This window comes from Antennarius striatus, chromosome 22 (assembly GCF_040054535.1).
Source record: "Antennarius striatus isolate MH-2024 chromosome 22, ASM4005453v1, whole genome shotgun sequence".
NCBI lineage: Eukaryota > Metazoa > Chordata > Actinopteri > Lophiiformes > Antennariidae > Antennarius > Antennarius striatus.
The window spans coordinates 3,081,438-3,658,153 of NC_090797.1; the positions used below are offsets into that span (position 1 = coordinate 3,081,438).

The window sequence follows — 576,716 nt, forward strand, 5'->3', positions numbered from 1 at the left end:
ACAGTCTAAGATGTCAAAAATAGTTGAAATGATCCCATAAACAGTACATTTAACATCTGTCAGTCTCTGGCTCCGTCCTTCCCTCACTCATGAACAAGACCAACACATTTAACTCCTCTGCAAAGACTCCCCACTGAACTGGAGAGGGCAGACCACCTTTTTCGGCCTCAGATTTAGAGGTTCTGATGCCCATCCCACTCGCTTCACACTCAGCTGCAAACCATACCAATAAATGCTGAAGGTCCAGGTGAGTTTGATGAGGCTAATAGGACAACATCAGCTGCAAAAAGGAGAGACGAAATCCCCTGCTCCCCAAACTGGACTCCTTCCGGCCCCTGGCTGTGCCTAGATATTCTGTCCATAAAGATTATGAACAAAATCAGTGATAAAGAGCAGCCCTGAAGAAGTCCAACATGCACCTTTGCCGGTAGTAGTTCTGACCTACTACCGGCAAAGCAAACCAAGCTTTGGTTTTCCTCATACAGGGATCGGACACTCCCCACAAGATACCATGAAGGATGCCTTTTCCGTCCGAATCCCAAGGTTTGACTATTGGTCTCATCCTCCTCTTCAGGATCGTTTTACTCCAACTCGAATGTAGAATAAAGAATGTATGACGCTGTACAAGAACGTTGTAGCGTACGAAGGACATCAATGCCATCCTTACAGGTCATACTTAACAAGTCGATAGCGTTCACGGCTCACCTGCCACCAGAGGTTCACCTTCCCCAATAGTAATTAGTGATTAGCAAGGTAGCAAGGAGCTTTGTCTAATGTTAAAGTGTGTCAGTGATGTAACGCTACACCCGCCGGTGCTCTCCCGGGGCCGCCTTCAGGTGTAGAGTAACAGACTCACAGGTGAGCTCAGGTGTAAGAACTTGGGAGGGCGATGATGTTGACTGCTGTTTTTCATTCCCCCGCGGTCGCACAGTGCGTCTCCTGATCTCTGAAGTAGAGATGCTACCTCCGGGAGCTCGTCTGCTGTTTACAGCACGCAGCAGAAGGAACAGAACGTCATAAAGACGCTCGTTGAATTATGCTGTATCGTTCTATTTACATAGAGATGCTCAGCAAACACTTTCATTGCAGTGTTTTACAGCGGAGGAGTAAACAGCTCAAGCCGAGTGAATACACGGCTTTCAATGGTCACCAATGGCTTCTATGCGAGAGACTTTCCTTGAACCGTTCCCCATCCCATCTGCTTGTTAAATTTATCTATTGTAACTTATCATTTGCTATTTGGGGTCAGTCTGGTTTATATTTATGAATGTCGAGCAGGGTTTATCTTTGCCTGAACCCAAACGGGTCCACTCCTTCTACGTGATCTATGTCCCTGCACACTAAGCTACATTAGAGTCCAATGAGGCGTAAAGCCAAGAGAGCAGCGCCACGCTGGGCTGTACTAACTAGCCGTGCTCAGCTGATATTTGCAGTTTAGAGACTGTCGCCATCTAATCTGGTCTCTAAATCATTAATAGGAGCTTTAAATGGAGCAGCTGGACATGAATGCTGATCATCCAGACTGATATCGATTTAGACTTCCCAGCTATGCGACGGAAGCGATCACCAGGAGGCTGTTTGTTTGATTGTCGTCTTGAGTTCTCTGCAAAATTTTGTGCTGGAAATTCTTCAAAATGGAGTAGATACACAAACCTTACATAACTTATTCAAAGATGCTGCACCTGTAGTGTGTGTGTCAGTGTGCATGTGGTGTAATCACTTGGTGCCATGGCTCCTCGCTGTGTTCTTGCTAGCTATGACTCACCATCACTGCCACACCAGGCTGCCGCCTTGGAATCGCTAACACTCAGCCGCCATGGCAGCCAACTCCTGCAGTCTCTCCCTCTCTCTGGCTTAGAAAAAGGGAATTTACACTGAGAGAAAGGACACAAAAATAAGTCCTCTCCTCTAAAGGTGCCTTTTAAGTAACCTTTAACGACGTTTGAGGGAGCGTAGCCATCTGTGCGCCGCGGCAGGGAAGACAGGAATTGAGATAAAACCTGGTCCGGAGATCAATGAGTCCCGAGGGACTGGAAGTATTAGAAGATACCCCTGTGGATCCGTGCTTAATTTTATCCTAAATGCATCTCCTTTGGTTCAGGTCTAATTTTGGTTCACTGCCTGAGAGGCGTTCAAATGTTGTTTGACTCCCAGCGAATGAAACAATATGCTAAAATTAGCTTGCATCTTGATCAGAGAAGTATTTTGTTGGAACGTTAGTTGCAGGGAAAATGGAGAAAAATATACTGGATTTAGTATTATGTAAAAGAACAGCTTGAGGCACAGCTTGACAAAAGAGGAGGCCAGAGATGGTTGAGTGCAGCAGCAGGACTTAATGATTAATTTACCAACAGATGACAAGCCTACAGGATATGCAAGGATTACATAAGGTTAGAGTTCCCGGTCTGCAGACAGAGGCTCAGGGTGTTAATGGTGGAATCGTCTTTCCTGGATGTTAACTGGTTGCTTAGCAGTAGTGACGATTGTCGAGTTTTATCATGCATGGGCTGATTCGCTGTCGTTTCTTCCAACCTGACCCCAACCGAACCTCACGATCACACGTGTGGACAGACGGCGTTGCTCATGTCATCAACACTTCAGTTTGACTGGAAATTTACATTTTGCAGAAAGAGGCGAGACGATTTTTGTCTCATGAGGAAGATTCCCTGTGAAAATATGAGAATATTACCCCAAACACTGATTTCATTGGATAACCTTGTTGTTTCCAGTTGTTATTGTTGTTGTAATGGTGTTTTAATGACTCTATAGAATCAATTAAAAAAGTTAAGGGCCTGAACTTGGATTTTAAGCCTTTTTTGGTAGTAATTTTTTCACTTCTCTTTATTTAGTTCCTTTCCATGTGTACCGATGGTTTGGACACGGATAGCGCTCCGTATTCTCTTGTTTGCAAATCACTTTAATTTTGCAGATGTGCAAAACATTTTTAAAAGTCTAATAATTTGTTGAATAATTTCCCTTTGGTGTTATTTAGGTACCGGTATTCTTCATTCATTTAAATCTTGACTGCTGGTTGGTTCTTCTGGTACAGTCTTGCTGGTTTAGCTTCATCTCAACTTTGCATTGCCCCCCTGAAGAGGTCCTGGGTTTGAATCCAGAACCCATATCTAGAATTAAGACGTTTGCTGAAAATGGAAGCTCTTCCTTTGCATCTAACAATTATCAAATCTGTTGCTTTTGAATCAATCTTGTAAATAAATGTGTTTCTTAAACCTTAGAGACTTTTTCACCAGTTTGCACATTCTACTCCATGTCTACTTGGGTTCCCTTTGGGTTCTCTGGTTTCCTCCCACAGGTGTAAATTTGATCACAAGTGCTTGTTTGCCTCTATGCATGCATCATTGGAGCTGCCAACTTTGGCCAAAGGCTCTGACCCCCTGCGACCCTTTGGGGTAGATTGGAGATTCTAGAAACTGGATGGATGGACGAACGTGTCTGACATCTCCGGTCTCGCTGTCTGGAAGAGACACAAAGGTTTCACATTGACAATGAGGTCAGGTAACCTCCATGGAGTTGGAGGTTTAGGGTTTGAAGGTGCCAAAGGGATAAATGAGGAACCAAGGAAAAGAAATTTCCGCGTAGGATAACACTTGTCTGGTTGAAACCGGCTGCAATCACCCTGGTGAGAAACGGAGCCAAACACAACCAAATAAACCTGAAAATGCATGCACACACCCACGCTGCCACAACACAGACACACACACATTCACCTTGTACAAGCAATCCTCACAGATCCCTAATGAAAGCTTTCATTATGTGCATGTGGCCACTTCTTACAGCGTCTCTCAGACTAATGATACCTGTTTTCACCTCTAAACTCTGACACCAAAGACTTCGACAGTAAATCACTCACTGCTCATTACACTAATTAATAAAGTCGTGCCAGACTTTGTGACTCTGTGGATAATAATATTCACACACACACACACAAAAGTCCTTAAAAGTCAAATTCGATTATCAAACTGAGGAGTTTATTTTTGCTCACTCGGCTTTTAATTGGGGAGACTGATGGGTAAGTTGAATGTGTTTATGCACCAGAGTCTGAGTGTGAATACATTTGTTTGTGTGAATGTGGCCTTGAGGTTCCAGGCCTTCAGCCCTGATAGTAGGAATGCACCCCTGTAACTACTGAGGTCAAAGCGCGGCGACCCCTAGGCTACCGATCGGGTCAAAAGTCGTCCATTCTCAAGGGAATCAGTGGCGACACCCCAGACCCACAGGCTTCACTTAACAGACTGAAAACTACAACCAAACAATGTCAAAGGTTGGAAAATACTAATCTAATTTATTCTTGAAGAAATATCAATTTCCTAAATGGACATTTTTTTTGATGCTTTTGCTGAATAAACAGCTTCCGAGACCTTTCGGACAGACTCTCGCCCAACCTGCCAGATTCATTTGACGGATGATCAGCTTGATGACACAACACAGAGACAACTACACGCAGACTTCACAAGGTCACGCAGTTCAGATCAAATTCACAAGAAACACAGACATTCCCATTAGTATCAGCTGCACAATGCATATGGCTAGTTAGAAAATGCTAACAGGCTTGCTGGTGTTAGCATTTAGTAGAAAGCAACTCCGTGAGAAGCACAGCTGACAAAACTGCTACCTAGACTCTTATCTATCCATTAGCTTTTATTTTGAATTACCTTTAAGTCAAATGTAGAAATACATAAAAAGGCTACAGGAGAGGCTTTGTGTTCAAATTCAGTTTTGAAACGTCCTTTGACGAAAGTCAATTGAATTAAGCGACATTTCAAGTGTTTAGACCGAGACTAAACAGATTGGCTGTTGGTTTGATGGATGTGCATTTCCTGCCTGCCACTACCCAGGGCTAACGCGAAACCATACATCATGTCTGATTACGTCCCACTTTGTGCGCCCTATTATGACTGCGACACCTCCCCTAAAAGAATTGCTACCGAGGAGCATCACAATCATAAGTCTGCAGCTTTTAAAAACCACATTTATGCGACGACCAAAAGTCTGGTAATCACATCACGGCCTCCTAATGTCGTTACTCAGCTCCTCCCAAATCAGATCCAGTTTGCAAGGCGGCGTGAAACATGTTTCCTGTTTTATGCATAGTTAATCATGTCACGCTGAATAGAAAGACAAGATTCTGGTCCGCAACTCCCTCCTAAAGTCTGCACTTGAGCTGAGACCACCTACATATTTTCAGGATCCGTGTTGCAGCTATCCATGCGAAATAAAGACACCATTCATTGACTTACTGGCAAGATTGCTGTTGACTTAAGCAAAACGGGAAGAAAACATGAAAACATGTGCTGATTTAGGCTGCAGAAGAACCTCCAGCGCTGCCTGGGTAAATTTAAATACACGTTCCGAGAAAGCTGTCCGATCTCTAAATAACATTTGTGAACACTATCCGTTTCACGTGGATTGGGAAAACTTACCTACACATCACCTACACAAAGGGATGGTTTCAAGTTGACCCAAGATAATCCTGACTTGTTTAAACCCTCTACTGTACAGTCTGATCTCCAAGAGTGTCTGAACCTCACCAGTCCCGCACAGATTGCCCCTCACACCCTCCATCCCATTGTTTACTGGTGAAAGCCCATGCATGTTATTCACACCCAATTGACTCACAATGACACACAACTTGGGTCAAACACAAGGCCCATATATTATTCTGTTTGTCCCCAGAGGGGGTTAGTTTTGAAAAGGAGGGAGGAAAATGGCCACTGTGGATAAATGATGTAAATAAATACGTCCTTTTTTAAACGATGCACGTTCAACGCCCGTGTGCATATTTTAAGTTGGCTTTCATGCATCCGTAAAATAGCAATGAAGAGACAAACGATTGGATTTTAATGTAAATATAAATGCAATAAAAGGTAAAATAAATAAATAAAGTAGAAGCAGTGATGTATGAAAATAATGGGGGGGGGGTTTAAATTTCTTTTCTTGCGTGAACACTGCAAGAATCTGATGTTTTCTTTTCTTGTTAAATTCTAGCGTTCATGACCACAACAGAAATAATATAGCATTACCATTACAACATTATTTCATTGGGGGGGGGGGTGACCCATTCATATCTAGGACATCTATTGTGTAGTGCTATGAAAGCTGTCCTGAATGCAACGTCAGCGTGCAAGCTAACGCCAATTACCCTGACCCAGCAACCTCAGCCATTGCGAGACAATCTAACGCATCACATAACACATCCTCACTCTTAATGCATAGTTTCTTTGAAATAAAACAATACAAAGTAAGGATCATGCATTTCTTCCCTATCATACTTACTATTTATACATCCCAGCACTGAATTGCAGTTTATTTTTGCATCTTCAGCCTTTTTCATCATCAACATGCCACTAATTTGACCCCTTTCAGGTTTCTCAATTTCAAAACAAGTTTCAAATACAAAAGCCACAAATCTAAACTGCATTTTTTCGGTCGTCACAGTACAAAAAAAATCCTCTGCTTGAAAACAAATAAAGTGATAAAGAAACCTCAACAATGAATGGGACGGCACCAAGACAAATCAAGCCTGTTTGGTTAACCTGGTTCGCTTGAGTGACCACAAGTGTGTGCATGCACATGGACACGCACATGGACACGCTAAATGTATATAAAGGCCACCCAAACCTCTCCAGAAGTCAGCTGATGTTAACCACACATCCATCACATCAAGAGATGTCAAATTTATTTAGTGTTTTTAAATTTACAGGTTAATTACAAGGTAGTACGCAGAAGCAATAGGCGACATCAATCCGCACCCCCGGGGGTCTACGCTAGCTGACACCAACCACGTTAGCAGAGTCGCTGTAAGTGATGTGGTTAAAGTTTGGCATCATTTATGAGAAAGCAGTGAGAGTGTTGTGCAGTAGAATCTTTAAGACAAAGAGCTGCTGTACATTAGCAGAAGATTTTCCGATTTCTGAAGAGTTGTGGGATTAGCCCTTTTTGTTTGGTAATCTGTGCATTCGGGATTAAGAGCGCCATATGTTCATTACGTGGATTTGCATCAGAGGTTGATGTCTGTTAAAGACCAGAAGTAGTGCGTTATTGTGGTGCAAAACCTCCCACGACCTTCATCAATCAACCTTCTTTATCTTCTGAAGATGTTCAGCAGAAAACAATGACAAACACTGCCTTCCTGCCAATAGAGGATATGCCAGAGTGTCATATTCCCACCCCAACGGGCTGCAGCATGGTTACATTTAGGATGGGAAACTGCAAAAAATGGGAGTAAACTAAACCATTATCTTCTTAAATTAAAGGCAGTTGTGCTCCACAGTAATCCCTACGACATACCAGAGAACCGGCAATCCATGATCACTAACATGTTGTTTGGCCCCACTTCAAATAGAGCCTAAAGGATGCAGGTATGACAAAATATTAATTAGGACCAGGAGAAGCTGGTCGCTTGCAGCAGCGCCAATGATTGAAGTCCAAAGGGAAGATAAACAGTCACGCAACACGTATGTCCTCCACCGCTAGTGCCGCTTTATCAAGCCGAGAACACTTCTTTAACCTACGATGAACTTCCTGACAAATGTGATCAATTCATCGAGGACGAATGGTTGATCACAGATGCTCGACATTCCAGCGCATGGATTCCAGTTGCTTCTGTGATCAATTTGTTTCTTTTCTCTGCGGATTGTTGAATCCATTTGTTGCCCGCAGACAGTTTCGCAACCCCCCCCCCCAAGTTTCAGGAGTGTTTTCGTGGCATTTAAGGCACTCAGTGGGCGCAACCACAATGAAGTTTGTGTACTGTGACTTCACATGCAAAGCCTCTATAAACGCACCAGCCCAAAAAAACTAATAATGGAAAGAACTTTCTACTGTTTCCAGTAGGGTTCAGCTAGCATGCTAAGCCGTTTCTTGTCAGATTCAATCATCGACTGTGTAGAACACGGCATTGACGAGTTCCATGTGGGCTGTGCACCATCAGATGGATCCATCCAATCACCAATCGATCACACAACTACCCCCCAACCAATTATTAGTCATCTGTTATCTGCATATTTGTGCTCAAAGCGTCTTCATCGCTAAAACCAGTTCCTCCAATGCACCCAGTACATATAGTCTTGCTGTTCCCAGTTGCTTCTGTTATATTTCATCTTAAGTTAGTATGAATATCGCGCCAAGATGTTTAAAACCCCGGATTACCATCTTCAACTCTTTCTGGGGCATGTTGACGTTCATTCACTTCCTGTAGCAGATGTCTAGACAGGAGTAGGGGGAGCTGAACGGGTGTCCTGAAATAATGCGTGTCAGCCTTTATCTGAGGTTCATCGCTCAATATTTGCTCTCTGTTTTGGAAACACCTCACCTTCCTGGCATTCCCAACAAATCAAAGCTGCAGACCAAAGCCGAACGCGAGTGGAAAAGAGCTTTTGATGGTTTTGTAAGTCATCAGATGATTAGTCGATCGAGACAGACTGACTCTGCTTTATGTTCCACAGAGTTTTCCTCTAAGCCTCAACTTTGATCAACTTAATGGCAGTTAAATGCTGAAAATTGCCCCCCCCCCCTCTACTGATTTCAAATAGGTCGCACTGGGTTGGCGGTGCCTGATATCCAGGATCTCGCATTAAACCAGATGACACCTTGATCGTCTGCTGAAAGACGGACAGACGGACGAGCAGCTGCGTCTGAACTCTGGTTGACTTTTCATTTCTCCTCGAGCGGCAAACCCATCAGTCTCAGCTTGTAACTGTCAAACTGCAGCTTCCCTCCACCCGTCAGACACAGGAACACACTCACCTGGGGCTACGCTAGTTTATTTTAACATACTTTAAACCGTGGCACAGTTTAACCCCGCTAAACTTCAGGCCATTTCACAGCTTACAGCAGAATTATAATAAAGATTAACAGATGCGACGTTCACAGACACACCTGCCGTTCCACAAAGAGGACGATTTGAGCGGTTTATTGTGCACGCTGCTACAAATGAAGCCACTGTTCTTGCAAAATGCGTAAATAACTGAGCCCCAGGATTGACAGAAATGTATTCATAGTGGCATAAAAAATTTTGAGTATGGTCTGTTTTCTGCAAATAGACATCCTGCATGAGGATAATACAATGACTTGCCTGACCACAGTGGCCTTCACGCATCTCTTATGGGATTAGCTCGCCAGCTGCAGTAAATGTCATTACCAGGTCAAAATTGACTGGATTTTATTCATTAGAATGAACAAATGGTACCCAATCCGTGTAAAGAGTAAAACTCTTAATCAGGTTTATCAGTTGTAGTAACTCTAAAAAAAAGTTTTAGGGAATAACCATAAAAATTATGAGATTTTTAAATAAAGATGTGCATCTAATCACGGTGTCAACTTAAAGACTCATTTATGCATGGCAGGCGTGTTTTGACATGCTATTGACACTGCAGCAGCGTGACGCTGGAGGAACAGACTCACTCAGGGGATGAAAAAGATGTGAAAGCAATTATAGGTTTATGGAAACCACATTTAAACAAACCCAGTCCAACCAGAGAACCTAAAGATCCCACGACTCAGAGACACAAAGTAAAACACAAGACTAAAAAGATAAGTAGTGCGTCATAATTCAAGGGTTGTTAGAAAAGGTCATGCAGAACAAAAACAAGCAACAATAAAATATTTTTAGAATGTTTTTATGGGCGGCATCTCCTAATATTTTGTGGATTTAATGAATTTAAATCATTTCCATTCTAAAAAAAATAACCAATGTCCCAAAGTTTCATTCACATCAGTGCACATTCAGCCATTTGTTGATGCAAAACCAAATTGTTTTGCTAAATTATCAGTTCTTCTCTGTTGGTTGACACATTATTTCCTGCTGGCTGCAAGTAATAAAATAAAATTCTTTTAGCTCACCCCCTTGAAGCCATTATACAAGAAAAAGATGTTAAAGAGAATTACATGTCATTACAGGGTTCAAAGACCTAAAACCGTCTCATTATTTGTGACAACTGGATCTATTTGAACGGGATAAACGAACACAGTGGAACATTTCCTGAACGGAATACGTGCTTCCTTTTTTACGATATTCCCTGAAGGCTCGATGTCCGACAGCTGCAGACCCACTGGGTCAAAGCCCCTCTGCAGACCAGGGTCTGCTGGGACGCGTTAAATAGAGATCCACCATCTCTGGGTGTAGGGTTGTCCTGCTAATATCCTCAAATAGAACCAACATCCTCTGGTTCCATCAGGTCTTTCTGTTTTGAAGATAAATGACTAATAATCCTGCTTTGTGTACTTTATTCTACATCTTTATTACACGTGATGCCCAAAACCCCAACTGCACTAGTCCCATTCTCCTGCCCCCAAGCTGGAATTCTGGATCCGACTGTAAAGTATTCTTTAAAACACATTCTGGAGACACTTATTCTCTCTTAAATGCCCAAATCCCTCTAAGAGACTCATTTTCAGGATATATATTAAGCCAGTCTATCTAATAGCTTTGCACTCCCTGCTCATCCCTCCATTATTATCTCTGTTCGTCCCAATAATATACAGACTGAGCCGTAGCCTCGATTTGACCTCTTGTCTGGCCCGACCCCCATCCCCGGTCTGGTTTGTTGATGCAGGACAGCTTGAGAAACAAAGGTTCCCGACAACTCTGTCTCTGTGTTTATACGCTCATAATGATGATCTGACAGAGATAAAAGTGGAAAAGCAAACTAACGAAGCATGCTGTCAGCGTTTCGACGAGTTTCACGCTGACACTGTAAGTCTCAAGTCAAGTCTTCGCTTGAGTTGAAAACGTCATGAAGCAAGACTTCAAGTCCTGAGACTATGACAACCTTGTCGTAGGTGTGTACGTGTTCAGATAATGAGGACACTCTTCTTCATCCTCATCTGTTTGTTGCTGTCGTTTCTGGACTGGAAAATGTACATTTATGGGTTTGCATTGCGTGGCAGTCTAAAGATTGTCCTGCCTCAACTTGCATTAAGTTAAAATGGCAATTGGCACAGTAAAAGTTTGAGATTTCAAAGTTGAATAGTTTGTTTGACTCTCTGCAGACTCTGTAAGGACAGCTGGAGATAAAGGAGGTACGAGTCTGAGTCGGAGAGAGTCTAACGACAGGGCTCTCCATCTCTTTGTCTCTCCACTCGACCTCCTGGAGTCTCAAAAAAATCCAAGGGAGTCAGCATGATCTGTGCTTGAAGCTATTCTGTGGACATGACACACACTCCTTTCCTCCGTTACAACCACACTCCACATGAGACGAGTGTATAAAACATTTAATTGCCAGCCTTTCCACGCAGGGGATAGTCCTCAGGCATATATCTGCCCGGCAAGGGCATATTTTGTGGACAGCTAGAGGTTGAATCACAGAGAAAGAAAGAGAAATAATTATAGCAGAGAATAAGAAGAAAGAGATCCAGCAGCGCAGAGATGCTGAGCGTTATAGATCGCAGAGAGCTGTATGGTTTCTTCATGCCGGGTATTACTTGGCAACGGAGCGCATGAAGATATGCATGTTTCATTCGGTTCCACGTGAGGCTACTTTGCTCGAGAAATCAAAGACATGTGTGCATCGTTTGTGTTGTCATGTGTGGAGTTAGGAGAACACCAGTGGAGAATCTCTCATTCATAATTTAACCAGAGCAGAAAAAAAAAATCCAGGAAACACAAGAAACCTCGAAAAGTCTACCCAACATGAAGCGTGGGCAGAAAACAGAACTAGAGCAGAAGCCGGCTTAAAAAGCCTCAGGATGATCAGCCTGATGAGGCACAGGTGAGGGTGAAGCACAGGTGTGGAGACGAGGCTCCGCCCATGAGTTTGGCCCCGCCTCCTGCCACACTCCAGCACAGCAGAGCATTACAGATATGGGATTTATGGTTTTTAGAGATCACAAGACAACCAGTGTTATACGAGGGAATGATATGAACTCCAAATCGTCTTTCTATACTGGGTTAAGTAAATAAATAGTTTCCTGGAACTATCTAGCTAGTTTTTCCTCATGTTGACCTTTGCTTTGAGTTCAATACCTGCACATATGGCTCATAATATCATTGCTTTAGTTCTGATTGAAATAGCTCATGGTGGAATTCATGGAATTCATTTTCTCCAGAGGTTGAACCCCAAATTCATGCATGCCTAACTTCATCTGGACAAAATAACAAAACAGTTCATCCTCAGCGTTAGCTATCGTTGCTATGCCAACATTTTCAGTCATCTAAACAGTTTACCTGCTAAACCAAACTGATTTGTATAACACGTGCAGTTGAACACGCTCACAAGTGAATGCATTTCAGTTTCGCCTTTGCTCCAGCGGTTCTATAATGTGCAAACCAACGGGGTTTTCCGGAGCACGAACGAGAGAGAGGCTGTTCTCAGGACCCCGTCCCTCCCCATTCCTCTACAAGTCCACATGTGTTTTATTAGCAGGCAGGCCCATCGGACTGTAAATTCCAACAGCGGGCTGGCCTGGGGAGACGAACGGCCTGGGGTTGAGAAGGATCACAGAAAAAAAGTAGTGATAAGAGTCACCTATCTCTACCCTCCCCTCGGTTTTCTTGTGTGTTTGTTCCCCATCTTCTCTGACTTTCCCTTCTTTTATCCTCTTTATTTGTTTTCCTTTTTCCTCTTTCTGTATCTGTTTCTCATTGTGTATTTCTCCTTCATTTCGCGCTCCAGTTTGCACGGAAAATCTCTTTGTGTCTCATTTTTGCAGACCCCTTTCTCACTCCCTTCTTCCCTCCATCTCTTCTTTCTCTCGTCCTCCTCCTCCTCCTCCTCCTCCTCCTCCTCCTCCTCCTCCTCCTCCTCCTCCTCCTCCTCCTCCTCCTCGCTTTGTTTCTGTTAACGTAACACAAAGTTCTTGTTCTTTGACTCCAAAACCACAGCAGTTCCAAACCAGCAAACACTTATGAGACAAGAGTTGTGGCTTAAACAATAGTTTCCGTTTGCCCCGGGACAGAATAACTCACCCCTCCCTCCCTCTTGTTCACACAAACTCTCCCACTCTATCATCCTCTCACACACACACACACACACACGTACACACACACACAGAGAACACAGTACCTATCATTAAAATTTATGTTATCTCGCTAATTTTCCAGTCTCTTTCCTCTCCATCAACATGACAATCACAATTAGAGCGTGACACGCCGGGTCATGACCCGCACCTCTCTGATACCCCTTGAACTCTGACACCCCCCCCCCCCTCGGGGTGTATTCTCACTTCAACTGTACCAGAGCGAGTGGGAAGAAAAGTAAAAGTGATAAGTTTTAAGCACAAGCTACCTTTATTTCACACTGGCGGCGACGCCTCGTCGGAGACGTCCGATTTATCAACAGGACACATTTATAGAGCCGAGAATTTCAATGTCAATACAGATATGACACCTCAGATCGATCGGACCGCTCCCAATGAACACACATTAACTTCCGCTGAAGATATGTGTATTTACAATAAAACTTTTATTGTCATTTTCCGCGCCTGGACTGTAAGTCACCAAACTCAAGTAACTTTGGATATAAAAAGCTGCATTAAATATAACTCAGTATATTACAGTGATTTCTGGCGCAGCAGGAATCTTCATGTATTTTATGAGTAATTTTACACAGTAGGCCTTGAAAAGAAGGATTACAGCACAAAGCTTTACTAGAAATCCAATAATTGATGCATTTGAGCCTTTTACCATTTGCTAGTTTAAAAGTTAAAGTTCTATTTTGCTTGTGTGTCATTCAAGGAATGCTTGTTAAAAAAAATACGACAATGAAAAACAAACAGAATTTCATACAACACATGCAATCGATGCTATCGAGCTGAATCCTCTCACCCAACTTTAATTAATCCCTCTTTGCAGATGACATTCAGGTGTCCGATTGTGAATAGACGGGTAGAGTCGGGAGGTAAAAGCCTCTCATGGAGATTTCACGAGCGGTGACGCCATTGTGCTGCGTGGTTTAATTACCTCTCTAACGGCGGGTCTGGTTCTCATTATGTCAGCTAACGGCCAGCTCTCCTCACCATTGCTCTCCCCCCCTCCCCTACCGCGGCCTTGTCCTCAGTTGGCATCTCTTTCACCACAACAAATGCTCATCTCGAAAAGTATTTCACTCCGACATTCAAACTTACACTTTTTTTTTTTCAACAGGTGAAATATTTGCAAGTGTAATCACACCGCCGTGTTGCTTTCAGTCAAACGAGTTGGCAGGAAAGGTCTTTTCTGCCGCTACATGTGGTCTGCTTCGGGGGAAATGTAAGTCACGATGGGATACCTGCACCATTAATCAAGACGCCGATGTTTGCTCATCATGCTTGTTTTTCCATATGACAAACTTGGCACAGGAAATGCCGTTGCATATTGGAGGCTTTAAGTTTTTACAGTTCGCTGGCGTTCAACCAGAGCGTCAATACGGAGAGTTTGCAGCTGTAGCGTGTGAGCGGATGAACTGCAAGAGCAAAATGTGGACGATGTTACGCCGCTAAAGTGAAGAATAAACCGCAATCAGGAGCGAAATCAAACGGTGGATTAAAGAGAGGTTTACAGAAGATGCTGTTCCAACAAACTAGTTTTGCTCGAGTCATGATTCTGAGAGGTCAGTCTGCACGGACCCATGTTGCTTCCAAACAAGTTAGCTTGTGTTAGCTTTGTCCACTCTTCATTTGATAATCACTGTATTGATTTCAAATGAAACTTGTCCAAACACGGGGCCCAAGACGATGAATCCTGTCGACTTTGCTTCCAGAGGTGCCATGAAGTTGACATTTAGTAGAATGTCTTGACAACCGTCGGACAGATGGCTGTGAAAGTAAGCACACAGTGTAATCACGGTCCTCAAACTTGATGGATCTCTTGACTCTTTATTTAACATTACTCAGCAGGTCAAAGTTTCATTTTATCCCAGTAAAATGCATAAGCTTTCATGTTCTCCAGACTTGATGACTAATGGCTTCCCCTTCAGTGCGAACATGAGGTTAACATTCGTGGTTTTGGATGGAAGTTCTCAACAACTACTAGATGGATTGCAATAAAATTTACTGCAGACATTCTTGTTCCCCTCAAGATGACTCGTTGCCACTTTGGTGATCCCTGAACTTTACATGCGAGGTCATCACCATCAAGATGTTTAGATAGATAGATAGATAGATAGATAGATAGATAGATAGATAGATAGATAGATAGATAGATAGATAGATAGATAGATAGATAGATAGATAGATAGATAGATAGATAGATAGATAGATAGATAGATAGATAGATAGATAGATACTACTCAGCGGCACATAGCATTTTTACAACATGCATATATGTATGATGACATTAGCGTTTAGCTCAGATCAGACTATAATAGCTTTTAACTTTGTTTCTTATTAATAAAGTTTCCATTCAACAATTGTAAAAGTTTAAAAACAATAAAATAACACATTTTGTCATCAAAACATGGTTAAAGTAGCATAGCTTAAGTAGCATTGCATCATGAAGTTGCTGTGTAGTTTAAAATCTTTTCTTAACTAAACAAAAAATATTGCAAAATCGATCTGTTGCTAACTAATTATTATCATTTTACTTTCACATTTCCATAGCAACAATTTGGCATGGGATAAAAGCATATCTTGTAAAGGACTCCTTTTTGAAGCCATTTTTTTGAGCTTTTTATCATCATGAAATTCCCAAACTGAAAGACCTCATGTCTTTCTTGTGACGTATCACCTGATCCTTTTCTTTTTTTTTAAATGTCTTTGATAGCCCATATCATTAAATGCCTGCTGAATACTTGGGACCCTGAATGATTCAATAATCCTGATCTTCCCATCCTATCAATTCATGGAAAAAAAATCATGAGTTTTGCCTTGCATCCTCCCATTACCGACACTGAAGTCGTAAACTTCTCGTGACGCTAACCAGATGCTCTCCGTGTTTTGTTCTAATCATGTGCTTGCAAGCGCGTTACAGTTCGGAATGCAGATTAGCGTCATCATGCGGGATATTCCGGCATTTGTCAGGTTGCATGATCAAAAACTATGATTGTAATGGCATCCATTACGACTGTTATTTCGGTAGCGGAACGCGTTTCGAGCAGAAGGACGAGAATGAAACCAGCATTCAGTTTGATGACGGTAGAAATGATTACACATGGCTCTGTTTCTCATCACATCCTCTCAGCGGGGGGGATTCTCATGAAGCAAACAGTAAAATTGTGTAATTACAAAACTCTTTCACAGGTTAATACACAGGTTAATTAACTGGAAGATAAACACAAGTTATTTAAGCAGGAACACACCCCCCCTTGACTCGTTACTTTAGGGTGATGAGGATGTGGTCTGCTTAACCACTGTGTTTGCCCTCCCAAAAAAATGGTGCAACCTCCAGCTGTGACTGCATACGCAAGTTCCATGAGCAAACGCACAAATGCGTTATTAGTCCAAGATGCTCTGTTGGGCCGCGCATGCCCAACGCTACGCTGACATCACAGTTCCATGTGGAGACAGAAAAAACAGATATTGACCCAAGATTAGAGGTAGACATGCCACCCTATCCCGAAATGCAGATTACTTGGGCAGCAAAGGGGATAAAAATGAGATGATGACCTTGACCCTGAGAAAACTAGGTCAGGGTACGACCACAGATCAAAGCTAGTGCTTTGATCTACCTATGCACTAGCTTTGATCTATGGTCTTCATCTCACCGGCCTTCGCCATATGCACTAGTCTATGCACTACTACTGCTTTCAGGGTACCCTGACCTACCCTGAAAGTACGTCAGGGTAGGTCGTGGGACGTTGCAGTCTCTGACTGCCTTGCTTCTCAACTACAACTGTGTGTTTACACGTGTGAGTGGGCGTTTAGCCAATAGCCGTCGTACCTTAGTGATATGGCGTGGTCACACCGGGGTCAGCCAACGCTGTGTGGGCAGCCGTAAGGATATAACTCACATGCCCACATGCGGGGTTTGCTGCCTGCAGCCGGAGAGGCTGGATTTACAATGAGAATCGGGATGTCACAGAGCATTTCCTGGATCCTTCTGAGACGAGCCGACAGCAGGAGGAAAGACACAAGGCAACATGAAGGAGGTAAAAAAAAAATTAAAAAGAGCAGGGCAGGAGAAAAGAGAAGCAGAAACGGATGTGAAAAATGGGATGGAGAAATGAGGAGTGCAGTGTGGGAACGAATAAAAGGTTGGGGGGGGGGTGCAGATATGATTAGTGCTTAGCCTTCGTTCTCTTTGTAGATCGTCCAGGCCTTATCTAGGTCGTTGCTGCATACCAGACAAATGCAGAGCTATGTCTCCTCGCTCCGTCTCTCCGATGTTGCTAATGTAGCCATTATCTCTAAGATTTGATGATAGGGGATGTCCGGCAACACTTTTTCAAGTTAATTATGGGCTAGCTGGCTTGAGCCAGGTCGGCGTGACAGTGCTGTCTAGTCTGAAAGGAGAAAGTTAGCCACAAATGTGAAAAAGTTCATTGCTTGAAAAGTCGCGAACTACCCCGAAATGCTTAAACATTGAATGAATGTTGGAAAAGCAACCTTAGTACTCAAAGTTTTAGTGAAATCTTCCCAAAAAAATCATCAAATGCACCTCATTTAAAATTTTGAAGCAACAGTTGTCTAAATCGTTTCGCTTCCTTTGCAGGAGGTGAGATGCATCCGTGGGCGGAAGGATCGGCGTGACCCCCGCAGCCATCCGAGTAAATGCCAAGAGAGAGAAACGCGTTCATTGATATTTACGATGGAAAAAACAGAAACGGAGCGAGGTGAGACGAGTCAAACCAATTATCTATCGCATAAAACAAACCTGATTCATGTCAGGAGAAACTGGGAGAAAGAGGAGACGGAGAGATAATGGACTAATGGACTGGAATGGGCCATAAGTCTGCAGGTAGGTTTGATAGCATCTCTCTGGCAGGCGTTTTCCTCACCACAATAGATAGTTAATCACTCGAGCAACTAAAACATGCCTGAGGAAATGGTCTTTCACTTAATCTTCTAACTTTTCTCTGTGCAAACTGTAGGAAATGCTTTTAGAAACCAGGCCTCAAAAGAACTGGACGTACTTCACCTGAAAAATACAAGAAATGAATCAAACGGTTGGTTTTTTTCCGCATGGATGCATTTAAAATGGTTCCATATCAGTAAAAATATTTGTCTCGAGTAGAAGAAGAGAAATAAATCTGTGCAGTATCGGTAAAATCGCAGCAAAAAGCTTTTGTAACTCAAAACTGGCTCAAGAAGTTCATCTTTTTTTTCTCAATCGCATTTGTTAAAACTCCCCCCGTTGGTGAGCAGGAAGTGACTTTCTGATGGTGTTGCTTGCAGTGTGAACTTGGAGATCATTCTTGCGCACGCCAGGCGCTACATTATTTTAGATTGCGGCGCTAAATGTGCTTCCAAGACGTGTAAGAAAAGGAAAGAAAGACAGACATAGCTGGACCGCTTTCATGTTTGTGTTTTTTTCGGGAGTCACGACTTGCAGGAAATAGTTGTGAAAGTGTTTTTCACATAGGCCTGGACCGCATGCTGGTTCTCAGAGTACGTGTGGAAAGGCTTATTTCGGAACACTCTGTTGTTTCTTCCTTTCCGCTGGCTGACGAATTAAACTTATACCCAGAAATGTTGAAGCTCTGCATGCAAAATTAGCAAAACCAAGAGTAACTGGACGAAAACGATGATTTAAAAGGAGAGAGGCATTAAAAAAAATGATGATGTTGAACATACTGTATATAAAAGAAGACCGTGAACTTTTTTATTGCATTGATTTATGAGATGGCGGTTTGTCCGATGGGAGGATGTGGTTTTTAATAAGACAGGGCAGTAAAAAGCGAGATGGATACCTGAGAGGGCTTTAAATCAATAAAGATGTTTTGTTGTAGAGCGTGGAGATTAAGGACGACTCCGCTGACTTTGCGGACAAACAGAGACTGTTTTCCACACGATGGCTCACTTGGTTTGGGTTTACCTTGTGTCTATACCTCATCAAATACATCAACAAACCCTATGCAATGGCAAACCCGTGGAGAAATGAGCCGTTAAATTCAAACATAAACATTATAGAATGATACTGGCACAACAGAAAAACAGCATTGGATTCACGGCTCGCGGCGGACGGCTGGGTAAGACATACAATGTCAGCTGCCGCCTTTCCCGATGTGTTGCTTTACAGCCTCGCCATTCATCTTCGCGTTCACACAACTATGCGCGACCATTCGTCTCTGTTATGTTGGAGGATGTTGTAAATCTGACCACTGAAGAGTGTGTGTGTGTTTCCTCTCGTGTGTGTGTGTGTGTGTGTTCGTATGTCCGGTTTAAGCTCGAAAAAACAGGCACGGTATGACAAAAAATGTCATTCCAGTTGCATTATCTTTGCCTGTAAGTTGCCTAGCAACAACGTCACTAATAAAATTAAAAAAAACAGCATTATGCTCATTTGTCCTTTCAAGCACAGTTTTGTTTTAATGGAGCTGAAGCCCATAATTGTTTCAAGATGCTCTTGCACTTTCTGGCCATCTTGAGAGGCTTAATAATGAATATCCTGCGAGCCTTAAGGAGCACAGGGGGGATTTGGGGGGGGGGGCATGAGAGCAGGAATTTTTGTTGAAAATTAGAAAGCGAGCTAATTAAGTGCTACGGAAAGGATTGATTGTCGGCGCACAGCGGAGGAGATTCGCGGGGCGTCGCTACCAAAAGTCTCGCAAAACAGCAGCAGCTAACGCTAGCCTACATCCGCAGTTGGCTGAGTTTCATTGGATGGAGTTGCATTTATAGCAGCTATACATAACGTTTCTATGGCAACGATTACCGGCACAGAGTTTTCACCTGACAGTGATTCAAGTACAGTATTTTCTGCACTATAAGGCGCACTGGACTATAAGACGCACATTCAATCAAAGTTGAATTTAATTTTTTTCATATATAATGTCAGTTTTTGACAAAATTAAAGGCTTTTAGGTGCGCCTTATAGTGCAGAAAATAATGTACAGGCAAACCTCGGTTTCCGACCACAATTTGATTATAGCGATTTGTTCGAATTCCAAACACATTTTTCCCATTAAAAATAATGTAAGTGGGTCTTAATCCGTTCCAAGACGCTAGAAAACTCCATTTATTCAACATAATATGTTGTTTCATAATGTCATTTATGTGTCAAATTGTACAGTAATGAAACATATAAATATTTTCTCGCGCTTGGCGGCGAGACAAAGGCGTTTGTTTCGCATTCGACTTCCAAATTTTGTTTGACTTCAAATACAAAAAAATTCCAAATTTTTTGGTCGAATTCCGATTTGTTCGATGTCTAAAGCGTTCGAAAACCAAGGTTTGCTTGTAATTCCACTGATTTGTGCCCAAAACGCCAAATAACCCGCGGACAAAGTTAGCGGTTAGCTGTTGAACCCAATGGGGGTGTGTTTGCTGATGTTGTACATGTGATTAGGGTGTTTAGGGGTGTCACTGGTGCATATTTAACAACAGGCAACCCTGAATACCAACAGGAAGTAATGAAGTGGTCAAGTTTTGTGTGTTAAACCAGTTAACTTTCACATTTTGGGATCCAAAATCGAGCATCATGGAAGCAAAATGCTAATTGTTCAGTTTCCATGCACCAAGTTTGGGTCAGTCTGTATCTTATCAATGCTCAGATCTCTCATTTTCCCCTCTTGCCTTCCCCACTGTTGCCTGCACCCACCACCACCCCCACCGCGCCGTCTCTCTCGCCTGACTCTGCGTGATCGTCTGGTATGGCAGGAATGTCACACATCACACACGCGGAGGCAGCAGCCGTGGCAGCGACCACACACTTGAGTTTGAGGTCAGTTGACAAATGGATTATGGGACCTTGAGGTGCGGGGGACGCCGGGCGGCGGATACCGGCTCGCGCTTCCTCTCGCACGCTACTCTCAAATGTCTGCCAGCGTAAAAATAAACGGTCGTCACCACCTAGAAACAAAAAGGAAAGGCGACCGATCCGTCCTGGAGACGCTTCCGATGCTGCGTATCTCAATCGAAGTGCGCTTGGTGGGCTCGCCGTTACACCCAGGTCAGGAGACGGGGGTCAAAGGTCGGCTGGCAGAGAGATCATGTGATATAGAAGAAATAGATTCGACTCAAGGTGTCACTAAACTAAATTTGAACTGAAGTAAAGGTGGAGCAGCTTTAACCAAACAGGAACAGACAGAAGAGCCTCGTCTGCTTTACAGAACCAAAGAGAGAGGCGAGAAAGACAGAATGAACGAGGGAAGGACGGAAAACAAAGAACAAAGGAGGTGGGAAAAGACTTATGTGGCACGAAACGAATTCAGAAGGACAGAAGAATGAAAAACTGAGGCGGAAACCACAGCGACATTCAGATGAGACCATCGAAAATGGTTTCCTCATGCATCGCTGCCTTTACGGCTTTGCGTTGCATATTTCCCTCATTGGCCCGCTCTTGTCCTTCTTCTTCTTCTTCTTCTTCTTCTTCTTCTGCTGCAGATATAATGACGATGTTTTTTAAATCAGTCATCATTTCAAAGTTTTCTCAGCCATTTATGTAACTTACACTGGGCTGTAAATACGCGTCACGCAACTGCCAGTATTAATATTGAGATTACCCTCAGTGAGATGCGGGGGGGGGGGGTGCGCTCGTGGGAAACAGTGAGCTCAAATGATGATGTCATGTGACCCTATTGACATCGGCTAACACAGAATAGCATCCACTGATATCTATATCGATTAATATAGTATTTTATAAGGTCTAATCTGATGAAACACAGTCCATAGATAACTTTTCAGAAGCTGGTAATCCTAATCCAAACAAATGGACATAAAATGCATCAATAGGATTGTGAGTCGTCTTTGTGTTGTATTTCTTTTTAAACTTTATTAATCACAAATAAATAAATTTAATATCCTTGTGAAGGCCTTTCCATCCATCCATCTTCTTAAAGACAATCGGAATCATCTAATTTTTTAGCCGCTTGTCCGCATTGCGTGTCTTAGGTTACGCTGGAGCCTATCCCAGCTAACTACTGAGGAGAAGCAGGGTACACCCCAGATGTGTCGCCATGGTGCGAATTTGTGAACTCCTTGAAATTCACTACATGTGTGAATAAAAGTTCTTGAAACGCAACGCAGAGACTCACAATCCTGCTGATGCGAGATTATTCCCTGATTTATTGCCAGGAATGTTTTAATATCGTAAAACTGAGATATTAAAAAAATTCTAATTCATCACAAAAACCATAAATAACATTGGCGATAATATCAGTCATCTATTAAAAGGCCGTCCTGCTGATGTGAAGTTAATGTGGCCGCCGCTGGAATAACATCAGCGCTTCATTGTGGATTTATGACAGCAGGAAGAAACTTCCCCGGTTCACCCTAAGTGGTCGTTTCACACAAATATGAACACACCTTTATTTTCTCAGTGTGTCACAGTGGAATGAGATTAGATGGATGAAGGAGGAGCAGACAGAAGGTTTGTCATTGAATCGCAACAGGATTCAAAAAGAGACGAGGAGTGAGAAGGGGAGACTGAAATAGCCTCGGGACACTCCTCAAACATTTATCAAGGCAGAAATATATGATTCACAGCATCACCGAGAGTGTCCTCTACTTTAAACAACACCCCCCCCCCCCAACTTCCCCGCTAGCAGCTGCCCGGGTCAGACGCTGACAGACGAGGCGAGCCAAAAGCAATCGCACGCCGGCGTAATGAGTGGAAGGTTTCGTCACGTGGGCTCGCAGACGTAAAAAAGATGAGTGACAGCGGTTAACAACTGTACCGACAAGCCGCCTCGCAGAGAGAGGGAGAGGTCAGACAAATATTAATGTTTACGGCAAAACGGTGACTGACGAGACGGCGGTAAGATATATGAACAGGGGGCAAGGGTCGATGAATTACGCTCTTTATAATCATTGTGATGTCAAACACGCAAAATGCTGCTTTATTAGACTTTCCCTGAAGGCAGCGATGCAAAGGAAGGATGTTTTTTAAAGGACGAGGGTGGTTTTTCAAACTTATTTTCAGGAAGTTGTTGCAGTCCTTGGTTTATTTTATTGGATCACGCGGGATTTTCTTTCTTCGTTTATGGTTAAGAGATTTTTTTTATTTATTTTTAAATATGATGTTGCAGTTTCTAGAAAAAATCATCCTGAAACTTTTTTGATGCTACCTGTAGGGGGCGGCAAAGAGGGATACCTCTATGAGAAGTTTCTGTACAACAATTTCTTCAAATTAATGATCCTATGCAAAAAACAATAATAAATAAACACTTGAAAATATTTTGTCTTCGACTTAATACACGGCCATGTCGCTGTCTGCTCTGACTTTGTACGGAATCTAGCTGCTATTTAAATTCCCTTTGCTGTCTCTCTGTACAAAGAAAGAGTCTTATGAACTCTTGCCAGCTTTTTCATTAGGCCCGACATCTCACACAATTCACAGCAACATTGTTCTTAGTATAAACATCTACATCTTCGGCATTTCGGTCTCTCTGACGCTCCTTGTCCAAAGTGACACGCAGCGAGAACAACGCTGGAATGGGCTTTATTACGCAGATAACTTATGTTGCAGTGAAATAATAATCACTGGAATGGCAGTGGAATTAAGGGAAATTGTAAATCAACAGTACAGTATTATTTTAAATTGATGATCGATAAGGAACAAATCGAACATGAGTTACATTTTGGCGTTTAAAATCAAAAAAAAGTTATTCAACATGCTGTAGTGTGAATGCCACACCAGTAGAGGGCGATGTGAGTTTTCTAAATCAGTACACACCTGCATATCAAGGCTTTCTTGAATGACATGGTAAGTAAGCAAAGAAATGGTGGCCAATATTAATAATTAGGTCCACAAAATACAACAAAACAAAAAAAAACTTTATGTAAACAAATGTTTCGAGAGTGAAAGTAGAGCAGAAGACGAAGAAGAAGAAGAAAAGAGGTCAAAGCCCCAGTCAACACAATGACGCAGAAATGATCAGATAGACCCAAGCAGACATCTTATCAATCAGGACAGGAGACCACAGTGTGTGTGTGTGTGTGTGTGTATGTGTGTGTGTGTGTGTGTGTGTGTGTGTGTGTGTGTGTGTGTGTGTGTGTGTGTGTGTGTGTGTGTATGTGTGTGTGTGTGTGTGTGTGTGTTTTATTGCGGGAGAAAGCATGTAATGTGATATATCCTGAGATGTTTGTCTTAAGGCCGGGTACAAAGAAATGCTAACAAATGCTGTTGCAGAGGTAAAATCAGCGTGCACACAAAAACACACACACACACACACACACACACACACACACACACACACACACACACGCACACACGCACACAGATACATAGACACACACTAAAAACACACACATTCACACATGTCTGACAATTTGATCAAGATCTTGCAGATTTGGAGCACATTGCCTTGGCAGCTGAACAGACACTGTGATTGCATCTGTGTGTGCACATGTGTGTGCATGTGTGTGTGTGTGTGTATGTGTGTGTGTGTGTGTGTGTGTGTGTGCGTCTCAGTGAGGACGTTCTTCAGAAACAGGAAGAGATGACGAAGAAGAAGAAAGATAGACACTAACACCGATCGAACAGCTGGAAACATGCAGGAAGCCAAGGACAGACCTCCTCTAAAAAATAACTCAGCTCTTTTTTTTTTTAACATGGCCTCCTTCTACATCTTGGAAAGTTTAACTTCCCCCTCAATGTGTCATCTGCCCTCGCATCTCTTGCACACATTACTTGGAGGTGAACACAGATATGCTCATCCTGCCAAATGCTCTCCTACCACTTCGGGAATCAATCACTCAGACACGGCAAAAACAGAGATATTCAATCACGGGATTCGGGCCTTAACTCAAAGTTCATGGTTTCAGTTTGTGGAGCTTTTCTCTCCAACAAGAGCCTCCATCCTTCATTTAAGAATGAATGTCTAAAGTACAATGAAAGAAAAGATTGGAGACATTCCGACATTTGCTTTCATGCTGCCAGATTAAAGTTGATATCCTTTAATCCAATTATTTGTATTATTTGTAATTTCTCTAATCAGAATTACAGGTCTTATAGAAAGGATTTCAAATCTGGATGATGGTGTCGGTGCCTAACATCCAGGCTAACTCTAGCTGGCATACAACAGCTGGCAGAAACTGAACCAGACTTTATTCCCAGCCAAGGAGTAATGGTCCTGGATAACCGTGTCACCCGGACGCCGACTCCTTCAGCCTTCTGCTTTTGGTTTCTCTCACTGAAAGACGTTATTACATCAAGCTGTTGCACAACGTCTATCTCCGTTCGGCTTACATCTGCTTCCCCATGAGGTCATGCGAGAGAATGCAATATGTCAGTCCCGCTGACACCATGATCTTAATCATATCCTGCGAAATTACTGTCAAATCTAGTAACGTCAGATTCGGAGAGTTTTCTGAATTCAGCTAAGATTAGAGTCAGGCTTACGTTAACTTTTCCACCTCGCCTTGTCCTCGTTTTCTAACTTTTAATTTGCATAATCTCAGATTTCAAGCATTGCAACGTCGTCAAAAACGACTCTAATTTTCCGTTAAGTTCGGTCACCTGGGTTTGATTCGTTCCACATTAAGCAAATTCATTTTTTTCCTCAGGATTTTCTGTCTGCATGTCCGACCACGTCTTACCAGCTGTTGCCGCTGCTGCTCGGATTGATTTTTTTTTTTTTTTTGCGACACGGCCTGTCACCATGGCATCCATACTAAGTGGACCGAATGTATTCAATGTGGTTCATTATGGAGACAAGAACTTATTCACGGGAGGGGACGGTACAGAAAGAGCAAGTTGCCTGCAGTTAATTTCAAGAACAGCTGGGGAGTTTTATTTTTATTTTACAAGGATGAATAATTACGCAATGCCAAGTTGAAAATGTGTGCAGAATATTGGAAGCCTCCAGTCGGGATGCCACGGCGTATTGAAGCCCGAACCGTTGACACGATACAGGACCGCCATTCGTCCATCTGCACATCAGACATTTTTTATTTTCCTCCGCTCACGTGGATCTTTGCGATTCTCCACACAGCTAAATGCACCCTCATGCCCCCCCCCCAAAAAAAACAGAACCCCCACCACCACCACCACCACCAACACCACGTTGTCCAGCTCTCCTCCCCCTGTGTTGCTCGTTCCCCCCCCTATACTTTAGAAATTGCAGCCACATGTCTGAAAAGACCCCAAGTTCAAAAAATGCACCTTCAGAAACGACGCCACTTTTTAGAATTGACTTTAAACTTCAAGTGCATGAGGAGACGGGGCGATCCTTCAAGGGGGGGGGGGGTGAAGGATGTAAGGAGAGGTACGGAAAAAACATAGAGACAGACAAGGTTAAGAGGGGTGATCTCTCAATGTATTTGTGTGCCCCCCTCCCTCCCTGCAGTCGTCTAAATCCCAGGAAAGATTGATTGCCTTCCAAGGATAATCTGTCCCAGATACTTAAAAGTATCCCCTCCTCCTCTCCGTCTCCCCTTTCTCACCCTTGTCTACCTCCCCCTGCCCTTTGCTCTCCCAGTTGCCATAACCTCACCATCCTGTCTGAACACACCCCCGAAAAACCTCCTTTGGCACCTCTCCCATCTCCCTCGTGGTTTGTTTTCTTCTGTCCGACACTCACCTGTAGATGGAGAACAGGAAGTGCTCCAGATTTGCCGTTTCACCTAAATCTTTGAGATTTATACGAGGGTTTGCATGTCTGAAGGAAATGTATCACACTCTCTGTCTTTTCCTTAAAGTGTCTCTGAATCCTACGTTGTCTCAGGAGAAAAATATCACTCTTTCCATGCCTTTAAGAACTCTTGATTTCCTTCTGTCCATGCCCAACCCCAACCAGCGTCTCCAGAATTTATACGACATGCTGCGGAACAAACCTCCTCCATCTGGCTTTAAGATACAAAATGAATAAAACATCTGACAGACAGGATGGCACCTTTACCCCTCCCTTTGTTTTTGGCCTTTTCACCGTCCCGCCAATAAAGGGGTATAAACACGAAAGCCCCTCTGGGAGTCGACGGAGCAAATGATTTTCTGGGGTTAAATCAGAGACTTAGAAGTTACCTGAAATTTCCCTTTTCGGAAAAAAATGGTTGTTTTCATCAAATTTGTGGTAACAGACAAAAACCACAAAGGTCATTCTCATGATTGCACCCAATTAAAGGTAGAGGATCGCCATAGTGTGCAGGATTCTGGGAACCATGACCAATACGCCAAATTCTGGACCAAATCATCCAGCAGATGTTGACATATTTCTCTGGGTAAGTGAAATCTCTTACCACCCAGAGGGGGTGGGAAGGCATGTCAGACGCTTTACTGAATTTCACAAGGGTTCATCCTCTGGGGACCATGGCCGCCCATTCAGATGTTCTGGACCACATTGCCAATCTTCGTCTTTCAGTCCAGGACAGAGGGAAAAGACAGGCGCTAGTCAACAAGAAGTTCAGTTGTCCCAAAAAGCCCAATAGTGGAAACGATGCGCCTTGAACTTCTTCTGAACCTGCTCCTGGTATTCCAATGATGCCCCAGTGTTGGAGTCTGACTCTCGTGTTGAAATATCCTCCCTGGAAAATTGCAGGTTAGACGTTAGCGCACCTAGCTATCAGCGGCTGAGGTGTCTGCGGCGAGAGATAACACATTGTTGTCATTAGCTTGGGACGCTGCCTTTAACAAATGGCCGATGTGTTGTGACACGCTCTTCCTCGTCCCGTCCCCCACCCCCCCACCCCCCAGGTGGGTATGAGACAGGTTGCTTTTGGCTCGGCTCAGCCGGCAGCAAATTGTTCCTGATGAGATTTGTTGAGGAGGAATTTAAACTTGCTTCATTATCTGTAAGGTCTTGTTGGTTTTTCTTTCCCCCCTAAAAGGTCTGTGCCTCTTCGTTTTTTGGGGGGTGTTTTTTTTTTTTTTTTTAGCCCCAGCTGAATTTTTGGGCTCACATATTTTTTATATTGCGATAAACAATGGAACAGGTTAAACAGAGGTCACAAAACTACATTAGGCGTGTCATAATATTTGATTTAAAGCGCTGAATGCATAGTGAGGTTACAAAATGCGCTTGAAGACATATCAAGTTTCACTTTGCTCCTCTCATCCGTCTTCATTCATCACGAAATTCGGATTGTTTGCAGGACGAAACACACGGAATGCATCTACTGCTGACTGTGCTCCAAAAAAAAAGAAAAAAACCCCAAACATAAATGGAAATAAGTGATAACTGCTTGTACAAGATGAATCAGCCTGAAGCGTAACGTGAAAACACACTGAGGTCACTTCAGTTGACAAAGTCCCAGGAGTTTTTATGGGATGACGCTGAACGTCTTAACAAAAATTTCCATGTTTTAATAAATGTGTGTTTCTAAAAGGACAATAAGTTGGAATTAGAAGAAAAAACTGACGGATGGTTTCATCCTTATCTTATTTGTCAAGTCTTCTCCGGCTACACCGGAGCTAATTCTGTTACGACAAGTGCTTAAATGCCGCAAAGCATTTTAAAAATGGAAGGTGTCAGATGGAAGATATCTCATATTGGCATGAACCTGCGTTTTGTCTAAAGCAGACAGGCTCCGAGGCTTTGAGACGAGGGTCGGATCACCAGATAAAGTTTTGTTTTGGTCTGTAGCCGGGATACACTGTAAAAATGGTGCTTTTCAGAAGATGTAGTTGTTGAACCGAGCTACAAGAAGTGTGACTACCATATTCACTCGTGTTAGGAGTGAATGTTTGTGCTCCACTCGCAGTTTGGCTACAGCAAATATAGTGACAGGTGGAGGTTGTTATAGTTTAGCTAGCAGAGCGGCAAAAAGCAGGGGTAACGGCGTTCTCGGAAGTGGTTTTTGAGGCATTTGGCACATTGAGATTTGTGGATCGATTTTTTTTTGTCTTCTCTGTTGTATCTGTACACATTTGTCATTCCTTGCTTGAATTGTAGCTACGCCGCCCCCGACTGGTGTCCACTGGTATTGCTTCATTTCCTCATTCACGTCCGTATCGTTAAGCAGGGCTGGCCCTTATCAAAGAGCAACATCATGCTAAAAACATTCTCCAAATGGATGTGTTTTTTTTGCGGTGTAAAGCAGATGTACATCAATAAGTTTTTACCCTTCTTAATCCTCTAACACATGACAGTGAATTCTTCTATTACTCAACAACATCCTTTGGTGTCAGAACTGCTAACTGGATCCAGTTCGTATATTGGCTGGCTGCACCTTTCACATGGCTGGGAAGAGAGAAAAATGGCAAAGGAAGAAAAGAGGTATTAAAGCGCTATCACATGCTAATTTAGACGCATTTCACTAAATCCTGTCGTACAGAGTTTAGTCTGGGACATTACTCAGGGTCTTTTAAGGAGACTTAATCCAGGCTGAAGGTGATGGCCAGTGACACTAATAACCAGCCACCCAAGGACAAGGATCACCCCTTTAAAGAAAGGTTCTCGCTATCCAAGTCTAATATGTTTGCCATATTAGATCATTTAATGTGTTTTACAGGGTAATTCTGAGTTTGAAATCATCATTCTCCTCCTTTGAGGAATTAAAGTCACCTCAACAGTATCGCTAACATACAGTCTCCTCGCTCCTTTACACCATTCCTAACAAAAACAAGGTGTTTGTACTATTTAACTATGGTTCACTCATTTTTTTCTCCCAGGGCTCTTTCTATTGTTACAAGAAGATCTGTTCCCAATCAGCACTGCGCTCTGATGGATGTTTCTACAGTACTTTTCATGAAGAAACTTTGCTCAATGGTAAAACATGCCCGAAACAATAAACATCACAAACACATGTTTGTTTACTCACCATCCAGCGACGAACGCGTAGATGTGGCGTCGTAAACCGGCGATGTTGAAACGGAGGGAGAAAGATGCTTGTGGGAAATGGATTGGTTCCAGATTTGCTCTCTTTTCTCCACCTCAAAGACTTCGCTCTCAGGGTGACCGAAGACATTATAGTGTTCCCTGAAAGGCATGCGTGAAGCCGTTGTTTCCGACTGTAAAACGGCTGTTGTCTATCCGTTCACGTGACGCCTCCAAACTCGGACTCGGGTTTCTCACCCTCTTGTCGACCTGTGGAACAGGAATCCTGCCTCAAGGACCTGTAAAAGCACAAGGAGAGGTTACGACCAAAGGTCATTGTGGGCGCATGGACGTCACAGGCACTTCACTAAAGTCAAGGAATGCACAGCGGTGTTATGAGGCGTTTTTGCCATCGAAGAAACTCCATCGTCCGGGTTAAAAGTCAAGGACTGTTCACACTTTTTGAATGTCCAACTTTCCCACCACAAGTTGGGATCTGTCTGCTCCAGACTTTACACTAAGCTAAGCTAAACAGATCATGGAAATTGCTCTTTAAGTATGTGTATACTTTTCTATTTTAGACCTATGTTGCTTCAGGCAGGCAAACCTTTTATTCCTTATGTCTTATTGGTTTACATCCTGTCATCCCCTTTTTATTCTTTTCATTCCTTCATTTCCCCCTGCCCAGAAACCTTTTAGCCGTTTACTCTCAGGTATCTGATCATCTCGATCTGCTCAACAGCCTGAGATTGTCTCCGTTCTTATCTCGGAGTACCTGCAGGTATGTGCTCTTGAGTTTCTTGAGTGTTCGACATGCTGTTTTTGTTTGCGCGTCCACAGGAACATCTGGTTGTGGATCATCTACGTAAGTGCATCCCTATCTACCTCTAGCAGAGGCAATGAAGCACGTGTGAAGACAGATTCTGCCGTCTTGCCAACCCAACCAGTGCTCCCATCCCGACTGGGAATGTGGGAATGTGTCATCCGATATCAAACTTCCAGCAGGACTTGTGAGGACAGGGAAGACAGTCCAAACTCAAAGCAGGAGAAGGGTGTGTTTTGGTCTCAACAAGGCAATGCAGATGGAAGCCAAAGCACTGATATTTTTTTATGTGTTCCAGAATGATGAAGTTCCCGACTTGAAAGTGGAGGAAGGTCTTGTTTTAGCAAGCAAAAAGTAAAGATGCGGCAGATGTGGGAGCTCGGACTATCAATTTAAATTCTTGAGAAAGGGGTAACAGCTGCTCAGGTGCTGCAACCTGCCTATTCCGCTGCAATGGAAACACCCTCAACCCAAATGAACACCGCTGGGATAAGTGAAATCAGTGTCACACACTTTGGACTGAATTTAGGCCAAAGTATAAGAAGGCGGGTTTGGCAGTTTGGCCAGGCACTCTCCTAAGACATATATGTAGGTGTTTACTTTAATTTAGGGATTTCCTTTAGTCCAGATTAGCAGGTCACACCATGATAAATGTTTCCAATATGTAAGTGTTGCATGATTTTGTATTATGTCTGTCACTGTTAGCGACTGGCACCCATATCCTGTGTAATGAAGGGGTTTTTTTTCTTTTATTTTCATAAAAATATTCCTTCTCTTTGAGTCCTTTCACATGAGAGACACGTTGGCACATAGGCTCCTATACATCGTGCTGTTGATTTCATTAGAATTCCTTTGAACTTGAATGTATGGACACCAGGAGAAAACTCAATTTTTTCCTCTGTTTTGGTCTCCACCCTTTCCATTTGCACTGGGAAGTTGGAATTTGTGAATTCCCACTTGAACATTGCAACCAAATTATTCCTTAAGTGGGATTACTGCAATGAAATATGGGAAAGTACCTCATCAACCTCGTCCTCAAGATCCAGAATGCCTCATCTGTGCATCGGCAGGAAGTTCAAGCTGTTGAATAGCTTCTTGTCTGGCATGGAAAATTAGTTACTTCTGCACAAAATAACAAAGAAGTTGATGTCCAACTAACCAGTTCTCGTGATTATGAAGTCATTTTTCTGTATTCCTGTAAAAAATTAAGCAAACATGCTATCAACTGACTACCTAACTGACAGACAAATCAATGCTAGCGAATAAAACTTAATTGGTGATGAAACCAAGAATGAATTATAGTGGATCCACATTTCAGGAAGCTGATTTCATCCATTAAAATAAAAATGTATTGTTGTTATCATATTATTAAGAAAAGTGTAAGCAAACATGATGGAAAAACTGTGAGAAAAATATGAACTCATTTCCACATGAAGTTGCCCCTTTGGGTATTGTAAATGAAATCATACATTTTATCTCGGATGTCATGGAGGTAAGAATAATTTCCACTTTGTGATTTCATAAAGCAGATGTGCGGAAGGACCTCCAGCCTTGCCTGCCTGACCGTTACGCGCTCCGGTCCATCGATCATTCGAAGTCGATTAAGTCCCTCGCTTAGCTGAGGACAGGATGAGGACCGGAGGGGAAGAAAAGAATCATGAGGTGAAACTACAGCCACAAAACTGTGAGATATATCTATGTTATAGCATCGGTGATGCTAAAGAAGTCACAGTCAGAAGGACTTGGGTGGGAACGATCTCTATCCACCTTTTTTCTTGACCCTTCCATCCCCGTGAGGCGGCCGATGCCGCTAATCCCAGTTGAGCTTTTCACATGAGAGCTGATTTAAAGAGCCGTGTTGCGTATTTCCTCGTGAGTGCTGTATTTGCTTTTGCTACCCCTTATCAGCCACATCGTTTAGATAATGTTTCTTTAACCATCAAGTCCAAATATTCCCAAGTAGGGTAATTTCCCCTCCTTTACTCCTCTGCCATTCCTCCCGGTGTAGCTACAAGAAAATAAAATAAAAGGTTGATGCAAGAACCCAGATGTGACAAGAGTGAGGAAACCTGGAATTATACGGCGTGTTCACCAGCAGATGTTCGGATGTTAGAATCTGCTTTGAATGTTTCTCAAACGTTGGGTATTCCCACACAAGAATGTTTCTAAGATCTGCTCTGACAGATTTTGTGCTTTATGGGGAAATAATTCCAGAGGCATAGGAGGCAACTTCAACTATTAAAGGTCAGCAACTATTTACCCCTTATCTTGATAAATCACGTAGACTTCACAACAACTCCGACTGAGGGTGTTGATCTGATAGTGAGGCAGACATGCCCGTTCAGTTAACAACACCTAGGCAGTCAGATTTTAAAAGTTCTGGCTCGCACATAACGACATTCCAGCGCTTATAATCCAACTTTACACTCCGCATTGGACGAGATTGTTTCCAAAATGGTAATCTCCATTTTTAGCCTACAAAATGATTTTCTTGGCGCGCGGGCGAATCATTACTTCATCAGTCTGGTGCAGTATATTAACAAATCACTTAGTCACCGTCATGGACTATATCTGCCCACTCTCTGCCAACTGTCCCTGCCAGGCACCCTCATCCCCTCCCTTCTTGCTAATCAGTCGCTGGATCTTCATCATCCGTCAGTTTAAAGATTCTAAAGTGACTATTGGGGAATTTTTTTGCATTACGTTTTTTTTTGTGGCTCTACTGGTTGCCTTTCTAGCTACACCAAAAAACACTTTCAGAACTCCGTCGAGCGGCTCATCCAGATCGTGAGTCATTCTCTTACTTTGTTATTTATATTTTACAAGTGGTTTGAGACTCATTTTCTGAGGTCTGCTATTAGAAATATTTCTCCGGCTGGAAAAACGAGAAATTACTAAAAGCACTTTGATGTGCACAAACCCAACTCGGTCCAATTCGGCGTCTTGACTTCCAGCAAGGCCTTGTTTGACACATTCACATCTCAGATTGATCACTCCAGATAAACCATTCTAATGTCACTACCTGAACGTGTTGAGGAGATTGGACTATGTGTTTCCCTAGAGAACCATGTCAGCAAATAAATTAGAGGGCATTGCGGCCCATCGAGTCGGTGTATTTACTCGAGTCATAGCGAGGAACTGATAAGACTTTTCAGCAATAGAGGGAGAATGACTGATTTGCTTTGGGTCGGCCACGGTACGATTGTGTATCATTCATCTACAGAGCGGTTATGTTTTGTCGTTTCATGCATCTACGAAAAGCAATATTTGTGATTCTCGCTGTGTGGCCTAAATGGTTTAATCACCGATCCGACCATCGTGCCATCTGCTGTGCTCACTTGTCTCTGTTTAACACAACGCCACCATTTCATTTGTGATGGATGATTCTTCTCTTGCTCCGTTTTTCTTCTCCTAAGTGAACCAAATCCATTTCCTCTGCAGAACCTTCTATTTTAAAGAACCACATGCACAGATGCATGTCAGGTTTTTTCCAGATGCCCCCCAAAACAATGGCTCCATTCTTGGTAAATCCCCCCCCCCATGCTAAATTAAATTAGACATTGAATTGTTGTATATGCCGTACTTTGTGTTCTTGGTTCCCAGCCCCTTTGTTTCTAATCTTCTCTCCTTCTGTCTCAACCCTGTTCCGGCAGTTAGTGCAATTTGGGTTTGCAGACCAGTGGAGTGATACTGGAGAGTGAGCGCACATGTACCCATAAGACAAAGGCTATTTGTGAGTTTCCTCTGCATGTGGAGACAGCCTGTAGAGGAGAGCAAAGAGGTTTGAATTGCCTCTTTGGAGCATCTCGCTGGGAAAAAATACTATTAGTCACATCAGTTTTATAAATCTGGACAGGAATTCAGTCTATTTTGCTAAATCTTAGATTGAAAATGTGATGTTATGCTTCTGAGTCATGCGTATGATTGTTCCAACCTCAAATGAAATAAAATAAGAAAACATGGCTCGCCCAAACGGCCTAAAGGCACTTTGCTAAATGATGTAATTTCTCTCTGATGGACAGAAATCATTGTAAATTACTCCCAGATCATTATTTGTTGGGGTCGCTATGGTGAACGCTTGGATCCATAGGTCTTTCTGCATTGGTGTTATGTGATGCTTCTTTCTCCAGTTGCAGGTCTTTCTGGTATGGCTCATCCTCACCTCTGGTTTGGTTGTCCTTGTGCTGTCATACCCTTGCAGCCTAGGCCCTGGATGAGTCTTTGGAGACCTGGATATTTATTGTTTTGGCCTCTACTTCTCCGTGAAACTCCTGAAGACAGAGCTGTGAGTCTGTCTCTAGAGTCCAACGTATGGACATTAAGGGGTAAGATGTCTTTCCTGACACTCTTCTACACCCCTGGGAAGCACCTAATACCCCACAGGGCTGTCTTGATCTTGGCCTTCAACCCAAGTATCCCAAAGATTTCTGTTGTAGTTGCACGCATGAGTAGGACAGTCTACCTGGGGTAGTTCTCAGATGACTCTTCCATGGCGTCACAGATAAGGGGCAGGAATACAGATAATTGATAGAAAATTTCGTGGAATGTTGCGACAGGAACTATATCCAGCTCAACAACGGGAGAACCAATTAGTTGGTGGAAGACTCTCCCAATTTAGGGGAACTAGTAAATAAAGACCCACTCTGGAGAAGAGAATGAGAGGAAAGCCTGTTGCTAGGTAAAACAATGTTATTGTCCTGATTGCACCAAAAGAGACAACGACTGTTACATACACTTTGAAATCTGAGAGAGGAAGTATAAAAAAAAAGTGGTGGAAAGAAAAACGACAAACACATGCAAGATATACACACTATCGGCTCAACGCTTGACTGTTTGTGTACATGAAGAGAGAATAACAGCTGCAAGTATGTGCCAAAGCCAATTTTAGCAGGCTATAATGTGTCTGTGCCTCACATCGCTGATAAATTATGCTTTTACTTTCCTCAACATATTATCTAATGGTTCAAGCATGGCTGGATGTGAGATACCACATAGATAAATCGGCCTATGGAGATATCAGCAGGCCATATGTAAACAATATCTGCCGTCCCGTTGTAAAACAAGACGGCGGGTGAGGGGGAAAGGGGTGAGGGGGGAAGGGGCGAAGACTTAGAAAGCAAAAAAAAAAAAGATGAAGAGGGGGGCAGGGCAGATGGGAGAAAGATATTTAAGAGCATCAGGAAATAACTATGGTCCCTTGGAGCTCCTCAATAACCTCGACCAGGACAGGAAGCTGCTCCATCAATCAGCACGAGGCCAGATCCCTCTCTCTCCTCCTCGGGCACTGAACCCATGCTGAAGCGCTGGTGCAGCTGGTCTGAAGTGGCCCGCCTCCCATTTTCATTCCTATCTGTCCATGAACACACACTTACATATTTTGCAAATGCATGCACACACACACACACACACACACACACACAGCCGGGATGTAGTCAACAGGGTAATTACAGGACTGCAGTCGGCGGTGGAGCTGGTTTGGAGCCCGAGACACTGATTGATGTAAAAGAGAAAGGTTGATGGCAATGAAAGGATACAGGACGCTCGATTTCAGCATGGACCTGTGTGTGTGTGTGTGTGTGTGTGTGTGTGTGTGTGTGTGTGTGTGTGTGTGTGTGTGTGTGTGTGTGTGTGTGTGTGTGTGTGTGTGTGTGTGTGTGTGTGTGTGTGTGTGTGTGTGTGTGTGTTATTATAGGAATAGTTCAGAATTTACGATACACCCCTATTTCTTTCTGGTTTCTCCCACTTTAATCACCGTTTGCCTGTCTTGACGATGAAAATTTGAAAGAGGATATCGCTCGAGTTGCTCTGGCCGAATTTATTGGAAAACAAAGATGTTATCATCTAGAACTTCAGAATATTTAAAAGGTCAGGGTCAATTGAAAGATGCAAATTGGCATGATTAGGGGCGTGTTTCTCCAGGGGCAGCGCAAACCGAGGCGAAGAAACAAAAGTTGGGAAAAAAAACTTGAATTGACTTGAATAAAACATTTTGTCTTTTCCCAGGAAAAATGAGACTGGTGGAAAACGAGAGACGTAGAGATCGGGGTTGAAGCCGAGATGTTTCACAAACACACAAGCACACAACAAACACGCACACTAGCTAGCTAACAGCAAACATCTGTTTGGGACACACACACACACACACACACATTGCATAAATGCTCCAACCAACGACATGCAACGAAAATTCGCTTTGCATTCTTGTGCTGATTCTTACCATTCTGGGCCGTCTGCATCCTCGTCGTCACCGCGAGGCTACCTGGCAAACGGCGCAAACTCCAGGAACTGAGCGCTCCAAGGAGTAATCGTTGCTCGTAAAACCACAACTCTTTCTTTTTCTGTTTTAAATAATCACACGAACAGGAATGTAAAATAAGCGCACATTAAATTTAAGGGATGCAAATAGGAGCATTGTTTTAAACTTAAGTCAGAGTCGGGCTAGCTGCTTCCCATTTGCAGTCTTTAAACGGAGCTAAGTTAATTGCTTCCTGGCTGCTAAATAAAGTTTTCCCATCTCGGTGTGGTAAATCCATAAGAATAAAAGGGAATTCTCTTTTCTGGGAAAAATTAGATGGCAATAGAAGATATTTTGTCTAGTTTTTTGGGGTCAGTTTTCTTGCTGAGACAGTGTTATAGTTCATTTCTCTTTCTGGCTACTTCGCTGCCTCAACCTGTGGAGAGGGACCGTTAAAGATAATGAGCTTTATTCCTTCACCTTCCTGTGCCGTGCAGCCAGCGGATTCTTCCACTCTGGCACAGTGCGCTCTCTGTATGCCGAGTTTAACGTTTTTTTTTTTCCCCCCTTTTAACTTTTACAGTGTGAGAAAAAGTCCCGGTTGGAGAAAGTAACCCATTTAAGGCTCGGAGAGGGCAGTTTACCGGGAATCTGTCGTCCCCGAGTGGGTTATCGGTCGGATTCTTCTTTGGGTCACAAACAGGGTAGGAAATTACATTTTCCCAGTGTCTGGTTCACAATCACACCGGTTGGCTTTCAACTGAAAATCCCGCTTCTGGATATCGTTTTGATGCGTGGGAACGTCTCAACCGATGGACCCAACTGCTCTACATGTGCGGAATTCGATGACGTTTCCACACCGCCCAAACGGCGTGATGCTGACCGGTAATCAATCCATTTTGATGTGCATTTTATTTTTTTTTCTTTCCACTTGTCGATAGTGCCGCGGTTATTGGGTCAGCGCTGTTTCCACATGCGGGCCTCTCACATGTGGGACAGCGACTGGACATCAGCCTCAGGGCAAAGCAGAGGGGTCGGGTGGGTTCTGCTGCTGATTGCCAGTGTCCCAAGATGACAAGGTCAAAGGTCAACTCATGGCTTCTTGTTTTTATGTTATTGCATTACAATTAACTTGAAAACCAGTTAAGACCAACAAAAAAATGTTTTCTCCAGAGAGAATCCATGTCTAAATGAATTTTAAAGTTTGCTTTGAAATCTTGCGTTCATGTCACTGAAGAACAACTGTTAGATAAATCACTGACAAAACTCGTATTTGCCTTAGTATAAAGAAAACGTCGCAAATAAAGATTGAAGATGTTCACATTTCCACCTTTCCTTAATCTGTTCTTTACTTTATTTTTCCTATCATCATCATCCTTCTTCCTGTCTCCGTCTCAGGTGTCACCAAAGATCATGAAAAGCTAAATCTGGCTAAAGACGAAGAGTTGGAAAGTGTCATACGCCCCGCCCCTTTCCACTTCCACACAGTTCCCTTGTGATTCAATGCTAATAAGTTATTTCCCTGTGCCTTGGAGTCCTGAGCCAGCTTTCAATTCAGCCGTCACCACCTACGCTCGGACCCACCCGCCCTCGAGTTCCCTCCACCCTCCTCTTCCTCGATGCTACTGCAAATGATGAGAAACTCATTCTGGAGTCTAATATCTGCGTCTGCATCCGGGTTTTAAACTAGAAGGCCACCGTAGCCCCACCAGCAAAAGTAACCAAAAAGGAGAGGCAAGACACCGATGGTGGTGGTGGTGGTGGCGGATGAATCTGCAGAAGCAAGAATGAACTAATATACTGATAAAGGTTCAAGATTTAAATTAGGATAGTGATTAACGTGTAGTTTGTGTCGTGGGCAAGGGTACAAACTAATCTGGCCCAGAACCGAAGGAGAATCCGTCTTAAAAAGCCTCGGGTTCATCAGCCAAATGAGGCACAGGTGTGGAGATGAGGCACTGGTGTGGAGATGAGGCACAGGTGTGGAGACAAGGCTCTGCCCAAAAGTTGGGCCCCGCCTCTTGCCACGCCCCAGCACCACATAGCAACACGACACAAACACCGAACCGTGACACTAGTAGCAGCTAGCTACCCTTTATGCGCCCTTATATGGCTAGAAGCTCAAATCAAATCTTACGTTTTTTTCTTAACCATCCAAATATCCACGATTGATTAAACTGCCATTAAAGTTAAAAGATTGCAGATGCTAAAATTTGCTAATTGCTATCAGCGAATCTGTGGGTGTGGTTTGATCACCATTAACAATGTGTCAAAACAAACAAGTCACCAGCGTAACTATTAATAGAGCCTAGCAGTATGTCACACCAGCGTTTTCCAACCGAGCCCTATACCCACATCAAACCAATGAGGAAAAAAAACACCATCAGGATCCAGAAATCCCTCAACTGCAAGAACCCAAACTGTTCTATCCTTGGCAGAAAACTGTTTTCATGAAGGGCCCATTTCTCCCAGTAAGACGATGATTGAGAAAATGTGTTTTCAGGGCTTTTAAAGTGCTGAAAACCGAAGGGCGCTAGGCCAGAAAAAAAAGCCGCAACGCTCCACACTCCATTGCACGTCTTTCACGAGCCTCGAGCGTTCCTCTTCCTCCATCTTTGTCCACGAGGAGAAATATTTCACTTTGCATCGCTATGGAAATCTCTTCCATAACCATCAGGTCCCGGAACCTCAACCCTGCTTTCAAACCGGGTCTGAAAGGCATCATACAACATTTATCTGCAGCCGCCTAGAGCAGGATTTAATCTGAGGATCTGGTTCTGTCTGCCAGCTGAGCAAAGATCCGGTCCTGTTCACGCCATAAAACATGTTTTTATTGTGCTTGTGTAGATAATTACAGAGTTGTTAACTGTATATTTAGCAATGGATCATATTAATCGAAAGGGAGGGGTGTCTTAGTGGAATTCAAAAACCGAGAAACCAGAACTGGCTCCATTCATATTCTTATGTCCATTTTTTCACTCAGAAAATGAAAATATGAGATTTTTTTACTCGTTTCATGAAGCACATGATCGAATAATGTTTAAATTACAGATGTGGAATTACAAAAAAACATGCCAGTGGTATGTTAAACAAACATTCACATGCAAAAATACATTTTAAAAGATTTTGTAAATTGTTCGACCAACCAAAGAATAATAGCAGCTGGTTCTGTACCATAAAGAATGGAAACCATCATGAAACAGCTGAATTAACTCTCTGCAAGAAGGAAGTTTAAAAAAAAAAATACTGAAAACTAGTTTTGATATATTTTGGAATTGGTTTGCGTCATTCCAGACATTTCCAGGCACGTTTTGCGTGAAATTGTGACAAGAATTGTCCATCAGTATGTAAGTCTAATTTCTAATATGTCATTAAAAAAAACAACAACAACAACTCTTGAAGCGGTGAAGAAACTAATTACTGTTAATGTGTCTCTTTGGCAGACAGCTTTGCTGGCAGGCAGACACTTTATCATCCGACGCGGTGGATCCGTGACGGGCTGCGTGTTGGAGCGCATCTCCGCGTCCGGACGGTCGATCCCTCCTCACGCTGCCGACGGATATGTAACGGATATGAGAAGCAGCCCAGAGGTCGATCTGGCGTCGGTTATTGATGAGGGAGATTTTTATGCTGCTGTCTGGAAAAACTCTCATCAAATTAGTCACAACTGGCTGATTGAACGCTGCACATAAGCAGCATTATTTTGGGTTTTTTATGCCTCATTATGTTTTATATTGGTTCTGAAATGCCTCTGCTGCTCGTGTGCAGCAGCATAAAAGGGGATCATATTAATGTGGATTTAGTCCCAGATTAGGACTAAGTATAAATCCGACATAGTGAAGGTCATCTCGTCGAAATTAAATCTTTAAAATGAGTTCTATTATTGTTATCTGTCTCCATCTAGTGGTGATTTGTGGTCAGTACAAAAATATTCATCTGAGTTTAAGAATACCAATTAAATATTACAAAATATCTTATACTCCTAAAAAGAAAAAGAAATCGACTCGGACTAGAGGTTAAATATTTCCTTTTTAAATGCAGAACATTGTTGGAAGGAGTTTCTCTTTTTTTATTCATGGCACCAAACATTAATACTGTTTACACGGTTTTACGAGTTGATTTGTTGTCTTGTTCTTTCAGTTGCTTCTCGTGTTCTTGCTATATTCTAACATTTAATAGTTACAAACTAAAAAAAAGCTACTGATAATGATGGGATACAAAAAAAGCTTTTCTCCCACCACATATAATGGAAAAGTATGTAGAAATACAACAAGAATAATGTCCTCTGACCACTAGAGATCGCACTTCATGATCTCTCTGAGGCAGATGGTGGCATAGCATGAGGAGTCCAAGTCAAAGTTTAAGACAAGCACAAGTGAGCCCTGCTTTCCTTCCCCCGTTTGGCCGTTCAGCTGCCTGTCGCTCCTGCTGCTACCCCCCATCACCTCCCCTCTCCCGTCCTCTGCTGCCTGCAGACGGTAGCGGAAGTTGCACGGACAGGCCAGCAGGGGGCGGTAGCACCCGGGCAGATTCAGCTTCAAGCTGCTGACCCTGAAGCGACACTTGTCCAGTCCGTCTCTGGCCAGTCTCTCCTGGAACCAAGTCCCCATGGAGTTTTCTGGATATTTCACCGTGTTTCCTGGCATCGGTAGCAGCACCTAAAAAATATATACAATAAAACCCAAATAGTAAGGAAAGTAGAAACGGTGGCGTTTAAAGTAGAAGTATCTGAAACGACTTACTTGTCCCAGTTTATACGCTCCCTGTTGCTCCTCTTCTTCTGTCACAACGTGGATCTGGAAGAACACAAAAGGAAGAGGTCAACACCTCTGATGTTCAAAAATAACATGTAACGTGTCTTAATACCGAATGTTTCCTGCAATCAAGAGGTAAAAACGTTCAAGGTGGAACATTTGCCCAAGCAATTTTTAGTTCATAAGCTTCCTCTGGTATGTAGTAAGAAGAGAAGTACATGAAATAAAAGTTCAAGTTTGCTTACCTGAGGTAAACTGGTCTCTCCAGCATCCTCCAGTTTGTTCTGCCCTTCTTGCCTCCACACCAGGTCTCCTCGTCTGGCTCTGTGGCCCAAAGTTGTCAACCTGTGCGCCGCTGCCTCGTTCCACACTCTGACAAAAACACAGTTGTTGTTTATTTTTTTAACAAAAGCATTGTCAACTGCTTATACAGTATATACATCGTTATATCCTAGCGTCTGACCTGCTACAGTAGGCATGTGGGTAGAAGACTCTCATACTGTGGGGAAGACTTAACCAAGCTTGAGCACAACCGTCCGGGCCGGTCCCGTAGCGGTTGAGGGCGCGGAGCATCAGCCGCTCCTTGGCCTTCGACAGCGGCATCATCGCCAGAGACTCCTTGGCGTTATCTGATGCAAAGAAGGAGAAAACGACGAGCGGTACAGAGGCGACGCGCTGCAAAAAACAGTCAGTTCAAGATTCTTGCCTTTGCTCTCACCTGTTTGGAGGAAGTGTCTCTTGGCGTGGCTGTGAGGATCATCCCCTTCCTCCGGAGTGAAGAAGAGACGCACGGCGCCCACCTGACCCAGACAACACGCGACCTGTTACAGCCTCACATCACATTAAAGACAACCTCTGGTTAATCATCTGAGACTCTCACCATGTCTTCTTTGAGCAGGGCCAGGCCCACGTGGTCAGACTGAACGCTCTGGCTGCTCCCGAACCTCTGGGGTCCATAGTAGTTGACGAAACCTCTGGCCTGGAAAGATCAGAACATGAACCAGTGAGACGGGTCCGTTTCATTGGAGGAAGACAGAGGTTACTTCCTTTTTTCTCTTGTTAATTGCATAAAAAAGAAAATAAATACTTAAAAACCAAATTCATGTACATTTCTACATCAAAAAACCTCAAATCCCACTGAGAATGAGCATAACATCAACTTGTCGCCGTAGAAACGGAAACAATACACACAATTAAAGCCGTAAAATCAGTCGGGGACTAAATTTAAAAAAAACAACACCTCCACATTCTCCACTGCTTCCTTCACCAGCTCTTCCAAGCAAGTGTGTGCGTTCGCAGCGGAGAAGTGTGTATCGCTGGTTCCGTGTCGTCTCAGGTCTCGGACCACGATGTCGAAGTGGTTCCCCTGCAGACGACCGAGCCTGAGGGGCTCGCCGACGGAGCGGATCTGAGACAGGTGCATCCCTCTCTTCTGGAACTCTGCCGCTTTCTCTTCCAGTCTGGTGAGAAATAAGAGAAATAAAAGAAATAAATCAGCCGAAAGGAAAAGTTTCACCATAATTCTGTTGAATCCTGAGGCATTAAGAATTTAAACAATAGCAAATCAAGTTCCTGCAACGTTTTAAGTTGCTGACAAACCCAATCCATGACAGATACACAAAGCTACCGTTGGGCTGAGACCTTCTTGACCACCATGGACTGGTAGGTGACGGCTCTCTTGTCCTTGATCCCGGCGTAGGTGAAATCTGACGGCAGGACGCCGAGGGCGGCTGCCATGTAGCTGATGGCCTCCAGCGTCTCCAGGTTCTCCTTCCGCAGAGTAAAACCTGAAAGGAAGGTGAAACAAAAACGACACGGGTGTTATTTTATCCGGATGGCCTTTTTGGAATCCTGATTTAATGGAGACGCACCGGTGTAAACCTCCTCCTCTTTACGCTCTTCTCCGCTCCTCTTCTTCGGCCTCCCTTGCTCTCTCAGCCTGACGGTGATGGCCGTGGTCCCCTGATCGCTGAAGCTTTTTGTCTCCACCAGTTTGCCAAACCTCCGGCTCATGAAGTGATGGACCGCCGTCCGGTGCTCCTTGCTGTCGTCAGGTCCGAACGTGTAGGACGAGCCTCGCACTTTGGCGTCTATGAACCTGAAGAAGTCCTCGGCTTCGTCCTCCGTCACCAGCTGGGAGAGCTCCCTGTAGTCCGGGTCCTCCCTCACCCGGATCTCGGGCTGGATGGTGATGGTCATGAGGAAGGGGAAGCGGTGTCGGACCACCCGGTGGACGTTGGCTCGGTGGTGTTTGTCGGGGAAGCATCCCAGCGACAGCTCCTGCTTGGCTGTGGTCTCATCCTTGAGTGTCAACACGAACTGCTCGAGCTCCTCGCTCACCGATTGGCCCAGAATCACACTTAAATCAAAGCTGGGCGGGGTCGCGTCGACGTCACAATCCGTCGACGCGTCACTCTCCTGCTTAAACTGGGCGCTGCTTTGACTGTTTGCGTCAGAGGATGCGCAGGGTGACGTGTGATTGGCTGATGCTGCGGTGACGCGCCGGCCACCGACGTCGATCTCTGTCACCACAAAGTCTCTGATCAAGTTTTTGATGCTTCCGCGGAAACCTTCGTGGTTCGATATGAAGCAGGGGGGGACGTTCACAGCAGCATCACCGTCCTGCTTCATGGTCGCTTCATCCGGACACTTCAATTAGACCTGGAAATGACAGAAACACAACAAAAAAGACTTTATATGAGCCTCCAAACGCGACTGGAGGAGGTTTAGACGGACGACGGGTGCTTTACGTGTTCTTTTTTGCGCCACATACAAACTAACGCGCCTTTAAAATCGATATTTTTCACATTTGTCTTACCTTTATTTTACCGCTTTACCCGGTGGATTAAAGCGCGTTTTTACCTTTAAATAAAATCACCGTTTCATTATCAATAACCCATAAATAGCTGACTCTTCCCTTTCCCTCGTTTACTCCGTGAACGCAGCGTGCGGACGGTATGTAAACACAACAACGCTGAAACAAACCCGTTTACTTCCGCGTCATGTGACCTCCGTGTGATTTTCTTAAAGGGACCGACCAGATTTATTTGCGCACGAAGCAGACACGCCCACTGGTGCTATACTTAGCAGCAAAATGAGTTTATGAAGTTAACTGGTTTATTATTATTATTTAATTCATGATAATTATGTCATTCATTTTTCAATTAAAGACATACAGAAGTCCCACATAAAAACCTCTGGAGGGATTTGAAGGAGGAGGCAACATGGAAAACTATACAACTGGATTGTTTTTGTATAAGAAATAGGCTCAGATTCCTCAAGAACTCGTTCAGCGGCTGGTATCCAGATATTCGCTTTTTCTGCAGGTGGTAGCACGGAAAGAACACACAAAAAATTACAAGAGGTGTTCAAAATACAACTCTGTATCTTTGTTTTTGTACAATTGTTTCAAGCAGCTCTGATATGTCATGAGAAATAACATGGAGAGACGATATAATTGCGACAGTGAAGGTCGTCACCCTGTGTGGGTGTCTTTCTGGCAGCGGGCTGTACATTGACTATTTTTTTTTTCCACTTTCCTCCCTCCGGTTAAATTCCCATGCTTTGTGTGAAGACACCACTCACAATGAAACATTGTTTTGGTCTCACAGCATTTGTCCTTTGAGCATTTCTCAGAAAATATTCTACTCTTTGCTGCTGGGAAAGAAAAGATATGGCCGCAGAGCAATTGTTCGACTTAACTGCAGAAACATTAAACTGTCCATAAAATAGAATCGCCACCATTTCTTGATCCGTGCTCAAGAAATTGTTCTCTGTATTGGCACATAAATTGATAAGTGCTTGATTAAATCATGCTTTTGCTATACGGATCATCTGCAAGGAGTTGCAACTGGAGTTGCTCACATTCTCTTTTTTCATTCCAGAGAGACTGTCCCTTCCTCGGGTGCTGCTGCTTCTGCTCAAAAATCTCGGCTTCATTTCAAGATCCAGATCCGGCATAAATATTGTTTTGACTGCAAGAAAAAAAAAAATCCCACCGTGATTTAGAGTAATAACACAGCTGGAGCATCAGGAGAGTGCTCAGTCTCCCTACAGGAAGTATTCTAAAGAAGTCGTAGAAGGTAGTTGTAGTGTAACGTGTCTGTCCCTGGTTCAATCCACTGTTGTTAAGATTGAAATGCACATTGTATTTGGACATTAATACAAAAAAGAAAACATGTGATACTTACATTCTGCCCATTTAATAATAATTCATTCATTGATGTTTTAATTTAAAGACATGCAAAAAACACAAGCTGGAAAATGCATGAAAGTTTCAGGAAAATTCCAAATAATAATAATAAAAAAAATTAGCAGAGCATGGTTTCGATGCATCGACCTCTGGGTTATGGACCCAGCACGCTTCCGCAGCGCCACTCTGCTCAAAGGCTCCTGTGCCCAATGTGGGGCTCGAACCCACAACCCTGGGATTAAGCGTCTCGTGCTCCACAGACGCTAGCTGGAATGCTTTTTGTGAAAAATCCTAGTTGTTTCCGCCAAATAATTTCCTCCAGATGGTTTCATGATGAACAGATGTTTGATCAAAGAACTAGATAGATAGATAGATAGATAGATAGATAGATAGATAGATAGATAGATAGATAGATAGATAGATAGATAGATAGATAGATAGATAGATAGATAGATAGATAGATAGATAGATAGATAGATAGAATAAAGTGCTGTTCCATGGGAGTGTATTTCCACATGGGGGGGTGCTTCTCATCAGAGACTCCCCATCTGGGGCTTCCTCCCCCACTCATTCCAGTTGAGCTGTGACGTCAGCACCAAGAGGAGAGGTGTGGTCTCTGGTCTTCAGGATTTCTCTTCTTCCACTGAATGTTTTTATAAAGTTTCACTTCTGGGACAGTTTTGGTTCCAGTTCAGGCGACAGAAGAATGGGGAAAGTCAACGTTTGTTTGAAGAGGAGTTTTTATGTCGTGGCAAGTTTGATCGGGGTGAGTGGGTTGTTGTTTTTTTTCCCCCTAACAGCTGCCATCAACAACAACAAGAGACTGTAGGGCAGCGGTTATAACGCGTCTCCTGTCGGTCATAATTACATATATGTCTTTGTTTTAGGTGTTGTGTCATCTTAAACCTGCGTCAAGTCGAGAAACTTCTTGTTTTAACTTGTTTTGTTTTTTTTCCTACCAAAGGAATTTTAACCCCTGAAATATCACGTCTTTGTTTTACATCCTAAAGTTTGTCGATGAGCAAAAGAACATTCCCTGGATTTAAACGGGAACAAACGGGATTATTAAAGCGGGAGCAGACGCATTGAAATTACGCGTCATTAATCCCAAAACATGTAACAATGAAGGGATGCATTTCGGAATTATTTCCCCAAGTAATTATGATTACTATGGTAATAAATTAATAATCGCTTCCCTTTCATTTCGTATCACATTAGATCTGATCATTACTGAACTGTGTGTGTGTGTGTGTGTGTGTGTGTGTGTGTGTGTGTGTGTGTGTGTGTGTGTGTGTGTGTGTGTGTGTGTGTGTGTGTGTGTGTGTGTGTGTGTGTGTGTGTGTGTGTGTGTGTGTGCAGCAGTGGGATTCTTCCACATTAACAGCTCTTGAATTGGACTTTTAGATGAGCTGATGGAATAAAACCACAACATTCAATGCATTAGATTGACCGAATAAAAAAAGTGATTGATTAAAGGTCACTAATAATCAATTGTGTTGCTGCTGTTGCAGATCGTAACCATCCTGATGCTGGCATTCACTCTTTTCAGCCATGGATACCTCCTCCAAGAGGAAGAGGTAAGACACAGACGTGGTGAGGAAAGGTGAATACGGCTTTACTGATTGATTAGAATAGATAAACTTTATTGAGAATACCACTTTTTTCTTCTTTACATCACATTTAACCCACAGAAACTTAATTTGTAAAACATCTTATCATCTAATGAAGTAATTTATTCCATTCGATGTCTTTATTAGCAGCGGAACTTTCAAAAGGACGACCGTGAATTTAAATAAATCCTGAAACTGCTTTTAAAATTCACTAAACTCGGAATCTGAGCAGCCTGCATTTGGAAAGAGTGGCAGAACACTAACTCTTTGTTTTGAGTTGAAACAATTAAACTTCCTGAAACTCAAGTAGCAAGTAACCAATAATTACCGCTGTGTATTCTGGGAAAACGTTGAAGCTTTATGTTGTTTGATTACGTTTTCTGGTGAAAAGCTTGAAAAAAAACCAAAAAACAAACTCCTCACACAAACTCAAACCACAGTTTAAAAGAAGAGGGTTAAAGTCCACAATAAGAAAAACATTGATGAAATCAAGTCTGTTGAAATTTTGTCTGTTGACACAAAACCTGCCTCCCTTTATTTTCTTTTGCAGATGGACGAGCTGCACCCGTACTTTCTCGTCATGTATACTTTCTCCGTCCTAACTTTGGTCCTGGTCATCATTGGCTTGTATGGCGCCTGCAAAGAGAAGAAATGGGCGCTAATATTGGTGGGTAAATGACGATGTCATTGTTTTGAATCATGTGACACATGACATGGATGAATGTTGTGTCTGTGTGGCTAATATTCTATTATTATTATAATTATTTTAACTATTGTTTAGAGTTCCCCCGCAATCGCTGCCCTTATTTATCATCTGCCATCGTTGGCTTTTGCCTGCCGCTACGTCACTGCTGCAAACTCACAATATTTTGTGTCACAGTTCGGAGTTGGGATGATCTTCAGCAGTGTGTACATGATCGTCAGTGAAATTCAAGGACGGACTCTGGAGCCAAAGGTGACTTTTCCTCTTCCTTTATAATTCTTCTAAAACCTTTAGTTGGTTTCAACCTCTTAAAATCACTTGTTATCGAATTACAAAACAATTTTATTTTGTTGCAAAGGTTGGTGGAGAGTTAAAGAAGCACTACCTAAACATGCTGCCGCTGGCTAACGCGAGCGAGAGTTTCCTGAGTGAACTCGACAAACATCAGGCCATCGTAGGTGACTGGATTGGAGTGTTTGTGCAGTCGTCTTCACCCTTTTCACCCTCGTCTTCCTCCCTTCTCTGCTCAGTGGGACTGCTGTGGGGTGGATCAGGGGTACCAGGACTGGGGCTACAACATCCCGGAATCCTGTGTGTGCTCTGGGTTAAATGACTCCAGTAATCCCTGTGTGAGTTTGGGGGTGAAGCTACTCCACTTGTTTGCCTAAAAATCTCCACTCGTTTGCCTAAAAATCTCTCTTGTCTTGCTTATTTTCCACTGCAGGTGCCATAACAGCGGAGATCAATCATTAATCACTCATCAACTGATTGATTTCTGTGCTTTCTAGGTGGTGGCTCCCAGAAACAGCAGCCTGTATGAACACATAACCGGCAGCGGTGTCGTCTTGGTTTATAGTGAGGTAATAAAAACATCAAGTCAAATTCTGCTTTTTTCATGAACTTAAAATGAAGAACCTGTTAAAAATTATGATTAAAATGATAATTGTTTTCATATCTAGTGTGGGTTTTTTTAACCAAATCATCCAATCAACGTTGTCCTTCTCTCTGCCTGAACTCTTCTTACTGGTTCTTATGATTTCTGTGAAGACATATGGAATTCAATATTAACTGACTCACTTTTCTGTTCCAGCCCTGCCTTCCTTTCTTGGTCTCCACTGAGATAATGGCAATAAATATCGCATTGGGCATATATCTGGGAATTTTGTTACTCTGGGTAAGAACCTTTAATCTCTGTGTGTCACACCTACCATCTGCTGTTTAACTGTATAATCATTTATTTATTCTCAGTCTTTCTCTATTTCTCATTCAAGCAGCCGTTATGGACTTTTTGATGCCAAACTTCTCAGGCCTTTAAAGCCTAAAAGTAGAACTTCCAACTTGATTTTCTACATCTAAAACAGCAAAATACAGAGCAAACCAAAGTGGGAATGCACCATTTGGTTCAATACTCGTCAGAAGCTTGTTGGCCTGTGTTTGCAAATAAGATTTAAATAAAGGTAGTTGTTCCAAACATTGGTATTCCTGCTGAATTTCAGACATTCCTAAATTTGAGGCACAGGAAATTAAAAAAAGAATCTGGAATGTTTGATGCTGTGTCTTTACTGCCCCCTGGTGTCTGTTTGTAAAACTGCATCTCAGTCCTAGTTGAAATAATTGTTAGGATGAACCAAAAGGCCCGACAGGAGTGTAAGAAGCATCTCTGTCTCCCTGTCTTTCAGATTTCGTCAGCCGCTTTGTGTATCGCCATGTTGTGTCAGCTGAATCGAAAGGTGGACACGCCCACCGTCGTCTACAGCCAAGAGGCCAAAGCAGGAAACTATACCGTTCTCTCGGACGCAGCAGAAAACACCTGATTCTTACTCGTTTTCCTGCTCTTCCTAATGAGGGATGCCATCATGATGGCTTGTTTTGCGAAAAACAATCAAAAAACAACCCACTCGGATTGGTTAAGTTGATAGCTTATCTTTTTGCAAAGTGCCAAATAAAAGGGCTCCTACTGTGAACTGCGGTCACAAAACAAATTTCATAAGCAATAAGCCAGATTGTGATCAATCATCAGTCATAACTGATTTCCTTCCACTTTTTCTTCAAGACATGTTATCAGTTTATCAAACACATCTTCGCTTTATTGCATCGTTTTTTTAAAAAGTTGAGCACTTTTGATCCAAGATGTGAAACAATCCGTTTAAACGAGATGATTATGGAAATGTAGTTTTTACACAAGCACTGAGGACGTGACTTAATATTTACATGTTTGCATCACGGAATTATTTGCGATTTGATCCAAATGTTTGTACAGTATTTAGTGTGAATGTGAATTTTTTTTTTGTTCAGCGCCCCCTAGAGGACGATCCTTGCCCGTGATGCAGAAAAGGATAAGAAGCCATAAAAAAAACTGTTTTCTGCCAAATGAGTTTGTATAAAAGATCACTGACATTACATTCAATGCAACCACCGATTTATATGTGCAGTTTTTACACTCATTGCATGTTTAGCCTATATTTGTGTGGTTTTTTACAACATAGTTATTGCATGGAAAGATGGTTTCAGAGATAACGAGAAAGAAATATTGTTCTTCCTTTAAAATGGACAAGAAAGAAGAATAAAAATGCAATGTTGAAACAATGAAGTTAATATATGTTTTTTAAGGTTTTAAGACCAGAAATTTTTTTTTCGTTCATAGATTAATTAGACAAACAAAACACAGCAAATCTCAAAAAAAAGAAAAATCCAACAGACATGAAGAGTAGGAAACAATGTGGCAGTGAACAAAAGGAGAAGCAGGTGTGGAGATGAGGCACAGGTGTGGAGATGAGGCACAGGTGTGGAGATGAGGCACAGGTGTGGAGATGAGTTTGACTCCGCCTCCTGCCACACTCCATTACTGTAAATCAACATTACACAAATACAGAACCGTGACACAAAGAACCTCAAGAAGAACAAGAATGACATTTTTTATTCTTGCTATTTACAAAATATCCAAGAAACTCATTCCAAAAAAAAAACAAAAAAAATGACAAATAAAATGTAAAAAAACAACATACATTGCATGAACGTGTTTGTTAGGCATTAATGGTTAAAGTGCACAGGTAGACATTGAATCTGCTGCGTCATCAGTTCTACAGTAGTGATGTGGAGCTCGAAAGGCTTCTGCGGTGAGAGCGGCGCCAGGATAGTTCCAGAATACTGATGACTGAAACTTCGTTTCATTTTGAAATCCAGTTTCAGAGGCGACATTCTTGTGGATTTACCGCGTGTCTACTGAATGTGCAACCGGGTGGATACAGACGACTTAGGATGAAATCAACAAACGTGGTTAAAGGAGAAACTGAACGATGCTCTGTGTGCTTCATAACAAGACATCAACACATTACAGCGTCTCAGAACGAGAGCTGCGCTCCTTCCTGAGAAACGACCATCGCTTGACATTAAATAAATGATTACAGTTCAACAAAATCACTTTGTAAACACTGTTTAGGAAAAGTGCTACATAAGGGGTTATAAATATTAGTATTTGTTCGGTTACTGGTTTCTCTAATGATGACATTTCTAGGAGTAAATAAGTCATGTATTGGTATTAAATATGCAAGTTTAAAAGGTTGAAATTGTTGAATTAAAGCTCTCAGTTCCAGTGATCATATAATAAAATTTATAATAGATCCTCAGAATAAAGGTTCAGCCCCAAACGAAGAGAAACAAACTAAATGTCTTATATAAAATCTAGATGAGATTACACTTAGAAATGTACACCAGGATGAGTTATAGCTACTAAATAAAAGAGGAAATGAGAGGATAGATTATCAAATATGGTAATTGCACCGTTTTTACAGCAGTAAGGCAAAAAATAAATCATTTAAAATTGATATACGCATGTAGATTACTTCCAATACCGCTGACATGCAATAATAGGAAACGATAATGTCGGCATTCGTTGCTATAGCGCAAAGCCAGGTATATGGTTTACAGCATAATTGTGTTTAAATGTGCAAATTCCAACCAGGGACTCTTCGTAACGACTCGTTTGTGTGTGGGGGGGGTCATCCAAACGTCTGTGGTGACTAGAAGGCACCGGGAACGTATCTGTTGGACTGGAGAAGAGCCATGAACTCCTGTTTCCTCTTTATCTGACCCATCAACTTGATGCTCATGACCAGTAAAATCACCTGGGGAGGAGAAACAGAAGGTGACACTGTGTCGTCTTCCCGACAGGAAGCGTTTGTGTCTTTCTGATATAATGAAAATTGATTATCTAGAACAGATAATGACAAGAAGAGTTACCCAAAACACTCCGCTGCCAAACTGGATCCCCATCGCCAGTGAGAACGCGAGCTTCAGCTCAGAAACGTAAATCGGGAGGCAAGGCTGAAGCAAAAAAGGACGTGGGTTTAAGATCAACAGGAAGTACAGCAGTCAGACAGAACAGAAGAGTTCTGAAAAAAGTCTGTCACCTCTTTATAAATATACTGGTTCTTTGGCGCTCCGAGCGTGGCGCTGCCCCGGAGTCGGATCTGAGGAGGGATGCAGAGGCATTAGGCTTTGTAATCTGGACCACCAAACTTGTTTAGATTATATACTTTATTGTCACCTTTACCAACTTACATGAATTTAAACTTTATAAAAATGTTTTTTACTTTCCATTTACTGCTTCTATTCCGACATTAAAGATACTCACACATCTTCCAGGGTAGTGACAGTTACAGGAGGCGGGAATGGAGGAACCCCAATCCTTGTATCCTTCGATTAGACCGCAGCACTCAAACTGACAAAGACAGAAACACACGAAAACTTTTTTTAACGTCGCCTCTTCTAATTTAGCAACCCAAGTTAATCTTATCTCGATTCTGAGGCCCTGGGGTTACTTCTTGCTGGATGCTGTACAGCAGCGTCCTGTTGGCTTTGCTGGTTCCGGTTAGCGGCATCATGGACAGCAGCTTGGACTCCTCTCGGACCACACGCTTCTGAAGAGGAAAGAAACCATAAATAAATAAAAAAGATTATGTTCGAATTAAATACTGCAATAAAAATGGTGCGTTCGGGTGCCGTACCTCGTATATATCTTGGTAACTCAACGCCGTTCTGATAATAATTGTTTGACTGGCTGCCGCCATTCCTGTTGCGTACTGCACACATATAAAAAACAAAACACAACAGAAAGCCGTGAATAAACATGATTTTTTTTTTGCTGTTTTTGACCCCTTAAGAGTTTTAATTTACCAGAATCAGACACCATCTCTTTCCTTTACAGGCTCCGAACACCCCGAGCACCGACAGCAGCAGGCAGCCGATCTCCATGATGTACATGATCACCACAGACGTACTGGACACCAGCTGAGGAGGAGAATAACAGCTGCAGCTGAGAGAGGGTCAAAGGTCAGGGTCGACTGTGGCGCCTGAAGATAATTCACCGTCTTGCCCCAAGGACGTTTCAATGAACAGATGTTAGCAAACGCAACGGCTTGAGATCACGTCGTCCAGACACGAAAATTAATACAAAACAAGGAAATAGAGACAATAACATTTCCGAGCATAATTAAATAAATTAATTTAATGTAGTGAATAACATCTGGACTGAAGATTATTTCCATTCTTCAGAAGAACCTCTGGATTAACTTACTTTGCCGGTTTCCATGAGGTCTCTGTGCCAGGCGACTGTCATGGTCAGCATGAAGAAGCACAGCGCCTGTGGAGGAAAATAAAAACGTCAAAATTAAGTTCGCAAACTGCAGCAAGAAGAAATAAATGTCAGATTATGGGATGTAAGTATTTAAAAATGTGTCTAAATGAGTGCAAAACCTGTGAACATGTTCACAATTAATCCTCTGACGTTTTAAAGCCGTGCTGCCTTCAGGTGCCACCCCTCCCGGGAGGAGAATAGAGCATCACAGGAGCCTAATAATAATGATGAAATAATAGCCTTCACGGGACAATGATATCCCGGACGAATCGAGGCCTAGGTGCATATGACCCCCCCCCACACACACACACACACACACCGTCTGGAAACACTGGCAGTGCATGTGAAGGCATCACAGATGTATCAGATGGGTGGGGGTGGGGGGGGGGAGTCGGTGTGAGGAGGGATGGAAATGACACATCTTCTCTCTACATGCGTGTTATTATCAATACTGTGACGTCACGGTGGTGTCGGTGAGCCTTTCTGATCACTTTGTTGACGCACACCCTCCAGATACTTTGCTATAAGATGCACCGCAGGCGTCGTGATGATGGAGGCGGCGCGCTGCAGCACGCAGACCCGAATGACCCCCCCACCACCACCACCACCACCAAATAACGGCAAAACAGATATTTAACCAATTACATCATCTCTAGTATTAAATTATTTTCAAAAGCTTTTGGGGGTGTTTACCTACCATATGCACAGCATTGGCGAATATAAACGGCCTTTTCAGGCTGGTTTTCTCCGCCACCACGACCACCGCGCTCCGGTGCATCCTGCCGCGTCTCTCCCGGGGGGGGGGGGGCCTCCAGTCGGTCTTTTACATAAAACAGTCTATTAACGCTGTAGATGCGGCTTCAACTGTAAGTAAGGGCTTCTGTTTATCCGCACAGGACGTCACCGTGACGTCACGGCCGGAGATATGGATGGATGTTTGGTGTCGCGTTCAGGTGCAGTCCGGAATGTTTGGTTTCAATCGGATGAGCGCGCCTTTCGGTTGTTTTTTTTTTGTTTTTGTTTTTGTCGCGATTAAAAGCGTTTATTTTTGTTGTTTAATGAATGTCTTGATGTGATAATTAAGATAAATAAATAAACACGACACTCAAGAATGTTCCACAGCTGCAGTAATTATATAAAGTAATTATAACGTGACAAGAGCAGTAATCCTCCTCTGCATGAACTGGCATGACCTCTGATGATCCCGATGCACCTGAATCCAGCACGTAAATTCAGTTTTACTTGATTAAATGATGTCGTTCAGGTCACAGAAGTTGTAATTCAATTGTTTAACGTTGAATCTTTTGATAGTTGACCATAACTTAAAATTATCCTCTATGTTTAGGACGATTCTGCCGAGTTCCTCTTCTGAATCCTTTCAAACTGACTGCATTTCCCATGATTCCTCTGCAGCGCCGGGGCTGGGCTGGCAGTAGAACAGGTAGGGCCGGTTTCTATTGTTTCTGCAGGTGCAATGACGAGAGCGGGGGAAAGGAATCGACGCAGGATGTCAAGTAAGAACAGAAAGAAAACTGATGACAGAAGCAGACGGAGATAAAGAGAGAGGGAAGGAACAACAGGGGAGGAAAGGGGGGAGGAAAAACGTCCCTACGACAGGTGAGTCGGACAGGAACCCGGATTGAGCATCTCTTCCTTTTATTCTAAGCAGAGTTCCTCTTTTCTTTCTACGCTAAACCTGAGCTGGAGGGAGGATAAATAGGATGGAACGTATTCATTACGTCTTTTGACGAAACGCCAAACCTCAGAAGGAGCTGAGAGGAGCGGCAAGGGGTGTGGGGGGGGGTGTGGAGGGGCGGGACGCGACATAGAAAGGATATACCTGCGGGGTTTAACAGCTGATACAAACACAGGTGATTCTTCCACGCTGTTGGTTTTGAACCGACAACTTCTGGGTCGTCTGAATTTGATTCTGGAGGTTGATTTTCAGGCGCTTTGAGACAGAAAACATTTCACAGCTTCAAAAATTCTCTCAAAAAGCCCTAAACTGGTTTTACAGGTTGCACGTGGACCAGTTTCATCAAATGTAACCTACCTGGTGGAAATCTACTCTGGTGGTCAGCTGGAGTTTGGGCTGGAAGGAGGAACACCCAACGCAGGAGCAACTTTCCTTCCTAACCCATCATCTCTCGCTGAGTCTTCTACAGCTTGAGGTCATCCTCAAGTATCCCATTTTGGAATCAGACTCTGCTGTGACTCCACTATGCAGGCCCCGGGTCCAGAACACGACGACTCCTTTGACTTCCTGTTTAAGATCGTTTTGATCGGGGACTCAAACGTAGGGAAGACCTGCGTGGTTCAGAACTTCAGGTCGAAAACTTTCTCGGAGAAACAGCAGAACACCATCGGGGTCGATTTCAGCGTCCGAACGTTGGACATCGAGGGGAAGAAAGTGAAGGTTAGTGCTGTGTGTGTGTGTGTGTGTGTGTGTGTGTGTGTGTGTGTGGTGGGGCCACATGGGGACATTTTGGGCTCCCCCCCAATATTCACACCTTTCTCTATGGACGGTTATAATCAGGTTATAACCGTCCATAAGAAACAAACAAACTTCTCCCTGCATTTTGTTGTTAATCCAAAACAGGTTTATAAACCTGTAAATAATGCAAATAATCCTTCCTGGAGGATTAAAACGGATTAAATTCCACTTCCTTAAATGCCCTGGAATGTATTCTGGAGTCTTAAATGACAAAATGTCCGGATTTGATCTCAGAGCTATTTTTAGGAGTGTTTATTTCCTATTTTTGGGTTTCAGTTCAGCTACGGTGGCCTGGAAGCTCCTCATCTGCTTTCTTCTCACTGTATTTTCCTAAAAGTCTAGATTAATTTGGGCTCTAAACGTCCCAATCCTTATCGCGGGTTGTCTCAGAGTCGGCCGGGCCTGGCGGCGACAAGCTGCGCAGCATTCTTACACATCTTTAGTTTTCAAAGCTTTTAATGAAGCGCTGCTCAGATGGGATGTTTTACAGATTAGGGGATAAACCACAGGTGTCGGTTAAACCGAGGCCTACAAACTGGTCAAACCAGCAGCTCACGTGAAGGACCCGTCCGTCAAGTCTCTCTGCTCCAGGATGAGTGAGACGAGCGTAAACCTGCAGGGTTCTCAAGGGGGAACAGAAAGACGTCAGAAGTCACTTCCTGCATTGATATGTCATATTTTTGAACCCTTTTTTGACGATTGTATGCAGGATTTTGATGTTTTAAAGATGCATTTTCACACATTTTTAGTGCTCAAACCAACACAATCAAACAGAGGGAGCTGGTTCCGCACTGGTTGCCATGTTAGCAGTTGCCATGTTAACTCATCTCAAGCTCAGGGAGGCTATATTCTGCAGAGGGATGGCAAGGAACATGAAACACTCTTTCCAATGCGTGTTTGTGCGTGTTTGTGTGTATTAGTGTCTTGCTATTGTGTTTTTATTGCTCGCATCCGGTCAGCCGTTGGTATTCGTTGCTGTAATTCCTTGTTTGTGTGCGACAGATGCAGGTGTGGGACACGGCGGGGCAGGAGAGGTTTCGCACCATCACCCAGAGCTACTACCGCAGCGCTCACGGCGCCGTCATCGCCTACGACATCACCAGGCAACCCACCTTCGACTCAGTGAGCCACTGGATCAAGGAGGTGGAGCTCTACGGGGCAGCTAATGTGGTGCTAATGCTAATAGGTGAGTGAGGGCGACACCAGGGGTGTCAAACTCCTTTCCACTGAGGGCCACATCCGTATAATGGCTGTAATCTAAGGGTCAGATGTAACTCGAGTTAGACACATGTGTATTACATGACACACTTCAAATAAAAACAACTTTATAGATATACTACATGCATTTATGTCACTTTTAACTCTTTCAGGGCGTTGAAGGCGACCTGCATGTGTTGTGTTGACATGTCTCAGCTCTGTTTGTCTACAAAACAGGTAACAAATGCGACCTGGAGCAGCAACGGGAGGTGTCTTTCCGGAAAGCCTGCAACCTGGCAAAAGAGAGAGGCCTTCTGGCTGCTCTGGAAACGTCAGCCAAGGTAATGAATGCATATAAAAGGCAAAGATGTAGGTTAAATTAGGATCTAAAGGTTCTTCTTTGCTGCATGTAGGAGAGTCAGAACGTGGAGGAGGCCTTCATGATGATGGCCAGAGAGCTGATGGCGCGCAACGGCCTCCACGTCCAGCAGGGCGATGCGGAAAGCGACGCCAATCCTCGGATTCTCCTGCGGGCCAACTCTCGGCCGGTTAACGACATCGCCGGCGCCTACGCGCCGCCACCAGAGAAGAAGACGTGTTGCTGATTTCACAGAGGAAGGAACACTAAGATGAGGAGCGGGATGAAGGACAAAGGAGGAACGGAAGACGATCCAATGATTCACGTGGAATACAGCTGGAAAAACCTCGAAGACCTTGAAAGTTTATGAACTTTCACCAATGTTTGAGAAAGGACTCGAATCATTTCTTAATCTTTTCTGTGATTTATCTGAAGCATGAGAGATGAACAACAAGGAAGTGAAACCAGGTATGTGAAGTCATGCTGCCTGCAATCAGTGTTGGAAAAAAAGACAAAATTAATTCACATCAAATACATTTAGTCTGATTTTTATCCCCTTACAGCTGATTTAATATCATTTACATTTGTGATTGTTACTGTTTCAAAGGTTTGCACTCCAAAAAGTGCAGGGATGCACGATATATGTTGGGCGGACAAATGATTCTACTGATTATGGGACATATACCTGATCAATATCGATCATATCTGTGAAATTACAGCCAATAACTAGAGTAACACCTATAACATGAAGCTCAGTGTGTGATGTGTCTATGATGAGCCATATGGTTCAAAAATATCCCGGAGAACCTGTTACGAGCCAGAAGACTGACAATTATTCATCTTAGTTTGACTTTATCTTTCACGTCTTGACATCCTTATTAATTTCCCGTCGGTTGATGCGATGAAACAGAACAAAGTTGGATTTCCATGAATGTGTTCTGTGGATTTTAAGACTGCCAGGATTTTAAAAAAAATACACGAAATGAAAGAAGTATTTTAGAAACTTGCTGGGCCTTCGACGGATCACTTCGCTGTGGAACCGCAGGTTGGTTGCTCATCACCTCAGGCAATAAATGGAATTTAAAACATGTGGAACTACATCAAGAAAAAATAATGACGTATTTGCACGCAACCTTGTAAACAGGAAAACACCTTTAAGGCTCAAATTGGTGAAGGTTACTTCCTGCTGAAGTGATAGTGATAGTGATAGTGAACAGTGAAGTGATACCAATGACAAGGCCGAGCTGGCAGTCACGGCTCTGGATTTGCACTGATTATGTTCTTGGTACTGTGGTACTTTTAACCTCCCTGAATATTTATTGATTTATCAATCGTGGGGAAAAAAAATTGATGTCCAAGATGAAATTTTTGCACCATCTGATTGATTTTTGATTATATCTCATCTTTTTTTATACATATATTGAGCAAAAAGATAAAAATGATTTCCAATATTAAACAATCTGATCTCTGTTTTTGTTCGTCCCAGAGAAGAAATTAGTTCATCGTGAGAAAAATGTGGCGCCATACGTCTGCTGCTGTGTGTTGGTCTTTCATACACTAGGGGGCGCTGGTAGATAGCTTGTCCCACTTTTGGCTTTTAGAAAAAAAAAAAATCAAATAATGACCCCCATATATATTTGCCCCCCACCCCCCACACCAGTCATGTTTGATGCCACTGTGGGGTAAATAAATCCATATATTTTTTCAAACATTAAATTGGCTTCTGTCAAAAATAAAACATAATAAAACAATTTTTCAGAAAAAATAGACATATTTATTTCCAGAACACAGGCTGAAAATGTCATACATTAATTAATACATACTTTCTTTTTTTTTCAAAAACTACTTTTTTTTTTAGAAGAAGAAAAATTAGATCCTGGACTCAAAATAACTAACAGAAATATGAGAGCAATTGTTTTTTTTTTAGATCTGATACAGACTGGATTGAAAATGCAAAAAGATGAAATTTAAAAAAAAACGGCATTTCCTAAATTTATAATCTACGGGTAAACGTAATGATATTGGCACTAATAATCTTTTCTTTTGTCCATTCACACAACTAAAAAGACAACTTCGTACTTTAACGTCTACCTTTGGGACTCCATGTTTCAGCGTCTCCAATCCAGCGCCGCTCTAACTCAACCTGATGATCTCAAACTTGTTGAGCTTCTTCTTTTTCAGGGGTCGAGGCAGACGCTCTGCCTCCCCTTCGCCCGTCTCCCCTGCCACCTCCTGTGCCTCATTATTTGTTCCCTCTTGTCCCCCTGGTCCCGTATCCACCCTGCCAGTCTGTCTATCCTTTGGACATTCCCCGTTGTAGGTCTTGACATAATCCTCGACCCTCCAGCCCCTGAACTCCTGCGGCTCGGAGCAGAGCAGGCCGGTGTAGAAGATGCCCGGGTGGTGCTTGAGCCAGTAGATCAGGTAGTGGATGTTGTAGTCGCAGATCCAGGGGTTGTTATCCAGGGAGAGCTTCCGTAGGAAGTAGAGATCCTCCAGCACGCCGTACTGGAAGTACTGGAGGCTGTTGTTGGACAAGTCGAGCTCACGGAGGTACAGCAGGCCTGCAAATGCAGCTGGGATGGGAGGAAAGAGTGGGAGAAAATTAGATCACCATTCCATCCTTACCTTTGGTTCACCTGAGAAATCAGAAATCACAGAGAATATTGAATAAATCTAAACCAGATGTTTGAAATAAAGGGAGAAAACGCTGAGAATAATAAGGAAATATCAGTTTCAGGTTTTTCAGAGGATTGGACCATCAAAAAAGTCAATAAAAGTTACCATTAAAAAGTTATCACTGTTTTGAAACTTGTTGTGGCTGAAATAAGTAGCCACAAATTCTTAACCTGGAGTTAAAAAGGGGGACTGTTGTAGAAACTTAAAAGCTTCCAGACATTGTTTGCAGTCTGGATAATGGGGCAGTAGAGACTGGTGTATGTTGTCTGAAAGCCTCAGGCCTAGCTTTACTCTTCACAGCACTGAGGAGGAGGAGCAGGAGGAGGAGGAATGGAGTATGTGGAGCAGAAACAAGTAGAACGATATTGTGAGAATAAAGATGGACTGAGACCAGGAATTGAAAAATCATTTGAAAGCCATTTCTTAAATAATAATATTCTGATATTTTTACGTTAAAATATGTTGACTGGCTGTGTCAATGCAAACTAACTGCAGTATTCAAGTCTAACCACCAGAGGCAGCGGCGTTCAGAATGCTTCTAATCAAAAGAAGACAAATTGTTTGATATCGATGCAGGGGTCAAGTAGGGGTCCATTTCAAAGGAGGAGGAGAGCGAAAAACTGGTCGATATCAAAAAATATAAAGTTTAAATCTGACATGACTGATGGTGTTCTGTGCAGAACTGGTTCTTTTTCTTGGCAGGAACTTCCCTGGAATTTCTGCAGATCACCTGACAACTTACACAATGCATTGATTACAACACAACATCCACGTTTTATACCATATGACAAAACAACCGACATCAGAACGCAACAGATGTGATCAATATAACTCTGAACACAACTGCCAAGTGTCTGGTCACCATAACTACAGATAACACTATTACACAAGTTCATGCTAATGTTACAGTATTCTAAAGAGGACCTGGGGATGTATCCAGCCTATACAGACATTTTTCTGACAGATGGGGTTTCCACATGGTCACAATTTCTAAAATTTCATAGCCACTGGAACTTCAGAGCCAGATTTACCTTCAAATATACTTTCCTGTAACTAAATTATCATTTGAACCACAACAGTCTGGCTCAGAACTGGCTAAACCAATAATGACTGACAGAGAATCACCCAACCATGCCAGAGCCTTTGTCTTCCCTGTTTATTCTTGTTTCCTTCTTGTTCTGGTTTTCCTCCACATGAAAAAATCAGAACCGAGCAACCTCTCGGAAATGACAGTAAACATGTTGGGGTTTTTTAAACTCCAAACTGGAACATGATTAGAGGAAAAGTCAGAATGGAGACCATATGTCACTGGAAATCACAAGCTCTCCTGTTTATACACAATTTACCCTTCGGTGTCCAAATGTTCTCCATCACGACGGAGCAAGATTCAGAGATAAGAGCGTGAGTTTTTTTGGGTAATGAATAAAACGACATGGCTATTTAAAGAACTTCCCTTCTGGACTAAACATTATTAGCCTTGAGTAATGAGTCCTCAGAAGCGGAGGCAGAACCGGCATTTGGAGCAGATGTTCCGCTTCGGTGAAACACGTGTGTCTGATGAAATACTCATTTTTAATCATTTCCTTCGTCTCTATCGATATTGGGAATCGGATGTCTGGATAATCAGAATATATTTGAGGTTTCTACCTGTGTCTATATGGTGTAGGCTGTTGCCGCTAAGGTTGAGCTGCTTGAGGTCCTTGGACAGCAGGAACTGTTTGGGCCTGAGGTGTTTGATGCTGTTCCTGGACAGATCCATCTTCACTATGTCGGACGGCAGGTCGGATGGGATGTGATTCAAATCTGCAAAAGAAGGAAAAACAAATATGCATCATTCTTTTTGGAGGCTGATGTGCACAAGCTGGAGAACTGGAAATCCAATCTGTCCTCATATGTTTTCAAGATAGTGTGTGGGTTGTACAAGAGTGTGTGTCACGTCTGAACCAGGTAGGAGTCTTTTCGATCTCTTCTAGTGTTTCCAACCTGTGGAAGAGCATCTTTGAATGTTCCATATATTCCAAGTCCAACAACAGATCATTCCCTTTTAAGTTCCACATGTTTTCCTCCAACAACTAAAAGCTAAAAAGTTGAATTTTGAACTGAAAGCCAGACGATAAACAGGATCAGACAAGGTAGACGACTTGGTTCATGAAATGAAACAAAAATACTTTCACCTGTCAGTATCTGCAAAACACAAAAACGGTCAAACACATCTGCTGCTCCGATCACATTGCACCTCCGTAAAACATGTGTGGGTGGCCCCGGCAAAGCGTATCACCAAAACGAGCACGGGTGATTGTTTCTGAAGGAATTGTCGGATGGTTGCAGAGGAGAGGAAACGAGAGTGTGTCTAGGCAGCGAACAACGACCGAAATCCAATCAGAAGAGGTTTATTCTGACATAAAGAGCCTGCTGGGGTTTGTGTGTCTTTGTGCAGTCATGCATACACGAACACCGCCAGGTTTCTGCACAATTATTTACACGGAAGGTATAATTTGCTCAGTGAGAAGTCCTTTTGCAGTACAGATGTTGAACTCGTGCCTTATTAGCAACAGTAGTCATCATGGAGGAGGTACGGTACCATTAATCTTCAGTCACAGGTGTGGCAGAGATGTGACCTACTGTTCAACGATGGCAGCTGGTGGAGACGTGTCAAAAGACTTGGGAGTCTCTTAAGTTGCACAAGCCGCCAGTCTTCTGCAGTGAAGACTTTGAGATCTAAAGGAAATCCCACCTTGCCTCAGGTGTATAAGCGTCTACAACTCTGTCCAAGAAGACGGCAGCCCTGTCAGATGTCAAGAGACGAACACCCAGGTTTTCAAATGTTCAGATCCCCCCAAAAAATATCCTCAACACAAGACGGATTGATCAGCGTTTTACAGCAAAATGACTTTCAGCATTACGTCTTGGAGCTGGATGTGTTTTCAGGAGATCAAACATTTTAGCAGGAGACCTTGGGGTCTCTTCTGAGATCTCATTTTCTTACTTTAACAGCTGCGTCTCTCTGGAGGAAACGCTTGAATGGAGAAACACACGGAGCGAAGGAGGAATTTTAGCAAACATGTCAGGAAAGTCGCTGTTTTTTCGATGACTTTGGTGCAAATCTGAACATATGTCCTTCAACTTTTCCATCCCAATAACAGAATCGCTTTGCTGCTACAGGGACTTTGTCCAATTGCTTCTTTTATAAATCAAAGTCAAACCAATGGCTGTTATTGTTTAGTATGATTCAGACTAGACGTTTAAAATACAGTACTTAGGGAGCAGGATTAAATGAGACAAGATTCCAGAGTGATGAGTCTCCATTATTGGTTCATGAAAACTATTCAGTAGTATAGCATGGCTTTACCGTATAGCAGTAACTGTGCAGCAGTCTTTGCACACTTTGGATGATTTAGTAGGTGTGTAGAACATTAATGTGGACGCTTATCGGAGGTTAGAAAAAATCTGCAGTCGGATTTTTTTTTCAGGTTATGTAACGTCTTGCAAAGGTGCTCTCATTGGGAGCTATTTGGAGCGGGTATAGCAACATGTTTCCCCTTTAGACAGCAGCAATGAAAGCAGCTCATTTTTTACAGTGTTGACGTGACTACTCGGGGCAGTAAAGGAGATTTTTACGGTCTGTAGTCTTTTCCTTCTACAATTTAGTGTGCTGAATTGGGGAAAATGTTAAATATTAGCTAAACATTTAATGTGAGGTCACCTCAGCCGCTTAACTCCACATTAAATGACACCCGACCAGAAGGAGAAGAGGATTTATAATGTATAGAAGTTGTTTGTCAAACAGGATGGTTCATGAAGTGGCCTCCATGTCTTAGGATAAATATATTCTGTTTATTACAGCTACACTATCGATCATCCTGAAGCCCCTGCTTGATCCGGGTTGCGGTCTTTCCCATCAGGTTAGACAATGTCGATTCAATTACCACCGATTCTACGTCTTACGTCATCCTATCCATGCATTCAGTCTAAAGATACAGAGGCAGATGAGAGGTCTTATTCTAAACATGCTGATGGTTGTGTTTATAGGATATCACTATTACAGCCACCCGACTAGGGCTATGGTCTCAAGGGGTCTTGAGGTTTATTACCCTGATGCTGTATCTCATGATGACAACAGACTAAAACAGTGTGGTTTTCTGTGGCTATACTTATCCTCCACATCATAGACTTCCAACAAGATGCAATTGCCTTTTTTGCCCATGTCACCACAACAGGAGTGGCTTAGGGTAAGAAAACATCCAACAAACACACATAGATAACTTTGACAGATGTAACTCTTGGCTATTCTCATGTTTTTAGTTTGTTGTCATACTGTTTCAACAAAGTTTCACCTCATCATGAAATATTTCTTTGGTAAAGTCAGAACCTCAGAAGCCATTTCGTAACAGATTCATCATCGACTATCTCAGTCTTGCTAAAGTCACGTCAGATAATCTCTATTTTTCCTGCTGACAAAAGGGCGACCAAGGCGATCCACATATCGCCATGTTTGAAGACATGAGTGTGACTGGACAGCATCCAACCAGCCATGTGCTTGAACCACCTTTCCAAAACACTTGAAGTTTATATGAAGGATTTATGTTATGTTAACTTCTTGACATCATCGTTCTTTAAGTCAGAGGCCAGACACAGTCCGAAACAATCAAGTCCACCCTATCGACGGGTCTCTGAGCAGCGCCGTGAGATATGTGTGTGACAAAAAAAAAGGAAAATAAGCAGATTTCAGTCGTGTTATCATTAACTGGGACGTCTGGAGTTTCAGGACACGGTTTCTCATTTCTACGTCGGTCCAGATCAGTTTGATTTGCTGCACAAGACAATAATAACAAACCAGCAACTCAAGGTCATTTTTCCGTCTGGGTTCAAGCCAGCGGGACATGTGTGAGGAAGCAACAACACCAGATGTATCCGAGTAAAAAATAGCCTCCATGTGATTACCACTAGCTGGGGTTCAACAATGCGTCCACTGATTAGAACGGTCAGAGTCTGACGAATTTTGAAGGCAAATCTAGATATTTCCAGAGAGAATCAATCCCAGATCTCATCTTTGAGAAATATAACCCAAAGATGTCCCATATTAACTCTGACCGCTCGTGGATCTCCAGTGGGACTGACATGGAGCCTGAAATCTGCTGTGGTTCACCTCACACAAATATTGGACTCCAGAACATGTTTCTACTCAGGTTTTATTCTCCGTCCTCCATACCTCCACCTCCACACATTCATGTTCAACTGCTTCGTTTGTTTTCACTCCACTTTCACTTAAACGCACCGCTTTTTATGTCAATTTGGAAAGTCTAACCGCAGCTAATTCAACTTAATTCAGTTCTGTTAATGCCAAGTCAGCAAAACAGGCCAACATTATAAATTAACTTCGTGGTGAAATTTCTGGTGTAATGAATATCCCTAAGATTAAAAACGACGTATTTAATTAAATGACCACAAACCTAACACAAAAAAGGTACCATGTGGAGCTTTTTGACCGCAAATCTCACTGAGAACCAATGTATGGGTTTATAAAATTAGAAATTAAAAGTGAAACGCAGTTCAAAATGTTTCTGTGTATCATTTTGTATCAGAAAAATTAAGAATTTCTAGGTTATACAACACCAAATGTGCAGCAAACACATGTTATATACTGCAGCTCAATGGTATGGACATACTTGCAAATCATCTGCATTGCGTTAAGCAACATTTGCACATCGCATATCAATTTCATTGTGGGGGCATGGTTTGAAGAGAGACAGGAAGTTGAAATTTATTACTGGCAAAAAAAGAAAAAGTGGTGAAACATCTGGTAGAGGTAGAAGAGAGAGTTAGCCTGTGAGCAAACGGAGTGCTACAGTAGGTCAAAATCCAAAAATCAAGTCCTTCAGTCAAAAAAAAAAAAAAAGTCGGAAAATATGCTAAAAAGTGTCCTCAAGCAATTGCACAACACAGATGCTGCATTGTGTGGGTTTGGCTTGTCAGTGGTGTATGAAAGATTTCTTTCTGTGGAGGGCATAAGCTCCCCATTTACAGATGCATTTAACTGCTCATTTAATTCTGGGAGCTCACTCTGTCTGAAGTGTGGACAGAGACCATCTTTCAATTTGGTGCACTGACGGCGGATGCTACTGAGGCGATGGCGGAACCTTGTTTAAGTGCTTCGAAGACAAGGGAAATAGATGGGGTTAGCGGGAAAGACAGAAGAAGAAGATGATGACGAAACTGTCAAAAATACTTGTAAATTCCTGTATTCAGTTTGTCCTTGAAAATCAACACCAAAATAAACTTTTTATGGTCCGCTGGAGGAGTTACAGTCTGATAGCAATGCTCATGGTGGCATTTTTAACTGACAGGAAACCAGATGTGGAAACTGGAAGAGGAAAGAAGCCCGGAAAAGCACTTCCTCTCTCTTCTCTAATCCATTTATTTTCATCTACACCTGCCAGGTTCTATCTTTTCTGCAGCTTTCTACCTTAACTGACTCAGTGTGAACACCACAAACACAAACAGACCACAAGCAAAGATGCCAGGACTATTATCTGCTTCCAAAACTTCTTGTACAACAAAGGTCTGCAGAAAATTTTGCAAATGCATGATTCAACATAGGATATAATAGATGGGAGATGATGCTGGAGCAATGCAGTTGCATAAAATAACCTTAAATACCATAAAAATAGGGTAAAATATTCTCAAGTAACAGTTTGGAGAACAGCAGCCTGCTCTTTGCCCTCATAAAAAGTTGAGACGCCCCATGTGGCAGACTCAATAAGACAAACACGCTCTGCTTGCTCAGCCCAGATGAAATCAAAATGTTAGACGACAAACCTGTGCCCAATTTCATTGGACAGGCGTGAATGACTCCACACCGCAGAGCGCCAAGTAATCCCAACAAAAGTACCTTTCATATAAAGTACTCCTACGCCAAGGCAGTCGTTTTGTTGTTGATATATTTGCCAGGAAAATACATTTTTGGTTGCACATGAAAACCCATCAGATAAGTAGAAAAGCGAGAGTGGCTGATTCAATTTAAGTCTGGCAAATAAAAAGTGAACACAGACAAATTTGAGTATTTAGTTTGATTCAAGTCGGCCCTTTGGTATTACTATTGAGCTGGTGGAAGAGCAGTTCTTTGAGCTAAATGCTAAGATTAGCAGAAACACACACTTGCAATATTGAATGCTTAACAAGTTCAGACTATTACTTTAGCATGTACACATGTTTTGGTGCAAATTAGCACAGAAAACAAACTGCAGCCGATGCTGACGATGATGTCAGAGTACAGGAGAGTACGTTTGCGATGTCAAGAAATGTTAAAATGAAGAACTTGACAGCCGTCTCACCTTTGCTGTTGCAGTCCAGCAGAGGTTTGGGGAACATGTAAGTGTGGCACATGGACGTGGCCTCTGGTTTTAGTTTGATTGACGGAGGTTTTGGTTGTTGACCTCCGCCACCTGGTCTGCTGTCCACCTGGTTGTCCCCAGCGCACAACAACTCCACCCTCAGCTTCTTCAGCTTCTGGCCCCTGAGCGACAGCGGCTCCGCACACTTAGCGTAGTTGCCCAGATTGCGGTTGCTCGGCACCTGCAGGGTCCTGACCAGACTGTCCAGTGGGCAGCGGCAGCTCCAGGGGTTGTCATAGACACGGAGGTAGGTAAGGCGGGGCAGGGGGAGCAGCACCTCCTCAGAAGCCGTTCTCAGCCCGTTGTGCTGGAGGAGGAGGGTGGTCAGCTGGGAGAGGCCGCTGAACGCACCGTGCTCCACCATGGAGATGTCGTTCTGCTGGAGGTCCAGGCTCTTCAGCTGGGTGAACTGGGAGAACATGTTGTCCCTCAAAACCTGAAGGAGGAGATGTCCATTATTGGTTTGTGATTGCAAGTTCCATATCTCGTTTTAGATATGCAGCAAATCTACAATTATGTAGATTTTGGAGCCAAAAATGGATATTGTGAACTAGAATCTTAAGATGAAATGTGATTTTATCCAAACCCTAGCCTGGCTGGGGCACAGGTTTGTCACAAAAGTGCTTAACTTCAGCATAATATTTCAAAATATCTGTGGTTTGCAGAAAAAGTAATGGAAATGGCCACATATACGTTTTTCCAATGCACATCTGCATTAACAAGTAAACGCAGATTGAGTCCAAACAAACTGTTAGCATTAGCATGTGTTAAAGTTTGCTGGGTGAAGCCAGAAGGAAGATGCTAACTTGTAATTAAAGTCACACGGTGTCCGAAGGGACCAATCAGGGAACTGCAGGAAGTAAATGAATAAATAGTGAAAAGCTCCAAAGCAAGTCTCAGAATCTGTGATTCCTGATCTTGGAAAGGAAAACTATGAGTCATGCCAGCTCTAAAGGATACCGCTGTGTCCTTTAAACAATGAGAACCAGATTTAATCCACATAATCCTGGGAAAAATAATCACCTCTCAAGTTCTTAAATGTTGCAGGACGTTCACCAGATGGTTGATCACTTTCTTGTGATGGACAGGTGTAAAGTGGGTTGTTAGAGCCTTGTGGAAGCAATGCTACTTAGCCAGAATGGGTTTTTTTTTAAAACTGACTTGAATCCACTCATGTATTTTCACTGGTTCAAATTCTAGTTTTATATCTTCCTAAATTTATGCTGAAATATAGATCATTCTGTTGTCGTCTCATTGTTCTTTCAACAAGCCGACACGGTAAATTTTATAGGTGAAAGAAAGGAATAATTATACTTGTAATTCAAGAGTTTAGTTTATGACCCTTCGTATTTTATTAGCAAACCTTTTTGTTGCCTTCTCAACACCTGCGACACACACGTGCCGTCTGCTCACATTCGTACACACAAACACACAGAAAATAATGTGTGTTTGATCCTGGACTCAAATAAATGGTGCACAGATGCTGTAGATAACAACACGCTAGCTGGGTTTGGGGTCGAAGTGAGACTCATGACAGTCTCAGAAAATTGATGCATTATTCCGCATCGGTTCATCCTTGATTTTCTACAACTGGACTGCAGCAGGTTGTCTCCAGCTTTCTGCTTCATATTCATGAGAGGAAATCGTCCGTCCGTACCTGAATCTTATTTCTCGCCAGCAGCAGGTGATGAATATCCGTGGGCCAGTCCTGCATCACGGTGGTCAGCTGCCTGTCCTGGCAGTCCAGGTATTTTTCTCCCGCCTCCATGTATTCCTTACACTCCTGAGAGTGACGTCTGGTCACTGAGGCCCTGTCCCGACCCCGAACGTGACCCCCGGCCCCTCTGTCCACATCCCCAGACCAGGGGCCTCTTCGGGGCTCCGCTGACCGAAGGAGCAGCAAGAAGAGGAGAGTGGCGAGGAGGCGCATGATGGCAGAAGAAGGGAGGAAGGGAGGTCTCTTTTGATTAAGTCAGCTTTGGAACAGGGGTAATTGGTGTGGCGGGACACAGGAAGCCGGTCACAGCTGTTTGAATGAAGAAGAGAACACAAGAAATCACTTTAAAGGTCAATCCAATCACACATTGGTTTGTAATTTAGCCTTTTAGCTAGCTAGGTTTATGTTCCGTGAGACATTTTTCAGGATGTGGAAATAAAAGAGATGAACTTTCCATTTGCAATCAGTTAGACTCTCTGAATGTTTATTAGAAAGACATAAGGATGCTTCAAAAGTGTGTTTCGCATAAGTTGCTGGATCCAAAGACCGCCAGGGGTTTGACTGAGTTGCATGCTGATAAGTCAAATAGTGGGACGGCACATGTTGAAAGAATTAGTGGGGAGGTAGGGTGACGGGAAAACAGAGGTAGAGGATTGGGGGTGGGGGTGGGGGGGCAGGAAACTGAGTTTGAAGGAGCAGAATGAGACATTTGTTAAGTGCTAACATGTCGCAGGTTAAAATGTGGTTGCAATAAAAAAGATCTGTCCAGGAAACCAAGCGAGGTTTTTGACTTATTGGATCAAACCTGGATGTTTTGTCTTTTTTTTGCACCTGCTAAAAACAATAATGTTCTTTCATTTGATGCTCCTACCTTCACGGTTTTCATCTCAATTTTGATTAATCTCAGTCATCCTTTGGCGTGCAGGACATCTATTCATGCGAATCTGAATTCCTTCTGTTCACACCTGAGGTGTTGGGTTTTACTTGTCTCAACATGTGTCTTGTCCAAATTCAAACCGGCCTAGCCAAGACTCCAACCTGCTAGAGTTGAGTTTGCTTAGTTAAAGCAGTAGTTTGACTTTACGTCAGTCTTATTGTCACCATGAGGGTGCCAGGAAACAAGGAGTTACAGCAATGAGCCAAGAAATATTCCTCTGCAGCCAGACTGTTTCACTTTTTCTAGTCTATGTTTGGAGTCTAACCAATCCTTCTTCTTCAGTGGTTTGGTTGTCAGCGAATAAGTTTACACAGCTTCCACATTTGCTACTGATAAAGAGCAATTATTCAAATGAATCAAATATATCTAAAATGCCTCATCTTTTCAAAGGCTAGGGATGCTGAAAGGATGCTTAGTTACCAGCACCAGCTTTTGATAGTAGCTTTGGAAATACCAATGTTTATGACGCCAAAATGTTGTTATTTACTCCAAAGCAACTTGCTTTTTGACTCCCGAGCCACTTACTGTGTTTTTGGTGGATGTGCATATCTTAAAACCCCAAAGGGGGAGTCTTAGGACCCTTGTCTGATCGGAGGGAAAGGCCCATCGGTCTGCCAGTACATCATACCCACACATACACAAACGCTGACTCAGACCAACTGTACCTCACCGCAGCCCCCTCACTGTTCCAGTGGAACAAGCCTGTCAATGCAGATGGTGTCGTTCCATTGTGAATAACAGACCGGGCATGTCAGCTCCAGACAGAAACAGCTGAGAATGTATGTGAAGACACGCTTTTCCAGCCCACTGAGTTCTCTTCAACTGTCCGACTATCAATCGTCTCAAATGAAGCAAACATGAAAGTTCATTTCCTTTCGCTGCAGCCGTTGGCGTCATTAGTACAGTTAGGGAACAGTTAGCTGAACCCAATACAAGCAGAATGGATTGTTTCTCCTCGGTAAGTGTGCATATAAGTGTGTGTCTGTCTCATTTCCCAACATTTATATATATTCACGTTCTTTCATGTGTGTTGTTGCTGCTCGAGAAAAAGCTTTTATGTCCATGCTGCACGAATCTGCAGCTGATGAGCGACATGTTTCAACAGGAGACTCCGTCCAGTCCAAACAGCACACCAGACGTAAGTGAAGTGGAAGGCCTGGAGAGACCTACTTGAGTAGACACAGACAAATCCTCCGTATTTACGTCTAATTGCTTTCAGATTAAGTCACTTGATGCATGTGGTTTCATGTTCAACACTCTACTGTAATATGTGAACTATAACAGGGGTCCTATGTGGTCTAGTGTGAAAAGCGTTGCAAGAAATATATCTTTGAGTAAGAACAGATGCAAAACGGTGTGACCATATCCTCCAAAATGCACCCAATAAAGAAAATAATGAGGAGGTATGGATGACAAAATAAAGAAAAACCTAACCCACCATGTGGCCCTTGAAGACCTCCAGAGCAGCTCTGGTACAATTGCCATAGTTTCTGGAACTCTTCAGGAACCTTAACACCATTTTTCCATCCATTATGTCTGCTAGTGAATAATTTCTCTCAAATCCCAATGTGTGTAAGTGTAGAACAAACATATCTGGTCGATGCAAGCACAAACTCTGGTTTCCAGCTATAATGGAGGTATTCCATGTCTTTAGCGCAAATCTAAAAGGCGGCTTTGTACACAAACATGTCATGTTTACATTAGTGTTTTGTATAAAACACATGTTTTATACGTGTATCACCGAAGCCTGACGAACATACCATTCCTTCCTCATAAAATGTTTGCAAAGCTGATTTTTAGATTCACTTTCTTCAGCATATTCCAGCTGCAGCCTTCTTTTGGACTTTTTGGTATATTTAGCAGAATAGCATTAAGCCAGGCGAGCAACCTGCGTCAGCATCAAGGTATACAGTATGTGCATAATACAGGCTGATAGACTGTCCCGTAGCAAAATGATTGTTTCTGCAACTTTTCCCACGCAGAATATTAGAAAGTTGTGTTTCTTATTGGAGGTAGAAGTCATACAAGGTCATGAAACTCTTATTTGACTGCGACAGAAAAAGATTCTGTCTCAACTTCCCTTTATAGTCAATGAAAAGTCTCCAAACCAGTGCGACCAGTGCTGTAACAGCTCAGATCTCTCCCTGTGGTTCACCCCATGCTTCATACCAGCCCAAATAGCTTTTCCAGTCTGGCGTTACGTCCCACCCAGCTCCCGTTGGTCGGTCCATGCTAGTCTCTGTAAACAAGGACCTCGTTATTTTAGTCAGCGACTTCCTCAGGAGTGTTGCTCTAAATACCATGTAGACTATATTTTTTACCGCCAATGTCATCTACGCTGAACCGCATTGAAGTTTGGTCTGGATGTGAAATGTGGTAACCACATGTCCCATCTGTGAGAGGACTCTGAGGCCTTTTGGAGGAAAATATGGACATTTGTTTATGCTGCATGTGCCTTGGCATTAGCAATACAGGCTACACTGCATTTCAGGTCGTTTATGAGAAGTATTCATGATGCATACATAACATGGCTTGCATAACACATTGCTCTCTTCCTCAGTGTTTTTAGTCATGCTAAAGCCATGAGAGGCTAGAGAATGATTGCATGCTAACAATTATTATATCACTGTCACTGTCAATGTGAGCATCTTAGCATGCAGACAATAGATGTTCTGCATTGTGTCCAAGTTCCCATTGGCATAGACTTTTGTTCTTTCACTGGAGTATCTTAAAAATACCTGATCATTATCTAGTTTTCCTATTTCACGAGAATAAAGAAGAAAAAAATTAGATGAGACAAACTCCCAGCACAAAAAAACAACATAAAACAGAACCAACAGGAAGAACTCATCCTTACAGCTGATCCTGAGTGCTGGCTTGAAAGACTATTTATAATCTGTACAAAAACAGATAGTCTCCTCTCATTGACTAATTACAATACAAATAGCAGCCGACACACTTTACTATGAGGATCATCACTAATGCACATGAAGGCCCATGTCAGTTTGGGAGCCAGAGAGAAGAGGAACAACAGCTGGCATCTACAGGCGCCATCAGTCTCCATATCCAGGCCCTGCCTGGAGGATGTAAAAATAACAGCAACCGCTGCAAATGAAATGTTAGGGTCACAACGGCGACAATCGGGACAAAAGCGATGAAGAAGATGATCTTATTAGTCTTTGTTTTCAACATTCGATGCTACATTTGACTTTTTATCGGCGTTCTTGGCTCTGTTTTTGATGCCTTCATAACACAGGGAGGCTGTGACTCTGCAACTCTGCCAATAAACCCCTGTGAGAGTTTGATTATGTCTTCACTTGTGATGGAGATTGAGTTACCAGCGTGGGTTGAAAGCTGAAACGTTACCACGCGATTGAGTCTCCAACTGCCAAACAATGTAAAAATCGTTATCTCGTCATTTCCATTCCAACTTTTTCAAGTGGCTTTTCAAACTAAAACAGTTTACCAAGTCAGTCATCCTGTTGGGTGAAGGACAGCCAGCGTTGAACACAAACAAACCACAAAATAAACGCTGAAATCGGTGCTAGTCCTTTGTGAGGAATTTTGTTTTGGTGAAGGCTGTGCAGGGAGTGAAGACTCAAAAATCCCAAATGATTGCAATGCCTTTAAAATACCTTCATCTGGAACAGAACCCAACTCTTTCATTCTTCTTGTTCTCAAACTCCCTACTTAGAGTAAAAGATTTATAAGGGCTATACCAGCTACTGCTTGTGCAACAGTAAATATGCCACTGCACTGAATAATAAAATGGAAGGCATAATTCATCACGGTTGGCAGGAATTCACTTTGTTAAGAGAGGAGGTAACACCTCAAGACCAAAGAGCTGAATGCCTGAGTGCAAACATCTATGAATGAATTATGAAATGAATGTTTCGCAGGGAAAAGAAACCCGAGGGTAAGAGGGTACGATGTGTGGGGGAGAGAAAGTCGTCAGGATAAGATTAATGATAGAAGCTGAACAGCCATGGGACGGAAAATATCATGATGTCAGCAAAAAGGAAATTCCCCCAAGGCGACAGGAGACAGGTGATGCTGTTGTGCTTCTGTTCACCCGGGAACACACAAGAAGAACTTAAAATTCCAACCAACCAAAGGTATAGATGAGATTATTAACAATACAATAGATTTTCTAAGATTAACATTATATCTCACAATGACAGTTTCATTCTGACGACTCTGAGGCTTAATCCTGAGAGGAGAAACGGATTCTAAATCACCGATGACATCCCCTCTGCTTCCCCCACTCAGGGTTTGCTGCAGAAGCCAAAACATATGGACAATGTATTAAATGATGTCACGGTGGAATCAGTCTCTTTGTAAATTTAGGGATTAAACCAACAACGAATCATCATCAAAGAATCAACTTCCTCTTAACTTTAAAGATGGTTTTAGCGTGTTTCAGATTACAGCTTCACTCTAGTCCCTTATAAGATCTTATTTTCAACAAATGTCAGGCAGGTATTTAAGTGAAAATATCTAATTAAATGACATTTAACCCGAAGAGCAACAGCAAAGAAGTGCTGCTGCAAACCAATAAAGACATCAGGCTCCTTTGGAAATGAGCTCCATTACAAAACTGTTTAGAAAATTGCATGAAGAAGTAAACTTTTTGGGGAAACGTGACTGCTTGGGTGGTGTTGGTGGACTTTCTAAGTGTTTAGCTGTTTCTTTTACTAGCCTGTGTTTCATGTTTGTGTTCCGTTCATCCCTGTTTTCTGTTTTCCTGCAGGTGTTTCAGTTTTCAGGTGATAAAGCAGGCAGCTGATGAGACACACCTGAATTCTATCTCATCCTCCTCCCTATATCTCACCCTTACCGCTCATTCCTCTGCTCCTCTGCCAGAGAATTCAATCACGTTCATCTATCTGGTTGTCTCTCAGAAAAACCAACAGTTGCATCATTTAAGGCTGTTTTTTTTAGCCGTGACTCATTGCTATCAGCGTTTCATCGCTGAATGCAGAACTTCCCGCGCGCAAACCCTCAATCCTGCACAGCTTCTACCTGCCTATGGAGGCACGTCTGTCTCCAATAATGCTGAACGGGCTGTTGGGGATGGAAAAGTTCAGACCTCAAGAGGAAACGGTTTAGAGACACAAGGGCCACTGTGTTACCGAGAGAGAAGCAGGGGAGGCTGTGAAAACAAACGGGCGTCTTTATTCTGTAGCTGCCAATAAAAAAATGTAGAAAATCAAGTTTGCGTTGGCGCTGCACGTCGTGGGCATGACAGGAAGTCAGGCAGGCGGGTAATTATAGATCGGAGTTAAAGTTCAGGAATGAGGGGCAAGTGTGAAGGTGAGGGTTTCTGACCACCAAGTGTGACCTTAGTTTGTTTCCTTTGGCGAGGAACTCTGAAGCAAAGATGAGGAAACTTATGGGGGATATAAAGATATGAAGAAAAAAAACAAGTTTAACCTAAAGACCTGATTCCTGATATAGAGTGAAGTGAGACAGAAAACCCTCACACATCCATGCAAGCGTAATTGGAACCAGACAAGTTCATTTCTCCAGGAGAGACTTTCAGATAGAGGTTAAAGATGATGAACCCCCCCCCATGACAAAGAGAAACAGGCAGTGGAAAGAAGATGAGGTTTTCTCCTGAGTCCGAGCATTCAAAGTTGTCTCTATCTCAGCTTAGCAACCGTTGCTAACCATTAGGCGTTATCTCCATCAGGATCTTTGGCTAATGAGGTTTCCCGCCGACACACACCCACAGCTGACATTACTCAGGCATCAGTGGGGTCTCCCCCCTACTTGTGTCTTGGCTGGATTTAATGGTGTTACGACACCACCAACCCTAAAACACCACTACGTCGTGAAACACAGGTTCACTGATGATAGTTTTTTTGTGTGCAAACGGCTTCATTAAGACGAGAGAGAGAGAGTTGGGCTTGTTATCTCTGATGCACACCAACTATGCTGAGTCTAGACACATCTGCACAAACACAACAAACACAACACTCACTCTGTGCGTAACTCTTCCCGCTTCTCACTCCCCTTCCTACAAACCAGTCGGATAAAACTCAACCGCTACGAGCTGAAACAGCAGAACAACGCATAAGAGACGGAGTAATTCAAGAAAACTTGCAAGTCAAACTTTTTAAACCCCCCCCCCCTTTTTTTTTTCTTTGTTGGTGCAGAATTCCAGAGTTAAAACAGCCGTCCGTCCGCTCTGCACCCCATGAGTTTGGAATTTAATGAAACCCACGCAAAGGCATGCACCTCAGATGGATATATAGCTGCACTCACGTTCACATAATGCTTAAAAGCATCCTTTGTAGATGACTATTCTACGCTTTTGTTTCCAACAAGAGTTGGCTCTATATTCAATGAACGTGAGTCAGCCCATTGGCATCAATTACCCACAATTCTTCACTGTACAAAGAAGGTCCAAGTTGTATTATTATCCCTTCACTCCGGCAGGAGGAGCGTTCAGCTCTATCTGTTGGACTGCACCATCATCATGCACGTTTTTCAGTTACACAACACAAGAAAGTCGGTAAGAAAAAAATCATGTAAAATTAGCGTTTGAGTGTTTTTCTTTACTGCATGCCGCTGAGACGAACTCGTGGTCAACGGCGAGCTGCAGTGACCTTTTGTAAACTTGGCGCAACTTCAAAAAAGTTACCAACTGGAGTTGGAAACAGAGGAGCTTGATTGTCACTGTAAACTTTGAGCCAAATAAACACAATTCATTTCTTGTATACATTTTAAAATAAATGTCAAAAAGTGAAATGTAATTCTGCAGCGAAATCTAATGGGTAAATTTAATGTATCATGTTATGCAATCACGCTAGCTCAGCTCTTTCCATTCATATCTTCATGTTAGTGCTTCTATGACTGTGCAGCAAGTTCTCGACATGTCAGTGTTTCATTTATGAAGAATGGAGGAGAAAGGAAGAACTGCACAAAAGAGGTTAGATTTTATTACATATACTTAAACCTAGCAACCACTTCAACTAAAAAGAATATGTTGTAACACTAAGACCTCAGGGAATCAGATTTCATCATGAAAAACTGAACTATTGGAGCAAAAGCAAACTTGTAAAATGAATATTTCATTGGGAAAGTTTGGGGTATTGCTGCTGCTTTCATCTAAGTTGGTTGTGGTAGAGAGAAACACATCTGATTGGGTCAATAAGAAGGTTTCAGTCCTACCTGTGCAGGCAGAGACTCGGACTCGGGCTCGTCCACTAGGACCTGCAGATCTCCGGTTGGTCCCGCGTCCCAGGCTCCTAATCCTGTCATGAGCGCTCCGTCCCAGCCAAGAAAATCTTCCTGGTTGTCTAAACGTAGAGCCTGGAGTGAGGGACGAACGACTGACTGCTCCTTCAATCTCTCTCTCTCTCTCTCTCTCTCTCTCTCTCTCTCTCTCTCTCTCTCTCTCTCTCTCTCTCTCTCTCTCTCTCTCTCTCTCTCTCCCTCACTGTCTGGACTTTTGCTTTTCACCCACTCAGCTGGATCGTGCTGAGAAATTGAAGAGACTGCAAAGAAAAGTTGATTCTCAAAGGAGCCACAAGGCTGTGTCTGGTTTAGTATTACAATCACACACACACATGCACACACATGCACACACACACACACACACACACACACACACACACACACACACACACACACACACACACACACACACACACACACACACACACTCGTAAGGAGGGTGCAACCCCCAAACTGGTCCCCTCTATTTAAACCAATGAACTTCCTCCAGAGTTTGCAGCTCGCTGCTCTGACTGACTGGGTGCAGGAGAGAGATGGACTCCTGAGTGGGAGAGGCGGTGTTGTGTGTGTGTGTGTGTGTGTGTGTGTGTGTGTGTGTGTGTGTGTGTGTGTGTGTGTGCGTGTGTGTGTCACGCTGCCAGTAAGAGGCAGAGGTGTAAATCTTTACATGTTCGTCCCAGAATAGTCTTGATGATCTTCCAGAATCCACATTTAGACTCTTTGACAAAGCCTGTTGGGTCTTTATTACACTTCTGAAGGAAGCTGTTTTATTTGGACGGAGCAGTGATGTAGGGTAGCTTCTGTAATCTAACACAAAATAGAAGAAACTTTGACCAAAGATGTCTTGAAATCTGGGGAGGCAATGTGAGGCCCCTTAGAGTTCATCCTGGACGCCAACGCTGCTTTGCTAGACTTTGCTAAACTTTGCTAAACGCCAAAGTGTTGAGGAAGATCTTCGTTTCGATGCTATTGTGTAATCTCTGTTTTTTAAAAAGTGATTTTGTTGAAGAATGTCTTCTTTCTTATCAGCTCTTGAACCACTGCTACCACTGTTGTAGAGACAATTTGTCGTTCCACCCATCATCTGGACTGCATCACTTTTACATCAGTCCAAAAGATCGGTCTAACGTCAGCGTTTTAGTGTGTCCTTCTACTTCTGACCCATTCTTAATGTGTGGCTTTAAAGATAGAATATCATAGAATGAAATATCTCAATACGAGATGTTTAATCCTACACGTATTCCTCTCATCAGTGCCAGTCGCTCCTATTTTTGTGCTTGAATCTACCACAAATCTTCCAGTTCGCCCTTTGAAAGCCATTATGTGCTGCAGCCATCCGTTAGTGGGGAGAGCAGTAGAGCTGATGAAGCAACGCTGCAGCACAGGACGGATTTAGATTTATGTAAATGTGCTTCACCCTAGTAGAGCTCTTCTTTGAACCCCCCTGATGTCTCTTTGGTTCAGTCTGATTGTTTAGCATTGCAGTTTGTGTGTATATACACTCAGCCCACTTATGATGTGTTAGTTAGGGTTAGGAAAACCTCTACTACTTGTTGCTTACATCAATCATTTGCTCTCTTTGACGCAAAACAGCAGTTTCTTCTTCAAGCCAATGGACTTTTTTTCCAAATGTAGGTGCCAGAGGAGAGTAATCCCTGCTAACTAAAATAGTAGTGCCTTCGCTTTTGCTTCTCTGGATCAACACTGAATGCAACAGCTCCATATTAGGATCACTATGCTGTGCTGGCTTAAATGGACTGTTTACTGCCAAACACTTAGAATGGCTTGAGGGCACTTAGACCAGAGCAACTGTTTTAAGTAAGAAGGAGGAGCTGGGATGGAGACAGAGCTTTTGTGCAACGGCTATTAAACAGTCGTGCTGTCTAGCAGGATGACAGGCCGCTATTTAGCAAGGGACGATGAGCACAGAGTGGTTCTCAAACATGCACCCACCTGTATGTGTGTGTGTGTGTGTGTGTGTGTGTGTGCGCGTGTGTCCATGCCCAGAGATTGTTTCTGTGCCAACCCAGCTGTAGTGCCACCGGGGAGATGAAGCATGAGTGCCTTGTTAAAACACTTCAAACACATTCTTTAAATAGCCGGGTCAACTTTTGACTCCAGTGCACCCCTTTAAGACATTTTATAGCCTTCGTTTGTAATATAAATGTCTAAAGTGACCTTTAAAGACATCGAACATATATAATTTTGTCAAATTAGCCACTTTCATGGCACTTCAGCCCTTTTTATATAGGCTTAAAAACTGTAAAGTGTTACAAGAGGTCCTCTCAAATGCACAGAAATGTTTACATTGATGAAAAGGCACTGATGGCTTCCTGGAGGGGGGCCTCTAAATGCCGCTATAATTATGCGTTGCTCATGTAAACACAAACTTGCCCTTCAATTAAGTTGCATTTCCTCTTTTTCTTCCAACCAAGAGGAAAAAATATTGTAAGTTGTGGTAGGAGGGCATCCCTGGTTCAAATAGACTCCAGATAACAATAACGTGTGATGAAAACTTGTGTGAAACGGTTTTACAGCATGAAGTGATGAGTCAGCACTCTACCAGCTTTTGAAATATGTGAACAATAATATAGGGAGAGGTTTAAGCAGCCTGGGAGGCAAAACCCAGGGCGCTGGGATGCCAAGATGCAAAGCTGTAGTCTCAGAGGAAGTATCCAACCCCAGAACTCCTGGCGTCCAAACTGATTTGTTCTGGGTGGAGATGACACGTTTGCCTTTATTGCATTAGCAACAGGAGAATATTTGATCCGGGACGTACCTGTTTGGTCTGTCAACTCTGTCTCTGTGTTTCCTGCCTCTCTCTGTTGAGTCTCAGCCAGCATCCCAAGTGTCTCTGGCCTCAATCCATCGCAGACTGGAAACACATTGGATCAACACACAGACGCCGCCGTATGGATGCAGCTATTCTGATACACCAGATGACCTTGTGTCTGCATGTGGCGAGGCTATAACTATAAATCCTATGTAATCAAACCAACGTATTGAAGTCTATTAGTTTTTTTCCTTGAATCGGAACTCACCTATAGGTAAACAGTTGAAAACTAAACCTTAATCACATTTAACCTGTGCTTATTTCCCTCCTTCTGTCTTGTGTCTTCCCTTTCTCGCTCTTTCCTCTCATTGTGGTTTGTTTGAATAGTTTCTGTCTATCCATCACTTCCACTTTCTTCACGAGTTCCTGCCTCCATTGCCAGAAGTACAACAATAAAGATACTGGAGGTCTGGAATATACAGTAACTGTCAAATCTGTCAACCTTAGTGTCATATCAAAACGAATAATCGGTGTGCTTTACTATTACAAGTCATCTTGACGTTGTACCCTTTGGGATAAATGTCAGGATTGCTTCTGCAGATACAGAAATGAAGGAATGAATCACCTTTGCCGCTGCGGGATCAATTATCTCGGTACCCCTGGTAGTCCTTTACTGTCCACTATCTCTGTCTCCAGGTGTCGTGTTGGATTAAGGGATTAACACGTTCCACAACAGGAAACTGCAAAGACAAATGAAAGTTGGATGGAGGGAATATAAATAGGAGACATTGAATATGTCTAAACAGATGTCGAAAAGAGAATAAGTCATCTCCCCTGAGGTCCAAACGGGCTGTAATGGCTTTAAAAATGGTTTAATTGTAACTCTGTGTTCGGAGTAACAACCGCCATTAATCCACGGTAGCAGGAGTTTGGAGACCGTTTGAATGCGTTCTCTACCATTTGTGAGAGCCACAGCTGATGAATGACTCCCATTATACTGCCCTGTAAATCATCTTTAAGGGAATTTATTTCATTCAGTTTTGTCAGGCCATCACAGGAAACGATTAAAAGCGGATAAAATAGGTCTTGTCATAACAAGATATGATGATTTAAACAACAATTACCAATAATTATTAGAGATGCACTTGAAACCACAACAGAAGTGGTGCTAAAAGTCTAGCTCTAGGAACCAGGTACCCTTTACCTAATGGAGAACCCAAAAAAAAGAGTACATTTGAGCTGGTAGGAATGGGGGTTTTGCCTGAAATCTCACGTCAACTATTTTATCATCGCCCCCAAAACGGCTGCGTCCCATTTTATGGTTAACATGATTTCTCCTCTTCAAGACGGTGAGAGGATCCCTTTATCTTTCTTGCCCGGCAGAGAGATTCCTCTCTCTCGGGACACAAACTGATAAAACTACGTCATGCAACCTTGACAAGATAATATTAATTGGTGCAGCCTCTGGGAGTCTCTGGTACAAAGAGGATTTATTCTCTCAAATTCTCCCCCAGGGAGCAACAGGCCACTAATCAGCTTCCCTGTATAGTTGAATATTTCATTTCACTCAATCCAATTTCTAAGTTGACCTCCAGACTTCGAATAACAACCTACTGTTCAAGACCCTGCATATAGATGACAAAGAGACATTCATGGAGAGTTCTCAGGCTGTCGTCGAGTCTTTATGGAGTTTAAGTTTAAAGCTTAGATCCTTTTTACAGTCTTAAGCTTCACCCCTTGGGCTAAAGGAGGCCTCACAGGAGGAGGGAGGGAAGACCAAACAGAAAAAAAGTCAAAGCAGCCAGAAGCTGCATAGCTTTCCTCCCCCCCTGGGGGAGTGCAAAGTAAGGCCGCAAAGACAATATCCAGCCCCGGAAATTTGTATTGCCAAGCAAACATTATTCTGAGGAAGCATCGTGTTTTCAGTGGTTGGAAGAAGAAGATGTATTCATGTAAAAAACATTGCAAGAAATGGTTTTGGAGCTTCTGGGACTTGATAAGATCATCCATTCTTAGAGGGTTTGCGTTTCATTTCAAATGTAAAGTGAACAGTTTCATTTTTAAGCACATCAGGAATAAAATAAGGCCAAAAACTTTACAGTATAAATTTTCATTTTTAGTTTTTCTGGCTTGGAAGTTGATTTTGTAGGACAGACATCAGATTTAAATGCATTTTCGTTTAAAAAAATGCCTCTTCTGAAAGCACATAATGTGCATTTATTGCCCCCTATATAATATAAAACTGTGGTTTTTAAGTGAAGATGAGGAGGAAATGCTCTGAATTGGCTGCGCTTGTGTGATTTAATATTCCACATGAAAGGGAGTTTTTAAGAAAACCATAAAAAAAGAAATGCTTCAGCTTTTTAAAATTAAGGCCAATTTCTTAATCACTTAAAGATGCCGAGAGATTTTTAGTGTTTAATGGAGCTACAGCGCATTAGTGCTCAAAGGGTGGCTTGAGTGGATTTAAATGGTCTTTATTGTGTTTCTCTATAATGTTTACTTTCTTTCGCTCTGCAGTTTTCTCAAAGCCTTCCAGTTAATGTTCCTCCAGTTTTATCCAATGACATTAGAGCACAGTTAAACACCTTTATTGGCTGTTTATCATCTTGCTGCTGCTTAAATACAAATCTCCATTACCAAAGTTATTTAATCTTGCTGTACTGCACATCATTCATCACCCTGTCACAGTTGGGTCTTCAAAGATTCACCAATTTCTTCACTTGTCATCTTCATCAGGTTCATAGGCCGCCACCACCAGTGTCTGGACTCTAAAAGGGGATATATATCTTGCTGCTGCTCTAACCACCAAAGACTATCCGACTAATTATAACATATCGACGATGTGATAAATATTCCTGTTTACTTCAACAACTTGTCTTTCCTGATCGAAATAAATGAAGTAAAAAGTAAAGATGAGGAAAAACTTCAATTTGAATCCAACCAAAACATATTTGTACATAATTTTCTGTTCATTCTTTGTTTCCCTGCCCCTTCACCCCCTCACATATATCTTGCTAAAACAACATCTTTCCCTGTAATTAATATCACCAACAACACAGATTAATTCATTTTGACGCAAAGTTCTTCAACCTTTTGTTCATTTCCTTTTCACAAAAATGTTTTTGTGAGCTTGTTTACTTAGAGATATCAAATTGTCACAGCGGTGCATTTCACAAGTTACTGCAAGAACAGCTAGCGTGACGCATTCATCAAATACATGAGAGGAAATAATCATCTGTTAGAGATGGAAGATGTCAGATGTAAATATATAAACAGTTGCTGCTACTTTCTAAAATTAAAAAAAAACCCACACCCACCTCATGAGAAAGTATGGAAGATGTGAACTTACCTGTGCACGTCTGCTTCTACCTGATGTGTACATCTTAGAATATCATTTCAGAAGCCCAGAAACTGTCACGTTTGTGCTGTTATTCCCATTTGTGCAATTTACAACTTTCGTTTCCAGCTTATCTTTCTTCTTTTTTTGTGTGTGGACTGATTCATCTAATAACTGATTTCATGTCTGCACATCTCTGCCCCATAGACAGTGTACATCCTATCCAATAAGTCCATATTATTTTATTACTTGTATGGAGAGTTAAACTAAATGGAAAGAGTGAAAAAAAAAAAAACTATCTTGACAGTTTCTTCCAAGTACAGTATAACTTATTCAACTTGGGAATCTTTACTCCCTCTGTTCAATCTCCGCAAACATTGACGCATTCAGTGTCTGCGTGGAAATGTCAGGGGTGGATTGGATTAAATTTGATCTGAAAAAAGACTTTCCAATACCTCAAGCTGCTCAGCCCACGAAACTAGAGAAAAACCAGAGTTAGTTTTCTCCAGAGTGCATCTAAAACTAGTTTTATTTGTGCAGACGGACGATATTTGTCACCCACTGGCTTAAGCTGGACTTGGCTATCGCTAACCATATCAGTATCCAACACATACATGCTGAATGCGTCCTCTGGCTCTCTGTTGGTTTATGTTTAAGTTCCTTTCAGTCATCTTAAGGATCTTTAACTCTCAGCTCAAGGCCCAAAATAAATACTCCAGTCTGCTAAATATCTAGTCTAAGTGCTTCCATCCTTTTTCTGATGTAATGGTGCAGACTATGATATTAATCAGACATGAAATGGATGAATCACATCAACCCCTGCAGGGATAAGTCCAATGGAGAGAGTCTGTGAGCTAGGACCAACAAAGCCTTATCTTTCCATACAAACCAGTCACTGTGCTTGTTTTGCCCCATTTTCCAACAGGAATCTCTTCACCAGACAAGTTTGGATGCACTGGTCATGATTCATGACTTCTGCAGGGCCTGAATTAAAGAACATAGAAGGCAGAACAACCAGGTGTTCCTATAATCATTGAAGAATTAGTCTGCTAATAACAGAGCAGTGATCGAGTGTGTGATGCCATGTAATTACAAGAACTTTCCATGTACAGTATTGTGTTTGCAGCGCGCACCACATGCACAAAACCACTAAGCTAATATAATGATTTGCATATGTAGCTCCAGTAGCTTCTCTATAATACTTCAGTTCTTGCTAATGCTGCAGTTTTTGGAATAAAAACTGCATTTGATATCAAGCAAATGTGGAAATATCCTTTATTGACTGTTTTTTGGGAATCCAAAATAAGTGAAAGCATTCAATATTGTCTCCTTTTTCTTATAAATGTAAGATTTTTTTTGATAAAAATTGATTAATCTATTATCTTTCACTTTACACTGCAGTTATTGTGGTATATAACGTTCATACTGGTTTGTAAATAACAAATAATATTATTTTTAATTTATTGGTCAAAAGCATTGAAGTTGTCCCAAGTTAAGGTCACTGATAGCAACAATATTCAGTTTTAAATCATTCTAAATTAATCTACACTTGCTCAAAGGATAGAGTGTGTTTACGTAGTATTATCACATGTAATAATATATTACTTATAGATTTTTAAACAATGTGCACAGTCGCAATATAAAATTTTGTGAATAGAGACACTTTAGGGCTTTGCAGAACATTTTTTGCAGGATCCTCAAATTGAATCTACGCAAACACAAGATTTTTTTGTGCTTGATTATACTTAAAAGTCTTCAATTCATACATTTAACATGAAAAAAAAGGGGGGTTTTCCAATTTAAATAGACGTCAATTTTAAACTACATCAACATGGGATGCTAACCTGAGCAGCACATTAGAATGGTAGCAGTAGCATTCTCACAGAAGTGCTGTCAGTGTCTGGTGGTTTCTCTTGCAGCATCATGTGCCAAATTTTTACATCTGTTTAAATGCGTGTTCCTTTAATTGGATCTTTTATGTATATTCTATGACCTATTAATTTCAAACGCCGCAGTCTGGGATTTTAATAGGATGACCATAAACCTCAAGCGCGTCTCAACGCTCTGATGCCATTTGTGACCATCGTCAGCTGTTTATAGCAGATGTCATCACAGACACACATGCTGATGCCGTCTGTGGCACGAGGCAAACGTCCCATTTCCATTTTAGTTGGTGACACCTCAACACAACCTTAGTTGACACGTGTTGGAATTATTATTTAAAAACTCTCTGTGATGGTTAAGAATATTTTCCATCGAATGTCAAAGTGTGCCAAATTGCCATTTGCGTTAGCTCAGCTTTATTGGATAAAAACTTTTGTGTCACAGTGAATTCCATGATTTTCTCTTCCCATTATGTTATCAATGAATGATTACTTTACTTAATTAATTTCTATCATTGTAATATATTAAACGCCATGGCGTGATTTTTCTTGTTTTGTTGGCAGAGGCGCACATTCATACCTCTCAAAACGGATTTTCAGAATCACTTTCATGCTATGTTTTTTTTCTTCAAGCTGTAGGAAAATACAAAATGATTCATTTTCTCCTGTTTTGGCGAGTCAGAGAATTAATATTTGGATTTTTGGATTTTTTTCGTACAATTTCAAGAGAAATATCAGGCTTGAAACAAGTTATCAGAGATTTGACAGTTTCCGAAAAACCAGTGACTAGCTGAATCTGCTTTGTGTTTTGTCTGTGTTTTTGTGTCTTCCTCCTTCACGCTTGTGTTTCCCATCAAACTTCATCTGGATCCAAAAACGGCTAAAAAGCCTGACGAGCCAATCACACGGCTTGAAACCAGGGGGCTGCTTTTCAGATTTACTTCCATCTGAATGTTCCCCTTGACATGTTTAGTAGAGTTTTGTGTGTTGTTAGGCAGGCGTGGACTCAAGAATAAAAAAACATCCCCTCCATAATAAATGGTTCTCTCTCTTTCACTGTTTCATTTTGGTTTAAAGTTTAATTTTCTTTTTGCTTTGATTGAATGAAACACTAAAAATGAACCTGAGACAAACAAAATCACATAATTAAAAAGTGTCTTTGGAGTTTGTGAGATTTAAATCTAATATATCTGATCATAAGACGCCCGTGATTAGAAAGTGGAAGCCGCAATAAGAATTTGTTATTCCAGACTCATACCCTCTGAAGTGTTTCAATCAAAAACCAATTATCTGTGAACTTAGAAAAATATGCAAACGTCCATGTGGGATAAATTTATCTACCATCTAAAAACAGCAGTAGAAACTACTGCATCAGGAAAGCAGTAAAGGAAGGATATTCATGGATATGAACTCCAATTTTTTTACATTTAAGAGTCAAATTATAGTCGTGAGATTTACATTCTTCTCCTAAAGAGGCCTTTTGAGTTGGCGTTGGAAATGTAAAAGTATAAACCAGCTTCAACTGGATGCTTTTGGTTTAAGCTGATGTGATCTTAAGCAAAGCAAAGCAAAAAAATAAAAGGAATGGAAGGTGTATTTCTAAAAATAAATGCAGACAAAAGTATTAGAATAGCCTAAAGACAGCAGAATTATTACTTATTATTACACTTTTAGACGTAATTGAGATACAAACGTGCCACGCTGTCCATTATGCTAAATCCAGACGCTCTATATTAACTTCCTGCACGCATGACTACATTTAACAGCCGCTACACGCACAAACAAGGGCCAAAATCCCAGATGTTTAAATCACAGTTCAAAGGTCACAGAGGGAGCCTGAGGCTGACCCTACAGATGCATGTCTTCACCATGATATCAGCCACCGTCATTCACCATCACTCACCGACTCGACACATGCGCCGACTCGTCGACCGGGTCATGAGACGGACGTGTCATCAGCAGCTTTTAGAAACCTTTAATCTAAATGTTCGAATCGGATCCGAACAGCGGCGACTCTTTGTTCGCTCTCGAACTTTTCATCGCTTCGGTTTCTCAGTGGACAGACCTCCCAGACAAGTCGCTACGGAGTGGACCCTGGAGGATTAGGGGGGGTTATGTTGAACCTTGAAGGGGGAGGGGGTTGAGCTGGAGGTCTGGGATGTGTTTGTCTGACCGGCAGACGGCGTGAATGATGACGTCTCTTTTCTGATTTGGTCTCATGGCAGAAATAATAGGCAAATAAAAAATGTGTCTCATTCTTTACGTTGATGACGACTCTTTTCCAGAAATCGGGATGCAGTTATGTTTTTTCCTTGTTTGAATTTGAGAAGTTTTGGAGGAAGTTTTCCAGGCATAGGTCACAGAACTTCCGTACTCTTCAGATTGAGCTCCCTGCTCTGTAATTTTGGTTTTGCGGTGCGAGCTACACCCGAGGACCAAACAGAAATCTCGCCGCTGTCCACGGAAACCGCATGAACGTTCTTTCTCTTGACCACAGGGGGACAAAAACACTCAAAATAAGTCATATATGTAGGAAATCACACAATAAAACTGGGTTTTGCCTTTGTTTCAATGTACAGTAGTGTATTTACATATATAAAGAGTATTCCGTTCTAGCCTCTTTTAGCTCATAGTTTTGTGTTTCGGTTCCCTCTATTTAGTTGTCTTTGGCTGGAATGGGCAGCTGTTCTCATCAGTTCGGACCACATTATAAAAAAAAAACCACCCACCCACCGCCGGCTGCTTTTCCCGGACCCAACGACAGACAGACGAAGCCGGTAGTGCGAACATAGCGGAGCATTTAGCTCCAAATGAACTTTAATGTTCACTAACAAGATCCATAAATGACCCCAACAGGTCGCAGCTCGTTGATCAGTAATCCCAGGTTCATTCAGTCGATCCTGCCCCCCTTTAAAAGTCTTATTTTCTCTATTTAATTTCATTCTACCCACAAACCTCACGATGTAACATATGATTTTATTTAATAATAGGTATTACTCTTTCAGTGTGTGGTCGCTGAATGGGCACAGATATATTTCCGTGGTACCGACGACTATTTTTCCATCGTGGGTTTGTAATATTCTCATGTAGCCAGGCTATAAATAAAAGTCTGAAGGGGGGAGAGATAGACTGGAACAACAACAAAAGATAGGGGGTTAAAACACAGATCTTATGCTAGAAAAGCAACCAGGATGAAGGAACAGACAGAGATCATTCTTCTTGTTCCACAGATTCCGAACCATCTTAACCAGAGAGGGCAGCGCTGACGAGGACGGGGCCGCCTGTGGATGAAAGGGAAGGAAGCCAGCCGGCCCTGGAGGATTTTTCCGCCGATCTGTGGGGAGCAAACACACACACACACACACACATACACACACACAAACACAAAGTGGATAAAGTATGTAAATGAGAGGTTACCCTCTAGATCTGGTGAGCAGATGACGTTAATTGCTTTCATCCTTCTAAACAGGCAACGTGCAACTCCACTTACAATAAACAGACACACGAAGCTTTTAACTTTTCTTTCACTCTCTCTTTCTGTCTTTATGTTCTTTCTCAGACATTCCATCTTTACCTTTTTAAGAGGTCAACACCCTCAAGGATGGGTCAGCTGCAGATGGTCTCATCTGATTGGCTCTCCTGTGACATGAAGCGACATGATTGCATGTGTTTTCTATTTGTCTTTTAATTTTTACATCACAGCGATGGATTTCTGTCCTGGGATGCTACACAAATATTAAGACTGTGTCAAACTAGAATGGAACTATTTGGACATCCCTCTATATTCCAGTTTAATGGTTAGCCTATGGCTTAAAAAAATCTGTTCCAGAGTAATTTCCTTTAAATAATTCACGGCGCTTTTTTATGCAGAGCTCAAAGTCGTTCGGCGTTGGCTTTCGGCCTCGCCCCTGAGGCGTGCAGATCTAACCGGATCTTCTTAATTTTCTCTTCCCTTGAAGATGTGATTCTGTCCTTTCCACTTATTTGGTGTGGAGGAGTGGACATCCAACGTCATGCATTCGTCATGCGAGCGTGACTGGTCTAAATATAGAGGCTACTGCTAACCTTAAAGACTAGTTCTAGGTCTGAAACCAGCTCAAACCTGCACCTTGGGCGTAAATCATCTCTGAATGGACGGAGGAATAAAAGATAAACATTCTTGGCACATTTGCAGAAACAGCCGCGGCCCCACCTGGATTAACGTTAATGCTAAACCAAACAGAAAGATGTTTATTTAACCTGAGTTTGTTTCTGCGAGGAGTCCAAGTGAATCATGTGACAGATTGATTTCCCTCAATGCTAGCACGGTAAGACAACCTGACCACCACCCCCACCCCCTCCAGTCTGTTTATTTCAATTCAACATTACAGCTGTCCACTGAGGTGTTGTGACTTGTGTGGATTCCGTGGTCAAGAATTTGTACGAGAGGTCACGACGGTTTGTGGAGAGCAGTAAAATGTTCTAACCTGTACTCAAGGGAAAGAGGAAAGTGTTGGTAATTTAACTCTAATCCCTCTAGACATTTGTAGGGTGTCCCTGGATGAATTCCCCCGCAAAGGGCACGAGGGGTCACGTATGCGGAATCAATTACGAAGAAGTGCGAAGCATTCACTTGAACAACACAGTTACGCCCAGTTTTTATGGATTACCAAGATAACTGGGTAATTATTTTAGTATAAAGTGTTTGGTTTTTTTAATTTAATGAGATTAAATTTCATTGATTTAGAAAGATATAGTAGAATTTAATTTTGTGGAAAAATTTTCATGGAATTTGGGGATAATTACCTTATTTGGCGAATTTCATTTCTTGACATTTAATTACCCATTAAAAAATACTTTCTTAAACATACCCTGATGTAAAAAAGATATAACAATTTAACATGCTTGTTAACGGTACTCATTTCTACTGGTTCTGCTTTGTTTTACTGGTCAAAGTTTAAAATGCATGCTGTGATTCACCAGTTTCCAGTAAAGTTAGCATCCACTTCCTCTCAGGTTTTACTTCAGCAGTAGTTGGCGAGTTGTTTCGATTTATTGGACATCGGTGTCGTGCACAGGCGAGCCACAGATGACGAGTTGCTACCACCACATGTACTCCCCTCGGAAAAGAGGATGGCCTTGTGGGAAACGGGGTCGGCCTTGAAATGAGACAAACCACATCAAGGTTTTGAAAGAACTGGGGCAAATATATGTATAAATGGAGGGGATAAATCTGTAAGCGTTTACTGCAAGGACAAATTGAATCAGCAGCACTGTTTAGCGGCTAAAACTGCATGACTAACGTCAACTTTTATCTGTTTTCTCTCATTTAGATTCCAGGAATGCCATCTAAAGCCTGGGATCTGATCTTTGTATTTAACAGTCACGTTTCCAAATCCTTACATGCTCCTCTGTGGAGACTTCCTGGATGAGGAATGGTATGAAAACATGAAGTCATCTCCGAAGCTCGCTCCGAAACATTCAAAGGCTTCAAAAACGCCAGCCAAAGAATTTGCTCCTACATGCAGATGCACAACTGAAACGGCGAAGCAACCTTGCATGTATTTAAAACCTGAACAAATGCATGGATCATGCATGATACTTTATGTGATTAATTAATTTTTTAGAGTATTTTTGAAAGTGTTTCCGTTTGATGCGATGCAAAAAATGCATCCACAAGTTGCACTGAAATGCTGTACATTCCAATAAATGACCCAATGTTCCTGTTTCCCTGAAAGTTTCATAAGTTAAATAGAGAACTTATTTCTTATATTCTGTAAAATACTAAATTAAACTTTTTGATCAGGTTATTGACGATTGAGACGATCAGGTCCATCTGCGTCGATATATATTCAGCCGACGCTGCTCACACACATGGTTTCGGTCACTGAAAATGCAGACACAGCTGTGCGGCGCATAGGATTTGTTTTCATGTGCAGAAGTGAGTCAGAGGAGTTCTAGCTGGAGGCTGTGTGTGTGTGTGTGTGTGTGTGTGTGTGTGTGTGTGTGTGTGTGTGTGTGTGTGTGTGTGTGTGTGTGTGTGTGTGTGTGTGTGTGTGTGTGTGTGTGTGTGTGTATGTGTGTGTGTGCTGCACACCATGCTGAAAAGTTTTCCTTGGTGCCTCTGGTCTGCCCGCTACCACGGGGAAGAATGTCCTGGAATCTCTTCAGAAATCCCTGCAGAGAAGAAAACATCAGGCCAAAAAGGATTTTTCAATTTCAAGTGATTGATGCTTTAGGTAGTCCATCAAACGTGGATTCGATGGAGCGAAACATCGACGCATAACTTCAGCTCAGCTGTAAAGCATTTGCCTCGACAGTGAGGTGCGAGGCCTCTGGTGAAATGACTTTACTGCAATCATCTCCTCTCTCTTGTTATGTCCTGCCCTGTCTTTTGAATGCAAGAAAATATTTCACGGGATACTACTTTAGAAGTGCGTAAACGATCCAAGTTTCAATAAAAAATCTAGTTTGGAGGTTTTAAGAGACTTTAAAACATCTGCTTATAAACTGTCTCCAGACGCTAGGTCTGAAAGAGCAAAGTCTTCTACATGAGGAATTGTGGCAGAGGATATTCTGTATGGAAAAAGAGTTTGTGTGTGTGTGTGTGTGTGTGTGTGTGTGTGTGTGTGTGTGTGTGTGTGTGTGTGTGTGTGTGTGTGTGTGTGTGTGTGTGTGTGTGTGTGTGTGTGTGTGTGTGTGTGTGTGTGTTTGCACGTGTGTTTTTTATACGGACATTAAAACGGAATCCCATCATCCAGCTGCAAATGAATGAGAGGAACCTCGAGGTGATGGCGCCGTAAAACTACCCCGGATTCCCAAGTTGCATTTGTTGTGACTACAATGCAGCAGTAAAACAGAGATCCGGACTCCCTGAGAGTAACAGTAACTTTTTCCAAAGGCCTGCTTTGTGCGTGGGCTTGTGAAAAGCATGCACACCCACCGAGACAGCCACCATCGCTCTCGACCAGTTCCTACAGGGTTCACGAAATGAGCTGCAGAGGCTAAATCTACACTAACAGTCTGGGCCGACGGTCCAGATTAGCATGTGTGATTGAACGGTAGCGTGACGTGAGTCGTCATCCCGCCCTTATACCCTGTTTCCTTTGTGTCCTTGTCTATTTTATCTTTTTTTATGTACTTCCTTTTGATCTGTCTCTTATCTGTTCTTTTTTAATGTGTCTGCACCCAATGAGAGCACCCAATTTTGCTGTTCGATTTAACAATGACAATTAAGGTGATCCTTTATTCTTCATTTACAATGGAGTAACAAGTTTCCACATTAAGAAAAAGGTACAAAGACCAACGGAAACAATTATTTAATCATAAACCAACACAGCTGACAGGTTGTTCTACCCTGTACTGTAGGAGTTATCATTGCTAATGCCATTTCTAAGAAGTACAAGAATAAAATGATATAAACAATATCATTAAAACAGCACTTCGTGCAAACCGCGTCGACCCAAACTCTCGAACCTCAAGTCAGTAATTTTGGTTTAGTTGACGGGAAGAGCGAGAAACAGAAAGTTTAATGACACATGGAGTCTGGTCATTAGTTTGACTGAGCTGTGAGGGAGAAACAAACAGGCAGCAAAAGGAGAAAGTCTACGCTAGAGACTACCATCAACCCTAAGGGGGCTTCTGTAATTTGAACATATGTTTTTGGTTCTTTAGGGTTATGATTAATGTAGATAAAAATAGTAATGAGCACATAAGGGATATGATTTAATTAAAAAATGGGCTTCCAGAATTCAAATGTCTGCAGGATGCAGACGGTTGGAAAGGACTCGAGGTTAATTTGGAGACATGGGACGAGGAAACCAAATAATCAATCCACGGCGTCGGGTGATTTCACATTTAATGAGGGCTTGTAAAATTAGAGCGTGTTGTTGTTGGACTCTTTTTTAGGGGTTTCTCATGAAAGAAGCTAGCACCCACTTTCCACTTCCTCCTTTCATATCCCTCCTGATTAAAAAAAAAAAAAAGCAGAAATGTTATCTTTCGTTCGTAATGGCTAAACAGGAAATGCAAAGCTTCGATGTTTTTCCTGTTATACGAGGAATTTGGGTCCATAAAGTTCACCGTTTAAACTGAGAGCTCATGCTGTCTTCTCAGCGTCATCATTTCCAACATTTAAAACAGAAGCCAAATGCTTTTGTCAAACAAAATTGGATTCATTGGAAAAATAAAATCATATGTCATTTAATATATTGGCTTTGGGCAGAAAAATGTATTAAATAGTGGCCAAATATAACCAAAATTCAAGGGACTGTGCAGTCGGATAGACCCAGTCATTACTGACACCAGTGGAGGGTTCTTCCAAAATACATGTGTTGTTATTTAGCTGCTTGTTCTAGAGGAGCTTTTGCATATGAATTTACTTGCCTTACTTCCTGGTGAACATGATGTACTCACCCTCAAACTGTGATTAATGCACATTCTGGTATTTTTGAGAATATTCCTGTAACACTGAATGTTTGGAGAGAGGGTTATTTGTGTGACAGCCAGCAAACCCGGAGTAAATCAGGACCACGGTGGACAGGAACATGATTATATATGAAAATTCTGGGTTCAAAGCCAGATCTATCTTTCTGTCCATACGTCTCATGTTCTTCCCATGTCGGCGAGGCTTCCCCACAAGGGGGTCTGTCCTCTTTCTGCAGTCCAAGTCATGCAGTATACAGTTGAAAGCAAAACTGTTTCAGCCCCCTTTGGTTTATTGGCAAGAAAACCTATCCCTTATAAGACCACACATTTGCAAATCAGATGTTGACAAAACATATTTCCAACTTTGACATATTTACTTTAGCAGCAAATTTTGTTTTATTAATACCTTAAATTATGCAAGGGATTTGTGCCTGTACAACAGTACTGCCCCATAAACATAACAGAAGTCACCTCCAGTGGCTCAGAACCATCCAGATAAACTACAGTTGACCATTTCAATGATCCTAGTGCAAAACTAGAAGGACAAGTCAACAAAGAATGGGTTAAGATTTGTTAGAAATGATGCCAGAAGCCTTGGACTTTGCATAATGTTTAAAGCAGGTCAGGGTGCTCTACAAAGCACTAGAGATGCTGGTCTAAAGGTTTGCATGATTTTTAGATTGCGGTAGTCAGTAAAAGTGCATTTTGTGTAATGTCTTAGAAAAGCATGAATAATATCTGACATATTGAGCTCTTTAAGTAATTTTAAATGTGATTAATGTATTGAAAATATGTATTTTTGGCCAATAAACCAAAGGAATAACGAAGGTTGAAAAATTTTCTTTGCAACTCTATGAGATTAATAACTAAATATCCCATAGGTGTCAAAATTACTTATGGGATTATGAATAGCTGTTTGTCTGTCAATGTGTTGGCCCTGTGATGAAGGGTGTGCACCTCCTCATACTGAGACAGGCTCCAACAGTGGGTGGAAAGATATCACATCCATCTCTGGAAAACCTGAAGTGATGGCTATCTCTTTCATGCATATTGTATGCAGATACCCCTTATGGCATGAGTTCAGACGCATAGCTGAGATAACACAACCCTGCAGCTGCTTTAGGGAGGGAGTGGTAGTTTCTTCAGTGAACTATAAGAAAGAAACTAGCAGAGAATAGCAGTATTACATCATCGATAAGACTCTCGCCTTTAACTTGGGTCAGCTGCATCACTGCTTTGGCCTTGCCTTTTGTTGCAGTGCACATGCAGACGTGCGCTCCAAACCTGCAATAAATGACTATTTTGCGCCACCTGCTGGTCATCCACTGCAAATGGAAGTTAAGCTTTTTATATTATGTATGAGAAGCTTTGGTTAAACGTTAAACTGTAAGTATCATCAGCTTGAAGGAGCAGGATGTAATTGCTTGCATCTACATGTTCAGACACACATCTATAGTAACAGCATCACGGCAGGGGCGGAGTCAGCGACGTGCGACGTCGTTTCCATGGTAACTACAAACAGGCCAATTATGAAGAGACGACTGTGATTTGGTTTAGCTAACGTTAGCAGTGTTTAAACTACTCAGGCCATGTATATTTAATAGTTTTATAACGTTAAAACTGATTGGAAGAAGTCTTGAAGATGACGAAAAGGCGTTCAAAAGTAAGAGTTTTGCGTTAATATTTAAATAATAGACAAGCACCGCCACAAATTTGACGTAGTTTCCTCCAAGCATAGCTAGCTCTTTAGCTTCCGTGTGTGACGTAGATACTTTATATTTATAATGTTTCCTGAAAAACTTGCTCTCAACTTTATAAATTATGGTCCTAAAGTTAAAATGACAAGCTTTCATGAAAGTAAATTATATGTAGTGACTAGACATTTATGTTAATTACAGGAGAGTAATATGACTCAGCAGCTTGACAACATCGTCTGTTTAATCACTTTTGTTGAAAATGAAAGATTTAATTGATTTAAAAATGTGTAAATCTAGAAATATATCAAATATTGAGATCAAATGATGACGATTACATAAAAAATATAGTTTTTATGGATGCATGTTTCCATTATTACAACGCTGTACGTCCTGTTTTGGACCGCTAACTTTAAGATCTGTCGCTTTTATTTTGTAGTAAGATAATAACATCCGGTCTCAAAACAAAAACATCAACAAAAGCATCAAAACAAAAACAAAAAAACAGACCATTTTTAAAAAAAAAAAAACGGTCTGTTATTCAAAGATTTTGCTTGCGCTTGTACAAATAGGAAGAAAAAAATAAAATAAGTTTACAAAATTTTTGTTGGTTGTTTTTTTCAGAATTAATGTCAGAATGAAAGTGCCATATATACAGTATATTTAGGGAGAGAGAGAGACATGGATATAAGTTATAATTTCTGCATATGTATTTCACCTTAGTGAGTCTACCTAAGAGGTGAAGCAGAGCTGGAGGAGGACATGATGGAGGAGGACGTCCCTCTAGTGGCTCTCGCTCCTGATGCTTCCCTCCCAGTAGTGCAGGTCTCTGCAAATCCTGATATCTGTGCTAGTCCTGCTTTCCAATGCCTCGATGAGGTAAGACTCCTGCATGTTAAGTCATATCTCACGAGGACAGACATTGTTTTGAATGTCATTGTGTGATTTAACACTTGCGGTAAACAGACATTCAAACCGCAGGACCACAGTTTGAATCATCTTCACAGTTAGTCAGTATGATTCAGTATGATTTTAAAATGCAGTATGCACAGACATGTAGTTAGAACTTTCTTTATTTTTCAATATAAAAAGTGCATATCTTTTGGCATGACAGTTGAATATGAATGATAGAAAAGTTCAATACTTTACACACAAAGCTCCAAATACAACCATAGTTACTATGCATGGTAACAACAATGCACAATGTTAGCTTTGCCCAAATATCAACAATCGTTAAACTTTATATAAAAGCTGTCACACCTCACAAAACAAAATAAATACTGTACACGTCCTTAAAGTGAAACATTTCTTTCCCCGTCATTCCCATTCACAGTGTATAGAAAGGATTAGAAGTTGCAATACAGTTTTCTAACATTGGGTAGCAGTATGGTACAAGTGATGAGTCAGGGAGGACATTTTTTTTGGCATCCAGACATGTGAAGTAGTTTTGTTTTTCTCTTGCAGCAGTTTCCTGCTCTGCGGCTGCTGTCAAGAAGAATTTACTCGACCATTAATAATTCACAATGTACTTGTGAGTGGTCTAAAATTTATCTCAGGCTGCATATTTATACTTGAATGTTTTATATTATAAAGAATGATGATAAATTAGAACAGAGCCCAAGCTCAATTAAATAAACTGCACAAAAGCTTTAAGTGTTGTATATCACTTGCTGTTTTTTTTTTTTAAACAGTTCGTCTCTGAACCCAGCATGAAATCTGTGACAATGAATTTCCAATGTGCTCGAAGCTCCATCATTAGCTCTCGTGTACCTCACTTGAGCGGCTTGCTGTTAATTTTCATTTAGAGTGGAGAAAACGATAGCTCATTAGGTTTTACTACTATTGTGTGCTGGGGTGTGTCTCATCTGGCTTGAGGCAGCAGGACAGAAAGTGGAGAAATGTCAGAGAAACCCGGAAAAATCTCTCATGGTAACCGTCCATATAATGTTATGGCCTCTGTTGAAGACTGGCCTTTACACTGCATGTTTTTTTTATTAGTCCATCATAGTTTATAGTCCTTTGTTCTTTATTATCAACATTTTAATCCATCATTTTGAAGGCCACACTTACTCCACTGGAAAAAAAAAAGCAATAGCACAGTTATTTTTTCACCATTATGCTTGTGATTACTGCATTCAAACTGTCTACAAGACTTCTTTTTTTGATGTACGCATGTGTAAATGTGTGCAAATACTTGACTATGCGCATGTGTGAGAGTCTGAATCTACTTGTTCTTCCATTTTTTTGACTGTCTTTGTTTTTGTCCATCGATCTGTCCATCTGACTATGCGTATGACTGCACCTGTCTTTTTTTTAAGGAGCGTAGTTCTTGGGCCGAATCATCATCTTGACCGTTTTGAAGGCCTGCCTGTAGTTGGTTGGGTAGTACTCTGTGGACATGTTATGCCATGTCCCCCAGAAGATCCCATTCCTGACTCCCTTGTACCTCTTGTGGTAGTACTTCCCGTTGAGGTTGGCTGACATGCAGGCGTCAAACCACCAGCCGGAGCTGTAGTAGGCGCCGCAGTTTCCAGAAGGGTACATGTCGTTGTCGCGATCAGGCGTTGAAAAGAACTTCTGGTCATGATTGAAGTGCTTGTTGAAACTGATGGCGTTCCCAGCTGTCCCACTACAGTGACAAATGCAGGTCGATTTAACGATGATATAGCCCTACTTTGTCAAGCAAGTCTAGTGAATCCAATACGGTACCTGTATCCACTGATGGACAGCCGGTAGCGGATAAATTCATTAGCCACGTAGAACTGGTCATACTTGGCGTACTCCCGAACGCCCTCAAAGTCTTCAAGCTCGATGCGCATTGTCATGTCTTTCGCTTTCGTCAGCAGGTGGATGTGGTCGTTGCCCAACCAGAACTCACCTCTACAGTAAAGGAGACACAGAGAGGAGGGCATAGAAAAGAGTAAATGACAACCAGTAAACATGTTTACAATCTTGTTTCTTCGATTATTCATCCCCACAGGGGAGGAGAGGAAAGGTGGTAAGGTGAGAGTGGTGTGGCATTAAAAGAAAGATGAGAAGTTATACAAAATCTGTAGGTATGTTTATTGAGAGGTAGCCTTGGTTGTTTGCCTTTTAAAACTTCCTCCTTGCATGAAAGTTGAGAAAATGACTTGAATTTTGAATCCAGTTTGAGGCTAGAAGTGGTTGTGTGTTAAAAATCGATGCCAGTGTGAAAAAGTTGTTCACAGGGAACTGTTTTCCAACTTAAACACTTTATTTTTCCAAGTTTATTACCTGTCAAAATTGGTCAAACCTACAATGTTTATGCATGCAGAGAGAATTATTAGGTTCTCAAGTAGTGGGTAGAAGGGCAGAACTATTCTGACTAATGACATTTGGTAAAAATTTATGGACTAATGGGTGTGCCTGTGTGGTCATAAATAAATTTTGATTGTCATGAGCAACAGAGGAATTTTGAATTCATTGTCTTTTATTATAACTCTTGCTGGCTAAATAGAATGTTCCAATTAGGTGAGGCTGAGAGAGCTAAAAAGCCAGTTTATTCCCCACTGCTAACTGTGATGTTTAGATGCGCTGATTCTATCATCATTACTTTATTTTTCAGTCTTAGCTTGAATTTTTCTGGGGTTTTATTATTCCTCTATGTGATATCATTAGAGTTAGAGGGTGATTTAGGATCGCACATCCATAAATTGGGTGTACTTAACTGAAGTGACAGAAAAAACACCGCTATCAAGCTCTTTCTTTCTAAGACTTGTTGATGATTTCCAAGTGTCCTTCATTCAGGGTTGTGGCTTCACAAAAAACTATAGGACTGTGGCTGAGGACGTAGAACTCTTATCCACTTATCGGAAGGTCGTTCAACCTCTGGTTCTTGCAAACTGTATGTTGAAGTGTCCTTGAGCAAGATACTGAACTACAAAAGGCTCCCAATGGCTGTTTCATTGGTACGAGAGTGGCGGCGTGAATGGTTATTGCTCCTGATGAGCAGGTGGTGCCGTGCATGGTAGGTAGCCTTTGCCAACACTGTGTTTGAGTGCTGGCTTTGAATGGTCGGTCAGACAAGAAAGACGAAATTTAAGTACACTCCATTTTCCATTTAGGGTCCATATAATCTCTTTATGGTGATGTTTAAACACCACATATACTAAGAAGATTGTGTCAATTACACTGTAGTCCATTACCTGAGGTTCCCGAAGCCTTTCTTGTACTCAGCCCAGGTACGGTTGAAGCTGACAGACCCATCGAGCCGTTGCTGAATTACAGTCCATCCCCCTCCAAAGGACTCCATGTCACAGAAGACTTCGAATGTTCCATTGCGGGGGTCGGGGGTAACGCGATACACCCCATTCTTCCTCACCTCGAACATATTGAAGTCTGAGCAATCCCGAGGCGCTATGATGACTATTGGGAGAAAGGCAGGGAGAAAGAGGGGGAAAGAAGATAAGGCAGTTTGTCAGGGGATACGTCCTGATGACGTTCAATGATCTTTTCACTTTTCTCTTCATCTGTCTCTGCCCAACCACGAGACAGTAATAGAAACGGCCCCTCAGGCTGAGGAGAGGGATAGAAACGTGATAAGTTAGCAGATAATCCATTGTGGAAGTTCCCATTCTTGCGTTAATTTCCGGGATAGGCCTATTCAAACAGCTCAACTTTGTTGGAGCAGTTTTCCAGACTATTCCCCAGATGCTTGTTCTAATCAGACTTAAGTTCAGTGATCTTCAGGCATAAACCAGAGTATCTCTCTCCAGGCTTTTGGGAACACTTTTGGGTTATCTTGTACTTCTCAGTGTGATCCCTGGAAATCACAGAAGTATTAGGACTCCAACATTAAAGCAAAAACACACAGGCCACTATCCAAAACTAAAACGTTGTGCCCTTCTTCTATGCAACACCACAGTCCATTTCATACCACTCTTCTACTTTTTAATACCCTTCGTTTTTTTTGCCAGCAGACTTATTTCTCAAGCTCTTGCTCATGTCCCCTGTGTTGCACTGCAGGCTGCTGACCCCATCTAAAACCAAGGTCCAATGGTCCTTGTCAGTTAGAATTTGGGAATTGAAAGGAACAGACTTGTCAAAACGTGGGAAAGTGTAAAAGTGGATTAGAGAAGTGTACCCCCTCCATGCACGTTAGCCACCTGGTCCCTAAATCATTCTGACATTGGGCAGGCAGCATGCAGACACCTCCTGAGTTTGTTTGTCGCACTCCATTGCCGATACACTCTTGACACGCTTTTAAATCTCTTTAGAGGTTTGGCAGATTTTAATGGATCAAGCGGAGACGGGAGCATACCGATAGATTAGTCGAACAACGAGCAGGTATTGTACTTCCATATCTTTCAGTCTTGTATTTGTTTTCCTTCTCCACGATTTAACAAGAAGGTACATGTCATGTCTATGTGTCACACAAAATGAAAGCCTTGTTCATTTCTGTCTGTGTTTTCCTTTCTCGGTACAGAGAATGATTGCGCTGTGAAATGGCTCTAGATGTCAGACCATTCAGTACGGAAGACTCTCCCAAGTCTACTCCGACGCTATAAATTTCATCCTTGTAACATTAACAGCTCTGTCTGTACTTGGTATTCCAAATGTTGTCTTGTAAATGCCTTCACCATCTCCTTAACTTTACATGTCTAGCTATATCTCTCATAACTTGTCCCCATCTGTACGACTGGGCACCTAGCATCCCCAGACAGACAACAGCCACCCCATCTAACTGCATTTGGCGCTGCACCCTGCCTGAATAACTTCTATCAGTCAGTCAGTGATGACTGCTGTCTGATTGAGTGTTGAATTGTTAGGTCTGGCTGTTGAGTTTAAATGGCTGGTTAATTGTGTGGCTGATTGCTTTGTCTTCTTTCATGCTTGCTAGCAATTCCTCAAGTTGAGGCCTTGCTCTCTTTAAAGGCTCATAACCGACACGCTTTTATGGGCAACTTCTTGATGGGTTATTTTAACACTGCTGACTCACAAATGATTGGCATTAAAGGAAGACAATACTCTTATCAGCGTGACATTCGCTGCGACGACCAGAAGTCAATGTCGATTAGCGCCTGTAATGGAAAGAAATGTGTATCCAAAGCGATAGTATAATCTTTCCCCACAAAAGCAGATTAAAAAGACAGCCGCTGTCTGTTTTGACAGAAAGAAGCTTCAACACCCTTCCTCTAGGAAGTCTTGTATCACCAAGTTACAGAAAAGGAGTTCCTGGTGGTGCAGCAGACTGGACATCTATCGCCTTTGTTTATAATTGAGTTAATGTGGCACAACGGTAACACAAATTGCTTTCCGTTCACCTCGAGGTCCTAATATATCTATGTAGGACTAAAAATGAAGATTACCGCTTGCAGCAAAGATGGGAAAATGGCAAATAGGGTGAAATAAATGCTGACAGCACCATGTTCCATGAGTGATAAAAGCCTAACGAACTATTAGTCCTGCTCGGTGCTGAAAAGACATTTCTGCATGGCCTAAAATGTCTGGGTGATGCATGTCAGTGTTTTCTTATCTCATTCATCAGCTGTTAAGAGGATGCGTGCATTCTGATGCGTTATTTAAACCCATTGAGCGTATATGCTAATCAAACTTTTGTTGGCTTGTAATCCATCGCTGCAACTTTCACATTTGGTAACTTTAGGTCTGCAATGTTTCGTTGGTTTGAATTGAAAAGAGAATTTAAATTGTATTTGTACAATCCTCAATTCCTGATTTAATTTAGCTATAGTTTGGCAGGTGGAAGGGTTTATGGAGGTGTCAGAGGAATCATTAAAACTGCTTCAGAAAAACCCCTTTTCAAACTGTGACAAACAAAACATCCCTCACTGGAAGAGGGACATTAATTAAGCATCTGGTATTGAGAGAGCTGCCAATGGGAATAACCTGGGATAGATAAGAAGCAAGGAAAAGAACAGTTACCACATTGTTTATATCATGTTGTGAAACTGCAGAAGAATCATTTAATCTGGGTCTATTTCCATGGTAACAACAGCTGTCTCTTGTCTACTACTTGGGATTCACTTCAGATGCCGTCAGGCATGATTTCCTCACTCGCGTCAAAATAATTTGCCGGTTCTTAGGTTTAAACATGACAGACTGATGTGCAAACGTACGTGTCACCGACCCTGCGTGCTACCCATGACTAATGTTTGGGAAAGCCGCCACATTTCTCCTTGTGATGCTGTCGGGAGATAATGAAAGCTAGTTGTTTTATGCAGGAATGATTACTCAAGTGCATGACCTCCAGAGGAAGCGAGAGGTAAGATGGAGAGGCAGGAGCAAGGCACCGGGAAAGGGGATTAAAGAGAGAGGGAGACGGGGAATGTCAACGTGAGGGGAGGAGTGGAGAGGGATGGTGTTATGTAGGGAAACGTAAAAATGAAGAGAAGACTAGGGATGAAGCTGGAAGAGAGTTTGAAGGAGAAAGAGGAAAGTTTAGGATGGGGAAAAAAACGGAAAGGAAGAGAAAGAAATGGGATTCCCAGTTAATCCACTTAGAAATAAGCTCACATCTGTTTTCTGCATTGAAGTTCCAATAATGTGTCACATTCACATTAACCAATGCAACACTAGTAAATTATCTGAAAGCTGAGCTGCATTTTAAACGTGACCTCATCCAAATAAGATCTCTGTAAAGACCAATGTGTGATACGGTTTGCTATGGTTCTTTTTTCTTTTATTTTGCACAGTCACCCAGCTTCCTCTTCTCTCCAGAATGAAACGGGACTCTCGAGACATTTTAAAGCTTATCTTTTAAGAGACACAAATTTTCGATACTGCCTGATATTAAAAACACAGTAATATAAATGAACAACGTTGAATTTACTGCATGTACCCAGAACTCCCCACTAATACCCTTAAAGAGCTCATCCCGAAACTGTGTTTTGACGAGTCAAAAAAACTCAACTCAAAGCAGAGACCAGAAAACTTCAAATCGAATTCTAATGCATACTTATCAAAAACCAATTAAGACTATACTGCATCATCTATTGAAATGTTTGAGCAACAGGTTTTGATGTACTGCCTGTTGGAATGGGAGCTCATTCGTCACCAGCTGGCCCTCATATTGTTCCCAGTTTCCAATTAGAGAAGCCAAAAAACAAAGCACCGCCTAGCTCACAATAAGTCACACGTTTATTGCCGGGCGTGGTGAAGCACATTCTGGATGTAGCCAGACGTCTGCGTTTCAACCAGAAGAGAACGCTACAACAACGTTTAGTTAGGATAGGAATAATATATCCATCTAGAGACGTCTCAGTTTCATGGAAATACCATCACTCCAGCTGTGAGATACTACTTTAAATGTCGATAGCGGTTCATGTGCCAAGTATGTGTGTCTTATTCTCCAGCTCCCCTTTTTTGATTCCCTCCATATGGACACTAATGGGATGTTGGAACACTTGACTTCGTTATATAAGTATTCATTTGGATTCCTCCAGTTGTGATATTATGTCCATCCTGTTCAGTATGATCTCAATCTCAAGCTATTTCTATGTGGTCAATTTTAATGACTGCAATTATTGTGATGAAGTGTAAGGTGACGGAAAACCACAGGTGTTATTATTTGAATCTCCCCAACATAAAGCTCAAACTGATACTAGTGAAGATATGTTGCAACGACTTTTCGTCGTACAATGTCAGCCTCAAAGATTTCATTCCCCATTTCCCGGAAAGGCCACACTGGGTGAAGGTGAATTGTTTGTAGTGATTAGACGTCGTCATGTTCACTTAGACAAGATTGGATACGTCCCATGCCAGAAAAAATTCGCCCCACAACAGCCCGATGGATTCCCAGTCTGCTGCAAGCTGGAGTTTCATTACCATAACATCAGCTATGATGAATTACGCCGATAGAAAAGAAGAAAAGATAATAGAGAATAGAGAAAGGGCCTCTTGATCATTCTCAGAAGGGCTGCGATAAATGAAATGCATAAAAAAGGGGGGGGGGGTTGTCTTACGAAATAGCAAAGATAGAACAGAATGAAATATAACACAACATGAAGGGGTTTGCAGTAGAAAGAGAATACATATACAGTAAATAGCTGCAAAGATGGAGGGGGCTTTCAAACAGTGGTGTGAGATAAGAGTGAAAAAATGACTGGAGCTGTGCTACTGAGCTAATCTTAGTAAAAGCAGGCTTACACTGAGGGGTGTTTTGAGCTGGACAGGCGTTGGTGCAGGTGGAGCTGAGCTTGTTGACCACCCCAGTGATGTTCTCCACATGCCTGTCCACCAAAGCCTGCACGTTGTCCATGTTGAGCAGGTTGAGCCCCTCCAGACGACCCTGCAGAGCAGAGATCTGGCTCCTGGCATTGCGCAGGCTGGCCGACATCCTATTGAGCTTCACCTGGGAAGGGCCAGAGCGGAGGAAGAGGAGGAAGAGGAGGGGGGGAGGAAATTATCTCTGTGCACAGAATACAAAGCAGGTGGATTACTGAAGTCACCGGCCTCTTTCGCTGTCGGATCAGCCACTTAGAGTTTTGGTTTGGAAGCGAGTCTGGGTTTTGGTTGGTCGTCTGCCAGATTGGATGTGAGGGTCAACAAACTTACTGGATGGAGACACCATTTACCAGCATTTGGCTGGTGTCTAAACACTGAATCCCAAGCCTGTTTACAGTACCAGGAATTTTCCCTGGCCATCCAGTGCCAGGTAGGGCTTATACAAGTCTTTAAACATCTGGTCAGTTTACATTCCAGCCGGGTGCGTTCGACTGGGCAAAATGAGACGACTTTATTCCTACAGTGTTTATGGAGCGCATTTTTAGTTAAGTTTGTTTAGGTCAGTGTAAGTGAAACGGTCACAAAGCTGATAATGATCCTGGCTCCCTGGAAATTTGAATGGTGTAGATGGAAGTGCTGAAATTGGTGCAGTGCTTTCTTCTTCGACACGCCAAATGATGCTTTGTAGATTTACACGGTTTGAACAATATTAAATTGGGCGTCCGTCCTAATTATTATTAAAAACTCATAAACAGACTTTTTTTCTTACATCTATCATGTTTTGAAGTACGGTACATGGATGGATATGTCATCAAAAATGTACCCACATAAATAATTGAGCCGCATCTCTTACCTGCATATCCTGCATCGTGCTGGGGATTGGGATATTTTTCCCAAAATTAGAACTTTGTCCTGTTCCAGCCATTTCCGCAGGAGCTCCAGGCACTATCCCATCTCCTCTCTCCTCTTGGCTAGATCCATCTTGCACCTCCTGTGCTGTCAGGTCCAGTCTCACTTCCTCCCCGCCATTCCTCTGTCCCTGGTCGGCTTGCTGGTGTCCAAAAGCTCCGTTGCCCCTGGCTCCACGGCATTCCTGGCAGCCGCTCTTAAGCTTGTTAACCACCTCTTTCAAGCTCTGCAGCTCCTTCACCGTCTTCTCCAACAGCCTGAACTGCTTGGGCATCTGGATGGTGAGGGGAGGCAGGGTGAGCTGGTAAGGGCAATCCTCCCCATCCTCTGCCCCGGAACCTGATCCTCCACACTGACCTGAAGGTCTCAGTTTTATGGGACAGAAGTTCTGGCTACCGGCTTCAGATCCAAAAGAGTAGGTTCCTTTAGAGTCCCATCTCTGATGCAAGTTGACGGGCAAGTCGGCCGCCCATCCGGTGCGTGGCACCAAGGTGGATGTCAGCAGGAGACCAGCACAAACGCAAAACACAACTGTCTTCATTTTTTTTCTCTGTGAGATCCGCGAATAAGTGTGTGAGAAGTGCGGACGTCCCAATCCACTCAAGAACCTGCCTAGATGTGAAAGTGGGTGACTGTGTGTCTGCAGAGTGTGCGAGAATGTGTGCCCAGTATATCCTATTGGTTCAGGAGTGAGGGTGTCTGTGTGTGTGAGTGTGTGTGAGTATGAACGCAGCCTGCAGGAGGGAGATCGCGCAAGAGAACTGCTGCTGCCTCGGATAGCTGTGTCATTAATATCAGGACGAGGGAGGAAGAGACAGAGGGAGAGAGAGAGAGATGGGGGTGAGTTAGAGAGCATGGGAGGGGCGGCACTATTGCGTAATGCAAAATACTGTATGAACAGCACTGGTGAAGGAAAAAAACACCAGAGATGGAGACAGAAAAAGAGAGAGAGAGAGGGTTGGAGAGAGGCAGAACCAAATGGGATGAGAGAGCAGGTATTTTGCCTGCAGTCGGTGGCAGGCTGCCGTCCTGCTCATTCAAGTCGGCTCATTTCCCTGAAGAGCCAAAATGACTCACTAGAACTATCCACTCAGCTGACGCGAAGGCCTTTTTTTTTTGGGTTCCACGCTCCCTTGTTTTTGCATTATAGCCTATTTTGTCTGCAACACGGAATTGAAAAACAGCCTCATTCCCTGACCCAATTCATACCCCAGAAACCCTAAAACACCGGTTTTGCTTTGCCACTCACTCTGCAGTTCCAAAATTACACTCAAGCAGACAAGATTAAAATGCAAAGCTTGCCGACAGCAACCCCCCCCCCAAAAAAAAAAGTGGATTTGTTTCAATTAGCAGCAGGATTTACGTGATCTGCTGTTGCAAAATGGAGCACAAGAATCATCATCAGACACCTGCTGGTTCTGAGTCTTGATTTCATAATTACATTTGTGCCACATGAAATGGCTCCGATTACATGGAAATGAGAATTGAATTGAGGTACGTACTTATCTCTTCACAGCGCTTCAAACAGGAAACATCACATTTTTATATCCCACGGTGATTTGCTGTGTTTTGTTTGTCGTACAATTGAACCACACTTTTCCTCGCAAGAACAAAATACGGCAATTAAATGTGAACCCAGATACACCTGCAACATGTCATTTTTTCCTTCTTTATGTCTTTTTTTCTTGCCTTAATTTGATTGGTTCATTAGCTGCCAGAGTGGATATAAATATTAATCTAAAACTGCTTTGATTTCATTTGTGGCTTTTTAAGAATTCCCTTTGCATTTAGGAATCTTTTAATTAAGGAAAATGAGACATTCTTCCAGCACAAATCAGAGATTTTTCATTTTGTGTGTAGGTTTGCCTTTCTGGTAAACTTCCCTCTCAAAAAAAGAAATGGAAACTTGTTTTTCCTCAGAATTGGATTTGATAATGTCCTATTCGGGAAGGATTTGAAGTCATTTTTTGAATAATAATTCACTTTTCGAACAGTAATTCTTGATCAATGTAAGTATTTATTGTCTTGACAAGCTTTGGTATAAATTTCCTGTCACATCATTAACTTAGAGCTGATAATGTGTTTGTGTGACACGGTTATTTTGGTCTGGTCGGCATTCAGAACCTCGAGTCAAATGGATTTCTCTTTCAGGGAAATCTGACGTGTCGTGCGCCTGTCATTTTTCTAGAAAAAGTTTTGGATAATTAATGTCAGCCATGCAAGTGGCTCTCAGCCCTGGTGGAGGAATGCTCCGGAAAGGAAAATATGACTGAGCAAAGCTTATCCAAACAAAGTGATCTGGCTGTGCTCCCAACTCCAAGCCAAACAGCCAATATCCGGACATGACGACACACAGTCCGAGATCTGATGGTCATTGGTGGATTCTTTTTACCACACGGCGCGCTCATGTTAACCACAAGGGGTGCTGATTGGTCGGGTAGTGGAAAGAATGGACAGGTGTTGTGCATCCCCTCAGCTGGCAGCCATCGTTTTTATCTCGCTTCTTAGATGTCCCGACACATGTGGGCCTCATGCAAGCCGTCCCATAAAAGGACGATAAGTCCTGGCAGCAGAAGAAGAGAGGCAACCCGAAAACTACTTCAGGCTGCTGTTCTCCGGTAAATGTCCAGTGTATGGCTGGAACGTCTTTAAAGTGGATGGAAACACACCTTTGGTTAAATTTGGTCTTTTAACTTCTCAAATCTTTATTTTTTTAAGTTCGTATTCCATGAGATACAGTAATGAACCTTTATTGGTTTTTCAAGTTTGAGTTCAAGAGATCGATTGGGACACACTCACCACTTCGGCGTCATTTAATAATAACCAGGTGTTTTCTCTTGTAGCGATGTGACCTTGGGCGACTGATAATGCAAATTAACTGAGAAGCATCTGAATAAATCATATTAACGAGAACGGCCTTATCTGCATCGTTCACAACATTCATATCTGTCCTCTCAGACCTTGGGACGTGGTCGGTGGCGCCGCGAGGCACATCCGACATCAGCCAGATAAACTATATATAATGGGCTAAATCTCCAGACATAATCGGCCATCCCCTAATGTTTAAAGTTGGGAGTTATCGGTCTGTTTGTGCGCGCGTAATCGTAGCGTTTGTGTGTGTTCACCGCCGTTACACAGTCAGACCGGAGATATCCCGAGTTCTGCAGCTCTTTGATATAGACGAGGCTATCCATCATTACTCTCCTCTATACCAACCTGGCTCTGAAGATAAGAGGAAAAACAACACCTGTCTCCTGTTTCTATCACTGTTACGCACATAGACCTTTCCAGAGAGAGAAATTTATCATCTCTTTGTGCAATTTTCCCTTTTCGCAACGCCTGTTGACCCCCGTACCTTTTGCTTTGCTGTTTTTTGTTTTTTACCTAGGTTTCACAGCTGCGGATCTTTCATCGACTCTTTTGTAAATCATTCACACCTAACGGTACCCACCTAATCTCAAGAACCGCGGTTATTAACCTACCATATGGGGACATTCTTGATCATTTTTCTCGTCTAATTGAGATTGCAAATGAAGTGCGATCCGCTGTGATGAAACATTCAGTCCAGCTCGGGTCAAATCCGCTTCACAGACATCAGGGAATTGGGCTTTGTTTCCATTGATCACACTTTGTGTCAGCGAGTCCAAACAGGTATAAAGAAGCCTTTTCTTACAACAGTAACTAAAGTTTAACCGTATTATTGCACCAACAAAGCAATATTTGTCAAAAACAGAGTCTCCGTTGATTTTGTTTTCTTCTTACTCTATTTCTGGAACTTAATTTCGTCGCTAAACTATGTTACAAAACTGCCTACTAGTCAGAATTGTATTTGGTTCTGAGCAATATTGCCCTATCGAATGTTTCCTTTGGGGAAAATGACAAGTTGAGATTTCCACCTAATGTGATTTCCCATCCATGTCTTAACTTTTACAGGCAGGTCTGCAAAAGATTTTGAAAGAGTGCAAGCTGAGCTGGCAAACACATGCACGCACGCACACACACACACACACACACACACGCACACACACACACACACACACACACACACACACACAAACCACACAAGATGATTTGTAGCCCACTTAAGCGAATAAAGGAGCGCCATAATGGCCAACTGCTCAGACGTAGATGATTGACACGAGGGAAATTTGTAAATCTCAGCCACTCATTTCACGCCGATCGGAATTTTTCAAGATTACACACTTGAGAGTTACTATAGCCTATAAATAATCAATCACTGCCGGCTTCATTGCTCTCATTTGACTGGTATTGTTTCTCTTTTCGAACACAGTTGCTGTCGTCAGATAGAATCAGTCACACCAAAGTGGCCAAACTGAAATCCAACTACCGGCTTCTCCTGGACACTCTGAAGAGGTGCGTTTCCTCATCGAGCCCAAATCTCATTTGGAACCCTCGTGTGCGCATCGTGATGTGTTTTGGAGATGCGTTGCACCTACAAATACGCCGGCCTGAGCAGAGAACCTAAATTCTTGTGACAGCCAGACTCCATCCAACCCGAAGTGTCCCTGCAAAAGACTTTAAGTCCTTATCGGATCTAGCAGTGCTGCTCTTATATACCTTTGAAATGATGTGAAATCTGTGACATTCTGGGTTTTACATCCCGAGTCACAATTTGAGCAAAGAACGGGCAGCGTGGATGTAGCTGAAGCATTATTAAAACTACAGCTTACTGTAAGGGGCTTAAATATCTATTCGCAAAAAAAAAATATATTTTGAGCTTCATTCAAACTTTAATTGGGTGCTGATTCTCAAAAACAGCCTCTAGGCACACATTGGAGTAGTGAAACAAACCCAGCTTCCTGTCGCAGGAACAGCCCTCTGTGTAATTTCTTGCAAAAACAAGATTTGGATGTGTGTGAAATTATCTTTAAATGAAAACCTGCAGCGACTGTATATTCAAGCAAATGTTTCAAGGGTTAGAACCATTTTTGGGTTATTTTATGTCAACTTTTAAATATTAAATATTAAATATATTTCCAGCTTCTTTAATGTGAGAACAGATTTGTTTTTTCCCAAGAATCCTTGGCAAAAATGATTTTTTTTCATCTTTTTGATGTTTTATTACTAAATCCTCGCTTAATCATAAAAATAACGAGCGGCCTCTTCAAAAATGAACGCGATAGCTTCGTTGCGAGCCTGACACGCTTATCGCATACCGCCTAATTAAATCATTGCTTTATCCAACAGTAGCCAGGATTGTGAGATCCGGCTTTTGGATGAGGCGAAGAAGAGTCGCGCTGAGCTGGAGAGGCTTCAGGCTGAGGCGGAGGGAGCTGAGGAGCAGAGCACCTCTGAGGAGCCCGAAAGTGAGGTCAATGAACTGAGGCGGCAGCTCCTGCAGGCGTACAACCAACTGAAGGCTGCTGAGGATAGAGAGTACAAGACACAACACACACTCAAATGGTGAGCTGTGGATATATGGATATATAGTTAGAGATATATACGCACACACACGTACAGTATTTTCCACACTATAAGGCGCACCTAAAAGCCTTTAATTTTCTCATAAACCAACAGTGCACCTTATCGTCTAGTGCACCTTATAGTGCAGAAAATACCATAATCATACGCTTCTACATTGAAGCGACATTCCAGACGGTGTATCTGTTACCAGCTTCAGGCGTTTGGGGTCTGACAGCTTTGTTTAAGTTGGAAACACACACATGTATGGGGATGAACTCGACACACACCACTGACAGGAACCCAGGAGACAAAGGAAGTGAAACCAGAGTAGTGAAGGGAAACGTACAGTAGAGACACACACACACACACACACACACAGAGCTGAGTATCTACAGATGAGGTGAAGGTGAAGGAGACACAAACACAAACAGTGCTGGTACCACATGTGTGTGTCTCGCCTGCAGCCTTTTTCTTCTATAGCGTTTACAACTACCCCGCTGTAACAGGAAGAAAATGTTCTATTGCTGTCAGGGCTGAATTTTAAATTCCTCTCTGCCTTAAATATTTCATTCATGCGTCACGGGACGAACGTGATGCAAACAAATTCCGTACATAAACATCACAGTTAAGTGGATCTCAGCGTGTTTACTCTCCAACCGGTCGGTTCTGACGTGTTTCTGTTCCCCTCCTCTAAATGTTTCCTCTGACTCCCATGAGTATTTCCTCACTTAGCAACCTCTCTGGTGCAGGTTTCTCTTTTCCTCCCCCCCAAACTGAGTCAACGGCACTATCAGTGTGTCCAAAAAGATGAAAACACACCCACAGAAATGGAAAATCACGTGCTCGCTCCAGTATCTCCCTCTCCCCTGTACACACACACATACACACACAGACTCTCTCTTTTTTCAAAGGCCAAAGGGAGGTTACCGGAGCATCGCCTAGCAACGTGATAACACACACCAGCAGCGCTGAAACATTTTGTCATATGAACTTTTTGTTTTTGGGAACTTTCCTCACAGTTTCCGTTTGTTCTGGTTTGACAGAAAAGCAGAATCGGAAACATTTTCATGGCCTTCGCACCTTTAGTGCACATAGAAGAATTTACAATTTAACCTCATGATTTGGAGCAAGGATACAAAAATAGAAGCTAAACCACTTCTAGATAATCAATCAATCAATCCAACCGCAGAGTCTGATATGAACGAAGGAGACGTGGGAGATAGTTTTGGGAAACCAATACAACAGCAAGCTGGGGTGGTGATAACTATAAAAACTTTTGAAGCAAGAAACACATTATTGATCCATTTGGATATTTTTTATATATAAAAATAAAAGCTGTCAAAATACAAAAGCGGATAACGCAACTTATTGTGTTGGGTGATAAACTAGCTTAAATTCTTCATTCTCGGCCTGACTGAAAATCAATACAGGGAGATCACCATATATTTTATGCGTACTAGTTTTGACAGGGTTCATGATGCTTGAATGCTGATTATTGAGCTGGAATAAAATTTTTACAAAAGAAAGAACCAATGCGATGATGACATATCCCACGTGTGATCGAGGTCTTCCAGCAAAAATATGAAACAGCGAGAAGGAAGAGAAGCTGTTGAGGTCCAAATTAGAGGGAAAACAGAAAAAAATGGAGCAAAGCATGCAAACCGGTTCCAGCGGACGTCTTCCAGCTGCGCTCCTTCGCTTCACACGTGACGTCCTGCATTCTCATCAAACTCACCTCCCAGTTTGGAGGGGAGGGTGAGTTTCTCGTCGATACCTCTGCAGCTCATCCATATCGCATACCGGCCCTTCCTCTCATTCAAATGATCCACAGATGATTCTAATTCTCATTCCGATATACTCATTTTTCCAGCCTCTCCCAGAATGCACCGGTGGGCTCTGGTTAACGGGGTCCAAGGTGTTTGCTCATCATTCCCCCCAGTATCTCTATGCAAACATCCCTGCAGGGAGCGATGAGGACCTGCTCCCTGTGATTAACATTTTATAACCAGGAGTTTGGGGTAGAAGAAATGTGGATTCAAGAACCTTCTCCTCCTTTCTTCTAAGCTCATCTCTTTTTTTTTTACCTTCCCTGCAATACATTCGCCTCTGGATTGCCTCGGCAATATTAAATGATTCACAGTACATAAACTCACCGCCGTGTTGCAGAGACACGACACGTCGAATCTGCAGAGCACACGTAGCCAGACAGCGGCAGCAGTAATTGAAATATTGGATGAAAACCATTTAGAGAACATTCTCAGAGGGTGCGGTAATAGGAGATATCAGACACAGAGTGTACACGTTGTGTGTGACAGTTTTCGTTTAGTCGGTTTCTGCCCTTTCTTTCATCCCTTCTGGCCTAATCGAATTTCTTCTTCCTTAACCCCCCCCCTCCCCCAACACCCGACCCTTCCACCCATCCACCCCTCTTCTCATCCAAATGCTTAGCATATGACAAACAGATGCTCGCGCTGCAAATATGCCTTTCAAAAAAAAAATATATAGGGGCGTCCTTTTATCTCCTTTTATCTCCAGCCAAACGGATCCACAGGAATTCACCACTTTCTCGAGTCACACATTCATGCAAACTTCTGTGTGCATGTGTGTGTGTGTGTGTGTGTGTGTGTGTGTGTGTGTGTGTGTGTGTGTGTCAGTGTGTCCAGGATGTGATAAAGAACTGAAGGCAGTTGAAAGAGAACTAAAAATCAAAGGAGAATTCATAAAACTCTTGTTTCACACGCAGGTGTTTGTGATGTTTCTGCACGTTTGTATTTATATGCATGTGAATGGTCGCCCCCCACCCCCCCGCCGCCGCCGCCCATCCCACCCTCCTTCCTCTTGAATCAGGAATTGAAACTTGTGTTTTATTCCTCTAAAATAACCCATTTATTCTGTTTTCTTTTCCAAATCCTCTCCTCTCATGACCTCGCCTCACCTCACGCTTTTCTTGCAGTCTCTGGGAAGAGAAACAGTGTCTGGAGAAAGAGATTGAAAGTCAGCCAAAACCTGCTGTAAGTTCATCACGGCACCATCTCAGGTTTATGTTATACATCACGACCTCCCGCTCAGACAAAAGAGGGACTTTTTATCATTCAGGATATTTATTTTTTTTATTCACAGCCACATAAAAAGAGCAAAACACATTATTTAAAAGCGAAAAAGAAACGTACCATAGGGGAACATGGCTTACTTCCTGTATAAATCTCTGCTTGTGTAATTGCCTCGCACCCCAATAATGTTCACACTATATTATGATGTACATAATCCCTGCATGATGTAAGGAAAGGAAATCATTATGTATTTAATTAGCATATCTTGCAGCATCAGTATGTACTACATCACGCTGCAGGGCATATTAATACCATTTTATTTTTGTCATTTAGTCTATTAGATTTAATGACTATGCAGGAGAATTCCCACTTTTTTTTAATAAGGAGCAGAAGGTACAGCATTATTGACAAAGACATGATGAAAATGAGGTTGTCTGTGTCATTGTTGAAGACTTTTTTCGTAAAACTTGTCCAATAGATGCTCCAGTTTTTCGGATCTCTGATACTTTTGGGGGTTCGGTTTAATTACTGATTGCAATCACGAAACCTTTTACCTCCGTTCCACTGTCACGCCTCTAGGCTGCTGTCGTTTTCATCACGCACGCGACGATTCAGCGCCCGTGGGTGATGTTCTAACCCATTTATCCTGGCAGTGCTTGTGCGTCCTTCTTAAAAGTGAACCTGAGAGTTGAATTTACGATAAAAGAATCCTCAGATTCCGTGATGCATTCCAGTTTTTTGCAGAACACTACAGGTCTGCAGCCTTAACCCAGTTGGACAAAAAAAAAAGTGTTTTTGCTGCCACTGTGGAGAGATAGATCACCAGGATTCATGGGTAAATCCAGAGCTGTCAGCAGCGTGAGCTCCTCGGTTCAGAATCATTCAATAAAGACTGATTCATAATCTATACTCTCAGGAGGCAGATGTTTGACTGTCTCCTGTAACGCTTTGGCCATCTGCCCGGGAACTGTAGAAAATGGATGTATTGATAAAACGTGTGTGTGGTCAGTCGATTCTCGTGCAATCAGTGCCTTTCGTCTGTTTGATGGCTAAATGATAGAGGCTGCTGCCAGGCAGTTTATTCTGTTGATGCATCATGGGTGTGTGTAAAAGGGCCTTTAATGAGTCCTCTCCCTTTTGGCCCCGCAATATGAAGTGTGTTATTAACTAAATACTCTAAGGTGCCATTCCTCTCTCTGTCGCACATAAACACACTCGTCAGGCATGATTAATAAGCCGGGTTTCATCGCAGTCCTCGGATATATTCGTAATAAATTTTGTCGTATGAGCTGTAGATTGATACGGTAGGAAGAAAAAACAACTAGCCTGAAAATACGTGACATCATCAAGTTGAATTAATTACTGATGAAGTCATCTGACACTTGATTGTTGGATTATATGTGTGTCCGTCTTTGTCGTGCAGAAAATGACGCCCGAAAGCAATTATAGTTTAACAAATGCTTTATTTAAGGCCGTCGGCGCCGACTCTGGAGAAAGGATCAAACTATAGCCTCGGTGCAAATTAGATTCTCATCATAGATTTGATATTTTTGATTCACGATCAATACCTTTACCTGCTTGTGCATCCTCCAGGAGTTGGAAAGCAACTCAAAGGACATGCAAGACAAATATGAGGATTTGAGTAAAGAGATAACCCAGAGACAACTAGAAATCAGGTATTTATTCAATGTTTTCTCTGCAGCTCGAATCAATTTAAAGTCCTCTGAACACTCTGAGTGTTGTTAATCTACATGTTATAGATGATCAGCATTAATTTTGTGTGTTTTCACACACACAGAAGCCTGATGGAGGAGGTGGAGGCCCACAAGAAGCAGCTAGTGAAGGAACAGAAAGAGTTGGAAGACAAGAAGGAGATGATAGAGTGCAAAGAGGTGTGTGTCGGGGAGGATGGAGCTCACAGACATCAAATGGCCTTCTATCTCACGTGTGTGCGTCTTCATGTGTTTTGCACAAGGCTGAGAAAGCCGAGCTCATCAGCGTCCTGGACCAGATTTTAAAGAAGATTGAAAGGAAACGCTCAAAAAGGGAGTAAGTAGATTTTTTTTTTAAAACCCTTAATATTCTTCATTTTGGAAGAGCGGGAGAGTTGATGTTTCAGACACCAGGAATACAAATGAGTTCAGAACGGGCGCTTCAGCAAGACTCCGTGGAGGAAGGCGAAGATGGTAGAAAAACATCTTATTAAAAAGTCCTTTTACAATCCTGTCGGCTGGCTGAAATCCTTGTATAATCTATCTCCATTCCTTCATCTTTGTCTCTTGTACTATATTCTGTATTCTCTCTGTAACACCTTTCAGCCTCGCTCCTTTTCAATGCGCGGTGGACTTTGTGCAGACTTTTTAATGTAATAAGAGAAAGACAACAAAAAAAACAAAAATGAAGCAAGCCTGATGCATTTAAGTGCAGACGCACTCAAAAAGCTCCTTCATTACTGGAGAACGGTTCCAGTTTGCTGCAGCCTTTTTATGTTTGTTTCAAATTAATTCCTGGCATCGCGAGCGAAGCAGCGAAGCCACGACTTGTGATTTGAAATGCATAAAGACTAGGCGTGACAGGGAAGGCGTATGTTTAAAAAAATGGATACACATGCTGTTATTTGATAACATATGCAGTGAGAGAAGAGTGATGAGCAATGAACTGATGCTTGGTGTCTTTTTGCATGATTTTAAACTGCACGCTTTCAAATCACGTTAGAGCTGCGACGAAGAAGGTAGAAGCAGTGAACTCAGAGTTTCTGGAAGTGGAGCAGCGAGTGAAGGAGGTGGAGGAGAGGAACCGCTCCATCAGGTTGAAGAGAAAGGAGTTTAATGAGGAGCTGGAGGGTCTCCGGGCCCAAGTAGAGGCCGGACAGAGGGAGTCTGGACAGCTGCTGAAAGAGCTGGAGGTCAGCAGGGAGGAGGAGGCTGAATTAATAGGGAACAGGTATCCGCTCTTCATACAGTCAAAAAGGCAAAAAGTGATTTAATCAGACTGATATTAAAACAGAAAATCTGTCTCTTCTTTTCTTTTTCTCGGTTCATCACCAGAGGAATCTTGGAAATGAAGCTGCAGAACGTCACATGTGACAGGAAGTACCTTTATGAGAATCAGTCTGTGCAGCTCAGAGAGAAGAATAGGTAAGAGATGAGTTATAAACGCACACTTCACATTCTTATAAACCATTAAAACGTCTCAAACCTCAAATACTTGGGAGGAAGAAGAAGAACACATCCGTGTCCTTCCTCCCGCCACTGAAAACCTGCATATTTGGTAGGAATCCGTTTATAATGAGCCCGATGGAAGCACAGCCTCAATAATGATGATGATGATGATGATGATGATGATGATGTTGATGCATATTTTAAAGGGACCTTATTCGTCTCCTCAGGCAGAACCAATCCCTCAAGAGGATGGAGCATGGCCTGACCTCCGCCAGCGAGCAGCTAGCGCACGCACAGTCCGTGTACCAGGAGCTAAACTCCCAGGTGATCGTAGGTGTTTTTAAGCAGCCTTAACATTCATGAACGATCTAGTTTTATTTACACTGCAATAACACATTCAGATAAAGTTCAATTTTAGGGTGTTTTGTATGTGGGACCCTGATTTAAGGATTTGAAACAAGCAGATTTCATACTTTTCAAACTTCATTTGTAGCATCACACCTAGAAAATGTTCCTCGTATCAGTTTCAAAAACACGACCACAGGTGTGGGAACATTCTGATCTTTGACGTCATGGCAACAACAATCAGTTCACAGTGTCGTTACACCAGAGGCTTCTTCTTTTTTTTTCTGTTGTCGTCGAGAGCTTCCTGAGATTTTTACTGATTGTGACAGTTTTTGAAAGATGATGTGGAGAGTTATGGGAAACGTGTCAGCACATCTCACCAGCGCACGACAACACGAGAGGAAATCACTGTCGCACATCGGGGATTTCACACACACACACACGCACGCACACACGCACGCACACACACACGACAAAAGCAGACCTGCCGATCAGCAACGACCGGCTCAACGATGAATCTGTTGAAATATGAAAGGAGTGATGGAACGCAGCGTGAGGCCTGATGGGAGAAGTGAAATATCTGCTTCATGTTTGTGGCAGATCTTGAACTTTAGTCTCATTCAGATTTCTGGGGATGAACACATTTTAAATATGGAGCAGCTTCTCTTATGTTCCACAAACACAAGCCCCTCAGAGATGAACATTCCCTGTGCCCGAAGGCGTTCATTTTTTATGAGTTTCTGTGAACATTTCCAATGCCACTGGATCCAAAAGACTCTCCAAGAGACTTCAGGGAAGCTCTGATATATAGTATTAATTATTTTACAGTCAATGTTTAATGTGGGAATACGTGCTGACAGTTTGATCTGGAGTTTAATCATTTTCTGTATAATGATGTTCTCTCCCTCTAACGGACTGCAACTGAGGATGCAAATGCTAATAGGTTGTTTTTTGTTTTGTTTTTTGGAATCCATTCACTGAAGTTCAGGGCCCCCGTGCAGCGGCCACGTTATTCTGATTCTGCGTTCTGTCTCGACTTTCCAGTTAGATGCTGTTTCTAAAAGAGAAGCCAGCTTACAGCGGAGGATGGAGCTTCAGAAGGAGGTGGACGCGCTCAAAGTCGGCTTTGAAAAGCAGGTGAGGAAAAACGGCGAGTGGGTGGACACAACATCATTAGCGACTGTTAGATTTGACGCCGTTTACCGCGTCGACCCTCTGACGCACACACACACACACACACACACAAATGTACCCTCCGCAGAGCCTACAATTTTATTTTCCTCCTTGTTAAAACCGTCACAGCAAAGTGTTGTTTGTGCCGTTTTCCTTTACTTTTGCTTTATTACAACTTTTTTTAATCTTTGGAAATCGGAAACAATAAAAAACCCGCATCTTATCGCTTTCTAGTCAGACATCCTTCTTGTATTTTAGGCTTTTGTCACCCTTCGGTTGCAGTGAAATGCTTGCTGGGAGATTTCTTTTTTTTATAACCGTATTAAATGTGTTCCCAACCAGTTATCAGTAGCTGTGGAGGAGAGCCAGAAAAAGCAGCAGTACGGGATGATTCAGGGGCTTCTGGGGGAGTCCAACAGCCTCAGAGAAGAACTCCATAACCTCAGATGTCTGACACAGATCAAAGCTGAAGAGAGAGGCCAGAAGCACCGAGAACTGCTCAGGGCAGAGGTTCAATACACACACACACACACACACACACACACACACACACGGGTAGATGTTGGTTTTCATGTCGTTATTAGATATAGACATGCATGTTTCACACCCGGACATCAAACAGGAAGTAAACTACAATCACATTTTAGGCCTCCTTGAAGTCGGCGTGACGGGACGAAAACAAGGAAAATGACAAAACCGCAATTTGAAAGAATGCAAAAATGATTCAAAACATATGTATACAGCTGGAGGTGGGGGCATGATGTTCAAAAACACTTCTGGGCTTCTTTTTTTTCCACGTTGGTTCAAATAAGCATCACCCTTGGTTCCAGTAAATAATGACAACCCAAATCTGCAGCGACTGCCTCCAAAATGAGTCGGAGGATTCAGAAAAAGCTGTTCCCCAAAACGACGAGTCTGAGATGGGCTATTTTATTTATTGTTTCCTTTTTACGTTTTCAGGGAGTCGAGGGAAAAGAAGCAGCTAAAAATAAATAAATAAAGGAAATCTACAGCCGCAAATCTGATTCAGTGTTTTGCAAATGCGTGCACACACACACGCGCACACACACTCACACACACACATGCATGAATGCACTTGCACAGAAGTGATGACGCTGTCGTTTTGGTTTTTTTTACCTGTGAAACTCCGTCCACAGCAGCTGAACCAGCACATCCAGCGGGAGTTGCTGCAAAAAGACCTGATCATCATGGACCAGAACAAGCTGAATACGATGTTACGGCGCAGGTGTCACTGCTGATTTTTCCTTTCTTATTTCCTCGTCAGCCATCTTTCATTAAAACAGAATGAAGCTGTCAGGGAGAAGCCGCCAAACCAGTAGTAGCTAACAGTTCGGGGGGTCTAGAGTTCAGTCGGAATCTGATCCTGCGTCCGGGGGTCAGGATGCAGCAACTGGTTTAGCCAACAAATGAAGGTTTATTGATGTGATTACGGATTTTGTTTTGTTTATCTGATCCATGGAACAGCAGGGAGTACAATTAATGGAGACATCTGCACATGTTGTCAGGGTAGAAATCCATAATTTACTAATTGGTCACACTTCAGCGCTCAGTTCTCGACTAATGCATCTGGCTCCCCACAGCAATGCTTTATTTTATGTCACCACCAAATATTATAAGCTGATGTGGAATCTGCTCCAAAACCTGCAGCAAAACCAGCTTGATAGTCAAATTTGATGCATCTTCTGTCTATTACTGCACTTTGAACACTATAGAGATCACTATAGGAGTCACCGTGACCCAGATCAACGCTGGTGCTCCTTCTCTTCTCCTCATTTAGATTGTCCCAGCATTCTAAGCTGTGCCACATGATCGTGGAAGAAAAGAACAAGTACGTCAAGCTGAAGCAGGTCGCCTCGCAGACGATCACGGAGCTGACGGAGCAGGTCAAGGTGCAGGAAAACGAGACAGAGATCCAGCGCGCCGTCATCACCAACAAGGACAGGTGGATGAAATATTAGTGCGGTAACAAGCGCCGACTTTCCTGAGGTTAAGTGAGGATGAATTTAAGACCTCATTATAATTACCCCTTTGTGTTTTCTGATATTCTCCGTCCTAGACTCCTCACAAAGGCTCGCATGAAGCTCTCCAATTGCTCCAAAACCAGGGACAAACTGCGTAATGACATCTCCAAGGTTCAGACGCACACACTCGCGGATTAAAGCAGTCAAAAACACACAGAACCATAAGCCTGCGTCGCTCAGCAGCTCGAACAAACAGATTAAATACATTAGGAAGAATAATGGGATTCCAGAAGCCCAGAGCTGAACAGTTGTCAGCCGCTGCTGTAGTCGATCTGAATGAGGTCAGAATTTTCAGAAGGGCCCTTGAACTGCGTTTGAGACGTCTGTAGTGGGTTTCAGTTTACATCTGTTTAAGTTTCCTGTTAACTTCTTTGCTGATTTAAAGAATTTACTGGCATCACTTTGAGTAAGTAAAAACGGACGCCAACGGATGTATAATTTGTTCCAAAGCTTATTTTGTTTCCGAAGAAGCTCAGCAAATGTAAGATTCTTCTTTTGTGTATCTGTATGTACATCAGTTGAAGGTCAGACATTTAGACCGACGTTAAAAAAACAGTGTGTCTCAATCAACACTTACCGCCTCCCATCGAGTCTAAGATTATATTGCTTTTATTTTCTAGGTTGCCTGGAAACACAGTCAGATCAGTCAGGAGTGTGAAGACAACAAATTGGAGTTGATGAAACTAACTCAAATGATCAACCTGCAGCAGGAGGCCCTTCTGGAAATGAACAAGAATCACGAAAAGGCCGTTCAGCGCCGCCATTTCCTGTATGTTCCTACTTTTGGATCTTCTTTAATGCGCCCTGATTTCAAATTAAAGCTATTATTTACCAGATAATACCCGTGTTCATCCTCCGCAGTGATACTCAGCTCCTGGAGCACGAGGACGTGTTATTAAACTACTGTGGGAAGGTGAAGGTGCAGGAGACCGCCCTCACTCAGAACAACGTGGCGCTGGAGAGCCTGGAAAAGGAGATGGGAGACCTGCAACTGGCGATTAATGAGGAGAAGAGACGGATAGATCTGAAGAAGAAGGAGGTGCCCCTGAGGAAGAGGATGGAAGGAGAGATCACCACACTGCAGATAGAGGTGGGGAAAGAGCATCCACATCCTCCTAAACAAACAAACCTCGTATTCTGTAAAAAAAATAGAGCAAAAAACAAACTTGCAAACCTGCAAACTAATTATCAAGCGCTTGTTTGCTTTAACGTTGCTGGATACCAGACGTGTCTGGTGGAAATCAATCATTAAAATCTTTTTCTGATGTGTGAACGGCATCCCTCTTCTTCTTCATTCACACCTCGAAATATTTCTTCTGAAAAAAACGAACAGAAACAGCATGAAAATAGCCTGAATGGTGGTTCAGCAGTTGCGCCAAGCTTGTTATTGATTTCCACCATAGTTTCTCTTAAGCTTCTTTGCTCACATAACCACTAATCTGCACAGATTTCACCCTCATTATACTGCTTTCTATACTTCCTGAGTGTGGAGTCACATTGTGACCCAGACTACGCCGGGATGAGGCCGGGTTTATTGATTCCCAATCCCACCGAGATGCAATTCGGCTCGTCAGGCAGGCCTTTCCTGTTTGATTGAGATTTAAACGTTAAAAAAAAGATTTTGTGGTTGTCTGCAAGAGTTCCCTTTTGAAAATCTCAAATCCGTGAGAACATACTCTGCCGCCATTCATCCACATCCTATTATTACTCATCATAAGCTTCGAATCCTCGGCCTTTTATCTGCAGACGCTTTGTTTTTATCGAAAGCGAACCGGCTCCGACCCAAAACTCCACCGAAAGGCGAGCAGAAAAGCGATGATCTAAACCGGGGTGGGACGAACCCAAACAGCCTCACACTTGGCAACACACACGGTGACAGGCCCGAGCAAAAGAAGCAGAAAAAATCTGACTGGAGCGTCACAAACGCTCAAACACACACACGCCCCGGGTTTCTCTGCCAGTAGCTGCGTCGTGGGACCGGGCGTGTTGCTGCTCCGGATCACAGTGACTCGGTTCTGACTTGTTGTTGGATTAGACTCGTCTCTGCTGAGGCTTTTTTGGATGAAGGCATTGTTGGAACAGACATCACCACCATTTTTATTTTTTTTAATTTATTTTCAAAAAAAGCCCCGTCTTCCCATTCTTCTCCATCTGTTTACTCCTTCTGCTAATTATCCTTGTCGGAGTCGTATTTCATCTGCGTTATTTTCGATGGCTTCCCTCATCATTTGCTCTGTGAATCTTTTCCTCCGCTCACGTTATGGGCCGACCATCCTTCTTCTTTTTCAGCCCTCGAGGCGTCCTGAAAGGTTTATGTTTCATTGCGAGTATCTATTTCACTACAAAGAGAACTCCATCCTCCCTCGCTCCACTCATATTTTTTCTCTTCTCCCCCTTTTCGACTACAGGATGGATCACCTCAAAATTTTAAACTAGACATTCGAAATCCCCCCGGAGGTTGATTCCAACTCTTCTACAGCGCCACCACAAAATTTGACATTTTGTGTTTCTTAGCGGGATTTTTCAACAACCAAACGATGGGTTGGTGTGAAATTGGACACAGGCGTTCATTCCCTCCTCTGGGTGACGAGGAATTACTCTGGCGGTCCCTCACGTTTTCATTAGGCACCCCCTTCTAGGTCAATCGATCGGTTTATAACCTTGAAAACAGTTTGATCGTCAATTCGAACATTAAAATGCTAACACACTAAATAAGCACGAGGTTAAACATCAAAGTTAATACGACCGTTGTTGGCATGGCAACAGCTCAGCTGCATCTAACGATGGGTAGTTATAACACTGATGAGTTTGTCCGTTTATCCGTCCATCCATCCATCTGTCGCTCAAAAATCCTCAATGTGTAAACAGCAAATCATTTTGTAAATAGCTGTTTTCCGTCGTAGAGCCGTCTGTCTCCTCTGGCTAAAACAGAATAAATGACAGGGTCTCTCTTACTGCAGGAGGCTCGCCAACTCTCTTCATTCTCCCGCGTTCGTTTTCTACGCAAATTCAATTTCCACGCAGCTGCCTCGCCACCGATTTATTATATGTATTGTACATTTGTATTCATCTGTGACCAGTTTTTCTGTTCATTGCAGAAGACCCCCCCCCCCCCACCCGCCTCCCTTTGATGGGAAATTTTGACAAAGATAGATTGGGCCATCTGTGAGACTATTGAAGTTCAATATACTCGGAGGCTTTCATTTGCTCAGAAGAATCTTAATTGCGACAAAATAAACCGAGGTTGGTGTCGAATTCTGATTTTTACAGCTTTGTTTACAAGATTCCGACACGGGAAGCACACACAGGCGTTTAGCCGGGGTGTTAGCGTCGCAGCTAACATCCAACATTACGTGATAAAGGTGTATTTATAGAACACACACTCACAAGTGTCGGTAATGGAGAAGAATTTACGGCCGGGCGGGGCACAGTCCCCGTGGTGGTGACTCATGTCGTCAGGGCGACCCGCTCTTAAATCTCTGTCCAAATTGTCTGGAGTGTGTTACCGTGGGGAAATCCACTTCTTGCGGTTTATTACTGTATTATTACTGTACAGCACTGTGGTGCATTTGACTCCGCTCTGTGACCCCACTGAAGGTCACGCTGTGACTCACCTTTGGGGTTCACAAACTAAATGTCAGCTCAGATGGAAAACACAAAAAACGAAGCACGTTCGCATCCCGAATTTCACCACGATAATCTTATATCAGCCCTGTGATGATTTGTAGTTTGATTTTACTCTTCGATAGACTCTTTGGTTTCTCTTATGCAGACTTTGGGTGATGAATCCTTAAGATATGCAGCCGCTGATTACTTTTAATGTCACATATGAGCTGCACTTCATTTAGCCTGAGGTCCTGAGCAGACAGGATCTTCACTTCATGACTATTTCTGTATCCCAGAGATGAAATTGTGGGCTTTTGGTTGTCAGGAGCTTCAAGACAGTGGAGTAATTTGCCTGAATAATTCAGGCTGAGTGCGTCGGTATCGCCTCTCAAATCATTTCTTACATTCTTATTCCTCCTTGAGTATTTTTCACGTCAGTTCCCATTTCTTTGGACTTTTTTGTTGTTGTTTTTATAATCACGGCTGCTGTTTATTTGTCTTCCATCATTTAAATCCCAAATTTGACTTTGTCTCGGCAGAGCCACATTATTTCAGTTTGACATTTCACTAACAGTGTGTGACCTGCTGTAAAACACAATCATAATTCATTCCTCATTGGGGATTTATGGAAAATTCACTTAAGCCCTTCTGCTTACATGTTCTGGTAATTAACCTTTCATAACCTTCTGATAGTTATGATTTTACTGCTATTTTTTACTTAGCTGACCTTTCCGCTTCGCCACTCCGTCTCGCCTTTCATCCCTTTTAATTCTGCAGGACTTTGTAACCTAATTTGCAAAAGTGGTAAATAAATCAGGTCGTTATTCGTCTTTATTGTTATATTGTTAAGCCGGCGTTGTGCCGTGGTAACTGCCAACTAAGCAGAAATTATGTAAATGATATGCTAATGATACTCGACGTAGATGTCACATATACAGTACGAGTTTGTGAGCCGAAAAATAGCAGTTTTTTTTATGATACAAGGAGAAATCGACAACAGAGGGAGGAAAACAAGGATGAAAAGTTAAAGGGGCAGAAAGAGAGAAGAAGTGATTGATGGAGGAGACGAGTGACAAGAGGGACGGCGACAGAGACATCCCATCTTTTATGTCGCATTGAAATCAATTAGCCTTTTAGGTTGAGCATACTGTACACTTGTCACAGATTGACGTGTGCGCCGTCTGATGATGAAGATAATCCTTTCAGACGGTCTGAAAAGTTAATCTTCATCGGAAAGCTTCGACGGTTTCATGCAGCAGTCAGCCAAAGGATTTAAATCTGATTATATTGAAGCTACGTCCACCCTAAAGATGAGATTTCAGATGCATTTTCTGGCCGACATTCACGGGATACTAATTTAGAGATGCTGTAGATTTCTGGCGCTGACTGACAGGAAAAGACAATTCAAGGAGAAATCATCATGGATGTTGACTGGAAACTTTGAATACTAACTCATATAACTCAATATTAACGCAAATAATTGGCTGAACAGAAGATCGTGACAAATTCTGATTGGATAAGAGGAATTAAACAATGTGCATAAAACATCATTACATCCTTACACCAACTAAATGGGATTTAAATGAAAAAAAATATATATATACACATACATACATACATATATATATATATGTGTGTGTGTATATATATATATATATACATATATATATATATATATATATACACACACACATATATATAATAAATTAATTAAATAAATAAAATAAAATAAATATTTTTTAAATTAAAAAATAAGTATTTCAGTTGAATTTTAAAAAATTGTTGTGTTTTTGGGATTATTTATAGTTCTTTTGCGCTTATAAAGGATTATTTTATCATTTTGGGTGGTTAATGCCTCCTTGCACCAGATTCTCTGAACACCACGATGACCCCGCTCCCTGCTGATCAGGCCCAATTCCTCTTTCTCTACATCTCTCGCCTCCTTCTAATTCCGTCTTTCTTGTCTGCTCTCACATCCTATCTCTCCCTCTCTTCTTCATCTGGGGCCTTCATGCTGTCTTCACTTTGCTCTTCCTCGCTTTATCTTCCTCGCTCTTCAGACTTTTATCAGCCTCTCTGTACATCGACTGCGCTTCTCATCTCCGTCTCCGCTTTTCAGCCGGCGATTTGCTCGCTGTCGGTTGTGTCAGCCTCTCAATTTTTCAAAACGACCCGTTTAATCACATGACAGCCGCGCTATAAAGATGAATCAGGAGTCACGTGACGTTGAAGGGAGAGAGGCGGGGTTTTAAAGAGGCTGAACGTCCAAGTGGGTTTTAATTAGACTGTCTGTTTGCATGAGAGAGCTCCTCATTAATCTCCTCAATGAAGGGATTAAAAACGGGAAACATCACTTTGTTCCTCGCTGTCTCTCCAGTCAGACACATATAAACACACACACACACACACACACAGGAGATTCCGGCACACAAACACACACTTGTTTTGTGTGGTTGAGTGGAGAGAAGCGGTGGTTTCCTAAGCCGGGTCATGCCTGGTCAGACCGCCCGTGTACAACATTTTTCCACACCTTGTTATCCTCCTCAGCTTCCACTCCTTCTTTTTACTCTCTGCTGTCTGTCCAATGGCCATTTCTGCTCATATTTGTTTTCCTCGCTTCTCTCTCCAACAAATTTCTTCATATTACTTTTTTTCATGCATCAGTTTCCAGGAGTAGCACCGGCCAAAACTGAAGCTGTTCGCAATTTGTAGCTGAATTTTTAGCCTATGTCAGTCGCAGTGTACTGTCCATCACACGGATTTGGACAGACATTGATGTCGACACCGGTTCTCATTCCATCTGTCTGTGTTACCATTTTATCTGACTTGTTTTTTACCCTCTCTTTGTTTTTCATCTGTGTCCCTGTTGTGGTCTCTGTCATGGTCCCTTGATCAGCTTGGCTTCCTGCATTTTTATTTCTGTAGAAAAGGAGCCTTTGTGCATTTGCATTCACTCCACTGCGATACAGGAGCTACTTTAATTGCCCGTTTCCATTTACATTTCCTTCACAGGTTAACAGGCCAGTTGTCTTCTGATTTGCCTTTGCTGTTAAAAAATCAAACATTTTAAGGGGAACAAGGAAAAGAAAAGGTTCACTGCTGAGGATATGTGATGCGACAGGATGGGATTAATCTGTCAGAAAGTATTTAGACCCTTCAGAAGAGCAGCGATAAATCTGTCATGGTGGTGGCGGTGGCTGATGACTCTGCTGAGCCTGATGAATTGACAAATTTGACAAAACTGTCCATGTTAGAACAAACTGTTTAATGAAAAACAGATGTAAAAAAGACTGTTTTCTTCCAATAGATTGATTCATTTTTCAGTTTCTAGAATGAAGCAAAATTTAACGGCGATACTTAGAAAGAAACGGACAAAATAACATTATTTCACATGCATCATATATATGTATATATTCTGTATATAAGGGTTCAAACGAGAGTTTGTCCTCTCAAGTTGACAGAAATATCAAAGAGAAGAAGTCAGGACATCCTGACATTTGACAAGATGGAACCACTTAGTGGGATCATTTTTATCTGACGGTTTAATTAAAAGGTGCCCTGGAGAGTTCTGTTGTAAATGCAAAGCGGTGCAGAGGGTGAGGGTCAATGCGTTTGAATTCAGTTCAGCCTCTGACTGAACTGAAATCCACTTATCTCTCCTCTTTTTCTTTTTTTTTGTGCTCATAAAGTAAAACACATTTCCCCCTCCAGCCGGTACATAAACGTCCGACGGGGGAGGTTGACGCCTCCTCGCCTCGCTGCCGCTGACAGGTCGATAAGCGTGAATGAAGCCTAATACACCTAATTCAAAATTTCTTTTAAAATAACCTCAGATCTGTCCTCCTGCTCGTAAATGTCTCTGGATCAGAGACCCCCGGGCCGAATGTGGCCCGCCACATCATTTTATGTGGCCCTCGAGAGCATACAGGTGTCTAAAAATAAATAGGAAAAAAGTTTGCTTTGACCAAAACCACATTTCCCACAATGCAGTATAATAAAGCCCGTTTTGACCCTGACAAAACCGTTTTGAACAAAGTTAATTTTCTAACTTATGTTTGATGTTATTTTTCTTTATTCACTTGGATAGTTCGATCCTTGACTGATGGAGTTCTAACTTGAAAAATTAAAAGGATTTATGTTATAACAGAGCAACAAACATATTTTTTTCTATGTAACTGTAATGTTTGTAACATGAATAAGTAAGAAATTGAGTTATTTAACATCAAAGAGTAGTTACATTGATTTTACATTACATTGAATTACATTTATTTACCTTTATTAGTTACATCTGGCCCTTTGAGGACAGCCGTTATGTTGATGTGGCCCTCAGTGGAAATGAGTTTGACACCCCCGATCTAATGGGACCTTTAGTGTTTCTCCCTCCTGAAGACGAGGCTCTACACCTGCTTTCTCCTCAGCAGCTCCTTCTCCTCTATTCGGCCTCCTTTGCGTCATTTGCGCTGACTTTTCCCTTCATCACCCCGTGCAGAACAGCCGCTTCTTGTTTTTTGCGTTGCATTGACTACATTTCTTTCCTCATGAAACACACATGCACAAAACTGTTCCAGATCCTGCATTCTGGTGGCTGCTGGCTCGCTAGTCTTCCTCCCTTCCCGCCTTTGTTGGCATTCTTTGCTGCATTTCAATTTTTTATTTTTTATTTTGGGGGGGGGGGTGCGCTCCTGCCAAAAACCCTCATCACCGATTGCAGCTCGGGTCTTGGCCAAAGGCCTGAATCTAAAATGCCGATGCTGTCGCCTCGCTTAATTTTAATGTCTTCTCTTGGCCTTTTGCCCGCCCTCACTCTCTCTCCACTCTTTAAACTTCCTGTCTTCATGCTTTCTTGTGTATCCTTCCCTTTCCCTTTCTATTTCTGTTTCAAAGGATTAGAAGATTTTCTAAAAAAAAAAAAAAAAAAAATCTGTTCCTTCGAGAGATGCTGAGGTGTCTTAAATCTTGATTTCTTTTATCACACTTTTCCAGAGACTTCTCACCTAGTGGGAAGCAGCTCCTCTACAGTCGCTGAGAAATATCATCAGTGTGTTTTTAAAACTCCCCAGTGGATTAAGCATCTGAAAAAAAAAAAGATGCTCCAAACAGACAGCAGCTGAAATCTGTTTTCCTGTGGGAAATAACTTTTTTTTTTCATTACCAAACCTCAATAACAGTAATAGGAGGATAATAATTCCCTTTTTTCTACCTACTATAGAATTTTACTGAGTTTGTGTGTGTGTAACAGTATCAGTTGCCTCCTCGCCTTGTTTTTCTCTTTAAATCTCTCTCGTTTCTCAGTTGGCAGAAGCCAGAGACAAAACCCTCGAAAGTCTGAATCGAATTGTTGATTATAAAGAGCTGAAAGGCAAAGACCCCTCCGATGTGGACCTGGTGAAGAAGATTGAGAAGCTGGAGGTGAATCTATCCGACAGAGAGATGCAGGTTCTGGAGAGAGAGCTGCTGGTGGACCAGGTGACCCGCCTCACCGAGCCTCTCAGCCAGCAGATGGAAACCTGCCAGCAGGACAGACTCTCAATGGCAAAGCAGGTAGACAACCAGACCCACACAGGAGGCTCGGGCTCAACTCGTAGGCATTCAAAACACACACACACACACACACACACACACACACACACACACATGCTGCTTGAGGAGCATGTGCAGTTCATGTGAGGAGCATTAAGGAGTTCACCGAGCATTACAATTTCCTCTTCCTCCCACAGCCTCCGTCTGCGTCTCCCTCCTGCTCTGCTGTCTGTTTTCCTCCCACACAGTTTTTACAAAAGAACCTGATTGATTGATTTCATTGGTATCGCGTACGATACCAATGAAATCAATCGAGACGCATGAAACTGATTAAAAAGTAAAATTAAACAGCCTCTTTAATGAGATTCTCAAACCTCTGTCTGATGTGTGTTTGTTTCCAGTATGTGGTTAATCTAATCTGTATGTGTGCGTTTGTGTGTGTGTGTGTGTGCGTGTGTGTGTGTGTGTGTGTGTGTGTGTGTGTGTGTGTTATCGGGCTTCCAGTTAAACGAGCTGCGAACTCGAGTCATCGACACCAACCACCGTTTAATGGCCGTTTCTGCAGAACTTTCCATGAAGCAAGCCTCCGCGTTGTCTCTGCGACAAGCGATCAAAGAGAAAGAGCAGCAGGTCAGACCCCCCAGAACCCCCCCCCCCATCCCCACAGCCTCCCACTGTCTTTCCCATTATGCCTGTCACTCTCCACTGGCCTCGATCGAAGAGAGCAAAGGTTTCTCGCTGCGTCCCATCTCTCACCCCGAACTCATTTGTTTAGCTTATTTGAACAGCGAAACAAATCAAAACCTAAAAAAAGCTCAAGGAGGGGAGAAAAATCTCATTTGTTCCTAAAAATAAAATGATGTCAGCCAAGGGAAAAAGAAACAGCGGCGTTAACACACAATCTGTGATATTGCTTGACAAAATGGTCCCACACACAGTTCTGGAGGCGTCGTTTTACAACTTTTTGTTCATGTCGGCCAAAAAGATGACATAATGTGACCCCAAACATTTAGGCTGTGGTCCAGAATCAAGAATTAATTACCAATACGTTGTTGTTAGTTAGTAGAACGTTAGAAACTTAGCATTGAGTTAAGATTCAAGCAAAAAGCCAACATTTAGGTCAAAATATCACGTTACATTAATTGTTACCTGGTTTATAATATTCTGTTTTTGTTCAAAGCTAATAGCTTTATTATTATATACTTCTGACAGTTTATAGTCTGTATCTGTGTCGTCATGCTATTATAATATCATGCTTTTTTTATGCTTTCCATGAAACACTCCCTGCATCGCTTTCCTGGAAGTCAAGCTTCCGTTTCAGTTTCATCGAGATGCGAAATCTGGAAGTTTCCCGCCTGCTTGATCTCAATAAGAACGAAACCAGTCCAAATGATCGGATTTCCCACACGCCTAGTAAATGTTTCAAGAGACGAGCTTTAATAACTCAAAGAACTCCTGCGAGTGCTTCAGACGCGAACGCGAAAAAATACAGACGAATCATTTTGCCTTAATTATAACAGTAATACGAGCGTCTGTTTCCAGGCGCAGTTCGAATTGATTCGAGCCTGGAGAGTGAAGAGCAGGCGGAGTGAGAGGAATACAAAGTGAACGCTTTCTGGCTCCGCTCCTTGTGTTTTCCAGATGGACAGATGCCAGCAGCAGCTGGAGCAGGGCCTGCCACCGTGCCCCGAGGTAGAGGAGGAGTGGAGGAGGATGCTCCGAGACAAGAAGAGGAGACACAGGGACAAAGAGGAGAGGGTGAATAAACACACAGGCGCACATAAAGAGCACCGGTCAGAAATTGATTAAAACCACTGCGAGGCAAGAGAAGAAGATAGAGCGGTGTGGTGTGGAGCGAGAATCCATTAAGATTCTGGAGGAAAAAGGGTCGCACAGTCACACCCTCAGACGGACACACTCAGGAACCAGACAGGAAGTTGAATTATTTTCAGAAAAGAAAAGACAGTCTGGGAGAAAAGAGTACATTCTGTCTGCAAAAGAAAGGCAAACACGCAGCAATCAGCTTCAGCTGAATCCAGTCTGTCTGCATTCTGATCTGTGTTTCCTCACCCACTCTCGTCCAGCTTTGTAGCCGCCGGCCCCCACAAACACAAGCCAAACACAAATATATGTAGACTCCTGCAGAACCCACAATGTTTGCACGTGTAGATAGAGTTTCTGCTTTTGGACTCAGTGTTAATCAAATGTTCTTTCCATTTTATGTGTTTGGAGTTCCTTCTATTTTTGCATTGGAATGCCATTACTGTACTTGCTTTGTGTGCAGTCCTTGGATCGCACGCCAGCGGATAAACTCTTCATATGCATGAGAAAACCGGCATCTCTTTGAAGTCTCAGGGAGATTTAGGCGCGCTTCATTTGCATGCTGTTGTGTGGCGAAAGTCGAAGAGGACTGTAGCGTCATGAGGATGTGAGCAAAGACATGGACGGTCCAAATCTGTCCAGTCAGTGTTCTGTGAGACGTATTTTATAATTAAAGGATTACTTTTGTCTTTTCCTTTAGCAATGAAAATGTGTCTTTGTGACGTTTTCCAAGGATTTACATCTTCAGTTCATATCAAACGAATGGATTTGGTATTGAGATGACAAGATAGTGTCACAGATTACAGATTATGGACTGAGAGGATTGGACAAAAGCAGTTTTCAAGTGATTCCTAGATGAACTGAATATCCTGTCGGTGCATCAGAGGGATGAGCAAACGTCTGGTGTTCTTATGTTTTAAAAAGGCGACGCCCGGTTCGACAACCCTCGTGCGTGAGTGTCACCAATCTCATGTGTCGTGTCAGTCGAAGAAGTTAGCACAAAGAAAGGTCACGCTAATGTAGTTAGCCTCGTGAGCTCACCCACTCAACTCTTCAGTGGTAGCTTTCACCAACATCACTAGTGTTATATCCTAACATCACAAGTGTTCTGCTCCAGTGTTCACCAACATCACTATAGTTTTACCATATTGTTCATTTACATCACCAGTGTTCTGCTATAGTGTTCACCAACATCACTAGTGTTTTACTATAACATCAGTAGAGTTATACTATAACAACACTGGTGTTTTACTATAACATCACCAGTGTTTTACTATAACATCACCAGTGTTTTACTATAACATCACCAGTGTTTTACTATAACATCACCAGTGTTTTACTATAACATCACTAGTGTTTTACTATAACATCACTGGTGTTTTACTATAACTGTGTTGATCTGTGTCGGTCTTGCTTTTGTCTTTTATTGGTTTTCATTCTGTGTTTATCTCTGGTTTAATGTTTCTGTTGTTTTCTGGATTTGTTTCACCTGCTCTTGTTTCCCTGATTGACTCGTTTAATGTTCAGCCTATCACTGTTTACTCCTTCCCACTGTTCACTCACACGCAACGTGCTGATGATTACGCTCACCTGTACCTAATTTACCTGCTCTGTCTACTTAAGGCCCTTCACTTCAGTTCACAACTGTCGAAGTGTAGACGAGTGTTTGTTTGAGCAGAGAATTGTGTACGCCAAACTGTTGTTACTCCTTGACAGCTTCTGTTTGACCACGATTTTTGTCTTTTGATGCTCCGTGAATGACCTTTGGCCTGTTTGCTGGGTTACTAGTGGTGTTCTACTATAACATCACTAGCGTTCTACTTCAGTAGAACATCACTAGTGTTCTATAATGTTTATCATTTCACCTTAATACCTACCAGAAACAGTCAGTAAAGTTCGTGTGTGTGTGTGTGTGTCTGCAGTTGGCTGAGGAAGAGGAGTGGAAGCAGCTTCCTAATGGGGAATACACCACAGCTGAACCCCGGCCCACAGCGTACATCCCCCAGTCGGACCCGCTGCCTCTGCCCAGACCCTACGGGGCCCTGGCCCCCTTCAAACCCGCCCTACCAGGAGCAAACATGAGACACATCCGCAAACCAACACTCAAACCCTTAGAGCTGTAGATGAAACAAGCAGAATCAAAGAAAAAACAAATGAACGTTTGAATGTTTTTTAAATATTTCCCGTCTGGCTGTCGGTGACTGAACTCGTCACTGTCACACTAATGAATCTATCTGCACCGCTCAGATCGACACTCGTCCTCTGCTGTTTGTGTTCTTATAACACTTCTGGTTTTTGTCTTGTGAGAGCTTGTGGCTGCATCTGGTTGTAATTCCGTCTCTATTTTTCTTTTTTCTTTTTACTGACTGCTTGTTCACATCATTTGCTTGCAGTAAACACTACAGTCTGTGCTGGATGGTGAAAGGCAAGAAGAAAACACTAGGGGTTTAAAATATGTTTGTGTCTGTAGTGTTACATCATGTCCACCAATAAAAAAAGTTTTGTATTTATTCCTCTACTTAGCAACACTCTGTAACCATCTCTCTGACATTAAATAAATTCTTCTCTCAAGGACACTGGAATGTTTCAGCACATTTTTCTCTCTGGTTCCCCTTTTCGTCCTTCCCACCAGTAATCTTACAGCCGATAAATAAATTGCGATGGGTTTAAGCTCAAAAGCCAGGCTAGGAGCGCCGGTGTAACGTCTGAATTGATAAATGTAAAAATAGAGTGGGAGATAAGGCAACGGGAGAGCAAAAAGAATTGAAATGAGAAGACACTTTAGAGACTTCACAGGTGATTGTCAGATCCAAAGTAGAGTCGGTTCAGACGGGTGATATCATGACTCGGCGTGTGAGGAAGACTGAGTCATTCAAAGAAGAGTTTAACAACAGGATCTGAAAGTAGTTCAGCAAAAGAGATTCCAGAGTTCCATCTGCAGGGAAAGCAGCACGGGAATACCCACAATCCCTCAGGCGGAGCCGGCTAAAACACGGATACAATTCCAGAAAAGATCAACAACACAAAAGCACAAACAAATGTAATCCTGTGTTATAAATAATCTGGTTCAGTTCAAATGTGAATTAATTGTATCCCATAATCCCTCTGGTGCTCTTAATGTGTTGATGTAACACAACAATAAACACAAACCCACCCCAACTTTATAGAAACATCAAATTTGAACTGCTTGAGTATAAAAAATTAAATCTTTATTGTATTTCATTGCATTTCCATAAAAAAAATTAACACTTGCCAATCGTTACACTTTACTGCATCCATATTTTATCACACTTCCCGACTGTTTTCCAGACTTGCTCTCATCTAAAAGCACAAAACTTGTCTGAAAGTAGTTGTGAGCTGATTGATGAGAGGCTTCTCCTTCAGATCATCTGATAGGAATGCGGAGTCGTGTCAGACTGAAGACTCCGAAAAAAAACCCCGTCGTGGCGAGTTTGGTTTGCCGCGCACGCTGGCGGCTGAGGTTGAGTTTATCTGATTTTGAAGCAGCCCTCGTCAACCTAGGGGTGTGATATGTGTGTGTGTGTGTGTGTGTGTGTGTGTGTGTGTGTGTGTGTGTGTGTGTGTGTGTGTGTGTGATCATCTGCTGCAAGCTGATGGTGAGAGCTGTCAGATAAACTTAGCCCCTCACTGATGGTGCTTGTTAGCCCAGCTCCATAACACCGGCTGCATAACAGAGTGTGGAGGAAGCAATCAAGTGGGAAATGAGGGATTTATTCTGAAGGAACAGGAACTCCAAAGAAGGGAAATTAACCTATTGGAGGCCGAGGAGGTAAAAAACCTCAAGGTTAGAAGTGATTGTGCAATTTAATGTCAATGCAGGCGTTTCGAAACACTGCCTGATGTATAATGGATGTGTTCTCGAGTAACGTGACTCACATGTGACTCGTATTGTAATCCTGAATCCGGGATCCAATCTATGTTCCTCGCAAGTTGAGATCATTTCCTAATTTACCTCAAGGCCCCTCCGTGAAACTGGCTTTAAATTTTTTAGAGTTAGCAAGAGAAAATTCTTTGGCAAGCGAAGGTCTGTTGCCCGAAAGCATTTCTCAAAAGTATCCCAGTAAGAGAAAAAAACAACACGAGAAAAACAAGAGAACAGAACAAGAGAGTTAACTTAAAATAAATCTCTTTATTTACAATTTAGACTTCCAGAACTTTTCTTGTGTAAACATAAGAAGCGATTACATCATCCCTTTTTCCAGAGAGATCTTTTGTCATTTACTCAAATCAGAACACGAAGAACAGAAACATGCCCGTACCAAAAGAACTTCGCCTCTTACAGGAAGACATCAGTCACAATGGCGGTGCAACCGGGCGCCTGATTCACGCCAGGAAAGAATGAGTCACGGCGGCCTTTCCCTTTTTCACTACCTTCAGGTATTAGTGCCTTGATTATAATCAAAGTTTAAAGTGTATGAATAAAGTAAGATCAGAAAAATCAAACGTCTAACATTAGCATGGCTCAGAGCGATCCAGAGAGACCCCTGGGTATGGAAACACGATCCATACCCAGACAGCATTCCTAAGGAATCTTAGGCCATTCCTTGAGGTCAAAGGTCTCCGCGTTTGTAATATTCCCGGGTTTATGTGAGATTTTCTACCAGATTGAAGTTGGGCGACTGTGACGGCCGCTATAGGACGATCCAGATCTTCTTCTGAGACGAAGACTTTGATGTCTGTTTGGGGATCGCCGTCCTTTTTGGAGTTCCGGGCCTCCTCAAAGATGACGAGACACTTTAACCCGGGATTTCCTGACACTTGATGGAATCCATCCAAACCTCTTCACGCTGAAGGTTTTTCGTGGATGCGATGTAAACATTTGCGTATATCCTACATTTATTTCCCAGTGCATCACTCTGTTACAAAGAAAGCTATTTCCTGTCACTTTAAAAACCAAATCTGGTCAACAATCCGCTAAAGATCCTATTTCGGAGCTGCCGATTGGACAAACGGAGCTCTTTTGTTCCGGACGCAAAGGAAGCCGATGCGTTTGATCCGCCAGTCCAGATTTCATCATCTGACATCGGCGCTCATAAATCGTCTGACAGCCGACGATCGTTTGCTGCTGCAGAAAAAACGGGTCCCGATAAACAGCTGCTAACAGCCATTGATTCCCATTCAAGTTGGAAATCCTCTCTTTCCAAATTGAATTAAATAATCCAACCGTGTCGCCTGTTGTGATGTAATTCTCTTTTAACGGTGTTTGTTAGCTTCTGCTGTCCCTCTTGCATCACTTTCTTCCTGCCTTTCTCACATCTATTCTTTTATTTTTTTTCCCACCCCCCCCCCGTTTCCATCCATCTCGCTTTCAGCCCTCGTTTGTCGTCAAGCGGTTGTTTACGAGCGCTCCGCCTCTCAATCTCGCAATTCATCTTTCATTTCTCTCCGTCCAAGCCATCAGTCCTCGCGGCCCAGTCGATGATGACTGTTCTTTCAAACCCATTCCCACCCCCCACCCCACCCCAACGCCTTTATCCATCAATCCCCCCCACCCACCCGCTCCCATCCCTCATTTCTCCTCGTAGCCCAGCAGAATCCTCGTCTGCTTCAGCGCCGACTCCTCCACGAACCTGGCGTCTACGTTCTCCTGCTCCTCGAAAGGGTTCGGGGCTGCGAGACAGGAAGTGAAATGAAACGGAAGACGTTTCCTTCCTCACTCCATTGTGTTGTTCTGAACACATATTTTGATTTAAAAACACAAAAAAAACACACACACACACACACACACTACCTCGTTCCTCTATATCAGAGAGTTTCTTTGCCAGGTAGCTGAGAGGCAGAAAGTCGGATCTGAAGCCTGGCTTCTCTCCGTCGGTGGACGTAAATCCCTGAGGGAGGAAGGAAAGGCAGAAACGTGATTGTACGATTTTTTTTATTTTTTTTTCTTCCGGAAAACACAGTCAAAACAAATCTGCAGCTAATCCCGATCCGGCACGTTTCCATTTATGGATAAAGTTGGCTGCGGAATAACTTTTTCTTAAGGAAGCTGTGTACCAGGGGCGTCAAATTCATTTTCACTGAGGGCTACATCAGCATAATGTCTGTCCTCAAAGGGCCAGATGTAACTAATGAATGTAACTAATGTGATAATGTAAAATAGATGTAACTACTGCTTAATGTTAAATAATTTATTGCTTAAATGTATTTTTTTCTATGTAACTGCAACGTTTGTAACTTGAATGTTTGTTTCTCTGTTCTAACATAAATCATTTTAATTTGTCAGGTTATTAAACCCACAGAACTCCCATCAATCAAGGATCAAACTATCCAAGAGAATAAAGAAAAATAACATCAAACACAAGTTAGGACATTAACTTTGTTCAAAACGTTTTTATCAGTGTTGAAATGGGCTGAATTAGTGCATTGTGGGAAATGAGTTTGACGCTTACTCTTACCGAGCGTCACACGAACGTCTCTGGCTCAATAACGCACGATAAAGCTTGCAAACAGGAAGTGGATCATTGCCGGCGCCGCTCAGACTCTGCTCACCTTGTTTCTGTTGCGTTTCTCCAGCAGAGTCTTGACGTAATCTCTGGAGATGGAGGCCGAACTGACAGGATGGTCCCACATGTGGTAGATCCTCCGCTCCATCGGCTGCACGAGGAGAGGAAGGAGAGTTCACACGTCAGGCGTGTCGCTGACGTCACGCGTCAAAACTCGTCCTGGAACATCTGTTCCTTCCCGCTTCGCCCACTGGAACTGGAAACCAGCTCCGAGGAGCGGAGTCCCGATGGGGGGATGAAGGAGGAATCTAGTTTATCAGTTTGACGAAAGAAACGGGGACGAATAGATTCTCACATTTTATAATCAGTAAATCTATTTCGATTCCTCCCCCCCCCCCGTTTGGTGGCTTCGTCTCAATTCTTCGGGGGAAACTAAAGGACGTCGTGATTAGGATGAGTAATTTTACGGTCCAAACGATTATGAAAAACGGTTGGGAACTGATTTTCAGCTCAAAAAAGTTTACAAAGAATTCAACCTTCTATTTGTGACCTTAAAAACTTGCAAGACTTTTATTTTGAATCTCTTTATTTATTGAATTTAAATTAAATTCAAACATTCTCCATCACCAGATCTGGAATCTAACTTGAATTCAAACCCAAACTGGGACGTAGGGTTGATCTTAGGGGATGCTTTTGTGTCATTTCATAGATTTAAAAATGTGCATTTACAAAAAAAAAAAAAAAGTGACTTCAGCATCAGGTGTGTGTCGCTCTGACCAATCAGAAACACTTTTACTTCCCATCGTTTTTAATTCATTCCCTTTATAACCGCTCTGACCAAAGTGACAGTGAAGTTTAACATGAAGGTTTTCTGGGATGTATCACAGACAGATGCGTGTTCATTGTCCGTGTTTAGGCCTCCTACTTCATTCCTCTCTGGAAGTGTGTGTGTGTGTGTGTGTGTGTGCGCGCGCGTGTGTGTGTTTGTGTTCACTGTACCTGCTAAATCTCTCCTGCCTGCCAAATTTATCCGACGAAAAGTCTGACGGGCAGGAAACGGAACAGGAACACTAAACACTCGACATTCCTCTGATCACAGTGTGGTGAAAACACACACACACACACACACACACACACACACACACACACAAACAGAGAAATATGCCCACACTGGAACACGTGGAAGTTACACGAGAGTTAGGGACGCTCACACGGACACACTAAGAGTCGGTACCTGATTGGCTGGAGGGGGCCTTGAGGGAGATGAGACCCAAAATAACTTCAAACTCTTTAATTGGAGCAGAATGGGAAGTTTGGGGAGAGAACCATTGGAGAAAAGATCAAAACACCCCCCCTGACTAATAGATGGGATTATAATAGCCTCATGCATCGTCTTACTTCCTATGCTGAGGTGTTCACCCGGGCGTGGACTCGTCTTTCGGCTCCTCGGATGCTCACCACGCCGTCGTTTGGACGGCGGATAGCGGCGAGGGTTTATTTATGGAGCGATTAAAGCGGGAATGGGTTCCTTTATGTTTCAAACTAATTTAAACGACTGCGTAAAAAAAACCTTTCTCTTTGACCGCACACACACACACACACACACACACCGAAACGTGCTACACAAGTACCTCAGGGAGTCTCTTGAGTATGCAGAACTTCAGTCTCTCGTTGGCGCCGCTATTGTCCAAATCTGGGAAAAAGAAGAGGGAAGATAACGACTCTTCTGAAGAACGGATCTCACATCGTGTCGCGTATTAACGTTAATTGCTCAGAATCCCTTCCGCAAACGACATAAATTCATTTGAACTAGCGTTCCGATTCCTTTCCATTAGCACCCCCCCCCTATTAGCATCCATTCAAATCTAAAATGCTTCATCAGTTCAAAAAAAAAAAAAAAAAAAGGGAACACAGCTGACAGCCTGTGAGATACTTTGACCCGGCAGCTCCCAGATGCTCAAATATAAAAAAAAAATAAAAAATTCTCGAAGATGTAATTCATCAAGAGTGTCCCAGGAAATCCAGCCTGTCTCCGGGTGCATTGTTAGACGGAGCATAAAAACCACCTACGCTGAATTTTTATCCAAATGTGGGTGAGCAGATGATGAGCTCTTCCCCGGATTATTAAACTCCTTTCATAAACTTTCTCTCGCTTTTTACATCCCAAAACTGTTTGGCACCATTACTGCGGTTGTTGCACCCTCGTTAGGACGACCGGAAAAAGTTCCTCAGCTCCTAGCAGAAGTTAGCGTCCGTGCTAACTAGAGGTGTGTTTCGTAAAGCATCTGGTCGGGGTTTTAATGTCGTACGCTGATGACGATCCGCTGTTTGTGACAGGCTAACAAAAACGCTAAACTTCTCTCCAACATATCCTCAGCGGGAGAGTAGCTAGAAGTCGCTATTATAGGTGACAAGACTAAGCAGTTGCATCAGCCGTCACCGCCAGAAGACGTCATCGGCCACCTCTTCCAGGCTTGGGGTCAAGCAGGTAGAGATGAGATGTGACCCCGACTAAAAACGGACTCAGAGGACGGCCGTCCAATCAGTGATCCCCCCAGGATGAGTCCATACCGTATATGTACGTTTTTTTACTCGCGTGACGTCGCCGCGAGTCTTCCCACCTGTCATGACTCTCGCCACGAAGGGTTCGGTGAGCGGCAGGACTCCGTGGTCGACGTACTGCAGGAACGTGTGATGGGGGAGACAGCGGAGAGCCAGCACCGCCGTCAGCGTGTGATAACCTGGGAAAGGAAGACAGGAGAGGAAGAGACGAACTCCATTTTTGCATCTGTGTTCTTGTGACGACTGTATTTCTGTGTTAGCACTGGAAGCGCTCTGAGCGACCCACCCTAACCCCAGCTTGTCAGGTAGTTTATGCCTAATGGACGGGCATATCCATCCTCCCCAGGATCCGATTCGACTCCTAAATTTAATGATTCCTTTCCCGCTACGTGTTTCACCGTCCCAACAAGTTTCGTGAAGATTCATCACGTCGTTTTCCTGTGATCAGTCAAACAGACGCCGGCGAAAACAACCCCAGGCATCATTTCCAACTGGAGCTCCTGTTGTTTTACAGCTTCACACACACATTAACACCCGCAGCCTCCGTGACGAAGGTGAGCAGCCGCTCTTATGTCGTCAACCCCCCCCCCCCATCCCGAAGTTTAGACCTCAACCCTTTGCCTGTCAGTCGACACGGAGGGAAACGAGGGACTACACCTTGTTATTCTGAGTTAGACGTTTGAATCATAACAACTAAAACTGTGTGTGTGTGTGTGTGTGTGTGTGTGTGTGTGTGTGTGTGTGTGTGTGTGTGTGTGTGTGTGTGTGTGGTACCAGGAGGGAGGGGCAGACAGAGACCCTTCATGGCCTCCAGGATCCGAAACATGAAGTGAAGCACGGACCACTCGGCTGGACTGGCCTGCTGCGTGCTGTAGCACACACACACACACACACACACACACACACACACACACACACACACACACACACACACACACACACACAAACAGAAATATTTGGATGGAAATGTTGCGCAACTGGTGTGCACACGTGCAGAGAGGTCATCCACAATTTGCACATGTGGACACATGCACACACACATGCATACAGACACACACACACACATATGCAAACACACACCGGGGAACATGGCGCCCGAGCACAGATGCGTAAAGAGAAACACACACATTCTGTCTGTCAGCAGTTTTGATTTTGCATTGCACGACTTTAGACTTACACACACACAGTGTGTGTGTGTGTGTGTGTGTGTGTGTGTGTGTGTGTGTGTACTCACAAGCAGAACACACACGGGTCCAGTTGATGCTTCAGCCAGACTGACTCCAGCATGTGTCTGATGAGCTCCAGCTTAAACACAAACAAGCAGAGACACGCGAGCGTTAGCGCTCTGGAGGGGGGAGACGCTCCATTAGACCCAAATGAGCGTGAGTCACAAACCCCCCTTTCACCCCCCCAACCCCATCTCTGTTAGATACACCTGAGAAATGTGAGATTTAGACATTTCTGTTTCCATGACGTTCTCTTCTTGGAAATTTTTCTTTTTTTTTTTTTTTGGTCCGATCACTTCCTTGTTTTTTCACCCCACTTCCCATTTTCATTTCCACGAGAACACGGCCCCCGCCCGGCCGCGTCGTTACACCACGCATGTGTCAGCATCCGGGATCATTCCGATTCACCTGACGCATGCAACGCTTTTCCTGCCACACGCTGGGACGCACACACACACACACACACACACATCAACACTCACTCCTCTCCTGTAGAATAACAGGAAGAAGATCGGCCGCGTTCACATCCTGAACACCAGTGGGATGCCCTCGGCAAAACACCGGCAGCGGCGTCCTCCGGTGACCCCAGGGTGGGAATCTCAATTAGCCTTTGCTTACGTAACGGACAGGAATAAAAGCAGGGATAAACGGGATAACAACTTTTTCCCTGCAGGTTCACTTTTATACTTTCATGACAGTTGTCACAAAAAAAAGTAAAAAAAAATAAAAATAAAAATCAACAAAAAATGGTTGGACTGGAAATTTGCTTATTTTTATTTTAAATTATCCGTTCATGACTCCTAAAAAACCTCATCTGGAATTTTATTTCATTTTCAACTTTTATATGCTAATTAATTTTGAGGTTGTTGTTTTTTTTCCCCCCACTTCTGGTAAAATTGTGAATTTGTCCTTTAAAGTTTTAAGTTACTGGCTTTTTTCTTCAAAATGTATAATTCTGTGTCCTTATTTAAGCATTATTTCATTTCAAATCCAAATTCAAAATTAAAAAAAAAAACTTTATTAGTCCCCAAGGGGCAATTGAACGCACATAAAAGCAGGAGAGCTGTAAAAGTGCAAACATACAGTGTAAACATAAATAATAAATAAATAATAACAAATATAAATAATATTAATGTGTTAAATAATAAATCAAAACCTAGTTAGTTCAGAACCTAGTCTATTCCTTTTTGAAACTCTAACCTGAACCTATTTGGTCATAATTTAATTTATCCCTCATATAAATATGGTTCTTATTGTATATTATTATTTTTTATAGTCACTGTGATTCAATCTCTAAATGCTTTCATTTATTTCATTTCATTCTAACCTAAATGTGACTTTAATTCCAACATCTGTCAACAGATCAAGCCTCCACAAGTCCAAATCTGTTGTTGATCAGCAAACAATTCTTCTGCTGGTCTGCTAACAGTTTAAATTAACTGCTTGATGCATTCTTCAAAACTTACCCTTCAAACTGAACAAAAAAAGAGTATATTATTCAAACTTAATTGCCTTCATATCTCAACGACACGTGTTGTGCTTGTTGCTGATGTAATCTAAGTCTCTGAGGATCTGTGAAAAATAACAAAATATAAAAAAGAGGAAAAAAACGTCGGGATGCTTTTAAGGCAGAAAAGAAATCCGTGATTTAAAAGCCAGGAACTCATACACAGTATTCCCCGTGTGACTTACTATTAGAGCAAAATCTGGAGTCAGCGATTCGTCTTAATGAGCCTCGGCATGACAAAGAGACAGAATTTACTCAGTGAGGGTCCCCTGTTGAGTCAAAGTTTTAATAACCTTGGGTATGGAATAACTTTTTCTGCATAATTAAAAATATTTCAACCTATTTCACTCCGTTGCATTAGTTTTTAAACGTATTTGTGCCTTGAATGATTCATATTCCAACTATTAGCGGGTTCCCTTCCTCGCCCTGACATTGTTAGAAGAAGGAATTTTCCTCGTTTGTCTGTAGCAACAGAGGGAGGAAATAAATAACCGTGACAATAATGTGCTGTGGAAATGCGATGTGTCATAGCAGAAGTTCTCTGGCTCTTAAGCGCCGTAATCTATTTCACCCCTAACTTCTCCCCCCTGTCTCAACGCGGCCATTAGTCTCAATAAGCTCTGACACCGGGGGCGAGATGTTCTTTATGTGAAGGGAAGTCGGCCCCGGTGGTAACAGCACCGCCCTGAGATTTTACAGCGTGACTCAGTTTGATGCGTAAGCACATCGCCCCGCCGGCGAGAGGGTCGACGGTTCCTGTAGTTTAAAAAAAGAAGAAAAAAAAGGCCCCTGAAGGGTTCTAAATAGGTCTTTTAGTGAGTTTGTTTTAATAACTCCGGCTTCAGGGGAACTTCTTTTTTTCCCCACACGTCAGGAATCACAGCAGCATTTTTTATGACTTTGATTTTTGAATCTAAAAAGTCGCAGGTTGACCAGATCTCGCCGCCGCCGCCGCCGCTCATCCGTCGAGAACCAGCAGGATTTTCTTTGCATTTGCAAAAGACATCGAGTCTGTCCTGCTTTTACCCTTGGTCTGATTTAATGCGGCTGGATGTCTCCTTTCAGCGGGGGGGCTCCTAGCTGTGAAGATATTTTACCTCCCAGGAATATTAAAGACGGACTTTACCGAACCGAGCGACTCGAGAGCGTCTGTCAAACTCAAGGATCTAGCTTCGTTTTGCGCGACACGCCGAGAGCTTAAGCAGAAAGGAAATGCAAATCTAGGAGTTGGAGATTTCGTTAACCTGACTTTTGTTATCCGTGCAGTGAAGAGCAAATTATTCATGATTAACTCCTTAGAAAGCAATTATTGTGTAGTAGAGATACATTTATGAAGTTCTTGAGCAAAATCCTGAACCCCCTGCTCATCCTAGTCACCAAGGAGTGCACAAACAAGTGCGGCCTGGATGTTGGTCCCACGCCTGGGTAAGAAGGGCGTCGGGGCCTCTGGTGTAAAACCTGAACCAGATGGGGACCCCTAATCCGGAACAGCCGATAGAAAAAGAAGAATTTATTGTCTCATATTTACAACCAGCCTCCTGGGAGCATCAAAAATGGTGGTCTGGGATGGTAGGGAGTTTGACATCCTTGATCTATTGGGTTGCAGTGGTCACACACACACACACACACACACACACACACACACACACACACACACGCACGCACACACACACACACACACACACTCATGGCACTAACCAGTTTGGCGACATAGTTGACAACCAGCAGGTCAATCTTCTTTTTCCCCAGTCGAGGCAGGTGCCTGTTGAGATGCTCGCGAAGTTTGTCAACCGTCTGCGAACGCAAGGAGAATGAAACTCAGACTGATTATATTCCCAGAATGCACGGGGAGTGTGCGAGTCAAACTTTGTGTTTGTGTGTTTTTAGCATTCTTTGCCTGCGCTTTGCTGGGGGGGGGGGGGGGGTCAAATTGAGTTCACCTCGACATTTCCCCCGACTAATGTCTCCGAAAATTGATTTAACCGCGGAGACGAGATGAGAGAAGGACAGGACAGGAGAGCCATGACTCTGAAGGCTGGAAAAGAGTTACGGACTAAAGGGGGGGGTAAATTTGACAGAATGACCTTACATGTTTTGTGGAGAAGAGGAGCGCGAAATGGAAGATGGGGCGAAACAAAAGAGACAAAAACGTACGGGATGGGAATAAAGAGAGAGAGAGAGATGGTCACAGCCGCCAAGTGACTGTTAGCGTTTAGCCCGGATGCTACCGCATGAACGGGACAAGGGGAAGCTGGGAAATATGAAATTGTCACTCAAACACAGGGCAGACAAAGAGTGCCGACTCAGCTGAAGCATAAAGGGAGAATGACGGCGGAGGGGAGCGATCAGCTGCCAGGAGTTCACGAGGGATCTATACATCAACCGGCGTTGAGTTGTACATCAACAATCTGTCTTGTTCAATACGACTAAGGGGGGGGGGGGGGTTACAACAAACGCCGCCTCTTTTTCACTTCCTTTAGTTTATAGACATCAAAGCTGGAACTTTTATCTCGAACGCCAACGATAAAGGATGTGTTTGGTTCTTTCAGCTTCGGTTCCCCGGCTCCTTGATTTGGAGCAGCAGGATGTAAAACGTTGGGTTTTTAGGGACGACAGACGGATTTTTACGCTGTTTGAATCGGGTGTTGTCATGGCAATTCATCACCTGATCGCACTGCGAGGGAACTTACAAGCTCAAAATACTATTTTAAGAGGTGATTGTGATGCTGCGTTACGCAAAATGTGCAGAAAAGACTTTGTGGTGTTGATGTGCTGAAGTCAGACCACCATCGTGTTAGCGTACGTTAGCCTAGCGTGATCAAACGTCGTCTATTTGAATGTGAGGTGTCAAAATAAGCAGCAGCAGTGCTGATGATGACTGTGATAAAAAAATATTGAACACGATCCAAGTGTTTTGATTGATCGGTCACAGCTTCCTGTTCTCTCTCTCTCTCTCTCTCACCAGACCAATGAGCGCCCTCTGTTGGTAGTCCTCCTCCTGGAAAAGCGGCACCAGCTTCTTATCTAGAGGAGACAAAATAGTGAGAACCCAAACATAAAAAAGGAGACCCCTGATGCTGCGTCTAGCCCAGAACGAACACAGCGGGACGCCTCAGGTGTGTCCGCGCCGTAACATCATTAAAGGGGCCGTCGGCAGGAACTGAAAAAGCTCAAACGATTCTTTTGTGGTGTCTTCTTTTTTTTTTTTTTCCCTTTAAAAATCCATGAAAAGCTTTGGGTTTGTGAGCCTGGCATCCTGCTGCGTGTGTGCGTGTGTGTGCGTGTGTGTGTGTGTGTCTCCATGCATGTTATGGGGTTGGTTTTTTTTCTTCTCAGCTCCTCAAAAGGTGAATCCTGCCCCGACTCCGTAAACTGGAGATGAATTATTGCCCACCTGCATGTGAAAGCGCCCGCCGTACTTTTTTTAAACACGTGCACGCGAAAAGACCGTCCCCTTTGAAGTTACAGTAAAATACGTTACCGTTATAAATAGTGCTGGCAGGGCACGGCTAGCAGACGGGCGTTGCCAGATTCACTGCAGGCCTGTCAGCAGTTCAAAGTTATCTACGGTTTTAAATTTACACGTTTGAGACAAGTGGCTGATTCTCAGCAAGAAGGTATGAAGTCAGGAGTTTTATAGCCTCGTCCTCTGGACCAGCAGAGAAACTGACTCCGTGCTTTTTTTTTTTTTTTTTGCTTTTTTTTTTTTGATTGATTTTGGAGTGAATTTTTATCGAGTTCGGTGCAGAACTTCGTTATTTTCTGACTTTGAATTCTAATGATTCTGGTAAAGCATCGCTTGATCCTCCATCTGTTCTGCCATCGGGAAGTAAGATGTGTTCATCAGTCTGAAAAAATTATCTCTACATCTACTAAAACCGAAAAAATTGGCACAGCCATTTCTGATGCCCTCGGGGGGCAAATGGAATCACTTTTATGAAACCCTGACTTTCTGATTAGCTCCAGCAAAAGCTTGAATTCTAATTTGTGCTGCCATGAAACTGAATTCAGCCTCGGCTGCTAACTTTTTGCTAAATGCTAACACATTTTATGTCCCCACAGGGGTCCGTGTGATGCAACACAACATCCAAATATTTAATACATATATAAATACTACCATCTGTGTGTACATGTTAAAACAGTAAAAAACAAAAAGAAAAAAAAAGAATTGCGTATGAGATCATACGTGTGAATTAAAGCGAGGTGAGGGAGGGTCCCGTGTTTTGAATGATGCAGCCCAAACAGCTGCGCCGAGAGAAAAAGATGGATGGAAGCAGGAAGCACCCAACTCCCAGCTTATTATATAATCATAGAATTCTTCAAACTTTTTCAACTTTGCTTTTTTTTTTTTTTTTTTTGCGTTTTTCACTCCAGGATAAATCCACACAGCAGTTCTGTTTCGCCAAATTCTCCAGTGGGCTTAAAAAATGCAACCTCACAAACACACAAAGCAGCAAACCTGCATTTTTAGCTGCACATAGGCTTCGCTCTTAGACTCCCCGTGTGTGTGTGTGCGTGCGTGCGTGTGTGTGTGTGTTGGATCTATGGGGGGATTTATGAATGCGTGCGTGAAGTGGGCTCGCGTTGTCTTACCCAGACACCAGGTGTCCACCATTGATAGAACTCTGCAAAAAAAAAGAAAAAGAAAAAGAAAAGCTTTGTGTGAAATAACAATCCCTGAAGCCTGCATTAGAATAAGAGCCTTACTTTCATGCGGTAAGCACTATTATCGCCGTGCCACTGCAGAAATGTTATATATAACCAATAAAAGCAAGCAGGTGCCGGGGTTCATCCTGTGGAACAGCTGATTATGAACTAGAGGCTGTTGGTTTGATCTCCGGCACAAAAAAAAAAGAAAGAAAGAAAGAAGTAGTTCTGTTTAATTCAGTGACATATTACATCAGCGGCGCGTATGAATAGATTTGACTTTGTTTCATTCATAGTCGATATTTCCATGCTGCAGCCTGGTAACAGGTGATTCATACATATCATCAGAGAAAGCAGCAGTTTGAAGCCAAAAAGTGAAAGACGATTCATTTCAAAAAGAGAGTCGGCGGTGAACGTTCTAATCAAAACCAGACATTTCTGCTCTTTTTTTTTTTTTTCTTCACTCCGGTAATCGAATCTGAACGTCTGCCTTCCACAAACTCAGCTGCACATTTGTATTCATAATGCCTTGTATAGAAGCATATTTATCAAGGCTCCCAACGGGTCAGGAAAATGAAGGAATGAGTTGTATTTGGCTGCCAGACAGAACCCACAAAACAATCTGATGACATTTTAGTGATATCAGACTTTTACTTCACGTCTTTTGTTGCGTTACGCTTCATTTTTCAAATAATTCTACCTCAGAGTGAGTCTGAGCTTGACAGCCTAATCACATAAACATATTTGCAAATGCAAATGCAATCCCACCCCTTCCTATAGCTTAAGGGGTAAGCTGTCGATTTTCTATATCTTTGTTATTAAAACAAATGTCACAAAATGCCAAAAAAATAAATAAATAAATAATCCCGCTGAGAAGCCTGTGTAACCAAACCCCCCAGTTCATTCCTGTGTGCCTAAGAGCTCCATTAGTATTAATCCGCAGTTGAAAATAGTCCACAACAAACGCGCCATTACCTCTAACGTATTTTCAAAGATTTAAATCCTCACAGGATTTTTTTTATTTTTTTTAGGGGAAATCAATAGAACTTGCAGGGTTAGCTGAACTCCAATAGCATTTTCTTTCCTCTCCACGGTTGGATTTAAAGTGTGAAAATTAGTGAGCTTTTCCAAACTCCAATGTTGAGAACTTGAAGGAGTTTTAGTTCCTCAATCGTACAACTAACAACAATCAGGTCTTTCTGGTTGAACTGCTTCTAAGTTCAAGAATGAATTGTTAGCCTGATGGATAGCAGTAGTGAAAGAATGTGGAGGTACGTCGAGGCCTTCCCAAACCAGAAAAGAGGTATAACCTTAGTCGATCCTCTGGTTCCATCCCAGTGGGACATTCCCAGGATTCCTCATTTTCATCCTCTTGTAATCCCGGTCTTTTATTCATTGCCCAACCACAGATAGAGTTAAAGAAAGTCTTTAAAAGTTAAAGAAATTTAAATCACAACCCAAAGCACCATAAAAGCTACAAACTTCCATCTAGCGGTTGAACCGTTATCTGGAATTAGCCGAGCATCTTCGACGGGGATCCTGCAGCGCGAGGTAAAAGTGATGAAATTCTGACTCGGCTTTTGCCTCGGCGCAGCAAATGGTGTAATTTTTCAAACGCTGGTGTAGTCATGCTTTCTCTGCCCCGTTAGGACTGTGTGTCTGAACTAATGTACTCCTCCGCACAAAGCTCCGGTGGAGGGCAGACCTACTTCTTAGTGTTCTCCTCCACGTGTTTCAAGCGGCTGGATGTTGTCTTCTCGGACCTCTGGGGAGGAAAAAAAAAAGAAAAAAGCAAGAATCGTCCAGGGAGGGACAGTAACAGAAAAAGCAGGTATACCGACAAATATAGATGGGAAACCAGCAAACGTCATCAATCAGTTTAATCCGCGCTCACCAGTTTATCCCAGTCGCCTTGGATGAGTGAGGGCCGGTATCTGGGGTTGGGAACGGCGTTCAGGTATCTCGTCCTCTCCGTGTTCCACTGCAGCTCAGACCAGAAAGCCTGAGGACCTCTGGCCTTCACACACACACACACACACACACATACACACAATCAACACCACAGTTGGCACCACAAGGACACTGCCTCAAAAGAATTGAGGTTAGTCGCATCTAAATTGTGCACGGGTAGACAAAAACATAAAGCTGCTTCCTGCAATAAAACCTACCTTCCCTTTGAACACGGGTTCAATATGCGGCTCAGTGGTGCACAACACACCAGGGACCTCCAGAAGACACCCCGACACCTCCTGCAACACAAAAGATGCATGAAAACCTGTGTGTGTGCGTGTGTGTGTCTGTGCATGCAAGAAAGAAATAGAAACTGTGTGTCCTCTTTGCATTCATATCCATATACAGTACGCTGCTGCCTGTTTATTGCCTATGGCTGAACGCAGGTGGAAATGTGTGTGTGTGCGTGTGTGTGCGTGTGTGTGTGTGTGTGTGTGTGTGTGTGTGTGTGCGTGTGTGTGTGTGTGTTTACGTGACACCTTCTTGTCAAACACAGCCGAGTGAGGCAGGACTTTATCCAGACTGAGAGACTTCTCGTAGCTTATTCTGTACAGCGAGGCTGAAAGAAAGAGAAAGACTTTTATTTTGTAAATCCCAGAGTCGCAGGAGTCTCGTCTTAAAATAACTCCAAGACAAATGAGACATTTCATACCGAAGTGCGGCTCTATACATCTTAAATTTTTACGTAAATGCATCACTTGAATTATCTCTGCAAAACATATTCAGAAGCTAAAGGCGTAAAAAGCCTTAGACTGTTACTCAATGAGGTATTTTTCAAAATAAAACCCTTATTATCGATGAGTTCAGATCTCGTGCATGTTCCTCTGGGTTTAAGTGACGGCCATGTTTGAAGTTTATTCACATTATTGAGTTTTTTGGTAGTAAACGAGAAGTTAAGGCCAACAAATAATAGCCTGGTTGCTGCAGTTTATGAATATTCTGCCCATCATTTTATTGGCTGCTGTAGCAACACCTGCGACTGGCAGAAAAAAACCTCTCACTACTGGGACAGATTGGAAAAATGACTCACAGTCACTATAATGTGAAATCACGCTGCTATTTTATGAGAAAGATATCAAACTGGCTGTTGAGTGGCAACAAAATAATGAGTTCTTACATGATAAATGGATTCTCAGATAGGGTCGGGCATATGGCAGCAGGCAATATCGTAAATTATTGTATGAATATTTTAAAGTGATCAGAAAAGACCCGCTACAATGTGCCACTTTTTAAGTCACCAAACTAGTCGACATATGTTTTAAATGACCAGAAATTTTATTATAGGAGTATTAGAATAATATAAAGCTGTGCTGAAATGATAAACCATATGATGTGGATGCATTACTTTGTAATAAAATCGACAAGTCTGTGTTTATGAATATTATTACTGCTTATATTATGTAATGAAGACGGAAGAATTATACAATATACCAATGTGGGATTTACTGGTGTTAGAAAGTATTATTATTGATTTATCTGCAGATTATTCTCATGAATAATTGTGTTGTAAAACAAATAAAAAACAATAATTTCACAGGCATTAGATATTTAATGCTTTTAAATGTCCAAGCAGGAGTCTAACACCCAAAGACTCTATTTTTTTATCATAAGATGACAAAAGAAAAGCATCAATATTCAATTTTCATACCGATGCACTAAGGCTGAACCTCAGCACAAATTTGTTCTGCTGAATCTCAAACGTCTCAGAATAACTAATTCCATCCTCTGATCCACAAATCTAACAACCTGACGTCCTCAAGGACATAAATTCAGTTTAGTTTGGACAAAATGTAAGCAGTCGACAGGATGGGAGGGCGCGAGAGGAGGTGATACCCGGGAGATTATGTGCCGCTGACCTAGAATAAACTCCTGGATCTGATCAAAAGATTCAAAGGCGTTCACGTTGTCGCACAGCCAGTCGATAACCTGGACAGGAAATACAAACACACAGGAGACGGAAGTCAAAGGAGTGTGAGCGCAACGTGACAGCTGTATGTTATCAGTGGAGTTATAGCGAGTTTATAACAAGTTTACTTGATCTACTATTCTATAAAAGCATAATGTCACATTGTGGGGAAATTAGCTTACGGCTAACGCTAATGCTCCCTTATGAAGACATCTATTTTTAATTTCAATGAGACTTTATGGTAGTTAAAAACAAACAAACACGATAACATCACTATTTTATTTTTTTATGTACAGTGCGCCCTCATTCATCGCGGTTAATGCTTTCCAGGAAATTCAAATACAGATGCATCTTTTTCCCAATAATCTATTTCTGCGCAAAACTTATTCAACACTGGTCTAATCAACACCAGACTAGAATGAGTATGGAAGTATGTTTAAACCCTTTTCCGCTGATTATTTCATCTGGTAGCACAATTAGCTTCATAATTCTAGAGAATCTTTGTCAGAGATGTTCACATTGCCAAATCTTGCTGCTTTGCAAAGTTAATTTTCCCCCGATTTGTCAGTCTGAAAAATTCTATTTTTGTGCCAGAATGCTTTGCAGCTTGTGAAAAATGGGCATAATAATTACTTCAGTCACAATCCAAGCCTCATTTTCACTTCTCCCATTTGAATGACTAGACTAGGATGAGCTGGAAGTGTCTTCAAAGAGCAAAACCTACATGAAGTAGATACAGAAAATGACTCTTTTGTGAAGTGTTTCCAATACGGTCAACATTTGCATGGCAGAACAGTCATTGTGTGAAACACGGCTAAGGACTCTTGTCTTCAGACATTTACATTAAAGAAACATGAAAAATTAATGTCCCCCCCCAAACACAGTTCCTGCAAATCTAACAGCCACAGCGCAACGGAGTGAAAACTCATTTTCTCTCCTGTTTGAAGAACTATTTCTTTTTTTTTCCAAAGTCAGTTTGAGTCCAAGAAAAGCTGCATAATATTTGTGTGAATAGGAGGAGGGAAAAAAAAAAGACACATAAGCAGGACTAGAAGAACGTCAGTTCCACAGTTTTTATATTAAAAGTTCAAACTCGCTTTGAAAAACAGAAGAAAAAAAAAAAAGCAAAAAGAAAATGTATAAAAGAAATCACCCTTATTAAAACCACAACTTTTTGTGTTGCCCAGCCCCATTACAGAGTCTACAAAGAGCAAAAAAAAACCTCATGCGAGGTGTCCGTTTTTCCAGTCCTATCTGCACTAATGAAGCTGGTGAATCACATAACCTCTCAAGAAGAAAGAATTTAATGCAGAATATCAGCACAGTTGGAGCGTCTTTATTTAAGCGTACTACTAATAGAATGTGAGTCACCGTCGGCGCTTTGCCCAATCAAAAACAATCTGTCCCTTCCTTTTGGTCTATTTTTCTTTTTTACACCGTTTGATCTCTACCCAGTTGTCTTCTTTTCCTGGCACACTTTCTTGCGACATCCAGTTGTTTATTTCATTCCGCTGAACACCTACCGAATACACAAAGACGTGCGGAAACGTCTTCAGATGTAGATTTATTTTTACTTTCTTCCTTTAGGGATAACTTCTCTAAATGATGTTATGTCGTACTAAAGTTGCTTTAGAGCTCCAACTTTTTCTTCTCCTTTCCTCCCTTCATCAAGATTTAAGTTAATCTTTGCTAAAATATTTCACTTTTTTTTTTTTTATTTTGTTGATTTTCTACAACAGTAACGAAATGGAACTTCTTTTACTTAACTGTACTAAAGTGTTAAAAACACTAAACATGTTCAACCTTTTTTTTCATTTTTTCAAAGCAGCCATGCTTTACATCCATGACAGCTTTTCACACACTTGGTATTCTCTTAACCAGCTTCACAAACGTGTGTCCTGGCAGGATTTTGAATTAACAGGGCTCCATGTCAAAAGTTAATTGGATGAATTTCTTCTCCTCAAAGTGTCAGAGACCATTAGTCGTGTGCAGTAAACAGTCCTACAGTTCAACAACTGCAGTATCATGACTTAAAATCAATCAATCCAAAATAAATTGGTGCTCAAAAAAAACCAAACATCAAACGCTTGGAAGGGAAAACCGAGACTCACCTCTGCTGCAGAAATTCTTAAGATTTATTAAGAGTTACGAGCCTCAAAAGTCGCCAATTAGCAGCAGCTCCAATTAGAGCCTCGAGAACACGAAAGCTTCACAGAGTTCGAGTCAACATCTTCTACCCAGATTGTGCGAATCAGGACTTTCCGGCCGAATGGCAAGAAAGAAAACACGACTGAAGGAACCAATAAGAAGAATTGAATTGTTGGACCAGGAAACGCAGGAACAGAAATTAAATTAGTTTCCCGATGAGTCCAAATTTGAAATTTTTTTGGTTCCGACTATTGTGTAATTGTGAGAGAGAGAGGAGGAGGAGCGATGGGTGATGCTTAGACATAGTGCGCCATGGAGCAGGACAATGACCTCAAAGACACCTTCATTCATCATCATTTTATTGTTTCGATGACGTCAGCTTTGTTTCCTAATTTGGAAAACATTAAAAGTGAAGAAAAGACATTCAATTATAGGGGCGACCAAAACGTTTGACTGTTTAAAAATGCAGTTTTGGGGGACGTTTTTCATACTTTCGGGCCCAGATGTTGTGTTTTAGTTTCCTTTTGTGAAAGAAATAAACTCGCATTGTGTCACCAACTCAGTAAACACGCTATAAATAACAATCCTGCCCTTCCGGCTGTTTTCATTCGTACCTTAAGCTCCAGGTTTGGGTCATTTCCCATATAGACCAGGAGGCAGTGGAGGGCGGCCAGGCGTTGAGCGTCAGTCGAGCTTCTGGGACACCTTGGATGGAGGTGACATATGACAAATGTACTTTTATACAACATAAGCATTTACAAACAGAGGGGCACCAGAGTAAATGTGCAGGCAGACAGCCAGGAGTCAGGTACAGTCCTGTGATATATGTGCTATTTAGAAAGGAACACAATGAATGAATAAATGAATAAATAAGCAGCATTAAAAAAACAAACTGTCCAATGAGAGAACGAGCCAAGAGGCCGCTGAGGCGTCTTCGCCGCTTAGAGGGGCTGAATCCAAAGCATCCATTGGCCGGCATTCAAGTTAAAGCTGTTATTTATTTTTGAAAAAAGGAATCTGCGAGTGTATGCAAACAAAAATAACTTCAAATTACTCTTCCCTTTCCGCCATCTTCTTCTCTGGCCCCCGTGCATATAAGCACCGCCTGAATCATTACCTCAGCACAAAGAAATCCTTCATTCCCACTGCGTTATGAATCACGCGCACCTATAGGGAGCGCTTGATCGCAGCATCTGCAGCAGGAAGTCGGGGTTCAGTTCGACCGTGAAGATCCTCCCTGTGGTCAGGTCCAACAATCTGCTGCTGGATTCCTCCTCGGTGTGAAACACCGTCACGTCGGCAGACTGACACCGCAGGTCCGAGTCCACTTCGCCACCTCCAAAGGTGGAGAAAGAGGAACGGAGCGTGAGTTAATGCTCGAAGAAAGAGGTAAACATTCTTTTAATGTCTCACCTGAGAGAAACAGGGAGTGGCAGAGCATCTCCTGCTGTCTGGTGTTGACGCAATGGAGGAAATAACCTTGCAGGTACACCAGGATGTAGTAACCTACATGCAGGAACACCACAGAATCTGTGTCAGGGCAAGACGTCTGCATTCATTATCCTACAAGAGGATACAAGCTCTCATTTGCATTTGTGTTTTTCTATTGTGCACGCAAAGGTCAGTCAGGCTCGCACGCTGGTGGGGGTTTATTCTGTGTGCAATGACCTATGGGGATGAAGACGGGATGGAGCTGAGCGGCTTTCTGCAGCGGCAGCTCGTCGCCCAGACGGACTCTGAACGTCTTGCTGCAGTCTGCAGGAACAGAGATTCAAAAAATTATGACTTCCTGGTGCGAAAAGAAATGAAAAAGGGAAGGAATTTGCCGCCGTCACGCACCTTTATGAATCAAAACGAGAGTGTAGATGAGCTCTTGTTTGTCCAGAAGCGGTTGGCTGTGGCACAGACACATGCTTCCTGGAGACCGATCACATTGCAGGACATGAAAATATTCATGATAATCAAGAAAAGAAAGAAAATCTACACAAATATGAAACAATAATGCAGCAATGAGAATTTATTTGAGGCAGGAAAAGAAGATTCATCATGCAGATTGAAAGGATAATCCCAACACGACCCTATCACGTGAGATTACAGCGTAAGGCGTCATCACAGAGAGACTTTGAATCAAAAAAAAAAAAAAGGGTCTTGATTTTCTGATCCCACCCCAGGGGCGGGGAGGGGGGTGGGGGGGGTGGCGAAAAAACTTCAAAAATGAACTTACTTTCTTATTTTTGGCACAAAGAGGAAAGCAGAACACACACAGAACACACAGAATTAGTCATGGCCTGTGGAATCCTGACGTTGTGTGTGTGTGTGTGTGTGTGTGTGTGTGTGTGTGTGTGTGTGTGTGTGTGTGAGAGAGAGAACACACGTTAAAGCGCGTTACCTATTCTGTCTGTGAACACTTGCATCCTGACGATCTCCTCCTCTTCCTCCGACGTTTTCTGGAGATAATGGTCGAAGCCCAGATTCACGAACCTGGAAGAATACGTTAATAATTGAAGATGCAGGATGTAAAGAACAAATCACCTGCCGAGGGAACATATTTCTGCGTTTATTCTGAGCTTGTAATTGTCGCCTTACTTGACAGTTCGGAACGGATTAGCGGGAAATTCTAGCGGGAGTTCCAGCTGTGGGGCGGTAATACAAAGCAGCAGAGTCCTGCGTTATTATCAAGTCACATTGTAATTATGACAGCCTGTGCAGAAGGCTGATCATTTATTGAATTACACGATGACTCACCACCGTTTCGTAGTTGTGATTGAGGTAAAACTGAACACATCGAAACAGGACTTTATCCTGCGATGGGAGAAATTGTTATTTTTTATTTTTTTTGGGGGGGGGGGTGATTCTGTAGAGAAAAAAAACGTGTCGCGCTCGTCGACGTCTTACGTTAACGGTGAGATAGTAGAGTCTCTGCGTCGCTCCGTCCCATTGGATCCAACAGAAATCCTCCGCCACCCTCTCCGCTGTTCTGCACAAACGCTCGGGGTTGGCTATCACCTGGTTCCCCACAGACATTCACATCTTTAACGCTTCATGCAAAGCTCCACAAGGGGATGCAGTAAATTTCACGGCCTGAGAATGAGGTCGAAAACTACAGATTCTTTGCTCCAGGTGGTGCAAAAAAAACCCCACACTGAACTTTTTTTTTTTTTGGTGCTTATTAATTATTTGATATGTGAAAGTAATTTATAACTCTGCAGAGAACCTAAAGCCTGGGATGTTTCCTCTATTCAGAAACTGAAGCCACTTTGCACAGAAGCTGCACTCAATAAGAGAAGGAGCTGGGCTGAAGGGAACAATTTTCCGGATGGAGAGTCGAACTCACCACTCTGTAGCCCTCCTGCTTCGTCAGCAGAACGTGATAGAGATCGACGTCTGAAACGCACAGGAGAAGGAAGATTAGGGACAAACCCCAACAGCAGCTTCTTATGAAATTAATCCAACGTGTTTTTTGGCACGCAAAAGACGCGATCTTACATCCGTCGTCCGTCAGTAGCAGCAGATGGCTCTCCAGCGCCGCCCTCCCGTCAGCCTCTGAGTGGAGGAACTAGAACCGACAGCCAAAGACGATGATTCAGCACATGCGTAACCAATTTTACATTTTTACTGGTTTCATATTTGAACGCGGGTCACAAACATTCCTGTCATCTTTAAAATGTTTGGCGTTGGAAATAAGATCCAGCTCCACGCTAATGGTTTTTCTCTGTCGATAAGACAAACATCACGAAACGAAAGACGGAGGGGGAAAAAAAAAATCTGCAAACATCCAGAAATCCAACGGTGAAATCTGTGCGACAGACCACACGTGAATTCTACCTGCACTTTGACCCTGCAGTCCACAGCCTTGAGGACTTTAGTGTTGTTTATGGGATGGATCTCGATCAGGAGAGTTAGGCATTTGGATACTGCAGAAACGGAAGGGAAATTAAATGAAGGATGTGACGGCAAAACCTAGAAATGCTGCATTCTGATTAGTTCAGGAAGCTGAAACGGCTGATATTGATATTCGTCTACAAACGAATCAGAGAGGAGCGGACGCTGGACTTTACGTGGTTTGAGGCGCTCCATTCCTCGGGTGTTTTGCGTCAGGCTGACAGCTGGAAGACAAAATCGCACAAGCGTTTCATTTGGACAAACTTCCATCTCTAAATGAGGCTTTAATTACGCGTTGGCACCAATAACCTGCACCAAACTGTGTCTGCAGCCTCGTCCCGATTTGTAACAACAAACCATTACAGAGGTGAAACTGATTTAACTGATCAGGGGTCAGTATTGGGAACGATGTATAATCAATACATCACAGAAACTCACCTAACAGAGTTTCTTCCGCGTTGACGGAGCAGCTACTGACGCACACTTCCTTATCGAACGTGTACAAGATCTGTTGGTGAGAAGACATATGGGAGCATACGTGTGCACAAACGCACAAGCATACACAACGAGGAATGTCTGTAGCACAAAAATGAAGGAGACACACACACCATACCTTGTTCTGATTGGTATTGGGGTCGTATTTTCCAATTCTGGTGGTGTCTGTGGCTCCCTATCAGAAGAGAATAAAATAATTATGGCATATGTCATAAAATCAATCCAATTACAAACGTGTATGATCTCAGTCCAGTTCCTGACCTACTGATCAACCCGACGGGAGCCGCTTCATGTCGGAGAATTTAAAATAAAAACTATACTCTGAAATCTTGGCACACTAAAGAATGCATTAAATGACAAAAACCTGCATTAAAACAGAGATTAGATCATCTTCTCAGGCTGCACGCTCTCTTTAACCTCCTAAGCCCAGAGACTTTGTGCAGGTCTGTTATTAAAAATTTATGTTGTGCAGAGAGGCATGCTTCAACACACAGAAATATATTTTCAAGTCTCACAAGGGTTTCAGGGTTTGCATAGATACTAAATATGCAGAACTGCAAAAGAAATCTCTGCAAAAGAATATATCAGGGTTCAGGGATTTGAATATTATCTTTACTTTAAATTCAGTGATGGGAATATAACATTATATCTAACATAATGTACAAGATACTGGTGGAAATATAAAGACAAACATTATTTGTTGTGAAACATATGCCAAAGTTTAAAAAACATACAACACAATGCACATGGCAATGAGAATAAGTGAAGTGAGTGCAGGTAGCAACACATCTAAAACCAGACAGTAAGCTGAGCTAAAAAGGATTAGAATAATTACACTCTCTTGATGAGCATAATCTACATAAGAAACATTTAGTATGCAGTGCTGTCACTGCGGATTTACCTTCCAGGAGAAAAGGATGCCCCCATCTCTCTCAATGTTGAGGATACGAGTGTCCACTGCTCCAGAATACTCTGCAGACACAGCACTGCTGTTATGAATCCATGCACCCAAGCATGAAATGCAAATGTAGCGCATTTATAACGTACGATAAGTTATTTAAAGTACTCAAATGTGTCAGCGGATTATTTGGAAGGAATCTGGAAATGAAATATCTGCATTGAGTCTCTATATTTAAGGAAAATAATACTTTCAGTGATCAAATATTGGATATTTATGGTATTTATTCATTAGATAAAACAGATTTAGTTGATATTTTTAGTTTTATACATTCTAAAACCCTCTCCATCTTTAAAAAGCTTTTGCTTTGACAGGTAGAATGAATAATAACAGTACATAGAGCGCCATCTACTGGACATCTATCCGCATTTCACGACAGTAGATTTGAAGGTTTCAATCTTGCAAAACCAAAGTTACAAAAACTGTCTTTGCCTGACTGACAACTGGCTCACTGTGTAAATATTATTTCACACCTACAGTACAGATATGTAAAAAAGTTAAATTTACATAATTGATCTTTCTTGCTCGTATGGCTAGCCAAAGATTTATCAAAGTTGCGTACAGGAATAGCAAAAAAACTAACAGAACCAAAAAAAACCAGCACACCGTGTGGCCTTGAACGCCTCACCTGATGCTCCGCACACCGACGCCTCCTTTCTAATGATGTCCGAAACCACATCTCTGTGCAGGTCAAACTGTGGCTTTAACTTAAGCATGTGGACTCTTTAACCTCGAATAACCTTTTCAGAATCTTCGCAGTTGGAATTCTTCGGCTTCGTTTGTGTTTTCCCGGCAGGAGGCATCACCTGCTGTCCGGCGGAACATCATGTGACGTTCACGTGTGACTTTGGAAACTTAAGAGACTCACATTAACAACCCACATGAGCATCCACTTCCTCTTCTGCCCTCCGAAACATGTTTGAGAATGTCACGTGTCTCACACTGGCTCCTCCCATCCGCACCTGGAGATCTTTCTGCTATTGGTCGAGACACGCGTCACTCCAAACGGGTGGAATTCGTCACCGCCCCGCTGAATGCCTGACCCGGCGGTCTCCAGGCGCCCGGGAGCGTCACCCGGGTGTTGTTGTCTTTGCAAGTCGTTCAAGAAGTTATTCAGGAGCTGCTATAGCTATTTTAAAAAACCTATTCAAAAAAATGTGTATTCATGCATTCATTTCTCACTCGTCACAAACTTATTTATCGTTATAAAGCATTAATTCCTCAGTTATTGGAAGTAATAACTGCAGGTAAATGCAAATTAACTACTGTATGACTATTCCACTAATATCATTAATCAAAGAAGAATAATCAAAGAAGAATGGAGTAACATGACCCATTTTTTTTACATTTAGTGATGTCATTGCAAATTAAAAGTAGATTTCTTTTAGATAGTAACTACTACACGCACCTCAGGTTGTTGTGTGCCCGTGAAAATAAAACTAGTGATATAATTATGGGTTTAGAACGATTCTTCCGACTTTCAATAACGAAATTAAGTTAACCAACTGCTTCACGGTGTCTCATTTTTCAAGAATTCCTGGACAGACATACAGTTCAACCTCACAAATGCGAGATTATTCCTGTACCCACACAGAAATAATTGGATAACTGTAGACTATTAACATCAGGGGTAAAAAAAAACACAAAAAAAACAAAACAACCTAAGTGTACTCAAGATAAACAAGTCAGGGATTTTGTAAAGACAGAATGTCTTGGAGCCCATTAAGTTTGTTGTTTAATGGTTTTACATCAGCTTCATTCCAGATGCAGCTCATTAAAAAACCGTGTGTCATGACACTTACGTTCCTTCCATCAAGGAAATGATAATGAAGTTTTATCCTCTGCTTCTTTTTATTGCACTTGTACCAAATGTTTCCGTGTCTCTTGTCATGCTGATCCTGACTCTTCTATCGGTAATATCATTGCATGGGACAAGGCAACACAAATATTGAAACCCATATTCAGTAATTAGACTGGTACGTTAGTACATTAATTAATACTGTCTCGTTTTAGGAGTGCCAAGTAGAAAAGGTTATATGTAGGTTGTAATAACGCTAGAATAGAGAATATAGGCATCTCATATTCTCATTTAAGCTTCTTTTTAAAAAAAAACACATTTAATGAGATGCATCTATCCTCCAGCGTTTTGGTATAAAAACCAGCTGTACACATGTGAACCAACTGCACCTCTTTCTCTCTGCATCAGTGCCCTCTAGTGTTCATCTGTAGAACTGCATTAATACTACAGTACTGTATTCCATAATTCATAATTCTGTTCTATAATTTGGATTAATAAAGCATCATCTATCTATCTATCTATCTATCTATCTATCTATCTATCTATCTATCTATCTATCTATCTATCTATCTATCTATCTATCTATCTATCTATCTATCTATCTATCTATCTATCTATCTATCTTCTTCATCTAACTTCTGTATAAATAAAGCCTTGATAATATTTACTAATACACAAGTTATAGCGTGTATTAGTTATCCTAATGTGGTTATTTCGATAACTAAATGGAATTTAGTGATCAACACTACCTCCCATTGCTAACTTTGAGAACTACATATACTTGTTTCATTCGTATAATTATAATCCACGTTGGTCTTACTCTGTCTTTGACTGTTTATACATTGCAAATAGTCTTAAAGCTGTTTAATCTGTTGTAAGGAATATCATACTACAGTTAGGTAAAATTACGACATTCGCATTATGCGCTCTTATTTTTAATTTTTTTTAAATTTAATTTTATATACTGGTTTGATCCCCGAAGGGAAATTAAGAAACCATAGAGGAAACAAATAGTGTAATGCTTTTAAAAGATGTGTTGAAACTTGGATTGTCCCATAATGAAGAGCTCTTGTCTTTTTATTTAAATATACAGCTTCTTTATTTACAGGGACTGAACTTTTATTTTCGCGTCGTGTCTTGCCTTCGCTTATGAGTGCCTCATCTTCTCACGTCTAGTCAATCTTTGGTTAAACCGGATTGGCCAGCCGAATCAAAACGAATACTGACGAGTGAGGCCGATGTTTTTGTGACGACAGTTCGTACGCCCCTTCTCCCGCCTGATTAGCGACACTCGTCCTTCCCCCCTGCCCAGTTACACATACACGGCGGGTAACACAACACTGACAGTCGTGTCTGACTCACAACCAACAGGGGAAAGATGGAACACAGAGACAGCGACTTCAATGTAATGCTGGCAACGGATTCATACAAGGTACCGTATAAATGGTGGTTTCATTCGGGGAGACTAGGTGGGTTGGGGGGGTGGGGGGCTGATGGATGAAAATTGATAAAGTCAAGGTGGCTTCATCAGCCCCCAAGGCCATCACGCTGCTCTGTGTAGCCAGTCACAGCGGACTGAAGGGGCAGGGAGATGGGGAGGAGAGGGCAGATACAGCTGTACCATTCGTGGAAAGCGTGCATCCCTCGTTGGGCTAGCTAGTCGTGAACGTGGGTTATGGAGGAGGGGGGGGACCAGTACCTCACCGGCTCGGCGAGTCACAATGGTATCCAGCTAGCCGGAGTAGCTAGCCAGCTAGCTCACGGTGAAACGGTATTCATATGAAACGCTAATGTTAGCATCTAGCTAGGTAGTGCTTTGTGGATAGAGCGGTGAGCCGCACATGACCAAAGTCGTGTTTAGGAGACCTTGAAGGCCTCTTTACCCGTGTGGGGTTATCTAATGCCGCTGGCAGCGGTTCAGTGTTGTCACACTGAAAGTGAAAGTTAAGAAGGATATAAAATAGTCGTGTTCTATCACGGTGCGAGTTCGAATCCGGACTGAGGCGCAGTTTAACACGCGCGAGACCTTTTTAAACGAAATTTAAACTTTCATTCATACGCGAAATAACAAAATTAAGACATTTTTGTTCTATTGAAGCACAATTAGTTATTAATATACTATATAGAACTATAGCACTAGAAGGAATGTGGTACCACAAGTAGGCATTGGCTGCTGTAGCGGTTGCCAGGCCAGGTTGCCATGTACGATGGTCACGTGACGACACTTCGCCGCTGGCGGTGATTTGACGGAGAGGCGGAAAATTATGACGTCATTACGGATTAGATGTTCCGATGAAGATAGATAGATAGATATACTTTATTAATCCCGGAGGAAATTGCATATGGCATAAACGACTAATAATTACTAGAATGTCGTCTGGGGCCAAGTAAATAAAACAGTTTTTCAAGTAAATGTGAATTAAAGCTAGAATAATAGCAATAAATCGTTAGCATTTTCTGCCCCAAATTCTAATTATGGGTAGAAATGGAAGCTCAAATCAAGTTTTAGTTCTTTTTATATTTTACTGTGTCTAAATAATTACATTTTATTGAGCTTTTATTTGTAATAAATAAGTAATAAATAACACCATTACTAATGGAATGTAATTTGGTTGAGTTCAGTGTTTCTCTCTGCTTTGTACATCCACTCTACTACATTTTCAATGCTTGCATAATTCACCTTTTTGTATTTATTTCATAATTCAAGTCACTAGAGACTGTGAGTATTCATATTTATGTTGATGTTTCATTTTCCATGAGGTGTTGTTGCAGCAGGTTGTTGTACTTTGTGTGTATTTGATTTAAACTGTCACAGCAGGTGTTAGAACGACACACACACACACACACAACAGTAAACTCTCCCCACAGGATTAAGATGTTTTACTTAATCTACTTGGCACATACATTAACTCTGGAAGTGTCTGGTGTTATTTACTGTCATACAATACCGTTATGTGTTTTATTATTTTCACTTTGATTCCCAAGAAAAATACTTTCGGTTTCATTTCCAGGAAATGATGGGTTGCAACACCCTGGTCTCCCCCCTCCCCCCTCATTTCTTGGAAATGACAAACTCCAGATGGATTTCGGACTGTAGATCAGGAGAAAACAAAATTTAAAAAAAAAGAGAAACTACATTTTTTTCTTGCCAGGTCAAGCTAGTTGTTGACTCAAGACAAGCAACGTCAAACATTTTTGTTGATTCAAATAAGATTTCATGTTTCTTCTTCACCAGGAATGGTGTCCTCCTGCTTCCAGACCTCTAAAGTAATAATTTTTGTGTCTTTAAACATCAATCATCCAACATCTGAGCGTCAGAAGTCTTTCCTGTGTGCTCTGTTATCCATTGTCTCATTAAAAGAGGTTTTGTAGGAACAGGGTAGACATGGTGAAGCATTCTCTGTATGACTTTGTGTTAGTACCTAATATAGGGAGAGGGGCTGTTGTGCATCAAACATTTAACTGACTTTAAATTAAAACAAGTTTCACTTGAATCACCTGAGTTTGGTATGCAGACTTGTTGTGTGGAATCGCAATCATGCAGCAAATTTGAGCTTGTGTCCTGCTGTGAGGTTCACAGAACGACTGCAATGCCACGACACTAGTTTACATAATTTCCACCAATTAAATCCAGAGAGAATTACAATGGTTACAGCGACGGTGTGTGGAATTTACGTAATGAAATGTCCCCATTAAGTATTACGACACGCTAACAGCTGCTCCGTGCTTCAGTTGCTGTGGTGTTTGGAAAGAGACACATCACAGGAGCAAATATGATTTCTGATGGCTGAATGAGTAATTTTAACGTCCATCACTATCTCTTATTAAAAATGTAAAAGCTGACCATAAAACTACAGCAGAGAAATTTAATTGAGAGGGAATGACAGATTCTAGCAAGACTTTCTTTCAGTTCAGTCTAAAAAAATGTACATTTTTCTTTTGTTGCAACAGTAATGATTTTATATCATTTGTTAAAATTCAGTTAATTTTAACCATATTCTGTCAGAAAAGTGTGGCAATATACACTTTCCTCCTCTCCAACCTGGAATACCATCAAAGAATTTAAAAATGAAAAAACACGAGTCAACTCGGTGTTATCGCTGAGATAACACGGATAAAGATGAAGGTTGCTCTCATTAAAAGTAACGGGTTTTTTCAGGCACTTTGGTACAAAAAATAAACTGCCACCAGGGGAATGTAAATCAAATATTGACTCTCCTTTTAGAGCTTGTTTGGTTTCCACCAATACAATCCTGGTTCTTGAACGCACCATAGCCAACACGACATGTCGTTGCTGGGCAGCTACCCGACAGAGCATCCATCGGAGCCCTTGAATGGAAATATACTAGGGCTTTGAACCAGAATTTTTTTGCGATTTGGTTCATACCGAACAGAAGCAGTGTTATAACATTGCCGGTTTTATGATCCACACAAGAATTGACGTTCATGAACCGGTTAGAACAAAAAATATAGTTCCCGAACCGGTTAATAAAGTTCCTTGTAAATATAAATAAGTAACGAAGTTTCAGAGCTTCAAAGTTTCAGAGCAGAGTCCAGGGAACTCTGCTTTGAAAATGTCTGCAACCAATGAGTTAATGTCTAAATCAAACATTTTTTAAGATTGACAGACTGCACTGTTTACCTGTTAGGAATATAATCTAGATTGGGAGACTGCCATTTCCTTGACCTCTAGTGATATGCCTCAACTTCTCTCTGCTCTCAACATGCATTGAGAAGCATGAGGTCAGATATTTTTGTCACAAACAAAAAAAAGGGGGATTAACCAGTTACTTTTATTTTGAATAACCGATTCCGTTCCAGAACATTAAAATTTATAAAGTTTCGGTTTCATTCCCGGCAAACTATTAAAAGTTTCTGGTTTTCCTTTTTCATTCCATGAACCAGTTCAAAGCTCCGAAACGTACTATTTAAAATTAAAAAAAAAACTACACAAATAAATTATCAGTATCTTTTATTTGTCTTGACATTTTGGATCCAGTTCTAATCACAAACACTAAATGCAGGATTTAAGATGATTTTTGTGGTTGTCTTGGTTTAAAGATGCTTGCTTGTGTGTTTGCACTCTAGTGTTAGTCTGCACACACACAGACACACACGGCGTGCTAAGGCCCTAGTGTCATGTTGTGTGTCTTGACTCTATTTTGAGTCATTGAATGCCCGGCGGAGAGGAAAGAGCCCGGTCAGAGAAACTGAGTCGTTCACTGACATTTACTCCTCTTCAGTCCCTCACACATCACCTGTTTTTTTCACTGTTGTCACGGGTGACCGAGTCTGTGTTACCACCGTAACCCTCCTGTACTCAAGGGCGTGTCGCAGTTGTTTATCAAATCTTATTTGAAGGTCAAACCCGTGACCATGACCTGAATATTTCATTACAAATACAGAAACATACCTCGGTATTTTACCGTTTATTTACAGCGGGCGCAGTTTATTGCTCTGCTCAGTCTTGATACCTCTGGACTCTGGAAGTAGATAAGCCTGAAAGTAAATGTCAGGTTACAAAATGACTGAGTCATCGTGGTTTTGCGATGCCCTTGGAGGAAATTACCACTCAAAGGCCTGGGTGCAGTTCCCTTATTGTGTGTATTATATCTGTTTGTGGGATAGCGCTCAGCGATGTGTGTGTAACGTGTCTGGACGTGTGTGGGTCCGTGGATTTAAATGCCTCCTTGGCATCAGCTGCGACTGTTTTGTTCAGCCAATAGCAGTTAGTGTTTTATGTTATGAGAAGTGGAATTTTTATGATATAATAAAGAGTGTGTGTGTGTTGGGAAATGCAATACAGTATGATTTGATTTGACTCTTTATGATTGATTGACGTGTCTGTTGTTGAGCGCTCACGCTTGCTGAGAGCATCCTTAAATGTGATGTTGTGACTCATCAAAAGATTTTAACATGAGATTTTCACGCTTTATTAAAAATGACTCAAATTCGATTTCTTCATTCTTTTCTTGTCGTGTCGGCAGGTCACACATTACAAACAGTACCCCCCCAACACGAGTAAGGTGTACTCCTACTTCGAGTGCCGTGAGAAGAAGTTGGATCCCACCAAGAGCAGAAGAGTCAGCTATGACCAAACCGTCTTCTACGGCCTGCAGTACATCCTTCACAAATACCTTAAAGGTGAGTCCAGACTCAAACCCGCCAACGTTCTGCGTCGTGGAGACGGGTTTTTTTTCCGCCATTGTGCTGCGGGGGCTGCACGCCACAATATTCCTCCCCATTTTGCAATCAGGGCACAAACCCTCCGCCTCTTGTGATGCATTATTTGTGCCCCCCATGGCATTTTTTTTCTCCCCTCTTCTCCACAACAAGGTCAAAGCAGAGCAGGGGGAGCTGCAGCACGCCTGCAGCAACTCTAGATTCAATGTGTTGCCCAAGGACACTTCAGCAGGGCAGTTGCGCCAGTGAGGCCACTCAATGACAGGACAAGGTTATGGTTTGTTCATTTTCAAAGAGGCGTAACACAAAGCCAGCAGGTTGAAAGATTCATCGATGTTAAAGTTAGTTTATGCGGTCCAGACAGAGAGCTGGGAAGAGAAGGAACTGAAAGAAAGGGTAAATTTCCCGCCTGTTCCTTAAGAGGATTTCATGGTGCGATAGCGGAGGTGCAAAGAACAGAGAGTGAGAAAACAAAAGCACAGCTGCTCTTTCACCGGCTGCAAGAGAAAGACCAGCTGTCTACAAAGCATCCCTCAGAGCTCCACCGATCTATTAGAGACGCATCCGCGAGCCTCCAACTCAACAAAACCACAAGTGTGCGTCACGAGTCATCAGTTTAGAGCTCGCTTTAAGAATATGGGAAGAGTCATAGTGAAACAGAAAGCAGATGCTGCTAAGCACATGTGAAACCTGCTAACGTGAGATTTAACTTGACATTAAAGGGAAACACTCTTCGATTGCTATCATTGAAGACAGCAACCTGGTTTGCCCCTGAGGTGACTGCCATCTAGTGGGGGTGTCAAATACATGGAATTGTGTGTGTGTATGTGTGTGTGTGTTGATTGATGCAGCGTTGATACACTTGTTTTCTACATGAATTAAAATTTAGAAGCACAAGTCGCCGGATTTCTTTGGAAATTAGTGCTAAGTTAACTAGCCGCTTGACGTTTACTGTACAAACACTAGCGTGGCTTCGAGTTCAATATTTTCTTATTACTATCCCCAATCAAGTTGAGTAATGTCAAACCATCCTCTGTGCCTGCTGTCGCATACAACCTTTTGTATGGTCTAAAAGCTGACCTGCTACAGATGAATAGTGAGTCTGTGTTCACACAAAGACCTCTTGTCAGCATGCCTGAGATGCTTCTAATTGAATTACAACTGGAAATTAAGCAGCATTCCTGCGCCTTCTGTAAAACAGTGGGTGTTTCTCCAGCAGCTCCTCCTGCAACCTTAATGTGCTTCTGCTCTTCCCTCTCCTCCTCCCTTTTCTTCCTCTCTTCTTCCTCCTCTTCCTCCCTCCCTTCCTCCTCCGCAGGGAAGGTAGTGACTCCAGAGAAGATTCAGGAGGCGAAGGAGGTGTACAGAGAACACTTCCAGGATGATGTTTTTAACGAGAAAGGCTGGACCTATATTTTGGAGGTGAGGTTTTTAGCTTAATAAAAAGTGTGCAGTGTTAGTTTGTGTCTCTGGTTGCACAGTGAAACAACCAGGAAGTCACTCAAGCCCGGGTTTAAGTCACTTCCTTCAAGGCGGTGTCACGCCCCAAACTGTTTTGACTCCAAACTTCATCTCCTCTTTCAGGTCATGTCGTCTAAAATGAAAGAAGTCACAGTGACTGTAAACAAAGATATCCGTGTGTGTCTTTGTGTCGACAGAAATACAATGGACACCTGCCTATTGAAATCAAGGCCGTGCCGGAGGGGAGTGTCATCCCGCGGGGCAACGTTTTGTTCACGGTGGAGAGCACGGACCCCGGATGCTACTGGCTCACCAACTGGATTGAGGTGCATTGTTCAAATTTACAGATAACATTGAGATTCTGTGTTGATTTGATTCTTGAGTAAAGACAAAGCTTCTGTCCCCGGAGTTCAGAGTTTGAGAAAATCCATAAATTATTAATCTCGGTGCGTGCCCGACGGCAACTCCTATCTCTGTTTGAGCTCGCAGTGTCACGCCTGATTGCTTCATCATCGCTCAGATATCAGACGCAATCCCTCACAGCTCGGCCGATCGGTGCTCGAAATCCCAAATTATCCACTCGTCCTGATCGGTGGCCCCGCAGCCCGAACCCTCACATCTTTGAAACAATTCTGAACTGCGTGATCATGTTTGCTTTGTGTTTTAATTGAAGACTCCCAGAGAGTAAAAGCCGGTGGATAAAACTATAAAAGGTTTTGCTCAATCCTTTTCTTCTTATCATTAAATAACACCCACTGCTTTCTTTTAGCTGCTAACAAAACAAGAAACGGGCAGTTATCACCCTCAGCCTGGAATTTGTCCTTACATGAATTGTTGGATGTCTGGAGGAAGTGTGCTGTTACAACAGGAACAGTTTGGGTAACGTGAGAAATAGATGCTAGAATAGCATCTGAGGAGTTTTAGCATAAAGGCTAAAAATCTGAAGGAGCAGCCGTTGGAGGTAGCAAAGTCGTCTTTGTTAAATCCGTAATGAATCTAATTGCAAACATTTGAATTACATCATTTTTATTCTTTATTCTTTGTTTTTTTACATTATGCACAACTCTCATTGTGTAATAATCTAATCCTAACATGTATTTGTTACATGTTTTGATGCATTTTTATGCTTTATAAAACATTTGTGTCTGAATTTTGGGGGGCTTGGAACGGATTAGGGCATTTGCGTGGAAAACTTACGAAAAAAACTCTTACGAAATTTTCTACTTTCGAAATTTCTTCCAGATCCAATTAATTTCGTAAGTAGAGGTACCACTGTACTTCTAATCTTCTGGTTGCCTAGCGATTTGTCCTGGATAAGCTGTTGTTTTTAACTTTCTCTTCCAGACCTCACAAAGGATCTGTCGGGCTTATTTCCCAAACTGCCGAATCGTTCCTTCAGCCATTATTTCCACTCGTTGGTTTTAGCTGACAGGCACATAAACACTCCATCACAACTTCCTCTGTTTTTCAGCGGCGGGAGTTAAACCCCAGTTTTGTGGCGTGAGACAGAACTTTGGCGTGTTTATGGCGCTTAGCTGGAGCACGATGGGTGTCGTCCCCCGAGATGAAGAAGATCTCATGAACTTAATGTCGCGTGAAAAGAGTTTCTGCAATGACGCAGCAGAAATAAAGTCTCTACTTTCCCTACTACTTTCCCTAAATGCTTTAATACGTTCAGACATCTCTGTCGTTCTTCCTCCACCTGAACCCGGCTGACAGTCGACCTTGTGGGGTCCGGCGTTCGCGCATGCATCATTTAAAATACAGGTCACACGATGACAACACACACACACAAACGCTGCCCTGGTAAATTTGGATACACAACACCCGCATACACATTCTACTGAGGATATAAATGCTCTACTGAGGATATAAATGCATGCATACAAAAACACACACAGCTGATGTAAAATTAGCCTTAGCGTTCACACCCGGTGTCCTTAGGTTCCCCCTCCGCTCTGGCCGTCCTGCCTTCTTTCCTTTACCGTCAATCATTCCGTTGTCTTTGTCGCATCACGCTCTCCTTGACACACTTTTTCTCATTCCAACTGTTCCGTATCTCCTTCCAGTCTCTCCTTGGACATTGGCCGGTCAGTCATGTTTGTGTTTGAGAAAAGGTTTCTCCTGAATGTCGGAACTCCTGATGTTGAACCACGATAGAAATTACAGCTGTTGTGATCAATCTGGAGAAGACGCCACAAAATATAAGCGTAATAAAGTCAGGTGATACATGTGAGATTTTATCCGGAAGTTGCAGGTGTTGTTTACATCCGCTCGCGCACACTCACGGTGATGTTTCGTGTGTTTTCACGTTTCCTCGGTGGTGGCTAGTGCAGTTAAGCCTCTTGTTTTGATGGTGAAACGTGTGACTCTGGCCTCAGAGGCGACACAAAGGATCCAGGAATGTATTTTTCCCAGAGTTTGTTTTGTGTGAATGTCTCCCTCTGATCCCCCCTGAGCCTGTTGCTCTGAGGGTTTAACCCCAGTGGCATTCTGGGAAAGCAGGATCATTCGTTTCCCGAATGGAAGGGGAAAATAACAAAGTGCCCTTTAACTTTATTTTGAAAATTATGATTTTATTGGTATCATGAAATCCTAACGACTACCCCCCCCCCTCCTTTTAGACCATCCTGGTTCAGGTCTGGTACCCCATCACTGTGGCAACCAACTCCAGAGAGCAGAAGAAGATCCTCGCCAAGTACCTCCTGGAGACTTCTGGGAACTTGGCGGGACTGGATTACAAACTGCATGACTTTGGCTACAGAGGCGTTTCCTCACAAGAGGTACCACACACACACACACACACACGTGATGGAACGCCACTGCTCTGATTAAGTGGAGCGGAATCAGTTGATGACTGTTTCTCTCCCGTTTGCAGACCGCCGGCATCGGCGCCTCCGCCCATCTCGTCAACTTTAAGGGCACGGACACAGTCGCTGGCATCGGCGTGGTGAAGAAGTACTACGGCACCAAGGACCCAGTGCCGGGCTTCTCAGTGCCGGCCGCAGAGCATAGGTAGACGCATTTCATTTCATGCATTCAGCGTTGCTTATAAAATATTTACCCCACTTCCTGCGTTCGTGCGAGCGACTCTAATTATCGCTGCGATCCGCGCATTCCCAGAAAGCATAGCGGCACAGCACGCGCATCACGATTCATCTGCGGTTCCTCCTCAGGTGAGACAGTCTTGGCTCACGACCGAGTCTGCAAGAAAAATATTAGAGCGCTCATTCGCGCTCTAATATTGCGAAACGGGCTGTGATTGGCTCACAGGGAAAGGCTGTGATTGGCTGCTGTCGTGTCGCACACACGTCCCTCTCTCCTTCCACGCCACCCAGGCTGTTGCTGCCGCTCAAACTGCAACTCCTTACCCCATTGCCAGTGCGCTACGGGATGGTGAAAGTTGTTGTCATAGTAACCGTTATGTAACCTCAGTGGGAGGAGTCAAACTGGAATTCCACTTTGAGTTTAAGCTCAAGTAAAATCATTATAATTGCCTCTTTTCATTTTAAGATTGTCTGAACTTCTGCCATTCCAGATTCTTTGTGAGACATGGCTCTCCTCATTGGCTGGCCTCACACACCAGTCTCCTCCCCCATCTTACTCAGAACCAATCGGCGAGCTACACAACAGAAAGGCGTAGTTGAAAACAGCAGGTTGTTTTTGTTCTGTTGTTTATCTGGATGTACCTGCAATATAAAGAGGGTGAAAGGTCTTTGGTTGCTTCACTGAAGACTAAAATCTGGAGCGTAGTGCCCTCCTGTGGGCGACCAGCAGTACTGACATTTCACTCACGTCTCCCGACCGTCACTGTGCTTCTGTCGGTTCCATTTCTCAGGTTCGCTTCAGCCCAGAAAGCTGTATCGAAATTCTTTCTGCTTACTTCAAGACGCTTTTCTTTGAACTCCTTCCTCCGCAGCACCATCACAGCGTGGGGGAAGGACCACGAGAAAGACGCCTTCGAGCACATCATCAAGCAGTTCCCCAACGTGCCCGTGTCCATCGTCAGCGACAGCTACGACATCTTCAACGCCTGCGAGAAGATCTGGGGAGTCGATCTCCGGACGCTGGTGGAGACGCGCAGCGCCGACGCGCCGCTGGTTGTGCGGCCAGACTCTGGAAACCCTCTGGACACTGTTTTGAAGGTGTGTGTGTGTGTGTGTGTGTGTGTGTGTGTGTGTGTGTGTGTGTGTGTCAACGTGGAGCGCTCCTCTTTGTGAACCGCTACAAAACCCTGACTCCTTCCTTCCAGGTTTTGGACATTCTGGGTAAGAACTTCAATCCGGTGGAGAACACTAAAGGTTTTAAGGTCCTGCCTCCTTACATCAGAGTCATACAAGGAGACGGAGTCGATATCAACACGCTGCAGGAGGTACGGACGCGTGTGATTCGCTGGTTGTGTGAAGTGGGCGGGATCTTGCTAGCAGCTTGTGCTTTTGAAACATTTTGACCGTGTGTCTTTTTCCCACAGATAGTGGAGGGGATGAAAGCTCACAAGTGGTCCATTGAGAACATCGCCTTCGGTTCCGGGGGGGCTCTGCTGCAGAAACTGAACAGGGATCTGCTCAACTGCTCCTTTAAATGCAGTTACGTGGTCACCAACGGACTGGGGATTAACGTGTTCAAGGACCCGGTGGCCGACCCCAACAAGAGGTCAAAGAAAGGTCGCCTGTCGCTGCACCGGACGCAGGACGGAGACTTCGTCACGCTAGAGGAGGGCAAGGGCGAGCTGGAGGAGTACGGCGTGGTGAGTTCACGGCCCGCCACGACACACCGACATGTTTCTCCCCCGAACGATTTTACCCCCCCAACGATTTTACCCCCCCAACAGCCATCCTGTTTCTCTCTCCACCTTCCTCTCTCCAGGACCTGCTGCACACCGTCTTCCAGAACGGGAAGATCGTGAAGACGTACACGTTTGACGAAGTCCGAGAAAACGCCAAGCTAAAAGAGAGTGAGCTGAAGTGAATGCAGCCATTAACACCCCCCCAACCCCCTTTAAACCCCCCCCCCCCAAAAAAAGCAGCCTCCCCACTCTTTCACACTTTCCAGCCTCCGACTTCACCTCAGAAAATTCCGGTAGCTTCTTCCTCCCTAAAACTCTCCTTAAACCCGCAGAAAGCCCCCCTCCGTTCCAAAGTGCTGTTGTCGGTGGACAATTTGGAAGCCCCCCCACATCTCAGTTACCCCATACGCACCCTGTGAATGTGAAAGGGGGGGGTTCGAAAGAGAAGAAAGGGCCAGTAAGCGAGAACGATGAAGACAAACCGAGTGTTCGCTCCCGCGTGTCGCCGCCCTAAATTCAAAACGGATAAATTGCACTGATAGGCCGGACGCGTGGCGGCGTGAGGACGTGATTGGCTGCCGATAGAGCCGCACGTCGGCCGACTTTTCCATTCCAACAACAGCAAATCAGACGATCGCATTTTGTATTATTAATATTATTTTGTGTGTGAGGGGTTATTTCTTTTGAGATGCTGGCGGCGGCACACAGAGCAAACGCCACGGCGAGTCAGACCGTGAGAGAAATATGAAGCCACACCGATGACCACGCCCCCGTGTATGTTGTAGAGAACTGTTTAGAATAAAATACACGTCTGAATCTACTTAGCTTTGTCTATCATGTGAAGGAAAGAACACGATTTGTACCGGTGCACCAGTAGCGTTGACTGATCGGCTTTTTTCTTTTTTCCGTTTCTTCCGAGAGGATCGGGATTCATTCGATCTCCCAAATCAGTCGTTACCTCCCAAATCATTCACAGACAACGTATATCCAGTATTACCTGAATGTCCTGCGCACTTAAGATGTTATTGGTGCATCCCTGAACGTGTAGACGCCACCATCTACTCGCCACTCGTCATTTTTCTCACAGAGCATTTCGCGTCATGACGGATCAATCCACAGACTGATGCAGGAAATCGTCTGCACACGATGAAATGTTCCCAAAAAAATAAAAATTTGAAGAATCTTTCGCGGACAGAGATCGCAATTTAAGGTCGATTTGTGTGAAATCTTTCGGATTGGATCGTCACGATCGTGAATTCTCTTGGAATCAGTCGTCGCTGCATTCGAACAGGAGCTGCGTTCTGCGCTCGGATGAGGAGGATCCGGATCACGTACGTGGCTCCTGGGCAGAAATGTGTGTTAAATGTTGGTTCTGATGTGTGTGTTTGGATCTGTGTGTGTGTGTGTGTGTGTGTGTGTGTGTGTGTGCACTGGCATTTCCTTTATGCAAAGGCACTCATCGATCGGGGTGTGAGAGAGAACACTTCCTTTTTTTTTTGCTTCACTTGGTTTTTACTTCTGAAAGGAGACGTAGCGCGGATGAAGACGCGTGGTTTCTGGCAGTACTCAGGCGCGGATCAGTAAATCGTTGCTCTTTGCGTCGCCGCCTTAACTCGTAAAAAAACAAAACAGTTAAATCACCTACGAAAACGTCTCACTGTCGAATCCGTTGTAACTTCCTGACCACCCGCTCCAGCCGAGTCGCTCTTTTTTTGCAGGTGTGTTTAGTCAGACTGCTTAGTCACCTTTTTCTGTTGCATCCAAGAGGCCGGAGGCACAACATACCAACAGAAACACTAAATGTGATCTCAAGATGCAGACACTGATTTGAATGATTTGATTCTAGTTTTGTTAAAACTTTATTTTTCCATCTGCGCTTGTTCTTTTCTCTGCGTCCCTCCGTCTTCTGTTTTCAAATCACCGTCTGCATTTTAGTAAAACTTTGATTTTTACAGTTTTGATACAGTCTATTCTTACCTCCAGAGGAATTTTATTTTGTAAAACTAAGGGTAAATTTTGCCAGTAAGGACAGATCAGACGATGCGGCCATAAACTGCCTTCTCTCTTGTAAATACACAACCAGACTGAACGCAGCGAGGGCAAGAACCAGAAAGCCATCACACTAAATGTTCTCATTTTTGTCCGAACTATTTTGTACCAACAGACGAATATCCAAAAACTGCTTGACTGAATTGGCAAAGTGACTGATTTTAGTTTTTTTAAAACTGATTTTTTTTTTTTTTGCAACAAGCTTTTTGCATGTGTGTGCGCGTGTGTGCGTGTGTGTGTGTGTGTGTGTGTGTGCCTCCCGTGTGACTGCCTCGTGTGTGATGGATGAATACATATTTGTGAATAATTTTCCCTCCCCCTCTTGTTGACGTTGTTGTTGTGTTACACATGTAAATGTTGGTTGTTCCAAATTCTCTTCCAAAAACAACTGATATTTTGATTTTAACAACTGACTATATTGTCAACACGAATTAAAGATGCCACCCGGTCAGTTTGAAATGGTTTCTTTTTTGCATTTATTGAGTTACGTTTTTATTGACTCTGGACAAAAAAAATGTCTAAATGCTGTTTATTTTATGGATACATTTTAAATTTACCTAAAATGTTTACTGGAAATAGCTATGTTACTAACTCAATATTAGCATCCCTTAAAAACTGCTTCATTAAAATAGTATTAATAGTTCATTTGTAGTTTTTTCTTACAAAATGAATTGAACTGAAGTTTGGTTTTTCACGGCTAATGGATCTACTGTAATCAGATTACAGTTACAGCGGTCTTCCATGAAACTACAACAGAGGCAAATCCCAAATAGATGAAGAAAACAATTATTTCACCCATAAGTGGTTTGTTTGCCTCCCCTGGAAAATTCTGGAGGGGCGGGGGGTGTTCTGTTTCCAACAAAGAGCAAAAGGACAGGTGCCAACATTGTCATCCTGACTGGAGCTGAGGGGACACTCCACTTCAAGGATTGGGGGGGGGGGTCATTGAAGGGCCAGTGAAGTAGAAGGAAGAGATTTATAAAGTCGCAGAATGTTAATTTTATTCTCTAGATGAGGTTATAATTCTGAGATTTAAGTGTAAGAATTATGAGAAAAATATTTTCTTTGAGTTTTTGCGGACAGTTGAACAGCCGGTGTTTGTCCACCAGGGGGCGCTACGGGTCCAAATAATCCCGTGACGAGCATGTGGCGTGATTGATAATTACGGGCTTTAGGTTAAAAGTGACTTCAGAATTTTTATTTTTATTTTTTACACATGATGTTTCTGAATCTCGTTTTCTCTAAGTCACATGACATCCGTCCGCACCAAAGAGGCCTTTTTGCGGTCCCTGAAGTTCGGACTCGGCAGGAGGAGGCGGACCGAGACCCAAAGCTGATGAAGCCAAAAAAAAATCAAATGAATGGAAAACAAATGTTTTGTACTCCCGTGGTCGTCAGTATGAACGGATTTCACTTATTTCTGCTCTGCGCCTTAAATTTTATTTGCGGGAGTTTATCATCTGATCGTTTAGTTGGATTTCTATGAAGGAGAACTTTTTCTTTTCTTTTTTTTTTTTTTGCATCAGTTTGGAAATCATCACATACAAATTTTCATTGAACATCTAAACCCCGGAAGCTTTCCAATTTGAAGCAGCGCGTAATTTGGCACGCTTCTGCTCCTCTTCATCCAGTGCGTCCTTGCGTATTTTACGCATCACCAAACCGAGCGCCAGGAACTCGTGTTTCAAACTACACTGTAAAAAATATCCACTTTGAGAAGTGATTTTTCTTTTGGGGTTTGATGCCAAAAAGCTCTTCGTTAGCTTCAAGTGGTTTTTCTAGTTGGGAAAAATGACGTCACGTCCCTGAAATCAATGACAATCTGTTGCTTCGGCCCAAAGTTGGCACCGTTAAACCCACTCGAAATGACTTTGGAGCATTTTTTACAGCGGGGGAAGTAATTCCACGTCATTCTGTCCAACAACTCCCCCTTTTTTCCTCCCTGTTGGACCAACATCCTCCCTTCAGGAACGACCGGGTAAAGATTTTGGATCAGAAACACAACCATGATGACTGGATTCCGGCTGAACTTGTCGCCGCTGAAGGAGCCTCTGGGCTTCGTCAAACTGGTGGAGTGGGTAAGTTCCGTGTGTGTGTGTGTGTGTGTGTGTGTGTGTGTGTGTGTGTGTGTGTGTGTGTGTGTGTGTGTGTACCCAGAGGACTGGGAGGTCCAGTCCTTCTCCTTCTCTTTGGGTTTTCCCTTTTTCCCGGCGATTTAAACTCTTTAGATAAATTTTTCATCTATTTAATTCTTTATAAAAGTTCCAGTTGTTATAAAGTACACACACACACACACACACACACACACACACACACACACATCATTTTGTCAACTTTTCAATCTTTCTGTCATTTGCACTTTTGAAGTTTTCCGCTGGAGAATGAATAAAGATGTATGGATTTAGGGTTAGGATTGGTTTTATTTCTTTACTTAGTTACTTAAAATCCGTTTATATGGAAATATAAATGTAAATATTTGTCATTGACTGAATTGTAAAGTCTTCTTTTCTGTTAAGGGCTTCAGGGTTCACTTTTATTGTGTGTTTGTCACCAAAAAAAAATCCCCATTGGATATATCCTTCTGCCCTTCAGACGACCCTGTTAGAAATTAATACACTTGACCAATAATTTACCTTCATGCAGATAGTTCACACACACATACACACACACTGGCTGACTGACACAGTGTGTGTGTCACAGGAGAACATGCAACAGCTACTTAAAGGAATGTCCAGTCATCAGAAGTGGGTCAGAGGAATCAGAGCAGCGATGGTTTCTCCCCGAGCTGCAGAGAAACACTCAGTCATCTGACTGTGTGTGTGTGTGTGTTTGTGTGTGTGTCTGTGTTTCATTGTGTTAACCTTATGTAACACTTATTTAACCCAACATATTTGTCATTCACATTGTGTTGATAATCATTCATTTTGTGCTGCAAACAGCCTCTGTGGTGATGTAAGTGTCCCAGCGCCATATGAAAAAATACGTAATATGTTATAATTATTTCATGATTGAACATTATTCTAAAACTAATCTTCATTATTGCCAAATCGGGAGCTTTAATGCAGGATGAATAGAATTTAGGTTAAGTCCAGTTAATTCTGCTAATGCTTTTAGACAAAATTAAAATAAATCAAATATATCTTTTGTTGGTTTACAGAAAGATTTTCCGTGAATAACCTGATGATGAATTAAATATTTTAAGATTTAAGTTCAAAGAATCACTCAGCTCATCAGGAGCATGCTATTAATTTGAAAGAAAAATTGCATGCTTCATGCTTTTATTCTTGTAACCAAACACTTCCACGACTCCAAAAACAAACAACATCACCAAATCCGCTGCTGGTGGGTCTAACAGGAAGCTGGTTTGTTCATTCTGAGCCAACCGCCCGTTAATAAATGAACGGTTAAAACAACAGGTGGTGAATATTCTGCGTTTTCCGCTCAGACAGGGAATCTGTCCGCTTCAGGGACTCTGAATGGAAACGGAAGATCACATCTGAGTGGAAACGGGCCAGATGATGACATCATCATCGTGGTACTGGATCGGATCAAGCAGGATTTTCTTGCAGGAAATTCAACATTTTTCTGGTTGGTGCATTCAGTGGGTTTGACCCAAACACTCCAACCTCGCTCGATCTAATCTGTCACTCAGTCGTAAACAGGAAGCAGCGTTCAGAGCAGCGATTCTGGATATTCTGGTGAAGTCTTCCTGGTGTTTCCAGGTCTGTCTGATAAGTAAGAGGCCGGGGGGAGGGGGGCCAGGTTACTTTGGCCTCTGAAGAACCTCAGCAGCAAAATTGGCACACACTCCTCCTCCAGGTTTGCTGTTTTTAGTCAGACTGACATGAACCTTTCACATCTACGAGGTCATTTACAGGATTACAGGAACTTCAGTCGATTACAGGAACCAGAAACTTAAATTGAGTGCTTTCTGTTTGCCCGTAGTCTTTGGCGGTTGCCATGTTTGCAGGAGTTCACCTGCACCTTAGCTGGAACTATGAGGAGATAAAGTAGAAGATTGCTGTGGTGTGTAGCCAGAAAAACAGGAAGTAGCAGTCAGTGACATCTGGAGAGACATCTGGAGGGAGGCCTTGAGGTGTTTATGTGTGTGTGTGTGTGTGTGTGTGTGTGTGTGTGTGTGTGTGTGTGTGTGTGTGTGTGTGTGCGTGAATGTAGATCAAGCCTGGGAGTTGAGGTGGCCTGTTGTGAGCGTTTTCAAACTACTGGGTGCGTTTGATGTGTTTATTCTGGTGAAAAAAAGAACTTAAGAGATCAAATAAAAGTCCGGCTGTTCGTTGCATAAATCAAAACTGTCGGTTTTATTGTCACTTCCTGTCTGCGGCAGGCGGTCTGCTGCAACAGAAACACCTGGAAAGGTCCTCTATAAAGGTCAAAAGGGGTGCTTCAGTTGTCGCCCGCCTTCACAGATAACCTCAGCTTTTTTTCTTCTTCGCATTTTGGCATCTTTCAGCTCATTGTTTTGGTTTCAATCCTGGTTGTAGCTGCTTACAAAACCCTCTGTAGCAGACGGACAAAGTTGGTGCCTGGATGACAAACAAATCTGCGTTTTATCAACTGAGGAAGAGGAGGAGACCAAAATCAAGCTAAATTAAAAAAAAAAAAAAGTTTATCATATTAAATTTATACACTGATTTCAGATCAGTGTTTTGTTTAGAGGTTATTGTGATGCCCCCAGGTGGCCACGCTGGTGAGAAAATGAATGAGTGCAATCCACCAAAAAAGATTATATATATATACGTATATATCAGTATATGTATACAGTATGTATGTGTGAGGATTGTGTCTCTCCTGCTGTCTGGACGGCCATGCTTCCAGCTGCATCCACCCCGACTAAAAGAATTTGTGTGGTGTTGGTTATAAGGAGAGTATTAGAGTCACATGGCTTCCACGCTGAGTCAGATGCTCTCTGCCTCAGCGAGGAAGAATTTCAGAGCCGAGTGGCGGCATTAGTGCAGCCGTGTAAGCCACGCTTTATCGCATGTTGCATGTATTTTAACGTAGAGAGTCTTATGAATAAGTAAAGGTCAAACAAAGAACCTTTTATTTCCGTCAAATTCAAACCATCTGTCGGACGTTACGTATCACCCCCCTCGGCGTTCTCTTCCCTTAAATAAACCTCCAGCGTCTCGACTTCTGATATCCTTTCCCCAAAGTCGAGCGAGGCTCTCCTCATCATCGTTCCCATCCGACCCTTTTTTTAAATCTCTCCTCTTTCCAAACAGCTCACCGCCATATTTGCTTTCGGAAGCTGCGGCGGATTCTCCGGCAGCAACGTGGTGTCCGTCTTCTGCGGCGACGGCAGGAATGAAACGCTGGATGCCAACTTCCACTACCCGTTCAGGTGGGAATCACGTGGCTCTCGCCGTCAGGCGCTGGTTTGAGGTGAGAGGTCGACACACTTGGACGTAACCTTTGACCTTGTGTTGTGGACAGGCTGAGCCAGGTTCCGCTCGTGGACGGAAACGCCACGATTTGTAACCGCTCCGTCACGACGACGTACCTGGTGGGAGACTCGTCCTCGTCGGCTGAGTTCTTCGTCGGCATCGCCATCGTCTGCTTCCTGTACAGCATGGCGGCGCTGCTGGTGTATCTGGGCTACATGCACGTCTACAAAGACTCCGACTTCGGACCCATTTTCGTCAGTATTGATCACTTTTTCCCCAAAGAGGTCCAAATGAAAGACTTCTACTTAAAAATCTGTTCTTCTCATCGATTCCAGGACTTCCTGATCACAGCCATCCTGGTCTTCCTGTGGCTGGTGTGTTCGTCCGCCTGGGCCAAAGGCCTCCAGAACGTGAAGGACGCCACGAACACCGAGGGCATCGGCACCACGCTGGCGCTCTGCCAGGGCTCCAACGTCACCTGCGAGGTCACAGAGTTCGCCAACCTGCGGACTCTCAACATCTCCGTGGTGAGAAGGAACGCAGGACCACCAATCCTGTGTTAACCTCATTCGCTCGCGTGGTTAAAGTATTAAATTTAGCCGTTTGTGTTAGCGTTGGCGCTAACAGATGGTAGCATACGAATGAGCAGCCTGGCTTGGAGTCACGAGAGTCCAAACAATGATATTTGATTGTCCTCAGACAATGGGATCCGCTGGGTTCTATTCATTGTTGGAATGACTAACTTATTTCAGCATCTTCTGGTATTTCTAATTTCTCTTCTTCTTGTCTGCAATCCCTCAGGTGTTCGGTTTCCTCAACATGTTTGTGTGGGCAGGAAACGCCTGGTTCGTGTATAAGGAAACACGTTGGCATTCCAAAAAATTCTCCTCTCAACCCGGACCTGGAAGACAGCAGGTCCCTGCAGCCATCTAGAGGTCAAAGCCACGTGGAACCCCATCAAAATAAGATCCTATGCAAACACAGAACGTCACATTTACACTTCACACGTAGAAAGCACAATTTTCTAGCAATCACAGCCAAGCGGTTTAAAGTTAAACCTCCGTGAAGATGATGAGGAAACATAAAATGTTAAAGCAGTGAAGGTACATTTTGGATATTTTTCATTGTAAATGCAGGTTGTAGGTAGTTCCCGGAGATGAATTAGCTTTTTGTAACCCAACATGATGTCAGGTTGTAGCATTCCTCGCATATTCATGAAGTATTTGAGAAAACAGTTCTGAAAAAATATGCACAATTTCAACAGATATCCTCTAAAGGTCTTAGAGACCTCGCAGCATCAAAAGCAGCGTGGGAGAGGAGAGAGTGTCACATGTTTGTTAGATGATGTTGTTTTTCAAATTTTTTTTTTACTTGTTTCATATTATAAAGCAACACCAATGCACGCAGTGTGTCAAATCCTTTGAAATGCTCCTTCTTTGTGCCTTAGTAAGCAGATATGTGCACACAGTCACCAAAATACTTTTTAAACTTGAGCTTCAGTTGCAGCATTAAGGCCTCTGACCGATCATTGGCCGATCATATTTGTTATATTATTTCGTATATTGATGAATGGAATAGACATTGAAGTCTTCTCTTTGTGTGTGAACGTTGTCGACCAAATCCAAGATAGAGCAACGGTGATGATTTGTGCAGTTTATTATTGCCAGATTTGACACTCATCTTTACCTTGAAGTATTATTTAGATGGAATTAAAAATTATATTAGATTAAAACCACATTTTGCACCCACAGAAACAGTGATTTACTCAAATATTCACTTCTAGATTGAGTCACTCACATTTAGCCCATTTGCCCTCTAGTGGTGACCAGTAGGTATTGCAATAAAAATACAAAAGTTAACTATTATTACAAATGTTGTCACTATGTTGATGAAGCAAGCCATATAAGGTCCTGATCCTGCAGGGACTTCCGCCAGTGAAGTGAATCTCTATGTATGCATGCACTATATTGTTAAATCTTGTGTTAAGAGGCCTCCAACTGTGTCCGTTCATAGCGTTGATCACATACGGAGCTCATGATGCTGTTCCTTAAAGCACTGTGAGAATTCAATTCCATTTGGAATTCTTGATTGAGAGTTATTCAGGAAAATCTTGCATTTTTCAGTTTGATTTATTTAGTCTCCACTAAGGTACCAATTCAAATCTATTAAAAGGTTCTAATTATGAATGTAGTTGCAGCTTTTTGTTTTCATTCTCTTTTGCATCACCATTCTGCCAAAGCGCTACTTTTCATTTTCTGTTTTTATGCGTGTTTTAAATTTCAACGTGCGGCTCAATCAGTTATTTTTCAAACATCATCATTATCATCATCTTTGATTGATGCTTTTTATAAACTTTGTCATTTCATGTCTCGTTTTTCAAATGTATGCAGATGATGATTTTAATGGCTTTCTTATCTTTTGGTCTGTTTTCTTTTCATGTATGAAAAATGTAAATGAGATGATGTACACTAAACAATGTAAGGAAACAAATGTGTTCGGTATACTGGTTATGCCACTGAACCTGAGTAATCATCATCCAGCCTAGCTGCAGCCTCGTCAGTGATTCTTGTCGATGCCATGCTGTCTGAAGACAGACACAAGCAATCTGTAAAAAGCACAATTTTAATGTACATTTGTCTTTTTTTTTTTCCAATAAACAAAACTCAATTTGTCTTCAGCGAATGTGTCTGTGTGAGTGAAAGAGAATAAGAAGTCGCACAAGGAAGAGAAAAAAGAAGTAGCATCCTTGGGGTTTTTTTTAATTGAATCATATGATAATGACGTCACGTTGCATCATGCGACCGCAGGTGTTGATGTCTGTGTAGGTTTTATGACGCGTATTGTGATCTATTGAACTCCAAGTTACAGTACTTCAAAAAAGGTGTCGTTTGATTTTTGCGCCGGCAGTGCAGTTTCTAATTGTGGCCACTAGAGGTCGGTGTAGCGCCATGAATTTGAGTCAGTTTCAGGATCATGAGATGTGGGGACGCCTGTTGTTACAACATCCAATCAAGTTATGTCCAATTGAATAATTATATCTGCATGATGGAGATGAAACTTCCGCTAGACTACTATTCAACTAGAGAATATTGCTTATAATTTAATATATAGGGGGGAAAACCCCCCCCCCCCGATTACTACAGAAATGTCTTCCAAAGAACTGCTATAGTCACTCCCAATTTTTGATTTTTATTTCTTAAAATTTTCCTCTATTTTTTTAAAAATTTTTTTACATGATTCAAACACAGGTCAGACATCAAGAAACCACTAATTAATCTACCTGTTGAATAGCCGCCGCCATTTAAATAAAACACACTCAGATCATTAAATAGGCTTTGGCCCGTCTGCCTCCCATGGTGAACTTTTGAACCCCGCCTATCTCTCAACCCTCAACCCGCCGATGAATCCCGAACGGGGACGAAGCTGCTCGACGGTGACGTCAGCATATCTCGTTCTTTTAGCCTGCTGCGTGCGAAGGAGAGAGAGAGAGAGAGTGAGAGAGAGAGAGAGAGAGAGAGAGAGAGGGAGGAAAAAACGGCTCTCAGCTAAGCAACAAGACGGAAGAGCAATGGCGACACTGGATCGCCATATACCAAGTCTGGATAGCTTCCTTTGCGAGCCTTGGTCTTCCTTCGTCAGTGCGGCTAAATTCCGTGTTGTTGACAGTAAGTTCGCACGTCGCTAGCGTTGTTGTTTAATGCGGACAAAGTGTCGGGAAGTGCGCGGTCCAAACTGTCTGTGATTGAGTTGAACCAGCCCCATCCACCGTGCAGGCTCTGCCTGTCAAAGCGCAGCAAAGTAACTGTCACAAATGTTACTACGGATGCCATGTTAATAGCTTGTTTGAAACTGTCGCGCGCAGCGAAGGCGCGCGCGAGTAGCCATTGCCGCGCGGGGTGGGGGGTGGGTGGGCTCGCGCCGCTGGCGCGTGCCGTCGCCATATCCTCCTCAACTGTCCAGCTGTAAGTTTGCTAGCTGTGACAGCTTCAACTCGCTCCGCTGAGCTAATGCTAATGCTAACCCACGATAGCCGAGCGTGCCCCCCCCCCCCCCACACACACACACAAAGTTTGTTGTTGGTAAAAGTGGTGTTTTGTTTTTTCTTCTTCTCGTGTTTATTTTAGACGTAAACTCGTCCGTGGATAAAAGCGACAAACAGCCTCCCTGCCTCGGTGAAGCCGCGAAGCGCAGCCGCAAACAAGGTGAGTAAAGTCGGGGAAACTTGACGCCGTTACGTAGCGGATGATGGTTTGTTATGGTTCCTGTTGGGCGCACCGGGGATGCCAGGGTCGCTCTATTTTTACTGTCACATCACCGAAAGCACCTTTATTGGGCATCGTTGCTGATAACGGATCACTTTTTGTTTTACATCCATGAAGCTTAAACACCCATTAAACGTCTGTTAGCATCCTGAGTCTGGGACGGCAAGTAAATAATGACTGATCGATTGTTTTTTGCCGATGAATCCTCGATCGACTGGTCTTTTAAACTCCATTTGAGTCATTATAAAGATTACAACAGTAGAAGTACACCACTAGCTATCTTAAGGCAAAATCTACTTCATATTTGATTAGTTTTATTGGGAATATCTACTATTTATCAGAGTTTTACAATATCCAATTCAATCACAAATTCGAGGTCCTCTTGGGATCACAGTCCTCCCAGACTTGAAGATGTTTTATCCTCAGATCTCTTGATTCTGGATGGAGTCCGTCTCATCTCATCTTTTCCACACATGTTTCATCCATCTTCCTCCCGACGTCATGCTGATCCATAACCCCCTCCTTGGAAGTGTTTGTTTTGTTTCATCCCTCCAAACGTCTGTGGCGTGTCTGGATGGTTTTGAGTCTTGTTGACACAAACACCTGAGACGTAGCGAGGGCTGCCCTTTGAACTGGATGTAACCTTGGGATGACATTGCTCCCTCCCATGCACGCATAATCAACCCGGGGCTGTTTCACACTCCACTTCCACCAGTCATTGGTTGAAATGCCCATAGGCACATACAGATAGTGTTTACGTCCTCTACGGCGGGCATAGAGTTGTGGATGTGGTGAAATCCTGTTGTTTTTTCCATCCTGTTTTCCATCCTGTTTTATTTTATCATTTATTTGGCAGGATCTCCCTCCAGAAATATTTTAATCAGATGTGGGCAAGAGTAACGACAAATTGAAAGCCTGAAATGACCTCAGATGAGCTTCACATGACTGAAAGTCTCTTATTGAATATTTCAAATTTGGGCTTTTGTGCAAGAATGGCGTTAATATAATTGTATATTGTATATGTGTGGAGACGGGTAGGATGGTGTCCTGAAGCCGTGGCAACCCCCTGGGGTGTGTGTGTGTGTGTGTGGGGGTGGCAGCAGGAGGAGTCCCTCCATACCTCCCCCTGCATGCTTCACACGAACACACTTGAGTCATCCCTGAAATTTGGAACGTGCTTCAGCCCTCGTTCGAACACGCTGACGCACGACGACGCAGCCGGGGAAACTCTCTCCTCCGACTCACTGGCCTCGCACCAGACCACTTCTTCTCCACTCACCCACACACACACACACACACGCTCTTTCACATGCCTCATCTTCCTCTCTACCAGCCAAACTGGAGCAGTGTTTCCAGAACCGCTGATCCGTCGGTAACGCGACACCAAGGCCGACCGAGAGTGAAATGTATATACACACACACATGCAGACGCCCCCGAGCTGCGCAAACGCACAGGGAATTACATCTCAAACTCGTTTCTTATTTTGCGTCTTGCAGAAAGTTGTGTGACTCATCGATGGTGAGCATGTTTGCTCACTTTGCACCCTAGTGCACACACACACACACACACACACACACACACACACACACACACACACACACACACACACACACACACACACACACACACACACACACACACACACATTTGTAAATGATGAGACCAGGTTGGCAGTAATTAGTGTGTGGTGTTTGGTGTGAGACATGGTTGGTGTCTTACACACACACACACACACACACACACACACACACACACTCAATAGAGATGATGACAGCCATTATCGACCAGTTGGGCTAGATTGGCAGCCGCTGTCATTACACCCCTTTAAATAGGCAGGAGTGTTATGCTACTATTTGTACGTTAGCCAGCATCTTCAGAAGGGATGGAATCACCAACATATCATTGACCTTAAGCGCACCAAACTGTGCATGCATAAACACAGTTTGCATCACCTGGCCTCTCTGGAAATTTAACATTTCTCTCTTATCAAGCAAATGTTTCTGAATGAGTTTAAATTATCGTCCTCATTCAAATGATTTCAGCTCAAAATTATTCTTTTTTTTTTTCCCCTGTCGGCTCTCCAATGCAATCAAAGAAAATGATGCCAAGCGTGTCTGCTGCTAAGCGCTTACATAAGACTTAATATCTGACTTAATATCGATCGTTGATGGGGAAATACATTTAAGCAAAAAATTAAATCAACTCCTGGAAGCGCTGTGTAACATAAAAAATAAAGCTTAAAAAAGGAGCAAAGTAAGAACCAATAAATCCAAAATCTACTGCCTTCTGTATTACAGTGAAGTTAAATACGCGAGATATTGATGTGTTTCAGCTCAGAACTCGTTCATTAAGGCGGTAATTTTCCAGACTAGATGGTTCTGACCTTGGGAGCAAATATTTTGAGGCTTTGGCTGAATCTTCATTATAACACGTTTGTTTAGTGTGTCCCAGCGACATTCTGTCTTTACAGCCTTACTGTGATCATAAAATGGGTTTACTTACAAGAAAAGAAAAATGCCTGATTCCAATGTTTTCTCATCACACGGTCTGCTCTTGTACAGAAACCAAAATAGGACTTGGGACATCTCCCTCCGAGACCCTTGGATTGACTCTATCTCCAACATTTTAACCCCAAATTTGTGTCAGCGAAAGAATAAGAGGGGGGGGGGGTTGTCTTGGGTCTGCACCATCAGCTTCCAGCCAACTCCCAGCCAGCTTGTTTACTTCGTCAGCTTTTTTTTTTTTTGGTGCAGAACCAAAAGTTATTGGTGTTCCAAATTTTAAAAAACCCCAAACAAACTGTATTAGAAGTTGCCTGTGCCCTTCTGTGTGGCTGCTATGACTCAAAAGTAGCTCTTAATTCCAAGACTCGGCTGAAAAAGCCTTTTTGTTTATCAGTGAGGTCATGTGAGTCCCCCGTCGACCAATGAGAGGTCGATGTCGTTACTCCAAATGTAATCGGTGCCCAAATGAGACGTTATTTTAGTAGCACCAGGCGAGTTTGTCCTCCACTGACTGATGTTTTTGTAGTTCATTTCTCCGCCTGTCATTAATTCGTCAGCCTGAGGCTGTTGGCCGGAGAAGCTAACTCCGGCTGCAGAAAATAGGCTTTACACTTGGTTTGTATTTGACTTGGCAGATGTGGAGGAAATTGCGTTTTTATTTCTTTCTTTCTCAATACTCCAACTCAATTTTCCCTCACTCACTGCAAACTTTGAAATTTCTGATATCTGCCAGATTTTTTTCATTTAATTTTTTTTTTTGTTGTTATCGTCAGCTGACTCTGCTGGCAGGTTTATCCAGAATCAAACGTGCTAACGTCTCTGGAAACGACAAAACGCAAACCACGGCGGCGCTGCTGTAAGTTTCTGAGCGGGATCCACCTGGCAGGGCCGAGCTGGTTGTGCATCAGTGTTTCCAGTTGCTCTATTTAACCGCTTTCTTCACAGAACGCCTAATCCACAATGCCAGGCGACCTGTTGACAAGACCAACCAGATTTTAAAAGTCATATCGCTTGTGCCGCTACGTTTTGTTTGTCATCGGGCTGCTTCCAATCGAGGCGTCACAAGGCTGCGGTTGGATTTCCTGGCCGTTTCTTGGATTCTGGTTCAAATCACAGAATGAACTGAGAAGATCAGGAAATAATTTCCATCCATGTTGATGGGATGAACTTGTAAAAATCAGTTCCTGTTAATGTTATCGATGTCTGTGCGTGTTTGTGTGTGTCACACACACACACACACACACACACACACACACACACACACACACACACACACACACACACACACACACACACACACACACTCTTACATCATGCGTACATGTGTTGTCTTATATTGCTGTGACCTTGAGTAACCCTACAAACCCATTTTCCACCGCTCACACATTTCTTGATGACACATCGTGACAATGTCACGATGACATCACACCCACACCAATGTCAGACACCCACATATATCCTTTTGTGAGCTTTTGCAAATGCATCCATACTCTCTCCCCACCCCCCTCACCCCCACACCACTGAGTGTGGTCTAAGCTCTATGCTAATAAATGCTACGCTATAATTTCTGTTAGCAGAGCCTGTTTCAGTGCAGATTATTCTCTGCCTCTCCTTCCTCAGTAATTCTGTGAATCATTTTTAGGCGAGTGGGTGGAGTTTGTCTAGAAATGGCAGGTGCAGCATGATTTTTAGTGTTTTAAATAAACTGTATATTTTGTATTTGTCCCCTGTTTTTTTCTTTCTGTCTGATACTTTAATTCGGATTAAATGTCATTCTTCTCACCATCAGTCGTCCCTTTTCTCTTCCAGATATGCCCGTCGACACTCAGTTTCCCGCACCGGAGGATTTGTGTCTTGTTGTCTGCCATGTCTGCAATCAGGTGGTCACCCCTCAAGGCATCCTTGCACACTACGGTAAGTCGCCTCGGGGGGGGGGACGTGACAGGACCCACCTTTTTAATGTGCAGCTGTAACACAGAGGCGCAGCACAAACACGGCTGAACGCTCGTGCAGAACCTTTCAGATCAATGCAGTCATCTGTGTGTTTCCCTGCGGGGCTGTTTAGCACGCTGATACAAAATAAAAACCGTTAAATAATTTACAGAATAAATGACTAGATGCAGCTTTGTCTGGGAGCTTTTTCTGGTTGTGATTACACTTGTAGAAGAAGGCAGATTGAAGTCGTAGTGATGGATCAAATCTAATTATTTTTAAATAATGTTTGTTGGATTCATTCTACTGTTAGGGTTGGGTTGTTTGTCCGTCGTACGAGCTTAAACTTGTTTTATTTCCTACAAAACCGACCACGCCAGAATGTGTCGGGTCTAGCTGGGAATGCTAGCTCTGGAGCCCCCGGGACACTTCCCACCCGGAAGCTTGCTTTATTTTGATGTATGAGAGTATGTTGTCATGCACACACACTCTCACACACACACACACACACACACACACACTCCGACTGACGTCAACGGGACGGCGGCTCTCGTCAGCGACAAGTATCTACAGATCAGGATGGTTACTGTCGTCATCCAAACTAGTACACGGATCCTCGATTTGATCCACCTCCCTTAGCGATCACATGAAAAAAATCATCACTTCCTGTGTCTGTTTCAAATTAAGAGTCCTCTGTTGGTTATTTTTAACAAGGCTTTTATTGGAAAACTTTTGCTGTAAAATGTTGGAATGCTCATGAAATGTAGCTGCTGTCAACTTTTGTCAAGACTTGGCCAAAGAACTTTAATGTTTAGATTTTAAACTGATTGAAGTACACTTGAATGGAAAGACAGCTGAGTCATGTTTAACACCTAAAGATTTCTATGTACTTCAGAGATAAAGAATTCCAGAAGTAAGCGTGTTGTTGTTGTTGATCCCTGCTCTCATTGGCAGTCCTCGCTGTCTGTTTACCTGTGTTGTTGTTGTGTTTTTTTTTTTGGTCTTGGCTTTGCTGAGCTCGCTCGCATCTGCCCGCGAGCTGCTGCTTCCTTCTGTTGGCGGCACGTGTGCCAGCCTGAGCTGCCTGTTTGAGGACACGTGGTCACGCTTAATGAACACGCGCATGCAAACTCAGGCGCGCGCACACACACACACACACACACACACACACCAAACACACTTTTCTCCCCTGGAGGAGAGAAGCCAGTGGACTCACATGCACTCACATTCTCACTTTCTGTTTCTCTGTAGAAAGAGGTCAGTGGTATTGTGAGAAACATGCACACACACACACACACACACACACACACACACACACACACACACACACACAGACTCCTGGCATGTGCTGTTGTTTTGTTCCTGCTCATGCCCCCCAGCAGCATTCCCTCCCACCCCCCACCACTGTTGGCAGCGACGCTACTTGCTGACACGCACTCAAAGTGGGGTAACAACAGGTCTGAAACGCAGTCATATACACACACACACACACATACACACACGTAGTTAAAAGTGTGAATCTCCTGAGAGCCCCCCCCCCCACACACACACACAGAACAAAACGATCTCTGTGCCACAGTAAGCTAACAAGCCGAAGCTGCAGCCGACCGGTGGGTCCGGTCACATGCAGGCGAGGCTGATGGCGTCACTCTCCAGTTGTTTTCATCTTGTTCTGTCGCGTAGATTAATGCTCCGCACACACGCACACACACACACACACACACACACACACACACACACACACACACACACACACACGACAACTCCGAATCAAGATCTCCTCCTGACCTCTGCTGAGTGGATCGACTTTGTGTCATGACCCTTTCAGGAAGTTTAAAAAAAAAAAAAAAGCATTTCCTGTCATTGTTAAATGGTCCAATCACGTCATTCTAATGTCCAAACAAGCAACACAGATTCTCATTTTGCTTTAAATGTCATGGTTCCGATTTCATGCTTGATCTGTGCATCGAATCAGTGCTGAGGCCTTTCACGTATAGACATTTCTACATGCACACACACTCACACAGAGGAGGAGGGGGTCGGCTGCCTAAAGGGTCAGCGGCTTCCAGTTATGCATGCCCAGTTTGCTGCTCCAGCTTTGCTTTGGTGCAAAGGAAGAGAGAGCGGTCACAACTAAAGCCATAGCCTGTCCTGGAATTTAGTTTTTTTTTTTTTTTTAAGAACTTGTGTTGAAAATCTTCATGTAAATCTAGACTTTCTCCATCAGATCCTCCGTATAAGGGATTTGTTTATTTAAGTCTCCTTAGAGTAAGGCAAAGCTTGTATATTCTTAGCGTGAGTGGCCCCAGTGGGATATCGAAATAAATCCCTCACACTGGCAGCATTCATGCTATGATCTATATAATGAGTTTGCAAAAAAAAAAAAAAAGTGTAAAAAGTTGTTTTAAATACTTGCCAGTTAACGCCAGAGTTGATTAAGGACGTTGGAAAGACGGTTACCCTGCTTTAAAAAAAAAAAAAAAAAAAAGCCTTTGGGGTTATTTCAAAGATTATTTGTAATATATTTGGCTCCTCCTGCGTGAATGTGAAATTCAAGTCACCACTGTGATGATTTTGCGTGTGATGCGAGTCTGTGGGTCATATTTTTTTTGTGTATCCTGTGGTGGGAGGAATCAGGATTCCGTGTCGCGTTCAGATTTCTTCAGATAAGTTTCCTTCTGCTTCTCCCACCTCCTTATGATTTATTCTCTCTCCACTCAGTCAGTCTGTCTCCCCTGCCGGCGGCCCGCTGCGCCCCGAAAAGGCCACGTTGTGTTGTTGTCGGTGGGAGTGTGTTTATCTGTTTATCTCCTCTCACCTTTAACGTTGTTTTGTTGTCGATCCCCGAGACGCTTGAAAAGAAGCACGCTGTTTTTCTTTCAGTTTCATTTCATTCCTGACTGAAACGTTTGGGGATTGCTCTGTGTTTTTGTGTGTGCTGCGTTGTGTAACAGTGCGTGTGCATGTGAGTGTGTTTCTTTGGCTTTGCTGCAGCCGTTCATTTCACACAATGGTTGTCTGTTGTTAGGAAGTTTTTTTAGCCCTTAACCACGGAAGCTCTGCTCGGGATTTTTTTACTGGGGGGTGTCGCTCGCTCCACTGTTACCCCATTTTCATTATTAGGAGTCGGTAGTGTGTGAACCGGGAGCTTAAGGTTGCCTCTGATCTCCCTCAGAGGTCATTTCTTTAATCTTCTTCTTGCTCTTCACTTTGAATGACATCGTTTGTTGTTCTATTTCAGTAACGGACTGCAGTTGTGAGCATATCTGTGTCATAACTGTGTGTTTTGGGCATTTTATGCCCTGATTTTACTATTTATTGTTCATTTCTTTAGATTTGCATATACTTTTATTCTATTAAATGGAATATATATCAGCACAGGCAATATTAACTCCTACTCCTCACCTTGGATTAATTTCATCTGATTTATTTATAATATTCATCTATGACCATCTTATTTACCTCATATCTTTCCGCTGCCTCCCTGCTCCTCCCTAAACCTCCACAGACCGGGCTGACCTTTCCACTTCCACATCCAGTGGCTCCGCCCACAGAATGAGTAGGCAGCCAATCGGCAGTCAGCTGGGCTCTACACATTGCCGTGATGACAGGCAGGCAGGAGAGTTGAGTAGTGAGTAGTGGCTTAGTGACCTTGTCAGGGTAGATACACACAGAATGTAAATCAGTACAGTTAGCTCGGGTTAGCTGATGGCTAACAGGATGACCTGAAAGAAATCTGTCATCATTTTCCTTGCCAGGTTTTTGAAATACCTGTAATTATGTGGTTTTTCATTTATTCTAAAAAAAAAAAAGTTTCCAGGTTTTTTTTATTTACCAAATTGTATTCTTGCTTTTGCAGAAATTTCAATATAAATTTTCCATTTTATATTATTTAATATCTGCTTTGCATTGTGCCCGGAAAAACGAAAAAAAGCGGACCAAACATGCAGCAGAGCTTGACTAGCAGGTTAAGTTGAACTCGCATAGTCACAATTACAGCCTGTGTTTGGTTTGGATAAACAGCTGCAGGGGCGCATGTGTTATTATACCGCTTCAGATTCATTATTTCTCTTATTCCTGCATGGAAAAATAAGTTTGTGAGAGCACATTCAGAATAAAAACTCATGTGCACAAGTCTAACCGGACAGTTGTGTTCATTAAAAGTGTTAAACGTGTGAAACTGTTGTAGCTGCATACCTGCAAACGTGACTCTGAACTTTGCCCCTGCTTCTCTGCAGCTGCCTCTGCTTCTACTGGCCTATTTACACACCTGCCGCGCACACACACACACACACACACACACACACACACACACACACACACACACACACACACCAGCATATGCACATGTCCTCACCTGTAAAAATTATACTCAAAGTGCTCGAATATATAAATATATACACATGTCCTGCATGCTGAGATGTACATGTTCTCCTGTGCATACTTATGCTAATGCTACTAACATACACCGTGCAAAAAAAGTAGTGAAGTATGTGTTGACACACACACACACACATTTTTCAGACACTCTATGCAAGCATACTCTCCATCAGTCACCTGTCACACACACTTTCATGTGTGCTGGCACCGCCTGAGCAAACAGACAGGGTCGGCTAGTTTGTCGTCGGACGCCTTTTATCCCAAAGAGCTGCTGTTAGATGACGATTACTACACTCATTAAGTGGGCGGGGATAACAATGGGACTCACACTCAGACACACACTCACACACACCTCGAATATCTTATCATTTTGGGACTGAAGCGACTGTTTGACTCTACTGTTGGTCCGAGGTCAGCTCTTGGATTTTGCGGTGTGTTTCAGGGAGGTCACAGTGGATGTGTGATATTTTTATTTTCCACTTCGAAGGTTTCATTTTGCTGGTTGCCCCCTTTCAATGGTGATCAAGAGAATAAAGCAGTGACTGAGGAGAGGGAGCAGATTAATCCCCCAACGAAGTACCGAATCTGAAACATTTAAAATGCAAATGCTCCCACCTGACCCCGCGGGGAGGCGCCACGCCCCCTGCGTTCTGCCGAAGTGTGAGCATCAGACGCGCTCGTCTGCAGCTCCTCTTATTCACCCGTGACACACAGACAGAGCAGAGACGAAGAGGCTGAGACAGCGAAGAAAGCCTCGCGCTACATTTTTAGCCACGGATCCAAACGCTGTGCCGCCGGCTGCTACCCAGAATCCAATGGGCAGACACATCCCAAGTGCAGCAAAAGCGTTCACAGCAAGGGAATGCAGGCGTAGAAGGCATCTCTGTAAACACTGACACTCTGTTATTTATTTATTTACTTATTTACTTACTTAGTCCGGGTCCATACAGTGAAATGGGTTCAAGTTCAGCAGCAGAGAAGCCCTGAGCTTCATCAGAACAGTCTAAATGTATGTATAGACGATAAAAGAATTGTGTGATATCATTTCTTGATCGGTGGACTATTGATGGTGACCTTAACTGATGTGACAACGCCATTGGCTCAGACATGAGTGCACCTCAATGGCGGAGGCACTTCCAGATTTGCATAGTCGCGCCTGATAGACGTTTGTGTTCACAGAACGCGGCCGATCGGCACGGGGCAGCACCTTTTTTCAGATGATGGCAATGATTAACGTTTCCGCCATCTGTTGACGGCCATGTCGGAATCTAAGCCACAGATGTTTCAGTGACATTTTTTGTTCACTTCCTGTCAACATTCGCTTCGAGGGATCAAACGAGTTCACTTCCAGAGCGTCGGCGTAACGAACTGTGAAGCTGAATCTAGACGTCGTCGCGATTCTTCAACCGTTTCTCGTCATCGATAGGAGTTGATGTTGCTGTGTGTGAAGTGGGATTTCCCTCCTTCCTCTCTATATGTCTTTATATGTGCCCCCCCCCCTCCCCTCCTCTGTTTTCATTCAGGTAGCTGGGGTATAGTTTCCCTGTGAGACAGTCAGAGAGAGACAGACAGTCCTGGACCACACCCCCACATTCCCTACCCACCCCTCCCACAAGACATGCATAGCAAAAATCGTAAGTCTGAGCTCCTCTGCTTTTTTTTGTTTGTTTGTTTTTTTGCGCAACCTCCCCAGCTAGGAAACGTATTCCTCTCTCTTTCTATCTGTGTCTCGGTATCTTTTCGCTCGTGTCCTGACAGATCTGGGTCTGAAGGTTATTTTAATTGTTATTTTGACATCTTAATGGGGTTTATCACGTTGCTAACAAGTGAGAAATGCATTGATTTTGTTTTGTGAAGATGTTTTCGAGCTTCTCCTGTGTTAAAATGTGACTGTTTGACACCTTTTCAAAATAATTGGTGTAAATTCCACATCACACTACGCTCACTATTAGACTGAGGTGCAAGCCAGATGCAAATTGGATCTTAAAAAGACCCAGATCCAGAAAATACCCTCGACCAAAAAACGCTGTAGGAGTGCTTCTTTTCTCGTGTTACATGTCAGATCTCTTTGTTTCTGCTTCTTTTCCTGACCCATTTCAGAGAAGCGTCACATCTCCCCCATCCCCTCGAGGAACCCTTTAGTTCCCGTGAAGCCCAAAGTGCCCGCGGCGGTGCCCCCCCCGGCCGTCGCTCCCAATCCCGGGGACACGCTGGCCTTCAGGGTCCCTAAAGATTACCCTCACTCCCGCTTCAGCAAGGCGCCGCTGGCCGTCTACCCGCCGAAGGGGGCCCGGAACAAGACGTGGTGGGGTCGACTAATTTATCTCCATTATATAGTTAATAAATGCCTCCATTAAGTTAACTGTGTTCTCCCCACCCCACCCCCCCTCAGCGTGTCCCTCCCGATCGTGAGCCTGGAGAAAATGCCATGCCTCAACCGGACCGACTCAGCGTCACACGTTCGCCTCACCCCCCCATCCTCCTCCTCCTCCCCCTCACCCTTTCCACTCAAACCTCCATCCGTCACCCCCCCACCCTCCCAACGGTCCGGCGAGAAGCTCACCAACGGCCGCGGCACCAGCGGACCATCCACGCCTCGCTCCACCACGTCTCCATCCTCTCTGGACGGGCGACCGAGTCCGGGGCGCTCGCCGCTGGACAGACGGCCGGTATCGACACCGTCCCCCTCCCAGCCAGAGCGGAAACCCCCCCCTTCGCCCTCCCCGTCGCACCGATCCAGTGCTCTAACATCGTCGTCGTCGGAGAAGAAACACCAAAATGGAACGAAGGCTTCCTCCAGGTCACAGAAAAGACTCTCAGGTCAGTCGAGAGTTGTTTTTTTTCTCTCTGTGTGTGTGTGTGTGTGTGTGTGTGTGTGTGTGTGTGTGTGTGTTTAAAAAAATTTCTGGCATCTCTCTGAAGCTTTCACATGAATTCCTCCCTAAACACACGTGTCATCCTCTTCCTCCTGACGTCTTCCTCTCATCCCAACCTCCAAACTCTCAACTCTTTATTCCAAATAATTCCAAACGGCACACTTAGAAAATAAGGTGAACAAGATTTGTGATGGACGCTCCAGGGTTTGGTTTGTTTGTCTCGACCCGGCCTCCTTCCTCCTCCTCCTTCTTGCTATTCTTCCTCCTCCTCCTCCTCCTCCTCCTCCTCCCTCTTCGTTTACGCCGTCCTCTCACTCCGCTCTAAGCCTCTGATTTACACCCTCTTAATCACGAGCTCCCGCTGCCAAAATGCTGCTTGTCTCCTTGAGAGACCCCCCCCCCCGTCTTCTGCTCCTGTGTGCCCCCCCCCCTCCATTCTACACTCTCAACCTCCTCCTTCGACCTCCCTGTTTAGTTTCCCTCATTCGCCCACTCCAGTTGCTTCTCTTCTGTCTCCTTGTTTTTTTAAATTTTATTTCTGATCATCTTTGTTTATCACTCATCTTGTTCTGTTTTCTGGGTTGTTGGATTTCCTTTCACATCGGTGCCTCCCCCCCCCCTTTCACTCTGTCTCCACTTCCTGTTTAAGTTTGTCTCTGTGAGTCCACTCCTGTCCAACAAGGCTGTGTCATACTGCAAACCCAAATAGATTACAGGGATTACAGGACAGGCTGGCGCGAGATTACAGCCCCCCCCTTGAAAATAACCTGCTGACCGGAGGCTGTCGTCGACACAGGGAGCTCAGTTTAACCTAACTTCAACATTTAACAAAAAATTATCATTTGCAAGTGGTTGAATTTGCAGATTTCAATGTATTTCAAGACAAAATTGAGTTTCAGAGTCGGTGAACATTTTGTTCGCCACCTTCACTGCTGACATTAAAGTTCTAGTCGACATGAGACGGCGCTCTTTCGCTCCAGCTGACAGTAAATTATGGTCTCATTCAACCCAAATGATCTCCAACACATGAAAGAGAAAATGATGGTGGGTGTTAGAAGTAATTGCGTGTTTTTTATCATCTGTGTGGCAGAGTTGAATAAAAGAGTGGCTGAATTGCTTTCAGATGATTTGGTCAAACTGAGGATTTGTTTAGGATTCTGTGTTGACATCATGATGGCGGCGCCGCCCTGGGGTGCAGGGTTTTTTTCAAAGGCGGGGGTGGGGGGTGAAGGACGAGAACACGCATAAAAACACATTTAATAGCTCTTAACGGTTTGTTTTCAGAAGCAGGAGCCTCTTTCCTGGGCTCCTCGTCGAGCTGCCAGACCATCTCATAGGGTGATTTATCACAGCTTGCAGAATTTTGTACTTTTTATGTATTTTAAGCTGAAAGCATCGTTATTAGTGTCGCGTCACTCGACGCCAGTAGGAATGTGTGAATAGACAAATGTCAGCGCCTGAGCAGAGAAGAATAATGCGGCACTCGTTTGTGTGAAATGTGATTTAATAACTGAACAACAACCTGGAGTCCCGGTCTAATTTATGTGTGTGTGTGTGTGTGTGTGTGTGTGTGTGTGTGTGTGTGTGTGTGTGTGTGTGTTCTCCAGGGAGAGTATTCGATCCCAACAAGCACTGCGGCGTCCAGGACCCCGAGACGAAACGACCGTGCACGCGTTCGCTCACTTGCAAGGTAACGCAAATCCGCACTCCAACGTGAGCCGCCTTTACATCTGAGGTCATCCCACCAGGAAGGCAGCTTTGTTTAGTGGATGAGCATTATGACATTGAATCGGGGGGGAGGGTCCAACACACAGCTTTGACCTTGTCTGCTACCCTTACGTGTCTCCTGATGCGTCCGCCCTCTCTTAGCTGACGCTCACGCAGCGGCTCTGAAGCGTCACAGGGCCGTTCTTCCCTTGACGAGGTAATTATAGTTGTTGGATGAGGCTGCAACATGTTTGAGCAGTAAAACTCTATTTTACTGTGCTTTAATTACCTCTAGGAAGCCCCGCTAATCACCTCAGACTGGTTATAAAGCAATTAAACATTTAAAGGGAGAAGCATCTTAAAGTTTATAAGCGGTTGTAGATAAAAATCATGCCAAAATTATAAGGATAGCCTTTTGTAATGAGAACCCTGATATGTAAAAGAGTGACCTCGGCTTTATTTTCCCACAGCACCAGTAAAAACTGTTTTGTGCGGCTTCTCAAGCTCAGGAGTTGCTTTGTTTCCTGTCATTGCTTCACAATTAATAGTAAAGCTCTCAGATGTTACAGAAATAAGTCATGAGACGGCATCGGTGCAGTGATTATCGAAACTTTCCCGAAACCAGACAGAGCCGTGATTTAAAAACCCGGCGAGTGAAGCGCGTTTCAGCTACGCTGTGAATTCTTCACAGATCGATGCTTTCATTAAGTGTCCTTGGAAAGAAAACGTCAAAATCTCCCATCATTCTTTTTTATTTCTCTTTTTTTTTTTTTTTTGCCGCTGCAGACCCACTCGTTAACGCACCGCAGAGCCGTCCCGGGCCGAAGGAAACACTTTGACGTCCTCTTGGCCGAACACAAAGGACGACCGAAAGAAGGTGTGAAGGAGAAGGAGAAAGACAGGGATGGAGGGAAGGAGGGCGGCGGCGGTGGCCTGAGTGTCACATCCTCCCTAGAGACCACAAGTCCCAGCAAGCCTCAGTGCCCGAATGGACGACCCCTGTCCACGCTCAAGCTCCGGCTGGCAAACGCACACATACCCAGGTAGGGTCAGAACAGAGGCCACTTGAACAACTTCTTTCTGTCATTCTGATATGAGATCATCCGTAGCATTTTCAAGATATTTTTGCATCACAGGCTCCAAAACTGTATTTGTTTCCTCCACTAGGGGGTGCTGTAAAGTAGAGCAGGGGAAAGGAGTACCATCGGGAAAGTTTCTCCTTTAAAACTGAAAGAACCACATTTTCCTCAGTTTTTTCACCCCAACAAACATACTGGGGAAAATATAAGATGAGAAATTACCCCCCCCCCCATTCCCACTGTCATTTGCTTTTCTGTTCTGTTGTATCACTCCCTTTTATTCACCATCCCAGGGTTCCCGGCACCACCGCCACCACAACTCCTTTGCCCCCAGCGCCAGCTCCTGCTCCGGTCCCCAATTCAGAGCCACTCCTCCACGGCTGGACGACGACGACGACGACGACGACGGCGGCGGCGGCGGGAGGAGACGGCGGTCGACTTTCCAGCGACGAGGGAGACGCAGAAACTCCACTAGACGCGGACAGACTGGCCTTCCCCTGCTCCAGCCACCATCCTCAGCCTTTAGGGGTAAAGACGCGGCTCACGCTGCAGGAACACACGTTTAGTCTGGTCCTTAACCTTGAGACGATGCTCATCCCTTTCAGTCTGCAGCATCTCTTTATGAGCCTTTCACAGGATCGACTCTCAGATATTTAGCCTCAGGTGTTGCCTTCATGAAGTGTTTTCAAGATGGCATTCAGTTTCTTAATATAGTTGAAGAATATGTCACTAGAAATAGAAAAATTGTGCTTCTTTTTTGACATAAAGAGCTGAAAATGGTTGATCCGGTTAGAGAAGTAAAAAGAAAACAGACCCATCTCCACAGATTCACATGTGAATTACAGGAAGGATGCGTGACTCATTTCCTGTCTTAATAAGAATGAACATGATACTCTGCATTGATGTGAAAGAAATCTTCATAGTTTAAAGCCTTTGGTTTATTCCTTTTTCTTGAAGCTCTGGGTTTTATTTTCTGTTTCTGTTTGATCTTTTTTCATACCAGTCAGTGTTTATTAGGTAAATACCCATCTCCCCTGCGCTCTCTTTTCTTCTTCTTTCCATACGTCTCATGTTCCTGTCGTTTATTGACTCTTTCCTTTGACATCCTGCTCTTTCTGTCCCCTCCTTCGCTCTCGCTGTCGTTTTTTCCGCCTCCCCTCATTTGTTGTCTCATTTATTTCTGTCTCGTGCTCGTTCTCACCGATGTCTCTCTCTCTCTCTCTTCCTCCCTCCTCCGTCTCCCCGCAGTGTTGCGTATTCAGCAGCAGGCTCATGGGACGGGGCTACTACGTGTTCGACAGGCGATGGGACGGAATGAGGCTGGCGCTCCAGAACATGGTGGAGAAGCATCTCAACGCGCAGATGTGGAGGTGAGCGTTAAATTTGATGAGTCGATGTAAATTAAAGGTTAGAGTCTAGCAGAGAGAGTAGAATAAGATGTTTAATGCTCTGAACTTCTATTTTATTAGTGCGTTTCTCATTTTAATTCCCGTTCCAGGAAGTTGCCTCCAGCCTCTGAGAGCCTCCTCTCCCTCTCCTCCTCTGGAATCCCCCCCGTTGCTTCACAACAGACTCCTTCTCCCTCCTCAGTCGCTTCCTCTCTGCTCTCTTCCCCTTCCAACCCCGTCTTCAACGCTGCCGCCTTTCCACAGCCCACATCCTCGGCGGCGCCCTTCGGCGTCCGAGACGTCTCGCGGGCCGTCTCTCCAGTCTCCCTGGTCCCCGCCCCGGGAAAAGCCCGGAATGGCGCTCACAGAGTTGGCCGCTCTTCCAAAGACGTGGAGGACTCTGACGCGGGTTCGAAGAAAAGAAAAAACTCTTCCTACTCCGCGTTCTTTTCGTCGTCTTCCTTGTTTCCCAGAACCCTGGATAACTACAAGAGGAACGGCAGCAGTTACAACCTGCCAGCACAAGGTACAGGGGAGGCGGCGGCAGCATCCCCAGCCAGGAAAAAGGGACTCGGGCGTGGGGGGAGTGGGCTTTGGAGCGGCAGGGAGGACTGGACGTCCAAGACCGAAGGGTCTCAAAGCCACAACTCACAGAACAGGTGGGTTTGAAAAGATTCTAGATGTGGTTTTATCTTAACATCTCACATTAAAAAAAAAATCCCCTTTGTGTCGCTAACAAGTGTTGGGATTACTGGTTAGATAAACGGTGCTTTAAATCTGATTTGTTGACATAAAATTATTCCAAATACATTTTATTGTACGGTAAAAAGTCATCTTGAACTCAATCTTTATAATGAATCGCAAATTTTTTCTCTTTTTATTCTTCCCGTCCAGCCGCGAACTCGGCACGACCGGCCTGACCTACTCGCCCGGCAGGGAGCCTCCTCTCGGCCCCCATCAGCCCCTGGCGCCCCCCTCCGGACTTTTGTCTTACGGCGGAGGAGGAGTGGATGGGAGGAAGAGGAGGAGTCCGAGCTCCTACAGAGGAAAGGCCAGCAAGCTGAGCAGGCCAGGGGGGTTGGATAGACTTTTCGGTAACGGGAGCGACAGCGGGGGGATCCTGGCTTCAGGGCCCGAGTCCCCGAAGCAGGTAGGTGTTAGCCAAGGGTGTCTCTTTATTATCCACAACAAGCAGGACGGAGTTTCATGCATGCATTCAGGAGATCCGATCGTTGCTCCTCTACTGCCACCAGCAGGTCAAACATGAAACTGTCTGAAAATAAGAAGTAAATTCTTTCACATCGCCTCTAGATGTGATTTCCTTTCCTTTTTTTAGTTTTTATTTTTTCCCCATTCTGGATTAGACCCATCCGTCTTTACAGCGCTGATGACAGAAGTAGCTTATGAGTGAACCCTCCTGTTTCTATCCCATCTCTGCGTGTGACACCAAACGTCACTATGACCCTCCATTAGTGCTCTATATTCACGCTTTTACCTCACGCTCAATGCAGGATGATTGATATTCGGATCCGTCCAGTTTGTTATTTTTCTTTCAGGAATCGATAAAATATCGATCACAATCATGACTTATTTGTTGATTATAGTTTGTATCTTTATTCTTTGCACACAGATAAACAAAATTTGAAGAAACGTTCCGTCTTCCTGTCCCTGCAGGTCAAGTTGCATCACTAACAGGACCCGGTTCCACGGCAGCTGCGCAGACCACCACCGTCTTCGACCTTTGACCCCGACCACTCTTCCGCTGACTCCGCCAATCGGACTGCTTTGCCTCTGCGATGTCACCCCCACACCCCCCTTTTTGTTTTCTTTTTTTACCCGACGACAGTACAGTACACCTGTACGGCTGGTCGCCACGACGATAAGCCTTTTCAGAACAACGCAGTGGAATTCAAAAACTCGTCCTCTGAAAAGGGAATTAACCTCAAAAAGGTTTCAAGACATTGTAATTGATGCCACCACTGTACAATTTTTTTTTTGGGGGGGGGGCATTTTTTTGAAACACTCTTAGAGTTTATTTTCTGCCTGTCCCCACCCGGATGCTGTTTCTGGTCAGCTGACTGGGGGGGGGACAAAAGATCTGTGATTGTACTGGGGAGTCAGATGGCTGAACCACCGTAGGACTCTTCATCGCCCTCCCCATCCATTACCCTTCGTTATTTTTATCCCGATTCAGCTTTTCTTCTTCCCCGGGGTGGGGGGGGGGGTTAGCTGGGTTTTCTCCAGCTTCTTCATCCTCCTTCTCTTCCACTATTCCTCTCCATCTTCCTCTATATTAAACAAGTTTGTCAACATCTCTGCTATTCTCTTTATTCCTTCCCCATCCTGATCCATCCCAGCATGCCCGTGTTCAAAGTGCACTTACTGCCCCCTCGCCGCCCCGCCAGCTCTGTGCTTCACTGACTCCAGAGCAGCAGTGTTTCACAAGGACACGAGGGAAGAAAAAAAAAACTTTGTGTTACCAACGACGCCGCGTCAATGCATCGGATTTCAAAGTAGGAAGAAAACTGAGTTTGAAGATTTTATTTTACTCTTTTTTTTTTTTTTTTAATGTTGCAGGAAACACAAAACTCCTGTCTGTGCATCAGGACTTGTATCTAAAAAGGAATTTTGTGTGTGTAATTTATCATTCTTAAATGATTTTTTTCTAACTGACCCACAGCGACAGAGACTTTTTCAGCAAAAAAACCCCCTAATTTCTATGGCATTTTAGAAGAAATGAAAGTATTATGATGGGTTCATGAAAATGTGTACATATCTGTTGTTATTTTTTTGTTGTTGTTATTTATTAATAATTCCCCTCACCTTTTACTTCATCTGTGCAAAAGAGAGTATTTCTACCCTCCTTCCTGGGTCTGTGTTTGACAATGACTATGAAATTATCCCTGTTTCTCAAGAAGCTTACTATTTTGTTCACTAGCATCTTTTCAAACTTAACCTAATAATAATTCACACTCAAACTCAGCAGCCAAAGTTCATGCTAGCTGTGAACGTCATTTCCATTTCAGCACCAACCTGTGGTCGATTCTAAAACAGTTCAGGCTAGCTAATATTTGTCGTGTAACTCTTGTAGTGAGATAGGAATCATAGCACAGAACTAGTTGTTATATTGTGCTTTTTTTTCAGTTTACAAGAAATGATTGTATTGAATAGTTTTATACTAACAGGAAGTGATGCTACACGTACTCCGACAGGCGTCTGAAAGGTTTTGGGAAAAGAAAGCAAAAAAGACTTTCCCAGATATTTAAAGGAGCACATAAATTATGTATTTTTTATCTGATCACCCAGCATTAGAATTTAAGTCAGACTTAAACTTAAAAGTTGAAGTCAGACTTAAACTTATGTTTAAACTTAAGTCTAAGTAAGATTCTGGACCATCTTTCGGTTAAGAAACGTATTCAAACGCTGAAGGCGAACGGCTCTGACCTGAATCTACAGAATATTCGGATTCAGATTTGGAGTTAACGCTGAGTTCACACTGGAGAAGTGACAAAGTAAATGAAAGTCAGACTTAAGTGTAAGTCTGATTTCAGTTTAAGTCTGACTCTCAGTTGCGTTTAACTACGTTTTTTAAACCGAAGAGATGATGGTCCAGAATCTTGCTGTCACTTCTGTAAAGCAGTATTCTTTCACTTCTACTAATGACCGAGGGGTCGGCTTTTGTGAAACCAGTCCATGGCGAGTATTTTCATATGAAGAGGCCCCGTATTCCTGTTTCCTTGTTCCACCTCTTGTTTTTCCTCCAGTGGTCAAAGTCAGAGCTCTATTTTTTTTAATTGTCTTCATCTTCCAGGACGAATCGGTCCAATCTCAGTGCGATTATTCTTGGTGGGTTTGCGTATAAAGTCAAAGTTGGGTCAAGATGCCTTCATTTACTTCCCAGTCACGCCCCGAAGTTTTAAAAGCAAAAAGAACACCAGATTGAACCATTCCTCTGGTAAAAAGGTGAAATTGACACAATATAGGAATGATTTGTTAGTAAACAATGACATCATTGCTGTTCGGTTTACCCACAGCACCATGGGAAGTCTGATCATTAAAGCTGCTGCTTCAACATACCCAAGGATGTCATAACATGTAGTTTTCATCTAAATTCAGTTTTTTTTATGCACAAAAGCATCGCTGCAGAAGCTGTAATGTGTCAGGAAAAAAAAAGGTAAAAGCTTGAAAAAAAAATGAAAAGTGCCCCCATTTATTCATCCCAGGCTGATGAAGGCGACGTAACTGAAAGCATTTTGATTTGCTGGATGGCGGCGTGGAGCCGAGTCCCACTTATAACTATTTTTTTGTTTTGGTTTTTAATTCTTTTGTCTCAGAAGCATCCAAGCACTGATGATGAATGAATTGTACATAATTGTTATTTGTGTTATTTTCTCAAGTGCTTCCCATGATGACATGATGACACTTTATTCATCAGCGAGTGAGATCTTTTTTTTTTTTTTAAGTATTGGTTTTTATTTCGCCGTAGATACAGATGGCGGCTAATTTTTAGAGTGTCATTTTTTTAGAGCTTGCTAGCTGAAAATCATGGTTTAGACAGGGTTTCTTCTTCACTCGTGTGTCAACCGATCAAAGATGATGGTTTTTAAGAAAAAATGCCACCCTGTCTTTTTTGTTTATAGTCATAGAAATGGGAATTCACATTCTGTTGCAGCTAAAAAAAAGAAGACAAAAGTTCATGAATGTTGATTGTAGAGCAGTTGTATATTGCATTATTTGCTGTTGAATTTTATGGAGGTATTACCTTTTTTTTTTTTGTACCCTCCCCCTTTTTTGCACTTTGTCATAATGCCCAAATCTTTAATCAACTTCTATTTATATATAAAATTCTATATATATTTGTAAATGTGTTTCTGGCAACTACAGTAAAAGAAGATGAAGAGTATATTTGTGGTGTGTTGGCCCCTAAACCAGCGCACTGTTTGTCGTTTGTCATACCCTGATCCGAACTGTGTTGAATGTTGAATCACTGAAAAATGCCTTGGAGTTTTTGGGGTGGGAGGTGGGGATGGGGGGGATCTCTTCAGTTTCATTACAGTCGGATCAGGAAAATGGATTTCCCATCGAAACACCTGAACACTTGCTGTAAAAACATGGTCTTTGTATCCCTGCTTTTATTAAACGATTGAAAGTGGAGGTTGTGTTCTGAGTACGTCGAAATGCGACTTTTGGATTCGAAGGAAACTCCTGCCAAGATCGATTGTTTTGTAAATTTGGCTCTGAATTCTTGAAATTTGTGGGATATTTTTTCACATAATGTTTGTGTTACCGGAGACGAGCAAAATATGTTTCCTATAGCTGTCAGTGTTTCTTAAAGGAGCTTCAATTATTTATTTTGTGCTATTTATTTGTTCTATTTTTATTTGTAAATGTCATTTTTATTATTGAAAATTTGATGATTTTTGATTTCAGGATTTGTTCCTAGCATCCTTCCCTAGTCTGAACTGATGAAGAGGAGCAATTTATTCATTTTAAGTTTGTGTGGCTTTGACATAACAATCAGTAACAACTATCCCTGGTCCCCAGAGGATCGACCTCGTGATTATCTCTAGTCCTATTCGGATATCTATTTTTTGGGGGGATATTTTGTCTCAGAAATACTAAAATTATCACTTTAGAACAGTTTTAATTCTGCTTTATGATCTAAAAAAATTTAATATTGACAGGGAACTTTTAAAAAAGGAAGGAAGACTGAATTATTGATGATATGCACACATAATAATTTATGGAACAAAAACACACAATTGGAGAGATTTCACAAAAATGACAAGTTTTTTTTTTTTTAAATAAAAGTTTCTCTTAAATGTTATATTTTTATTCGATCCTTAACAAGCGGTACATTACATCCAGTTTCCTGTATGGGTTTCATCCATATTGAATCATCAGGTTAAAACTTCAATTGATCCATCCAAATCCCCTCATCACACGTGGTGAAACATGGCGACATTCACAACTCTCCATTTCGGCGCCACAGAGTCAAAAAAAGAGTCTTACATGGAGGCTTTTCCTCTGCATCAGGATGAGTCTCCAGGTTAAGGTCCAGCTCTAAAAGCTGATCAGACAAAATCACTATCTGTTCTCCTGACACAAACTCGGCAGACGGCAAATTGCCTGTGTTGGCAAGGAAATGAAACGGAAAACCGGATTTGGTGGGGCACATAATTAAGTGATCTTTGGCTTGCCGCCTCTTGATACTCTGTAGTAGTGGGAGGTAATTCTTTACTCCGCCCTGTAGCAAATATAAAACACTGCTTTTTAATAATAAAACATAGACTGGGGTCCAGCTTGACCTTTGCCCTCCAATGCAGGTGAATGGACCCGATGCGTTTGATGACATCCATCTGATCTGTGTGTGTGTTTTTTTTACCTGCGAGGCTTTGATAAGTCCAAAACATTTTTCGTCCATTCCAACCACACATTAGTTTTCTTCATTTTCATTTTACAGCCTGCTGTCATGTGGCAAACTCAAGAAAACGTCTTCTTCCTTCTTATGCGCGCCATCGGTTTGGTGACCGTTTAACTGTTTTAACAGTTTTGCTGAATTTTTGTCAAGATCAAAATATCAAGACGGTGTTTGGATCATTCAGAACTAATTGTCCTGAGGAGAAAATCAATTTTAGCTAAATATGGACCCTGAAACATGGTTGTGTTGAAAATTTTACTTATTAATCAGATGTTCTTGAGTCTTGTTAATGGGCTTCATGCCTGTCAACTACATTTAACGCGAGCTTGTCTTGAAAATTGAGCGCAGTCTTTGCCTCCATCATAATCACTGGATGGGTAGTGATCAGTTATTCCACATGCAATCATAGAAATGTCCAGTGAATATAAAAAGTTGATTTTATAACTATTATATTTGCATTTTTGAAACAAATGTGTAAACGAATTATCTTCTCCGCTAATGTGGACATAGCAGCTAAAATGTTCAATCTGTGTTAAATGTGATTGTAGATTTAAAAGAAAATATAGATTAACCAAGAACTGAAGAAAACCGTCAGTCGCTAACATTAGCAACCATAAGCTATTAATCTATCAAACCAAGTAAATAAAAAAAAGTTTTTTTTAATCATTTTATTAAAAAATGTTTTCTTTAATTTTACGTATATACTCGTCTGATCCCCGGAGGGAAATTAAGGGCACACTCTAGTTAGTAATATTTTAAATGCATGCATAGATGTTAGTGTGTTAGTGGTAGAGTGGCGGGCAGCTCCTTTGTGGACCGCCTCAAATGAGCCACTTGTAAAGGGGGTCAGAGCCTTGCTCAAAGGCGCCTCGGCAGTGCTCCGGAGGTGAGCTGACACCTCTCACTGTCAGCTCACACTCATTCAATTTACTTTTTTAGATAACACTTTTATTTATTTTCAATGTTAGTCTTACTTTTAACACATTTGAACCACTTTTCCGATTGTAATTGGAATCCAGTTTTAGCGAACACCGCCTGATCGATTTTCTACTTTGTTGGATTTGTTGGTCTGTTTGTTATTATGATCTATAGTGAACATATTGTTCATAAAACATCAATTTGGACTTTTTCTTTTTTACAGGAATTCTCTCATCTGAAGAAAGATGACTTGTGACAAAAATCAGGGAGGAACTATGTCTCGTTTTTCATACGAGACTTTGAAAGTGAAAGACATTACAAACCGACTATAATGGCTCTCAGGACAAATCTGATGTCTGCATTTAGTTGTATCTGAACACACTTCATTTTTACAGGAGTGGACCGAAGTGACAGGTTAACACATCCCCAACACCTGGTGGTCGGTCTCCTCCAAATACAATCCCCCTGAGTTTCATCAGCCACACATGAGGGATTAGAAGAAATGCAAAGCAGGACGAGTGCTTCTGAAGTCAAAGTGAAGAAGTTCTCTTCTGCAATCCTCATTTATTCTGATATTCCTGCTGGGGTGAAGAAATGCTGCACAGTTCATCTGCAGGATTCTTAATCATAGCAACATCCAAAGAACGGCAAATGCCGAGAGATTTAAGTCCAAGAAATATTCAATGGAAATAAAAATGGGCCTGAAGTTTCAGCGGGGAAGAAAAGTTGAATAAAAATGAGATTATGCCGAATATTTTAGGATTTTCATAAGCAGAAAACAATGAGAATTCATAAAACTTCTCATTGTGCCATTTATTGTTTTTTTAAATAATGGAAGCCCAAAATTTGCTCTAATCTGCAGCATCTCAGGATCAAGAATCATTCCCCAGTTCTTGCAAACTGGACTCACTTGTAGCCCATGCTATAATTACCAACAGGCATTTTAACTGAACAGCTTAAATAGATTTTAAATGCACAAAAAAAGTGTCCAAACATATCACTAGGTGGTGTGATAAATGCAGCCTGCATGTAATTGAAAAGATAAAAGCTCTCAGCTCCATTCGGAGATGTCCATGAATGCAGAGGAGGTCCCCCCACCCCGCCACCCCCACCCCCGACCCTCCCATTGCAAACAGCATTCTTATGATAATAGAATAATGCTGGTGCTTTAGTTAATTGTGTACAGGCAATAGCGGTGGCCACCTTTTGTTGAGCTCTCTCATGGACCTAAAGGAAAGAACTGGCAGGGATTATAACTCTCATAGAACTTCTCAAGTTCCCCCAAACGACCATCGTCTCCCACCAATTTGCATTCAAGTGTTTTTATTTCTGTGATTTGTGATTTTTTTCATTCAGGATATCCAGCGCATTTTTGTTCTTTTACACATGATGTCTAACAAACGCTCTCTAAAAGTGTATATCTCTCCTGGAGGTGCTGCCAGAATAAGATATTTTCCTACAGGAAAAACACATCAATCTTTTAGCAATGTGTCAAAATCAAAATGTGATAAAAAACAAAGAAGGTAACTGCTTAAAACAAATGGGATCCTTCTTTAAACTCCAATTCCATCCGAAGCTGTGGGGTCAAAAACACACTTTTATTCCTGGTTTACTAGGATTAGCTACAGTTTTCTTATTTAAATAAGCTTTTCGGTAAGTGATGGACCTGACAACTGCTGAGGACACCCTGCTGTCATCAATTGCATGCGATGAGGAAAAATAAAAGTTAAACAAAGCACAAATAGACTAAGATGCTATGGAAGGATAACAAAAAGAAAATAGCATGTGGTATAGGGGATGGAAAAGGCATTAATATGTTATTACTATGCTTGCTTTTCCTCTATCATGCTACACTTACTATATATTCAAATTCTACTATAATACCTTGTTGCATCATTTCCAGATTAGAAATAGACTCATCCTCTATATATTAATATAACAACCACATAATAAATCTTTTCCAATCAAGTTTATATCCGTAGATGAAGGCTCCCAGGAACAGGGAAATAGCCCGGCCATAATTGTTAATTATGATCCAAAGTTATGGGGCAAACTACCTGTAGCTATCAGGGAAGCCCACAAACTAAATATGAGTAAAATAAATTATAAAACTTATCTCTTCGCTCCAGCATTTAACAAGCTATTACTTTCTTGAGGAACTCATTTAGTTTGCCTTGATCTTCTGACCCGCTCTTCTATTTTAAACTGTATTTTTTATGCTTTATGTATACTACTCTTAGCCTAATTTTAATAGTTATTTTCCTTTTTATTTTCATCCTCATTTCGGTTTGTTTTATTCATTCATCCGCGGCTCACTGGCGTCGTGCCCGGAGTATCCCCTGCCTCATGCCCTATGCCAGCTGGGATAGGCTCCAGCTCCCTGTGACCTGCTGCAGCGGAAAAAGCGGAAGAAAATGAATGAATGAATGAATTCTTGGTTCTTTTGTCCTCTAAGATAATTATTGTCCACTTGTATCTCCATCCAACATCCTGACACAGAAGTAAATCTGTAGTTCTTGTGTGACATCATCTTTCACTTTGGGATGGTTTCAGCAGTTCCAAGAAAATGAACAGCGATTAAATGTTGCACTAATGAACAGAACTGATGCATTAATAAAAATTTAAGTGTTAAATTACCAACCACAACTTTTGCCTTCTAACCTGTGTGTGAAAAATCAAACAATCCCCTCAGTGTTTATTTATCACACCAGCGTCCCTCCTCCTCTCCATCACTCCATCCTCACCTGCAACCAGGGCCTCACATCAGCACCATCACTATGGGACACGCATGAGCTAGCATCATCAGCATAGGTGATACATTTAGATACATTAGCATTCACTTTGATGTGTCGGCGGCTCTGGAGTCTCACTCTTTACACTGACTCACAGGTGTTTGTCATCATTTCAATTTTCTGAACAGAAGTTATGTTTTGAGCAACTTTATCTCCAGCTACCCAGAAACAGGTAAGCACCTGCTATCTGAGGATGAAGTTACATTTCCTTTTAAACCGTTTTCAATCAGCAGCTGGTTTAATTATTAGTTTCTGTAAATGTTTTTACGTCTTAAAAGTTGAGCTGCAGCAGCCCTCAAGCTAACCTAGCTTAATCCTAGTAGCTCATGCTAACGGCTATTAGCGGTTAAGCTAGTTGTCATTATAGTGATGAATGGCACAAAAAAAAACGTCTTTTCATTTTATAAAAATAAATTTGAACGAAATATGCGCATGTGTATAGTTTATTTTCACAAGTAATCTTTAAATGTGTCAAATAAAATAAAAATTTTCTTTGGCAAACTGGAAATTAAGCTAGCAACTCGAAGCTAGCTAACACTGTGATAAGCTAACTGCTAAAGTTAACTTGTTATTGGTCATTTTTTAAAATTTAAAATTATATTTCGTTGAAAAAAAAACAATTAAAAATAGTTGAACAAAACTTTGGATTCATTTATATGTATTTGGGAGTAGTTATTATATCTTAAACCCATAGTCAATAATGAAGTACAGTACATATATATGTTATATATAAGTTCATATATATTATACATCTGAACTTATGTATATAGATATGATCTTATATATGTATATGTTTATATGTAAGTTCATATATACATAAGTTCATATACATGAATATATATATGTACTGTATTTCATTACTATTTGTTTATGGGTTTAAGATATAATAACTACTCACAAATATATATATATATATGTATTTATATATATAAAAGTTCAGATATATTATACATATATTAGAATTAGAATTCATACTTTCATCTATTTGCGTCTTAAAATTGTTTTTCTGTCAAATCAGAAAAGGCTTTGTAAATTTTTTTTATTAAATAGATTTTTAATTTTAAGCGTTAACTTCCAGGAGGGTGTCTCCACGCTGCTTTTATTTCTCGTTTGCGTCACGGACTCTCGTGGAGACCTAGATGCACTCAAAAGGTTGCGCGTTTTGGGAGATAAATCGTCGCCACAAACCGTGGCCTTTTGGTTAAAACCTGAAAAACCACCGAACGCATCCGAATCCGGGAGGTCGTTCCTTATCATTTCTCTCAATGTCACCCCAAACGTGCGGGTATTTCCACCTGAAATTGGACATAGAGGGTGCACCTTTGCGCAGAGACGAGTTGAACGCCGAGAGGCTCCTCTGGGTGCACAAAGACAGCGGTTCGCAGAGGAACTTGTTCAGAGTGAGCCGGGGACGCTGGGAGGCGAAATAAACAATCTGTGGACACCAAGTAGCCGCGAACCGCGCAGTTTTCTCCCACCGAACACGCAATCCAACCACCAATCCAACAAATACAAGGTAAGAACTTGTATTCCGACGCGTTTCGGGTGGATTGGATGGCTGCGGAGCGGCACAAACCCTTCCTCGCTCTGGCTTCCCCGAGCGTGGTTGTTTTTGCAGAAAATGGCGTCATCGCCCTCTTGTTTCTGCCTGGCCGCGGCGGGGAGAGGAGTAGTTTCAGAGAGTTCTAGCAGCCCGTACGTGTGGCGTTTACCGCCCGAAATGGCAAAATCACCTACAGCGATGTGTTTTATTCAATAACGACTCGTAAAAAAACCTGATAGTTGGCGATTTCGCTCGGTAGAAGGACGCGCAAAGATGGAAGGGTCACCGGTCCTGTGCGCCAAGTTGCTTCTTGGAAAAGGTGGCACGGAGCCGCAAAACGCAGCGTTTTACCTCCGTGATAATTCAATCCGCAACGACTCTAATCTCATCCAGCTGACTGGGGATGATTCGGTGTTTACCGGGGTTGTGATGGAGGGATTCGTGGGTGTACTGCACCTTGTCTTTGTGTGTGTTTTATTCGGGTTAGCTCGGTTTTACGCCGCACTCCCCTGCCATGCTGCAATCGCGATGAGGGGGCCCTCTTTATACGGCTTGAAAGGTGCATTTTGTACTTGGCTTCTCCTTAAATCGAGTCAAGCTGCCTTCCCCCCTTCCTTTGTGGCACAAAATAGTGGCGTTTCCAAACCGACATTATAACCGTGTAAAAAGATTTTCGTGGATAATAGGAGGCGATGCAAATCGTGCCATGAGAACGGCGGCTGCCCCTTGCGCCCTGGTTCCCTGTTCGGCAGACAGGAGGCAAGCCTGAATGAGATAGAAAATTTAAAAAAAGTCACATAGTTTGCACAAAACTGGGAAGTCCGGGCGCTGCGCAATGATTGTGTTCGCTCGCTTTTGCGCAGAGCTCAGTGGCAGCTGCTGTAACGGCCGCCCGACACCATTTCACCGCGATATTTTTTTTTTGTTTTGCGTGTGTGTGCGTGCGTCGGCCAACCTTTTGTAAATAGTTTGGGGACTCTTGGATGAAAGGACACAATGGTATCCACGCGGGGCCCTTTATGGCCTGTGAATGCGGTCCCAAGTCCCACTCCGGCTGTCCTGTCGTTCCCCCGTCAGCTACGTGCATGCGTCCTAGCCCTGACCACCACCACCACGCATCCACCATAGCGAGGGCCAAGCGCTCCGTTCCCCCCTCACCCCACACCTCGGTTCCTCCTGTGACCAAAAAAGTCGTGGATCGATCCGCGTATCCACGACCACGGTGATGTCCGTTTCCCCACTCCGCGCACATTTTTCTATCAAGTTTCCCCCGAGTTATGCAACCGCATCCCCGGTAGAGAGAACTGCTTGTCCGCCGTTATTTACTCGCCACCAACCGTCATGGGAAGGGGGGGGGGTGATGATGATGATGATGATGATGATGATGTGTGGGGTATTTATGTGTAATATGTGACGGATCGGACCGGAACCTGTGGCGGCGACACTGATTGAGGGGAGATGTGTCATTTCATTCGCGGATCACCCGGTGCCATTTGCGTCACGGCCCCGCGGCCTCAGCACGCCCATGGGGGGCGATGGAGTTGCAAATGGAGACCGTGTGTGCTGACGCTGCCCCAGTCGAAAGGGAAGCAAGAATCACGGACCCCCCCCCCCCCCCACTACCCCACACCCACCCACCCCTCCTGGGCGGCAACGACCGGCCGTGCGCTTCCACCTTTCCATCCAGCGGCGCACCGACTCGTAATCCCGGAACAACGCGGAAGATCGCGCGGTTTGTTCGGCTCCGGTTCGCCCTGACAGGGGATGCGTAAGTGGATGCGCGCCACACCGCGGCGTGTGGGGCTCCACAGGCCAGCCCTGGAGACTTCTATCCCGTCCGCGTCCTTCCCCTTATGGTGCTCGGTGCATGTGGTTTATTGTGGATGAACGTTTCTCCAACCCGGATTGCGTGGATACGATCGCGAAACCTTTCAATCCCGGAGGATACGGATTGGATTAAGATTTTCTCACCGGATATACAATTGCGTCGAGTTTTTTGTGTGTGTTTTTTTGTGTGTGTTACATCCACAACTCGCCACGCGTTTCTGTTGTGGAGATGAACTGGGCATTTTTATTTCTCAATCCAGGAACGTTGCATTTGTTGCTGCTGCGCGTTTTGGGCACTGCGCATTGGTTTCATCCACAGGAACTTGTTCACGAAGGCAGAAAAAAGTCCCAAAATTCTCACAAAGTGCGAATCCAGTCATCGCGGAAAGAGTTAATAATCTTCTGCTGGTGGGGGGATGCATTATTTAAATGTAATCAGTTATACCAGTTAATAGGTAACGCGCTGTATCGGTACCACAGCACATCTTCATGTTTTATATATTTTAATTTGCACCGCTCTACATGGGAAGGATGTGAATAGAATAATATACATATGAGGAATTATTACAGCCGTAAAACCTGTTAGTTTGTATGATGTCGTAAAATCAGAGTCAGACATTCTCTGTGGACAGAAGTTGTGTGTTTACACCGCTTTCACTTTTTTAATTTAGCGTCCACTTTTTGTTTAGTTTAAAAGAAAGATAGTGTATTAAGAGTTGTTCCATGTGCGTGTTGTTCCAGGTACAAACTAAGGAATAGAAGTTTCTACCCGGCGCACCGGACAGACATTCCCTAAGGTAGAGTTTCTCCTCAGAATCTGTTGAATATGTCTTTTTATTTTCATTTAGAAGTTCTTTAATGCAGCTATTTTTTTGTTTTAATGAAGTTGAAAACTTCTTTTTCTTGTTCTCAGTCTAGATTTATGCGTAGATCTTGTTTTTTTCTGTATTCTAACACAAGTTCATTCTGATCGGACCGATTTCCATCATCCAGTCGCCCCGTTTAACTTTGAGAAGTATGAATCGGTAACTAGAGCATCACTGTAAATAAAGTGGGCTCTTTAAGGGAATATATTCACTATACTTTTATAAAATACTCTTTGCCTCTCAGTGTCCCGGGACACTTCGGGCACCAGAACCCGATCACTGTCATCTCTGTTTAATAAACGTGTGGTGATGAGATGCTGCGTTCAGGCACCGTGTCAATTCAGTTTGTAAGTTCAGTCATTAACATGTAAGTTAATTAGTCAGCCCCCGTCCGGTTGGTTAGTCATTCCTCCAATCAGCATGCCAGGAAGCCGCTGTCAGACGTTTGACAGCCGTGGCGGAGGTGAAGTGTAGCGCAGCTCCAGCTGTCAACAAACTCCGATGTTCTGCCCGGTGCGATGAAAGGCTCAGATTCCTCCACTGCTCTTTTGTGTTTTGAGTCATGGAAACTTTAAGTGGAATCTGCGTGATAACGTGTGTGTGACTGATGTGTCCTCATAAGACCCGCGTGATGTTTCTGCACCAAGTACCGGTGCGTGTTAGCGGTTCCGGTCGACCAGCATTAGCCGGTAAGCGAGGAGACAGTTGGAATTCAGTCTGTGTGCCGGTGTCACATCCCACGGCCACTTAATGTAGGAAATATTTAACTTAATCCTTGTAATGACACTCCGAAGTACCTTGTTTCGTGGTGGTAATTTCAGGATTTGCTGTACCTGTGGAGGAATATCCCCAGAGTAATCCGCTGGAAAATTTACCCTACTTCCAAATCCCAGCGTTGACAGCGTTTTGGTGCCTTTAAATGCCTTCGGCACGGCGGTCCCCAGCACTGAAGGTTCTTATACATCGTGAGTGGCTATTTCCCGTGAGGTGTGACCAATCAGATTGTCTCGGAGGCGGGGCAGTTGGAATCGGGAGCAGCTGAGTCAGGTGCGACGGTCGTGGCGTATTCAGGCCACGGTGCAGCTTTAGTCTCCTGGTTCCCGTCCCATCGCGGTCAGGTGGCATCGCTGTGGCGTGTTCGCTAGCAGTCAGCATCACGTCACTTAGCGTGAAGCCCCCTCCATTAGGAGTAAGTCCTGCCAGACCTTTTCCACACAGCCATCGGAGGCAACCGCTGATGGAAGGCCCGTATCTCTGATGAGGATTTACTTCAGTGGTCGCTGCCTGAAAAGGACAAATGAGGATTTCGTCGGCTAAAATAAGAGACGTTCCCAAAAGGGAAACGCTTTGACAAATTGTTTTCTAGTGGGTGTAAACAATTCACTCTGGATTATCACTGGAGACGGAGCTCAGATGTGTTTGCTTATTAAATCTGTGACATCGTCAGGTGTGCCAGCGTGTCTGCAAAATTTAATTTTTAAATATGTCATTGCCGTCATAGTCATGGAAATTATAGTTTAGTTGGACGTCCACAGATAGCGTGAGTCACGGTCAATCGGTCAACCGTGAAACTTCTACGTCCCTGGTCGTTCACGTCGCTCTCATCATCCTCAGAATCCTCCGTTTGGAGCTTCAGCTCTCATTACCTGAGTCAGAACAGGAGTCACCACTTCACAAACCACGTCAGGTCTGTTGCCAAGGAAACGGGAGAGTCCCCCCCTCTGCGCCGGTGTGTGTGTGTGTGTGTGATTGTATTACGGCCCGCGTGCGTGCGGTCGGATGTGTTTGTTTTAAACATTTGCATTGAAGATGCGATTGAAGTGAGCGCCGTGTCCGTCCGCACTGGGGTGTTGTTGTTTTTTTGTTTTTTTTCTCGTCTTCTTGCGCTGGCAGACGGCGGCTTGGCAGCTTTTTATGAAACACTTCTCAACAAAGTAATTAAGCAGCTGTTCTTTGGTTGGGATTCGCTTCAGTCTCGCTGCCGCGGAGCACGCTGAAGGGAATATCAATCCCAAGACAAGCGTGGCCGTGGATTACCGCGCAAAATTGCACTTGATGTAAACGAAGGCGGCAAAAGTAACATTTGTCGCTGCAACGGTGACGGATTTTGTCGTCCTGCTCGTACATCGTCGTAGCAACTGGTGTAAATAACAAGAATGTCCACCTGAGGACTTTTCCACATGAGGTCGTCTGCACATTCCTTCCGCATTCTGTTTGGGTTCCCTCCACTGTTCTCCTGCTTCCTGCAACTAGAAACATGCATCGTCAGGAAACTAATGATGTTAAATGAATAAAAATATAATAATAAATAAACTTAACACCTGATGATGCAAATCATCTGTTGAAGGCGAGGACATTCTCTCATCTCGTATCTCTGTTTTTCTTAATTTTTCTGCTTTGCTGACACAGTTTTGGCACTGAGAATCTGTAAAGCACACACTTTTTTTTAAGTATATATATAAAAAAAGTGTTAAATTAGGTCTGTTTCGGTCGAACGATTCGGATCCACACACGTTCTCAGTACCAGCTCACTCCACTTCAGGATGACAGGATTCATCCCAGTGAAAGCAGCCTCAGCGGGTCATGGGTGGGGGGGGGTGCGGAGCTAACAAGCTAACGCATTAGAGTCAATTTCACTGGAGTTCACACAGCTAAGACCAATTTAGATGGATGCGAGAGAAGGAGATAATTTGCCATCGCCTTTTTTTTTAGCACATAAGGCCAAAACCAGTCCGCAGAAAGAGAACAAGCAGAATTCGTCAGTCCCCAAATCACCTGATTTAGACTGATTGTAAAGCTTTGCAGGTAAATCTTTCTCTTCTTTGTGAAGATGTGTGCTGTGTCCTTTTAAACTCACCCTCATGCCACCAGACCCCAAAAACTTTTCATCTCCAAAGTTCCTTTTAAATCCGAGCTTCGCCGCCCTCTGCTGGACGTTCACTGGTACTACAAGTCCACACAACCTGGGGATGAGAGAGTGACATTGCGTGATGGAGGCATTTGAGGTCGCCACCACACATTTCACGGGCATGTGACGTCACCATGGGCGTGGTCATAACCTCCACTTGTTATTCCGTCATTGTGTTTATCACCCAATGATAATTCACCCTAAAATCACTGTTTAACAAACGGATGCTGCTGCCAGAGACAGGATGTGGTTTTACTACGATTAAAAAAATAACAAGACAGTTTATATTGATGAGCTTCTGATGGATTATAAGTAGTGAGTACCTACGTGTGAACCAGTGCTGTGCACTAGTGTGTCTGGTACTTGTGGCCGAGTTGGACCAGTCCATTACCTTATCCCGCCACTAGAGGGCAGCAACAAACACGATTCATGCACAGAAACATGTGGAGAGACTTTGGAAACAAACGTTTTGTTGTTGTCAATACATTTTCCAGGTCTGTGACAACTTAAAATAAGAGAGTAAAGTCAAAACATGGCTCTGGTAAGCTTTGCATTTCCTTTGCTTGTGTTGTGAGCGATGTGTAAAGCATCTGTGGCTACGTTGCAGGTCGCGGGTGAATGCTGGTAGCCATCGTGCCGTGCCGCGGGCCAGTGTTGGCATCATGGTGAAGGTCCAGAAGTCATCCGGGAGGAAGAGCGCCCACTGCCACCGCAGACAGGTACGATGCCTGGTCGACTCGACTTCCTGTCGGCCAATGACCTGTCACATGTTTGTTTCTCCTCCCGGTTATTTACGTCAAACACCAGGCGAAGTGATTAAAGCTGAAAATAAAATCCATTAAAGGTCTCCATTAAAATTTCTCCTGACAGATTAAAAAAATTCTGCTGTTATTCTCAAGAAAATGAAGAGGATGATCATGTTTAACAAAAAATAATAATAGTAATAATAATTACACACACACACACACACCTGTGATCGACTTTTCATCCTGCTCTTCTTTATTTTTTATGCCCGTATTTTTTTTCTTATCCTACCACAACGATCCAATAAGACCACGCCCACAGCGGCTCGTGTTAAACGTGTTTTTATCCCCCCCCCCACAGAGCAGCGATCGGACGGAGACGGAGGAGGACCAGCCCCGGTCAGACACCCACCCCCCGCAGGAGGAGCGGGCGCTCCCAGAAGTCGACCGTCCCACCGATCAGACCCCCCTCCAGGTCTCCGGTTCGACTGAGGCGCCGTCGCAGCAAAACGCGGAGCTGGAAGAACCTGAAGCAAACGGCAAGGAGAAGAGCAGCTCGGCCCCCCAGGCTCAAATCAAGCCCCTGTGGAAGCCCATTCCCCCACTTCTGCCGGAATCCCACATGGAGACCCGGGACCAGAGCGTCCAGACGGATGAGCGGCTTCAGGAGGACGTTGTTGGAAGCCAAGGTCACATAGCAGGTGGGGGCCGTTGACCCTTTTCACAGCAGGTGGGGGGTGTGGGGGTGTTTGCTAGAATAACAGCAATGCTACGCTGATCGCAGCAGCCTCGATTCCGATGTGAATCCTCTTCCTGTGTGAACGTGAAGACGAGCGTTCCACCGCAGCGCCAGGAGAAACTGTTTACTCCCAACCGACGCTTCTGATTGGTCGATCTTTGACCCCGTTGCTGAGGGGCGGGCGGGCGATAGGTCAACAGGTCGCTGACATGCCCCCACTGGGATTAGAGCAGTTTGTTTCAAAGAGGCGTGTTGGTGGGGGGAGGGGAGGGGGGATGAGGATGAGAAAAACCCTCAGTCACACGTTAATGCATGATCTCCATCTTCATCACTCCGTTCCTGTCCTTCTCTCCGTCAATCCGAGCCCCCGTTAAGGATTTCCTCTCTGCAACCTCATGTCTCACCTTCGTCGGACTCGTTATTCCAGGTTCGGTGCCCCCCATCACCACCACCCACACATCCCACCCCCCCCATCTTTGGCTGTCTATTTCCAGGAAAAAAAATTTAAATCAAGGAAATGAAGTTGTTGAACTTTTAAATCCGTGAAAGCAGACATTTAACCTCCCCCCACCCCCATGATCCATCTCCGTCAGCCTGCATCAATAATGCAGGAGCTGAAGTCCAGCTATTTTATAATTAATGGTTATACAACAGAAAAACAAAGTAGTTTGAGATCAAGAAGTAGAACCAACATCATAATTATTAAATATCATTAAATATCATAAATATGAACATTTATACTTTAAAATTCCTACATTTTAAAGCTTTGAAGGTGGTCCGGAATATGAATTTGCTCTTACAGTAACATTATGGCGATAAAAGAAATCAGTTATACCCCCCCACGCACGCACGCATGCACGCACGCACGCACGCACACACACACACACACACACACACACACACACACACAAAATCCACTCCACTGTTGGCCTACATCCCCCCCTTAACGACAGCCCTCTGTACAAATATAACACTACACGATCATCTTTTAACAGCCGAGCCCCGAATCTCCCGTCTCATTACATCGCCTGCTAAAGCACAGGATTGTGGGATACGTTTGATACTGAAAGGAGGAGAAGATGATGGATGGATGGCCTGCTTCTCCTAGTCGTGTGTGTGTGTGTGTGTGTGTGGGTGAGAGTGACCTCCTCGTCTGCTTGTGTGCACCCTTAAAGCTCATACGGTATATTTTGTCTCATAGCAGGGCTGCTGAGTTTCTAGGTGAGGATGTAAAGAATGTCACTTGATTATTTATCCCCCCCCCCCAGGTGTGTGTGTGGAGCCCGGAGATCCTCCTCTCCTCCAGCAGCCTTTGCAGACCTCCAAGTCCGGGATTCAGCAGATCATCGAATGCTTCCGCTCAGGTGTGTGTCACCTGCGACGCCTGCCTTCGACGCGTGTTTTTCCCCGATGTCCCCCGAACTCATCGCTGACAATGCTCCCCCCTCCCTTCTTTCGTTGCAGGCACCACCCAGCTGAAGCACATGCTGCTGAGGGAGGTGGACACCATCTTCGAATGTAAAATATGCCGGAGTCTTTTCCGAGGCCTGCCCAACCTCATCACGCACAAAGAGTACTACTGCCTGTCGCGGCTGCCCGAACTCGACGGTGAGCGTTAGCATGAGCCATTAGCATGCAGACGTGCGCCGGCGCAAACGCATCTGGAATGCTTTACGCGTTTATATTCCCAGCTGCATCTCCAAGGACTCAAATCAATGGACATAAAGTCAAACTTTAAAATGAAAGATTCTTCTTATAGAGTCTGGACCTGATTTGTCACCACCTCAGCTCCTGTTACTCTGGTCACTCTCCTCCTCCTCCGATGTTTCCATTTCAAAAAGATCTCCTCATTATTCTTCTCTTAGCGCCGTTGTCATCCACACACGGCGCCTTTTCTTTCCCGACACGCACGCCGTCACAGACTCGCACAACGCACGACGCAACACCATCAAATCATTCATCGCTGGAAGTGGAGTTTCTCTCCTCTCACATCAGGAAGGAAATTGACTTTAATCTCACAGCCTTGGTATTTTTTGCCTGCTTCTCATTAGGAGCAGCGTATACCCATAATTCCATTCTATGCTCCTGTAGAGGCAGTAGGAGTCTCGGGGAGGCCGGCGTCTTGGAGGCTGTTCTCTCTCGCCGAGCTCTACTCCCGTCTCCTGCAAGGGAAAAATCAATCTCAGCCTCACAAGCGGTCAATTATATTCTTTTCTGGGTTTTATCCGCCGTAATGATCGCCTTTGTAAAAAAAAAAGAAAGAAGAAGAAGAACGCTTTTCTTTTTGTCTGTTTGTGCTCTTAATGAAATTGTTCTCTGCACCGGTGACAATATTTCTGAATTGGGAGTTTATTAACTGAAAGTCAGACGCATTTTTACCTTGATAAATTATCTCATTGGTGTGTGTTTGCCCCCCTGTCGCTGTAATAAAAGCGTGGAAATGCTCTTCGTCATCTCCTCCTCTTCTCTGAGCACCTGAGGGAAGGGAATCTCTTCAAATGTGGCACAAACGTCCGTCGAGACTCCACCATGAACCTGCGATAATTTGATAGACCAGAGGTCAAGGTCACTGAGCATCGATATTCTTAACGCACTCATTCGAACGTAATTTCACCCCAAAATGTCAAATAGAATGAAAATGTGACGGGTTGACATCTTATTTCCAAAAGGCCAACATCATTTTGACGCAATAACATTCTCCAAAAAAAAATCACATCTCCGGCTCGGGAACAGAAGAGGAGGTCAGAAACGTGTGTCTTTCAGTCTTTTCATTCAAGTGTTGGTTCCCCCCCCAGGTTCGTGCGGTGACGACCGACAGAGCGTCGCCATTAAGGATCTGCTGGACTCCATTTATCCCAAATCCGACCGGCCGGACTATGTGGTGAGACTGGAGCCCATCCAGACCACCACCAAGGCCGTGTTCCAGTACCTCACCACCGAGGAGGACCTGGCCAGATTCCCATCACATACAACCAGGTGGGTGGGCTGGAAGCACATCAGAACCTTTCAGTTAAAACCCTCGCCATACGACTGTCGTCCTGTCTCGATGTCCCCCGCAGCGCCAGGGAGAGTCCGGTGGCGTGGGAGGGAGAACCAATGGAAAGCGGCGCCGACAACAGCCAGCCAAGCCAGCCGGAAAACCACAGCAGCAGCCCAGGACACAACCCTGCTCCGAAAAGATGGGAGGCTGAGGAGGCGGTGAAAGACGAACAACCTCCGCACGAAGACGAGGGCTCCACCAGCGGGGTAGGTGACCGGGGCTGGGGGAGCAGAAATGGGTGGACAACCGGGTGTGATTCCGTTCCTCTCCTCCCTCCCGTCCAGGTGGAGGATGTGACGATCTCCTGCTGCCTGTGCGGTCAGGACTTCAAGTCGCGTCGCAGCATCCGGCGCCACTGTCGCAAGATGCACCAGACCAAACTAGAAGAGCTCCGCAAGTTCACCGAAACACGGACAGTTCCCACCAGCCTGCTGTCCATGGTGAAAGGTAGGAGAGCAGGAGATACGGACAGTTAGATCATCCATGGAGGAAAGGATGACAAAACTAACTAGGTTTGAAACTAACTAGGTTTTAAACCAACTAAATAACTAACTAGCTAACTAACGAGGTTTTAAACAAACAAACAAACTAGGTTTTACATGAACTAGATTTTGAACAACTAAGTTTTGATTTAACAAAGTTTTGAACTAACTAGGTTTTGAATTATTATTTACCAGGTGTAAACAGTGTATTTATGTTATTGTTTAATTATTATTTACCGGTATGTTTATTGTTTGTTTCCACTGATAAACATACAAATATTCAGGATTCAGTTGAATGAAGTGTGAAACCTGTTTTCCTGTTCCTGGAGGTCGTCCGAGGACTCTCAGCACCCTCAGCGGGAAGTCGTGTCCGGTGTGCCTGAAAACCTTCGCCACTAAAGCCAACCTGCGGCGCCACTTCGACGAGGTGCACCAGGGTCTGCGGCGGGACAGCAGCACGCCCAGCGGCGCCTCGCGGCCCAGCCAGCCCTTGCCTCCGGAGGCCACGCCGCCCAGGAAGAGCAACAGCTCGTCTCCAACGCGAGCTCAGAACGCCAAGTCCGCCCCGGTGAACGCCAAAACGACGCCGTCGAACCAGAACCCGCCCAAACCGCAGCTCCCATTGCCCCCCCCACTGGCGAACTCGGCATCGTGCCGCTGCACCATCTGCAAGAGGAACTACATTTCACAGGTTTGCTTCCTCTTTGCCCCAGCTTGTGGGTGGGATTTGTAGTTTTTTGGAGTAATCGTTGTTTTTTTTCCCCGTGTGTTTCAGCTCATGTTGAAGAGACACATGCGCATCGTCCACAAAATCTACAGCATCAAAGGGAACAACAGGCCCGCCGCCACGCCCACACCTGCGCCGACCCCCGCCGCCTCCGCCGCCGTCGTTCCCAACAATGACAACGCAAACTCAGGTCCGAGCAACAACGTCCGAGGCAAAGAGGAAGCGGCAGTCTCGTCCGATGAGGAAGAGGAAGACGCGGACGTGGAGAGCAGTCCGGCCCCGTCTCCTAGCGACAGCACCGGAACAGCTAAAAGCGTCCCCGTGGCGCAGAACGCCGTGAAGGTGAAGGAAGAGGAGGCGCCCCCGAGTCCGAAGGTAACGCCGTCGCCACCTTCTACGGCGGCGACGGCGTCGCGTGGCGCTTGCGGCCCGGGGGTGTCGGTCAAAATGACCAAACTGTCGGTGGGTTTCGACTTCAAGCAGCTCTTCTGCAAACTCTGCAAACGGCAGTTCAGCTCGCGGCAGAACCTGACCAAACACATCGAGCTGCACACGGACGGCAACGACATCTTCATCAAGTTCTACCGCTGCCCGCTCTGCCGCTACGAGTCGCGGCGCAAGCGTGACGTGCTGCGTCACGTGACCGTGGTGCACAAGAAGTCGTCGGCGTACCTTGCCAAGATCATGCCCAAGCTGGAGAGCCGGGCAGTGAAGCGTCTGGCGGAGGTCGTCCTCAACAGCACCAACCCCACCAAGAGGACGGGCGGCGGCGTCAAAGAGGAAGTCAATGGGCGCCAGGCGTCTTCTTCCTCTTCCTCCTCGTCATCGTCGTCGTCCTCCGTTTCTCCGCCGGTCACGCGTAAGCAAGAGTGCTCCTCCGCTCCCCCGTCCGCCGCCACCGCCGCCGCCTTCTCCTCGCCGTCTCCCGCCCCGCTGACGCGGAAGCAGCAGGATCTGTCGTCGCCGCCGGCGTTCACGCCGTCCCCTCCCTTCACCCGCAAGCAGGAGAGGCAGCAGACACACCAGCCCCGCCCCGTCAGCCCGCCGCTGACCCGCCGCAGCGAGAAACACGCCCATCAGCGCAACTCCTCCTCTTCCTCCGCCGCCGCCATGTCGCCCGTCAACCAGATGCCGCACACGAGACGCCACGACGCCCAATCGGAGGGCAGTGGCGGCGGCGGCACAGGGTCATCCTCCGAAGTCAGGGTGACCAAGAACTTCTCCCTCCACGCCTGCGACCAGTGTGGGCGGGCCTTCGCTAAGAAGGTACGGGAGAAAAATGTTTGTCAAATCCTACTGTCAATCAAAAAACTGACCAATCGTATCGTCTCTGCGTTCTCAGCTCTACCTGGAGTCTCACAAGCGGAGTCATCGCAACGCAGCGACCACGGCGGCCAATAGGAGGAAAGGAGTCAGCACTCGCTCCAAATCGATGGCGTGGTGAAGAACACTCCGTAAGAACGTCCTCCTCCTCCTCCTCCATCGCTTCTGCTCCGGGTTTCCTCCCTTGTCATTTTGTCCCTCCCCCTCCTCCTTTTCCTCTCCCATCAGCGGCATGTGGTGTGTGTGTGTTCCGAGCAGTTGTGTGTGTGTTTTCATTGACCGCCTGGAACATTTACCGCCTGTTTGCTCCTCGTTTGTTTCTCCATCTCTGCTCATTAGAAAGTGTCCTCTCGGTCCAAATGTCGCCCATCTCCCTACCTCTTTCTAGATCGATTTAACTTTTATTGCTCTTCCTTCATCTCTTCATTTTTCCTCTCCTTCTGCAGGAACAACAGCAGAACGACCCCCCCACCCCACCCTCATTCTCTCCCCCAACAATGAAGAATCAAATCAAAACTGTCATGGGGGAGGACGAAGAGTCGAACAAAAGCAACAACAGAGCCTGAGGATCGGAGTCAAAAGGATTTCTACCTTTTTTTTAATTTAAGAACCGAACACGGCGTCTGAATCTCACGTTGGAGCCGAACGGCGGCGGCGGCGCTGCTACGGCAGAGAACGGATGTAAATATCTGCGTATGTAAATATGGAGCTGGAAGCCGGCGACGCTCCGGGTGAACCTCTGCGAAAGAGAGGCGGGACTGAAACAGAACTGGATCGGGGACGCCGCAGAAAAACACACTGGAAACGACCTTTTCTTTATTTATTTTTCTTGTATTTTTCGGAGACCACAGATCCCGACCGAACCCAAGATGCACAAAAATACCCATCAGGCTGTACGTTCTCGCCGCGCGGCGCATCCACGAACCGCTAAACACGATAATGCCGACAGAGAAGACTTTAAAAGTCTTATTCTCACCCCTGAGCCGAACAGGACGTTTAACTTTAAATATTGCTTCTGAGAAGTAAAAACAATTCCAGGTGTGGTGTTTGTCACGCAGGAAGTCCACAGGAAGTCCACAGGAAGTCCACAGGAAGTCCACAGTCGCCCTTCGCCGCTGCTAGGCAGCAGCCGGCGGCGCGAAAATCAAATTTCCCATCAGTCCCTTCCACAAACAATGAAAGTGAGCGGAAACCCAAAGTTGTTGTTTGCAGCTTTTTTGTGTGTGTTCATTCATTTTTTAAAATTCTTCTATGGACGTATGAAGTTTTTCCATCTCAGTTTGTTTTTGTTTACGAGGGAAGCGCGCTTCCTCCCTCCAATGAAGTTTGTCACCAGAACATGTGAAGCCAATTATCAGCGAAAGCCAACATTCGTAGAAAAATATTTGCAACATCACAGAAAACTACCATTAATTAATATTATATATCAAATTTAGCTTTAGCTACATGCTAACCCCTCCTCCCTGCACATATTTCCACCAATAAGGACTCAAATCTTAATGTTGCAGACAAATAAAAGACTGCTTGGAAAGTAGAAACCATCAACTGGAACGCTTCGTTTTCTACATCCTGTTTACAATGAAATATTTCCGACCACCGCCGTCGGACGTGCAGCAATCCGACCCGTTGTCACGCACGTCGCGATGAAACACGAAGCACACGTACGTCAAACTGAAGTGCCTGAGCTGCAGAGTGCGATCGACAGTTTGTGGTGCTAAACCCGATTGACGATGGGGTGGAAAGAAAAAAGTGAGACAACGGGAAAAAAAACAAAAAAAACCCAACGGAACATTAAATCCCCCCCCCCCTCATTTGGAAGTTAAAAAAGAAGTGCAGGGCTCCCTTCAAGTGAAGTTTTGGAGCTTTCCTTTTTTCTACATAATCTCCTCGTCGAGAGGACGGAGAGCTTTCTTACAGTCCGGTTTGTTTTAACGAAGCGACGCCGGTAAAACCCAGAGGTAGTCTTTGAAAACACTGGCGCGAACGAGGAAGAGGACCGAGGAAGACCAAAAAATAACGTAGACACGTCTTAATGTTCGAACGGAAAGCCATGAAATGGAGCAAAAGCAGAGAGAAAAAAAAAGACCAAAACTTATTTTTTATAACTGAACAAAGGCTGCAGGAAGAAGACGTGGAGATGTACATATGGATTCATCCTACAGGGATGCTGGGTAACGTAGTTCTAATAGTCATCCTAGTTACTGACTCGTACTTAACCGTCTGCTTCGAACACGTTTGACGAGCTGCTCACTGTTTTCCAGTTCCAGATTAGTTTCTGATTCCTACTGAAGGTTTTTTTTTTTTTTTATCATTGTGACAAGAAGAGAACCGAACCCAAACCTCAAGAGATTTTCTTGTTTTTTGTTTGTTTTGTTGTGTTGTTTTCTAATCTCGTGGTCTCTTTCGTCGCTGGTTGTAACCTGCTAAACTCCCCTCGCCGAGAGAAGAGTTAGCGAACTACTTCAGACGTGACAAGAATGTTAAAACCAACCACTTAATAAAAATGTACCGCTTCAAACCTCTGCTGGCTGTCAGCCGCTTTATGTGTGTGTGTGTGTGATGAGTCGCATAACCTCCATCAATCATGTTTGTTTAATGAAATTTTCATTCGCCTCCGCTGGGATGGATTCTATGGACGTTCGCGTTTTTCTCCTTCTCATTTCCCCCCACGCGTTATTCAATACGTCATTTCGACTTCCGGAAGCGTCGGTAAGAGACGGTGAAAGTCTTGGAGAGTGATGTCATCAGGGTTCCTTCCTGTTTGAGAAGACAACTGATAGAAAAACAGTTGATGTTTACACTTCAGGCAGGGATGAGAGTGTGGAATCATGGGAAATCGAGGAGTGATGGGATTAGGAGTTAAAAGTTTTGGCTTTTGAAAGAGGAGATCAATTATTTAGATCTTTATTGATTGTGGACTCTGGACACTGAAAGTTAAAGCATCATGTTTAAATGATATTTTCTTTACATTCTGGATAAACAAATGCTTCCTTCTTTGTTTATCTTGTATGTAAATGAAATAAAAGTAGTGACAAAATCGAGGATCTTCCACCTGCGTATTCCTTTCTCCTGCAGTTCCGCCGTTCTGCCACTAGATGGCGCCACCGTACCGCGTGGATCCGTCCGTGGCGCGCAGGGAACTTGTGCGTAATTACGCACATCTACTTTGTCACACCGGAGGACAACCCGGGTGTGCACCGATTCCCTTCTGCCTTCTTCCACGCAGCTTATCAAATTGTTATTTCACATCAGATGGGGCTCGCTTCGTTTGTCTAATTTATTTAAACCCCCTCCCCACCAAAAGCCGCCGAGCAATGAGGGGGGGGGATCAATGCGCGCAGTAAAAATGGATTGAAGTTCAGTCAATTAAGAGTGCGACGCAACGCGGGTGTGAGCATATTTTGATGACTTATTAATAACCAATACCTCTTTTTATGGGGGTAGTGAGAGGGAGGGGGCGGGCGAGTATCGATCCGATCGATCGGTAATAAACTTGATCGAATGGGACTGGGATTGGGGGGGGGGAGTAGACGGTGATTCAATTAGACGATGATTTGGTGCAGAGTCGACGCTCCAAATACATGTGTTTCATGTAGAGTTGCGCGCCGCGCGTGAAAAAAAGGGAAGGGGTGGGGGGGTGGGGGGGTTGCGTGCGTGAGTGCGTGCGTGATTGCGTGCGTGAGTGAGTGAGTGCGCGCGCGGCTCATTTGGCAGCGGAGTCTCGCGCTGTCCCTTTCAACACCGACGACCGGAGGAGCTCGGAGACCGGAGGAGTGGAGAGGAGCACCGCGCGTCCGAGCGGACCGAAAGGAGGGATTTAATGCGCAAAAGCGCACAGATCCTGGAGAGAAGTATGGATACAAATCAGGTATGTATTCGATAATATTATTGATCATGATTGCCAGATTGAGTGTATAAATTCCTCTGCTCTTTCCCGCTCTCAACCCCTTCCACTTTAAACAACTGGGGGGGGGGGGGGGTTAATAATTGCATTTTTTTTCGCAACGGATCTTCTGCGCCTTTCGGATTCTATTATCTTTTAAAATCCTTTTAGAAAAAAAAGGAAGACGAGATCTCACTCCAGGAGGGCTGGTATTTTTTATGGGGGGGTGGGCAAAAACTGCTGAGCTCCGCAAGGAAGTTGCCCAAGGCGGGCAGGGACCCCACGGAGTCCACGGTGGAGTCTGGAGACCCCCCCCCCTCTCACCCATCCACTCCTCTCTATCGGATCAATTCGGTTTCCTGCAGGTATCCGTGCCGCTCTGTGCCGTTGCGTTTCTCATTCTTTTCCGTGGGTGTATTCTCTCTCTGACATTCCTCTCGTAAAGGATTTCTTTTTTTTTTTTTTTTTTTTGAGGGGGGGTCAGTCAGCCTGGTTTATATTTATTACCTCACTTTGTCGCGCTGCCTTTCCCCCCCCCCCTCCCTCCACCACCACCACCATTGATTTTTCATTTGGAGTGGATTCAGGAGCAATCGCGGTTAGGTGAGTGGATGTCATCATCAGCACATGGAAGTGGGGGTACATGTCACTCTTGGGGGGGTGGCAATTTCGCGTGGGGATGCAGTTAAATAAGATCCATCATTTAATCCTGTCCTGGTGATGGTGTTCCTCTCTGCTTTTACTGCTGATGGCACTGTCTTAATTAGGGGGGGGGGGGTCAGAATACCATCACTGGGTGGGTGGGGGGTGGGGGGGCATTGAGATGCACCAGCTGGCTTCCATTTCAGGTTTTCTCTTCATCCTCAAACTTGTGGGATGTGTTGAAATCTTTTTTTTTTGAGACATCTGGTCTCCTAGCGATAAGAGATGCAGATTTTTTTTTTTAAATCTTCATATGGAAACAATCAGAACGTGACGTATGACAGGTAAAAAAAAAAAACAGAAAGAAAGAAAGAAATGTATTCATACTGTTGGTGCTCAGAAGCATCGATTTTCAATGCGTTGCATGTATTTAATCATCCACACCGGTGGCGTCTGTCATGCCTTCAGTACGTATTTCAATAAATGCAATTCAATTCGGGGAGAGCCCATTGTGCAAAGAGGTTGGAGTGGGTGGAAGGGTGTGTGTGTGTCGGTGTGTGTGTGTGTGTGTGTGTGTGTGTGTGTGTGGAGGGGGTTTGAATCCACTGAGGTGTTGCCATCTGAACGCCTGCTGTTGAAATCAAACGCAAGACGGTTACCGTCGGAAAGGGAGCAGGGACCCCAAAAAAAAAAAAAATGAAGTGAGAGGAGATCAAGAGGGAGGTGAGGGAGGCATGGATGTGGTTGTGGAGCAGAAGACTCCGAAGAACACCTCCTCTTCCTCCTCCTCCTTCTCCTCAGAGAGAGAGGATTGGAGGGAGGGAGGACAGGGTGGCAGGAAAGCTATCACTTTCTGAAAAGAGCAGCGCGCTCCCCTGAGAAGTGAGGAGGCCTGAGGAAGGCGATTCAATAGAGGACAGAGAGGGAGAGTGAGGAGGAGGAGGAGGAAGAGGAGGAGGAGGAGGAGGAGGAAGAAGACGACATGGTGGGTGAAGGAAGAAAAGGGATTGACTGGAGGAGGAGGAGAAGGGGAAAAGGAGGCACAGGTGAAGGGAAGGAATGGGAAAAGTAGAGTAGAAGAAGGAGAAGGTGACCCCCCCCCACACCTCATTCTATGCCACATGATGGGGGGGGGGGCTCTTAAGGGACAGAAGGGAAAACGAGTAGATCTTGTGTCGTACGTGGAATCATAAAGTCGAGGAAGACGCCCCCCCCCCCCCCCTCAGTAATTTGATAGCTGTGATTGAGACGTGAAACTTTTTTAATAACCTCAAGGGCTCGGTCCGGAGCCCTGATCAGACTCTTTTCAGTGGGGGTGGGGGGCCGCGGCGTCTCCCCGTTCACTAAAATCAATCTGTTGCCAATTTTGCGTCTCATTAGAGTTCATAAGCGAGACATTCTTAAATGTCGTCCAGCCGGTCGTCGTTGGGTCGAATCCGATCGGAGTCTGACGTCGGGGGGCAGGGGGTGGGGGGGGGGTGTTGAGTAAACAGTATTAAGTAGAATGTTGGCTAACCTATATAAGAAAAAGGGCTTTTCATCATGGCGGGGGCTCGTCTGTGTTTGAGTGGCTTTGACCTGGTTCCATTTGGAAGTGGAGAGAAACCCGGCGAAGTAATTGGAAAAAGAATTGGAATTATTGAGAGAGCAGCTCATCGTAACGGGAAGAGATCTGAGCCCTGGAACCTGTTTGTGGTGGTGGTGGTGGGGGGGGGTCCTCATCCTGGGGGAGGGGGGAGGTCAGAGCCTCAACATCAACTAGTCATTTAAATGTATGATCTGTAGTCACAAAAACAGTGACGTGACGACAAACTGACGTATTTTTCCCAGAATTTGTCTTTCGACAGCAGGTTGTCGGTTCGATTCCCGACCTCAGCAGCCCACATCAAGCATCCAGATAGCGGCCCCCCACTTAGCTTCCAAAGGCTGTCCCGTCAGCGGGCGTGAGGAGCAGGTGCGCGGCGGCGTCTGCCAGCTGCCGGCGGTCGGGTGAATGCTGGCTTTGTTTGGAAAGCGCCACAAGTACAGTCCAGTTTGTCTCCAGTTTGTCGCTTCAAAATGAAGTTTGAGTCCCTTTTTCTTTTTCTTTTTTTTTTGTCTGACGCTTCTCTAAAGGGAAGACGAACAATGGAACGAACGCGGCGCTAATTAGCGAGCTAAAGAAGGCCACCTCCATCCCAGATTTGTGTGTGAAGGAAAGCAGGACGCCCATAATAATAGAGACTCTTGTGTCACACCGGCGGCCTGAAGGATTCTGGGAAAGAAAGTTTGATCAGTTAGCTTTGGATAGTGCTAACCGCTAACAGCCACACCTGTGTCTGCATTATGATGAATGAAACAACTTAAATAAGGTGAATGAGACAAGGGTGCAAGCTAACCACAGTTCAACATCACAGCTACCTGTTGTGATGTCATAATAGTGTGTGTGTGTGTGTGTGTGTGTGTGTCTGTGTGTGTGTGTGTGTGTGTGTGTGTGTCGGAGCAGAAACAGTAGGTGTTTGAATGACGCGACACACTCGCTCTGGACCGCTGCTCTTTGTCCTCTTCTTTGCCCCCCCCCCTGTCCTCCCCATCTTCATCTTCCATGCCCCCACCCCCACCCCCTCACCTTCTCTCCCTCCTCTTCCTCACCCTCCCTCTTCCTCCCCTCCCTCTTCCTCCCCTCCGCCGCGGCGGGTCGACCGACCCCCAGAGGAGCCTGCCGAGGTTCTCCGAAGTCGTTTGAACAGCTGCTCGCGGAGACGTGTGTGTGTGTGTGTGCGTGTGTGTGTGTGTGTGTGTGTGTGTGATGACAAAAAAAAAAAGTATGTTTTCAATTAATGAATGCTGATGCAAATTCTGACGGGCGCGCGTCAAGGGAAATCTGCACCCGTGTGTATCGGCGGCTTTCGTTTTTTCGGGGTATGCTCTGCTGCGCCTGTGCCTCGCCTGTGAGCGCGTCACTTGTGTGTGCCAGGTGGACCGCACATCCCCGCAGCAGCTTGATGTTGGCGCTCACGCACACACACACACACACACCCTCTCTCTGTGTCTCAACAGGCTTCGCTGAAGATGTGAAGATTAGCAGCTCCCATAATCCCAACGTAGATTTGCATCTTCTGGAATACGCTTCCCTCATGGGGGTCGGTTTGCCTCGCCGCCGGGGTCCCCAACCCCTCCATTTTTGACCAATAGGAAAGGAGCTACTTTTGATTTCCCCCTTGCAAAACCTTCCGATTCGGAATACTTCTGAAAAACCTCGGCTTTCCTTCTCGACCAATCATGGATCCATCGTGGAAACCGACTTTTTCCCCGCCGTCGCCCGCCGCCGTCGTCTTCTTCGTCTCCTGCGTTTGGTTCATCCCCGTCATTTCCCCCCAACGGGTCCCGATGGACGCCCAAGTAGCGCCCGAATACGCCCACTCCATCCGCCTGGATGGCGACATCATCCTGGGAGGATTATTTCCCGTGCATTCCCGGGGCGACCGCGGCACGCCTTGCGGGGAGCTGAAAAAGGAAAAGGGGATCCATCGATTGGAAGCCATGATGTTCGCCATCGACCTGATCAACAAGGACCCTGAGCTGCTGCCCAACATCACACTGGGGGCCAGGATCTTGGATACCTGCTCCAGGGACACGTACGCCTTGGAGCAGTCGCTGACGTTCGTTCAGGCCTTGATAGAGCGGGACGGTTCGGACGTCCGCTGCGCCAACGGAGACCCCCCCATCTTCACCAAGCCGGATAAGATCGTCGGGGTGATCGGGGCGGCGGCCAGCTCCGTGTCCATCATGGTGGCCAACATCCTGCGCTTGTTCAAGGTAAGATTTGACTTCTGTTTTTTCACACGCTCCAACCGGAAGGAGATAAAGTTCAGTGATGACAACCAATTGAAGTTAAGCTCCTCCCCCTGGAGTGTCAGGGACCACCTCTTTCGGCATCGATGGGGAAGGAGATCTAGTTCGCTTTGGAAGCTTAAATAAAGTGTCATTGTGCTCAGATGAATGTGTATGAGTAGATGCATCTATGTGTATGTGCATGTGTGTGTGTGTGTGTGTGTGTGTGCGTGCGTGCGTGTGTGTGTGTGTGTGTGCTGCACAGCTTAGATCATTCCTGGCTTGTGGTTGAGCCAAATAAAAATGGCTGCCAAACACTGATATCAATTACTGCTGAAATCTGTCAACACCACTTCATTCACTGCCTGTGTGTGTGTGTGTGTGTGTGTGTGTTTGCGTGTGGATAGGATTCCTCTTTAAGTCGGTGTGTCCTCCAAGTGTGTGTGGGCCTAATTGAGCACCCTTCAGAGCGCTCATCAGTATGCGTGCGACAGTATGTCCTCTCTTTGCGTCGCCTCCGTGACGGAGGTGCGCTTTTTGCGCACACGTGTATGCGCCGCCAGCGGCGGCCGCGTCATCATTAGTCCAACAGGGCTGATGGATAGGGAGGCAATTATGAAATATCAGCTCAGTAATTACACCCGTGGCATTTTACATCTGTGTGTGTATATGTGTGTGTGTGTGTGTGTGTGTGCGCGCGTGCTCCTGTGTGTGTGTGTGTGTCCAAGCATTTTCAATCCCTTTTTGAGAATATCCATACATACAGTACCTTTGTGTCTGTGTGTGTGTGTGTGTGTGCGTGTGTGTGTGTGAGTGTGTGTGTGTGTGTGAGTGTGTTTGGACAAACTTGTTAACACCCAGCTCATGCTTTGGGTGGCGTATTTTCACATTTAAACAACAACAAATTAAACATGATTTATGTCAGGATCTGTCACACACACTCACACACACCGAGTGCCTCTGTAATGCGATTTAAAGCATTGTGTGTGTGTCTGTTTGCAGGTGTGTGTGTGTGTGTCAGTGTGGGAGTGAATCTTGAGTATGGTCACTAATATATAACAAAAGTACGTTAACAGGAGTGTTGCACCCTCTTATCAAAACTGCACCAGTGAATGTCTGTGTCGGTTGTGTGTGTGTGTGTGTGTGTGTGTGTGTTTGTATGTGTGTGTGTGTGTCAGAGGATATCAACCAGAGGCCTGTGGCATGAAGCATTGTATGACACAAGACTGCGTTTTTCTTTGCATGGTTTAACATGAATTATGCAGCATGCACAACAGTCTGGAAATAGCATTGAGGACAAGCACACACACACACACACACACACACACACACACACACACACACACACATACACACACATGCATGCATACATACATGCATGCACACACCAAACACAATGCAATAAACATATGTCTTTTTTTTAAATGGGCTAATCTGACAGGCCGGTCTCAGCCAGTCGCCCACTCAACAGAAGGGGCTCAGAAAGCGAACGCCACACCGAGAGCGAGTGCGTGTCTTTTAATCTAGCGGCAGACAAAAGAGATTCAAACAACAGATTGTGCGAGAAACTCCGCGTCGAATCCTTCGGAAAAAACAAGCGCCTGTTTTGTTTTTTTTTCCCCCCCTCGTGTTTGTTTTTTTTTCGTCACGCTCAGCCACCGAGGGAAACACTCACTCTGACAATCACAAAGAAATCGTACCCCCCTGAAAAAAAAAAAAAGTTGTTTCGCGTTTGAAGATTATCTCCAGCCGCTTCTGTTTTGTTAGACGACGCGGTTACGGAGAGAGGAGACCGACATGAGATGTACAGTATGTCATTGAGATGAATCTTTGCTAATCCTCGTTTGGGGAAAAGCAGGTGAAAGATTTCACACGAGATCCCGAAAGGATTTAACGTACAAAAAAGAATGACGCAAACGGGGGTCAACAGCACAACGAGGCATCAAAAATGAATACAGTATTTTCCGCACTATAGGGCGCACCTAAAAGCCTTTAATTTTCCCAAAAAAGGAACAGTGCGCCTTATAATCCAGTGCGCCTTATATATGAGAAAAAGTTTAAAATGTGCCATTTGTTGAAGGTGCGCCTTATAGTCCAGTGCGCCTTATAGTCCAGTGCGTCTTATAGTGCGGAAAATTCTGTAGCTACATCATATTGCATCTTGAGTCTTGCGGCCGCGGCGGCTAACTCTCTGGGAAAGACCTCAGGTCTGCAAATATTTGCTAGATTGCAGATATTTGAATAATAAAAGGGCAAATAAAGAGGGGATGAGTTTATTTTCACAGGTCTCAGGAAGAGAGACCGAGAGTGCCTTTTTGAAATGTCAAGAGAACCAGGAAGTTAGCGTGAAAACGCTCATTTATGTCAAGGATGTTTATTTCTTTTCGACTTAAATCTCCAAACCGAGACCCAAACTGTACAAAAAACCTAGAAATCCATGAAATAGAGCAGCAGCTGGACCGGATTGTTTGTGCATCTTCAAGGCTTTTGTTTTCAGGTCGCATTGTTCTTTGGCGTCCGTGGGGGAATCAAATTAATGAGGGCGGTATTGACGACCTGAAGAGGGCGCCGCTCTGGGGAGTTTCGCCAATGGTGACTTTATCAAGAAGAGCGTGTACCAGGAGCGCCAAACGTCCTCATCATCACCAGCCATCGCTTCATAAAACATTATTTTGTTTTAGGGGGGGTGTCTTTTCTCTCATGTTGTGCATTTCTTTTTTTTTCTGTGACCATTCATCATCAGGAAGTAATTGTTCCATCCTTGGGTATTGATTGTGTTTGTGAATGCCTGGTAATTACAGCGGCGTTATGGATTGAGAGGGAATCTCTTTTGGGGGGGGGGAGGCAGCTGCAGATGGAGATTCTACCTGGAATAGAAACACCTAAACGCACAATACGACAGTCGCCTTCGCATCAATGCTATCGCCGATGTGAGGAGTCCCTCACTCGTGGTACAATGAAGAGAAAGGCGCCTTTCGCTCGGTGACACCCGCCCGCTGTGTGCTGAATGGCGAAAATGAAATTCAATTCGTAAATTGATAGATGGTGAGAGCAAAATGGAATGAGTTTGCCTCAGGGAATTCAGGAAACACTGCTATTAGGCACACAACACACACACTGGAACCTCTACTCTTCATTCAATCAGCATCACACACACACACACACACACTGGTTTCCTGTGAGGAGGAACTTATTATCCGTGTCTCTGCTGGTGCGTCTTCTTCCAGGCCAAGGTTGCGCGGGAAAGCGTTTTCCCACGCTCCCCCTGTTTCCTGCTTCTCGTTCGTGCGTCTCATCGGCGCCTCTTCGCTCCATTTGCATCCGAGTGACGTCTTCTGCATACGTGTCTTTATCCACACGTCTGCGAGGAAGAATAGCACAATTACAGAATAATTCAGCGGGAGTTCACGCCGTGCACGTCTGGGGAATTCGTTGTGTGATATCTGCTGATATATTCATCTGCTTGTAAGTTAGCACCGCTGTGATTGCTTTCCAGCGTAGCTCTCGCTCCCTTTGTGTGATTTTTTTTATTTTTTTTTGCATTACATGACAAGAGAATCCCGACTCCCGAGAGAACGAGAAATTTTCTGCATACGTGAAACGCCCTATTTCTTCGTGCAAAGCTGCACCAAGTGCGATCTCCTTTTATAAGGCGCGGCAACACCCGCTCAATTACTAATCAATTTGGCATTCGGCAGCACGAGGGTGACAACAGCGGCATTAAAATGCAATTAACTAGGAAGTCTGCTAATTTCATTCAGATGCCAGTTCAGACAGAACTCCTAACAGATTGGCCTTTTTATCCTGAAGGTCAGGCAGACTTTGTTCCAGAGTTTTCTAATCTTCTAACCCTGAAAAAAAAGAAAAAAAAAAGTTTCCTTAAATGATGATGGGCGAGCCGGAAGAGAGGGGAAATGAGTGTGAAGGAGACGTTTAGGGAAAAAGAGGCAAGAAAGAATTAAAAAAAGAAACATCAGAAGGTGTTAATAAAGACAAATGGGTAGAAGGAATAAAGAGAGGGATGAAGAAGAAAGGTATAAAGAGGCAAAAACAAAAAAAAAGACAAAGTGAAAGAGAGGGAGAGACGGCGTCCTCCAGAGCGTAATGATGTAGGGTTGATTTCTCTCGTGGAGGCATTCCGCATTAAGAGGGCGAAGATAATGAAGCCGATGAGTTTCCGCTGAGCGGCGAGCGGGGAACCTCATTAGGGCACGAGAAGGTCTTGGGTTTCATACCGACTTTGGCGGCCCATTTTTTCTGTGTGTGTGTGTGTGTGTGTTTTTGCGTGTCCACGTTGCCGTCAACGCAAATGGAGCAGGTCGAGATCGGCCAACCTCTGCTAACGAAGGCGGCCGTAATGAGCGAGTAGTTAATGAACGGAGACTTAATTGTCCTTCTAAAATTATTTATTGCTTCCATTTGCCGAGCGCTGCCTGGAGATGTTTCCACACCGACAGCCAAACGCACACGTGAACACGGGACTATATTGGATGATTTTAATTTCTTCGCAATCAGAAAAGGTGGATGATCTGATCTTTTTAAATTTTTTTTTATAGATAATAAAGTGCGGCGGTGCAATATCCTGTTCTTAGGTCCAAACAGGAAATGGTTAAAAACACCCTCTTCTGCTACAGTCAGACACACATACATGTTATATACGTAGCAGTAACACCAAATAAGAAATATTAATATCGATATAGGATGACAATATGAGGTAAATCAGGTTTAAACACACTTCCTTGTTCTGCTCAAGGTTTCTACCCATTAATGGGCAGTTTTCCTTTTCAGTGTTTCCAAGCGATGCTTTGCAGAGTAAGTTCATCCTCTTCCAAATTGCCTTGTTATAACTTTGTTTTTGACACTAAGTGATGAACACTACGATACACAGTGTTGCTATGACAACCAGCTGTACTATCGTCTCTAACTCAAACCCTAACCCTAAAAAAAGAACTTGAACACGTTCACGCGTTGCTGCTCCTCTTCCTCACAACCTTTACTTGAACAAACACCAGCAAACACATATGTCCGTTTGATTAAACGCTGTAGCGAAGCCATTTAAACTTTAATCGAGTTCTGTGATGAGAAGCAAGAGGTCATTAGACGAGCTCTTCATGAAAAGTGCTGAGTGTGCGCCTTTTAACGTGTGGATTTATTTGTGTCCACTTGACCATGAATGTGTGTGGAGAGCGCATTAATTAAATTTTTTTTTTTTTTTGGGTGAGAGAGACAGAAAGAGGACTGTCTGTGGGAATTATCAGCATTTGTGTACATATGGAGGGGGAGGCGTAGGGAGCGTTAAAGTGGAATGAGATTGTCCTCGTCTTTTCTCCGGGTCTGTGACTGAATAGGAGCTCAGATAAGGGATGCTATCACACGCCGGCGACGCTTTTCGCACATCCCCGCTGTGCGCATACGCACCTTATCGCGTCAGAATGAGTGAAATTGACACATCTGGTTTGAGGAAGGCCCTCCCGTATTTGTCAGGAAATACTTCCTCAATTTCGATCCATCATATCGGTGAAGGAGTAGTTCGGAGCAACAAATCAACTTCTTAGTTGATTGTTAGTGCGAGGGAAAAACCACGTAGAGATGGAAAACTCGCAAACGCCATTACATACTGTTGATATTCGGGGGTTCTATGAGATGCCGATGCTCGGCATTGACCCAACACCATTGGGAATTGAGGTATGAAGCTGTGCCAAGGAGCCAATGTGACACAACGGTAGGAGTTTGACACCCTTAATTAGAATTCAGATGTTATTAGTGGTATTAGACTCGCCCCATTTCAGAAAGCAGGCCCCCTTTGAAGGAAGAATCTTCAATTACTTTTGCCATTTATTTGTTTGCGCGAGGGGTCTCACGGTTCCAACAAACTTAAGTTGTCACAACAACACAAACGTACCTCGTAACTGCCGCTCCCCTGATGAAATGTCATCAGCGTATGCGACTTTGCAGCTTTCTTCCGTAGACGGTGCGTGAGCGTCGGGATGACGCGGCGGTAATGGATTCCCTCATTTGAAATAAATGAAGTCGACAAGGAGAGAAAATGAGATGGAGCTCAGGGCGCAGAGGAGAAACCGGTTCTAGCCGCCCAAAATTTAGACATTTAGCAACTTAAGAAATTGCAAGTCATTATTTGAGTGTGAGTTTCCGCTCTTCTTAGCCCTTCAAATCCTATTGGATCGGTTCTGGGGGGGAAAATACGCACCAAATCTGTCGAAGTCAACCGGCTGCTGTCGATGTTGGCTGGTTGGTCACGGGGCCCGCAGGACTTTGAATAATTTAGATGCGCCTTTTTTTTTTCTCCCCTTTATCGGTCGTTCAGTCGCTCCACGATCTCTGATTAAACGCCATCGTGGACAGACGTCTAATTTATCTCGAGAAAAACTTCAGCCCGGTTCTGCTTTGCTGCAATTTGCAAAGACTAATTAGTTTATTCAAATATGAAAGAAGACGCATCGCAAAGTGGTGATCACGTGACAACCGGCTAGGAAATGTGGTATTTCCTGGGCGAGAGTGTCTCATGCTACACTGTAAAATAAAATATGTTGACTTAGCTAAAAAAAATGCAAACTCATTGCCTTTAATGAATTAAGCTAAGTCAATTTAATATAGTTGAGCAACCTTAACTTGATCATTTTAAATGGCCAATACTTAAAACCTTTAAGCTATGCAACTTAACAAATTTTAAGCTCTGTTGACTTAAAATAATCAGATTCAGGTAACTCACTTATATTTATGAGTTTGCATACATTTTTTAAGTTATCCCAGCCCATGTTCAACACTTTACCTATAAGTGTGGGTGTGGTTCATTACAGTCGCAACATCTTACGCAAAAATCTGGGTCATCATTCCATCCGGTAACACACAAACACACCCACACACACAGGATATTGCCGCCACGTAGGTGTAGAATTTGCTGTCAAGGTGAAAATTGCTGCGAAAGGTGTTTAAAAACAGGTAAACATCGACGTTCTGTTGTGTCTGCTGGATGTTGTGAGAGACACAAACGCTCCTGTCGGCTGTTAACACTATTTTATTACGGGAATAACAAACGAGTCGTCGGTGGAGCTCGCTTCTGGATTGGCGTTCCGTTATCGCAAAATTATCTGATGTGCTCGCCCCGCGGCCGTTGCTGTAATCAATTTGCGGGGATGCTAAATCTTAATATCGCAGCTAGGCGCTAACGCGTGGGGGGCTAGATAAACAGTTGGGTGAGATGTTCGGCGCCCTGCTGCAAACCTGTGGGGCATCAATGATTCCTCATTAAGTTCAAACTGTTCCTCACCTCTTGAGTCCATTTTTTTTTCCCACCTGAGATGGAAAATGAAACAAGATTAAATGATGATTTTTTTTGGCACAAAATTTCCCCTTCACTGTTTTTTAGAGCGATCTCACACAACGAAGTGACAAACATAACTTTTTGAAACAAAAGCTTCTCATTAAGTCTTCATTATCCCCCAAACTGAGCTTCCAATCGTGGCGGTAGCTGCAAAGCACTCTGGGAAGTTAAAGCGAGAACAGCCCAAATAGTTCAAAGATTTTTTTGTCTTCTTTTAAACACAGTCTAATATAGTATCTTTAATAAATGTGAGTGAAAGTAGGACGGATAAGAAATGAAAAATGAAACTTGGGAGGGCAGCTCATGGGAGGACTTCAAGAAGAGGAAGGGATTCTCTCTGAAATGAGATTTTTTAAAGGGAGGCGGGAAGCGCCTGACTGGTGCAGAGCTTAAGCTAAATATCACCTTTAGGTTTGATATGAAGCCGAGCAGGTCGGCTAAAATGGTTCATGAAGTTTGGCAACTTATAAAATCAAGAGAAAACCTCGATTTTCTGTCATTTTTTGCTGCACCTTTATTAAACAGATTCAAGTCTCCAGCTGTTTTCTCTCAGTAGTAGAGTTATTATCTTGTTATCTCTCATCCACCTTTATTTTTTTGGTTCTTTTCCGTTTCCTGCAAGAAGAGAATGAAGCTAGTAAGAAAAAAAAAAGGTGATGAAACAGGAAAAAAACTGGGCTTTAAAAGTGATAGATAAGGAGAGGAACGGCGATAAAAGCGGTAATCGTAAAAAGAGTTGTGTATAATAGAAGATGAGGGGTCCGAGCAGCGAGATGGGTTTAGGGAGGTGTTGTTACGTCTTGTGCTGGATTAGATCGGAGAGAAGAGGCGGGAGGAAGGAGTGAAGAAGAGGTTAAGTGTTTGTCATCCTCACCTTCCTGCAGTTGGTGTGCATCAATCCGTTCCTCTGACCGCGTTAATAACAACGGCACATTATTCATGAAAGAAAGAAAGACATGGAAATGACATTAACGGGGAGTGTGTGTGTGTGCGTGTGTGTGTGTGCGTGTGTGTGTGTGTGTGTGTGTGTGTGGAGTGGCATCGACAGGGTGTTAGTGTGTGTTTAAAATAGATGTCCTCCTTCTGCGATTTATATAGAACATGACATATGCTGGCTATGACACGCTTTCACACACACACACACACACACACACACACACACACACACACACACACACAGACACACACACACATATGTACACACATATACTGTAAATACACACACAGACACACACACACATATGTACACACATATACTGTAAATACACACACACAGATAAAACACACCCGTCTTTTCACGTCAGTGAAAATGAATCGACCAGTTATAATTGATTTATTGATTTTCTTTGTTTGCAGATTAAAATGAGACGTGGGCGTTGGTGTCGTAATGGCGTGTTTTCACGCTGAGTTGGCATTTCTGCTAGAGATTGCGAAATAACCGGGGAAGGAAGAAGATGAAGAGGAGGAAGAGGAGGAGAAGGACGGAAAGAGAGTGTATTCACTTTTTTTGCCTATTACCTCCCCATAAGCTGGAGGTCAAGAAGGGGGAGAGAAAGTATTTCTCCTTCTTCTCCCCTTAATCCAAATTCAATGCCTGGCAGAAATAATCCTCTTCTTCCTCTTCCTCTTCCTCTCCTCTCCTCTCCTTCATTGGCATACGGTGCACATCTGCACAGAGATGAAGAAGCTCTGACCTCAGAGGTCGTTGAGCCGAGTGGCGACGGCGCCGAGATAAAAAAAAAAAAGACCTCCATGCTTCATCCTGATGTGAACGGAAGATGATAAAAGCATGTGACTGCACCTTTACTCTCCCCCCTTCTTCATCTCCCCCGTCTTCAACTCTCCCTCCGGCCGTCCTCACTTCCCTCCCTCGCTCTTCGCTGGCCAGTGGCGCTCTTCCTCTTCCTCCTCCTCCTCCTCCTCCTTGGCGGTAAGGCGGCACTAAACGGCCCCAACGCGGTGTCCCCATGTATTTTTAATGGCCACGCCCGTCATCCTGGAATCTCAGTTTGAATTATGCATCGGGGATGAGCGGGAGAAAGAGAAAGATGGATCGGAATGAGAGACAAGAAAGAAAAGATGGGGATAAAAGATGAGCGCCAGGTGTGGAGAAAGAGAGCTGGAGATCCTGTATGCGTTTGGGATCGCAGAGGAGAGTTCAACCTCTCACCTCCCTCCATCAAGCCCTCATTTCATGTCTCTCCATCCCTGGTTCTAATTTCACCTCCACACCCTTCATCTCTCTCTCTGTCTCTCTCTTCCCCTCCAGGGTTTCCCTTTCTTCTCTGTCTCGCTATTTCATCACCTCTTCCCTTCCTCTGCCGCTATCTCTCCTTCACATCCCTTCCTACGTCTCCTTCTTGCCAAACTTATTACTCCTCTTCAATTTCCTTTACTTTTTTTCACCCTCGGCGCTCCTCTGTCTCCTTCTGCCGCCTCCCCCCAAAATTATTGGCATTTCCTTTTGCGTGCATAGCTGTGATAATGTAGCACCAGAGGGAAGGAGGGATGAAGAGAAAGGAGGGGGTAAAAAGGCAAGATGAGACAGGAGGAAGATGGGGATGATGTGTGGCTATTGATTAACATCATGGACTCTCTTTCCTGCAAAAAACTCTCACATCCTTCTTGTTAATGCACCGACGAAGCTTTTTCTCACTTTCTATGTAAAGCTAGTCGACGTTTTTAATGAAATGTTTGTGCCGTCGTGTTTTATAGCGCAGCCAAGCACCGGTTTCCTCATGGGCGAAAACCAACAGAAGCCATTAAAGTCGAAATCGTTGTTCTGAGCGCCGGCAGTCGGAGGGAAGGTCAGATATCGCGTTTAACTGTCCGGCGCCGCCTCTTAAAACAGCGCTATTATTTTATGTGCATGCATATTAGTTTTATTACGACGATAATTATTGATTAGGTTCCAGTTTTGGCTGATGGGTCTGAAGGAATAGATTAATCCGGAATGAGATAAAGCAGTCATTACTGTACTATTGTACATCACATTAAGATCTGAGTTATAAATAAAAGTTTGCTCTGGAGTTGTGACACCGTTAGAAATGGAAAAAAAAAAGAGCACATAACTCATTAATGGAGACTTTGCTGAATTAAGATGTGAAGGGTTGTCAAAGTTCACAGGAGGTGTTGGAAAAGGTCTCCTGGTGGGCGAAAGCCTCAGTGACCATCAACTGTACAGAATTATTATAATTATACTACTATTAATACTGTCAGACCCTTATATAGGGAAAGAATGAATGAAAAGAACACTATTGTATTTTCAGTTACTTTTTCTTTAGTTTTTTATTTGTGTACAAACTTTTGAAACAATTTCTCTGCACGTAAAATACGTTACGAATACATTCAGCATTCACAACCGGGACTTTTTGTGTCGTTTTTATTTTTTAATCGGAGGCAAACGGAGGACTTTGCATCTCTTGGGGTAAGAGGAGCGCTTAGTCAAAAATGTTAACCTTCCACTTTCAATGTAAATGACGAGGAATAAAAGCTCCATTATGATCATTAAAAAGCAACCGCAGCAACCTGAGAGGAATAACGATACACAGAAACACATCCAGGATAATTAATCATTAAAAAATGTTCATATTTTAAAGATGTGATCAAGTGACACCAGCTAGAATCAAATTAGATATGTCACCAGGGTTAATTAGTTATATTCTGTATTCTATCACCACTGAACCCGCTCTGCTTTAATAAAGGCTTCACGCTATTGGTAGTTGCATTTGAGCTATTTTAAATCTAGTCGGCCTGAACATTTCTTTCAGACAGTTTACCTTTGCTTCAACACTGTCTTGGTTCGACCAATCACGTGCGCTCATCCCGACTGGCTGTCAACTCCATTCCATTCCTGACGCGTCTTGTGAGTGCTGGAGAGACATTTGAGGGGTCAAGACGAAAAGAAAAACCTCAAGGCTTTGGCATTTTGGTACATTTTGATATTTCAGCATGACGTCTGTGATAATTAGGATGGCATTTAGGAAAGCTTTGATGTGTTTCCTCTTGTCGGTCGGGGGGCACCAAGGGAGTAACAGACAGATAAAAGAAGTTGTTGTTTTTTTTTTAGCTTGCTTTGGCTAATCCAAAATGTTTTGTTAGTATTTCATTGGGGCTATTTTTATAGACCTGATTGCTGAATGATGGGCTGGTGATTAATCAGCACTTCTCCTTATTGATCATAGAGTGTTTTGACCATACGAAATATGAAATGCTCCTAAATCAGCCTTCTGTTGACTGAGATCTGATCCAACCAGTGTAGCTGTCCGTTGGGACCCATTAGCAAACGTAACAAAGAAAACCCACCGCTGGTTCTTTTGATTGCTTTCAAATTTGGACTGAATGAGTTATAAGATCTTAATATCCGAAGCAAAGATCCATAAAGCGCAGACCGCTGTCCCTAGCGTTGATTATCAATGTGGAAAATCTCACGGCAGTGATCGAGAATCCATTACAAAAAAAAAAATTGATAGCGCCAGGAGAGCATTCAGCTGCTTCATATGACCTCATGCAATTAATTACGATTATAATTTTATTTCACAGCGGGCTGTGAGGAGAGAGGATTAATTCTATTGAAAGAGGAGGTGGAGAGATATGAAGTAGAGAAAGGAAACTGGAAAATAATCTCACCTGTTGGCGTTTACCTCTAACACAGTAACTTGTACATGCCCATTATGGTTCCAGTCTTATTCACGTACGCAGATGACACAATGCTATGAACAAAACAACAACAGAAACATACTGGAGTGATTAAGTGCCCCTGGGAGTCTCCCCCCAGGGAGAGTTGTGTGTTCACACACTTTTTTAGGAGCTTTTACTTTACAGCTTCGAGGATCACCACGTCATCAACTTAGTCATAAATAACAAGATAGACCCTGTAAGCTTCTCTGATTACATGGCTTTTTGGCAGCTTTTTGCTAACTTTTTTTTGAGAGGAAAGAAAGTGCCTTCAAGGTGCAGCAGCAGAATGAAGGAAATGGTATTTCTTGCAGTGTTGATATTTTCTACTTCAAGCCACCTTTACTCTTAAGTTCATGTGGAACTTTTAAGGCGGTAAGTTAAAGTTGGTGCCAAATATTCGGATTATGTTGGACAAACTCTTGGCCAGCGTTTAAATGTCATATAGATACCCATCTGAGCCTGACCACCAGGGACATGAATCTAGAGATGGACCGCCAAGGACATGAAGCTAGAGGTGGACCACCAGGGATAGGAAGCTAGAGATGGACCACCAGGGGCATGAAGCTAGAGATGGACCACCAGGGGCATGAAGCTAGAGATGAACCACCAGGGGCATGAAGCTAGAGATGGACCACCAGGAACATGAAGCTAGAGATGGACCACCAGGAACAGGAAGCTAGAGATGGACCACCAGGGACAGTAAGCTAGAGATAGACCACTAGGGGCACAAAACTACAGATGGACCACCAGGGGCATGAGGCCTGCACATTTCTGAAAATGACAGATCCTGTGTGTCTAAAATTATATAAAATTTGGCTTTCAAAGATAGTGTTTGCCAAACTGAAGGAGTTTTAGCATTTGGTGTATTTGATCAGGTGCCTATCCTCATATCCGGCCTCGGAAAAAAATCCTGTTTTGTTCCATTTTACAAGTAGTTCTTTTTGCTATTGCTTCTACAATGAAAACAAAATTACACAAAGACCCTATAATGCTGAATGATACTATGACCAGTCGCGACACAGTAATGTGTGTAGCGTAGTGTAGTGATCCCCGTCTGTTGGCCTGTCGGCGGACCTCATCCCACGTATCATAATACCTGTTGGCGAGGCCATTGAGAAAACCTTTGGGGGGTGCTTACCACTGCTTAGCTCCATAAAAAAGCAGCTTTTCTACAATACATAAACTCTGTGAGTGTGTTTGACTCGCTGTCTCTGAGGGGATTTAACCACTAAGACAAGACAAGTCTTTTCTTTCCTTCACTGAGCTCCGTCCAAGTGGATCTGGACACCTGCCAGGGTTTATGCATGGAAAAATGAGTTCTGAGCAGACCGGGCCTCACGCACTCATCGTGATGCACGCTTGGGCGAGTAGGCGCACACTGTTGCTATGTTGTTGCGGTTAGATGGGCTTTTTTTTTAGAGAGAAGTGTCAAACCTCGCAGTCACGGTCCAGAATCTTTGGCAGACTTGTTTAATGACTCTCCCTGTAATCTAAACAAAAAAAGAGAAAAGTTCCCACGCATTTTCAGTGTCATATAATTGAGAAAGAAATGCGCCGCTGTGATATAATCACATCTCATGCCCGAATTCCTCAAGCAGTTATTATAAAAATGCAAATCAGGGCTGAAGGAAGTATTTATCTCTTGTTATGTTATGTTGTCTTATAAGGACTCTTTTACACCTATTTTCAAGCACTTAAAATAAAAAAATTTCCACAAAGGTTAAAAACAATTGTGAAATTGTGAAACCGATTTATTCTGAGGATGAAGGCAGACTTATTTATTTTAGTAGCATGGCTGAATTAAAAACAGGTCATAAAACTACAAAAAAAATGCAGGTAAATCTCTCAAAAAATTAGAATACATGGGGTTTGGTGGATTTCAAGGCACAGCTTAATGTCAGATTAAGAAACCTATTTAAACTTCTAAGAGGGTGAAGCAGAAGTAACACACGCATTCTTTTGACTTGTGTCGCCATGTTATGGCTCGGAAAGTGGAACTTGTATTTTAAAAAAGTGATGAGAAAGATACCAACATTGAAAAAATTGGACAAATGCCCACCCCCAGTCTCCTCGTCATGACGAATGAACCTCTTGGCCCATGTAGCCTCACTCAGGCACAGTTGATCCAGGCTGCAGTGTGAGGAGAACATCTGATGCTAATGGAGTCCATTATGTTACCTGATCAATGAGAGAACCGTAGGTTTTAATAGTTTTAAACCACATGGTCGTTTTGAGTGTTGCCGAGAAGAGTCCCGTGGGTAACGGTCGACATCAGCGCGGCTGGAAACAGGAAGTAGACAGGAAGTAGCGGCGGACTCTCAGTTAGCACGAATGATTAGCATCAAACTAATGAAAGTTAAATCAGCGAGCTAATTTTCCCTCCAGTGGATGGAGAGTGGACTTTGTATATAGATGTAAAAATATCCCATAATCGTCACAGTGTCATGGCAACTTTATATCCGTCAGCTGAATTTCAAACGTTCCTCAGTTGGAAGTGGGAATTAGATTTTTCACAACGGCAACTTCCTCGCTGTGCGCACGCACACGTGCGCGCACACACGTACACACACACACACACACACACACACACACACACACACACACACACACACACACACACACACACACACACAGTACAGTCCGGGTGTTGTATTTTCTCTCCGTCTTTTGCCAAACAATTTAATGCCAAATAAAACCATACATCGTGCATTTCTGTTTGTTTGTGCACTTATGTATGTGTTGACTTGTGTGTTTGTCTACACATACTCATACTGTACATCTCACCTGGTCTCAGTATGTCACCGTGGGGTGCAGTTGAGTCTGTTTGACAAAATGAAGGATATCTCTGCAATATTGCAAAACACATGACCTGTATATATATGTGTGTGTGTGTGTGTGTGTGTGTGTGTGTGTGTGTGTGTGTGTGTGTGTGTGTGTGTGTGTGTGTGTGTGTGTGTGTGTGTGTGTGTGTGTGTGTGTGTGTGTGTGTGTGTGTCTGGGGTCTGGTCAAAATGCCTGAGGGGGGTACTTATTAATTTAGCAGGCTATTGGAGCTAACATTCTGCCTGGAGGTATGACTCTCGAGGTGCAACAAACACACATGATCTGACACCAAACAGATATAACAACACACGTGCTCCTATCCACACGTTAAAGCTGTGTGAACCGTTGAGAAGACACACACATACCACTGGTGGACAGTGCACTGTATGTGTGTGTGTGTGTGTTCTGTTGAGGAAGACGAGGTGAACAACGGGAAACCAGAGGAAACGGAGAGGAAGACTTGTCAAGTTGAGCCCCTGTCGGGGTTTTTCTGCTGTCACAGCAGATATTTGGCAGCCGGAGACAGCCAGGGTTCAGTGTGTGTTTGGAAATCTTGTGCATGTGAAGATGTTATGTAGCAGCGGGTGCAGCGAGTTGCCATAACCGACACATTTCATTGCACCGACAGTTTCACATTACCTGCCAACTCAGCCCGACTTCTATCTGGGAGGTGCATATTTTAAAAAAAAGAGATAAAGCAAGTTCAGTATCTCTGAGTATAATCAAGGATTGGTTCAATCTGAGGTCAATTAAACCCATGACCACATATGGAATATAAATAATATATAGCAATATAATCATATAGCAACTGAAGTGGCCGGATTTGCCTCCTCAAATCATCAGGAACTCGGATGACATGGAACAGAAATACTGTCACAGCATCAAACATTGAAGGCGACAGGGCAACTCGGACTTCTTATACCTCAGGGCTAAAATGCTAACTTGCTAATTGCCTGACTTTGACATATTGATGGACACCTTGACCAGAGCTGTAGTTAATTTATAACCTTCCACTTCCAGGGTTGTGACTGTGTTTCCTTAAGCAGCCTTAAGTTGTCCAGCGAATTATTCCTTTACTGTTTGTTGTCTTTTTGGAATGGAGCGTTGGTAGGAGCAACAGTTGCACATGGTAGTCACCAACTTGATTGAGGCAACTTTGTCGATATCCTTCATTTTTCTGCAACAAAAGCGTAAATTAAGATTTAATAAAAAAGTACCGCCCTCTTCGTCCTTGCATCCCTACTGTTCCTCACTCCTCTGCTCCTCCTCCTCTTCCTCTACGCTCGCCGTCATGTTCTGAGGACACGAGCGTCGAGTTCGGGCCACAAAAAAAAAAAAAAAAAAAGGATGCTGTTTGCTATTCAATCCTCTCGTTCCTGTCTGGCAGTAATTATGGCTGTTTGGCCTTTGGAGACTCAGAGAGACAATTGCAACACAATGCATGTGCGTTCGAGAAGACGGCCAAAGACATGAGTGTGTGTGTGTGTCTGTGTGTGTGTGTGCATGCACTTGTATGTGCACGGGAGGTTGCAAGTCGCCGGAGCTGAATGCAAAGCGAAGCCGCTGCAAAACCACATCGTTTAAACTCGAGAAGAATCTTATCGACACGAATGCGAGCAGAAAATAAGTAGTGGATTATCGTGGAAACCCTCTTCAATTGTCTATAAATATAGAATATCTGGCACAGCCTGAATCCCAGCATCACGCTAAATCAAATGTTTTGTACCTGACGACTATTTATAGTCGGTCGGTCGGATGAATGGATGGACTGAAATGGCGTACGTGGGAAAGGAACGACTACACATCCCTTTAAAAATTCATCACTCCTTCCGAAGTACGGCTAACTTCACGAAAAGGCAAAGGCACATACCATCCTTCTCCGGGCTTTTACATGCTACATGCACTCTCCATCACCCGGTCGTTCATTCTCTGGAGTCCACACATGTTCTCGGTCCAATGATTGTTTTGTTCGCTTTTAGACGTCACCACCGATGCAGCTGAGTCGACAGGAAATAAAGGGTTACGTCGCATGCTGTCAAAGAATTTCGTTCTGATCCATCCTGTGGTCGAGATGAAGAGATTTCAAAGTAGAACATCGTCTAAGGGAGATGATATAACACAGAGCACGCAGCTGCAGGACAGAGAGCAGAAATAGATATTCATCTAAGTTATTAAAGCACATCTTAACGCTGGGATCCTGCGTTAAAATGAGAATCCGTCTCAATGCTGCCTTCGTTTCTTTAGGGTGTTCGAACTAACGGACTGACGCCTCGACTTTGTGTAGATTTTGTGATCCAAATGTGTCGAGCAGAACTTTTTAATCAAGGAAATTACCAAAATAATAACATCTTCCCCTCCTCGGAGGCTAGGGAGGACCTTGATGTGACGGCGTCTCCCAAATTATGCCGTCCTTCGGTTTTGCCTGTCGCCCTTTTCTGTGTTGTTGACACGCAAACGAACTTACAAGTGTGGCATTTTTCTATTCATTCATCAAATGGACTACAGCGTGATAAGGAAAGACCTTGTTGTAATAGAGTCAGCATGCATACACACCAACACAATCCCTCACACACACACACACACACACACACACACACACACACACACACACACACACACACACACACACACACACACACACACACACACACACACATACACACATACACACACTCTCCTAACATTTAAACTCCTCCAGACAGGAGTGTACAGATTGTGCACTGGCCTCTATAAAGCCAAGGGGCTTGTACCAAAACCAACCGTCTATGGCGCTAGTCTGGAGAGAAGGTCACTGTCACACATACATACACATACACACACACACACACACGCACCTCACATTGGTATGTGAGAAGGTCTCTGTCGACGCCTTTGGGTTTTAATTCTCTCCTCCTGTCATGCCTGACTGACACCACTGAAGCAAACACACCAAAAAAAACCCAGGAGCATTAGTATCCAGGACCAACAAACACACACGCACACACACACAGACACACACACTCACACGCACACTCACACACACACACTCAAACACACTTTCATACACACCATTCAGCAATAAATTAGGTGATAATTATATGGTCCAATCCAGGAACAGGCTTTATTATCGCTTTACACACACGTAATTTGACATTGGCTCACAATGAGACCATTATCTGTCAAACACATGTGAACACACACACACATGCCCCCACAGACAAGCATGGCATTGAGCCTTCAACGACAACTGAGTTGTATTGGTTGCCTGAAGGTTCTGTCTTGAGCTTTACCTCATACTGCCCCAAAGATATATGATGTGGTGCAAAGATGGGGCACTTGGATAGATTTACCCGAAGAGAACTCGGATAGCAATCCGGCTACTGAGGTGAACTACAGGGTTTCCTGGGGTAATTCAGGTATTCCATGCACCAGAGACCCGTGTTGCTTTGCCAAAAAGACACAACCCTACCATCGGGGCAATTGTGCGTATCAGAAAGGAACTTAGTTACAAGAACCCAGAGGGGAAGAGAGTTTTACCACATGCTAGACGAGTGCTTGGGTGTAATGGAGGGTCAATTCAATCATGGTAGAGGGGCACTTGGGTGTGTCAGATGACTGCTTGAGAGTACCCGGAGTGTACTTGGCTCACATCAGTGGGGGGGGTGGCGGTTGGGTTGACCCAAGTCTCCTCTGAGATATTCAATGCATCACTGGCAATTGGGCAAATCTATGTGCAAAAGGTTTAAAATAGAAAGTGCACGGACGGATAAACGGAAGCGCCGCACTCACCACTGCAAGGTTTATGTGTGCGGATTCGACGAGAGCATCTGTGCGTGACAGTTTGTGTATCTGAGTGTGTTTTACATTCAGAAGTGGTGACTTGAGAGCTGCTTACACCCAATCTACACTCTCTATTTATGCAACAACACAGCCTAGAGGTGAGGGTTGGCATACACTAATGCTCTTGTTTCTGTGTCATCCTGTCAGAGAGAGGCATAAAAATATGCATGAACACACCAGCTTCTTTCTTTCTTTTGTTATGCATCTACAATAACACATGCCTGTACATATGTACTGTACGGTTTCCTTTACGTAAGCCCGTGCGGTCGAGAGAATGGAAGACATGTCGATGTGGGAGAGGCTGGGCAACTGAGAAATGGACAGAGTAACAACCTCATCAATTATGCATGATGGAGTTGAGTATAGTTTATTCTCTGAGAGAGACGAGACCGAGCACCATGCACAGTGAGCGAGTCTTTTAACAAATCTCTCGTAAAGCATATATTTTAAAGACGCAAACCTGCCCACGAAGATAAATCAAATAAATAGATGAAGTTGTTGAGCGCCGCTCTGAGAGGCAACTGATGAAGATCAATTTGTCTCTCAAAAGATGAAAACAGTCTTCCAGTCACCAGATTTGACGTTCCATGTAAACGCATATATCAAGAGAAAACCCACAAAATAAATAAGTAGCTCAAACTAATATATACGACAGTTGGATCAGTTTTAGATAAATTTCAGTCAATGCTTTATATGTCGGAAGTTGATTTTATTTATATACAAGAAATCAACAAAAGTTATATCAAGGCACTTTTCGAGAAGATTAGAGCAGGTCTAGACCCAACGATCACCCGTGAGCCACCACTTGTAGACGGTAGCAAAGAAACCCTGCCTTTGAACAGGCAGAAACCCCAAGCAGATCCATGACCCAAACAGAATGGTTTAAAATGGATGGAGTGAAGGAGAGAGAGAGGAAGATGAGGAGATGGGTTGGTGGAGAGGATTGAAGAAGATAAATGGGGAGAGGACACGATATGTAACAACAATAACGACTATTGAAATAGATTTTTGTTGTGTGTTTCAATAACTACAATGACAGCAATAATGATAACAAAGGAAATGATAATAATTAGAATAACAATGATGATGATGATGATGATGATAACAATAAAGTTGATATTGATGATGATGATACCTATGATAGAGATGATGATGATGATGGTGATGCCTATGAAGGTAACAATGATGATGATAATAACGATAACTGTGACAATGATAATGACGATTATGATAACAACATTGATAACGATGATGGTGATGATAATGGTGATGATGGTAATAATCACACTGATGATGATGATGATGATGATAATGGTGATAATGGTGATGATAATGTTGATGATAATAACTATGATGATAATGATGGTGATGTCAGTGGGCTTAACCCATGATCACAGCAGTACATCCAATCACAGTCCACGGTCGCTGGCGGGACGTCAAAAGGAATCAAGTCAAGTAAATAAATAGCTTAAAGAAACTCCCCACTGACAACAACACTGTTCTGAATCTTGAGCGTGACAGAATATGAAACACAACTCAAACACATAAAAGACTAGAACAATGCTGATACCGATCAATACGTCACCGAATCGCCAGGAATGAGGCGATCACGCTCTAGTGCTTTGAACTCGCATTCTGCTCCCAGGCTGTGTGAATTTATCGCCACCTTAAACATGACCTTTTTAAAATGTCACATCAGACACCATAATGGATTCGTATATCTCTGATTATGTCGGCTCTGACATCTCCGCATACGTCGTGGTGCGTTCGAGTTCCGTGGGAGCTTCTGTTTTCGATATGAAGGACTTGATTGTGTTCTGCTGTTTCTTTTCCCGTCCATGTGCTTGTTCTTTAATAAATGTGTCTGTTTGTGGGCTTCTGCATACCGCTGGGTAAATAAAGCTGTTCATTTCACCGGGTTCTCATCCTTTGACCTCAACACTGCTAATCACCTGCAGAGAGGGAAATGAGATGGAAAGGAGAGGAAAGCGGCGGTGCTGGTATTAGGGCAAAGGGAAGGATGGAGAGAAACAGACCGGAGTGACCGAAATGTAGAGACCCGCAGAGAGGGATAACAATTAAGGTCGGGAAGTAATGAGGGAGTCGGATCAGGAAGCAGTGGGGAGAGGGGGAATTGAGAGAAAGACATGCAGAGGAATAAAATGTAGCTGCCAAGATCCCATCAGAGGAGAGTCGAGCCTCAGGGCTTCACCACCTCCTACTAGTTACATTGGATTAATCACAAACACACACGTACAACCACAAGTCATGGGAAGTGGAAAAGGTTTATCTGCTGGCACATTAAATGGGATCTGTGGGCTTATTGGGTGGATAGTGCTGATATGTGTGTGTGTGTGTGTGTGTGTGTGTGTGTGTGTGTGTGTGTGTGTGTGTGTATGTGTGTGTGTGTGTGCACGCATCGATTGGCTGACAGACAGAGCAGATCTTGTTTCTTGAAGGCTGGAGATCCAACACTCGTCTCTGTCAGCACATTTGTCCGCAGCAGCCTAAGCTAACCAGACTAACGCGTTAAACTGCCAGGTCAGGTTCATCTGGAGATATTCAGGCTCCCGTCAAACTTTTGACAGTCTCCAGATCAGAATAGAATTTTTTTATTTTAGTTTTTTTTTTTTTTTTGGATGTTGTTTTTGCACAGCTTGTTGGGTTTGTGCAAGAAGACTCGTACAGATTTAAGCCGAGCTCACGCCACGGTAGTTTTAGATGTTCTGCAATTATAAAATTGAGTTTTATCACAAATGTAATGAGAATCTTGGCTGATGATCTTCTTTTGAATCTCAATCATTCACATGATACAAGACTTGAAAATAAATTATGGATGCAAAAAGTCGTATTTTACCTCCCAAGAATTGTTTCCTTTGTTTTTCTGGTCAAGCTATACTTGGATCTTTCTCTTTCTCCCATCTCCCATCTTCCTATTCTATTTTCTGATCCATTTTGTACCTTATTACCAATCCATGCTGAGTTTTACCCCAACATCCCTTCCCCTTTCATTGCCTTCCTGCACACCTTCCATCATGTTTGTCTTTTTGCAGGTCAAAACTTTCCCTCAAGCAGCTGTACTCCTCTCACGAGTCAAACTGTCATGAAATTCTTTGAAGTTATAAATAATGTCTCCAGCCTGTGATTCTCTTCTCTTCTAATTGGCTTGGCTACACCCGTATTATTTTTCACGGCCCGAAAATGAAAGTGAAGGTTTCTAGGAGGCCCGTCTGGGTGCGTTTTTGGCCCTCTGAGGAGATGGAGGTACGTTACATGATAGCTCCGTTTGTAAAAAATGATCTGTCACTGTCAGCCTGTGATTTCTGCCTGGGACTTAATGGACTTTCTCTGATTAATGACGTCTGCTTTCATGCAAATCCCTCCTGTCTGGCCAACGCCTTAAAATATATATGTTTCCCCAAGATGAAATAATTTTACTATATTTCTGCAAGACACAATCTGCTCTGCAGGTTATTTGTTCTATGAATTAATCTCTTTATTTGCTTTTCTGACTTCTTCTCTTCCTTTAGAGTTTGTTGTCTGTCAAAGACACCTTCGCCAACTTTTCGCCAAGTTGCTGAGTGTTCAGAAGCGATAGAGCTTTTGTCTGACAGCTTCTTGTGTTTATTTCTGATCTCTATCCACCTGGATTGCCTTTATGTGCTGAGGTCCCAAACGTATTTTTTAATTTTTGGCGCTTGCTTTGCTCGTCATAAACCGGCAGTAGCTTAAACTGAAATTGGCTTATCCTCACAGGAAATACAGCATTTTTTTTTTTTTTTTGTGATTTGAAAAAAGAAACCCTGATATTGGGTTTCAATCAGACAATAAACAGGATCCAAGAAAGTTTTAGCAACACATATAGTTTTTATATCCTAAACTTATCTGTGTGCCGTCCTGCTTCCTCACATCTGTGCATTTGTAGCGCAAATTAGCCGAAAGATGCTAATTAGTTGTGGTTCGTTTACCGTAAAGTGGAGGTTCTCAAATCGAACGCCCCCCATTTGATTTGATTCACACCACCCCACCTGTTTTGATATGTGTGTTTTAAATGTGTGTGTTTTACCTCTCAAGTGTGTTTGTGCTCCCAAAGAAGTTCCCAAATTCTGGATGTGTGTGTGTGTTTGAGGAAGAAGCTCAATTACCTGGAGCCTCCATCAGATACGAGGCTGGAGCTCTTCCTTTAGAGCAGCTATCATATGACACACACACACACACACACACACACACACACACACACACACCTGGCAGCAGAGCCACCAGGGGTGCTGTGGTTTGGCTAATTGAGCACAACGCATTGATTGGTTGGCCATCCAAGATGGGGGAGAACTTGGAAATCCATAGTCACCCACCACAGGGAGATGACAATCTGTGTGTGTGTGTGCGTGGGGGGGGGGGCAGACTTGTGGGATTTTGGACATTGACAGTGAGACGTGTTTGTGGAGTGTGTGTGTGTGTGTGTGTGTGTGTGTGCAGGAGTGTGTGGGTTTCTCAGTGACTTCAGATTGATTTCAGACGGTTCTTGGTGAGGTACACAGAAGGTTCTTCTCTGATACAGGATACCTGCACCCACTATAGAGGGTCTCTCTCTGTCTTTCCCCCCTACCAATCCTGAATCACCTTCATATCGATCACGGCGTCAAAGACTCATTCGATCCTCATAGAAGTCCGAGGGTTTTCTCAACCCATTTTGTCAGTTGACCTTTCAGAATAAAACTGCTGCCCCTCAACTAAGTGGCTGCAGCTCCAATCAGGAATATGTTGCCATGGAAATCTAGACTGCTCAATAGATATTGGAGCTCAATGCAAAGATAGGAAACACAATTATAACCAACCTACAGTCGGATTTCCATCCCCGAATCTTTGGCATAGCCACAAACCGAACCCTTGTACCTGTCTCAAGGACACCACAGCCTTCCGCCCTCATTGCAGCTTGACTCCACCTTAACATGTTACAGCTTTTAGATAATGGAGACGCTCCTGCTTTTATCCCCAAGGTAACAGGAAGTTAGCTTGCCGTCCTGGGACCGAGTCTCAGCTGGATCTACTCTTGTGGGAACCCGCCAGAAGTAGGTCTGTGCTCCACTTTGAGAGAGTTTTGCCACATTTGCAAAAAAAAAAAAAAATCCTTAGCATCTCCAAAATAGCTTGTTAGCATCATCTACTTTCTCTGGCTGCGTTATTTTTCCATGCTGCTGTTTTTGTGTTGTTTGACATGAAATCTAAATGGCTGGTAGGAACTTCCTCCTTCCTGTTTAGCGACACAGAGAAAACATTGAAAACAGGACAGCAGGAACACACACACACACACACACACACACACACACACACACACACACACACACACACACACACACACACACACACACACACACACACACACACATGGGGGCATGTTTGGGTACTTAGACAGAGATGCTCTTTTCTTTGTGTGTGTGTGTGTGTGTGTGTGTGTGTGTGTGTGTGTGTGTGTGTCTGTGTCTGTGTCTGTGTGTGTGTGTCTATATGGGCGAGTGGGTGGTGAGCTCTGAATAGAGGGGTTGATGTGAAGCATCTCTCTGTAGATTAGAACCGATTGTCTCCCCAATAAAAAGAGCGTTCTCTCCTTTCTCTGCGATTCTCTTCGGGAGACGGAAGAAGCGTTTGAGTGTCAGCTGTGGGAGTGTGCGTTTGTGTTTGTGTGTGTGTGTGTGTGTGTGTGTAGCTTTCTTTTTTAGTTCAAGCTCATGTCAAACACCCCCCCCTCCCAGGTTTTTATCGCAATTATTTTGTCAAATCACATCGTCGAGTTTTCTTAGACTCGTTTCATTAAAATAGTTCAGTTTAGTTTTAGTTAATCTGATACTGATTTTAGGAATAGCAGGCAGGAATGCAACATTTTCTTATTTACACATTTATTTCCAAACATGCCCGTTTCGTTTCGGGGAAAAAAACCCCCCAAAAAAACTCAATTTCCGTACAGATTGAGATCGTTTCGGCTCTGAGACCTCTTATCATTTGCTTCAGCAGATAAAATTGCGAGCGCCAGCTGTCCTGAGGGAACGTCTGAAGGGAAACTGCCGCTAAGTGGTCCGATTAGTCTTTGGCCTCCGGACGACCAATTTGCACGTCAAGACGGCTGCAGGCCTCCCCTGCGCCAGAATATCCAGACCGAATGAGTCGATGATGATCCTGATTGCCGAGCAAACACACACATGTCTGCAGTCATGTTCACCCTCCATCTGGAGAACAATCTGTACTGATCTGTGATGATCGAGCTGATCCATATCTCCATCAGATGATGCTGTGGGACGTTTCTCTGGGTTACTGAAGGTTATACAAGTATGTGTGAGTGTTTCCCCCCCCCAGGGTTAACATGTTCAGTATTCAGGGTGTAACCCTCAGCTTTAATCCATGCTGAGCTCTCTGTAGAGTTAGATTATTCTTTCAATTACACACAAACACGTGTGTGTGTGCGCACACACGGACAAACATATGAAGTGCACACACGGCGGTCTCTGCGGCCTTGATTACTTTCTCCTCTCTGTTCCTTTTCCTGAATGCTGAGGGTCAAACTACATGATCCATTCCTCCTTAACGGATTGTTAATCAATGGACCAATGGCTGTGTGGGTGTCCGAGGAAACGAGGAAGCGATACGACAACACAAAGACCCAATAACGGCTTCCAAGAAGCAGGGGATTGTTCACACACGCTGGCAAGAAGATGGGCACGCTCGCGCGTATCCAAACAGATCGATGTCGGGCTCTTATTTTGAAATTCACCTTGTCGGTGGCGGTAGAGGTAGAGGGTGCACCGCACATGCATGGAGGCAGCGTGCGATTAAGGTGGAATCGATTATCTGCACTATCAACGGGTCACATCGGTTCCTTTCATCCCATTTAGAAGCAGCACTCTCCCCACGACGCGCTGACAGTTGGGTAATGGAGAACAGGAAAGAGCTCCTCCTGAGAGGAATTCATCCCCTAATAGGACGCCGACGCTCGCAGCTGCGAGCACGCAGCGGGGGCCGAACCCTCCGTCAAGGGGCGGATGATATCTGTTTTTCGCCATGAATTCGCTTTTAAATCGTGCAGACCGAGAATTTCAAACGAAGATCGAGCGTTGAGATGGGTTCGTAAACGGGCCGGACGCGTTTTAAAGAGCGATCGAGGACAGGAAGGGGTGTTTCGAGGACACAAGGGGAGCTATGTCTCTGGATTATAGCGGCCAAACGAGGTGGAGATTGGCGGGGGGGGGGGGTTCTTTTGATAGACTCTTCTAAGTTCTCACTTTTGCCGTTTGATCTTTCAAAAACTCAGAGTGGAGCTAACAGCAGCACCTGGTGGTCCTGGTGGTCCAATGCACACGGACGGAATGTGTGTTTGATGATAATTAATGGATTTAAAGAATCGTTTTTGTCACCTCTTTCAGAAAGAACCTCTTCTCTATCCGTCGTGTCTAAAACACAATCTGAAACTGAATCCCACATTCTTATCATGGCTACCAGAAACAACCGACGTGAAGCAAACACTCTACTGAAATATTCAACGTTCTTGTCAATCGCGGAATAATCTTTCCAACCGGGCAACCTCTCCTCTTTTGTGCTCCGACGAGACAGACAGCGTGCATGTCTCTTGGCAAAGACATGCAAACGCGTTTGATCGGCGGTAAACATCTCCTCTTTCAGTGCCGTTGAGCAAAGTGTTGGAGGCACCCGGCGGAGCTGACAGGGGAAGACCTCAATCTTCCAAAACATCACTACTTCTCTTGCTAAAGATGTAAGGTTAACTCAAGGGTTGTTTTTCTTTTTTTTGGTATCCCTGCCCACTTCCAGCTTTCGAGGATGTGGCGCTCTCACTTTCTTACTTTCATATTTCATTACCCTCCATCAAATATGAATGTGGTTTTTGAAACATCGCTACACGGCCTTCGAGCAGAACCCCGTCGCCACTTTAGGGCCGAATCAGTGCCACCCTCTCGGCCCGTCTTCCCACTTCTAGCTCTCAGTTTAGACATCTGCTTTTTAAATTTTATATCCCAGTGACAGAAAGTGCACCTTTAGGGCCATGGCTATTTGAAGACTGGTTTGAAAGACATCTTAAACACAAACCAAATAAATAAATTGAGGATTTATCACCCAGTGGACCAGCTGGAAACTTTCCAACCGTCGTCTTTTCATACCCTCAACCCTAGAAGACTAAATAAATAAAATACGTCCATGCTTTGCTTTAATTAAACACTTTTATTGGAGGCCCCGCAGACAACTTTGTGAACTGTTTATCATTTGGCATGCAATTTCTTTCAATGCACTTCGAGACACTTCAGAAGGGGATCATTTATTATCATTATTACCTCTGCCAAAGAGGCCATGTTTTTGCCGGTGTTTATTTGCCTCTTAGCGGGATTAATCAAAAACTTATGAACAGATTTCGATGAAACATTTTTTTGGGAGTGGTTACGGTACAGCCCGAGGAACCATCCATTTGATTTTGGCTACACAATGACGTTCTCGTCGTTGGATCTACCACACAACAACATCTGAATCCAGGTGATATTAAAATTTGTCGCCTTCTTCTCCTTTCTTTAATGCTGGAAAAAAAAAAGTCAAACCCATGTTTGGGTTCTCAAATCTTCATTTTGCCTTCAAGTGGATTTGAAATTTAGGCAGATGATTTTTCAAATGAATACATCTATATTTTGCCTTTATTTGCTATTACAAAGTTAAGACACAACATCGATCGCTAATTGATGCTGCTTCCATCAGTTATCGATCCACCCCTCCCAAAACCCACCACCATTTATCCTGCAGTAGCATCTTTCTCCCGTCTCCTTATACTCTTCCATCTGTGTAGCGTTTGAGTTCCGACATGCTGCTGGACTTTTTCCAGTTCACAATCACACCCTCATTAATTTTCCTCCTTCTCTCCTTCATCTCATGGGATCCCAGCTCCGTTTGCGCTCCTATTTTCTCCCCGGTAGGTGATTAGAACTCAGTGTGGTGAGGTTCTGGTGCTCTGCTCCTGAGAACTCCACGGATCTGCACAACGTGATCCATCTGTGGAAACGTCCTCCCCTGCTGGGGGGTGGGTGAATCCACATTACGGCTTTTAGGATTGCGACACTTGCCTAAACGTGAATATTTATCGCGTAATTAGTTTGCACCATTGCATCTTGAGAACAAATACCCATTTTATTGATGCCAACATGGTGTTCCCCTTATACTTGCATTGCATTTCCTGTTTCACGCGTGCCAAAGGGAAATCCAGCCTTTGCCAACTCGGTGCCCAGGCAGTTATTGGTCAACACCATGGGGTTGTCCATGTGTTTGTAGGACACACACACAAACACAGACACACACGCATGCACAAACCAACTGCAGAGTTGTGCAAAAGCTGCAGGAAGTCCATACACACACGTCGAAATTCTCAGCGTGGCCGGATGCCGGTCACGAAAAAACATTTTCTTGCTTTTGGGAGTGGCGTGTTAGTTGTTGTTGTGTTGTTGTTGCGTGCAAAAAAAAAAGAAAAATCTTACCCTTCTGTGCTGTAATTGTGTTTTCAATAACTGCACAATCCATCTGCACGTCCGTGCGCGGCGTACGCGCGGCGTGTTCCACACATGTGCAACCTCGACACGGCAATTTCAAATAAGATGAAAATCCAATCCGAACATCGTCTACAATAAACCTCTCCTCCGATGTAGGAGGCGTAAACAAAAGCAAAGCACGAGCCGATGAATCCGGATGCCTGAGACGTGAACACCCACACACACACACATGCTCTCACGTAAACACACACTCACGTACACACACTAGCTTGCTCTCTCATTCTCTTTTGTCTGCCAGGCTGTCGGCAGAAGTGTTTGTCTGCAAAGGAAATGGAATTTGATGATGAAAGTACCCTTGAAACGGACAGACACACACACACACACAAACACACACACACACGCACGCCGCCTAAATTTCACTGACATGGCAATACGACAGAAAATATGTTTTCCCCCTGCGTGGCGGCAGGCATCACTGGCTGTGAGAGATGAATGATGGAAAGATACAAGCGCTGGTGGAAGGAAGAGAAGCCGCTAGCAGGGGATATCGAAAACGATGGAGAGGGTGAGAGAAAAAAGAGGGAGAGAGAAGTGGAATAAATGGAGTGGTCCTACAGCAAAAAAGACTTGAAAGGGAAATTTAATTTTTGGGAGGTCAAGAGCATTGGGTAAATGTTTAAATAAAGAAGGGAGTCATCTTGAAAGTGAGTAATGGAAGGAGGAAGAGGAGGTAATGGGAGATGAAGGGTGGGAGATAAAAGAGGCGGTTAGACAGGAAAAGCTAAAGAGAGGAGGGAACGCTTTACAATGGCCTTACTCGAGTGTGGCGAATGAAAAGAAGTGCTGCGTGTGCACTCAATGCAAACGTCGCCATTATATTTTAAGTACAGGCATCTAACACAATGAAAGCAGACAGCACAAACACACACACACATGCGTGCACGCTAATGTTACATAACCGTTTGGAGCGGGGGGGGGGCTTGTGGTGCAAATACCTGGGCGACATCTCTTTATGTACCTACAATAGTGGATATATACTGTAGGTTTAATAGCGACGTAGTTGGTTTCTCATGTCGGGGTCATGGTCTGAACTTGTGTCCATGGTTTAGTATCCACAAGTCTAGTTTTTTCCTCCAATGTAAATCTTGCTCAAGTTCAAACTTTTGGTCTGACAAAAACAAAGAAGTTTGCTGATTTCCACCTACGGCTCTGAGAAATTATGAGAGACAGTTTTTAAAAAAAAAATTTTTTTTGCTAATTTCTGGTGTTTTATAAATCCAACCTTAATTAATATGACATTAACCACAACCTGCAGCTGTAATTAGAGATTCTATGACTCGTTCAATCAAAGCCAGGCGTGTTATCCTGGTTTCACTTTAATAAATTCTATTTATAGATGTCCTTAAAAGTGAGGATACACAACAGTTGTTTAGCATCCGCTACTGTCTCTCTTAAATTTAAACATTCATAGGTTGCAGGGTTTATGAAAAGGTCTGCAGCTCCTGTCTCTCTACAGTTTGAGATAAAACAACAGAATAAGGAGGGGGATAATCCAAAGATAGCGAAGCCCTGGGAGGATCCAGGTTCCATTAGTGCTCAGTTCACCCAGCGGTAATAACATGTTGTGCCACTGGCGGACTTCTTTTTCCTTCAGCGGAGAGATTATACCTCGCATGTCAAGATCAAACTGTAAACCAGGGAAGGTGATGTCTCAGAGATGAGTGAGACCTCAAGGCGGAGTGGATTATTCAGACTTGGAGTAATGTGTCGTCCTTATCGTCGAGCGCTAAACCCCAACCCCTCGATTCGTTTCATTTCTGTTTGTCATCATTTTTAGCTCTTCCCCGAAAAAAAAAAGAAAGAAAGCGCCTAACGTGAACTTTCCCGTGCCAATCAATAATTCACCGCTGCCGTTCCCTCTGTTAAGGTCGAGGCAATTAAAAGAGGGGCTATTAAAAGATGTAGTAAGATGCCAGTTTCACCGGAGGGAGAGTAAAAAAACAACAACAAAAAAAAAGCTCTTTGGGCAAGTTAAAGTGGAAAAGAAGAAGAGATGTACCCAAAGAAAAAAAAGATAAATGACAAAAGAGAGCAACACACACACAGACAAGCATGCAGGGGACAGGAGGTGTTATTTCATACTCGATCATAGCGCTGTGCTCTAGCCGCCGGCTTAGCCTATCCCTCAACAGACGCATCTGTTCATCATCTGTCTCCTCCCCTTTATCCTTCCTTCCATCTCTTCGCCACCATATGCATCTCTTTTATCTACCCTTTTCTGTCTCGGCTCGCCTGGATCCATCCTTACTCAGTGTTCTTCCCTCCGTCTTCGACAGCCTTTACAGCCATATCATTTCGGCGATCAATAACGGCATCCGAATTCACAAAAATGCTTGTTTTGAAACAAGTAATCGAAAAAAACAAACCCCCGAACACGATATCGGTGAATCCTTGAACTGAAATAATCCTGTGAGTCATCGGAGACGCCTCCTCTGAATCCCCTAATTGGTGACTAATATAGATTTACCATAATAAAAGCAATCGATAAGAGATAATGGCATTCACCTGGATTGACCTCGTCATACAAAACCTCTTATTGCTATAACCGTTGTATCAAAGCGAGTATGTGACGTCGCTGTTGACCTTTACATCAATAATAGTATCAGCAGGCATGTTACTATTGGCTCTCCCAATTATTAGTGTCAGCTTCAATTAGCGGAGACAACACACTTATTGATCGGAGTCCGCTGGCTGTTTATACATCCTGACAGCCTCAGAGGTCATTCGACAAGTGTCACAGCAGCCTGAATTAGACACTCCTGAACAACTCCGTATTTTGATTGATTAATGTCACTCTCACTCAACATTTGATTGACTATTAATTTGGGCAAACATATTGTAAAGAAATGCAGATTGGCCCATTGGTTAGTGGGACAAGAATTGTCCCACTAACCAAAAATGGTCAAGCAATGCATCTGTGAGTGTCTTAGACTCTTGGCGTTGGCCTGTTGACGTTAGCCTCTAGGTAGAGCCTTCCAGTGCCCCTAATTTGTGAGACCATAATAACTATTCAATGAAAGTCTGGTTTAAAGATAATATCACCAGTTTTCCCATCTCCTACCTGTCTCTTAGCAACAGTGACAACTTGAGTTGATTAATTTATGAGTCATTGTAACATAAAATCTGTTGTGCGGTAAAAATAAAACTTGGTTTGGTGTAATTGCGTTACTGGTGGTGGTAGCACTAATAAAATAGAAGTCTACTGGAATTAAAACATTAGGTAATGGTATTTCAAAGATGTCTATGTATAGTAGTGTGGAGACAATGCCTGAAATTAGCATGCCAGCTAGCCAATTCTGGTTGTGTCCTTTAATACCAATTGTACCTGAAGGGGGCGATAGTCAAGTAGTATAACTGAAGTCCAACTTAGAGCAGGGCAATGTGTGAGAGGGTTCAATATGTCACACAAGGTCTCTTATTGTTTTTAGTCTTATAAAATATCAGCATGTCATATTCTGACACGGCTTTTCCCGATTTTAGTATTTTATATTAAGTCAACTCACTTCAGAAAACCTTCGTTCAAACTCAACAGAAACAAATTGAGCCATAATTGGTTAGTCTTTCTACTGTCTGCTGAGACTATCACCAACTATTAGACATTAAAATCGTCCTGCTCTACATGCAGCTCTTTCATGGGGATCCCTCACACTTTCCAACAACGTCGACACACAAAGTATCTGCGGTGAGTATTCTGACTGAGAGGATAACTATTGTCGAAAGCTCCAAGAATAGTCACAAGTTAAAATATTTATACCTGCCTATATGTCCCACTGTTACCGTGACAAATACACACGTGTGCACGGTCACCATGATGAAGTTTAAAACCTCTTCCTCCGCCGGCTAACTCACTTCTGAGGTCAGTAACATCCTGCAGGTCTCTGCAGATCAATAGGCCACGTCATTATGCTGCCAGTGGAATTTCAACCACGACCCAGCAGAACCTCTCCGGACCATCCATCTTCTCTAATGACCATAAACACACACACGCACACACATATGCACACGCACACGCACACACACACACTTCTAGATGAAAAGAGTGGATGCCCATCAAATCCAAGGCGTGACATCGAGTGCGTTTCTAGGAATTACCACTCTGGTTTGCTTGTAATTTTTGAAGCCTTTCCTTCACACGTTCCAGATTGTGGTAAAGGTCTATTGTATGGACAGAGGAGTGTGCGGTGCTGCACTGCTGTATTTTAAACAGAGTCTCAGTCTCCTCCCTGGAGCATCGGGAGGTTAGAAGGGTTTTTACTGAGGGGAAATCAGCAGCCGGGCTGGACTAATATCTCCTGACAGCGAGGAAAGCGGCCGAGAGGAGCCGATGAAGGTTGAAAGGGTCTTGGACGGGGGTGAGGTGCGAGACAGAAACGGGATGGAGGGGGCGGTCAGGTGGGAGATGACGGACGGATGGATGGATGGATGGTAAGTGTGAAGGTTGAGAAACTGAGCAGGAAGGACGGCAGAAACGATCTGGTCGGGAGAGGAGAATCGGGCATTAGCGGGTTTTCGCGGGAGACGCCAAGGGAAGCACAAGCGGTTAGATTGACAGTTTGTTAGCAGAGATGGGTTAAGAGGATTTGCGTGGGAGGGGCACTTAGAGAAATTTGCAGCCATTGAAATTCCAAGAAGGATTTAGCATCTTGCAGTGTCAGTGTGTGCGTTCTTCAGGTTATACGACTACATCTCGTGTTTCTTATCTTCACCGAGCAGTCTTATCGTCTCGTTTTTCTGATTCCAGTCATTAAATAAAGCTAACACCTTATCATGAGATGATGCTGAACAACTTATCTCTCATTCCTCTGTCTTCTCCCTCTGTCTTTTTCTTCGTGCTGCTTTGTGCGGATTCGCCTTTGGCCGTGTTTGACAGTCAGCTGTGACAAAACGCTGACCTCCAATCTGCCCTCTGACCCGAGGCGAGACGGGATGCGTGTTTGTGTTTGCGTGTGTATGTTCTGTTAAGATAAGAGTGCCGAAACATGTGTGTTTCTGCGTGGCTGTCACATGACAACAGTCTGTCTCTTGTCACATCAATCACCGTACTGCTGTGTCAGCCTCCTCTGGAAACGCCACTCTTGATATTCACTATTTCTGACTCCCAGGGGCCGTAACGGTTGTTGCCACCATTCATCAACGTTGTACTCTGGATGAACTCCTCATGCAGATCTTGACCAGATCAACCAGATGCTAATCACCAAAGCTTATCATAAGTGTTTGTTTATCGTGAAAGGTGTAGCCATAGCAACAGTAAATCTTGGTATTTCTCGGATCAGGAAGGAACTATTATCGTAGATCTTCCCCTAAACTGCACAAGTGACCAGAGTTGGTTCTAAATGAAGCAGACATTGATATTTAGTTTGTTCATGGGAATCTAAATAAATGCCACTTCATTTTCACTCAACAACAAGTCTGTTTGTTGGTTTATTGTTTATTGCACGACACAAATACATAAATACCTGTTGTAATACACATGGTGCGTTCATCCTGTGTGTGTTTGTGTGCTTGATTACGTTAATGCACCAGTGCGCACTCTGTCCATCAGTCATCCTTGAAGCGTTTATGTTCTGTATCTTGTACTTCATCCCTCCTGTCATCATCTTTTCTTTTCTCAGAAGCGGATAGAGTTGCAGAGAGCTGAGAGAAGGATTGCCATCTGTACGTCTGCAGGCACAGATCTTTGTCACTCGGTCCCCCGTCGCCGTCTCTTCATGTCTCGCTCGGTCTCTGTCTTTTCCTCTCAACTCCCTCCCTGTCAGTCTGTTCTTACTGTTGTCGAAGTGATAAATAGAAAATATCCAAAAGTAGGACATAGTCATCGCTTATCAGAAATGGGCAGATGTCTCCAGCCCACGAATCCCAATCGCCCCCTCATCGTGGTATGATTGTTGTCACAAGAGAATTTATTGACCAGAAGGTTGATAAAAAGGTCAGTATTCCTGATCAATTAAGGCTGAATACCAACTTACCAACTTAAAAAGAGAGACAATGACAAAATTGGGATAGGATAAAATCATGCTTTTTATTATAATAAGTATGTAAATTTAAAAAATGTCACATTTTCCTCTCATTATTCTTCAATTTTTTAAATAAACATTGAAAATAAGAGACATGTCATGTGTGCATATGTGTGACTCAATCTAATAACAAGCTACACAAAAAGGCAAACTGACCAAAAATGATTCCTCTGGGGTTGCAGCCATAGTTGCCGACGGGGACGAGATTTGCTGTTTTGGGTTTGTCACCGAACTTATGAACATGGACTGCTTCTAAATACAGGCAACATTTATATCCAAGCTGTGACACCGCCGCCTGGAGAAGCTGATAATTAATTTGTAGACAGCTTCCTCATCTTGAGCAGGGAAGTCGGTGCCTTCCTCGGCAAGAACACCTGGCGAACCGGGAGCTAGATTTGGAAATGAGACAGAAGCATCGTGAGTAACAGGCAGGGTGTCATCTGTAAACTGATGATAAATCTATAAATGTGCTACCAAGGACTGCTTGTCACTTTATTTCACTTCTTTTCTCACTCTATGTGTGATATTCTACTTTTCTTTATCCAGCATATCCCTGTGACTTTTCTCTTTTTCAAGCATAAGTCCTAAGTATACGACAAAATGTCTGTGCGGCGCCTCATGTCGTGTCATTTTAAAAAAATCTTTTGTACACACTTTTCAGAGTTAATATTCTCAATGTTTTTTTTTCTTCCACATTGCGGATTCATAAACAACTTTGGGCTTCCGTTCCTTTTTTGATCTGTCTTCCCTCGGTCTAGTTTTTGCATTCTCACCATCTGTCTCTCAGATGTACATCACACGGCGTTCCCGCAAGCCCATGTTCCCGCTTCCTTTGTGAAGGACTTTTACTTCAACGGAATATTCACGACTGTGGGGAATAGATGTGGCAAAGCCCTGTTGCATTTTCTAAAAATAACCCCGTCGTGTCGATGAGCTGGGAGATGTAGAGAATTTCGACTTTGTGCGTTCGCCCCGTACACGAATGCACCTTATCGATGTACCTGCAGAAACAGAGTGAAGGAGTGGGAAGTATCTCGGCCCTGGCAAGGCCTTGTAAGTAGTTTTGTTGCCTCCCTTTGGCATTCTGAGCATCTGCTGTACACGACATTCTGTTTCAACCTGTTAAAGGGAACGATGCTTTTCATATAACATTGTTTTTTACGACATTCCCTCCTCAATGAAAAACACCCATATGCAGGTTTTATTAATTTTAGACATTTAAGATCTGAATACGAATGTTCAAAGACTTGAGGTTTTGTTGTTCACTATTTTGACAAACTCCAAGAGTATAAAAAACTACTTCAAGTGAGTTGCCAAACAATCCAACTGTATGCATTTGCCTTTGAGTGTCTGTCATGTGTTGAATCAGACAGTTAGCTGAAAGCTGTGTTCAGCAATCCTGCACATTGTGAATAAACTAGCCACCTCTGAAAGCGCAGATGACTTCATCACAAAAGGTTGGTGTACATTTAATTGGAAGGTTTGTTCATCTTTAGGATTAAGACATCTGCTTTAAAAGGTTATCCCAGGAGAACACATCGCACGTCGGCTAAGGCTAGCTGCCAGAGTCTCCGATGATTTTGTATGTCAAGTTGGGAGCTACCGTATAACCGAGGTGCCAAGTAATAGTCTGCACACGATTATAATAAATAGTCACCTTGGTCTGTTGACTAACTAGTTCATAAATATTGATGGGGAGGAAGAGAAGGATGCTTGGTGGAAATATTTAAGGTTCACGATGGCAGGTGCATCCTGAATGGGGTTTGCTGATTCGGCGCAATATGATAATTAGTATCTATGGTTTGCTGATGTGTTCCAATAAATATTTATGACTGGAGGCAGGTGCACTGGTGGAGACATCAGGAAGTTTCTCAGGGCCCACAGGAGCCAAGCTGCCCCGCTTCATTGGGTGTAAACACGTTTGATGGGTGCTGGTGCCGGGTCTGCACCTGTGTGCTTCCACAGACACACACACACTCTTCATAGGTGAAGCAATGAGTGGGCAACACACAGATAGTGAACTTCTCTGTGCGACTGTGGGAATGTTACAAGGTCACTATGATGAGTGACTCATCCCCGTTTATCACTGTGCTACGCCTCTCTGTCTTCGCAAACACACAAATTTAGATGTACTTTTGAATAACCAGACAAACATGGTTTGTGCACCCACGTACCCACCCAACCATGCAAATACCTACAGCAATGGGGACCAGGAGAGAACGCTGTGTACCTTCGAAGCTGAGGTAATCTCCATCAAACAGAAGCATCAAGAGGTGACCTTGCATGAATGTGAGTGCTGTGTACATGATGCGCTTGTTTACATGCATGGATTACTTCCTTGAACCTACAATCATGAGGTGAATGTCAGGAGAAGCAAACCAGAAAAATGCTGGGCCCCTCAAAATCCTTGGAATCACAGTGCTGTATTGTTCTTGCTTAGTTTACTTAGTTTAATTATTTGTATGTTGTAAGCTCCGGCTCAAGAATTTTACCTTACCTTGTTTTACCTTACCTTACCTTACCTTATTTAACTCCCCTTACTTTATCCTATCTTCTCGCCCCAACTTGTCTTGTTTTGTCTTGTCTTATCGTACCCTACCCTACCTTACCTTACCTTACCTTACCTTATTTTAACCTCCCCTACCTTGTCCCACCATCCCGCCTTAACTTATCTGATCTTACCTTTCCTTACCTTACCTTACCTTACCTTACCTTACCTTACCTTACCCTACCCTACCCTACCCTACCCTACCCTACCCTACCCTACCCTACCCTACCCTACCCCACCTTACCTTACCTTTTCCTACCTTACCTTACATTATCTTACCCTGTCCTGTCTTTTTCCATCCTGTCCCGTCTCGTCTCGTCTCGTCTCGTCTCACCTTATCTCTCATCATTTAATCATATAACCCCCTTAAATCCCCATGGGACTCGAATCCCCCCTTCAGTAGGGCCTTTCTGTCTACCTTATGATGGATGAATATCATTAGTTTGGACAACTCTACAAGGGAAATTGCATCAAGGCCAAATATTGACATGAAGGTTCCTTGAGAGAAAGAGAAGGCGATCTTTGTATGAAAGTAGAGAATAAACTTTATCTCCACCAGTTGACTTCTTCAATCTCGAGTTTCTTCTTCCAACTGATGGACAGCGCTGTCAGAAGTATCACCGCCAGCTTCTTAGTGATGGAGGATATTTATGACCAGTATGGTTTCATTTTCTCCAAAGAGGAAATGACAAAGGAAATTAAGCCTGGAAGACAAAAAAAAAAGATATGGCTGACATTGATGGAGAAGAGACGGCGATGGGCTCTTTGAACAGGGGGCCTCCTGGGTCCACGATTAGATTCAGAAAAGGTCGCACATGAGGTTTACAGCAAGAAATTGATTGAATAAGGTGTCTCAATCCCACCAAATGAGTCTCTATTCATCACTAAGCAAGAAATTGCCAACAAGTGGAAGACTAATCTTCCAGAACGATCCTTTTCAGATGAAATCAATCGTGTGAAACTAAGTCAGTGTATACAGTTCAGCACAAAGCACCAAGGGTTAATCTTGTATGCACATATGGAATTGATCAGTTCATATATAATAAATATGCAGATTATCGTTTTATGGGTGCAGTTAAGCACAGCCGATAAAGTACATGCCTTGAAAACCTTTCCCTAGGAATTAATTAGTCGAACATATTTTTATTTCTTGAGACGTAGTTTTCAAGGCGTTTTTAAAACAGGAAGTAGCATTGGCCTCATCTGCTGACTAGTTTTCATTTAATTAAAAAATAAATGTACAAGCAAAAAGTCTTTCGGCTTAAGTATTCTGATGAAGGCCAGAGAAACAAGCAAAGAAAATTTTTTTTGCAGCATAAAAACTGAATAAATGCTCAGAGCTGCCCTGCATTTTTCTATAAATATATACTGTAAATTAAAGGGGTTGCATATAATTTAATTACTGTATCTGCAAATCTCTTGATTAAAGCGAATCACATCGAGAGCCATGTGCTTGTCTCACTTGGTTTTTCACGAATACACACACACACACACACACACACACACACACACACACACACATACATACACACACACACACACACACACACCGACAAATCCTTGACAACCAAACAGATTTCCTTTGCCTTCAAGTGAACATTTGTGGTGTTTTGCTGGGAGATGTTATCGCTGGGGAAATACAAAAGCACACAAAGCATTTGTCTCTCTGACGTGTTGAAGTCACTCGTCCGACTCGGATCGCGCTGGCCCAAGGCCTTCTCCGTCTAGATGCCGTGTTGTTGCGACCTCTGGGTATTGTGATGTTGGTGCGTGTCAGTGTGCTGGAGATACAAGCCTTCCAGCTCTCTTGGAATAAAAAAAAAAGACCCCCAAACTGTCATGTATGTTTTGTTTGCAGCTTTCAGGGCACCTATACCCACCATCCATCATACACATTAAACCGTGCACTGGTCTGCAAGGCAGGGAATATTGGTCTTTAAGTAAAATTTCCAGTTTGAGGAATGCTTTGGAAAGATTTATCACTTATCTCTTTATATTTGCTCACTTTTCCTTTTGCCGTGAGCGTTTCTAGCGTGAATTTGTCTTCTTGTGAGTTGGGTTTTCGCTGCCAATCTGCATTACATACGCTCAATTAAATATTCATTTGAAGAGATTTTTCATAGAGTGCTATAAGAAGTACATGAGCTCCTTAATAATAATGTTAAAACAGAAAAAAAAAACTCTTGCCAGAGTTGGAAATATAGCCTCCATCTCAGAGGTAATTAATGCGTGTCATGTTTAGCAGGGTTTGCACAACAGACGTTTCCTGCGGCCTTCCAGAAAAGTAGTCGTGAAGCATGTTCAGTGAAACGTTGTAGAGCTGATGGAAGAGGAGAAAGCTATCTTTTCACACACTGCTTTTGCTTAACCATTGTGTGCTAGCGTCAGACACAACTTGGGACAGAGCGCCTGGCCTCCATGTCCCGGATCATGATACATTGATTAGTTGCAGATGGCCTCGGGGCTTGTGGTGTTCGGTCAGGGATGACTGCATCTTCACCCCTTGCCTTACTGTTCTGTATGTGAGAGAACATCTCCAATGTGTGCAGCACCGGTGAAAAGTTTTGACGCATCGAAACTTTCACAAGTACATATCGAGTGGAAACGCTGAAACAGATGCGAGGTGTCTTTGCCGTACGTTTGCATCGAGGATCATTGGTTTTTGGGGTGACAAAGACTGGGAATGTTTTGGAATTGTCAAAAACACCAAGTAAAGTAAGGAACATTTTTGCTTTAGATCAATAAGTGCAGCTTGGATCAATATGAGTATTTATGGTGGAATTTAAATCGGTGAAACCGTTCACCTCCAGATCAGCACAGCCAACAATCGAAGAAGTCGACTTTTGAAAATCTCCTCTCCCTTGCGGCAGCTATAAACTTAATATGATACCTTTAAATCGCTGCTTCCTGCGTACATTAAAAAAAAAATCACTTTTTTTTTTTTTGCTACCTTCTCCTCCAACAATTTAATACAGACGACAAACTTTATAACTCTCCCACTCAGCGAGGAATCGAAGCTGTCACTACTGGCGAACACTTTTAATTGTCGATGTCACATGTAAGGATGTATCTGAATACACTCCCCCCTGGAGGCAGACGTCAGCACACACCAAAGCCGTCAATCCTCAATATCGCACACACACACACACACCCACACACACACACATACACACACACACACACACACACACACACACACACACACACACACACACACACACACACACACACACACGTGTGGCTGTCACATTTGAGGTATGTACCTTTGAACATCAGACACACACACACACACACACACACACACTTTCTCTCTCTTGCTCTCGGGCACGCAAATACACACCAATCAGTCACTTACATTGATGCGGCGCCCTGCCACTTGCTCCACAATGGTATTACAGTGGCTCTCAGCCTGTTATGATCTCATTCCAAAAGCATTCAGCAGTGCCACAAAGCAATTCCAAACACATTTCCAAAACACATTTTGCAGAGCCACAATGTGTTACATCCATCACTGGGGGAATGAGGTGTAATGACCGACAGACACTGTAATAGTTGATTCCCCTGCCAGGAAAATGTGTGTGTGTGCACTTGTGTGTGTGTGTGTGTGTGTGTGTGTGTTTGTGTGTGTGTGTGTGTGTGTGTGTGTGTGTGTGTGTGTGTGTGTCAGAGGGGAGGATCTCTCCCCTTTGCACTAAAGTCAGGTCTGCTTTAATACCATATATATATTTAATGACATAAATTATACATTTCAACCTCACTTCCTGTCTTCTGATTCCCCCCTTCACAATTTTCCTCCATTTATCCTTCTATCTCTTCTTCTTCTCCCCTTATCACCTTATCATCACTTTCTCCCTCCATCCACATCATGTGATCTGATCGCATCCCATATATGACGGCGCATAGCTAGATCGTGATTTTTTAAAAAAATCTAAGCTTCAGATTTTTGCATGTTTTGCAGCCCGAATATCCGCTTTGTAATAAGGGATGGAAGAGAAGGCGAGAGACATGGAGTCAGAGAGAGAGAGAGAGAGAGAGAGGTGGCAGGGAAGATGAAACAGACAAACTGATCAAAGAATCTGGGGAGACAGAAATATATAACAAGTGTGGGGGGGGAAAAAAAGGAAAAGCGCTGATGTTCACATGGAGGGAAAGAGAGATAGCAAAAGGAAAGAAGTGGTGTTTAAATATTTGCATGTGACGGCGGGGGGAGAGATGAACTAGCAAAAGCAACAGACAAGAAGATGAGAAGAGATGTGGGCCGCCAGTCAAACTGCACATCCCGAATTGTAGGGGACAACTCCAAAACGTGGTTGACCTCCTCCTGACCCTACTTCTCCAACCGTAAGTGTGTCTAAATCGTGAGCGGCGCGCAAAAACGCGCTGCATTTGTAACCCCAGTGCAAGAGAATAACGCGTTTGTACCATAATTGTACCTGGATTTTGTAATATTTGCACACATGCTGCCAACGGGGAACTCGGAGGCTCTCAGAGAGACAATTACACAAACACAGATGCTCCCATTCCTCTGATGTTTTCATACATCCTGTAAGAGGAAGAGGAAGTGAACGGATAGACGTGTAATTAGTGCAGTCGGTGGAATCTCAGCATCCACGCCAGTCTTTCCTTGATCGTGCAAAATTCGAATGACGTCTATTCCTGACCAGTTTTTGCACCAATCCTTATTATTAGACTCACCCCCCACCCCCCCACACACAATTGATGATAGAAGGTTGTTGATGCAAAAGCGACACAAAAGGATGGAGTTCAGAGCAGAGTGGGCAGAAACTTGACATGAACTACAAGATATAAGAGGAAAATAAGACGCCAGGAGTGCCAGGAGAAGACAGAACACAGAGAATTGATGTGAAGTGAAGAAGGGGTGTCATTCCGCATATCGTCTTTTTTTTTTTCTTTTTCTGTTGTGTCTTTAGTTTTTCTTTCTTCCTGTTTCGGTGTCAGAGGGTCTTTTTTTTTCAACCACTTGGGTGTTTTTCCAGCGGTGACATTTGATAGAAGCAGCTTTCCTTTTTTTCTGACGGACAGATGAGCCTGAAGGATGGAGAGAGGATTGGCAGACGTGGAGTCACTGTTTCCCATGTGAGTCACTTCGTCTGATCCGTCGTCTCGTCTTCAAACCTTACGTAGACAATATGAGACACAATGATTTGCAAGTACAAAAAAGCGTCACCATGAAAAAGACACAGGTTTTAGTGGATCCCATAACTATTAGAGCGAAAGAAAGACTTCCTTTGTAGGTACAAAGGCTTTCATGTCCTGGGGCGATGTTGTACGACTACACTCACAAAAAGAGACAGTTTGACAGATAGGCTAAAGCCACCGCCGGTTAAAAGGGCGGTGTCCTATGATAGAAATCATATCACTGTCCCTCTCAGAAAGAGATTGACAGTCGGACAGAGACAGACAGCTTTGAAATAAAAGAGAGGGAATAAAGTCATCCGTCCCGGGGCGAGATGAGAGTGAAGAGGGGGAGTTGTAGGACACTGTAGGAGATGCTTTCTTCTGCTAAAAAAAGGTGGATATTTCCTCTCTCCTTGTGGCTAAAACAATCTCAGTGTCGAGAAAACAATAACGTATACGATATAGTGACAGGAATTGTTGTTGTGTTGCATGACCACACGACCTTTCTCTCTATACAATCCTGTAACTCAACTCTACCAGTGTGTGAGTCCACACTTTACTGGGAAGTGTGTCCAACCAGTTCTCCGCTTTTCTTAAGGAAGGTATGTGCAAGTCTGTGACGGCAGCGCCGTCAAGTTTCATCAACGTCATCATTACGAGAGAGAGATGTGAATCTATGTCGGAATTTCAGCATTAGGAACACACTGGAGGAAGTCCCCTCTATGTCACTAGTTTCTCTGCATTTTGGTTCCGTTAGCCATCGTGTTTTTGGCTGATTTTCTCCCGTTTCAATCATTTACCAACGTACGTTTCTGCTCTGTCTGATGTTTGCATGTGTTCTTTGGATTTGGTCTCGCCCACTGGTTTTGTGGATTACTTGTTTTGCTCATATTTGTCCCCTTTATTCTGTGGACTTTGACTCGATAATCATCTTTGTGAAACTATTTGCCTGTTTTGTCTGGAATATTATTAAATCCTCGAATTTGCAATCCCTCATCTCCGGCTGGTGTCTGCAGACAAATCTTCTCAGACTGTCTAAAAATGCATCTTGAATATTGAGGATGTTTCCAGCTACACGTTTGATTGTTATTGCTTCTAGTCGCTGATCTAAAACCTGCAGGGAAGTTGATTCAATCACAGGTGAGACGCTTTGTTACCTCAACAATCCGCGTCGGCCTTCACCGTCTGCTCCTTTGGCGCTGGTTGTCCAGTAATTTTAAAGACGGCGGCGAGTAATGGGACACGGGTATGATATACTGAGGGGAAGGGGCTAGGACAGCTAGTACACTTCACACTCAAGGTAACAAGTCGCCACTTTGGAATCTGAGCTAAAAGACGAAAAAAACACGAGGTCCACAAAGTAGACTTAGAAGAGCGGCGAGGTAAATATAGACGGGTGTCGTCTGGAACAGCAAGAAAATGTGCGAAACATCAGGGGAGGCTTTTGATGGAGCGGGTGAGAATGGGTGAGAATGACTTGGGGGAAAATGGGACATAAGGAAAGATTGCGGGAGATCGAAGAGACGGTGACGTGGAAGCGTGACGGCAATCACATCCAAGGCTCATCACACTGTCTCTGTTACTTTTTTTTTTTTTTTTTTTTTGCACAATGCAAACGTTGCTTTCAGAGATGATGTGAATAAAAGATGGCGATGTTGCAGATGTGTTACGTGAGAAACAATCTAATGTCAGTATGTTTGTGTAGTTTTGTCGGTCATACAGGTCATGGCAATCCTTGAAGGTTTGAGTTTGAAGCAGCTGGAGTTCAGGAATCACGATGAAGGGAAACGACGATGTGAAATGAAAATGTTGGTGATTATAAAGGGGACTGATTGGCGTCGAAACAAGTGAGATGATCTTCACTGAACTAAACATTTGTGAAATGATGAGAACAGAACTTGGAGAGAAACAGCAGATAAATGAAAGAAAAGTAGAGCAAACTGAAAGGTAATCGTCTTTTGTGTCTCCTGTTATAGGTGGATAAGATGTGAAGGAATGAAAGAGGAATGGAAGAAAAGAGAGAAGTTAGTTTTGATTTTAGAGAGCAGAATAAGGTAAAAGTCAAAGACAGAGACGAGGGAGAAGCGTTGTCTAGCCCAAAAAGATAGAAAACGTAAAAGCAGAGATGATGGACAAAAGGAAATATTAAGCTGAATACAAAGATGGTCGGATGAACCGAACTGATTTCTGATGACAGAGCTTTCATGGAGTGGAAAAAGAAGCGGCGCTGAGGAGCTCGGCTCTTTGAAAAAGAATCCAAAATAAAGAATTCCTTAAAGTCTGTGGCTTCAAAACTATCTTTTCTGTCGCCTTTTAATCAGATTATTCCCCCAAGGGTTGCCTGAGGAGAAGCTGCCATCGACGTCAAACCTGATCTCGTTCTTTTACCGCGTGTTTTAATTCGTAGCGTTGAAGGTGTGATTGATTGAACTCATCTGTCTATCTGTATCCACGCATAATTTTTTCTCTACTTCAGGAACAACGTATGCACCAAACAGTCAGAACTTTTCCCTTTTTTGAAAGGAAACTTTGCTTCCTTTCTTTCATCGGACCATTCATCACATGCAGACATTGTGATATTAGTCTCCTTTCATCCTTTAATTTATCTTCCTCTTTCTACCATCGCTTCCTTTGCTTCTCTGCAGATATTTTATATTGATCTCTTTCTACTTCCTTGCCCCAGTCTACCCCACACCCACAGATTATATTAATCTAATCAATCCTTCCACCTGTCTCCTCCTTTTTTCATTTCCTTCCTCCTTGCATCCTGTCTCCCACCCATGTATTACCTGTGGAGAGCAGCAGCTCTTTCTATCAGCATTAATGCATTAAATCTGTGTGCGCGCCGCCGCCTGTTCCTCAGGTGGACGCATTAACAGCATGATGGCTGCCTCTTAACCTTAATCACATGCTCTAGTGTACAGGTATGTAGATGCACAGACACGCACAGCGTGAATTGATATTCTAACAGGTCCGCGCAACTTAATCCCAGTGTCTGTAATTCATCTATCTTCCACGTATGCATGCAGATCTCGGGGAACGCACAAAAGGGGAGGAAGAGGAGGAGGGGTGTAAAGATTGATATCCACCGAGTCGAGGGCGCTGCATGCATGCTAATAAAGCGAGCAATGAGTCATAGGAGGAGTTGTTAAAGTGACAACGCTGCACCAAACATCCCATGTGGAGCCGGAGACGTTGGATGTGTGGGTGAAGCTGGAGCGTTACGCACCAACGCGTGCGTCCGCGCAAAGAAATGCGAGTCAGTCTCTGCAAAAAAAAAAAAAAAAAGGGGGTGCAAGGAGGGGTGGTGGTGGATTCGAACACACTGGGGGGGGGGGGGGGCGACGACGTGGAGATGTTTTTTTTGTGTGTGCTTTTTCTCAAGGGGTGCGTGCACGTACGAGAACGAGCATCCCCCTGAGACCAGACGCTACATATAATAAGCTGCTTCTGAGCCGCTCCGTTGTGCGCTTTGCACCAACCCCCCCCCCCCCACCTCCCTCCGTCGACGGGCGCAAATGGAGAGAAGTTAGTGTTGGGGAAACTTTAAAGTGGGGAGAAGGTTGTATCTGTTTCCATTTACTTAGTCTTTAGAGGCGATTTCCTTAACTACAACGCTTCAGGGTTTTTTTTATTTTTTATTTTTTGCGCAATTGTGCTCCGTCTGACGTTTTAGTGCAATTATCATCCTCTAATTGTGCTGGAGTGAAGTACCATTGACCAGCTTGCAGAATAATTGCATCGCTTACGTATATGAGTATAATGAGTTCCTCATTTACTATATTTGTTTTTGATTGTGAGCACCTGCTAAGTAGATTCTACATTCAAGATCTTAATTCTCCTGATTTTGCGGACCACAGACACTTTCGCTGCGGTTCCTCTCCTTGCAGATGCGTCATTTCAAGCTCTTACATCAACCTCAGGGGAACTATTATAACTTGTCCCTGTTTGATTCCGTTAACCTGTTGGTGTGACTGTCTGCATGGCAACCAGAGCGCAAGACAGATGAGTGTCATATCACAGCATCTGTTAGGCTGTCATATCAGGATGCAAGCGGCGTGACTCCCTAATTTAGAATCACTCCAATCAGCAGTGAAATAAGGGGTTTCTGTCTTAAAAATCAAACTTTTTAAAAGCATTTTGTTGCTATAAGCAAATTTTATTCAAATTTCACTGATGAAGTTTACAAACTATGTAAATCTTTATATAAATGCAAGTCTGTGTCATCATTCTTGTGTCAAACAACACAACAGAAGTTTATTACAAAAAAAATAAAAAAAATCACAATTTACTTGCAGGTCCACGCCTGTTAACAAAAGTTGGCTCAGTTGTAGTTAGATTTAACCAGCTATTATTAAATGTGGAAACTTTTTATTCGAGTTTTTCAAAGTAAGATCACAGTGAAAAGATCATGAGTATAAATATCATTATTTAAATTCATGAAAATACTAAAAGACGGTGGCTAAAAGTGGCGTGTTGACTTGGGTTGTGAACTGAACGGATAGGATCGATAACGACATATTCCAGACAACCAAACAAAACAACGTAGATGAATTAATTTAGGAATAAAGCTTTTAATACAAGCAGACAAACTTACCATCTCCGCTCCCAAAATATACGGTGTCACCCCCGCATTGCCCCACGCTCCCCTGGAGGCTACGCTGTCATTGGATGATTGCTGCTCAGCGGAATGAAATGTCAACTTAAAATAGCGCTGTGATACATGCAATTTGATCATGATGTTCCTTATCTTTATCTTTATCCTTATCCAGTCTCTGGGTCTGTGGATAAAGCATCCGGCAGCATGAACTCACTTACACTTTGAAGTACATTTTCTTTGACCCTGGATTCTGTTATTTTATCAGCAGCTTATTTTGAAACAGACCATAAACCCACCTGCAGTGGAAGAATACTGTGTTAGCCACATGTTTTTTGTGCTTTTGCTGATTCCTTCTTATTTATCATTGTTTGGGAACATTATTAGCAGAATCTAGAACAGCACATCTTTGTTAGTAGTATAATAATACAATATATACACCATAAGTCCCATTTCTGCTAATAATGAGTCTGTTTGTGAGTAATCTGGGCAGCAATCCACTCAAACATGTCTCCGAACTCCCTTGCAAGCCCGTAGCCGTCCCTGAATCATTGAAATTCTGAGACGCTCACATTAAATAAAAATCAAGAAAATGCCTCGTCAGCATAAACATCCCTCCAAGCTCTTCGGCGCTGCAATCTGCCCGACCTGCAGCGACGCCAACAAGAACAGCCCGGCTGTGTAGTCATTAAAAGAATCCGAATCAGACGATTAATAATAACTACGTTTCTATCGGAATTGTGTCTGAGAGGTATTGATTCAACTCCACGGCGATTTTGAAAACACATTTTATGATGTTGTTGTATAATTTAATCCAGTCTTGCACAAATGTGTACATTATTACCAGGTTTTAATGTGTTTTCTTGTAGGTATTGGCATGTTAACGTGGGAAACACCAACAACACATCAGTCATATCCTGATCCAAAGAAATCACAGATGATCTTTTTGTTCATTGTAGAGTTTACAAACCGTCACTTCCCATAAACGCACAATGGTGAACATCAACCAGTCAGTTACTTCTCTTTACTTTTCTTTTTTTAGTTTTTTTTGTCATGGTGTGCTGATTTGGGATTAGTTGGATGAAGACGTTCTGGCTAATTTGCCAAAAAAAAAGTTCAACTCCTCCAAAAAGTGACCGAAACTTCTACTACTCATAGAAGTCCAACCACTTTTAAGATATATATAAAAAAGTTTTCTCATATTGGGCCAAAAATGCTGAGTGGTTCCTTTCTAAACCCCCGTCCGTCAAGAAATACATGAACATTTAATCAATTAGAGATTTTATCAGTTGATTGCCTTGCGCTGCATTTATTGTTTGCAAGAAAGCATTGATGGACAGATTGGAAACCTGAGAGTTTTCCTAAAACATCTTCTGAATTCATTTCCAGACCCAGCTTTAGGAAAACAAACTCCCTCCTATGTATATCCAAGAAATAAATAAAGGAGGTCTAAATATTGTGATTCCCCTAATTTGTACCAAGATCCTCATTAAACTGATTTAGAATGTTTTCCATGCAGGTCTTCTGCCACGTTGCATGATGTATGAGGCTCATTTGCCGGTGTAACAATGGGAGTATGTGCTTAATGGGTTTGATGCGAGGGAATAATTGTCTGAGATTTGCCCCGTCTCCTAATTTTCTTATACCAGCAGGTGTGTATGCTACATTTTCCCGTGGCTGCCTATATTTGCAAATATTAAAAGAATGAGCCTAGAATAAAACTCTAAAGGAAGAGACTTACATGTTCAGGAACACATAGTATGAAAACGGCTATAAAAATTATTATTTTATCAATCAATGAAATTAGTCCTGCTGTAGAAGTTGAGTAGGTGAGTTATCGAATCGCTCTCACAGAAATTTGCTTGAAACAATCAGTTTATTTATTCATAAGGAGGCAGAAACTTATGACTACCCCATACTGATATCAGTGTCTGCAGTGATAACAAATACCAGATAATGAGCCAAAAAGGAAGAGCTTTTTCTTCATGACTGTCAAAAAAATAATAAAACCAGCATTAATCTGCATGCTTGTGGTGTTTGTTCTTTCTCTTTACGTCTATTTGCAGGACTAAATCTTCTCACGCGACGTAAAGCTCTGCAGAAAGTTTAGGCGTTTCATTCACTTACGTAACTTTAAAAAAAAAAAAAACGCATCCGCCTTTCATTGTCAGTTCCGGCTGATTCCAAAAAAGAGTCATTAAAAATCCGTTGTGGGAAGCATCGTTTTGTTTTTTTTTGTTTTTTTACCTGTCGAAACGTCCGCACGGAAGCTGCTTTATACCTGTCAAAATGTCCGCGCCGTAGGCTGGTCATTTTAAGTGATAATTAAATATGAGATAAATACGTGAGTCTGCTCTTGTGTTTCAGTATTTATTGTGCATCATTAGCAGATTTGCGTTTGGGACATTCAAAGGCAGGTGAAGGACAGATGGCGGCTCGTGTTGTCGCGTCGACAGAGATATATGAAAGGCCACAGCCAGAGGTCTCTGGCGTGACGGCCGTCCTCACCTCTCTCATATTGGCGTTTCATGGATGTGTGTCCAAGTCTGTGCGTGCCTCAGACATCAATTCACCAAAAATTGGCGCGGTGTGAGTGTGTCCTTTTTGCCAACGCATCTCCTCGCTCATCTGTCAAACTCTGTCCTGCTGCCAAACTTCTGGCCTTTTGTGCGATTCGATGAAATTTGAATTTCTGTCGGTCGGTGTTACCCCTGGCAGAGCTTTCGGGGTCTATGTGCGAGAAAAGAACTGTAGCATAAAAACCTCGACCTAAGGCGCGTTTAAAGTATTATCTAGTATCTATAGGCTTTAAGGCAGGCCTGTGATAATTGGTTGTAATCTGCTGGGGCCTTGAACCGGGGCTTTTGTTCAGAGTAAATCAGTTTTCCGCTCGCTGCGTTCATGTATTGACACGTATCGAGCTCTTCCCAGCCATGCGTGTTGTGTCGGGGTTAATGAAAGGCAAAGTCAATTTGTGCGTTGATCCTCTGCTTTCGTGAAAACTGGATGGAGGATGGATTTCCATGACATCTTCATGATCCCGAGGCTACCTGACATCGTGCTAATGCTGCCGTTAGCGTTTAGCAGATCCGATCCGGCCCAACGTGTGTGACTTAAGGGCATCAATCTTGCTAAACGCTATGTGTTGCATTCCCGGATGGTGTTGCGGCAAAGCTAAAGGCTAAAGGCGAGAAATTATTACCCCATGGACAAAGACCTTTGGCAGACACCTGCTGGAAACCCCCCCCCCCCACACACACACAGAGAATAAACTATTCAGTGGGTTTTAATTCTTTTCACCCTTATAAATCCTAGAAAAAGTCGATGTCTATGGAAAGATAATCCATCTGCTGATTTAATTCTCTTCCTTTGGAAGTTACCGTCTTTGTGACGGTGACGCGTCCGGATGGATGGATCTGTCCGACTGATGGACCACCTAAAGATCTTGGTGGACGATCCGAGTACAGGATTGGTCATTTGGACATGAAAAAGGTTCATTTTAGAACAGATCCATGTCTGCTTCTCTTCACCTGTCGCTTTATCTCCGTGTCGTCTTTGTAAATCTTCTTTTTCTCTGACTTTTGTCTGATGAGGTTCATCTTCATCACTTCTATCCTGGTCATTTGCATTCTTCCCCGCGCTTCCGTCCCTAATGGTTTTGATCTCTATCTTAACATATTTGAGTTTTAAAGACTCTTTTTATTCCTCTTTTCCTGGATCTCGATCCGGCTCAGATGTTTCCTGTGGAGGACGACTGGACTGTAAAAGAGTCCTCCTTCTTTCTACCTTCGTCTCGACCCTGTTTTTTTTTCCACTTTCACTCTTTAATTACTCTTTTGTTTCTGGTCCTTTCTTTTCATGCTTGTGATAAACATTCCCTCTGATCAGTCTCGTCTCATCCTTCCCTCTCATTGTCTGTTACTTCTCCTCTTTTCCTTCATTTTCTTTGCTCCCATTAAATGTTCCTGTCATCCTTTCTCTCTTTCTGCCTCTTGCTCCTTTCAACCCCCCCCTCCATCTTTTTCCCCCCCGGCTTTTTCTCTTGAGCCTCCTTTCTCATCCTACCTTGTTCTGAAGTGTCTTCCTTTCATCAACTTTTCTTCACCGTCTGTCTCTCATCTCGTCTACCTCTTTTTGTTTACTTGTCAACAAACAAATTACAGGCTGTTCTATTCTGGATTGATGCGGGGCTCACGCTTGGGGTAAAACCAAGGCTGTGAAAAGAAGATCAATGAAGTTTAGTGGCAATTAGACTTGGACCTCTGTTGTGGTGGTGGTGGTGGTGGTGGTGGGGGGGTCCAGAGCAAATCCAAAGAATTTTTCAATTTGAAAATTCAGTTTTCTGAAAGAAACACACAATTTATTTCTTGGGGTAATGCTCATAAAGTTAGTCACAAAAATTCTGGACTTATCAACAATATTTACAAGTTGCAAATGTATTTATTTATTCCTTTATTTATTTATTTATTTATGCAGAGAATCCAAATTTACACCTAACTTTTATTACTTTTTTTATTTATCTATCTTTTAAAACAGTGTTAAGCATTAACTAAGTGAGCCCATTGTTACTAGGATTTCATTGCCAGCAACTGCACATGACAAAGCCTCGATTGATTGATTTATTGATTGATTGCGTGATTGATATTTCCTTTTGATGATCCAGTAAAGATTTTGAAAAGAATATATAATGAAGACATGAAACAAAATATCTTTTCGAGTGATACTTGTAGGAGTTATTTGAGTATTTACTATAAAAAATGTGACTTTACACTTAGTTTAGTTTCAGCAAATAGGAGTGAATGCAAAAGTTTGAAAGAATGACAAAAAGGAGGACAGATGGAGGCGGATGAAGATGACGGGGGGTTAGACGGAGTGAGGACACACAACCCTTCAACAGTCTCCATCCTGACGCATCAACTTGGCGAGTTCCCGCTGCGCCAGTCCTCTCCTCATTAGACACACCACAGCGGGCGCCTTACAGGGCCGACTCAAATTTCCACCAAGTAAACAACTTTCCAGGCCGACGCCAAACCGGGGCTCCACACGTCCGCTTCGATTTACAGTTTGTTTGCTTTCCCTTTTCTGTCGGTGTCGGATATTTCTGTCAGAACTTCGTGTTCCGTCTGCTGAAAATGTTTCGGGTCGGACTTTGATTCCGTCTGAAAAGCATCGCCGGATTTGTGTATTCCAACTTTTGTTGCTGCACAAAAGTCCAAGGTTGACCATTCCCAAACAGGTCAGCTGATTTCAATGCTCATACAGACTGCGTACAGATGTGTGTGTGTGTGTGTGTGTGTGTGTGTGTGTGTAAACATCTTCGTGTTTGATAGAATCGATCCTGCCTCAGCCTCTGTCTCCTAGTGACAGTTATCGTCTTACTGCATCTGCAAGTGTGTGTGTGTGTGTTGGTGCACAACATCTGCAGCATATCCAATCATTAACCGACACCATCTTCAGTGTGTGTGTGTGTGTGTGTGTTTGGGTGTAACAGGAAGTCTGTGCATGTGTGTAATGCAGTGGGATTAATTAGCTTCAGACCACGGCCATCTATCAACATAATGCTCAGTCTCTGGCCCCGACAGCTCCATTACTGCCAGGCACACACACACACACACACACACACACACACACACACACACACACACACACACACACACACACACACACACACACACACACACACACACACACACACACACACACACACACACACACACACACAAACGCACACATGTCATGATGTGTAAAGTCATCTTGTTCATGCATGCTATTAGATATCAATACGCCAAGATGCACAGCAGCAACGTAAAAAGGTTTTAGGTTGTAAATTAGCGAAGCGTTGTTCAGGCCACGCGACGCAAAACAGTAATTTCATTAATGAAGGCGAGACGACGCGTCGAGCTAAGCCCCAACTGTGACCAAATCAACATGCTGTCGCGGAGATGAGGCGAAAAAAAAAAAAGTAGATTTAATAATAAACTGTCAACTAAATTGGATTTAAATCGAAAGCAGCCGATAAAAAGCGAGTTCCGTTTAACCGTTTCGAGTCAGAGATGCGGTTCTTTGAGGTCCAGACGTGAGAAAAGGAATAGAAAAGTACAGAATAGTGTTTGTGACGGTTTATGACACCACAACTATCTTCGATTCGTCTTTCCGGTTGACATTCTCAAAAGGTCACTTTATATTTTAAATCACATCCTTCCATTTCGGAGCAGTTTCTTTTAGTCTTGTGTCCCACGCCGTTCAGATTAACGCGTTTAACATGGTTTCTACGTTTTCTTAGTTTTTTTAAACACCGAATGTTGAACCGCTTCAGTTTTTAGCGATTGGCAGGAAACACAATTTCCAAACACCGCCGTCCCACACCACTGAGTCTGTTAAGTCCCCCAAATCCAGCTGTTTGCTGTTCGGCTCCCCGCTGGGATTCGACCTGATCTATAGTGAGGGATGGAACTGTTCTTCACTATTGGCAAAGTCATTAAATAAAGTAGGTGGACCTGAGTGTCGATAGGCTGCAGGAGTTCTAGGATATTGCTTTATATTGGTTTCACTCTCCCCTAGATATAGATTGGAAGTGATGGCGTGAGAGCACCATTAAAGAAAAGTTTCAGCTAAAAATAATTCCTAGAGCTCAGAAATAAAATGCACCATCATTGGTTTCCTGGTGTGCATTGATTGTTGTAGAGGGGGGGAAATTCTATCTGATGCTTTTCTCAACTGTGAATTTTAGCTTCTTAGAATTTGTGCAGGGCAATAAAATCAAAGTTAGGTGCAGGTCAGCCTGTCGTCTTGCTGCAGTCTTTAAAAAAAAAAGGTTTTCTTTATTCCTCCACATCAACACCCAGTCTTCACCACCTTCATCATTCATCAGGATCATCAGCCGCCACCACCACCAGTGTTTGGATCCCAAGGAGGGGATATACTGTATATCTTGCTGCCGCTCAGAACGACCCATCTTGGATCTAAATCGCTAAAGTCCGACATCAAAGACTTTCTGACGCCAAGACTTCCCGACATTATAATTATATTTAATTTAAAAAAAAAAATTACTTACTTGTTCGGATTAAAACTTCTGATTGAGTTTTGTTTCATGTTAGTTGGTACAACATGCAAAATCGACTGACAACTGAATATAATGGGAATATATGGGAACTACGGGTGTTTAACAGCGCTTAAATGTTTCTGGGGCTAATTGAAATGGTCGATTGAACTGCTCATGCCTACACACACACACACACACACACATACACACACGCACATTCATTAGAGCAAATGGAATTAAGGGGATTGGAAGTATAATCTTCTCCCGGAGTGATGTGGAGGAACCAAGCTGTTAATTTCCCGCCTCTAACTCTTGACTTCTTTTTGGAAAAAAAAAAAAAAAGGATAGGTCGAAACTTGCGGAGCCGTGAACGGACGTTTTCACATGTCGTAAGACATGCTCAGTCCAGGCGTGTTTTCATGCCACATATATATACTGTATATGTGAAATGCATGCATATTTCTTTTTGAAAGAAATATTTCTGGAGAAATCACCAAGTCTGCAGCTCTTCTTCTCTCTCTCTTTTGCTGTTTTCATTTCTCTCTACTTTCCCTTCTTACTCAATGATGACTCGCTGAAAAAGACAGGAAGATGACTCTCAAGTGTGCACAAGTGTGTGTGTTTTTTTTTTCAAATACATCTCAGTTTCCCAGCTTCCCGACTGAGGAACGAAATAACAAAAGATCAAAGTAGCAGGTTGGGTCTGGGTTGCGGGGGCTACTCTCGCCCCATCGCTGCTGCAAACAGAAAAATATCTCATATTCCCGCAGTCATGCTTTCATTTTCTTTGAAGTGGATATTTTCTTATTTAAATTCACACAGAGAGCAAAAGGACAAGCGAAACAGAGACGTCTCACATACGATGCACACGGATAAGCGCACAAGATGTTTAACAATTGTTTCCATCAGTGGGTTTTTTTTGTTTGTTTTTTTTTTGCTTATATATGAATTATACATACAGATTGTAAAGTTTCTGAGAACAGAAAACAAACAAAAAAAACGAAACATAACCAAGAATTTTCATCCCATCCATCTATGGATAGATTGATGGATTGTCATCGCAAATTTGATATCTCCCCCCCCCCACCTTCTAAGGGAAGCACCTTTCGGTCTGTGGCGGGCAACGATCGCCGTCGCCGAGCTAGAACGCATCAGCTGTTGGAACCATTTACCACCTGAGGGGGTAAAAGAATAATGCTCTCAGGTTAAAACTCATTCCTGTTGCTGCTGCAGCCCAAGAAAGTCAATCTTCTTTGCAAACAAGCTTCTCTACAGCCAGAAAAACCAAGTCTGGGGATTCACCAACGAAGAAGAGCAATTTTGCTGAAACGATCGCTGACCTTTATTGAACGGGCTTAGCCAATCACAATGCGCCTGTTCGTTCATAAAGTTTGAACCAATAAGGGTTAGAAATCTAAATAGCGGCGCCGATGGATTCGTCTTAATGAGTTCACATTTCTCGTTTATTTCTTTCTCCCTGCAAAGAAGCAAAAGCTTCTATTTTTAATTGCTAGAAAGATTGTGAAATGGTAGAAGCTTGCTTTTTTTATTTTTTTTTTATCTTGGCTATAGCTTTTAGTAGAATATTAAAATCTACAAAACAAATCTGTCTAAACACTACAGGGGCAGCGGGGTTGGAATGAAGAAGACACTGAGTGATGGATGGGCTGCAGAAACATTCCAGTCACACACACACACACACACACACACACACACACACACACACACACACAAACACACACACACACACACACACACACACACACACACACACACACACACACACTCTCACCTGGAATCCCATTAACCAACACCAACGAATTTTTGCTGATTTTAGCAGTTGTAGATGTGTGTGTGTGTGTGTGTGTGTGTGTGTGTGTGTGTGTGTGCGTGTGTGCGTGTGTGTGTGTGTGTGACCCGGTGTCGCAGACGACTGACAGACATGGTGTTTGGCTTCAGACGTTTAGCATCTCTCTTCCAATGAATGCCAATGAGACGTCTGTCCGTCGGGGTACGCGTTGGCGAATGAAGGGCGTGTATCGCTCACTATACCTTTGTGTGTGTGTGTGTGTGTGTGTGTGTGTGTGTGTGTGTGTGTGTGTGTGTGTGTGTGACTCCTGTCATTCTGTCAACCTCTGCCTCTTCATCCTCTCATCTCTTTGTTTCCCGTCTGTCTCTTTTTATTCCCATCTCTACGCGTCATATCCTCTTGTTTTCTCCTAATGTGTTGCTATGACACCAACTTAAATTCCACATTTAGAATTGTCAAATATTTGTCACTTCTGCCCCCCCCCACCAACCTCACCCTTCTCTCTCACCGTACTTATCACTCGCAAAAAAGCACTTATTTGCTTCCTTCTCATCTGCGGGCCTACGGTACGTTTTACAGTCCTCAGCTGAATTTTAACATTCGGGATGACAACTTCTCATCACATCCCAGAGAATTATTAATCACAGCGTTCCCGCGGGGGGAGTGTGAGGCGTTTATGACTCTTTCCTACATATACGTCTCATAAAAACATGCATGAAGGCATAGAGTTCATGAGAATTATCAACGCCTGATTCATCTTTTTTTTAAATTTCCACTTTATTCCGCTCAAGGGATTCTGACGATAACTAACGAAATGAAATTGAATGGGTTCTTTTGGAACAAGAAAAAAAGTGGAAATGTTTGGTTCTACGTCACACAGGCAGGTGCTGACCTTCATCCTCGCCTCTTTCCTCCCCAGATCCCTCAGATCAGCTACGCCTCCACGGCTCCGGAACTGAGCGACAACAGCCGCTACGACTTCTTCTCCCGCGTGGTGCCGCCCGACTCCTACCAGGCCCAGGCCATGATGGACATCGTCACGGCGATGGAGTGGAACTACGTGTCCACGCTAGCCTCGGAGGGGAACTACGGAGAAAGCGGGGTGGAGGCCTTCATCCAGATCTCCAGAGACACCGGTAGGAAAACTGACTTTTGATGACGTTTTGTTGGGCGTGGGGTTTTCCAATCCCCTCTGTCGGGATGTGATGCACAGATGTTGGATAGCGGAATCACGGAAAAGTTGCTCCAATGATGTCTATGAGTGTAAAGATGCTATCAATATGATAATATACCTAAACCATGAGTTATTAAACAAGAAAGTACATCCTTGAAAGGATCTAAATTTATTTTTTTCCAATTTTTTGTATTATAACGGCATCAAGAGTGTGTTCACTGTTGCATTACTTTCATACCTGTTAAACTGATCAGCGACCCCCCCCAGGTGCCTTGTCAGAAAAGATTTGTATTTGTTATGTTTTTATCATTCATTTATTCTGGGTTGTCCTGCCGTTTGTCACCTCCAATCTGAGTAAAAAAACAAACAAAAAAGTTGTGTTTAAAAGCAGTTTAGCTGCGAACGGATCGGAATCAGGGAACATATTGCCGCTAATACGCAAATACTTAAGAGCAAATTTCACATCCTGGCTCCTTTGTTAGGTAGCGACGAGGGAGATGAGGGTAAATTAGAGTAAATGAGCGTCACGCAGGAACAGAAAGGGATTGAAATACAGAGAGACAGGATCGGCTTGTCGGCTTTTGATGTCGGGCTCAGAAGCCGGCGGTCCCGGTGGTCCTGCGAGCATCAAGTTTTTTGGGTGAAGGCTGCCTCGCATTACTTCACAAAAAAAAAAAAAACAACCCTCCAAATTGATTTTGACAGATCAAAATGCTGTCAGTCTGATGTGTTTATGTCTGGAATGTGTATTGGAAAATGCGTCACGTTGGATGTTGACAAATATTTACCGACTGACAGGACTAAAGACGCGTTGGAGAAAGCGTTTGAGGGTGTACAGTGGAGACCGTTCTATTTTTACCCACTCTCTGATGATGCGTCGTTTTTCCCTCTGCTGCTTTTTCTGCATTGTCTGTGATTGCCGTGGAGATGACAGCTTCATGTATGCCTGGGTTTGCTGCCTATCCATCCATCCATCCCTCTCTCTCTCTCTCTCTGTGTGTGTGTGTGTGTGTGTGTGTGTGTGTGTGTGAAGCCAACTCGCCCCAAGGCTGTATGTTGTGGCAGTCAGCGCAAGATGTTTGCTTTGGTGTCAGATCAGTGTGTGTGTGCATGTGTGCCAATGTAAAGGGTAGAGCAGTCCTTGGCGATGTGTGTATTCCCGCTCTGGGAGTCAGTCCCTTGTCCTCTATGTGTGTGTGTGTGTGTGTGTGTGTGGAAGGGCTTCATGCTGCGACAGCAGTCAGTCAGTTGTTTACCACGCGACTCTGCAAAGAGAAGCATGAAGACGGAGGGATGATGGGGCTGAATGAAACGAAGTGGTCAAGAAGACACACACATACACACACACACACACACACACACACACACACACACATATATATGTAGTGACACCATTGGCGTCTTCAGCCCACACTCTGAATCTCTAGGTGATTATTGTGTGATTGCAGCGTAATGATTGCTGCTTACGCGGCACTCTGCATGCTGATCACAAACATCCGTATTAATCCGTGTTTAATTGTTCGCTGATGATTCATTGGTGCCTTTGCACGAATGCATATTAACCACACCAAACTTCTTGGGATAGTAGCTCAAGTGTCGTTAGAGTCTGTCAGAGGCTTAGCGTGTCTGTTGGGGTGTGCTTCCACGCTCCCACTGTGCCTTTCCTTATTTAATGTATAGAGGAAGTCATACATTTACCTCACCGATACGGCCTTTTGAAGCGAGTATGTCCTACTTATATTCGCCCCCTACACAGCTGCCGCTTCGCTCCGTTCCCAAGAGGAGCAGAAAGTAGGAGCGGAAAATTGCACTCGACAAATTTTTTTTCCAGCCAAGTCCACGAGGAAGTCAGCAAATTCTATTTGTTTCTAAAGGACTGCTTTGGGGAAAGTTGAGCCAAGTTTAAGGATGCAGCAAAAAAGCTGGATGATGTCACACTTCTTCTTTCCGATCGTTATCTAGTAAAGGCCAACCCGATGGAAACTCACAGCAAGACGGAGTCACGGAATTCTATAGATCTAGAAGATGGAAGATGGGAGCTTGTTTTGAAAAGGGAACAAGAGGTGAGGTCACGCACACCTAGCTGGGATTATCTTGAACCTGTAATCTCTGCATTCTTTGGTGTTAATCTGTAGACATTAAAGTTGTTTCACACACAAACCAAGAGACCTCTGCTGAAGTCGGAACCAGATTACCCACCAATGGGGTCGTCAGGTCGACCCGTGTCCATTGGTACCTGGGTCGTGGTCCCTCTGCATCCCCCCAATGGATACCACTAATCCCTTGTTTAAGATATAAAATGGTTCAATATCAGTATGGGGAGGGTTCACAAACTTTTAAATTACCATAAATAATATACAGTGGTACCTCTACTTACGAACGTGTCTTCATACGAAATTTCCAAGTTACGAAATGCCTCAACAGGAAAATACTACTCGCAGCTCCCACAGGTTCCTGAGCGCAACATTCTTATAGCTGTTCCGCCATTGGCTATTACCTGGCATCTTCTTGGCATCCCATTGGCTAAGAGGGACCTCTGTGTGTAGCTAGATAGGTGTCTATGTAGCGTCCTCGTCATTTGGCCCTCGACCCATGAGATTTTCTGATAGTTTTACGTAAATATATTAACTTTTAGAGTATTCACTATGGACCCCAAGAAACTGACGGAGAAAAGAGGAAAAGAAAAGACAAAGAAAAGAGTTTTTTTGTCCGTACAAACAAAGCAAGAGATAATAGTAGAGCATGAGAAAGGGATGCGTTTGGTTGATCTCACCAAAGAATATGGCCGTAATGCATCTACAATCACCACGTTATTAAAACAAAAGGAAGTTTAAGGAGTTTAAGGCATCGCATGGGTGGTTGGAGAAGTTCAGAAGGAGGACTGGAATTCACTCTGTTGTTCAGCATCGTGAGATAGGAGCGCATGAACCAAAGAGGGCAAAAAACTATGAGGACAGCAGTTAAAAGGTAAATGACCGTCATTATTATTCCTTACTTTATTCTTTGTTTTTTACGTTATGCACAACTCTCATTTATTGTGTAATAATCTAATCCTAACATGTATTTGTTACATGTTTTGATGCATTTTTATGCTTTCTAAAACATTTATGTCGGAACTTTGGGGGGCTTGGAACCGATTAGGGCATTTGCATGGAAAACGCGTCTCTACTTAAAAAATTTTCTACTTACGAAATTTCTTCCAGAACCAATTAATTTCGTAAGTAGAGGTACCACTGTAATAAGTAGTTTGCACTAGATCACAGAATTTCTTTTTTTGCAGGTGGTCTTGGAACGCACGAATTGCGAGTCGTCGAATTAAAACACTCACATTCCCTTCAGACTCAACTGCACTCTGTCGTTAATTAACACGTGTTGAGAGTGACGACATAATCAACTCAAGACGACGCCGGTAAGCGTTGCGTTTGCTAAAACATTCGCACTCTTGTACATTGTTTGAACGCTTCTTCAACCGTGCAAAGATCCAGAAATAAAATCACCGTGAATTTTTTTTACCGTGTCTCTCTTGTCACCCCTCCATTCCCTCCCCCCCTCCAGCCATGGCTTTTTAGTCATGCAGAACTAGTAAGGGACACAGTTCACTGAGCATGGGCTGAACATGTTTACTCATCATTAGCAACTGTATGCACAATGCGGTGTTTTAGCTTGGGTACACAGTGGGGACGATGTAACCCGGCTTTGGGTTAATGAACAAATAATTGCATAAAGGTTGGAGGGATTTGTCAGGCGGTGCAAGAAGACGGTGTGTTGTGTGTCACGCCACACATCGGCGATAGGAGATCTGTCTCTGGTTGGCTGGAGAGGAAGTGCGTTTGCAAGTTTGAAGTCGGCGTGTTCCGTTTCCTCGTGGAACCTCAGAACTTGTGCTGCAAGGGCGGTCGTCCCCATCATTATGCAACCCCGCTTTTGACCCTCAGTGTCCAGCATAGGGCGCTGGACACTGACATCCTGCGCCGAGCTGACTTCGGACTACCAGGACCCCGATCCAAGGATCTTTGAAATCAAGTCACAGCCCGTTTCTTCCTCAACTCCTCAGCAAATCCACATGGGATTAGACTGCGACAACCTACATTCAGATGTGGTGTAGACGGAGGGATTCATCAGTGTCGAACAGTCACCCCCACCCCCACCCCCCCCTCCGTGACACCGACCGCCCCGCAGAAGCTTCGGAAGCCGCTAATGAAGAAGGGAAGAAAATGAGCAGGAGGAAAAAAAGGGCCAAGAGAAAATAATTAAACTTTTATCTCCCAGATTCATTTAATTAGTTCTCTGGCTCTAAACTAATCTTCGGTCTTTTTGCTTAGCTTTGCCCCCTTTAGTTTGCTTTCAGTCCACTCTTGCCACCCGACAATGGAGTCGGCCTCTTGTCGTTACACAAGCCTCGCTAACGGCTCATGTCGTTTAATTCCAGCTAGAGGAATCGTGCTTTAATTGAAACACATCGTGATGTATGTTACGCGTAGTGTAAATCTATTTATAGGAATGTGTGAACTATTCCTAGACTTTGATTTATTTCTTGAAATTATATTAAATGTTAATATTCATAAGGATGCTGAAATAATTTAGTAATATGTAACGGTCTTAGGAAAAGAGTACGATTGAATTCAGTCCCAACATGCAATGTAAATTAGCCAATTGTAAGTGAACAATGTAATGCGGTAATAGACAGTGATACACCCCCCCCCCCCAAAACACTGATGGACGCTGAAGAAGAAGCATAACAATAAACCCACACACGCCGCCTCGTTCTCATCTCCCTCAAGTCGACTTGGCTCCGCTTCTCGTCCTTGACTACACTCCCCTCGCTGCTTAAGACACGACACTATTCTTGTGCGTTCGCAGACGCACGAGGGGAGTGCGAACATCAATGCATCCATTTGTTACTAATTGCACCAGCCTTGCTTTTCATCTCGATGCGAAGCCGTCTTTGTTTTTTTCCTCGTGACGACATCCAAAGCCTCCGTTGTTTTCTTTCTTTTTTTTTTTTTTTGTGCTTATACCATCGTTGTGTTTGCTTGTTTGCTTGACGTCTTGGTATTTATGAAACCTCTCTCTCTTGCCATGCCTCCATCTGAATTCTCCAGCAAGCATCGACTGCATTGCCGGAATTGCTTTTGTGATGTTTTTCATCACTGAAGTCATCAACTCTCTTCATTTGAACAGCGAAGGGCCACTGAGAGCGATCTGTCTCTTTCAAGGTGGCTCTAATTGAAATATATGAACATCATACGAATATAATAACCCAATAAAGTGTCCATATACAAATGAACACGTCATATACTATAACAAGAAATGCGATCACATGACTCCAGTTGAAGAGTTCCTAAAGAATGCCAAACCAACTGGCCCTTACGTGCTTTCCCATGTTTCCCATTTCTGTTCAGCACCACAGTTTCTCCTCCAGATATCTGCTGATTATCAAGGCCATGAAGTGCAAATTTAATCTCATTAAAACAAAGGCAAATCATTGAACATCAAGGCGTCTCTTGACCTGGTTTTCTATTTATAGAACGTCATCAAAAACGTGTAAAATCAAGATGTTTTTACCTCTTATAGTTTGTATAAACCGGAGAGGTTACGTATCGCGTCCACCGAGGAAAAATCTGACTATTACCGACTGGTCGACCAGTACATTCGATCACCTGACAATCATTTATGTCCATCGCAGAAGTCCTGGTAGCTCCAAACCTGTAACTCATGTATATTTATATTTTCAGTTTAAATTTTTTCCCCCTTTCCACCTCAATTTATAAATCAGGGTTATTTGTACCTGTTTTTTTTTTTATTCGTAGACGTTTCAACCTGTAAACATGTGATCCATATTTATAGAGGTATACGAATGTCTGGCTGCAAGCAGCTTTAATTGACTGACCAGTCTTTGAGGTGAAGACAGGAAGTTCACTTCACTGTCTAATGATCCAGTTGCATCCCCGACTGTGAAGCATTTAAAAAAAATACATAAGACCTTGATCAGATCTGTAGTTCAGGAGTCATACTAGCTGCACACACAAGTGCTCTGCAGGTAAATCAAACGCATTGGTGCAGTGTAAAATATAAATATTCCTGAAAAGGTCCTTCACATCTCTTTAATTCTCCAGACTCTATAATGATGAGGCTGATGTTAGCCTTATGGAGCCAATCTCTCACCTGGGTGAAATTGACAAAATCTATTAGGAGCTAACAGCCCTCTGCAGATGGTTTAAGTGTTGCCAGCAGACGTGTTGAGATAGTAATTATTACCCAAGCAGCTTTGTGAATTTCATCCCGTCCAGGTGAAACAGTCATTTTTTTTTTCCCCCTGCAATTTTCTCCGGCTCCCGTGTTATGAAGTCCAAATTACCCGCTGATAAAAGACAACTCTGACGTTGTCTACGATGCTTTTCCAACCAGCGAATCGACCGCCGCGTTTTTTTCCGGCTACATCTCAGTGATTGCTTCTGGTGGGGAATTGATGGAATAATTAGATTTGAGTCGTTATTCGACAGATTCCACAGAGTTTTTCCACCAGTGGGTTCCACCAATGTGTGAGTGTTGAATATTTTTTGCACAAAGTCGAGCATTAGTGCAACATCTGTGCTACCGGTATTACACGTCGTGTCCATTTCAAGTCCTTTTATTACTTGACTGAGTGAAAATGACAACACAACAGAGGAGAAAGTCATCCAGATAGGGTATTGATGTGTGTGTGTGTGTCGGTGTGTGTCGGTGTGTGTGTGCGCCAACTATTTCCTTGTCCCTGTTTGGCTTCTTTGAGTCAACAAAAAGACCAGGAAGCAAAAAAAAAAAAAAAAGCTTAGCCAGTCGCTGCTAAGCCCCAAAAGTAATTTCAGCAATATTACCGAACTATTTGGTGCACAAAGGTGTGTGTTTGCTTGTGTGTGTGTATGTGTGTATGTGTGTGTGCTCTCATGTGTGCGTGTCTTGGACTGTGTGTTTGCAGAGCTCATATCAGCAAGACGTTTGTGTCTTAGCTCTGATTTTATTAATGCATGTTTGTTTATGTGAGAGGCTGTGTGTGTGTGTGTGTGTGTGTGTGTGTGTGTGTGTGTGTGTGTGTGTGTGTGTGTGTGTGTGTGTGTGTGTGTGTGTGTGTGTGTGTGTGTGTGTGTGTGTGTGTGTGATTTTGGGGGTTGGGGGGTTGGTGTTATGAGAATCTGCCTGCACAACATAAAAGCACTTTTAAGCTCCTCACCGTTCTACTCCAGTGACTTTTTTTTCTTTACTCCATACCTTTCCCATCTTGCTTTTTTTTTTTTAAAACTTCAATTTTTCATTTCTGCAGGGAGGCTCTGGGGTCACGGTTAAAATACGTGACAAGAACCAAGTCTGGCTGGCATACTTCAAGAAATAATCGTTGTTTCAGTATAAAACCTCGAGGTGCGGTGAGAGTTCCGTCCCAGAGGTGCGACTGAAAACCAACCAACCAGCTTCACCTCAGACATGTGACCCTAGACCTGAACCAGACAGACGCCGCCTCGCGTCTTCCTGTCTCTCTCCAGCTTTCCTCATCCCTAGGACGTTTTATATAGCCAAAAAAACCACAAAAAACAATGTCTCACAATTCCATTTTTCATAATGGAGAGTGTGTCTGCGACGCAGCTGAGGGAACTTCGAACCTTTAGTGTGTGTGCAAGCAAAAAGATGTGCACGCAATCACAAGAAATAGAAAGACACGAAAACCTTCCACTTTCATTACGTTTGTCATAAAACCAGTTTTACTGTAATAAAAGAAATGTCATTTGGATGATTTTAAGAAAATGAGTCATCGTAGCTTAGCCTCTTTAAGCCGTGTAGGAAATTAGATTTACTGTGAACGATCGAAACAGAATTCAACTTTTGATATCGTCAAACTTTCACAATCTCATTCGGGGTTGTGTTCGTGCTAAATAAATTACACTCCTTATTTCTAATGAGCGAATTATTGGAAAAAGACATGATTGAACGCTACAAACAGAAAAATGTGACAGTTGACTGATTGTAAGGCTCACCGTTGAGAAGCCAAGGGACGCCCTATAATTATTAATAAACGTTAATAAATTAGAACTGTTAAGAAACGCCTCGGATCGAAGTTGCGTCACGTCGAAACTCAACATCTGGGAGCTCATCTGAAAGCTGCAGAAATTAATCTGCAAAGATGTGCGACACAGTGAGACGTTGAGCGAAATAATTTGACTCTGCTAGATCGATAAGTTTCATTTCATCTCATACCCAAAGTCACCGATGTCATTCGATTCAAGTCTAACTAAGCAAGAAGGTCCTGGGTACCAGTCCACCTGAGGACCTGGGCAGGTTCAGCTACAGGAAATGAAAGAATGAATGAAAACAGATTAATTAAATCACGCGTTAGCTTCTCCACAACCCCCAGGCTTAGGGACGTAAAGCCACCTTCGTTTTAATCAACACAAAACTCAAGGGCGGACCTGAGGGAGCTTCAGCGACCCGTTTTACTGCATTGTAATTACGAGGATCATCAGCATTAACTAGCCTTCGAACCGAGCTGCAGTCCTCTGAGGACTTCCCTCCTGTCGGGCCGAATGCTGCTGAGGTATCGCCTCGTGTTGCTTGAGCCCGACCCGATCACGACTCTCAGGCTGTCAAGCGAACGCCGAGACAAACGAGCCTCCCCCGTCTTCCATTTGGCAAGACCGGGCGAGGAGAAGGCCCGTGAACTTACTATGGATGTCTTCCGCTGTTCTAATAAATCAAACTTAGCCCGCAAAAGGCGCGCGGATGGACGACTAAAGCATCCGTCTTACACACACAAACACACAACAACCAGCCCAACAGGCTGATGGATGGTCGACTGGCAGACACTGATTAGCTGGGAGTGGATGGGGCAGAATTACAGCTCCATCGGCGCCGCGATTGCATTGTTGCTTCGACAATGATCCGTGTCGGACTTGTGGAATTCCAGGATGTGGGACGAGTAATCGATGCGCTTAATCCCTGTCTTTGTCTGTTTATTTCTCTCAAAGCCTCTCCTCTCTCTGTATGATTTTTCTTTGCTGTGCTATCATGTTTCTCCTCTTCCCTTACAGCCTTTCTATCTATCTGCTCCTCTGTTGTATTCCCACGATGGAAGTACTTGATTATCAGGTTACGAGTTTGCTTTATCACGGCAGGTTTAGAGTGGCGTCCCCTCAATGAGTGGCGACCAGCCAGGAGATACCTTAAATCCAAAATGGACTGACACAGCTCCCTTCCTGGAGGTGATTCCAGCTGGTTCGTATGAGCAGTAGAAAATTCCTGTGGTCAGAGGTCGTCCCGATAAATTAGCTGCTCGCAATCCGAGTCCTGTGCTTTTGTCTCCGGCGACCAAGTTTAAAATAAAACCAGGTCAAAAAAAAAAGTATAGCAAGTTTGAAAGAGTTTTCCTTGTTGGCGCGAGCCATACATTATTAATTCAAATTGAATGGTATCCTCATCATATCATCTATGTTTCTTCACTTTTATACAACACATACAAAGAAGAAATGTAAAAACATAAGGCGATAAAACAATAAGCTGACATCACATCTCTGCACAGATGTGATACATTTCCCACGTGGGCCTCAAGCGTCTGTTTGCACTTTGAAAAACCTTATTTCCACCTCTAGAACTTCAACTTCTGCTTCTTGTTGGACAGTTTCCTGGATTCCGATGTGATGATGTCAGCTCTGATCGGAAATAATTACGTGTGATGTAAACCCACATTGATTGTACGGCTTGAAAAAACTAAACAAACCCAACTTATAATGGAAAACCAGGAGTGAAATAACGACTCAGTGAACGCTATTCCCACCCCTCTTGTTTACATTTAAATGAGCAGCGATGGCGTTAGAGTTAGCGCCGACCCAATTACGTGATGGAATGCCGGGTGAAGGCAGAGGTTGGAGGTATTTTTGACTCTCTCCATCCTGACAAACATAGCTGTGACTAGTTTGAGTCAGACGCAGTAATTTATTCCCATTTTGCCGGCACGAAAACCACAAATTTAAAAGTTTCACTACTTACCCAAGCCTGCCTATTTTTCAGTCTGGAATGAAACTATTATTATTCAGTGCAGAAATTGGAATTTATGCAAGCTTAGCCATGGTATTATATACTCGTTTTTCTCTCCATTGTATTCCCACTTTTTCCTCCTGTTTGTTGCTTTTGTGTTTTTCATTACGCTCCGGCAATGCATTGTGTGTTTTAATTCATGTTCACTATCTATCTATTCTGCATCCCTCTCCTCCTTCCTTTTTTAAATTTTTTTATTTTTTTTATTTCGGCTGTCCATTTCACTCCACTGAGAGCTCGGATGCTGTGAACGTGGCATAAATCAGTCGGTATTGATCTGTTGGCTCAAGTGATAGGCGCTGACATTGGGGTTCTTGCAAATTTAATTTAGTCTTTTAAACTCGACACAGGTGATTCACAAGGGAGTCGGTTCAATGCGTGGCATACAAGATTCAAAATAACTGCATAAATATGCGATAAATATTCGGCATGTAATTTAGTCTTAAATTGAAAAGGTAAGGTGCTTTAAAAAGAGACAAGCACTTCAACAGTTTGAGCTTGATTTTTTTTTTTTTGCTTTTTAACATATTTCTAAAGTAATGTTTTCTCTTTGATGGTAACAATGTGTTTTTAGATCTTTGACGTGTGAATATCGCTGTCAAATAACTATCCGCCTTGTTATCCTCGCATCTTCAGATTGTTCGTAACGTGCAGACGCATGGTCTCGGTTTGAGTAGGAGTTTCAAACTTTGAATAATGTTGTTGTTTTTTTTCAGGTGTATTAAAAGGGAAAGGAGAAACCATGATAAGGTTTTCTTTTCCTTATCTGGTTTATATGGATAAGTAAGAAGAGAAGAAGGAAAAAGGAGAAGCAATGGGGTAAATGGAACAAGAGTGGGGTGCCTTATCGACCAATTAGGTGACATTATATCAGACTGGTTAATTTTTAATTAAGTGATGCACAGATGTTGATTGTTGGCACTTTGGACTCCCAACCGTCTTGCGATCGTAACATAGCAACAAGAGATCACATTTCCTGAAAATACAGAGGTGTTGACCAATAAGAAAGCGGAATAATAGTAATAAGAAAATGCACCTGCTTTCACAAACCAGCTTACCGAAACCACAAATAAGCAGTACAAATTACACAAAGTGCGCAGTTCACCTCGCTCCATATACATATTAACTATTTAAATACTTAAAAATTCTAACATAGGTGAAACAGAGGTGAACATAAATATTACAAACATATGCTGAAACCATCCTTCGTCTCTCCTTAGCATAATAAATCTTCAAACTATTCAACTCATGCAATATGTATGTGCAAAAGTGTCTGCGCAGAAGGCATGTTACCCTTCACCTTTTGCTCGACGGAAACAGCGAAAAGTCATTACGAATTCTACACCGGCTTAGTTTACTCCATGACCGAGGCTGAATGCAACTCATCCAATATCGCTCATTAACATTCTCAGTGGGCCCAGGTTGCAGCATTCGCTAACTGCTCACGGGGAAGTAAAATTTGGACCCTTTGACAAACTCCCAATTAAAGTAGTCCATTCAGGTACTCTTATTGTGTTCACAAGCCGGTGGGATGCTCCAGACATCTGGAACATCCGTGTTGGATGCCAAACCTGGGAGATAAATGGTAAACAAACACCGACGTCCCGCAGCTTCAAGTAATTCAAAGTGGGTGTTTGCCTCTAAATCGTTCGACACACCTTCTGGAGCTTTAAGAAAGTAAGAGATACTTTACCTCACTCCTCCTGGTTTGGATTTTAGCTTTGGAGCTCTCTTGCTTTACTTTGAAAGTCCGTTTGTGTCTCTTCAGGTTGGATCTACTTCCTGTTTTGTTTTGTTTTTTGGTGTATTTCTTTATATTGTGCTTATCATTTTGCTTTCCTGACGTTCCTCTTTTATCCTCCCCTGTCTTGGATCAGTCTTCTGTGTCATCACTTCCTGTTCTCACTCTGTCTCTTTCCTTATTTTAATATTTAGCGTTTAAATCAGATTCTGGGTTTTTTTTTTCAATCTAATAACTAACTTTAGCCGTTTAATGCTAATATCTGAATATCTATGTGTATTGAGATCAGTAATACTAACTCACTCTGAAAAAGATTCAGGGTCGCTCGTGTACCGCTTTTTTAGCTTGGCGTGGCTAAGGAAGTACTAGTAGCACCTAGTATAAATGAGGGAATGAATAAGTCAAGTAGAAAAAGCTCTAAAATGTGATCAACACTAACACCTACTTTAACAAACATTTCATGGGATTAATAATGTACAGAACAAACACAAAGAACACAATACAAAAAAAAATGCTATTCATGTGAATTTCTGATTACGCACAAATAAGTCACGGTTACTGGGGTCTGCTATAGAAGCCATTTAGTCCACTTGGTGGGAGGTCCATCATATCGACAGCGAACTGCTGGGTTGTTGCTACGGTGATTTTGATGAAAAAATAAATGAGTTGAGACCCCTTTTTGAAAGTCAAACAAAAGAAGCACCGCTGCAGGTCTCCGCTGTCGTCGTCACAACCAATAAATTGTTGTTAACAGTGTGTCACAGTTTGAAAAGGAAGTGGGATTCGTCAAGCGGATTTAATTCTCTTGTTTATCTCTCATTATATTCTGTATTTGACTTCCTATATAGAATAATGTGTGCAACTTAGTTCTTATTTTTGTGTGAAACTCTCTTTGAAAATGTTAATTTATGCTCAGATTTAACGAAGGGAATGTATGGTTCACAGCTTTGTTCTTCTTTCATGTAATTCCTATGCGCTGAATCTAATACGGGTGGGGTGGGTACAGTTTTCTCTAGTATATATCAGGTTTTATTCATTGAGTAATCCCACATTACCTTTTGAACACGAGACAAAAATCTTGTTAAAATTAAAGAAGTGAGCGTTACACGTGCATTGATCTTTAAATCCATCCCTCTGAAATTATTTATTTATTCATCTTTATTACTTGCATGTGTTTTGTTTTTTTTTTTGGATCCGACTGCCGTGTTGCCATGGCAGCAAGAGATGGGGAGGTGAAGGAATGCAGGCAGGCAATCGGGGACGTAGCGGCAGAGTTTCTTTTTGTGGAGGAGAAAGTTTATGATGTCAGATTTTTGACTCTGACAGTGTTTCTTGTCACTTCTAGAGAGACTTATTCTTCTTCTTCTTCTGCTCCTCCTTCTTTTTCTTCTCCATCTTTTTCTTCTTGCCTTCATTTTTCTTCCCACACACGGAGGCACGCCGGCGGTGTCTGCGTACATCAGCGTATGCCGAGTTTAGACCTTGCTCAAGCGCGACTAAGTTTAAGGTTAAGACAGGATGTCAGTCTAATATTTGTGGGTTTTAAATGAAAAGCTTTCCACTCAGGTTATTGTCATAGTGGGAGGCCAAGTAATAAATATGTTTCCTGACTGTTTCTCCAGGAGATGCTGAGACTATTCTTAATTCATGAAGTAAAAAAAAAAAATACAAGGAAATTCGCTGCTCAACCAGTAGTGTTTTGCTACTTGTGTTACCTCCAGGTGTGTGTATGTGTGTGTGTGTGTGTGTGTGTATACACTCATGCCTCCAGCTGTTCATTCAGCATAGCAGAATACAGGAAGCCTTAAATAAAAGAGAAAAATATATGGCTTTGTCTCTCTTGGCAAGTCCTGCGTTTTTATTTATTTCCTGTTCTCTCCTTGCAGTCGGCCTCCTTCATGCATCCTTCCTTATCTGCTCACACACACATCAACACACACACTCCTCTTCATCTAATGCCGTATTAGCATCCCAGCATGAGCGATGATGAGCTCTCACCTCAGTGGTTGACTTTATTAACTCGGCTCCGAGGATTACCTCCAGCGCTTCGCAAGCGATTCTGTTTCCGAACTGTGGATTGAAAGATGTGACGTTTGCCCGTACGACGTTTTTAATAAAAAACTAACAAAAAATTAATATCAACCAACCCGGGGCAGGGGATGAACCAAAATCTAACGAACTGTCGCTGTCAATTCCCACTTAGAATTTTAATGTGTGAACCGTTTGTATATCTACTTCACTCCTATGGTTTCTATTATATTGATCCACTCCTTTACTGCATCTGGAAGCAGCGACAGAAGTATGAGGAGTTCAGTTCATTTTTAATCTCGCGGTTGCAGATTTTTCTGTTTGAAATTTGGATATTTTTTTTTTTTTTGCACATCGGGTTAAAAATCTCTTCTTTTACTCTTCTTTTTTTGCCGATTCGAGGGTCATTAGATCACAAGCGCAAACTTCTGATAACTTCTAACAGCTCTATATCTGCTGACTGGTGTACTGCGGGAACATTTCTTTTTTTTTTTTTTTTACTTCTATAATTGAAAGGTAAGGCCACAGATGAAGGTACCGCCGTCTCCAGGAAATGAGTGACATTTAAATTTCAGTGAACTTTAATGGATTTTTTATTGAGCAAATGCAAGACTGGAAACACTGGAGTGCAGCAGATAACTGGAGATGGCTGCGTCTCCTGATATTTATCTGCGTGTGCGTCGGTCGGTGTGTGTCATCGCTTTGCGTGTATCCATTGTAGGCAGGTGTGTGTGTGTTGCATGTCTGTGACAAATCCCTGTAGTGTGATGGCCATAAACCCTCTGCTCCCTTGTAATCACTCTGAAGAGACAAATCCAGAGGCTTAGGCAAATTACATACTAACACCTGCAACACACACACACACACACACACGCACACACGCACACACGCACACACACACACACACACACACACACACACACTTTCATACTCTCACATCTTCACTGTCAACTTCCAGATTTGCTTATTCATACACAACCTTCTCTTCTCTTCTCTTCTCTTCTCTTCTCTTCTCTTCTCTTCTCTTCTCTTCTCTTCTCTTCTCTTCTCTTCTCTTCTCTTCTCTTCTCTTCTCTTCTCTTCTCTTCTCTTCTCCTTCCCTCATCTCCTCCTCTCCTCTCCTCCTTTCTCTCCTCCTTCCTCCCTGCTGTCTGTTTCACTGGTTTTGCAGTCATACATTCAGTGAGGCGCAAAGGCAAATTGGCCTCCTTGTGGACTGGAGGGGTCGATGATTTCGGAAAAGCCATGCTGAGTGCTAGTACACACACGCACACACACACACACACACACACACACACACACACACACACACTCACACACACACACACACACACACACACACATGCAAACGACACGTCGACCCTGCCAAAAAGCCTTCCCGGGTTATTGTGTTGTACTTCCTCCGCTATGCTGGGGATGACCATATGTCTTCATGTAGCTGCGGCCGTGGGTGTGTACCCTTTATGTGTGTGTGTGTGTGTACGCACACAGTGTTGTTGTGCTGTTTCCTCAGCGTGTGCGTGTGTCCATTCAAGCGGGGGAGAGTGGCTGCCGGTAGGTTTTTCGGATTGCGAGCCGAGGACGGATAAGTTAAATGCATCCTCGCCCCCGGAGGATCGGGCGAGACATTGTCCAACTGATTTCAAAATAAAACATCCAATGCTCAAAAATACGTGGCAGCTGTTCCTTCAGAATAAAAGCCTAGTTTGATCTTGACCCTATAGAAGAGGGCGATAATCAATTATTCCAGTGACACAGATGATTATAAATGTGGATACTCTGCTGACTAATTTGGGCTTACAAAATAGCACAATGTCACAGGACGTAACTGGAAAAATATTGAGCAGTTATAACTGTAGGTAATTGTTTTTCACAATGAATGCTTCAGAATGAGCCCCTTCAACAACTATTTCTTCAACTAATTGAACTGCCTGCCTTTGAATGAGCGTAATTGGTGGTGCAGCTGTCTGTCCAACTGGCAGCGCAGACACACTCGATTATGACTCTAACTGGAAGCCATAGGGATGTGAAGCGGGGGGGGTAGAATCATTATCCCGCTCCAGTATGAAACAGTTTGCCAGGCTCACGCAGAAGGCTCCCAGTGTTCCATTTTTTTTTTTTTTTTTTAAACTCGGTCTTTTAATCATAAACAAGGCAGCAAATTCTCCTGTGAAGTCAAAAACTTTTCCAAATCTGCTTCATTAGCAGCTGCTATAGTCCCCCCCCCCCAAAAAAAAATTAAAGAAAAAAAGAAAAATAATGGTACTTTGGGAGAGTTGTTCCACTTGTGAGACTTTAACATCCAATGACCGACTTCTTGCATGAATAATTTTAAAACAAAATATCACAAAGTGCCTGATATATAAGATGCAACATATTTTCGATTTAACAGCGATCCACTCCTTCAATTCCTTTTGCGTCCTTCCAATCATACATATTTTATTGTCATTCTTGCAGCTGGGTGCGGAAATTGCAAACCAAAATACAATATCGCCATTTAAAAAAAGCAGACTCCTCCATAGATGTTGCTGTATTTGCAGCTGCTGCAATGACCCACTTCCTTTAGAAAGAGTTTCATCATTATAAGTACCAGCAAAAACCAAAACCACGGGCTGAAATGCATTCACTGCACGGTCCCTAATCCTGGCCCAATTAATAACTACAGACGGCATTGCGAACAAATGGAGCTGGTGTGATCTGCTAACGGTGGGATGAGGTAGGCATTTAGTTCCAACCACCTGTGGTGCGCCTTCTGCTGCTGCTGCTGATGCTGCAGCTGCATTCCATCTCTAAACCCAACCGCTGCAAATCTGAGAAGAAAAAAAGAATTGGAAGACAAGTGGATGACAGAGTAGCCGAGAGATAAATCAGTGGGAGATGGACAGATGTGGAGTGAGAAAGATGAGCAATCAGCACCTCCACTTGTCTTCTTCCACCTCTTGTTCCCTCTCTCTCTTTCTCTCTCTGACTGGTGGAGATAGACGAGCCCTGCAGTCAATCGCAGGTGCTAGTCGGATTATAAATGGAGCAGAGATGTAAAGCCCCCACTTCCAAGAGAATACCAATGGAATTCAATTCAGTGCAACACAGAACAAACAACAAAGCAGGTGTCTACAGTTTACTCATGTCCGATTTAAAACCAGGCTCGTTTTAATAGCCTTTCACAAAGCTAAAGGCTAATAAAGCTTATCCTTTTCCCGCTGATTCAACTACTACTCAGAATTTTTGAATGATCCAATTGATCAGAAACTGTTCTTACGTTCATTTGCAGCTGGCTAAAGCGGGTAATTCCTTCACTTTGACTGATGCTCTTTTTAAAAACGACAACCCTCACGAGAAGCGACACAAACCGATGTTTTCACACTAGCGATACGAGTCCCCGGCAAGCTATCTGAATTTTAAGGTGTCATTCTCATTTCATTCAGACATAACCTTGTCGAAATACTTGGCTTACTAACTAAGGTCTGCTTTCCCTTTTAATAAAAAGAATATGCTTTCATGGTGCTTACTGATGAAGCCAGAGGTTGTATAAGAAAAAGAACCTCTCCAAAGCTGATAAAAAAAAATCTCACTACATTGGATTTTTACCCAACCTGAAACCTCAACAAAGTCCTGTGCTACGAAAGTGAAAAACTTTTTCTCATTTCCATGAAATTTCTGCTGAGATCCGGACTTCTAACCACATGGGAGAGTTCTCTCTTGTCTTCCAGTGAAATTAAGCATTCACCGTTGACTGTAAGTTGAATTAACTTTGCCCTTGACTGACAGCATGATTAGCTGCGTCCTATTGATCTACAGCACAGCGAGCCTTTCCTCGCAGATTTATGTTTTAGCTGCCCACGACACGACATGACCCGTGACACGCCGAATCTCCTAAATGCCGCGGACACTTTAAGGGTACCCAAGAGAATGGATCTAGGCAGAAAAGCAATTATCCCTGATTGATAGCACTTATTGAATTGACATCGACCAGAGAAGAGGAGACAGATGAAGAAAAGCTTAAGACGGATTCATAGTTTTGAGACCGCTGGGATGTGAGTTTTAGAAAGGTAGTTCCGGCTCAATGCAAGGAAAACATCCTGAGGTTTATTAACGTCTGATGAGTTTAAAATCTCTTGTAAAAACCCCAGAGGAATGGAGTGACTCATCATCACCGTCTTATCTGCGTCTGGTGCAAACTGGGCCATACGTGGTCCTGCAACAGACCGGCTGTTCCCACAAGCGGCGGCACTAAAAAGATATCACATAATGACGACAGCACCCACCCAACTGTTTTCACTTCTTTTCTGCTTGCGTCACAGTTTTCACAGCTCATTTTGTTCCATACGACCCACTCCCATGCCTCGTTTTTCTTCTCGCCGTCACATTTGGTCTTTAAACCACCCCGTGTCTTGTTCTATCAACCTCAGTGACCCTCGTAAATTGAGATAGCCCTACCTCACGCAAGAACAGCCATGTTCCAGGCCAGAGCGATAGACTTACGTTAGAGTTGAGTACCGTGGTCGTACACTTTGGTGAAATGCCAGCATGTCTTCAACGGGTCAGCAGGCTAAGTGAAGTTGTAACATGGACACTTGAGAAAATCTATAGATTGTCTCACGGGTCAAAAGAGAAGGTTGAGCAGAGTTGTTGTCAGTCGTAGACGCATTAATTTCCTTGGAAAGACTGTGATTTTTGAAAGACTTGACTTTTGATTGAGCAAACAGGGACACTTTTTTACTCTGGTGCTTTCAAGGTTTGTTTTTCCCTATGTTTCATTGTGAAGTCTGAAGAAGTAGGACGTTGCAACAACACAACAAATGTACCACAGGTGCAGACGCACACACAGCGCCACCTGATACGATACTTGACACCCAATGGGAGACATAATGACTGAAGAAACACTATATTTACAACTCTGTGGTCACACTCAATTGGTAATACAGAGTTGCACTCTGGTGCGAAGGTGCAGTTATAGTGACAACAGCAGAGGTATCCAAAGGGGGTGGGCAACTCCAAGACCCTGATGGACTACGTGCCCTGAAGCTGGGATTGCAAACCTCAGCGAAGCTGTCATGTTAGCATGTCTAGCATGTCTTGTTTGTCATATATAAGTCTAGTCATCTGTGGGTCACTTCTGTCCAATGACATATTGGCGTGTGTCAATGTTGACCAATCATCTTGCAGCTTTTGAGTCTATTTGAACCTGTAGTTCAGTCCAGCAGCCGTTACACTAACCCTTCACCTCTCCATCTTTGCCCAGGCCTTGCTTTTCATTTCAACCTCATTTCATCAGCCCCAGTCACAGCAGAATCATCAGCCCCCACCACCACCACCACCACTACCACCACGTATCTGGACTCAATGGGAGCATCCATTTAGAGCTCCAAAGACCATTTGATTGAGTAATCATTACATGTCTGCTGCTATTAACATTTATCTCTACCTCAATTACTTGGGGTAAATACTCCTGATGGAAGTAGAAGTACTTCAGAAGTAGCGTAATTGATCCTGTCGGTATTGGTGCTTCAGTGCAACACACACACACACACATTCCAAGATAATGAACATTAAATACCAGAATTTAGCATGGAAGACGTATTTTACAGAGACGGGTATGTACATCATTTGTTCTCTGATTCTGAAAATTGTAGCACTGTGATACTTCAGAACAGGTGGGCTATCTGAAGTCAATGAATATAGCTTCAGGCTCCTCAGTCATCATCTAAGTTTATATTATCCTTTGTAGAGCAGACGTTAACAGGATGCTTCACACTAAACGACGAAAGCAAGACATAAAGTACAGACGGGATCGCAAACGGAGATAAGATACAAGAGTAATGAATAAAATAGCGACTTTACGATTGCGAACTAAAACCGAAATAAACACAGCGATTGCATTTGTTTAACCATAGTTTATGAATAATGAAGGAAATATCCCGTTGCTTACGAAGTGCATTGAAATTCTTTCATAGATTCCCAGGAGTGGTAGATGTCACTGAATGTCTCAACACAGCAGCCACAGGGGAGAACGATGAACACTTGGTGAATAGAAAACAATTTCCCAGTCTCCATGGGATGACATTAATGCGTCAGAGAGAAGTATACCCAGTGTGGTTTCGTGATGGGATGGTGATAAACAGTTAACTTATGTTTTTACACAGCACTGATTGCAGAATTTCTCTCCAGCATTTCTCTGCAGCCTCGATAATGTCGACGATGTCGGCTCAGTGTCTCTGTTGTGTTGCTCATATTTCTAGTGTAATTGTGTTTCGAGGTAAAAGTTGTAAAAAATGGGTATTCTCATGATTGGAGTGATTGTCACAAAAAAATGTCGCCCTGTTGGTGGGACTGTTGCTTTCCCCACGTCGGTATCCTTGTTACCTACACTTAAATTCAGGTCGACGCTAAACTGGAAAGATGGGCAAAACTCATCCGATAAGGAAAAAATCTGTACAGCAGACAGATTTTGGCCTCCGCCTGGAATGTCATTCTATGGGTCCCAAAACAATTATGCTCCCATGGGACATTTAATTCGACTTGAACGTGACAGCGGTCCTGTAACTGCAGGTTGGGTTTTGTTGCACAAGCCCGACTACTGCGCACACACACACACACACACACACACACACACACACACACACACACACACACACACACACACACACACACACACACACACACACACACACACACACACACACACACACACACACACACACTAAAAAGGCCAGTAGGCCCCAGTCGGTTTTTGACATTTCTATTACTCAAAACTTGCCTCAGTTGTGTTTTCCTCCAACAGGCTCTTAGATATTTGTTGGCATGTCGGACTTCGAGTGTTGTAGTGCTTTGAATTGTTCAGAATGAGGCATGGGGGGGGGGGGTTCTAAAGAGGTTGTGAGGTCGTCACCATGATGTGATGTACCCAGATGATCTATTAGAGTGCCTGGTGTCATTGGACGATCATTTGGCACACATCTGTGCCTGTTACGTAACTGACTACCCTTTTCTTCAAACACTCAGTGCTCCGGCTTCTATTATTAATGAAAGCATTGTCTTATTAACAATATGCCTCTCCCCAATCCACACAACCGGCTGCTTAATCCACTCCAGGCTACGTAATCAATAAAAGAAGCATTAACTCACGAAGTAGATCACATGACTTTTCAAAAAGCCCAAATGTTGAAGTGATTTTTTTTTCTGCTTTCAAGCTGAAACAACTGTGTGACTTCGGTGGGGTAACACAGGCAGCTAAATCCTTGGAAGCGCCATAACCCCATCAAAAACCTCTCACACATGGGCAATCCGGTCAGCGGCTCAGTGACAGGGAGAGAAGAGGGTGAGCATTACTCGCTCTGCTTGGGGAAGGCTTTCCTCTTGTACTTCACGGCGGCTAAGTGGTCAGAAAGAAGTCAGGGCTTTGCTCATAGCCGCTGAGGTTTAGCACTACCAGCTAGCCACTGTGTGTCGGTACTAAATAGAAAAAAACAAGCTGTTTCCCTTTGGTGTTGTCCTCATAAATCACTAGAACCTCACATGACAACGACATTATGGCGACGGTGATTGATGGATTACACAAAGGGGTGCCAAGTTGAACTTGTTTCCGTGTGGCCATCGTATTTAGAGGTCCGCTGTTCTACTCATTGTAAAGTAATTAATGAGGAATGATGGCAGCAACACAAAAACCATTAACAACACTGTTAGTGTCTTTTACTGAAACGACAACTGAGTATCAAAGACTTGCTTCCCTTCGCTTCTGGGAAAAAAATGGCACTTCCTGTATGCATAGTTATTTTACTGTACCAACTTTGTGCAACAGCAAGAGAGGAAACGTCAACGTGAGTTTTTCTGAATGAGACGACACTTCTACTGACCTTACGTTAAGCAAAGAACTTGTGTTGCATGTGGATTAATTCCAAGACTACCTAGACTATCCCTCAAGGAAGGGATAGTCTAGGTAGTCTAGTCTAGGTAGTATATAGTCTATTCCACCTAGACTATCCCTCTTTCCAGGTGACAGTCTAGGTAGAATATTTTCAAGTACCAACGTTAGATCCTGAGAGGTTGCCATATAAAAAGTCATACTTGACCAACTATCGGATGCAGAGAATGTCAGCCTTTGTCTGCATGTATTTACATCAGTTACAGCGGATTCCTGCGGTGTGAGAGATTAAAGCGTGGGTCGACCCACATCCTCTGAAGATGACTATTAGATGAGTTTTTTCTTTTAAAAACATTCCATTAGATCTCATCACCCAGCTTCTATCTATCTATCTGTCTGTCTGTCTGTCTGTCTGTCTGTCTGTCTGTCTGTCTGTCTGTCTGTCTGTCTGTCTGTCTGTCTGTCTGTCTGTCTGTCTGTCTGTCTGTCTGTCTGTCTGTCTGTCTGTCTGTCTGTCTGTCTGTCTGTCTGTCTGTCTGTCTGTCTGTCTGTCTAATCTACAGTATCTACAGTATATATATACACACGCAGTATATATCTGTGTGTGTGTGTGTGTGTGTGTGTGTGTTTGTTTTATCCCATGAGACCCAGGTATTTGCCTCTTTATATGTATCTAATTGCCTCAAGACTTTGCCAGCAGTGCCATGTCTGCTTCTGTAATTGGCTTGCAAGCCTGAAAAACAGCTGCATGTGTGTGTTCATAGGTGTGTATGTGTGTGTGTGTGTGTGTGTGTGTGTGTGTAAGAGAGAGAGACAATGGCAGAATGAGCTAATGAAGACCCACAGGAAAGTCATTGATGCAATTATTACTTAAAGTGTTTTTAGGCATTCCTGTCTCATACAAGGAGGCCTTCATCTGTTCCCCTATACATGCAAGTCGTGTACCAGCGCTTTGGGGTTAAGGTGTTTTATGCATTTGCCTGCATGCATGTTTTATGTGTGTGTGTGTGTGTGTTTGTTTGTTCGCCCGGCAGGAACCGATTGTCATCGAAAACCCATTGTAAGCAAAGCCTGGCTCTGTCGGAGCCGCTCACAGCTTATATGGTCTTTTCATTGTAGTCATTAATGACCAAATAAAGTGTGTGTCAGTGTGTTTATGGAGAGGGAGAGATTGTAAACACACTTGTGAGAAAGCGCACACGCACACGCACACGCACACACACACACACACACACACACACACACACACACACACACACACACACACACACACACAACAAATAGCTCACCTCTGAAACGTCTGTGTGTGTCTTACTCATTGTGCTCTGTTTTCGTTATCCAGTGACGCTAAACATCGATTCTCACTCATTTTGTCCTTGACGGCTGCATAAACCTACAATGAATGGCTGAATTGCATAAAAGAAGAAGACAAGAAAAATAAACACAGCACATGTGTCGACATGTCCACGTGTTTATGGCTACGCTAGCTGATTAGCTCTCTTTCTATTGAGATAAAGTCAGTATTAACAGCCAGAGAAGATCACATTTCATACAGCTTAGTAAATAAAGAGGACAACTGGACTGAATTATAGAATGATTATTATACCGTTGTTGCTGCCGGCAACCCAGCAGTTCTACTGAAATTAAGATGATTTCTTTTTTAAAACGTGTAAACAAGGAGAAGCTGCTTTTTATGATTAGATTATTGTTAGAAAAAGAATAGGTATATCTAGGTAGATGTTTCCTGGAGACAAAGGATTTTTAAAAAATGTTGTGCACACTGTATTCTAATTTGCTTCAGACAAGGAAATCTGAAATACAGCAGAGATAATCACACGTAATGATGCGTTCTCGCATTTAAAATGATTCCAGACTCAGAGAAAACGAAACATAGCAAACCACAAATGACTAAACATCCTCAGTGGTGTCTCTATCCATCAGCAACGGTGCTTTCTTTATACTCAGATTGCATATGGCTGTCATGATCTGGGATTTTATGTCTTTTGTTGTCACTGTTCACAGTATTTTCCACACTATAAGGCGCACCTAAAAGCCTATAACTTTCTCATAAACCTACAGTGCGCCTTATAATCCGATGTGCCTTATATAAGAAACAAATTAGAAAATTAACAATTCATTAAAGGTGCGCCTTATAGTGCGGAAAATTCTGTAGTTGTGTTGGACTCCTCTTCCGATTAGTCCTGACACGCAGTTAATAATGGGCATTTACAGGTTGACTTGATGGAGTGATGCTAGTCACCGCCAAAAGCCACCAATCAGTGAGCAGAATACAACAAATTCCCAGTAGAGAGGGAGTCGAGGAGTTTTCCAATCAGTCTTGATTTGGCCAGAGTGAAATTACCCGTGTGAACGAGGCCTTTAATCCACATTCACTTCTCAATTCAAACTTTCGCCTGACCTTTTTTTCGTCCTTGCTCTCTCAAAGCCACCGTATTATATATGCGCTTTAGTTCGATTTGAGAAAAAGGTTGGATTCAAAAGGAAGCGGATTGAAATGCTAAACAGGAAACATTTCCACAGCTCATGTTTGCTTACAGGAATGAAGCCTTTTTTTTTTTTTTGAAAGGGATGCTGTTTCATTCATTGACATTTTCATCTCTCCTCATTCTGGACCGAGAGCATTGTGTCCCTCCACATCCGATACGAAATGATCACAGCTCGGTATTTTTCCCGCTGCTTTATCACCACCATGGGTATATTGTAGAAGGACAAACATAAAATGCTAGGTCAAAGCTCATCTCTGTTTTCTTTGATTCGGTGAAATGTAAAACTAGAATGAGAAATCTGGCGAAGAGAAGGCGAGAGAGTTTGACGGCCTGTGAAAACAGAAGGGGGGAGATGTGAGGGATGGAGTCTCTGATCAGAGCGGGGGTTAGAAATGTCTTTTGAGGTCGGAGAGTTGGGAAGCTTGATGAGCTTTGGAAAGAAAAAAAAGGGAGTAGAGACAGACAAGGAAAAATTGAGATGCTAAATGAGGCCAAGTGCGGGTTTTGGATGGTGGATGATGGCCTTTGGGAACGATTCAGTGACAAAGAAAGGTGATGAAGATGAGAGAGAACAACTAATTTATCCGGCCGCTGCGGAGGAGAACGAACTAGACGGCTCAAGGAATCGATGTGGCATAAAGAAAAAAAAAAAGGAGAAATGAAAATGTGATTAATTCGATGCTCAGACAGCTAACTAGACTTCATAAAAGAGGGACAGGAAGAGATGGAATTAATTTGAATCCAGGTATGGCCACTTTGGCTAATTTGAAGCTCTTGACGAGATGCGAGCTTCATTCGGTGTCCTCATCGCAAAGGTCAGAGGACACTTGTTCACACACTCGTGTCGGGTAAGTGACTCAAACACGTGACATTCAAACATACTTTTTTAATCATTTTCCATCATTTTTTTATTGTTATTGAGCAGTAAATTCAGAATTTTCTTTCTACTTTCGTCTGTCTGATAGTGGGATGTTCTCATCTTGTACAGTTTCCCCAGCAAGAAGGTTTTACACACTCTATAATATATTATTAATGCCTTTTCCGTGGGCTTTACCCTTGGGAGGAGGAATATGATTGGTCCTGTCCATTGCATTACCCCAGGAGTATCTCTGTTAACCAGAATATTTCAGTGCACTACAATGATACCATGAATTTGACAAAACATTGTTTTATTAAACATGTTTATCCATCCTTGTTTTCTCCCGATAGACAGTCTTTTGCTCATAAGGGATTGAACTTTTTTTTGTGTGGTTTTTTTGAGGACAGTTAGATGCAAAGACTTCAGAAACATGTGATTGTCAATCAGGAGCGACATATTCCAATTGATGAAGAGCTGGAGACACTGATTACTGATCAATATCAACTGCATGACCTGAATTTAAATGTCCTGGTGTATTGTAGGATGTACTGATTAACGCTCCATAAGGTAAGCTGAGCACTAGTGCACGATGAAACAGGAAAGACGTGCAGCTCCAAAGTTGTCTTTGTGGTTGAGAAAATTAATTGCATAAGAAATTTTTTGTCCTCATGCCTTCCAGAACAGTTTGTGTCTTAGAAATAGAAGCAGCTGCTGACTAATTTACTGACTCGTGACTGAGGAGGCACAAATTCCTCGAGTCCACATGAGTAAAACAGCTCTGAGCTGCGAAGTCCACTGTGATTGGTCGACAAAATCGCGCGGGGGGGCCACGCCGCAGGCCAATGAGATGGTAATTTCTGGGACGCAGACTGTGAATTGGGGAATAAGTTTAAAAAAAACAAACAAACTTATTTGTGGATGACTCTGAATTGAGGAATGTAAATTACCTTCTTTTTTGCCAGGGAGGGCCGGCTGGGGGCCACTTGGGGCGTACAAAACCGCACACCTGTTGCTTTCGCGCGCGAATCTGATTCACTGACTTGGAAGCACATTGAGATTGAAAAGTGAAAAACTGGAAGAGACAGAGAGTACAGAACACGCCTGAGAGATTTCACTCTGAGAGAGGTAAAAAAAAAAAAAAGGAGGAGAAACTTCCTGCGGAAACTGTAGAGACAAAAAACTGAGAGAAAAAGACCAATTAATTTAATACCGCAAAAAAGAAAAAGAAAACGCAAAGTGGATGATAATCAGAAGAGAGAGAGAGAGAGAAGAGCATTGAAAAATAGAGGTATATAAGGGGAGAAAAGACCTGTGATGATCCACCGAATGTGATAGATATTGAAATTCAAAATGAAAAAGGATGGCGGGAGAGAGATCACAGCATCCCAGGCGAGGGAAATTCCTGGCAGGTGAGAGTTGAGAGTCTGTCTCTCTCTTTTCCGCAGCAAAGGAGAGACATTGAGGAGGATGGAGAGACTGAATTGCTAAAAGAGAGAGAGAGAAATGGGGAGGGTGAGAAGTGGATGTCATGTGAGGGAAATTATTTCAAGCACTTTTCCTCCAGTATATTCCCCTGTCACTAGAACTCCTCTTAGTTGCCGAAGCAGCCGTGCTTTTCCCCATTCACACGAATCCCTCCTTCCCCCGCATTCATCTTAATGTGTTAAATCGTCTGCTTTCTCTCTCGTCTCTCTCCTCCTTCTGTTGTGTCTTTGACATTGCGGCGGCAATTTATTTTTCTTTTCTTTCGGTCACATGCGAGACGGGAGAGAAAATGTGATGCAGCAGAACGGAGCACAACAAAAAAACTCAAAAGGTTCACCGAGATCAGAGATACGATGGAGGAGATGGTGAAGGGAAGGAGAGGAGGAGGCGGAGGGACGCCTTCTCTCTTTCTCTCTCACTCCTCCAGCTTCATTTTCTCCAAGTAAAACTAACAATGCATTCCTGCATGTCTTTGGTTCACGTTCCAATTCGTTGACCAGGATGGAATCCAGCTGATTTAGGCTAAGCTAACTAGCAGATGAGTCTTGGAATTGGTTAACGGCTCTGGGATGACAAACTGCTGCGTGTCCCATCCGACATGATGGATGCTGACACTTCAGATGATGCGATATTAATTCAAAGAGGAGGCCGTCGACAGGATGCATTCAGCTTGGATGGGTGGGATTATGTGTGTGTGTGTGTGTGTGTGAGTGTGTGTTTAATCCATTATCACCCCTCCCTCCTCATGAGCTTCAATAGCTGTTATGGATTTGCCTCATAATGTTTTACTAGTGTTGGTTTTTTTTTTACATCTCTGGACTCGCCGTGAAGCGATTTGGGTGAACCAATCACAATTCACTTCCCCCATGGAGAGGAAAAGAGGAAAAAAGAGGAAGAATCAGGGAAATTAAAGGGGCTATTGGGATGGAAGGATAAAGAGAGATAAAGGATGTATCAAAGACGATGACACAGATGATGGGGGAGGAAAGAGAGGATGAATGGTAAAGGGGGGGATACACCTGTAAATGAAGTAGAGCAGGAATTAGGTGGTGATGGGATGTGTAGGAAAAAGAAGCGGAATGATGATAGTAATTGATCGACAAAGAGGAAAGGAAGAATCGGCAGGGCTTTAAATTTATTAGACGGGCTGGCGGAATTTTTGTTCCTCCAGAGAGAAAGGATGGAGACAAATAGAACGAGACACTTCTCCTCATGACCGTCTCTCGTTAAATGTAATTAGGATTTAAACCGAGCGCGCCGCTCCATCATCACTCTTCAGCCAGAAAAACATCCCCCCGAAAGCACTCAAAACAAGTCCGAACCGTTCCTTCGTAAATCGAAGAGTAATCCAAAATGAAATCTAAACGAAGGAATTAAAGGATATTCCTTTAGATTCTCCCGACGGTGAAAGGAATAGTCGGTGATAACAAATCAATTCACTGACGGAAACCTGTACCGAGACATAAAAATCAAACATCCCTCACATGAGGAGGAGGATCGGCCATTTAGAATTCATAAACTCTGCAGATACGTTCATAAAGTACCTTTAACCACTGATGGCATTAAACACATTAAGTCGACACACCATTAATTACTTTTTATCTTCCGGCTGTCGTTCCCATGAATCCATTCTCCGCCGGTCGAGCCCAAAGAGTCCTTGACACGAGTGAAGTCGTGACTCACTCTTGTAAAATTCTCAACCTTAAGTTTGACGTGGGTGGCGAGAGTGAACGAGGGAGAAGAGGAGGAGGAGGCCGAAAAACGAAAAAGCCACCTTAGAGACGAGACGTGACGGGGAGAAAACGCTCGTACGCCCACCGTGAAAACACACGTGTGCGAGGGAGGATAAGGAATGCGCGTGTCATTTTGAATTACCGGTGAAGCATGGTTCCGCCACATGAGAGTTAGGAACCAATGTTATTATGATAAAAGAATGAGGCGGGCCTTAAGCCTATATGGGAACCGCCGATAAGAACCGATGTTGTGTGTTTCTGCTGGCGCACCAATCGACTTCCTGCTCCGCACTCAGCAGAAACGGAAACGTTGATTAGCGGCTAAGTGGGCGCAGGCCTTCCCTTGCGAGGTTCCTCATTAGCCTACTGGTTTCCAGCTCATGTGTGTACTGATATATACTCCATATATATATATATATATATATACACTTCACCTTAATATAAATTGTAAATAGTTTATATTTTATATATAATTTTTTTTAAAATTTATTTTATTTTTTTATTAATGTAATTGTAAATAGTTTATTTTCATATATTTTTAATTTTTATTTATTTATTATTTATTTATTAATGAAAATTGTAAATGGTTTATTTTTTATATATATTTTTACTTTTATTTATTTATTTTTTATTTATGTTTTTTTTATACCTTATTCCTTATTATTCCTTATTGCTTCTCTTCCACCTTTCAATGCACAGACAGCGCGCCAAGTTCCTCGTGTGGTAAACTTGACTGTACCTGGCATTAAACTAATTCTGATTCTGATTAGGATGCGTGTTTCTTATATCCTATGGCGTTAATTATCACGATCCGATTGGTGGGGAAGTCGTAGCTTCTCCTTTGAGCTAAATTCTACCACATTCACACCTGAGCTGTCCAGCGTTTTGAGGATGTCATAAACGTTTGAGACACAAGAAACTCCCTTTTTTTTAAAAAGTAAATGAACTAGAAACAATAAGAGGCTGAAAGGACAGTGGCTTAAAAGCTATTAAATTGTCATCCGGTGTGAACTCTCCTGGGCGCAGCCCGACAAGGATGTCCGTAGTGGTGAGAGGTAATAATAGGCTGCCGGAGAGCGTCGTCAGGAGAGGGATTTAAACATGAATATTTTGGAAAAAGGACAAAGTTAATTCAACTATTTCACGGATTAAAAGTTCTATTTTTCAGCATCGGTTTTGCGAATGTCGGTTTGTCCCCACGAACGCATCAGCCCCCTCCGGATTGATTGTTTAAGAATGTTTCTCAGACAACAAAAAATAAAGACAATGAGCCGTTACCGAGTGATGGATCGATTCTCACAGGCAGGATTTAATTTGATTTCTCTTTCCAGAAAAAAAAAAAAAAAATTCACTCCGGAGGAGATGGTCAACATTAATTATGTATATGTTTTATTTCCACAATATGTTCCTTGAATTCTTAAAGCTCTTTATGGACGATGCTGTTTACTCCAGGACCTTTTCTTGCTTTTCATTTCCAACATAACGGAGCTTTATTCTCTTACCTTGACCTTTGCTGCGTCCGTCCAGGTGCGATAGAGAACGTGCGTTTTTTTCTCTCTCTACCTATTCAGACGGGACGTTTTATAAGTCGAAATGGGAAAAATTCACAGAAACGACTTTACGGTGAGTCTGGAAGCACTGTTTAATATGCACACACACACACACCCACGCACACACACACACACACACACACACAAACACACACACATGCACAAGTGACGGTAAATGCTGGAAGCCACCGGGCTCATAAATGCCTGGTGAAGAGATCCGAATAATCAGCAGACACGGCGTAAACTGGACGACGTGTGTGTGTGTGTGTGTGTGTGTGTGTGTGTGTGTGTGTGTGTGTGTGTGTGTGTGTGTGTGTGTGTGTGTGTGTGTGTGTAACAGACACAGTGATAACTCAAACAGGGCCGTGATGAGACACTGCAGTGGTGTACAGCTGGCGTTTTATGGCGCCGCGACACTCCTCCTGGCTGCCGGCGTCCCTCTTATTTTTACAGTCTCCCTCTATTACCCCCCTACCTAACCCCCCTTCATCGCAGCATTCACCTGCCCCCCCCTCCATCCTCTTCTTCTTCTTCTTCACATCTTCTCTCTTTCCACCAGTTCCATGTCATCCACACCATCCCTTTTCTTCTTAGTTTTGTTTTTGACTCTCCCCCCTCACTTTCCTCCGCCATCCTTTTCTATTTTGCTCCGCCACTTTCCCTCCATGTGATTTCCTATTCCTCCCCCTCATTATTTGCCTCTTCCCGCCTCCTCCTCTTCTCCGCCTGCTCCATCTCTAATCCAGCTCTCCTCTCTCTTTCCCTCCCCACTGCACCGTGTGAATACCAAATGAATCCTGTGCATTTTATAAGTCTCTGTCACCCACCTTCTTATTTCCTTCTTGCTTTCCTCCTTACCTCCTCTACCTGCCCCCCCCCCCCTGTATTTTGTATCTAGGAGCCATCCAGCTGGTTACATGGAATAAGAGCTGCCCAGAGGACACTGAGAAAAGCAGGGGAATGATTCCCCTCCTTTTTATGACTATCCAGGAAACACTGTGTGTGTGTGTGTGTGTGTGTGTGTGTGTGTGTGTGTGTGTGTGTGTGTGTGTGTGTGTGTGTGTGCCTGTGTGTGTGTGTGTGCGTGTGTGTCTGTGTGTTGGCGCACTGTTAAAAATGTGCAGCGCTTTAGATGTCAAACTTTAAGGTGAAATGCGGTGGAATTTTACTTGAAATTTTTATATTTCTTTGCAGATGAGCCTCTGCTTAGTCATTGTTTAAGTGTTAACTCGGCAGAACGTGTGTGTGTGTGTGTGTGTGTGTGTGTGTGTGTGTGTGTGTGTGTGTGTGTGTGTGTCTGCCAGTCTGTTTGTGGCCCCTGGCTGTAGCCGAGATAGATTGCCCATCAATTGTTTTGCACCGAGGAGAGTATTGCTCATCCTGCTCTCATGTTGCCAATATCTTCCCCGATCATTCTCCCATTGATTGGCGGCGGATTGCAGAAATTGTCAGCTGGTGTGCCCCCCCCCCACCCCACCCCCCCGATAAACAACCTTTACCCAGACCGCCAATAAGCCCTCAAAATTACTTTCTGATCAAGTTATTGATTTGATTTGCACCAGAATCACTTGATAGTGGGAATCCACTTCATGTAATGGGACTACAGGGTTTCGGCGTCACAACCCCCCCGACACCGGGGGTCTCAGCCCTCGCCTCCATTAGCGATGCTGATTACAGGCGCTGCATAATATTCCTTTAATCATCTCAAAAAAGGAGCACAGTCACAATCTGTCCAGATGCACCAAAGATGAAACTTATAAAGAACTATCTAGGATCTTATTATTACCTGCAGGTTGACTTAAGGGGTTATAATGCATTATGACTACTTATAATGATCTGTACACACCTGAAAATCAGCTGTAGTAAAGAGTTGAACCACTTCATAATGCACTTTATTAAAACAACATAATAACTTCTATTGATCTTAAGTGACTTATTGAGATGTCAAAATCAAGAGATGCGGTAAAAATGAGCACAGGTGATTATAATGCATTATAAGCATCCGTTACATCCCTTTGGTCACATCTGTCCTTTAATAGTGTTTAATAGACGTTTGACATTTTTACAGACTACTTTTGTTTTTTACTGATTAACATCGTCTGATAATGAAAATAATTGATTCCTGTAACACAAGAGGGAAAAGAACAAGTTGGACTAATGATGAATTCACTTTTCTTCACTTTCCAAAATTGAGTCTCTTTTGAAATAATGACATTTTTGAAAAGAAAGAAAGGACCTGAGTCGTGTCTGTTCTTCTTTTTGTTTTTTTTTGTTGGTTTTTTGTTGTTCTTTTTTCATCAGAGCCACCCCTATAATTTCAAACCAAATCAATGCCTGTTGTTTAGAGGAGCTGGAGGGTGTTCAACGTGTGCTCCTGGCAGAAATATTAAACTCTACTTTAGACCACTTCATTGTATTGCTCTTGAATTACCGCAATTGATAGAACCGAGCCCGTCTGGCGGATCGGGTCACTCAGTCTGCGGATAAGACACCAGAACAGGCGTCCGGATAACTTTTGTCATTCTTTAAGCTGAAGCTTGCACTACTGTTGTTCTTTTTCTGTGAATGTCAATGAGAGGGAAATGGAACGGCGTTGTAGAGCATTGACTTCTCCTGTCAATTTATATCAGTTTCATTGGAAACAATGATGATGATGCACTTTGTTGAAGATTTGTAATCAGCGCTCACTGCCTATCCATCCATTATTGTGGGCTGGCGCATATCACTATATTTCTTTTATGCTAAAATTAACCTCGTCTTGAAGTGTCAGGGGTGGCTTGATTTCTGGCGCCTTATAATGAAACGTTCATCAGGATTATTGCCTATTAACGCTTCTGATTTATTACGCTTTTCATCGACGAATCTCAACTTTTCAAGCACCGACTAACAAAAGCCACAGAATCGGTTTTAATGTCCTCATCAAAGGACCTGGCGGCGTTCAAAACGCTTTATTTTCGCACCCAGCTTTACGGGATCCGCTCTTTCTGATGCTTCCGAGGCCCCTCCTCGCGGACGTCCTGTTAGATTGCCTGCGGTTTCTCTGTCATCTTGGTAATTGAAAGAGAAAGCGTTGATATGCCTCCATGTTGAGCTGTCATAGACCCGTCCTTCTCTGTAATGTTAGTAGAAGGTTAGCCTCTGGAGGAAATGGTTCCTGGGCCTGCATGCTGGTGAATCCTTTGTCTGCGCTGGTAGTTAGTGGTTAAACATTAACCTTACCTTTATGAACACACCTGTCAGACGTGTGTGTGTGTGTGTGTGTGTGTGTGTACAGTGGTACCTCTACTTACGAATGTCTATACATACAAAATTTTCGTACGGAACGCCTCAGCAGGAAAATATTGCCACTAGTTACAAAAGAAATTTCGAGTTACGAAAGGTAAAACTACAGTATGGGCTGATACTCGCAGCTCCCACAGGTTCCTGAACGCAACATTCTTATAGATGCTCTGCCATTGGCTATTACCTAGCATCCTGGCATCCCATTGGCTAAGAGGGACCTCTGTGTGGAGCTAGATTGATGTCTATGCAGCGTCCTCATCATTCGGCCCTCGACCCATGAGGTGTTCTGATAGTTTTACATAAATATGTTAACTTTTAGAGTATTCACTATGGACCCCAAGAAAGTGACGGAGAAAAGAGGGGAAAAAAAGACAAAGAAAAGAGTTTTTTTTATCCGTACAAACAAAGCAAGAGATCATGGAAAAGCATGAGAAAGGGATGCGTTTGGTTGATCTCGCCAAAGAATATGTCCGTAATGCATCTACAATCACCACGTTATTAAAACAAAAGGAAGTTTTTAGGAGTTTAAGGCATCGCATGGGTGGTTGGAGAAGTTCAGAAGGAGGACTGGAATTCACTCTGTTGTTCATGGTGAGATAGAAGCGCATGAACCAAAGAGGGCAAAAAACAATGAGGACAGCAGTTAAAAGGTAAATGACCATCATTTTTATTCTTTACTCTAGTCTTTGTTTTTTACATTATGCACAACTCTCATTTATTGTGTAATAATCTAATCGTAACATGTATTTGTTACATGTTTTGATGCATTTTTATGCTTTCTAAAACATTTATATCGGAACTTGGGGGGCTTGGAACGGATTGGGGCATTTACGTGGAAAACGCGTCTCTACTGACGAAATTTTCTACTTATTAAATTTCTTCCAGAACTAATTAATTTCATAAGTAGAGGCACCATTGTATATGTGTGTGTTGTATGGAGTTTGCATCTACAAGTAACAAGTTCCACACAGCAGTTCTGTTGTGGCGCACGTCTCTAATTTGTTAACGATTCCTCGTGTCAGAGCTCCTCGGCGCATTGTGTGCACAAATCCAATATATCAGACCCGAGGTTCTGAAACGGAGCCGCGTTCGTTAGCAATATTCATTTGAAACTGCATCGCCGAGGGAGGGGGTGGGGTGGGGGGATACAGGTGTCCTCTTTATCCTCTGAATTGCTTTCTTGTCTCTCTCCTAACTGTCTACCTCTGAGGTCCCGTTATCTCCAGGCTTGGAAATGAAATTCTATACGTCCTTGCTGTAGTTTTCGTTTTTATCTCTTCCAATGAGGTTTTCTTTTTTGGATCGTGATAATTGCGAGAGAGCATGTTAACAAACCCCCCCCCCCAAAAAAAAACCCTGTATCGGGGGGAAAAAAGTTTTCTCTTTTTTTTTACACAAAAAATGCAAAAATACTGGGTTGCTTATCTTGAATTCTGTCTCCGTCTTCAAGCTCATGAGGGTTGTTTTTCTTTACAGAGATTAATTACCGTATAGTAAATGCGGAATACGATCGCTCTATTGATCAAACAGATCCTGGGGCAGCTTTTCTGACTATTGATATCTGCAGCTATAGCTTTACTCATTAGATGCAAGCTTAATAAGACCATTTCATTTCATAAAAATGTCAAAATCTCATTTGATATTCGTGGAGGGACTTTTAATTTAATGCAAGACCTTAAACACAGGAATCCCTGCTACTGTTAGCTTCCACAAGCATAAGGGCACAAGCCATCAGCTGCTTAACTAAATATACTACCTCCTATTTGCCTTACAAGAACAAGGAATCTGTCGTTTCTCTGTTTGTTCACACCAAATGAACCATACTGTGAGTGTGGATGTGTTGCCGGCTAATGCTAAAGCGATCTCCCGTGGAGAGGTGTGGGAGAACCGGTGCAAAGAAAAGTGTCTTGCGAAGCAGATCCGCGTTGACAGAATTACATTAAAGTTAAGGTCAAGGGGTTTTTGAACAAACCTTGGGGTGAAGGCAGGAAAATAAAGGGAGGGAGAACCAGAAGAGTCAGAGACCGATAGAGAAGTGTGAAGGAAAAAAGATGGTGACGGAGGAAACAAACAAAAAGTAACTGAAACAAGGGCACCGGCTACGCTCTGTTGAACCCTTGTTTTCCCGGGATGCCGGCTGTATTTTTCTTCTCTTACTTCCTCTCTGACAGTTTTAATCAACACAATAAGGCTCGCTGAGATTTCATTACGAAGCCTCGGGCCGCCGGGGCCTTCGATAGGAAGGGATAGATGGATCGAGAGTTTGGAAAGAGATGAGGGGTGGCGATGGAAAAGATGGAGGGAGGTCAGGGGAGAGATATTTGGCAGACGGAGGCGGGTGGGATGAGCGAAGTCGATAAGCAAAGAGAAAGTTAAAAAGAGTGAAGCCGATCGGGAGGGGGGGAGAGCCAATGAAAAGGCGATGAGAAAGAAAAGATGACTAGACGGAGAGGGATTAAAGAAGGAAGGGGATCAATGGATGGGTACCAACACCTCCACACAGAGGAAAGGTGATATAACGGTGCGATGCGGCCACTTGATCGGCCCCCCGAACAGAATCGAGGGGACCAACAGAGGCCCTGATCAGTTCCATATCTGATAAATTGTAGGGTCAAAATGTGCATGGATCACTTTTTATGGAAACTGTGCCTTTGTGCATACCTCTCATATGCACAAAGGTACAGGAAGTGCACAAAATATAAGTTTGAAAGCATGCATCAGCGGCTGAATGACGTGACTGACATTTGGAATAGAAATAAGGTCAACTTTAAGTTCCCATATGAAGTAATCAGAGTAGAAAATGCACATCGGTTAATATTAGAAGATTTAAAGGCTAGTCCAACCTTGAACGCCGCTGCTGTTCTAGAATGAGCAACGTATTATCACCAAATGTCTCATATATTAGCAATAAACTAATGCATCAAGTAACAGATACAGAGTGAAGCTGTTTAAATCACCTAAATGTAGTGACCCTATCGACTGGTTTCTATAGTGAGCTTCCACGAAAGGCAGATTCCCGGCGGCGACGTCGCGTCAATGAATCAATCGTTGAAAACAAAAGACTGTTTCCTTCCTCGCAGCGTCTTTTGGAAACCTTTCACAGGTTTCAGCTGCCAGTCAGCCCGGTTTAAGCCTGCCGGTTCTGAAGGACGCATTTGAACATGTAGGTGAGAGATGGGAGTCGGTCTCGAGAACGGGAAGCAAAGTTTCCGTGGCGACATGTGCAGCATCAGCTCCATCTGGAGTGATGCAGATAGATAGATGGATAGATAATATATAAGACAATGCTTCGGATTTTAGGAACAGAGATCTAGTGTGTGTGTGTGTGTGTGTGTGTGTGTGAGTGATGTGCAGGTACAGCTACGTTTTGGGAGGTTTTAATGGTCTCCAAGGGAACAACTACCAGCTGGTGAAACCTTTTCTAAATGTTTTCTCAATATTCTCAGATATGTGTGTTTTTACAACTGCATAATTTGAATGTTCATTTCCATGACAACAATAATGAAATGATGAAAAAGGGCTCCTGAAACACTGAAAGTGATTTTTTTTTTTTAAATGGTGCCGATGTCTTCTTCTCTTCTCTTCTCTTCTCTTCTCTTCTCTTCTCTTCTCTTCTCTTCTCTTCTCTTCTCTTCTCTTCTCTTCTCTTCTCTTCTCTTCTCTTCTGTTTGTAGGTGACACATTCACCTTGTTAAGTACATAATGAAAGCCAATGACTTCTCTATTCCCTTTCTTTCTAGGGCTTGCTGCCCTTCTCCACAATTCATTACATCCCATCCAAAACAAATGGCTTCATATCACGGAGAAAAAGAAGTGTTGAGAATCCTATTTTGTCGGGTTAACTGCTGTTTTCAGATAAACGCTAATGGACAGTGTGCGTTCTGTTCCACGCTCTGCTTCCACTCTCAAATAAATAAAGCAAAAGTAAAGAGTTTGCATTTGTAGCAGAAGGTGTAATTGAGATAGAAGGACAGATATGACACAGATTGCTCAGGAAGGGGTAGAGTGAAGATGGAGGATACTGATACATGCCCCCCCAGGAGGTGAGGAGCAGAAGCAAGAAACAATGAGGGACTGGGAAAAGCCAGAGGAAGAAATAATGATACAGACAGAAGCAATCAAGAGCCCGAGGTAAAAAGGAGGACATGTTTCACCGTTAACCACCTTCACTTTGGCAAAACCGAAAAAGGGCAAAGGAGAGAGAAAAGAAAGAGTCAAAATGACGGAGGAGAAGAGGTTAAAGGGTTGATTTGGAAACAGGAGGAAGTGCATGGAGGGTGGGCGGATGGGTGTTGGAGGAGGAAAATAGAAAGTGAAGAAACAGGAAGTGTCAGACCTCAATGGAATACTTAGCAGAAGATGGACGGAACCTTAGAAGGACGGGATCGTTACAGTAGTGCAGTGTTGATAATGCCATCCATCCATCCATCCATCCATTCATCCATCCAGTGCGATAGTGACAGTGACAGTGGTACCCATTTATAAAATTTTGCTATACTTGTACTGATCTAGTTATACTTTACTTTATGGTCTTACCCTGCGAAAAAAAAGAAGAAGTATAAAAATAAGAATAGCAATCCCTTTAACCCTCGAGGCAGGTTCTATTTTTTGCATAGGAATTGCCCGATGTGTGAGCGTTCACAAATTGGCCCCTATTATACAACATATAGTATCATAAAATAAAATACATGAGCGAGGAAACTGGAACATCGTATTTCTTCACCTCTGCTGCGCACACAGATTAAGCTCACATCACGACAATCCCCGTCTCAGTTGCGTTATCGCCGCCCCTCTTTGAGCCCTTCCACCGACTTAAACGCTGCAAAAGTTCAGGACAAGTCACTGAAATATGAAATTCTTGCAGAGAAGAGGAGAAACCTTTGTGTTTCTGTCACAAATGTCACTCGAGCAGCAGCGCAAAGCCGCTCCGTGCTCTGTCAGGAAAATAGAACCCCCTGACTGGAGTACATCTATAGAGCCTATCTTTTTAACCCTCAAGCCTTGTCATCTAAGGTTTTTTTTCTTTTCTGCATCCATTGATGCTGCAAGAAGCAGAACCCTCGGCCAATAGAGAACGCCTTTGTCGATACCTGAAGAATAGTTCATGTGCAAGACGTATCGATCTGGTGAAATCTATGCATAGGGGGCAGAGATGGCCAAAGCAATAATGCCTTCACAGCACCTGGCTGGAGAGTAAGGCACTCTTTTGTATTCACTGTGAAGAAACCAGCAGGTTTTAAAAAAAAATTTTTTTATTTAACTGGATGTTTTGGGTCATAATCAGAAAATGCTGAGAAAGCGGATATGTTAAAAAGTTCTCGATGACTTTAAAAAAGTGGATCAAAGTGACGGCTGAAGGTACGTCCTGTGAAAAAAAGGGCGACAATTCTTTCACTTTTGTTGAACCTCCAGATTTCCCTCCGGGGGAGGATATTTTCAGTTACTCTTGGATGATAAACGCCTGGAAACAAAACATTTAAAGTATGTTTCTTGTTAAAAAATTTGAAAGATGCAGCTACATAAACTTTTAAAAATATGCCACAATGAGAGCTAGAACAAAAACCTCATCATGGTGCATGAATTTGACCCCCTTTATTGCAAAGATTTCCACAAAAATCTCCAAATAGATAAATGTAATGGGCATAAAGAGCCGCAACGAACACACACGTTCACCGTCATCACATCCACACACTCCTCTGTGTTAGAAAAGAGGTGAGCGATGCAGACAGAGCCGGTTTACAGACCTGTTCATGCTGTCGCTGTAACTGCAGACACACATTAGCATAGCACACAATAGCCTCTGCTGATGTGGTGTGTGTGTGAGCATCCACAAACACACATACACACACACATACACACACACAGACACACACACACACACACACACACACACACACACACACAGGCCATTATGCATTCACAGGCAGCCAAGCTTTTCCTTTTCATTGCCGTTCAGGTGTCGTGTTTCCCCAACACAGATGCTATCAGCGGCTAAAAGCCTGTGTGGCCGTCCCCATTCAAACACCATAACGTCGCCCATATATTGGCTTCATCTACAGATTATATCGGGGACAAACTGCCGGCGGATTGAGTGCTGTTTTGAATTTTTCGTGTATTTCTGAGTGTGTTTTCTATTTTAGACTTTAATTGTCTCTTAGGAATGACTGCATTGACTCTCAGTTGCACTGATGTCACTTCAAACATGTTTTTTTCCTCTTTTCTGATTCTGGGCGACAGATTAATTTTGTCACAAGTGCTATGTGTGCATTACATGTCTGACTTCTTAATGCTATGCTATGCTGTATCTGTTTTCTCTGGCATTAGATTGTCTGTTTGCAGGATTATTCAAGAAATGCATCAATATGGTGGGAAAGAACCCATTAAATCCTGGAGAGCATCGGGACCAAAGGGGATCATACAGGAAATTTTTTTTTTTTTTACTCACTGTATGATGGATTAGTGTGAATCTGGATGTAAAGGAGGGCTGTGTACCCAGGAAGAAACCATCAAACACAGATTTCTTATTTTCCACACGTGCACACATTATTTTTCTTTGCTTATAATCCAATCACAGTCTCAATCCACAGCAGCTACGGCAAGCCAGTTAGGACATGTTTAGTTTTGTGACATTATCTAATTTAATTGGAATTGGGATTAGGATTTAATTTAATTATGGACGACTGGTTTGACCTCATTGGAGGCGTTCACTCTTATATCTTTCTTCACCGACGCCTGGATACTCGTTTGTGATTGATGACACCTCTGTATCTCCTGTTACCTCTATTTTTCTATCTACATTTTCTGTTCAATGACATATAACTGGTATTTTTTTAATGTTTTCTGCGTCTTTCTACCTGTGTGTGTGTGCGGCGTGTTTCCACCTGTGACATCATTCATGTCTAGATAAGACGTGGGCTGGAGGACAGCAGGGCAACCCGTCGTGGGGAGTAACAAGCATCAGCGGGGATCTGATGGTCTGTGTGTGTGTGCGTGTGTGTGTGCATGAACAGAAATGAAACAGTAGCTGTATCACACACTAACACACACACACACACACATGGATACACACACACACATGCACCAGCATTGCTCTGGTCTGAGGGCAGTGCTGTAATTGGATGTCTGATTACTGTCAGATAGTGTGTGTGTGTGTGTGTGTGTGTGTGTGTGTGTGTGTGTGTGTGTGTGTGTGTGTGTGTGTGTGTGTGTGTGTGTGTGTACGAGAAAGAGAGGAGAGAAAAGAATTCTAGACAAAAAAAAAAAAGAAAGAAAAAAGTCTTCTCTCGGCGAAAGAGACTTCTAGCAAGACTGGAGTGGAAGAAAGAGAGATCAAGGCTCAGAAGAGAAGGAGAGAGAGAAGGAGACGGGGGGAGTGGACATGTTCTCTGTTTGTGATCTCTGGGCTTAACATTGACCTTGCGCTTTTTATCTGTGGCCTGACATCCAATCATACGTTGCTTATCTCGCTCCTCTGTCGCCTTATATCCTACATCTCCTCATCTCGCCACCCTTGCCTCATTTCTCCCTCCGCAACTTTCTCCTTTTCCCATTTTCCGAACTCTTTCCATCCAACCCTGCCTTCATTTCCTCCTTTCCTTCCCTGAATCCATTTCCTTTCTCTCTCCTCCTCAATTCCTCCAGGCTCCCACCGACCGGCCCCCATTGCTGGCGGGATTAATCTGATTGATTGGTGGTTGTTTGTGCTGCGTGACAAGTGCCAGAAGGTCAGATGAGTCAATGGAGACCTTAACGGACTTGTCTCCTGCGTGAAGACTCACAGAATGAGTCTCCAGTTGCTCTTGTCAACTCTGGCCGCGGGACTGATAGTAAAGCAGTCCATTTGAAAAGGCTGCAGGGCGGCTTGTGTGGTTGATGAGATTATGGAGATGAGTCTGGAACGCTTATCTATGAGTGCGACAAAAGGCGCACGACTTGCACGTATCGGAAGAGTGTGGACACTTTTACGATACAGATTGTGATTTGAAGAAATTTCGAAAATTTAGTCGGTTAAGTGCGGTGGCTTCTGGCCTTCTGCCACCCTTCAGCTGTCACCGTTACGTATTGATTCTGACAAATGAGAAGTGGTTGTTGTTAATTACACATTTTCTATTGCTAATTTCTTGCTAAGTCTACAAAGTGTTGAAGAGATTGACTAATAATAAAGAATAAATAAATATTCAACAAACTGTTTCAAAAGTATACATATTGTATATGATTGTCGTTTTCCCCAACGGTGGTAATATGCATTACTGCGAGAAGGTGGCGGTAATACAGGCTGTTAGCAACTGCCATAAACAAGAGAAGAAGAAAACATTAAATATTGGGTTGATCGGGCTATACCCTAATCGATAACTGGTTGATCAGACCTGAGTGATAATTGAATAGTAGTTTCTACTTCATACGACCGTCTCTATGATCGAAAATTAGAACTTTATAAGTTTAAGAGCAGCAAAAAAGTTGCTTATGATGTGTCCAATGAAAAGAAGTTTTACTGAAATATAAAGCAAGTTTCCGTCTTTCCTCGGTCACAGATCTTCTAGTGGATTAGTGACTTCTCCACAATTTACACTTTAATATATGTATTTACTGAGACTTTCTTTTAATGGTTGGACAATTTACAAGCTCCATAACATTCACTTTTGCTTCATCTGTTTTCCCAGCACACAATCATTAAGATTTAAAGGGATTTGGGGGATTTTAAAATAGATTTTTTTTTTTTCTTCCAGACTCGAGCACCGTCTGCAAAATGATGCTAATTGCATGCTAGATATCGTGGAATGCTTTGACCGCAGAAGAGACTCAAACACAACAAGCGTGAATGTCCGTCAGTCTCCTCTCAACTGAAAAACCAGTTCATCCGTCAGATACTGCAAAAACACACATTGTAATGTGTTTTTTTTTTTTTTGTTTTTTTTTTCAGAACTTCTATAAATAGTCCGTCAGTCTTTAAATAATGCAGACAGACACACAGCGGAGGGGTGGAGCTGGTGCTACAATCAATGGCTGACATGGCCATCGCTATCAATTATGCAAGTGCATTGTACCCCATATATATGATTAACAATTGCACGCTATGCTACTTCTGTATTATTAATGCAACGTAGGGTTGGGATGCTATTTCTACATGTTTTAATTTTTTATAACGATATTTATCTTTTTATGTCCTCTTAAGATATTGTTCTCTTTTTTTTAATCCCTGTATCTTATTAGTGCTACTTTTAACATACGGTCAAGTTAGTGCCCTTAGTAATCTTGCAGAATTCACAGAAGGAGGATTTTTTTTATGTCTAGAAGAATAATAATAATAGCACATAGAAGCTAACAGAAGGCTAGCCCCTGCAGCCATTGCTATGCCATTAAATTCTGCAGGTGCTATAGAGACTCGGGTCTAAATCTGCTCTCTTTTTTTTTATTAGATCAAGCCCACATATTATTGCATTATGTCCTTGCACCGATTTTTATTATGTGCACATGCAGTTAATTTCACCACACAGTTGCCTCGATTTACCAAGTGGTAGCTCAGAGCGAATCAGGAGATATTGCTCACAATTTTATCTCAGTGTGCAGCCACACCGCGATAACACAAACGTAGACCAAAAGTACATTCATTTTCTGTCTTGTTTTTGTTGCCCTTATCAGCATTGCATTATCAGCCAATTACAAGCCTTGTGTTAAGAGTTCCGCTTTTTCGGATTCGGTTTGGGACTGTCTTAAGTATCCAAAGCCCGTTTTGTGGCTCTGAGGCCGGTGTCCTTTAAGGCACGTTTTAATGGGAGGATGTAAATTTCCTGGGACAGCGGTTCCGTGGGTGTTGTCAATGATTCATTAGAAAGCCCGCGGAGGAGTCTCAAGTTGGAGCGAAAAAAAATTGCACAACACAATATTTACCGCACCGCTTCATCCACACCCGAGCAAAGTGTGTCGAGCACATAGCAGCCAGAGTGCAGAAAGACACATGGAAAGGCAAGCATTGGTTTATGAGTACAAATTCACACACGCACACACACACACACGCACACACACACGCACACACATAAATCAGTGACTTCAAAAGCCCACGCTGCTGTGCCCCGAGCCATGAACAAAGCATAGAGAAGCAGAGGGCAACTTTTAATTTTAAAGAAGTGCTAATGAGGTTTAGAGAGAAAATGTGTGTGTGTGTGTGTGTGTGTGTGTGTGTGTGTGTGTGTGTGTGTGTGTGTGTGTGTGTGTGTGTGTTTGCTGTGAGTGTGAGAACCCTTTCAACAGTTCGCATTTTTTTGTGGCGATGAATGCGGTGGGAGGTGGAGAAGGAAATTAACGTGGAGTTGTTTGGCACATAATATGTTATGGCTGCAAATTGATGATGCGTGCCTGTGTTTGTGTGTGTGTGTGTGTGTGTGTCTGTGTCTGTGTGTGTGTGTGTGTTGAGCATGTGCATGCACGTGTGTGCTGCAGAAATTTTGAAAAACAGTGAGCTGTATCCTCAATGGAGGAATGGTTTCTTTCGTTCATCCCCTCACACACTTCTAACCCAACAATCCTTGTAGAATATGGACAGGGTCCTAACCCGAAACCTGACCCTAAATCTGACCCTAACTCTAACCTTAATCCCCGACCCTACGACCCTCCTGTGTGCAGAGGAGCAGCTAGCTTACAGCTACTCTCTGCACTCATCTTACTTTGCAGGAAAACCACACCACTCTGAGCTGAAGCCTTAATTCTGGAATAAACACGACAAAGGATGAAGCGGCGCATCGACGAGCGCCTGGGGTTCCTCCTGCAGTGCTGAATCGAGTTTTCATGCAGTGTGTGTGTGGTGAACTGTACGGGGCGCAAATGACTACATTTGGAACAATCTTTTCAAAATAATGCTGAGAATAGCAGGGAGATGCAACGAGAGGAGATGAGTGTGTGTTACCTGGAGAAGATGGAAAATAAAGAGGAAGAGGAGGAATCAAAGAGTAAAGTAAATAAACAGATGGATTTATGGCTACTCAAAGCGTAGTTCCAGTCATGACATGCTCCGATCATATTTGAATTGTGAAAAGGAGCTCCTCCTTATATGTTAAAATACTTTGGAGATCCAGAAACACTGAGAAAATGACAGGAGTGAAGGACAGGCAGCGTAAAAGACACCTCCCTCGGCCAAAAGGTGTAGGGGAGAGCGAGGGAGGTGTGCAGATCGTTAATTAAATATTGAGATACCCTCGCTTCCCGTCCAAAATTGGAATTAATTTAATCTTCAAACACAAAGGAGTTAATTACAGCTGGGAGGATCTCATCTGGAGATGAGCTGGATAGTATTTACACCAAATTCATCAGTGCAACTCCCACCTTTTGTCCTCTTTTAACAGCTGCGTTGAAAGGGGGCCACCGGGGGGCGCGAATGCAAATCGAAAGAATGAGTCCGATCTTCTATGCTTGGATTTTGCACGGGTTGCATCTCATTGGCTGATACCTGCAAATACTTGGGATCTCAAAAAATAAGCTTGACACAGAGGTAAACAACTCAAGGTATTAGCATTCGGTGGCATTCTGTTCCACGCTGAAGCCTCGGTAATCAGGTGATTAGAAATAGAGCTCGACACCACCGCTCATTGGGTGAAGAGCCGACGATTCAATTTGCTTTCTGTAGATGAGCGCGCTACAATTGCCGAATTATCTAATAAACTGGCTGTTACTGTGATCCAATGCAGCTGAGAGGGTTCTTTTATCCGAGGTGAATAAAGACAATTTGTGACTGGTCTCGCATTAGCGTGCCCGTCCTTTAGCGTCGCTAAACAATTAATTATCCAGTTTTTCACACAATCAGCCCAAATTCTGACATTGCAGATTGAGCTTTTTCCGGCTTCGCGTGGAGAGTGAAACAGTTTTCTACTCGACAAATAATGCTGGGGTCGAAAAGGTGGTTTTTAAAAAAAAATCTAGCAACTAATTGAGACTTTTTTTAAACTCTTTGACCCAAAAACTGATCAAATCAGTCAAAAAATTATTTTATTGTTATTGTTCTGCAAGATTTTCGTGTTTTCCTAGTATTTATTACATATTTTGCAGCTTAAAGCAGTTCCGGTCTGATGTCTTTAACACGATTTTCCTCTTTTGTTCCTAAACTCCTGCTTTCAACTGGATGCGTGTGATAATCCGATGATCTTCCTGCCGACCTAGCCTCGAGGCGTTCGTTTAACGGGAGCTGTGATGTTGTGCTCTAATAACTGATGTCACTTTGAACAAGCGGTTCTTCTAATCAACTGTTTGTCTTATCAAGAAAGAAAAAAAAAGCAAGAACAGGAGTGCTTGATAATTAAAAAATCCCTTGAAATGCAAAGTCTTGTTACCGTATTGCTCTCTAGGCCACGAACCTGCGTGTGTATGGAAGATTCTCATTGGTTATCGCCGCCATTAAAGGTCTTTTGACCCTCTAATGAAGGCGCCCATTCGAAAAAATGAACATGAAGTGGTTGTAAATGCGTTTAAATTGTTTTAGGAAACTGGAGTGACTGGAAGAGTCCAGACAACCCTAGGAACCTAAACAGGCTTCGAACCCAACTCTTCCTGGGAGGCTACCCCCTACCCGTCTGACTTTATATTCCATCATGTGGGAAAATGCATTCTCCGTGAGGACAGATATTGATGATGATGGGTCGTAAAACAACGATTTAATCACTTTTATACCGCTCCAAGGACGGTGGAAAGACAATGCAAGCAGTGTTTGTGCGCTAAGTGTATACCTCGTTCCCTGGTAATGCGCTATCTGTGTGTATTTATGCAAACGTATATATCAAGCCGGTGATTATCCTTGAGAAAACACCCTGAACTTCCCCGTATTCGTCTTTACTGTGAAGGGTGTGCATCGGGGTAGAGCGGAGGTGCCTGGGCAGATTTTTATCACTGTAGCTATTATCCTTGAGGGGCTTTTAATTTCAGGCTAATTAGTATTTGTTTTAACAGTTCAAGCTCACTGGTGCGACCGAGCGTGGATACGAACACCGGCGTGGGTGTGTGTGTGTGTGTGTGTGTTGTGTCTGATTAAAGCACGTGATGTAGTGAAAGTGGCAGACTGTGCAGATGTTAGATAAACGGGCTGGAACAGACAAGTGTGTGTGTGTCAGTGTGTGTGTGTGTGTGTGTGTGTGTGTGTGTATAAGTGTGTGTGAGAGAGAGTGTGTGTCTGTGCTTCTTGGGCGTTCCTTCGCAAATCATTTTCTATGTAGCTGGAAGTAAAATCATTCAACCTCCATTGTACGTTTGGTTTATCGGCAAAGTATGTTGTTTATCAGCTGTTTTTAAAAACCAAATAATCAACAACAACAACTACTTATGTTTTTTCTTTTTTGCATAGAATCCCTCGTAGGATCACACATCTCCAAATGAGATTCTGTTACAACGATGCGCCAAACTTCATGGTAGAGTCCCAACTGAGGACCTAAAACTATAAGAAAGTTTATCCGTGTAAAACCAGGAATATTCCAGATCCCATCAGGAATCATTCTTTATTCCATGAGGAATGATCTGAGACTCTTCAAGCTATACATCACATGACATGAAGTCATGGCAGGAAAGGGATTCTAACCAAGTACCAGAGACATAAAAAGTAAAAAACTTCTGTATTGGACTTGTGCTCTTGTTGTCCTGGTCCATGCGGATCACTGCTGTAAAGCGGGGGCTGATAATTTCACATCCATATTGGCTCTGCTGTGAAAACACCTTATTGAGGCTTTACTTTCTTTTTATTCTTCACATCATGTCTCACCCCCCCCCCACCCCACCCCCAGCTCTATGGTTTTTCGGTTTCTCAACCTGTCTGTTTTGGCATGAATATTTAATAGCGGGGGGCAGCAGGCGTGCTCCTCATTCATTTTAAATAATCCTTGGTCAGTAACACTCTGATAATTCTACAACCTGTGGGTTCGGATCGTTGTTGGGTTTCATTAATTGAACTTTCCTGTCAGTCTTGCTGAATTTAAGTGTATAATCTCACAACTTCTCTGCTCAGTGATGAGTGATGAGCACAAACCGAAATAATGCAAATAAAACCGACTAAAAAACATGCAGTAATGTATTCCTGTGTCTGTTTGCATTGCAGGCGGTGTTTGCATCGCCCAGTCCTTGAAAATCCCGAGGGAGCCCAGGCCAGGAGAGTTTGACAAGATCATCAGACGCCTGCTGGAGACCTCCAATGCCAGGGCAATCATCATGTTCGCTAATGAGGACGACATACGGTGTGTGCTTCACACTTTAGTGAACCCCCTGCTGCTGCTGCTACTGCCTTTTTTCTGCTTACTGCACGCTGTATTTTTAGCTTATTTGATAATCTGCACTTCAATTTTATTGTTAATAATATTATATTCATTTCTCGTTGTCTAGCGTTTTATTTTTTAATTATTTTATTCCTCAAACAGACGAGTGCTGGACGCAGCCAAGAGAAACAACCAGACGGGTCACTTCCTGTGGGTGGGCTCAGACAGCTGGGGGTCAAAGATCTCTCCCGTGATTGGCCAGGAGAGAGTTGCAGAGGGCGCCATCACCATTCTTCCCAAGCGAGCGTCCGTGGATGGTAAGTACACACGAATAAAAAGAGAGTAAGAGAGTGGAATGACATCACGCCCTCATTCCACGACGCGCACACTCGATAACTAACAATAAAGTGTGATCTTTAAAAATGTCAAAAGCTTCCTGCACTGCAAGTCTTTTAACACACCAAGCTGTGTGACAAATGGAAGGAAGCTGAAGCTGTTGTGTGTGTGTGTGTGTGTGTGTGTGTGTGTGTGTGTGTGTGTGTGTGTGTGTGTGTGTGTGTGTGATAGATCAAATTAAAGAGACAAGGGGCAGACCAGAAACAGAAAGTGCAATACTCTCATGTTTCCTCCCTCTTGATCCCAGCAGGCAACAAGTTTTTGCCATTAGCCCAGGCAAGATGTCGTCATTTTGCTCGCTGTCAGAGCTTCCTGTCAGATAATTGACTCCTGGAGCGACACAATAATCACAAAGTATAAACCTGAAGCCATCTATTTTGAATTTGTCTTGTTTTCTCTTTAAGTGAAGTGTGGTTTAGTCTGGTTAAAGTGTGGTTTTTGTTGTGCAGTTTTCTACATGTAGGTTGTGTTTTATCTTGTATTGTATTAGATCAGTTTGGGAGAACCGATCAACAACTTACCCAGAGTTTGCTCATAGATCACTTTATTAAATAAAACAGGGTGTGTTATCATCTTGCCCGTTTGTCTTTAAAGTTTTTGACTTGGTCCCAAACGTCCACTTGGATTATTTTGACAGTCAAGGTAACTCCAATCTGATTTTACTCCCATTCTCTTGATGCTACGCTCCACAAGTTTGCTGTCGGGACGCGAGTAAACCATCCTTTTCTAGTTTTAACTTTGCTGAGAATCTGGCTCGCTGTGTTTCCTTAGAGTCTTTGTTGCCTAAGTAAACTCAGCCAAGCGTCTCCCCGGTTCTGGCTTCATATTTATTGTACAGCGTACCACAAGAGAACCGCATGGACCTCTCAACAAGAAAGCAAATAAGGACGCTTCCTAAAATGTCAGACTTTAATCAAACAACTATATATATAACCTATAACTTTGGTGCCCAAGTGGCTCCAGTGTCCCCAAACAACTGCCTCCACTTGATGGAGGTAATATCTTCTTGCTGTTATTAAGGAACTTCAACTTGCTGTTGTTTGACAACTCTCACACACACACACACACACACCGCTGCTATTTTTTACAGGCGTCACATCTTTCCATCGCCGTGACAGGCGTGTAATCCTCATTAACACTTGAACCCCGGCCAGTTTACCTGACAGCTGAGATCACCCAGCTTTTACAGCAAGTCAGGAAACGCTCAAGCCTGAAGTCTCCAGTGATTTCCCTTCCTCTGTGGGGTTCATTTTATTACCTGACACTGCTGTCCCGGCAGTGTTGGAAATTACCCCTTATTTTCGTTAGAGCAGTTTAATGCCTCTTTGCAGTCTTCTTGAGGCAGACCTGATGTCCACAGTTATAATTAGCAACTTTATCCCAGCCGCCCCAACACACTCTTGATAATGTTAAAGAGGCTATTAAGCAATATGACCGCAGAGTATGTCTCTCTAAAAATCCATTTTTGACATTGTTTTTTCCAAACGGTGAGCAAAAAAAATTTGTTCGCCCAATTTATTTTGTGGACGAACTAAAGATCTCTTTTCTCGTTGGTCCATCTCTTCATCTTGGCCTGACGGTGTCTGACAAGTATTTATATTCCAGTGAGTGGAGAAACGTGTACTTCCCATTTATCTCAGCTCTTCCTCCCCTTATTAAATTGGACAACTTGCTCTGTGAAGGTGCACACTGAGATGCTTTCCCTGCCCGTGGCTTTAGCGGTTGATAGGAGCTCCTGCTTACGCAGGATAGCCTTCTAGGTCTCACCTCAGATTCATAGGTCAAACTTATTAAACCCATACAGGCTTGGTGGAAATTAATCCCTTATAATCTGACTGATAACTCCTTCTTTTTATGTAAAGCTTTAAACTTTTTTTTTTTTGCAGCGTTTGATCGGTATTTCCGTAGCCGTTCGCTGTCCAACAACAGAAGAAACGTTTGGTTTGCCGAGTTCTGGGAGGAAAACTTCAACTGCAAGCTGGGAATGCACGGCAAACGGCCCGGTAGCCTGAAGAAATGCACAGGTAAGGTTCAACGCATTTTATTTTATACAACCTGCTGGTTTGGTACTAAAAACAGAGAAATGTTTGAAACTCCCAGTAGCCACAGCAGGCGGGTTCTTCTCTTTCCACATTAAGTGGGTTATACTTACTTTGGATGTTGCTCCAGACCCCTGACACGAGAAGATAAAAATGTTCCCGTGTGTCTACACAAATGAAGGGGATGTGAGTGAGGGTTGTAACCTATGAAACCCCCCCAAAGCCAAAACTATAAAGGATGCAGAGGCCATGAGGATCGATGTGGGCTACTTGGCGAGAGATCGCAGCGTGAGAGAGGAGCTTCTTTTGTGTCTCTTCATCCAGCTCTCAGATCCGTCAGGTTGCTGTTATGACCCATCCAGGCTCCCGTACATCACAGCAGGAAGCTGGATGGACGGACAATCACAAGGCCCTCTAGCAAACTTTGGAAGTTGGTCTGATTGTTCCTTTTTTTTGCTCTGTGGCACACTTTTTGTTTTGTCTGATGGAAAGTAAGGACTCAAGCCTTGCAGCCTTTCCCAATTAGGCCGCCCCTGCAAAAAAAATCCGTGCAGAATCTTCAAGGCTTCAACTGAGCATCCGAGGCTCGCCTCCTTCTTTTTGTCAGCAACCATAAACATCAGGATTTAATTAGTATATATATATTTTTTTTTATATTGCAGAGAGTAGTGCAGCCTCTAAGTACCCTTAAAGCACAGATCACACTCACAGTTAGGCTTCCGGGAGTAATACAGCTCAACAAGAACAATCGTTTGTGTTCTCAAGGCTTAAATGGAAATTAAATAATTGCGAGAGCCGGTTTAGTATAAATATAGCCTCTTCTGCGTGTTGTTGCGTGTCTATCCGTGCCCTGGTAAACACTTATACTTGTCACTTTTTTTTCTTGTGAAATGTGTGGTTTGACCTGCATTTTACACCGTACCTGCAGCTGCCGCTGTCTGCGCTACAAAAATGAAAAATAAAAAAATAGCACAGTTACAGCAGAATTGGTTATGGTCATCAACATAAAACCATTGGAGTGTGTTCTTTATGACCTCGCAGCATTGTAATTGAGTGTGTGTGTTTATGTGTGACACAAGTGGGTATTCCCCCGGCTAATGTCCTCCATTACTTCCCATAATTAGGTCCGTGAGGGTCTCCACTCTCATTGACCGTCTATTACGGGTGATGGCATCTGTGCGCGTGGGCGTGGACGAGTCTGGGGGGGGGGTGCCGCAGTCGCGAGACAGAGTGCATTAATTACAAAACATCGGGGTTGGCGACCTCCAGATCGTCAGCGCGGAAGCCAATCAGGAGCTCGAGGTGTCTCCATGGTGACGTGGCTGGGATGGGAGGAAGGTGTGAACGTTCCTACGAGGCAGGAAGAGGGAAGGGAAAAAAGGATATGACTATAAACTGGAGATGTTTGTTGTGTCAAGAGCATTTCTGAATCCTACTATGGTGACGCCATGGCGCCACCCTGCGCTGCCTCTGATTGGTTCATCCTGACTATGACATGCCCACTTGGTAGGTTACATGCTCATTCTACTGAAGTTGTCAAATATCTGCCTTGGGGGTAAAAAAATGGCAACATTACTCATGAATTGAGAAAAAGTAGTAAATAGAGAGACGTGTAAAAAAGAATTTTGATCTTTTGTTTGATTAAACTGACTTGTTTGTACTCCATAGCTGTCACGCAACTCTCAGACATCTCTGTTATGGTTTGATGGTTTTTATTAATTCATTTATTTCTTTATTTACTTACCTTTCTCTTTTCCTTTGTGCCTTTCTTGGTATCTTAAGTTACCCTTTTTTTATTTTGATTTGCATGCTGATGTCACATCACACCTTACGACTCCTGTCTTGCGTTTTCCACCTGTTGCCTGCTTTCGTCTTGGCCGTGCGTCAGCGTTTCATCAGTCTTCAGAGTATCTGTTCAAGCCTCATGCAACTCATTTGCTTGTTTTTCAGCCCACCTTGAAGGCATTTTTCAAAACTTAATATTTGCGTCACGCGAAACCCGTTGCGTCAATATAGCGCACGAAAAGTCAAAATGTGTTCTTTATGTGTGCCCTTTGAACACGACTGTGCCAGACATCCAATCTCCAATAAAAAAAAAAAAAAAAAAAAATCATTTCAGTAATTTATTTGCAATAAATTACATCTACTTTCATCTTCCATCTTTTCACGAAAGGCAGAGTAAGCACAAAGGAGAGGGGAAATCTGAGGCACTTAGACTTCAGAGCGAACTGAAAAGCCTTTTTCTTCCCCTCAAGCGCGGTCAGCTCGGATGCCGAAATAAAACCTTCTTTTGCAACCAGGTAAAAAAACCGACACCCTGGGGGGGTTAGGGAGGTGTGTGAGGAGGGGGGGGGGGACTCACTGAAGCAAATACCAGATCATAGATAAGCCTGGATGCTCGCAAACACTGACACGGCCAGTGTGCAAAGGATACCGTCACAGATGAGCGCACAATCTCGTGTTAATTAATGCGACGCGTTCACCCCGATCCGTCAAATCTCCACCGCGGCTTCGCTTTGAGAAATGCAGGTGTGAATGTTTTCCAAGCTCTGGTCGATTCTTCTTGCTCAAAGTCAAAGTCCGATAAAAGGATGGAGGCCGGGATTGCGATCGTGATTGGTTAACACGTCAGCTGTGTCATCGGTAATCCCAGATTTGATGCTTCTCATTGGAAAAAAAGAACTTCATCCCAAATCGGTGACTCTGATCCTGGATCTGTCAGCCTGACGTCCCCCCAGCTCGGAACTGGAACACACCACGACACAGAGTATGAAAGACATGAAAGCTCATTCATGCACACACATATTCCATCCACACACACACACACACACACACACACACTCACATGTAGGGCCCTTGGGTGGATCCGTCCCACTGGCTAGCATCATCGATTGTGACAGGAGCCGTAAACCTCAGATACACAAAGTGTGTGTTCTTTTCTCCCAGGTGTGTTGCGTCACCCCTCGAGGGAAGCGCACCAATATCTTACCTTTCTTTTTCCCTCCGCCATTCCCCGATTATCCTTTAAAACGTTGATTCCCTCCATCCCTCCATGTTTCTGTCATTTCTTCTTGCTCATGTCAACTTCAATTTTTTAAAATAACTATTGACAGAAGAGATTAAACAAGTAAAGGACAAGATTGAGGGGTCTTTATTGTCTGTCTGGACCAGGAATTGCACCATAAAGTGGGATTTGGGTTAGAGGAAAATATTTTACAACATAAAGAAGAAACACAAATAATATTTCTAAATTATATAAGCTTTTATTTCTCCCTTTCATGCTTTTTTACCCTCAGTCCAATTTTAGATCGCTCCTGTTTTCACATAAACTGCGTCGTTCATTTTAAACGTTGCCAAATAAAAGTTGGATGTGTCGATGAAGCGGCTGCTTACATTTATGGTCATATGCGAAAAAGCTATTAGTAATAATGTATACTTTATGCAGCTATTAGTTCCTACTTTCTCCCCCTCTTATGAATCAATCCAGTGTTACATGCATGGTTTAATGGGCCCAATAACATTCAGAGGTCTTTTAACCCCGCTTAATGGGGGGAGCCACGCAGTGGAGACTCGGGCATATTGATGAGTGAAACCAAACGACACACAATCGCTGTGAATTAAACACCAAATGTAATCAATTCTGAGGAATGTTAATCCTTACATTAAATCACAGCTGACTGTGATTTAATGTGTGAAACATATTCGGCGTTTAAGATTCTTTTTCCATGCCGAGTAAAAAAAAATAATTGTGAGGGAAAATCTTGATGAAATTATAGTTTAAGCTCTCTGGTTTACTTTTCCCTGATTAGCAAAGATTATCAAGAGACTGGAATTTTCTTTGCAGCTGCTTAATGAAAGGTTGTGCAACTTCCTGTCTACTTATCAGCAAATGCAGAAGCTTATCAGAAACGGGTAAGAGACCACACAAGAGCGTGCGTGAAAAGCAGTTTAGCATAATGTATTCATGTTATTAGTGAGAAGATCATCTGAATGCAAGGGCGCTTCTCTTGTCTCAGGATAAGCCGCATGTGAAGATACGTAATCTAATCCAGCGCAAATGACAAATGAGAATGGATCGATGCGGGATCAAATTATAATGTCAGGAAGTCTGAGTCGAGTTTAAATAAGTACGTAAAGAAGAAAAAGATAAGTGAGAAGTAGAAAGAGAAGGAGATGACAGTGAATGAGGAGATGAAGAAGATGCAGAGCGAGATGTCAAGGACTGAAGAGGATGAAGAAGACTAAAGAGAAAGAAGACGAAGAGAAAAGACGAAGAAGACAAAGAAGAAGACTTAAATTCGATGGGGAGGGCAGTGAAGTCATCAGGTGGCGATCCCAAGATCGCCCAGTCTTGCACACATTCCCCCCGGCGCACAAACACACCTACACCAGCCACAAATAGACCATATCCTAACGAGGTGGATGGGGGATGGGGGGGTAGCGGAGGCCTGGCTGGATAAACGACTCCCTTTTCCTTGTGAAATGGCCTCGGGGGTGGAACAGACTGAAGGATGGAGACAGACACAGATGGAGAGCCTGATTGACAATTAGAGACAGACAGACACAGACAGACAGATTGCAGAACTTAAGAGTTCTGGGATGGCGCCGGCGCAGGTGAAACGAGGTGTCGTTTTCGCCGCGGCGAAGCAATCCTTTTCCCCGCTTTCAGACGCGACTTTACGTGCACGTGTGAGACAGATGCAATCTGAGACTCCATCTGAGCGGTCGGACGACTGAAGACTTACTGCCGGCGTAGAGACAAGGTGTGCTTGAAAGCAGCTTGTGCTGAAGTGAACATCTATCACTGTGAAGTCACGGGCTAATCCATCTGGACCCGGACTGAGGAACCCTCTGGTGGTGGTCAAAGTGACGCACCGCTTAGTCACAGACACACAAACGCATGAATACAGACACACTAGGGCGCAAACTAAACGAACATGTGCTCGCGGGGAAGCAAAGTCGCTCCTGTTGTTGCTCATTTCTCATACCTTAAATGTTTTACGTCGTCAAAAAATCCTTCTCCATCGGATTTAAGTGTGAACTTTGACTTGGCTTTCTTCTAAATTTACCAGTCAGAGGTAGACTCTCAGCTGCGTTTTGGATTATTCTCCTGTTACATAACCCAAGTACGCTTGCGCTTGAGGTCACGAGCTGATTGCCAGATATTCTCCCCCGAGATCTTTTCTGGTAAGAGAGCAGATTTCATGATTCCCATCAATTATGGCAAGTTGTCGAGGTCTCAAGGCAGCAAGGCATCCCCCAGACCATCACACCACTGCTGTGTTTCACTGTTGGAACGATGGTGTATTTACAGAATACTGTGTTAACCTTACTCCAGATTTAATGGGATACAGACTTGGAGTTTATTGCCACATGACATCTACATCAGAAGAAAAAATCTTGATATTTGTGCTCCTTTTGGCCGAGCTTTGGTCTCCACCAACTCCTGGGGGAAATATGTCTGTTTCTAAATGCTCTGCTGCGTTCAGCTACCGTTTAGATGCTATCTAGAGAAATGGCAAGCTATAAAGATCTGGTATTAATAACATAAATACATGCAGTTAAGTATTTTGTCAGTGACTTCAGCACACAATCTTTGTTCCAAATGAGTATTTTAGACGGTATGGCCAAACAGGAGGTGTATTTATTGGCCAAAATGCACCCAAATGTTGTTTTAAAGACATGCATGAGCATGAGATTATTGTAATATTTGGATGACTTTCTAGACTTAACTAATTAAGGACATATTAAGAAAATGTCTTATACATACATACATACAGTAAAGCTAGTTTAATATTACGAAAAGTGTGAGAATGATATCCTTACTCTTCGTTGCCTTTGGGCTTAAATGGGTTAAGTTTAAAGAGACAAAAATACCCAAGTCTGACACATATGATTCATTGCCTCTTGTTGTAAAGAAGGTTTGTAGAAAGCCACGTCTCCCCAGTGGAGAAGTCGGTACGTCACCTTCTGTGGGGAGACGAAGCCTCCCTTTAGATGCGAAAGCTTGCAGTTCAAACCCTGCAAAGGGCAGCACTCAGTAGAGTTGAAGGTGAATAAAATGTAGATGCAAGCAAAGGCGCTCCTAATTTACCGCCTGAAGCTGCAAAACAGTCCCTCTAGATAAGGAAGGGTAACTTTATTTACTCTGGACGTTGGGACCAACAAGGTGAGTGAGCGTGCTTGCCAGAATAGTGATAGTGGCTCGTCTAATGTTAGCATTTAAATTATTTCAGGTCTGAGTCGTACGATAATCTTGATTTGACTGTTGGGATGCCAGGTAGGTCGGCCCAGATGTCCTGAGGGGTTCTGGATGGTTCATATGGCACAAATCATTTCAATTATGTATTTGAGCTGGAAGGACAGAGGGATTGGAAAACAAGTACAGTATTAAAATCTTGAATTAGATTTTGCCCGTTACTGGAGGGTACAATATAGATTTCAAAGTTGTTGTCATGTGGTCAGTTTTTTTCTTTTTCATTTAATATAAGGAGTGCCGTATTTTTAATAAGTTGGAATTGCCTTAGAAATTCTTTCATGAAGTTCAGTGGACAAACCATTACCAGTCAATTTGGAATGATCTTTTTTTTTAATCTTATTTTGAGATTAGCTGTCTGATTTCAGTGACTTAGTAATTAATGACATCTTTTTATGAAGACAGGTATGAGGAGCTCAGGTAAAACCCAAGTCTTTCTTTTTGTGCCCAAAGAACAATTAACAACACCCTGTCTTTATCGAGCTAATCAAAATTACCGTCACCGCTTTTGGGTGACATTTTATATTAGAGTATCATCTGCATAATGGCTGCAGTTTCGTAGTGGGGAAACACATGGATTCAAACTCTCTTTTATTCTGTCTTTAGTTATCTCAAAGTCAAATCCCATGAACACTTTACGTTATTGCAGTCAAAACATTGTCATATGTTTTTTTATTTCTTCCCTTTCCCATCCCCTTAAATAATTTCCATCTCTCCCTCCACCTTTTGTTTGGGTTTCTCTTCTCCTTCCCTCTGCCTTCCTTAAACCAATTTTCTTCCTGTCATCTCTGACTATCCTTTATCACGCTCTTCGTTTCTACATTTAGTTGTGTCTTTTATTCTATCTCTCCTTCCACTTGTGTGCACCAGGTTTTGTGTATCTACTCTTGTCTGACAGTGGGAAAAAAAACAGGAGATCTGTTGACATAAAACCTGCTGTCCCTCAGCGACACCGACAAAAATTATTGTCTATTTACCCGCGTGAAAGCTGTGCAAAGGAGAGATTGAAAGTGTACTGACAGAAAAAAAAAAAGTTGGAGGCAGCACGAAGAGAGCAATGGAGCATCGCTGCGGTGTACCAGGACAGTGATTCTGCATAAAATGAATAATTTATATCAGCTCTGTGTGCTATCAGCGGTAATATATACCAGTAATAATAGAGATGTAATATATATTAGCAACATACGTTTACGGCATCACATTATTCATGAAAATTGGTGTGGTGTTGCTGATTCCTCTTTAATAAAGCACAACATATTCTTGTTACAGGCTGACAGGATGTTTGAGAGGGGGAGCAGATGGAAAAGGTATAGGTTCATCCATTCATTATTATCGTCAGCAAATCAATTACTCAGATCAGAGAAACCACTCTGGCTTCCGTTGGAGGTGTTGCGGAGTTACTTAACACCAGAATGAAAGGTGTTGGGATTTTTTTTTAAGCGTTTGATTGCACACAAAAACCCCGTTGGTGGAAGTGAGATATCTGTTGCTCCTCCGACTCTACACATGATAAGCGAGGAAATGAATAACGACACTGATATCACTACATAATCTCAGTTGCGAATCCATTTATATTTAAAGACTAACTTCTTATTTGACTTTGCATAGTTGTGCAACCACAAGAAAATGACTAACACTTCATATTTTTCTACCGATGTTTATTAGAGGAACCAACTGTTCAGATATCACGATTAGGTTTATTTTTTACCGCTTGTCTTGCTTTGTATGGTGAAAATCTCATTTAACCAAAAGCTGGCATCATTCATTTCCTTGCATCGTGTTTTCTTGTGGGTGATTAGTAGATTTGAAGGAAAAAAATATCTAAAGGAAAAATAAATGAATGGGTGCAATTTTCTAAAAACAGTTATTAATAAATGTCTTGGAACTGTGATGTGTCTGGGCAGCATTTCTTAAAAGAGTGAAAAGTTAATTAAGCCCCCCGTCATGTAAATGTATTCCTCACCGTGTGATGAGTTTGTATCATCCTCCAGGTTTATGAATACATTTTTTAATTAATACTATATTCATCTCATCTGCATCTTGAAAGGGAAAAGAAATATGGTCGTATACGTTTGCGAGCCTGCTGAGAAATAAAAAAAAGCAGGAAAAGGAAAACAATGTTTTTCACTGTTAAGGTGGAGACGGCGGGAATTGAATAGTTGTTCCTAATTGCTTTCTGATTTCGGGGCTTGTCCAAATCATTAGTCCAGCTTGTCGTCCGTGACACCATCAATCACCCCCGGTGTAAATCCTTTCTGACACGCTGGGCCATGAAGGCATCTATCACGACACTTAGCCAGTCAACTTTCTTGCATTAGCCTCACCTCACTGCCTGAATGCATTGGTCGGTGTTCACATTAGACACAGCATTGGTTTCAGTAGCACAACAACCAAGTTGGGTTTCACCGGCATAAATCGATTCAGCCTCCTGGCAAATGAACCAAAGATACTGAGAGCGGCTTTGAGCCTCAACAAGTATTTATTCAACCTTATCGTGGTCGTGCAAAAAGTTTTAAGACACAGGCTTTACAAAAGAAAGAAGAAGAAGCCGTTACAAAGGAATCGAAAGATTAATTTGAAAATTAAAGTTGTTTGATGATTTGCAATCTTAAACACTGCAATGGCTTTTTTGTTTGCTATTGAAGACGTGCTATTCATCCACTTTGTGTCAAGTTAAAACGCAAGCAAAGTCATACACGCTGGTTTTTGATGCCCAGAGAGTCGTTGCAGGTTTGTCGACATCAACTATTTCCCCAAAATACTGAAAAGTATTAATTAGGAATAAAAAGTTGTTTCACTTTACAATTGTATTGTTTAGTTGTAATACAGGCAAGCGTTGAGACTCTATTGAACCAATATCTAGAAAGCAGGCAGGGAAACGTTGCGATTCTGGCTGGAAATTTTAATCAACAATTGAAAATAGTCCACTTTTAGAAAGTAGATCGGTGCATCTCTGAATCCAGATCCTCATGAATAAACCCATTTGTTATATTTTTGCCACTCTGTCAGTTTGATAGCACAATCCTCACCTCGTTTGTTTCATCTCACACTCACGACTTACTAAATTCTCCAAGTTATCCCATTATCTAACATCTGCTTAAAATCCCTTCCCGCTTACGCGCCGCTACCCTGACATCACCCGCAGGAGCTGTGTGTGTGAATGCTAATCCAAGTTCCACACAAAAACACACATTACCGTGCCGACATCCCTGATACCGAGTCCGTTGGAGCCCGTTTAAGGTCAGAAGAGGTCATTTGGCGATGGCGTCGCGCTCCTTTCTGCTTGGCGCTATATTGCATTTGGCTCTCCAAATAAATGCACTCTTGATATCAATACGGTCGTTAATAAAAGTCATCGTTCTCATCAGAAAACTATTCCCAGCTTTTGGTTTCGGTTTCATTCCTTGTTTGTTGTGTTACAATATTGAAAGGGCGGCTCAGGACAAAGTCCTAACTGCATGTTCGGCCCAGAAAAAGGGCAAAACGGGGGCAAAGAGTTTTGTTGTTTTTTTCTATTTTTTTATTTTGCAACATTTCATGGACTCGGTTAGAGGTCAAAAAGAAATTAGTTAGTCCCTTTGGTGTTTATGTTCAAAACTTCAAGGTTTGTTACATAAAGATAGATTTCACTTCTCCATCTCTACAAAGTAGTAACTTTTGTTCACATGGAATTGCTTTTTTGGGGCCTAGTTATCTGTGAATAACAGAACAAAAAAAAATCTAATTCTCCTGCGGTGCTGCCACCTACTGGCCTGGCATCCAAAGTTGTTGGTGCCAAACTCTTAAACCGTCCTCTACTTTTTGTTTGGAGATTTTAAAGTTTTTAAACACTGACAGCGTGTGTCGTGATCATCAAATGTCAGATGATCTCATCTTCAAACAACACTTCTTATTATTGTTCACACCCGACAGGGGCGACGCCTTCAAACAGATCCAGAATCAGATCACAGAGTTAGTTGCCCGTGCAAGCCAGAGCAAAATAATCAACTTGCGGTACGGGAAGATAACTGGGAGGCAGATATGGAGATGATTGCGTCCTCGTGCAGTTTTCTTGGGTAGAAGGAATTCATGAAGACATGAAAGTCCTTTTTTCATCTGTGCCTCGTCCTCTTTTGGTGCAAATCCTCCCTCTTACTAAGCAGACACCCAAACCAAAGCCGCCTGCAGGTCTCTGATGTCATTAACGGCGAGCAGACAGGCTGAAGTTAATTTAGCTGCTGCTGGCTGGAAAATGGAATAGAGTGTAAACCCCTGTCCACCCATTTCTGTCCATCTATACCTCCTTGTTTATCTCTTTTATTTACTATCTGTTTATCTATTTACACATTTTTATTTTACACCTGCTCACGTGCATTTTGTGTTAGAGATTAAATAAAGAGTTATGTGGGACACATCAGTGATGTGACAGGTCAGCAGCAGCTGCAAACAATGGGCAGGCAGCATCCACTGAAATGCATTGTGTTGCACTCTTCTCTCTCTCTCTCACACACACACACACACACACACACACACACACACACACACACACACACACACACACACACACACACAAACACTAGATACAACACTTGATGCAATCCCAGGAAACGGAGACAGCACTGTTATCCCAGTTAGCGCTCATAACAGCAGCATTTGTTTAACCCGTCTCGTGACAGGGATTGCGTTTTCTTGCGATATGCTAATTAATGATGCATCACATCATTTCACATTTTTATAAGAGCAGCAGAGGTAGATGCTCATTATCCCAGGATGTACGGGCTCAGACTTCCATATTTCTGTTGGGATTGTTCTTGGAATGGAAGTGTGCATAGACGACGTATTGATAAAGAACACCGGCGTGTTCAGAAAGACAAGCGTACGTGTCAGCATCTGCAAACTGCGTGCTTATCCTTTCAAAATAAGATCATTTCAGTATTCCATTTCAGATGTGAGTTGCTCTTAAATTGACATTGAATTCTAGAGGCCGCAGCACTTTCCAAGGATTATAAAATCCAGGATTATAAAATCAGGTGTGACAGCTTCTGTTACACCTGATATTATAAAGATTAGACATCAACATAATAAATTATATAGAGGAGTATAAATCGGTCTCTTTACTGTAATGGTGTATGACTAAAAACACTGTGTAAACTTGAACTGATTGATTCTTTTAAAACCCGTTATTTCCCAATGCAAATGTTTGCCTTCGACATTGATTTAAATAAATGCATAACTCTCCAGCCATTAAATAAATCTGTCATAACAAGTTTTAAGTAAAGTGCTATGGTAAAATTACTCATTCTCCACATTATCAGAAGGTTTTCTGTAATTAATCTTTATCTTCTCACAATCCTTGAATTTTCTTTTTATGAGTTGTCAGCATTTGACAAAGCTGTATTGTGTTTATTAACATAACAACATAGTGACACGGAACTTAAATGATGTGTAGATGAATAAAACATTGATATATGATATAATTATAAATTATGTGCTTCGGGATTGCAAGCACATTTTTCAGTGAACTAAAAGTGTAGATTAATCCAATGTACAGCCATGACGTCCATGTGTCTCAACATATTAATACATATTCTTGCCAAATTAAGGCTAAATAATCCATGGTCATTCTCTGTATATATGCGACAAGATATAAATGGAAACATCACATTTTGTCATATTCTGAAATATTGAAAATGGCTTTGGGGCATTTTATGGACTGAATGATTGACATACGTGTGCAGCAGAAATAGTTTTAAACCTACTCTTTTCTCACTATCAAAATTCAATTTAGTGCTTTCCGTTACAACAGGGATGAATGCGTGCTAACCACAATATTTTGACAACCTGTGCAATAGAACTTACCTTGATTTTTTTTGCTGCAGCATCGCAAATTTCTGCTATTTAGATTTTTACCAACTGAACTCTAGTCTTGTTTGGGGTTTTTCATTGTCTATTACCCATAATTAGAATAGTAATTATGCTAGGACATTAGGCAGACAGCTCACCAGCCTATAGTTGATTAGAGAAACTGCAGAAAACTGTTTCAGAGTGATGCATTCGCAGACACTAATAGATATTGATTAGTGGTTTGTGCGGCAGACGTTAACACAATGTAATATTTAAGTGGTTTAAGTGCGACTACTTCCTGCGTTGCGCTCCGGCGTAATGGAAGTCAGACAGCAGATGACTTGTGTAAATGAGTGTGTGCATACGGTTCACATCTGTTTGCTTATGGACGTGCTACGACAATAACCCATATGGCCTCAGGCGTGCCAGTCGGCTTCCTTGTGTATGTGTGTGTGTGTGTGTGTGTGTGTGTGTGTTCCTATTGGAATCCCTAAAGGCGGTCAGACAACTGTTGCTGTTCAAGAGGTGTTTGAGAAAATGGATTATTACGTGTTCTGCTTGTCTGCAATCTTTCAAAGGTAAATATGAATATCTTTTATTTAAATTTCATCACAAAACCAAAAAAAGTCATTTTTTGGGGGGTTTATCAAAGTTGAAAAAAAAATAGCCTTTGAGTACATATTAGGTGCCTATTAAAACAACTTAATATGCCTTTAAAATAACACTTTGGCAACAACATATAGAAAATGTACAATAAATGACTAAAAGATGCTACAAAACTTGACATCAAAGCCTTAACAGTCATTAAGGAATTAATCCCAGAAGTTTTCCTGTGGTTCCTTTGTTATTCAATCATCTACATATTTGAAGATAAAACACAACTGTAATATAAAACAGTTTGGGTTTTAAGTGTCACACAACAAAACAGGCGTTAAAGTAAATTATCACCCCCCAAATACCTCCAACATTATGCTTGTAGGGAATTTCACACTGAGAGACGAGGCAAATATCTCAAAAACTTGAATCCACACAGAGCATAATTAAATTATTCTAACTACCGCTTTATAAAATAAAACACGAACTATTTTAAAGAGTCATGTGGACTCAAAAACGTACTCAAACAAATCCCAGACTCCACTCCTATAAGCTTTGTTTAATGTTAATCCTGCATTCATTGCACTGTGCGGCGTTTCCACCGAGATCATGAGAGGCCAGTAAATTGACTTCCACTTAGATCCTTCAGAGCCGTTCGCCGCCTCAGCTTCCTGCGCTCTTCCATTTGCTCTATTCCCACCAGGAATAAAAAGTCGGTCTGGTGTAGTATTTACCCACGCTGACGCACGGTAGGGTTTTTCTCTACGACGCCCGAGGGCCGTCATTTACAATCAGAAGGCCGTTACCAAAGTAACCGCAGGACAAGGGGAAAGACTTTTTAGAACTTTCAGGCATTTAAACTATTAAACTGATTGCAAATACTTTAAAAAAAAAAAAAAAAGACAAGAGATCTATGTGCATGTACAAAAAAATAAAACACGCCCTGTTTGGACTGTTAGCATATAGACACAATTAAATATTGATTTTGCTTTGAGCTTATAAAATTGGGCATGAGGCCAGGATTTCAGAAGATAATGAGAATTGCTCTCCTTCCCTCCCTCTCTCTCTCTGAGACTACTGAGGTGTAAAAATGTCTCGTTCTAAATACCAAGGAGGTTGTCGGCCTGAAGGTGCGTGCCATCCCTGGATAAAGGTGACTGTTACTTGTGCAGCCTTCTAATGAAACCCCCAAATTAATGGCGACAAGTGCCTTAACTCACAATTAAAGGTACTGCAAGACTATGTTTTCCAGGGATCGAGAGAAAATGAGGTCCATTGTTGGTCCCCCATAGTGGTCATTGGCGTGGTTGAAGCATGAATGCACACACACGCATACACACACACACACACACACACACACACACACACACACACACACACACACAAACAACAGCCTGTTATACCCGTGGATTGAATTTCCTGATAGATTCTCCTATTGATTGAGTGGGTTTTTTGTTCCACTCAGCCCATAGGATGTTTGATTTGGTCTTTCTGAAGGTGACTTGTAAGAAAAGAAGCGAATGAAAGCCGTGAGACGTAGGTAAAAGGGGGAGGGAACGATAGAGGAGAGAGTGAGATTGATGGAAAGGCGGAATATGAGTGACAGAGTGGAGAGGAGAAGGAGATAGGAGAGGTGAACAAGAAGGAGGCGGAAATGAGGCGGAATGGGAGACGCCACCGCTCAACGGTGAGTCAGGAGGGAGGAAGAGTCAGAAATGAGATGATGATAAATTTCAGGTCATTTTCCACCAATTGTGTTAAAATAAAGCTGAAAAAATGTGTAAATATCTTCAGAGGTGGGGAATCGTTAGTTGTTTCATGGTGCTGAACATCTCGTGGTCTTCTGAGACTCGGTCTTCTTGATCTTATCCCCTAGAAAACAGCCGCTTTCTGCAGCTGTTTTCTAGGGGAAAAACAAACAAAACAAACTGCAAACATCTTATTTGGTGAGAATGACCGGGTTTCCATGATGGGGGGCACCTTCCTGGCTCTATCTAACCCACTCCTTGGCCCTCCTGGCACCTTTGGCCTATGGCAGCGGATGACCGCACAAAGGCCAATGTTGTCAATGTCCTTACATCATTTCGATATTCAATTTTTAATTATCCACACCAAGAACAGCACAAGGTCATTAATTCACCTTTTTCTGCACAGTGGCTGAGCTGAAGTGGATGTGCATGGAAAGAAAACTTTCCATTAGCCTGCTAGCATCTTGTCGATGGAGGTGCCTGGGTCTTATTATGAGATAAAGAGTGTACAACAGCAAAAAAAAAAAAAAAAAAAATGTATACATGAAAATAAAATTGACATTGAGATAATGAATAATTCCATTTTCCTATAGCGGGGGTTCACAGCTTGAGAAACGGACACAAAAATGTCATCTCAATGCATTAAAAAGGATGTTTTATTATCACTCTGCTGCTTTTTTTCCTCACCTCGTTCTGCTAAGCCTTTACACAAAAACCGTTTTAATGAATTGCAACGTTAGAGGTGATGTTGCGTAGCTGTAACTTCAGGTGTTTAGTCTTCGTGTGAGCTCTGTGTGCGCACACGAGCATGAAGGCCGACGGTAAATATGCATCTGTTTCATCCTCCCGTGTCGATGAACTTGAACGCAACTCATAAGTGATTAATTAGACTGCGGTGACGACACAAAGGCACGTATCTGTGGAGGAAGAACACAAACACAACAGGGACTAGAAAAATCTGAACACAAATGTTGACTAGTGAATATAGAGACTGTGCTTTGGTCAAATGGGTAAGTTAAAAAGGAAAGTCTTGAAGCTGGGATTGGGTACATGTGAAGGAGGAACATGCTCTTTATTCCGTAGCTTCTATACCGAGGCGAGACCGGACTGAGAGGAGGTATTTGTCATTGTCAAGCCGAGTGGCCTGATAGTCAACCTTTTCTCGCACTTATTGTTTTTCTGTGTTTCCAGCTCTCCTCTGTCTCTTTCACCCAAGTTTTACTTCACCTAAAACTTCCAGTCTCACCTGGATTTTTTTTTTTACCTCTTGGCCCTCCTTTCATTTAATTTAATCCCACCTCTCCATCATCCAAACTCTACTTTATGTTTTTCCACTTTAGGTCTCGACCTGTTATTGCAGGTCTAGCTTTCTTTTGGACTCTTGTTTACCGTCTCCCAAAATTCAATTACTCCAACTCAAAAAAAAAAAAAAAAGAGTCAAACGGTGCATCATTCCTCATTTCCCTCCTCTAACTAGATTCTCCTCTTCTTCTTTTCTTTTTTTAAGGTTTGGAAAAGGTTGGACGCGACTCCAGCTACGAACAGGAAGGAAAGGTTCAGTTTGTGATGGACGCCGTGTACGCCATGGCACACGCTTTGCACCGCATGCACCGGGAGCTCTGCTACGGATACCCGGGCCTCTGCCCCCGCATGGCCAACATCGACGGCAAAGAGCTGCTGAGCCACATTCGCGCCGTCAGCTTCAATGGTGAGAGTTTTTGCACACTAATGGAAGCTACAACAGCTCGCAATTAGGGTGTCAAATACTACGTTAATCCTTCACAACAACACTTTAAAAGAGGACAAATTAGGGGGCCTTTAAACGCTTCCACGGCGCTGTAATCCCACCGCGTTCATCTCCCCCAATTCAGCTAATTGAGCTCGCAAGTTAGTTAACACAGCTAAGCTTGTTGTCTAATTCGTCTTTATCCATAAAAGTGTAAAATCGTGCTACGTTGCGTTTCACCTTCATGAGAAACTTCTGTTTTTAAACCCGTTACCTGCTTATGCTTTTGCTTTTTTTTTGCTTTTTTTTTTTTAAACGCCGCTTCAAACTTGTGAATAATCATTCATTTCCTCCTCCTTCTTGCACGAGCTCCTCCGCTACTGACAAATTTTAAGTGGATGAAAAACATTTCATTCATTTCCTCCTAAATAATATCAGATGCCTCATTTGAATATTTTCATATTCGAAAATCCCAACAACCTCCCCGCCTGACAGTCTGTCTGTACCTGCTTTATATATATATATATATATATTTTTTTTTGTCTGCTTTTTCATTTCCTGTGTTCTTCCGTCATATTGTGTGAAGATACATATGGATTAGAGACTCATGAAGGACACGTAGGGGGGGGTGTTGCAGCCATGCTTGTCTGATTTTAGTTTTTCAGAGGAAATATTAAAAATTGCATTAATGTGCCAGAATGTGTGCAGAATACGGGGTCGATGTTTGTCATTTCCTGCGCCGCCTTTTGCCCGTCATCTCCAGAGGTGTCAGAATCCAATTTATAGTCCGCCCCTGATTACTCTTTTACACCGAAACAGCAGCTTTTTTTTTTTTTTTTTTTTTGCTCGGATGTGTTTCTCTGTTATTGCCAGCCTACAGCTCAGACGAGTGATCCCATAACCACAAGGTCACAAGCTTTACACCCCGAGGAATCACCGAATGCTCCTCGGTTACTACCCTAAATATGTCTCCAAATCTACCCGATGCAAACTTGAGATAACAAAAAAAAAAAACTCTATCCGAACAGATAAAAAAAAAAAAAAGAAGACTTGTGGATAATGAGATTTAAGCTCTCCAACAGGCACCTGTCATCCCAGATATTCCCTACAACGCGACTCCTTCAGAAAGTTCTAGATAAAAAGCATCACCCTCGGTAAAGACGGGATTTTATTTTGTCATGCTTTTTTTTTTTCCTTTTTTTTCCCGTGTCTGTCTGCATCCCAGTAGATGTATAACTTACTGATCAAAGGCTCGAACGTCTTAAAATAACTAAGGTATGAATAAATATTAATACACTCCCACACATGGCTCGCCTCTAGTATTTTCTGAGAATAACTGAAAAATATATGAGTAGGAGAAATAAATGTGTCTCGTTGGCAGATCTTAAATAAGGCAGATCACGTTGGTTAAAATATGGATGAATAAAGAGTGTAGTCAGAAATATGGTTCTTTATTATGCCAGGATCTGAGTAGCACAATACAAATCACGCTTGTCTGTGAAGTGGTGGGTCAAACTATACAACCCAAGGACACAGTATACTGGTAAATACTCATCTTAATACCAATGATTAGTATAGTTACCATTAGAGAGAAGCCATTATTGTTGACCATTTGGAGCCAAACCCATTGGCTTTTACTTCTTGTGGAGTATCCAGTGTTATGTGTCATTCCATGAAACTAAAATGCACAAAAAAAATATTTCACATTAAAAAAAAAATCTCATCAGCATGTGCGTTCGTACCTTTGGTTTCCAGTTAGCCAGAAAGTGTTGAATCACCTGTCGACCAGTTGAGATTATGGAATTGCGAGAACACAGATTATTCTGGCCTAATCAGGTCCCCCTGGCTTTGATTGTGCGTGAGTTGAACTCCCAAATGTATTAGTGTTTATTATCCTTACAGTGTCCTTCAATTATCTCTTGACTATTTTGCTCCATAACTCATAAAGAGAAAAAAAACAAAACAAAAAAACTTCAGAAATGAGTTGAGGAATACAAAAATGAGTTTGACGTGTTAGCTTGGCCTCCAAATCCCCCCATAACTCAGTCCAATCTGCGTTCGATTTTAATTTGTTGCTAATTTCGATGCTAGACGCCTGGTCATAATGTTACGGCTAATAGGTGTTTGTTTCATGCAAATCTTAAATGCAAGGTACGCAATGGCAAATTTGTGTACGACTGTGTAATGCAGTAAATATGTTGATACTACAATTATGTTTCCATTGGATTTCAGATCTCTCTGTTTTATTGTCCGCAAAACATAATTCCTCAATTACATAACAGCATGTTCCCTTTTAGAAATTATCGGTGAATCATTCCTATGCTTTTAAATTTGGCATTTCTGAAAATGAACCCACATGGGAGGGGGGAGGCTTTAGAGGGACTGAAACCTTTTCAAAGTAGAAATGTTTTCAGCTTTAATGGACTTGACTCGCCAAAACACCTGACGGCGGCACACTGGTGCGTGTCTGTCTGTAGGGAGAATGTGTGTGTTTGTCATGTGAGAGAAAAAAAAAGAAAAAAAAACTCATCATATTTCTGCCAAGTTATTTATTTCCTGCTGGGAGACAAGACGGACATCGCAATGGGAAACGACTTCCATTAATTAGAGTGGTTTGACTTTGAGATAATGAACTCGGTGTTGACTGTACAACTTTTAAGAGCACAAAGAGAGAGAATGAGAGGAGAACGGAGGGATTGTGAGGATGAACCCAACCGGGGAATGGTGAAGCTCGCTTTCTCGTAATGACCTCTGAGAGAACGGGACAGCACTTAAGGAGTAACTTGCTTGAAGATGATGAAACTGACCGGGCATTAATGATCTTGGAAAGAGGAAGTAGGGGGGAGGGAAGGGAACACAGGAGACTTTACGACCTTAGAGGAAGAGGCGGAGACCATATGGAGGGGAGAAGAGGGCAAAGTGGAGGTGGAAAGGAGAGGGGGAGAGACAGCTGGATAGAAAGAGGTGAAATCTTTATGGCGGGAGGGGCAAGTGCAAAAGAAAAGGGGTATTTTACCTACATAGCTGGTCAACAGGAAGTAAAATGACTTTGAAAAGAGAAAGAAGAGATGATGAGAGACAGAAGATGTGTCAAACGCGACCAGGTCGTGATAACCTAGAGGTGAAGGAAAAACAGAAGAAGGGAGATTATCGTATCACAAAGAATAACTTCGGAGAGAAAGAAAGAAAGAAAGATATGGGTGAGACAAAGTCTACTAACCAATATATCCATCTCGGGAGAAAGATAGATGAGACAGGCAAATAGAGAGATAAATGGTGAAATCGTAGGAACTCGGAGATACTAAACTGTTCTTGGGTCGGGGCAACCTTTGTTCAGGGGAAGATGGAGGGATGAAAAAATGTTAGAGATTCAAGGAAGGAGATCTCTAGATGAACAGATGAAGTAATTATAATTGTTTTTCATAATGTTATTGAGGAGGTGGGATGCTTTAGAAAGTTAATCCAGGGGAATCCGCATCCCAGCAAATTTACAAACACTTATAGAAAGGAAAATCCACATGAACGCTGCGAGGCTTTTCGATTCTAAGTTGCTTTTTTTGACAGCCTAAGTGCAAAATATTATTAAATGCAAATTTCCTTTCTGTACTTTTGGATGTGATTATCTCTTTAGAATTGATCCAATTATTGTGATAAAACGTCAAACTTTAATAACATCTTTTCACTTTTCAGCCTTTTCTTTTCCAATACGTCGATGTGAAAAACTCTTCCCGTTTCTGTCCGATGAATAGCGCCAATCACGCCACCGAAAGCGTTTGCGTGTGCGTGGGTGTGGAAAAAATGGTGTTTGATCATAGGTCTCAAAACAACTGCTCGAAAATAATTGTTATTTTTGGTTAGCATGTAGCTTTGAGCAACTTGCCATTAAATCATTTTCTGCTATTGTTGGGCCGAAGACAGGCCTGGAGCGGCGGTACTTGTATGGAACGACGGTCTTCTATTGAAATTCAAGTTGAGCGATCATAGTCCTGGATAGAGGACCGGGGGTGTGTGAGTGGAACACACAATGCCAAACTGAGCTGGCAATTAGCTGAAGGTTTCAGCTGCAGCCAGAAAAAAAAAATCTGCATCACTTAACTGAAATGTAGTCTCCGCTAAGCAAGACTTAGATTTAAATCGTTTGCATTTTTTGGAAAAGAAACAGGCTAAAAACGCAGCAAAAAAAAAATAAAGCAAACAAATAAATATCTGTGTTGGTAATCAGAAAATGATTTTGTTTGGTATTTTCATTTCAAATCATTCCATTAAAGTCGTCTGAAATATGTTTGGATTTAAGACTGTGAATCAAATCAAACAAGCGTGGTAAGTGAATCGTTTTGCGCTGGAGGAAATCTATTTATTCAAATATCTTCTGCGCTATCATCCACCAAAAAAAAAAAAAAAAAAAACGTGACTGATTTATTACTGATTTATTATAATTATATACTGATTATTCAAAATTGGACATAAACCAAACTAAACTTTAAAAAAATCTTCCAACAGTGACTCATTTAAACGTATTATATTTTGTTTTCACAAATGTTTCACTAATCCCCATTCTGAGCTAAGCTAAGCTAATTATCCCGACACAAAGAAAGCTCTCCAGTCAAATATCAAGTCGCCTGCGTGATAAAGGGAGATATTTGAACGCAAGTTTTCATTCGGGGTGTTTTGTGATCACGTCTGAACACACCTCCTCTGACTCCACATAATCTACTTATCACCATTTATCGCCTGCTGATTGTGAGCAGCGTGCGATAAATAGGAGATTATTGACACGACAGCCAACCTCGTGCAGGTGTCATCACTTTTCCTTCCCTGCGAGCTCTCGATTAAAATAAACAGCTTGAGAGGCGACTCATATCCAATGGCGTCTGCGTGAATGAATGACGGACTGACAGTGGTGTAACGGCCCAAAGTCACGTCTTATGAATATTCCGGTATGCAGAGTGGCAGACTATTTATCCACATAAGTTGTTTTATTACTTTTGTCATAATCTCAGTTTTATGTCTTGCAGATGTAGCGCTTGGCAACCAAATAATTTCGCTGCTACCTTTAGTTTTAAGGCTCGTCTGGTTCTCGATCCGGCGCCATAGAAACAGAGCGGATATTAAAGGCGAATGCAAACACCCAACCTGGAATTTCAAGATGCAATAACACGATTTTATTGCATAAGATGCCGCTAAAATGTGACATCTGTGCGTGTTTGTTTTTTTTTCTCTCACAGAAAATGTATTTTATTTGACAGGAACGTGTTAACATGTGACATTCGTCAGGCACAGACACATACGTGTGATTTGGAGTAACATACATGACTTATCATACTGTAAGGGACATGTGAATGATGACAGCTGCGTCGCCTTATAGGGCTCCTTTTGAAAAATATGGCCAGTCTGATTGTTTTATACAGGTTTAATCAATAACTTTCAGGTCCTCTACTTCAACCTCTGCTTTTCTTTTGATTTGCCAAGTTTGGTTGTTGTAACACCTCGTTCCTCTCTGTCTTTAACTCTTCTTTCCCTCGCTTTTATGCTCTTTAAATTGTATTTCCATCCCCGGTTCAATCTGTTTTGTCTCTTTTGATCATCCTCTGTTTTCGGTGTCTCTCGCTTGTTTTTTTTTTTCTCCTCTTTTTCCTGAGACTGCACCAAAAGCGGATCGTGACACAGGTGGACGCTCCTGAAATTATCCATCTGTAATTACTGGTGATTACTGGTGCTTTCTTTTGCCACGTGCATGTGTGTACTCCATGCATAAATTGGTGTATCGGCCATTTTATCTTTCTCCTTCTCCCTTTTTCTTAATTTCATTTTCACTATTTAGCTAAAGTGTTAAACATTAACGCGCAATGACATTCATTTTGATGTCATTCCTCTTCAAACGTGGATTTATTTTGCATCTTTTACTCCCCCAAAATCTGCTTCTCCCGGATGGAAAGCCTCACCAAAGGCCTATTTCTCTGCTCAAAGAAGGGATGAAATAAGGAGAAGGAGGAAGAGTTGAAGGGGGAGGATGGAAATGTGGGGGCACTTTGGTGGAGAGAGAAGGAAGAAACTGGGCGTTGTTTTTTTGGGAGATGGGGAACAATGTGATGAAGGGAGGCCCAGGAGGTAAAGGGGAGAGAGAGGAGGGGGACGGAGAGGAGAAAGAGATGCTTTGAACTGAGGAGGAGGAGAGGAAGGAGAAACAGCTGCTGTGGAAGGAGCGGGAGGGCGGGCGGGGGGGAGTTTTGGCCGTGAGGATGGCAGTAAAAAGTGACTTGATGCAAAAAAAAAAAAAAAAATTTTCCTCAGAGGAGAAAGAAGGAAAGTCCAGAAATAAGGAATCAGTATTTTAGTAAAGCTGCAGCTCCGCTTCAGTTTTTGAAGTCTTGTAGGATGATTTCAAGGTGCTTTATTATTATTTTTACATTTTTCTATTAGAACACACACACACAAACACACACAGATCTATATTTTATTAATGCATGCTGCAGTATACTTTCTTAAACTCCCTGTCATAAACATTTGGCCTCTGATCGTCTCTCTGATTCACCCTTTGTGTTTCCTCATGCTTCTTCTCGATGCTTCTTCCTTTTTCCATTCTTCTTTGTCCCGCTCTCTCTCTCTCTTACTTCTCTATCCATCTTCCTTTCTTCGTCTGTCCTTTTCTGTTCCATCTGCCTGTATCTTTCTCAGCTTTCAGATTTTATGGCCCATCTTAACTGCGCTCACACATCTCCTTTTATCGTGCTCCGTCTCCCCTTTTTTCCCCAACAATCTTGTTTTTTTTCTGTCAAACCAAAAAAAAAAAGAAAAGAAAAGTTGAGTCTATTCAATCTCCATACCGTGTGATATTTTCCCATATCCATTGCTCTCTCTTTTCTCCCCTTTTATGACAATCAAGCATCTCTACCTGTTTTGAATAGACTCTCCTTTACCAGCTCCGTCTTCCTCTGTCACTCTTTTCTCTCCACATCGTCTTTCTTCTGCGGTTAAGCTAAAAAATTGAGGGATTTCTGCTGTTCTGGCTCACTTTTATTTTGATAGTCTGCATCTCGCTTTGTTTTTTCTCTCTCTCTCTCGGGCGCGATCCCGATAGACTTGACTGATATTGAATATATTTGAGGAATATGTGCGTTTTGCCACTTCATTATCTGCTTTCCTCTGTCAACTTCACCTTTTTTCCCTTTTATTCCACCGGTCCCTTCTCTTTTCGACTAAATTTGAATTCTCTTTGGTTCAATTGCGTGACATCTTTCATCCATTAGCAGATATCCCTTTGCATTAATGAATCTAAAGCTCGTGGCTTCACGCCTCTCTTGCACAAGTAGACAGAAAATGCCAGTTTTAGATTTCTTGTGACATCCTAGAGTTGAATCCCATGGGGGAAACCCTGGTGCATCTGGTAGGGAACAGTTCCCTCCTCAATGTCATTGGAGGAACTCAGTGACTGAATAGATGTGTGCTTTGGTGTATTGTACTGCATTAGTTTTGTTTCTTGTATAAAAAGCCAGACGATGGTTTTCTTTTTTTTTTTTTTAAATCCTGCAGGAAAGACTACTAACTATGAATTTTTGAAATTGCAGAGTTACATTAATTCTTTGCAACCACAAATTTTCAAACAGCGACAAGTAGATAAATTCCAGCATTGTGGACCAAAAAGAAAGAAAAAAATCTATCAATGACTGTAATCTGTAAATTATCGTGGAAGAAGGCGTGTTTTCAAGACGGCACTTTTTGTTCTTCTTTTTTTTGCTTGTCCAGTAAATTATTTATCTGTTTCAAAAGTAAAGGAATAGAATAACAGCAACACATTTCTGCCGACTTCCCCTTTTAGTCAAGTATACTCAGCCAACATGGGCATTTTTCTATAATTGTTGCTTTAAATACACAAAAAATCCAAATGTAAATTAATTAGGCCGGTAAGCCTTTCTATGCATCCCTTCAACCGAAACATTAATCAAAAGCGATGAGTTGTTCCAGCTCCCCGTTTTCCCCGCATAGTTAGCAGACACTGCCAACTCTTCTTTTATACGTGTGATCTCCCAGTAATTGCCGCTGCTTCTAAAAATGTGCCGTCTTTATCCTTCTTACTCAGAAATTGCCAACAAACACTACGAGCTTGAATAGTAACTTTCCACTCAAGGTAACCTCAGTTTTCAGAGCCAACGGTGCGTTTCTTACTCTGAATGACCTTCGTCGGTCTTAAAACCACGAGTGGAGCCCATCTAACTACCGTCTAAAAAGGCCTGAGTGGTATAAAAAAAAAAAGAACAATACCACAAAAGGTCAAGAATATAAGAGTGATGTGGAACAGATGACACCATCTTCTTGAACATTGGCTGAGTTATGGTATTGTTCATTTGTGATCGATTTGGTGAATGGCTTTTTATTTTGTTCAGATTGTGATGATGTTGCTCCCATTTTTACTTTTCATTCTAATGTAGTCCGATTAGTAAAATTATGAGGGAAAAAGAGGTAACTGCAGGAAGATAAAGTTGGGGAAAAGAGGGTAGAGATAAAGAGAAGATGTAGTGATGGAGGGAGTCAGTCACGAAATTAAGTAAACTCAACAAGTGTTGTAGGAGGATGGGTAAGAACAAAAATAAAGAGCGAGAGTTGGCAGATGTGATGTTGGCAAGAGAAAGGGAAGTATGGAAGCAGGAACAAAGAGAGAAGCTGAAGAAAGGGAAAGTGATGAATTACTTAGACTAAAAGGCCAAAAAAAAAAATGACGGTAGAATGACTGAAAGCGGAGATGGGAAGAAAAAAAAAAAAAGAAAATCTGGAAGCTTTTCAATCTGATGAACATGAATATTTCAGCCGATTGTCGGGTTTTTTTCCCCTCTCTCTCTTGAGATAACAGGAAGAAGAGAACATTTGCATTTCATGGGCACTTGTTTCACAAAATTAAAGAAAAAAGAAAAATGTACATTAAGAAACAAAGAACACGAACTAAACTGACACTCAGCAGCTCAGCCAACAATGAAACAAGAAAAAACCAAAGTGAGCTGATACCAAATATCTGCCCTGGAAATAGTCTTCTAGTTATAAAAGACTTCTTTTTTTTTTACACTTAAATTGACAGATCCCATAATTTTGTACAATTTATACCCGGAGATGACATAAAAACATAAAACATGTGATTGAGATGCAAAATTAGTATGGATTTATTCTGTTGGGGAAAATATTGAGAAATGTACGTCTCTTTATTTCCTCTCTGGAAATAAGTTAATTATTTAGGACCCAACAAACGGACACAGGTAAACATAAATAAACACGGGTAAACATAAATAAACACAGGTAAACATAAATAAACACAGGTAAACATGAACTGAGAGTCTGGAAGACATGAAGAAACAAGAGGTGAGGACCTCACGAGACTCCACACTCGTCTTACCTCTCTCTCTCTCTCTCTCTCTCTCTCTCTCTCTCTCTCTCTCTCTCTCTCACGACTTCTGATTATGGCAAAGCTCGCTCGCCCTTCTCTGTCTGAGTTTCTCTCTTCTCTCTCTCATCTGTCTTTCTTTCCTCCCCTCCGTCTGTGCGATTAGCTCTCATTCCGTCCTATTATGCAATCTCTCCTTCCTGCCTGCTCCTTCTGTTTCTCACTTCATTATCTGTTTTTTTTTCTATTCTCTATTAATTTTTTTTATTTTATGTTCTTGTTACAAAAGCTTTCTCTCTCTCTGTCTCTCCCTGTGATGCCCTCCCTTTTGTTTTACTACAGTATATGCATCCTATTAGTTCATTTTCAATCTTAACGCTGTCTCTCCCGCTGCAGTCCTCAAGCAGCTAGCTGTTTTTATAGATCATCGCCGTCATCCCTTCGTATCAGTGAGTTATAATGTGTAGGTGGAATTTCCATAATGCGTCTCTTTCTCCTCGTGCACGCTGTAACTGTTGTTTTGTTTTTTCCTTTCTGCTGTGCCGGATTCAGGATTTGATTTGATTGTATTTCCACACGAAAGACAGAAGGCATGTAAGACAGAGAGGGAGAGCGATAATAGGTATGAGTTCAATCTTATTGGTAGCGAGCAAGCTAAAGAACACATAAACCTATCCAGGCGTGTGCATATTCAATCTCACCACACCCTCCCTCTTTCTCTCACACACACTCACACACACACACACACACACACACACACAGAACACACAACCTAATTTAAAGACGAAAGGTGACAGCGCCTTTTGCGATCACAACTCCTTAACACATCACCCCAGGATGTATTACTTCATTCGCTTTATTTGCAGCTTGTTTTTGTATTACCCACAGAGGCGTAACGTATTATTGACTATATAAATATACTATAGTGTAAATGTACATTAATCCACGCATAGTATTTATTAATGTCTTTCAACACATGATGACTGAGGCGGACCCCAGCCAGCCTAAGGAGGAACGGAACTCATTTTGGATGCTCTCTTTGATTTTATTCCTTTGGTCACTACGCAAACTGGAATGTAGATCAAGATGTACTACTGTCACATTTAATGATGGATGTCTCCAATATTTGCTTTTATTCCAGGGAGCGCTAATACTCCAGTGGTTTTCAATGAAAATGGAGATGCACCAGGAAGATACGACATCTTCCAGTACCAGATCACCAACAGGTCGACGGCAGAGTACAGAGTCATCGGCTCCTGGACCAATAAACTTCACCTCAAAGTGAGATTTAATTTCATTTGTTTTTGGGTTTTTTTCTTTCATTCTATCAAAGATGAAAAAGTACAACCTTAACCAAAAAAGCAAAAACTGACTGAGCTTTCTCTACTTCTTTTCATTGCTGTCTTCTTTGTATCAAAAGAAGCAAAATGCATTAACAATAATTCAAAATGTGTTTTTGTCTGAGTGGTTTCTTTAAGCTTTCACTCCGGACCTTGGCAGAAATGAAGTTTAAAATTACTGTGAGCAGCTGCCATGACTTCATAATCCCCTAACTTGGCTGGATTTTGTTGTGTTACTCCTTTTTGGTTTGGACCCAAAAAGTTAGATTGAAGGTTTTAGCAGAGAATTGTGACTCTTTTATACTCTTTTTTGGAAGCTAAGTCTTGTACGCTGATGAGCCCATGCTGGCACGTACCTCCAGGAGGTCACTCGTTCAATTTAAATGCAACTCGCAAAAAAAAAAAAAAACTGGCATCAAAACTGGAGTGCAAACAACAAAAATGTCTGCACGGGGAAATTGTAATTATTTTGTCTTTTTTCTCAGTTTCTCTCTTTTGCTGACTTAGACACACGCAGACGTACAAATGCAGACAAAGTCTTTTCGCATTCTGGAGTGTTTTGTGTTATAAATCCACACAGGACTTCATTAGAAAGGGCCGGATGACAGATGAGGAGACTAATGGACACAAACGGTCTCTCTTCCTGATGTACAGCCCAGCTGACAGAAAGAGACTAGAACAACAAGGGAGAACACATAGTTAAGGCACACTTCACCGGGCGCTATGACAGCTGACAAATTAACAGATATCTTTCATTTGGTTATAAATCTGAGTTGGTTTTGACAGCGCAGTGGGTAGATGCGGCGATGGCAGCGCGGGGGGAAAGTTTTCATGCTCGGCAAAATATTTGAATGTCATCGGCGTATAAAGAGAAGAAGTCATGATGGTGTGTTTCATGGTCAGCAAAAGGAAAGCTATCGTAGTGTCAGTTCATGGAAAAGCAGGGTTGGGTTATTTTGGGTGTGTGCATTAATTGTGTATAAGTGGAAAAAAAAGAAGTGCAACATCTGATTATACTGATATGTTCTCCAGTCACCGTCTGCTTTTTGTTCCTCGTATTTCTTCTGACAAGTATGCTTGAAAATCTAATTGTGATTCTATGTGTGTTGATCATCAAATCAGGTTTGTTGAGGGGTTTTTCCCTGCTAGTTTGTTATTGGACGGGTACATCGTGTGCCTGTTCACAACTGTAAAGCTCTGTTTTCACTCTGCTCTTTTGGTCTGGTCTGTATCCTGACAAAGTTACACAAATCAAGTTGAGATCCAAAACATGCATGGAAAAACTCAGGGATACACACACACAATCACACACACACAGAAGGAAATACAGATGGCCTATTTGTGCCAGATCTGATTATGGTCTGACTGCTGGCTTCCACACTAGCTGGTGTGATTTTTGTGCACAGCAGCACTCAGAAAAGCTATCAGAGGTGTTGATGCACTAATTGCTTTCCAGGTTGGCCTGAAGACAAACTTTCTGCAGGTACAGAGTGTTAAAAGACTGTTAACTCAGAGTAATGTTAGCTCGAGCAGATGGCTGCCAGTCTAAGTGTCTCCGAATATTCCGCAAAGAAGTGGAGTCTCTTGTTTGGACCCCCTGAAAAGACTTTTTTGGGACAAAGAGAAACTGGTGTTTCCTGTCTTAGGTGGAGGCCATGCGTTGGAAGTCAAGCGACCCTTCGCTCCCGCCCTCCGTATGCAGCATTCCGTGTCGTACCGGCGAAAGGAAGAAGGTGGTCAAAGGCGTCCCGTGTTGCTGGCACTGTGAACGTTGTGAGGGATACCACTATCAGGTAGATCCCTGGGGGGGGGGGGCATACAGGACGCTGGTACTTGCTGTTGTTTGTGCATCATTCACACCAGAGCTTCATGCTCTCCATCACTCACCTGTTTACCATCCCTTGTGTTTTGTCTCAGTCTTCGTGCTGTACTGCCTGCTGTCCTGTCTGTGTTGTACTGCCTGCTGGCTTCTGTACTGCCTGTGTTGTACTGTCTGTGTTGTACTACCTGTGTTGTACTGTCTGTGTTGTACTATCTGTGATGTGCTGCCTGTGTTGTGCTGCCTGTGTTGTACTGTCTGTGTTGTCCTGTCTGTGTTGTCCTGTCTGTGTTGTACTGCCTGCTGGCTTCTGTACTGCCTGTAGTACTGCCTGTGTTGTCCCACCTGTTTTGTTCTGCCTGTGTTGTGCTGCCTGTGTTTCACTGCCTGTGTTGTACTGCCTGTGTTGTACTGCCTGTGTTGTACTGTCTGTGTTGTACTGCCTGTGTTGTACTGTCTGTGTTGTCCCGCCTGTGTTGTACTGCCTGTGTTGTACTGTCTGTGTTGTACTGCCTGTTGTACTACCTGTGTTGTACTGCCTGTGTTGTTCTGCCTGTTTTGTACTGCCTGTTGTACTGCCTGTGTTGTACTGTCTGTGTTGTACTGCCTGTTGTACTGCCTGTGTTGTACTGCCTGTGTTGTACTGCCTGTGTTGTACTGCCTGTTGTACTGTCTACCGTGGGTCTGAGAGGACGGCAATTTCATCTGTGCTGTATGTCGTGCGTATGTGGTACACTTGACAATAAGCTGACTTTGACTTTTGACCTTTGATGCGTTCGTAATGGTCAATCTATAGCCAACCAATCAGCAGCTAGATTTGTGTGCACCAGTACTTTTTCTGAAACTGATTTCTTTGCTCCTACTGTCTGACATCCATTTCCCGATTACTGTCACTCCACTACTAAAGTTTTCTTTTGTTGTGAGCGACGTTATTTCAGCTAATTTTAGGGCAATCAAAAAAAAGCGAGCCACACATATCAGATTTATGCATACAAAGAAGGAACCCCCACAGATGCTATTAATGCAAATGGAGTACATAATTTGAGGTGAGGGGAAAAGAATCTGAACACACATTATAGGGAAACATTCCCTGTGTTAATTATATCACGGTAGGGGGATAATTTGACAGCCTGACGTCCTTCTTATTAGTTAGAAAAATCCACAAGCGAGAGAGTATACCAGCAAAAGAGTTTCCTCTCTCGTTAGGGTTGCAGTAAAGGAAATAAGAAAATATCTGGCATACCAGCAGCAGATGTTGCTTGTCAGAGCAAGCAATCGATACTCATTTTGCAAATACAGGCATTTGCTGGAAAAATCCATAATCTCGTTGACACATTTATTATAGATTTGGGATCTCAGCTGGTTGGAACATTGTATAGCACCAGCGCAAAAACAGGTAAATAAACTAAGTAGACAAGAATGTATGAATTCCATCTACATTGAGAGAAAACACACAAGCTAAATCTCAACTGAAGCAGCTTTGAACTAATTTTGATTGGAAGAATCGTGTATTTACGGGTCCTCTCAGATTTGCCGTGAGCTAGATGCTATTTCAATATCTGGCTCTATTTCTGTTCACCTCATTTGTCTTCAAGATATTTTTCAAACTGTCAAAAAAAGATGCTGGGATGCTGCATGCTAATGGGATGCTGAGTTACCAAATCCATAAATAAATATATATTTTTTTATCCCTGCATACCAATCAAGAAAAACAGTCAATGCATCTTTGCAAAAAAAAAAAAAATATTTTCAACATTTTATGAAAGATTCATTTACAGCGGACAGATACTTCAACGGTTTGATTCAAGCAAGGAAATGAAATTCGTTAGTTTTCAAAAATGATGGATATCGGAGCATCTGGAGGCATTTTTCTAAATCTAAAATTAAAAATGTACATTAATCAAAGTGTCTTTCCGCAGGCGTCCGAGTTCACCTGTGAGCTTTGCCCGTACGAGATGCGACCCGATGCCAACCGCACTGGCTGCGGTCCCATTCCGATCATCAAACTGGAGTGGCACTCCCCCTGGGCCGTGGTGCCCGTTTTCATCTCCATGCTCGGGATCATCGCCACCTCTTTCGTCATCGTCACCTTCGTCCGTTACAACGACACGCCCATCGTGCGAGCGTCCGGGCGGGAAATGAGCTACGTGTTGCTCACGGGGATCTTCCTGTGCTACGCCATCACCTTCCTGATGATCGCCACGCCGGATGTTGGAGTTTGCTCCTTCAGGAGGATTTTCTTGGGATTGGGGATGTGCTTCAGCTACGCCGCTCTGCTCACCAAGACCAACAGGATACACCGCATTTTTGAACAAGGGAAGAAGTCGGTCACGGCTCCCAGGTAAAGACTACACTTCGCCCTCTGTGTCTTCAGGACATGCAGATTTTGGACGACTGTATCTGCACTGAAGGTCGCTGTGCGTTAATTTAACCAGAAGTCCCTCCTTTCTAAGCTACATCCAGTCATTATTCATAATTTAGTTTCCATTCATTATTTATGAGTCATGATCTCACACTCACCTACTGCACTGTTTGCACTCGGGGAGAGAGAGAGCATGAACCAAATGGCTAAAAAGTTAATGCAGTGTTAATTTTACACGGGTTCGTTTCACTGAAACGCAGATAGTGATCAGTTTTTCATCGATGCATCATTCAGATGTAAGAATTGCTGCTTTAAATTGTTATTTTATGATAAGTAGAACTTCCAGATTCTTTCCTTGTTTTCCAGAAAAGAGTGGATTGGTTATTTTTAATTGTGTGCGATAAGGAAAACTCTCTAAATAGATAAAAACCTGTGCCATGAATTGCAGAATGAGGCCCTAAACATACATTGGGTTTCTGCAGAAATGGTTTGCCGTTTGTTTCTTTGGGCTTTTTCATGTGCTAACCCTCCTTTGAGCCCAGGGAGCTTAAAGGGAGCAGGTCATTTGTTCACTAAAGGTTTTGTGAAAATCAGGCTTTTGTTGTTGGGGTAATACTTGTCCTCATTTCTGTCTGGCTGGCATCCTGGATGATCAGCCTCCTTCCTCTGTCCTTTGCTGTGGGTTTCTGCATCTATTCCTCAGCTGCACTTTATCTTCGCCCAAAAATACCATCAACTTTTTATTGACCTCTCTGCAACTCTTGTTTGGTGTTGTTTTTTGGCAGCGTGCAAGCATTCAGCACCATTTATAGATATTTAATACACTGCTGCTGTCAAGTACGACTCTTATTTGCTTTTTAATAATATGAAAAATCCACTTATTACACTCCCGGTCAAGGATTAATTATTTTTCAAAATGTATTTGGAGAAGACTTTACTGTCAGAGACTCTAGGAAACTTGTATTCCTTAGAATTATTCACACAAATGACCAAAAAAAATGAACCAGCTTTGTCAAAATATTCATCATCTCCTCTTGTCTTTCCCAGGTTCATCTCTCCTGCCTCCCAGCTGGTCATCACCTTCTCCCTGATATCCGTCCAGCTTCTCGGGGTCTTTGTCTGGTTTGCCGTTGACCCTCCCCACACGGTCGTGGACTACGGGGAGCAGCGAACCCAAGACCCCATGGCGGCCCGCGGTGTCCTCAAGTGCGACATCTCGGACCTGTCGCTCATCTGCTCCCTGGGTTACTCCATCCTGCTGATGGTGACGTGTACGGTTTACGCCATCAAGACTCGAGGCGTGCCCGAAACCTTCAACGAGGCCAAGCCCATCGGATTTACTATGTACACCACCTGCATCATCTGGCTGGCGTTCATACCCATCTTCTTCGGCACGTCGCAGTCTGCAGAGAGGGTAAGTACTCCGTCCTTCATCTCTCCATTCGTATCCTCATCATCTCCATGGATGAGACTGTAGTGGGCGTCTTGAATAGTTGGATTGTCTGATGTGACCTGTTGGGGCTTCTTTCAGAGATCATTGTCAACAGGAAACATTTGAATTTGTCTTGCAGGTCTGCGTGTGCTTTTGTGCTTTTGTACTCTTGAACTAATATATATCTGTGGTAAATACATTTCATAAGATAACGACTCACCGACAAGTAGGCAGCGCTGGTGTTTACGGGCTTTTTTGTGAGCATGACTAAGCTCTCCTGAGACCATTTTTGCAGCATTGTTATGTTTGAAGTTGCTTTTTTTTTTACTCATAAATTTGCATGTGTTGTTCTTGCATAAAGTCTGCTTTTCTCTCGCCACCCCTCAAGATCAAAAACTGCCTCTCTTGGCAGTGAGAGGTAGATATGTGTTTCAGTTGAAGTTAGAATAATCTCCTGACAATTCCCTGTGAGTGCGGGAGGATTTTCTGTCTGACTGACAGACTGCATCCTTGGTCCGGGCTTTTAAAGAGTTGTACTGTAGAGCTTATCCCTTCTAGCACCAGTCTTTTACTGATGTCTGTATGAAGGAAATAATAAGTCACTTTTACAAAGGGTTGTGAGGTGCGCCTCCTTTACAAGATTTAGGCCTCGACTAATGAAGGATGGGATGATATGGATGCTTAATCTTTATTTCAATCAAGAGAACAACATTACATCAACTTTATTATAAACCCAAGTCTAGCCTTTGGCACTAAGACCCCGGCAGGAAGTAGTCCAGTGAATTTAGAGCATCTGGCATGAAGGGGACTTCTTCCTGGATTCTTGACACCACTGATGGTCCTCAATGTTAGGATGACTTCATGAAAGCAGCTTCTGTTGAGACGATTGGGCTGGAGGTGACCAGAAATCTCAATTGAGACAGAAAGGCAGTTTGAAAGCTTGAAAGTGATTGGTTAACGGGAGAATGTGACAGTTTGTGATTGGATAAGAGGATGATGAAGCATGAATTGCTTCTTTTTTTTAATTTGGTGAAGCTTTATTTTTGTCTTTCGAGTATTTTTAAGTTGTGTGCTATCACAATATAATTACCATTACAAAGGCGATGAAAAAGGTGGGTCAGGACATCTAAAGACTCCTGAGAAAAACCTTAAAAATGACAAAATAATTACATAGATTACAAGAAGGTTAAGGAGCTTTGACCTCCTCTGCTTTCATAAATCCTTGGAATTAAATAATTGCAGAAGGAAAACCGTCTTAACCATTAACCATCGCTTGACTTTAATGGACAGGCAGGCAGTCGCTTGTTTCGGTAACATCTTGTTGTGTGAGTGCCTATCGGAGATTCTGAGCGGAGATTCAGGTAAACATACACAAATTGTGTTTACTTGAGCCGAAGTACCGGTGATTTATTGATTCGGTTTCTTGATAATGTGTGTACATACACACACTAATGGATACCCAAGGTGTGTGTACATGTGGTTGTACATCACAGCGATAAACCTTTGTATCTCTGCAATTGGTAGAAAGATAAGTAGCAGTCACTCACAGTTGTCAAGTACAATATAATATGCCATAAATGCAGTTCTCTAAAGCTCTTTTGGAAAGAAAGTAGACCAGCTAGTTTACTTTAGAAAAATGTGTCCTTGACAGTGTGTATCACTCTTCTTCTGAGATTCCTGTTGTTCTCTTCCATACTATTCACAATCTGGAGTATCAATCTTCTCTCTGTCATGTCTGTCACAACAACGTGATTCCATCTAATCCCACAACAGGGAATTAAATCTTACAGGATGCTTCATGGTTTTTTTTTTTCTTCCACTCTAAGTCTTTTTTTTTTTTTTTTTTCTTTTTTTTAAACTGAAGAAGCCAGAAAGGTGGAATAATTATCCATGCAGAAAGTTCCTTCAAGTAAGGGATTTTTATTTCTGTCTTCTCTTTGAAGAAATTACCTTTTTTATTTCACATTTACAACCTAATAAGAACATTTTACATCCGCTTTCCCCAGATGGAGGCTTTCATCCAGTTGTCATGGCACCTTTAGGGTGAGCTCATTCAATCTTCAGGATGTGTGTGTTTCTACAGGTATATCTGTGTGTTACCTTACATGCTGCTCTGCCTTACCTATAGGACTGAGCAGCATCCATGCCATGTTGGCTTGACTAATTAGAATGTCCACCAGCAACCATTTTCCTGTGTATTAGTGTTTGTATGTGTTTGTGTTGATGTGCTGAATTTAATTGGAATATCCACCGGTGCACATTCCTGTGTCGGAGTATGTTGCTTCTAATTGGAATATCCTCTGGAGTGTGTGTGGCAGCTGGCTGGCTAACGTAGAGAGCAGGGGACGGGAAGAGAGAGGCGAGTGAAAGGAATAAACAGGTAATGATGTGATTCGCTGATGGGGCTTTTATGAGGAGGACACTACCTAGGGCATGGGTTCGGTTTCCAACAGGAGTGAAGGGGAAGGGTCCATAACGGAGTTAGTTGGAGGTCCGATTAGAACATCGTTCACGTTATGATTAACTTAACCCAAGGTTCCATTAACGGATGATATGGATGATTCCATCTACAGCAATTCTTCCTGACAACTGGCCTGGAATATCTTTTAGGAAACTTTACTCAACGCTGAAGTTTATCCTGGATTACCTGGTATTTTGTTCACTGATCCAATCCCTTCTGCTTGTAGACAACTGAGTTGTCATTGGTATTACGTCAGTACTTTCCAGGTTAGAGTCTGGCACTCATGTCTTTTTTGAACGCATTTGGCGGTATTCAGTGTTAAGGACCAACATCATTAAGTCGTCAGGTATTTCAGGGTTTTTCTCCAGGTCCTCTTGCAGTTAGCACACACTTCATGTAGCTAGGGCTTGTTTCAAATACTACTATCACACTTAAGGAATGGGACTGGTATCTCCTTGGGGGAGTTATGAAAACTGGTTCTGTGTGACAAATAAGACCAGTCAGAGGAAAGTTGTGCACTCATAAGTCAAACTAGTTTGACAGAAATCAGACAAAACAATCTGGCCTACAACATGTTTCACTGAGACCTGATTTGTCTTTCTATATGAGTGTCACAAGTGTCACATGCACTTTTGTTTACTCCCTTCCACACCCCCTCTCTCCGTCTTTTGTATTACATTTGTTTTCTTCTTCCTACCCTGTGTCAACGCCATCATTCCTCTGTTGCTGTGCCTGGCACTCCTTTTCGTCTGAATCCTCAACATAGCTCCAAGTCATGGCTGGCGAAGAAAAGACGAGCTGAACTAAAAAATAAAAAAAGAAGTAGAAGAAAATCTGAAGATTGAAAGGAAAAGTTAGAGTGGGAGATGGAGACACACAGGGAGTCTGTGAGACATTGAATACGAATGTGGGAGATATATCTGGACGGACGGAAAGAGTGATTCTTAACTATCGCTAGCGGGGGAAGTATTGTGTTGAAATAGGTTGAGCTACCATGGGGGGGCTGCCTCCAAACAGCTTCGGTTGCACCCTGCAGAAATGGGTAAGGTTGTGAGTGCAGGTGTGTGTGTGTGTGTTCTTCCCACTGCTTGTTATCAAGCCCTAACCAGACGTTACAACCGCATCACCATCATTCCCATGCTGGACATCACAGACAGGCGATCATGTTTCTTTTCTCCTTGCTTCTTTCTCAAATTCTCCTCTGTCTCTTTGTTTCATCCCACGAGCCACCCCTAGTGTTCTCCAGATGTCTTAAAAAACATGTTGGCTTGTTAACTCCAGCTTCCAGCAGAGAAGAAATCAACCACCCTGCTGCGACCCACAGTCCACTTACCATGTGTGTGAACATGTGTGCTTTTAGTGTGTTGCTTCCTTGTACAGAGACATATTAGTGTGACTTTGTTCATAAGTTACACTCTCACATTCAGCACTCCTTTTTTTTCCACCAAGACTGCCCTGACCCAACAGGGCATTGACTCAACAAGACTTCTGAAGACAAGCTGTATATTGCAAGAAGGGAATATTGAGGGAGTATGCGTCAAAGTAAATGAATGGCAAGACCTGAGTTTTCCCAGCAGAACATTGCTTGATGCATCACACCGCCTCCTATCGGCTTGCACTGTCCCCATAGGTATTCTGGTGCCATCAGTTCCCCAGTTGACAGCTCTCCATTTGATGTGAAAGAAAATATAATTCACTATAATAGACCATCTTCTTTCATTATTGTGTGGTCCAGTTGTGATGCTCTCGCCACATGACCAGCGCACCTTCCTTAAACCAATTGGCAGGCAATAAGCACTGCAGACTGGGAACACCCAAGAAGACTATCACCGTTGGCAATGTTCTCTTTAGAAGATCTTTCAAAAAATCCTTACTTCCACTTTTCTTCAAAAATATTTTTCTGTTCCTGACATGGACAGGAACACCTTGGTCTACGTTAGTAGGTATAGAGTGAAACAATAGCTGAGCCCAGATGGGAACAGGCTCAATTCTCCAGGATCTTAGCGGCAGGACAGGGCGATGTGTTCGGAACAGGATGAATCCTTAGGTTAAGCTGCTATTCAAACACACATATGTCTCTAAAGGCCTTCCATTCATGTCTCTCTGACACATTCATCGCCCCTTCCCCTTGCTCACAGATGCACAACCTTCTTAGCTTAGACCGAAGCAAGACCCAGGTGTCCTATCCCCTAAATGCCCCCTTTAACAAGTGAAGAATGGCAAATGGCTTCACTTTGAGTAACTTTCCTATTTTTTTTCTCGTCCTATGATTGGGTTTGGTCCTCAGGAGTATATAAAGAACACACACAATCTATATATCTGCCACACAAATCCATTGCTGCTCACAGCAATGTGGACACATATACACAGGATGTCACGGCTCACTGTCCCAGGACAGAATTATGACTGTGACTGCAGTCCAGGTGAAGAACCGGTGACTGACCGGATCCTCACCCGAGGTGACTGTTGGTAATCAATCTACAGTAATGTGAAGAGGTAGGGGAAGACAGAGCAGGAGAGTGACAGAGAGGTATAATGAGAGACTCCTGCTAAGAGAGAGACAGAGAGAGAGAAAACCAACAACATAAAAGAGAAAAATGGCAAACAAGAAAGTTGGAGAAAAGAGTGAGGCAGCAAGAGTGAACATACAGGAAAAATAACTGCAGCAAGGAAAGAATGAATCTGTGTGGGAGTGCAGAGAGCAATGTCAAAAACTATAAGCAGGCAGCGAGTCAAAAGAGGGTCGGATTTAAATAATAATCATCATTGTAATCATTATCTAAAGATGCAGGAAGGGAGGCAAGCTAATATTAAAGAGAGAGAGGGAGATAAATGTAGCCCAAAGATGCAGAGGAGTGAAATTTAATTACTGGGAGATACAAAAAGGACGGATGCGGCGTGAAGACTGTGATAACCGAGTTATGACAACGCTGTAAAAGTCTGATGTGGATTTACAGTGATATCTGAACAGTAGTCTGTCGTATAAATGTTGTACAATATGTCGTAAACAGCAATGCACTCTGGGAGAAACAATATATGATTAAAGTGCTTTGAGAGTGCCGCTATTTACGAGAATACAAACAGCAGATCATCATGGGAAGGTCAAAAGATGTGTCAAATAAGTTCTTTTATGAAGACCCCGACCTGAAATCAAACACTCAAGTTATCATAGTAGGGGAACTAAATATGGCCGACTATTGGAGTCATACCTGAAATGAATTGACTTGTCCAAAACAAAAACAAAGTAAATTTTTGCTTTCTGGAGAAAAATGAATGGAATTCGGTTGAATTATTATTCCAGTTTCACTAGAAAGCAACAACCCCAATAGAAACATGAGTTATTTATGGGATGTACCGTCTGTCAAGGTTGTAAGTCGTTTCTTTTATAAAGTGTATAGTAGAGCTTACCCACGAGATGCATAATAAGAGACAACAGGTGGAACTGTAAGAGATGTGTGCACGTCAGAGCGCAGATTATCAAATGCGGATTACGTTTTGATTCCTGTTCCACTAATGAGAAAAAAATTGAAATATTGTTTACGCATTTATTCCATCCTTTTCACATCAAGTAATTGAGATGAATCCTGCATTGATGGAGGATATTCTATGCTCTAGACCAGTTGTCCCTCTTGGACCACTGCAGACTGGGAACACCCAGCAAGACCAGTAGATTTGGAGATGCTCCCAACCGTTCATGCATCGTAAAAATCATTGCAGGGATTACCTTCACCGAGCCTTTGTAGATGTTTTTAGGGTTTAGAAGTATATGGACATTTGCTTGAAAACGAGTAGAGGCAGGAAGCAAGTGTCAGAACATGAACAGAGGCAAACCAGGGTCAATATTCACATACACAAAGTCTGCGGTCACAAAAACACACTTTAAAGTACACTTATGCACACACACACACTCGCAGAACCTCTTCTCAAGGGAGCACTAGTCTCAAGCCAAGAGCAATATAAATCCAGACTTCATCACAACATTCCCTGTCGGTGACTGATGCAACAATCGTCTCCATCATCCTTACGTCTCTGTTATGACACTAAAACAACAAATAATCCTTCACTATAGCTGATAATTCTTCATTCCACAATATACCAGGCAGTAGACATAGATCAATTTGGATAATGACAAACTCTGGCGCTGTTGATTAACCTTTCAAAAAAACATAGAGATCTTTAATCTTGTATTGTCTGCATAGCAGCCTCGCAATATTCTAAGGAAATTATTTTGTATTTATAAACCATGACATTAATTTAGATGGAAGGAAACTGATCAGAAATTGATTTACCTGGCTTTGGCCTTCTGGAGATTTGTCAAACTCCGTGTGTTGGGAAGCATTCAGGTCTGAAACAGGAATAAATTGTATGTTCAGTAAAGAGTCGAGTGGTCCTTCCATGATGTTTTATTTATGTCCCAGCTGATACCTCCAAATAACTTAAACTTTAATGTTGCTTGAGTATCTGACTGAACAAGAACCCGAGACACTTCAACTTCTTTGCTTGAGGCAGTAACTTATCCCCCACCCCAGAGGAGGCAATCCACTGGTTTCCATCAGATAATCGTTTAGCAGTTGACTAGAAAATGGACCGTGAGATGGACAGGGCATTTGCCGTGGCTTCAGCAGTATCCCTAGCACTGCATTATGGTGACGAAGGAGCTGATTCCAAACACAGCGTTCCTGGTTTACCAGTGGATCTATGTTCCAACCCCCAACTCTGAGCTTTGGGTTGTTTCCAAAAGAATAGGTCATGGATGCAAATGACCAAAATAAGTTTTCTTTTTAGGGATGGCTGGGCTGAGACATAAATGTTGGTTGAGGAGCTCTGACATCAGGAGGGAGTTCGGAGTAAAGCCCACGGTTCTTTTAAATGCCCAGGCGTCAGTAGAGGTGGCTCAGGCATTTGATTAGGACGCCTACATGGCGCTGCCTCTTGGAAGTTTACTGGGCACGTCCAAGTGTGAGGAGACCCCAGGAGCTTCCAGCCTGTTGTATTTATTTACTCTTTTCTTTCTTTCTCATTTCTTTTCTTCTCCCACCGTGGAAATAAAATCACTACAGTAACTGATATAACTTGTCAGATCCCTGACTGGGCTTTATTGCACAGCATACAACAAATTTTACCACACTTTCCAGTATTTGACAACTTCTCACTGTGGAATTTACTACAATATATGACAAACACAATATGTGTTAAATGTAGTCTTTTGTTATGGTTGAAAGTCTTATATTTCACAGCTGACTTCGGCTCAACATCCAACATTGGTTTTTCTTCGCAGTTAGCATTAATTAGCATGGAAGTACGGGGAAAAAACCCCAAAAAAGTACATTTTGTTCTTGATGTCTGACACAATTTTTTTCCCTGCCATTCCGAGAGCACTCTGGTGATTGATGATGCTCCATGTACGTCCTTGCAGTGTGTTTTAATTGGCTGGAGCTGTGCACAGTCGGGCCACATTTATGTCAGTTAGTAGAGCGAAAAAGGAAGCGAGAAAAATCAGTCACCCTCACGATATTCACAACCACGAAACCTTTACCCTCCCAACTCCAGATTTGTTTGAAAATACCAACTGAACCTCGCACAGTTCTGCAAGTCGATCAGCCCGATGCTAAGAAGCTGCGGTAAGGCGAGATCTAACAGGGAATACTCTTTGTACTCGAATATGACTCATGCAGAACTGAGACCGGTATGGATTAGACGTAGGAAAATATGCCACTAAGAGCTGTTTTGTACAAGGTAATGAGTCACTTGTGCACAGGTAGTGATCAGATTTTGGCCCAATTAAGCCACACTGACAAATTAAAATATTGAGGTGGAAAATCAAGTGAGTTTTTCATCACAGCACCATATTGGAAAAGTGTACGTGACAGGCATGTGTAGAAGTTCCACCTGAGGATTTAACAAACTTTGAATAACAAGATATACTGAGGCAAAGAGTATTGTAGCATTTAAGCTATTTGTACTCAGTTGTATTTTATTTGTTTATCGATAAACTTAAACATAAGATTTACAAAAATCCCAAATTGTGATATTTCGTATCCAGAAGTGGTCAAAACCAGTTTAGCAGTGCTCCAATAATTAAACAGGAATATGTTACCTCACCCTCCCGTGGTTCAGACCATTGAAACCGTGATTGGTCTCATGGCATGACTGCACAGAACAGAAGGCGTGACACACACACACACACACACACACACACACAGACACACACACACACACACGCACACGCACACACATTTTGACAAACGGTCTGAAGTTAGTTTAGCACCCTTGGGCAGTCTTTAAAAGTCACCTCTCTCTTTTGTAATTGTTCCGGTAAGGCAAGAACCAATAAAGGACACCTAAACTCATTAACAGTTTGCAGAAGGTAGGAAGTTAAATGAAGCAGACTTGAGATAAAAGGGGAAACAACAGTAGTGGAGGAAAAGAAAAACAAAGAAACAAATCAGAGCTTAGAAACACAGCAATGGAGACGGGTGGAAGAAAGGTGGTCTGATGAAGGAGGAGAAACAAAGCAGTTTCAATAGCATTACCAACCTCTGCTCCTCTTTGACCATTCAGTGACTCAGGACATGAAACTGGTTACCTAAATGAGTGCTGGAAGGCAAAGGCACCAGATTAACATCTGGATCAAATTCTCATCTGCTTGAACATCAGTTGGACTGTTGGATTCAACAGCTTCCCTCTGAAGACCTCATTTTCTTGGGTTCTCAGGATCGGAACCATTGACTGTCGTCTGTTGTCACGTTTTCCAACACCAGATGTTTAAGCAGTCTGTTAATCTTTAAATGTCAGGTTACAATTCCCACGCTGTGAACAGCGATACCAACAAACAGCAGCAGGTGATTACTTGACATCCCAACAGAACACTGGTTTGACAGCCAACAGAACAATGGCCAGGTGAACTTGAAGTGAACTTGCGTTATTTTGACATGTGTGCGCTTTTATTAGATTAGAATAGATTAGATAAACTTAAATGAACTCAAACTGGGAAATTCACAGATTTCATTGAAGCACCTTTGATGTTCAGCTCAGTCGCTGCACGACTTTCCCATCTTTTCATGTCTCTATCGCTTTGTCCATCTTCCATTGGCTTTTCTCCCAAGGTTCTCCTTTTATCCTGTCTTGGTTCTTCTTCTTCTCTCTCCTCTGTCTGTACCCCCTTCCTCTTCCCCAGCCATCAGATAAGTTGGCCGAAGCGCTTTGATTTTGCCATCCTTTTCCCCGCTATGTGGTGTGTACGAAAGCAGTAAACCAGAAGCAGTGTAATGACTTCTAATGTTTGGTGTCTTGGTTCATCATGCATGAGAGGCTGGGATATCTGAATAAATTGCCTACAACATGATTTCAAAAGCAGTGATTAAAGCGAGGGGAAGCCCCCAGAGGGATTCCATCGTCACGCCATTCTCCATTTCCACAACACATGTTTTAGTCCTTCACTTAATGGGTACATGTCATGAGCGTATCCCTTCCTGTCTGTGATAGACGGGCTTGATTTAGTTAATTTGCTTCACAATCGCTGTCTAAAGCACGGCCAAGCCAATCCCGATCTGAGGTGGCCTATCCACCCTCTCCATCAGGCATCAGCGACTCTCTCTCTCTCCACTCCACTTACTGATGAGTGGCCAAACCATCAAGCTGTCCATCTCTTGGGATCAGTCATGTCTCTGGGGAATTACATCCTTATACAGCACTTGAGTCAATAGCACTAAATAGGAATGGGCTCACTGATAGATGTCACCGACGTTTCCCTGAAAAAAAAAAAAAGTGCAATTGAAATGTGATTAATCTTGAGAGGAGACTAAAAACTTCCCTGTGACAGTCTGGAAAAATATTCCTCAGACACCGACTAAAAACTCTTCTTCTGCTCGTCGTTTCATCCCTTTTCCTTCTCTGGGTGTTTTAAAGCACACTCCCTCCCCCTCCCTGTTCATCATTGTAAAGCTCTTCCTATGGCGGTATCTAAGAGTCTCCATCTATAAATGTTCTAACCCTTAAGGGGCATGTTGCATCCAGCGGTCCGTGGCAAATCGTATACTTTCCGAGTGTGACTTTTGGGATAATAGAGCGTTCTTTCTGATGCAGACATTTTCAGCCATTATCAGCTGCAGACAGCAGGGTGGAGGAGAGCAATTTCACTTTTCAGTGTGTGTGTGTGTGTGTGTGTGTGTGTGTGTGTGTGTGTGTGTGTGTGTCTTTGTTTAAATAACAGCTGGAAGCCACAACTTTTGACTAAAGGCTAGATGTAATGGAAGCGGCTATCACAATATTTGGTGCTGTTTTGATACAAGAAAGTTCACTGCAGGGATTTTTTTTCTTCTTTTCTGTCACTTTCACCCTTTTTTTACTTAAAGATTTCTTGTATATTTCAGTTTCATTTCATTCTCCTTCATAATTAAAACGCTCCATCTGTCCCTCTCTGATATTACCACTCACCGATCCGTGCATTGATTCATTTAAATTAAGCGCCAGTGTAAAAATACGACTGAATATTTTATTTTTATCTCATTATTCTCATATATTTTGCCAGTTGTCCATCTCAAAAACACAAGTCAATCCTGTTGCAGTGTGTTTTTTTTCTTTGCATGCATGTGTGTGTTAACGATGGATGAAGAATTTAAACTGCTATCAGCGCCTGTAGGGAAGCTATAGGGTTTGTCTTGCATGTTTATGTCTATTCACCTCCAGTGTATCGGCTGTCAACCCCCCCTTCCCCTCGGCTACCGTCAATGTTATCAATTAATACCTTCAGGCAGGTGTGTGCACACCTCCTTCCTCCTTCCTCTTCTTCCTCTGTCCCTGAGAATGATAGGTTTTGGCCCGTCCCATTAATTACATTGCCCGTTTCGACAGAAGCAATTTAAAGGGTTTACATAATGAAGTTTAAAAAGACAAGGGTAACAAGGGATGAAGGAAATTTAAGGTTTAAAAAGGCCAGGAGGTGCATTTCTTTCCTTTAAAAAGGTCAAGCCTAACAGTTTAGATCATTAACTGTGTAAAATACGGAGGGGAGCGTCCAGCTTTTTAAAGTAAAGACAATGGAACAGTGCCTTAACATGCATGTCTTCTAATGGCCACCAGTTTGGTTAAAAGTAAACGTATGAGAAAATCCGCTGACTTCTCCCCCGATATATTACCTCACTAAACATAGTTTCCTCATGAGGTCATGTGTCAAACAGTAATTTAAGTCCTCTCCTGTACGCGCTGTTAATTTTATACTATTAGCTTCATTAATAGTGTTAGTCAGTTAGATTTATCCATCAATATATTTAACAGATTCAAGAGGCCCAGGCTGGTTTTGCTGAGGTTGTGTTTTTGTGGTCAAAACTTTTCAATCTATCACTTCCTGCATTGGCAAACCAGGAAGTTATAACCTCTGTCTTGCTTATAAACAGTCATAACAGACTAGCTGCTGGCTGTCGTTGCAGATTGAGAATCCTAAGGCCTTGCCTTTTTCATACATTTGTATTATAACAATTTCACTGAAGTTAACGGTTAGCTTTGTCTCTTTCTGAGTTGACTACTTCCTGTTCCCCCACGCTCCTTCTCCATTCATCAGTGTCTCCAGGAGTCATATCTCCCCTTTCTATTCGTCTGTTGCATCCTTCCCGAAAACAATGATTCCTCTTCATTGTCTCTTTCCACCCTTCCTCCGCTCTACTCTTCTTTTCCTTTGCTTTCCAATTCTATTATTCTTTCCCATCCGACATCCACCTTCGTCTCGAGTGATGAGCCCCAGGTTTTCAGTTCTTGTCAGCGGTGTCAGGTCAGTTCTCCTCCAAAATACCTCTCTGGAACAACCAAGGATGGGAGGAGTGTCTTCTCTCCTTATAACTGTCCTCCAACTTACTTGGCAAAATCAAAGTGGTCTAATAGTCTAACTTAGTGGGATGTACATAAGATTTAAATACCTGCCGCCCATCATCTGTGTTATTTTTGTGCCCCTTCCCATTTACAGGACAGTGCTGTGTGCTTCACATTGAAACTGGGGTCACTTCTGTCACTCTCACCTGAATAAATACAGAAATACAGATTTTTTAAATCCCTGTATTTTGTCTCTGAAGTTCTGAACTCTTGCTTTCGAATCATCTGAGCTCAATTTGCATGTTCGAGGCCCATTTTTCACGTTCTTCACCAAGGAGACAAACTTTTCAGCGCATGGGCTATTAGGCAACGTCATTTGTGCCATCATTTCACATACCATTTGATCTACCTGCCTGTGTGCCTCTGTAGCTGTCAGTGTGCACATTTTCTGCTAATTTCATCCTTGTTGGGCCATCCTTTACTTCCTGTCTCCCGCCTTGTCCCATCTGTCCTCCTCCTCCTCCTCCTTCTTCTTCCTCCATCAGACGTATCCTGTAGTTGGACGATTACCCAGACTCTCTAACCGACATCTTGAAATGTGATAAATGACTCCGTCTGCGTGTCTCCCGTCTTTTTCTAGATGTATATCCAAACTACCACCCTGACCATCTCCCTCAGCCTGTCTGCCTCCGTGTCTCTGGGGATGCTTTACATGCCCAAGGTCTACATCATCCTCTTCCACCCCGAGCAGAACGTGCCCAAGCGGAAACGCAGCTTCAAGGTGAGATGCAGTTCGGAGTCTCAAACATGAAATGAAATTGCACGTGATCATTTTAAATTAATGGCTTTTTGATTGCCAATACATGCCGGCGTAGGCGATCGTGACAGCCGCCACCATGTCGGGGAAACTGACCCAGAAGGGAGGCGACCGGCCCAACGGGGAGGTGAAGACGGAACTATGTGAGAGCATGGAGACCAACAGTGAGTAAGAGGACACCAAACTTTTATATTTACACATATAATTAACTAAATGTTGTCCAAAGTACATTCAAAACTGAAGCTGATGATAAAAAAAAGGTTTAATGATATGTAAATGTCATTTTATCGGATGAAACTCACTGGAGAGCAGCAGTCATTAGTTTTATACACAAATGGTTTATTTTTGCACAAAAAACATATAATATACATGCACAATAACCATCCTAACATGTCAAGATAGGATGGGAAACGCAAATACTGTTTCCTCCTGTGTACATTCATAATTGCACAAGTCGTGCGGAACTTTTTCTCTTTTGTTTTAATTCTTAATTTCAGTCTGATAATTGATTTCATGCCCAACTGGTGTTCGTGCAGCAACACATCTGCAGCTTCTGACAGCTTTTAAATAGCACGGTGCATCTCCTGCGAGCTCCGATAGCGAAAAACGCCGCTGCACCCACTTGAAAAGCCGCCTTTTGGCGATGAGTTGGTTCTCCCGTGTCAGCAGTATGTAGATGAAATGACAGGAGCGTGTGCAGACGTGCATGCGTGTGTTTGCACGCGTGCGATCGCATGTCTGCAGTTTGAGACTGTAAGTGGATTTGTGTGTCGCTCCATGTGTGTATTTCCAGTTGTGTGTGTAATTGGTGTTTGGATGCACGACTTCTTTAATAATCCCACGCTGGAGTCCCTGTGCTGTCTGCCATTAATGCATGTGGAGGTATAATAGATTTTAAATCCCTAAAGTAAAACCATGCCACATTGTCACATGCTAAGTTTTAAAAAACAGTTTTAAACGGTAGAACTTTATTTATACAGCGAGAACAAAAGGAAAGTCTATTTAAGAGCCTCTACTTTTGGAATACCTGCAGTTTTCCTGAAGAGTGTTCTGCAGGACATTTTCCAGTTTGCGCTCTTTTCTTTGACATGTTTTTTCCCCGTCCATTATACAAGTACCGTGTTCCATTATTCCAGTAATATGATGGCAAGGCAAATGAAAGCCAGAATAAAAAAAAGAAAAAGAATGGGTTGCATGGAAGCTATGGAGTAGAACAATGGACCAGTTAGAGACCTTAGATTCTGCTAAAACATCGATATTCAACAAGCATAATGGGTTTGAGAAAAATAAAAAAAAAGCTCCAAACAACTGTGGATGTGATTCCATTTGGTGACCTTCTTTTAATCTTTTTCTTATCCTCGGCCCCTCCATCATTTCCTTTTTCATCAATCTTTGCCTTCATCCATCCTCCACCCTTCCCGTATTCACGCAGCTTCATCAACTAAGACAACATACGTCAGCTACAACAACCACGCCATTTGATGGGACCACAGAGGGATGAAGGAAAAAGGATGAGACAGGGAGAGGTGGGGTTTGTGATTGGGCGGTGCCAAGAGGAATGAGGAGCCATCGTCCCTTTTGCCGATTGGCCGAATAATCGGCGGACAGACAAGAGCGACCGATGGAATCAAAAGCATGAAACATTATGTATTGTTCTGCATCAAACCACAGAGAGGTGGGACCACACCAACAACCAGTCAGTGTGCCTGCTTTCCTGCTGCTCACAGCTCATTGGCCCAACCATGAACTTACCTGTTTTAAAAAAAAAAAAAAAGAGAGACATGAAAATGAAACATACCATAGGACACTGTGGTGGACAGACTAACTATTAAAATCTACAAAAACAACAACAAAAAAAATCATGAAAAGAAAAAGAAAAACTTCATGTAGACATTATATCTAAAAAGGGCAAAGGTGGGGCAGGGACAGAGATTTAACAAAGTACGTTTTAAAAGATATTTAAAAAAAAAAAAAAACAAATGTAAGAGAAAAATCTATGAGACTCAAACTTGTTTGTTGTTATTCTCTACTCGTAAGTATTTTTGTGGTCGTGACGATTTTTTCATTCTTGTCTCACCGTTGTCTGATGGATCGCCCTTGCTTAATGAGATGAGTGTGTTTCCTCCTGCTGTCTTGGCTATCCAGGTTGTAGCCTTGGGTTGTGAACCTGTAAAATGCCATGGTTGAAGCATGCCAGTTTTTATACAAAAAGAAGATTTATTTATAATAAAGGAATGTTTTGCAAATGTGTAGATTGGTGGTGGTTTGTACTTTTTTTTTTTTTTTTAATGATCGTTTTACAGAATTTCTTTTGTAGGAACGATCTTTAATGGCCGTCTAACAGACACACTTTTGGATGATTTACAGTATGTTTGTTTATTTCCAGACTGCAATCCTCTGAGTGTAACGAAAAACCCTGTAAACCCAATATATTATTGATATTCCCATGAGCCCGAGCGTTGCTTTATGTTTCCATCTATCTGTGGAATGTATTAAATGTTGATTAATTACAGTTTGCATTTACAGTACATGCACATATGTTTCTGTAACACAAGAGTAGGTTTGTTCTTTTTTTTTTTCTGCTCCAACATTTTTCAGATACTCCCTTGAATCTTACAATTTAGCGAATCCCTCGGCGATATCCGGTGTAAACGTTCCAAGTGATTTTACCGCAACTGGTAAATTTATACATTTGTTTTACTGCGATGCTCTCAGGTCTCTTCTGCCCTCCTCCTGCGGTGTAGAGGCTTCCCATTGGACAAGATGTTGATGTGAGACATCTGCCAGAAAGAAGATCTAGAGGGAGAGCACGAGTATGAGTGTGTGTGTGTGTGTGTGTGTGTGTGTGTGTGTGTGTGTGTGTGTGTGTGTGTGTGTGTGTGTGTGTGTGTGTGTGTGTGTGTGTGTGTGTGTGAGAGAGAGAGAGAGAGAGAGAGAGAGAAAGAGATATTAGAGCAAAGTGGACAGAATTCCCTTTTCTGCAGATCTGCAAAAATCCGCCAGATGTCCAACCTTCAAAAATAGATGAAAGCTAAGAAGGAAAGAGAGAACTGCGTCAGTGAATCCATTATTGATGAAGAGGAACAATCGATATTGCTGAAGGAGAAATGAAATGACAAATCACCCCGTTTATGGATTTGTGGTGTGCTGTGCATGAAGATGTCTGGAGGAAAAGGTGTAAAACTCTGAAACTTCTGTTTTCTATATTGTTTAGCCTTGAAATGCTCCCTTGATAACAAAGATGTGGATAAAATGAAGTGTAAAGACCTGCAAGTCCATCAAGTTCTACAGATAGACAGACTGCTGTCATTACTGGTGCGCACACAACTCAAACATCTCTCACACACATATACAGCTTTAAATGCTTACCTACTATTTCTGAAGCTTCCAAAATGTTACTGAAAATGCCCCAAGTGTTCTGAGAAGTGAACAACAAAGTTGCATTCATGCATGAAAATGGAAACTAATGGCATTTTCACGGGTAAATTAACAAAAACGATACCTGTTGTGTCAGGAAGTCTTTGCCACTCGTACTTTTTTAGGTATAATATGATTGCAGTGCGTGGACACCACGATAAGCTCATCATGGAATCCTAACGATTTTGCGGTGGTGACGGCTGATTACTCTGCTGAGACTGACGAGTAAAATGACAGAATAAAGTGAGTGAACCAATATAGGGTTGGTCCTGAAGGTCATAAGACAACACATACACGTAACATACGACAAAGACAAAGCAACAGATCATCAATGTTGGTTTTCTTAGCGGAGAAAGCGTCGTCTTTGCTTCCTCTTTCCTGTGCTATCACTCCGGTTCACATTTTCTCTAGTTTGGCGTCAATCATATGAACTCAACCTGGGAATTGTAGTAAATCCTCATCCAAAGCAGATGTCGGAATCTTCAGTTTTCTGTCACAGAATTGATTTATGTACCCAAATGCTGGATTAGCTGTCTAACGATGTGACGGCACAGGGGATCCGGGGCTTCATTCTATTGACACGTGTTTGTCATCACGCGTGTGTATGTGTGTGAGCTTCTTCTAGGGGTTTCCTGAAGGAAAGCAGATGGTGGATGTTCTGACCTGGTTGTCACACAGTGAGTGATGCAGCTGGTTCATGTACAGGGTGGATTTGGTGTGATAAATTAGCGGCGAATCAGAATGACAAAAGTGACAGAGCACAGGTGTGGCAGGCTGCAAATTAACCAATCATATTTCAACTTGTATAAATGCCAGTTTATGACGTTGTTATTTCATTTGCTGGAGCCTAGATACTGGTGGCGTCGAGGAGCTTGACTTCATGGTACTCCTGATGGGGAGGGTTTGGTTGGAGGTAGCTCGGTGTCACGGGTTGAGGTGCGGGGAAGGGTTGGGTTGTAGATCGACATGATTAATGATTAAAATCAGAGAGAGGAAACAAACAGATTCAAAGTTTGAAAGCCTGCAAAATACGTCCAACAGGAGCATGTGGCGGGAAAATTAACTTTGTTCAAAACGTTTTTGTCAATGTTAAAATGGGCTTCATTACTGCAATGTGGGAAATGTAGTTTTGGTCAAAGCACACTTTTGACCTATTTATTTTTAGACACTCTGACCTTTTATGTTCTTGTGGGCCACATAACAAGATGTGGCGGACCACATTTGGCCCCCGGGCCATGATTTTGACACATGTGATATAGAGTGTTTGTGCATAGGTTTCCTGTCTGAAGCATCATTTAAATTTGGTCAGATGTTTGCAGGAAACCCACTCCAAAACAAAATTACGAGTTGTTAGGATCAAAATGGGAATGGTGGTAAAACTGAGTCGTGATGGTGGCGTAGACCCCCAAAGTATTGTGTTTTGCTTTTGTTGATACTTTGATTTGTGTGCTCTTTGCTGCATTGAACTCCATGTACAACACTGCTAACCCTAGGGTGGTAATCATACTGGGCTTGGAGCGCAGTGGGATGTTGTGCCTGGAGACAGTGTGGGACGACGGTATTTTTGTGCCTTGCCTTGTATTCCTTTGTGATGCATGTAGCGCTGTTCTTTTGACAATTCATTGATGAGTTGGTGAAAGCCCAGGTGGGGTATCCACACTTCCAGAGTCCTCTTGATATGTGTGTGCTCTCTTTCTTTTTCCTTCTGCCTTTGTAGACCATCAAAGAATCCTAGAACTGATGGATGAGAGGTGGAACATCTTCAAACCTTAAAAAAGGAGTCCAGTTGCTTCAGATTCAGCCTCCTTTTGAGGGTTGCCATGGCTTAGATGAATGCTTATTTTATTTTATTAAGAGGTACATAAAGACAGAGGTCTTTCAGTTTGCCTTGGATCTAAAGATAGCGGTTTACTTGACAAATTCAACGATATGTGATATTTTCAGGGTTTCTAGAATGTTTTCTACAATCGCAATTCTTTTTAAGAAGCAACTGAAACAAAAACCCCTAATTGTGTATTTTAAAACGCCCACTTTGGATGCAAATAACCTTCTCCCTATGTAAATTTTTGAATTAGACAGAAGGGAAAATTCATCTGGCAACTTTAGGTCAAGGTGGATCAGGTGTGAGGTGACATCCCCTAAGCACGCTCAGCTGTTCTAACCAGTTTGTCATCCACTAGAGCGCCCAGACAGTACAGGAGACAAGCAGGGTGACGTCATTGTATTTCTCGACAGATATAACGACATGCAACTGTTTCCAAGCAATTCTTAACTCTATTTTTCAAAAATTGCTGTATTTGAGCCTATAAACTTGAATCTTGGAGTAGATTCAGTGTTAAACTGTTTTATGGGAGGTGTCAACCCTGTTTCAGGGAATAAATCCATTAGAAACAAGTATTTAAAGACTATTGAATATGGATTTTTACTTCAACTACGCATAACCAATAGGTTACGTCATAAACATTTCTGTGAATCATAATAATGTGATCATAACATAGCGATGAATCTAACCAACCTGTGTAACCGAACCTGGGTCGGCGCACATGCAAAGCATTGTGGGATACGTAGGTAGCAAAGTGTGGCCTTTTTTCCACTATTGATCGATTAGCGCTGAAGGATGACCTTTGTAAAAGGTGACCTGATTAGGCTCCGTTCCTGCGGGACCCAGATAGGTAAAAGAGCTCCTTATGACCTTTCCTGTTTAGAGAGCCCAGCGCCTCGCCGTGACAACCGTGATGCTGAACATCAGAGCGAACAACGACGCGATAGAGGTGAGAATCCATGTTGTCTCCAGCCCATCGATTCATTACCAATCTAACGCTGGTGCTTCCTGTGGAACAGAACTCCTCGGATTCCCCCTCGCAAAATCGCCATTCCCCCACCTTGATCGTCACGGTCATGGTTTTTTAATGTTTACATCCAAGTCACGTCTTTCCTATCGTCTTTTTCATTCATCTGTTTTTACCCTCTTGGTTCCCCTGTTTCTTCTGTCTAAGTCTCTCCGGTTTGCTCCCTCTCCCTCTGTGCCATTTTATTCCCTGTCTCGTGTTAGTTTATCGTTTTATCTCCCCCCCTTGATGTTTTCTTCTCCATTTTCTCATCACAATGTCTGTCGGATTATTCTCTTTTCTTGCTTCTTATTGTCTCTTTTTTCCCTGTGCCATATGTTTGTCATCTCCCAGTGTATCTAGTCTGTTCAGATGCATCTTTATGTATCCGAGGCTACTTCCAGTCAATCCTAGCTCCTCTTTTTTTTTTTTTTTTGCTGCAATTTATGGTTTTGATTTAGTTTGACCAAACCCTTCCAGCCTATTTACGAATAACCCTAACCCTAACATATATCTTAATATAACATGTCCCGTGTGTGTGTGTGTTTACAAGTAAAGAACAGATGCTCCAGTGCGGATGAGGAAATGGAGGCTGTGAAGCAGCAGTGCTGATTAGCTTGGTGGATTCGAGCACCCCAGTTTTCCAGACCAGATGTCAGAGGAAGCTAAATCTATATTTATCAAGCGTCCTGACATCACTGTTAGGAGTCACACTGACAGTTAAAGACTGAAATACTTCCCACAGAAAACGAAGTTGTTAAGTTTCTGCTGGCAGTCGGGAGCTATAGCAGTATATTCTCCGGTTGAGGTTGATTGACGTTACCATTTTACGACACGGAGGGCCGTAAATTGGAATGAACGATGACATTTTCTAATCTTTCGTCGACAGGTCTGGTATGAAATCTGTAGAATCTAATGAGAAAAAGATCTTGCGCAGTGCAGGAAACGGAGTTTGGTTCATTTTACTTGTGCATAAGTAACAATCGGAGCTGCTTTAAGGTGACGAGTGGACCTGAATGGTTCACAGATGTGCAAAAAGTAACGGCTGTTCTGTTATTATAAGACATATCTTCCAAAAAGAAAAAAAGCCTTGGGTTCTAGAGGGGTGGCAGACTGTGTTGGATCACCCTCTCCTCGCCCTACTCCTTAGGAGTGCTAGTAGTGTGCCAGATGGACTCTATGGCCGTGTCAGACAAGGGTACAATCATTGTCTTTTTTTTGTGGATGAACTCCTGCAGGAGGTCTAACCTCTACTTGCGAATGTTAAAACAGCAGGACTCCATTGTATCTCCATTCACCGCCATGTCTGCTCCAACTGAAACATCTAAAACATCCCTACCAGGTCAGCAGATGGTTCGTCTTCCACCTTTTTTTTTTTCTTTTTTTTTTGACAGACTCGCTCCAGTGAGGTTGGTTCCATTTGCAGACTTGTCAGACTGATTATGGGAAGAGCAGGTGTTCCTGCACAGCTTGTGCTGTTGGCCTGAGTCTGAGACTTGTTCCACCCCCCACCCCCCCACTTCAACGAGTAAGAACTCCGTGATCCACCTGCGGGCGAAGTCTGGCACGCTCAGCTGAGAGACCTTATCTCGCCACAGTCATAGGATTATCGTCTTGACGGCGGAAGCACAAAAAGATCCTGGTGTAAGTTCCGTCAGGCGCCGGAGGATGACGGGGAGGGCATTGACTCTGCAGCGTGTTCTGTTGGCATGACGTGGGTGGGGGTGGGGGGTTGGGGATCAGGGGCGGATCAGTGATGGCTTTGAGGTGGAACAGCTTCAGATGGCTTCATCTGAGGTCAGGTTGGTCATCCTGCGGGGCTTGATGATTTTCTGCGCATGTTTGAACAGTTGGGCAACTCAACAAAAACTTGTATTTCTCTGCTTTGCCCTTACATGACAGCGTGTATCCGTTAAACAACCCGTTAAGAAAACTTGTTTTTACTTTTACATCTGATCCAGTAAAAAACGTTTGATTGTGGAATTAAAGTTTAAATTATTTGATTCTGGGACGCTGTTATATAAACTTTGGAGTTGTAACGGCAAACCACGATCAGATAACCCAGGTAATCTAGAATTTCAGAAGAAAATTTGTTTTTGTATTCAATTTATTCATTTATGCAAATTTAATTGTTTTTTTTTTACCTACTTTCCCCAAAGGAAAACACTTTTCAATTTATGGTTTTGTTTTGGTCTCTGTCTTGTCGCTAAAATAATTCACCAGCAGCCGAGAGTGAAACTTTTTTTTTTCTTGACTAAGACAATTCCTATTTTTTTTATGTTGTTATTCCCAGGTGTCTGCATATCTGTGTGTGTTTGTGTGTGTGTGTGTGTGTTTAATTTCAAAGCTTCCAGGTTCTCCTGCAGCACACGCTAACCTTCTCCTCGCCGTTCGTCACACACTGTTGCATCTTTCGTATAACACATCACGCTTTCATTGGCAGATATTCTATTGGAGCTCCAAGATGTCAAATTGCCGCAAACATCTGTAAATTAAGAATCTAAATTGGCAAATAAAGGGTTTGCGTCGCGCTTTCTGGCGATGACGGCGGCATTTGTTTCCGAAAATATCACAATCTTTCAGCCTATTATATTTTTAGTGTCTCATCATTTTTTTTGCAGGTTGTCTTTTGGGATGCATAAATGCATCAATAGCCCTGTGGCGGTGTGTGTGTGTGTGTGTGTGTGTGTGTGTGTGTGTGTGTGTGTGTGTGTGTGTGTGTGTGTGTGTGTGTGTGTGTGTGTGTGTGTGTGTGTGTGTGTGTGTGTGTGTGTGTGTGTGTGTGTGTGTGTGTGTGTGTGTGTGTGTGGTTATGTACACTTTGACTCTTACCTATTTGCGAGAGGGTGTGAACACTGGTTCCTGTCGGGCCGGTCCATGCACGTGTGTGTGTGTATGTGTGTGTGCACGTACGTGAACATCCGTTGGAGGGAAGACGGGACACCCGGGAGATACGGCAACGTCAGAAATGTCTCACCTGTCAATCAAGCTTCCTACACTGTAATGCGATGGAGGAAGAGGAGGAGGAGGAGGACTCTGAAATGCTTCCATCCGCCTAATGAGGAAAGGTCTTCGTTTGGGAGATAGGAGTGCTTAAGGTACGGAAGACTGATTTGAGAGGGAAAACAAAGAATGAAAAAACTGTGGAAAACAGTTTCTCTGTGTTTAAGACTTTTCAGGCAGCGTGAGAAATCTCCCAGCTGAGACTTTATAGTAATTAACTCTGTCAGATGGCCTGTGCCAGGGGAAGCTATTACCTTAAACAGACTCACCACTGATATGGATCCTGCTTCTTACAGATGTTTGCATGCCTGTTGAAGATACAGCCGGCTGGTGCCTGGTGTGGGCACTCATCCCAGTTTTCTGTGAGGCTGATTACTGATGCAGAATTAAAACAGATAAATTGGAAGGTCTCAGTGAAACCATGTGTTGAACACAGAAGAATTTGCAGTAGGAAATGAAAACTTAACCCATAAAAACTGTGCAATACTGGAAACAAATATGCTGTATGTACTAGACAGCAATCAGAGAAGAAAAACCTCCAAACCTAGGTGGATCAGGCTCCCTTTCCACTAATCCCATCATAGTTTACCCTCAGATTGAGACTGTGTGACCTTCACAACCTACCTCTTGAATGAATCTTTCTCCACTATAGTCATCCCCTTCTCTCTCCCATTTTCTTGCCCTCCTTCATCCTAGCTGGTCAAAGCAAGGGGAAACCACCCTGGCTCTAGGATCTACTCAAGGTTTCTGCCTGTTATAAGGCAGCTTTAGTGCTTTGTCATCATGGAACTGTTGGGTCTAGACTTGTTCGTCTTGGACAGTGTCTGACTGATGCTGTGATTTGATGGTATTCAAATAGATTCAATTCAAACATGCTAAAATTTCGCTTTAAGAACCAGGTAATATAAAAAATAAGAAAAAAACAAGTGCAATTACTTACAGTAAAGCCCCTTGATTTAATGGCACTTTAAGAAGCAACTTATAAAAGGAGATTTTTCCTGCCTTAGACCTCCTGCTGAGGATTTCCACAGCTGAGAAGCTCGATCAGCGAAGGCAAGGTCATCAACAAAGCAGAAACCATTAGGAGAAATCCATGAGAGGATCTGAAATAAGCATTGCAAAGCTTTGAAAAATAAGCAATAAAATTGTTAAAAATACATATCCTTAAGCTCCCTTTGGCTGCAGTCTTTAAATGCTTGTGGGCGTTATCCATGCATCCACGCAATTTCCTGATTCTGAAAAGGATTCAGGTGAGGATCTGGATCGAAACCAAAGTATGCCGGATTGTTCGTTGAGCTGTGGCCTCCGTCTTTCAAAAACATTCCATCAACATTCTTTTAGTAATTACGCCCACCCACAGAAAGAGAGAGAGGGAGAGACAGTGAAAACGTTACCTCTGTGGCAGAGGCAATAAATTCCTGGAGGGTAAAAATCAATGTGTTCTGTACAGATTTCATCACCTGGTCTTAATAATGTATATAATAGATTACTGTTAACATCTTTTAATTGTACAGAGTGTAATAAACCAGCTGCTGATGGCGGTTTAATCTCCCATCATCTGTCATCCAATGTGTTTTAAAGCCGTCCTTTGGATTATTTATTGGTTGAATCGGATGCCAGTGAGTGATGTGTTTGTATCCCGTTCCTGCAGGAACACACACCGTTCTCTGTTGTATCAATAAGTGTGGTTAAAATACGATTCAGGTTTGCCCGCTTTGAAACGTGACACTTGAAACAGGCTTTCACAGCCAACTGTGGGGTTTTTATTTCCATCCCCGAGAAGAAAGGTTTAAGTTTTCCTTCCAAAGCAGCAGTTTTCAAGTGTATTTAAACTGTACAAACATTTATTTGACTACTTAATTCATTGCCACTAAAAGTATTTTTACTCTTAATTTTACTTTTAACCCTTATTAATATCAAGATTGTTAAAGCTATTTTGTATTTTGAGTTATTTCATTCAGTTTTCTCCTTAATACTGTTGGAAAAATCTGCTTTAAATGTCTGAAAAAGTATCTATCTCAGACAATAGAGCGCCTGTGTGCAACAGGTTTGTAGTTTAAAGGGCAGAACTGTGGAGTTTCTCGCTCCTAAATACAATTGCATTTGTTTGGTGCATTTCCAAATATCGTCTTCTTAAAAAACACCATCTGTTAGCAGCGCGTCAGGTAGGACACCTCCTGATCTCTTCTTCTTCTTTATATTCATGCAAGGAAGTTTATGAATAAGAAATGATAATTGCCTGATTTTGTAGAAAAATTCGTATTTCTGCTGCTCTTTGAATTTGTACTGTAGCTACATGGGACAGGATTGATCGGGTACAGTTGTTAAGAATTTATCCACTTTCTCTAAATTAAACCTGGGTAGATATTTGTAATCTCACTGGCTGTCGCTCCGACAAAAACATCTCTTTCTGTACAGCCCTGCTAAATAAATCTAAAACCCGCAGGTGTGTGAAAGAGCAGGTGACAACACCACAATCCCATATCCTCTCCTTTTCCGCTATCATAACAGGACATCTGTTGCCGAGGGGCAGATTATCTCCACGACTCCAAGGTCACATGTTGAGGAGATTACGAGATGCAAGGTTGACGAGACTGTGACTATACACCTAAAGAAGCAGCTGCCGAGTTGAGTCACAGCTCTTAATGGCCACTGTGCCGCCTGCACCATGTCGGCATCTGGCAAATGGCTCAGGAGGAGATAGACACCCTAAATCGTGTTAAGAGAAGCTGTGCAAAAGGAACCTGTAATTGAGAGAGAGGAAAGGAGGAAGACTGGAAAGGGGATTAAACAGTGGATAAAAGATGACCGGTTGAAAGGATTTTTTGCTACAAAGATATACTAGAACCATAAATACGTCAGTCTGTCCATATTTTGCTCGGCGCTCCGTGCAGTAGAATGGAAATGAGGCTGAGGGAAGTCCTCCTGGTTTATAGCTCTGCTACATGGAAGCATGCTTAGCCTCTGATTAAAGCGCGCTACATGTCGTTAACATCTGCTGAAGCATGTGGTCGTGTAAAAAAATTAGCTGGCGAGCTAGGATGAGAAGAGGGAACAGGAGGAGCAGGTGCTTCAAGAGGCTCGTTCTGCATCCAGAATTAGCACGCCGCAGCGGTTCCCATCCGTCTTTTGTGCAAATCTGATTTTGCCCGATTACGTTCACACCTTTGAAACATTCTTCTAAAAAATGGGCCCCCATCCCCCATCGTCATGAATATTCCTGACTCATTCTGGTGCAAAGTTTGGGATTTTGAGTCCAATGATTGGACCTGTGTGCTTGTAAAACTTTGAGTAATGTGCATTTCATTTATGTGTGCAGACAAATGATGACGTCATTGGTAGTAACCACCCAAATCTGAATGTACAACATATGCAAAAAGATTTTAAAAAATCCAATGTAAATGCAAACTCTTGGAAATTGGTCTTTGCATGTCTTTGGTATATAATATTTCTATCTATCTAGTGTTTCATTTTACATTTGCAGACTTGTTTGCCTGAGTCGATTGCATCTGAAATAGAGTCTGTGGTGACTTTAAATGACATTCATACAATTTTTTTGACGTCCTTTAAAACTTTGCAACCACCTTTGTCTTTGTTATATGTATAACCTTTATTTTAGTCAGAATGAATCATATGACTGCATCGGAATTAATAAAATGAACGACGGATTTCAGTCACATGATAAAACAAATGTACTGAGACACAAAAGACATATGATGCCTTTACAAACTTTGTCATCAAATGATTACCTTCATAAAATATTCAAAAACTAAGCACCTATTCGAACATTTAAGAAGAAGTGCTGTTTCCTGATAGACAAACTATGAAAAGATTATCTACTGACAGAGTTTAATTATTACTTTTTTATTGTAATAACTCCAGAAAGTTGATCTACACGTGTAATAATCAAAAATGAAGAGGATGAAGGGATGGGCTACAGGATAAGCAGGTAAAAATGAGTTATTTTTTTGACAAATCTCACACGACTTGGTGTCTCAATAAGTCAGTCAGGTGTGGTGAAAAGATGTTTTCCCTCCATTTGCTTGACAACTGGAATTAATTCCGTATCATACGTTTCTGTGATGAATGTAATTGCCTGTCAAACCTCGCTTTGCCACACAGAGCCTTGACAGTGGAAATGAGGCTTGAGCAGTGTTGTCGTCTTTTGTACTGTGGAATGCAGCAAGCATTCGTTTTTGTCAGGGGTGCGCAGCGGGCCGTTGTGTCGGAAGCAATGGCTGACATCGACATCATCGCTGCTGCTGCTCACCTGAACTTTCTCTTGTTTGATCCGAAAAATCGAACAGCGGGGCTGAGGAGTAAGGAAGGAGCAGAAAAAGGAGGGAACTCCAAAAAGCGAATTAGTCAAGGTTGTTCAGTCCGGATAAGGATAAGATTCTGGCAAAAAGAATATTTTTAGATTGGGGCCATATTGATCCGAATGGGCTAGAAAACAACAACATATTGAGGTTCCATTACATCGAGGGGAGCAGAACTTTTCGACTGTGCCAACTGGACTAGAACATTCGGAATCTGTTTGACTTGGAAGGAAGGAAAGTTCATTTGTATTTTGCTAAAAAACGATATTAACCTTAGTATGTTGTGTATCAGGGCATCTGTTTAAAGGTTTTCTTGCATATTACTTAAAATTCCAACTGCATCTAATTGTTTGATTGCAGAAATTAAACCATATTGGGCTTTTAAGTGCTATGGATCCACTACACAACCTTATTTATCCCTGTATTTTTTTTTTTAAAACCAACATATAATCAAGAACGACATAACTTGAAACGACCTCTACCTTCATTTTATTTAATGATATGTTGTTTTTATGTCTTGTTATTGTTTCTGATAAATCTTAGGGAATAGTACATTAGTGTTTATAGTAATGATGGCATTTAAATTACCTCGAATAATGATTATAGATTGAACTTTAATAAATAATGACTTACGAACAATTCAACTTATGAACAACTTCAAGAAACCATTTGCTTTCGTAAGTTGAGGATTAACTGTACTTCCTTGCCTGGTTTTTACCTAATTCCTGCTGAGGTAGCGACACCTCTGTCAGCCTCATCTATGTTATTTGCACTACTTAGCAAAAGTGAGCATATTGACACGCTAAGGTAGCATGTAAACACAACCTGCTGCACTCCTGGTTAGAATATTCACGCTGTTGGTGCAACAATATGTCAGTTTGCAACATTCCCATTAAAAGCATCATTACATTTACTAACATACAGCCCAATGGAGCCTCATGTATGTATATTGGTGTCGTTTGTGTTATTTCCCTTCTTCCAATCTACTCAAAACACATCAATTTTGTCTCAGAGTGCTGCATCAGCTCTTCATTATCAAACCCATTATACCTATTTAATTAAAGGACGCCTCAATCGATGAAAATCCACACCTAGCTTACACACATACAGATGGCTACTGTTCCTCTTACACTTTCATTGAGGGCCAGATGGCAGCTATCTGTGTTAGAACAGGCCACAAACTGTCACCAGAAAAAGAAAAAAAAAAGATAAAGAGGGTAAACTGGTTAGAAGGAATTGAATCATGACAGGAAAGAGGAGAGTAAGATGGCAAACAAGACTAAAAGAGAAGCAAGGAAAGAAAGCAATAAAATGAGCGATGAGCAATGAAATGAAGAGGAAAGGCACTGGAATATAGGAAATGACATCCCGGCCGGCTCTGGTAATGTTTCCCACCCACACTTTCCATTTCATTTTTTGCTTCATGTGCCAATGAAATAAATCCAAAGCCCTGCTGTATTTTATTTTTTGAAGTAGTGACTTAAATTCCCGGTTCTTTTCCACCTTTATGAGATGTCTATGTAGAATTTTTGTATTTCCAAAATGTAATCAATTAGAAATCCCTTTTTATCAAGTCTAAAAAAATAATAGTAAAGCAAAAAATTCATTATAAAACATGTGGCTGGTGTGATCTTTTCTCCACCAAAAAAAGAAAAGAAAAAAGAAAGCAACCATAAAGTGTTTAGAAGAAACAGAAAAGTGTCAGGGTGGGCAACCGAAGCTTCAGATCGACTGATTTAAAGGATTTGAAGGACAAATAAAGTTCCTCCCCAGCTCATCTCACCTGAAATGAAGAAGCAATTGGAGAAGCAGACAAGCTGGATAACACGACTCGTCCCGGTGATAGGAGTCTATTGTAAGGGGGGATAAAAGATTAAATAATCCAGAAAGAGGAGGCAGAGAAAACCGAGTGACGGGATTGAAGCAAACAGAGGAACAGAAATGGAATTCAGCGCAAATACAAATACAAAAATGTCTCTTTTAGCTGTTTCTGAGTCACTCCTTTTTTTTTTTCTCGGCCGTGTTTTTTCTTCTAATTAAGGGAACACTCTTAACAAAATTTATAAAATGCAAGACTTTATTGAACTGAAGACTGCAGGACATGTTTTTGTTTTATAAAAATTAATATATCGCCTTGAGGATGTTGTGTGGTATTGAAGTACTGTCCAAATTTGCAGCAAGCCGGTGTGCTTACATAATTTTGTGTTTTGGACTGATTATTCTCAAAGTTTTATTAATATGAGGCAAAGCATTAAAAAACAGCAAAAAAAAATATAAATCTATTTTCATTTTATTTAAAATCTGGCAACAGAGGGGAAAAAGTACTCCTGCTGGTGGGAGTTTTTGCACAAGGACGTGATCATCATTAAATTTACAGCTTGTCGCAGCCATTCTTGTTACTCATGAGTGGGCCTTTGCAGCATGAAAGACATTAGTTCAGTGCCAGAATCATTTCCCACAGCCAAGATTATTTCAAAAAAAGAAAAATCTCTTTCGTGGGTCTTGAGCATCGCTGGAACCCCGACTGAGTGTGAAACAACTCCCTATGCTGGCTTCTTGAATCCTGGAGGAAACAGAGCACATGGACTGTTTGAAGATTAGCAAATATGGTCACTGCCAACGACTGAGATATGAAAATGAAAGCGCATTTATACAATATTATCATAGAGGAAAATGAACCTTCTGTTATTAATTTAGGGCAATCAACTGAAAATAAACCACGATTCAAAGATATTGGGAACACAAAGACTGGAGTTGTCCGCTGAGATTCGAATCAGTGAACGGGAATAAAGTATCAAACACTCTCATTAAAAGCAGCTTTTGATATTCTGAACTTCTCCTTTTGTCTGATATCTAAAGACATCTTGTTATCTGAAGCTAAGATAAGAATCTGCACTTTCAAACAAAACAGATAAAGCAAGAAAATTCTCCATTGTTGCTTTTTTTACTGTGATAAAAGGTTCGGAGTCAACAAAATGTGACTTTTTTCCTTTTACAATCCGACCCATTGGTCATTATTCCTTCTATCTAGGGGACGACTGTATGTATTAATTCAAAGAGATGAATCCGTTACAGCTCACAAATTCAATTTTTCTCAATTACCGTGTGTATACCACTGCAACAAATGAGGGGTTTATTGTTTGGCTTTTTCAGTGTAAATGACTATGAAAGTCTCCATAATGGAATTCCTCCATTAAGATGATCATTACAGACTCTGAGGCTGAGGCAGGGCTGCTGATTAAAGCTGCAGTGAGGCCAATGAGCGGAGTAAATAATTGCGTTTAAATTGGTGGCTTTTGTGCATGTGCATATTTCGGTAACAGCTGCAACATTATATTGTGAGCATTTTGTCATAGGTAGTCAGAGCTATTGATCTTAATGTTCCCAACAGGAAATCTTTAAAAAACCTAGCGGTCTAGAAATGGAGGAGTCGCTGATAAATTTGCCATCTCTTGAAATTTAGTTCTACACCAATCAATGCGACGCTCCGTTGGTCGCCGAGAATTAAACAGAATATCGGTGGACTTTTCTTTGTCTCGTTTCATCGCTCATAAGTTCACCCCCATTATACTTCGGGGGTTTTCTCCATTTGTATTTGGGCTAATTGAGTCCGAAGGGCTGTGGATGGATTTTGGCTCAACCTTGCGGGTAGGTCGATGTGTTGACCTAACGAGACCCCCCCCCACCCCCTCCACCCCCGCTGTCCGTCATCTCCTGCATGTCAAACCACTTTAATCTCTTAAGTCCAAAAAGTCAAAAAAGAGAAAGAAAATGCCAGAAACATATCCACCATCAGACGGGTTGTACCCTTTAAAAGCCTCCCCATCATTACTCTAATGGTTTTTGATGCTGAAAAATGGCTGCCCCTGAAGAATTGCTCATTGTGGGGCCACAATTTTATAATACGAGTCCCTTCCTGTGCTCCTGACATGCCAAGGCATTTCATGTAATGGCCAAATTGGGACCCCTGCACTTTCTTTTCCAAGGGTGTTATTCAGAAAAGCACCGAAAGGCTTCTTGCTGCAGTCTTTGGTGATTGGTCATGTCACGCCATGCCCACTGGGTGTGTGATTGAAGTAGGAACACAAAGGGATTTGGACACTGTGTGTTTCTATTTAAATGTGAATGACGCACATGTCGAAGCTAAAAAGATTCTGTAAGTAGAGCCCTTTTACTTCTGGTGACATCAGAAGTGAAAAGGTATACAGTAATCCCTTTTTTTCCATTGATGGGTTTATGAATGTTTAAATTACCGTAAATAATAATATAAATAGTTTGTCACTATATCGCGGAATTTATTTTTTCGCGGGTGTTCCTGGAACACATTAACCGTGAGTAAAGAGTGATTACTGTACAGAGAGCTATACTATATACGGTACAGTACATGCAACAGATATAAAACTAGTGGTAGGTTTGAGTATTGCAACCAACTGGATCTCCTTCCTGTTACCTTCTGCTTAAAGGCTAAATAGCTAACTCCCTTAGCACATGGTGGACTCTGAGGAGGGAAATGAACTGATTTGATTGCAAAATGATTTGACTTAAATGCTCAAGCTTAATGAACTGATCAGTGAAGAAGAGATCTCTGCATCCTAAATTTTCTTACTTCCTCATGTTTGACTTTTATGTCTCTCTCTCTCTCTACTCCATTTTTTGTCGCCTCCTCTCACTTTCATTCCCTCTCGCTCTGCATTTTCTGTCACTAAACCTTTAATAGTCCCTCTTAGCTGTCCATCTTCTCTCTGCCCCACACTTCCCCCTCCAACCCCTTTTAATAAGTTACAGATATAGCCCCACTATGATGGGGGCTCCTCGCCTCCTTTTGAACCGGCTCTGGTTCCGTGTGAGAGGCCAGCATCTACTAAGACTGTTCCGCTGCCGACCCCTGCTCCTGCTGCAATGTGATTAGAGGGTCTGAATGTGTGTGTGAGGGAGCGCATGTGTGTGTGAATTTGCAAAAAGGGCAGAGGGAGCAATTTGATAACGCCGCGTCAGACCGGGAGCTTTACATTTCTATTCTAATCCCCCCCTAGAGAGACACCGCTCCCGCACAATACACTGCTACACACCTGGGTACATTTCACCATGTGAGTAAAATGCTGCTGCCATTAAAGCCAGATTGTTATGCCTTCCACACGGCGGATTGTTAGGCAGAGCTGACACCACACTGACTGGTGTGTGTTGATACACACAGGAATACACCAAGTGTGAAGTGAAACCCTTGTGAGTGAATTCTTCATTTTCGCCAACGCTATCCCCTTTAAATCGCATGTATTTACAGCCAACGACAGTTCTATATTGCATCCTTTTGGAAATGCTGAGTGTGTTCACATGTGTGTATGTGTGTGTGTGTGTGTGTGTGTGTGTGTGTGTGTGTGTGTGTTTGCAGACACATTGACTTTTAATGTGAATGACTGGCAGCCAAAGACATCAATGGCTTCTATTTATTTTACATTTCTTTTTGCACATTCGCCCTTACCTTGACTTGAACTCCTTGATTTCCCCTGACGTAAACGTAAAGATCTTTCTTTTCTTTCTTTCTTTTTTTTTTTAACTCAATGCAGTTGTCTAATTCAGGATGTATGTACTGGAATCTATGTGACTCACTGAACACCCCCCCACCCTCCAGTGGGAGCAGGACAAGGTGTTTCCCTCTGGGGGCGGTGGGAGGTGACGTCGTTGGCTATGGCGTTTACACATTATGTGGGTTTGTGACAGGTTTGTACCCGAGGGCAATAATTAACCTGCAAGGCGAGGGGGTCTACGATACGACGTAGCAGAGTAAGCCCTGGATAAACCCAGCCAGAGCAGAAAAAAGAATTCAGTTTCATCAAACCTTTATTTAGAGTCACATTGAAAAATGGAAATGTTTTTAGGTGAGGAATTGAGTTAGACAATTGGATGCAAGGTGAAAACAACACAATTTATAAGCAGGTAAATGAAAAATATAGGAAATCTAAGGAATTCTATCTGTCTTTATCTATTTACAGAATATAGAAAGGGTGTTTTTAACACAAGTAAAATCATAGTAAAGTGCTTCATCTGTACAAGAATAGTCAGAATACTACTTTTCTTTTTAAAAAAGAAAATTAGTTTGGAAATTAAAACCCCTTTTCAGCCTCAGCTTTTTATCCGTCTCCTGAACGTGTGTTTTGAAAGTAACAGAGCGATCAATCACAATAACCAAGTATTCAAAAGCGTTAACAACCTCTGGGGTATAGTTGACAGCCTGCTCCGAGAGCGCCGAGATTAGACGCGTACGATTTAAAACATCACGGCCGACTGTAGAAATGCTTTAGATGGACGAATAAAGAACTTTGCATGATGTTGCGCCTTGTCGATTGCAGCAGAAATGTAATTCACCACCTTTGGTGAAGCAGTGAATGGGTTATGTTTTATTAAAGATGACTGATATGTTGAAAATTAATGTGTGTGTGGATGTATGTAAAAAAGATGAGTGCAATAAAACAAAATTTGTAGGATGCATCCGTAAGTTGAATTGTGGGAATATAAGACAGGAGTCAGGGTGAAGAAAGGATGGGAAAACAAAGAGTTGGTATAAACTGAGGCCATGTGGGAAAAGATAATGCACAATGTGAAGGTAAATTTTTTTTTTTACATACAAAGAAATGAAGTAGAAAGGGAAATCTGAAAGAAAAAAGAGAAGATGTAAAGCCTTCATCATGTCATTATCAAAAAAAACTTTTAGTAGTCATCTGTGGGACCTCCTCAGTTCCTAAAACATCATCTTGGACCCATAAAGTTCACACAAACGCACAAAAAAAGACGATCACACCCTCGATCAGATCACAACTTCTTATTTTAATCTCAGCTAAACACTATGGAAGTTTTTTCTGACTGCGTGTTGCACAAACCTTGCTGCTATCACGTTCCCCAGGCAGTCAAACAACCACCTGGCAAAGCACCAAAAACTGCCGGCAGTACAACAGACGCCTCTGGGACCACGTTTTTGCAGTGATGACACACACACACACACACACAGAAAAACGGGGAAGGTAGAAGACAATATGAGCCGTCATGGCTGGCAGCGAGGGAAAGAGGAAGGCGTGTTAACGGAAGGAGATAGAGAGTGTATTACAAGCTGGGGGGGGGGAAGTTAAGGAGTGACGGCTGACAGGGGAGAAGGAGATGAGTTGGGATCGGGTCAGCTGAGCAGGGAAAGAAATGATGATGAACTCATTCCAGATGGTTGCTATCCTTTCAACAACAACAACAACAAAAAGAAAGAAAGAGAAAACAGAACGGATTCTGACAAAGAGGGAACCGATTCTCTGTTGTACCGTCGCACAGAGGAAGAGGCAGATGGAGCATCCTTTAAAGGGGGGGGGGGGCTCTTTGAGGGAGCATCATCTGCAATCATTCATCACGACCTCTGCCTCAGTGGTTGAAAAAAAAAAAACAGCATGGCTTGAGTGTGTGCGCATGTGTGTGTGTGCGTGCGTGCGTGACGTGGACGATGATATGAATTAATATTACCTTGTATGGCTCCCTTTGGTTGCTGAAATTAGCAAGCTGCTCATCCTCTGTTTGTGTGTGTTTGCGTGTGTGTGTGTGTGTGTGTGTGTAAGTGACAGTTCAAAGAGAAAGAGAAAACACACAGAGGTGTGTATTGCATGCACACTTGCCCACATTGTTGATCTTGCAGCACAAGGACGGAATACAAAGAACCTAGAAATAAACTTTGACGAGTTATAGATGCAGATTTTTTTGGTGCTGTGTGATTCCGATCGCTATCAACGCACATAATTTAGTGCCTATACATATGCAGGAGCTTCCGTGTTAAAAAAAACAAAAACGTATTATTGACCATTTTCCCTCACTGTATGACAGCATCCGCATCGTGATTTATGTCCGAGTTAACCAGATGAGTAATAAGGAAGTCGCCGTACTTTTTTAAGTGCCCAAAATGTTCAATCAAAGACGTAAAATATCCTCTAAACACCCCAGCAGAGCTCTGCAGTGTAATAACCGCTGTTCTTTTGTAGTGTTCTCTATGTGAGCTGCCTGTTTAAAAGCTGATTCTGACTGACCGGTACATATTCCTGCTCCTGTTCAGATGATAAATGGTGGAAATAAAAACGAATAACCCTGCCTCCTGCTTATCATTCTCCATGCATTTTTAGAATGGAGAGGCTACACATTCAGTCATTTATGTTGTTGGGAAATGGTGAGTGATAAAATGAGTGCAATATTTGACACAAACTTAAATTAAAAAAGTGGCGTCTATGTTAGACTGGGTTAAATCATATTGCAACCTTCCGTCGCTAAGGTCGCTGTTAATGCGATGGCTAGACTAAGAGGAAAAAATCATCTAAATAGTCAGAATGGGATGCTAATTTGTTCTTTAAAGCTATAATTTTTCTCTTATAATGACATTCTGTGAACAACATTTATTTAACAACAATAGCCATAGAGCTAGAGTTCATTTCCTATTTTGCAGGACAGGGGCATCATTTGAACTCACACTGTACAAGCAGGAGTTTGAGTGGGAGTACATGATGCTGCATGAGATGTGACAGGTGCTGGAAGTCTCCTGTTCCTGCAAGGATGCAGGGGAATGTAGGTCTCAAAACCATTTTGGAACCGAGATTCCAATTTTACCATGGAGGGGTGAAGACTTCCTTGTTATGCAAATGATTGAGATGGTTGGGAAGTGGAAATAGGAGGATTTAAAGGAAACAATCTGAAGTGGCCTTCGGCTATTCTCGTGAGAATAATCAAGGTACAAAATCTACCATCCAGGCTGCCTGGAGCTATAACCTTGACCTTTGTTGCATGTTCCTCTTCCTTCATTGTAAGTCCTCTACTGACTGTGTTGTCAGCGATTCCAAGCCACACACCTTTTGTCAAATTCAACAATTGTCCGCTCATAGTCTTCCTGGTGTACATTATGTGCGTGCACCGAATCACATAACGCTATTCCAGTGTGTTAACGGCGGGGGGGGGGGGATCCAGGTGCATGCTGACCTTTGCTTCATCATCTGCTTATACCAGCTACTTCCATGTCCTTCCCCACAAGGAACAGAGCTACATGGGGGCAATAAAAGGAAATAACAAGGGAGATATTACCTGGGTTTAAAAATAAAGCATTGGCTACAGCAGATTATCTTCCTTCCCCTGAAGTTTTTTTTTTTTTTACCTTCTACCTGGATTTAGCTCTTCAAATTTTTGTCTTGGCAATGCATGTCAATGATTGAGGAGACATAGCTTCTTTCGAAAATTGTGCAAATTATATTACTAACTCATTATTTAATGATTTAAAACGAATTATGAATAATGCAAAACTCTCTGATCTCATGTATGCTGTACACACATGGTCGCTAGTCATTAAAGATTGATTGCACAATAACATCGAACTTATCCTCATGCGGCTAACGTCACATTTCTCAATACTTAAGGCCAATGTTAGATTCTTATTTATTGTGATGGCAAACATACAATTATCTAGACTTTTAGGTCAGATTGCTAAGTTTACTGAAGTATTTATCAAAAGCAAATCAATATTTTCTTTGGTTTTTTAAGTTGTCCACACTAACACTAAGAGCAAACCCCCTGGAAGCCATGTTGATGGATGAATCACACACAGACTAGTAAAAGAGCCTCTTAAACCATTGCCTCTCAGCAGTGTCTGCTTTTTTTTCTATTCTTTTCAATCTGTCAGCACAGACGGCAACATGTTCAGATTTATTAGTTGCCATTTCCCCAAGAAAGCATCAGTTTTTTGTCTTTTGTTTGGGTACGACAACTGGCTACAATGTATGAGGCTTAACACAATAGCATTTGTGAGTTTACTGTGCATGGCTCAAGAAATAAGGTAATAAACCTAATTATAATCCTGTCCTACTCTTACTAGGCTACATCCTTCTTTGTAGCTGTGGGCATCTAGGATTCCTAGAAATGGGTCCAAAGGAGCGTTAACAACATTGTTATTGACAAAATATTGACCAGCCAAACACTTTATTCATCTTGGGGAAGAGGTAGTTGTCTGAGTTTGCCGAATTGCATGAAAAGATGAATCTGTGTTGAACGATTTCAAGATCTTGTTAGGTTTAGAAATGGAATTTTCTTGATTTTCTTCTGTATTTGTCTCATAAGATGCATATAATTAGGCTCTAGTAGCAACTCTCTTCGGGATAGTCCACCAGCAGCATCCCAGGATGTAGAGGTCATTACTGTGCATTAGCACGTCACTTATTTGGCTTATGTCAGGTCCAGAGACTCTGAGTTGTACCCATGCTTTAGATTTTGATTTAAAGCGGTGGACCCAAAGTCCATGGTTATAAATCTCTGGTGAGATCTGTCAGGATCTGCCTCAGAAATGATGGATTATCGTTTGACAAGCTGTGTTGAATGGTTTCCCATCAAGGGAAACACTGACAATGTGACCACTTCAAGTTTGTTGTAGATAACTATGGGCACTTTTTTAAGCTCCTGGCAATATACCAATGCTATTTGTCACTTTGTCAAGATTATATCACGGATCTTGTCAATGTTTTTGGTGACGGTGGCCGCGCTTCCAGAAAGAAAGTTTTGTACGATGTTCATTCAGCCATGTTTGACTTCAGTAACTCACATCTTCACCATACTCCCTCTTCTATCGTCAGCCAGTCCTCCATGGGTGATAAACATTTGAGAGGTCTGGTACGACACCACAAAGGCCAATCCTGCTCATATTTTTATATCAACAATACGGGATAGAAAAGAACTTGGGATGGATTGCAGAAGTCGCCATGCTTGGAAACAAACAAATAAATCATGGGCAGTAAGGATTGGCAGCGTGTCATAGAAATGAAAGCAGGAGGAGGGGGATCAGAATATGGGATTGTGAGAGGCAAGGTTGCATCGAGGTATGAAACCAGTAGGCCTGAAAGAGATTTGTGTCTGATCTACGGGATCAGATATGAGACCAGGTTGAACCAGCAGGATGGGATGGGGTTTTTTTTCAGGACTCCACACATCTGCAGACACTGTATGCATGATTTCACCAACAAGACATGGATTGAATGCTTAATAGATCATGGCTGTACCTCTAAACATGTCATTGAGCAAATATATAACATTCAAATGAGTTCCACCATCTCTATATTGTATTTTACATATTGCTTTAGCTGTTTTCAGGGACCTCATCATCACAAAAAAATGTGATTTTTGAACTTCTATCTTTTATTCAACCAATGCTTTTTAATGAATAGACTGCATGTTGTTGTTAGCTTATTGCTAGTTTATTCCGTTTTGGAAATCCCACATTAGTAAATTGTATTGAAGTGATCTTCAGCTCGTAGTATAAATTAACAGGAACTAGAATCATCTCTTTTGCTCGGCTGTTAAGGCTTGAATAACTCATTCCAAATTTAAACCACAGGTTCAATTAAATTTCCATCTATCGCAGTGACTGGTTGTTTTTTAGTATTTAGTCAAGCCCAATGAATTTCAAGGGAAATAGGAGGATAAAATAGTTTTACTTTGAGCACCAATTCATTGGTAATTGTTGTGTAATCACAATAGTACACATGAGGCTAAACGTTATAATATAATTGCTGGATACACAATAGTGGGATGAAGCTAATAGTGTTTAATATGAGAGTATGGTTGGAAATTATTAATTGCCAGTAAAGTAATCCGAAAGAATGAACAAATATCAACCAACAAAAAAAACGCAAAAGCTCACCACTTTGGTGCCTTGCTGAGCACAGAGGGAAAAAAATCCATTCGTTGTATGTCTTTGTGGGCTCCAAGTGTGTGTGTGTGTGTGTGTGTGTGTGTGTGTGTGTGTGTGTGTGTGTGTGTGTGTGTGTGTGTGTGTGTGTGTGTGTGTGTGCCTAAAGTGCCTCAAGTGATAATACCTAATTGCCTAATTCACAGTAACCAGACATTTGAACACACACAAGTAGAGCTGCACACTTGCAGGCTTGTTGAAAATGATAACCGCAGCAAAATCCACGCAGCATAATGCCAATCCGCAACGGAGGAACCCTAATTGACAATGAAATGCTAGCTGCAGCCAATAACATACGCACTTGTTGAGAATGCAAAATGTCTTAAGGGTATGTATGACAATTTTGATGACACACTAAGGTAATTACTTTTTTTTTCTAGCAGGCCTCTGTGGCTATGAAGTTACTGGAGGAGACTCTCTATGATAGAGCTGGAAATGATCTAATTACCTCCACGCCAAAGCATGAAATAACTTTTACAAAATAAAATATTAACCAAAGCACTTTCTGAGTAAATAAACTGACTTTAGATTATTATTACTTCTGAGAGACGTGTGTAGGTTTATAGTAAAGTCTCTATGTCTTTATAGTCTACCACCTCTAGTAGTAGTTAGTAAGTAGACAAAGAAAATACATTCATTTTTTTGTAGATAGATATCAATGGGGGCTGGTGGTAATCACATTGATATAGAGCAGTGTCCTCCCCCCAAAGTAAAACTACCCCATCTCATTTTACCATGGATATTGGTTGGTGTGTGTCGCTGTCTGTTATCATCAACAGCAAATTTACCTCTTGCTGTGACCTTGGAATATAGATTGCATCAACGCTCTGCAGCTTTGTGCTTTACAATAGGATATGTATGTAAACAGAAAAAAAGACATGCATAGGAGGATATCTCTGTTGTCCTGCAGCTATCTGTGGTTTTCACACCTTTCAAGCAATTCAGTGAAACCACAATGAAATTGTACATTTCACCACTTGAGCAAATAAAAATATAAACTAATCTTCTGGATCTAACAAATCATTAGAGGGTTTTAAAAAAACCCATAATCATGTAGATGAAAAAAATCAAAAAATATGTGCAAAAGTCTTGAAAAACAAACGCAATTTAACAAATATGTCAGTAAATAAACACAACATGCATATAAACATATATGCACATAAATAAAAAATATAGATTTAGGGCATTTTCTGTCACATGTAAGCTTTTCAAGGTAACATAATAAAATAAAACATCTTTATTGGAGGATTTCCAATCAATATAAGCAGCAATGTTTGAATGCTGGAGCCTGTATCACATAAATATCCCTCTAAATGTGTATCCCAGGAAGTCTATGTCATCTTCTTCCTTGCAAAAATGCTAGCCTTAAAGAGATGTAATGTACACTGTCATTAGATTTGCATTTCAAACTGTCATGCACAGAATCCCAGCAGTCCATGCTGTCAGAATGCTCCCAGGGACTTGTGTCTGCTTCTTCTGCGCAGTTTTAACAATCTTATTAACATGCAGGGGCTTAGGTGAAACAGCGTTCCTCCAATTAAAGCAGTTTTGGAGCAATCTGCTGCTCTGGTTTGAATGTGAATGCTCCAAATGTGTCAATTTTTTGGAAGAGAAAGTGAGACCATTTTAGGGAAATCATCAAGCAACAATGGCTTTTACCCCTCGTAAACTGGTGTGTGTTTTAGAATTCCTTCGGCGCATTGCATCTTGTATGCAGTGAAGAGATTTCGGTGCCTTTCGGGGTGTTAAATTTAAGCTCACTCTCAGAAACAATTGCAAATGGGGCTTTCTATTTGCATTGTCAGAGGAGTAGAGGGACAACTTGAGTTTGGGTGTTAATAATCTCGTGAGAAAGAGAGTTGCACTAGAAATGTGACTGTTTTATAAATTTGAAATAGGGACGCTGATGTGAAGGAGCAATACTTTACAAGTGGAGGGGGGGGCAAGCATGAGCAGAGCATGACTGAAGTGGTCCGTAGTGTGAACAGACATAAATGTACGAAATGGAAATTGAAGTGAATTGCAAAGGGACGAACAAAACAGAGGCAAACGTTGTTGGGTCGGTACTGGTTTTGAACTTCTCCCCGGCCAAAGGTTTCATTGAGAGAATTGATAGGGTCACGAGGGAAGGGTGCACACAAAGAGACACGGGCGCATGAACACCAATTCTCCTGCTATGACCCCTCAGGCGGCTCCGGCGACCAATTTCCAATGTAAATCAGCCGTCTCTACCCCGAACGTGTCTGAAATGCCATTACTCATGCAGATATTGTGAAATGAGCCATTAGTGTCAGAAACCTCATGAAAGGTTGTTAGGGTCTGGGCTGGAATACTAATTACTAGAGAGCTTCACCACTGAGGATAGGGGCATTGACTCCAGAAGCCGACAATACCGAGTACCAATTATAATAAACATCTTGAGTCCAGTTGCAGTAATATACTGACTAGTGGCCGGTCTGTGACATTTCTGTGCAATGAGTGCAAAGATATCTCAGGAGCACTTTGTGTTTGTGTGATGCAACGGAACTTGTCTTGATAGTCTCAGCGTTAGGATTATGGTGCACTCCGTCCGGCTGTGCCTTACGACCGAGCGCCGGGAAAGATATTATAACAGGAACACATCGCTGGTAACCCAGCATGAATTATTAATTTGACACCCAAACCCCGCAGTGCGATGCATGAATCAAAATAATTGAAGGAATGAAAACATCTTTGCCAACACTTTCTATGAAGCCCACGTCTGTAAAAGGTGTTATGGAGGTATTCATAGACGGGTGATGATTCATTCACGATGCATTGTGATTACGTACGCAAGCACACCGCTTTTAGCACTTTCTGACACATTAAACTGCCATCGACCTGACTTTGAATGAATTATAGGTTCAGGTGTCTCCTGCTTTCTTTTAATGACTGTTGCATTATTGGAACTAGAGTGGTTGTTTTGGACTTTTTGCTATAGTTTGACATGGTTTTGGTGTCCGTTTGTGTTTTCTTATTTTGCATGGTCATTATTCTTGTTCTGTGTCTACTATTTCTTGTTTTATTTTGAAAATGTAGTGTTTACTTCACACCTCCAGCCTTTGGTTTTTTCCCCCCTTCTTTTGATGCAATTTTCTTTCTTGTAATTATTTGCGGATTTGGATGTCTGTTTGTCTAACCTGCCCATCTGATGAACTTCACTGTTACTGTTTGTACACTTGCTCTGTTTACCGATCGGTAATTGTTTAGTATATGTCTCCTTTATGCAGAGTTGATATGAGAGCGATGGTGGTCTATCGACGATGAAAATGTGTGTTCGGTACAGCAGTCGCACAGAATGACTTCCCATCAACATCGTCTCGGCCAGCTCCAAGTGCCAGTTCAGACGTGTGTTTATGGGATGTAATTGGTTGGCCAGTTTGTGCAGGGTTGTCTGGCATCTGTTCGGGGTATGTGTTTGTGTGTATGTGTTCACTTTTTGAAGTACTTTGCTAAACATGTCCACCCATCTTTGGTGTCGCCAGGAGCCCCCCCGGCTCACGCCATGATGTTAATGGTTAGACAGGCCCCAATGCTCTTCTCGCCTTCCCTATCTCCATCTGCTCCCCTCTTTCTCCCCCTTGTTTTGCCACTCCTTCCTTTTTACCTTCAGAAGAAAGCAGGTTACAACCTGCATGAAAAAAGTATTTTAAAAAGTCTTCAGATGTTTTCGTTCTTTTAAAAATTTGGAAAAGTTGGGGAAATAGTCTGCCGACTATTCCGTTGTGTTCATGGACAGTCTGTATTTTCCAAGTCAGTTTTTCTCTCATGGGTGGAAACGATATCAAGTCCATTAAGTCCCCTTCTATCCATGCCGGTCGACGTCTTTATTTCATAACAAACTGTGTAATAAGTTGGAGTAAACAGCCAGCCCTCCTCCTCCCCCCTGGTCTTAAAGCATTTGATGCTGCTTGTTATGGTACCTGACCTAGATGTTTGGCCCCACACAGGAGGATCTGGGCCAACCACCAAAGAAGAAGAATATATAATGTTATTTATATCTCCAATTATAATGCAATTATAATGTTTCACCCGTGCAAATTACAGAAGCAATCCAGTGCTGGTGGAGGATGGAGAAGCTTTTCCTGAGGTCCTCAACCAAACACCTTGAGACTGTCTGTATATTTCCTTGCCCTGTGCTCTGATGACTACAAGTCAAAGAAAACTCATCGACTCCTACACAAGGATGATTCAATAAGGAGTTGATTCAAGCCCTCTCCCTCTTATGAATACCAATTCAGCTGGATACCCTGTTGAGACATGGTGCAACTTAACATGCAGGAATTGCAAGGAATTTGTCGACTGCATGCCGTGAGGCAAAGCGTTCCATTTCTGGAGGTTTATACGAAGAGAGAAGAAGCAAAAATCTGTGGTGATGATGATGATTGTCAGGGATTATATTTATGTATTCTGACTACTTGACACTTTTATTGGAATTGATTTCTCTTTCTGTGATGTTTGCATCTTGGATAAGGCTGTCGACATCCTAATCCTGCATGCACGGCCCGAGCAGCAGAGATGGCAAAATCCCACCCAATAATGAAACTGCCACATTTTTCAAGCTAGAGGCTCACTCATCGTTATTCTGCCAGGTGCCAATCACGCTCAGGACCATCAGGATACTTCCTGCCAAATGTCCAGTCAGAATAAAATCAAACCTGTGAGTCGCCTCCAGCGGTCCAGTGGCAGCCAGTTGTTTTAAAGCCAATCACTGCAAAGTTTTTTTTCATTCTCACAAATCAACTTTTGCGACAAAGTGATATTCGATGGAACGTAAGTGAAGGATGGTAGAAGAAGTGTATAAGTATGAGCTATTTTGGGCAGCGATTAATCCAATTTCTTTTATGTTTGAGTGGAAGTTCAACCACAACTAGGCTGTAAACTGTCTAAAGCAAATAATTTCTACATTTCCAAACTTAATCCAGTCAAAGATGTGAGGAATATTTCTCTGTGTTTCACCGAGGATCATATTTAAGTTGTAGAATCGGTTAAACGGCATGAAGCTGCATGGGGTATTAACATCAAATCAAAGGATTACTTCCGATACGAAATGCTGCAGAGGAAGAATCAACAGAATCTACCCATGGCTTTATCCAAGTCTGTTCCTTCTTACACTGTTTTAGGCTTTCAACTGAAAATAGAAACAGGACTGCAAGTAATTAGCAAATGGGATGTGAGCATCATAGTTGTGATTTTAGTGTAAAATTGGTCACTGTGTTCCAAAGTAAGTTTAAACTGATAAACTTCCTTTTAATTACTTCTATTTCCTGTTTTGAAGTCTATCATGTTCTACATGAAAAGACAAATGCTGACAGGAATAATAAGGCTTCAGGTGTAACTCGCCTGATTTAGTTTTCTTTCTAATTCTAGACTGAATTTCAGCAACAACAAAAAAAAGAAAAAAAAAAGGATGCGTTAATCACAAATCAACCATTTAAATATTATGCATGAATCCCAGCGATGAGCTACATCTGCTGTCGGCATTCGTCTCCGTCCTGGTGGAGGTTTGTCTGTGACACGATTCATCTCTAGTTCAATAAACACAAGGTCCTGGCCGTCACTCGGCCCCGACCGATGCCATTCTTTGTATTATTTAAACCGCGTCACGGCCAACAGAATTTTGATGTTTGTGCAGCAACAGGTGAGACAGACTGCAAAAATGTATTTTCACAAAAAATGTGCTTATTGATTGTTTTAAAAGACACAATCTGTTAAACTGATCCAGATCGGACATGAAGATTTGTTGGCAATTGTATAACACTTTTATCTGAGTATGGATTGGAATGCGAGAAAGGTGAAGAGTTAACACGTATATAAGTTGGATAAATCCTTTACATTAGCATAGATGATATATATTGTTTTCTACTTCCTGTTTCATTTTGTAAATTCAGTTTGAAGCTTTACACTTCCTGTCTTGTGACCTGTTTTACCCTTTTTGTTCTCCTGTCTGTATTCAGTCGTCTGCATTTACAGTTCCGGTTCCCTCCGGTCTCATGTTCTTCTCTCATTGTGTCTGATTGTCTGATTGCCTCCTCCCAAACCCCCAGTGTATTTATTCTGTACCCCCCCACCCACCCTCACTCTTTAGTTGTCAATTTGTGGTGTCGTGTTCGATGTCACACTTTCCAGCTGTCTTCCCTTGTGTTCTCAAACTGTTTTCCTCATTATCATTTGGTTTTATTGCTTTTTGGACGGAGAGTCTGTCTTGGGTTTTAGCTTCTGCTGACTGTCTTGTGTTTTTTGGGCGCCACATTAAAGCTCGTGCCGTGTTTTTCTGTCCCTGAAACGTACAGTATTTCATTCCACAGAGGTATTATGTGTCACAAGCTGGGAAAAGACAAATACTGCTGGATTTTTGACAAGCAGGAACGCTTCGAGCGTGAGCAGACGAGGCCAGGAAGTCTTCCTCCAGACCAGCTGTCCATTCAGTAACACTTCATACATAATAGTGTTCAGTATAACTGACAGAAATCCTTTATGTAAGAAGCTGCATGCACTACTTTTAACATTTAGTCAGGCTTGTATTGCCTTGAAATACAAAGACATTGTATTTTGAGAAAAACTAACTTCTATAACTGAAGGTATAGAAGCATTCTGTGTCAAAATGTACCCTAAAAACAAACTTCCTGTGCTGTTTATGCTTATTTGGATGAATGTTTTAAGTGCTATTCATCCCTACTTGTTGGACACTTGCACCCATTTCCTCCCAGAAGATTTTTTTTTTCATGCAGTTAAGCTGCAAGACCTTAAATGTACTTTTTTGCCTGGGGCTTTCTGAGACACTGAAGCTGCCCTGTTGCATACACACATGCTTATTATCCAACACACCTGACTGACTTCTAAAGTCACCGTCCAATAAAAAAGGATGTTTTTATTCACTTCATCATTATGAGCTTCAATTCCAATTCACTGGAGATAACAAAATACAGTACAATTAAATGTAGCTTATAGATCATATAGTATGCATCAGTATGATTTCAATTAATGGGTTTTGATTGATATTTGATCGTTTTTTGAGCCAATTATGATCGGGTTTGTCTGTTGATATAATTGTCAAAGCTGCAGCGTAAATCTGAAGATGACATAAATATTTAATACCTTTTGCGTCTCTTTTGTTGCCCCAAACAGACACACTTCAGCATCAAATATTCCCACAGCAACCATTAAGTTACGATGCATTCGCTTGCTCCTTGAACTATCCAATTTTCCAAGATTTGGAAGTTACAAAATTAATTAATATAAAGTTTTTAAGATTATATCAAAAACATTGGAGAGTAAGAAAGGCTAATGAATGAAGGGAGAGACCGGCGGCTTTCACCTGCAGATGAAACCACTTCACCAACATGAGTGCTGTGAGACATTTAACCAGCCCAATGGCAGCTTTTAAGATCCGTGTGTGTGTGTGTGTGTGTGTGTGTGTGTGTGTGTGTGTGTGTGTGTGTGTGTGTGTGTGTGTGTGTGTGTGTGTGTGTGTGTGTGTGTGTGTGTGTGTTGCCAGAAGACGTAACAGCATCTGGAAGCTGCTGATTGCCAAAGAGTCTCTTCTGACACTAAAACGAGAATGAGCTGTTTCTGCTGACTTTGATTTGGATGTGGAACTCATTCCCCTTTTTTTAATCCCCCCCATGAGACTTCAACTTTGTGCAATCTCACCGACTGGACTCCAGAATTACAGGCTCAGTAGCTTTTAACGGGAATATCTTAAAGTGAAATGCAACAAGTTATTGAAAGAAAGTTTAACTATCCTTAAAAACTGCCTTTCAATCATAAACCAGTCTTTATACTTGAGTTCCTTGTTGTTTAAATGACAGATGGAATTAGCTCCACTTTGCTGGCCGGCGTTAGCCTAGCTTTTTTGTGCTTATTTATTTGAAATCTGATTTAAATCCACTTTATTTCCTTTGACTGAACAAAGAAAAGCAGCTTTCACTCAGGATGTCCGTTTTACCTTGTAAAACCAACACAAGAAACTAACCTTGAAGTTTTTTTGTAAAGCGTTTCAGAACAGCTCCGTAGTGCGGAGTGTGTCGCCCACGGACGCTATGAAGGGTGCCTGTGTGTGATGCTCACATGCAGGGGGGGGGGGCAGGGCAGGTGGTTTTGTTTTGCTATTCCACGTCCGGCTCTCCGGACGAGTCCCGGGACCCCTCCAGACTGAACCCTCTGAAGCGTGACAATACAAACTCAGTATGTCTGACTGTCCCATTTCTACCCTTCTCACACTTCCTTGACCACAAGTTGTCAGGCATAACTGTTTCTATGGGAACAGTGTGCTTTTAACCATGCGTGGATGTGTGATGGAAGATGGGAACTAAGATATGAGGAGGGATGGGGAGGGGGTGCGACTTATTGATATTTTATGCTGCAACAATGTCATTTTGGGAAAAAAAATAAAAATCATGTATTGCATGTTGGGATTTTTCACACAGTCAGTAGTGATAAATGTGCTCTTTATATTTTCCTGCGTCCTTGAACGCACCATCAGCTGTATCTTGCAATGAAAACTGTACATGAAAAAAATAATTGTGTAATGGTCCAACATTAATAATTTTATATGTTGGAGTGAAGTCCCCATGATACATCATTTTTTTAATCGATTCAGTTAAACACGCCCCTTTTTTGGAGGGGGGCGGGGCTTGGGCTTGCCCCATGTGATGTCACAGTTGACCTCAAATCAGCGCGGTATTTCATCTGCACATACAGACAGGTATTTATTGTTAGAAAATGTATTTTTGCATATTATTGGATGTTTAAATATGAGAATAACAACAGATATAATATACAAGGAAGTGATGCAATATTACCAGAGCCCTTGGACTACATTGTGTGGACTGGAATTCATTTATTAGTGGATGTGACGTTGCACACTGTGAAACATTTCAATGCACTCTGAGTGAAACGCAACCCCTGGAGGAAGCTGAGTTCTTGACTTCCTCCCACAGCCCTTGAAGCCACAATCTCACATAGTTCCCCTGTGTTTTCACAGTAATGGAAAGGTACTTCAGCCGGCGGTGGGTTTTCCACGAGGAGACGTGCCAAGGGGGGGTGGGGGGTGTCAACTAGCGTGAGAGATGAAAGGCAGGCCTGGGTTAGCAGATTACAGGGTAAAAAGGTCAAATGGAAGATGAAAAACAAAAGAGAGGCGGCGTGAGGATGAAACGGGGCAGAGAGGGAGAGACGAGGATGATCAAGAGCAAAATACCAAGTGTGGGAAAAGACGAGGAAAGAGAGATGATGAGTAGTTCTGCCATCTTTAAGAGGGAAATAAACAAACGCGTTCGGATGTGAGCCATCATGCAGTGTTCTCGGACGTTTTTATATAGAAATAAACTCACTGCCACGCTTTGATGCCCTGCGTTATTTCAGAAGAACTGAAATATCGGGAACATCAATACTGGTAGCTGTTGCCTCAACGGTAATTTTAACAGAGTTGCTGATGTTGCGTTTTGTCAGGAGGTGATTGCATTGAGGAGACGGGAAGAACACACACTAGTTTGCTCTTTTGTCTTTGTTGCCAAAGTAAAATTCTTCTTTTTCATTTTCTTTGGCAGGATTTTTTTTTTTTTGCAGGAACGACTCTGAGTCACAGTTGTTTATGATGTCATCTTCCCCCCAACAACAAGCCTATCAATTACAGTTTTACAGTTCTTTCGAGCCAGCGATGTATTTGGCTCTAGAAACAACATTGATTTGACACTATTTTTTTTTCCCCTTGAATCAGTTAAGCCACTTTTTTTTTTTCTTCTTTGAGCTCGCACGAAGGACAGACTTTGATAAAAATGAACACCTCGTTTCAAAAGCTGATGACGTGTCTCGAGTCGTCACCGAGTTAGGAGTCATTTACAGACATCTGTTCGTTTTCACGGAAACGGGATGATTTTAAACAACAAAAAACCCTTGAGTTTCCATTTTTTCCTGGTGAAATATGATGCTGCGGAAAGCTGTGATTTTACTGTCCGATCTAACAAGTTCACACTTCATTCAGTAATTGGCTTCTGCTGTCGGGCAGCACTACTGGTAGCTTGCCCCCCCTCCACTTGAGATATTCCACCACAAAGGCAGTCAAACAAAACAAAAAAAAAAAGACTGACTCTGGAAGTAATTTGTGCATTTGAATCAAAGGTATGGCTGTGATTCATTGAAAATGTGAATGAATCAGTTGATGACAAAACTCGATACGCCAAAATAGGTTCCTAGTGATGTCTGTGTGTAAACGTAGACCCTCAACACGTAATGTACTGGGAGAATGACAGAGAATGGTTTCAACATTTGTAATGTGCTAAAAAAAAAAAAATAGCGCCAGCACGCAAAGATGAATTGTGCCAACTGGCTTGCCGTAGAAAAAGGAGCTTGGCCAATTGGTCGGATTCCCAATATAAGAGAGGCGTAAAAAAAAAACCAGGGAGTTAAAAGAGAATCTGTTCATGTCAATGATTTTTGTAAATATACTCTGAATTTTATTCGAGTAGCATCTAAATTCGTCCGTCTGGAGGGAGATCGGAGTCGAGTTGTAAGGAGTCAGTTGAGGTGATCGGGGTCTGATTAGGATGCCCCCTGGGAGCCTCCCTCCAGAAAGTTTTCAGGCATGTCCAACTGGGAGGAGACCCCTTTAGTAGACCCGGAACTCACTGGAGGGATTCCATATCTCATCTAGTCTGGGAATGTCTCAGGATCCCTAGAGATGAGCTGGTGAAGCATCGCCGGTGGGGGGAACGTTTGGAATATCGTCCTGACCTGTGATAAGGGGAAGAAAATGGTCAAATGGAAGGATAATCAAATAAAATACTGTATTCATGTCTCATTTGCACCCCAACTTCTTCTTTATGACCTCATCACACGTCTGTCTTTTTCTCTTTACATGCATTATATCAAGTTTTTAACCTCACCTCAGTTTCCCTCCCTCTGTTACCTCGCCTTCTATTTCTTTATTGTTTTCTCAATCTTCACGCAGAAAGCAAATGTAAAGATCGAATAACGACAAACATTAACCAACAAACTCCCCCCCCCCCCTTATCCATTTGGAAATCCATCAATTTTGCAAATTAACTCAAATTCCCCTTAATCAGTAAGTTTGCAAATTTTTACGATTCGCATAGGCAGTGGCTCATTATGCAATCAGCTCCTGGAAGCCTCGCAGGCAAATTCTGTATAAATGAATCTGGAGCTCAGTTCAAGTTCACTGATGAGATTTCTCATCAGATTTTACAACTCCAAAACTTTCTACGTTAGTTCCACCTGATTAAAACAATGCATTACTCGCTCAGTCGTGATACAAATCGATAATTTTCGGGTTAATTTGAAATCAGAATTAGAAGAGAAAAAAAAGGAAAATTAAGAAGTGGAGTCAAAAAAAAAAAAAAGGCCTCTTGGAAGATTTTCCAACAGGTCCGTTTAATTTAATTCAATGCAGAGATCTAGCATAACTTCACACACAAGAGAATCCTAATATAGAAAACATTTGTAGCTCCACCGTGTTGCTATCAGTGCCGGTAATTAAAAGCTTCGGGAAGCAGGTGAAGGGTGAGCGAGGTGTCGATGGCGCGGTCGCCATCCTGTGATAATTTCACGCTACACCGGAATGTGAAGTTCAAACTGTGACCGACCCTCGTCTAAACGTCGCCTCATAATTATGTGATTAGTAAGTGTTGGTTTCTTTTTTCTTTAACAGAATCTCTGTTAGAATTAGATTTCTGAGCCTAACAAGATGATGTTTTATGGTGTTTGTGCCTCGTTTTTTTTGTCTGTCATCCAGATACCGAAACTTTGGGAAGTTTAGAAATATGGCTGGGAAAAGTCATCAAATATGGGAATGTATCAGGAAAGAAATTCTAGAAATTCCACTGACATTTAAAGTAAAGTTTTTGATTGCTATTCAGGAAACTTGGAAGATTTTATTAAATATTATTAATATTTTAACACATTTTATTAAATGAGTTTACTAGGTTAGTTTCATAATTCTAATTATGAATAATTAGAATAATCACTATAGAATTTGACTAAATTTGGGGTTTGAGTTATACACTTTTCTTTTAGTTCATTAGGAAACTGTTGAAACAACAAATAATAGGAAAATAAATGACACATTTTAACTGCAGGGGGTCCAACCATGATGGTTACTTCAGCTACTCGGGTAATTTGCCATTCCTTAATGAGACACGAATGTGTTCTGCAGAAGAAGAAAGGAGGTCAACTTTAACTCGCTCTGACAGAAAGAGGCACATTTTCCCTTCGCTCATTCTTCCTCCGCTCCATCGCTCTTTGTTGTCTCTTCACATTTCGCTTCTAACCCCTCACATCTCTCTGCTTTTATCGATTTATCCACCTTTCCACTTCTCGTTCTTTGGAAATCCCTTTAACTTTCGTTGCCACAAATGTCCACTGAGGGGTGGGGCGGGGGTGTTGGTCTGGAAAAATTAAATGAGATTTGATTTTTAACGTGAATGGATTTTCCCCCGGCTGAGATGGTCACAGTGAACGGTCGTGCTGAATAACTGGTGTATTGAACCAAAAGTCTCTCTGGCGGTGGAATCGATGGCGGAGGCCTTATTGGTGTGTTCGCATCAGCGCTAAACGCATTATGGTTTTCTTTTCTTTGTGTGTTTGGGTGACACTTTTCATTCTGGTGTGTTTTCTGTGTGCCTGGTTGTGATTCCTTTTATCCTGATGATCTATTTATTTACCCCAACCTGCCCACGTAACATGAACAACAACGCTTGAGTTCATTTCGATCCATTTTCTTGTAGACAAGACCATCAAAATCTCGTTTAGAGCCGTTTTTCCGCAAGTCATGTGTCTGCTCGAGTTTAAAGGCAAAAGGCGGGGTACACCCCGGATAAGACGCCAGCTCATCCCTGGGTGAGCTCATTTTCTTATTGTAAAAAACACATTTGATAACTTTCGCTGTGAGAAATAACTTGTGAACTCTGTTCACCATCCTCTGAATCTGGCATCCTTTATTTTTAACTCATGTCAAGGAATTTATATAAATTTTCAGTACGACTGCTTAAATAAATGTTTTTCTAATTTAAATGTAAAACTACCTTTTTTTTCTGCACGCAGCAATGAGTACCACTTACTGCAATAATCTCCAGTATATTATTGGACTCTGATTTAATTATACTTTCAATAAAGACTCCACATATAGAAATAATTCCATATAGAGTATAAATATAAAAGCATAGACGGCATCAGGGACCCGAGTAAAACTTGAAAAGAAAGCAGTTATATAAACTCACTCAGAAAATGATGGTTTTAGAAGTTGCAATTAAAGCATAAAGGAGTTGAAAACTGGCAGAAGGATAAACCAGATCCACAAAGACAACAATCAGCGTCTCCGTCTCCATCTTTTCTCCATATCCGTGGCGTTTAGGGCCAAGGTTAGAGGCGATCGTCGTTCCTTGTGTGTTCCTGCTCGTACTGTACGTCTATGTTTAGGCCGGATTATCCTCCTCCTGTCGGAGCAGCGTTTTTCATCTGTATACCTGCAAGGCCTGGATCCACATCAAATAGTATAATCCTTTTCTCAAAATGAAGGGAGAATCAGTCATTATCTCGGTCTTCCTGACTCTTTAAAAGTGTAACGCTTTGACTTTCTCATTATCTTTACATCACCGCCGTTCTTCCGTTTTAATCTGTCTTTCCACCTGCCTCGGTTTTTTACTCTTCCTCTCTGCCAATCTCTCATTTTGTATCTGCTTAGAATAATTCAGGTTCTAGCTGTTCATAAAGCGCCACCGATCCAAGAAAAAAAAAGGCACCACAGGCGTTTGTTGTTATGGATGTTACCGGTTTGGGAGCCAACTCGGATCCGTTCCCAGCTAATATTGTATCATGAAAATCTCAGAGGCTGCACGCAAAAAGTCACCGATGTGCCATTTTTAATGGAAAGAAGCAACCATTCGATTATTTGTCATGAATCCTCGTGGTTTCTTTTGAATTATCTCCCACAGGATAATTTTAAAAAAAGATTAAAACAAGCATCATAAAGCAAAAAATTTCATTTCTGACAAATTAATACCATTCTAGTCGTTTTAGTTTGTTTTATTAATCCAGGAGACAGGCTGGGTCAGGTCCAAATAATGACCCATGAGAGGAAGCGTCCACTGAACTATCACAATGAAACAGGAAATGCTGAAATAAATATAGATTGAATATAGATTGGTTGTTTGAAACACTGAGACGAACAACTGGTGACTTGAACTGAAAAACAAAAAATAATATTACTCATTAAAACAAAGTGAGCAGCAAAAGATGCAGATATTTAACCCATAAGGTTCCGTGAAAAATTAGCAAATATCTGATGTTAATAACCAACTTTTTCTTTTTGTTAAAAGTCTTTAGGGGTGTTACACATTCTTGCTGTTGGTCTTTTTTTCTATATATTTCAGTGAATTACCAGCAGCTCTTCTCCTCTGATGGACCTATTTGATTTATGACGTGTGTTGATTGTATTTTTTATGTCTTCTTGGATTTAATGGCCTAATTTAATGCTTTTATAACACTGACCTTGATATTTTGGTCATTTTTACACCTTTTTCTCCTGCATGGACGAATCAGAAGGGGTTCAGCTCGGATTCCATTTGTTCAGATTGAGAATTGTTCATGCAGATTACAACACAAAGAAATATGCTCTATTTCCCTCATTTGTGATTAAGTCTATATATTTCTTTCTCTGCATTGTGATGACTAATGCCTGACAAACACCTCTGAATAAATAGAATGTTTCATGAGCTATCAGAGCAGCACGCACAGCCTTTGTTTGTTTTTTTTACTTCCTGTTGGTCCCTGGAGATTTATAAAAGTTCACAGAAACAGCATCAACTTCCCAAATTATCTAAATACTCATAAATCTTCCTTTATTAAGCAACAGCAAAGAAGAACTCTTTATTAATGACTGGTTGTCTGCACCTCATTAAGGAAAAATCACGGTCCTCACGACGTTCGTCTTGCTCCCTGTGAGCGTTATGTTTCATTCAGCATCGGGGCTCATCTGAAAACCAAATATTACAAGTTGAAGATGTTAATCCGCCTGCAAATTCTGCTCCGAACAAAATTGGATTACATCAAAAGACAGCAGATAGGGGTAAAATATTCTGTTTGGTCTTTCCTGGGGATCATTCCGGTTTTCGTATGTGAGGAGAGATTCTGAAACGGCCTCTCATTATGGTCTGTGATGTAACTCCTGCTGCTGCTGCTTTGACTGTGAGGATGTCTGTCTGTCATTGTGTGGCATATTTCATTCCAGACGGATGCTGGCTGAGACATGCATCAAAAAAAAGACACCAGAACACCTCATTTAAAGCCTTTTCGCTGTATAATATTACCTCAGTATATTCTCTCTGCAGTCTCTTTTACCTTTAAATTTCAATATCAGCTTTTGATGTTTGTGGAGTCATTGCTTTTTTATTTTTTTTAGCCCAACTTTTTCCATCACGTATTTTTGAAGACAGAATCTCTGAGCAGACAGAAAAAAGAGATGACCGCCTGTGTTTGAAAGGTTTTGGTACAAAAAAAACAAAACATTTCCATCCTCTGACTCTGCTGACTCACAGGGAGATGCAGACAAAAGTCCTAAGCCGTGTGGAGACAACCAAAAAAACAGAGTCTGCTGTAACTCTTTGATGGATTCTCTTTTTTTTGTGTGTGTGGAAACTTGACAATCCTCGCAGAAATTTTGTAAATCAGACACCCCAAAATGTTTTTCCAGTCATTTTCTTGTTCGCTCGCTCGCTCCCTCCCCGCAGGATCGCTTTTGTGACTCACTTCCAAATATAAAGCAAAGAACCTGTGTTTCTATGTCACCGGAACACCTCCGTATATTTTACATTTAGAACATGCATTCTCGGGGAGCAAATGGCACGCAGTTGGCACGCAGTTGGAGAAATCTAAAAATGCAAAACGCTCACAGAAAAGAGGGCTGAGAGGACAAAAGACGATGATGAGGTCGCAGTCGGAGAATTAGTCCAAGGAAACGAATGCACACACCACGTCCTGTAAAGGGAAGTGGCTCACAGTAGGTGACGACTCTGATGCTTTATGCTTGGAGCCAGGGTCGCGGGGGGGGTTAACCCTCTTTTTCAATATGGCCGGGTATTCTTCAAGGAGCAGCAGTTAGTTTTAAGTCCCATATAGAAGTCGGTTATGAGAATTCGAAGTTGGCCTTTTCCACAAAAAAAAAAAAAAATCCCCCACTTTGGAATCCATCTCCGTTTTGGGAATCGACTCAATTTCCTTCTCAATACCACCCCCCAAATGTTCTGTCGACTCCCCCAACGCCGGCATCGCCTTCGGTCTCGACTGGAAAAACCGTTGACGATGAACGGCGGAGCCAGACGCCAGTTGACGGCTTTTTCTTCTTCTTTGTAGAAATTAAACCCCAAATCTAATCTGGTCTCTCGCCGGCAAACGCTCAATTAAAACTGTAAACAATAGCGTGACTGCTTTCGCCGTTCTCGCCCCCCCACCCCGCGTTGAACCGGCCGTGCCCTTCCAAAGACTTTAAATGTCACAGCTATAGAATTTGTGAAAGACTATTACCAGTGACATTTTATCATGTGTGTGTGTGTGTGCACATGTGTGTGTTTGTGGTACACACGCACATTTTGGAATAAATTGCGTTTTCTAAAATGCAAATGCGAGACCTCAGACTGGGCAAAGTTTATTTATTTCCTACTTTGCTGTACGTTTAGCTGAGTTCCCTTCCCATCCCCCGCCTCACCCTTTCTGGGTATGGTTCCATTTCACAAGCGGCTAACTCTCTTCGATCCATCCTTTACGAGGAACCGAGCAGCTTTTCTATATGTTCTGTGTTTATATAGAGATATCTGGCAGACAGAGTTAAGTTAAAAAGATGGATTCTCTACCAAAGCAATTCCTGGCTGCTTTTATTTTAAATTATGTCACTAATAACATCAGAAATATTCTAAATTTCCAGACAAATGCACTAAATTTCCACCTCTAAGTCAATACGACTCCTTTTCTCTCCCTTCCCCCCATTGTCATTAACCTGGAGTCTGATTTCAGGTATTGTTACTGTCCCACGGGCACTGAAGGGAATTATAAGGACCCTTTACAGGATGTGACTCTGGACACATTTAAAAAAAAAAAAAGCTATCAATCTCAGATTTTATGGGTCTCTCCTGTAGCTCAGGGCTGCCCAACTCATTACCTCTACTCACTCCACATCCTTTATGTAACGCCCGCAACCCACCGCGGCCCATCAGATAGCATACTGTACAATGTGAACTCTCAATGAGGCGTAGAATAAAAGGATTCTGTGATTAAATTCAAACATCATTACAGATTTTTGACTCTTAACCACATTGAAAAGTGACCTGTAAATTGTCCAATCTTAGAAATGGCACAAGTGCAATGATATTAATCTTCTTTATCATGTTTCTTGATTGGATAAATTCTTTCCTGGGGAGATCCTGAGGTGTTTTCGGACCGGGATCGGACATGTCGTCTCTCCAGGTGGTCCAGCTCTGCCGTGAGGTTTCCTCTACGATTCCAGCAACGCCTCATTTGCCTTCTTTTGAGCTGTTACACTCCAGGTATCTCTCCACGTCTCCCCTAGACACCCCGAGGAGAATTTTTTTTTTAACATCTTTAAAAAAAAAAAAAATCTTCGTTTGCTCGCTAACCCAAAACTCAAAAGAAAAAAGATGAGAGACGATATGAATAATATGAAATTTCCGAGCTCCGTCTCGCCCCGGTAAAACACCTCAATTAATTTCTCAGAATATCTCACGATTAATCATTTTTTGGAGTCTGCGTAAGCTAAAATATTTTCATCTCCACGCATCAGTCTGTGCAGATCTCCACAGACCTGAAGACAGCAGGACATCCTTCATTTAGCTCTTCTTACAAATGAGATTGCGGTCCCACGACCTCACGGGTTGGGATGCGCCAGGATAGAAGTAATGGTGTGTCATTTAAATAGATGAGCCAAGGAACTACGGCACCAGATCCAGAAAGCAATTAGCTTAGCTTAGCATATATACTGATATTAAATTTAATTATATGCACTCTACCACAATGAAGATACGACCACAAGGGTTGATGTTGAGCTGTATGTACGGTGCAAGGTTAAGTCATTCCATCTCGCTTCTAATTTTATGGTGAGTTAATTACTTTGAGGCTCCATTCAACAGGTATAATATAAAACTTCAGCCTGGAAAAATATATCTGTGTATTTTAATTCCTATTTCTTTCCATATATGTCAGCTCCAGGCGGTGTATTTACATTTGCCGGTGCTTTAAACATACAATACTGAAGGTAATTCACAACGTTCTCCTCTGTCAATCACAGTGAAGATTTACAGGATATACAGTAATAAGTCCACTGACCCACAGAAAGATATGTCAACCCGCAGTAATAAACCTGTAAGCCACCAATCATGCGGAGAAAACAACAGCAATAGACCGGGTTGCATCAACTTATGGATTTAAAGCAGGTTGGCGTAGAGCTACGGCGGCGGGGTATAAATTCTGCAAATGAAAATGAATAGCATGGGGTTGGATAGAGATGGGGTTGGCCCCCGTGTCGACGCGAATGTGTGCGTGAGGGCCCGTAAAGCTCCGACTAAAGAAAAAAAAGGACTATCCTTGGACGACATCGATGCCGCTACGAGTCATAGGTTCCCAATGCTGCTATTCATGAATCACTTTAACAAACTGCACAGGGTGTGTGTGTGTGTGTGTGTATGTGTGTGTGTGTGTGTGTGTGTGTGTGTGTGTGTGTGTGTGTGTGTGTGTGTGTGTGTGTGTGTGTGTGTGTGTGTGTGTTTGAAATATGATAAAAGAGCGCCCTGCGCTGAAGTGTGCAGATTATAAGTATAGCTGTCTGACATCTCCCCGGAGTTATGGACTTGCTTTCTCCCTCCTCTCATCCAACCATCCGTAAAATCAACGACAAGAAGAAAAAACAAACCCTGAATTTTCTGGCTTGAGCTACAAATTTCAAAGTGAAATATACAATAATTATAATTAAGCTTTCAAATGATCTGAGACATAATTGAAATTAATTAGCCACCTGTCTGAATTCTGATTTATTCCACTGTGAGAAGGAAAATTACTATTAAAAAAAAAAAGAAAGAGCCTTTCTGACTGATTGAAGATAAAGGAAAAGAATACGATCTGTCGAGTCACTAATTTGTAGTGAATCAGCAATTAAAGTAACGTCTTACTCTGTTGGAATGATTTGACGGCTCTTTATAAGGGTGACCTCCAAATGTGTGTGGACTATGTAAAGGTCGCTGCCGAGTCTGTTCATTCCAGTTGTAAAGAAAAAAATTATAGACCATCACATTGCATGCATTGGAGACTAATGTAAAAATATACAGTATATTACCCATAACGTAAAAGTGAATGTAGGAATGGAAACATTCGCACACGTAGAAGAAAGTTGTTTGCTTTTATTGAACTGTTGCCTACATTGCTGTGTTTTTTTAGTCATTTTTAAAAAATCATATAACCAAAATAACTGAGTGAAAATAGGAAATTTATATATATATATATATATATATATATATATATATATATATATATATATATATATATGTATATGTATATGTATATGCATATTTTATTTATTTTTTTCATTTATTTTTTTTTAGAATGTACACGCTCGATTTAACTGCTCACATGAAAAACTTGTTCAATAGTTTAAATTATTTTCAAAATTTGATCCCTGTTGTTTGATGCCTGTTGGGGTAAACACGTAATAGCAGTTTATTATTGTTGTTGATCATTTATCGTCAGTTTATCACAAGATACAGCATCAGATCAGGTCAACAGTAGAGCCTGGAGCCCAAAAGAAAATATTTTTGCAAAGAACGGTGTTGGTTTAGAAAAAAAAAATCTATGAAATTAGCTAAACTCATTCTGTAGTGGTGATACGACACCTAACACCTTGTGAAATCTCTCAAAATCATTCATAGCATTGGGAGCCGGCAAAAAAAAAACAAAAACGACCGTCTCAATTAGCGAAGTCTAATAAGACTCCAGTGGTCCACACACAACACAGCGGGGGCTATAAATGGTGTCAGGCAGCTGTCATTAATCTCATCGATTTGCTTTGTGAGCCTGGAGTAGGCAGTTCTTATCTAATATAAGCTGGTCGGTGGGAAAGGAGAGTAGAGGAAGAAATAAAAAGACAGTTCCAGCACACTGGGGTTCAAACTGGGGTAAAGCCCATTAAAAAAGTAAATACAAACTGTAGGAGACCCCCCGGTGGTCGTTTAGTATCCTGACATTACACCACATTAGAGAGAATGTATTGAAAGGTTTTTTCCTATCAGAAATTCCCAAATGTAGCTAGATTATAAAGAAAAAAGAAAAGATGTGCTTTGTTTTCAGGGAATGGTCCAATAAGGTCCAATTTGACACTCTGAGAATATTCATTTATTTTAATTGGCTAATGTTAGCAAGAAATCCTCACATTAGATCGGTAAATTTCCAGAAAAACTAGGGGTTACTGAGATGACATCTTGACGCGCTTGCGTCCCTGAGGAGAGTCTAAAACTGACCACGCTGGAGGCTTTAACTGTCGGGGAATACAGAACGGAAGATGTCTGACAAAAAGTTAAATCAGTTTTCACATTAGTTTGACATTCTGAGTGGGACTGAAATAATATGTCTGCCATAAAAAAACAAAACAAAGTGACCCCACAAAGAAAAAAAAAAAACGACCTGGAATTAACATTAAACGTAACTTCACGCAGTTACTTTGTCAATCTGACCTTGGAAGGGAATAAAAATTTTGAAAAGGTACTTTCTGAATAAGTTCAATATTTTTCAGACTTAGGTCTCAAAGGCAAACTTTTTCAGTCGTGGATAAAGAAATCCATCAATGTTTCCGCGGCTTCGCTGTTTCTGAGATCCGAATGTTCCAGTCAACCAACATTTCTTAAACAAACTCTCCAAAACCAGACACCTGTATTCTTGCTGCATTAAAACATTGGCTTTAAATGCGATCCGCCGTGGAGCTCCATCGGCGTGGGTAAAGCTGGTGCCTACATCTGTGTAGCCTGATAATTACATTCAGTGTTCATCTCATTATTCAGTCTAATTCTGCGTGCCAGCTGTTTCCTGCTCGATGAGGAGCGTCATTCTGTCCCGATCAATCATCAGCTACTGACGTGTTCACGCTATATATGCCAGCTTAGACGTGAACAGTTGCAAAATAAAACAGATAACTTTTCTGCTCGCCGTGATAATCAAAGGAATGTGCTGATTTATAACAACATGAACACTGGTGTCAAGCAATTTCCTCTCTTAATGCCTTCTTGCCCCCGGGGGACAGAAACATGTCCTCCTCAGTCGTAATCCTCTTCTTACAACACTTTCATCGGCTCATCTGTTTGTCCAACAGGGGAAACATATTTTTTTGAGCAAAACACCAGACCTTGTTGAATCTAGAACCATCTGGAACAGGGCAGACATGAAGTTCGTGTAAGTCGAGACTATTTCGTAGGGGATTCGCTCAATCGCTTTTTTTTTTGAATACAGTAGTTCAAGTCCATGATCGGTTTTCAAACCTTAACCAACATCTACAATTAAAGCTAGTTCTATTCCACCTTGTTAAATCCCTCATTATCCAGTCTGACTCCCACAGACGAGATGTGACTCTCGGATCGGAAAAGAAAAACACTGATGTAATCAATGCAGCGAATTTCGCTAAAACTTCCGTATTACTGTGGGACTTCTGATGCCAACGCCAACGGGCCGAACATGCGGGTGCAAAATCACGGCACCTACACGCTCACACAACAGCAAACCACAGCCTTTAAAGCTGTGTTCTCCTTCTCCAGACACACGGGGAAATGTTTTTCTTCCCCGAGGCGGCCTAATAGGAGTGGTCCACTGAAGCCAACCCTCAGTAATTAACTGTCACAATGTTTCAAAACTAACAAATGGACTTTATGTCAAGGAGGGCCCCATTAATATACTGGCCTCCACTCGTCGATACGTATCTTATTATCTCTATTACAGCGGGCTCGCCATTCTCTCCTCCTAACCATCTGGTTTTTCTCGGTCTCAGATTCCCTGGAAGTCAGAGGAAGACCTTGTGTCTCTTCAAACACACTCAAAGGTGTATTCGCTCGCACACACACTTCTTGCCTCCGGACTCAAGAGCGGTCCCACATCAGCTCCCGTATTCACATGTAGATCACAGAGGCGTGACGCCATTGCTGTTCTTTTACAAGCAGAGACTCTCTGAATATAAAGTACCGCACGCAAAACTTCACAAGAATGCACAGAAACGATCAGATTCTCTCGCACTCGTCCCTCCGCGCACTCCACAGAGTTCCGTTTGCCTTCCAGTCAAGTATATGTAGAGACTCGTACTCCACCTCCACATTGGCATGACAACCCCGAGGGGAGAAATCTTCCTTATGTGACACTAATAAGTGTTGCTTGGAAGGAATGGAGAGGCATTTCTGCGTGAGGCATAAATAACACACTATGTGATCTGTGTGATTTGCGATAGAACTCGTACTCAGCCGTAGCAGCTCGATGGTCCGTCAGCAATCATTTGACTTGATTTCCAAATGGCATCGCCTTGATTTTCCCGCAAATACATACGTGGTTTTTCTGGTCGACGGGCGCCGGCGAAATGAAAGTACAAATTTGCATAGTTTTTTTTTGCTATTTATTTTAAAGCGATTGCACGTGTGTCAATGCTTTCGTGTGTAATCTTTCCTGTACATACCTCATATTTTGATCAGTCATTTTCATTTTTTATTACAGCAGCAGAACCAAAATGTGTTCCCATTGACATTTTTGGCACGTAACCACGGTAACACAAGGTGTGGCACGGTAATTTTTGCAACATAATCCTATCAAGAGTCTTGGAAAGTTAGGTTTGCTCATCCGTATCTAGCGATAGATAATGCACGTGTGTGTATTTATTAAGAAACACGCTTTCTAACTGTCATAACATGTATATGTAGGTGTCATAAGACAGTCGTAAGCGCTGTTGGACAATGAACTTGTTGTATATCTGTGGGTACGCGTCGTTGCATTTCAAAGTGTCTCTGGGTCTAAATTGTGAAGATAGAGAACGGCGCCTCAGGCCAGGAAACTACAGTAAAATCTGCTTACTGTTTGTCTGCATACACACACACGCACACACACACACACACACACACACACACACACACACACACACACACACACACACACACTCAAAGGGACATGTTTGGTGTCATTTGGAAATACAATAAAATATTTAGTGTGATGCAGACTCCTCATGCAGCATTCTAAAAAAATACCCTCTGTAGCAGTAAAAACACCAAAGACAAGAAGATGTTTAGATTCATTTTTAAGTGTTTCTTTTCGGATCCTGCTAAAATTCACCAAATATACAGACTTATTATTTAAATTTATGTCTTTATTAACACAGTTTAAAACAGAAAACACCGGATGATTAATAAAAAAAAAGCCCGTTTGACCCAACATTCACCTGCAGTTCCCTTCTGAATGCGACCATCTGCTGACCTCATTATATTTTTTTATTAATATGCAGTAGTTTTCTATTTAACCTCCAAAAGCATTTAGCTTTTTTTCTTCTTTTCAAATAGCAAAATAAAATGCTATGCAAACATTTATACCCATGTGCGTGCAAATACATTTATATCTTCTGAGAAAGAAGCTCTTCCCACGTTAGCACTAGCAGGCAGTTTATTAAGGAGGCAGAAGTGAAGCTCGTTCATCTTTGATTTTGAGCTACATGTTGTCCCTCGACTATTATTATTGTTATTATCCTTATCTACTTATAGACTTGAGGAAACAGCGGAGAGCCCTTAGCCCTAAATGCTAACCTTAACTCATCTATGGTTGCGACAAGGACAACAGGTACTCCTCGCTGAATGAGAATTGTTCCATCCTCTTTATCTCTCCCTCGCTGATTCACTCCGTCTCCCATTCTGCTGAGTAATCAGTAAATGCTCCCCTCCTCTGCTGACACTTTGTCATGTCTGTCTTTCTTCTTCTCTTATCCCTCTCTTTTTTTTACCCCCCCCCCGGTTGCTATGTACCTCCGGGTTCACGCGAGGACGGCATGAGGAAGAGAGAGTGGGCGGACAGGAAGTCAGAGGTGAGGAGAGCAGATAAGAAGGGAAGTGGAGGATCGTGTTGGAAGACAGAGACAGATGGAGGAGGGTAAGAACTGTGTGAGACTGAGGAAGCATGAGAAGACAGATCGCGCAAATTAATCTGTCACCTTTAGCTCTGTTCTGAAGCTTGTAGCTTCATTCCGCTTCCCTTCCTTTTCTTTGGGTAATAATGTGCGTTTATGTGTGTGTTGATGCGCCTGAACGCTCACCGACGTGACTTATGCGTATGTCTCAAAAGGTGTGTGTGAACATACCAGGTGTGATATGAGTGACATCACAAATCAGGGAGGTACAGTCGGCCTTCCTCTCACCTCACCATGACGATGTTGATGGTGATGTGAGCTGATTTGTTAAACATGGAGAGTGAAGGTGTGACACAGACGGTAGGTTGTTTGGTTGGATGGTTGGTTGGTTTGGTTGGTTGTCCCATCAACCACCTCTACTTCCTGTTATCTACCTTTAGTGCTTCTGTTTATTTGTAAAGTAGAGCCAAAAAGATTTTGGTTCTTTCCCCTCAACTTTCTCAGCTTCTTACTCTCAATCTGCCATATGTCTTTCTGTCCCATCTTCGCTCTCATTTTGTCCTCTTCTCTCAACCCTCCTCTCCCCCAAACACCCCCCAAAATTGCTCATCTCTGGATCCACTTCTGTCCTCTTCCCTGTGAGTCACATAATCAAAGCCTCTCCCATCGTCTGCCAGGCAGAGACTCAGAATGCCAATAGTCCAATAGACCAGAGCCCCCGTCTCCCGATTATCAAGACCCTGTCTTTGTTACAAACACACCCACACACACACGCACAGCATTCATTTCACACCACACACGTCTTTGCACAGACTGATGACAGGACAGGACATCATCCAAAAAGCTGCCTGAGCACACTCAGTGATCCCAGAACAATTGATGCAGGAACACACACATTTTAACCCCAGCTACCTTCCTCCGTTCGGTTGCATTAACTTGCACACTCTCGTGAAGCGACACACTCAAAGTCAAAAAGGCTATACATACATATATCTGGTATATGCACATGTATATGTGCTTTACAAGTTTGTTAAATTTGTTGAAATTGATTTATTGTACTTGCAGAAATGTGACAAAGCTCTTTTCTCTGAGTGCAGACATGCACATCTCTCGTTGGAAATTGTTCAAGGGGATTATATAAACTTCCCTTTTGTTAAAAAATACACTTAATGCCTCTTATTGAATCCTTTCACTACATCTATTACACAAGGCTGAACAGATACGGGTGGAAAATGCGACTTTTCTGAGGCACACTTATGTTTAGTTCTTGGTTCAATAAATGTCCTATCGTTTGTATCCTTCATTATTGGTCCTTCTGTTTTTATTTAAATGTTGAAATGCCACATTTCTACCTTTTATTACATGGCATAGAAAGAAGAAACATAAATGGCATGCAGCGGGTGGGCGATCAGTAATCGGTATAAATAATGCATTTTGTTGGTTCATGATGCTGTTTTCTTTATGCTTGCGTGTGTATTGATGATTCAGTTGTGGGTTTAAATGGGAAGGCATCAACTCCCCCCTACCAGGGCAACCCGGTCCCAACAAACCAAACTTATGTAGCCGCAGCTAACACATTAGCATGAGCTAAACCTTTTACTTTGGTTTCATTCACCACCAGCTGTACTTTTCTCTCCTAATCTGTTCTTTTCCTTCCTCAGAGGTTAAATTTAGAGTCTCATCCTTCATTTCTTCTCTTCTTCCTGTTCTATAAGACGGGAAAAAAAACAAAAACTAATCCACCACACTACCGTCTCCTTCGATCTCGCTTGGTGGCTGCAGGGCTCTGTTAACATTCTGTTTTGGTGCATCCATTAAATGTCACCTAGCAGGAGATGAAGGGAGGCTTCATCTCCTGCCCCTGACTGTCTGTGGATGTCTACAGTTTTAATGCACTTCTTTGATCTGTGGAAAATCCAACATGTTCTCACTCCCAACTTGTTAAATACAGCAGGCTGGTCGTGGGGGTGGGGGGCATGAAAGCTTCAAACTATGATGCCCCAATCCCTGCAGTGTCAGGTCTGAAAATGTGGAGCTTTACGATCAGGTTTGTAATAATAAACAGGGCATTTCTACCAAAAATGAAGCTGTGATGCAGATCTGAAGTTCCATGAGGTGCAGATTATTATTTCCTCTTCTGTTCTTGTGTTAAATCAGTTCCTGCTGTATTGTTATTCTGAGCCGATCCCTCTTGGTGTAATGGAATGCTTGCGAAGATAAAGTTAACACAAGATCCCGTGTGTGTCGACAGACGGCACGGGTGTTATGGCGGGTAAGCGACCTTTCAGCTAATGGAGTTACAAACTAGCCTCTGATCTGTCTGCCGCTGTGTGTGTGTATGTGTGTGTGAGCGATTGTACGTCTGAGGGAGATTGTGTGTTTGCCTGACACCGAAGCTTGAACTCTTGCACCGTTCGACTGTGGCTAAGAAACAAACAGACCAAATAAAATTTAAGAAAAGAATTATTTTTGAATGTGCAGAAATGAAGATTTATGCATGAACGGGTCTTTAAAATGTCAAAAGGTGGGAAATTTAAAAAAAAGAAAAAGAAAATGAACAACATCACCTGTTTCTCTCGGGTCACGCCTGAAAATGTTTACACCAGACAAAAAAATAATAATATAAGAAACCCAAATGAAATCTGCAAATACATTTAATGGTGAGAAATAAGCAGAATCACAAACCCCGTCTGTCTCCAGGGAGTCATTCATTCAAAAATCAATCACCACAAACTGTTATCTTAAATTGAAATGCGAATGAATGCGAGCGGTGATGGAATTTGTTTTTAGCGACTATGCCGTCACGGAAAGGTGCGATAATAACCACAAGGCATCCTTGCATTGAACCCCACGAGACATTAGCGCTCGCCGTTATAGAATTGTTTCAGCGTGCATCTGTTTGTTTTCCACAATTTTTGTGTTTTTATTGCTTCCAACTCTTTCATTTCAGTCTTATTTAGCATTCTAAAGTTCTTTTCAACTCTAGCTTGTCTTTTTTGCCTCCTATCAACTCACCTTGATGTCTCGAATCTGATATGTTAAAGGCAAATCGCTCATCTTTTACTACTCTACGTGTATTTATGGGTATTTTCCTCCAGTCCGGCTGACCCTGAAGGAGCCATTTCATTTCCTCATTGATGCCGCAGATAAACGCTCACATCAGATCACGACTGGCAGAGGTTTATGTCTTTATTAGGCTTATCTGATAGAATATCACGCAATTTCCTTATCTTTAACAACTAATTATCGATCCATCATGAGGCCAATAACAAGGGAGCAGATTCATAACAGGTTAGAATGATTGTGGTGAAAATTTTACTATTCTGGAACATCTATAATTCTAAAACACACACACACACACAGACACACACACACACACACACACACACACACACACACACACACACACACACACACACACACACACACACACACACACACACACACACACACACACACACACACACACACAAACATATAATAGGTTTTGACAGAATTAACAATTATTTGAAGTTACATATGTTTAATGGTGTTCTTGAAAATTCTGGCACTTTTTTTTTTAACTCAACAAAATCGACTCTGGTATTTTTTGCAGCCAAACAGCATCTTTGCAGTCAAATATATTGTGCCTTCACAGCGGAAAAAAAAAAGGGGAAAAAAAGAAATAAGCTCTGAATTTGAGTAGAAAATGGCTTATTAAAATGCATCAAGATAGTTTTACTTGTCAAGAAATCTTAAAATAAGTTGGTAGAAACAAGTAGACGCAGATTAAAACTTAATGCTTTGGCAGCACAGAACAATTTGCAGTGTTCTGTTTGATCCTTATTTTCATCTTGACTGGCTGCCACCTGCATTTTCTCCTAACAATTTACAGTTGAATGAATATGAGACATTTAAATGGCAAATATATCTTGGAGTACGGAGCCATCAATGAAAGAAATTCCAGTCTGACAACGATGAATGGACTGAATGGAATGTCATTCTGCTAATTTAATGTCCTTCCTTGGCTCTGCACACAAAACATCCACCTGTTGGGCATCTGGGATGAAATCTTCAGGATAATATTGATATCTTTGATAAATGTAGACCTATAAATGCCTTGAATTGGAACATATTTTTATTATCTTTTCATTAAGTTGTGTCACCAAAAATAATATAATTTATTAGACAAAAGCCCAAAATGAACACTTACATTACCATTAAATCCTGTTTTAGAACCCGGTGGATGAATTCCATGGACGTATACCAGAAAACAACAAAGTCGTGACCTAATCTATGAAATCAAAGGGCAAACACGGCCAATTTTAGTGCATAATTAATATTTTTCCTACCGTAAAGGTCGAGTCTCGTTCGATTTCAGTAAATAATTGCACCCTGACTCAAAATGTGGGGATTTAAATAGTGTCACAGATGTTAACAAGAATATATTAAAACACATATTTCTGTGGTTTTCTCTACTTTTACTGTATTTATTCACTGTTTATTCTTATGGTTATTTTTATGGGCAGACCTCTAGGTTAAAAATAGTGTTGGTGGAGGTTAAACAAGGTTTATTTTGTCATGTGAAAATCCTTTGGGGAGGGCAAACATTCCAGTGGTGAAAGTGTCAGACAGAAAGGTGACAGAAAGCGTCTTTCTTCTGTCGCAAACGCTCCTCTTTCCTCAGTGAAGGCTCCAGTGAACCCTTCCAGCTGTTGCCGAGATATTAAATGGAAGAAAAAATGTTCCCGCGATGAAGTCTTAAATGGTTTCCATGGAATTAATTCATCAAATTAATTATTTTTCCTCTAAATTATAAACAAGTACATCAGTTCACCATGGCTGCCATCCATAGCACCAACAGGAGGATCATTTACATAAAAAATGTTCCTGCATCAGGATTTCTCCAGCCAGAACCTCCTGTAATTTTCACATGACTGGGACTGATCGGCTCTTTTGTGCTGTTGTTTTGACATTATTCAACTTTTTTTTTCCCGCCGTCTCGGCCCGCTTGACAGTTAAGTTAATGACCGAAGCCTTATTGTTAAATAATGCTGTTCACCTTAAACTGAACAGATTAAATGGAGGGAAAATAAAGGCGAATGCAAAGCCAACAAAATTATAGTTTTTTTGTGTTTATTTGGTTGAAAATCTTGTTTGCGTTTGCTTTCAGAGAAAATAAATGCATCTCGACATCCCGGTTTAATTCCATAGGAAGAGAACGTGGGCATATAAGAAAGAAAAGAAAATTAATTAAGCTTCAGGAGAAACACCGGTCTGGAAATTCACTTTTAAATGGAAATGTTCACACTGCATTGCCTCAGATATACAAGGTGATTACAGCCATAACAAATCCAAATTAGAAAAGCTTTTCAAATGTAACCAACCCACAAAAAAAGTGATTCTATTATTTCATTTCGTTATAGATGTCATATAGAATCACTGTTCCAAGAAAACCACCTGCAATTCGTCAACTAAAGTGTTGTTAGATTTTAAATGCAGCCTGTTCTTCTCATGTAGAGTTTGTAGTTTATATCCTTATTTTAAAGGGGCAGGGCCAAGCTCAAAGTGGGCGGTGCATAAGCAGGAAGTTGTATTTTCTGCCTTAAATCGATAATACTGTACTTTAAGTTGTATTTTCAGCCCCAAAATTTCTCATTTTCTTAATTGATGCTGAAGGATCAAACATAAATACTTGTAATTCAAAAAGAAAAGAAAAACTTTTATTATGTTTCCATGCTGCAGGTGTTAAACTAACCTAGTACAGAGCAACTTTTGTATCCTGAATAAAAGGGTATGAGTACAAGTGGGCTTCTCATCTTCTATCATCTTGTAGAAACTGTTATCTAATGTGTTTGTATTGAAAATGTGAATAAGTATGTTAATTATGTATGCATTTATCTCCGCTTTCTATCCCACTTAATACTGGCATCAATAATTTATTATCTTATTAATCAATGTTGGGTTGATTCTTTCTTCCTACATTGTGTAAATTATTAGCTTTTGAAACCCGATCTTGCAAAAAGTATGTTTGAATTTTATACTGGTGAATGTGCCGAAGAAGAAGGAGGAAAAAAAGAAGACACTTTTGCAAGAGATTGTCTTTCTTATACTGGAATGTAGCCGTGTTCATCCTTTGTTACCATAGCAACAGGACCCCCATTAGGTGGCGGGAGAGTGAACGGATGATCGGGCAGGCACGCCTGAGGTTGAGAGAGAAAAGAGGAGACGACAGGGAAGGGAGGATGTGAGGGATGAAAACAAACATGGAGGTAAGGTGCTGCCCGTGGAGGAAAGCCGGGGAGATGCGTTTGGGGAACGGCGATGTGGGGGGGCAAAATGTCAAAAAAAAGAGGGAGATCAGAAGGAGGAGTGAGTACCCAACTTGCCACACTGCTTCGTCTTGATTTGTGAACAGTTGCTTGTCAAAAGCAGACTTACAGTCAGTGTATGTTAAACATGTCATTATTTTGTCTGCTGAATTTTCTAATGAAAAGAACAATAAACCCCGTGATTAACTTTCCCTGCTGTGGAGCTTCAGGGTCAGAGAAAATCAAGATTGTATTTGGAATGGCTCAATATGAGAGGCAGGCCTTTATTACATAGTCTCTCTGGCTCCCTGTTATTGCATAACCTGTTCCATGTTTGCTGGTTGCCTTGATAAACCCAGTGCAATATCCATTTCCAGTGAATAAATTTCACCACTACTTGCCTTTTATCTCCCCTGTGGATGTTCAACTCATGAATGAAACTCGGCACTTCCTTTCCAATTTCACAATAAGAGTCTTGCAGTGTCCGATTTATCAGGAGTTCAGGTTGTAAGGCTGAACTGTTGTAGACTACAGGGGGGGTTTTTCTGCCCAACTTTTATTAGTTTATGCAGGATGCTATTTGTGACTCATGAATGCAAATGTATAGCTGCTTATTCCTCTGTGTCGTAAACCTTCATCGTTGTCCAAATACTATTAAAACAATAATGAGCCCCATTGCTGCGCTGGGCTGCATGCCCCTTTATGATGATGGATGTGGACACTGTTGCTCAGTCCTGATTAAACTGTCCTTCTTCTATAAATTCTCACTAGAACAGGCAAAGTGTGCGTTAATCCACATGTGGAAATGGGCAACAAAAGATGCAACTGCATCAAAATGTAAAAGATTGCCAGGAGGAATGACGGATTTAGTGTGGAGTAACCAAAATGGCTGCAAAAGCCTGAAGGAAACAATGGTATAGAAAAGCTTCCTTTCCTTTTAAGTTTTATTATCAAGCGTTGGGTGCTTTAAAAAAAAAAAAATCCACATGTAGAAAAATGTACAGAGATATAAATACACACCGCCTGGGAGACAATGGGATAATCTGACAAGTGGCATGAAGCAGAGAGGGCAGGACATGGTGTAAGGAGGAAGAAAGCAGGAAGTGATGAAGCGTCGAGGAGTCACAAAACGGTAGATGTGGCATGAGAGGAACAAAAGGGACGAGAGACAAGGAGGATGAATGTAGAAAACCGGAGTGAGAGGAGGACGTATGAGCAGGTCTAATAGGAAGTGAAGAGTTGAAGCCAGGAGGACTGCGATGGAACGGAAGGGATATGACAGCAGAGTCTTTCATGGTAGCTGTAGAGCAAAAATGGGTTTTACGACCACTCTCTATGCACTATGTGCCAATTTACATGCCTCCATGCCACCTACAGACTGCACACAGGGTGGGAGGGGAGGCAGGGGCGGGGGGGGGGGGGGGCACCAGCGAGGAGAAGAGCACTATGGAAATGGAAGGAGGGAAGGATATTATAGAGTGAAGAGATGAGGGTATTCGGTGAGGAAATGGAAGAAACGATGCGTCCAAAGAAAAAGTTTTATTTACTGAATGCATTTTAGGGCCTTAATTTCTAATTTTCCAACTTCATGCTTCAGAACAGGGAGGAGGCCGACGGGGGATGATTAGGTTTGCACAGCCCAGGACCTTGACACCCCAGAGCAGGGAATGTGTTTTGCACAAATGGCAACGCCTGGGGCTGTAAAGGAAGCCAATATCCGAGAGCCCAGAACTTCAGCTCCTCAAAACGGCCACTGGAGGCTCACTCCAAAAGGTATATTCTGAACTTTAGAGCAGAAATTAAGACATTCACACCTGTCTTCATGTCTAATTTAGCCTTTTTGTGATATGTAACTGGAGGGTTTTCAGGAGACTAAGACATGCAATAACATATTTAAAGGTGTATTTGGTTATTTTCTAGGTTGCATCTCAGTTTTGTTTGCTGCACCTAAATATTCTCACTATGTTTGCAGCTTCAATGTCTTTTGGATCAGAATTTACAAGCAAAAAAGAACAGAAATAATTAACCAACCTCAGCCACTACTGGTGTTAAGTTGGGGATTCACATGGGAAGAAAGTTGCCTGTGTGACCTACTATCCAATCCCGTCCACCCCGTGCATCTAAAGGGCGTCCAATCAGAGGTACGCGATGCCGTTTGGTTGATGTGAGCTCTTCTTGCTCCTTGCAAGTCCAATCAAAACCAATTTGATGACCACACACAGTCTTCTTGGTTTGTGTCACCAGTGGGCGAACACACTGACGTCGACGCCACCGTATCTCTTATTTAAGGGTCCCCGTCTCACGTAATCGTAATTGATTTTTACACATTTTCCCTTGAAGTGTGCAGTGTGGCAGGGTAACAATGTTAAGGGATTGATAATTAGATGAGGAGCTCTCATTATCTCAGTCTCTCCTTTAGTCTTCTTTGCAGTTGTTCATTCTCTATCACATTACATGACTATCTCTGTGCTCGCCGTCTGCGTCTCCTCTGCCGTTACCCTCTGGCTCCCTCTCATTCTGACAAACTAGGACGTGAAAATAAGCCTCCGCGGTGCCAGGAGAATGCTAAATACAGAGCCTCTTTGCTTTGGCAGTTCCTCTTTAATCAACTTCTTCTTATCTCTGCCTTGCATCCCGTGTTTGTCTCTTTTCAGAATGGTGGAGAAAATCTGTACCACGCCAACGTCTTCCCCTCTCAACACTCTTCCGTGATCCTCGATTGCTTGTTCATCCATCTGCCGTCGTTTTTGCAGCTCACAACCCCAATCTCAGTCATTCTTCTCCCCATCTCATCAGCCTGTATTCCTACCTCATTTCCTCATCTCTTCTTTCTTCTCTCGTCTCTCATCTTCTTCCCACAGACCTGGTCGTCTTTCTTTTCTCCGTCTCGTCTCTCTTTGCCCTGGAGTTTCTTCTTCCACATGTCTGTGCTTTATGTTAATGTACACTGTTGCCATAAGGGGCATTGCATTGTGTTCTCATGCACCTTGCAGCAAGGATGAAGTAGCATGAGCCAGCTCTACACTGGGAAGTGCAGCAGAGTCAATGCAAGACCTGGTCTTGGGCCTGGTCTTTGAGACAGAGCACTGATTTCTGGCACCTTCAAGTCACCTGTGTTCAAGTCACCTGTATGAATCTACCACTAATGCCCCTTTTCATATTGAAACACCCTGGCCTCCCCTCGAGGGTAACTAATAACTGGCATCACTTGGTGTTTCATCCACACAGAAAGAACCCTGAGACGAATGGGGTTTAACGTGCCTCGAATGCACCGCTCAAAGATGCTCAAGGAAAGGATTTGTGTGTCACCCAGAGATGCTAAAAGATTCCTGGTACGTCTAGATGGGGTGCAAAGGGGGGAGGAGGGGGGGAGTAATGCTTTATGCATCACCCACAGATGCTAAAGGGAAGGCTTTCTGTGTCACCCGCAAACGCTGAAGGGAAAGCTTTATCTGACGCCCACAGACACTCGAGGGAAGGCTTTGCAAGTCGTCCAGAGGTGCTAAAGGGCACCACTGCGCATCTCGATGAGTCGCGAGGGGGGAACGCAACCAAGCGGCAACATCTTGTGTCAAAACAGTTTGACTGAAAATAATTATTTTAAATGGAACCCATCAGCCCCCTCAGTAGTTAAAGGAGATGAGAGTGGACTAAAAAGATTGTTGTGTCCAAGCAATTCAGCAGATCATTAACTGCAGGTTAAACTTTCATGTGATGGAACCGTTTCCCTTTATTTTCTACCTCTGTTTATTTGTCCATTAATTTTTAATGATGGATGAGGTGAAGCTGAAGACTTGACAAATGTTCTGGTAAACAGCAATTTATTTGTGAAGACTTAGAAACCTGCCAGAGAGGATAATTAAGGCTTTCACGTGCAGTTATGACTAGCTGTCAATCATTTTTACAAAAGACACTCGAGGACGCCGTTCTGGGAGCAGAATTCGGGGGGTGTACGGCATTCCCTCTTTGATAGTGTGTTCCGTGTTACAAATCAAATTCAGTTCTATATTATATTCAGTTCAAAGGTTGCATCCACTTTTTTATTTCTTTGTTTGCTCTAACACTTTCTTGTGCCTGCCTCGTTTTCCATCTTTCTCTGTCAGGCGATAGGCCAATTACCTCCATAAAGGGGGTCAAACTTAAGTTAAACACCTACCTTCTGTTCCGTTAACCTCTTATTGCCAACCTCTGGTAATAGTCTCCACCTAGTCTCCATCTGAGGTCAGACATTACACCGACGCTATCAAAGAGGTTCAGAACAACCGCTAATATGTCAGGTTGTCAAGCCCTACCTTTCTCGCTTCCACTTCCACTTTCTCCTCCTCCTTTCTTTTCGCTGCTCGGCCATTCTGTACCCACCTTCCGTTATCCTTATCATAATGGAGGGATTAAATAATGTACTAAGCTGAGCTATATTGCGGATGTCCAAGGGATGTCACGGAGTGGCTTAAACATTTCTCCAAAGAATGAATGTTTTATATGGGTGAAGGATTTGGTAAATCCCAGAGACGCACTGCCAGTTTTTGGTAGCATGGATACGTCCAAAGGGCAAGACACGAATTAAACCTGAGGATTTTATCCCCGTAACTGAGGTATCGAGGCAGTTGGGGGGGGTGGGGATGGGGGGGTGAGAGTGAAATCAAACCCACAATGAGAGGAGCTGCAGGAACAGACGAGTAGGAAGAACGACGAGGAGACGGACTCAACAGGTTTCCTCTGCAACTGCCAAAACTGTAAAATGCATTTCATTTCCAGAGGTGCTTAAACTGGATTATATTCACACAAGGGATTAAAAAATGTCTCTGCTACAAACTCCCACCAAACACAGGTGTCTTTAAACTTCCCCCCAATATAATTTTAATCAAACTGACAGAATAAATCCTGCATCGCAAGCAAGCAATGATTATTTTTGCAAGTATATAGACATAAATCAAACTATTGGACACGCTAACCTGCTAATAGTACAGTCAGCTACAAGACAATACAGGACTGGATTAACGCTCATAGAGAGAAATACAAAAAGGTAGACACAGGAGACAAAAGGTTGCAGTTTTACCTCTGAACGCATCGGGACTCCTTGTCATTTTTGAATAATGGGGTGCAGAATGTCAACTCCTCTTTTTGTCCTCACGCCTCCTGATGAAACAAAAGACTGTCAGACTAAGGAAATAATCCCTGTGGCTCCAAAAGGACACAATGAAGGGCAGCACACATTTCACAGCTATCAGTACAGTTGGTTATTGCGCTGAAAAAAATAACGTGTTTTTGCATTGTGTCTCAGCTAATTAGTGATTTTATCACAATGAAACAAGAAACGAGAGACCTGACCTGCAGCTCCGTCTGTTAATGACTGTGTTTGGAAATTACACAAAAGAACTGAATAGTTAATAGTTTATTTAATTTTCTTGTGAAATTAGGTAAAAGGAGTCATTTACCGATCATAACTATTTTAGGTGATGTTGTCATCGTTAAAAAGTATTACTTCTAGTGAAGTGCCATTCAGATCTGAGGCCAACTATCCACAAAATTCTAATGCAAAATCTTGAATTTCATTACATTTTTAAGAGAAAATCCACAAATTCCTCAAACCCTTGTTAATAAGTCATCTATCTTTTAAATGAAGTGCTGCGCCTCTCCTGTTCAGACATGAATTAAGTCCTTAAACTTGAGTTTGCAATGTGCCGTTAAATTGCTGTTTTTAGTTCTGAAGTGGTGTGGATGTCTCGTGGGAATTGATGTTAATATTTGATATGTTAATAGTTGTTTTGCTGTCTGCCGATGAATAATGCAGAGAAATGAACCGAGGTTTGGCAGACAGTGGTGTTTTCATCACTGAATCCATAATGATTGTACTCTGAGGGCTTTGATTTCGCCCAATGTGGCCTTTGTTTGGGGTTTTTTTGTTGTTTTTTTTTAGATTCAGTGTTTCCATTAATACCACAGTTTAGCTGCAATGCTAATCCGACCAGCGTACACACGCATGCAAACTTTCACCATGTAATCCTGCTGTGTGTATGTCTTTTTGGCCGAAAGCCATCGCTTCTGAACACCATGTCAGGTTACATACAATTAAGTTAAGGTTTATTTCAAACACAGGATATAAATGCAGACAGCACAGGAAGTAGAAAGAGCAGTTAAGGGGCTTCAGGGAGATCCACTGGGAAAAACACAGAAACATACGACCTGGGAGTGAAGGATTGAAAGAAACAAATCCCCCACACTCAGACGGGAGATGGGGGAAAGGTGAGGAATGATCACAGGTGGAAAATAGAAAAAGTCTGAATGAAGGAAGAACTGAACAGGAAGTGTAATTCAAAAGATTGAATAAAAACCTAAATTTCAAATTAAGACAGGAAACTGAAAATCCACAATTTTATAAAAACAAACAGCTTCAAAATAGGAGTAGAAAAAAAGAGAAAACTCCTCAGTGAAGACTAAAAAAAATCTATTCTTTAAGAAAAAAAATCAGTCCAAGGAGACTACAGTAGACATGCAAAAATGTTAAGTTAAATTGTGGTTTAAATGATGTATTCCGACAAACAAAATCACTAAAAATAGTTTTTTTAAAAAAACAAGGAGATACTGAATCAGTAAATATTGTTTGACTTAATGTTGAAGTAAAAATTAATGAAGTAACTGTAAACCAACAGCGTGAAGGTGCCTCGCCTTGTATATCTGATTTTGACCGACTGGCAGCCACATTAAAATTTGATAGATGTTTGTCTAATGAGGACAGACTATTGTGGACTTGTGCACATTTCCGGTCCTCCCATCTGGACTCCATCAAGAGCTGTAAATAAACACTTGTTAGCACCCATATTATTAAGTGGCTCAAAACAATAATTAGCATATGACTTTCATTAACATGGAAGTGGGCCATCAGCATCACTCATTAAGTAAATGGAATACCGACTTGTTTGCCATCTCCGGTCTGATTTCATTTGACGTGATGAAGCAAGAAGAAAGAGCAGCTATGAGAAAGAAGGTTAAATATGCAAAGTCCCACTGGCACATATATAAAAACAAGTTCTCCTGGAATAAAAGGAATACCGAGGTGTTTGATGTTTGTAGTCTCCGGATGTGACACACTTCAAATGAAACTTTTTTTTCTTTTTTACACTTTTTTTCCCCATATTGTCCAAAACATGAAGATTACATGAAAAGAGAAACAAACCTTTTACAAATTTTTCTATTTTTCTGAAATTTTTTTCAGTTACGTTTTGACAAAGCGAAAGCTCTACGAGATGTTGGAATTCTTGAGGGCCCAAGATCCCATTTGTCGAATGCAGTCCATTGAATGCAACTTCACTCCACTGCTCTACAGAAGAATATGTTGTATTAGATGATCCTTTATCAACTGAGAAAATCTGGCAAGTTGAATTTAATGACACGACTAAATTTAATTCTAGCAGGAACACTTGAAACAGCTTTTATGAGCCAATAATGATTTGACTTTTAACTTCCTGTTGACTTGTCTCTGTGCAGAAGATAAGGTGGTCTTTTACACAATCCGAAATTCCAATCACAGATCTGAACTCCAACCGAACTTCTTCAATCACATCTACAAAGGTTGCAGCCATCTCTCGTAAAATATCTTTATTTGTGATCTGTCAGGAAAGCCATGATTCATTCGGGATGAGGACGTCTGGGGATGTTCCGTGTGTCAAATCTTCGTTATAGTCCATTTTGTGAGTGGCCTCCTCGCGCCTCAAACGAAATAGTCCGCGCCTGTGGAGAACTTTAAAGTGTTGAGATGTCTCAAGCATAATAATCTTTTTACTGGTAGCAAGGGGCAAATGAGAGGTCACAGCTGCCACAGGAGGAAAAAAATTAGATTTTTGGTAGGTCTGGGTAGAAAATCACCTTCATGAATAACTGGAATGGTTTATCCATCTGACCGATGGTAGATAAAAAGGACTGTTTTGAGAGTATTTTTAAAGTTTATGGAGGGTCATGGCTTCAGTCGATCAATGGGAATGGAAGCACAGGGAACCAATCAGACTGGGACCCCAGGACATCAATAGAGGTGGGATTGGTCTGAGCGACTGGACGTCTTGAGAGTCTTTTGCTGAACCGTGAGTGGAGGCATGAGCGACGGAGAAAGAAGGAGTTTTGCCCTCAGTCTTAGTTTTGAGGGGTGCGCCGCCGTCTCCGAATAACCATCTGCATTCCCAGAGGAGGTTGAGGCCATTGATGAAGGAGACACTGTGGGCGGCACAGACTGATGCAGAAACATTCGACTGAGTTAAGTAGTTAAAAGTAAGAAGAGCAAAAGTAGTAAGCAGCCACCGGCAAACATAACTTTACATTTTGAGCAATCTGTGCACAGTTTGAAATGGAGAAGGAAACGCTGGCGTGTTGGAGCGAGTCTTAGTAGACTCTCTGGATCTGCTTCAACAGCCTGGGAAAGACTCCTTCAGAATATGTAAGAAGGCCTTTGACTTCTTCAATGTGATGGAAAATAACCCACAAAATGTGTTGAATTTTATCGATAATATGATCAAAATGAGATCCGTCACTGCACACGCAGGCCGTGTTTTTGCTCTTGTACATTTATTTTTCCAGGTGCAGATGTAGTGCAGCGGAAAAACCGGTTTGCACGGAATCTGTGGAAGTGCTTGGTTCATCACTGGGTCACACGATAGCCCTCATGTTTTGTCCTGGGGGTAGAAAAAAATCCCCTTAATCTGCCTTATAATATGGCAATTTAAAGGAATAAAAGTCTGAATATGTGTGCAGAGTGAGTGCATTTAGCAGAGGTATAAGCTGTAACAAGTAACAATGACTGCTTTTTGGGGTATTTTTATTTTTTAATGACAGAGACAGCTGAATATGAGGCAGGAAAGACATGAACTTGCTTTACTGACTGGGTAACTATGTATTTTATCTTGTATTTTTACCTACGTATATCTATATGCATGTGGATGTGACTGACTGAGGAAAAAATACTTTTCATTAAAATACAAAGCAAACAAGACTTATCGCAAGAAGTCAGAAAGATTGCCTCCCAGATCTTTTTATATCGATTTACTGTTGTTTTCTCCGCGCTAAGAATAACCAATTACCTTCTTTTGGGGCGTAATACGTGATGCATGTGGGACCCTTGAAGAAGAAACATCAGCATATCTCCCCTCAGAACGCTTTACTTCACAGCGTAGTAGAAGCATTAGGGAAGCAGCGGAGTGAATACACGATAGAAGGGGTAACGCTTCCTTCACAGTGTGTGTGTTTTTGATTGACAGCTCTGTTCTGGTGAGGTTCGTCCACCACTGAGAGGAGAGCACCAGAGAACAGCAGAAAATCAGCATGAAAGCAACAAATTACGCAAACACATGGGGGGAAAGTGTTGACGCACTACATCAGGAGAAGTTCACAGCCCATAAAACGATTCCACCCAACATCAGATACGTTGAGGCTCTAATTCAGGCTCGCTTCTGTCGGTTTCCTCTTTGTTTCGCCTCGATGAGCTGATTTCTAATAGCTGACATGGTTGAATAACCGGAGCTCTCATCAAGCTCATGCAACAAATTAATTCAACTTCTGTACGAGATGAAAGCGAACACTTTCGACCCTTGTGTTTCCGGTTCTTGATTCTCATTCGAACTGATTGTGGAGACATTTATGATTGAGTTAAACAATTTCAAGGTAAAAAGTCACTCCTGAAAACTGTTATTTTTATATGCACCATGTAATGCCTGACTTTGTTTTTCTTTGTTACACTAATTATGAGACCGAAAGCCTATCCATCCAAGTTAGCCTTTTCCTTAATGCCATCAGATAATGTTGCGATTGGAGTTTACTTCTTGAATTCTTTTTTTTTTTGCTTTATCTTCAAGAGTTAATTGAGAAGAGTAATACTGTCCGCATGTCTAATTGCTCATTTCTCGAATTTTCATATCATAGCTATCAAGTATTCACTTTCTTCTCCAGAAATACTCACGTTTGAACCCCGTTGTGGTCGCTCGTCTCTAAAATATTAGTTACAAAACCAGTTAATTTGCATCTATAATATCTTTTATCATTTAAACTAATATGGTAATGAATGCCCACACAGGGTCACGCCCTGTATCTGTCAATCATTTTGGTTACACAAGGACACAACAACAACAACGCAATATGAATGACAGCTCTTGTATCTCTCAGCGACACGTAGACATGCTATATGCTGCCGAACTACAAACAATGACTGCTGCTATTGATACTGAACAGCCTGCTCGATTGTCGGAGAGTGCAATAAATGTACTAACACTTGTTTTATCATCCAGTTTTACTTAATTTGAAGCTAATGTTGTGTGAAAATACAGTCAGCTTTCTTGTGTGCTGTCATTAGCCTGGTTAAGACCTGGACATCTGGAAGAGGAACCCCTAGAGGACCAACTTCTGGATCCAGGGAGTCTAGAGTGTCCGACAGTTCACATGGGGCATAGCAGAAATACCTCTATCCCCCCCATCTTTGAAGGCAGGTACCCTGGATTACATCCTGAACTGCTGTCTTCAGGTTTTGGACCCCTCAAGGAGGCTCATGCGACTCAAGCTAACTGTCCGCTGGGAGGAAAGGATGGAGGAGGTAAGGAACCAGGAGCTGGTGGAAGATTGCCACTGGAGCAGGTGGAGGACCGCCAGTGGAGGTGGGCACCAGGGGTGTGAGCCAGGCCTGTGGAGCTGGGCATCACATTAGAGCCCCCCAGCAATGGTGAGAGCATTGAGACACTCTAGTTGGCCAGGGGTCATCGTTGGGTCAAAAGCATGCCAATTGGACACAAGGTGGGGCTTAAACAACATGATTCAGGTCAACTGGATGAGGTGTCTGTTAAAAACAGACAAAAATAGCCTAAACTAAACCAAACCTTCATGTTTGAATGTATATCACACAAAGCCTATACTTTGTGCAGCGTCGTGCATTCTCCTTTGAAATCTAGCTTTGCACGATGTTTGAGGCTCCTCATTCATCCAGGTCACGGTAATCCTCAAAGCAAACCCGACGTCTTTTTTTTATTTTTTTTTATGCTGTTTCATGCTAAGCATGTGCTCGGATGTCTTTGTGTGTCGGCCAAACGCCAACGGGTACATTGTGTGTCTGGATAAGACACACAGGGGCCCCGACGGAGTGTCAGCATATGATGAGCACGATGAATTAAAAGCTGCAGGTATGTGCGCACTTCATCTGAATTTTGCACCATTCAGCAGCGTGGCACCTTCCTGCAGGGTTTTTGCGGAGGTGTAGGCACGCTTATTTGTGCGTTTAGAGAATAACCAACATATAAAAATGATTTTTTTTTCTTCCCAAGCTGGCTTGTTTTTCTTCTATTTCTTCTTCACTCACTACCATTACTAAAGGCGGGGAGGAGGAGTCAACCTGCAACCAAAAATCCCATTAAACAACATTTGTGCATCGTATTTTAATGGGTTCTTTCTTGACCTGGTACCCTCCCAGCAAGTTCCAAGGAAATGGAGCCAGTTTTTTTTTCTTTTTTTTCTGTAATCCTGCTGATAAACAGACAAACCAATCAGGACCGAAAGCATGACCTCCTTTGCCGAGGCATAAATTATATATCCCAATATTTATGAGCTTTGGTTTTTATATGTACACATCTGCCAGACAGCAACCTTTAAGAAACTAATCCATTTGGGTGAGAGGTGGTTAGAGAAGGGTGAAGGGAGGACGTCAAATAGGGTTCCATGACAACTGAGGATCAATGGAAAAATACAAATAATGAGATTTCTGTGACTTCTTGCCCTAAAATATCTCATATTTAAAGAAATTAAGTACTTAATATAATGGTAAAATATTAAATATTAAGTGAACTACCAGCAAAGTGCTGTAAAATGTTTGTAAAACTCACAACAAGTATTATAAAATGTGTTTTTCCACTATTGTGCATTATTGAATGAGTGTACCAACATGCATAAGAACATAAGCAGTATGTCTGAGATCGTAATGCAATGCTAGCAATAGCATGTATTTGTCAGTGTGCGTGTCGTCGCGTCTAATGTGCACGCCAGCATCTGTACACCCCAGATAAGAATGTAGCGTTACCGCCAAATAAAAGCCTTTCAGAATCATCCCTTTGGAAAAAAAAAAAAAAAAAAAAGAGAAAGTGGACGCAGTAAGAAAAGAGCCAGAGACCCTGACAAGACGTCAAGACTGCAGAAATAATATTACACAAGGATGAATAAAAGAAACCTTAAACAACATTATCTGCTGCTTTCATTAATTCTCCCTCCTGCTCTCTTTCTCTTCCACAAACACCCACACGCTCATGACTTTGGCTCACATCTCTGACACTCTAAATCTGCTTTTCTGTTGCATTTATATGCAATAAAAAACGGAGGGGGGAAACACTTCGAGGAATTCTTTTCTCACACCAAAAATAGTTGTTGTTTTTTTTTTCCCATCTTTTGGATATCACTACACTTCACTCATAACTCAAATAACACTATTAGAAAAGATATTTATTACTGATTTTTTTAACCTTAAGGTTAAAGGTTATTTGAATCTGTAGACCCTCCTCTTCATCCTTGCTTACTCTCTTGAGATCTTCCTTGCAGGAAAATGTTCTGTAAATGCTTTGTAATTTGTGATTTAATTAAGTTACATACAGGTTTATATGACGTCATACAGTGTATAAATATTTTTTTAAGAACGTCTCCGACTCCTGACTATGTCTGGACATTGATTTTTAAAAGCACCTGGCAGAGAGTGACTTTTGCTGATGTAGCCGTGTGAAAAATATGTAAATTTAAAAGACAAAAGGTTACATGATGTGTGTGTAACATGGTAATATAATGTATGGCATCAGATATCAGACATGCCGATGAAAAGAGGCTATGAATAAATTTTATGAGGGCTCTTTAGAGGAAAACTGCTGGAGGGGTTCAGCAGAGAGGTATTTATCAGGAGCGGAGGGACCATGACATCACTGGTTCTCACTGATCCCCCCCCCTCCTTTTATTGATCATTTCATTAAAGAGCCCCTCCTCTCACACTATTTCGTCCACAATGGCACCATAAATTCTGATACCATTGGTTGTCACGGCCTTTTCTTCTTTGCCACCATGTATGTGTCAATTCCCCCTACAGGTGGAGCTCAATGCTGCTTCGTTTCATCTGGAATCCATGACTCTTTACGGTCTCTATGCCGGTTTCTCTCACCTGTGGGGCCCGACTATGACTGTACAATATCTCTGGTGGCAGCCGTGCATTCACGGCATTCAACCTCTTTTAATTCCCTCTATAGCTTCAAAAGGCTATGCCAAAACCTACAGCGTATGTGAGTCACAGCGAGGCTGAAAATACATTGAGTCTTTCGTGGCACAAAATTTAAGAGAAAAACACTCCTTTGATTTAACTTTGATTTAATTTTATTCTGATAATGAGAAATGTGTTGACTTGAATGACACTCAGCGGAGCACGTGTGTGTCTAGCTCTTATAATAAAGACATACTGTCAAACATTTCTATAAAACACTACATCAAAAGTCATATCCGATAGAGCATTATCTGTTTCTACATCTGGTTTTATGTCATACAAAAAAAAATTAAAACGTCTTAGTTTGTAGACGTAATAATTTGTGGATGATTCAGATTTATGTCTCCCACTAAGTGTCTCATGCATATGTCATTAAACATAATGCATCATTATCATCATTTTCTTTCTACTTTCTCTTCCTTTTATGACACAACAATGGAACATTTTCAAAACCCGTTCGTGTCTCCACGGCTTACACCAAACATAACATAACTTTGTTTTTCTGCTTTACTTTCTCCCGCAATTATTACATTTTCTTCCATATTCTAACTGAAACAAACACCAGAGATGGGAAAAGAGAAGAAAAACACATTTGGATTCCTTTGGGGGTGATTGCATGGCTTGAAGTCTGTAAAATAATATAGTTAATGTAGTTTGGTTTTTTTTGTTTTTTTTAAAGTTAGAGCGATAAGAGCTGCAGCTCACTGGTGTGTTGGATGCAGGCGAAGAGTTTCCAGTAAAGGGTCGAATACAGATCATGAAAGCGATTTATTAAATGAATGAACGCCTTCCCTCAAGACTGCTGAGGCTAATCTTTAAAGATGTGGCTCCTAATCTGGTTATGTGGTGGAAGGTTTATGACACAGCAAACCTTGCATCTGGTAATTGGTGCTAATGGTATAATGTTAATATATTCAATGATGCTCATAAGCAGAGAACAGAAGTACCTTCAGTAAAAAACAGTGCTAATATTTTATTTCCTACTCCTTAACGTTTACAGCCAGATTGCATGCAAAATATGCAAATGAAATGTAATTCTTGAGTGTAATGTGTATTTTGTACATGAAGTTTAAGAAACGACTCATTAAAAACACCCTTTAACATAATGACAGAATGTATTACTCCACATGCTAACCTGTGATTACTTCATGATTGGCTTTTAATGTCGGAAATTCCACAATCCAGTCAGTAAATGATCACGTTACTGTCACTAGAGATTGGTCAAGACAAACATGTTAAGAGGAACTACCACATTCCTACCGTTCCTTCATTACGGCGCCCCCTGTGGTTGGGAGGAGAAATGAACTGATTTGTAATACCTCGATTAACGCATCAGGGCTCACCTGTTATTTTCATGACGAATACTGGATTTACAATTTCACATTTACTCCAGCTGCAGATCAAAGTGTTTTTATGATTTATTCAGTTTCTTAATACTATTATTATACATACAAATAAACAGTAACAGCATCATTTATTTGCAAATAAAAAAGGCATTACCTCCAGGGGGAGATCCCAGAGGTGCTGGCAGTACAATGAGCTTTCAACCGCCTATTTGAAAAGGCTTTATCTCTCATCACAAGGCAACAGATTAATATTCCAAAGGTTTTTATGTTGGCGTGGACATGCGTGGGTATACCCATGTGTGTGTTCAGGTGCATATGAGCGCACATGTTCACAGATACTGTGTTTAATGATGAAGTACTTCTGGCAGCATTTTGCCCTGGCAGTCAAAGGGCCTCTGGCATCATCTGTCACCGTTGTTCATTACAGCCACTCGTTTCTGCTAATTCCATCCAATTATTAAAATGAAATATCACCGCTGACTTTATTACCCCATTGGCTTTCTTGTACATCTTCCAAATGTTCGCTTCTTGTGATTTTTTTTTAATTTTTTTATTACTCGTCCATTTTGTCCCATAAATCGACAAAGTAAAATTCATTATGGAGGTGATTTTGTACGCGTTACCCACATGGCGACGCACACCTGCACCTAAGCGCACATTCACTTCCGATTATCGAACAAATGCAGTGAATATTATGCTACGCCATCTGCTCACTCTGCTGCGGGATGATGAATGACATTCTGACATTTCCTCCTTTTTCTGTTTATCTTGATTTTTTGCCTTTTTTTTTTCCTCACCTCGTCTCCTGGTAACCTTATGTCAGTTCCTCCTCTTCCTCGGGGCGATGTTGGCAGACATTTTTATTTGATTGGCCGGATCCACCAAACATTTGTGTGACTTTTCGAACTGGGACATTTTGGCTGGGTGGTGAACTGGGAGCCTGGCTGACCACCAAATGTATGAAGGCTGCATTGCGCCTGACAGACTGAATGCAGGGTTGAATAAGCAAGTGTCTGAATGACTGACTAGCTGGCTCATCCCATAGTTTCCTAAGTACACTAGAACATTGAGTGAGAGTGCATCGCTCTGCCAAGACTGCACACTCACACACGCGTGTGTAGCTCCAGACAGAAGCCGGATAAAGGTCACCTCCCATAAATGCATATTTCTATTCAACGGATCGTGACTATTATCTGGATCTGTACCACATCACACACACCTGACAGATGAGCTTCTGTTTAGTCTTTCCAGCTTGTTTTGCAGAGTTCAAACAAACAAGCAGGCAAACAAACATGAGTGGGAACATGGCCTTTGGTTTTATTTGGCTAGAAAAATTGGATTTCTATTCCAGAACCAATTTTCTGATTTGAAACTAAAATAAGTTCCTGGTATCTTAATTTGAAAGATTATTATTATAATTTGTGGATTTCCTGAAAAAATGCTCTCAAGGGGTTTATTCTAATAAAATAATTTGAACCTGTTTGTTTTCAGTTTTATTTTGAAGTCCACTTCCATGTCATGTGTTCTGATTCCAGCTTCCTGTTCCAGGTTGACATCTCATGTTGTTGCTGTTCCTACTTACTTTACCCTGTTTTAACCTCCATCCTTGTTTCACCCTCTGTGTTTTACTCGTGTACACCTTTCTCCTTCCTCTGGATTCTTCAAGATCTAAATGTTTTATGTTCTTTTTACCTCCCGGCCACATTGCCTCAACTCCCAGAGTTCCCAGTTTCTCTGTAAGTACATTTACCAATATGAGTTTTCTTAATTCCCATTCTTCTGATTTTTATTTGTTTTCTATTGTCATGATTTCCATTCTACTACACCTTATTGATTACCTTTTTCCTTCTCACCATTTGAACACTGTTTGAATTTGTACTTTTATTATGAAATCCACAAATAGCAATCCCTTTAGGAAAAGTTTTAACACCACATCCATCATATCTATCTGTTAATTATAAGCCTGGAAACAACAACCCTTGTTCTGTTGTATGTATAGGTCTCTATATACTCATATAGAGAGTATTACATTTTACTTTACAGGTCATTCGGTATGTTTTTGTCTAGCCGAGCCTTACTGGAAAGCAAATTGTCTCCCCCTCCCTCTTTGTTTGTGCTTCGTTCTCCGGGCATCTGATCAATAACAGTCTTTTGTTGGGAGCATTTGTCTCCTTGCCTTTCTGTTAGTGAAGAAATGCTGAGTCAAGAGGCAAATAATGCTACTTAGGATTGTTTTCCCAGTCTCTGGTTAATTGGGCTGCTTATAAGGATGTGTGCGCACGCGCGCGCGCGTGTGTGTGTGTGTGTGTGTGTGTGTGTGTGTGTGTGTGTGTGTGTGTGTGTGTGTGTGTGTGTGTGTGTGTCCGACTCCTATTGAAGTGCTTTTACAATTTGATGAGTTGTTTATCACCACTGTGAGAGGACTGCAAAACTGGAGTTGTTTAAACGGCTTTTCTTTTATTCGTTCTTTTTCTTTTTCTTTCTTGTTCTCTTGGCTGGGCTTTTTCTTTTCTTTTTTTTTTTTTGCATGGGTAAGATGAATCCTAAGCTGCCATTCATGCATGTGACACTTTTATCAACGTTTTCTTTCATATAATGAACAGAACACGGCATAGTGCATGCGCACTGCAGTAAAACACACAACTTTAAACAATTAAATTTCTGTAACTGTTATCAAAATGTCAAGCTCATCTGCTCTTAAGCTCAATTAGATGTGTTTTGCCATTCTGCTAAATTAAAACCAACCCAACATCCGAATCGCCGTCTAGAGAGGAGCTTCATCGGTCTTTGTTACCTGTGCTGAAGGTATCGCAGGGAGAATACTTATCAGCGTTCTGCAGCCTTGACACAATTTGTTTAGACTAAACAGTTTGGGGAGTTTTCATTTCTCACTCTCCTCTTGGTGCCAAACTGTGTTTACGCCTGGAGGCTTCCTCAGCATCGGGTTCCACACGGCGTCTTCCTCTTTCTGTTTTTACTAAAAGCCGGGGTGCTGGGATCGTCCTTACTTTCAAGTTGGAAATAAAGTTGGAATATTTGACGTTAACGTGACCTCTGATGTATTTATTTTACATTACATTGAGTTACATTTATAAGTTTCATCTGGCCCCTTTGAGGACAGCCGTTATGCTGATGTGGCCCTCAGTGAAAGTGAGTTTGACACCCCTGTTTTAGACGAACAACACCTCTAAGTCTCTGAGGTAAAGAAAAAAAAACTTTCGCACTTTTTTGTAAAATAACATTTCTCATTTTTCGCCTATTAAACACGAGAGAGCAGAAAATGACGGGAAGAGAAAGTGATGGATGATTTAGATTATTATTGGGTGCGTATGCAATACCAGACTTAAGTAAAGCAGAGCCTCACGGGAGGGGTTGGAGCTCTTTGCATGCACCTATTGAATTCTTAAAAGCGTCGGGCCCTGTCCCATTTAACGTCGCCTGGAGGTGCTCAGACGGCCCTACAGGCACTTGTCACTTCCGATTCACAGCACCTGTCTGCCGCATTGAATTTTTTTGTTTGTTTTGTTGTTTTTGGGTATTTTCTAACTCTGCAATTTCTCTTTCTTTCTCGCTCTTTCAAATTCACGACCATTCTGTTTCTTTTCCCTCCGTAATCGCTCTCGAACTCTTGTTGCCACGCCGACTCCTCTGGCTGCTCCTCTCTCTCTCCTCCTTTTCTTCTCCTTCTTCCAGATTGCAGCTCCTTCGCTCCGTGTCTGCACGGTTTTGCGTTAATTTCCCATTGGAAAATAACAATACAGACGCATCCTGACGGTGACCCAATCGCCGGCGTGAGCCAATGAAATACAGAACAAAACACACTTCTCATTACGGCGTAACAAAGCCAGGTGAGGGGAGGTGTATTACTGAGCCGGGGCGACAATGGGAGGCTCGCTTTGTGCGTCACTAAGCTCTCAGAAACAGGCAGACAAGCATATCAGAATCTTATTAAGAGCAAGACATGAATTTCTCAAACTAATCCCCATCCCCGGTGCTCTGCCTCAATGAAAACACATTTTTTGTAAGAACTCAGCTGTTGATTCCGACGCTCGCACCCCCTCCGGTGGGTTTCCACTGGCAGGCTGTTGGCTAAAGATTTCATTTTTTTAGACTTTTCTTTCTCTGCCTTTTCTCTTCCCGTCTCCATTTCTTTTCCATTCAGTCGTTCGGTTTCACCACGCCCTGCTCTCCCACACGTCCCTATTCTCCTATCACCTCGTGCCGTCGTTCTATTCCGACTTCTTTCCGTCTTTGTTAGCCCATAATAAATACATCCAATGCAGCGCAGTCTGCTCGCCTTCTGCTTTTTGACTACGACGGATTTCTTGACGGTCCATCCATTAGACTCGTCAAAACCTGTCTTCTTAGTGACGTGTGTGCGATAGCTAACACTCAAACGGTCAAGCACACACACACACACACACATACAGATTCTCATCCTTTTGGCCTTTTCCAGTCTGACTGGCTGGTGTAACACACCCTGACATATTGGCATGCAGCCTCGGAAACCCAACGACTTTCATCAACATGTCATTCGACACCAGAGAAGAAGTAATAGAGTGGATATATATTTCAAATTAAATGTTGCTCTATTACCTAAAGTGACACTTGGTGCTTGCAGATGATGTGGACAAAAGTGTGTTAGCGCCCCACGGGAGTGTGCAACTTGAAGCCATGAATGGATTCAACACTGATCCATCTTCTCCATCTTCACTTCATTTGCAAAGTCGTTGGAGGCTCACAGCGTTAGCGGAGCAGAGGACAGCAATGCTGCACACAGCTGATAGTTCCTACTGAACGAAGGACGGGGAAGCAGAATGAAGGTGGATTACTGCTCTATCATTACTGTTAGAGTTCTGAAACCAGCAATTATCGAAAAGAAAACTTAGCTTTTCTTTCGCAGAACAGACACACACCTCCTATAAAAAGTAGTTTTGCATGTTTATGATGCTGAATATTCAAGGAAGAAAGAGATAAAAATGAATCATAATAATACGATGGCAGATGAAGATTAACAAGAACATTGTTTTTTCAGGGAGAGCTGAAGAGGCAGCTTGGCATTAAAACTTAAGTACTTCAGCAAATAACTTTCAGATGTATATTGTAGTATTTGCCTCCACCCAGGTGGAGTTAATGTCTTCTAGCAGGATCACACAGTTCAATTCCGTTTCTGAATATTATAATTTAAATATTCATTGTTTTTGGAAGGTTTTGGTTATTTAATTAAAACTACCACTATTTGTCTTTTGATGTGTGATGGGTTTCGCGTGTGTGTGTGTGTGTGTGTGTGTGTGTGTGTGTGTGTGTGTGTGTGTGTGCGTGTGTGTGTGTGTGCGTGTGTGTGTGTGTGTGTGTGTGTGTGTGTGTGTGTGTGTGTGTGTCTGCGTTAACACTTCTTTTAGCCCAGTTTATTCAGGCACTGATTTATTTGTCTTTTTTCTAATGTCTGCAAAAACTGTTTTAAAAAAAGCAGCACATGAATAAAGTTTAATTGAAGTCAACAGAACCTCGAGGGCGAACATTTCTGGCAGTGTTCCTGTCCCGTAGGAATTTGGATTAAGTTTTAATTTAGTTGTAAGAGTGAAGGTTTGATGTTGTGGTTATCGTTTGTTCACCTTGTTGTTGGAAAATTTCGGAAGGATTCTGAAGATATTATCCGTTGTTTCCTCCTAACTTTACTTCAGTTTCCAATTCTTTCCAAATCTTTCGAATTGCAAAGGACACCATCTCACACTCAAGCTTCTTCATGACACTGAGATCATTACAGGTGCAGTCCTGCAAACACACACACACACACACACACACTCAGACACACTGTTCACACACTACCATACAAATATATGCCAGGTTACTGCAGACAGACGTTTGCTCACACACACTTCCTCATTCTCTCAACCTCTCTCTCCTTTCTGACAGTTCAGATTGTGCTTAACGGTCTGCAGAGAGCCGGTGTGAAAACAGCCGGGCCAAGAGTTAAATGACTGTGGGATTTCTCCTAACATCAGTTAGAAACCCCCACCGGTCAGCAGAAGCCGCCTGCACATGTCAACCTGTCTTGTTAGCCAGACACCTGCATATATATATGTGTGTGTGTGTGTGTGTGCGTGTTGAGATCTAGTGTCTGGTCATCCAGCCTCTATTGGGTACATGGGTACAAAACTGCATAATAGGTGTTGTGAGTAGTTTGGTTGGGCGATTTGTGGGACAAGCAGAGAGCAGCACCGGTCACTCTTTCATAGAAGCGACTAGAAATGAATTGAAACCGAACAAAACGAAGCGTGCATACGTTTAAGTGATCAGCGGTGTGTAACCTCATCTGGATTCTCCAGTGAACCCGAACCATGCTCACATTCTCAAACCGACTTGTAGAGAGACGAAGACCGATGGCGGAGCACAGGTGATTTATCAAGGGAGGAAGTTATAAGAGAGAATTACAAATCAGATCGGTTAAAGATTAATGGCTGAGAAAGCCCCCCCCCCCCCAAATAAAACACGAATCGAGGAGTGTTAGCTATTAGGTGTCAAATTTCTTAACAATGGCTCCATTTGCGATATATTTAAAAAGCCATCATGGTGTCATCCAGTCAGCTTAGTTAATCATCGCTGATAATCAGGAAACATTTAATTATTAAAATGAGGCACAGATGAATCTGTTTTCAGAATTTTAAAAGATATTACACTAATTTCCCCTGAAAACAGTCTTTCTTGAAAAAACTTATCGTGCAGTTTTCCATCCTTCATCTTGTTAAACTCTCTTGTCTTAACTTGATCTGCTCTAAAAAACCGAACATGTGCACCCTAACAGGTTTTACGTTAAACCACGCCACATTGAGGCCTGGAAACACGTGATGCGACTGTTTTGTTATGTCTCTTTTCTATGTATTGCGAGCTGAAGTGTCAAAACATTCACTGAACACCATATCGTTTGTTTTTAGTCCTCCAAAAACAGAAGCTCCTGCCCACTTTTACGATTATTGATAACCTGCAGACTTTATGAAATTGTTTTCGAGTACCGTTTCCTGTTAGTAGCGAGCCGAGGCTGATGTGTGGAGGGAATTACCCTTTTGGCTAACTTAAAGTCGGAAAACACAATAAAATAAAATAACGAGGCTGCGATGCTTCTCTCTTCTCACATGGGGGGCATATAGTAAAATACTTGGCAACTTCCACATGTGATTGTGGGCTATTTTCCTGAATACTTAAATTACGAATGTATGCACAGGGAAATCTCTGCAAAGTTTCTCTTGCTCCCCGTGTTAGAATAGAGAATAAAATGGTTATCATTAAATCCACTATGACATGATGGTGCTACACAGTGAAGGAAAACCCCTCCTCTGCAGTGCATAAATAATAAATAAGCACCGTGTCCCACCACAGCTGACAGGAATTATCCTTATAATGATCAGGATGTGGCCTCTTGTTATAAGAATACTCTATTCCATTGACAAAACCGTTGCAGTGCATATTTAAATTTACATATTTATGATGCTGTGGCTGCTGATTATCATTTTCGTCCACCCCCTTTATGCAAAACTGGACCGGAGGTTCTGGAGATGCTTAGTTAGACAGATGGATGCAAATCCATCATTCGGCAGATGGCATAAAATTGTTTTTAGTTGCAGCGTCTGAAATGGCCCACAGCCACCAAAAGGCCATCTGGGTACATGTGGGGTTTCCAACACATACCCATCTTTTCATTTGTCATTTACTATCAGAGAATCCGGTGACGCAACCCCCAGAGGTGCTTTTTTAGTAACTACTGCTGTGTAGAGTAGACTGGTGACTGAAAAATGTTAAATAGAGATGATGAAGTAGATGAAGTACTTCATGCAATGGAAAAGTTAAACGTAGATTTCCCACAGCGCTGTGGAAGAGTTCCAGACTAAAACACGACGTGGATCTTGATTTGGTTTCTTTGTGGTGTTTCAATATTGTTGAATAAGTGTTGTTATTATTAACTGGAACTTTGGCAAAAGCATTTATATTTGGGTTAGGTCACAAATATGTCAAGTATTTAAAGTTAAGTTTCGTTAAGACCATCAAAACACTCCGTTTGGTCATGTGACTGACATACGGGTCGGTCTATGGGTCAAGATGGTGAACGCCCACAACTCCCGTGTCATTTAGGTGACGTCTTAATTCAGTAATATAGTGCATATTTGCTTTTTTTTAACTCTTCAATTTAAAATTTTCTGTACTTTATTCTACTATTTTTATAGCTCCTAATGGATGACAATCTCTTGGCGTTGCAAATTCAAAAGACAGAGTCTGCTGTACGGTTTGCAACTTTAAGAGCAACCAAATTCAATATCGGTTGCACAGGTTGATCCATCTTACTTTTTTCGGCGGCTCAGACACGGAAAAGTTTCGGCGGTCATAAGCCTGATAAGACCCGATCGATCCGGCGGTTCAGAGGCCGAATTTTTACCATCGGATGTGTCGATGAGAAACTTTCCCTCGGCTTTAAACAACCCACTCAAGACTTCATAAACTAGACCGTTCCAACCAATATGACCTTCATTATATTGAGTTGAACACGTCTGGCTGTGATGTGAATTGCAAATGCTAACCCTCTTTTGTTTTTTGGTCAGCTGTGTATTTGCATATAGAGAATTTTTCGGTCTCTGAGCTCCCTTTGAAGTCGCTGCCACATGAGGGGAGGACTGACGGTTCAGACAAGCCCCGGCTCTTCGTCGGATTCCCTGCTGGAGTCGGGAGATGGTTGGAAAAAGAGAGCGAGACGGCGATACGGCATCAGGTCGACCATATGGGTATCTGATCTTTCAGCTTGGACCAATCTGCCGAACCTGTGGGAGCTGGGCTGTGTTTGCTCCACGCTTGGATCTCCTGGGAGAGCAGTGAGTCAGCGGCGGCGTGATGTTCTAGGTCAAGACTTCTCACAGATGCCATCGTCATGTTCAATTCACACCGTAGTGTCAAATTACTTGGTGGAAAATGTCAACTTGCTCCTTCTAGTATAGTTGGTGACATTTCTGTCTGACCTGAAATCTTGCTGTGACAACTTTTTCCCCATGCCTGTTAAATTAAATTTGTTTCTTATTAGAATTCACAAATTAAGACATATCCTAACTGTCACCGCCACACTCCAGTTGTTAATGAAACATTATGCTAAAAAAGGTATTTAGATTGTTAATGAGTTTCTCAAGACAAAAACACACAAATACACCTGCCAGGCAAAGGAAATAATAAATAAATAAACAGGAAGTAAAGCACATTTCCTTTCCGCAGCTGCATTTCTCTCGGTGCAGATTGTGACAGACAAAATCTGTGCTCAGTCAAACTTAATCTGACACGACTCCCATGTGTTTAAACTCTGCTCCAGCCAACATCGGCGCCCCTTAACCATGGTAAATTGAATCCTCGCAGCAAATGGTCCCCCCAATCACCGCCAGTTATGAAGCGCCCAGGTGTTCATTACCGACTTTCAAACGGACCCATTTCGGGGGGGAAAAGAGAGAAAAATGAGATTGTTCAGTCTCAAGTCCGGATTCCGTCGTGATTTGAGTTGCGATTAATTTGAGCCAATGTTTAAGTGATTTATCCGTTTAAAAGAGTTAAAAGCTTTACGCAGATGATCATGCGCTTATATGGACTGCTAGACACCGTTTCATTCATCCTACATGAATATTGTGAATATTGGTTAAAATTTTTAACTTCTAAATCCCAGAGATGCTGTTGACATTCTTACATTCCTGCTTTTCCCCTTCAGCTTTAAATTATTTGACAGATGAAAACCACGCATAATTCAATTATATCATTCGTATGAGATGAATGATAAGCTTTTCCTTTATGGATTGAGAAGATTCCTCTTATCTTGGAAATGCATGGTCACAGAAATGAAAGCAGGGGGCTGTTTGTTTGAGCTCATGAATCATGGAGGTTGCGATGCAAAAATGTGATGATCTTATCAAATATGATGAATTGCTGTGGATTAATGTAAAGTAACAACATACATGTTGAGGCAACATTAAAAATGATCTCTAAATGCATTCATGATTGCAAAATCCTGATCTTTTTTTTTTTGCTGATACTAGTTAGATTGTCATTTTGAGATGCAGGTAACTAACAATTCTAACATGGATATTTCCATCCAACGCAAAATTGGCAAAAGATTTCTCCTTATCCAAGCGAGGTCCAAAATTCCTCTGTGAAGCTCTCTGTGATCATGGACACTGAGCTGGAATGAGAGAGAGAAAAGGATGTCTAGTGATTCCATCCCTGCAGAACAGCAGATGCTAGCATGATCTTGAATTTTTAAGCGTATGCACACTCATGGACACACAAGCTCTCACGGTTTGCACGCGCTCCGTGAAGCATTCTCGTAATTAAACGATTAGTTTCATCACAAGATGTTAACAAGTGTCTCCTTTGGAGGCTGAGCGTGGTCGCCTATCTGTGTGGAGATTTACACAGCATGAATACTTACTTAAAATATGATGTAATGACTTGTAAAGTTTTACCTTTCTTGGGCTTAGTTTGTGTCGAAGCTTGTGTCAAGAGAGGCATCCTTTTGCTGCTTAGAGGAATGCATGCGTATACAGTGATTCTTGTATGGTGACACATTTGCTTATATTCCTGACAAAAATGTGCGTTATTGTGCGAAGCGCCATGTGCACAGGTGGCAGTAGAAGAACAGACAGGTGGGAGGTTCATTCTGACAGGAAGTACAAAGAAAGTTGTTGGTGTTTTGATGGAAACCAGTGCCAAGACTTTGTGCTCAGAATCCCATCTGCTCCTGTCACTTCACTGCCACAGCAAACAAAATACTCCGAGTAAACGTACAGCAGCAACATAATAATGATTATAATGCAGATGAACCATTTTAGTAAATCACTCCACCACCAGATGCATTTAAATCTGCATAAACCATTTACATTTGATGTAACTGAAGCAGAAAAAAAGCCAGTGTTTGTTTGAATTTGTTCATAAAATTAACATGCATTTCTCGAAATATCTGTTTCCACAGATGCTTTTTTTTTTTTTTTTTTTTTGGCGTGTGACAAGAATTTCGTACTGTTTAAGAAATCCTTGCAGCCATCCGAGAGAACAAAGAAGGGTACGCCAATGAATATATACGGTTTTTTAAAAGCTGCAGCTTCAAAATTTACATTTTTATTATCATATGAATACGTTTCTCAAAATTATTTTGTAATTTGTTGTACCATACCGGAGAAACTTCTACCACGCCCTTGTAGTGCTTATGTTTAATAAATGGGATGGACGGAGGAAGGCTACTCTATACACTTATGGATCCACACTCCACTGATTCTATGGATATGGGCTGACATGATGGGGCAAATACATCACAGTTAACCATTCATGTGAGATCGAGTTTATAGTTAAGTGAAAAGTTATAATGTGAATTGTTCCATTCCCAACCTAGTTATGAAGTGTGTTCACCCCACTCACATAGGACGGCTGTTTTGTTGGCTGAAAGGTACAAAAATGAATCAAATTTTATTTTCAGTCCAACTCGATATTCATTTAATATTCATACTTCATATTTTCTGACCACCTGAAGGTCATCATTTTGAAATTCTCTTTCTCCCTCCTTCTGCCCTGAAGGCTTTTTCCTCCAAATGACCTCTGATGTGTTGGTGCAAATTGCCACCATAGCATTCTTGCATTTTTAACTTGCAATTTATTTGGCTAGATTTGACCCCAGTCTGCACTACAGTTGCAATACGAAGCTCAAACATACTCTGCATTTAGTAAATATTGTGAATGTACATGAAAAAGTAAGCATACGGAGTTCCTCTTGGGTCTATACTCGGACCTCATTTAATCCTCAATTAAACGCCAATTATTGATATACTTTATTTATATATAAAGATGACACACAACTCTACATATCAGTGTTGCCACATAACTAAAGTCGCTCACGCCTTATAAGGGCAAATCTAGTTTCCACTGAAAACACTGAACAATATTTATTTTGGTTCCAAACAAGAAAGCTTTCAGTTTCTGCACCTGTTATTCTCTAACACTTTGCTTTTTGTATTTGATTTTATTTTTTGTGTAATTTATCTAATTATTTTTGGCTTTTACTGTCTTTTACATGAAATTTTAACACTGCCCTTATTTCCAATGTATATTCAAGCTCCTGTGAAAGTTTTTCAAATTGCCTTGTGCCTGAATAATACTTTATGAATGCACTTTTCTTCGAGGCGAGGCAATTTTATCACCATCTTAATACTTTTCTGTGACCATTACTAATGTTGAATGCAGGAGTGGAGGACTTACCTAAAAGCAGCTCCTCTCAAAGGAAGTGAAAATTAATGTCACGTTGGGTAATGTAGCCTGGCATTGACAAGGTTACCTGATTTTTTTTCTATTAATTTTTCAGTCTGAATATCGCTCACCACTTTCTTTTCTTGTGTAGTTTCTGTTGGTCCTTGAAAATTTGGACACACATTCACAGCTTTTGCCACGCTTTAACATTTTTCTAATATTTTTCAAATTCTGAGTCAAGGGGAGCACATATATGGTGGTCTTACCATACTGTATATGCATATGGTAAGACCACAAAGGTATTAGTCTGTCTCATGTATGATCCATGTGATACTTACAGGTCGTTCCCACTCGCAGGAGAGTCTGGGTGAAAAATGATCCTTTTAATGAGATTGGACATTCTGGATTAACACAGTCTGTTCTACTCCAGGGTTGTTGAAAGAAAAAAAACCTCGGCGTCTTCGAGGAGTCCCTCCCTCAACCTTAATCCAATCTTTATCACTGGAACAGGTGGGCCACAAACGCCACTGGGGAGCCTTGAAATAGAGATGAAAATTAATTAATTGATGTCTCTAAGTGATGTTGGCACATTAAAATAAATACGCATCAACACGCCACATATTACGGCTTCATGAAGTGGAATGAATCGACCTCTTGAAGGTAAAACGAGTGCCTGATCCTGATATTTCCTCTCAAGTCATTCAGTTTTCATTTTCAGTCAGATTCCGATAGATATGATGCAAAAAATTACCTCATATTGCATTTTACTTTGCATCCCTTAACATTTAAGGAAGAGAGCAACCAGGCAAAAATTCTTTATAGAATATATTCACTGGGAATACATTATGCATTCAGCACGGCCTGAAGGTTAGTTGTAAAACAAGAAGCATGATTCTTTTGTGCTGTGCCTCTTTTCAAGTCAAGTCAGTTTTATTTATTCAGCCCAAAATCACAAATCACAATGACACAGTGGGAATTATAAACCATACAGTATATGACATGTTCCTCTGTTCCTAGACCGTCAATTCAAGAAGAAAAAAAAAGTTAAGGGGGAAATAAATGGAAGAAAACTCAGAGAGGCCTCACCTCAGATCCAGCATTCAATAAGAAAACGATAACCAGGAAAGCTTTGTGTGTGTGTGTGTGTGTGTGTGTGTGTGTGTGTGTGTGTGTGTGTGTGTGTGTGTGTGTGTGTGTGTGTGTGTGTGTGTGTGTGTGTGTGTGTGTGTGTGTGTGTGTGTGTGTGTGTGTGTGTGTGAGCACTTAATTTTACTGCAACCAAAAAAGGCAATTTTACCGTAAACTGTTTTCTCATTGAGCAAAATTCATTCCTGACCACCAATGTGAATAATTTTGAAAGTAATTGAACATTTATATAAAGAAGAAGGGGAAAAGGTGCAGGTAAATGTTTGTATTCATTTACATATCAGCTCATGGGAATCAGGATCAACCTCAATCATTCAGAAATAAATTAATCTTTTCAAGAACTGCTGTTTTTAATAATGAGGATTAAAAGTACAACTTAAGCCGATCACTTTCCATTCACATTTGCATTTATTCCAGTACAGTCGGTGCCTTTGGCAGTGAGTCATTGTTTATCAGCGTACAGCAAAGTCTTATTAATCACGTTAATCAAGTTGTCTGATAGAGTTCAATAGGCCCACAATTTAAATGAATGATAGGGCTTTCATTCCTTGAACACTTTGCATATTACGCAATAAAAATGGAATTACACAATGCCATTGACGGAGTATTATTTCCAGGGATGTGGACTAAACAGTTTACACAATGACTGACAATGTTAAAGTGAAAATTTAATGGACCACAACTGCATCAATTAATATCTCTGAAGCTCCTCTGAGCCAGAATATCTTCACATGGCAGCAACCAAATAATCTCCCCTCTGATAATTTTGTTGCTGTCACTTCAAACCAATAACTCTAATCTGTAACATTGGAATTTAATAGTCTGAATGTCAACAACAAAACCCTTCCATGAAAGACTTTAATCTGTCTTTGTCGGTTTGTAATTGCCTGGCAAACATCAGTCAACGGCATCTCGGTGTTCCACGTTGAAACTGGATGCGTTCCCCGAGGCCACGTGGTTCCATGCGAGTGGAGAAGGTCAACATCAACACGCATCTCGCCCACTTCTTTTGTTTCCGGATTGTTTCAACTCCCAGGGAGGGCGGTTCAGATACCGTCAAGCGATCAGGAAGTTGCCAGGAATTTATTGTAATTGTTCATTTTCTTACGAAACCGTGAGAATGAAACTAATTAATCTGTTATAAACACACACACACACACACACGCACACACACACACACACACACACACACACACACACACACACACACACACACACACACACACACACAAAAAGGTGTCTTGGCTTCTGGAATGTTAGCTGGCAGAAAAGTGAATCCCATGTGGAAGCTGCTTTCAAACAAAGGCTGTTGTGTAATTCCCTCCCCTGAATTAATGATCAATCAAAACTCACAGGGTCTGCAGTATTTAGAGATAAATGTCTAACTGTGCAACGTATTTTAGAAGTTTAAATAAATCTACTAAATGCTTTTTTAAAGATTTATTTTTAATAATTATCAAATGCTAAAAAGATGAAGGGAAAATACGTCTTTAACATACAAAATATGTCTGAGCTTTCCAGGTCTTTTTGGAATTAAGGAGTTGAACCCATTAATTAGCAATAGATCTCCTCCAGTAATGCATATGAGGTAAAGGTACCCTAAAGGTAGAGGCCTGAAGCTGCAGGTGATGCTGATCTGGATGAGGCTGATGTGAAACCGGTACCTGACACGGTTGGCTAACTCATTGATGGTCGCTCTCTGTTTGGGCTGTGCCTCTTTAAAGGAGTTGCATCCTGGGAAATGTTTGAATCCATGAATATTTTGTCAGACAGGATGAAAAGCCTGTAGATTGTCACCTGCCTGCACTTGTATGCTGTAGTTTCTTCAAAAAAAAAAAAAAAAGACCCAATACCACTGCGGACAGTATAATTCAGACAATCTTAAAATTCATTTTGACCTAACATTTGCTCATATATGCTTTGTGTGTAATATGCCGATTACACCATGGAGACATTTAATATGCCATATATTTTATTGGTAGACATCAAAGCTATGAGATGATATTAATAAACCATAAAAATCGAGTCTTTCTCCGGTTTACCTCGCGTGTGCCTGCACACAAAAACAGCTCAGAGAAGGCAATCTACCGCTCAAGCAATTGATCGAACCCCTCTGCTTCAAACGGGCTAACCTTGTAGGCCTGTTTTATCAGACATAAAGGCACCAAGTTGGATCAAATCCTTGTTAACTCAGAGCGGAAGGCAAATTAAGTCAAGGTGAGGGCTTTCCTCTATGTCCTACATGGCCTTGTTTTGTTTTCCGCTGCCTAATGGTCCGGAGGGCAATCAAAGCTTCAGGACCTGATGAAGCGGAGTCTGTTGCAAAGAAGAATGGTTTACTCCATCTTGGTTCTATCCGGCTGACATCTTGGGTCCTGGGGGAGTTTTAGGTCCCTGCCAGTTGTTCATTCCTGCAGTCACGCTGTGCGACTCTTGTAAGACTCTTGGAAACAAGAACAGAGAGAGAGGAAGACAGGATTGACTGGGAGCCACGGGTGTCATTTGGGACAGAAGGGAATGGAAATTCATTTGAGGATTGACTTTAAATTGGTGCTAAATTTATCTCATTTACTCACTTCTGCCCCACGCAGTAATACCACAGTTCCATTTCCTACAAACAGAACTTAGATTGGGATGCAAAATTTACCATTCCTACACCGCAGCTGGTGCCCCGCCGCAATTGGAGCTTTTACAACAAAGGGCTCCCCGGCCTCAGGAGGTAAATTACTTCCTAGAAGTCGTATGAATGGTTTAAACCTGTGGTTGGCTTTCAGGAAAATTATTTCTGATGAAATGGACGTCTGTCAGGAATTTTCTTTGAACCATACATTTATAAAAGGCCTTTTACGGAAAAAACTTCATTGGAACTCATTTTATTTCTCGCTATGTGGTAAAGGTTCGATATACAGATACTATCTTGAAGATCTACATCAGCTCTGTGCTTTTGCTCTGTATTAAAATATAGTGCCATTTATGATAGTTCTACAAATTGACTTGTGAAGAATCTTTAAATGTTTTTTGTATTAGTATTTTATACGTGTTTTTTACTGTTATTTCTTTCATATAAACTGCTCTTTATATGGCAACATTTTCCTCCATTTTACTTTACAAATGTTCACTAATGTCCAAATTGCGGTTTGTCTTGAATAGATCTCGGTCTTTAATCAAACATCTTGATACTCAATAAGTCACAGAGATTTATATGACAGCTGTAGAGATGGAAGTTGAGTTCAGGTTGTTTTACCACCCAATTTATCCCTAAATGGGGGAACCTTGTCAATGAAAATGACTTTAAGGCTAGTTTACAGGCTCAGCCGTCCGTCTGACTGATCCTATTTGTGGTGTTTACATCTGTATGGTGCTGGAGTGCTTTTGAAGGTCATAGAAAATGTCCAAACTCTAAACAGGTAGCTGTGAATGCATCACATTCTGCTCTCTAATCTCTTATTGTATTCACATATGGTAGCTTCTTCCTATTGGAGATACTGTACCGGTAGCAGGGACTCCTTAAAGATGCATTGTTTTCTGCAAAAACATGAGCACTGACTGAAGACCAGAATCATTTCTCATCTGCAGGAGCTGTCTGAGTTTTCAGCTGCATTAGCCATCCTGTATGGCATAAGGAATGGCGGCTCAGTAGTTAAGCGCTGTCACCGTACAGCTCGAGTATCATCCAGTTGATTCATGGCTGACGCGAGCGGAGCGCTGCGCCTCATCGGCTGCAGGTCACTTTAGCTGCCGGATGCTAGATGTAAAGTCGCTGTCATGTGTTGAGGCATGTTTAGATAGTGCTGTAAAAACCATGCAGATTCCTCAGGAGTGTTTTGGAGTCCAGTGGTTTGCAGGTAACAAATGGTGAGTCTAGAATACCACTGCATCCCAGTGAATAATAAATGGAAAGTAATTCAAGTTGGCAGATTTGCCTGGGATTTTTTTTCTAGAAAGATTTCTACATCTGGCGTTGGTGCAAGAATGGACAGTCACCGGCAATGGCACTTTATTGCTTTTCTTACATGTAAGGTTCAGAAAGAAACACTTGAAGACTAATATATATGGGTGCGTTATATACTAAGATGAAGATTGGAAGGAGGAAGTCATTTGATCTCAGCAAAAGAGCAAAGGATGAACAGAAGGATGGTAAAGAGTGAAGTCTTGATGGCCAAAACACATCATGGTAAGATCACCATCAATCTCAGCATTGGCGGGAGACTAGATGACCGGTGGCTCTATTTGTTTTTTGTTTGTTTGTTTGTTTGGTTGGTTGGTTAGTTGGTTATTTGGTTGGTTGGTTGGTTGGTTGGTTTATAGATTGAAAAAAACTAAAGAAAAAAGTAAAAGACAGGATAATAATTTTTTTTTAGTTTGATAAATGTTAAAAGGTTAGATGTTTCTTTGTTCAGGAAACGCACAGTACTATTGAAAATCCTCTTTATGTGAATCTATTTTGGATTTGTGACAACGTGTAACTTGACTTTTATGAATAAACTTGATATTCGAAATCCAAAAAAATCTCCTCTCTCTCTCTCTCTCTCTCTCTCTCTCTCTCTCTCTCTCTCTCTCTCTCTCTCTCTCTCTCTCTCTCTCTCTCTCTCTCTCTCTCTCTCTCTCTCTCTCTCTCTCTCTCTCTCTCTCTCTCTCTCTCTCTCTCTCTCTCTCTCTCTCTCTCTCTCTCTCTCTCTCTCTCTCTCTCTCTCCCCATCCCTCCCTCCCTTGGGAATAAACACACTAGAAATTCATGCCCCCCCTGGGCAAGCAAACAAACAAACAGATGAGTCTGTTTACAGGAAATTTACCAGGTCTGTCAGAGCAATGCTGTACTGTATTCGCTTATGTAATTAATAATATTTCCCCATTCTTTTGGTGTGTAAAGTAAAAATGTGTCCATTGTAATACACCGGCTTGAGAGCAATTTAATGCTTCATGTTTGAATGAAAGCAATCAATTTTGAATGTGAAGAAATCACTGTGAAAACAACAAACTGGCTCCTACAAAGACTTACTGGTTCTGTTTTACAATTATACTGTATTGTAGTATTGATTCCAAAAGGTCTTACTTGTAAATTTAACAAGATGTTTCAGAAGGCAATGTATGAATTAGACAACAGCCACCCTCACCAGATCAATCGCAAAGGATACACATGCAGTATAGTACTTGTAATCAATATTTTTCATTGTTGTGTTTGAAGCACAGCTGAGGTTTATTTCTTTTTTTAATAAAAGGGCAAAAACAAGACACCACATCATGCTAGAACATCCTATCTTTAAGATGTATTAAAGCAGATCAGTAATTTCATGTGTCCTACATTTGGAGAATTATCATGCTAACATCTGCACATTTGCACTAAATACTGAAAAACTGAGTTTGAAGAGAAAGTTTTGCACAAAATGAATGCATTTAAATTTGCACTGATGGTGATTTTAGAGTAAAAACAAATGAGAGAACAAACTTCTGGGGACCAGTGAAGTCACCCAACTGTGTAGAATCAATTTGTTTGGTAACTGTTTGCACAAAATCCCATTAATTCATTTAATAGATATTAAGAAGTTTATTAAAAGGAAGACGACATCTAGCTACAGCCAGCTGGTTGGGTGTATCAGTGTTTGCATAATGAAAATGTGTGCCTCTGAGGAATAGATGCAAGACACCATGGATGTTTCACTACTGTTTGAAAGATTAAGATATCCCCTACCGTCAGTACGAGGATAAAGACAGCACTCAAACACGGTGAGAAAACATTCAATGCCACTGAATGTTACTTATGAAGCTGTACATGAAGATCCATTTTGCATCCTCCATCTTTTTTGTGCATGAATATTTCTGAAGGAATCTGCTCCGATGCACCAGGTCTGCAAAGGACTGCCTTGATAAAGAGCGGCAACACTAAGACAACCATTTATTCCTGGGATGTGCGAATATCTCATGGAGATCATACTGTACCTCCATTCGCCGATCATTTTGGCTTCAGCAGATGGAAGAATTTCCAAACCTAAACGGCCTGAATGAAAAACTTTAAAGTTTTTGTTTTAATTCAACTGATATCCAGGTACATAAACTGAACCCACAGGTGTTCAATCGCATTTGAGCACAGACATTTTAATCCTCCATGAGCTTAATAGACTGAAAAACTCTTTAGCAGCTGCCATAGCTCAGCTCAGATGTTTTAGCTGTAACTCACTAACATAAGGTTCTGTCAGTGGGAACAAAAGGCAGGGTGACGATGGGCGAAATTGTGGCCAGTCAGCCCTTTAAAGTTGCCAACCAGAGTCCATTGGGGGGAAAAACATCTCTTGCTGTTACTTACTCCATATGGGCCAAGTACTAAAAGTCCTGAGTCAGGGAGAAAGGGAAGATGAATGGAAGCAGCAAAAACAAAGGTGGTGGAGAAAACAAACTCGAGCTTTTTAAGGGGGTTGTCTTTTTTTTTTTTTTTTTTCGGCGGCTGTTTCGGCGCCAAAAAAGTTAGTTTGGAAGGGGAAAAAATTGAATTTCACCTCAAGCAGGTAGCTGAGGTTCGTTTTGCCCAACCATTTCTCAGAAAGTAATTTAAAGTAGGCAAGATAAGACAAGGTGAACTTTTAGGCGAATACTTTGCCTCTCACATAAGTTACAACGACTGACTCATATTTCGTAGTAGAAATCCTGTTTCTTATCAGATTCGTAGGTGGAAATGTATTAATGTGGACAATTAAAGGCTGATAACCTTGTGATTCTAATGAAATAAGAGTTGATTTATTCACATGCATCGAATTTCATTGCAGCCTGGTTATTTTTCATCTTTTTTTTGGCTGCATTCGGTTTGGATCATTGTGGTATTCCATTCACAGAAACAGCACCGTCAGATGTGATGTACTGAATTTCGATCATTGTTGAAGTAGTAATGAAAGAGAAAGAGGAAGTGTGATGAATAAAATGGTTAAATAAGTTAATGAGGCTTCCATTTACCCCATTGATTGTGTTATTTTTCTGTTGCTTTTTCACAAAAATAACACAATCAAGTAATTATTAAGGATCAGTAGTGCAAGTTGAATTTTAAAAAACGTTCTCAATACAGAACAAATACTGAATGGGATTGTTCTTACTGGGAGACAGAACGTCACTGCTCATGAATGAAAGTGTGTTGTATGAGATTTATTACGTTTTAATATGTTTGTTTTTTTTATATGTGAAGCTACAATGCTCCTATTTTAAGATATAAATGACAGGTTAGCTAAATGAAAACAAAGTACTAGCAACTGATTTGCCATATCTGTTATCTGGATATCCGATGAGCTAAAACTTGGGATATTTCAGCATCTGTTTTTTTCATCCGTCTCCATTCATCTCCCAAGTTTAGTGAGTTGTGATTCCATGTAACTGTACTCCTTTATTTATCTGATCAGGAGGTAGCCCTTAATGAAACGCATCGTGCATTCATTGTGGTAATTAATTAAAGCAAGACAATATAATATATTATTTCTGGAAGACAAAGGAAAGCCTGGCGGGGCAATTAGAGACAAATTCCAAATTAATTCAAATCAGTTGACAAATAAAGCTGCTGCCGCTCGAAACCCACGTCCTGAGGGAAAACCGTCCTAAAAGGTCCTCATCTTTGCCTCGTCATTTGACGCGTTTTCATTTACGAAGAAATCTAGACATGTGTTGAGTTTTCATTTATTGAACCGTGCTGCAAAGACAGTCTTTGATATGCAAAAGTCTTCGTTGTGATTTCGATGCCAACCGTTACATCGACCATTGCGAGGCGTGAAGCAGAAGAAAGAGGCGAGGCTAACATTTACATCTAGGTTCAAACTCCTGCAGCTCGTGTGAGGACTGTCAAAAGCAATTTAAAGCGTTTCAATTCTACATCCAGGCAATGGTGGTTGACGTTCTTCGGTAAATTGATTAAATACTGTCGAGTTGCGAAGCTGCATTTATATTTACAGTATGTCAGGGTTTGAAGCTGATGGGAAAAGGGGTGAGAGCTCTTGCATGATTAAGTAAATGCTTGTTCACACGTACATCCCTGTTGTCTCACATGAAGACACCACCAAGAGCAACGCCGTGTCGCTCAGAGAGAAGACAAATTGGGTTGTGATTACAGGTCTGTGGACAAATACCTGACCTTCTTACAGACGATGCAGTTCATCCACTCAGTTCCTCTGAGTAATGAGAGTCTTGCTGAACCGGTGGACCTTCACTTCCTGCACTGTTACCTCCTCACAACACGAAGCGTGGCTAGCACAGAAAGGTTTCGAAATGAGGTCTGCAAGTCCCAAAGGTCCCATGAGTCATTCTAGGATGGTGGTTGTCAGAGGAGTTCTCAGTTCTTAGACTATCATTTTGCTCATTAAATCTGAGAAGACTGATTAGACTGATCAAAGGTCACATCTTTGTATAACTACATGCAAAACCTGCAAGATTGCAGTCCTTGCCTAAATCATGCAGAACATTTGACACGTGAAAGCATTGAATTTGTGATTCTTACATGTGCGCTGTTGCAACAAATTAATGCAAAGCTACCTTTTGGGTGGTTGCAAAGGCAACATGTCATGACAAGCAATTTTCCTCGTCAATTAGCGTATGTGGGTGATACAATGCACCATGGTGCCAACAGTTAAATGCTATTACGCTAATTGACTCACCAAGACATGTATCAGCGCGCTATTCAGAGGCGGGGGCAGGAAGATGACTGGTAGGCCATGGGGACAATACAGCTTTCAGTATTTTAAAAAAGGATATCTTTCAATAATGCACAATGAGAAAAATGCATGCACGGCATTACACTTCAAGGATGAACAGAAAGCATGTAATGAGAAAGTTATCTTCAAGCGACATTTACTGTCGATATGTATAATGCAATGCTGGCTGGTAAAGGAGCTCTCGCAAAGAGAAACCAAATGTAGAACACAGCGATGGATATTAGGAGTAGGAGCAAAAGAATTTATTACCAAATGCGTGTTAATTTTTGAGCCAGGAGAGTCTTTTATGAGATGAGAGCTGAGGAATCAGCTGTGAGTCATAGTAAGGAAGGGCAGAGGAACCGACCACGGGGGAGTTCCGAAGGGAATTGAGGGAGCAGGGAGGTTGAAAAGATCTAAAGTAGTTTCCAGGATGAGCACAGAATAAGGTGGATGCAAGCAAAGCGATGTAAGACTGGCTGTGTTGTTAAGTCTAAAAGCCTGCGTTCAGGACACAGATGATTGGATATGATTAGTATAGCTTCATAGCATCAGCTTTCCACCTGCACACCTGAGCCCAGTCGTGTAATACAAGTGCAAAATCACACAAAGAGGCAGAGATGCTGTTTTTTTGTGGCAGAGAATTGAAGATTTTTCTACGCTGTGACGAAACAAGTATTAAAAACATTCATTTTTAGTCATTTTAGAGCCACACGAAATGCAACACTGACTGCGCCTGCACAGTGAAACTTTATCCATCCATTTTCTTCAGCTTATTAGTGGTGGGGTCACACTGGTATCAGGCTGAGCAGGGACTTCCAAACAACCGTACCTCCTCCGCAACTCTTTCCAGCACCTCCCTGGGGAACAACAATGTGTTCTCGGGATAAATAACATCCGATATGTGATCCTCCAGTGAGTTCCGGGTCTGCCCCTCGGTCCCCCTCCCAGTCAGACGTGCCTGGAGAAATTCCAAAAGGAAATCAACTCGACCTGCTCCTTTCAGAGCAAAGGAGCAGCGGCTCTAATCCGGGCCCCCTCCGGATGTGGAGGTGCAACATCAGCGTTTATTAGAGATGTCACATTGGCCACAAGAAAAAAATTCCAGAATTTGGTTTGTTTCCAGGTTTTTCTCTCTAACAAGTCTGAAGGGAAATATCTCGATGTTAGCTAAATGCTCAAAAGTGCTAACTTCCAATGCAGTGTGCTGTACAGTGAGTTCATCCAAGCTTGTTTGCAGAAAAAACCTACGGCTAGAAACCAATGATAATAAGACCTCAACAGCATAGCCTCCTCAATGAAGGAATTTAACCCTTGAAGATGCCATTGTTGTTACTTTCTAGATGATGGAAAGCAAAAGTTTCGTCACCTTTCATCACCAAAGAAGCAACCTAAGAACATACACAACGAACTCCCAACGAAATGAAAACCAGTTTACCATAAAATGCAAAAAAAAAAAAAAAACCCTTCCCTTCAAAGTAATTGCTTCCACCGGTATTCACTTTCATGCTTTGATTCTCCGTCCCACCCTCTTCCCCGCTCCCCAGCAACGATCCTCCGCCGATCAGGATGACAGATTAGAGGAATGCCCGAGTTGTCTGAAGCTATTCTCTACACACATCTGTCAGTTAACTGCTCCTCAAAGGCAGACAGACACGGGAAGATAGAACTGGGGAGACTGTGTATGACGATAAAGATGGAGAGAGTATTAAAATGAGTAAGAGAGGTGACAAAACAGAATAATGAAAACAGAGAGAGAGATATGGCGTGTCGGGTGATTGCAGGAAGATTGGCAAAAAAAAAAAAAAATCTGAAATAAATGAAATCAGAGTGAAAATAATAAGAAATCCAACAGAAGTGGCAGTCGCACAACGTCGGCTCAGCGGACAAGAAGCTTAGAGCGACAATCCCATAAAAACCCAGTGCTCAGTGTTTTAGAGTTTCATCATGTGTTGATGAAGAAGAGTTCTCTTAGGTCAGATGCTTCTTCACGCTCCTGTAGCTACTTCAGGTTTGATTTAACAGCAGGAGACAGATTGAAGCCATTTGTAATCATCAAAATCAGCTAGAAATGAGACACTGCTTGACACGTGAGACATAGATGGGTGGATACTCGCCTTGCCTTCCTTTGAAAGCCTTTCAGTATGGCCGTGGAGGTTGTCTGCCTCCGTAACACAAATATTCATGAAAGTCAAAAAAAAAAAAAGGAAAAGATTAAACAATGGTAATGTTGTAGGGGGAAAAAAAACAACAAGGAGGGAGATGATGTTCCTCGAAAGTATGAAGTGGTCTTCCGCTGGCAGTTGATTAGCCGGGCTCTCTTTTATCACCTGTCACATTACTCTGGTCTCTGTTCTCGCTTCTCCTTGAGATATGATTCAGCCCAGAAATGCAGATTAAAACCATTTTTCACCACCACTTGGAATTGGACATGTAATAAAAGAGCCGTGGCACCCCCCCCCTGCCCCCCCGCCCCACCAATACCGGCTAGTTAACATTGAGCATATTAACCATGAACTGTACACGCAGTCGTCAGTCTTTGCGAAGAAGTGGCGCAGACATAAAATGACATGATGTGAAAGAGTTGTCAGGGAGAGTGTTGAATTAAAGTTTAGCTATTTGAAATGAGCTGAATCAACTGCTGTGCAGAACGTACAAGATTGAGTAACACTAACTCGACTTACTAGAAGCATATTAGCTTAGCCTAGCTCCGCATAACTCAGATGACTCTAGTCAGGGCTTGGCATCAAAAGACAAACAACCATTCATGCCAACATTGATGCTTGTGGTAAATTTAACGTCATCAGCTCACTTATATTAAATGTAGGTGAGAGGAAACCGATTAACGGGATAAGGAGAATCCCAGGAGAACTCTAAAACCACCCAGACATGGAAAGAGTGTGTGAACCCCACATAAAAAAAGTCCCAGGTCCTCGGGCGGAGTCGAACACAGGACCGTTTTGCTGTGAGGTAATCGCACTAACCTCCATGCCCTGTTATAATTCCCTTTTAAATTGCACCCAGAAAGCAAATACACATATTTCCCAAAAATGTAAAATGATTCCTTTCATCATTCATGCTATATAGAGTTCGACCTAGACAATATCTCCTCCTCTGCCGTAGGCCTACTAATTTCTTGTCTGCCAACTTTATAAAAGTACAAAAATCGCTGGAATACTTTTGCTAAACTAACTTTAAGTACAACTAATTTGGACTGGATATTATGTGAGAAAAGGTCACATGGGTCATTAAAACCCAAAGCGCTTTTCATCTTTTAAGCATGAATGTGCTCAGCTCACGTAATGATAATGTGCCCTTTAGATCGCTCTGGATTGACTGACCAGCTGGATGCTCACCGGCGGCGCCGCTAGTAAGGCGAAAATAGGCGATAAGCGAGGACAAGTTGTACAACACAGAATATTTGGGACGTAAACCTTAAACGCTCATGGTAGCCCCACCTGGCAGGACTGAATTATTTTCCTTTTCAAACCGTTGACACAGTTTCAACAAGTAAGCAGGTTGCATTAATGCACTGGAGAGATCAGTACCTCTATTGCAGCATCATTGTTCTTTGCTAAGCTGTCCTTACTTCCTAATGATGTAACGGGCACCTCTGTCGCCTCCTGATGCCGGGTGAACTCTGACAAGACCAACAGAATACTATAATGAATTTAAAACGCAAGTGAAAACTACTCTCTCCCCACTACAGGACTCCATTCCCCTCACCCGCGGCAGCACACTGAGGTAGAATCAGATATTACTGGCAGAAAGTGTGGGAAATCTAATGCATATCAAGTGAAGAGACATGCTGACACTCCCCGGTGACAGAAACACTGTGCGCTGCACTTGCCAAACACAAACCCAGCCGTCGAGCTGAAGCATCGGGGGGAAAGACAGAGGTGAGAAGATGAAACAGAGCCATAGGTGGGAAAAAGATGAAGTAGAGACTGTAAGCAAATTGGGCTTCGGAGAACCAGTGTGAGATTGATTATTATTTTTAGCGATCGGGCGTGTTGTGATGGAGGCTTTATGTGTGCTTTATGGTTGAAGGAGTGTGGAAGGTTACCTGTGGTCAAGACTTTTAGCAGCAGTTTGGTTATGAACACCCTTCTGTTTTATTATTTTGTTTTGTTGCGCCCTTACCTGCCACCTTCATCAGCATCATGGTGTTTCTGCATCACAGACAGAACATGGCTAAAGGCACGTAGTTTGACTTGTCTGGTTGTCCACCCATCTGCGCCATGAGATATCTCAGGTACACCTGGAGGGAACGTCTCTGAGTGCACAGAGGTCCGTTTGGACTGGAGGAAGTACATTGAGATCGCTGCGACCTCACAAGACCCATTTTGGCCCCTTTCAGCCCATGAATTTAATACGGTGATGATGAAAAATATTCACGCAAATGTTTAATAGCATAAACTGATTGTTGCCACATAACTGTGATATCATAATGTTCTGCAGAAACACTTTACTGGCCATTATAGTGTTATAGCAGCTGTTTTCGGTGTAAAAGCCTTGCATTTTATCTGTCTGACACCCCACTAGGGAACATGATAGAGCAGCTAAAGAGACACATTTTCCACAGGTTGCAGGAGCTGATAAGATGGCAAGCATTGGGCAAACATTCACCATATGTTTGGGAAGTCGGCTCAAATCGAAGGCTAATGATGCTAATTTAGCTGTTTTTCTAAATAGGCAAGAACTTTGCCTTTTAGTAGTAGGCCGTACATCAGTTGTAATGTTTTCAACTTGTTCTGCAGCACACAAGTTTCAAAATAATTCATGCACGTTCAATACTGCTCAAATAATGCAGATTGTGTTAGACAACATTGACAAGTAGCTGCTCCTGTGTGAAGTTTGTGTTGTCTTTGTGCACATTTCCTCTAAAGCAACTCAGGTTCACCAGAAATTATGAATGCTATCAGAATGTCTGGCTCTGTGTTAATCCAGGGATAAAATATCTAGGGGATACACTCTGTTTATCCAACTGCTTGCTGCGATAGGCTCTACCCTCCTTGTGACCCTTTAATCAATAAATTAGCCCTAAAAAAAGACAGATAAAGGAATGTATGACCATGTTTAGTCATTCTTATCTCTGCTTTGTTTTTAAGGAAAGTGCTGTGCGACATTTCTGACATTTATACTGCATTGCTCCAATCCCTATTGCCCTGGAAATTAATTAAATTTCCAGCAGACTTCACCAATCTGAATTTGAACAGCATAAGATAATTTCAGCTTGCTGCCTGAGATGTATTATTCAGTCCTCACGGGGTCAAAGCTGGAATCTTGATAGTTCCAGACAAACTTTGCCAAAGGATGTAAAGGGAGAATTTTGAGTTTGACAACTTTAAAGGAAGTGAAAGAGAGATAGAAGAGAGGAAATCACAGAAACAGTAGCGTGTATATTGTGTTCGAAAAAGAAACTGATGCTCCAAGTTCTTGTTATCTTACTTGTCAATTAGTTTTAATAGGGATGTCTATAGTCTGCTGCTTATCAAAGCCTGGAATATGAAATTATACTCTACTTTGAAAATCATACTTTCCATTGATTTCAGATAGTACCCCACCTGCGTGGTTTGTTCCATCTTTCCAGAAAATTATGTGCACGGTAAAGAATTTCCTTCTTTTCCACCCTCCTGCTTTATATTCATATGAAGCGCTTGTAAAGATTCAGCATGTTTCTTCAGTAGAAGGAAGGAATATGTCATCTTGTGGCCACTGCTTTCCCTTGACGGAAGTTCAAAATACAATGAACCGAAACTCAAGGGTGAGACATTGTCTTGTGAATGATGCTGATGTCTCGTTTTGACACCAAACGCAGCAATAATTCAATTTTGATTGCATGTTGGTTTGGTTTATGTCACTGTCGGTCATTTTGCATGATTAGATTTTTGTGTAGCACCAGTAGCAGTGCCTAATTAGGGAGAATTATGTACCTGATTCAAGATATAAGCAACATTAAGTGGCTTTAAAATCAACCAATCAGTGTCCTTGAATCAAACCACTCTCAGCCAGCTCTTGGCTCGGCTAAAGTCAGAATTGTTTGCTGCTAGTCCCATTTTTTCTGACAAAAATGGCGCCCCCTTCTGGGGGAAAGAAATGTGAAGAGCTCAGAGACATTGCTGCAATCTATGTTTAGAACGTGAGCTTCAAATCAAATAGTGATTAACTTTATAACTGTAATGTTGTATTTGATTCCATCAATTTTTGCATTTTCATACCGGAATGTTTACAGAAATTGTTTTTTACTTTTTGTTTTTTGACAGATGTGTTTTCAATAATCAAATGTTTTGAAATTGATTGAGTCAAGCTTTATGCAACAAGCTTTGTAACATATATCCTTTTTATTGTATTTGATGGAAATCATCAAACTCACTCACCTCAAAGGGAGAATGAACTTTAAACTTGACAACCTAGAGACATGTAAAAATGGTGCATGTAAGTGTTGGAGCTACTGTAACCACATTTCTGACTTAAAGGCTATTCCTGCAGCTGTATGGAGTGAATATTCTGAGTTGCAGTAACCGACTTGGTGTTAATGAGCTTGTTTCATGTCAATGTGGAATCTCTGGACTTCCTGAGACTGTAAGGAGCATTACTTCAACAGCGTTTGGCTGTGAGAATGTGTTCTGGACTTTGAATTCTCACTCAATCTTTGGGAAGCATTTCATTTTAGCCTGTGTCACCTTACTTGTTTGACTGAATGTAGGGTCTGGCCATTGTTAGAGCAAATAACAATTTACAATGCAGTTAAAACCTGAAAAGCATTATCTTTATGGCTTCCAAAGGGGAGAAAAAACACAGAATTCCTCTTCAGGACTGATCTCAACAGACAGGGATTCTGGTCTCTTTTCAGCCGACTGTAACTTGTAGTATGATTCCAGCAAATCATGCAAAACCCGTATGGCTGCCTGTAAGCTATATGTCGCACTACGCCATGCAGAATAATATCTGTAAGAGCTAGTGCAGCGTGGGGTTCAGAGCAGAGGGAATGGGGGGGGGGGGCTGAGTCTGTGATGTCTGCCTGATCACGTGAGAAACCCAGTCACCTTTTGCTTCTTTTCTCTTCTCTTATTCAGCATTGCAGAGTTATGAGTGTTTCCCACATGGACTGTTTTCGTATGATTCTTTACTATGTTGGAAAGAGTCGTCAGTCGAGTTGACATCCTCTCTGCACCCTAAACAGACTCAACTCCAGTCATGCACACGGCACAAAATGCACACGCTCCAAACAGGCGTGGATGCTGCTGCACAAATTACCGTGTCCATCCTGGGGGGAAGCGTTTGACCAATTTCTGCTCCCCTCTTCTCTGTTAACTCAACGACAGAGAAAGGAGTTGGGAGAGGAGGTATATTAGTGAGTGACACATGATAATGGCGTACAAAGAGATAAAAAGGCTTTTACCACCCGGCCTTGGCGGAGAGGACGAGACAAGAACAAGAGGCTTTTCTACATCCCTGCTCCTCTCATTACCTGCTGGCAGAAGTTTGGCACCAGGACTGCTCCATCTTCCTGAGGTCGTGGCCCGACAGGGGGGAGAGGAGGTGCGGTTTCGTCAATTTCCACCTCCGTTTTAGATCACCGCGTTAATTCCTATCAAATCATCTCTATGATTCACTTCCATGCTGTCTTCCTTTATCATTAGTCACCAGCAATCCTCCAACATCTGGTCTCGCTTTCCGGTGAGACAGATTTCTTTCATAAAGCCTGTCTTTCAATAATATTTTTTTTAAAAAGCGAGAAAGAGAGATAAGAAACAGTTGTAAGCGCTGTTAAAAATTCAATTTAATAAAATCATGAAAAATGTAATATCCAGTATAGCAATAACCTAAACTATTCCAGCGATGAGGTCACTGTTTCCACCCTCACATTAATATTTTGAATTAACTTTTTTGTTTTACTTTGAAATAGCCGGACACATTTTTTAAAGTTTGATTATTTAAATCAGAATTGAATATGAGGTTCTATGTGTCTTAGCAATAAAGTGCTTAGCTGGACTGCAATAAAGGGAATTTTACCTCAGGTAGTTAAATTTGCAGTCTCTCAAGTTATTTGAGCATATAAAAAGTAATTATAGTGTCGGCATTCTGACTACGATAAGTGACCTAGGGGGTGCCTTTAAGGTCTAGTCAAATTTGATCAAATGATGCCGTCAAATATATTTGGTATTAAAATTACGAATTTCACTCGATTGAACTCCGACTTTACAATAAAGTGTGTGTTTTAAAGCTGTACCTTCTCTATCTCTACGTGTGTAATACCTCAGCTGCCCTCATTTATAGGATGATAAGTATATGAGTAAGGCAACAAATGAAGGGGATTCAATTTAGGGATTTGTGCAAATGAGAAGTGGCATAAAAACAACAGACCGCTTTGGATTTCTGAGTTTCTGAGTTGCATCTGCTAATTAAGTGTGATTCCAATTAGCAGCAGCGCACCAGCTAAATGTGTCCAACTATTAAAATGGCTTTAAAGGTAGAGGTGGGATGTGACGCAAAAGGTCAAGTCTGGTCACAAACAGCACCTCTGAAACTATTTGCAAAGAACGAATGGTCGTCATTGTTGACTTGAAATGATACGAAATTAAAAATCCTTTAAAAACACTTCCTTTATCTAATTTTTTTAATTATTATTTTTAATCTTTTTCGGACCCTAAATCTTCTCCAAGTCAATCCAACACCTGCTTCTCATTACATAAGTTTGGGTCAGAGGAAACGCAAGCAAACCCAGCGATGACGCTTATTATTAATCATTCTCCAGTCGACAGACGCAGTCATCCTCACACTTAGGGATGCACCCACGAAAAAAGGCTTTGACAAACTATCTGATAGCACACAAACACACACACACACCTGGGCATTAAAGTATGGTTCTATTTGTTTAATTTGTTTGTCAGACAGCCCGCTATCTCTAATCTACAAGAACAAACTCCCCCACAGCACATCTCGCCGCAATGTTCATCAAGTACCCATTTAGTATTAATTAAGATCTGCTTTGTTTTTCCAAAATGAATTTGATGATGAAAAAGTCTACCGAGGTTGCTAACTGCCTCCTCGTTCTTTTCCTCCCTCAAGAAGTTTCTTTCGGTGCCATTAGCGGCTCAGCCTGAAGCAACCTCAGACGGTAGTGAGACGGCTTTATTTGTCAAAAATGCTGACAGTGGGGAGTTTCTTATGTCGAGAGGAGGTGGAATGTTTCAGACAGATGAGGGGAAAAGCTCCCAATGCACGCATTTAACTTTTTTTGTAAAATGTATGAATGCATGCTCTGAATAGATATTAAATTCTAACACGTCACACCGCCACCTACAGCCCCGGCATGCATACTACACCAATTTCAACTTGTCCGTTTTTCAGCTAATCTTTTGTCATGTAACCTTTAACACTTTGTGGGTGCAAATGCATGTGGTTTAAAAAAAAAAAAACCCTCATAGTGTCATGCCTTCCCGAGCAAACATGCTCAACAGATTATGAAGATTTGTCGATTTTTATTTTTTTAAACATCAGATTAATTTAAGAGATGCCGATAAAAGCTTTTCTGTACGTCTCTCACGCACATACATGTGCAAGGGTTTTTAATGAGAACAAATGTTTTCTGTTCCTCTCTTTGCTTCCGTCTGAAAGGCCAGATCCATCCATGAGTCACTTCTGCATAATGTTTATGTAATTACGTGTGATGCGGCCAAACAGAATTGTAAATGGTACAAACTCAATATATTCCATGCAGACTCTTATTCATAGGGTAATACATACTCAGTTTGATCATGTGCACGCATGATAAATCCAAATGGTTTCATTTTCATAATTTCAAGCGATTACAATCAGGAGGTTAAAATTATGCCTAAAAAAATAAAATAAAATTTAAAACAATACAACGTAAATGTGGTACATGGTTAGCTTCTGGTTATGTGTTGTTTATATGTAAATTCTTCTCATGTTCTTTCATTTGTAAGCGCCGCGCCAACCTCATCACGGATTCAGATTGAGTATTTCACACATACAGTTCCAAACTGGTGACACAGTTAATCTCAGAAAACAAATTTGCAGTTTTCAGAATTTCAGAGAAGCGCAGGAGGTCTGGATTGCATCTGTAATGCCTTCTAATGGCTTGTGCTCACCTGCATGCATTATGTGTCCACGCGTTGCTATTTTTCTCTTTATGGAACACACCAGCAGGATGGAAAAGTGAGATTCATGCAAGTCGAGTCCAGAGTAAACTTATCTAACAGAACAAGACACGTTCTGATTTAATAACAGCCATCAGTCTTTGCCGTGTAAACACCAGACTCTCATTACATCTGTGTGTACTGTGTGAGGAAGTTAATGTGTAAGTGTGTGCACTGAGTTTTCATTGGAGTGTGTGTGTACGTGCGTGTGCGTGTGCGTGTGTGTGTGTGTGTGTGTGTGTGTGTGTGTGTGTGTGTGTGTGTGTGTGTGTGTGTGTGTGTGTGTGTGTGTGTGTGTGTGTGTGTGCGATTGTGTCTGATTAACCATGTTGTTTACATTCCAGCTGGAGAGAGGTGTGGACTGTATCAGATGATGATTTTAAAAGATTTACATTTATGAACCCCTTAATGTCAGGCTACTTGTGATAAACAGTAGTTAACCCTAAACTTAACCCTGAACCTAACCCTAAACCTATTGTTATTGTTTATTATAATCATGAATAGCTTCTACCCGGATGTTGTTGTTGATGTTGCAAATGTGATGAAGGTGTGAAGTCTGCTGTAATAACATGTTCAAAAACAAATTAAACTAAATAAATAGATAAATAAATACACCTAACCCTAAAAATAACCCTAAACCTAACTCTATCTCTAACCTGACTTAACCCCAACTTTATACCTAAACTTAACCCTAAACCTAATTCTAAACCTAACCCTAACTATAACTCAAAACCTAACCCTAACCTTAACTTAACCTCAACCCTAACCTTAAACATACTCCAACCCTATCCCTAACCTTAACCCGAACATTAACTCAACCCCTAAATCCTAAACCAAACCCTGGAAATAAGCCTAACCCAAGCCCTAACCACACCAAGCCCTACCCCACCTCTGCGTAACAACTTACTGGCAGCGCATCGCAGGGGTGCCAGTGATTCCAAAAATATTAATTGAAATATTTTAACACAATAATTACATATTTCATTCTAAAATTCATTGTCAAAAATTGTCTTAGAGTCCATGACACTCACAACACTTCGTTATCTTCCAGAATTAAGTACCTAACCCGTATCTTTTCTTGTCTTTTTACAGTTTTTCATCATCCTCCTCCTTCCTCCAGTGTCCCCTCACGCCTGGCATTTATTTTTGTTTCTCTCTTAACACAGTGTTTGTTCCAAATTCCCCTAGTTGCATGTGTCCCAATTGCCAGAGGACTGGTGTGTCTCAAGCCTTGGCAGGCCGATATGACTGGCAGCATAGAGACTGGGCAACTCCAAGTCCAACACTGGGAAGAGGGGGGGGGGGCGGTGGTGGTGGAAATGTCAGCTCTTTTTATTCCATCCTCTATTCATATTTGTTTGAGATGGCTTTCACGGTGGGTCCATGCATCTTCCAAGTTCTATTTTACTGACTACACAAGTCAGAAAGCATCCATTCATCAAATGACACATGTACCATATCTATAGTGTACCTATAGTGTACTGCTTTCTTATTACAGATATTCTAAAAGAATATAAGAATGAAGTAATAAATGGAAGAAAATTCAGGGTTTGTTTTACATATTCATGTTGAATATATAAAATCTGAGAGTCACACACAAAGAAGACTCAAATAATTAATAAAATGTCACCTTTGGTCTTAAGATCATGTTCTAACACCTGCCTCATCCAGATGCAACAGCTGTAGAGCCATTCATCTCAATATATCATCGCATTATTTTCATAAAATCTTAATGCTGGCTGCACATTTTCTCATATATCCTTTTGTATTAATGTTTGGAGCAACAAAAAACAACAACAACAACAACAACAAAAAAGAAGACTTCTGGGTTAAGATGGGAAAACTTTGCTAAACATTTTGTTCCATATGCAGACTCATTTTCTACTCTGGTGCAAAAGTAGCGGTGGAAAAACCTTAATACATAATTCACCACCATCTGTCCACAGCACATGTTGTGTAATAAAAGCTGTCTTGTACCCTCTTCTCCTCCTGCTTGTCTCCATCTCTCCCACTCCTTCTCTCGCTGCTGTGTACTCCTTGCCTCTAATTGTTGCTTCTTTCTAGCAGCCTCTCACTCTCTGGTCCTGTTGTTCTCTTGGAGGCTTGCCTTGTCACACTTCTCATGCGGTTTTGGCCGTATTCTCATCACTTCTTACTTCTTCTTTTTTTTATTATTATTATTATTATTATTTTCATTTCCATGCATGCTTTCTGTGCCTGTCTCTGTATTGCACTTTTCCTCTGCCACCCACAAAATATATTCTGTCATTTCACATTCTCTTTCTCCTTCTCTGTCATCTTTGGACGATTGTCTCTTCAGCTCACTCCCTCCAGTGCATTGCTGTCAATGACACTTCACGTCAAAATGCGTGCCAGTAACAGCTCAGCTCTAACTGGGGGGTGGGGGGTGGTCAATTTGCATTTTGCAGTTTGTCATGAGCAATGTCTCGGACTGTGTACAAGGGTTTTTCCATTCCCTCACCAAAGCCGAGGTAAGATGGTATTTGGTTGTAGTGCAAAGATCTGTGTTAACTATCACAGGAAGGGAGACTACCAGCAGACAGATGAATAGTCCACACGCTGTAAGAGTCTTGTAGTTCCTGCGGCGTGTTTTCAAGGTAATCGGATTCACCTTTGCAGCAGAAAACATTTGTCGCCACGACGTGACCAGGGCGGCTTTGTAAATGTTCTCGACAAACAATCTGCATCGGTGCACAAGCTATAAAACCACGCTCTGTCTCATGTCTGTTCTCCTAGACACCCGGGGGGCGGGGGGGGCATGACCAGGAAACTCAATGACTTACAGAAGCAATAGGGCCGATGACATTGCTTTTGATGTACATAACCCCAACGTGACAAACAACACCTCCCCATGACTGAGAGCATGTATGTGTTTGTTTGCGTATTATTAGTGTCAACAGTGGAAGCTGACAATGCAGTGGTCCTTCAAATTAGTTTATTCTGTAGTCTTCACAGTCTTTGTCTGGGGGTGGATAAGCGTGTGTCTGTCTCTGTGTGTGTGTCATTGAAAAAAACCTACCAATCCATCTTCGTGGCCACGTTTAGAGAAGAGCCTCTTCATGGGATCTCAACCTCGCGAGGGAAGAATGATGGAGGACGAGAGAGATGAAGAGGTGGGAAGAGGATAAAGGGGTGATGTGGGAAACCTGATGGAGTACAAAGCAGATTGAAGACTTTTACAATATTAGACCTTGTATTAAGCAAAAAGCAGGTGTGAAATCTAATTTGTGTAGCATCATTAGTTGCGTTGTGACCGGTCTTTACACTCCCTGTTTACATACTTCCTCCATCACGCATCCTGTCAGAATCCTTGATTCCCCTCCTGAGGTTATGTAGATGTGATGAAGGCCGCAACAAAAGAATGAAAGAAAGAACAACAAAAGCAACCGAGACGGGAATGCCAAAACTTTTATTGTCCATCAGAGGTGGAACTGTGTAGAGAAAAAAGGTTATAATTTAAGTTTTTCCATCCCCATGTTGAATTTTAACTTGAAAGTTTTTTGATTTGTTGTACATTTCTGTTTTTAAACTATAATTAGCAGCGTCCCAAGGCTTTGCCGCACCACATGATTTGGGTGTTTTCAACAAGCAAACTGTTCGGTTTTTTGGGCACATGCTGAGATATTCCTGCTGGTCTGGATGAATTCTTGCCTGATTGGTTCCTGATTGGTTTGAGAAGGTGTGTATCCATTTTATAACCTCCTGCAGTCGGCGCTGAGGAGAATGAAGTGGAGTTCATGGAGGGTAAGAGAGATGTGGACTAATCACGGATTGTTTGATGTACGAAACCTGTTTTATCAAGTATGCTTTATTCAATTGCATGATTTTACCAAAGCAGGAAAGGAGAATATTTTCATATTTTCATATCAGTGACTTATTCAGTGTCTTATGTACCTGAGAATAAAAGCCGTATAAAAGCTCCCTTTTGAGAAAAAGTGTTGATATAGGAAACTATAAGGACTTTATAAAAAGGCATGCAATCATATTTGACTGAATCTATGTTTGGTTTTGAAATATGCCAGGATCATGAAAGGAACCAACATAACTGTAGGTATTCAAAACTTTCAGAAAGGCTTTTAAAAAATATATTTTTCAGGTGAACGTTTTGTAAAGACTGGCTGGTTCCTCTCAGTCACTCACTGCGGTTGGTCTGATCATCCTCTGGTTGGATTTTCCCTCGTCTGGGTAATTTTTCAACCCAAGAAAAAATATATTTATTCTATATTTCTCTGGTCTCCCCTGGACAGTTTGAAACCCAATCATTTTGAGCTACAGAGGCCAGAAAAGGATTCATCTCTCCAATCCCCAAGTCTCAGATTTTATTGCTCGGTCTTTAAATGCATGTTTGATGCATTGCGCGGAATGCAGAATGGCCCTAATAGATCACCAATGGAGAATTGCCAGAGTAGATCACCAACCCCCAACACTCCATCTTCCTCAAGCGAATAGCTCTTCACCGGTTTTAGTTAAGTTGGTGTTCTTGTTGACATATTTCTGGGTAGTAAGAGGGTGAGAGGTGGAGACAGATGGCTGACTGAGCTGCTCTGGATTGGAGGAACCAAAGGGTCAAGGGAAAGCACAGACTACATACATATGTAAAACAGGAAGAATTTTCCAGCGTGTCATGTTTGTGTCCTTGTCTGACACACAAGATCAAATTTAATCAAATGATCTACTTTGGTTTGGATACTCAAAGGTGAAAATGTCTGACTTGGGACATTCTGGCTCACAGCTGTGAGATTAGGATGTTAGCACATTGCCAACTCTATCTTCCCCAGTGTGAGTCGTAACTGATTTTAATTGCGCACCAGGGTAAAACACACAACATTACACATTATTGTGTATTTTTATGAATTCACCAAACTGTCTAGGTGGGTAATATGGCAGCAGACGGCCCTTCTAGTTCCATCTTGACCATATTTTGGTTTACAGAGAGCGCTAAGGGGGGAATTAATTGAAAATGGCTTGATGATATTCAGATTATGCAGAGAGAGAGTTGCTGGAAAAGTGAAAAGTGCTTCAAATTTAATGAGCCATGCCCATGACCATATTCTGCTGCCTTACAGTGAATGCAACATGAATTTGAAATTTGGAAAAGGTCAGATGGAGCAAATCAACTGTGTATAGTTGACTGGATCCATTACATTCCTCCAGGACATGTAGCTACTGGTCAGTTATGTGCAGTAATTCACCATCAAGTCTCCTTGCCAAGAGAAGGTGGAGCTGTTACACTTTCTAATAACTTCCAGGGCATTTAACGAAGGAAATTTCAGCATCAGGGAAATGAAGCCCAGTAACTTCCCCGCATCACTTCCCTAATTCCTTGAGCCTGTCCTCTCTATTAACACCTAGAAGGATCGTGTAAGTTCATCCTTGGACACGCTCGATTTGCGTAGATATGCTCAACTCAGAGTTAGTGAAATTTATTGCAAACATCTACGTAAGCAAACACATGAGTAAATTAGAACACCTGCTCCATACGTGAGGGTGATTGGGTAAGCAGGATGGAAATGATGAGGGGGAGAAACAGCAGATGTTTCCAGGGAGCGAAGCAGAGACAGAGGGATAGACTAAGGAAATGAAAAATAAAATCCTCTTCACTTCTTTGAAGCTCTGCTGCTTCTTATGTGCACAGCTGCAATTTAATTTTGATGTGATGGTGAAAAATAAGGACAACTTCACGTTATGGCATTGTAATGCAAGTATCTGTAGTGGCAGTGCTAAATTATATGGTTTACAGTATTACACCTAAAATGATGGTTTGTACGGGATGGAAATGGGGAGGTCTTTTTATCTTTCTACACCGTGTAAACACACCATCCAGCGAATATTGCTGAGGAAGCAACAAGGAAACTGAATGTCAATGATCAAAATTCCTGCCTACCCCAGCTTTGAAGACCAGAATCACTTCTCTAATGTCAGATTTCTCTTCATGCACCCATCGCCATTAACGTGCAGGCATGCAGAATGAACACCCAACACCCAAACCTGTGATCTCAAAATTAATGTTTCAGTGCTAATCCCAGCTTCAGCCTCCACGAGCCGGGTTACGGTGGACAGACTTTGTTGCGTGAACCTTGTATTTCCCGTGCAAAATTCATTTGAAAACTATAGCACATATTTTTCACAGATATCGTCCCTGTGGTAAAATTTGTATGTTCAGCATGCATGGTCTTTTAGCATTTAGAGGATGAGTAAAGAGGGTTGTGCACTGAGGAGGTTTGACATCTGTTGGGCTGTAAAAGGGAACAAGTTGTCTTGGTGGGCAGCCAAAATCAACTCATTTGAAGCCCAGGTAGGAGCCAGCCAGCTACAGAAGGCAGACATGTTTACACTGAGTTGATCAGACGCTGATCCAAATTTTGACTTTTTTGCGAAGTAAAATGTGAAATCTATGAGCTTAAAAACATAATCATGGGTATTACAGAAGTAGTACATTTCCCGGCTGCACAATTATATTCTTTAAATGATGACGGAATTTGATGGATTCCAAACATGGTTTTAGTTTTTCAAGGCTGAGACCAAAGTTGAAAGTTGTTCACTCGAAGAAAATACAGTACAGTATAATACAAATATTTTAAGACATTAGCTGAAATCTTTTTCATTTCAGGAGAACAATCAATACTTGATTCACAACCAGGATAAAAGAAAAGTAGAATGGTATTCAGGAGAACACATAGCTGTGCCAAGGCCCAATAGTCGTCATTAATAGAATAAATCCGCATCTGAAATCAAACTCATAGCCCTGTAACCATATTCACAGGGCAGATCAGGCCCTATGAAAACATATTTAATCATATTTATTTGGATCTACCATAAACTGTACACACCTGTAGCTGCAACCCCCCTAAATATCCAGATATGTATGTTATCCCTGAGAATTGAAAGAAAAGGCTGGAAAATGCCTAATTTTACAACATAGAGAACAATTTAAGTATTTTTCCTTTTCGCTAAATCTATACCAACACATAAAACCAACACATCCCCTTCAAGATCCACCTTTTCACAAAGTTTCATGAAAATCGACTAAGTAGTTTTTCCATAAACATAAGGGTAAAATGTTTCATACTATTTTTATCATTATTAGATATTTGGAATAAAAATGCAGAATGCTGAAAATCAATGCATAATCAATAACACTAGGATGATATTCAGCTTTATAAATGTGTTTTGCGTTCAGGAACAGAAACTGGTTTTATCACAAAATCCCTGTTTTAAATTCACCACAAGTACAGTGGAGAGGATGGTGGGGGTGGGGGGCTGGGGGGGCCTTAAAGGGTAAAATATACAGGGAATCAGTTATAACATTATCCAACAATAGAGACAGGGGCACATCAAGTCCCGGGCAGTTTTTAAGGGGGCAAATATGTTTGATATCAATGGATCTAAAGGTGAAGCGCCACATAAACATTGTTTTTATTCATGAAAATTTCTTCCTTATCTGTTAATTCTGGCGTTTTACTCCTAACCGACCAAAATTGTGAACTGAGGCCAATGTTTAAAAAAATTACAGGTCAGTCGCACAAATAAAAGGTTTAGTAGCAGATTGAATGTCTGGACTCTATTCTCTTTTGACAAAAAGAGCTGTCCCGGTGTGATAAAGTCCATTTCATGAAGACTATTTCTATTCCAACATTATCAAAAATGAATTAATAATTGGCGGAGAGAGAGAGAGCACTAACTCCTCCGGAAACCTTTCCTTTTGCTCTAAAACTATTCTTTGATGTCACTTTTACTGTCATTTGTCTGGAATTGTTGCTGTCATTTTATTAGCGGGCTGTACTCCACTTCAAAAGACAGTAGTCACGCAGCGCTGCAATAATCCCAGCCATTAGAAATGACATTTTAAAGCCGGGCTAAAGGACAACTCTTTCATATGCACTAATTGCAACTGCTTTGCTGAACTATGGTACACTCATGTTTTATTCCACCTTACCTTTACTTCTTACTTTAATCTGTCCTTCTTGATTATGCTTTCCTTGTTTTCCCATCGTCTTCTATTTACACCTTTTGTACCTTTTGATGCTTTTAAAGTTGGGAAAACATTAACGTTGTTTGTTTTTTTAAGGTAGAGCAGCTGAGTTCATCAATGCACGCACTGCGCACACAAGAGTTTGGATGGAAGGGCACATTTCCCTTAAAAGCACTTTTGAAAGGCCCTCTAGCAGACAGAAAACACTTGGTCCAGATTCAGGTGAGTCACGACATTGAACAAAGTACCCCCTTCGCCATGTTGTAGTACTCAGAAGTTGCACACGCAAAGATTACATCATGTTCTGAGTTACCAACCCTTTATTTGATGTGCAGAGTGTAGGAAAGATCGTACGAAGGCAGATTTTTGCATTTTTTTTCGGAGTACTTCTCATTTTCTGTGCTGTCAAGCTTTCAGTTTGCAGGAGACGGCTTTAATGTCACATTATAGTAGTCAGATTTGCAGTCAGGTTTGTGTTTGAATGATTATTTAGGAATTTAAATTGGAAATACCGACCACTCAAGTTCCAAAATTGACACAAGTAAGTTAAAGAGGGACTGGGACAGCCGCTGATAGGATAGTTAACGCCATGATTCATATAGACTGTATATGTAGAGACCAGAAAAAAACAAGTTTTTCATAGTAAGAGAAATTAACAGAAGTAACATCAGTAAAGAATGTGGACCACCAGGGGCTTACACAAACTAACACTATCAAAGAAAACACAAGGGAAGCTGACAGGCCTGAAGCTTACTACAGCAACAGGAATGAAATGGAGGAAAGGGTCCACAATAAAAAATCACGCAGGACTCTGCAAACCAAAAGCAACTCAGAAGCAATTGTGGGAGTAAACTATTGGTGCAAACCCACCTGTCAAAGAAAAATGAGCACATGCTGTCAGAAAATGCAAAAACCCTGGTGGTGAGGTTAAAATAAAAAAAAATAAAAAATTAAACTTTCAAAAAATATTACTCACAGAGCAAAGAAACTAAATTATTTGTAACAAATCTATAATGTAACACATTATAGATGCATAAAGGTATCCCATTTGCATAGGCATGACATGTCAAAAGCTCTATGTTCAGACAAGAGCACAATAGGGTTGGTTGATTAGCTCTCTACCGCTAATCAACCAACCCTAGGGTGTATGTTGCATGTGTTATGTACCTGCTGAGTCATGCTTTTTCATGCGTATATTTCAATTATTTTTGAAGGCTTATTTTCAAGATGAATGTATTTCAAAATATATTTGTCTTTCCTATTGCAACCCACAATAAGTGATTTGCTATGCAAAGGTTTGATTGAGAGAGATGAAGGATTTGACGGGAAGGACAATTACTAAATTCATATGAGAGGATGACTCACTGCTCTGTGACGTATGCAAGAATGAGAAAAAATGTGTGAGAAAAATAAATAAATAAATGAGATTGGGAGTGATGCAGCCAGGAAGCCATAATTTTTGTGTGTGTGTGGGAGACATCAGAAAAAGAAAGGAGTGAAACTCAGGGAACAAATGAAAAAACTCTGAAAGATAATGAGGGGAGAGGCTGTGGCCACTGTCTGAAAATGATGGGATCAAGAGAAGAATAATGTTGACTTTCAACATCCAACAACCCATCCATCCATCCATCCATCCATCCATCTTCTTACAGATGAGATAATCATATCATCTTCAGTTGTTATTCACCTTGCAGGTCACGGGTTTACTGAACCTATCCCAGCTGGCTGCAGGTGAAAGATGGAGTAGACCCTGAATGCACCACCACTGATGTACGTTTCTGTGTTTTGTATTAAAATTGATTTGCAATAAGAAGGAAATTGCACTTCATAAACTCTTTCACTTGACACCCAGCCCAGAGGAAGCAGTCCGCCAATGTCCGGGAGAATACCATCACCTCGGTTTTGAAGGTGATGAATCTCATGCCGGCCGCTTCACACTCAGTTGCAAACTGTAATGTGTGGTGAAGATTGCAGGCTGACGAAGTCACCACAGACTCAATCTGTTTTTCCCCACACAGCGCAACTTACAGAGCTTGGCAGGTAATTGCATGTTTGGTCACTGCAACTGAGGCGAAGTTATGAGTGCATGAGTAGCATTTATTGTGCCAAGACTGGATGTAGCCTGAAAAAGACGACCCGAGTCACTAGTCTTAGTCTTGTAATAATCTGACATCCAACAACAGTGACGCCATTTCACCTGAAGCCAGAACTTGGCTGAAAATGGGAAGTGAAAACATCATGACGCAGGATCAGGGGAAAGCGATGCCCTCTTCCAACCTTTCTCACACCATTTGTGCTTTAATGCACAAGTTTTGTTTATTTCTACTTGACTTGTTTCCCGGGTTAAAGCACAAAAAGTTGTATCCGCAACACATTTTGTACATTCTTCTGAGTAATGATGCCTGAAATGGGAGACAGTGAGCTTTAGTTGCTTGGTATTGCCCCTGTGTGTGGTTATCAGAGTGCTGGTCTGACGGATAGTCTGACAAATGGAAAGTGCATTAGAGAAGACAGTTTCTCACCTCTGGGTGACCTACAGGCTATTTCTTTGCTTGCATCCAAACCTCCTTCCCTCGTTCCTAAAAAAAAACCTCTTAGTCCATCTTTATCCTCCTTTTTACCAAGTAAAGACACATGCATTCATGTGTTTGCAGGCTGATACTGACTTAAACAAGAAGTCATGCATTACTCAGGCTAATTTCAAAGCGATGCGTCGTGTGTTGGTTAAATTTGCATCAGTGATTGTGTACCAAGTGTTTAAATACAGACATCAGACTGAAGAAAATTGATTCCATCAATCTTAAATTTCAAGAGTGCAAGCAAGAGGAACTCCAGGCTTTGCATTGCTTCGTGTGTGTGCGATGAGTCACCAACGCCTTGCCTTCCTCTCGCGGTCGTAAAACGTTGGCAGAATTCAATTAATCAAATTTGTCACTGTCTGCAAATGCTGTTTACACAACCTGCTGTGGGCAACGGATTTCCCTCGGCTGCTCCAGGTTACGAAAAGTGTTAGTCGCCTTCACAAGTGTCTGAATCTCAACACAAAGAAAGTCAACGAAAGGTCATCATGTGAGATAATGACATTATTGATTAAAGCAGCAAATAATAGACACTGTTGTTTGGAATTCTGGTGCGAGTGTGTCTTTAATGAGTGTGTGCTTGTGACAGGGTGTCTGTGTGTTAAATGTGTGATCATTATTCAGAGAAGGAATCGCCTTTATATCCGCCTTTTGTTTCATCCTTCCATCCTCCCCTCTGTTGCATTTCTTTTCATTCGTCTCCTCTCCATGTTCGCCCACCTCTCTGCCTTCCTTTAAACACACACCTTTCGCTCTCAAGGTTTGCTACACAATCACATCGTTAGATAATTTTAAAACTTCGCACATTTTGCATCCGAAGGACAGAGAGGTCATGATATCCAAGCCCCTAAGACACTAGTGTTGGGTTTATAATAACTGAATTTAGATCCTCTTTCCTAGTCATTTCTTAATCATTTATCGCCATTGTACTTTTAGGAGCATTATGGCAAATCTGTACATTTTATAGACTTCATTAGATGCATTAAATACAACATTTTACTCCCACACATTTAATTAACTTTGTTTGTAGTGGTTGTGCTTTTAATTGAATATGATATCTTGGAATTTGCTTGGTTGTTTGCAAGGCATTTGTCTAAAGCACGTTTTAGAAAAAAGATGTAATATAATTATTATTTTTTTGGCTTTTTCTATGAGTATGTGACAGAGTCCAAATTGCACAGGAACTTTAAGCATTTAATATATGCATTTATTATTAGAATTATTACTATTATGCCATGTACGACTTTTCATTAGGCTGTTAAGGGAGGTTTTGTGGCTTCCCTGAGATACTGTATGTATGTCAAGCGAGGAACATCATTCTTGAATACTGAATGAAAACTCTGTCACCAGTCATATCAAAATGTGACAGACATGCACTGACAATAGGAAAAGGAAGGCATATAAAACTTGGGTGGGAGAAAGCGAGCTGGTGAGGGAAAGAATCCTGCAGAGGAGGATGAATGAGCAAGGAACAACAAAGCAACCAGCAAAGAAGGATAGCAAGAGCTATTAAGTAAAAAACAGAAATAATGATGAGAAATAAAGGACAAAGAAAAGAGCAATGACGGGAAATGATATGTTGAGAGTGGGATGTGTATGGCAAAGGAAGAAATACAAAGCATGCATGTAACCCTTAAACACATGGCTTTTGGCTAATCAATAGGATATGTCAATTTGGTTATTGCAATTACAAAACACAAATGCAAACATATATATGAATGCATCAAAAAAACCAATATAAACCCACAAAAAATCCACATAAGGAGCCACAGACAGGGGTTGAGGTAGAATAGTGACTGGTGTGGTTATTGCGTTGCAGACTTGTCATGGTTGGCTGCTGGATGGTATTGATGATCAGCATCTCATACAGAAGACACAATCTTGTCATGTGCCAGCATAGTGCGTGTTGGCGCCGAAGCACACAGACTACTAATGCCATCCTTTGCTCCAGGAAATAAAATTACCGAGAGGAAATTTGAAGAAAAATAAGAGGAAAGGCGAGATAAGAGGATGAACGGGTAGGAGCGAATGAAAGGAGTCGACACAGGTCGATGAGAGGAGAGAGGAGAGCAAGAGGTGAGAGGTGTGGTCACTGAAAAGAGGGAGGGTGTGAAGGAGAAGATGAAGAGCAGGAAGGGGATACAGGTGAGAAAAGGTGAGATAAGAGAGGACGGTAGTGGGAGTGAGGGAGCGAGAGAAATGAGTTGAGGTGTGACAGTACAGTATGTTAAATTATAAATGTTGGAAGTGATCTCGTACAATCTTGCTCAGCTTGCAGTGTGGGTGGTTCATTGATGCAATCTGGCACACACACACACACACACACACACACACACACACACACACACACACACACACACACACACACACACACCTCTAGCACTAGTAAAGCTACTCTGTATCAGTGAATTTTCTCCACACTCCTGATAAATGGTGATAATTTTATGTGTGTATGTGTGTGTGTGTGTGTGTGTGTGTGTGTGTGTGTGTGTGTGTGTGTGTGTGTGTGTGTGTGTGTGTGTGTGTGTGTGTGTGTCTGTGTTTGTTTGTGTGCGCGTGTGTGTGTGTGTGTGTGTTTACTTTTGTGCCCAGGTGAGGCCCAACAGTTGGTAGTCGAGGACATTTTGACTTGTGGGGACTTAATTAGAATATTTGCATAAGCTGATATTCTAATCAATTTTAACTCTTAAAATGCCTTTGGTCATGAACATGATGCTAATAGTATATAATTTACTGTTATTTGTGTTTCGTGTTTTTGCATCCGCTTATATAAATGGCCTTCATAAACTGTGAATACAGTACATGCCATTATGGGATTTCAGAGGCGCTGTGTATGCATGCCTTTCTGTATCCTACTTCCTTTTAAAGGAATTTATTTTGACTTTGAATGTCATTAATGGGCTTAATGTTACTTTAAACAACTTAACAATGTGAACCCTCACATCACAGGAGTATGAGTCAGCTGGTAATGGTACGTAGGATGACACAACCGAGATTATATACACAACGTTAGGTTTGACATTTTCAACATAGCTGGATTTTATTTTATTTTTTCGCTTTTGGTCAATTACAGAAAAGAGTACATTTGAAAGAGAGGAGAAATGATAAAGAAATAAGAACAAATAAATGAATGAAATGCATACAGCAAGCAAAACTGTTGCACTAGTGAGGTCAAACAAATGGGAAGTAAAGATGTCAGCGTCTGGGTGTGATATTTAGTCTGACCTCTACATCGTTAATCAAAGTCAGAACAGCTTCTACTGAATATAACCCCAATAAAAGGAGGAACAGTTGGACAGGAAAACAAAAGAGGAGACACACACACACTTCCATGATTTTGTTGACTCACACTAACTAAAATTGGAAGGTTTTTTTATGACTCGTCTTTCATGAACGTGCACAAACTGACGGTATCTGAACCTACAGGAAGAAGAAGCTAGCTGTACAAACAAGCTAACAGCCATCACCATTACCACACACACACACACACACACACGCTGAAATGTTTTCTCACACATTCATGCACACACTGAAAACACAGCATGGTAGCTGTTCTGTCTCTCTGGGTGGGGGAGCAGGGAAGCAACTGTGGAGTAATTAGTTCTTGCTTGGTTGGGAGTTTTATCGGCGGCTAGGGACTTGTCTGGAGTGAACCGCCAGAACATTCCGAAAGAAGCTGTTGTGTCTGTGGTTGTATGGAAGCTCTAGCTAGATGCAATGTAAGTTTAACCACGGGAATATCCAACTGCCATCGTTAGATATCTTAGATTACCCTTTCTGTTACAAAAAGCTGTATCGAATTTGATAGAAAGGCGATTGTTGTGGTGAGACCAGCGATGTTGTTTGGTCTAGAGACAGTGTCACTGAGGAAAAGACAGGAGACAGAGCTGGAGGTAGCAGAGATGAAGATGCTGAGGTTCTCTCTGGGAGTGACCAGGAAGGATAGGATCAGGAATGAGTACATCAGAGGGACAGCACATGTTAGAGGTCCTGGAGATACAGTCAGAGAGGCCAGACTGAGATGGTTTGGACATGTCCAGAGGAGAGATAGTGAATATATTGGTAGAAGGATGCTGAGTTTTGAACTGCCAGGCAGGAGGCCTAGAGGAAGACCAAAGAGGAGGTTTATGGATGTAGTGAGAGAGGACATGAAGGTAATTGGTGTGAGAGAAGAGGATGCAGAAGACAGGGTTAGATGGAGGCTGCTGATTCGCTGTGGTGACCCCTGAAGGGAAAATCCGAAAGAGAAAGAAAAGCATCAAGTCGAGCTAAAATATTAATTTCTGCCTAGAAAATGAATGCCTGTAACAACTTTCAATGTATTCAAGTTGCTAATTTATCACTTCAAGATAGTGCAAAATTCTTGTCCTTCTCCTGTGAGGACAATGACTTCAAAACTTCAAAACAAAACTTCTGCATGGACTTCTGTCCTTGGACTTACCTAACTTGCTGTAGTTGTATTATTTTTATGTTAGCATCATGACATCATGAGTTTATGGAAAAGAGCAGTTTGTCGGCCTTAGAAACCATGAAAGCGTTTACCTTGCCGCACAGCAGGAGGCATCAAATGGACACTCCGATCTGACGAACTCGAGGTCAAAGGAGCTTTCTGACTTGAGTGAATCGTGTACTTTGGGTATTTTTCCATCTCAAAAGAGCTTCACCAGTTAAATTGTTAAGATTAAAGAAGGTCATGGTGGTACTCCAGTGAATTAGATGACAATGGCTTAGTTCATTGCTTTTCAATTGTTGTGAGCGACAGTGGCATCTAGCCGGTGAATATGGATCCTCAAGAGAGAATAGGTGCGCTATTAACACCTTTAAACCGTTTCGTATTTCGTTAAAAAAAAGCTTTAACTCCTTTTTAGGTGTCACCTTTGTCCAGTTAATCTTAGATTTGCTTCATTTGACACAGATAGAAAACTCCACAAGGTTTTTTAGTGGTTAAAGTAACTCAGCCTTCCCGGTGAATACCACACACTCTCTTCCAATAGTTTTGATACTCTAACAACAACTTGCGTTGTTTGACCAAGGCCTCTTCATAGCACAGCCTTGCCCTATCGTTGCATTGTGCGGTGTTTGTTGACACACTAAAAACCTACCCTTCATCTGCAGCATCCTCTTCTTCTTCACGACTCCCTTCCTCCCATCCTTTCCTGCCTCCCACATCTGTCCTCCTCTCTCACACACAGACTGACAGATTTGCTCCTTTCATCCATGTGTGTGTCTGTCCGTCACAGCGGATGCTTCTAGTCTGTAATGGGATTGGGCAGATTATGCTCCAGCTATTGTTGTAATGTCCATGTTTTACAAATCTCTCCCTTCTCAGAAACTGGAATGCCAGCCGCCTCACAGAGGACATGAGATGGTGCAGCCGTTACGGTGAATTTTCCTTCTCTTGCTTCTTTACTCATCTGTTTCGACATTTTTTGTCAAAGTGTGAAGAGCCAAATAAGGTTTTAAATAAATCAGCTTCACAGTTTGTTTCACCATCTTTCCAGAGGTCCATTGCTTTCCAGTTGCTAAATTGGTAAAGGACAGCCACTCAAGCCTTTCTCAACTTTCATTTTTCTCGCAGCTGAAAAAGCCCACGGCGGTGACGACCACAGAACACGGCCAACGTTTGTATTTTCAGTCTCAAGCAAGAAGCATCTGAATCTGATTGCTGCCCAGTGGGGGATAATGAGGACCTATTCACACTGCGGCACTAATGCTGCTGTCAATTAATGTTGACTGGGGAGACTTCGTTTTGGGAGAAACATCTGGTGACACTCACATTTCAACTGAAGTCCAGAAGCAGCAGGACGACAATGTCTTTTTTATTTTTGCACCTTCAAGCCATTTATTTTTAGGCTTACTTATTTGACTTTACTGGCTTGACCTGATGCTGCATGACAATGGTGACACCAGATACAGCACAACAACGACTTTAAGTGTGTTGTCTTTTTCCTCTTCCCTCTATGTGAAAGATTATATCAAAGTATATCAGGTCATTTTTTGCTCCTGTCAAAATAGCAGTCGGCACTTTTTTACCGATTATCTTCATTATATGTCTTACAGCAAATTTTTGTATCCCAGATTCATGCGTTAAGTCGCTACAAAATAACCTTTTAGATTTTTGCGTATCTTCTCGTGCAACTGCAAGGATATCAAGTTGTAGCACAAATCCGCCTCCGTCCTAAAATCCTGGAGGATCGCATATAGATTTATTTTTCCACTTTCCTGAAAATCCTCCAGATTTTTCAGTGGTTAACTACAGTCCAATATTTTGAAATGTGTGCGTGTTGATACGTGCAATACCGGGTAACAAAATTATCTTTATCCTGGCTGCATCTTTGTCTTTTGCATAACACGCAGAACATTCCATAGTCTAATGTAGTGTCATCAGTGAAATGGTCCATGCCACTATAATTCAGTGCATGATTCATCCAATCAAGGCGGTTTATATAATACACAACAAACTGTTTGTGTCTGTCTCCTTGAATTTTTGTCACAGGCTTTTTTCCCTCCACTTAGTTGTCTTGTTCATTAGCTCATGTACCTCATTACGTCTGTCCTAAATCAGCTGGTCAATCATCTCTCGCGTACTCTAGACTACCAGTGTGTGAGTTAATACCATCACAATCCTGAATCCATCACCGTCTTCCCCTCCAACACAATCAATTGTCTGCCTGTCAGTCACAATTTTCTTATTGGTCTATGTGGGTGTGCTGCTGGGCAATAACTGTTGACGCATTCGCTCTTGTGTAATTGTGTCTCTGCGGTGATTGATTCAGAAGGCATGACCCAACTTTACACAACTGATGATGCACAAGGGACGTTCATTGAGATAATCATGGGTCAAGGGTAAAATAGATACAAAACACACACAAACATGCGCTTTTGTGTGTCCACAAGTGCTACTTCTTCCTTGGTTTTGCCCAATTATATTTAGGATCCGATCAGAAAATAGGAATCAGAGTAATTTCTACAATTATAGCTACATCAACAGAAAATTTGAAGTTTTCAGAACAGGTTGTTGTCGTTTAAGTATAACAAAAGGCAACTGAGCAGGGCAGCACTGATACTTATTTACTTTAGTTGCAGAGACGCTTTTTAATTGTTAAAAATCGACTGACTTTCCCTTGTTTTGCTCTGGTCTTGTGTGGCAATTGATCACCCCAAGCACCCAACTTAACCCCATAGTGAGTAACCAAATCCTATATATCCTTTGGGTCCAGTTAACCTGACCTCAGAGTACAGTCAACTCTTGCTCGGTTGCTTCGGGCTGTTCCAGATTTGTTTGTTTTTTAGTGTTTCCGAGTATGTCTGTATCTGTCTTCCTGTCTTTGTGGTCTCTCCAGGACACAGAATGGATGTCCTTGTCAGTGCTGATAGGCAGAGCCACGGCGAGTTGTCAGGTAGACAGTAGTCGGATCATCCACAGTGTCTGTCATCACTCCATGTCTGTGGGGTGTCACCGGCACAGGGGCCCACATGGGTAGCAGGATGTGTCATCCAAATGTAGGGGGGCATGTCTCACACCCTCTTTGCCCTCTTTCTCCCTCCCCATCTGCCTTCTGCCTCTACTGAGGCTCACTTTCGCCTCTCTAAGCCCACGGCCATGACTTCGAGCGATTGCAGTGAAAGTCTTCCCTTATCTATTTTCCCTTCCCCTCTTTCTCTTTCTGCTACGTCTCACTTCCTGACAAGAGAGAAATGCAACAATGAGCACACTCAGGACCTGTATCGGGAGGGGAGGGAGGTTTGGCGGGGAGGGGGGCGTTTTGGAGGAGAAGACAGAATCGGTTTGGCACTGCCAGAAAGAAAGATAATGAGAATAGATGGTAGCAGATGACTAACTGTCAGCATCCACCTATGGAGACACACACACACCGGAGACAAAGAATGATGCATTCCAGTGAAGTGACAACAGCTAACGTGTCTTTGCACAATGTTTGTTTCTATCTTCCATCTTACTTTCTGAAGCTTTCCTTCTTCATAAAGTCTCCCCTCCGGCTCCTGCAGAGCGAGAATATACGAGTTGGCATCCATTCGCAGCTGCGTCTTCCGTAGGAATCATTAATAAGCGGTAAAAACACTGAAGAAAATGTGTAGCTGTAATGCCCACTTGTTGTTACAGCCGCATTGTAGCCATTGCGGCTGTTCGTCATTATTAGCCTACTGAGACTCACTACCCCTGCGAGCACCAGTGCCAGCAAGCTGGCAGCCGAGATACTGTTGTGGCACCAGCACGGAAAAGTGCAGCCAGAAATTAATGGAGTTCCACTGTGAACGTAGGCAAAGTGTGGAAAACATTTAACAGATTGATTGTGCATGTCGGTGTTTTCTGCTCTGAATTCAGTCGGAAATGTCAACTGTTTGATTATGCAAGAAGACGTATCCTGATCCACACTGGAGCAAATTTAAGATCTATTAAGACGACTTCCTGTTTTATGCCATCGTAATATATACATACTGTATGGGAAAACACCCTGGATAAAATAAGTCTACTACTGACTGCGATACGGTGTTTGGACTGTAAAAAATCCACCATTTATGACGAGATGGGTTGATGTAATTGGAACCCAGCAGCTAAAAAAAAACTTAAAATAATTGTCTGTTGATGTTATTACTTACAATTATTTCAAAATGCCAGTTTTATAAATAGCTGAGTGCGCTCTTATATATATATATTTTTATTTATTTTTTTTCTAACAAGTTTGACTTTGTGATCCGGTGAATGGAAGATGAATGTATCAGCAGAGAAATATTGGACACATAATTCCAGGTTTTTATTCCTTAAATAAAGAATTCAGCGGTCTTAATAAAAATTAAAAAAACTTTTGCTAGTGCAGATTCTCACATCACTCTCAGTCAAATCCCTCCAGTCCAACATCCTCATATCGGCGCTGATGTGATTTGTCTTTTAAGTCTTCAAAAGGTCGGCGCACTTAAACGAAGCTATCAACACTTTGGCCTTGTATTGGTTTTGGCCTCACAAATCATGAGCTCGGACGCGCCTATCTGGATAACATCACCTCCATTCCTGGTGTGTATTTCTTTTTCCTTCAACACCTATGGAAGATTCTCCTCTAAGCACACTTCCTGTATGGTATTTAAACAATTAGGACGTTCAGCCATTGCTTTACAGTGATTTGAGAATGGATTTTGCTATGAGGCATGAAGCAAGCTGAGGCTTCTTATTGCTATTTGAATCATTTCGTGTTCACACATCCGATCGGAGCCACAAGAAGGAGTATTTGGATCAGTTAGCAATGTAGAAAGTAAATTAAGAGATACTTAAACCCATGAAAGAAGGACCAAACCTGCTTTTGCTCTCCTGGATGCCAGACTTCACTGGCCGTTTTATTAACGCCTATGAAAGATGTACAGAAAAGCACACCAAGGCTCAATTTAACTACATCGTATGGCCTGTAATTAAACAACACCTCTTCCAAATGAAATTATACACTTCAGGGAATAGCCTCATGATGGATTCGTCCAAAGCTACTCCACTGCTGGTCTTTAATTAGCTTCCAAAAGACTAGCAAGCATTAAAGACCCAGTCTATCAGATGCAAGGTGAGTCAAAACATCAACATAACGTATAAGTTAAAGCTGTCCTTCAAAAAATTATTATGCCTTTTATTAATGCCTTTTACCATCAGAATGAAGTGCCACGTCCACTGGTCAGTGGTTACTTGTAGCTCATAGTCAGCAGGTGGTGTCTTGCATGGTCGCCTCTGCTAACACTGTGAGCATCACGGTTTTTTTTAAATTTTGAGACACTTGTGACTCATCGCTGACCTTTGAGCATCAAACCATTATAGAGCCATCGAGCCGGGCGCGATGTGCTCTACTCTCTCAGGAGGCCTCTTGACAAAAAGCCAAAGACAATAACACCATTAGGCGACGGATTGCATCATACATCCCCATAAGGGATGAGCTTAGAGAGCGCTTCTGTTGAGAGGATAAAAAAAAAACGACTTTATAAGTGTGCATTGTTTAAAAGTGATGGACGACGAAGAAGCCCCGCCTCCCATCTTGTGTGTGTGTGTGTGTGTGTGTGTGTGTGTGTGTGTGTGTGTGTGTGTGTGTGTGTGTGTGTGTGTGTGTGTGTTTGTGTGTGCCCATGTGTGTGTGTGCCCATATGTGTGTGTGCCCATATGTGTGTGTGCATACGCACTGATGTATGAAATCTGGTAAGACAGAGTAATTTATTCTGTCTTGCTGGATCTGTGTGTGTGTGTGTGTGTGTGTGTGTGTGTGTGTGTGTGTGTGTGTGTGCGTGCGTGCGTGCGTGCGTGCGTGCGTGCGTGCGTGCGTGCGTGTGTGTGTGTTTGAGAGGGACAGCAGGTGTAATAACATCCCAGCGCAGCAGACCTCAGATCTATCTGAGTCGTCCTCTCTTCGTCATCTCTCCTGCCCTCTCCATCCTCTCCGGTCCCGTTGCTCCCACCCCCTCGCCTTCCCACGCAGAAACATTTGTCTCCTACTTTCCTTCACTGTTCCTATTGTTCAATGCGAAATATGGAAAAAGAAGTTGCAGAAGAATGTATTTCGAACCGACTATCTACTCATTTTTAATTCCCCTGACTGTGGTCTTAACCGATGCTTTGATTCTGTTGTTTCTGCCTTTTCTTTCTAGTCATTTTGGCCTCTCTGAGCCTGGCATCACTCCCAATAATGCCAGTGGTGTTGCTGGGAACTAACAAGGTATGGGACATCAGATTCGACCATCTGATGCTGGCTTCTTTAATTACATTATACATCTACAGCTGGCATTTATAATAGTTATAGTTCAGAATATTGCTCCGAACAAAACAGTTTGCAGGCATGATGAACATTCCAGTATGGCACCAGTATTTACTTGCTTTGCTATACTTTTTAAACCTCCACTAAGGAGCTTAAATTGGTCAATAATATCGGTCGTCCGGACGCATCGGCAGGCCGTCGTCTCCTGCTTCCACTTCCTTGCCTGTTCTCTGAAAATCTGTCTCTTTTCTCCTTTTTTCCTTTTCCTTATTTTTGAATTTTATCAAGAAAAGCACCATGCCAAATGTGCATTTTTTAAAAGAAGAAAACAAGCTTCCAAGCCTTTTTCGCTCATATAAAGGTTTATCTCCCCCTCTCCCCCCCCTCCACCCCACACTGACAGACGACATGGCCCAAGACCCCAAAATAGAGCTGCTCTCATCCGAATCCTATTCACAGAGTGGTGTCGGGAGCCAAGAGGATCTCACGCACACTGACAGGGCTCCAGGGTGCAACCATTACGGTCACATATGCACCCAAAAATCTATGAAGTGCAACTAAGCATTTTCATTGGCTGCACTGGTGCACATTTAGCAGGTCGGATTAAGATTGTGTGAAACACCAGACGTGCCCTTTGAATGGATTTTTGGCATCTAAACACTTTCCTGTCGACTGTTTTGTCAGCATATACAGGATGCGATGTACAACTTGCACATCCCTGCAAATAAAATTGATGACGAGATGTTCTTTTTCAGATTATTTCAGTTATATTTATGTAACAAGTTCAGCGACAACACTTCTTCTGGATGATTTGAAGGACGACAAACATGAATCTGTGGTTGCTGCTAGATTTCGTGCCCATCAACCAAAGAAAAAAAACACTAAAGGTTTTAGATTCATCTAGAATCCTGAATGAAATTTTTGAATGCAAACATCCATGTATGATAAAAACAAGCTAGCATCTATCTCCTTGAACAAACATGACAGACAAGCAGCTTCGACCTCGTGCCCTTCGCCTCTTCCCATGTCTCTACTGAGCTTTTCACTTTCTTAACCTCTGCTTCTATCTTCCTCCACATCTTGCCTTGTTCTTCTCTTCTATTTCCTCTCTTTCTATCTATGCCTCCCTTCCAGGGGAGTCCCGCTCATGCTGGATAATTATGCCACACCGTGCACACAGACTCTCCTTCTATAGTTATCTATAGAAAACTTCCACAAATTGCCCCTCATCCACCTTTAAACTTTGCAAACTTCAAAATTCTTGAAAATCTGACCAAAGTCCTGAAAGCTCAGGATCAGGGTTGGGGTTGGGGTTTAGGTGCAGATTGGGAAACACGTCCAAACACACATGTCCACAGTAGCTTTCGGAGTTATGGGTAGACTATGAAAAAATGCTATTTCTTTATAAGTATAATCCTAAAATCCTCCCTAGTAGCTCATATTTAGAGATATTTGTGTATTCTCGCATCGTGTGACCTTTTGATTTTGACCTTTCGCAAAATGTCCCGAGAGCTTCACAGAGTGGACTCAGAATGATGCCATGCATCACAGTGGCCTCCCACACCACAGAAATTAGCCTCTTTCATCATCGCCGGCGCTCAAGGTTAAAGTGTTGTTAAGCACGGCCATTATGGGTCATAAGGAGCCTGAGTTGCGCTCTGGCAGGACAATTACCAAGAGATGTGTGGGACTTTGTTTGTCCGCCGGCTATTTCATCTTTAAGGACTCCGCACACCTCTGCAGTCGTTATCGGAGGTGGAATTGTTTGTTTGAATATCGGGGTCATTTGCGGGGAAAAAAGATTCTACAGTTTATTATACTGTTGTTAAATATTTGGCCCTTTTGGACAGTCAACTAAAAGACATCCCACAGCAATTTTTTCAAAATAAAAGCCTCCTAACTGGCTACAACTTCTTGCATTTACTATCAATCTGCCTTTTTTTTTTTAAATATGGAAATTTATTTGATGGTTTTATCTTCATTCATATCACAAATTTCTTTTCAGGAAGAGATTTACTTGTGAACAAACAGGCCATCAGTATTTCCCAGTCATGCAGAGATCTGTATGAGCTTGTACAGTAATTACAGCAATCAGTCGAGCTGCATTAACTTCAGCGCTTTTGACATAGCTCTATATGCAGACCACTTCTATATTTCATCCAAAGTGCTGGAAATAGCTCTCAATAAACTTAAAGAGTCAAAGCAATTTTTCTATAGGTTGACGTCAAAGTAAGCTTCTTGGAAATGAGTAAATCAAAATATTACATGTATTTCTGGCAAGACTCCAGAACCCTTATATCCTTGAATCATGGGTCAGGACCTTCTTGGTTTGTTTGTTTTTTACCCAGTGCTTTAGAGTTTAAATCAATTACAGCGTTACCCATAATGTACAGCTTAGCAATTCTTTCTGCAGTTTGCTTGGATCAATTTTGACTCAAGCTGTCACCACATGCAAACTACAGTAGAGTCTGCTTCACAGGTAGAACTTCAACTATTCAAGGAATCTCTGAGCAGTCGTTTGGTCGATTAACAGCTTTCACATCTACTCAAACAAAACACATTACAGCGACTTGAGTTTCTTTCAGTCGAAGCTTTGAAAGCACGCTAAAAGTCTATCAAGTGCATTAACGCCAATGTACTCTCTGCTACTTGATCCCAGACCAAGTAATTGGCTTTGAGCCTCCCTTAATAGTAGCTCTATAAAGTCCTTCGCTAGCCAGCATTTCACTATCACAAACAAAATTTACAATCCTTCCCTCAACATCCTGCTAAACGATCATAAAACAACAAGCATTTATTTACCTACGTATATAAAATTCTGTTTCCCCTGGAGTTGGAAGAACGGTGACAAAAAAAGCTCCTCGTCTTCAATGCGTCACAGATTTAAATATAATGAATTCAGCTGGTTAAACACAAAGAAAACAGCATGTTAGGATCTTTACAGTCAATACGAATCCATATGAAACATTTACTGCGCTGCTTTATGTATTGACAAAGCGTGACTATGTAAAATAATCACTTAATCACAGTTTCTATATTGTGAAAAATACCCATTAGAGTCAGCGTACAAACTACTTTCCCGGTCTTTAATGGAAAATACTTTACTGACTCACCCTTATCTGATAAACTCTGGCCATTCTAACTTTTATTCAGTTCTGCTGAAACATGAAATCACTGCTTAAAAAATACACACTGATGATATCTAAACATGTGCTTGTCTAGTGATAACTCTTTCACATTTAACAAAAAAGCACCATTTTGTGCGCCTAAGCCATTTCCTTGTGCTGCATCACTGTGCACCGAAACCTTAATTGCATCCCAGCTTCATGCAACAAAAGGGAATCAAAAGGGAATAAGAGGGGTTAAGTCTATTATTAACAGCGTGCAGCCAGATTTGTGCATAATTTACATTCTGCCTTAGAGCGAGCATTTTGTTGTGTTGATTGTACTGTAGTCAAGCCAGAATTTAGTTAAATTTCACTCCCACTGAAAATGTGAATTCTAAGGACTTCCATTGTAAGATTGCTTTCAGGATTTTCTCATTCAGCCGTTTATGTGCTGGTGGTGATATGCTGCAGTGTCGAGCGAGAGACAGCAAGAAAACCATTAATATGCACTTCCTGTAAATGCCTGGATCGCGGTGGCTAATTAAATGGAGATTTTGATACATATTAAGGAGATATTTGTTCCAATATTAAACCTTTTCATGATTGTTATACCATTATGATAATACAATCTGATTGCTATATGCTAGAAATACAATACAAGTGTTGATGAGGGATCCCACAAGGCTCACATCCAGGATTCCTACTGGGTTGGTTTTTTTTTCGTGGAATTAGTTAAAAAGGGGTTTAAAAAGGACTTTTTCCCAATGATGGGTAAATGTATGTATCAATACGTGGTCTTTTCTTTACTCCAAAACTGATTAGAACTGGTTTCCTCTTGCTCCTCTTCAGTCGATAAACCAGCCCGTATATAAATAGACTTACGTAACACGATACGACTTGCAGCACACACTCCACTCAAGTTGCTTGTAGTAATTTAGTTTCTCCTTTATGGAAGGATTCATATTAACATTGTGAGTAAGTTGCGTATTGAAAACATAGAAACCACGCACGTACACACATCCATCTGTTCGAGGTTTGCCTTTTGCGTCTAGCATACAAGGACATGTGTACTCCCCTGAGGGCTTAGATCTCATGTTATCATGTTCACTGAGCACCAGCACTCAGCAACATAAAGGACTCCAGTTATGTTCCACATGTCACAATCCACGTCGATGTGCAATCTGCCTTCCCTTACAATTAGGCAAGTTATCCCTCATCCCGTTTGCGTACCTGCGATCTCTACATATGTTCTTGGATTGTTTAAAGCTTTCTTCAACGCGTGCATTTATTTGCATGAATGAGAGCCATGACTGCTCATACAGTTCCTCCAAATGTTACTTGCAAAGGTTAATTTAGGATGTTTTTGTTGTGTTTGTTCTTACTCATCTGTCATTTAAATCACTCGTGATGCTGAGGAGGTGCAGCACCTCCTGGTTGCATTGTGCAGAGAGCAGACATTTACATCGTGAATGTGTCACGCATCATTACGTCAAGGCTGTGGGAATGTGATGAAAGGCTAAATTGTTCCTTTCATTTCCCGTTGAATAACATGTTTGCAGTTTGCGCTAAAGAGGAAGAAGTGGTGGAGATGGGGGCAAAAAAGAAGTATTTAAAAGGAAAAATGAAATTAAAGATAGCTAATAATAAAAAAAACAGGTTCAGTTCGGATGAAGAAAGCTTAAAAATATCAATGGAGTCGGAGAGAAATTGTCGAAAAGCATTGCGGTGCTGCAACAAAGATTGTTCAAGAGAAAATTGGTGGAGACCAAGGCATTTGTCTTTTTTCCTAGAGGGGGTGCAACATAGGAAAAATACAGTGTGACCCTATAAATCATAAATTGTACAAAGTCCACTACAAAAGTGCGAAAGTGCTTAAGTCATCATCGCAAGTTTTACTGGAGTAAAAAGGTAGAAGCATCAAATTTATTTTGGGACCAAAAGTAAAAGTTTTTGTAAATGTTCTATTTAAAATTTAAACAAATACAAATACAGTGATTTTCCAAATTTTAGATTAAAGATTTAGATTTTAGATTAGAGTAAAAGAGAAGGTGATGGTCTGATTTCTATCATAGATGGTGGGATGTATGGAGGGAGGGCTGAGAGGGAGAGAAAGGGGGTCAAACATAAAAAAGAAATCTAAAAAACAGGAAAGGTAAATAAGAGGAGAAATAAACAGGACAGAATGAGCCTCATGGAGGGAGGGAGAGTCTGTAAAATCAGATCGCACTTTTGAAAGCTCAATGCACAACCCACCATTGCACAACTTTCCTTCAGACGCAGACAAACACACTCCCATCTCGAAATTTGAAGCACGAAGGCGGCGGGGGATGCCTGGTTACATAATCTGATGCATAAATACACTGGTTTCAGATCTAAGTGTACTTTTGTCTGTGTATATTCGATGATGTATTGCAGCTTGAGCTCGCCATTCACCGAGCGACCCACGTGGTGAATTGAAGTACCACAGCGCCATCTGTTGCGTGGAGGCGGAACGGCAGCTTGGATGCAGCAGCAAAACAGGAGAACTGCAGTGCAGCAGGAGAGCAAAATGTAAGAAACACTTTCTATGGAGTGGCACTAAACCCACTTTTATCCTTCCTCCTCCCACTCATTTGCATAATCCTTTTAGAATGGTTAAATGGGTTTATGTGATCCTATGCACTGTAGGCTGTATACTGGATATTCTACAGCCTATATTTAGATACATGACAACTGTTAGCACAAAGTGACTGAATAGAGCAGAGAACAGGTGAGGTTTGAGTGAATGCTGGATGATTCTCTAATTCTTAAAGGTATATCACAGAAAATAACAAAATAAGAATAAGAATAATAAATACAATATTTTCATGCCTCTAAATCAATCGATTTTCTATATTGGCTTATTCTTCTTGCAGATCGGCGGGAGGTTGGATTCTATCTTCGCAGAGGTTTGGAAAAGAAGTGTGGAAAACGTTGAGACACAGAGAGATGAGCATCCCTCACAATTACATAACAGAGCATCAGGATGGAACCCAGTACAGAAAAACATCCCAGTGCTGGATTAGAACCCAGAGCCTTCATGCTGCGGAGCAACAGCGTTCCTCTCTTGTTGCACAGTTTCTGACTTGTCAGGTTTTTATTGTTCCATGTGGCTGGCATCCACATCCCACCATCCATCTCTCAACTTCCCCGTCGTCTCGTGTCATGTCCGCCCCAGCCAACCTCTCCCTCTAATCTTCATCCTTGGATCATTTCATCTCTCCATCTCATCCCTTCCTCTCAAACGCGCTGACAGCATGACAAATTTATCAGGGGACGGAACAGATGTGCGCGTCCATCACGGCTCAACACGCTAACATACATGCAACAAATAGGAAAACGCAACAAAACGACAGGCCGAAGATATTTATATAGAAAAATACTACAATAAAATGTTGTTATGGTTGTTTTGTCATGTTTGTAAAAGTAATGTGTAGCTTCTGCAACAAATGTGCTAAAGGAGACTATTAAGGTTCAGTCGCACCAATAAGCAATAAAAAAACTACCACGTCTGTCCAAGTTAGAGTCGTCAAAGATGAACCAAACTGGATTAAGTGACCTTGTTTTATTTAATCAACTCATTCTTTCTTTTTTTTGATGAAAAGATAGAGGACAGACATTAACGTAAAGGATGAAAAGAAGAAAGAGTGAAGGACGGAAATGAGTCAGAGTGCCAGAGTGTCGAGGTAGTAACACATTGCTTTATTTGCATGTTGGATTAATACGGTTACTTTATTCAGTAGTGAGTGTTTAAGGCGATTTGGCTTCAGTTACTTATCCCAGAAACACTCAATTACTCTGACATGTTGTCAGCTTGTCAGCCATCTGTGCCATTTAATGCTAATTCAATGCCTCACCCCTATGTCGGGTTAGCCTGAGCTAACTCCAGCCGCATCAGGAGACCTTGGCGTGAAGTTGGAGGTGTGTGAGGCGAAGCTAGTTGCTATACGGCTGCGTGTTCAATAATCAAAGATGTAAAAATTTGCTTGGGGAGGATTTACAGTTTTTAAAAGGTGTTTTTTTTTAACAACGATCGATCGAGAAGCAAAAGCAACAACCAGTGCAACATTTAGCCCTTTGCAGCTGAGGTCTTTGCTCAACTCTAAGTGCAAAAGCCCAGGAGGTCAGAGTCTGGAGAATCGATTAACAACGTTAGACAAAATATTAAACTGTAAAGTGATCCACTATTTGAGCAACCAAACCTGGTTTCTATGGTAACAGTATACATTTTTGGTTGCTGCTGCTTTAACTGAAGTAAGGGCAAGTTTTCTCCTCCACTCCTCTTCTGCTCACAGTTGGATGCACAATTCAATTTTCTCTCCAGGTTTCAGTCTGAAATCCTAACACAAAACTGAAGGCAGCAGTTTCAAGAGTTTTATCAACGACATTAATGACCAAAGCGGTATGAAAATGCATGTAATTTTTTTTTAAAAAAGACGAAAGAAAGAAAAAGCAAAGTTGTACAAGAGACTCCTGCCTGAGTATTGATCCGAAAGAAAAAGACCATGACAACCTCAGCTGGTCTGAAACAAAAAAGAAATCAATTGTTGTTTTATCCACTGGACCGCTAGAAACCCACATTTTTTATATGTTTAAATATATATTTATATACGACACAGAAGCTTTTCCCACCTGCTGTGTCTCATACATATATGCATGCGTGTTTCAATGAACTGCAAGAAGAGAGGGTGAATGATGGGAAAGGTTATATTTACACCTCAGGATACGGTTCAGGAAACATCTGTAGTTATTTCCAGGGGGTCTGAAATGATAAACTAGTGTATAAAACAAAGGATTTCTCATTTAACCATTTAGCCTATAGACTTGTTCCTCCTTGTCTTGGTTCACGCTTCCACTTTGGAAAGTCTTTTTATGCTTTCTTTTTATTCCAAATAAAAACATCCTCAACAATTTACCCCCCCCGTCGCATTTGTAACCATCAGATAAGACGTAAATCACACTTTTCTGTGTTAAAAGTCGATTCAATTCATCTTTTTTTTTTCATTTTCAATCATACATTCTTCCGTTATTGCATTTTGTTTTACGCTCCTCCATCACCGCAGAGATTGAGTGTGTTATCTTTTAAACAGACCGACAATTTATCAGTCTAGTTGGTTTTTCTCTCTCTTATTTTTTGCCTCGTAATATTCTGATTTATTCCTGCTTCTTCTGTGTAGCCTTTGCTTTCTTGTGATTATGCATGCTGACACCCACGCTTAACAAAACACATATGAACACGAGAACTTAATGCAAACACTGTCAGAATATGTCTGTGATTGTGTGCATGGATGGATGGACTGTCTACCGATAGGGATTTAAATACATGTCAGTGACAATTGTGCAAATGCATCTGCACACACACACACACATGCACTTTGATAATCACACTGCATACAATAACAACATTAACATACACGTAGCTCTGCAGGGATGGAATGAGAACATCTCCCTGCATATATGTGAGTGCATGCAGTCACACACACACACACACACACACACACACACACACACACACACACATACAGAAACACTCCAGGGATGGATGCAGGCTGATAATTGGCAACAGGTGTCAGTGGAGCTGCTTTATCTATGAGTTTATTGAATTTCTCTCCCTCCCTTATTAAGACTGAGAACTGAAACCAGCTCAGATATGAAGCTGAAACAGTCTCCATCTTTTGCGCATTCAATGTGAGCTTTTAAGTGTATAAATTTTTTTTTTGTTCTCATCTTAGCAAGATTCATTATTATTTTTACTCATTTAAATGCAACAACCAAAGATTCTTGTTTCTATGTTTGGATTAAACATCATTTAATGATCCTGCTGATCATAGGAGGGCGCTTTTGTTTTTTGGCGCACCCGGAGGTAAATCTCTGAAGGTGCTTTAATTAACAAAATGCTGCTCAAAGAGCGTTTGGCTACTTAAACCACAATTAAAATAAGACAGGATTGAAGCTCTGCAGCAAGTGGAGTTGTTGTTTTTTTTACATCTGTTCTTATTTAATATATGACCTGAGGAAACAGTTTCTGGTTGAAACTAATTATACACATTTATAAAACTGATCCAAAGCTTGATTTGATTTTTCTTTTTGATTTTCACGCAGTAGAAATATTTGAGGCAGCGCTCATTAGTTTTGAGTATGGTTTCAAACATTTAATCTAGCCTGTGTGTGTGTGTGTGTGTGTGTGTGTTTGTGTGTGTGTGTGTGTGTGTGTGTGTGTGTGTGTGTGTGTGTGTGTGTGTGTGTGTGTGTGTGTGTGTGTGTGTGTGTGTGTGTGTGTGTGTGTGTGTGTGTGTGTGTGTGTGTGTGTGCGTGTGTGTGTGTATGTGTGTATGCACGGCCCAAAGCCGTTAATAATCTTTTCTTGTTCTGCAAATGTCATTTGGTCGCAACAATGCAACGTGATAGGCCAGCACCTTTTTTAATCCCCTCATCTCACACACACACAAACACACACACACACACACACACATTCATGCACTCGAATTCTAGGACTCTCAATACAGCAACTGAAAACAACAAATAATTATGCAGTTGTGTGTGGGGTTTTTTTCTTTCCTATATTCATCTGATGGTACTTATGTCGACACTTCCACTCTCGGTGTCGTCCGACCTTCATTAATATGCAGTGAGGACCGACTCAGTGTGTGAACTCTGCTGCGAGCCAGAGGCGAGGCAGGCGTCGTGTAAAAATAAGGTCAGATTAACTGCAATATATTTGGGGCTGCAGAGGAAAACATTGCCTCAGGTTTCTGACGATATATGTTTTTATTGAAAGCAGTCATTCAGCACTTTGGAATCAGTTCATTTAACCAACATTTGGATGACTCAATAGATCTTCATGCGAAGCTAAGCTAAGCTACACTAAGCGGGAGGCCTTACCATTTCATCTCGCAAGTGCAGACATGGCTGCATGGAACTCTAATGAAATGATGAAACTTCGAAGATGGAAAACAAGCCAATAAATGACACACACACGCACACACACACACACACACACACACACACACACACACACACACACACACACACACACACACACACACACACACACACACACACACACACACACACACACTTTATTACAGAGTTGCACCTAAACCTAGCCAGTTGCATGAACTCAAGATTCCAAGAATGTAATTCCTACTGACTACCAATTGATGACGAAGCCCCGCCCCTTGCTGCTCATACTGAGACATTCTAAATGCGACACGCCCCTTTATTTTGCACATACATTTTTGCATACGACCCCACATTTACAGCAAGCGTACTGAGGAATAAATATGAAGACGTGAGAACTCCCCCTGAAAGAAATCACAAAGCTACGACTCAGCTGCTGCAAAGCTATTTTCAACTCTTCATTTAAATGGATGTTAAGCAAAATCAAAGTATTTATCTAAGATTGTTTGAGGTCCTCGCATGAAAGAGAAGCTGAACGGGGTGATCACTACTTCATTAGCATGCAGCTGTTTTACTAGCACACACAGACACACACGCACTGTAAATGTCAGTAATTTTAATGTTAACACTTCATTCATTAGCAGGCAGGACAATACGCTGCACACAAGGAGCACCGTGATCACAACGCCTCCTTTTCCAGATAAGAGGCAGAACTACGGAGAGAGAGGAGGAACATTTGTATTTGTCAAAAGCTGATGCACTCAAACTCTTTGGAGGAGTTTTTTTTTTGTGTTTGTGTGTGAAGAATGACATAAAAGTCACGCACTGCTTTCAGGGACATGATGACAAATGCCTGTGCCGCGCCTGAAGGCACCACAACCGCTACCCCACTTATCCCCGAATGGCCCGCCACATATCTGACCTTTTGGAAATCTTTTCCCACACCGAGCACCACGTTTTTTAACCTTTTTTTCCACAGCTTTTCTTTTATTATTTTTATTGCTTTCTCCATCTTTTCTGTCATCCTAACACTTATTTTATTATTTTCCTTGATGTTTGATGGGCAGACAACAAACGTGTTGAATTTGACAATGTCCAACTCTTTATATATTTTTCATTAGGACGTTTCCCATAATTACAAATTACGTGACACTGAATAACGGAATGTTTTTTATGATTTCACTTGAGTAGCACTCTATTAAATTTTCTTTGCGCTCCTTCTTCCTTGTTTTATTCATCCCAACCCCATTCCTCTTTGTGAATGCACGGTCGTGACCTCCGATCCCTTCTTCTCCTTTGCTGTTTCTCGCTCCTTATCTCCACTCTCAAACGTGACCTGTGATCCATTTCATACATTTTCCTTTGCTGCCGCCTCCATTTAAAAAAAAATAAATAAATAAATCCTGACCCTAAACTATGACCTCGACGATGTATAAGATATACATTGAAACCTCCATCGCGCTCCCTTCCTCCTCCTGCCTGCTTTTATTCGCGGATCCCGGTCACGTGATCAGACCTGACCTCCAGTCCCTTTTAAACCTACACATCGCTTTCTGACTTGCACACTTCCCCTCCTTTTTCTCGCTCCATTTCTTTATGTATACCCCCCACCGCTTTCTTTGCTCAGACCACTCAAATATTTCCTGGACCCCCCCCCCCCCCACACACACACACACACACACACACACATTTCCTGTCAGGGTTTCAACACTTATCTCACCAAAAATAACTTCTCGCTGTGTTGAAATGCACTAAAAGAAAGTTCTTTTTGTTTTTTCCTGCTTTGCAACAGCTTCTGCATTGCAGTAACAAATGTTTCACAGAGGAGTGAAGGTTACCTACAGTGGAAGATGTTTGTGTGTTTGTTTGTGCATTTGTACAGATAAACAAAATGAGTGCCTTCAGTCTTGTCTTGCTAAATATTTGGACAGATTTTCTGCAATACTGTTTTTTTGGGGGGAAACAGTTTTAATATTTTGTTAATCGAAGATCATGATTATTTCTTTCATTCCATCATCTTATTACCATTTTTCTATTTGTGTTTTTTTTCCTCACATTAGTCACATTTATCTTATGCGAAACATTTGCTTTGGCGTTCCTTTCCCCTCTCTGTTGGTATTGGATGAATTGCTGCAACATCCTGTTCAGATGTCCAACATTTCCAAATCATGGATCCACAATTGTGAAGGGACTTTTTTCTTTCATATGATGGATTCTCTCATTCTGATGCTAATAAGAAGCAGTCTGGTTTGAAAAGACCAAGGTCGAATTTCTGGCATGTCGGACAGTCCTCTAGATTCTAGCTGTGATTGGAAAACACCATGTGACTTATGGAAAGCATGCATTTCATGCTGCGGGGGCCAAGCAAACATATGAAGGTCGTATCCGTGATGCAAGGACACGGGTTACAGGTGACGGGTGAGGAGTCTCAACTACCGCTGTGTGAGATATGGATTGAAAACAGGCTGCAGGAGGAAATTCTTACCTGATCCCCCCCCAACTGCATTTCATCACCAGAACTTTTGTCAGGCACGATTGCCTGAGAAGACAAGGAAATGGGAGTGCAGCCAAAGCAAAAGGGAGATAGATGGAGAAGCTGTAAAAGCCTTCGGTTGCTGGGAAAAGGATAAAGAATAAGGAAGAAAAAAAAAAAGATAAGTGTATGCAATAAGGAGAAGCAAAGACAAATGTAGAGAAAACTGAAGTGAACCAAAAAAGGAGGGAGAGGAGTAAAATGTGTTAAAGAGACGGAGACAAAGAGATCTCGATATCGATCGAAGTGTTCCCAGGTTTTATCGTGCCCACTAGAACCTCGACTTCATTCTCATCTGTTTAACCAGAGATGGTTTACGGCCCAGTAAACAAGGCCACAAAACACCTTCACTAACAGTAAACATCCTGATGAAGCAGCTGAAAGAAGAGCATTCTGGGAGTAAAACACAGTCATAGTTTCTTCACAGTCGACAGTCGTTGTTTGACTTTTTCGTTTTACAATATTAATCCCTTTTGTGCTGCTGCATCCGACGAAATTTTAATTTTAATGATTGTAGCACCTATCTGTATTGGTATCTAATAAATAGCGCCCCCTATGTCGGTCCATCTCCTTTTCTTGTTGGGGTTTTTTTTTTGCTTGAGGATGTTGTTCAAGATTATTTTAACTAAATAACCAACAAAAAGCCGTCTCAGCAGACAATGTGTGAAATAGCCGACGAGGCCTTCCCAGTGTGTGTCTGGATTCCTACCTTTCATCATTTCCTCCTGCGTTCTTTTTTCTTTGTCTGATTTGTTGTGTTTCCTGTCGGCGAATTCAAACCCGCCTTCAGAATTGTGCAGAAATGCAGCGTTTGATGCCGTCAGAAAAAAAGGCTTCCCCAGAAGAGGCTCGTCGTGACAAATTCTGACGTTCCGACTGAACAGCTGAGCGCTTTGCTGACTATTTTCCTGACGTTTGATTGGACGACTGGCTCAGCGTTGGACAGTTGAATGACTGGCTGGTTTTTCCAGAGGGGGTGACAGTCAGTCAGATTTGGTTACATGCTCTGGTATTGGTTTGCTCCGTCACCCAGCTGGTTTAACTGGAGATGGACGCTGGAGTTTGTCGCTTTGGTTTGATTCACGACTACTGGTGGGTGATTTGGTTTGTCTAGATAGATATCTAATCGTGAACTAATGTTCTCCTTCCAAAAGTCTCCAAATATCACATTTTTAAGCCGTTAAACGCTCCATTGTTCACCGACTAGATGATATCTGTGTCTGTCAGCTGTTTGCTGGGCAGATAAAGTAGACTCCTGCTACGACGAGACGTTTAAGGCTGAAAAATAGTCAACTAGGAAAAAAGACTAAACTGCCGGAAACGAGCTGGGCAGTAATTATTTTGGGGTATTTTTGGGGTCTAGAATAAGCTAAACTGAAGAAATTTAAATATTTAGAGTGTGTCTTTCTCAGTTTTCCTTGTCGGGTCAAAGTTGGAAGGAGTGATAGCATATAGCCAAAGAACGATAGTAATCTACTCCATCATCTCCTTTCACCCCTACAGTCAGTCAAGGTGCTTCACCAGCCATCCCCTTCCTTCATCCCTCCCTTCCATCCTTTAGAGCTTCATCTTCCTCGCTCTCTTAACCCAAAACCTTTGACTGCCCTTTTAATTAGTTTTGCTTTAATTGCACCAATCCTTGTCCTTTCCTTTATTTTTCTTTTATCTCTCCTCCTCGCTCTCGTCCATTCACACGCTCATTCTCGGCATCTTCATCTTCTGCTTTTCTATTTTAATAACTTCCTCTCTTCTCCCTGTCGGACTGTTTTCGCAGAGGAGTGGGGAAGGTAGAGAAGGTCGTTCCAGGGATTAATGGAGCTCGTATCAGTCTGGGATCTCCTCTCCTCCAGATTGGTTTCCTCCTTCCATCTAGTTATGCCAATGCATAATTCATTACACCCTCTCTCCTCTCAGTCTTTTAATTCTCCCTTTTTGTTGCGCTCCTTTCTTTTTCTCAGTCTTTTTTTAGCTACCTGTGCCTCATTTCTTTCTTATTATCTTTTTTTTTTTTTGGCTTGGCTTTCTTTCATCTTGTCTTTTCTGCCTGTCCAGACTTCCATTATCCCATTTTTATCTTGACAAGTTGTGGAACTGAGGAGTGAGTATGCAAAGCTGTTGGAAAGAAACAGCATAAGCAATTTCAAACGTGCACCCGGGTCCATTGCAATCTGTTCCTCAGTGTGTGTGTGTGCGCGTGTGTGTGTGTCTCCAAAGTACTTTTACATTCATGCATGTACCTTTAAACCATGATGGGATGCTTTGATTCAAAATTTACACGTTAATGACAAACAGAAGTCGGACTTTTCCTGCAGCGTTGTCAGCCGTTTTCATTCTTTTTGTATCCTGTGATCACAGGAAGTATTTTAGTTTAAAATGTATTTTAAACCATAAAATGCATCAGATGCACAACATGGAAGCAAATCAGGAAGAACAAATGTCAGTTTCTTCATTGGGGGGGTTGGATGAATTGGATGCCACCTTCAGTTCGATCGGATTTCATTGGTGGAGACTCACTCAGTCGCGTTGAATGTGTGTGTTTATGCATCGCCCGTCTTCGCGTTTATTCCCTGTGGTATCATCACGGCTCTCATCGCCCTAATTTTAAGCTGGCCTTTATTGCAGCCTAATGTTTGTTTTTTACAGGAAAAAAAAAAAATGACAAGCACTTTGCAGAGGAAACTGCCTCTCCAGCTGGATATTACAAAACACACTTTTTGGACTCACATAAACCACACAAGTAAGTGTTTCACCTCCTGAATTGCCCCTAAAAAGAAAAGTGAGTGTAAACAAGACCGTTTGGGGTGAAAGTGAGGTGCTTCATCATTTTTCTGTCTCAGTAATTATTGGATTTTTATTTTGGATTTTTTTGGTGTTTAAATCCATTTTCCACTCACTGGCTGAATTATGCATGTTTGTTTGTTTTTTTGCTTTCATTGCAGAAGAAAATGGAATAACTAAAGATTTTAGAGTGCGATTATAATCTATATTTCTACCTTTTTCCTGTCTATGGTTGGAGATATGATGACTTTTTTGGGCTCTTTGTAAATAAAATCAACATGTAAAGAGATTGTAGCTCCTGAATGCATGGAAGAGGTCAGCCATGGATCGGTTTCCACGCTGCCAATATGAATCCAGCCTCATTTTCAGGGTTTTTCTGCATCGTATATCATACCTGAGCTTTCAGCCATAACGTTCCTCCATTCAGAATTTAATATCTGTATTCTAGTCCCACATTTCTCCAAAACTAATACATAATTTATTCACGGATACGATAATGGCTGAAACACAACCGTGCATCATGCGTCTCTCTTTCCTGTCACCAGCAGACATTAGAAGAACAAACTACTTTCCCCGAACACAAACTGTACACGTACTTGTACAAGCATGCAGTACACACTATATCTCTCTCTTTTAGCGAGGCGGCTGCAAACTAATACTTTCTAATATTTTGATTTATATGATAGTTCGCTTCCCCTGTGGTGCTTTTCTCCACCGCCGTCAAACTGATGCAATAAGGCCTCCGTGGCCTTTTAAACCCTGAAATACTCTCTAAACCTCGCAAAAGCCGTGATTGTGTTCTAGTCATTCAGACCCCAGACTACAAGGAAATTTACGTGGATAAAATAGTCGGTAAAACCGATGCACAAATCCTACCTGTGTTCAGTTCCGCATCCCAGGTGGCTCACAGCAGAAAACTACAAACCCCACACATCCGTCTACAGATGAATTCACTTCACCTGCAACTTTAAGCCGAGCAATTTCCTGGATTTTATGTTTTGCTTTCTTTACAATGTCACATTTTATGTTATGGAAAATACATGTAGCAGTAACAGGATCTGATTCCTCAGGGATAAACATAACACAGAAGCTTTTACCTTGGAAATAAATGCAAATGATTTTTACCTAAAGGCTGTTTTATGGAAGAAAGTGTGCATTTTGCTTTGTGTGATGGTTCTAATAAGCAGCAAACGGCAGACAAAAAAAAAACAAAAAAAACAAGGTCTTGGATGTGTCGACATCGTAGAACCGGATGAATCTTTTATGAACAGGAAAAAAAGAGAAAAAATCTTTTCTTCCTCACATTTGAGTTTATAAAGAAACTCTTGAAAGTACAGCCTCATCATGCCTGTGGTCACATTCGCTTCTTAACTTCACATTTGTCGTTATGCAAAACATAGCCTGGGGTGGAAGTCGTCCCTACAGAGCTCACAGATGTAAAAAACAAAACAAAAAACAGACAGGAAATACAAAAATTTGCATCATTTTCAATATGTGTCATCTGATGAGTTTTTGGTGCTGTGCGAACATTTCTGTCATGTAAGGCGTTTTTATTTGTAGATGACAAAAAGTCTTTCTATTTCTACTTGATATTAGCACTTTTACATCTAAATTTCCTCAAACGATCATCATAAAGCTCAACCTGCAGCTGAACACATCCACATCTCTCAATCCTCCGCAGCAATAAACCGCAAAGCACATTTTTATGCGTCCTCAACCCTTTTATTGGAACACAGCTAACAATGAGCATGAGCAAAATCCAATCCCGCAGGGGCATGTTCTGTTTTTAAACACAATGAGAATTTATATTTAGAGTGAATTCCAAAAGATGTGTTGTTTTTATTCGATATTGTTGCAGAGCTGTGCTCTGAAATTGCATAATAAGCACCGCTTAAAGCTGTTTCCTGCATGAGCACACAGTTTGGTGGAGGCAGGGTTAGCTGTCAGGCAGCAGACAGTGTGCCCGGTGGGACCCCTGCCAGAGTTAGCTCCTCCATCCCTGCGCCTCCCTTTATGTCTGGGTCACAGACCTCTCCTCCTCCTCACTAGTTAGAGGCCACACGAGTCTTTGGTGGTCTGTAATGAGCTGTGCAGTCAGCAGCAGCTAAACAGATAGATAGATAGATAGATAGATAGATAGATAGATAGATAGATAGATAGATAGATAGATAGATAGATAGATAGATGGATAGATAGATAGATAGATAGATAGATAGATAGATAGATAGATAGATAGATAGATAGATAGATAGATAGATAGATAGATAGATAGATAGATAGATAGATAGATAGATAGATAGATAGATAGATAGATAGATAGATAGATAGATAGATAGATAGATAGATAGATAGATAGAGATATAGATATAGATAGATAGATAAAGATATAGATATAGATAGATAGATAAAGATATAGATAGATATGGATGATGGATGGACAGGCAGACAATTTGATCTTTGTAACACAGCGACACCTGCTGGCCAACTGAGGAATTTAAAAGTAGTCATTCATTCATTCATTCATTCATTCATTCATTTTCTTGTACCGCCGCTGTATCCGCCGTATCGGGTCACGGGGAGCTGGAGCCTATCCCAGCTGGCACAGGGCGTGAGGCGGGGGACACTCCGGGCACGACGCCAGTGCACCGCAGTAAAAGTAGTCATACAAGTAATAATATAGATACCGTACTTTATACATACATTTATACATATAAATACATACTTGTTAATATACATATATACTTGAATATATGAATATCCTGGATATATATTTGCGCACACACACACAAAGTTACATACACACACACAAACACACGCAGACACATTAAAAAGTCCAAAGCTATTTTCTATATTTTCTTAGAGTCCCATAAAACAAAATGAGATGAAACTCAAAGACTGGGCCGTGTCGTATTTATTCTTTTATTGTGTTTACCGTCTCTGCCCTGGCAGGAGATTCTATTCCCTCTGTTTAAATAGGCGGTGTTTGAAATCTGCACCATCTGCGCCCGGCTCCATTATCTCAGGAGCGGGGCGCCTCCTGCTTCAGACTGCGGCGGACCTGTGAGTGACAGCGGGAGGGGGGGGATGAAAGGACAGGAGGGGAGAAGCATCAGGTGGGGGCTGCAGCACCGGGGTGACTTCAGGTGCAGGGAACGTCACCTCTGAGAGAAGTAGAGGCCTATAAGGAACTATTGGAACTCAGTGGTAGCAGAAAAGACCAGGCTGACATTAGATGCCCTCCTTCTGTAGGTCTGGTCTCTTAGTCTTCATCACAGTGTGATGGAAAAGACTTCAGAGGGATCTGATTGGCTGTGATAAAGGCTTACATTTGGAATAGTGTCGCCATCATGGAGGCCATTAATTCTTTAAACTTTGAAATATTTATTGAATGTTATCATTCTCCTTCAATAAGAGGTCATAGTGTCTCCTGTTCTCCCCATTAAAAAAGGCAGGCATGATCGTTCTTCAACCAGCAGGGGGAGCTGTTGCTTCTAGTTCATCTTCTCTCTTATACGTATTTGCTTTACTCTATTTTTAGAGGATGTGTATGTTTTATTCTTTTTAATACGTATTGTTTTTCACACTCCAGCTCATCATTTCAAAGGCTCTTCTTGTTTGTGACATGTTTCAGTCATCGCTCAATAAGTTAAAGGAATGCTGAGAGGAAATAATTCAAATCAAAATAAATCTAATGCGTTTTAAAATAATCCGTAACCATCAACTGAACCCGGAAACAGCAAAACACGTTACCGTGAATGTTCTGGGTTGATTTCAAGAAAAGTAATTTTTCAGGAGGATTAAGGAACATGATGAAGATGAGAAAAAGAAGAGGATGAAGACAGGTGAGAAATACGCGCTCGGACCATAATGTGCATTAAACCTTGAAATGAGTGCGTAAAAGGATGTTCATCCGACTTAAACATAGAAATCAACATAAAGATACCATCAGCAGAAACTAATTCTGCTCTATTTTAAACACTGTTTGACCACCTGAACTCCAGGAGGCACCGGTGATTCATTGGCCTGCCCTCCTCTTCAGCACCGGGACACACTCCTCATTGATTTCCGTCCCCTGCTTTCGGTGCCGTCCGGCGGCATCAGATCATTAAGGAGCTCGTTAAAGAAGTTCCGTCCTCGTTTAAAGTCTCAGTAAAAGCTGATAACTTCAACGGACTGCCTGCTCAGCTCATTCTTTTTTGTTGTTGTTTGCAATTGACACAAAATTCATCACCTGAACTGAGGTCAGTATCTCCTCCATCTGAGGGGAAGATTCGTCCATATGGATGTAAAACTCAGGAGAATACCATCACTCCTCAGGCTCACAAAAAGTGGGGGAAGTATGTTTTTACATTTAAAACCCCGTTCATTCGTCTCCTCTTCTGCTCCATCTCCATCTGGACACCAGGGGGCAGCATTGGGTTAAATATCAGCCTGCGTTCACCGCTGCGTCTCATGCGCACTGATCCTCCTGGAGATGTGTAAACACTACAGTATTATGAGTTGATGACATTTGTACCAAAGGAGATGAAGGAATGACAACAATCCAGAGGAAAGCAGCGAGTTTTGTAATGAGACGAGAGAATATGAATCTAGACGTATTTAAATACGTAGTTGAATTTCCTGGTTCGATTTTAACAGAAGTTTATTCCAACATTTCTCCGCTTTGTCTTCGTCAGTCAGGAAACAGCCTGAAAAATGATGGGAGGAGTGAGATTTGAATCTATAATGCTCAGCACCTTAACAGACTGAGCTACCTGACGAAAAAAACAAAGTGTGTGTTTGAGCATTTCACTTTTTTTATGTGACCAAAGAACTTAATGAAAATTCCCACTGCTGGGATTTGATCCAACATCCTTTGACAAACACCTGTCGAACAAAGAGGGTTCTACTGAACCATTCAGGAGCTCTGTCAAATTTGTTTGGATGTTTTATTCATTATTCACAACACTCTAGAGAAAATCTAAACTTGGAGGATGGTATTTCATCCCATAACCTCAGCACTCCTCCTCTCATCTCCCTGAGCTAAACCTTCAGCTGCTGTGATTTGGTTTGGAACATCAATAAAATCCAAAACCTTCTTTTTACTAACTGCTCTATCTGACTGTACTAACTTCTGCTTTATTTGAAAATGTTTGAACCTTCTTGGTTTAACCCACAACTTTTAACACTTTTATAAAAGAATGCAACAGATTTCGACACTTTATGAATTTCCTCACTTAAAACTCCCTACAGTCTTTATTTGAACGGTAACAATCGTTCAGAAATAATTTAAAAACATTAAAAACTCGTCGTATTTTTCTCGTGAAATTGAATCAAATATATTTCGTGCTTGTTTGATGCTTTTATTTTGAGCGACCACCGGATGAACACATATTGGTGACACTGCCCTCCTGTGGTCAATGGCCGTTATTACACATTTTAGTTACACTCGGTCTTCGCGTCCGGACCCAGACGAACAACCATCTACCATTAGGAAGGGGGGGGGGTGGCTACTGCTTTAGCATTTTAAGCAGTTAAGACACGTTGAACTCCATTGCTGATAAAATCTCCAGCAAGACAGACGAAAAGACACAAAACCTTTTTAAGGAAAGAAAATACAAGCAAAATAATAAAGTTAGACGTTGTTAGTTTGTCAATTGCTTCCGGTTGTGACTGTCAAAATAATATTAATCGACGGAACTAATGCATAACCCCCCCCCCCCTTTACTGGTTTACTGGTTCTCCAACCAGTATGGGGAGCTGTTGCTTCTACAATTTTCGTCTTCTCTCTTGTTTGATTTACAGCAGGAAAAGTTATTTAACGTTAGTTACGTTATTTACGTTATTTACGTTAGTTACGTAATTTACGTTTAATTACGTTATTTACGTTAGTTACGTTATATACGTTAGCTACGTTATTTACGTTAGCTACGTAATTTACGTTAGCTACGTAATTTACGTTAGTTACGTAATTTACGTTAGCTACGTAATTTACGTTAGCTACGTAATTTACGTTAGCTACGTAATTTACGTTGGTTACGTAATTTACGTTAGCTACGTAATTTACGTTAGCTACGTAATTTACGTTAGCTACGTAATTTACGTTGGTTACGTAATTTACGTTAGTTACGTTATTTACGTTAGTTACGTTATTTACGTTAACTACGTTAGTTACGTTAGCTACGTTATTTACGTAAACTGCAAAACACATTAACGTGAATGTTCTGAGTGTTTTTAACAAAAAAAAAAGCGAGTCACCGCCGGGAATTTTTCAGGAGAACGAAGAAACAGTATGATGAAGATGAGAAAAAGAAGAGGATGAAGACAGGTGAGAGTACGTGCTCGGACCATAATGAGCATTAAACCTTTAAATGATGTTTCTAATTAACACAGCATGATGAATGAGTGCGTAATAGAATGTTCATCCGACTTAGAAATAGAAATCAATATAAATAAAGATACCATCAGCAGAAACAACTTCTGCTCTATTCTAAACACTATCTTCTCCGTCAGAGGTGAAGATCCGTCCGTGAGTATGTGAAACTCAGCCGAATACCATCACTCCTCAGGCTCACAAAGAGCGTGGGCAGTAAATTTCTCCATTTGGACACAAGGGGGCAGCATTGGGTTAAATATAATCCTGCGCTCACTAATCCTCCTGGAGATGTGCAGACGCTACCGTGTTAGGAGTCGATGACATTTGTACCAAAGGAGATGACGGAATGACAATAATTCAGATTAAAGCAGCGCGTTTTGTAGTGAAAGACCCACAAGACACAAGAGAATATGAATCTAGGCGTATTTAAATACGTAGTTGAATTTCCTGGTTGGCAGCGATATTAAGAGAAGCTTCTTCCAACTAGGGCTGACACTGTAACGCGTTAATCAGATTAGTTAATTGCGCTGCAAAATAAATGCGCTTTAAAATTAACGCAATTAATACCGAATGGCAAGTCCCTGCGCAAGCAGGTAAATTTTGCCCATTGTGGGACCCGTAGGCTGCAGTGACGTCACTTTGTACCTGCGCCACTAGTCAAAAGAAGGGTGACTGACAAAAGAGATGGACGCAATACAAGATAGCGCGGCAAGACCACTTTTGAGTGGAAAGTTTATTTAGGAAATGACCAAGTACATGTCTTCATCCTTTTCACATACATGCGGTGGCAGTAGCTCGGCGGTAGCGCAATTGCTTTGAAGACGGATCGCCCAGCCATCGGTGGTTCGAGTCCAGCTCCGCCCAGGACGCTCGCCGAAGCGTGCAATATTTTTTCTTCTTCGTTTATTTTATTGATTAGTGATGCACTACACTTTTGCAAAGTCCTACAATTCAAATTCTTTATTTTGGGGCCTTTACCAGGTATGATATTAAAATATGTTTAATTAGATTGATTACAAATCCTGTAATTAATTAGATTAACTAATTACAAATCCTGTAATTAATTAGATAAATGTTTTTAAATGCCTGACAGCACTAGGGTTTTGTGAAGTTTTGAACCCCATGGTTTGAAGAAAAACATTTTTTCTTTGACCGCCGGTCAACAAAAAAAAAAAATTTCATTGACCCACCGGTCAACAGAAATAAGAAAAATTATTGACCCGCCGGTCAAAAAAGAAAAATTCGTTGACCCGCCGGTCAACAAAAAAAAAAAAAATTATTGACCCGCCGGTCAACAAAAAAAATAATTTTCTTTGACCCACTGGACAACAACAATAAGAAAATGTGTTGACCCGCAGGTCAACAAAAAAAAAATTTCATTGACCCGCCGGTCAACAAAAAAAATAATTTCATTGACCCGCCGGTCAACAAAAAAAATAATTTTCTTTGACCCACTGGACAACAACAATAAAAAAATGTGTTGACCCGCAGGTCAACAAAAAAAAAAAATTTCATTGACCCGCCGGTCAACAAAAACAAGAAAAATTTTCGACCCGCCGGTCAAAAAAGCAAAAATTCATTGACCCGCCGGTCAACAAAAAAAATAATTTCATTAACCCGCCGGTCGACAAAAAAAATAATTTTCTTTGACCCACTGGACAACAACAATAAAAAAATGTGTTGACCCGCCGGTCAACAAAAAAACAAAATTTCTTTGACCCGCCAGTCAACAAAAATAAGAAAAATTATCGACCCGCCGGTCAAAACAGCAAAAATTCATTGACCCGCCGGTCAACAAAAAAAAAATTTGTTGACCCTCCGGTCAACCAAATAAATAATTTGTTGACCCGCCGGTCAAAAAAAATAAAAAAATTTCATTGACCCGCCGGTCAACAAAAAAAATAATTTCATTGACCCGCCGGTCAACAAAAAAAATAATTTTCTTTGACCCACTGGACAACAACAATAAAAAAATGTGTTGACCCGCAGGTCAACAAAAAAAAAAAATTTCATTGACCCGCCGGTCAACAAAAACAAGAAAAATTATCGACCTGCCGGTCAAAAAAGCAAAAATTCGTTGACCCGCTGGTCAACAAAAAAAAAATCTGTTGACCCGCCGGTCAACCAAATAAATAATTTGTTGACCCGCCGGTCAACAAAAAAATAATTTCGTTGACCCGCCGGTCAAAGAAAAAAAAAATTTTATTGACCCGCCGGTCAACAGAAAATGAAAATTTCATTGACCCGCCGGTCAACAGAAATAAGAAAAATTCGTTGACCCGCCGGTCAAAGAAAAAAAAAAATTTTATTGACCCGCCGGTCAACAGAAAATGAAAATTTCATTGACCCGCCGGTCAACCAAATAAATAATTTGTTGACCCGTCGGTCAACAAAAAAATAAATTTCGTTGACCCGCCGGTCAAAGAAAAAAAAAAATTTTATTGACCCGCCGGTCAACAGAAAATAAAAATTTCATTGACCCACCGGTCAACAGAAATAAGAAAAATTATTGACCCGCCGGTCAACAAAGAAAAATTTGTTGACCCGCCGGTCAACAAAAAAAAAAAAAATTTATTGACCTGCCGGTCAACAAAAAAAAAAAATTTCATTGACCCGCCGGTCAACAAAAACAAGAAAAATTATCGACCCGCCGGTCAAAAAACCAAAAATTCGTTGACCCGCCGGTCAACAAAAAAAAAATTTTCATTGACCCGCCGGTCAACAAAAATAAGATTTCATTGAGCTGCCGGTTTTTGTTGTAGAACCTCCTCCTTCCAAACTATCAAAGTTAATCCAGAACCAGCAGAGAGCTCGGGTTGGGTCGTGAACATTTCTCAGGAAACAGCCTAAAAATGATGGAAGTGGTGAGATTTGAACCTATAATATCTGAACACCTGCTCAGCACTTTAACAGACTGAGCTTCCTGTCTCCACAGACAGAAAGAGTGTGTTTGAGCATTTCACATTTTCATGTGACCAAAGAACTTAAAGAAAATGCTCTGTGCTGGGATTTGATCCCAAGTCCTTTGACAAACACATGTTGGTTACAGGTGATCCTACTGAGCTACTCAGGATCTCTGGCAAGTTTGCTTGGATGTTTTATTCATTGTTCACAACACTGACCCGCCGGTCAACAAAAAAAATAATTTTCTTTGACCCGCCGGTCAACAAAAACAACAAATTTTGTTGACCCGCCGGTCAACAAAAAAAAAATTTTCATTGACCCTCCGGTCAACAAAAAACATAATTTTCTTTGACCCACTGGACAACAACAATAAAAAAATGTGTTGACCCGCCGGTCAACAAAAAAACAAAATTTCTTTGACCCGCCGGTCAACAAAAATAAGAAAAATTATCGACCCGCCGGTCAAAACAGCAAAAATTCATTGACCCGCCGGTCAACAAAAAAAAAATTTCATTGACCCGCCGGTCAACAAAAAAAATAATTTCATTGACCCGCCGGTCAACAAAAAAAATAATTTTCTTTGACCCACTGGACAACAACAATAAAAAAATGTGTTGACCCGCAGGTCAACTAAAAAAAAAATTTCATTGACCCGCCGGTCAACAAAAATAAGAAAAATTATCGACCCGCCGGTCAAAACAGCAAAAATTCATTGACCCGCCGGTCAACAAAAAAAAAATTTGTTGACCCTCCGGTCAACCAAATAAATAATTTGTTGACCCGCCGGTCAAAAAAAAAAAAAAAATTTCATTGACCCGCCGGTCAACAAAAAAAATAATTTTCTTTGACCCACTGGACAACAACAATAAAAAAATGTGTTGACCCGCAGGTACACAAAAAAAAAAATTTTCATTGACCCGCCGGTCAACAAAAACAAGAAAAATTATCGACCCGCCGGTCAAAAAAGCAAAAATTCGTTGACCCGCTGGTCAACAAAAAAAAAATCTGTTGACCCGCCGGTCAACAAAAACAAGAAAAATTATCGACCCGCCGGTCAAAAAAGCAAAAATTCGTTGACCCGCTGGTCAACAAAAAAAAAATCTGTTGACCCGCCAGTCAACCAAATAAATAATTTGTTGACCCACCGGTCAACAAAAAAATAAATTTCGTTGACCTGCCGGTCAAAGAAAAAAAAAATTTTATTGACCCGCCGGTCAACAGAAAATAAAACTTTCATTGACCCGCCGGTCAACAGAAATAAGAAAAATTCGTTGACCCGCCGGTCAAAGAAAAAAAAAATTTTTATTGACCCGCCGGTCAACAGAAAATGAAAATTTCATTGACCCGCCGGTCAACAGAAATAAGAAAAATTCGTTGACCCGCCGGCCAACAAAAAAAAAAAAAAATTTATTGACCCGCCGGTCAACAAAAAAAAAAATTTCATTGACCCGCCGTTCAACAAAAAAAAAAATTTCATTGACCCGCCGCTCAACAAAAAAAATAATTTCTTTGACCCACTGGACAACAACAATAAAAAAATGTGTTGACCCGCAGGTCAAAAAAAAAAAAAATTTCATTGACCCGCCGGTCAACAAAAACAAGAAAAATTATCGACCCGCCGGTCAAAAAAGCAAAAATTCGTTGACCCGCCGGTCAACAAAAAAAAAAATTTTCATTGACCAGCCGGTCAACAAAAACAACAACTTTTCATTGACCCGCCGGTCAACCAAATAAATAATTTGTTGACCCGTCGGTCAACAAAAAAATAAATTTCGTTGACCCGCCGGTCAAAGTAAAAAAAAAATTTTATTGACCCGCCGGTCAACAGAAAATAAAAATTTCATTGACCCAACGGTCAACAGAAATAAGAAAAATTATTGACCCGCCGGTCAACAAAGAAAAATTTGTTGACCCGCCGGTCAACAAAAAAAAAAAAATTTATTGACCTGCCGGTCAACAAAAAAAAAAAATTTCATTGACCCGCCGGTACACAAAAACAAGAAAAATTATCGACCCGCCGGTCAAAAAACCAAAAAATTGGTTGACCCGCCGGTCAACAAAAAAAAAATTTTCATTGACCCGCCGGTCAACAAAAATAAGATTTCATTGAGCTGCCGGTTTTTGTTGTAGAACCTCCTCCTTCCAAACTATCAAAGTTAATCCAGAACCAGCAGAGAGCTCGGGTTGGGTCGTGAACATTTCTCAGGAAACAGCCTAAAAATGATGGAAGTGGTGAGATTTGAACCTATAATATCTGAACACCTGCTCAGCACTTTAACAGACTGAGCTTCCTGTCTCCACAGACAGAAAGTGTGTGTTTGAGCATTTCACATTTTCATGTGACCAATGAACTTAAAGAAAATGCTCTGTGCTGGGATTTGATCCCAAGTCCTTTGACAAACACCTGTTGGTTAAAGGTGATCCTACTGAGCTACTCAGGAGCTCTGGCAAGTTTGTTTGGATGTTTTATTCATTGTTCACAACACTGACCCGCCGGTCAACAAAAAAAATAATTTTCTTTGACCCGCCGGTCAACAGAAATAAGAAAAATTATTGACCCGCCGGTCAAAAAATAAAATTTCGTTGACCCGCCGGTCAAAAAAAAAAAAATTTTCATTGACCCTCCGGTCAACAAAAAACATAATTTTCTTTGACCCACTGGACAACAACAATTAAAAAATGTGTTGACCCGCCGGTCAACAAAAAAACAAAATTTCTTTGACCCGCCGGTCAACAAAAACAAGAAAAATTATCGACCCGCCGGTCAAAAAACCAAAAATTCGTTGACCCGCCGGTCAACAAAAAAAAAATTTTCATTGACCCGCCGGTCAACAAAAATAAGATTTCATTGAGCTGCCGGTTTTTGTTGTAGAACCTCCTCCTTCCAAACTATCAAAGTTAATCCAGAACCAGCAGAGAGCTCGGGTTGGGTCGTGAACATTTCTCAGGAAACAGCCTAAAAATGATGGAAGTGGTGAGATTTGAACCTATAATATCTGAACACCTGCTCAGCACTTTAACAGACTGAGCTTCCTGTCTCCACAGACAGAAAGAGTGTGTTTGAGCATTTCACATTTTCATGTGACCAATGAACTTAAAGAAAATGCTCTGTGCTGGGATTTGATCCCAAGTCCTTTGACAAACACCTGCTGGTTAAAGGTGATCCTACTGAGCTACTCAGGAGCTCTGGCAAGTTCGTTTGGATGTTTTATTCATTGTTCACAACACTGACCCGCCGGTCAACAAAAAAAATAATTTTCTTTGACCCGCCGGTCAACAAAAAAAATAATTTTCTTTGACCTACTGGACAACAACAATAAAAAAATTTGTTGACCCACCGGTCAACAAAAATAAGAACAATTATCGACCCGCCGGTCAAAACAGCAAAAATTCATTGACCCGCCGGTCGACAAAAAAATAAATTTCGTTGACCCGCCGGTCAAAAAAAAAAAAAAATTTCATTGACCCTCCGGTCAGCAGAAAATAAATATTTCATTGACCCGCCGGTCAACAGAAATAAGAAAAATTATTGACCCGCCGGTCAAAAAAGAAAAATTCGTTGACACGCCGGTCAACAAAAAAAAAAAAATTTATTGACCCGCCGGTCAACAAAAATAAAAATTTCATTGACCCGCCGGTCAACAAAAAAAAAAAATTTCATTGACCCGCCGTTCAACAAAAACAACAATTTTGTTGACCCGCCGGTCAACAGAAAATGAAAATTTCATTGACCCGCCGGTCAACAGAAATAAGAAAAATTCGTTGACCCGCCGGTCAACAAAAAAAAAAAAAAATTTATTGACCCGCCGGTCAACAAAAACAAGAAAAATTATCGACCCGCCGGTCAAAAAAGCACAAATTCGTTGACCCGCCGGTCAACAAAAAAAAAAATTTTCATTGACCCGCCGGTCAACAAAAAAAATAATTTCTTTGACCCACTGGACAACAACAATAAAAAAATGTGTTGACCCGCAGGTCAACAAAAAAAAAAATTTCATTGACCCGCCGGTCAACAAAAACAAGAAAAATTATCGACCCGCCGGTCAAAAAAGCACAAATTCGTTGACCCGCCGGTCAACAAAAAAAAAAATTTTCATTGACCCGCCGGTCAACAAAAAAAATAATTTCTTTGACCCACTGGACAACAACAATAAAAAAATGTGTTGACCCGCAGGTCAACAAAAAAAAAAATTTCATTGACCCGCCGGTCAACAAAAACAAGAAAAATTATCGACCCGCCGGTCAAAAAAGCACAAATTCGTTGACCCGCCGGTCAACAAAAAAAAAAATTTTCATTGACCCGCCGGTCAACAAAAACAACAAATTTTGTTGACCCGCCGGTCAACAAAAAAAAAATTTTCATTGACCCGCCGGTCGACAAAAATAAGAAAAATTATTGAACCGCCGGTCAAAACAGCAAAAATTCATTGACCCGCCGGTCCACAAAAAAATAAATTTCGTTGACCCGCCGGTCAAAAAAACAAAAATTTTATTGACCCTCCTGTCAACAGAAAATAAAAATTTCATTGACCCGCCGGTCAACAGAAATAATAAAAATTATTGACCCGCCGGTCAAAAAAGAAAAATTCGTTGACCCACCGGTCAACAAAAAAAAAAAAAATTTATTGACCCGCCGGTCAACAAAAATAAAAATTTCATTGACCCGCCGGTCAACAAAAACAACAAATTTTTTTGACCCGCCGGTCAACAACAAAAAATTTTTATTGACCCACCGGTCAACTAAAATAAGAAAAATTTTTGAACCGCCGGTCAAAAAAGAAAAATTCGTTGACCCACCGGTCAACAAAAAAAAAAAAAAATTTATTGACCCGCCGGTCAACAAAAAAAAAAATTTCATTGACCCGCCGGTCAACAAAAACAACAAATTTTGTTCACCCGCCGGTCAACAAAAAAAAAATTTTCATTGACCCACCGGACAACAAAAATAAGATTTCATTGAGCTGCCGGTTTTTGTTGTAGAACCTCCTCCTTCCAAACTATCAAAGTTAATCCAGAACCAGCAGAGAGCTCGGGTTGGGTCGTGAACATTTCTCAGGAAACAGCCTAAAAATGATGGAAGTGGTGAGATTTGAACCTATAATATCTGAACACCTGCTCAGCACTTTAACAGACTGAGCTTCCTTTCTCCACAGACAGAAAGTGTGTGTTTGAGCATTTCACATTTTCATGTGACCAATGAACTTAAAGAAAATGCTCTGTGCTGGGATTTGATCCCAAGTCCTTTGACAAACACCTGTTGGTTAAAGGTGATCCTACTGAGCTACTCAGGTGCTCTGGCAAGTTTGTTTGGATGTTTTATTCATTGTTCACAACACTGACCCGCCGGTCAACAAAAAAAATAATTTTCTTGGACCCGCCGGTCAACAAAAAAATAAATTTCGTTGACCCGCCGGTCAAAAAAAAAAAAATTTTCATTGACCCTCCGGTCAACAAAAAAAATAATTTTCTTTGACCCACTGGACAACAACAATAAAAAAATATGTTGACCTGCCGGTCAACCAAATAAATAATTTGTTGACCCGCCGGTCAACAGAAAATAAAAATTTCATTGACCCGCCGGTCAACAGAAATAAGAACAATTATTGACCCGCCGGTCAACAAAGAAAAATTTGTTGACCCGCCGGTCAACAAAAAAAAAAAAATTTATTGACCCGCCGGTCAACAAAAAAAAAAAATTTCATTGACCCGCCGGTCAACAAAAACAAGAAAAATTATCGACCCGCCGGTCAAAAAACCAAAAATTCGTTGACCCGCCGGTCAACAAAAAAAAAATTTTTCATTGACCCGCCGGTCAACAAAAAAAAAATTTTCATTGACCCGCCGGTCAACAAAAATAAGATTTCATTGAGCTGCCGGTGTTTGTTGTAGAACCTCCTCCTTCCAAACTATCAAAGTTAATCCAGAACCAGCAGAGTGCTCGGGTTGGGTCGTGAACATTTCTCAGGAAACAGCCTAAAAATGATGGAAGTGGTGAGATTTGAACCTATAATATCTGAACACCTGCTCAGCACTTTAACAGACTGAGCTTCCTGTCTCCACAGACAGAAAGAGTGTGTTTGAGCATTTCACATTTTCATGTGACCAATGAACTTAAAGAAAATGCTCTGTGCTGGGATTTGATCCCAAGTCCTTTGACAAACACCTGTTGGTTAAAGGTGATCCTACTGAGCTACTCAGGAGCTCTGGCAAGTTTGTTTGGATGTTTTATTCATTGTTCACAACACTGACCTGTCGGTCAACAAAAAAAATAATTTTCTTTGACCCGCCGGTCAACAAAAAAAATAATTTTCTTTGACCCGCCGGTCAACAAAAAAAATAATTTTCTTTGACCCACTGGACAACAACAATAAAAAAATTTGTTGACCCGCCGGTCAACAAAAAAACAAAATTTCTTTGACCCGCCGGTCAACAAAAATAAGAAAAATTATCGACCCGCCGGTCAAAACAGCAAAAATTCATTGACCCGCCGGTCGACAAAAAAATAAATTTCGTTGACCCGCCGGTCAAAAAAAAAAAAAAAATTTTATTGACCCTCCGGTCAACAGAAAATAAAAATTTCATTGACCCGCCGGTCAACAGAAATAAGAAAATTATTGACCCGCCGGTCAAAAAAGAAAAATTCGTTGACCCGCCGGTCAACAAAAAAAAAAAATTTCATTGACCCGCCGGTCAACAAAAACAACAAATTTTGTTGACCCGCCGGTCAACAAAAAAAAAAATTTCATTGACCCGCCGGTCAACAAAAACAACAAATTTTGTTGACCCGCCGGTCAACAAAAAAAAAAATTTCATTGACCCGCCGGTCAACAAAAACAACAAATTTTGTTGACCCGCCGGTCAACAAAAAAAAAATTTTCATTGACCCGCCGGTCAACAAAAATAAGATTTCATTGAGCTGCCGGTTTTTGTTGTAGAACCTCCTCCTTCCAAACTATCAAAGTTAATCCAGAACCAGCAGAGAGCTCGGGTTGGGTCGTGAACATTTCTCAGGAAACAGCCTAAAAATGATGGAAGTGGTGAGATTTGAACCTATAATATCTGAACACCTGCTCAGCACTTTAACAGACTGAGCTTCCTGTCTCCACAGACAGAAAGTGTGTGTTTGAGCATTTCACATTTTCATGTGACCAATGAACTTAAAGAAAATGCTCTGTGCTGGGATTTGATCCCAAGTCCTTTGACAAACACCTGTTGGTTAAAGGTGATCCTACTGAGCTACTCAGGAGCTCTGGCAAGTTTGTTTGGATGTTTTATTCATTGTTCACAACACTGACCCGCCGGTCAACAAAAAAATAAATTTCGTTGACCCGCCGGTCAAAAAAAAAAAAAAAATTTTATTGACCCGCCGGTCAACAGAAAATAAAAATTTCATTGACCCGCCGGTCAACAGAAATAAAAAAAATTATTGACCCGCCGGTCAAAAAAGAAAAATTCGTTGACCCACCGGTCAACAAAAACAAAAAAAATTTATTGACCCGCCAGTCAAAAAAGCAAAAATTCGTTGACCCGCCGGTCAAAAAAAACAACAAATTTTGTTAACCCGCCGGTCAACAAAAAAAAAATTTTCATTGACCCGCCGGTCAACAAAAAAAATAATTTTCTTTGACCCACTGGACAACAACAATAAAAAAATGTGTTGACCCGCCGGTCAAAAAAAAAAAAAAAATTTTATTGACCCGCCGGTCAACAGAAATAAGAAAAATTATTGACCCGCCGGTCAAAAAAGAAAAATTCGTTGACCCGCCGGTCAACAAAAAAAAAATTTTTCATTGACCCACCGGTCAACAAAAACAATAAATTTTGTTGACCCGCCGGTCAACAAAAAAAAAAAATTTCATTGACCCGCCGGTCAACAAAAACAACAAATTTTGTTGACCCGCCGGTCAACAAAAAAAAATTTTTCATTGACCCGCCGGTCAACAAAAATAAGATTTCATTGAGCTGCCGGTTTTTGTTGTAGAACCTCCTCCTTCCAAACTATCAAAGTTAATCCAGAACCAGCAGAGTGCTCGGGTTGGGTCGTGAACATTTCTCAGGAAACAGCCTAAAAATGATGGAAGTGGTGAGATTTGAACCTATAATATCTGAACACCTGCTCAGCACTTTAACAGACTGAGCTTCCTGTCTCCACAGACAGAAAGAGTGTGTTTGAGCATTTCACATTTTCATGTGACCAATGAACTTAAAGAAAATGCTCTGTGCTGGGATTTGATCCCAAGTCCTTTGACAAACACCTGTTGGTTAAAGGTGATCCTACTGAGCTACTCAGGAGCTCTGGCAAGTTTGTTTGGATGTTTTATTCATTGTTCACAACACTGACCTGTCGGTCAACAAAAAAAATAATTTTCTTTGACCCGCCGGTCAACAAAAAAAATAATTTTCTTTGACCCGCCGGTCAACAAAAAAAATAATTTTCTTTGACCCACTGGACAACAACAATAAAAAAATTTGTTGACCCGCCGGTCAACAAAAAAACAAAATTTCTTTGACCCGCCGGTCAACAAAAATAAGAAAAATTATCGACCCGCCAGTCAAAACAGCAAAAATTCATTGACCCGCCGGTCGACAAAAAAATAAATTTCGTTGACCCGCCGGTCAAAAAAAAAAAAAAATTTTATTGACCCTCCGGTCAACAGAAAATAAAAATTTCATTGACCCGCCGGTCAACAGAAATAAGAAAATTATTGACCCGCCGGTCAAAAAAGAAAAATTCGTTGACCCGCCGGTCAACAAAAAAAAAAAAATTTATTGACCCGCCGGTCAACAAAAATAAAAATTTCATTGACCCGCCGGTCAACAAAAAAAAAAAATTTCATTGACCCGCCGGTCAACAAAAACAACAAATTTTGTTGACCCGCCGGTCAACAAAAAAAAATTTTTATTGACCCGCCGGTCAACTAAAATAAGAAAAATTATTGAACCGCCGGTCAAAAAAGAAAAATTCGTTGACCCGCCGATCAACAAAAACAAAAAAATTTATTGACCCGCCGGTCAACAAAAAAAAAAATTTCATTGACCCGCCGGTCAACAAAAACAACAAATTTTGTTGACCCGCCGGTCAACAAAAAAAAAATTTTCATTGACCCGCCAGTCAACAAAAAAAAAAATTTCATTGACCCGCCGGTCAACAAAAACAACAAATTTTGTTGACCCGCCGGTCAACAAAAAAAAAATTTTCATTGACCCGCCGGTCAACAAAAATAAGATTTCATTGAGCTGCCGGTTTTTGTTGTAGAACCTCCTCCTTCCAAACTATCAAAGTTAATCCAGAACCAGCAGAGAGCTCGGGTTGGGTCGTGAACATTTCTCAGGAAACAGCCTAAAAATGATGGAAGTGGTGAGATTTGAACCTATAATATCTGAACACCTGCTCAGCACTTTAACAGACTGAGCTTCCTGTCTCCACAGACAGAAAGTGTGTGTTTGAGCATTTCACATTTTCATGTGACCAATGAACTTAAAGAAAATGCTCTGTGCTGGGATTTGATCCCAAGTCCTTTGACAAACACCTGTTGGTTAAAGGTGATCCTATTGAGCTACTCAGGAGCTCTGGCAAGTCTGTTTGGATGTTTTATTCATTGTTCACAACACTGACCCGCCGGTCAACAAAAAAATAAATTTCGTTGACCCGCCGGTCAACAGAAATAAAAAAAATTATTGACCCGCCGGTCAAAAAAGAAAAATTCGTTGACCCACCGGTCAACAAAAACAAAAAAAATTTATTGACCCGCCAGTCAAAAAAGCAAAAATTCGTTGACCCGCCGGTCAAAAAAAAAAAAATTTTCATTGACCCGCCGGTCAACAAAAACAACAAATTTTGTTAACCCGCCGGTCAACAAAAAAAAAATTTTCATTGACCCGCCGGTCAACAAAAAAAATAATTTTCTTTGACCCACTGGACAACAACAATAAAAAAATGTGTTGACCCGCCGGTCAAAAAAAAAAAAAAAATTTTATTGACCCGCCGGTCAACAGAAACAAGAAAAATTATCAACCCGCCGGTCAAAAAAGCAAAAATTCGTTGACCCGCCGGTCCACAAAAAAAAAAATTTTCATTGACACGCCGGTCAACAAAAATAAGATTTCATTGAGCTGCCGGTTTTTGTTGTAGAACCTCCTCCTTCCAAACTATCAAAGTTAATCCAGAACCAGCAGAGAGCTCGGGTTGGGTCGTGAACATTTCTCAGGAAACAGCCTAAAAATGATGGAGGTGGTGAGATTTGAACCTATAATATCTGAACACCTGCTCAGCACTTTAACAGACTGAGCTTCCTGTCTCCACAGACAGAAAGAGTGTGTTTGAGCATTTCACATTTTCATGTGACCAATGAACTTAAAGAAAATGCTCTGTGCTGGGATTTGATCCCAAGTCCTTTGACAAACACCTGTTGGTTAAAGGTGATCCTACTGAGCTACTCAGGAGCTCTGGCAAGTCTGTTTGGATGTTTTATTCATTGTTCACAACACTGACCCGCCGGTCAACAAAAAAAATAATTTTCTTTGACCCGCCGGTCAACAAAAAAACAAAATTTCTTTGACTCGCCGGTCAACAAAAATAAGAAAAATTATCGACCCGCCGGTCAAAACAGCAAAAATTCATTGACCCGCCGGTCAACAAAAAAAAATTTGTTGACCCGCCGGTCAACAAAAAAATAAATTTCGTTGACCCGCCGGTCAAAGAAAAAAAAAAATTTATTGACCCGCCGGTCAACAGAAATAAGAAAAATTCGTTGACCCGCCGGTCAAAGAAAATGAAAATTTCATTGACCCGCCGGTCAACAAAAAAAAAAAAAAATTTATTGACCCGCCGGTCAACAAAAAAAATAATTTCTTTGACCCACTGGACAACAACAATAAAAAAATGTGTTGACCCGCAGGTCAACAATAAAAAAAAATTTCATTGACCCGCCGGTCAACAAAAACAAGGAAAATTATCGACCCGCCGGTCAAAAAAGCAAAAATTCGTTGACCCGCCGGTCAACAAAAAAAATAATTTTCATTGACCCACCGGTCAACAAAAACAACAAATTTTGTTGACCCGCCGGTCAACAAAAAAAAAATTTTCATTGACACGCCGGTCGACAAAAATAAGATTTCATTGAGCTGCCGGTTTTTGTTGTAGAACCTCCTCCTTCCAAACTATCAAAGTTAATCCATAACCAGCAGAGAGCTCGGGTTGGGTCGTGAACATTTCTCAGGAAACAGCCTAAAAATGATGGAAGTGGTGAGATTTGAACCTATAATATCTGAACACCTGCTCAGCACTTTAACAGACTGAGTTTCCTGTCTCCACAGACAGAAAGAGTGTGTTTGAGCATTTCACATTTTCATGTGACCAATGAACTTAAAGAAAATGCTCTGTGCTGGGATTTGATCCCAAGTCCTTTGACAAACACCTGTTGGTTAAAGGTGATCCTACTGAGCTACTCAGGAGCTCTGGCAAGTTTGTTTGGATGTTTTATTCATTGTTCACAACACTGACCCGCCGGTCAACAAAAAAAATAATTTTCTTTGACCCGCCGGTCAACAAAAAAAATAATTTTCTTTGACCCACTGGACAACAACAATAAAAAAATTTGTTGACCCGCCGGTCAACAAAAAAACAAAATTTCTTTGACCCGCCGGTCAACAAAAATAAGAAAAATTATCGACCCGCCGGTCAAAACAGCAAAAATTCATTGACCCGCCGGTCAAAAAAAAAAAAAAATTTTATTGACCCTCCGGTCAACAGAAAATAAAAATTTCATTGACCCGCTGGTCAACAGAAATAAGAAAAATTATTGACCCGCCGGTCAAAAAAGAAAAATTCGTTGACCCGCCGGTCAACAAAAAAAAAAAATTTCATTGACCCGCCGGTCAACAAAAACAACAAATTTTGTTGACCCGCCGGTCAACAAAAACAAGGAAAATTATCGACCCGCCGGTCAAAAAACCAAAAATTCGTTGACCCGCCGGTCAACAAAAAAAAAAATTTCATTGACCCGCCGGTCAACAAAAACAACAAATTTTGTTGACCCGCCGGTCAACAAAAAAAAAATTTTCATTGACCCGCCGGTCAACAAAAATAAGATTTCATTGAGCTGCCGGTTTTTGTTGTAGAACCTCCTCCTTCCAAACTATCAAAGTTAATCCAGAACCAGCAGAGAGCTCGGGTTGGGTCGTGAACATTTCTCAGGAAACAGCCTAAAAATGATGGAAGTGGTGAGATTTGAACCTATAATATCTGAACACCTGCTCAGCACTTTAACAGACTGAGCTTCCTGTCTCCACAGACAGAAAGAGTGTGTTTGAGCATTTCACATTTTCATGTGACCAATGAACTTAAAGAAAATGCTCTGTGCTGGGATTTGATCCCAAGTCCTTTGACAAACACCTGCTGGTTAAAGGTGATCCTACTGAGCTACTCAGGAGCTCTGGCAAGTTTGTTTGGATGTTTTATTCATTGTTCACAACACTCTGGAGACACTAAACTTGGAGGGGGTGGGATTTGATCCTATAGCCACTGAGTTCCTCCTCTCATCTCTGTAAGCTAAAACTTCAGCTGCTGCGATTTGGTTTGGAACATCATCTAAAATCCAAAACTTTCTTTTCACTACGGAACTAATTCATGTTTGCCAGCCCTCCCATGTCAAAACACATTATCTTGTTATTTCATGGTGATTTCATGATTTTGTATCTCATAGGATATTTCAGTTCACTTTGAATGTAGAATATGTCCTACAACGTTCATCGTTGACACTGGATTTGTTGTTCTTTCATCATTTGTTAGAGGGTACTTGCTATGTTCCATAACCGTCAGAGGGTGGCAGCAGAGCACCACAGTATGGAGTTAGGTTTAGCGGCTGTGACTGAACGTGACTGAACGTGAATGTTGAATTTGATTATTGGATATAATGTTATTGTAATTATACGATCACCGTGGGCCACCTACAGCAGAGAGAAGCTGCCATGCTGTGATGTTGAAGCCCGTGTCCTGACTAACATTCAATTTATACTTGTGTGTGGTTGATTGTTCTCAGGAATAATACACAACTGATCCATCCACCTCGACTCCTGAGCCATTCCTTATCCAACCCGCAGAGCAGGGTGGTCACACATATATTATAGGAAATTGATTTATGATCCTTAAGCCTTACAGGGTTCAATTAAGCAATAAGAGACATAGAGAACATGTTCATGCATTTATATGTAATATACATACATACATACATACATACATACATACATACATACATACATACATACATACATACATACATACATACATACATACATACATACATACATACATACATACATACATACATACATACATACATACATACGTGTTTGTGTGTGTGAGTTAAATAGAAGGATTAGGGCAACTGGAAAAGAACATGGTCTGTATAGTGGGATAAAAGTCGGAATTCCAACTTTAATCTGAGAACTAACTTGTTTGCCATCATTATTTGTATGGGTATGTTTATATTCTCATGCATTTTTTTAAACGTTTATGTTTTCATACACTTGGGTCAACATTTTTATTTAGAAACAATAGTTTTTCCACTTTCAAAGCCGCACACTCGGGTTTCAAGCGACGCTCAGCTGCCTCGGTATTTGGAAACCGAGAGTCTTAAACTTGGGATCAAGGAGTGAGGCCAACGAAAAGACACTTGTGGTCTCTGTCTCACAGAACTTCTCATTGAAGACTACATGGAAGGAAGTGTGTGAATAATTCAAATGAGCAGAAGTACGGAAGTCTCCAACCAAACGCTTGTATAATTCACCGAGTCTGCACTCTGATGTTTGTGCTGTCTGTTTTGGTTTCCTGCGCGTCAACGCGCAACTCTTGGTTCGCCCCAGACCTCCATTCACAGGTCCACATTTTGTGGATAATTTATATGCGTGTGCATAATTTATCAACCTGGAGGAACCGGTTAAATCCTTGCGGTCTGAACGTCTCCTGCAGGCCCCGGCAGTCTAAAGCTTCTTCCCTACATGAGTGTGAGCACCCTGGTGCGCCGGAGCGCACTTATTCCCTTCGCTCGCGTTTCACATGCGCGCACGCGTGGTGTGCGCCCTTGATGTCCCGCTGCGTCTGAACAGTTAGCGTCTCCATGCATGAGTGCACCGGCTGGAGGAGTTCTCTTCTTTATCTCCACCCCCGCACACACACACACACACACGCACACAACCAAGTAGTCTCAACGGACCCTGACAAACACACACGCACATACGCACACAGAGAGACACAACAGGCATGATAATTACGCATGAATTGTTGTTCTGCGCCTTCCTGCTGATTAAAGATGCGCGGTATTTTCAAGGTCAGATAGGAGGTGTAATTTGAAGGATTTAACCTGTGAAGCCCAAAGGATGCTGAATTTACCGAGTGATTACTTTTTGGCAGGATTGGCTCACGTTTAAAGGACTTTTGACATCAAGGGGATAATTCAAATGTTTCCCCGTTAATTCAAATAAAACTGTGCGTGACTCACTGAAGGTATCCGAGTCTGCAGAGAAGAGTTAAGATGCAGAGAGAGAGAGAGAATAATCCTCTCACATGACTCTCGATGTTCCAATATTCACTTTTCACTGATCCACAGGGATCATTAAAGTCAGCTCAAGTCCAGCGCGTCTTCTACTGTGAGAATTTTTCTGAGTTTTTTTTTTTTTAGATGTAGAAATTTCTTATTTTAAAGTTGAGTCCAGGTCAGATGAAGGTATTTGCAGGAGGAACTCGATTCCGTCTTCATTCTTCTCACCTTTTTGATGTAGAAGGTCACCAGCTAGACATCCGCCATGTCTGCCAACCCTCCTTCCGTGAGAGACACACAACCCGGAAAACATTTAAGCAGTGTGTGTTTTGATTTAACACCGTTGTGTGTCTGAATTAGCTCTGCGCATCCTCTTGTCCCATAAGATGCCAGCACACGGTGCGAAAAGTCCATTTACGGTCGGCTGCAGAGCACTTGAGGGATAAAGTGCTCATTTCATTTGCTCCTGGGAGTCTCTTGAATTATTGACTGAGCTACTGGGCATATGCGGTACTTAGCGAGTTGTGTTTGTGTGTGTATTTAATGACTGTAACCACATATCCTTGACTACTCTTTACCTTTATAGTCTGATGCGTGCGCCCCACAGCTCTGACGGATGAACTCATGGACAAGAAAGTTTTGCGCGTCACCTCAGCGACGCATGCGGTTGTTTTCAGGAGGCCTGAAAATATCTAATTGTAGTTATACAAGAGTAAAATCAGAAATGGTATAATTTGCGTATCAACATGAATGATTTTGAGTCAATGTTTGGGTTTAAAAACTTGAAATTCGTTATCCGTCTTGTAGCTTTTTGTGATCATTTCCATCATGAAGGTTTTTCTCTTATTTGCAAGTTAGGGACGAGGTAGTCCAGCATTTTCCTTTAATAATTAAATTAAGGTACTTATTACAATGAATAAAAATCACAAATGTGACATAAATCAAAGGATGGTGGCTTCATCTTTTTAGCGCATCTGTGCTTTTCTGAGTCTCTCTCTGTAAAACGGGTCAGATCCTCTGAATATTCGAACCTCAGATCAATTACTTCATCTACGAGTTTCTTTTCTTGCTAATCAAGTACAAAACTCCCCATGAAGGAGGATTACTACACTAATTTCCCTTTAATTGAAACTGAATGACATATGTTTAAATACTCTCCAAGAGCGCCGATGTCACAGCGCCGCCTGCGCGTAAAAATTAAACGCTGGGAATTTATAAACGCGCGTCTGTCGGGCGTGGCTGGCTTGTCTGCCGGGGGTGGGGGGGTTTATGCTGCAGCCGTAGTCTGCTCCGGGGCTGCTGGATATACCGTGATGGATGTGGAGTGACAGATCGAGGTTAACCGCCAGGGGAGTCCATTTTCTTCAGGCGCACAGCCTCTCGAGAAGAAGAGAAGGAGAGGAGGTGGGACGCTGGACGCGGAGGAAGGAAGCGGCGAGAATCAGACAGATATCCACCCCTCCTTCTTTCCCTCTCTCTGTATCTCTCTCTCTAGTCCTTTGCATCACAACCTAGTGGGCTTTACCCGGACTGCACCGCATTGGCGCTGCCACCGTCAGTCGACCCAACCCACCGCAAAAAAAACAAACGCGCTGACAGAGGAGGAGAAAGAGTCGCTGCTTTTTTTTTTTTTTTTTTGGAAGCTATTGCTCACAGCTGGTGGGAACCGGGTTGCTGAGGGGGGTATGCAGCAGTTCTCTCCTTCTTCCCTCCATCGGGTGGATCGGGACTCTGATTCGCTCTCCTGCTCGGTCAAGACTTTGGACGCGGGAGTGACTCGCAGAGGAGGAGGAGGAGGAGGAGGAAGGTACGATTTGGAGATTGCTGCATAGCGCACGGAAAGAATCGAGACAAGGCTTAAGTTTGAAGACCTCACATCATGACTGTGGCTGTCTTATTGAAACCTTGAGCACCCCCCCAACCCTCACTCTCCTCCCCGTGTTCTGTGTCCATCATGGGTGTAGACTGAATGGAAGAGTATCCCCCGCGTTGCCACAGAGATACGACTATGTTGTGAGGATTAAACTGCGCTCAGTCATTCCTAGCTGGACCATGCAGGTTCTGCCTCCTCGGACGTTATTTGTGTTTTTGGTCCATATACAAGTATTATTATCTACTAATAATGGAGAAGTGCGGACTAAAGAGGACGGTAACACCAGTGAAAACTCTCCCGGTAGTTTCCACGGTTCTCTCCGGGAGAGTCGACCAAGTAAAGCCAGGGACAGCGCGCTCTCGCTGGGGCGCGCCACAGGTGCGTCCTCGGCGGAGCTGCAGGCGCAGCGGGTGATTATCAGGGGGACCCCCAACTCCACGCACCCCTGGAAGAGGGTCACGGAGGAAGAAACGTGGCAAATTGGACACAACAAACGCGACTTAATTAGAACTGTGACATCCATGGAGGATCCCAACGCCGCCTCACACTGGGGCCCAACGCGCCGCCATAATAAGAGGATAAAGTTGAATGGTACGGGGACGCCAGCAGGTGGGCACCACAATACGGCAAAGCTCTCCTCATCAATGGGTTGGGGAGATTGGGGGGGAAGAGGGGGACCCCAGGAGGAGGAGGAGGAGGAGGAGGGAGACAGGCACAAGAGAGGCACAAAAGAGGAGCAGAAGAAGGCGGCGAGGAGGGGGAGAAACCGCCTCAACAAAAGTTCAGCGGCGGCTCAGCATCACGCTCCACCGTGGGAAACCCTCCCCAAGCCAGTGGCCCTCACCTCCACCGACCTGCCCTTTGACCTCCTCACCAGGAGGACCGAGTTCTTCACGTTCAGGGAGGATAACCCCTGGGACGCCACGCCGATCACCCCACCCAACTCGCCGGATTTCGGGGACGAGATCAAAAACCCCTTTTACCCGGTGACCAGCGAGACCTACGGGGCGTACGCCATCACGTGTGTCTCCGGGGTTATTTTCCTGGTGGGGGTAGCGGGGAACGTCGCCATCCTCTGCATCGTGTGCCAGAACTACTACATGAAAAGCATCTCCAACTCGCTGCTGGCCAATCTGGCCGTCTGGGATTTTGTGCTCATCTTATTCTGTCTGCCTATGGTGGTTTTTCACGAACTGACCAAGTCCTGGCTGCTGGGGGAGTTCACCTGCAAAGTGGTCCCTTATGTGGAGGTAATTTATTTATTTTCTATCCGTGCGTTTTCATGAGGTTTAGAAGAAATGCCCACGGGCAGCGCCTTCTGCGGCGATGACAGATGGTAACTGGGGGGGCTCCTCTTACTATCATTTACATATCATCCAACCTGAGCCGAGCGTGATCGCGCCTCTGTGGTGACAATAGGGACTAATCTGGAGGATTTTCAGGCGTGAAAAATGAAGTTTCACACTGTCTCAGCCGGAGAAGATGGACGTACAGAGATAAGTTTCAGCTTTTACGCGCTAAATAAGGCCAAAAAAAAGCAGGCGTTGTATTGGATGTCACCTCAGCCAATAGCAACCTCTTATGTCGGTCACTTGTACACCTGCCGCTGGAGCGGAGAGCCCCCCCCCCCTCCAGGCACAGACACCGGAGTACAGACCAGGATGTAGGGCGATAACTAACGGCCTCATTCATTCGCTCCGGTTTAGAGACTCTTCAGTTGTCTTACAGTTAGTCTTGCAAACACACACACACACACACACACACACACACACACACACACACACACACACACACACACACACACACACACACACACACACACGTTGTCTCTTTGTTTCCATGTTTGTCTACCACGCATGGATGGATGTTTGTACTCTCCCCGTTGTGCGCAACCTGCAATTACACCAGTGTCAGATTCACCTGCTTGGTGGAGACCTTTTGTCTGAAACGGGGGGGGTGGGGGGGTCTGTCTGCTGAAGGGTCTTGAGTTGAGTCAGGTTTGAATAGCCATGTTCACAATCTAACCTGAGGAAGGGGGGGGGGTGACGAGCACACGTGGTTTTCATGAAGAGAATGCATCCAAAATGATCAGCGGAGCCCCCACCTGAGTGGTTTATTGCGCGTGACCACAGGATATTATCCAATCACTTCCCACCAATGGCCTTTCCTGGACCCCACGGCGCGCGAGACATCTGTCTGTCTCCTGCGCGTCATCGCATTGCGCGTGCATGTGCAGCTCTAGGCCCCGTGCGTGACGCAACCCGGGACGCGCACACGCAATTTAGCATGCGTGCATGTGCGTGAGCAGAAGACGGTGTAGATAGTGTATGTCGGTCGACCCCCCCCCCCCCCACACCCATGAGATGCTACCTTCAGGGAGGCCTTGTTTAATTCAGTGTTTAGTGGACCTGGAATTTTCCGGATCTCGGTTGGAGATGTGGAAAAAAAAAACACGACGGGGAAACTGTAAGAAAGAAGCACAAATAAAGATGATAAAGAAGGGTTTACAGGCAGTCTTCATTCACACTCCTGTTTCACCCCCCCCCCCAACACACACACACACCTCCCCACCCCACCGCCACACCCCCAGGTAGAGGCAAATTCAGACACAACTAATGCGCAATAATTGTTTTGGGGGTTTTTTGCACCTGGCGTGTCGATTAGGATAAGGATTTCAAGTTTGTGTGTGTGTGTGTGTGTGTGTGTGGTGGTGGGGGGGGTAAAATAACAATGAGCGGGTTTGAGTGTTTTCTACAACAGCGGTGGAGGGAAATGAATCATGTCGCGGTAAGACGGTGATTTAAAGTTCTTTTGTCTCATTATCACCAAATTAGGAGACGTTTATAAATCATCTGAAAAGAGCAGACAGGAGGGGAATGTCACACACTGGCAGGAAGTGACATCATTTTGACACGTTTTGCACAAAGTGACCAAATCACAATCACACATTTGGTGTCTCTGCATCCGGCCACGTGTGTCTGACTACCCGTCAATCCGAGCATCTACCCCCAACCCCCCCCCCAACCCCAACCCCCCCAGGATCATCCAGGTGGGTGGGATGGTCGCGTCTTCTCTCTGATCACTGTGGCTGTTCTCCCTCTCTCCTCTCTCTCTGCATCAGCTATCTGTGACTAGAAACAAGCCTGGAGGGTTGGCACACACACACACACACACACACACATACACACACACACACACACACACACACACACACACACACACACACACACACACTTTCTCCTATATGCTGACTGCTCATTTACAGCTGTTGCATAGATATTGCATTAAGGCGTGAACACAAATTAAGCGCAGAGACGCGTGCTGGATGTTTGGCCCCCGTCTATTAGGCGCATGGATGGTTGTTAATCAGAAGATACGTTAATTGTTCAGAGGATGGGCAGCAATTAGAGGCTGTGCATAATGCATTACGGTGAGTCCACTCAGTCAGCTATTTGTCCGGCGTTGAATATATAACACTGTGTTTCAGATGGGGAGACAAGCATCATTAGGCAAAGATTACACTCCCCCGTTGGATTGAATTAGTCCAATAGATAATCATCCCTGTAAATAGGAATCAGGAATCGGGTGAATTGGATGGTTAGAATCATGAATTATGTCGATTTACCGGATCCTCATGGACATGGAAGAGGCAGAACTGCTGGTCGGCCTTCAGAGAAGAGGAGAAAGAAAATACTGGGTTTTGTTCTGCTATCAACACAACGCTCTAAGACAAGGATCGATGATCTGGAACCGGACAGGGGCTACTGTACACCCAAGATCAGAATGCAATGCCAGGAGGCGGTGGAGTTCGGGGAGGAGAGGGGGGGGGGGCAGCTCAAGGTGCTCAAAATATAATTTTGTGGATGAGAAATTTATGGTGCAAAGAAAACAAAATCCTGTCCAAAAACAGTAGAATTGAGTAGAATAATAATTTAGTTTTGCTCCCAGTTTTGAAGAAAAGAATATCAGAAAGAAAAACAACCTATACAGTATTTTCAGCATTATAAGGCGCACATAAAAGCCTTTCATTTTCTCAAAAACCGACAGTGCGCCTTATGTTGTATGTGACATTTATGCTGAATGCATCAATGCATCGATATGCTGGTGTGTGCAACTTATATATGAGATGAGTTATTAATAATTCTGCATGAACGTGTCTCTGCACAGTCCTGTATACTGGCGTAGGTGTGTAGCTCTATCAGTTTCCTGTCGGTGCCAGAGACCCCGCTGATGGGCGGATGGTGGTTGTCAGGGTCTTTCAGGTCTGCATGGACAACAACCAGAGCAGCCCTTTGTCTTGATGGTTAATAACTCTACGCCTGTTGTTGTGTCTCCACATGAGTCCATTCATCACCCGATAACGCCCATTATCCCTGACGTCGGCTGTAGTCGCCGAGTGGCTCCACCAGCTCTCACTAAGACCTAATTAATAATACAAGGCTTTGTGCCACCGGTTTGCAAGACCTTTAATCAGGAAGTTAATGGGCCGTTATTAAAAACAGCGCCAGGGGAAAATGTCTTTTCTCACCTGCTGCGCGGAGAGATGGCCAACATCCCGGAAAACATCTGTTGAGGATGAAATGGCTTTTTATCGTTGTCGTTTCGAGCTCCCAATGTCCAAGGCTGAGAAGAAATAGATGGTAGAAAGCAGAAGGTGTCGGTGTCATGACAGGTGAAATTATAAATGAAGAAGGTCAATGCAAAAATTCGGACTACTAACCCAGCTTAGCTTAGCATCAGAAACACGGGAAACACTTTGTGGTTTTTCTGGGGGGTGATATGTAAAAGGTTGTCTGCATAAAGCTGGATTTAAAACAACTTCTGGTATGATATAAAGTGAGCTACCGCTAAAATAAGTTAGTTCTTTGGTTCCCATACCGGGAGTCGAACCCAGGCCGCCTGGGTGAAAACCAGGAATCCTAACCGCTAGACCATATGGGAACTATATGCTCACTGTTTATTTATAAAAATAAAACAAGGCGTCAGGTGTAGTTGCAATTCTAGGTGAGAAAGCACATATAAATATGTCTAAAAACTTAAACTATTAAAGACATTTTCTAGTAGATAATAACTCAAGGGACACTCATAGATCACCTACAGTACCTCCACCGTTAGCCCAAGTGTGACGGAGTGTGAGTTGCTGTTTGTCTTTCCTGTGGCCTTGCGATGAGCTGGCGTCTCATCTGGGGTGCACCCCGCCTTTAGCCCGTAGGCAGCTGAGACAGGTTCCTGCAGACCTGCGTAAAGCAAGGCAGATAGGCAGAAGATGGATGGATGGTTGATAGGTGGTGATTTGTTTGTAAGACTTTGGTATCAGAAGATGATTGGCTGACTCTGAAGACATGATTGGATGGATGAGAACAGCTGATTTGACCTCCAGATCGTGTTTGCAGGAACATAATCATCACCCCTCTGAGGACGTCTCATCTCACCACTCTGGTCTGTGTTTAACCCCCCCCAGGCTCAATCTCGTCCTTTCTTTCCCTTCTCCATTCTTTCCATTTGTCACTTTGTCATTTGCATACCCCCCCCCCCATTCCACAAACACACACTCACAGAGCAGCATCACCCCACCATGTCTGACTTTCATGTCCCCTACAGGACAAAGCTACGCTTGTTCCTCCTGCCCGCTCTGATGTTCCTCGCCCTCCAGCCCTGTTGTCCTAACCAATGAAATATTCACCATGTGCACGCATGTGTCCGTGTGGTGGGTGTGCATGTATGTGCACACTCATAGCTGTCATATATTGGGACAGGTGGCGTGCCGATCCCGTACGTCTAAACTTGATTTTCTACTCATGTGGTGCTACGGGGAATAATTCAGGCCATTTAATTAATTACATCTGGAATAAACTCATTGTTGATCTCCAGCAGGCACAATGAAATCTATTTCTAGGCCTCGACCTCCTGGTGAGTAAACTGTGTCTTGAGAAATCAGGTAGAAACTCCAGCGAGTTGTTATCCACAGCGATGGGTGAGTCATTGCTGCTGTGTGTCAGCATCAGCCGCCGGTGGCAGGTAAAACGTGTTCCTTTCCATTTTATTTTATTTCTTCGAGTCAGAAACAAGATGACGCCGTCGCCATCCTTTTTGAACTTCAGTGCATTGCATCTATTTTTTATTCCTGTGTATTTCAATGGATTGGAATGTTTTTCATTGGAGAAAGATGCCGTCAGCTTAAAAGGGCGCAAATCCTTCTGTATTTGCCGAGATTTAAAATTTCTCAAATCCCACCAGTGCCGCTCTTCTCAACAAAATTAAAGGAATTTACATAAATTAGCAATATTTATTGAATTCTAATAAATAAAGCTTCTAAGGGGTCGGAGTGTGCACGCATCCGGACGTACAGAGCATCAGGCGGCGTCTGTACATCAATATCTGTCCAGGAAGTGTGTGTTTAGAGCACCGAAGCCTCATCTCTCTCTGGGGGCCATCTGGGAAAGCTGGCTGCTGTAATTAAATTTGATATGAAAGGAGGAACAAAGAGGAATGGATGGGGAGGGGGGGGGGGTGTTTGACGGGGAACAGAGGCAAAGGTGGGTAAAGAGAGGAGCCACAGTTAAGATTAAGCAAAGGTAACTGAGTTGAGATGGGATGGAAAGATGGAGGATGAGGATCAGCTGTTGTTCAAGCAGATTGGGTGCCGCTGGCGAAAAACAAAAAAAAAATCATGAAAGCGACTGGTTCACGCGAGGACGAGCTCAGGCGTAGACTGCAGGGGAATGTTTTGCAGGGTTTTTCCACTCAGATAGAAAAATCTAATCCAGCAGATGCTTTCCCCAAGCATGAGGAGGGAGACAATTTACACACTCTTTACATAGAGCAGGTTAAGGCAGAACCTGGTAGGAGTTTAGCTCTGGTAAGGTAAAGGATATTTTCAGAACTTTAAATAGTCGTAGAAACGAATGTGGTGACTTTTAATCCGGTCTCTTTCTAGAGTTGTTTCTATTTCCGTTTGTCTGGCTTGTTTCCGCCTCACACACACGTTCAGGGATAGGAGTCGGTGGTAATAGCAGCTTACCGCCTTCCATTGTGCTCCTGTGGCTCCACTGCTTGTAATTACATCTGTGTCAGGTGTACATAAAGACCCTTAGCATGACTGTGTTTCCTGCTTTGTTAGTGTGTGGGGCCACAATAATAGGTATTTTCTACAAAATCTGTTGACCCCTTCTTGTTCTTTCGCACAAAAGTTTAAGAAACATCATGATTCAAAAGAACTGAAACGCCTTCTGATTGTCTGTTTTCTCAGGTTGCCTCCCTCGGCGTGACCACCTTCACCCTGTGCGCTTTGTGCATCGACCGTTTCCGCGCGGCGACCAACGTCCAGATGTACTACGAGATGATCGAGAACTGCACCTCCACCACCGCTAAACTAGCCGTCATTTGGATCGGCGCTCTGCTCCTCGCCCTCCCGGAGCTCCTCATCCGACAGCTGGTGGTGGAGGACTCGGAAATGCCCGACGAGCCTCCGCTGGAACGTTGTATCATCCGGATATCCACCTCGCTCCCCGACATGCTCTACGTGCTGGGCTTGACCTACGAAGGCGCTCGGATCTGGTGGTGCTTCGGGTGCTACTTTTGCCTCCCGACCCTTTTCACCATCGGGTGTTCTTTGGTGACGGCGCGCAAGATCCGCCGCGCCGAGCAAGCCAGCGTGCGCAGCAACAAGAAGCAGATCCGGCTGGAGAGCCAGATGAACTGCACCGTGGTTGCCCTGGCGATCGTCTACGGCGCTTGCGTGGTGCCGGAGAACATCTGCAACATCGTTTCCGCCTACATGGCGGCGGGCGTCCCCGAACACACCATGTCCGTCCTGCACCTCCTCTCCCAGCTGCTGCTGTTCTGTCGAGCTGCCGTGACCCCGGCCCTGCTGCTCCTCCTGTGTCGGCCCCTGGGCAGGGCCTTCCTGGACTGCTGCTGCTGCTGCTGCTGCTGCAACCACGCGCCGTCTTCGGCCACGGCCAGCGACGATAACGAACACGAGTGCACGACCGAGCTGGAGCTGTCGCCGTTCAGCACCATCCGCAGGGAGCTGAGTAACTACACGCCCGCCGGCTCCAACTGCTAAAAAGTGGGGATTCCTCATCAAGGGGATCGAAGATCTCGCTGGGAGAGGTTTTTTTTTTTTGCCTTACCGAACCTGGTCACAGTTTTAAATGGGTGCATGAACGCAAATGAATGATGATCAATCACATTCACATCTTTTCATCAACACAATTATGCATATTTACAGCTGTATAACCCCCTTATTTCCCCCAGGAACACTAAGAAAACAAGAGTCAGGACGTATTTTTTAGCAATCCTGCCTGGAACCTTAAAAACTCACACACTCACCTCAGAGACCTTGTATTTAAAAAAAAAAAAACAACACTTTGGACATTTGATCTTTTATTCCGCCTGATGTCTGGCTCCTCTCTTCCGAGGATTAAATCGGGTTAATTACCTTATTCTGGAGCCGAAAATAAAAATCTGTTGAGGCTCCTTTAGGCGTTGCGACATCAAAGGCAAATAAAGGTGATAATATTTATACAATTAAATGTGTATGTGGAATTTGGAAACTCAAGTCCAATCATCTTCTAAACATGGTACTGTTCCCTTTATGGGAATGAACTAATCCTGGGGCGCAAACCTTGAGTAAGAACACAGCATCCAAATAGCATATTATAGGCTAACACTGCCTATAGAAATGTATATATATACAGTTCATGTAATGCTGCACACATGGGAACAAGGCTCATGATAATTAAACTAATCAGGGCATCTCTGCTGTGATGAGTTTGCGAGAGGAAAAACACAAAAGGGAGGGAAACGGCAAATCAAAATGTGCACAACATTTATACAACTTGTTGGAAAACCTCCAGCTCACTCAGAAATAAACTGGGCTGGTCTCAGAGACACGTAAACACAGACACGAGCGGAATTAAAAGGTTTGGGACGGACTAATCGACGTTTAACAAGAGTGACACGAGCGGAATGGAAACGTTAAAATCGAACGGAGCGAGTATAAAATCGAATTGGATGAAACGGAACACCGAGGGATGGACTGTGGACTGGACTGAGGATAAAATCTGCACTACACTGTTGTATCATGTAACGCCTTATACTGGGCTGTATAGATACTGTACACTTATTTTTGGTGCTCTTATGATGAATGCACTGTAAACCACCAAATCCATCAACTCGACTTAGAATTCCAAGTACTTGAATTGCGCTCTGTTTTGTGGTCAAGAAGACAGATTACAGTTTGACTCTGGGGTACGTGAACAATAGTCGAGTGGAGCAGCAAGAAAAATCAATGTAGATTCACCTGAACTCCAACTACAGTAAGTGGTTTATGAATTAAAAAGTATCTTGATATTGTGTTGTTAGCACATCCGGCTAAGTAATCGAGCACATATGGATTCCGTCTCAGAAAGGATATACATTCTGGTCTTTTATGGAAAAATTATATTACCATTAAAGCTACAAACAATTTTTTGAGCTAAACAGTCACGCAGAATTTCATGACACCAAAATAAAGATTTTGTTCTTAGCATATTTGGTTTTAATGAGAGAATGCCAACTTTTGACCTCAAGTCAAAAATTAAGATGTCAGAGATCGTCAGCATTTAATTACAGCAAATACAAATTTCTAGTAATATTTGCGACATCAGAGGGAAAAAGTGATACTCAGAAATGAGAAACTAATTTTTCTGTCTGAAATGAAGGATTGTTTCGGAGAATTTCGAGCGGTAAACCCACTAATGTTTTCACCGCCACATAATGGAGCAGAGAAAGTTTAACAAGCGTAGCAGCAGCAAGCTGAATTATTTATTCATGGCTTCTTGACCGCTGACACCAACTGCAGAGTCATTACTTGGTTTTGTAAGGAGAACGAATGAGATGGTTTTCAGTGCATAAATTTGCAAGTGTATTGTACTGTAAATCTGTTTTCTTAATCCTACCAGTCAGACCTGGGTCAAAGCGACGTCCAACCATCAAAACTTATGAAAGAGAAGCATTGAGCTTTATGACATTCGGCCTTCTTTAGGAACCAAAACAGTCTTTAATTCAGTTATTTAATACATTCTTATTGCCCTGATTAAATTCAATTAAGCCCATTTAATTTCACTAAGTTACAAAATTTGAAGCAGGCTTCAATGTAAGTTTAAATCAGTTTTTATCAAACAAACAAACGTAAAGACTAATTATTATCACTAAATAATTTGATTTGAGGTTGTGAGCTCTGTTGACGACGCAGGTCTGACTCCTATTGGTATACTTCTGTATATTGCGATGAATCTTTTGCATACGATTCTGCACTGCCAACTACCCTCCCGTCTGTCTCTTGTGTCTCGTGGTAGTAGCGCACCGTCTCTAAAGGTGTCTCTATTAGCATGGAGGTCAGTTTGTTCTCAGTCCCATCAATGCAGGAGGAACAATCTCACCACAAAACATAAATCACTTAAAGTTGGGAGAGAACCCGAGGCCATTGGTAACCAGAATCTACTCGTTCACTATTGTGAGGAATTTGCAGATACAATGCTGTTTTTCCGGGGGGGGCCTGGAGGCGGCAACCCTTTGGTTGCAATCAATTCCAGTTTATGAGCTCCAAGAGATGCAGGTGGACGTAGCCTCTGGTTGGAACTGCCTGCAGTTGTTCAAAATGAATGGAGGAAATAGGCAGCAGCTTAGCAGCACAGCAACAAAATGCCCTTCGGCTTGTTTGACAACTCTTTTTACTACCACCACTATCAGGGTATTGTGAACCAATATGCCAACCTGTCCAGGGATTTTATGCGTCCTTGAACCGACTCATTTTCTACCATTAAATCACTGAGGAAGGTTTTATTAAGCGCAGCGACTCTGGATTTCCTGCCTGTTTTTTTGATGCAATATAAGCGTAAACTGACCTCCCGAATCAGACTCTCTCTCTTTTTTTCTTGAATATTCTCGGGAGTGCAGGTCATTCTAAATGGCTCAGTGTATAGTGACGTGGTTCAAACTATTGATGGAGTGGTTCGTGTATATCGGTGAGTGACACGTTTCTTATTTTTGTGAGTAATTCCTTTTCACTCGGAGCAAATTGTAACTGAAAATGTAAGCACACCGCCACTATTGTCTCTAAGTCTGGTCACTCGTTTCCAAAATAGCTTTTTATATAGCCAAAAAAAAAAAGTGTCCCTTTGTTTATCAAAGAACTTTATCTTGAAAACTGTATATTAAAAATCCTAAATGTACCACTGCTGTATTGAGTCGTGTGTCTTCATGTCAACGGAAAATGGAAAGCTGAGTGCAGAGAGCTCAGCTCAGTTTCCTGCATCCATGCCAAAGGGTTGTTGTCATGGATACGACTGATGTTACTGGGTACCACAGTAATTTAACACTATTAGCCTATATAAAGAAATGACACTTTGAAATAATGGCTTTCAAAACATGGAGTAAAATTGACTCAGCACTGACCAAAAGGTTGTGATAAAAATACGGTAGCTACTACAATTCCCATCATGCAACACAGAAGCTGCAGTATATCTTCCGTGAGAGTCTTTCTGACCAATCAGTGGTCAGTAATGTTTCCCTTTTGGCCCCTTTGGAACTGCAATAGAGGTGATACTTACAAAGAAGTACCAGGAACCCGGTTGTTATCACCTGATGGAAAAAACCCATCATTTTTCTTCCTCTTAACACAATGAAGGGACCTTTTTAAAATATTCATTAGCGATAATTCATTGTCCTCCGTTCTCTCACTACATCCCACATCCTTGTACTCTTTCTTTCTCCCCTTTTTCTGTATTTATGGAATCCAGGACGATGACGACAGCAGCAGACGTCCTGGGTCTGCGTTTGCAATGAAACCGTTTGTACCTCCTGTAACAGAATCAGCTGTCATGTTGGAACGCTGAACAGACCCCAGGAAGCTTTCGCCAAAGACGCCTCACTCAGGCCCCAGGGGGTGGGGGGCCACTCATATACCCACTTCCTGTTGTCGGGAGGTGGTCTCTTTCATTTTCTCTCCGTTTCTTCCTCACATTAAGACAGAAAGCGACGACCGGAGGAGAAGCGGAAGACAAACACATGAGAGAGGAGTCTAAAATATCTTCAAACACACATTTAAACATTTCCACTCAGAGAGAAGCTCTGAGACTCAATTTTACACACAAAATTATTCAAATGGCACGAGAAGCACTTTCTGTACATCACAAGTCTGGAAAGCATTACTAAATAGTCAAACCAGCGGCTCATTTCGTGCTTTGAATCAAACACACCAGCTATCTTTCATTTATCTGTCAGCCAGTGAGAATGAGAATACCCAATTATGGGACGTCTGATGAAAACGAAGAGGAATGGCTGGTTCTGAAACTCACCGCCATTCTGTCTTTTATCCATTTCACCCATCCACAGTGCGTGCGATGTTTCAGAGTGCAAAACGAAGCATCTCACCCCCCCCCCCCACCACCACCACCCCCCCTCAAGAAAAAACCTGACAGGCGATGTGCCACTCATCTTTTAATTTCCACCCAAAAAACAGATGGCCTCCTGCCGGTGAACTCACTCGCGCTCAATCAGACTCAATCAGCAACATACTTCATAAACTGTCTGGCTTGACAGTGTGTGTGTGTGTGTGTGTGTGTGTGTGTGTGTGTGTGTGTGTGTGTGTGTGTGTTCATCTCTTTCTGTACTTTCATTATATGATTGCCTTCAGAAGCCTTTTTCCCCTGATTGTGCTTCCTATTGTTGTAAAATCTTTTCACCATCACACACTGAGAAGCTTTGTTCCAGTGTTTCTGGTGTCACTTTTGAATCTCTTTTCTTTCTCTGACGCGTCTATTTTTGGGTTCTAAAGGACCAAATCTGGGTCTTAATTACAACGAAGCATTAATGTGTGGTGGTATTGTGCACACAGATGTCTCACGTAGACATCTGCGGACACAAGAAGAAAAACTATTTGTTCTCTAAATAGATCAGATTCATTTAGATAATAAATAAAACAATCCCAATTTATTCACTTTTATGGAAGGAATGGGGTCAGAGGATAAAGTTCAGGTGTGATGAGTTTCAGTATCTTGGGATCGTGAGGGGTTAGGGTTACCTCGATGATACGTACGCGATAAAATGCTTTTAATCTGAAACTGACGCCATTTTCTTCCTGTAGGTTGAACATCCAGGCGGTTCCTGGCTGTGGATGACATCAGGAATCATCAAATTTCAGTAGTCATCATATCGATAAACGCTCAATATTAAAGTTACTGTTGCGTAATTTGACTGTAAATGCACAGATTTTAAGGAATCTGACTTTTACAAGGTGACACAAGATGGAATTTAATTAACACTTGACTGTCGTCGTGTTTTCTAACGTCTTTGACGTCCTGTTGATCCACCCAGGTTCCTCAGCTCTGCCTCTAAACAGGCCTGACCTCTTTTGTCGTTCTCTAATAACACTGGAAATCTATTTATAGCTCGTGTAATCCAGTATATATTTGTCATTGGACTCCCACTCGTGTTCAGAGACTCGTTTTATCTCTGCAGGTTTTAGTGCTTGTTCAAACACATTCACATTTTCCAAGTGGAACTGGGCATTTATTAAAAGCAGGAAGCTCCAGCCAAGACGTGGGCGGGCTCATGTTTGTCTGATCTTGTTTGTGATTGGCTGAGAAGGACCGTCTGTCCTTCATGTAGTTTATCTTAATATATATATCCTATATTTTCCTTACTTTGCAACAGGGTGTTAGAATGTTTTTCCTAATTTCACAAAGTGATCTGATTTGCCAACCTCTTCCTTTAAAGTCCACCGTGCACACACACACACACACACACACACACACACACACACACACACAAACAACTACTCGCGGGCGTTCATGCATGCAATGACAAGCAGATAGAAAACATGGCAACCAATCTGACTAACGGAGTGTTTTCATTTTGCAGAATGCTTTTTATTACAGAGATATATTGAGACGGCCTGCTGGGACCTGCCCACTGATACCCCCCTCTTCTCTCTCTCTTTTTTTCATGCCTTTCCGTCTGCTGTCCCTCCATCCATTCATGTCTGCTCTTCTCTGAACTCCATCCTGTCCTCTCATACATTTTAATGGTCGGAGAAACATTCAAATGCAACCGATTGTGTTGAATAAATACATAATTTAGCAACAGCAGTCAAACTACTGCTCAGTGTTGTGGAAATGACGAGATAAATATTTCACATTTGGAAGAGTCGGTGGAAGAGGATGAGAGTCTGCGTTCAAGAAGCAACTGTTAGAGCGATGTTCGGCACTACTATCACTACTACTACTATCACTACTACTACTAGAGATGTGACTCAGTGAGTCCTGCCCATTTCCCTAGTGTGACGTTCGATCCGTCCATCATTGAGGTCATGAAATCGTTTTTTTTTTAACAGCGTTCTGTGCATTTTGCATTGATGGAAAGGGAGCGTTGTGATTTAAACCTTCAAGACTCTCCCAGTATCAGCTGTAAACCCTGTCCTGTTAGCGTTAGCTCCTTTTTATTCCCCCTCCCAGAAGAGCCCTGGCGGAAAAACCTGAAGAGACAGCCTGCAATACCGCCTTTAATATAAAAAAGCACAGATGGGTCATAATCACTCTACTTTTGAGTGCGTGGACACCTACTTTCTCACAGCGTCTGATTATCCTAGTTGCTATGGTTACCATTCAGCATCCTAACCACTTCATCTCTTAGCGATTCAGATGAAGTCACTGTGACTGAGTTCAGTATCTACAACGAAAACCCACGGTTCCTTCTGGGACTCTCCAGAAGTAAATTTGATTAATTCTGTGTATTTCCATGCCGTATTGATAGAGGAAGGCGGTTTATTAAACGAATTAGATGTAGATATGTCATGAGTGCAAACCCTGGAGGCCATGTGCTCGATAAACGAAGCTCAATGGGCAGAATTCATCATCCTGATGTTGAGAGGAATCTCCGCTTCTCTCGGTTTTCTGTTTTTTTTTCTTGTTGTTGTCTTGGGAATCCAGAGAAAGAGTTTGCCTGAGTGTGGAAACTTTAAAATGTGTTATTAGGATGGTTCTGCACCAGTCACACACACACACACACACACACACAAACCCCTATAGGACCCTGGACGGGCTGAATTTATCAAACTGTCAGTAGTCAAGATGTCTGCGTCTGTAGGTCATGTCATATTCGGGGGTGGGGGGTGTAGTTCCTCTGCTACTGCCCTCGAAATATCTGCACCTGAATCCTCGAGTTGTTTTCTTCTTCTTTTTTTTGCTGACGGCACATAATGATGAGTGACGGGCGCATCGGAGGGGAGGAGAACTCACAGAACCTGTCAAAAGTTTGGAAACTCTTTCCTGTTCAGCAAATCAAACACACCCCAGAAAGTAAGGTGTGTGAGTAAGACAGAAAAAAAAAGGTTCGATCTTTTGGTTTTACCATTTAAAGTCTAATTTTATTCGGTGCTTTCAACACAACTAAAATGGCAAGGATGGAAACAAACAGTAAAACAAAGGCTCGCCTTTTTGTCCTCATCCAGGATTCTGGAAAAAACCCGAGCGGCTTTAGTGAAGAGATGCTTCAACATATTCTGGTATGGCTTTGTCCTCTTTGAGAGCAATTTTAAATGTTCAGGTGTAAAAATATTGCTCAATCTTTTTCCGCCCACCCAGAAGACCAGTCAAAAAGATGCCCACTATGCTTCATGACAGAATTCATGAACCTTAGGGAAAGAGGTGGGCTTTACAGGCTCTTGCTGGCTTCGTCATTCTTTTCTAGGTCACTGGGATGACTGAACGCTTGGCTGAGCTTGATGGTTGCTCAGTGAAGGATCTCCACTTCGTTCGGATGCACGTTCGCTCCTGTCCGTGTGCAGCAAACCCAAAAGATACACACTCGCATGTTAAAAAAAAAAAGAACTCTCCCTTGAGGCCCATTTGGCTCTTCAGGCTTCACGTCTGGCGCTCGGTGCTGACGTGCATCGATCAGCCTTTAGTGGACTGGAAGCGATCTTTCTTTATCCGCCGTCTACCTCCAGAGCCGTGAGGTCGTCTTTGGATCTGTTTCCGTTCAAAGGTCTTTTCTCCTCCTTCCTCCATCGGAGCTGAGGCTGAACTGCGGATCAGCGCTTTAGTGATGACCTGTTTCAGATAAGGTGCGGTGGGTGATGCCTGAAGCAGCAAATGAAGCAGAGATCTCTACGATAAATGGGGTATACACTGCACATAAAAACATTCATCTGGGGCGGTGATGTCCTCTTCACGGTCACACTGCCTATTAAAGTGCGTGTTTGCAATCACTGTAGCCATTATAAAGAAGTAATGAGCTAATGCTAGCTAAGCCTCCTCCATTGATTAATGGATGTAGCTGCAGAGACTGTAGCTGGTTGGAAAAAAAAACCTTATATATCACACATGGAGTCTAGATACTGCTGGTGGTGGCGGCGGCTGATGACCCTGCTGAGAATGATGCATTTGAAGAGGTTAATGATACGATGGAGTTGGTGAAACTGCAAATACCACTGGGAGTGATGGGGAGGCGGAGGGCACACATTAGCATAGAGAGAATTTAATTCAAAAATAGAGCAGTCATATGATAGGTTAATGATTGATGTGTGTCGCTTTGCTATTGGATGGGTTCAAACAGCTGAGATCAAATTTCCCGTAATGACAAAAATGTTTTTAAGAGTTTCAAATAAGTTACAACAACTTTTAAAACGGGTTTCGATTTGTTTTAATTATAGAATATTAATTATAAATTTGCCCTCTGACTGATGGAAGGCCAGTCAGTAAGCAAGACAAAAACCCGTTCAGCTCAACTCATTAAAAACACAATATTTGCATTTCAGCTCCGCCAAGATTTGATTGACTCTCATTCGGGAAAGTAAAAAAATAAAATCTACTTTTTTTGCTAATCTAAACTAACAATGATCATCCGTTGCCGTTAACAGTTTCCGCTTGCGATGTACGTGGTTTGGAAAACGCTTCCGCTTTTAGAAAGTGAAGAGGAAAATGGAAATGAGCTGCTGATTACATACAGGAAATAACACACAAGTGGGTGAAATAAACACCGTTGTGCTGCAGAGAATAATTGTTAAAAAAATCAATTTTGCACGCATTTTAAATGCATTTTAAACCAATACGTTAATTCAAACTCCATATGGCAACCGGGATGAAACTACTGTGAAATCTTCATTTCCTACAGCAGCTTTTTGGCTCAGGGGAGGGGGGGTTGAGCTTTAGGTCGCCCAATCTGGGATTAACCCCCCACCCAGCTCACTAGGTTGTACACAGAGCTGTGGAATCCCTCATATTGACAGATTTTTGGTCTTGCGTGTTCGTCAAATAGTCCCGCTGTGGGTCGACACACCTGAGTGGAGCACCAATCAGCTCGCAGGCCTGTGAAGCACGGCAGCATGGCCGCATGAGAAGGGGACGAGCGCGCACCACCTGCCGCCGCGTGGTAATCACATTACTCGTCAGCCAGTCGTCGCTCTGTCTCGGACGTAAAACTGATTATTTGTAATCAGCATGAATCATTTGCTGGGATTAGCGTTAGCAGCCAAGAAGAATAGCCGATCTGCAAAACAAAAGCTTTGATTTTTTTCTTGCCTGGTGGCCAATCACGCGATCCGGCGAGGAAAGAGTTGTTTGAAACATTTGCAACTTGATTTGATTTTCTATTGTGCTGTTTGGCGCCTCAGATAACGACACAACGCCAGACGACTGCATCTGCAGAGGCTTGTTTTCCCTAAAAAACCTGAAGCTAAAATCTTTAATTCTTGATTTGGACTGCATGAAGCTTAAAGCAGCTAAATGCTAAATTAGCAAACGCTTCTCAGGTGTCAGGAGGTGCATGCTTTGCCCCAGCTGTTTCCGACACACTGATTCCTTTCTGCAGCATCCGCCACTGCAAACTCACAGGGATGTGCTGCAAAGCAAACCCACATCAATAAAAGTATAGCAGGATCAAAACTGCACACACAGGACACTGACACACACACACACACACACACACACACACACACACACACACACACACACACACACACACACACAATAAATCCCCTAGAGTCCCTGGAGTTACAATTACACCGTCAGACTACACATACTCATCACTAAAAGGTAATTACTCCACTCGCCACACTCGCTCCAGCCTTTCAGCCTCTAAAAATCTCAAACGTCACACAGTGAGAAACGACTTTATTTATCGTTAAAGGCGTCGCGGCTCCTTCACGTATGTGGGAGGCTTGAAATTATTCACGGTCTGCGCCGTCATGCTGTTTTTCGAGCTGATAAATCGGCATTTTGTTCTCGTATGAAGACGCTTCATCATCCAGTGGGACATGCCCCACGCACGCACAAACACACACACACACACACACACACACACACACACACAGACACACACACACACACACACACACACACACACACACACACACACGGCATCCTGTTTCTTCTGTCACCACTGAGTCAGTTCAATGCCATGTCAGAAAAATCCCTTTAAATCACATGTGTCAAACTCAAGGCCCGGGGGCCAAATGTGGCCCTCCACATCGTTTCATGTGGCCCTCGAGAACATAAAAAGTCAGAGTGTCTGAAAATAAATATAAACTTATTTTTTCCATGCAGCTGTAATGTTTGTGACTTAGATTACATTGAGTTACATTTAGTTACATTTATTAATTACATCTAGCCCATCGGTGAAAATGTTCCTTTCCTTTCGCTTTTAAACCCGTTACTTGTTCAGTTTCATTGTCTTATATTTGCTTTTGCTAATTCAGTGTTAGTTTAGGTGTCGCTGTTGTAAATACTTTACATTTTGCTGCACAGAACAGGTCGATTACATCTTCGATGCATCCCTGAACGAATGCCATTAGACACTCTTTAGGAATTCCGGGCTTGATGAAAGTGACGTGCGACGCCACGCGAGACCACCAGGGCTTGTAAAAGCTGCTGCTGATAATTCACCGCAAGATTAAAAAAAAGCTGCATTTGCAATCCCTAAAGCGAACGTTCGGTGCATTTTGATAATTACACATCTTTACGCAAAAGGCTTGAGATATAAACGAGTTTACGCCACGACACGGGAGATAGCTTTCATTTGTCTCGACTGTTGAGTCGAATAACTACGTTAGCCTGATCTCGTCTGATAAGAGCAGTCAGAGCCAATCACTAGTTGGAGAACATAACAGGCTGGGTAGAAAAAAATCAATCACATTTGTGCTTGATTTTGTGATGCCTTTTCAATTTTTTTGTGCAGACAAAAGCAGACTCGACCCATTTAGAAGAAATAAAAAAACAGATTTGGTTTGTGTTTTCTGGCCGCCAATGTAAGAGTTTGTGAGTCGATAAAATAAAATAATACTGACTGATAAATGTAAGATAACAGCATGAACACCGGTGGAATAAAGGGGTGCGGGCCTAACCAACCATACCGGGCCTCCATCACACACACATACATACACACACACACAGCTACATTTGGTGCTGCAGAAAGAGCAGGGGAAAAAAAAACATGAATTCATAAAAAGGTGCACATCCCACATGAGTCATCAGGGCGGGGGGCCCGGCCGGCCCCTGAGCCATCCTCAATTAGCGGCCGAGCTCCTCGCTGGAAACCAAAGAGTCCGTGAATCATAGTTCACCCGTTCTACAGAATCCAATTACCCCGCAGCTCCATCCGCTCCACTTCCTGCACCACACATCAAACTGTCCGGCGTCCAGCCAACGCGTGACGGCGGCGAGCAGAGATGTCCGAAAACCAGGAAGAACGCATTTCTTTCTGCTTCTTGTTTATTTTTTAAAGCTGGCTTTGGTGGTATAGGGTGTGTGTGTGTGTGTGTGTGTGTGTGTGTGTGTGTGTGTGTGTGTGTGTGTGTGTGTGTGTGTGTGTGTGTGATGGCCACAGACGGACACCTGCTGTTGACTACTTGACTCACTTTGAGGAGCTGCACTTATTGCCATGGCAACCCTCCCTCCTTACTCGCTCACTCTCTCTCTCACACACACACACACACACACACACACACACACACACACACACACACACACACACACACACACACACACACACACACACACACACACACACACACACACACACACACCAGCCTGCAAATGGATCATTAGAGTCTAGTGATCTTTCTCCTTTTTGTCCTCCTCTACCTCCTCAGTCCTTCCAATAAGATCCAAGCAAATTGCAGCCCCCCCCCCTCTATCCCACCTTTTCTCTCCACCTCCCCCCCTTCCATTCTACTTTCCCTTCATCAGCCTGTTCCTGCTCGCCCATTGTTGTCTCAACATATACATTCACATCAGTCACACGTATATCCCTTTGACCCATCTCTACCCTCCATCCATCCATCCATCCATTATGTGCCCCCGTTTCCCCCTTCCGCTCCTCTCTCCATCCTTCTCCTCTAATAATTACCCAGTTAGAGGTTTTAATTAGTGGCGGAGGGGGAGCGCTTCGCTACGGCAGAGCCCCTAATTGAAATGCCAATTAGTCTCCTCCGGTTGTCAGCGTGTGGAGGGAAGCGCCGCTCTTCTCAAAATCAGATTTTCACCAAGAGGTGAGTTTTTCTGGAGTGATTGCATTTTGTTTTAATAAACCGCATTAAGGCGCTAATTCAAAACTGCTAAGAAAAAACAAAAAGAAAACGATCCCCCTTCCTGCTAACGTTGGCGCTTTTCTTTGGGCGATCTGCCTCGTGTGTGTTAGAAATTAACAGCAGGAAGCCGGCGAAATTGGTCGAGACAAAACAAAACAATGAAGTCACCGAGGTAACTTGTTGCCATAGACACAGAAGAGCGTTTTAAAAGGGAGGAGGGAGTTGGAACGGTTGTGTGTTTTGTAAGGACAAATCTAACTTTATCCATTCACGGTGCTTTGAATGCACATTGTAGTAACTCACACACACACACTCTTCTAATTACACATTAGTCACTGCGTCCTGCGTTATGCATGCTCACATCCCAACTGGCACCCCCCAAAAAACCTTCCTCCAATAGTCATCGTCACAGTCAAAGCTTAGCAGCCGGGGCTGCAGCGAGGAATATAGAGTTTGGAGGGTGGCGTCTTTTTTTAGCTTCAAACGTGAACCAGTTCTGCACAGACGCACCTTATCTTCACCATAGCTGTCATCTCCACAATTTTTATGCGTGAATCAGCTGACTTAGATTACAATATTTTTCTTTGAGTTTGATGTAGGATGAGGTGGAAACGTCAAATAGTCTTGAAAAGGTTGCTCGCACTAAACTACAGAGCTAGAATTACCTTAAGTAACTAGTTATTTTGTTTATTTATTCAAAATTAAGGGTGCATTGTTTCAGAATATTGAATAAATACAGTTTATTTCGTAGCCAAGACAACTTTCTGCCCCTAGTTTTCACATTGGACAGCTTTAGCTGTTCAGACTTAGCATTTTTGCTCCATTACAATGTGTTTTGGATTAAATCTCCCATCTGACTCCAGACAAAACCGATGGACACTATTATCTAAAGTCGCTCAGTAAAAACCTCAGCTGATTATCAATCAGCAGGATGATCAATAATGAATCAGTCGTCGCAGACTCGTCTATGTCAAACACACACAGGTACGGTGTTGATAATCAAAAGCTGTCTGTGCTTCTTTTGTGACGCTCACTTGACCACCACACACACACACACACACACACACACACACACACACACACACTTGTTAAGCCCTTCCCCGTCCACCCCCTGCTGAGTCCGGCCCCAGACAGACTCAGCTCAGTCCTATCTGCCTCTGGATTCAGCTGCGGACAGCTGCACAGCACATCCCGATAAGCCCCCATTGATTGGCTTCAGACCGGCTAAAAGGCTGGACGTATCATCACACACACACTAACATAGACATGCATGCGAAGAGAAGGAGCAGTGAGAACAAGAGAGATGAGGGGAGCAGGGTGATGGAACAGAAGCGAAATTCAAAATGACAAAAGCGAGCCAAATGAAGAATAAGGAGGGGACTGACTTGTTTGGGCAGATAGCGCACAAAGAGAAACGAGGCAGGGAGAAAAGGAATGGGAGGAAAATCAGCATCTTTAACTCAAATTTGTTTGTGAGGCATTAACTCACTTTTGTATTTTTGATTATAAATGTAAAGATCCATGTTTGGTTTTATCAAAAAACTAAAAAAAAGAAGGGTTTGTTATTCTAAGAGATCTTTCAGGAGTAAATCAGATTCACATCTTGGACTTTGTGGAAATGTACGTGTGCTACAACCCGCTGAGTCACAAGCTCGCCTCGGGATGGAAGGAGGAACGAGATTTGGGAAAGAGGGAGTGGGGCCCCTTCTGCTGCTGAGGTGTGACGGCGTGATTGTTCCACTCGGCTACAAGCTGAGTCCTCCTGGGGAGACGGCGGCTGATGGAGAGAGCAAATGCATTGGACGAGGACAAGGAGAAAGGGCAGAAATTTAGCACTTTTGAGTCTGTGCACATAGATTTTTGTTGTTATAATGCCAATTTGCTTTCATGACTCATCATCAATCGTAAACGACGAACTCATTGAGAGAACACGAGCACTAACATTTGGTAGCCTTCCACCAAATCCCCTCCTGGTAATATTTACAGTTTAAAGTCTGAAGAGTTGGGTTTAGTCTCTTGCGCCTGATGCAACTGAAGAAATGTGAAGAGAAAAGCCAGCGTTCTGCACGACTTCAAGTCATGAGCCTGCAAAAAAATGGTGGAAGGAGCTGACAGGAAGGAGGTGTGCAGCCTCAGGCCGTGCTGCAGACAGCTGACTGGAGCTGCTCCCGCTTGTTACTCCATGCAATATTTCACAACGATAAAAAACTACCAAAAAAAAAAGCCCAAACTTGTTGTTGCTTTTAGAAAATATATTCAAAAAAAAAAAAAAAGTGGTGCTTCTGCAGCTGTATGCTCCACTTTCATTCCTGACTTTAACCTTCATTTCAGTTACAGAATAAATTTTCACAGTCAATAATTCAGGTGACGGCAACTTCAGATGTAGAAAACAGCAGGACGCCTTGGCTTCACCTTCTCCTTCGCGTTAGATTTCACTCTTCCTCTGCCATGTCGTCCCACCAGCTGCTCTCTCCCACTTTCTGCAACGTATACACCTTTTTTTTTAAATACCTCTAGCATCTCTAAAACACCTTTAATGTTTCCACAAGGTAGAGCTCCTCCAACACCTTTCCTCTGGCTTTCGCTTTGTGTAGCCGTCATGATCGGAGTGTTGTCGTCATCGGCTCCCCACCAGGACCGTGTTTCTATTTTAGCGGTATCTCATATTAACAGCTGTGTCGTTTCCATTTTTATATATTAACGTTGTTTCTGAAATGCTCCACTTCTGTCTTTTTGTGGAATAATTCATCATGTCACGTTATGCAAGAGCGTTACCTACAGGCTTTTAAAATTGTGTTTGCAGATGCTCCCAGGATTCCTTGCTTTGCCTCCAGCAGGGCCACAATGTGCTACACGAGGTGTGTTGCATCATGGGATACGCAGTCAGACTCAACCTCAATTTTGAGTTGTTTTTAATCCAGTAAGGCCAAATGCATCATGGAACTAGATGTTTTTTTGTGTCACACTTTCTTCTCCTTTTGTCTGCATGTAATTTTCTAAAACGTGATTGAATGTTCTCTACATTATACTTTTTGTGATCATTGTGATCGTCTTCTGCCTTCCTGTGGTGCGTTCATACTGATTTCACAGTCTGAGGCTGTGATATCAATAACTTCTGTCTGGCAGCGTCACAATTTCCAGACATAACTGTTGCCGTTGTCTCAGAAGCAGCGGTGCGTTGATGATGCTAATTGAAGAGATTTGTGATTGGTCGGGCAGAATGCGCTGCCAAGGGAAGAGAATGAAGGGATCTCATCTGTCTTATTGTGCGGTCTTATTGTTCAAAAGTGCCATTAAATGTGTTACCTGGCTGTAGACAGACTGTGTTTATTTTATAAAGTGCTCTACAAGGTACATAACTGTATAAAATGGATTTTTAAAAAAACAAATTTAAACACAACCTTATAAATAAGAACACCAGAAGTGGTGAAAAATCTGTTCCACTCCAATGTTTCATGTTTCTGTACATTTACTTCCATTTTATTCTGAAAGTTCAGCTTTTGTCACACTTCCTGTCCTTATCCATTTGCCTCCACTGTGATTGGTCTTCTCTGGGTTTGTCCCAGATTGTCTCCTCCTCCTCCCACCTGAGCACTTAATGTATTCAGTCTGTGTGTTTCCTCATTCATTCATTTGTTTGTTTGTTTGTTTGTTGTTCACATCAGGAATGATTTGATAAAGATATCCTTACCTGTACTTCTAATGAGGATGTCAATTTCGTGGTTCAATTAATTTCCAATTGGTCCCACCCACATTCAGTTTAGGACCCGCCCTATAAGAATATGAATATGAATAGAGAGTATTTATTTGTTTATTTGGATCCACTACTGATATATTGTCCAGTAGAAGTGTTCAAAACTGTGTTTCTTATCCTCCTCATCGCCAGCAGACTTGTGTTTTCACATGAACAAAGGCAGCACAAGGACAAACACACACATACACACACACACAAACACACACACGGCACAAATGTCAGCCAATATTTCACGTTGTCTTCCCCCAAAATGTCAGCGCCTCGGACAAACTGCGTCTGCCATCCTGGCTGACGGCCCATTCGAAGACTACCTTCTTCCGATGACGGCGCCCGTCGCCATTTCTCACGCTCAGGGTCGCGAGATGAACTCGCCGGCTGTATTTTTCTAAAGGTGTGTCACGAAAGGTCAGGTCGGTTTGGTGGACAGCAGAATACACTGCATTCATTATAAACAGCAGAAGCAAACATTTTTAGACTTGAGAAGGTTTTTGTGACAGAAACGTGCAGACGACTCGCTAATCTGGGCCAGGATCTACCTGTGGGGACAGAAAAATCACATTTGGCTCCAGGATGTGAATGTTTCAGCGCTGTCGTTCCAACCGAGGGATTACGCTGGAGCCAGATGAATGTGCAGAACACCCAGGATGTGTTTCCCTATTTATACAATACATCAAATAGTGGGTGGCGAAGGAGGGAGGGATTGTAGTCAATATTCATTCCAGAGGGAGGCCAATCCTCTGGGGGCTTTTTTTTTATGTTTACAAGTTAATCGCTAAAAGAAAACCCATGAAGGTTGATAAATGCGTTAAATCCCCCAACAGACCAATCAGCTTTCGTTAGCAGGATTAGCAGAATGTTAGCATTTGGAGGTAAAATCACCTCTCTTTTCTAAAAATGAAAGGGCATTGCTTCATTTCACTTCTGATATATAATCAATGCTCAATTTTTTCAAACCGAGGTAGCAGGAAGTAGGTGTGAGCGCCCTCTAGAGGAAATTAAGACCATTTCAGTCAAATGAAATTAAAAGTGGAGCTGTCTGTGGAATTGTTTTAGTTGATTTACGTCTTCATTCTCACCTTTTCCCAATTAAATAATAATAAATAACTTTAGACACTCTGCGATGCACTGGCGACATGTCCAGAGTGTACCCCGCCTCTCTCCTGTATGATAGGCTCCAGCAACACCCGAGACGAGACAATTACGATCGTCTAATGCACAAGGAAATGGACGGATGGAAACTTTAGAGAGTAAATGGTGGATTTTGAGTTATTATCATAAATTGATAATTTTGTATCTT

At 42.3% G+C, this 576,716-nt stretch overlaps 14 protein-coding genes, 4 long non-coding RNA genes and 1 other non-coding gene across 28 annotated transcripts; 11 read left to right on the forward strand and 8 right to left on the reverse strand.

Annotated features, from left to right (window-relative positions):
* Window positions 1–40,806: 40,806 nt before the first annotated feature.
* pus7l (pseudouridine synthase 7 like) lies at window positions 40,807–44,525 on the reverse strand. Its single transcript, XM_068306911.1, has 10 exons — window positions 44,357–44,525; window positions 43,410–44,199; window positions 43,166–43,325; window positions 42,779–42,998; window positions 42,419–42,517; window positions 42,257–42,338; window positions 42,002–42,167; window positions 41,784–41,910; window positions 41,527–41,580; window positions 40,807–41,442 (listed from the first exon to the last, which is right to left on the reverse strand). The coding sequence occupies exons 2-10, from the start codon at window positions 44,167–44,169 to the stop codon at window positions 41,077–41,079; spliced, it is 2,034 nt and encodes a 677-aa protein (XP_068163012.1). The 5' UTR covers window positions 44,170–44,199; window positions 44,357–44,525; the 3' UTR covers window positions 40,807–41,076.
* A 1,795-nt stretch (window positions 44,526–46,320) lies between these two features.
* Window positions 46,321–50,629, forward strand: LOC137589036 (tetraspanin-8-like). The gene is made up of 9 exons (XM_068306423.1): window positions 46,321–46,496; window positions 47,242–47,307; window positions 47,891–48,007; window positions 48,221–48,295; window positions 48,402–48,497; window positions 48,574–48,672; window positions 48,832–48,903; window positions 49,134–49,217; window positions 49,723–50,629. The coding sequence occupies exons 1-9, from the start codon at window positions 46,437–46,439 to the stop codon at window positions 49,855–49,857; spliced, it is 804 nt and encodes a 267-aa protein (XP_068162524.1). The 5' UTR covers window positions 46,321–46,436; the 3' UTR covers window positions 49,858–50,629.
* Window positions 50,630–50,766: 137 nt separating this feature from the next.
* LOC137589037 (tetraspanin-8-like) lies at window positions 50,767–54,513 on the reverse strand. Its single transcript, XM_068306424.1, has 9 exons — window positions 54,376–54,513; window positions 53,619–53,684; window positions 53,219–53,332; window positions 53,050–53,124; window positions 52,864–52,962; window positions 52,677–52,763; window positions 52,453–52,512; window positions 52,283–52,366; window positions 50,767–52,167 (listed from the first exon to the last, which is right to left on the reverse strand). Exons 1-9 carry the CDS (start codon window positions 54,454–54,456, stop codon window positions 52,063–52,065), a joined length of 771 nt encoding a protein of 256 aa, XP_068162525.1. The 5' UTR covers window positions 54,457–54,513; the 3' UTR covers window positions 50,767–52,062.
* LOC137589038 (ras-related protein Rab-19-like) lies at window positions 52,846–59,373 on the forward strand. 3 transcript variants are annotated; one of them, XM_068306427.1, is made up of 7 exons: window positions 52,846–53,374; window positions 53,597–53,760; window positions 55,092–55,295; window positions 55,696–56,094; window positions 57,175–57,358; window positions 57,607–57,710; window positions 57,783–59,373. In XM_068306427.1, exons 4-7 carry the CDS (start codon window positions 55,900–55,902, stop codon window positions 57,972–57,974), a joined length of 675 nt encoding a protein of 224 aa, XP_068162528.1. In that variant the 5' UTR covers window positions 52,846–53,374; window positions 53,597–53,760; window positions 55,092–55,295; window positions 55,696–55,899; the 3' UTR covers window positions 57,975–59,373. The 3 variants fall into 3 exon arrangements, with proteins under 3 accessions (XP_068162528.1, XP_068162526.1, XP_068162529.1); XM_068306425.1 differs by lacking the exon at window positions 53,597–53,760 and having other exon boundaries at window positions 55,024–55,295; XM_068306428.1 differs by lacking the exons at window positions 52,846–53,374; window positions 53,597–53,760; window positions 55,092–55,295 and having other exon boundaries at window positions 55,514–56,094.
* Window positions 59,374–59,592: 219 nt separating this feature from the next.
* lrrc17 (leucine rich repeat containing 17) lies at window positions 59,593–87,739 on the reverse strand. 2 transcript variants are annotated; one of them, XM_068306422.1, is made up of 6 exons: window positions 87,593–87,739; window positions 81,092–81,206; window positions 69,455–69,823; window positions 67,738–68,233; window positions 62,054–62,209; window positions 59,593–60,303 (listed from the first exon to the last, which is right to left on the reverse strand). In XM_068306422.1, exons 3-6 carry the CDS (start codon window positions 69,725–69,727, stop codon window positions 59,861–59,863), a joined length of 1,368 nt encoding a protein of 455 aa, XP_068162523.1. In that variant the 5' UTR covers window positions 69,728–69,823; window positions 81,092–81,206; window positions 87,593–87,739; the 3' UTR covers window positions 59,593–59,860. The 2 variants fall into 2 exon arrangements, with proteins under 2 accessions (XP_068162523.1, XP_068162522.1); XM_068306421.1 differs by lacking the exons at window positions 81,092–81,206; window positions 87,593–87,739 and adding an exon at window positions 77,628–77,831.
* Window positions 76,886–89,250, forward strand: LOC137589041 (uncharacterized). The gene is made up of 3 exons (XR_011034132.1): window positions 76,886–76,968; window positions 77,299–77,385; window positions 88,920–89,250. It is a non-coding gene; the product is annotated as an uncharacterized lncRNA (long non-coding RNA).
* LOC137589040 (uncharacterized) lies at window positions 88,410–90,787 on the reverse strand. Its single transcript, XR_011034131.1, has 3 exons — window positions 90,649–90,787; window positions 89,264–89,328; window positions 88,410–89,023 (listed from the first exon to the last, which is right to left on the reverse strand). It is a non-coding gene; the product is annotated as an uncharacterized lncRNA (long non-coding RNA).
* On the forward strand, window positions 89,270–91,390 carry LOC137589039 (uncharacterized). The gene is made up of 4 exons (XR_011034130.1): window positions 89,270–89,996; window positions 90,209–90,350; window positions 90,685–90,903; window positions 91,002–91,390. It is a non-coding gene; the product is annotated as an uncharacterized lncRNA (long non-coding RNA).
* A 6,712-nt stretch (window positions 91,391–98,102) lies between these two features.
* On the reverse strand, window positions 98,103–105,027 carry fgl2a (fibrinogen-like 2a). The gene is made up of 4 exons (XM_068307504.1): window positions 104,916–105,027; window positions 99,956–100,175; window positions 98,499–98,669; window positions 98,103–98,418 (listed from the first exon to the last, which is right to left on the reverse strand). Exons 1-4 carry the CDS (start codon window positions 105,025–105,027, stop codon window positions 98,103–98,105), a joined length of 819 nt encoding a protein of 272 aa, XP_068163605.1.
* Window positions 105,026–134,610, forward strand: ccdc146 (coiled-coil domain containing 146). The gene is made up of 22 exons (XM_068307505.1): window positions 105,026–105,179; window positions 105,266–105,423; window positions 110,194–110,276; window positions 111,111–111,326; window positions 114,280–114,337; window positions 115,970–116,052; window positions 116,175–116,268; window positions 116,352–116,425; window positions 117,092–117,319; window positions 117,424–117,513; window positions 117,765–117,861; window positions 118,927–119,019; window positions 119,398–119,565; window positions 120,213–120,301; window positions 120,854–121,018; window positions 121,133–121,208; window positions 121,718–121,866; window positions 121,959–122,187; window positions 129,996–130,244; window positions 130,728–130,853; window positions 131,865–131,981; window positions 133,967–134,610. The coding sequence occupies exons 1-22, from the start codon at window positions 105,026–105,028 to the stop codon at window positions 134,165–134,167; spliced, it is 2,997 nt and encodes a 998-aa protein (XP_068163606.1). The 3' UTR covers window positions 134,168–134,610.
* Window positions 134,611–137,561: 2,951 nt separating this feature from the next.
* On the reverse strand, window positions 137,562–160,750 carry gsap (gamma-secretase activating protein). Its single transcript, XM_068307005.1, has 32 exons — window positions 160,478–160,750; window positions 159,793–159,863; window positions 159,010–159,066; window positions 158,835–158,904; window positions 158,573–158,620; window positions 158,340–158,428; window positions 158,001–158,070; window positions 157,849–157,898; window positions 157,410–157,520; window positions 157,260–157,316; window positions 157,101–157,147; window positions 156,904–156,995; window positions 156,354–156,431; window positions 156,183–156,269; window positions 155,928–156,020; window positions 155,682–155,850; window positions 155,129–155,219; window positions 152,317–152,386; window positions 150,940–151,019; window positions 150,619–150,699; window positions 150,345–150,467; window positions 150,160–150,215; window positions 148,397–148,428; window positions 146,766–146,827; window positions 145,502–145,597; window positions 142,305–142,375; window positions 141,845–141,939; window positions 141,130–141,249; window positions 140,140–140,201; window positions 138,555–138,659; window positions 137,797–137,893; window positions 137,562–137,675 (listed from the first exon to the last, which is right to left on the reverse strand). The coding sequence occupies exons 1-32, from the start codon at window positions 160,563–160,565 to the stop codon at window positions 137,575–137,577; spliced, it is 2,619 nt and encodes an 872-aa protein (XP_068163106.1). The 5' UTR covers window positions 160,566–160,750; the 3' UTR covers window positions 137,562–137,574.
* A 2,181-nt stretch (window positions 160,751–162,931) lies between these two features.
* On the forward strand, window positions 162,932–176,585 carry nampt1 (nicotinamide phosphoribosyltransferase 1). The gene is made up of 10 exons (XM_068306696.1): window positions 162,932–163,079; window positions 167,635–167,791; window positions 169,149–169,252; window positions 169,489–169,617; window positions 171,916–172,074; window positions 172,170–172,306; window positions 173,211–173,436; window positions 173,544–173,663; window positions 173,763–174,038; window positions 174,158–176,585. Exons 1-10 carry the CDS (start codon window positions 163,026–163,028, stop codon window positions 174,257–174,259), a joined length of 1,464 nt encoding a protein of 487 aa, XP_068162797.1. The 5' UTR covers window positions 162,932–163,025; the 3' UTR covers window positions 174,260–176,585.
* Window positions 176,586–177,869: 1,284 nt separating this feature from the next.
* Window positions 177,870–184,203, forward strand: sypl1 (synaptophysin-like 1). The gene is made up of 5 exons (XM_068307398.1): window positions 177,870–178,204; window positions 181,370–181,488; window positions 181,581–181,785; window positions 181,867–182,058; window positions 182,333–184,203. The coding sequence occupies exons 1-5, from the start codon at window positions 178,133–178,135 to the stop codon at window positions 182,462–182,464; spliced, it is 720 nt and encodes a 239-aa protein (XP_068163499.1). The 5' UTR covers window positions 177,870–178,132; the 3' UTR covers window positions 182,465–184,203.
* An 820-nt stretch (window positions 184,204–185,023) lies between these two features.
* On the forward strand, window positions 185,024–207,973 carry atxn7l1 (ataxin 7-like 1). Of its 5 annotated transcripts, none has more exons than XM_068307123.1 (12): window positions 185,024–185,196; window positions 185,656–185,733; window positions 190,108–190,212; window positions 196,711–196,915; window positions 197,003–197,430; window positions 199,094–199,176; window positions 199,980–200,236; window positions 200,566–200,800; window positions 201,521–201,642; window positions 201,771–202,319; window positions 202,555–202,810; window positions 203,291–207,973. In XM_068307123.1, the coding sequence occupies exons 1-12, from the start codon at window positions 185,100–185,102 to the stop codon at window positions 203,303–203,305; spliced, it is 2,430 nt and encodes an 809-aa protein (XP_068163224.1). In that variant the 5' UTR covers window positions 185,024–185,099; the 3' UTR covers window positions 203,306–207,973. The 5 variants fall into 5 exon arrangements, with proteins under 5 accessions (XP_068163224.1, XP_068163222.1, XP_068163223.1 ...); XM_068307121.1 differs by having other exon boundaries at window positions 185,025–185,196; window positions 203,335–207,972; XM_068307122.1 differs by having other exon boundaries at window positions 185,025–185,196; window positions 196,711–196,912; window positions 203,335–207,972.
* A 4,980-nt stretch (window positions 207,974–212,953) lies between these two features.
* Window positions 212,954–226,872, forward strand: znf800b (zinc finger protein 800b). 2 transcript variants are annotated; one of them, XM_068306582.1, is made up of 13 exons: window positions 212,954–213,307; window positions 215,903–215,958; window positions 219,543–219,654; window positions 220,040–220,379; window positions 221,686–221,781; window positions 221,882–222,025; window positions 223,213–223,393; window positions 223,477–223,663; window positions 223,742–223,904; window positions 224,269–224,630; window positions 224,715–225,932; window positions 226,009–226,120; window positions 226,436–226,872. In XM_068306582.1, exons 3-12 carry the CDS (start codon window positions 219,598–219,600, stop codon window positions 226,108–226,110), a joined length of 2,850 nt encoding a protein of 949 aa, XP_068162683.1. In that variant the 5' UTR covers window positions 212,954–213,307; window positions 215,903–215,958; window positions 219,543–219,597; the 3' UTR covers window positions 226,111–226,120; window positions 226,436–226,872. The 2 variants fall into 2 exon arrangements, with proteins under 2 accessions (XP_068162683.1, XP_068162684.1); XM_068306583.1 differs by lacking the exon at window positions 215,903–215,958.
* A 2,830-nt stretch (window positions 226,873–229,702) lies between these two features.
* On the forward strand, window positions 229,703–388,447 carry grm8a (glutamate receptor, metabotropic 8a). 2 transcript variants are annotated; one of them, XM_068306585.1, is made up of 14 exons: window positions 229,703–229,857; window positions 233,554–234,312; window positions 290,648–290,864; window positions 338,073–338,208; window positions 338,389–338,543; window positions 340,509–340,646; window positions 356,590–356,790; window positions 367,317–367,456; window positions 369,162–369,308; window positions 371,254–371,675; window positions 372,744–373,110; window positions 386,034–386,174; window positions 386,269–386,378; window positions 387,643–388,447. In XM_068306585.1, exons 2-14 carry the CDS (start codon window positions 233,776–233,778, stop codon window positions 387,653–387,655), a joined length of 2,724 nt encoding a protein of 907 aa, XP_068162686.1. In that variant the 5' UTR covers window positions 229,703–229,857; window positions 233,554–233,775; the 3' UTR covers window positions 387,656–388,447. The 2 variants fall into 2 exon arrangements, with proteins under 2 accessions (XP_068162686.1, XP_068162685.1); XM_068306584.1 differs by having other exon boundaries at window positions 386,269–386,374.
* Window positions 245,449–262,602, reverse strand: LOC137589108 (uncharacterized). Its single transcript, XR_011034146.1, has 3 exons — window positions 262,507–262,602; window positions 246,299–246,381; window positions 245,449–245,541 (listed from the first exon to the last, which is right to left on the reverse strand). It is a non-coding gene; the product is annotated as an uncharacterized lncRNA (long non-coding RNA).
* Window positions 388,448–550,892: 162,445 nt separating the features above from the next.
* Window positions 550,893–559,189, forward strand: gpr37b (G protein-coupled receptor 37b). The gene is made up of 2 exons (XM_068307138.1): window positions 550,893–552,343; window positions 558,343–559,189. Exons 1-2 carry the CDS (start codon window positions 551,273–551,275, stop codon window positions 559,159–559,161), a joined length of 1,890 nt encoding a protein of 629 aa, XP_068163239.1. The 5' UTR covers window positions 550,893–551,272; the 3' UTR covers window positions 559,162–559,189.
* Window positions 555,963–556,034, reverse strand: trnae-uuc (transfer RNA glutamic acid (anticodon UUC)). Its single transcript has one exon. It is a non-coding gene; the product is annotated as a tRNA-Glu (tRNA).
* Window positions 559,190–576,716: the final 17,527 nt, after the last annotated feature.

What these genes read in the sequence shown, in the direction of transcription:
- sypl1 (XM_068307398.1), top strand. Translation starts at nt 178,133, where the DNA reads ATGATGACTGGATTCCGGCTGAACTTGTCGCCGCTGAAGGAGCCTCTG. An exon ending in AACTTCCACTACCCGTTCAG is followed by an intron (nt 181,489 to 181,580) that starts GTGGGAATCACG and finishes TGTTGTGGACAG; the next exon opens with GCTGAGCCAGGTTCCGCTCG. An exon ending in GGACTCTCAACATCTCCGTG is followed by an intron (nt 182,059 to 182,332) that starts GTGAGAAGGAAC and finishes GCAATCCCTCAG; the next exon opens with GTGTTCGGTTTCCTCAACAT.
- grm8a (XM_068306584.1), top strand. Translation starts at nt 233,776, where the DNA reads ATGGATCCATCGTGGAAACCGACTTTTTCCCCGCCGTCGCCCGCCGCC. An exon ending in TCGCGCCGTCAGCTTCAATG is followed by an intron (nt 356,791 to 367,316) that starts GTGAGAGTTTTT and finishes CTTTTATTCCAG; the next exon opens with GGAGCGCTAATACTCCAGTG. An exon ending in TGAGAGCATGGAGACCAACA is followed by an intron (nt 386,375 to 387,642) that starts GTGAGTAAGAGG and finishes GTATTCACGCAG; the next exon opens with CTTCATCAACTAAGACAACA.
- LOC137589038 (XM_068306427.1), top strand. Translation starts at nt 55,900, where the DNA reads ATGCAGGCCCCGGGTCCAGAACACGACGACTCCTTTGACTTCCTGTTT. An exon ending in TCGAGGGGAAGAAAGTGAAG is followed by an intron (nt 56,095 to 57,174) that starts GTTAGTGCTGTG and finishes TGTGTGCGACAG; the next exon opens with ATGCAGGTGTGGGACACGGC. An exon ending in CTCTGGAAACGTCAGCCAAG is followed by an intron (nt 57,711 to 57,782) that starts GTAATGAATGCA and finishes TGCTGCATGTAG; the next exon opens with GAGAGTCAGAACGTGGAGGA.
- LOC137589037 (XM_068306424.1), bottom strand. Translation starts at nt 54,456, where the DNA reads ATGCACCGGAGCGCGGTGGTCGTGGTGGCGGAGAAAACCAGCCTGAAA. An exon ending in ACCTCATGGAAACCGGCAAA is followed by an intron (nt 53,333 to 53,618) that starts GTAAGTTAATCC and finishes TCTCCTCCTCAG; the next exon opens with CTGGTGTCCAGTACGTCTGT. An exon ending in TGTACAGCATCCAGCAAGAA is followed by an intron (nt 52,764 to 52,863) that starts GTAACCCCAGGG and finishes TGTCTTTGTCAG; the next exon opens with TTTGAGTGCTGCGGTCTAAT.
- pus7l (XM_068306911.1), bottom strand. Translation starts at nt 44,169, where the DNA reads ATGAAGCAGGACGGTGATGCTGCTGTGAACGTCCCCCCCTGCTTCATA. An exon ending in AAGCAGTGGAGAATGTGGAG is followed by an intron (nt 42,518 to 42,778) that starts GTGTTGTTTTTT and finishes TGATCTTTCCAG; the next exon opens with GCCAGAGGTTTCGTCAACTA. An exon ending in CCCTGCTCAAAGAAGACATG is followed by an intron (nt 42,339 to 42,418) that starts GTGAGAGTCTCA and finishes TGTCTGGGTCAG; the next exon opens with GTGGGCGCCGTGCGTCTCTT.
- atxn7l1 (XM_068307121.1), top strand. Translation starts at nt 185,100, where the DNA reads ATGGCGACACTGGATCGCCATATACCAAGTCTGGATAGCTTCCTTTGC. An exon ending in AGGCATCCTTGCACACTACG is followed by an intron (nt 190,213 to 196,710) that starts GTAAGTCGCCTC and finishes GACCCATTTCAG; the next exon opens with AGAAGCGTCACATCTCCCCC. An exon ending in ACCATCCTCAGCCTTTAGGG is followed by an intron (nt 200,801 to 201,520) that starts GTAAAGACGCGG and finishes GTCTCCCCGCAG; the next exon opens with TGTTGCGTATTCAGCAGCAG.
- gpr37b (XM_068307138.1), top strand. Translation starts at nt 551,273, where the DNA reads ATGCAGGTTCTGCCTCCTCGGACGTTATTTGTGTTTTTGGTCCATATA. An exon ending in AAGTGGTCCCTTATGTGGAG is followed by an intron (nt 552,344 to 558,342) that starts GTAATTTATTTA and finishes CTGTTTTCTCAG; the next exon opens with GTTGCCTCCCTCGGCGTGAC.
- fgl2a (XM_068307504.1), bottom strand. Translation starts at nt 105,027, where the DNA reads ATGGACAACGTGCAGGCTTTGGTGGACAGGCATGTGGAGAACATCACT. An exon ending in AGCTCAAAACACCCCTCAGT is followed by an intron (nt 100,176 to 104,915) that starts GTAAGCCTGCTT and finishes TTCTCCCAATAG; the next exon opens with TCATCATAGCGCCTCGGGAT. An exon ending in CTGTCCATCAGTGGATACAG is followed by an intron (nt 98,419 to 98,498) that starts GTACCGTATTGG and finishes TTGTCACTGTAG; the next exon opens with TGGGACAGCTGGGAACGCCA.
- znf800b (XM_068306582.1), top strand. Translation starts at nt 219,598, where the DNA reads ATGGTGAAGGTCCAGAAGTCATCCGGGAGGAAGAGCGCCCACTGCCAC. An exon ending in GCGGCTGCCCGAACTCGACG is followed by an intron (nt 222,026 to 223,212) that starts GTGAGCGTTAGC and finishes TTCCCCCCCCAG; the next exon opens with GTTCGTGCGGTGACGACCGA. An exon ending in TTCCCATCACATACAACCAG is followed by an intron (nt 223,394 to 223,476) that starts GTGGGTGGGCTG and finishes TGTCCCCCGCAG; the next exon opens with CGCCAGGGAGAGTCCGGTGG.
- ccdc146 (XM_068307505.1), top strand. Translation starts at nt 105,026, where the DNA reads ATGTTGAGCAGGTTGAGCCCCTCCAGACGACCCTGCAGAGCAGAGATC. An exon ending in CAGAGACAACTAGAAATCAG is followed by an intron (nt 116,053 to 116,174) that starts GTATTTATTCAA and finishes TCACACACACAG; the next exon opens with AAGCCTGATGGAGGAGGTGG. An exon ending in ACCAGGAGCTAAACTCCCAG is followed by an intron (nt 117,862 to 118,926) that starts GTGATCGTAGGT and finishes TCGACTTTCCAG; the next exon opens with TTAGATGCTGTTTCTAAAAG.
- LOC137589036 (XM_068306423.1), top strand. Translation starts at nt 46,437, where the DNA reads ATGGGGAAAGTCAACGTTTGTTTGAAGAGGAGTTTTTATGTCGTGGCA. An exon ending in TCGTCTTGGTTTATAGTGAG is followed by an intron (nt 48,904 to 49,133) that starts GTAATAAAAACA and finishes TTTCTGTTCCAG; the next exon opens with CCCTGCCTTCCTTTCTTGGT. An exon ending in TGGGAATTTTGTTACTCTGG is followed by an intron (nt 49,218 to 49,722) that starts GTAAGAACCTTT and finishes CCTGTCTTTCAG; the next exon opens with ATTTCGTCAGCCGCTTTGTG.
- nampt1 (XM_068306696.1), top strand. Translation starts at nt 163,026, where the DNA reads ATGGAACACAGAGACAGCGACTTCAATGTAATGCTGGCAACGGATTCA. An exon ending in GCTGGACCTATATTTTGGAG is followed by an intron (nt 169,253 to 169,488) that starts GTGAGGTTTTTA and finishes TTGTGTCGACAG; the next exon opens with AAATACAATGGACACCTGCC. An exon ending in ATATCAACACGCTGCAGGAG is followed by an intron (nt 173,664 to 173,762) that starts GTACGGACGCGT and finishes TTTTTCCCACAG; the next exon opens with ATAGTGGAGGGGATGAAAGC.
- lrrc17 (XM_068306422.1), bottom strand. Translation starts at nt 69,727, where the DNA reads ATGCGCCTCCTCGCCACTCTCCTCTTCTTGCTGCTCCTTCGGTCAGCG. An exon ending in GCTGGACTGCAACAGCAAAG is followed by an intron (nt 62,210 to 67,737) that starts GTGAGACGGCTG and finishes CTTCTTTTGCAG; the next exon opens with ATTTGAATCACATCCCATCC. An exon ending in CCTACACCATATAGACACAG is followed by an intron (nt 60,304 to 62,053) that starts GTAGAAACCTCA and finishes CTCCCATCCCAG; the next exon opens with CTGCATTTGCAGGCCTGCTG.
- gsap (XM_068307005.1), bottom strand. Translation starts at nt 160,565, where the DNA reads ATGCTTAAGTTAAAGCCACAGTTTGACCTGCACAGAGATGTGGTTTCG. An exon ending in GCATCCTTTTCTCCTGGAAG is followed by an intron (nt 159,067 to 159,792) that starts GTAAATCCGCAG and finishes CTCTTCTGATAG; the next exon opens with GGAGCCACAGACACCACCAG. An exon ending in TACTCAAGAGACTCCCTGAG is followed by an intron (nt 138,660 to 140,139) that starts GTACTTGTGTAG and finishes CTCCTCGTGCAG; the next exon opens with CCGATGGAGCGGAGGATCTA.